The 444,678-nt window shown below is 48.1% G+C and overlaps 19 protein-coding genes and 2 long non-coding RNA genes across 53 annotated transcripts; 11 read left to right on the forward strand and 10 right to left on the reverse strand.

Annotated features, from left to right (window-relative positions):
• Window positions 1-43,039: 43,039 nt before the first annotated feature.
• On the reverse strand, window positions 43,040-56,800 carry MVK (mevalonate kinase). The gene is made up of 10 exons (XM_052797269.1): window positions 56,659-56,800; window positions 56,433-56,580; window positions 55,215-55,362; window positions 53,844-53,999; window positions 50,936-51,039; window positions 49,840-49,885; window positions 48,956-49,046; window positions 48,358-48,474; window positions 45,083-45,236; window positions 43,040-44,737 (listed from the first exon to the last, which is right to left on the reverse strand). The coding sequence occupies exons 1-10, from the start codon at window positions 56,734-56,736 to the stop codon at window positions 44,586-44,588; spliced, it is 1,194 nt and encodes a 397-aa protein (XP_052653229.1). The 5' UTR covers window positions 56,737-56,800; the 3' UTR covers window positions 43,040-44,585.
• Window positions 56,801-57,013: 213 nt separating this feature from the next.
• Window positions 57,014-63,485, forward strand: MMAB (metabolism of cobalamin associated B). Of its 6 annotated transcripts, none has more exons than XM_052797706.1 (9): window positions 57,014-57,136; window positions 57,212-57,273; window positions 57,385-57,478; window positions 57,878-57,935; window positions 58,833-58,905; window positions 59,299-59,396; window positions 59,718-59,782; window positions 60,846-60,905; window positions 61,227-63,485. In XM_052797706.1, exons 1-9 carry the CDS (start codon window positions 57,039-57,041, stop codon window positions 61,381-61,383), a joined length of 765 nt encoding a protein of 254 aa, XP_052653666.1. In that variant the 5' UTR covers window positions 57,014-57,038; the 3' UTR covers window positions 61,384-63,485. The 6 variants fall into 6 exon arrangements, 5 of the variants coding, with proteins under 5 accessions (XP_052653666.1, XP_052653668.1, XP_052653667.1 ...); XM_052797708.1 differs by having other exon boundaries at window positions 61,296-63,485; XM_052797707.1 differs by having other exon boundaries at window positions 59,718-59,779.
• Window positions 63,486-67,191: 3,706 nt separating this feature from the next.
• On the reverse strand, window positions 67,192-91,202 carry UBE3B (ubiquitin protein ligase E3B). 4 transcript variants are annotated; one of them, XM_052797700.1, is made up of 29 exons: window positions 90,921-91,202; window positions 90,431-90,533; window positions 90,263-90,345; window positions 89,547-89,716; window positions 89,333-89,453; window positions 87,917-87,976; window positions 87,410-87,514; window positions 87,211-87,307; window positions 86,621-86,706; window positions 85,876-85,958; window positions 84,815-84,920; window positions 84,005-84,125; window positions 83,167-83,344; window positions 82,595-82,764; window positions 81,734-81,901; window positions 80,747-80,918; window positions 79,868-79,986; window positions 79,094-79,208; window positions 78,596-78,695; window positions 77,885-78,004; window positions 77,356-77,532; window positions 77,153-77,263; window positions 76,413-76,550; window positions 75,937-76,002; window positions 73,442-73,500; window positions 71,632-71,814; window positions 71,088-71,199; window positions 70,614-70,706; window positions 67,192-70,121 (listed from the first exon to the last, which is right to left on the reverse strand). In XM_052797700.1, the coding sequence occupies exons 4-29, from the start codon at window positions 89,705-89,707 to the stop codon at window positions 69,930-69,932; spliced, it is 3,213 nt and encodes a 1,070-aa protein (XP_052653660.1). In that variant the 5' UTR covers window positions 89,708-89,716; window positions 90,263-90,345; window positions 90,431-90,533; window positions 90,921-91,202; the 3' UTR covers window positions 67,192-69,929. The 4 variants fall into 4 exon arrangements, with proteins under 4 accessions (XP_052653660.1, XP_052653657.1, XP_052653659.1 ...); XM_052797697.1 differs by having other exon boundaries at window positions 90,431-90,602; XM_052797699.1 differs by lacking the exon at window positions 90,263-90,345 and having other exon boundaries at window positions 90,431-90,602.
• Window positions 91,203-91,246: 44 nt separating this feature from the next.
• On the forward strand, window positions 91,247-105,189 carry KCTD10 (potassium channel tetramerization domain containing 10). 3 transcript variants are annotated; one of them, XM_052797704.1, is made up of 7 exons: window positions 91,247-91,376; window positions 93,015-93,228; window positions 97,833-98,002; window positions 98,858-98,944; window positions 99,657-99,709; window positions 100,444-100,639; window positions 101,231-105,189. In XM_052797704.1, the coding sequence occupies exons 1-7, from the start codon at window positions 91,374-91,376 to the stop codon at window positions 101,447-101,449; spliced, it is 942 nt and encodes a 313-aa protein (XP_052653664.1). In that variant the 5' UTR covers window positions 91,247-91,373; the 3' UTR covers window positions 101,450-105,189. The 3 variants fall into 3 exon arrangements, with proteins under 3 accessions (XP_052653664.1, XP_052653663.1, XP_052653665.1); XM_052797703.1 differs by having other exon boundaries at window positions 91,260-91,376; window positions 98,855-98,944; XM_052797705.1 differs by lacking the exon at window positions 91,247-91,376 and adding an exon at window positions 92,296-92,457 and having other exon boundaries at window positions 98,855-98,944.
• A 1-nt stretch (window position 105,190) lies between these two features.
• Window positions 105,191-144,492, reverse strand: MYO1H (myosin IH). Its single transcript, XM_052797702.1, has 32 exons — window positions 144,379-144,492; window positions 129,569-129,724; window positions 128,325-128,440; window positions 127,170-127,368; window positions 126,566-126,646; window positions 125,943-126,122; window positions 124,896-124,994; window positions 124,442-124,555; window positions 123,973-124,044; window positions 123,193-123,312; window positions 122,787-122,854; window positions 122,342-122,447; window positions 121,731-121,811; window positions 120,975-121,066; window positions 119,480-119,574; window positions 119,204-119,250; window positions 118,900-118,980; window positions 118,316-118,421; window positions 117,920-118,037; window positions 117,518-117,631; window positions 116,466-116,542; window positions 115,854-115,922; window positions 115,146-115,230; window positions 114,391-114,550; window positions 113,421-113,504; window positions 112,852-112,945; window positions 111,907-111,962; window positions 111,237-111,372; window positions 109,019-109,086; window positions 108,509-108,606; window positions 107,414-107,513; window positions 105,191-106,471 (listed from the first exon to the last, which is right to left on the reverse strand). Exons 2-32 carry the CDS (start codon window positions 129,692-129,694, stop codon window positions 106,448-106,450), a joined length of 3,066 nt encoding a protein of 1,021 aa, XP_052653662.1. The 5' UTR covers window positions 129,695-129,724; window positions 144,379-144,492; the 3' UTR covers window positions 105,191-106,447.
• Window positions 144,493-158,633: 14,141 nt separating this feature from the next.
• LOC128146609 (uncharacterized) lies at window positions 158,634-162,623 on the reverse strand. Its single transcript, XR_008236792.1, has 3 exons — window positions 162,413-162,623; window positions 161,663-161,705; window positions 158,634-159,037 (listed from the first exon to the last, which is right to left on the reverse strand). It is a non-coding gene; the product is annotated as an uncharacterized LOC128146609 (long non-coding RNA).
• Window positions 162,624-175,203: 12,580 nt separating this feature from the next.
• On the forward strand, window positions 175,204-181,479 carry FOXN4 (forkhead box N4). Its single transcript, XM_052796677.1, has 8 exons — window positions 175,204-175,358; window positions 176,223-176,338; window positions 176,436-176,549; window positions 176,702-176,829; window positions 177,216-177,312; window positions 177,392-177,599; window positions 178,632-179,015; window positions 179,639-181,479. Exons 1-8 carry the CDS (start codon window positions 175,298-175,300, stop codon window positions 179,887-179,889), a joined length of 1,359 nt encoding a protein of 452 aa, XP_052652637.1. The 5' UTR covers window positions 175,204-175,297; the 3' UTR covers window positions 179,890-181,479.
• A 1,503-nt stretch (window positions 181,480-182,982) lies between these two features.
• Window positions 182,983-209,336, reverse strand: ACACB (acetyl-CoA carboxylase beta). Of its 3 annotated transcripts, XM_052797486.1 has the most exons (53): window positions 209,069-209,328; window positions 208,139-208,563; window positions 204,983-205,115; window positions 204,359-204,497; window positions 203,958-204,067; window positions 203,698-203,779; window positions 203,121-203,219; window positions 202,692-202,801; window positions 202,321-202,431; window positions 201,940-202,149; window positions 201,511-201,681; window positions 201,048-201,209; window positions 200,661-200,824; window positions 200,036-200,186; window positions 199,849-199,952; window positions 199,106-199,187; window positions 198,439-198,584; window positions 198,211-198,361; window positions 197,935-198,069; window positions 197,271-197,417; window positions 196,964-197,152; window positions 196,541-196,641; window positions 196,371-196,459; window positions 196,166-196,290; window positions 195,640-195,753; window positions 195,438-195,551; window positions 194,942-195,031; window positions 194,716-194,834; window positions 194,322-194,459; window positions 193,760-193,859; window positions 193,558-193,665; window positions 193,309-193,365; window positions 192,856-192,897; window positions 192,563-192,778; window positions 192,307-192,462; window positions 191,487-191,690; window positions 190,794-190,949; window positions 190,282-190,404; window positions 189,793-190,062; window positions 189,354-189,451; window positions 189,065-189,185; window positions 188,751-188,861; window positions 188,064-188,207; window positions 187,860-187,980; window positions 187,598-187,694; window positions 187,308-187,404; window positions 186,938-187,073; window positions 186,437-186,614; window positions 185,866-185,978; window positions 185,048-185,202; window positions 184,622-184,792; window positions 183,813-183,949; window positions 182,983-183,683 (listed from the first exon to the last, which is right to left on the reverse strand). In XM_052797486.1, exons 2-53 carry the CDS (start codon window positions 208,552-208,554, stop codon window positions 183,557-183,559), a joined length of 7,140 nt encoding a protein of 2,379 aa, XP_052653446.1. In that variant the 5' UTR covers window positions 208,555-208,563; window positions 209,069-209,328; the 3' UTR covers window positions 182,983-183,556. The 3 variants fall into 3 exon arrangements, with proteins under 3 accessions (XP_052653446.1, XP_052653444.1, XP_052653445.1); XM_052797484.1 differs by lacking the exons at window positions 182,983-183,683; window positions 183,813-183,949; window positions 184,622-184,792; ... (13 more) ...; window positions 190,794-190,949; window positions 191,487-191,690 and having other exon boundaries at window positions 192,404-192,778; window positions 194,322-194,441; window positions 209,069-209,336; XM_052797485.1 differs by lacking the exons at window positions 182,983-183,683; window positions 183,813-183,949; window positions 184,622-184,792; ... (13 more) ...; window positions 190,794-190,949; window positions 191,487-191,690 and having other exon boundaries at window positions 192,404-192,727; window positions 209,069-209,336.
• Window positions 209,337-209,670: 334 nt separating this feature from the next.
• On the reverse strand, window positions 209,671-213,891 carry UNG (uracil DNA glycosylase). The gene is made up of 6 exons (XM_052797643.1): window positions 213,548-213,891; window positions 213,343-213,438; window positions 212,440-212,537; window positions 211,923-212,011; window positions 211,506-211,684; window positions 209,671-210,988 (listed from the first exon to the last, which is right to left on the reverse strand). The coding sequence occupies exons 1-6, from the start codon at window positions 213,839-213,841 to the stop codon at window positions 210,848-210,850; spliced, it is 897 nt and encodes a 298-aa protein (XP_052653603.1). The 5' UTR covers window positions 213,842-213,891; the 3' UTR covers window positions 209,671-210,847.
• Window positions 213,892-214,639: 748 nt separating this feature from the next.
• ALKBH2 (alkB homolog 2, alpha-ketoglutarate dependent dioxygenase) lies at window positions 214,640-217,444 on the forward strand. 2 transcript variants are annotated; one of them, XM_052796585.1, is made up of 3 exons: window positions 214,640-214,996; window positions 215,617-215,815; window positions 215,958-217,444. In XM_052796585.1, the coding sequence occupies exons 1-3, from the start codon at window positions 214,786-214,788 to the stop codon at window positions 216,265-216,267; spliced, it is 720 nt and encodes a 239-aa protein (XP_052652545.1). In that variant the 5' UTR covers window positions 214,640-214,785; the 3' UTR covers window positions 216,268-217,444. The 2 variants fall into 2 exon arrangements, with proteins under 2 accessions (XP_052652545.1, XP_052652546.1); XM_052796586.1 differs by having other exon boundaries at window positions 215,617-215,672; window positions 215,958-216,070.
• A 96-nt stretch (window positions 217,445-217,540) lies between these two features.
• On the reverse strand, window positions 217,541-231,595 carry USP30 (ubiquitin specific peptidase 30). Of its 3 annotated transcripts, none has more exons than XM_052796582.1 (13): window positions 231,475-231,595; window positions 231,094-231,203; window positions 230,012-230,194; window positions 228,650-228,753; window positions 227,681-227,779; window positions 226,891-226,930; window positions 226,533-226,627; window positions 225,714-225,773; window positions 224,493-224,579; window positions 223,803-223,883; window positions 222,523-222,742; window positions 221,738-221,846; window positions 217,541-220,646 (listed from the first exon to the last, which is right to left on the reverse strand). In XM_052796582.1, the coding sequence occupies exons 1-13, from the start codon at window positions 231,543-231,545 to the stop codon at window positions 220,382-220,384; spliced, it is 1,524 nt and encodes a 507-aa protein (XP_052652542.1). In that variant the 5' UTR covers window positions 231,546-231,595; the 3' UTR covers window positions 217,541-220,381. The 3 variants fall into 3 exon arrangements, with proteins under 3 accessions (XP_052652542.1, XP_052652541.1, XP_052652543.1); XM_052796581.1 differs by having other exon boundaries at window positions 226,891-226,933; XM_052796583.1 differs by lacking the exon at window positions 223,803-223,883 and having other exon boundaries at window positions 226,891-226,933.
• Window positions 225,476-228,119, forward strand: LOC128145847 (uncharacterized). The gene is made up of 2 exons (XR_008236608.1): window positions 225,476-226,207; window positions 227,623-228,119. It is a non-coding gene; the product is annotated as an uncharacterized LOC128145847 (long non-coding RNA).
• A 265-nt stretch (window positions 231,596-231,860) lies between the features above and the next one.
• On the forward strand, window positions 231,861-261,651 carry SVOP (SV2 related protein). Of its 3 annotated transcripts, none has more exons than XM_052797362.1 (17): window positions 231,862-232,467; window positions 234,808-235,645; window positions 239,693-239,853; window positions 241,458-241,543; window positions 242,633-242,731; window positions 244,791-244,862; window positions 245,081-245,205; window positions 247,918-247,981; window positions 249,231-249,356; window positions 250,421-250,549; window positions 251,923-251,996; window positions 252,312-252,388; window positions 253,496-253,603; window positions 255,111-255,222; window positions 256,502-256,583; window positions 256,815-256,904; window positions 257,614-261,651. In XM_052797362.1, the coding sequence occupies exons 2-17, from the start codon at window positions 235,611-235,613 to the stop codon at window positions 257,818-257,820; spliced, it is 1,647 nt and encodes a 548-aa protein (XP_052653322.1). In that variant the 5' UTR covers window positions 231,862-232,467; window positions 234,808-235,610; the 3' UTR covers window positions 257,821-261,651. The 3 variants fall into 3 exon arrangements, with proteins under 3 accessions (XP_052653324.1, XP_052653322.1, XP_052653323.1); XM_052797363.1 differs by lacking the exon at window positions 231,862-232,467 and adding an exon at window positions 233,090-233,302; XM_052797364.1 differs by lacking the exon at window positions 249,231-249,356 and having other exon boundaries at window positions 231,861-232,467.
• Window positions 261,652-263,126: 1,475 nt separating this feature from the next.
• On the reverse strand, window positions 263,127-276,959 carry DAO (D-amino acid oxidase). The gene is made up of 12 exons (XM_052797573.1): window positions 276,794-276,959; window positions 275,388-275,634; window positions 273,756-273,961; window positions 273,502-273,616; window positions 273,059-273,135; window positions 272,551-272,616; window positions 271,747-271,801; window positions 271,134-271,238; window positions 270,465-270,547; window positions 268,482-268,599; window positions 267,536-267,634; window positions 263,127-266,017 (listed from the first exon to the last, which is right to left on the reverse strand). The coding sequence occupies exons 3-12, from the start codon at window positions 273,947-273,949 to the stop codon at window positions 265,886-265,888; spliced, it is 1,044 nt and encodes a 347-aa protein (XP_052653533.1). The 5' UTR covers window positions 273,950-273,961; window positions 275,388-275,634; window positions 276,794-276,959; the 3' UTR covers window positions 263,127-265,885.
• Window positions 276,960-277,202: 243 nt separating this feature from the next.
• Window positions 277,203-318,584, forward strand: SSH1 (slingshot protein phosphatase 1). Of its 11 annotated transcripts, XR_008236539.1 has the most exons (16): window positions 277,203-277,371; window positions 282,129-282,169; window positions 298,760-298,863; window positions 300,664-300,728; window positions 301,519-301,640; window positions 303,795-303,863; window positions 304,298-304,363; window positions 305,677-305,871; window positions 306,114-306,207; window positions 307,591-307,719; window positions 308,887-308,933; window positions 310,276-310,422; window positions 311,114-311,314; window positions 312,241-312,871; window positions 312,953-313,132; window positions 313,342-313,521. XR_008236539.1 is itself a non-coding variant. In XM_052796159.1 (15 exons), the coding sequence occupies exons 1-15, from the start codon at window positions 277,306-277,308 to the stop codon at window positions 314,617-314,619; spliced, it is 3,255 nt and encodes a 1,084-aa protein (XP_052652119.1). In that variant the 5' UTR covers window positions 277,203-277,305; the 3' UTR covers window positions 314,620-318,584. The 11 variants fall into 11 exon arrangements, 10 of the variants coding, with proteins under 10 accessions (XP_052652119.1, XP_052652129.1, XP_052652125.1 ...); XM_052796159.1 differs by lacking the exon at window positions 312,953-313,132 and having other exon boundaries at window positions 313,342-318,584; XM_052796169.1 differs by lacking the exon at window positions 313,342-313,521 and having other exon boundaries at window positions 312,948-313,130.
• Window positions 318,585-325,778: 7,194 nt separating this feature from the next.
• On the forward strand, window positions 325,779-380,352 carry CORO1C (coronin 1C). 5 transcript variants are annotated; one of them, XM_052795584.1, is made up of 11 exons: window positions 325,779-325,797; window positions 350,850-351,049; window positions 362,787-362,909; window positions 370,205-370,334; window positions 372,263-372,444; window positions 373,034-373,153; window positions 373,805-373,909; window positions 375,081-375,226; window positions 376,339-376,396; window positions 376,488-376,733; window positions 377,447-380,352. In XM_052795584.1, exons 2-11 carry the CDS (start codon window positions 350,855-350,857, stop codon window positions 377,564-377,566), a joined length of 1,425 nt encoding a protein of 474 aa, XP_052651544.1. In that variant the 5' UTR covers window positions 325,779-325,797; window positions 350,850-350,854; the 3' UTR covers window positions 377,567-380,352. The 5 variants fall into 5 exon arrangements, with proteins under 5 accessions (XP_052651544.1, XP_052651546.1, XP_052651545.1 ...); XM_052795586.1 differs by lacking the exon at window positions 325,779-325,797 and adding an exon at window positions 331,738-331,756; XM_052795585.1 differs by lacking the exon at window positions 325,779-325,797 and adding an exon at window positions 332,912-333,019.
• A 1,639-nt stretch (window positions 380,353-381,991) lies between these two features.
• On the forward strand, window positions 381,992-384,460 carry SELPLG (selectin P ligand). The gene is made up of 2 exons (XM_052798049.1): window positions 381,992-382,152; window positions 383,021-384,460. Exons 1-2 carry the CDS (start codon window positions 382,104-382,106, stop codon window positions 384,238-384,240), a joined length of 1,269 nt encoding a protein of 422 aa, XP_052654009.1. The 5' UTR covers window positions 381,992-382,103; the 3' UTR covers window positions 384,241-384,460.
• A 4,070-nt stretch (window positions 384,461-388,530) lies between these two features.
• TMEM119 (transmembrane protein 119) lies at window positions 388,531-392,181 on the forward strand. Its single transcript, XM_052797938.1, has 2 exons — window positions 388,531-388,673; window positions 390,606-392,181. Exon 2 carries the CDS (start codon window positions 390,632-390,634, stop codon window positions 391,385-391,387), a length of 756 nt encoding a protein of 251 aa, XP_052653898.1. The 5' UTR covers window positions 388,531-388,673; window positions 390,606-390,631; the 3' UTR covers window positions 391,388-392,181.
• A 1,696-nt stretch (window positions 392,182-393,877) lies between these two features.
• ISCU (iron-sulfur cluster assembly enzyme) lies at window positions 393,878-396,246 on the reverse strand. The gene is made up of 5 exons (XM_052796044.1): window positions 396,109-396,246; window positions 395,889-396,002; window positions 395,504-395,614; window positions 394,816-394,894; window positions 393,878-394,437 (listed from the first exon to the last, which is right to left on the reverse strand). The coding sequence occupies exons 1-5, from the start codon at window positions 396,190-396,192 to the stop codon at window positions 394,340-394,342; spliced, it is 486 nt and encodes a 161-aa protein (XP_052652004.1). The 5' UTR covers window positions 396,193-396,246; the 3' UTR covers window positions 393,878-394,339.
• A 472-nt stretch (window positions 396,247-396,718) lies between these two features.
• On the forward strand, window positions 396,719-414,348 carry SART3 (spliceosome associated factor 3, U4/U6 recycling protein). Its single transcript, XM_052796041.1, has 19 exons — window positions 396,719-396,936; window positions 397,847-397,973; window positions 399,057-399,161; window positions 400,623-400,807; window positions 401,852-401,957; window positions 402,721-402,845; window positions 403,313-403,468; window positions 404,635-404,773; window positions 405,192-405,299; window positions 405,706-405,783; window positions 405,988-406,046; window positions 407,204-407,313; window positions 407,599-407,711; window positions 408,124-408,200; window positions 408,586-408,754; window positions 409,481-409,929; window positions 410,638-410,790; window positions 412,470-412,657; window positions 413,287-414,348. Exons 1-19 carry the CDS (start codon window positions 396,754-396,756, stop codon window positions 413,465-413,467), a joined length of 2,811 nt encoding a protein of 936 aa, XP_052652001.1. The 5' UTR covers window positions 396,719-396,753; the 3' UTR covers window positions 413,468-414,348.
• An 804-nt stretch (window positions 414,349-415,152) lies between these two features.
• FICD (FIC domain protein adenylyltransferase) lies at window positions 415,153-419,964 on the reverse strand. Of its 2 annotated transcripts, none has more exons than XM_052796043.1 (3): window positions 419,918-419,964; window positions 418,844-419,185; window positions 415,153-417,884 (listed from the first exon to the last, which is right to left on the reverse strand). In XM_052796043.1, exons 2-3 carry the CDS (start codon window positions 419,133-419,135, stop codon window positions 416,809-416,811), a joined length of 1,368 nt encoding a protein of 455 aa, XP_052652003.1. In that variant the 5' UTR covers window positions 419,136-419,185; window positions 419,918-419,964; the 3' UTR covers window positions 415,153-416,808. The 2 variants fall into 2 exon arrangements, with proteins under 2 accessions (XP_052652003.1, XP_052652002.1); XM_052796042.1 differs by lacking the exon at window positions 419,918-419,964 and adding an exon at window positions 419,322-419,645.
• Window positions 419,965-444,678: the final 24,714 nt, after the last annotated feature.

Here is a 444,678-nt window from a genome sequence, read left to right on the forward strand (position 1 = left end):
GTTTTATCTCACCTGGGAACATTTAATATCCGGCATGGGGCCGTTTTGCAGCCTCTTTGTGCAGGAGTGCTCAGCAGCATTGCCGGGCTGGCTGGGGGGGCACAGCCGACAGGGGGTCTGGGGGGTCCCCAAGGCTTCAGCTGCAGAGGGGACCCACGGTGGGCAGCAGCCCAGCCATCGCAGAACAGCAAAGGCATCGCTCCCAGAGAGGGGTTGGCAGCCACAGCCACCTCCAGCTGGATACTGTCCCCCTCTCCAGTGGGCTTCACCTCCTCCCTGATGGTCCCCAGGGCACCTTTCAGCCTGCACAGACCCACGGAGCCCGGGGTGCCTCCTCCTTTGGCAGAGGGTCAGAGCTCCATCGCAGGGGGATTCACCGACTCCTTGGCCAAAACCTTTTGGCTTTGTGAATGACAGGTTCCTGGAAACAGGAGACGATCAGGGCCAGGTGTGATGCTGCTTCTGGGTTTGCTCCTGCCCCATCCCTTGCGTGCGGTGTTACATACCTCCCTCCTGCACAGATTTATTATTTCCTTTCCGTTGCTCTGTAACTAGTTTCCTTCTCCCCCAAACGACTTGATTACGATGCTTAATTGCATTTGTGGAGCGGTGCTGGCGTGTGCTGTCAGCCTGGATTACAGGGGGGTCTCTGCCGAGGGGGGCAGCCCGGGGGGAGTGTGTGTCTGTGGGCAGCTGGACTGGAAGCCGGGCTCTGGGAGCAAAATTGGAGCGAGCTGGAGATTCCTGGGAGATCTTCACCTTTAACTTATTTGCTTCTTTCCCCTCCAAATCTGCTGACATTTGGAAAAGGGGAATCATTGCAATTTGCTTGTTTCAGCAAGTTCCCCCTCTCCCCTGTGCCGCTCCTGGCTCGGTATGGCTCTGCCGGGCTGTTGGTTGCCCCGGCATGGCGGAGGGCACCGACCGGGGGGAAGAGGAAGGTGAACGATTCCCGAGCCCACCGCGGCAGGATGGCCTGGTGCCGGCAGCACTGAGCAATGCCCGGTGGCCCCAAGTGATGCCATGCGGTGGAACCGGAGGCCCTGTGCACCCCATCGGCAGCAGTGCTGGGCTGCTGGGAGAGCCGGTACAGCCCCTCAGCCTTTCAGCCAGGGAAGCACCTGATTCAATCCTCCTGACAGTCAAGAATTTAAAATGATTTATTAAAAATGTATAAAGCCCGGTTGTCGGTGTCGCTGCTCTGATAAGAGCATCATCTCCTGCACCGCTCCCGTGGCAGGCGCGCTCAGCTCGGGTTTATGTTCCCCTCACTCAAACGGCTCCCGCTGTGGCACCGGCACTGGGGGGAAGGATCCCCCCACTCTGCATATTAATTTTCGGCAGACTGCCGCAGGCAAACACATTCAGGCTTTGGGAGGTATTACAGCTGAGCCGTGACCTCTGGCAAGGCAGCATCGTGCCACAGCTGGGCGAGAACCGTGCTGGCAAAGTGATGGGCAGGAGCCCCCTGCCCACCCCTCAGCCTGTCACCCCGGGCCAGCCTGGCCCTGGCACCGTAGCCACCACAGCACCGGGTTCTGCTTGTCCTGCTCCACCTCCTCCCCAGCAGGGTTGCGACCCCTTCTCCCCCCGGCGTCAGGGGGTCCCTTCCCAAGGAGTGGGACCTGATGACCCGCAGTGCCCGGGGAAGATTAATGGAGATGTATAGAGTGTACGAGTGGCTCTGTCCCCGCATGATATATTCCAGCCCATGGCCGTAAATACGGTTATAGCGGTTCAGCCACAGAGCCGAGGACAGAGGGAGGCAGAGACACCGGTGGCCCCACTGCGGCAGAGGTCAGCGGGGGCAGGCGCAGGAGCAGTGCAGGACCAGGACTGATCCGTGGCCTCGCCGTCTCCCTGGATTTTCCCAGTGATGTTTGTGAGGGGTCTTTGGCTCCCAGGAGGATTTATTAGGGTGGAGTCAGAAACAAAGTGAAAGGAGTGGGAAACCATCTCTGTTGGCTGGGAGCGCTTAGGGGGAGGGATGGGGGAGCTATGGCCATGCTGGGGGGTGTCCCCAACCCCACAGCCCCCTCCCCAGCACCCCATCTCCCACCCACAGGAGAGATGCTTGCCCAAAGATGTTCCAGTTTGGACCATTGGTGTTTTGTCCCTGCTTTGGCACAGGCTCGCTGGGTGCCAGGGATAATGTGACATGGATGCTGAGGGCACCGATGAGCCACAGTACCAAAACGCTTGTCCTGTCCCTGTGGGACGCTGCCTGGCCCCGCTCGGGGTCTTGGCAGGACAACACAGGCATGAGGCTGCAAGAGCCCCAGGGAGGCACAGTGATAATGATTGAAATCGATATTTTTGCAGGAGAGAAATAAAAAGATTCATCACGGCCATCGGCCAGAACATTGCAAGAAGAAAGAGAAATCAGATGTCTCGGCCAGCGGTGCTGTGGCTCTGCCATCCATCTGTGCCGTCCCAGCCTCGGGCTCTGCTTCCTTTTCTGTCCCTGCTACCTGGCACCGAAACCTGCCCACGTCCTCAGCAGGGTGTTCCCAAGCCTATTGCCTCTAAGGCAGATAACTGATTTAAACCAGGATTTTTCTCCTGTTTTTTTTCAAAAGTCATCTTCTCTGCAGCACCTTGTTTTTCTCTGAGAGCCCAACCAGCAGCATCAGACATCCCCAGCCCCGCTTGGGCTGTGATTGCTGCCATGGGACCATCCTCACCGCATGAGCCGCAGCGGGCTGAGGAGGAGGAAACCGAGCCTTGGTGACCGAGCCAGCGCATCCGTCACCACCGGTTCTGCTCCGCCTTTGTGTGCTGCCAAGACTGTGCAAATCAGGCGCTGCATGACCCCGAGCAGGGCTCCATGTGGAACTGGCCCTGAAATCCCTCATGGAAAAGCCACAGCCCTCATGGGCAAGAGCCTTCTTTTTCCAGGATAACTTGATACGAGCTTGCTGGAGCCGAGAGCCTGGCGGGGCTCCCAGCCGGGGGCTCCTGAGCCCAGTGGATTGGCTTGACCACACCACCTCTGGCGGCACCCCGCTCCCAGCATCCTGCTCGCTGCAGCCTGACCATGCCACCCCCTCCACTTTACGAGGCCAATTATTGCTCGGAAACTAGCACGATGCCCAGGTGTATGGTCCCAATTAGGCTTTGCTTAAAAACAATTTAAACACCATTATAAGTTTTCCATTTTGGAGCAGGTTACCATCAGCTGCCGCCACCCGAGGGGAGCAGGCAGGGCGGCTCGGGGCTGGGTGCCGGTGGCACTGCCAGAGCCCATGGCTGCCCTTGCTTGGGGGAAACTGCTCCTGACCCCATACTGTCACCCCGGGGTGACTTCCCACTCCTGAGCCCCCATGGTGGCACCGGCCATCATGGATACGATGGTGCTCAGTGCCCTGCTTTGGGCTGCCTCTGTCCCCATCCCTGGGGCAGCAGGTCTCATGGGATGAAGAGAGCCGGAGCCGGTTCCGGGCACTGGGACGCAGGGAGGATGCTGGGGGTACATGGGGACACCTGCAGCAGGCTGATGGCCGGGATGGGGTGCAGGAGGGCTCAGCTCCTGTTGCATCCCATGGCGGTGGGAATAGGGAGGAAGCGGCAATGCCGGCTGCTGCTGGGCATCACTGGGAGCTTGAGGGGCTGGGGGCCGTGCGGCATCCCATATCGCTGAGCTTTCTGAGCACTGGCGGGTGTCCTCCCCGCCATGGGGCTTTGATCTGCATGGCCAAAGAGCAAAGGCAGCCGCCTTTGTGCGCCGGGAGGCTTTGAAGTCTCCCAAAACAGAGTGGGGGACACAGCGGGGGCCGCTGGCCCTTCCCTGCTGGCCCAGCCCCCCCCAGCCCCACTTTCTCTCCCTTTTTATTTCCTTGTTCCCAATTAGCAGCCACCTCAGGCTCATGCAATAAAACGTGTAAATTTTCCTGGAGAGCCCCAGCCAGGATGCTGGGGGCCATACCTCATAGGACGCCCCGGGGGTCCTGGCACGTTCCCACCCACCCTCCATGGCCACATTGACACACTCCCCCCAGCACAGGACGCCCAATTTGGGGTTGGTGCCTTCCCTAGGGACCTCACACCCTCAAGTGACAGCAGGCATGTCCTTGCCTGGGCAGGTCCTTACCCAGGCAGGTGACAGTAATTAGCTCTGTCCCTAATTCTCAGCCTATTTTATCTTTTCCCTTCCAAAGGCAGGAGAAAAGAGAAGCTCTTTTCCAACCCCACCGCCTTTCCTTTTTGGTGGCCTCGCTCAGCCCCAGGAGGGTGAGCAGAGCCCAGTGGGTACGTGTGAGCCTGTGTTTTTTGTGAGAAAAATGCGCATTGATCATTTCTGGGAATCAGACTGTGTTTTTTACTCTGAAGCATCCATTATACACAGCTGCTTAATTGATGAGCACTGCCTAGTCACCTCGGATGCCGGAGTAAAACAGCCTAAAAGCTCCAGAGCAGAGGAAGTCCGCGCTTTATAAATTGATTCAGTGGGAGAGAGAGGGAGCGAGCGAAAAAAAGCATTAATTACAGATGCTTCTGTGGGCACTGTTTTATGGCAGCGAGACCAGGATGTGGGCAATTCTCCTAAATGTGCTGATTAGACAGCACTTCATGTCTCGGAGCACATTAAATGGGCTCTGTAAAGCTATTAAAGATGCAGCGCCATAAAGAATTGACAAGAGCGAGCGGCAGCGGCACAGCCCTGGGCTCCTACCCAGCTCCTGCCTGCCGAGCTCGGCAGCAACAAGTCACTGGTGAGGTTGGCCGAGCCGCATGGGTGCCGGAGCCGGGGTGAGCTGGGGTGGTGGGGACTGATGCTCCTTCCCAGGTTTCCATCCTTGCTGATCCCACTTGAGCCCCCTCCCTGGATCCTGCTGAGGTCAGGGGGCTGGGGGCTGCCTGTGCCCCCCATGCAGTCCTGTGGCTCCCATTGGGTCCCATCCCTGCTCTAACCCCCTGGCTTCCTGCTCCAGGCAGCCCCTCTCCCCCAAAAACCACCTGGGGCTGGGGTGGTCCCTCTCCTGACATTGCCAGGAGGGCAGGGACCCCGGCCCTGTCTTGGAGGGGCTCAGGCAGAGCTGTGGGGAGGCAGGAGCTGCTTCTGCCCCACCATTGCCTGGGCATTGGAGCTTCTCCCCAGGCTCCTTCTGCCTGCCGTGTGGAGCTGGGAGGGCAAGGGCAGATTTGGAGAGGTTTGCTGCCATCCCAGGGGTTGTCACCCGGGGCTTAGGAGAGGTGCTGGATCCTAGCCACTGCCTGTCACAATGCCCTCTCTGACCGTCCCCATCCCTGCAGGGACTGTCCTCACTCATCCCCCCCTCAGGCGCTGAGACTGAGCCTGGCTGCGCCATGCTGGCTCCCTCCGGGTCTCTTCTGGTGTGAGCCAGTGGCACAGGAGCGTCGTGGTGGTGCTGGCTACCGGCAGCCCTTGGAGCATCCCTGGAGCCAGGCTCCTTCCTCCCGTGCCTGGCGCTCCCATGGTTGGAGACTCGTGCTCTCCGGAGACCAGCAGCCCCTGAGCCCAAGCGGGGCAAAGTCACGGGGCTTTGGGTGCTGCTCTGGCTTCACCCACAGTCTCTGGCCACCCCAGCGCAGGCAGGAGTGGGCAAGGAAGGAGCCGTCGGACCCTGCGGCTCCCGGATCTGTGCCCAGCAGGCCAGCGTGACCCCCCTGCACGGCGGGCCCGGGGCCGGCCGGGTGTGCGATGTTAACGCAGCCCTGCCACGCAATCGTGCCAGCAAATCAATTTGTCAGGACGCAGCTCACCAATTAGCGTTTGCTGGTATTATTACTCAAACCTGCAGGTTTCAGGGAATTAATCGGGGGCTCACCGGGTAGCCGGGACAGCCAGGGCGGGATGGGCGACGCTGGAACCCAGCACAGCCTGGCATTGCCGACTGTGCCTGGAGCTGTGCTGGAGGCGGCCAGTACTCTTCCTGTGCCCAGGGGGAATTTGGCCCATCGGAGGGGCCCTCGGAGGACACCCCAATATAACAGCAAGTCCCCCGGAGCCACATGTCCCCACCTGCACCACATCAGGGCTGGATCCTGGCTGCATCGAGGTGCCAGGAGAGTGGTGGGACGTGGAGCAGAAAGAAGTGAGTCTAAGGCAAAGTGACACTTCCCATGTCATGCCAAGGAGGTGATGCTGAATGGTGTCACCCACCCCGCACCCAGTTTGGGGAGCGAGCATGGTCCTGGCCCCGGCTTGCACCCGGCAGCACCGAGGGAGGTGGGTGCCGGTGTCAGTGCTGGGGGTTTTTTGGCAGCAGATGGGCTTTCCCGGGCGGGAGCGGGAGCCGAGCCACGCACGTGTGAGCAAACAGGACGGGAATTCACAATCAAGGCTATTAAATAAAAAAGCGCTGAGCCGTGCTGCTCGCCTCCGCAGGGGGATGGGAGCAGTCCCGTGGGACACCCCCGGCCCCCCGCTCTCCAGCACGGGGACACGGGCATCCGCCTGCCCTGGGACGGGCACCCCTCCCCTGCCCTGCCCCGGGGGATGCTGGAGCCGGGTGCCCCGGGGGACCCCCCAGCCCTGGCCCCAGCTCCTGCCCCAGCCGGGGGTCCCTGTCTGCCCGGCCCCGGTTGCTGGTGGAAGGCACGCGTCGTGTGCAGTGTGCACGGTGCGAGCAGCATGCCCCAGTCCGCTCGGCCCTCTGACGGATAATCGATTTCCCCCAGCCGGGGAGAGACACACTGTCCAAACGCATCAAGCTTTAAATGCCAACTTTCCTAATGTGATTTTACAATCTGCTATAATTGAGTCGCAGCGAAACTTCCCCTTTCCCTGGCAATGGCTGGGGGACGGATTCAGCCCTGCCCAGCCTGCCGCAGCCTCCCCTCCCATCGCAGGGCTCTGCGGATCTTGGGTGCATCCGTCTCCAAAGACTGTGCCGCACTCTCCACGGTGGTCAACACCCCTCTGGGATGAGCCATGGCCTTGGGGTGCCCTGGGGTGCCAGCAGCCACCCTCTGCCAGCACACAGCCCCCAGGACTGATCTGGATTTGCCCTGAAATTTGGCCATGCCCGTGCACAGCTGCGCTAATGCACAGCCGCACAGATGCCCAGCCACCCCAATGCACGGCACCCAACTCCATCTCTCCAGAGTCCATGCAGCCGAGCAAGCACCCTGCTGCTTTTCCTATAGCAGGCTGGTCTGGATCAACCCCCAGGAATTATAAGTGAAGCCCCAAGCGGAGCGGTGCCACATCACGGCAGGATATTTCTGGGGGCTCGTGCCACACCACAGGGCTCCATGACCTCTCCCAGGGGCCAGCAGGACAGTGCCGAGCCCGTCACCAGCACTGAGACCCCCAACACCTTTTTTGTGGGACCAAGAGCCCCGGCAGCCCCCTGACCCCATGCAAGCCCCAGGCCTGGGCTGGGGGCTGCAGGGGGGTCTGGCACAGCTATGGGGTTGGGGCTGGGGCTGGGGCTGTGCCACCGGGAGCCCCAGTGCTGTTCAAGGTTAGCGCCAGCAATTAAGGGCTGGGATTTGCATGCAGCAAATGACTCCAGCTAATTACAGGTTTAAAAGGAAAATGATCGGAGAGAGGATCATTTGCAAAATTGGGGCACGGTGGAGGAGCTGGTGCTCTGCTCTGCTCTGGAGGTCACCAGCCTTAACCCGGCTGGCTGAGCCACCACTGCTGCACATCTGGGGACACCACATCTGGGGATGGCACATCTGGGTGGCCGTGGCAGGAGCTGGTGATGGCCTGGGGCTGCCGATGGCCCTATGGCCCCAGGGGCTGACCTGTCAGGTCAGGGAGTCCTGAGGGGTGCAGGGTGATCCCCAGACTTGGGGGGGCTCCTTGGAGGGCAGCAGGTGCCCCCTGGCACTGGGACAGGCGCCCCAGGCCTCCGGCATGTGGGCAGAGCAGGACAGCCCGGCTGCTGGGTGATCTCTAACTTACCCACCAGCACCTCCCCCCAAAAAATAGGCACAAATGCCAGAGTGCTGAATTGATTCATTTAATTTTCCCTTCTCATTTGATCAAGAGCAGGGTGACATTTGGCAAAAGTTGCTGATGAGGGATTGAATGATTAATTGTCATGACAACCATTCCTGGTTAATGACAGGGATGAGATTGTGCCGGCATAAAAGACGGAGAGTGGCCTTGAGTGCTGCGGTGCTAAATTACCAGGCATGTCACTGTTTGTGCTTTTGGTAAAACGTGGCCATGCGTTTCTAATGAGAGGTTAACTGTGTCCCCAAAGTAATTACAACTGATTGAAGAGGTAGTTAGTAATTAGAGGATTAACTGTAATGAGTCTCACCTGCAGCGGTTGCCATAGTTACAGTATTTTAGATGATCGGAGTTAAAATAGGACGGAGGATACAGTGTTGGGAGAGGTGGCTCTGCCCTCTGGGGTGCACTGGGGTGTCATGGGGGTGCTTGGGTAGGCTGGGTGCCCCCCTTCACCCACTGCCCCATGGCACAGGGTGCCCCATGTCCAGACCCCCCTGCAGCCCCATGTGCCTGGGAGTGGCCTGCGGCTGGGCTGTGCATGGACCTTGGGGGGGGACCTGCAAGGAAACCCCCCAAAAGCCCCGGGATGCCCAGAGCAGAGCAGCACCCGCTGGCCGGCAGCACCCTGTGCTATGCCTTGCCATGCCATACCTGGGCACGGCACAGCCCCGCACCGGGGCCAAGCAGCAGGTGGGAGCTCTGGGGCTGGTGCCAGTGGGTGATTTCCAAGGGCAGGAAAGTCATCGAAAAAGCTTAAATCTCCAAATTCCCGACAGCCTGGGCTCACTCTCTCCAGGAGCCAAGAAGGGGGACTATAGGTGGGAACGGGATGTCCCCGCAGCCACCGCTGGTGGTGGCATCCTCCGGGGTCCCATGGCCCTGGGCGCACTGAGGGGCTGCCTCAACTGCCCAGATTGAAGCTGTTTCAATTCCACTTATTCCCCTATTTCCATGGATGACGATTTACAGGACCATGTAAAACCTCCAAGTACAGTATCTTTAATTATTCCATCCATAAATGATAAGCACCATTCATTTCAGGGCTCTCATTACAAATTTATACCCCTGTTTAATGTGCTCACTAACATCAGACATCCCACAGCTCGCAGAGAAATATTGAACAATCCTTTCTGGAAGAGCCGAGCGGATATCACTGGAGCTATTTTGGACTTGGGAAGAGAGATTGGCAAAGGGGGGATATTGGTTTTTAAAATGAACAGTGAACACCTGCCCAGGGGAGACTGGGGGAGGCAAAGGGGCTCCGGGCTGGGCTCTGCGGGAGGATGGCTCCTGGGGCTCAAAGCTTTTCGTCCGGATGCTTCCCAGGTAAAATTCTGTCGCTTTTTTTTCTGGACATGCTGATGGTTGAAAATAAACTTCATTTTTATATAAGTATAAAAATAGAGTTTCATATTTATATATATATACACACACACACATCTATGGGAAGGCTTTTGCAAAGGCTTGGAAAAAAAAAAAGGAAATCCCAAATATTCACATTTCAGAGCAAACACGATGAGTTCGTTTGACCTGAAACAATTTTTTTTCTGGATTATTTTCCAGTACAAATGTCCACGTGCCCCTGGTGTCGAAGTGGCCCCCTCCCACACGGTTTTCTTCTGGGCACTTAAATGCCACCCTGCTTGCTTGCTTTCTCTGCAGGGCAGCATGCCCTGGGCCAGCTCAGCATGCATGGCTATGGCCGTGGCCATGGTGGTGGCCACGGCATGGCCACGAGCACCCGGCAGGGGCAGGCACCGGCCTGCCGGTGCTGCCAGATGGCTTTTGCATCTCCGGCTTAACGGGGCATGCCTGGCTCCCTCCTGGATGTGAAGCCAGGACTGCAAATCCAGTTTGGGAAATTTGATATTTTTCTGCCCCCAGCCGCTCACCAGGGCTCCCGTGGCTGTGCCGTACGGTGCTGAGGCTGTGCCAGGGCTGTGCCATCCGGTGCCAGGGCTGTGCAGTAAAAGTCATGGAGATTAGGGAGATTAAAGAGAAAGTTAATCATGGACGGGCAGGAGGGGTGAGAGCAGGGATCAGCCTCCAAATTTCCAGGGAGCAGCGGGGACGGGGATGGGGACAGGCACAGGGACTGGGACAGGGTGGCCCAAGTGCATTTGCCCAATTTAGCCTTATTTCACGTGGCATTTCTTTCCCACCCCAAACCCAGGGTTTGTCCGAGCCTTATTTCACGTGGCATTTCTTTCCCACCCCAAACCCAGGGTTTGTCCGACCCCCAAGGCACAATCTGGGGGATGGAGCCCTGCCCCTTGTGCACCCCAATGCCCTGCCATGCCACGAGCCGTCGGGTGGCTGTTCTGCCGTCCTCGTCCCCATCTCCATCCCCGTGGCACTGCCGTGCGGAACTGAGGATGGCGTCGAAGCCTTCGGCGTGCCTTCCTGGGGACATGGCTTGGTAGCTGGCTGTCCCCATGCCACGGTGGTGTGGCACCATGTCACCGGCACATGTATCTTGGGTGTGCCAGGGCTCAGCCGCCGCAATCCCACCAGCCAAGTGGCCATGCCACATCGGAGGCGTCACGACAGATTTTCCTCTTGTCGTGTTCGGTCTATTTTTGTGGGTGAAATAGCAACACGGCGGGAAAAATCCGGCAGGCAGGCAGGCCCTCGCCTTGGCAGGCGGGATGGCTGCCCGCCAGTAGCGTTTTATTGCCATTACACCACAGATACAAGCTCTTAAGCATTAAAGATGGCTTTTATGGATCATAAAATCTATTATTACTGCTCGCCGCAGTCAGTGGAGCAGCAATTGGCGATGCGGTGGGCCACGGGTGCCACAGGGACTGTCCCCTCCTGCCCTGTCCCACTGGCAGAGGAGGTGCCCGGAGTCCTGCAAGTTGAACCGCGGTGATGGGGACAAGGAGGGGGCATCATCCAGGCCCCCCAAACTCACATCCATCAGCCAAGCTGGTGTTTTTCAGCCGTCAGTGATGGGTCCCCATCACCCCTCCCAGGCACAGCCCCTGCCCAGGACCCCACTGGGTGCCAGGAGGGGGCAGCTCTCACCCCTCCATGGGGCGGGATGGGGTTTGTCCCTGAGTTTTTGCCTAGGACACATCTTTACGGAGACTTTCAAAGCCGTCTCTGAAAGCTGGTGGTGAGCCTGAAGGAGAAATGCACCGTGTCTACAGCAAATTGAAAAAAAACCCCAAAACCCAAATGTAAAATAATTAATGGGAATATTTGCACTAAGGTCTTAGGGTTTTTTGCAAATCTTAAATTTAGGGGCAGATATTACCTGCCAGGGCTCCTTTAAAGAGGAATTAATAGCAGCTGTTGTAATTGCCGACGAGGAGTAGCCTTCTGTGAGAGATAAGCTTATAATAAGCTGTCATTGCTGGGTGGCTTTAGAGTATTAACACGTAAGTTAATAAACACATATAATTGGGTGTTCCCTCCCCAGGGAGGCTTCAGTGCTGCTGGTCCCTGCGGTGAGCGGTGGAGCAGCCATGTTGGGGTGGCTGGCAGCAGCCGGCAGCTGGGGGAGCAGCGTGGTACCCGGCACCCAACACCCAACACCCAGCACCCTGCACCCAGCCGAGCCCATTAATTAACATGCAGCTCAGGCTGTGCAAGGTGCCCCTTTGGCTAAGAGGATGCTAAAAGGCAGATGCGCCAAATTTCCCTGCTCTGCCACCTAATTGAGCACAAAGCCGGCTGCCGCGCCGGGCTGTGCTGCCATGAAGGTTAGAAACGAGAGTGAATTATTGATAGTGTTTGAAAGCGGTGCGCGCTGGCCTGCTCGGTGGTGGGCAGCGGCCAGCTTGCTTCGGCTGGGCTTTGGGTAGACGCCACCTCACTGCGGGCTGTTAACCCCCAGAACGGGAGGCTGAAGAGAGCGTCAGCTGTGCTGTGGGACCAAGCCAAGGCTGAAATCTCCCACGAGCGGTACATGGCCGCGGTAACAGGTTGGCCATCGCTGCCAGCTCTGGCCTGGCTCCTGCCCTGTCCTGCACCCCCAGCACAGGATGCTCACTGGATCTGGTGCTCACTGGATGTGGTGCTCACCAGACATGCTGCTCCAGGCGGGATGCTCCCCGGATGCAATTGTCCCTGGATATGATACTTGATGGATGGGGTGCTGCCCAGATGCAAGGCCTGACGGATGGGATGCTCACCAGATGGGATGCTCGCTGGACGCAATGCTCACCGGACAGGATGCTTGCTTGATGGGATGCTCTCCGGACAGGATGGTCACTGGATGCGACGTTCCCCGGATGCAATGCATGGCAGATGGGATGCTCACCTGGCAGGATGCTTGCTGGATGCGATGCTCACTGGACAGGCTGTTTGCTGGACTTGATGCTCGCTGGCCAGGACGTTCTCCGGGCTCGATGCTCGCCAGGTGCGATGCTTGGTGGACACGATGCTGGCTGGACATGATGCTGCGTGCTCGGCTCACCTCTCCTCCACGGCTCAGCTCCCACCTCTACCTGAGCATCCAGCACAGCTGAGAGGGTCTCAATTATATTAGCAACAGTTTTCATTGAAATTAAAAGTATAATTCATGAAAGCCTTTCCGCTCGTGTTGGGCTTGGTAAATGCTCTGTGCTTCCTCCCCCTCCTTTTTAATAAAATCTAAACTGTGAAGCTAAACTACTTGACAGAGTCCTTTAAATATGTGCAAATATATATTTGCACTTTTTTTTTTCCTGGAGGCTCTTCCATTAGGTAAAATTTGTTGCCAACATTAATTTCATTAGATTTTCATGGCATTTTAATAGGAGCCCCAGTGTTTTTTTGCATATATTAGCATGCACAAGGAAGCTAAGAGCGACAAATTATAGTAAAGTAAAAATCCGTTTTACAGGCAGTAAAGGGAACTTCTCAGGAGCCATGTGTGAAACTGGTGAGAAGAGAGGGAGTCGCGCTCCCCGGCCATGCCCCATCCCACTGCAGCATTTCGGGACTCGCAGCCCGGCTGGGCACCGTGCGTTTTGCCATCGGCAATTGAACGTTGGCTCCGAAACCTGACAGCCACTTAATGAAGATATTTTCAACCTGATTGTCAGACGCGCACACGGAGCCTGATTACAGCCAGAGACCCGAGTGGAAGAGCTCACAAATTAAATATGTGTTGATTATGCAAACTTGATCTCGTGTTTATTTCTCATAAATAAAGCATGAGCCGAGGTTCAGCTCTCCCCTGCACGCTTCCGAGGGCGATATTTATTGTATGCAAATTGGGCACGGGGCTGGGAGGAGAAGTAATCAACTGTTTATCAGATGGCGTATACAATCAGCCTGGAAATAATAACTGGGGTAAGAGTTTTACATAGATTGTGACAGAGTTTATACGGTGTCGTGGTTTAACCCCAGCCAGCAACTAAACACCACGCAGCCGCTCACTCACTCCCCCCCACCCAGTGGGATGGGGGAGAAAATCGGGAGAAGAAGCAAAACCCGTGGGTTGAGATAAGAACGGTTTAATAGAACAGAAAAGAAGAAACTAATAATGATAATGATAACACTAATAAAATGACAACAGCAATAATGAAAGGATTGGAATGTACAAATGATACGCAGTGCAATTGCTCACCACCCGCCGACCGACACCCAGCCAGTCCCCCGAGCGGCGAATCCCTGCCCCCCACTTCCCCGTTTCTGTACTGGATGGGACGTCACATGGTATGGAATACACCGTTGGCCAGTTTGGGTCAGGTGCCCTGGCTGTGTCCTGTGCCAACTTCTTGTGCCCCTCCAGCTTTCTCACTGGCTGGGCATGAGAAGCTGAAAAATCCTTGACATTAGTCTAAACACTACTGAGCAACAACTGAAAACATCAGTGTTATCAACATTCTTCGCTCTGAACTCAAAACATAGCACTGTACCAGCTACTAGGAAGACAGTTAACTCTATCCCAGCTGAAACCAGGACAGTATCCACCCCTTATTCTATACCATTGACGTCATGCACAGTTCCCATACCTTTAGTTACATCCTGATCAATCATCACTTTTCCATCCCTTTAAGACATATGAGCAATGATATATATATATATGTATACACACACAGAGATATCATTCCTTTAGTTCATGGGTCATGTTCATAAAATGTTCATTGAGTTCATTTAGTTTCCGACTCTGGGCTCCATCTGTCATACCAGTCTTTCTGGGCAGGAGGGATGGTGCAAAGTCCTCTCAGTCGGTAGAGCAGAATTGGGCTTCAGTGCAGTGTGACAAGCAGGTGACATTTGGCGCAGCAGGAGGATGGTGTGCACCGTTGGATTGTTGCATGCTGGAGTCAGTTCTGGTTCCATCACTACTGCGCTTTGCTCAGTTTTATCACAGTTCTTTTCTTGCTTGATCTAAGTGATTCTTACTATAGTACTATGGATATAGCACATAATTATAGTAAGGATAATATACAGTAGCAGGGTTATATAGCAACTAATATACAGTTTAATTCTGGCTGTTCTCACCTAAAATTAAATCCCCTTGAGGCACACATCGGACTTCCCCATCTTTTCGCATCACCCACCAAGTGCACCCAGGCCCTTGAGCAAAAGCAATCCCACAAATGGGTTTACCTTTGCCTGAGGCAGGAGTAACCCAGACTGTCTTCCCTAACATATTTTTTATGTGCACTACAGGGACTTTATCCCCTTCTACAGTATGTAAAAATTCCGACTGGGCAGGGCCACCCCGATTGGCAGATCCTCTGGTGTTGACTAACCAGGTGGCTTTTGCTAAATGTGTATCCCAATGTTTGAAAGTTCCACCCCCCATTGCTCTCAATGTAGTCTTTAACAGTCCATTGTATCGCTCAATTTTCCCAGAGGCTGGTGCATGATAGGGGATATGATACACCCACTCAATGCCATGCTCTTTGGCCCAGGTGTCTATGAGGTTGTTTCGGAAATGAGTCCCGTTGTCTGACTCAATTCGTTCTGGGGTGCCATGTCGCCACAAGACTTGCTTTTCTAGGCCCAGGATAGTGTTCCGGGCGGTGGCATGGGGCACAGAATATGTTTCCAGCCATCCAGTGGTTGCTTCCACCATCGTGAGCACATAGCGCTTGCCTTGGCGAGTTTGTGGGAGTGTGATATAGTCAATCTGCCAGGCTTCTCCATATTTATATTTCAGCCATCGCCCTCCATACCACAGGGGCTTTAACCGCTTGGCTTGCTTAATTGCAGCACATGTTTCACATTCATGGATAACCTGTGCAATAGTGTCCATGGTCAAGTCCACCCCTCGGTCACGAGCCCATCTATATGTTGCATCTCTTCCCTGATGGCCTGAAGCATCATGGGCCCACCGAGCCATAAATAGCTCACCCTTATGTTGCCAGTCCAGGTCCACCTGAGCCACTTCAATCTTGGCAGCCTGATCCACCTGTTGGTTGTTTTGATGTTCTTCAGTGGCCCGACTCTTGGGTATGTGAGCATCTACGTGACGTACTTTTACAACCAGATTCTCTAGCCGGGATGCAATATCTTGCCACAGTGCGGCAGCCCAGATGGGTTTACCTCTGCGCTGCCAGTTGCTCTGCTTCCATTGCTGTAGCCAGCCCCACAGGGCATTTGCCACCATCCATGAGTCAGTATAGAGATAGAGCACTGGCCACTTTTCTCTTTCAGCAATATCTAATGCTAGCTGGATGGCTTTCACCTCTGCAAACTGACTCGATTCACCTTCTCCTTCAGCAGTTTCTGCAACTTGTCGTGTAGGACTCCATACGGCAGCTTTCCACCTCCGATGCTTTCCCACGATGCGACAGGATCCGTCAGTGAACAGGGCATATTGCCTCTCATTTTCTGGCAGTTTATTATACAGCGGGGCCTCTTCAGCACGTGCCACCTCCTCCTCTGGCGACATTCCAAAATCTTTGCCTTCTGGCCAGTCCGTGATCACTTCCAAAATTCCTGGGCGACTGGGGTTTCCTATGCGAGCCCGTTGTGTGATCAGTGCAATCCACTTACTCCACGTGGCATCAGTCGCGTGATGTGTAGAGGAGACCCTCCCTTTGAACATCCAGCCCAGCACTGGCAGTCGGGGTGCTAAGAGGAGCTGTGTTTCAGTACCAACAACTTCTGAGGCAGCTTGAACTCCTTCATATGCTGCCAATATCTCCTTTTCAGTTGGAGTATAGCGAGCCTCGGATCCTCTGTATCCCCGACTCCAAAACCCCAGGGGTCGGCCTCGGGTCTCCCCAGGTGCTTTCTGCCAGAGGCTCCAGGTAGGGCCATTCTCCCCAGCTGCAGTATAGAGCACATTTTTAACATCTTGTCCTGTCCGGACTGGTCCAAGGGCTACTGCGTGAACAATCTCCCGTTTAATTTGTTCAAAGGCTTGTTGTTGCTCAGGGCCCCATTGAAAATCATTCTTCTTTCGGGTCACTTGATAGAGAGGGCTTACAATCAGACTGTAATTTGGAATATGCATTCTCCAAAACCCCACGACACCTAAGAAGGCCTGTGTTTCCTTTTTATTAGTTGGTGGAGACATAGCTGCTATTTTGTTAATCACATCCATTGGGATCTGACGACGCCCATCTTGCCATTTTATTCCTAAAAACTGGATCTCCCGTGCAGGTCCCTTGACCTTACCTTCTTTTATGGCAAAACCGGCTTTCAGAAGGATTTGGATTATTTTCTTCCCTTTCTCAAAGACTTCTTCTGCCGTGTTGCCCCATACGATGATGTCATCAATGTATTGCAGGTGTTCCGGAGCTTCACCTTTTTCCAGTGCAGTCTGGATTAGTCCATGGCAAATGGTGGGGCTGTGTTTCCACCCCTGGGGCAGTCGATTCCAAGTGTACTGGACACCCCTCCAAGTAAAGGCAAATTGTGGACGACACTCTGCTGCCAGAGGGATTGAGAAAAACGCATTAGCAATGTCAATTGTAGCATACCACTTGGCTGCCTTTGACTCTAGTTCGTATTGAAGTTCTAGCATATCTGGAACGGCAGCACTCAGCGGTGGCGTAACTTCATTCAGGCCGCGATAGTCAACTGTTAGTCTCCACTCCCCATTAGACTTTCGCACGGGCCATATGGGACTATTAAAAGGTGAGCGAGTTTTGCTGATCACTCCTTGGCTCTCCAGTTGGCGAATCAACTTGTGGATGGGAATCAGAGAGTCTCGGTTGGTGCGATATTGCCGCCGGTGCACCGTCGTGGTAGCAATTGGTACTTGTTGTTCTTCAACCCTCAGCAACCCCACAATCGAAGGGTCTTGAGAGAGACCAGGCAGGGTAGACAGCTGTTCCGTGCCCTCCGTCTCCAAGGCAGCTATACCAAAAGCCCATCGATACCCCTTTGGGTCCTTAAAATACCCTCTCCTGAGATAGTCTATGCCAAGGATGCACGGAGCCTCTGGACCAGTCACAATGGGGTGTTTCTGCCATTCATTCCCAGTTAGGCTTACTTCAGCTTCCAATACAGTTAACTCTTGGGATCCCCCTGTCACACCAGAAATAGAAATGGGTTCTGCCCCTTCATAACTTGATGGCATTAAAGTACACTGTGCGCCGGTGTCTACTAGAGCCTTATACTCCTGTGGGTCTAACGTGCCAGGCCATCGAATCCACACAGTCCAATAGACCCGGTTATCCCTTTCCTCCACCTGGCTGGAGGCAGGGCCCCTCTAATTCTGGTCAGAGTATCCAGTATTCACTTCTCGTAAAATTGGCTCAGAAGTCCCTTCAAGAGGATCAGAAATAAGATCAGCCCTTCTACTCTGTTTGGAAACCGGAGCGGCATTTTTCCTGGTAGAATCCCCTTTTGTGGTGTTTTTTCCTCGCAGCTCACGTACCCGTGCATTTAGGACCGAGGTAGGTTTTCCATCCCATTTCCTCATGTCCTCTCCATGATCACATAAGTAAAACCACAGGGCACCTCGCGGTGTGTACCTTCTATATTCTTTCTCTTGGGCAGAGGAGCGCTCACTCCTAATAGCTGAGACATTGGTCCTTACAGGTGGGCAACAGGACATCTCCTCTTTGAATTGCTGGAAATCCTCGGACAGCTTCTCCACAGCCGAAATGCAGGCTTGTAGGGAGGAGGAGAGATTCTCTTCGTATTGACGGAGTTGGCGAGCCACTTCATCCACTGTCGGTGCCTCTTCGTCTTTCCAGGTCATTATTGCCAGTGAGTTGGCATAGGACGATGGTGCGCTCCGTACAAACTTCCGCCACATGGGTCGTGTGCATTGGACTTCGTCTGGATCTTTGGGTAATTGTGGGTTGTCCGGATCATGATGAATTGTCTCTAGCACAGCTAATTCCCTCAGATATTGGATACCTTTTTCCATGGTTGTCCACTTGCTTGATTGACATATAACATCTTCCTTAAAGGGGTACCTTTCCTTCACACTTGACAGGAGTCGCCTCCAGAGGCTGATGGCTTGTGTCCCTTTTCCAATTGCCTTGTCAATGCCACCTTCCCTGGCAAGCGATCCCAGCTGCTTGGCTTCCCTACCTTCTAATTCCAAGCTATTAGCCCCATTGTCCCAGCATCGGAGGAGCCAGGTGATAATATGCTCACCTATACGGCGGCCAAAATCTTTTCGCATATCCCGCAGCTCACTCAAGGATAGGGACCGGGTTATTACCTCTGGTTCTGCCTCTTCCTCCTGTTCCCGTGATGACCCTGGTTCGCCTTCATCCTTCGCTAAGCGAACTGATTTTTTTGTATATTTCTTTTTCTGTACGGGGGCAACTGATACTGGTGCAGGTTGGTCCACTGGTTCAGTTGCAGTACCGCTCGCCGGGTCTTGGATAACCGCAGTGTCTGTTGCCAAGGTTTGGGTAGCTGCTGTGCTCGTTGCTGGGGCTGGAGGGACCTCAGTGCCCGTTGCCGAGGTTTGGGTAGCTGCCGTGCTCATTGCCGAGGCTGGAGGGGCTGCAGTGCCTGTCGCTGAGGTTTGGATAGCCACAGTGCTCATCGTTTTGTTGTTAGGTCCAGAGACCTTCTCTTCCCCTTGAGGGTACTGAGTGGTGTCGAACAGGGCTCGATAGGCATGGGCCAGGCCCCAGCACGTTGCAGTAATTTGTATCTCTCTGGAGCTGCCGGGGTGACAGCATACCTTTTCCAAATATTTTACTAGTTCTTCTGGATTCTGCACTTGTTCAGGGGTGAATTTCCAAAACACTGGAGGTGCCCACTTTTCTAGGTACTTGCCCATACTACCCCACACACCCTGCCACTCATAATTATCCAGCCTTGGGGCAGATCTCTGGGTGATTTTCTTAAATAGTTGTTTAACCTTAAATGAGAGCTGAACCACATTCAGAAGCATGCTAATTCCTAGCAGTAGGGCTAGGACCGTGCTGGTCCCAACATCCCAAGAGTATTCAAATTTTTCAAAATTCTCAAACACCATTGTAACTGGACTGAAGGAGAAAGGAGAGGGGAAGAAAGGTATCCCACCCATAGACTGGTTTTCCAAGGAGGAAAGGTAAATGGTATAATTATTAATAGTTTCCCACAGATGGCTTCCACAGTATAAAGGTGACAATGCTGGGTGCAAGTACCGGATTAATCCCACAGCCGACGACTTTATCATACCATAAACCAGTGTTATACAATACATCAAAGCGAAAACCTTAATCCACCTCCCACGGATGATAAGCAGCAGAAGAGGGACTACATACAGCAAGCGAGGTGATACATAACAGAACTTTAAAAACCAGAGCAACAACTCTAAGAACACATAAATCAACATAATGACCAGCAACTATTAGACCGATATAATGAATGCTTATAACAAATTTGTTTTAACAAGCTCTGGTCAGGTTTGTCGTTATCTCAACCCTTCGTGCCCCACGTTGGGCGCCAAAAAGGACTGTCGTGGTTTAACCCCAGCCAGCAACTAAACACCACGCAGCCGCTCACTCACTCCCCCCCACCCAGTGGGATGGGGGAGAAAATCGGGAGAAGAAGCAAAACCCGTGGGTTGAGATAAGAACGGTTTAATAGAACAGAAAAGAAGAAACTAATAATGATAATGATAACACTAATAAAATGACAACAGCAATAATGAAAGGATTGGAATGTACAAATGATACGCAGTGCAATTGCTCACCACCCGCCGACCGACACCCAGCCAGTCCCCCGAGCGGCGAATCCCTGCCCCCCACTTCCCCGTTTCTGTACTGGATGGGACGTCACATGGTATGGAATACACCGTTGGCCAGTTTGGGTCAGGTGCCCTGGCTGTGTCCTGTGCCAACTTCTTGTGCCCCTCCAGCTTTCTCACTGGCTGGGCATGAGAAGCTGAAAAATCCTTGACATTAGTCTAAACACTACTGAGCAACAACTGAAAACATCAGTGTTATCAACATTCTTCGCTCTGAACTCAAAACATAGCACTGTACCAGCTACTAGGAAGACAGTTAACTCTATCCCAGCTGAAACCAGGACATACGGTCATCACCTTAAATTTACAGTCCTGAGGGCGGGTGGACACGTGTGGCGGCCGGCGGGTGCCAGCCTCCCTGTGATGCCGGGCAGGCGCAGGGTCTGAAATGCCCTCAGGCACCGTGCCCCGGCAGCAAGCCCGGGGTCTGCAGTGGGTTTAGGTGTATTTTACCGTGCGTAGGGGTATTTTAGTCTGCCTAGGGGCGTTTTACTATGCATGGGGATATTTTACTCTACATAGGGGTATTTTATCATGCATAAGGGTATTTTACTGTGCACAGGGGTACTTCACTTGGTGCCATGTGATTCCCAGGGGCCGGGGAGGAGGGCCAGGAGCCCAGCTCCGGTGGGTCCCGCACCACTCGGGTCCCCACGGGCTGCCGGCAGAATGAAAAATGGCATTTAAAGTTTTTAGAAAAACCCGATCTGGCAGCTTGTGTGGTCCTGCCCGGCGGTGCCACTTCGGGGAAGGTTTGGGAAGGAACCTGTGATGATGATAAATGCATCCAGGGCGATTTCCCCCCCCCCATCATTTTATAGGAAATACATGTTGGAAATGAAATCGAAATGAAAATGAATAAATATTTCATAGAATACAATTACCATGGCTCAGGACCAAGACAACTGCAGCAGATCAGGCTGCACACAGCGCGTTAGCAATTCAGCAGCAACGAATTGCTCTCTCGGCTTTTAATCTGCTTTTTTGCTAACACAAATAATCTCCCCAGCCCCCATCGGGGAGGTGCCCGCGGCAAGAGCCGTGGCGGGGGCTGGATGCAGGCATTGCCCATCACCCTGCGGCCACCCTGGGTGCTGCTGGGCTGGGATGGCAGCGCTGCAGGCAGGCTAGCTTCACCGCCAGATAAAAAAAATCAAGTTAAATCCAATTCTTTGCCATAAAAGTGAGAAAGGGAGAAAAAACAGCAGGGGAAGAGCTCAAATGCAATAAAAGGTGACTTGCCGTCCGCCCTTTCCCTGCCGCTGCTGCCCCAGCTCCACGGGACAGTGACAAACATCCCTGCTGGGGCGAGCAGCTCCATGCCTGGGCTCTGGGACGCAGTGGTTTCCAGCCACCGCCGGTCAATGGAGAAGAAAAAGGGCTTTTTTCCGGAGCACAGCGGGGAGCGGAGGATTTATGGGAAGCAATCTGGTGGCGAGAGTTTATTTTGTTTGTTTGCTTTTGTGGCCAGGACGGTGTGAGACCCTGGGCTGTGACGGCAGCTGGGTCTGGGGAGGGCACGACCACCGGCATCCCGAGGGGCCCTTTCGGGATCTCCAAATTGCTCTGGCTCAGCCAGGGTGACACCAGCCAGTGTCACCTATGGGTGTCCAAACCAGGGCTGGCCGACACCCTGTGGCTCCCAAGACAGCATCCTCCTCCCTCTCCCCTGGGACCCAGGAGGGACCCTTGGCTCTGTCTCCCAGAGCGGACGCCTCGCTCACACACTCCCCCCCCGTCCTCCCCATCTTTGGCCTTCAAACCAAAGGGGAACCATGTAAACCCCCAACTCCATTCCCCAGCAGGGTCCCTGAGCCAGGCCCTCCCTGTGTTCCCTGTCAGGGGTGTGCTGGGGGGGGACAGGGGGATCAGACATTGCCTTTGATGCTCGCGGCAGGCAGCGGTGCAGCAGCACTTAGCCTGATGGCAGGAGGCAGGCAGGAGCGTGGGGCCGGCGGCGACGCTTTGAACAGGCATTACAGGGAAAACTCAACAAAATGGCACAGCCGCGGCGGCTCGGCAGCGTCGTGTTTTCCCAAAGCAGGAATAAAACAGACGCGCAGACAGTACTTTGCAAACAATTTAATTTGCCTGATGCTTTGATATAGATGAGGATGTGGCGAGGCAGGCGCGGAGAGATGAAAAGCTCTGCCGGATGCGGGGGGTGTCGGCACGGTGTGCAATGTGCCGGTGCACAATGTGTGATGTGCCGGTGTGCTGCTGTGTGATGTGCCAGGGTGCGGTGTGAGATGTGCCAGTGCATGGTGTGCAATGTGCCGGTGCACCGTGTGCGATGTGCTGGTGTGCGGTGTGTGACATGCTGGTGTGCAACACAAGGTGGGTGACACTGCCCATTTCCAACCCGACACCGGGGCCGATGCCGGGGTGACCCCAAGCTCTTGCAGGACCAGGGCTGAGCCCGGCTGCACCGTGGGAGGCGATGAGCATCACGTGCCGGTGCTGGGGACCCTGCTCCGGTGCCGCTTGGGGACACCCCCTGTGTCACCCAGCCTCGCCGACACCCACGCTGGGCTGGGACTGTGGGAAACCTCCTCCCCCAGCAGCCAGGGAGCTAAAGAGACAGGGCTTGGGAGAGCGTGAGGAGCGCGGCTGTCAGATATGGGGCACGCTGAAATATTAATGGAACTAACATTTCAATTACCTTTTATCTGTACAGGCTCAGGCTGCGGCGAGGGGGCTGGGGCCGCCCCCCCCCGTGCGCTGTCACCCAGACATTCATGCTGTGCTGGTTCTTTTTATTGGTTTTCATCACTTTTGACATTGCCAACAATGAACCTTGAAGTAAATTTTCAGTAGTGACTGTGTCAGTGGAAAACTGTCTCCCCGTCATTTTTCTAAATTAGGCAATGATTCCAGTCCTTGGGGCTGGAGTGGGAGGAGAAGTGATGGGGCTGAGGAGGAGGAGGAAGGGGGAGCCATGGGGAGCCTCTTCCTGACCCCTCTGAGCCCAAGCCCCAGGACCCTGTCCCCGGCAGGACGAGGGGGCTGTCACCTCCTTGCCATCACCCCTCACAGCTGGCAGGTTTGCCAACAGTCGTGGTGCTGTAAAACCTGCCCTGAGCAGCACCCAAACGTGCCCCAGTGCCAGATGTGTGGGGGGATGCCCAGCCTGGCACCAGCTCAGGCCACCAGACTCACTGGGGGTGGTTGATCCCAGACTGGGACCTGTCCCTCTTCCCGGCATCCATCGGCCCCCCTACCTGGCCTGTGATGCTGCCGGTCCCCTCTCCTGGGCACTCTCTGGTCCCAGGAGCCCCCCCAGCATGCGGGACCGAGGTACCCCCTCTCCAGCCACACCAATCTCCATCCCACACACCACGGTGATGCTGGGATCAGCCTTCCAGCATGGCAGAGCTGCTCCAGTTTCCACGCGTGGTGCTGGCACATGGGCACACCTCTGCTGAACCACGGCCCCTCCTTGCCCCAGGGGGAGACTAAGCAGAACTTTAATTTTAATGTTCATTGGGCATGTAAAGGGGAAAAAAAAAAAAAAAATCAATTTAATAACCTCTCTTCACAAACAGTGCCTGGAGGCTGCTCGGCAAACGCGGCTTTGAGAACTTCAGAAATTCTTTTGTGCTGTTATTTATCGCGGGGGGATTAAATGCAGCCGTAAGCAGGAGCAGCACTGTCATTGCCACCGCCGAGCCGGGTGTGTTCCAGCCCTGCACCGCTGTCACGAGGCACCGGAGCTGCAGCCTGGCCGGGGCAGAAGGGCACAGAGGGATGTGAGGGCAAATACTTATAGCTGGGAAAAAATCCTGCCTTGGCTTTTTCCAAGGGGATGCTGCTCCTTTGCCATGTGCTCCATGAGAGCATCTTCGGGGGGGCCTGGAGATGCAGCGGGAGCAGGGGGCATCAGCTTTGCAGATACCCTGGGAAGAATTTATTGTGAAACTCAGTGCAATTCACAGGGGAAATTATTCAGCAAACTTTGTTCGATGCAGGGCAGGAGCTCGGCTGCCACTGCCATGGTGCTACAGATGGAGAATCGGTTTGCTTCTCAAAAAACAGCCCCTGGCAGCAGCGGCTGGGTGTTGGGAGGTGGCAGTGTGATGGGTGGTGTGATGGGTGCCATGGCAGTGTGATGGGTGCCATGGTGATGTGATGGATGCTGTGGTGGTGTGATGGGACCGTGGCAGTGTGATCGGTGTCGTGGCAGTGTGGTGGGTGCTGTGGCGGTGTGATGGGTGCCATGGTAGGTTCCTCTCCTCCTTGGTGTTAGCAAGGTGTGCTGCTGGGTTTTATCAAAAAAAAAAAGAAAAAACATAAAAAACCCTGCCCCAAACCCCCCAAATGTGCAGAACAAGACAACCCCCGCAGAGGAGCAGTGCACCTGCAAGAGGGGCTGCGGGCTCTGGCAGGGCGGCCATGGGGCACGGTGGAGCCCCTCACCAGGGCTGGAGCAGGCGGCTGCCGGCTGGGGGACCCCTCCACTGGTGCAACTCTGCCGAGGAGCCCCACGGCAGGGTAAGTGCGGCTGTGGCAGGGCCGGGGCAGTTGGTAAGGAGCAGGGTGGGCGACCGACGCAGCTTCGAGCCCCTCTCCCTCGCTCCGCCAAGTGCCCGAGCAAAGCAATCAATTCCTCTGGATACGATTTGGGATGACAATGATTTTGCATTTAAATAATTCCCCCCTTTCAGTGCCGGCTCTGCTGAGTCGGGTGGAAATGTTGCATCTTATTCCTGACTCCAGTGCTGCCTCCCCTCTCCTGCTCATTAACGCTGCTCTCGGTGTGCCCGTCACTGGCACGCTCCTTGCGGCGCGCCTGCCCCAAGTGCATAGTAACAACTGTTTGCCATCAGCTTTTGATTACATTCCTTTTTATCTTTACATTTCAATATCGTTACTAATCCTAGCGTTATTCAAATTACATCAATTATTCAATTTCTGCCGCTGGGAGGGTGAAGGGAAGGCGTCGTGATGGCTGAGCAGCACCCACCAGGCCCCCTCGGAGGGATTCACAATTCCCATGGGATCCGTTTGAGCCCCGTTAACCTGTGCTTTTGGCTTCTGCTAAACCAGTGAATTGCTCCAGAACCTCTTTCAAGTTCATTTCCGGAGACAATTTGTGGTGAGAATGATTTGAATAAACTTTCTGTTGACTCTGATGGCAATTTTTCCAGCCCGGCGCCTGGCAGCCTTTTTGTTTTGCTGCTCCGACAGCAGGAGCGAGCAATGCCCGGGGCCTCCCGGGCCACGATCTGGCTCCAGCGCTCCTGGGCTCCTGGGCATGCTGCTGCCTGCGGAGCTTCCCCATCGCTTCCAGGGGGAAAAACCCCCACTCCCACCTCCGTCATCCCAAGGGTCTAGACCCCACGGTGCTGCCAGCCAAGAGGCTGCTGTGGATGCCACCGCCGCCCCCTCCCGCCCCCATTTCTGCCCCGGCAGTTCAGCACGGGTGACACGCAGATGGATGGTCCTTGTCATCGCCCCCGTCCTGCCCCGAGGAGGTGTCACCGTGATTTATGGCACTATCTGCGGCGGGCCGCAGTGTACGCTGGGGGCCAACCGCCACACTGCGCCGCGGGGCGGCCGGGGGATGCCACCATCCCCAGGACCCCACCAGGCACCACTTGTCCCCGGGGTTGGGTCCGGGGGGCACCGGCGCTGTCCCCACGGGTGCTGTGGGGACCGGGGGTGCTGCCAGCTCTTCCCATGGGGTGGTGGGTGCTGGGGCCAAGATCCCGCTGACGGGGGGTGTAAATAAATCACATTTCTGGGGGAGCTAAATAAGGGGGATCAGCCCTCCTCGTCACTGCACCCACAGAGATCAGGCAGTGGCTTCTCTGGTGGCTGCTACAGGGCTGAGCCCGCAGCAGCTTTCCCTGGGGAGAGGGACAGTCCCTGCCATCCGTGCAGCCCCTCGGTCTCACCAGCCTTCTCTTCCACTCTCCGGACGGAGATTCCCGATGGCACTGGGAAGGAATAGATGGGAATGCCCCAGGGAGATGCCAGCTCCAGCGCTCGCCCAAAGGACCCATAGAGGCTGAAATGGCCCCTTGATGCTCCAGCCCACAGCCGATCTCGGGGACCTCACCTGCCACTGCTCTGCATGCCTCCCGTTTTATTTTATTTTTGTGGTTGAAGCCAGGGGCAGGTTTTGCCCAAGATCTCCGATATTGGTTGTTTCCCACTGGGAGAACATTTTGTATAAAATTCAAGAGAAATGGCTGCAGCCGGTGCTGCCAGCCACAGTCCCAGGGCTACTTAGAAATTGCCTCGGTTAAATGAAATTGAAATAAAACCAGGAACGTGTTTGACATGCAAAGGTGAGCGGCAGCACACAGGTCCCCGCTGGCCCCCTCCCACCCCACTCCTTCCCCATCCTGCCACCTGGCTGCAGGGCAATGCCGGTGTCCCGGGGACCCCAACCCTGCTCCCCGTGCCTGCCTGCTGCTGCCCCTGTGTCACCACCTCCCCCGCAAAGTGGGGGCCCAGATTTCTTTGCTTTCAGTGATTTTTGCCAGGCACAAGTATGATTAACATATCAAAAGACTGTTTTGCTTTGCTTAACAATATTATATGCTTAACTGCTTCATTAATTGAATCATGGCAGTGTTTGTTTGTTCAGGTTGGGTTCATTGTAACAAGTCTATTTTATTTTGACTACTTTTGTGTTTTATTAGTATTTTTTAATTCTGGCTCTGCTTTGCAGCAGGGCTGGGCAGGAAAAGCAGCCACTGATGGACATGAAGCAGGGCCAGCTTTTTAGCTATGAAATCCCGGCTCCTGGGTTTGCTTGGGCACCTGAGCATGGGACTGGCCTAGCATGGCAGGGATGGGACCGCCAGTGTAGGCAGAGCCTGCCAGCACGCTGCCCATACCCACACCAGCCTCTGCATGCGGTGCCATCCCTCCAGTCCTGCAATTGCCAGGTGGGTGCTCTGGCCTCAGGTGCCCTCGATGTCCCCAAGCATCCTGCTGCTCTGGGCATCCCAGAGCGTCCCGCTGCCCAGGGAGCTGGTGGCAGCCCCGGGTCAGGGAGATCAAGGGACTCATTTCAGCCCCCGTGCCGGGTGCCAGCATCCTTCTTGCCTTCACAGGTGGCAGAACCCCCTCCAGGGCTGGGAGCAGGGCCAGACTCATAGTCACCCACCAGGGACATGCTGGTCGGGGTCCCTCAGTGGGACATGGGTGGGCTGTGGGGACCACAGGGATGGCTCAGGGAGCGCGGCTGCCCTGTAATCCCACTTCGCTTCCCAGTTTCTCAGTCCTTCTATCACGGGGTGGAAACCAAGAAAGTCAACCAGATTGGGAAAATGGCCCCGGGGGTCCTTCTCAAAGCACCCACTGACGTTTCCCCCTGGCAGGCGCTGCAGCAGGGCCTCTAAGACCCCCCTCGAACCCCCCCTGGCTCACTCTCCCCCTCCTCTCCCAAGGCTCCCCTTTACAGGGCAGTGTTCCTGCGCTGAACTGCACAAAATCAGATTAAGGGCAGCAGACAAAGCCCTGTGCCGGAATAAACACGGTGGGAGCAGGTCAGGGCTGCTGGGAAGTGGGAAGAGCCCCTGGAGCGCGGTGGCTGCAGCAGGAAAGGAGGTGGCTCAGCCCCACATCCCCCCTCAGGGTCCCCGTCCTGTGCTGGTCAGCATGGGGACACAAGGATAAATGCATGGAAGATGAAGACAGCGTCTTTCTGAGTGGCTAAGCCATTTCTGGAGGGTTTCTGGGCCCTCTTGCCAGTGGAAGAAGATGAAGCGATCTTGCAAGAGTGATGGAGACAGGGGCACATCCCTCTGTGCAGGCATGTCGTGGCTGAGCCTCGGGGAGGGCAGCTGGGGACAGCGACCCCAGGGCAGGACAGAGCAAGTGGGATCACGTCCTCACATGCCATGGCAAAAGGCTGCGGGCTTGGCCCAGGCACTACTGACTGGATGTTTTTATCATTCTCGTTGCAACCAGTGCTGTTGTGTCCCTGCTCTGGTTTTCCTCCCACCGCTGGTGTTTCAGCCAGGCTGTGGCTGGGGACATGCTGGGACAAGGCACCCGGCTGGGCTGGGTGATGCTGGGAAGCGGAGGGAGCCCCAGCCCCAGCCCTGGGAGGAGGCGGGATCGCTGGAGAATCCAGACAGCAAATAATCTGGCTATGAAAAGAGCTGCTGATGCCTCATTAGCAACTTTGAAAAGCATCCGGTGTAAAAAAACTCTCTGCCCTTGCATTTGGTATTTTCTGCTCATTCCTCCTCTTGTCCTTGATTAATAAGGACATTTGCATGTAAATTGGCTCCTGGCTCCTTCGGAGCTGCGGCTCTGGTCTGTCCCCACCTGAAGCTCCCCCAGTTTGCACCCACTGCCCTGGAAGGCATGGGTGCCCACATCACGGCACAGCATGGCACATCATGGCATGGCAAGGCATGGTCAAGCGTGGCACATCGAGTTGGGACCCATATTCCCCCTTTGCTCTGCAGTGACCGGCTTGAGCCACTAACGTCTGCTGGGCTGGGACATGGGGCAGGGACATGGGGCAAGGACACAGAGCTAGGATACAGGGCAGGACAGGGAGCTGGGACATGGGGCAGGGACACAGAGCAGGGATAGGGAGATGGGACACGGGGCACGCCGAGGAAGCCGCCAGCCTTGCAGTGCCCGGGATCCGGCGTGCCGCTGCTGTGTGTCGTCGCCCGTCGGCTTTGCAATGCTACCCTGTCAGAGTGCGAGCAGCTCTGCGACGCTGACTCCGCTGTTTATCGTACAAAGGCATTTACAATTGTTTGAACAAGTTCCCCGCTCCGCGCCTGCGCTCCCCTGGGACTTCATTTTCAAAAACAAATGCATTTGCTGAATGCATATGGAAAAGTGCCTCTCAGTCGGGCAATCCGTCTGGCTGTTTGATGTCTCGTTCCCACATCATGTCATTTTAAAAGGTAACATTTTGTTAATGGAAAACATTTCGTGGCTGTTCCCTCTCCTCTTTCCCAGCCTCGGCGCATGTGGGATGGGACAGGGGACCAGCCACATGCCACCGGGGCTGCCCATGTGCCACTGCTGCTGCCATCGTCATCCCTGCCAGGTGCTCTCACCACGATGGCGGGCTGTCCCGGCCCCGTGCGCCCGCGCCCGCTGGCTTTGCCGGGTGGCGAAGTGGGTATTTGGGGTGGCCGGAGTTGGGGGGGGTGCTGGTGGCACCGCTGTCCCTGCAGAGCGCAGGACCCCTGCACTGTGCCGCTTGGGGAACACTGTCCGTCCGCGCGCCCTACCTGGCAGGAAAGCAATGGGGGTCGGTGAATGGAGGTTTTTTAAATGTGTAACCCAGTGAACGGGAGCATGGATTTCTGACGAGCAGCAGCGCAAGGAGGAGGAAGAGGAGGAGGAGGGGGAAGCGTGGCCCAAACCATGGGAGCTGTGGCAAGCCATGCCTGTCCCCCCAGTCGTGATGGGGAAGGGGGGCAGCGAGAGCTCGAAGGGGACAGGGGTTTCACCTGCACCCTCCCACTGGGTAAGTACAAGCCCCCAGGGTATGGCCAGGGCACCCCGGGGCAGGAGGCTGCTCCTCTGGGTGTCCCGCAGAGCTGGAGGGTCCCGCACATGTTGGCACCCGCCAAGGCATGGCCTGACCCTGTCTGCACCCCAACCCAGCCTCGAGGACCCCAAGACCCCCGAGGCGATGGACCCGGCTGCTGAGAAAGCAAAGGCAAGCCCAGGATGAGCCGGAGAGCCACCGAGCCCATGACAGTGGTGACGATAGGCACTGGAGATATTTAAACATCTCCAAACTTCCAGGAGGAGGGGGGGAGCGTGGGGGTTATTTTTAGCCAGGCACAGTGTGCCACCGCCACCACCTGCCAGTCCCTTGGTGACTGTGGAAGCCGGCACCAGGCACGGAGCCGCTGGCCGTGGTGATGGCCGGGTGCCCGCACTGCTGTGGCTCGGACGATGCTGATTGTAAAAACACGGCATGTAGCAAAGGGCGATGCTCTCCCGGCACAATGAATTCCCCCAGCCCCTGCTAATCAGGAGCAATTGCTTAATTGGCACATTTCTGCCTGGCTGGGGTCTCTGCCAAAGAGGGAGCCTCGCCGCTCCTGGCAGCCGTGGCCTGAAACCTCCCGTGCCCTCAGCCGGAAGAGCAGCTCGGGGCAGGGGACGGAGTGGGGATGGCCAGGGTGGCCAGGAGGGCTGGGGCCACCGATGCCACCTGGCCTTGGTCACATCACTTAGCCTTGGAAGGGTCCCCATGCCGGTGTCATCACCCCTCACCCTCCCCATCTCCCAAATCCGCCTGTCCTCAGGCACGCGTGATGCCAGATCACTGGCGGTGGGGCTGGGCGTGCCGGTGGCCGGTGGGACGGTTGGGCTGCAGATGTCACACGTGGGGGTGATGCTGGCGCGAGCCCCCGTTTGTGTCGTTCCCAACCTGCCACTGCAAATCAAAGGAGCTGCCACGCACGCTGCAGCCCTTTCTTCTCATATCACTCACACCACTTCCATGCTACATTGTGACAATGGGGTATAATTAAGGTGTCAGCATATCATTTAGCCTTTTCAATATAAAACCAGGAGACAGGCTGGAAATCTGTAGTCTTCTTTAATGAGGAATGCAGGGAAAAAAATAGAGAGGAGGAGAAGAGGAGATAGCGGCTTGGCACGGGTGAGACAAAAGGCCCCTCCGCAGCGCAGGGCTTTGGAGGACAAGGTGCTGCCGCTGGGCACTGCCGTGGCCCTGATCCGCTGGGCTCGGGGTTTGCACTGCCATGGGTGCCTTCGCTCTACCGGGGCCACCCAGTCCTGCGGCCGGAGGGCAGGAGGGGAGAGGGGACCCTGCCGAGGCCAGGCACCCCCAGGGCTCTGGGAGCATCCCCAGAGAAGGGGGCAGGGGGCCAGTGGCACACAGGGCACCAGTGGTTCCTGGCAGCTCCCACCTGGAAGTTGTGCTTGAACGCTGCTCCTGGCCCGCGGGGGTCTTGCAGAGACGTGTGGGATGTGTGACGAGCCGGTGGCACGAACGACTGCAACCAGCTGCATGACAAGGGACGGAGGCATGCGTGCCGTGAGCTCATATCAGTGCTGGTGTGGCACTGGATTTGATGGGTGCCAGGTCCACCACGTCGCTGATGGTTTGCACAACAGCCATGCCGGCCCTGTTAATAGTTTTCCCAAAGCCCAGCAGCCAATCCCCAGCAGTCGTTACATCGGGTGAGCCCAGCTGCATCACTATGCCGAAAGCGGGGTGCCCCGGTTCCCCCCCAAGGGTACCATACCGCACTGGGGGGCTGATTGCAATTCAGAGGGCAGCGAGCAAGTTCAACACCATCAATAATCCTTTGATGGCTATAGAAAGCACTTTCCCGAGGAATAAATTCTTGCTGCATCAAAAGGAAGCTACAAATCAATGCACGAGTCGCCCATTCCTAACGATGGGAACTCGTCTCGCTACAGTGGGAAGCATTAGCTGGGGGCGGGGGGGACACAGGGGCAGGGCTGTGCCCCCGTGCTCGCCCCACGGCCGCAAGCATCAGCCCCCTCCATAAGCCGGGGACCAAAATTAGTGACGGGGTGAAACGAGAGGGAGACGAGCTGCCCCGGCCAGCATGGTGGCCACGTTCACCCTTGCTGCCGTGCCAGCCTTTGGAGCCATGTGCCCGAGGACGTGGCTGCAAACTCCTCGTCCTGCTGCTAGCCGAAGCTGGGGGTGGTTAGGGGATTTTTATTTTTATGTTTTTATTTTTATTTTTATTTATTTTTCTTCTGTAATGATCCCTGTCAACTTTTCTCTATGGTGCATCCTGCCCAGCCGGCCATGGCAGCTGGGCCCCTGCCGGGGCCCGGCCGTGGTTCAAAGCAGGGCCACGGTGCTGCCGCCGTGGCGGTGGCCCCCGTGCAGCCTCCCGCCTCCATCCCGGCCTTTGTCTGTGCCGGCTCCGGCTTTCAGGGCAGTTTCGGTGAGATGGATGTGTGGCCCCGCCGAGGCAGACATGTTCCAGGCGAGATCCCGGGTAGAGGTTTCCTTAGCAACAATAACGAAGTGCGAGCAAAAGAAAAGCTCTCCCGGCTCCTCTCCCTCCTCCGGGGACTCCTGAGCAGGTTTGGGTACCTCCGATAGCCGAAGTGCATTACAAGTGCCTGGGCTGAGTGCCGGTGCGGGAACGGAGATGCCAGTGCGGGAGCGGAGACGCCGCTGCGGGCCCCAGCAGTGGGATCGGACCCGGTGAGGTCTGGGCTTTGCTCCTCGGCATGTGCCGGTGCCGCGTGTGCCGGGCAGCCAAACCATATGCAAAAGCGGTGGCCTCGGCACTGCCCGAGCATCCTTCTGGCCATGCAGCAGCTCTCGCCTCCCAAATCTCCGAGCTGCCTCTGCTCAGGAGGACGGAGATGTGCCGTGCATGGCACCGGGGGGGGAGCCGCGTGCCACAGAAGTGGCTCTTGCAGCCCGGCTCCAGCGGGAAACCCTGAAATGCGACGGGTGACCCCCTACCCCAGCAACACACGGTGGCACAACCTGCCCGGCAGCTCCCGGCGGGATGCTTGGGGAAGGGGCGCGTGGAGGAGCATCCCTCTGGCCTTGGGGGGCTCTGAGCAGTCCCTGCCGCTGGCCACCAGCATGGGACAAGCGGCTGCGATGGCGAGTGCCGGGGCGGTTCCCGGTGAGGATGGCGGCGGGCGCGGGACAGGCGGGGGCAGTGGGACAGGCGCTCCCCTCCGCAGCCCCTGGCAGCGCCCGCCGGCAGCCCACCGTGCCGCCTGTAATTGCTAATCTGAGTTTTTAATTATCTCATTTGAATTGTATTTCTCCCCTTTCACCTCTCCCTTAATGAAATCACAGGTGAGCCGCCCTCCAACAGGATGAATCCGTGGCAGTGGGGGTGGGGGGGACAACCGGGGGGGTGGAGGGCTGCAGCTTCATGTAAATCCCCTCCATGGGGCTGGGGAGGTTTAACGGGGCTCAGACAGCAGCTGCCGCGCCCCAATATTTAGTCTTGCAGGGAAGTCAATCAGCACCTCATTAGCACCGCTCTTCCTCCATTCCACATCCCTCCTTGCAGCACCCTCCCGGCTTCTGGGGGGAAAAAACAACCAATCTGGGCTCTTGTTCAGTTTGGCATCACTGCACCGGTGTTCATCCTCTGGGAAATCTCAGCTGGAATGAGGGACAGGGGGTGGTGGCTCTGCAGGTACAGCCCCTGCCCCATGCCCCAGGGCCGGTGGGACCCCCGGTCCCCCCCCGGCCCCCCCCAGATCTCCCTGGGAGCCTTCCCCCCGCCTCAGCTACGGCAGTTTGCCAGCCTCACTGCGGAGCGGTGGCAATGCCCCTTCCTCCCTGGCCCCGCCGGCTCGCCGGGCGATGGCACTGTGCCTCGAATCACAATTACAGTAAATAAATCCTATTAGAAGGACTTTTACTACCGCATGCGCCTCATTACAATATGCCCAAACCCCTGGCTCCTGGGATCGCTATTGTAATGAGGCCGGGATGGATGGATGCTGGAAAATTAATGCTTATACAAGTTAATTTGTTTTTATTAGCACGTGTCGGCTGGCAGAGGGGATGGCGGGGGGGGCGGGTGCTACCCCACCGCAGCGGTGCAGGGATGAGGACCCCACCCATGGCCGTCCCTGTGAAAGCGGCATCCAGGCAGCGAGCTGGACTGCTGCGTGCCATCGTCCCCTCCCCAGCCACCGCCCGGCTGCCCTTGGCCTTAGGGACATCCCTGTCCCACACTGGGGCGGGATGGGCGTCCTCCTGGCAGATGGTGGCAAGGAACCAGCACGCCGGACGAGGTCACATCTCATTAATAAACGCTAATTAAGAGGAAATCATCAAAAAGAGGGGATGGAGTCACGCTAAATAATCCATGCCGGTGCTAGCTGGTAATTAAGTTGTTAGGGTTGCGATGGCTCCAGCGCATGGTGCGGCAGCAGGGGGTCACCGGGAGCATCCCTGTCCCTGTCCCCTGCCCCACGGCCACCGAGCATCCCCTCGCCCAGCCCCTTGGCACAAATATTGACAGCCGTACCTGCGGGGACAGCTGGGCCTTCCTCTGGCTTGGAAAATATAGATAGCACCGTTAATAATACATACATTTACTAAAATTAAACCACCAGCAGATATTACATCCAGCAGCACTAAATTATGGATAGACCTCATCCCCAACCTTTGTTTTTAATTAAAAAGCCCCTTTCAGTAATTCCATTAAAGCAGCAGCTTATGTTTTCTTTCTCTTCCCCTCTTTCAAGCGCGCAATCCGGCAGCATTTGGGTTGTGCTGATGAAACGTCTTTGAAGTTTCATGAATTGCTGATGTAATTGAATAAAAATAATATTAACAGAGAGAGAGAGAGAGACTTTTCTCTAAACCTAAATCCTAATGAAATCACCTTACTGCGCCGAGCAGAGTGACAGCGAGACGCTGGATTTGTGCATATTCCCGTAATCCTAAACCCATTAGCCAGGAGGCTCCGTGCAAACCACATGTTGCGGATTACGGCCGGAAAAAAGGCTCCAACAAAAACCTGAACCTCCCTTTAATTGCTGCAGGGAGGTGCAAAGACGCGGGACCCCCCGATGGTGGGAGGTGCACCAAGCGCGCCGGGGCTCAGAGCCCTCGACTTCCCCCCCTCGCCACACTAATGAGCCCCTCGCAAGCACTTTGTTAGCACTTTCCTCGGGAACCGTGTGGCCCGCAATTAAGGTGAAGGGCTTTCCAATTATTTTGCTGCACACCGTTATTAATGGAAATATTAATTTTGCATAAGTGCATCTTTCCACTCCTTAAAAAAACCATTCTTTTAAAAGCAGCTGGAAGGCAGCAGCGGGGCTGCAGCGGGTGGCTGCACAGGGACCGCGACAGTGCTCCCGGTTACAACGGCACCCGCTACCCTCCGGCCCCGGCACCCCTCAGCAGCACTGGGCTGCCTTCCCTCACCTGCTTATTAAAGGCCGATGGACCCCAGGGCTGGCTGTGCTCCGAGGATGCTCCTGCTAACGGGGAACGTGTTAGGGTTCTTCCATCAGGTGTAATTGCAGCTTCCACCTTGCGAGGCGATGGCCCAGCGCCTCCCCAGCCTCCTGCTCTTTAATTGTAATCGCCCTTAATGTATTGTACTAGCCGCCGTTAACCAAATGATAATTGCAACATCGATCTTGCAAAAAAATCACCGCAGGAAACCCAGGCAGCTGCACCTCAGCACGGAGGTGAAGGGCAGTTCAGCAGTTCCTGCTCTGCCTGCCCCTGCTGCCCCTGGGCAGGGATGCCCGGCCGGAGGCGATGCTTGGGCAGGAGCCGGTGCTCCGGCAGTCGCTGGCAGCTCCAGCTGGCAGAGAGCAGAGCCCGGGTGCTGTGGCACATCCTGTGTGTCCCCATGCCGGGAAAGGGACCACGCTCGCCGGGACTGGGAGGACAAACTCATCTTTCCTTTCTTCTCTCTCTCCTAATTTCTTTCTTCCCAATTTAAACTCCTCTCCAGGATAATGCAATAAAGACATGAAGCACCTAATTTTCATTGGGGGACAACAGACGCAATGGTATATTTACCCAGTCATACCATTATGAAATCCTACAATTAAGGCTTCAATCAGATAAATGCAATTACATAATACGATCTTATACGATATAATTAAAAACATCTGCAATCAAACTGAAGCCGATGGTACAGTAATCCTTAATCAGAAATTACCCACCAGCAGCTCCAGTGGAGAGGCTCCATCCTGGAATGTGGCAGGATGCGGCAGCAGCATCGTGGTCCCCCTCAGGCACAGGATGACGGGTGCCCATGGGTGACCACAGGTGACTGCAGGGAGCTGATGGGAGCCTCTGGGCCAGCTCATCCCATCCCAGCCTTGCCGTGCCCCAAAATCCATGCCCAGCTCCCATTTAATCCCACGAGCCCAGAACCACAAGAGCTCGATGTTCCCCACTCCCCATCTCAGACCCAGACCGAAATCCCACTGGTGCTAGCATGGGGACACCGGGACAGCGGCTCGGCAGGCACTGTAGCACAGAGAGGTGCAGGCTGTGCGGCAGATGATGGGGTTCACCCGCAGGTCCCCCCAGCCCTGCCAGGGTCTCAGGCTGGCAGCCCCACGCCCGCAAAGTGACTGGGGAATGCTCCCTGGGATGCACACATGGGAATGGGCCAGGCATCATCGGCCAGTTTTGGTTGCACCAGTCACACCAGCACCAACATCCTGGTGTTGGTGCCGGGACGGGCTGAGCCGTGCCAGGAGTGGTGCGGGGCGGGCGGCAGGGCTGCGTGCCCAGCCCTGGCTGCATCCCCGCGTGCCGCTGGCTGGCACCAAATGAAGACAAATGGGCTGGGTGACACATTAGCATCCATTAACGGAAACGTGGTGCCGGGGAGCGCTGGAGAGACGCGCCAGCGCTGGCAGGATTAGCGGCAGCTCCCAGGCCAGTGTGCAGAGCACTGCAGCCCTGGTCCGGGCATCCCCCTCTGCAGGGCCCGGGGGTGCTGGGGGGGCTCAGAAAGGCCGGCACAGCCTTGGGGGTCCCAGCACCAACACCTCAGCTCTGCCCACAGCTGGAGCCTGCCCGGGGCCGTTGGCAAGGGCAGCAGGAGCTGGATGGGGTCCGGCCCCGTGCGGGCTCCCCATCCCCTCTGCTCACACCTTGGCATCGGCACCACAACCTATGTTTTGCTTTTGGAGGCTGAAGCGAGCATCATCTCCTCCTCGTTATTTTGGGGCACAGCACACCTCACCTGGGGAGCTGCCAGATGTTTTGCTGGCAGATGTGCACACGAGGGGAGGAGGCAATGAACAGGGTCAACATCAGGAGGAGAGAGAGAAGCAGGGTTTAAAAAGCCCATGGAGCGAGCGTTACTCTTTTAGTCTTCATTGGAGCATCCCCCACATGGGAGGATGCCCATGGCCGCGTCCGAGCAGCCGTGCTGGCTCCCTCTGCTCCCTAGCAGCACTGGTCCCAGCCCCGTGCCGGCAGCATCGTGCCCAAACCAGGCTGCCACTGAGCAAAGCTGAGCCATGGCGGTGGGCTGGGGGCAGCCGGGATCTGCACAGTCCCACGGCCCCAGCAGCGTGGCCCCGCCACAGGTCCCCCCCAATTGCTCTGAGCCCCTCATCCTCTGCACCCGGCTGGATGTTAGTCCTGCTAATTAAAAAAAAACAGACGGAGAGGGAGCATTATAGCTGTTCCTGCCTAATTGCAGCATCAGGGACAGAGCACTTTACATCTCCACCAAGCACTTGCCAAGCTGCCAGCCGGCTCTGCTCCCGTGGCACCAGGCACAGGAGCTCCCTGCTCCCATCTCCAGCCGCAGCCCCAGCTCCTGCCCTCCGCACCCCACCTCTCGCAGGGATGTTTTCAGAGGTGCAGACGTGAACCCCCCTCTGTACGTGCCGACCCATTTCTCAGGTGGCTTAGGCATCCCCGGGACAGCATACGTCACTTCCCAGCGTGCCGGTCATTGGCAGCCGATATTCAGCTGATGCGACATCTGTGCCGCAGCTGCCCGGGGGGATCAGGAGGAGCCGCGGGGCGAGGTGAGAGCACCGACCCTGTCAAGCTTTTCCACCTCCTGACCTTTCCTGAGCCCCTCTTGGAAATGCCACAGAGCTCCTCGCCCAGCCGGATTAAATGTCAGGGAAGGTGCATTGAATATATCCAGCCGCCACGCCGGGTGCTTGCAGGTGGGTTTCCCCAGTGCCACAGGCATCTCCAATGGGTGCACGGACTACGGTCCAGCCTGTCCCCATCTCTGTCCCCGTCCTCATCCCTGTGCCACCCCATTGCAGGGCTGAGCTGGCCATGCCGCTGGGGACGATCCGCGCTCGGCTGGCTGCGAGCGTTTAAGCAGAATTGAGTGTGTGTTCAGGCACTTTCAAACACAAGTAATCTTCATCTGGGAGACGGAAAGTGAAATATGTTATTGCCGTCCGCAGTAAATTACCCGTGCCAGCCCTCGCGTATAAAACATCGCAGTCGCCGGCCAGTGCACTCACTCACCCGCGCTGTGGTGCCTGCCGCCCCCCATAAATTACAAAATAAATGGCTGGTGGTCAGCCCTCATGCGGTGCTGGGGCTCGCATGGCCACCCCGGCACCGGCAGCCACCCCAGCACCAGTGCTGGCATCGTGCAGCTGGGTCCTGCTGGGCCAGGCAGGGCCAGGCAGGACCCTGGCATTGGGGGACGGATCCCCCCCTGGAAAGCAGTGGGTCCTGCCGGCAAGGCCAGCCGGAGCTGGGGATGGACCAGCAGCAGCACTGCCACCGACTCCCCGTGCCTGCAAAGCCACGGTGCCGGCGCCGAGCGGCAGCACAGTGTGCCGGATGGTTCATCTCCTGCTCCCCGGGAACAGCTGCCCAGCAGGGTCCCGTGTAGGGGCGTCCTCGGCGTCATGGCGATGGTGCATGGGCGCCTGCTTCGTCAAGGCTAACAAGTTGCAGCGGTGGAGGCGGTGGAAGCGCCCAAGGAAGGCGGGAGGCAAGCACGCAGCTCCTGCTCATGGGTTTTTTTCCGGGAAAGGCCTTTGGAAAGCCAAACCCAAACTGATAAAATAAATAAAATAAAATAAATTCCTGCAACTTTAACAATCATTGTGTTGGATTTGGGAGATGTTATTCCTCGTGACAGACAAGGGCAATTATCTGCTATCCGCCAGCAGTTTTAGCCTAATTTCATTACTGCTGTGCAATTCTTCCCGAGCCGCTAGTCTATCACTGTCTCACAGAAAGGATTAGCCGGCACTTTCTTCATCTTCAAATGAATTTTAGCTGTCATGCCCTTGATGAATAGAAGAGGGAGGACTGCTAACCCACGCGAGCGAGTGTGGCAGCCCGGCTGCGCCGCAAGCGCCCGTGCCGGCACCGGGACTGGTGCTCACCACCGAGCATCGCCCGTGCCGAGCACGCCAGAACCGCCAGGACCCGGCAGTCAGGGATGCTGCCTGCTGCTGTCGGCGTGCTGCGGTGAGCAGGGCTTTCCTCCGTGCTTGACTGCTGTGTGCAGGAGGAATTGGCCGTGGGGTTTTCTTTGGAGACCACATGTGGGAAGCGGGCAGGACTCTAAGCCGGTGCCCAGCCGCAGCCTTTCTCCCGGCATCCAGGAGGGATTAAAATGACAGCATCTGTAATACAAGGAAATAATGAACACGCCATCTTTCTCCCTCTCCAGAAGATGCTTATCTGTCAGTCCGGGCCACCAAGGAATAGACAAAAGCAATTTAAACTTCAGAGCTGAAACTGCAGAGGATGCTGCGGGGAGAGATGTCCAGGCGACGGCATCCCACGGGGATCTGCCGCAGCGGACCTGGAGCCAACGGGTGAATTGATGCTTCGCTCTCCTGGTCAAGCTGGAAAAAGGTGTACGGAGCCCAACTCGATGGCCCCGCACCAGCGTGGCAGGGACACGCCAGGGGCTCTCGTCCCCACCAGAGCCTCCTCCCCCAAATAAAGGGGAAAACGGCTGAGCTCATCAGGGCAGCAAGCCTGAATGTGCCCTAGGATACCTGGGACAGGACAGCAGGAGTGGGTCCCAGGGACCATCCTGGGACGCAGGACGTCACCTTGCGTAAATGAGAAGCTCTGGAGCCAATTGTCAGCAGCGGGGGCTGGCGGCAGCCCAGGGGCTCTGTTATTTTTGTAAATGTTAATTCCCAACCGGCGCATCGTCCTGGCGGAATATTTTAGCACCTTTAATGCAATTTCCTACTCTCTCTGAAATATCATTTTAACACACAACCCAGCCGCACCGTATACCTGCTCCCTAATAAACCTCTGCGACTTTAATGAACTAAATAGCAAATTACTTTTTTATTCAAGAATGAAATTTCATCATATTCATAATTCATATTTTATTTCAGACATCTGCTGCTGATTACATTACATTTAACTAAAATTAGATGATGCTCAGAATGTAATTAAGCCCCTGCCAAATTCTCTGGCCCACCAATACCAGCCTCGCTCAGCGGGGGCCGCTTGGAACCTAATATGTAATTAGGAGCTATTTTCTAGCTGTTTTTAAAGTCTGAAAATTAGCTGCCTTTATTAATCACACAGACAAATATAAAGCAGAGCCAACGCTTGCTGAAATTTCTAAAAAGGATTTTTTTTTAATTATACACCACATAGCGCTGAGACTCATTTTGAATGTTGATTTGTTGTGCACTGACATTTTGACAACTAGTTCTCAATTTGTCTGTCGTAGTTAGGCAACAACAAAGCAGACGGTAATACTTAACTTTCAAAACCTTCAGCGTGCCGGGAGGGGAGAGAGAAGGGAGAGACAGGGGGGACGGGCTCCCCGCGGGCGCTTGCCTCGCCCGGGCCCAGCTGGACACCCCGCATGCTCAGTGCCGAGCCCCGGACAGACCCGGGGAAGGAGGGAGCCCCCAAATCCCCGGTGCTGGGGTGGCAGAGGGCAAGGGGAGCCCTTCTGCAGCGGCAGATGCAAGATCTGCAAATCACCCTTGAAATGGTGCCAGGGAGGTCCCAGCTCGTCTGGGAGCCGCTGGGGGCATGGGGCAGCACCCAGCTGGGGCACCCCCAGCCCCAGGGGGGACCCCCAGATGCCCCGAGCCCTCCAGGCTCCCTGTGCAGAGCCAAGCACACAACGCACAGCGTTGAGCCCTGCCAGCCGTGCGGGGGGGGGGTCCGTGGCCCCAATCCCCACCCTGGCCCCAGGAGGGACCCCGGGAGCATCGGGGAGTCCCGAGGGTCTCAAGCAGCCCCCTTCCCCGTGGCTGCGCACTGACATTTCCTCTCTCTCACTGACCCTTTTTCTGTTCTCTCCATTACTTCAAATAATGTCACTGCCTCTTCAGCATCTATTCACCGGAGCAGAAAGAAGCCACTGCTGACATGGATTTGACAAAAAAAAAAAAAAAAAAAGAAAAATACCATCTGTGCCTGGCAGGGGATGGGCAGCACCCACCAGGCCCCGACAGGCACGGAACGGCGTGGTCTGAGACAGCCCAGTGCTGCCCACTCGCTGCGGACACCACAGTGGCGATGCTGCCCCATGCACTGACAGCATCCACAGGCAGTGAAGGAAAAGGAAGGGTTTTGAAAGGTTTTTTTAATACAAAGTGTTTTTCTTCTTGCTGGCAAGAAACACCAGTGTCCCCCAGCTATTGCCGAGTCCAACAGCAGAGGAAAGCCCCCCGTCATCCCTGGCGCTGCCAGCCTGCAGCCCCATGCTCACCCATGCCAGCCTGGCTGGGCAGCTGGCACGCTCCCCAATGCATCTTTTTTTTTTTTTTTTTTTGCAAAAGGATGGAGTGCAGCTTCCCCTCCCCATTCCTGCGCTGGCTGTTAGAGGCAAACCCAAGATCGTTAGTCTTTCTGCAAAGCTCATAATGTGAAAAATGAAGCTCAAGAAAAATTAGCCAAATTACCAGGCTAATCCTTCAGCAGCAATCGCTGCTCCGCTGCACATCCGTAAAACGAGACCGGAGAGAGGAGACAGGGCAGCGCAGACGGGAAAGCACTCGTGTGTTTGTGATGTGGCCAGGGGAGAGGAAGGGATGACTCCATGGGGAGAACACACTCGCTGGGCTTAATTTGTGCTTTGGTTTTGCTCCCAAAGCAGCAAACTGCAGGGAGAGACAAGGCTGTGCCTCCTTCTGCACCCACTGTGCCCCCACGGAGCGTGAGAGTCCTGGAGAGCAGCCGCTCCTGCTGCCCATGGCTGCTCAAGGCGCAGGGATGGGGTCCCCTGTATCCCCCACATCCCCACTGCAGAGCGGACGTGCAAAGCTCAAGGAATCGCAGGAGGTGGTTGCAAGTTGGTACAACCGAAGAAGCAATTCCCGTACAAAAGTTGGGGTCGGGTACATGCCAAATGTCCCTCCAGTTATCACGGTGGCTGTAGTGAGGCCCCTGCAAAGGCTCTGATGGAGCCAGGGAGGGAGGAATACAGAAAGGAGGGAGCGGGCGCTCCCATGCTCGCAGATGGGTGTGAAATCCGTGCTTACTTCTAACAAATTGGGACTGGCTCCAGCTGCTGACTTTGGCAGTTCTGGCCCCTGTGGCACAGGGAAGGCAGAGTCCAGCTCTGGCAAAGCCTTGGCGTCAGGGCAGGCAGCATCCTGCCCAGCAGTGTTCCTGCTGCCCACGCCACCCTGGGCCATGGGCAGCGCGGAGCAGGGCAGTCTCACAGACCCCATCCCAGGGTCACTCTCCTGTGCAGCTGTGCCAAGGATGGCGCACTTGCTGCCAGAAACCCTCACTCAGCCTGGGAACATGGCCCATCTCCACTCCAGCAGGGAGCAGAGCAGGACGAGCAGAGGCTGGAAGAAACCTCCACAGGCAGCCGGAGCCTTCCTGGGAAGAGGAGCTTGCTCCCGCCAAGTGTGCCGCAACACCGCACCCTACCACAATTCAGATCGCTCACACGTCTCGGCTGCAAGGCTCAGCCACCGTCTTTCTGTGTGGCACTTCTGTGCCTCCATCACACCCACAAACAAAGCAGAGGCCGGCAAGAGAAGGCTGAAAGTTTGCAGGCAAAAGCGTCCCCGGTCACAGGATCCTGCAGCACATGTTCTGGGTAGAGCCGAGCCTCCAGCTACTGCCCTGTGATGGCTAGGAGATGAAGACAAACCAGGGACAGCATACTCAACATGCTCGGCTGTTCAGTGAAGGACACGAGCGGTAAGAAGAGGCCCCCCACACTAAGATGGTCAGTTGGTCTATCTGAATCACCAATTTTAATTATGATTTAAACCAGCAAATCAAAATTTTTATTCCCTTCTTTTCGTCTGTACTCCTCCAGCACTCGTAGCATGATTGTGAGGCCGTCTTCCAAGGAAAGCATCTAATGAGGATCAACCCCAGACATGTTGTTTTGAAGCGAAGTTTCTTTGCACTGAATTTGGCATTTCTTTGTGCTAACCAACAGAAACTACAGACACATTTAAACGCTGATAGAGTCAACACGCTTCCAGATACTCACATTGATTACACTGTATTAGAAAACGGTAAATAATTTATCAGGCTTTCTGACTTGTGATTAGTGTAAAGCTGTTCTTGGATGCAAATTGGAATTGTAATTAGACATGTAGAAACCCAGCATCTGAAACCTGTTTTTATTGAAGCAGCGTAAGGCACTTTTTTCCTTTTGTTTCCAGCATAATTATCAAAGAACGCTTTGCACATAAAAAAACCATCAATTTATTAAAACCAGAGACAGTTTTACATCTGATCAGTGAACTAAAGCTGGTCATCATGACGCCAGGATTTTAGAGCTAGTACATCTCAACTTCTCGCACTTGATTTTTTATTCCTGCAGTGAAAGGCAAGCTCCCCCACCTCTGCCAATTTATTACTCAGCTTTGAATGAAGCAATTCTTGAACAGACGTACACTTAAAAAAAACCAAAAACCAGACAAACAGAACAATGATAAAACTCTCTTTGGCAGGTACCGAAGAGACCACAACCGCTAAGAGTCAGCTTATTACTTCAAGATACTCCAGCTTCAGACACTTACCTGCCAATTGCCTTTAGTTCCATGGTACAACTCATTAAAATTTCAGAAGTAAAAACTGCATTTACATTTGCATAATAAGTTTAAATGCATTTAGCTTTTATAGTTTGCCAATTGCAAGTTATGGTCAGCTTTTGAGGAGGTGATTTGGTGTTTGGTTTTTTTTTTTTTTTTCCTTCTCTACTTAAAGCCAATTACTTCAAATTAAAACAAATTTGTTTGCTCTGTTACTGACGCCCCTCCACCCCCAGTCTCCCCCTGCCCTGGCAGTGGCATGTTTTACATATCCAGCAACAGGCAAGATCAAGGGCATGCTCGTTTAAGACTGAAGTGTGAGAGATCCTAGAACAGCTATTGCAAGTAGAAATTTTAAGACTGCCCTTGCCTTTAGCCACCCTCCTTGCAGGTGACAGTTGCTGTTTGAACCAGACCTCGAGCACATGAACAAAAACCAGAGTCTGGCTACGGGACCCTGCTTATCAGCCCAGGCAGAGATTATGGGAAAGAGTGATAACAGTGATAATTTCACTGGAATTGTGCTGTATCTTTCATTTTAATTATCCACCTCTTAATTAGTAGCAGGTAAGAGCTGTATTTAAAGGTTTTCTCTCCACCGTGAATCACAGTCCAGGAGAAATGGAGACCTGAGTGTCAAGCCCTGAGCTGCCAAGACGCTTTTCACCCAAAAATGTCAAAGCTCTCTGCACATCCACCTTGCCAGCCCCCGCTGCCCACCCTTGCAGGACGCCAGGGGAGAAGGGAAGAGACACCACATGCATCTGAAGCAGCAGAACCAAGCAAAGTGTCATTATCCACACTGGAATCCAGCCAAGACCCTCTCCTCCTGCCCCTTGGGATTAGCACAGCAGTTGAGTAAGTAAATTCAAAACAGGATTTTGAGAGCCTGGGTCAAACTCGCACCTAGCCCAAGTGTGAGCAGTTGCTCCCAGGTCCTCATTGCAGCCCCTGCTCCCAGTGACACCAGGCCTGAAACTGGCTCCACACCCATGTCTAGAGGCCCTCAGCCACACAGGAGAGCAGGAGAGAAGTTTCCAGGCATCAGGGCACGCACAGCTGTCGTTCCGAGGACATGGTGCCAAGAGCTCAAGTCTTGCCAGAGGCAGAAGCTTAACTCTCAGAGAGCGCGTGCAGCACTTCAGCATTTAAAGATGAGGAGGAGTGCAGGGTCACTCCGGGGGCCCCGATATTGGTCTCCCAACATTCAAATCCACAGGCACATAAGTCTCGCTTGGCTGCTTCCATGGCCAGCGGGGATGTGTCTGCCAAGAGGAAGGCAAGAGCAGCCAGTTAGTCAGCCAGGCCACTGCAGGGAGACTGAAACAGGCCATTGCGCGTTTAAACACATGCCCCCCTAGAACAGGGCCAATGCCCTGAAGATCTGACACGCATAAATTAACACACTGAATCTCCCCTGTATGAAACACTGCAAACCACACTGCCAGGCAGCTCTGCTATACACCATCCCACACTCGTGACATGGCTTCACATCCCACCACAGCCACGTGAGCGCTAGCATCATATCCCTCTGCTTCCAGACCTGACCCCACTGGCAGGGCCATGTGGAACGGGGGAAGGATGCCCAGAGCGAGCAGAGGGTTACTGACCTGGTCTCAGCAGGGTGATGCCACAGCCGCCCCCACCAGCCCCAGTCATCTTGCTATGCAGGCCGTGGGATGCTGTGACCTGGCACAGCCTGTCCAGGGAGGGATGGCCAACTCCGATCACGTTTAAGTGGTGTTGGTTTATATCAAAGAGTTCCTAAAAGCAACCACACAAACATGAGATTGGCGTGCATGGTGACAGAGGCTCTTCACAGCTGTGGCTTCCCAGCCACCCCACCCCCCCAGCCATCTCTGCAGGGAGTTCGGCCACTCGCATGTCTCAGGGCCCAGCAGCACTGGGCGGCAAGGTCAAGGCCAGAGTCTGAGCCCTGGACTGCTCATCTGTCCCTGTACCCTCATGACTTGCGCTGCTGCTGCCCACCACAGTGACAGCGGTACAACAGCTTCTGGACCTCCTGAGAAAATCCTGATCACGGCAAGCTGCCAGCAGGCATTTATTTCAGACACTAAATCAGAGCTCCCCGATGCCTCCCAACTGCTTCACCTCTCCCCTGTCACATGAGTGTTGAGCAGGAGACTGTGCAAGCCGCCTCTCTGGCCGTGGGAAGGGCACTAAGCCAGCATCTCCCATTCCTGGCTGTCACCCTGCCCAGCTCTGCAATCTATCCAGCATAACTAAATCCAGGGGACTTCTGACACAGGCAAGTCTGAAATGGCATTGCTGGAGAGGCGACGTGGAGTTACCTCCCCTTGTTTGCATTGTGCAGCACTTCTCTCTCCTCATGGGCAGGGCCTGGGCTGTGAGCCAAGAGGCCTCTCAACAGCACCACGCTGGGAATCTGGCACCCGGCTCAAGTGGGTTCGAGAGGGTCCTCCCTTCAGGGAAGAGCAGCGCAAGCCGCTCTCCAAGCAAGGCCGCCCTCCAAGCAGAGCTGCCCAGCTCTGGTGAGCTGCAAGTGCATCTCTGCCACGCTATCCCAGCCAGCCACAAACCCTGCTGCTCCTGGAGAAAGCTGCCACGGCAGCACAGTCCAAATGGCCCAAGTGGTGGACAACGCCACACAGAGATGGGAGTTACAGCTTCTCGCCTCCCAGTACTAGAGGTGAGGAATTAAGGAACAGAGGGAAGGGCTTGGCCCGCTCTCAGAGCAAGCCTGGAGCAGGGCCAGGAACTGACACCAGGCCTCCAAGCACTGCAGTCCCCTCCCAGCTCATCAGCACCATCAGAGGAGGAAGCTTGTTCTCAGCAACGCTGGTCTGACACCACGACTTGATCATCTCCCCAGCGTGTGTCAGCTGTTCCCATCGCTGTCCCAGCGGGTATCACAAGCAGGGAGCCAGCTGAGACGGGACCAGTCCCAGAGAGGCTCCCTAACAGGAGCCCTGTGTTCCCTCCTCCAGCTGGTGCCACCAAGCACTTCCCCACCTGCAGCTCGCGGTGACCCGGGAGGAAAGCTGCGTACAGGGAGCAGTGGGAGCCACACTACAGTGTGGCAGGTGTCAGTCACTTCACCCTCCCTCAGCTCTGCACGGGTCTTCTGCCAACACCACACAGGAAAGGACGATGCAGAAATAATCCCTCTCCCCCCACCTCCAGAGCATTTCTGTACTGCGTTTAAACAAATGCGAGGAGATGAATTAGCCAGTTGCACGCAGAGTGCATATATCACGAGTTCTGTGCTACGTTGGACAGACGTCCATCTAGAGGCCTCTTTATATGCCTGAGTGAGGGCACAGCACTGTCTATGATGATCCAAGACACCTGTCATCCCCGATCCAAAATCTGCCAGGAATCAGATGACAGCTTATGACACAGTAGACTAGTTCGATGGTTCAGATACAATGCTGTCCAGAAGTGCACATTTCAGAAACAGCCAAATATATATATATATATGCTGCATATAATCAGCTGTGCCTCTGTGGGCAATTCAAGCACAAGACGAAACAACAGATTCAAGACAGAAACCCACTCACTGCAGTGCTGCTTCCCAGGCATTGTATACAAGGCTGCTTTGGCATCTTTCACATGAGGATCTCAAAGTACACTTCCAATTAGCCCTCCTCTTCTCCATCTCCCAATACTTCTGACAGTCTGAGCAATAATGCATTAAGGTGGAGAGGAGTTGTCTGAAGTTGCGCTGCAAACAGACTCCAGATCTCCCCCAGCCGATGCCAGCTCAGCCCACCCAGATGGGTACAGAAACCCACCAGCCTCTTGGTGCGAAGGGAGAAGGACTCCGCTATGAATCCCATGGGAAACCCTCCTGTGCTTGCTGCAGTCCCAGCAGCAGCTCACCCACATGCAGTGAGGTGCAACACAGCCTGAAGCAAAGAGGAGAAGGCTGTACCAACCATCTGCTCACAGAGTGGCCCTACACTGCTGCCACAAGTCGAGCTGGGAGAGCAGCTCTCTGTCCCACCCCAGAGCCCTCTCCTGTACCTCTGGAGCACACTCATGCTTGTGGAGGGGACAACCTACCAGCAAAAGCAAGGACAGGCAGAGAACCTCACGGGAGAGCCGAGGAGCGGGATCCAGATGCCAACAAGAAACTGCACCACTGGCACCAAGTGGTTCTTGACCATCCAAGTCACTTGGCACCCAGGGCCAGGCCAGGTTTGCCTCAGCTGGGAGACTGCCACACATCCTTACCCCACGGTTGTATGAATCAGTATTACAGCTCTCTCAGCACTGCAAAAAACTTCTTCCACTTGAAAGCATGCTTCCCCCCACCACAGCAGCCTCTCCTACTTTGTACAAAGCCAAGACAAACACAGATCTTTGTATGCACCTCATGCATCAATGTCAGGTCAGCTCTGGGCACAACTCTGTTTGTTATTTTCTGGAGCCAGGATGAGCGCAGAGCAATGGACTGGTTACGAGCCAGCTCCCATCACAAACCAGTGGCTCCTGGGCACTCTGCTCTTCACTCCAGCCTTGGCAATGACAAAGCAGTTGCTTCACAGGCAGTGACTGCCAGAATGAGCGTGGCTGGCCCACGGCGCAGGGAGGCGGCGTCTCGGCCTGAACTCACTCCACGTTTCTTAGCAAAGGGAAACAAAACCTCCAGAGCTACAGGTCCACAAAGCACCAGGCTCACTCCCTCCCTCCCTGTGCACTGCTGTGGAGAGACACCAGCAGCATTTTCTGTCCCTTGGCTCCAGGAAAGGCACTAAAAGCAGCACACACAGAGCATGGTTTCACTCAGAACTGAACATTTCCTGCTATCAAATTTTTTCTTAGACCTAATGTTCTTTAAATGACATCTTGATGTTCAACAGTAACAGTGTCTAAAAATACTGGCGAACAAGCCCCTTACCTCCAGCACAGGGTAATACTCTGGTGATGGATTTGCAGGCATCGCTTCCAGAACACTTTGGCACTCCTGAGAAATTGCATCGATGGAGTCCAACACCGGGTTCATTATAGCAGGGAACTGAGAAGGGGGGGGAAGGCAAGATGTGAGAAGACTGCTTGCTAGTCTAACACCACTGTGATAAAACGGGCCCCAATCTCTCTGAGCTGGACAATTCCTCATCCCATTTGGGGCCACTCATTCACAGAAAAATCCACTGCAGAGCAGGGCAATGGTAAGTGGCTCCCACCTGCAGAAAATGGAGGAACAGAGGGAAACAGGTCAGAGGAAGGAACTATTCTTTTCATGGTTGCAAACCAGTGATTTTTGTGGTAAGCCCTGTTAATGCTGGAGAAAGGGAGGAGGTGAGCTGAACCCCCATTCCCAGGGCAGCTAGGCCTTAGCTAGCAGCAGACAGGAATGCAGCGACCACAGGACGGACCTCCCAGGAGATCCCCGTGAAATCTGCAGTCCCAGACGAGCAGATCTGAGCTCCTGAGGGTTATCTCCCCACCCTGCACCAGCACACATCCCCAACCCCACAACCAGGCAGGCGCCGCACCTTCAGAATCTTCTCCTTGACACCAGCCACCAGGACCTTGGTGCTTCGAGGCACTTTTGTGTTGGTCAGCAAGATCCTCAGCATCGGCACCCTGGAAGCAACAAGAGACACCTCCTTGCCTCTTTCCTTCACAGTCCCCCAGCAGCAGCTGCCATGGCCCAGAAAGCTACAGTTTGTTCTGCCTTGAAAGGCCTACTTGTGCAAGACACCCAAGATAAGAGTCCCATTAGTTTTAAATAAAGTTAAGCAGGTGCTTAAGTGCTGGCTGGGTTGAGGCTTGCTCTTAGATACAAGGAACAACTGTACTAATGCTATAAATAGGACTGTAACGTATTTACTGAAATCCATGTTTTTCAAGCAAAATTTTTCCTTTGAAATACTATCTATGAGACTAGCCAGCAGTAGCCATTAACTGCTAATAGAGCAATTTCATGCACTGTGAAAGATTTTAATGGAGTCAGATTATACTTCACTGGCAGGAGGCAGAGGGAACATGCAGGATCTGGACATGGATTTGTCTCTGCAGCTTGGTTTTCACACAGTCCTACCACCAGGTGAGCAAAAAGTTCCCCCTCCCCGCAATGTCATTTGCTGCCAGGAGCAGATCCGTTCCTGCTGCCCATGATGCCATGAAATTAATATTGATCCTTTGTGCTGTGTTCATCTAATGTCAGATAATGACCAAACATTTCACTGTTCCCATCCACCCCAAACCAAGACAACACTCAAGCTACCCACACCCATGGCAAAATCTGGCTACAAAGTCCTTCCACCATGGTGTTAGCAATCTCCCATTAATCTCATACCCTACAAGATCCACCCAATGCCTCTTTGACATATTCCACCCACCGTATGCAAGTGTTATTTTTAAACTCAAAATTTACCTCTTTAATGGTGTGATTTTTCCTGATTGGTATCTCAGGGCTCCACCTAAAGTAAAATACATGCATTGTCTCAGTACACAGTGAGCTGAGAGATAACACAGTGTTGTAAGAGGCAGAAGGTCTTTCATCTTTAGAACCTCACCCCGAGCATATGACAGTAATTGCAAGAAACACCAGCTAAATGAACCATGTTCTCAGACAGCATGAATCTGCCTAACCCTGCTGACTTAATGAGAGGGTCTGACTGGACGTAGTTAACCCAATGCCTTTCTCTTTGCTCTCCTCTAGTCTGGGATCACATTAATATTTTTTAAAAGGCAAAGAGTTTGGCCAGCATTAAATCTTTACTGAAAAAAAGAATCAAGCAGTGATTCCCTGGGGCAGAGCCAAGCATGCAGGTTTCAAACTGGACTGAATGTGTGCACTCATGTCAGCAGCCGTCCTTCAGCATGGAATTTCATTGTCCAGAAGGAATGTCTCACTTGGCTCCTACTTTTACAGAGGCATTGCGATTAGGTCTCATTAGAAAGATTATTAAAAGTCTTGAAGGACACTTCCAAAACACTTGGAAGTCTCTGCTAATTGAAACTAAATGACAGCTGTCCAACTGCATTTTCTACTGCATTATCCTTGCAACAGGATTAGGTTTCTTTGTTCACACCAGAATGTTTAAATATCGGTTATTTGCAACAGGGTCTCTGCCCCACAGCACTTGCCTGGGGGACAATCTCTGGTGTTACTGCAGCAAGTCTCCCAACAGCCCAGCTGGCTCCAGTCCCAGCTTACAGATGGGGCAAAGTGAGACAGAAAAGGATTCCCTCTACTTGGGTCAAAATGGGGACCCAAATTTGAGAGTTTCTGTTCCCTTCGCTGCACCTCAGTGCAGTGAGGCAACCTGCTCCATCCAGTGTCCCTGCAGCAACCCCAGCCAAGCCTTATTGTTTGCAGAAATGCAGTCTGTGTCATCTGCTCACCACCTTCCCACAGCTGATGCACACTGCAGCGGAGAACAGAAACATGTCTGCTGCTCTGCCACCCCGTCAGCCTCTCCTCAGCACCCATATTCAGTGCCGCGGAGCAGCAAATACACACATACCCCAGGTGCCAACAGCATTATCCACACCCGATGGATTGCCATGGATCACCCGCTCCCCTTGGAAGGCCCAACTGTTAATCAAAGTCAGCTCTTCTTCTGTCCACCTGAAAGGCAAGAAAATGACTCCAATACACAACTGAAACCAGCACATGTGGACAGAGAGAGGCACCAGAGGCCACAGGAGATACAAAAGCAGTGGGAAGCATACAAGGCACCCAGTTGCTGTGGGAAGCCCCGGCATCACAAAACCCCTCTGCGCACTGTGTTCTTTCAGCAGAGAGCAGGCATCACCGTTTCCAGCACCTAACTGGCACTCAGCACTTCTCTGCCTGGCAGTGTGCAGAAACACATCCAGCCTGCGAGGGGAACTGGCACTGCTCCACGGACAGAGACAGCACAAAGGGCACAACCACTACCCAGTGCTCCTGCTGCAGGCCAGCAGCGAGGGAGGGAGCAGATTCAGGGAGAAGATCCTAGCCCTAGCAAAGATCACATTTAACTGAATGCTAGTCCAGACTTATCCCCACCTCCCTGACACTGCGTGTTACCACACATCTTGGCCTGAGATCCTGCTCACCAACAGGCAGGACGGTGTATTTATAGACGCAGAAGGCACAATGTGAGAACGGAATAGTAAAAGTTGCATTTCAAACGTGCAGCTTCAGCCTCTAATTGCCAGCTGCTCAGCTGCAGAAGCCTCAAAAATTGGGTCAAAAAGTAAATCAGTTCTAACACCACCACCTCCAGCAAAGACTTTGGTTTTTAGGGATTAACTCCTAACACTTCAAGCTACACTGGGTGCTGGCACTTAGAGCACAGACGGGAACCAAACACAGATCCAGAAGGTGTTATGCTAAAACCACAAAACCAGCTCTTTCCGTTGTCTTGAAAGCAGTCACATAAATTTGTAAGTGCTTTGAGAGTTTAAATGCTGGCACAAAGAGTTTGGTGCTGGGTCAGACTCAGCAAGGATCAAGGCCCCTGACTGAACATACTAATTAATGGGCTGTAGCAATACAAAAAGCAAACGCAGAGCTGCCAGTTACAAAGCAATTGCTGGCTGCAGCTTCACCACTCCCCAGTCTATTTCAAACCCACTCACTCACTCCATGGTGAAGGACTGTCTCAAACCCTGGCACCCCAAGGGAAGCTGAATGCCCACAGGGAGCCAGCTAGCCCTCCTGCACCCTGCTGTAACACACTTCAACTCACACAGGCACACAAATAGACATCTCTGAGTCTCCCCCTGCAACACAGCACTGCCTGCTCTGCAGTCCAGACACAAAGTGCATGTTCCAAGCCACTGTTCAGATGGCCTAATGCACAGCAGTATCAGATATCCCAGCACCAGTGATGTTCTGCAGAGATCAGAGCTGGTGTTTGGTGCAGCAGGAACGTGCATTCGACAGGTTTTTAGAATATGGGGCCCAGAATAGGTATTGCACGATGAAGCAGAGGCACAAACATGGATTTTGGAAAAGCATCAAACAGTCTTACATGAAATAATGAGAACAGTCACTGACCACTGCTAAGGCAAGGCAGAAATTCTGAGAGCCACCTGCTATCTGGAAGCTGCTTCCTTTTAACTCCCTGCTTCCTTGCGCCTCAGCTGAATGTCTTTATCCATCTCCACACACCTTTCATTTCACTTGCCAATATTTAATCTGTGAAGCATTCAGGAAAACAGCTCACACCACCGCTACTCAAAATAGAAGCGCAGTTTGCTGTAAACCACTTGTTTTTAATCCTCTTTCAGAAGCTGCGATTCTTCTCTACACAGGAGTCATTATATCACGCTGTTCTTTTCTTGCGATGTTAAGCAAAAACCTTCCGAAGTCTGACACCCCCATCTCTCACCTACCCCTCTGCATGCCAGCTGGAAGAAAAAAAAAAAATTACGCTGCATTCAAGCTGAAGCTAAGAAGCACAAGCAGGGAATGAAGACATCCTTGCTGCCTGGTTTGGAACTGGCCTTTCATTTCTCATGCCGTGTGACTATTTGGGAGATTTGCCTGAGCATGGCGTACAAATTGCTCTGCTCTAGGAACGTGTTTCTGGATCAGGCTGCAAACTCTGTTTTTGAAGCAGAGCACAGTCACCCCCTCTTGCTGTCTCACTTTCAGTCCCACAAAATCCACAGAAGCCAACCATAAAAGGTTGCACCTGGCACCCAGCACACAATAGAGGGTTCTGCCACTCCAGCTGTGATATGCATCTTTAAACAGAGCCTCCTCAGACACACAGCAGAGCAGACCAGTTTTTCAAGACTGAACTCCAAGGGAAAGCAACCCAAGGGCAGAAGGAAAGAAACCCCTTTTCACCAGCCACTGATAAAGGGGAAACTCAGGCAGGAGATCAGGAGGAAATGTACCACATGCAGAAAAAAAATTCATGTGAAAATGTATAAAAACCAGAAAGGATGCTTGACTCCTTGAGGACTCAACGCAAAACCTGGAAGATGCTCAGGGACAGAGAAGAAATAGAGGTTAAAAAAAATTCACCACATTAATGTGTGTGTTTTATTTGCTTGGCCAAATAAAGCTTTTTTTTTTTTTTAAGTGTGTATATCTTACACTAGACAAGGGAAATGGTGCAAGTTTTACAAAGTCTTTGCATTCAGTTGCTTTTATCAGGAGAAGCGAATTGTAAACGTGTGATTCACAGGTCGGAGCCCTGGGACAGGGCATGCCTCTGCTGCTGGCAACACTGGGCAGTGATAGGAGAGGAAGGGAAAGGAGCCGGGTGCTCAGGGTGCCACTGCTGTGGCCACAGCCCAGGAATCGGCCAGAGAGACCAAGAGAGGTGCCAGTGCCAGGATTTGTGCAGGTAAAAGGAAAGACAGGGGCACAGAAAGCAGAGCTGCCCCGGGCTGTGCATCCAAAGCAGGGAGGCTTCCCTGCTGCGTTACCTGGCTGTGGACTCTCCCTCCTTCAGAGGGCAGGAGATGGCTCTGCACGCCGTCAGCAGGGCCGCCGCCAAGCAAACAGCATAGGCAGCACTTGAACCCAGCCCGGCTCCCGTGGGCAGCTCAGACCACACCAGTATGTCCACATTCGGAACATCTCTGGAACACAAACACACAGGATGTAACACAACAACCTTGAATTCCATCTTGAGACAACATTTCAAAGGCAAAAGATGCCTATTAGGACCGATCACAAGAAAAGCTGTTTGAAAACTGGCAACATCAGCACATGCATACACACACGGGCTTCACAAGTGCTCAGTTAGCACAGCTGAGTAGCCTTGCTAAGCCATTGTACTAGAACAAAGCCTTGCTGAATTGGATCTATGATTAGCACAGCTTGTCAAGCTGCTAGCAGGGGCACTTAGTAACTAAATACTTGAGTAGCACCATAAAGACACCCTTCAAAGATTGTTGTAAACATGATTTTAAATGTATTTCTAATAAAGCATAAATATCCCAAATTCCTAGCTGCATAGTTACATCCCACTGGAGTGACAAGCTGATGGGGAAGACGAAAGACGCATATACCCGTGCCCATGTGCCCCTTTTCTCCACTGAATGCACCCGGGGTTGTGTTACAGACCCTAACATCAAACCCAGGAGCTTTTCACTGGCTGGTGAGTGATGTGAACTATGAACTGATGGTTTCAGAGCAGGCTGATGACAGCCCTAGTGCTATCATATCATAATTCTTTAACCTTTATTCCTTTGCTATGAATACTGAAGTCAGGTTCTGACTTGGTTTAAAATAGTAAGCAGTGCTGTATCAGACATTGCCCTGAGCACCTGTGCAGTAACTTACACCAGTATCATCAACTGTGTTGGTCAGGTTTAGAAACTGGAACAGCCCTGAGCTGTGGTTACCCCAAGTTCTCATCTTTTCAGGGAGATTTAGCCCACAGGAGGGATCAGACTTAACTCAGACAATGAATTCACAGCTCACCTCTGTAGCAGTTTTTCTAACCTAAGCCAGGATGAACTGAGCTGTGTGCTGAAGGGAGGGATGTCTGTCTGCTTCTGTTGACTGTGCAGGAATGGTGGGATGAACAGCTCTTGACTTAAGCACCTCAAAGCTAGATGCCTAAATGACAGCAGATGATTCCCAGCCCACCTGCCTGGGGTACCTCACCCAAACAGCTCAGGTCTGAAGGGTGTCTCCTGAGGTGCTCAGAACCTAAATGAAGTGAGATTCCTTGTAATTCCTTGTTTTGCCTCAAAGATTTGTTTTCCCCCTGTGACCTTGTAGAAGCAATTAATGGTGAACAACACTCAAGACAGCATGTTTATTTTGGGGCAGGAAGATAGCCTTACCCATACTTAGCCGAAATAGCCAGGCACATATAAAGAAAGGCAAGAGTAGCAAGGCTCTCGGGAGCTGAGGCTCCGGCAGCAATTCCAGCAAACTCTTTCAGTGTATGCAGCTGTTCTACGCTGGGGGACTTAGATTCATCAAAGTCAGCTATGGAAGCAAGCAGGGGAGAATTTAAACACTTAGTAACCAGGGAACTGTTAAACTTGAAAGCAGTATTTACAAGAACAACATCTCCTGTTATAGTAGGCAGAAACAGATTGAGCCGATTTCAGATTTCACCTACAAACTTTCTACCTAAGGATTCATGATAAAATAAAAGCAAAATCTCCACCAGCCACTCCGAAAACCCAGTGTTTCCACACCCCACAACTGTGCTGCATTACAGCAACTGTCTCCTTGCCTACACTTTGCAGTGTACCCATCCATCACTGTGTAGAACTTGGCAAGTCATGAACTGTTTATTAAAGAATGTGGATATTCTGATGCATTTCACATGAGTCTGGACTCTGAATGGCCAAGAGCAGGCATCAGTGCAAGAGAACTTTTGGTCAGCACTGAGAGAGGTCACCAGTGCTCTGACCCAGCAGACTTTGTTCTGCCTTCTGCTAAGCAAACAGTGCTCATGAGGATCACAGGAGTTCACATGAGGTCCTCTGGAAGGAAACGGCACAACCACCAGTCAGGGGCTCCATCCAGTACAAGATGCTGCAGAAATTCCAGGGAGGGCTGGCATGGGGCAGAGAGGCAGGAAAACAGGGTCCGTATCCCTGCCCTCCCCGAGAGCCCTCAATTCAGACCAGCTTCAGAGAGACTCCTTTGTGGCCCCCCTTTAGTAATACACCTGGACATGGTCCCTGGCTAGTTCCTCTATGTATTAGAAGACTGCCTGACCTACAGCAGCACTAGAACAAGCCCCTGGGAACCTGAAACAGGAGGACACAGCCACAGCAAGGGCCACTCACAGATACCAGAGCACCAGACAGGTCACAAGAGGCACACAGAGGGACTGTGGGTGCCTGAGCTGGGAGTGTGCAGGGACACTTTAGTCAAACACACACTCAGCATGGTCAGAGACAACAAGGCCCAGCAACACTCTGCAGGGGGAACAAATAACCCCCCCGCGGGCGTCCCAGCACAGACACCGGGCAGAAGTCGCCGAGCAGGACTGAGAGCCCCACACGATGCACGGAGAGCGGTTCCTTCCTCCCAGTGCTTGCCTGCAACCCCCCTCCGCAGGGCCTGGAGGCTGGAGGTGTCCCAGCTCCTCACGACGCCGACGCCGGGCAGGCGGACGCACACCTTGCCCTCAGCGCAGGGCCTCAGGCGGAGGAAGGTCCTCAGGTCCAGCGCCACGGCCAGGGCAACCTGCGGGCGAGGAGATGCGGCGTCAGGGGGAGGTGAGCCGGACCGGAGCCCCTCCACGGGCGGCGGCAGGCTCCTTACCTTGCCGTGCACCACGGCGTGCTCCCCATGGAGGATCACCTTCCCCGGGGCGGACAGCACCAGGCTCCGCTCCCACATCTCCCACAGCAGGACGCGGCCTCTCAGGGCTGCCTCAGACACCCAACTCTAACCGCGCGGACCGACACTTCCGCTCACCAATAGGAGCGGCGCCCTGCCCCGCCCTCCTCGCTCTCGAGCCAATAGCCGGGATCCTCGCGGAGGCAGGACTTCGGGAAGGCCAATCGGAAGGCGGCCGCGCGGAGTGGTGCGGAGCTGGGGTGACGGCGCGCGTGGGAGAAGGGAGGGACGGCAGCCGCGGAGGGTCAGGGGGCGGTGGCGGTGGCGGCGGCGGCGGCCGGCGACTACGGCGGCCGGGAGGGATGCTGCGGCGAGCGGCGGCGGCAGCAGCAGCGGGCCGGGGCCTGCGGGGGCCGCTGGGGGCGGCGGGGCAGCGGCAGCAGCGAAGCGGGGAGGGCAGGTGAGCGCGGGGATGGGCCGGGGGCCGAGTGGGGTAGGAGCCCGCGCCTTGTCTCACAGCCTGTGCCTTCCGCAGCCCCGACGGCGGCTCCCGCAGCGACCGGGCCCCGAAGATCTACACGAGGACGGGAGATGCAGGTAATGTCCTGGAGGGCGGCGGGAACCGAGGTGAGCGCGGGGTAGAGCCCGGCCCGATCCTCGCTGGGCCGGGCCCGGCCTCTGAGTGCCTTCCCCGGGCCTTTTCCAAAGGCTTCTCCAGCACCTTCACCGGGGAGCGGAGGCCGAAGGCCGACCGGATCTTCGAAGCCCTGGGAGCCACCGACGAACTGAGCTCGGCCATCGGGTAAGCCCCTGCCCCAGGAGCCCCTCCCGCTGCCGGGCGGAGGGGCTGTGGAGGCCCAGCCGTGTCCTGCCAAGGTGGCCGTGCTGACCAGGGACGTGGCCGCCAGCCCAGGGAGCTCTGGCCCTGGGCAGGCCAAACCCAGGCCCTCTACACACCAAAGGCCTAGTGACACCATCCCAACCCCCTTCTGTGCGGGTTTTCTGGGCATCCTCTCCCGTTAAGAACGGCTCTCCCAACCCCACCGCCCAGCAGGAGGGAAAGGGATACGCTGTGGACCAAATTCCTCTGGAGGGTACAGCCAGGAGTGTCCAAATTCTGTGTTTTTCATATGGAAAAACATATATGCACAATCGTGGTAATTTTTTCATCTCCATCTAACTCTTTTCTTTTTTAAACTAGGCTTGCTGGTGAATTTATGAGTGAAAAGGGCCACACATTTGTTGAACAACTTCACAAAGTGAGTATTAATGATAATCCTCACCTTATCATTAATGATAATGAAGTGCAGTCACTTCATCTGCGCTATTGAAACATATTCTTAAACCCTTTAATTTTAGACACAGTACTCCCACTGACACACAGGAATTTAATAAATTTGGTATTAAAATAAATAAAGACTTAAGATGCTGGCCCTTGATTATTCTCTAAGAAGTAAATTTCTTTAACCAAGAAGGAAACCGGTAGATCATGTGATTAGTTATGGGCAGACAAACATATCTCTAGATTTATTCAGACCTGTTACTGTACATGGTTATGGACGCAAGTCTTGTTGTCACATAGCCTCAGATTTGAAATCGGGGCAAAGTAACCACGTGGGCACAATGGTGGGAGACAGGTCCTGCCGTGGCAGTCTGTGAGCCTTGCTAATTAGCTTCACTCTGCACAAGAATGCAGAAGGAGCTAAGCAGAGATTTTAAAAAGCTTTACCAGACTGCCTCTCAAGTATCCCGGCCTGTGGAGAGATGCCCCTCTTGGAAGTGGACGTGACATCAAGCCAGTGCTGTCTGCAGCTGTTTGTCACTGCCTGTCTTCCAGATGTTATTGGTTCGGTGTCCTACCAGCAAAGGGATTATGTGAGCATGCCCCAGTCTGCTTTCTGCAAAGTCAGCCAGGGTGGTTTAATGTGCCAGTGAAAACAAGTACATGCGCTAATCTGGCTTCTCATAAAGCAATTAGGGAGCACTTATCTGATCCCCCCTGCCAGTAGGCTGGGGGATGATGAACAACAAGGGTAGGATCTTCTTTAATCAGCGCAACCAGCTGTCGCCTCCCAGAGCTTGCTGCAGTTGTACCGGAGCATCAAAGGCTGGTTAATGAAAGCGCTTCTTATTTTTGTCCTGATTGCCACATCTAGGTCCAGTGTATGCTGCAGGATGTGGGCTCCAACATCGCGACGCCTCTCTCCTCAGCCAGGGAGGCTCACTTAAGTAAGCCCCACAGTACCTTTTCTGGGATAACAGTTCTTGAGTCACAGCTGTCCTTCTAGAGTGGCGCTGGGGAGGCTGTTCTGGTATGTGGCAGTTAGAGCTGCCTAAGGGCTGCTCTGCCGTGCCTGTCTGGGTGCTGAATGAAGTCACACACGGTCCCACAAGCTGCTGTGTTTGTGTGACTCAAGTGCTGTAAGCTGGCCTGAGGCGCTGCTCGGACACTGACACCCAGCCACAGCTGCTGAATGGGGAGCCAGCCCTGCTCTAGCAGGAGGATTTTTTTGGGATGCTTTCTTAGGACCCATGGATCCAAGAAATGTGAAAGTAGAGCTCTATCTGTAGACTGAATCACTTCTGCATTTCTTTTAGTTGAGTCTTCTTTTCCCTCTGTAGAACGAACATCTTTTAGTGAGAAGCCAGTTCTGGAGCTGGAGCAATGGATTGACAGTTACTCAGAGGAGCTTCCTCCACTCAGAGCTTTCATCTTGCCAGTAGGTACTGCTTATGCCTCTCACTGACTGGAGAAAGCTTTGTTAGGGTAAATCTGCTCTACCACTTGCCGTGGGAAGACAGGTTGTGAGGCCATTATTTGCATGGACAAGTACCAAAAGAAAAGCAGAGAGAAGGACCCAGTTGAGTTAAATTTCCACATTGTACTCCATTCAGATATCTTCCCAGTTGCCTATCCATAACATCGGCTTCAGTTGCATGTGTGCGTGAGATGTGATAAGCTTTGCTGCAGTTATACAATAAGGCGGATGGCTATATCTGTTGTTAGCAGACATTGATGCGCTGTTTCATTGTTGTTTCAGTCAGGAGGTAAAAGCAGTGCTGCTCTCCATTTTTCCCGAGCTGTCTGCCGCAGAGCTGAAAGGTGGTGAGTGTTGGCTACAGTGTAACAGAATAAAATTGATAAAAGGTGATCAGAATGCTACAATGATAGTAAATCTTTGCAGTCGGAGCAACCAGCCATAGCTGTATTGCACTCCGCTAGAGCCTCAGTCAAACTTTGTGTGTTTGTATTAGTCAAATTCCAGGAGTGTGGTCAGCAAAAAGCAGTCTCTCTTCCCTCCCCTGAACTGGGTCATCTGAGCTAAGAACTTCAGAAAGAACAAACAGGTTTATGCTGAGCTGCATCTACGTGTTCAGCTCATATCTGGTTTGCTAATTGTATTTTGTAGGCTAGCACACATGGAAGCTGGGGCACTGGCAGGTGTGAGATCCAGGGAAGCTTTCAGTGGCTTAAGATGTTCCTGCCCACACCTACCTTGTCCCACTTCTCTATTGGAGATGAAAACTCCCCCTGGTAAGGTCTGTAGAAGAAAACTCTTGTCTGCTCATTATGTAAATCACTTCCATGCAGAGTCTCTTGTGTTAGCCTGAACCCACTCATCAGCAGTTCTAAGTTGCTGGGGGTTCTTCACTGAAGCCACTGATGTGCAGGAAGACGTTTTTGTGGATGTGCTCTGCTGCTAAGATTGCTGCTCTGGCAAGATACACTGGAGCAGCATGATCTTCAAAAAGCTAACATCACAGTCAGTGGTTTCTTGTCAAAAGAAAGCTAGGAAGAGGGCTGTACACCAGTCAGGAGGCAAGGAACAGCTCTGTTCCCTCAACGAAAGAAGGGTCCCTGTTTACCTGCAGAAAATGATAACGATCCTGCAAATTGCTGCCATTGTTCAGTGATAGCACTGATGAGCATCCTTTAGAGGACTGGAGCTGCAGTCCTCCAGAACACTTACAAAAATTAGTTGCATCATTTAGCCACCACACATTCCTCTTGGGGAAGGAAACTGTGTTCACACGTGCTGTGGGGAGTTAGAATAGGGGACTCCAGGTGAGGTTGGGGTGTGAAGGTTGGTGCTGCAGCAAATCGCAGTCCTTTGGGCATTCAGAGCTAGAAAGTTAAATACACTAAAATTTTCCTTTTCTTTTTCTAGCGTGGTTCCTTTAGTACAAGCAGGGGAAGCAGATCCAAACGTGGCCAAATATTTAAACAGGTAGAAAAAATAAAATCCCAAACCCTTACTCTATACTACTGAAGTGTGCCTGGTGGTGTTCCCTTAGTCTTGGGATAAAACTGTGGGGTTTTACCTCTCAAGAAGCTTCCCTTCTAGAATAAGATCTCTGAAGTTTCAACAAGCAGCTTGTTAAAAAGTATTCTTGCGAGGCCTGTATGTTTACAGACACTGCTGCGGTGCTGAGGGAGCAGTCAACTTTCTTACTGAAGGCGATTTTGGAAATCACTTCTCATGTGGTCTCTCTTTGCCTTCCTTTACCTGCAGTTCTTGTGCTCTAATCAAAGGTGCCTTGCTTTGTAGTTGTGCATTGCTGGATACAAACGCACCTGATGTGAGAAGTGGTTTCACTGCTTTTCCCTTGGTTTCCAGATTGAGTGACTACCTCTTCGTTTTGGCACGTTACGCTGCAATGAAGGAAGGAAAGGAAGAGAAAATATATTTAAAGCCTGGACCATAACTGGGAGGTTTGTTTTCCTTGATCATTGGAAGCTAAATCCAGCAGACTGCTTTCCTCCATCGAGGAAGGGAAAGAGAACAAGTCTGGATTGGAAATGTGAGCTGCCAAGAACTTCCAGCTTAAATAACTAGGACCTTGTTCAAAATACTGTGAGGAACACAGCTGTTCTGTTCACTGGGCCTTATCCAAATACCCCTTGTATAAAACCGTGGTGATGGCATCAGAGTTACTGTTTGCCTGGGGTTGGAGTTGAGGCAGGAGACTTCAAAGAACTACAGCTGATTTCTAGAGATGTCTTAATTTCCCTGGGCAGTGGCAGGTGCTGTGAAAAGGCTTTGACAGGACTCTGAGGAATGAAGAAGAGAAAACAATCAGCTTCTCTTTGTAAGTCATAATGCTCGTACAGAACAGCAACTGTGTAGAGATTCAGGAACTCCGTCCACAAGCTTTGAAATAATAAATGTGATTTACTTGTAACCAAAGAGCCCTTAACTGTCATACTTTTAATACTGAGCCCAGCATGCCTTTTTTTAAGTTGCTTTCAATCCATCAGCCCTGGCTGAAGCTGAGCTGTGTAGATTTACAGGAATGCACTAAGAATTCTTTGGCTCTGGCTGCCTCTCTTTATGCATGCGAAGAATGTCTCTGTGCTGACAATCTAGTGCATCCTCTGCCAGGAACGGAGCTCACACAAGATAGAGGGATTAAAGGAGGAAGGGCCAAAGCCTACAGGTCACGTGCAGGCAAGATGATTCGATGATTCTAAGCTCTGTTTCGGTAGCTGGGGTTAACTGCACATGGAGCTGCCCCTTTGAGCGCACAGACCCCCCTGAGTTTGGTTACAGCATCCCCCTCTGGCTGCAGGTACCAGCTGACGGAGAAGAGCCCTTGTTTAGTTTGAATATCTCTCTACTGGGGACCACTTAAGTCACTAAGTTTGCAGATAAAGGGGCTGTGATGAGTAGCAGGGGCCCGGTGCCTCCTCAGCTGACAGCTAGAGTTGGAAGAGAGAGGCTAACACCCAAAGGGCTTCATATCTCACACACGTTAATGTCCGCGTTGACCTCGGGAGTGTCACTGTCACGGAGCCCTCAGCAGAGTAGACTAGAGCATGTCCTAGGGCTTGGAGAATCTGGCCGCAAACATCACAACAGCAGAATGCAGTACTTCAACAGAGAAGACATCCTCTGTTCCAGCTTCATGATGGACTGAAGACTGCCAAAAAACCATACTAAGTATGTAAACAAGTGCATTACAGCCAGCTGAATGAGTTAACGCCTTGCTACCCACATTGTATAGAGAATACAGACAATTACAGTTTTACAGTTAAGTCCAAGACACTTACAGCTTGGAAATGTAATTGGGAAGAATACACGTCAGACATGGTGGTTTAAGTCTTCCCCTCCTTGTATGGAGGAGCATCATGGAAACCTGTGGGCAGTAGAGGTGATGATTACACATCAAGGGTGCTTGTCCTGCACCAAGGGTGCCTCTTTTAGTGGCAGGAGCTTTTCAGTCAGTCATGCAGCTTCCTCTGTTCAATTATTTAAGTAGAAACAACCTTAAACTTGCTTCCCGAAAGAGTCTCTGGCTTTTGTGTTAACTTTTTAATCAGAGTGGGGTCAGAGTGAAGAATGCCCGGTGCTAATAGATACCGCTGTCTCATTACTCACCCTTTTTTTTTTTTTTAAACAGATATTTCATGGCTATTGTTAATGCACATTTTTCACAGAGTAATTTTCCAAGCCTTAGCCTGTAACACATCCCAATGACAAATGCTCTTGATTTGGACTGTACCGTCAGCTGCAATGTCACATCAGACATTTTCTCAATGCCTGCTCCAGACAGGCCATCCAGTTTTATGATAGCTCTGTCTCAGTGATCACTATTGAACCTTAGGAATCTAGAGGCTTTTCAAGTTTAATTGAATAAAATTCTTTGCAATATAAATTCTTCATGAATGCTATATAAATCAGCTCCGGGATGGATTTATAGTATTTTCTTTTTTCCAGCTGGGGGGAAGAAATCTCACTACTGTTTTGGGACCAAAGCTAGCATTGTTTTGATTGCAAGGAGAAATAAATTTAGCTACTACACTTTAACATGATGTAGAGATTAAATTTATTAGGGTGCACTCAGCTTCCAACTCCCCCCCTCTCCCTTTCTACCCAAAGATGTCTGTGCAATTGTTTCTGCAGGGCTGAAGCAGAGGGAGGCTGATGTCTGGGGTGACACTGTTGTTTCAGTTAAGCAGGCACAGTGGGCCAGGGCTTGAATTTAGGAGTGAGCATAGATCAGGCTGAGCATGGTCCCAGCCCCGTGGGCTACTGCAGCTCAGCAGAGCAGAACTCCGCAGGGGCCACGCTTTGGCCCTTGGAGAGTTCACAGCGCGCAGTGTTTTTCCTCTGCTTCACCACCTTGTCATACAGCACTTGGCTGTATAAAAAGGACCTTTTTGTCCTGAATGCTGTCCCCGAGGTACACAGGAGAGCCACTGGCCATGAAGCTGCAGCAAGGCTTGGGTCCTCAGGCCCCAGTGCGTCCTCCGCACTGGGCTGGGAGCAGAGGCCAGTGCGGGAGGGGACACACGGGCTGAAGCAGGGATCTTGTGCACTGATTTCAGCAAAGAAGTTCTAGCGTGGCCGAGCTGGCGTCTGCTAATGATCACGGAGCAGTGTGCAGTAATGCACAAGAGCCTGGCAAGACAGCGGGCAGGAGAGAAGTGTCACTAAAATGAAATACAGGCTTTAAAACAAATAAAGCTCTGTTGCTCTGGGTTAGCATTTGTTTTTCCAAGTCCTTTGTCCCAGCCAGCAAATCCAACTGTACAGCATAGGGATTCCAGTGCCTGCACCTCATTAATATAATGGGAGGAAGGCAGATGCTTTGTCCGTACTGACCGTATGCAGAGCCCAGATACATTCCTGCCTAGCAGGGTTCCTTATTTATGATTACGTTGGAGCTGCCAGCACAGACATATGTTGCTAAGGGTCGTTTATTCTTGTTTGTAAAATGTATGGCTGCTCCTAGCTTACACACTGTCAAAACTGGAAGAACTGGCCCCAAAATCTCTTCCTGCATGATTGGATCAGACGCCTGTACATCTGTTAACGCTGTAGGAGCTGTAAAACGAAATAAGTTTCACTATAACTCAAGCACCTCTATTACCGCCACAATGTGTAAGCAGCAGAGCCGGCTGCTGCTCTTGCAGAAATGACACAAACGTACATTTTGCCAAGTCATATGTAAATTTATACAAGGCAGCGTTTCCTCTGCTAATGCACAGAAGGAAGGACTAGTACGCGTGTGCCTCCACCTTGACAGGATGCGCTGGCCCCAACCCAGCCCGGGGCTTGGCGTAGTGCTGCATCTGAAGGGCGAGTTTCAGGGTGCATGGCCCCAGCAATGAGGAGCCAGCAGCAGTCCTGCACTCCTCCTCTCAAGCTGGAGGACCAGAAGGGACCACATCTGCCATCAGGTCAAGTCCTCTGCAGTCGCAGGCCTCTGAAATACCCATTTTGCCTGGAAGTGGTCAAAGAAAAACCCTTCCCACCCAAACACCTCGTGCTACAGCAAGGCGAGACCTGGCTAGAAAAGGGGAGGTGTATGGTTATGGCACCCCAGGGTAAGAGCCACCGTCCCTGCATCAGACAAGCAGATTCAGCCTGTTTGCATTGATGAAAGGGCTGTCTTGGTCCCTCAGCTCTCTCTCTGCTGCAACCTGGCAGAAAATGCCCACCTCTGTGCCCCGTCCACGCTACAGCTGCTCCGCAGGGCGTGCATGGATAGGCAGAGTGCCATAGCCAGTGCTCAAACCACTCCAGGGTGAAGCTGCAGTCAGTATCAAAGAACTTGACCTTAGAAACAGCCACAAAAGCGCATTTCTGAACAGCCAGCTAAGTACCACTCACCCAGGAGGCGGCAGTGCCAAGCCAGTGCCACGTAGGTCTGAGCACTCCATCACCCGGTCACTAATGCGCTGCAGGAGCTGCTGCATGTCTCAGTCAATGTGAGCAAACACAAAAATAAGCTGCAGGAATACCTTATCTCATTCTACTCAGGGATGCGGAGACCAGAGCTCAGCATATCCTCCTCCCTCTCTGCCTGAACCTGCAACCAGCCCCAGCACGGAGCACGGGCCAAGAGGTTGTGCAAAACACTGGTATCAAATGGAGGGATTACTAGTCTGTGTTGTGAGTCAGGGGCTTGGGACAGTCTGTGGGAGCAAAAGAGGAGCAGCAAGAAGAGCTGTCAGCTCCCAAAACACACCTGCAGTGGCCAGGGCCTGACGGCATGGCACGGTTGGGACACCCCAGCACCATCCCCGCCGGCACCGCCGCTGAGGGAGCACCAGCCTCCAGCGATCGCTCCCAGCAGCGCACAGTGTGTGCACAGTCCAAGTGCCTCAGCCACGGTCAGGCTTCCCCTTCAGTCAGCCCCGTGGTGCAGCGGAATGCACAGAGCCAGCCCCGGCAAGACCGTGCTGTGCTGGCCCACCACATGGCGATGGCAAAGCAGGCATTTTGCAGGCCTGGCTGTTTGCTGCCAGCTTTCTGCCTTGGCAGCATCTGCTGTGGGGTTTCTTTTTGCTGTTTCTGACGGCGCCATATGCCTCTGTGTCAAAACAATGGCGCTTGCACACTGACTGGGAGTCCTCTCCCTCGCTCCCACCGAGCTCCCTCTCCCCAGCAAAGCCCGAGCACCCACAGGGCTGGCCCTGAGCACCACGGACCCAGGGCGAGCACGGCATGGCGAGATCAGGCAGGGAAGGCTGCAGTGCAGCTCCGAGCCGGTCAGCAAAGGGCTATGCTGCCACGAACCAAACCTGAACTCAGGGGGAAGGTGGAGGAGCAGCAGCAACAGGCACAGCTCCTTGCTCCTACAAGGATGCTACCAGAGCCAGGCGAGGGAAGAAATGCAATGCCTAGATTATTATAATATTATTAACAACAAACCCCATGCCGGCTCACAGCAGCTGGTCCTTAGGGCAGCTTTGAAAATACAAAGCGCAGCCTTGCCCCCCAAACCCACATCTCCCTATGACTCTTCTCCTTCCCCAAACCAAGAAGTGTAAGATTCCTTGGTGCAAAGATCCAGAGAGCTGGCCCCGCTGGCCATCCAAACCCCGTTCCAGCACTCACAGCAGAGCCTGCGAGGGCAGACAGCTTTGCCACCAACCTCCAGCTTCTGCCTGCAGCAGAGCTCCTGGAAAAGAGCACTCACCCAACAGGGCATCTGCACTGAGCACAGAGACACATGTGCTGTCTTGCTCTTCTGCATTGGGGGATCTTGCTTGGCTTTCCAGTCCGGTTGCCTCTCCACCAGTAGCCCCAGCCACCATTCCCAGCTGACCAGAGATGTGCATAGAGCACTGCTAACCCCAGCACCTGCCCTGGGCCAGGCTCACCACCCCCTAAATCCAAGGAGCACCTATACTCTCATGAAGGTACCAAAGAAGTCACAGCACCCTGCAGGACCAAGTAGCACTTCTCCAAGCATATTCCAAGACACAAGAACAAATCCTGCTTCAAACAACACTGCCAGGTCCCTTCGGGCTCAGAAGTACTCGTATCACCCAATTGGTAGCGCCCCAAGGAGCCCATCTCTCAGGGGCATCCGAGCACAGGCACCTGCCTGGCAAAAGGGATTTCCAAGTGACCAGCAGCCTCCATCCCTTGCCTTGCCACCTTCTGGCAGAGGTACCAGTACCCCAAAGCACTGCTCTCCCCTCTGCTGTGTGCTCCGAGCAGAAGCATTGCACCCAGTGGTTTCCCTGCCCCTAAGGAAAGGAAGAGGAGACATCCAGTTATCTTACTGATACCAGGTTTATTTTTCTCTTCCCTGCATTTCTGATACAAAGGATGTAACCAAGGTCTCCACAGAGGCAAGTCTTCTATAGAAAAAATAGTCATTAATCTCCCGTGGCAAAATCATCCCTGCCCTACAAAGAACACCCGTGCAGAATACAGCAGTGCAGGCAGGGACCGATACACATTCGCAGCCTTCTGCTCAGGTAAAAACGTATTAAAGCCTCCCAGTCATACAGAAATCAGCTACTCAAGAGAAATATTGTTGTTGCACACACAGCCACCAGGGCATTCACTAGACTTTTTATATGCTAGCTACAAAATTGGATGTAGTGTGTCATAGTGCAATACTTCCAGGTTTGGAGGGACCTAGCTAAGTCTGCATTAAGATCTTTTCTAGGAACTGTACTCCTGAGGAATGAAGGAAAAAAGGGGAGCAAAGATTTTATTTCATTGTGTTCAACAACTCACTTCATTGAACAATCATTGTGCTCTATTTAGACACACTGCATTTCCCTAGAAGAAAAAAAGAGATCTTGTGCGATATTTTAAACTATAATTGGTACAAGTCAGTGCCTAAACCTCTCAACTACACAGTCAGCAACTGGTTAATGCTGAAATACTCTATGTAAAAAAAAAAAAATAAAAAAGAAATTTACTATCATCTTTAATTTCTCTGGACTCATAGTCCAGTATCTTGAATCCTCTGAATGCAGACATTCCTGTCCTAACACTTCTGATCACTCCTGTTTCATATTACTGAGTTGACATAGAAAAAGGATCCTGACGTTGCTTTCCAGATGCATTTCCAGGCATTGGTTCTAAAAAAAGGGTTACTTCTCTGAAAACCAGCTGAAGTAAGACAGAAGAGAAAGATGAAGCAAAGGCCATCTCTATACTCTTGGTTGAACAGTGCCACGTTATTTTCTGGTCTGAAATGTGCAACATATCGTGGTTAAGAGGGTCTTTCAAAATGCCCAGGGAGCCTTCTCTGTGCAGAGACCTCTGCTATGCTGAGCACGCCTGGGGATGCGAATCTCCACGAGATGGACCAAGGCAAGCCAGAGGATGAGGTAGGGTACGGCAATCTCACACCGGAGCGGCTGCTGTGAGCTGACCTGTGCAGCAAGGCTCCGAGCCGATCTGTCCATACAGTGCAGAGGGGCCAGAGTGCAGGGTGAGGGTCACCAGTGCCACAGGAAGGTAAGGAGGGGAAAGGAAGTCCAGGGGAGATACTAGCAGCCTCTGTGGGAGCTTCTTTTATTAGTGAGCAGCAACAGGGGAAGGGAAGAAAGTGACTGGTTTTTAATCCTGTCCCAAACAGGAGAACATACATGGCTTTCCTTTGTGCCAGAAACCCAGTGCAGCCCAGGAGACGGCAGTCTCTCCTCTCACCTGGCCCAGGCCGAGGCAGGACATGCAGCAGCACGAGGGACCAAGGCTGGGAAGCTGCAGAGACACTTTACAAATCAGGCTCTGGACTTCAGTAGAAATGGCAGGAAGGGTCCACACCTTCCCAACACACACACACGTGCACACCCCCTACTCACACCCTGCCTTTCAGAACAACCTGAAAAAGCTGCCTGCTACAGGCAAACATCAACTGTTAAAAATAAGGCCAGAAAGAGACAAAGCGACAAAAATAAACAGTTTGGCAACAAAGCAAATGTGGCTGTTATGCAGAGGCCAAGTCCTGGTTCAAAACAGCACGTCTCCCTAACAAAAGGGCCTGCAAAAAAAGTGAAACTTCTATCCAAGTAAGAGGAATTTTTTCAGCGGAGGTTTCCAGAGGGCTCTTGGCAGCTCAACACGTTCCCCTTCCAGAGTGCAGGGGGCACCTGCCCCACTTGAGTACTGTGCTGGGGAGTGAGGGCTGCCCGAGCTGTGTGCCAGCTCCTGTCCTCTGGACACTAAATAAAATTAAACCTTTTCTGCTCCTGAGCAAATTGACAACAACCCCTTTCGTCCAAAGCACAGGCTCTGGGAAGAGCTTGGCAGAGGCACAGCTAGCTCAGCACGCTGACCCCCACGCCTGCTGCTTGAGCTCAACCTACAGCACTCTGAAACCTTCCTGAGAATGGCGGGGTCCATCTGCTTGCATTTAACCCGCTGCTTCTTGAGTCTGGGCAAGTGGTTCATTCTCCGAAACAAATGCAAGGGCCTTGCACAGAGCAAGGGCATCAGGAAGCCCTCATGCAGTACCTGTCCTGAGTAAACAGTGCCCATTTGTGGCACATCCATCGCTGCAGCCTCATGCTTGTCTCCTTGTGGGCTCTGTCATGTTTCTGCCTTTGTGTAGCTTCCCACAGACTGACTTCCACCCAGCAAGAAACTGGACCATCTCCTGGGAAAGGAAAAAGAAACACTCCCACAGCAGCAGCTGCCCAGACTGCACAGCCTGCTGGGGTGTATTACAGTCACTAATCTGACTGGCACTTTTAATGCTCCTTTTATGCTCCCCCGGGGTTTGCTTTTAAAGATGATTTACGTGGGTGTCAAGTGAAGTGTATTGGGTCAGGCCCATCACCTCCTTCATCCTGGAGAAATGCCCAAGAGGAGCCAGCCCTGTCTAGCCCAGCTCTTCCCTGTAAACCTCTATTATCAGCTGCATCTCTCCAGCCCTCGAGTGAGCAGTCAGCTCCTGCGGAGCTGATCCACTGTCTCTGCATGAAGGCCTCCACCTCCAGCAGCAGTCAGCAGCTCTGAGAGCCCCCATTGCGGAGTCCAGGGTCATGGCAACTAGGACAGCTCGAAGCCAGTGTTCATGCTGATTGCATAGCGCAGCTTCTCCCGGAGGATGCTCTTCTTGCTGTAGTTGGGAAGCTTGAGGAGGTTGAAACATGTAGAGGAGGTTGGGAGACGCCCGCCTGGCTCTTTCTTGCGGATTGTGAAGAAGCCCCGTAGCACACTGCCCAGTGTGTCACCGGTGTCCTGGAACAGGGCAGAAATGCATCACCCTTGCACTTCTCTGCTGTGCTCCTTCCAAGCAGGGTGCCTATACACAGGGCAGAGGTGCTAACACAAAACCCGTCTGCTGGGAACAGGGACAGTCAAACCTCAAAGCCCTGTCCCCCACAACAGCTAGAAAGATGCTCCTCTTGTAACTGCAACTGCCATTACACATGCAGGGTCCTTTCACAGGGTGCACAGGGGAACAGGATCAGAGGTACAGGAAGGTCCCAAGGAGAAAACACAACCCTGGAGACAGGCAGTAAGAGCCCAAGTGCTGCTGTGTGTGGGAGGAGGTAGGTGTAGCCACCCATATGCATCCCATTAGTGTAAGGTTGTTTTCGCCGTGCCCTATAGAGCATATATCTTTGCCTTAAGAGTTTTCTGGTCAGAGACGAGGAAGCTGGGCAGGGAAGGAGGCCTGCCACAGGCCTGGCACACAATGCATAAGACACGAGCAAGCAGGGTGCCTACCTGATCATCAGAGACTTCCACGCAACGGATGGAAAAAGGAGGCTTGAGGTAGGCAAAGCCCAAAAGTGGAGGCCTGGAGCAGCTGGTAACAAACTGAAAAAGTGACGGACAGTGAAAGACAGCAGCAGTGCGAGCAGCCTGGCTATAACAGACATGCGGCTAATGCAGTCACAGCAGACAGCTGCTTGGACTGGCATTTGAGCACCCCCCAGTACAATACTGCTGAGCTTTAGAGCACAGCTCTGCTAGCCTTTGAAAACTGCCATCTATGCAAGACTATTCACGGTGACACAAGAGCATTTATAGAAACTCTGCTTCCATGGCTGCCTCTCTGCTGGGGAGCATGGTGCAGATTTTAAGGTGTCAAGCATTCTGGTACTCCTATTAGCGCTGAAAGCACCCAGCTAACTGGAGGAGAACAGCACCAGCCCAACCACCCCAAATCGCAGGCTGGGCTGAAATGACTGCATTTACCTTGAGAAACATGGCTCTCTCCTCAGGGCTGAAGTCATTGGCTAGGATGTCCCACAGCCAGATAATGACCCGGTGACTCCCATGGAAGCCCCCATAGTACACCGTGTGTTTTCTGGGGAGAGAAATGTTGCAACACGCTTGTGTCCCACTGCAGCAGGAGGGTCACAGCTGCCAGCTGACGAGCGCGGGAAGGATCAATACCTGCCACGAGTCAGGGTTCACTGCTGCAGCAGACACTGCCAGTACTGAGTCCCCACCAATGCTTATGGGGCACTTGACCAGATAAAAGGGAAGGGCAGAGAGAAATTCTGCTCTCAGGAACCACTGGAAGAAAGGACCCTTCCCACTCATTAGTACTTTGTCCAAATTAGCTTTAAGGAACACGTTCTTCAGCTCCATTTGTTTCAGTCTGCTCCTCAAATTTCAATCAGGAGGGGCAGAAAGTTGTGAAAGAGTCAGTCTCCTGCAAACCTCCAAATAGCTATATAATAAAATGGCTTGGTCTGCTGAGTGAGAAGACCAGCAGACCAATTTGCTCACTTACTTTAAATCCTCGAGGTCAATCTCAGCATTGTCACCGGAGATCAGCCGCTGCAACTCTGGTGCAGAAAACATACGAATCCATTCAGGCTTAATGATCGACCTGAATCCACTGATGAGTGCTGCTGTCTGACTCTTGATTTGTGTGTGCATCCGGAAGTGAGCCATGAGATGGATGTAGCTGATCCTGTGTGTGACAGGGAAGGTGGCCGGGAGGGAGCCAGAGCAACAAGGTACACCCATCTAGCCAGTGCAGGAACAAGGCTGCTGACCTGTCTCTCCAGCCCCAAAGGGACTAGCACTGCCGAGAGATGCATTATACTTTCCCCTCCAGGGCCCTGCTCTTTATTTAAGCAGAAAGAGCTGTTGTTCTGCCCAGACTTTGCTCCCCGCACCCCCTGTTTCTAGGACTGTCTGCACATTTCTTAGAGCTCCTTCCCAACCCAGGGACTAGCTGGCTCTAATAACCACTTGTTTAACCTTGGTCGGACAGCAGATCACAGAGGGGAGCACATGTCCAACTCCTCTTTAAAGGATCAGATCCCCAGCCACAGGCATCTGTCTAGGTTTAAAAAACAACTGTCTGGGCTCTGATGCCACCTGCACCGAAACCCATGGCTGGAGAATCAACACACCAAAAAACACTTGGAAGATTTCCACCTTCATCCCAGGAGTATGGAAGAGGTGCACTGTTTATTAGAGGGAGACACCATCAGGCTTCCTCTTCTCACCAGCAGTCAAAACAACTGAGCTTGCTGATTCTTCTTCATCAGGTCCCAGGCAGACACCACCACAATCACATTGACTGGGTCTTCAGCTAGGTAACCTCACTCCACCATTAATAGACAGAACTGTTTCTAGATTGCTTCCACTTACAACACTTCTCCTGCTCCCTCCCAACTACCAATTTGTGTGCACATCTGCACAAAAGCTTCAAAGTTTCTGCTGTGAGTAGAGCAACATACACGACTTTCAACTTTCTCCCTGAGCTGACTTCTGACAAGCCAGAGAAAGATCCTTTCAAATGCAAACTCCCTGGTCGGAGCTCAAGAAGGGAAAAGACTGGGAACATCAGATTGCAGAGCACGACTAACAAAGACAAATCCTCAGGTAGGATCCAGCTTTCACTTGCCATTAAAGAGAACAACCCCCAGATTACCAGTTCAAACACACATCTACTTAATAGATATTTTATCCTTTTATGATCACTGAAAGGTATAGAGAAGAAAAAAAAAAAATTAAGGGAACAAAAAGGTGGGTTTGGTTTTCAGGCTCCAGAGTTGACATTTACGATAACTATCTAAAAGCCGGTTATCTGTGAAAATAGCTACAGGGCTCGGTGTCTCCTCTGATTTCCTGTGTCTAAAGTACGACTGTCGACTACATTTGAATTCACCACTGTCTCTTCTGAAGAACAGTGCTTTATACAACTGCCACATGTTATCATTCTGAGAAGATCTGTCTGCTCCAAGGTGTCTTTGAGCATCTGTGCCCTCTATGTTCACGACTGTGTGCCTGAATTGCTTTGAATCCATCTGTCTGTATCTATCACCATCATTAAATCCTGCAGAATCTCACAGACTGTGTGCCTTTGACCTCAGAAGCGCTGTTTCAAGAAGTAAATTGTCAATTTTTATTTTGCAAATCAAATTTAATACAATTTCTGCCGATGAACTGTAACCAGTAAATTCTATTAAGATATTTGTGTGCTCCTTCTACTCCAATCTATCTCAATTCATTCCAGATGCAAGCCCAAGGAACTAGAATGAAGTATTTTGCAGTGGCGACCTTAAAAATCTAATTGCTGTACTTACTTATTTTCATTGGTAACGGGAATGGTCTTCCCTCCAGGAACAAGTTCATGGCAAACAAGCTGAGGGAAGAAATGATTGTATTGCTAATTACTGCCTGGAACCACAATGGAAAGAAATGCCATGCTAAGCTGTTACCTCCCCATAAAACATTTATTTTTACAATAAAACAGTAGGTTTTAAAATTTAAGTAATAATCCTGCTTCTGCCTTGAACCAGTTTCACTTAACTATTAACATAGTAATTGAACAGTAGGGAACTCCGATTCTCCCACCAGTGGAGCCAGCCCTTCTTTGAGGAAGCCTCCTCTCTAGTCTGATCCATCACTGCTGAACCGCACACAAATCAATTCAAAGAGCCCTGGGGGACTGTCACAATCCCAGAATCCAGAGGCTGAACAAGCTCAGAGCCTTTGCATAGCTCAGTCTAACAGCACGATCCAAAGCTATCTGCTCCACAGGTCTCATCTGGGGCCACCTGAGTGACAGAGCTCCCTGGAGTTCACTGTCCCTCAAGCTGGGCACTCAAGGCATGAAGCGGAGAGCACTCAGAAAGTGAGACAGCTGGGAAGCATCTCCTCCCTGCCCTGCCAGGTGAGGGTCTGGGGCTCAGCTGACAGCACTGCTCAGAGATAGCGGCAGGGACCCTCTGGGTGCTTGCTAGAGCAACAGAGTCATGATTCATCTTTGCACCAATGCTAAGAGGCAGAAAGTCATTATTCACATATTACAGTGGCCTCTGTGCTTCAGTTCCAGGTGACTTCCAAGGTCAGAAGGGAGCCCAGCACAGGGAACGAGCTCAGCTCCTCTGTGCCCAACACAGGGCCGCACCTGGCAGGGACACACAAGTTCATTCAAGAACCACAGGGCTACCCCACCTGGCTGCTTCAGCGTGGCCAAAGCACAAGAAAAACAGGAGTGCCCGGGTTTATTTTAAAGTTTTGAGTGCTGCAGCCTTCAGTCTCTTACTGCTGGGCTGTCATATGCCGTTTCCTATCTTTATTTTTCAGGTGGAAAAAACGCCAAAACTGAAACCTCAGCAATACTGAGGCAGCAGCAAGGTGTTCAGCCCACTGCGCAGTGGATACAACCTCTCACTCCTGCAGAGCAGGGCTGTATCAATACTTAGCTGTCTTCCCATTCACCCTTGCAGCTTTGCAGGTGCATTTACACTGCTATTTCTGCTATCAGATGTATGCAAGCTAGGTCCAAACTAGCCAGCTTAGGAATAAGAAACTGCAGCATGCAAAGGTCTCAAGGACAAGCTGCCCCAGATAAACACTCCATGACTTAGTGGTCTCTGAGCTCTGTGCCACTGGATCAACACTGCTAACAGTGCCCAGGCTTAGCACTAGCTGGGGTCTCCCCACAGAATTTGCAGCAACAACAGCATACACAGACAGCGAAGGCATTTTTATCTTATCTATCCATATTTTCCAGCTATGCACACAGCATCACAGAATCCAGGGCTCAAGTGCAACCGAGTACCTTCAAGCCTTCATAAGGGACTGACAAACAGCCTTTTCTTCTCAAGGCCAAGAGATCTCCTGACACACTTTAAGTTTCTCTGACAGAAACTGCTACATTTAAAGAAAAGGAATTCCTCCCTACTCACACAGATTCTTCTTTTTAAAAAGAGGGGAAAATCAGTGATGCAGGGAAAGCACAAAACAATGTTTTTCAACTAGAAAAGAAAAAATCCTGGCACTGGAAAAATTTAGGGCAACCTTTTTTGTGGAAAAAGCTGTTCTCTGCCCACAGCTAAATATTGAATGAAGCCACAGAATCCTATGCCTGAGTTCAGAGAACCTCTGAAGCTGGGCCGGCTTTTCACAGCACAGGCATTTTTTTTTTTTTTGTAAAAGGAGAGCAGAGCTAAGTCCTAACCACAATCAAACACAAGGTCATTTACTAGTCAGTCCCCTCAGGATTCTTGTTCAGATGGGCCACACAGAGCATCCACCTGACATATCCAGAAACACAAGTACCAGAGTAAAAAGCGCTCTGCGCAGTGTGAGCTTCAACAGACTGCCTGACTTTTAGATGCTGAAGACCAGCTCTCAGAAAGCTCAGCAGAGAATAATAGCTGTCTTCTGCTGGCAAGTCAGACTGCAGGTGTATTTCTCTGTGCTAAGGACACTAATAAAAGCTAGGACACCTTTGCTCAGGAATCAAAACCTAGTTCTGCTGCCAACTGCTTATATTCACAATCTGCCACTTCTGGCACCACAGGCTTTCCCACAGCAGTGGGCAACAATCCTCAGGACCCCTCTCAGTGCTTCAAAGGTTCTTCCTGGTAGCATCAGCCAGACAAGCAAGGGAGACACTCCTGTGCAGAGCAGCCAGGATCTAACCAGGAGAAATAGGGACTGCCTGAGCCAGGGCTGTGGACTCTGACTATCAGTGCATAGAACCTCTGCTCATCACCACTTAGCATGAGGAGGATGTTTGCAACAAAGCAGAGATAACGTACAACACAGTCATTGAATAAAAACCTACCTGACCCATCACATCTTCATCATAGGACAGCGTTAAGCCCAAGTCACTGATATCACCATCATAACGCTAAAGGAACAACAGAGAAAGGGAAAGAAGATCAGTGTTTACCAGCAGGTACAGCAGTTCTGTGTTTTTGTACTACTCTCCCACTAAGTGATCCCCAGCAGGCATGAGGCACCAAAGCATAACAAATACATGAGTTGCTCTAGGTTATGGGGAGACTGCACAAGAGCTGAGACTAAAACTTGGGATTTCCCGATTGCCAGTTCCAGGTTTACAACTTCAGACCCCTTTCTCATCCCTGCTTGCCCCAGTAAAAACACAGGAGAGCCACCTGCCAACCTGCTTCAGAATCACCAGTTACTTCCAGGGTGTTTTTAAAGATGATCAGTACCCCAAAGGCATTTGCAAATCTAGTATTTCTAGCAGCAGCCAGCGATAAGGGAGTTGAACAACAGGAAAAGTAATGCTCAAACCTTAATTGAAGTGAGATTTTTATAGAACTCAGAGTCCAAGGAGGGAAGTTCATCTACGGAGCTGTAGAAGACACTGTGGTGGTGCCCAAGTAGCTGACTCAAAAAGAAGGAAGCAAATGGTACATCCACAACTATTCCCTACAGACAACAAGAATGCATAGGTAAGGTCCTGTTGCATACTTGTTTTGTTCAACATCTTTGGTTACCAATGATCGTATGTTGTGGAACAAGTGCAAAGATGCAAGACATTGAAATCAGCTAAGAAAACCACATCCTCTTAAAATCCATCAATTAGCGGAGCAATCAGGTGCAAAAAGGCAACAGCGGAATTCCATGTTTCCTTTAAAAGAACTACCTTACATGGAGAGGGTCATTCTGTCATTACATCCTCCTTTTAGCCACATGTCCCTTTAAGTAAGGTATCAACAAATGGATGCTTGTAAGGTGTAACACCAAAATAACAGACTATTCCAGCTAGTGTCTCCAGCACCAAGAAGAATAATCAAGGTATGTCCCAGGTTTTACCTCCAAGATTATTTTTAATACATGCTTGAAGAAGTGCCAGACTGCTCCACCATCAGTATCTTTATCCAAGTCATTTCTTCAAACTCACCTCTTCAGTAACACCTCCCCAAGCATATGACAGATGCTCTCAAAGGCAAGGGGCACCATCATAGAACTGCATCTGAACAGTGCTATACCAATAGTGACAATATCCTAATGTGGTACTTTTGGCTCACCTCATATACAGCCTTCCCAAGCATCTTCCCCACAAACTCGAAGAGCTGTAGGTAGTTCTCATGAATGTAGGACGTTGGGGATGGATACAGCCTCTCATCACCACTGGTTGTCTGCACACAAACAGAGATAACAGCACAGTGAGCCAGTCTGTTTCTGTTTGCAATGGGTCATCACGGTCAGCATCTGCAGCCCTGTGTCATACCTTGAACAAGTTGAGTGCAGGGTCAAACACTTTTTTTATTATCTCTTCCAGAAACTCTTTGAAGACGCCATCTTGATCAATACCAGCCTCATCGACTCCCAGATCATTCACAAACTTCACTCTGATCACTCCCTTCATGGCATTCTGGGAAAGCTGCCGTAGCTGTTCATATCCATCCTACACAGACCAGAAGAGCCAGAGGACAATCATACAGGGAGACACATGAAACACCCACACAGACATGCAGCAGAGACACGGAGACAGATACACCACAGAAATATGCATTTGTCATTGAATTTTGTGTTCAAAAAGACCAGCATTTTTCCCAGTCTAAACTCCAGGTTTGTAGCAGTCTGAACTGAACTAAGGTCCAGCATTTTTCTGTATCATCACTTCATACAAAAGCAGCCAGAACTGGCACTGGGTCCCTCAGCAACCACAGAGAAGGTAAAAACATATTCACACCCCATATTCTTGTCAGGCCAAGTTACTGGCTTGTTGGTTGGCTTCTGCAAGCCAGGTCACTCACCTCCAGCATACGTGAGCGGCGGATAGTGATGTGTGTGACATGAGGTGATGCGGAGCTGGTTTCAACCAGCCCAAGCTTCTCCTTCTCCTTTGTAACCATGTTTCGGAAAAGCAGCACCCTCTTAAAAAGAAAACAGATATAAGTTTTCATCCACAAGGATCCTTATCCTCCAGTGCAGCAGGGCTTTCAGATGCTCCTGATGCACACCCAGAACTAGCTCTTGGTTGTCCTGTTCCCAGCTAGGCCCAACGATGCCACTGTCACCTACTCACTAGAAATAGTGGGATTTACCTCCTTGTTCCCCAGTAGGGCAGAGAAATCCTTGAAGCTCTGCTTTGGGAGAGACAGGGCACTGACAATACTGAAAACAAAAGCACCTTTCCTATCACCACATAAAAAAATGTCATCTCTGCAGATTTGCTACCTGCAAAAAGACACTCTGCTTTTTTTCTCCAAAGCCACATTATGCACTGCTGGATGACTCTATGCAGCTGCCCACACAAATAAGCTCTCTCTCAATGAGAGAAATTAAGACAGTTTAGAGCAAATATATTGGGGTGAGTTGGGGGAGGGGGGAGAAGACTTCTGTTCAACTGGCATTTCTATCACAAGCTCCATGTCACAAAATGCTTAAGATGCATGTCCCTTCCATCCCAGGCCATCCGGGTCACTGGCTTTTCAGCCTCCATCCTCTGCCCCTGTCCCACTCACATTCTTGTGGGGAATGACATGCGGGATGTATTGCAGGAGCAGCTGGGCTCGTTTCTTGTCCTTGTCCAGCTCCTGGAAGAGCACGCTGGGTTTGAGGTCCCTTTACAAAGAAAGGCACAGATTCAGAGATCCCTGAGAAATGCCCAGGTGTGGTAAATAGCTGGGGGTAGGAGAGAGAGGAAACCTGTAATGATTTCAAAGACAACTTAAGTGCTCAGGTGTACACATCTACGAAGCCCAGAGACACTCAAGCCATTAGGTGCTGAGTCAGTTTTCAAAGCATCACCCTCCATGAGCAGCAGCTAATCCTTACACCACAGAAGAGAAGCACAGTAGGAGGGGTATCCTTAAATGCAAACATAGGGAGCAGTTCTGACCTTGATCTCACAGGTAGAGAGACAGGCACTCTATTTAAAGTAAGCTCCACCCACAGGGGAGCTGGTGCACTGGGACAAGCACACAGCTGCACACAATCCTTGCCTCAAGCTGGACACTTACTTGCGTAACCAGTGATCCTCAGGAGCAAAACGCCTGCGGCAGTCCCTTTCATATAAGACCATGAGCCAGCCATGGACAGAATGAAACAGCTCCAGGGTCTCCCCTCTGGCATTCTCTGAACAAAAGGAACAAAGCAGCAATGTCCAGGCACCCTAGGTAACAGGAGTGTCCAAGAGCAACATGTTGATCATCTGCCCCACACTAATAGGACAGGTGTATTTCTCCTAACCTCCACTGCCTTCAGAGGGAAGGAAGAGATTTTGTGCCTCCCAGATGACAGTCTCTTCTTTGATCAAAGTGAAAAAACTCTTAGCCACCTCAAAGCCATCTCAGCCAGCTCCAACTGAGCCATCACAACCGAAATGGACTATCTCATCTAATTACCAGAATTGAGCTGTACCATATTATACCAGCATATAGATCAACACTAGATAGCTACGGAGACCCTAGCAAGCCTGCTCTGCTTTGTAAATGCACTATATTATTCTTGTCCAGTACACAGCCCAGTCATGCTAAACTCTATCTCTGGCAAAAACCAACATGCCCATCATGTCTGTTACACAAATTCTTATTGGAAATAGAAGAGTGCACTGTATTTGGTGCCAAGCACAACAGTGGCATCTGGACACCAAAAGACTGGGACATATTCTCATGCCACACAATGTAGTATGGGTTTTCTGTGCAAATAATAATTAGCAGAAGCTTCAAATTCCAAAATTAACGCCATTTGTTGTTCTAATAGTAACATCAACTCAAGCTACTAAAAGTACTTACCTACAATTCCATCCCAGATCATCTTAAATACAAAGGAATTCAGAAAAGACGAGATGGTAACAAGCTCTTCCAGTTTGAATGAAATCTGCTCTTCATAGACTTCTATATCATCAAGAATCCTATCAGAGAAAACAAATGCAAATGCACAAGTGTAAATTTAATTCCCTTTTGAAATTTTCATAAAGGCACATTATCCTTTAGCAGCAGCTCTTATTTCTATGACAACTGACACCCATGAGGATCTGAAGTCATAAACAACTAAACCTTATTTATTGATTTTGATCGATATCTGATCCTAACAGAAAACAGTACGAAATATCTGAGAAACAAGCAAAGCCAGTATTTCATAGTTAAAAGGACCTATGCCCTCATCCCCAAGAAAACTTTTTCATCATTCAAGCTAAGAAAACTGTCTCTACTGACCAGCAAGGGCAATTTTCCACCCCCTCTCCCATCCTTTGTGTTGTGTAAGTCTATGAGCAAGACAGCAAAGGAGTTGCAAACAGAAGCACATAAGCTGGGGAGCTTTCCTGCAGCAGTATTGTAACATTTTTCCTCAAAGCTTATCTCAACTCATCGAAGTGTTTGCTTTGGACTGACACAATTGTTGTCCATAAGCAGCAGAAGAAATGTTTCCTTCCGCTCCCTAGCCAGTGCTGTAGTATATTGTTACCAGTTCAGCCAGCTGCATGTGGCTGAGCAGGAAAGTCCTTTTGATGTCTTTTATTTCTCAGGGCTCTATCTGAAAAGCTTGCTGCTTTACTCCGCCTAGTTATCTTTATGCAAAAGCAGCAATACCATAACTATTCCTCTTGAAACTTAAGGAACACAACAGCTTCGTGTTACAAATCTAGAGAGCACCCTCTGCTTGCTACCTACGTGATAAGGTGGCGGGAACAGTCACAGAAGAGCATCAACATGGCCAGCAGCCTCTTGGATTCCTCCGTATCATTATTCAAGCACTCCAAGAAGAGTTTTAACCCACCCTGTGGTCCCAGCTCACAGATAAAAGCCCATAATTTGGGCAACAGATCATCCAGGTAAGTGAGGCCTAGCAATGGAAAAATATAAAACACACTCAGTAAAGCCTGTTCTGCCTGCTCGTTCATGCAGGCTCAGAGAGACAAACATGACTTGGAGCTGAAAGATCCTTTTGCAAAGCAACACTTTACTTGAAAGAAACATAAACATCACATTTGGCTCCCAAGCCCGTCTGCATTAACAGGAGATGTACAATCATCAGGAAAGCAGAAAAAAGCTTTTAACGAGACATTAATCGTTTGCACATCTGAAGCTCTTTCCCGCTAATTATTTTGCAACTTCTGAAAAGAATTTATTCCTGTGATCCAGTCACCATTACAACCATCTTAGAGATGAGAACACAGAGAACAGGGCTGTACCTGTGGTCACCACTATAGCCACAAACAAAGCATCCAAGGCTCTGGACTCATTCCTCTGCTCTAGCCACTAGACCAAAACAGTGCTTATCTCCTCCTCCATCCATTCCTAAGACAGGTAATTTGTTCTTAAGATGTATGAAAGCATTCAGCTTTTCCACCACATAAAGATTAATATTGCTAGGCTTCTCGAAAACACTGACTCAGTCTCAAGTTTGATATGGAGTAAGCAAGGTTTCATTATAGGAAAACTTGCCTCAATTTGTATTCTGGAGAGTTAATGCTTGATAAAGAAGTGATGAATGTTATTGATCAGATGTATGATTCAGGATGGAACAAGCCTTCCACCCAGCCAGTCAATAACTGTTGTCAGTAATAAAACTACCAACAAGTCAACAGAATTTAATAAGAAAAATCTATTTTTTCCTCCACATTTTAAGTTATTTGAAAAGCACAGATGTGCCCTGACCTGTGAGTATCTGTAGGCGGATCTGTGTTAGTGTTGTAAGCGTGGTCTGGTACAGGACGCAAATACTGCACACCTTCTGCACTTCTGCTGAGTCCACTCGCTTGCCTCCAACAGGCTTGAGAATGTTGCGGACAGATGCAGACTTCTGGAAAGCTCTTTTGAAAAGATCTGGTGACAGAGAAGCACATGAGAAGTGCTATTTGAAACCATTTCTCATTCTCAGCCACCTGGCAGCCCTGCAATAAAGCAGATTTTAGCAGATGGGGTCACTCCACAGACAGCAGGTTTTGGTGGACTTTTCTGGCAGAACACTGCATAGCTGCTAGCAATGCAGAAGTGTATTTCAGTGGGGACATTAGTCTAGAGCTTAAAACCCTGCCAGAACTGCAGTAACTAATGACTACAGGATCTAGTACTATCGGTAGCAGCTAGAAAATAGCTAGATTACAGCTATCTTATTCCAAATACTCTTCTGCAGAATTGCCACGCATCACAGGTCCATGAGCTTCACCTTGCTTTTCACCTGGGAAGCTGGCCTCCCATCTTGCCTTGGGAACTACTAATTTATGCAGTAAGCACTTCAGCTACTTGAGAAACAATGAAAAAAACCTGCTAAAATAAGCAAATATTTTCACAGCACCAAAGAAAGAGACTTGCCCCAGGTCACAGAGGCATTCTGAGCAGGAATTGCAAATAGGAGAGACCATATCTCCACCTAAGCAGCAGCAGCTGCTGCCAAGTAATTACTCAAAGCTTTTAGCATAAGTGGAAAAGTCAAAGCCCAGTGAGTCTGTGAGAGAGAAAGACACGTGTACACACATACACACAGAGACACAAAAAAAGCAACCCTCCAGAACTGACTCTTCATAGGAAGGCTGTTCTGAGGGGAAACTGGCTGTGTTGGCAGCTGAGCTATCTCCTGATTCTCCAGCAATTTCTTGCTGAGCACATCACTGAAGAGGATGCGGATCATATGGACTCCCCAGAGATGCTGCAGTTGCTTTGTCAGCAGAGGCATGGACTCATTCAATCTAAAAGACAAGTCAGAGAGACATTTAAGAAGGCAGGCTGGAATAAAACACCAGTGACACTTTGATACATTTAGCTCATAGTCAAAATGGAGTATGCACCCACCCTACAGATGGTCCTCATAGGAAGAGCCGATATACAGGTCCTGTATTGAGTGTACCAGTATGGCCACTGTTTACCAGTCTAACTACACTAAATGCATTTCCTCATGTAACAGTCTGTATATAAATGCAGCAATTTATATTGTACAGATACAACCTGAAATATCTGAGAAGTTATTCTGAACAGGGTCACACTGTTCATCTCAATATATAAAACACACTGCAGCATTAAAAAAAAACAAAAAAGGAAAAAATAAAGAGAAAGGCTTAATCATCTGTCACCATAAGGTCCTCCTCACTTACCCATAATCCACAGTCTGTGAAAACCAGCCCAGAACAGGATGCCAGTGGGTGAGGTTGGATTTCTTTTGTGAAACATACTTCTGGCAGTAGGAGAGCATGTGAATGAGCACACCCACAAAATGAGCTGTCTCCTCCTCAAGAACTTTATCATTCAGGGAGCCCAGGTACACAAGATTACCTGGTGGAATGACCAGCACAGCAAGACTTAAAAGAGGAACAGATGCTGTGGGACAGTGATTACAGACATAATAGACTAAATGAACTCAGAGCCGTTTTCAAGTCCAGGAGAGGATTTCCGTGAAGAATGACTATTAGAGGCTACCTTGCAGCAAGCCTTTTCCAGCACACATCAACCACTAAGGTGGCATATCACTTTGGCCACCTTCTCATCTCTATCCCACCAACCCCTTCTACAAAGTACTATAAGCTACAGACAATCCATGGTTATTCCAGAGTTCCATCTGTTCCTCTTGTTACTTTTACAGAAATGCGAACTTAAATATCTCAGTAGCATGTCTCTTTAAGGAAGTTAGATTCAAATCTGTTACGCTACAAGACTTTCCCAGAGTCCAAGTGAAAAGCTAGCAGAGATAATACTTCACAGTTGAGGCATGATGACATGTATACAAGAGCAAGACTCTGACCCCTCCTCCATTTGCAAGGGCCTTAAACCATGTTTGCAGTATCCCAAAATATATTTCAGTTATTATTTAGAAACTAACTAAATAAGGATAAAAAATATTATGAGTTGGAGAAAGCTGTGACCCAAGGAGAAAGAAGATCTGACTCAAGACTCTCTTCCATCCACAGTAAAAAAAGAAGCGTAACAGGTGCTTACCTAACAAACAAAGAGTGTGACTTCCTTCTAAGCACACACAGACATCTCGGCATTGTGTTTCACGACTTAAAAATAGGATGAACTTGCGGAAAAGATCATGAGACTCTATCACTGCCAGACGCTGAAAGACAGAATTTAACTGCCAGTGAGGCTGAGAAGCATCACACAGAACAATAACACCTGATCTGGCATCAGCAATTTGAATTGTATTTTCTTTCCAAATAAAGCAGCAAGTTGAGACCGTTGCACTGAAGAAAGTGTTTGACATGAAGGTGGTCTACGAAACAAAAAACCTTGCAGATGAATAGGCCATGTTCTAGTTGTAGACAGACCTTTGCAACTACCTGTCTGCAAGAACACAGAATGCCCATTTGGCACAAAACTTGCCTGTCTGCACTAAGCTACACAGAGGAGCAGTCAAATTAAATTAGATTAGTGGACAGCCTACTAGTTACCATCACAGATTCTCTGCCATGCAAGACCGATTTCTGCTTTGGCTCTGTCTATGGTTACAGAAATGGAAGAATAAGGACATGCAAAAATTCAAGCTGTGTGTCACATATGCCTTTATTTTTATTTTATTTATTTTAGGGCAGTTCAGCCCATCATCCCACTGGTGTTAATAACTTCTGTGGTATTAGAAACCCAGAGTATCTGGAGGGTTTAAGGATCAACACTTCCACAACAGAGAGTTGAAACTGGCAAAGACAGAAATGCCAATGCTCTGTTCCAAGAGCTGATAAAATGGAATAACAAGTGGTCTTATGTGACATTCAGCGGATTTTTGGTACTATTACATCACCCACTTACCTCAGGTGTTAGAGTAGCAAGATGAGTCATTATAGCAGGCACAGACATAATATGGATCAGAAACGACCTCAACAGATTGTCTGAAAACTGCGCAGCAACTACAGGGCTACAGAGGGAAAAATACTTCAGTGTAAGAAACCTGACCTAGCGAAGTAAGACGCAGTCTTTAACCAAGCCATCCAGAACTGGTGGCTGATTCTACCCTCGTCAAGAAGCATCACGGGAAAAAGAACATTCACTTAACACTTCTATTATCACAGCAAGCTCACAAAATTGCTCACGACACAAAGGAATATAAGCTAAACAGTTCACAGCATAATGTATTTTCACACAGCACATCCATACCACCCAGAGCACTATAAGGGTTATATGGTTCATCTGCTAAGTTCCCCTTCCCCCCGCTGCCATAGTTGTTTTTCTTAGTGAGAAGTTAGGTGACATATTCAAGGGCATCCACTGCTACTCTACTAAACATCACAACCTCATCATCCCAGCAGTGACAGCTACAGAAGGGCAGTGGCACACAATTAACCACTGAAGTCTTAAAAGAATGCTCATTACTAGCAGTAGATTTCCAAAGTGAAGAGACATCGGCTCTGTAGAGATGAGGTCAGGGTAACAGCATATTTCCCTTATTTTTAAGAGAAAGACTGAACCATTAGAAAGACCTGCACCCAACTTGTTTCAGGGACAAACTTTGCCCCTGCAAATTGACTAACAGGTATATCTGCATCAGCAGTTCATCGTGAAGAGGCACAACCATATTTGTTCAGAAAACTCCAACCCCTTCTGATGGTTTAACAGAAAGACATACGGATACTGTACTCTGAACTGGAATTGCTCTCCAAAGCCTAGGCTCATACTAACACTCATTACTGACTCAAGAGCATTCTGATCTGAAAAAGGATGACAGGAAAGTGAGCTACTTGCCTAAAGCAGCTTCTTTTATGAGGGTGATACTCTCAATGGCACAAAAAGACTGGCAGAATGAGAGTCTTCAAAAAAACACAATAAAGATAAATTTGGCTGCATATCATCCCAAGCAGCTCTGGCTGGCTTACCGCAGTGCAAGAGAGAAGATGGCAGTTAAAGAGCCTTTGGACAAGGAAGGTCTGGATCTTGCCAAGCCATTAGTTAGCAAAATCTGGAATAAAAAAAAAATAAAAACCCAAAACCTCCTGAAGTACTCAGAAAAAGATTGTGATTACTCCTGAGAGACATTATGTTTATTTTCAGAGCAGAGAAAAAGAACAACACCAAAGCAACCTAAAAACCAGTTACTACAAGTCAGAACTAGAAGGGCTTCAAGATAATAATGGCATAACAGAGAAACTGCAATCAAATCAGAGACTCTACAGTACTTCTTTCTCACAGGGTTCCCAGGCCTTTTAAAATTAACAGGCAAGGCTCGTAGGTGCCTGGTAATATCGTTCTCATTTAAAAGATTAAGAAAAACTACATCAATTCCTTTCCCCTTCAGAACAGTAAACAAACCAAATCCATACAAAAGGGCATCAGCAAAGTTTGGAAAAAAATATTCAAGAGCCCTTCCTGTCTATCTCATTACGAGACGATTAAGTAGGATTTACATTCAGCAATAGTGACAAAAAGGAGATGGTGTATTCGATCTCAAGCGCTTTGAAGAAAAATATGCCCACGTGCAAATCACCAGTGTTCCACAACCAGCTTCTCCCTGACACACCATCACAGAGATCATAAAAGCTTCCTCAGAACAAGGCCCACAGTGCAGGACTGGGGCTTGTTTTGAATAAGGTGAAGACATAACTGTATCAGCCTGAGACTGACCTGCAGCACAGAATAAAATCCCTTCTGATTTAGATGTCCCATGATGTTTGCACAGATGTGGTTCATGGCAGGCCTCAGGGTTTCACCTTCCGGGTTAAAACACTGATGTTACTAAATCAGCATCACAGCTCCACTCTTTACTTCCTTACACACTATAAAACAGTTTGTCAGTTCATAAGCCCTTCCTGCACAAAGTCCTTACCCTTATATGCAAACCCACCATTTTAGCAGCGTTTCACATCAAGTCTTGTTTAAGGTATAAGAGTCATATTTCCTCACGATACTTGTCCACCTTTTCTATGGGTATTTCCTACAAAAACCCAGAGCTAAAACCACATTCCATTACCCTCTGAACACTTCTTGTGTGTGAGATTTTGGAGCATTATAAAAACGTTGCTGTTCTAAGGGAAATAGCCTGTCTAATCTCAAGGGAATCCTTGCTGCCCATTCTATGCTTTGTTCAAGCACAGAAGCACAATGAATCTTTGTGGTAAGCATGGGGAGAAGAAGATGAGCAGAAACAGTATTCAGTGGATTTTAATAGCAAATCCCAGATCAGTGGCTTAAAGTATTGAATTGGATGCACCAACCTTTTCCCCGAAGGATTTTCCATGTAGAAGTATCTGTGAAGGTGACAAGCATTGTGAGGTGCAAATTGACCAGTCTGGAGTCTTGTAAGATGTCAGGCTGCGATAATAAACACCAGTGTTAATAAATCAAATTAGCTTTGTGCCAAGCTACAGAACTGTTAAATGCAGGGAGACAAAACACAGAGACAATGTTCCTTACCTTAAGCTGCTTGAGAAATTCACAGCAAAACCACAAAATATCTTTGATCTGTTTGATCCATAAGAGCGTAAGATCCTTGGAGAGTGCCAGTGACACATACCACACCTGAGGAAGGCAGGATACAAACGGAAGCAGTGATCAGTATTTGTGCTATAGATTGGCAGAATACATTACCAGGAAGCTTTGTAACAAAACAACCTCCTCAGTGTCCTTCTGAACCCAGCAGCAGAACCAAGTTATTTCTCCCCCCAGAATTCACTGGGCTGGTCAAAGCATATCACCCACCACAGAAAGAAATTGCCCTTTAACTCCTATAGCTGGATACAGACTAAAAATACCAGAGGAATACTAAAGGACTTGTTCAAACTTTCACCATGGAATCTCAGCAGTGTTCAGGGGCTTTTGAAAGCTAAAGTTCAAATATCACCAACCTAAATACCCACACATAGAATTAAAAAAAACAAACAACCCTCCCACCCCCAAACAAAAAAACCCCATCCTGCTGACCTTGGGCTCATTCTCAACATCCATACTATTAAGAATACAACGGCACAACTTTTCAAATCTCTGTGGAAAAAAAAAAAAGGTGGCATTAGTTCTAACTACAGGAAGGGCTATTCTGGAAAAGCACTAGGAACAGCTCAGCAGAGGGAGCAAGATACCTCCGTATCAAAACAACAAATGTTCCAAACGCATTCCCTACAGACAGTGCCAATGGCTCCCTTCCTGAGAGTGCATCTACAGGTCACGCTACAGCTATGCAGAAGAGTTCCCTCCCTGAACACAGTGCTCATAAAAAGGAAGAATTTCTCAGCCTTCCCTACTAAACTGCCTCCCTCAACAGCACTTGGCTGAAGCCAGGAAAAGCATCTTCCTGTTGGGGTTCAGCTAGAACAGCTTAATACTAAGGAGTGCAGCAGTGTGTTCCAAACTCCCAACCATCATGGCTCTCAGCAGAACTCGGCGATCACATCCACAACTCCTTCATTATTATTTCAGTCCAGTTGTATTTGCCACACACTTGCAAGTTATAAAGCCATTCCGAGCTACAGAATTGGCTGCTGTGGTTATCCTGATTGAGAGTGGTGTCCAGAAATAAAAGTGGAAATGAGCACAGTCTAGTCCTTGGCCCAGCAAGGGACTTACTTGCTGCTGGAAGGGGAAGGAGAAGAGGAATTAGAACAGACATATTTCAGCAAGGCACCCAATTACTGTAATGCAGAACTTCGAATTGATGCCACCGCTTGAAAAATCTGTATGTAACATACACTTTTTTTTTTTTGATGCTGTACATACAGAAAACTACATTTGCAGTACTTGCACCATCATCATCATCAGAGGAGTTTGATGAAACAGAGATTAAAAAAAAGTCACCCACTGCTGCTGCAATTTAAATGCAGCCTTTCATTTTCCAATTGTTTTCCTTATAATTAGCCCTTGCAGTTTCCTGGGGCAAACATCATCATTTCATAGACGCTACAGCAAAGGGCTTCACTCTGAAACCGCAAATTCAGAGCATGGTCAGAAAAGTCGTGATACAAACAGCCTGCGCACTACACTCTGCCACGATAGCTCTTTGTGAGCTTGCCACAACATACCTGCCTGGGGAACTGATGCAGCTGACAAAATCATAAGGCACTGCTCAGTTACTAAAGTTGGCATGGTCACCAGGAAAAACATTTGTTAAACTATGCCCTGAATACAGAACCACTACTAAAAAATTCAAGGGTTCTTCTATTTCATTCCTACAAGCAGATCTCTCCAAGAAGGACTAGGAGACAGAGATCACATATCTGAAGCCAAAATATATCGCAGGAATCTACATGATCACTGGTCATGTAACTTAGATAACTAATTAAACATTTTTTACATGTTAAAGTATGTCCTCAAAAGAAGAAAAGCATGTCAGAGTAGCAACCTCACCTCTTTGTCCTCTTTATGATTAAATACAAACAGCAGTTTCCTAGCAATTCTGAAGACAGAAAGAGCACTTCTTTTACTTGAGCCAGATTCATTTGTCCCAAAGAAATCCTCCACTTCTCTCCTACCAAAGTGGGAAAAATGAGCATCGGTAGTTGAAAAATCAAACACATGTCTCCAGAGAAGAGCAAAGCACAGAAGGTAGAATTTCACACACCTTATCTCCCTCTGCAGGCGGCATCGACAGAGAAATCTCCTGATCAAAGCTTGGACCTGGACTGCAGCACGCTCCCTCTCCTTCAGCTCCCTTCGCTCCTCTCGAGCCTGGCGTGCTTTGTCGAGGAACTGGGCTTTGGACGACTGGCTCGCACTGAACATTTTTACAACCTACCAAAACGTAAATTTAAGGAAACAAAGAATCATTGCAGCAAACACCTAGAAAACTAGAAGCAGAGTGGACAAAACGCAAGGGTAATTCTTTACATTATTTCTGAACAGACTACCTGCACCCAACATTTCAGTAGGGGAACGGGAGTGCCCAACAGCATAGAAAGAAGTGCGTGCAAAGTACAGCCTAGGCAAACCCAAAGGTACTTGTCAATGGGGCTGTAAGAACACAAAAACACTGATACCAGAATCATTCCAGCAACGTCTGCAACCTAATGCAGGCAAGTAGACATTAAGAGGAAAAAAAAAAAAAAAAAAAAAAAAAATCAGTGTGCTGTCATTGCATTCCACTCCCTGCAGTCCAGCTCCCCTTTCCAGTCTTGGCTGTTTTCATTTTCTTGTTTTCAGATAACACAGAACAATTCTATAGGCAAGGAAATGAAGGAAAGGGCACAAGGGATGCCTGGAAGCTAATTTATTGCCACTCAACAAGACAAAATGCACAGAGTCAACAACAGCTTTATAAATACTTGACAATGAACTCACCTGAGGGCTTACTTCTTCAAAAGAAGTGTATGATAATCATTTATACACAAACATGATCCTCATCCACTGGCTTCAGGCAGCTCCTGTACAGATAAGCACATTACCTGCAGATGATTTGGGGATTTAGTCTTTACCTTTGCAGTTCTAAGTGCTTTTGACCAGACTTACCTCTCACTGTGTCCTCAAGAAAACGTTAAGTCAAAAAAGCTTCAGGAGAGGAGAAGCAGCACCACTGCTTAGCTGTGATCACTGACACAGGTAGCTCCTCATACTTCGGAGTGGGGAAGAAACAATTCGATGTGTGACAAAAGCAAAGGCCATCCTCAAGCGTGCCAGGGCCCTGGGAACCAGTGAGACCTGAGCAGCGACCACCCCAGAGTGAGTGTTTCCCACTCCACCAGTGGGGGCAGGACCCACAGTCCCAGAAATGGCCTCCAACACTTTGGGACTTGCCCAAGCCACTAGCAAAGCAGCCAGCAGAGACAGCCCCCCACCCCGCCCCAGCCCCAGATGCCCATCTCACAGCAGCCTGCCCACCGGGCCCCACAGCCGCCACAGCCACAGCCACAGCCACAGCCACAGCCACAGCCACAGCCACAGCCACAGCCACAGCCACAGCCACAGCCACAGCCACAGCCCCCCAGGCCCAGGCCCTCACCCTCGCCCCGGCGTCGCCTACACCGCCGACGGAAGCCGGGCCGGGCCGGGCCGGGCCGAGCAGCCCCGGGGCAGGTCCGTCGCCCGCGAGGCCGAGGCCCTCAGCCCGGTTGCCCGGCAGCCCCCGCCTCGTACTCCCGTGTCCGCGCTCTGGCTCCGGCCGGCAACTCGCGCTGCCGCTGTCGTTCCGCCCGCTCGTTCTCTCGCTCGCCCGCCGGCTCCGCTCGGCTGAGGGGAGAAAGGGAAGCCGGCTCCGGATCTCGTTGCCGCCGGATAGGTCGGGTCGGGCCGGAGGCGGGAGTGCAGCGCGGCACCTCGCGGGGAGACCGGGCGGAACATCGGAAGGGTTTGGTGGCGCACCCGGGCAGCGGCAGAAGTGACACCAGAGGGGCGGAAGTTCCCCCCGCCCCGGCGCTCCTGCTCGCTCGGTCCGTGGGGCTGCGCTGCGCCGTTCATGGTGAGGCGGCGGGGTGGGGCGGAGGGGCTCTGGGCCGCGGGAGTGGGGGGCCTGGGCGTGTCTGGGGGCGGGCGCGGGCGGCTGGCTGGTCAGCTGCGGTTGGGGGACGCGGGTGGGGGTCCTTCCACGGGGGGGGAGGGGGGCACTGGCCTGGGGTGAGGCAGGATTTGAGGATCCGGCCCTCAGGGTGGGGTGCACGAGGAGTGGGGGTGGTTTCAGTCCCCAGCGAGGAGGAGCTGGGAACGGGGGGGAGGTTGAGGGGTGTGGGGGTGGTCCAGCCCCCGAATGGGGGGGGGCGGGGTGGTGTGGTCTTAGACAGCAGGGAGCAGGTACAGGGCTTCTGGGTGGGATCCGGCTCCCAAAAGTCGGGGTGCCCGCGGTCTGTTTTTCGTGTGTGCGGGCAGGGTCGGGTCCTCCTAGGCTGGCCCTTGGCCAGAGGCTGGTGTGGTTTGGGTAGGGCAGGCCTGGGGGGCTCGGGGTGCAGCCCCGCGGCTCTGTGTCTTGTCGGGTGGCAGGGTGCTGGGCTGCGGCCCTGGTGCGCTGGGTCATGCTGCAGCGCAGGATCCCGCTCTGGGAGTCTGGGTACGGTTCCTGGCCGAGCTGTGGGCATGTTCAGCTGCTGGAGGGAGCCAGAGCTGGGGCCGAGGCTGAGGCTGAGACTGGTGCCTTTAGCCTGGGCAGGCTCCATGTCAGAGAGAACGGTCCGCTGCGGCCATCTCTGCCCATCCCGCTTCTTCACCTTGTGAAACCCAGCATGGACATCTAACTACAGCTCCGTTCAGATTTGCCAACCGATAGTTCTGCTTTTCATGGCAGCGGAGCAAAAATCATTCAGTGCAGTAGTCAGCCAGCATGCTCTGAAAATTGTAGGACCTGGGTCTGCCTGAGATGGCAGGGCGTTAATCATTCCATCCTGTCACGTTGTGAGGCAAAACAGTTAACCGCAGGGACGCAGCTTGATTAAGGATTTATCGTTAGCGGCTCTCAGAGCATTTGCAGTGCTAAGCTAATGTGTTCCTGTTACAGCGTGTGACCTCGTTAGCTGACTGGAGTCCACTTTGTCTGGGGACTACGGGCAGAGGTAGTGGGGGATGTTGGACACTGGGTTTTGGTGTGCTGAGAAATGTGGGAGGGCAGGGAAGAGAATGGGAAGCTTGTGTGTGCTCTCTGTAGAGCCACGTGTGCTTTAAGGAAAAAAAGGCTCAAGAAAATCTGTGGATAGTCTGCATTTTAACACACAGGAATCATCTGCTTAAGCTCTGTCTATTGGGTATTGTCCAATTACATACCAGATTATGGATGAAGTAAGAGCTTAAGCTTTAGAAGTTGTGAAAGAAATGAACACAGTTTTTGTGGGAAAGTATTGGCTTTTGTAGTGTAAAACACTGCTCAGCATTCACAGGGTTCTTTGCTGGCTGAGTTGATTTATGTTCTTTGGCTGGTTTATGTCACTGTCAGAAGGAAGACGAAGTTAAACATCTAAAATGCTTGAGAACTTTGGAAAGAGACGGAGAGGAGCTGAGGCTGATAGTGCCCAGCACATCTATGACTGCTTCTGTGTAAAATAACTGATGGTAACATAAAGTTGGGTGACATGCAGTGGAACTGTAAGTCTAACTGGTAACTCCTTGCTTGCAGGAAGAGATGTCGGGAGAAAGTGTGGTGAGCTCAGCAGTGCCGGCGGCTGCGACTCGCACGACCTCCTTCAAAGGGACGAGTCCGAGCTCCAAGTATGTCAAGCTGAACATTGGCGGTGCCCTCTACTACACCACCATGCAGACCCTGACCAAGCAGGACACCATGCTCAAGGCCATGTTCAGTGGCCGAATGGAAGTCCTCACGGACAGTGAAGGTAAGGGGCTGCTCCCCATGTCCCTCACGCCAGCTTCCTTCCTTTTCAGCGAAAATAGGTCAGAAGGGGTTAGAGAAAAATATTAGAGAACAGAGAGGAACATCTAGTCACAGGCCCAGATATTTCTACATTTTATTAGTGTTAAAACTCGTAACTTGTACAACTGAGAAAAGATGTGGAACAAAAGACACGTATGACTGGAATAGTTGCCTGAACAACAAAAGGATGGTAAGAAGTCCCAAGGCTCCTCTCAGGCCCAGATAGCACAGGCTATCGTTTTCTTTTGAAATACTAATGCTAAAGCTCTTAAGCATATGGAAAATGGTGGGGATAGTGCCTAAGAAACTATGAGTCAGGACTGGCATATTTACTTGGAAGCTCAGAAGGCAGTTCCCTCATCTTGTTTCCTTACCTCAAATATAAGTATAAAATTTGCTCTGAAGATCTGGGGGGGAAGGTTTATGAGCTAAAAGCCAATTTTTTAAATGAAACTATTTTCTTGTGAGAGTATTGATTGTTGGCTTCACTAAAACAAAACCAGTTGCAAAATTTTTAGAAAATTTGCTATAGTATTACTGACAATAAAAGGAGAGAGCTAGCAAATGGGTCTCCACATTAAATGTGTCTGGAAAGAAGGAATGTGCTGTATGTCAAACTACAGTCTTCTAAAGGAGCAGCGCTCAAATACTTCACTTCTTTACCAGATATGTTGATTTTATCTTCTGCTGAGATTCTTTAAAACATTTATGTTTAAATTAAGAATATAGCTAAAACGTGTTTGTTATAACTGCACTGGTAGCATAGTTTTATGTCAGTGTTCTTGCTTTGTGGGAGTGCCACAATGTGTTTAATTGGAAGCACAGCTTTCTATTTGTGCGCTGACATTTTGCCCATAACTATGTTTATGGACTTGGATACCTTGTCTTTAACAATAGCTACCACATCGCTGAGCCTAAAGGTTCAAAACACCTTTCTTGTGACTAGTTAATTATTTGAAAATTCTGTTTGAACTTGCTGTAATGTAATACGTGTAATGTAGTACGTGGTTAGATGATTGGACTTAGTTTTGAGTGCTTTAGAATAGTCTATATTTAGAGGTCGTGTGGAACAAGTGATGGATTTAGTAGGGCTCTTGTGATAAGCTTCCTTGAGATAGGACTTGGACTGGATTTGGAGGAAAAAATTGTAAAAAATACAACCTAATTATCTGAATATTCCTGTTTTAGTTGGAAGTCCTCATATTTAAGCTGGGGAAAAAAAGCTGCATTGTTCCGGGTGTTATACCATGCCTTGTGCAAGTTTCAGCTGCTGTAAAGCCATAACATTGACACTGTAGTTGGTGGGCTCCAGATCAAAGGCTCTCTGGGTACCTCCCATGGGCTGTGCAGGTTGCATAAAAAAGCCAGCCTTTGGGTCAAACTGAAAAAAAGCCCCGTCAAATGGTAATCAGCACCCTTACTGGGAAGACTAGAGGGGGTGTTCTGGTGGAAAAGTTGTGAACCAGTTCACTGAAGACCTTTCCCCTTGCTGCTAAGCTTCAGGCAACTCCAAAAGCATCCTCCTGTCCCTCCCTAAAGCTGCTCTGTGTTTCACAAAATTTGATCATTTGAGACTTCCCAAGTCCTTCAGTTTGGAAATGGATTGGAAATTCCAAATTAATTTTGGAAGCCCACCCTGGCATGGTCTCAGTGCTTCCTCCTGGCTTCCTGGGTAGGTACCACAGGAGGGCTGGTACATCATGTTCCCAAGGCTCAGAGTCCACATAGGTGCAGATACTTTTTGCTGGAGAGCAGCTGACAATATTACTGCTAATATGAGGGTAACTGGAGTTTAATCTGCTAAAATATCATGCTTGAGACATAAAATCACAAGTTTATTTTGCTGTGAATCCCACAGTGTCTGTGTGGGATTGTTCCATTTAGCCAGTTTGTGTTTTAATAGGAATTTGATACTTCCTGTATGTTGTAACTGAGACACTCCCATTGCAGTAGTTCTTGCTTTATCTCCCCTTGCCTGGCATGATGCTGGAAACTGGGACAATAACATTATAGCTGCTAAAGGAAACTCTTTTTATCTGAAATTCTTCAAAATACTGCTAATTGGTCACACCCAAAATCTGGCACAAAACAAAGTGTTTCTTAGAAAAAGAAGCCAGACTTGCGGAGAAACTGGAAGGAGTAAAGTTTTTAAATGTCTCTGGAATGTGTCACGCGGGGTCCTCCTCTTTGTTTAGATGCATTCTTCTGACCCCAGCACCATCTCCCCAGCTCTTTCTCAAAGCTTAACAATTACAACATGCTGCTAGTTGGGCAGTAGGAGAAAAGACTGGAGTTCTCTGGCAGTGGGTGGCAGATGATTATTTTTGGCTTAGAAATTGTTCATGAACTGTAGCAAATCAGCGTATTTTGAAAATTTTATTTTTATGATAATGAGCAGATAGAAGGATGTGAGTTTTCCAGGTGCATCCATCTGTTTCCAATTTTCCTTTCTGCAGTGTGTTGTTTTTTCCTCACTCCCCACTGCTGTTAACCAGTTGATCAAGATGCGTGTTTTTCATTCAGCTGCTAGTAAGACTGTTGAGCAGCAGGCAGTCTCCAGTGTCAGGCTACTATTTCATCTGTCAAGGCTTGGTCAGAAAATGTAGTCTGGTTTAGTTTGAGTGTTTGGATGCTGTCCTTGAGACCTCTGGTAAAACAAAAGATAATTTCCTAAAAGTCTAGTGTGTGTACATACAGTTCATGGATTATGTATTCCTACGTCAGTAAATGGATCACAGGACATTTTTGTAACACTGCAATTAAAAAATAGCTTTAAAAGACTACAGCTGAAACCCACTTAGGCTCTGCACAGGCGTGACTGAGTGGCAGCAGGGTCGCTTTCCTGTGAGTCATCTGGCTTTGGCTGTATGCTTGGCTGTTTGGTTAAAACAGAAGGTTTTTTGAAAGCTATTTTAGCAGTCACTTGTATTTTGCAATGCTGCTTGAAATATTTTCTCATTCCACCCCCCACCCCTCCCCCCCCACCCCCCATGAAAATGAGCAATTCTGCTTTGGTTTCACCATCTGTAAACATAAAGTTGCAGCAGATTTTTACAGCCTACAGAGGGAATCACAGGGGAGATGATAACAAAGAAGTTTGGGGATCTAATTCTGCTCTCAGCCTGCCCTTTACCTCCCTACATGTTGGTGTACTCTAGTAAACTCTGTCAACGGCTGCATTCGTGGAATATGTATGTCCTTGTTTATTACCATGTCTTGCGCTCCCTCTTTGCTTTAAAATGGGAGATCTTGCTTTATATACCTCTGCATTGACAAATGGGCTTTTTTCTGCTCTGGTTGGTTAGGTATACTGTATTCATTAGCCTGGATCAGTCTTTTGTTCTTTGATTTCTCTGTCACTAGTTCTCCTGCCTCCAGCTTTCTCGTTTGTTATTACAGTCTGTAAAATTACAATTGCGAGCACACATTGTGTTTTATGTAGACAGCAGGGTAACGAGGGAGATGGAAAGCCTGTAGTAAACTGCTGGAGAGTGTCTCAGTTTTCCACAGAACAGCATGAAAGGGCTGTGTTCACTTTCTAAATTGAACCAAATGTTCAGACTTTACTAGTGATTCCATTCATGCAGAACATACAGGGTCTGCTTTAACCTACTTTCCTTATTTGTCCAAAATATGACTCCTTCCCCACAAACGTTTCCTCGCTGCATTCCTGAGCTGCAGCCCGTAAGAGTGGCCATCTGTTCATTTATGGAAACTCGAGCCTCAATATTGCCTAACATTTCTCAGGGTCCAGCCTGATTCAGGCAACAGACCAGCAACAAGAGGTGAAGTGCAGATCCTTTGATCGCCTGCTAACTGGAAAGCATTTTGGTTGTAGCTCTGTTTTCTTCTCTTCACACCGTTGTCAGTACATAGCAGTGCTGGTGAGCTCCAGGGCAGGGGCTGTACATTACATTCTGCTTACGCGTGCTGTCGTGTCATGTCTTTCAGCAGTTTAAGACATTGTGTTAGTAACACTTTGTTCTACCAAATTAATGCACTTTGGGAATATAGAGACTGAAACAGTGTTTGCCATGACACTGCCAAGTCTGTGCTGCCCTTTTCTTGTCGACCTTTTTGCACATCTAGTGGATCACAGCGGGTCCCCGTGTTGTGTTCAGGTGCAACAACCTTTAGACGGTCAAGTCTGGTTGGCTCTAGTAAGCTGCCTATAAGAAACAGCCACACGTATATGTAACAGGGCCCTAAGATAGAAGGGAGGAAAATAATGTGTCAGGGCTTCAGGAGTAGAGGTAGAACAGAGCTGGTTGGTTTGAGAATGAGAAGTCTTCATTTCTCCGTTTCAGTTCATCATTTGTCAGTAACTGGGGAACTATGAGAAACAAGGGAGCTTCCTGCCTTACTCCCACATACTCTGCACTTGAAACGCAGGAGACAATAAATTGCCTGTGCTTTCTGCAGGTCTGCTCACCAGCTCAAGCAAGGAACTGGAGTTAGTGTCTTTTGGCAGGAACCTGCTTGGTACAGCAGTCCCAGGCCAGTGTCAAGGCCTTTTGCCATGTTTGCCTCTGCTTCTCCTGTACTGTGGTCTTCTTCTGTCCCTAGGCTGGATCCTGATCGACCGTTGTGGAAAACATTTTGGGACAATACTGAACTACCTGCGTGACGGGGCTGTGCCGCTCCCTGAGAGCCGCAGGGAGATAGAAGAGTTGTTGGCTGAAGCAAAGTACTACCTGGTCCAGGGGCTGGTGGACGAGTGCCAAGCAGCCTTGCAGGTAGGTCGTAGAGCTAAGGAGGAGTCAGGTTACTCTGGCTGCAATGAGGGGTCAAAAAGATGAGGCTGCTCTGGGTGGGAAGCAGCATCTGGGCAGAGCAAGATTTTCTGCGGGCCTCCACTTGGTGCCTTTTTGAGGCTGGGATGAAATTGAAATACTTCGTGTCATTGGTCTGCTGGAGTCTGGTCACATCCAGAAAAAGGTATGGAGTTATTCTCAACATTTAGTGCTACCCAGTTACAGTGTGGGATAAACAGTAGCTCAGTTTCCCTCCACTGACCCTTGGGAGTGTGCAAGGAGCAGCAGCCTGGCTCCTCTGCAGCGTTCTCTGCTGCCATCAGGGTCTTACACGGTGAAATGATCTGTCATCAGTGTGAGCTTTGAGACAAAAGTTAATACTTCCACCATTGACCAGAATGGGGTATGTCCTTTGGCCAGACCAGAGCAGCTTCTTCTATCCACAGTAGCCACAGGCTGCTGGGAGTCCTGTTTTGTTGTTTGTTTTCCTCTGAGGTGCTCGGCTTTGGTTTGAAGCCATTGTTACTGGTGTCCTGTTTGAGTGAAGCCATATTCCACATCCTGCCATTTAAATTGGTACATACCATCGAGTCCCTGTGTTTGCAAAGTGGTAGAGAGCAGAAATGAGCATCTCAGGTGGTCCCAGAGGAATGCTGCCTGGTAGCTGGAGTGCCAGCCTGGTTCAGAGTGTGGACCAGAAACGGCTACTCAGTGCGGTGTGGGGACGGATTGCACACTGAACTCTTCAGTGCAGAATATGCAGGACCTTCCCAGTTAATATGAGGGTGCCCTAAGGCCTATTTACATTCAGCTGCTGTTTGATTCTTGTTTCAGCAGAACAAAGATGCATATGAACCATTCTGCAAGGTACCAGTCATCACATCTTCCAAAGAAGAGCAAAAACTTATAGCCACTTCTAACAAGGTAAGAGAGGCCGGGCTGTGCCGTGGCTTGGGAAGGTGCTGGCCTGCTGCCCCAGGCTTGCATGGGACCTTGACCAAGTATTGTTAGAAAATGGTCTTTAGTTTTCAACAACGGGCTTGCTTACCCTAAAAGACATGCATTTCCAACTGTTGAGCTGCAAAGCACTGAAAATCTACAGCAGACTAAACATTTCTTTTGAATTAAAAGTCGGATGTTGCTCAGGCTGGGCCTGGCCAGGTATTTCTTCACTTAAGATATTAAAATAGAGGGCGTGGGCAGTACCAGGCTGATTGAGCAGATCCTCAGGGCTATTAGATCTCCCATTTATTCGTCCACTCTGGTTATTAATGACAGACGCTTTCTTTAGCTAAAGTGAACCAATGACTCCTGTTTCTGGAAGCCTGCTCAATGTGGCAGGTAGAGGGGAGGAGGCTGGTGATAATGATTAACCTTGGCAAAAAGGCAGAGAGTGGGTGAGAACAGATGATGATCTAGTCACAGAAAAGGTCAGAAGGGATTGCAGCCCATTGCTGACCTGTGCATGACAGTTTTGCAGCAACAACAGTAACAACAACAGCAAAATCCCACTGGGCTTGGGCCTGATGGTGTCATGTACCTATTGCAGCTTCTCTGCTGTGGGGTCTTGGACTAAGCTGAGATTCCAGCTCTTACTGCACTTCATGTTAACTGATCTGTGGTTTGTTTTTTACAGCCAGCTGTGAAGTTGCTGTATAACAGAAGCAACAACAAATATTCCTACACCAGGTAAATGACTTCAGCTGGACTTTGAAGTTTCTCATAGACTAAAATCCGTGATAAGCATTTGCTTTTTTTTCCACTCAGAAGCAATGACAGATTGGTGCTGGCATGCACTCAGTTTTTTCCCAATTAATTCCAAACTTGAGTCAGAAGGGATCCTACTGTCATCAATGGAAGGCTAAGCGTGTGCTATTTCTGTGGCAGAGGGGTTCTTCTAATACTTAGGTGCAGCTGGCAGAGACTCCTGGCCAACTGCTGGCCTGCAGTCCCTGTGGGCTACAGCACGTTAATTGAATACAGGAAGCGTTCCATGGTGCAGTGTTCTCAGTAAGTGGTAAAATCATTGTCTGGGACCTTGTCCCCTTTTCCTTATGTCTCTGTATGTTTCATGACATAATGCTGTTTCCATCCAGCTGGTGCTGAGCTTGAGCTTAGGAATTTGGGTGATAGAAAGTTGTACACAAATTAAGTGGCCTGGGACAGTATTATTCACAGTACTGTTGATGTCGTATTACTGCTTCTTCAGCAGCAGGTTTTCCTGCTTGTACTAGTCAAATGAGTTATCCACTGCAGTCCTGGATACCAACTGTAAACTCTACCTTGGTAGAGACACAGTAAGTCAAAGGAAACTAGGCGTACGGGCCTGTAAATGCTCACTGTAAATGCCCGAACCCCCCTTCTATTCTGTGTGCTGTCTTAATTACCCTAACATGACTGCTGCCTTCCTTCATCTCTCACAGCAACTCTGATGACAACATGCTGAAGAACATCGAGCTATTCGATAAGCTGTCCTTGAGGTTTAATGGGAGAGTGCTCTTTATAAAAGATGTGATTGGAGATGAGATCTGCTGCTGGTCTTTTTATGGGCAGGGGCGGAAGATTGCCGAAGTCTGTTGCACTTCCATTGTTTATGCTACTGAGAAAAAACAGACAAAGGTACGAGTAAACCCCTGAATGCTTCCAGCAACGGGCCCAGCTGCTGTCAGACTGGCATCCTGACATCTGTTCCATTTTGAACACTCCTTTCATTGTTTAGCATCTCTATAGAATAATCAATGCCATTCAAAGTGGGAGCAGCACAGTGGAGCTCATCCTGTGGGTTCGTTAGGGCGGGGACTGCTTGGCTGTGGCACTTCACACAGGGCAATTGTGATATTCCATAATGCAAGTTCAGTCCAGTTCTTTATCTTCAGACAAACTTGCGCATTTAACCAAGTTTGGTTTACACCCCTGGGTAAAGACAGATCCTGCTAAGCAATGGCAGGCCTTCCCCGTGCCTTCTTACCTTTCCCAGGAGAAATCAGTCTGAGGGCAGGCCAGTGCTGAAAAGAAAAATTTGGTTGCTGGGTTCAAAAGCTGAAAGCAAATAATAAAACAGAAAAGATTGTGCTAGGAAGGATTTTTGTGGCTAGAGTGCAATTAAGAAATTTTAAAAACAAAAGCATAGCAGGAATTAAAAATGAGGTAACCTGGTGCCTGCAGTGACTGGCAATAGGTGAGAGTGACCTTCTTTCTCTTGGGGGGCAGGTGGAGTTCCCAGAAGCCCGCATTTACGAGGAGACACTGAACATTTTGCTGTACGAGTCCCAGGACGGGAGGGGACCCGACAACGCGCTCTTGGAAGCTACAGGAGGGGCAGCTGGCCGCTCCCATCACTTAGATGAAGATGAGGAGCGAGAGCGCATTGAACGCGTGCGAAGAATTCATATTAAACGTCCGGATGACAGGGCCCATCTGCATCAGTGAGCCGAGCGACAGCAGCAGACTGCGCAGCTCTGTCTGGAAGGTGCTGCCCTTCGTCTGATCGATTATCTGCAGCAGAGGACCAGGCGGTTTAACTTCTGTTCAGCAAAATCTGTAAATTACGTTTTGTAACAAACTAGATTATTTGGGGTATTTAAATGCGGTAGTTCTAGGACAAGAATAAATAAGGTTACTGGGCATACGATAGATACTGTAAGGACCTATTGAGCATCTGGAGAAATGCCCTGAATTTTTAGCACTCTTGTCTGCTGTTTTGTGGCTAGAGAGGAAGAGGGCTGGCTTTCTTTGGCTTTAGTAATTATCCTGCACTTTAAAAACAAAACAAAAGAAAAAACAAACAAACAAAAAGGTCAGTCAGCCATACACCTTCCCGCCGGGCACTCATTGACCCTGTCTCCTCCTAGGCGTTCAGACGTGGGAGAAATGCAGTGATGTAAACACACTAGAGCTGCTGCAGAGCTCCCTTTCTCCCAGGCCTGCAGGCGATAGGGTTGGTAGCTCAGGAGTGCCTCGGTGTGACTCCCAGAAGGACAAATGACACGTGCTGACTAGATTTCCTGTAGTGCTGGGGGGCAGAGGGAGCCCTCGGAACGTTGGGAGGGAGCAGGAGGAGCTGCTTGGGCTTGGCTGGCCAGGCGGCTGGCTGTGGCTTCCTGCAGCTTTCAGGACCTCCTCAAAAGGTTCAGTGGAGCTTCTACAGCACTGAACTGTGGATACCCACCCCTGCTTTATCCATGCAGTTCAAGGGTGGAAGATGTTAAAATTCCTCCAAAAGGAGGATCAGGAGCAAATTGTATGTGTTCGCTTTTCCTTAGGGTGGTGTTGCTACCAGTTAGAGCTTAGAACTTCTGCCTGACCCTGGGTCTCAGCTGGGGAGTTTATTTCCATCAGACGGCAGGTCGGTAAGCTGTGCTTTCTTTACTACAGGTAAAGCAATAGTCATTGCAGGTTCAAACACTCTATGCCAGCCTAGTGTAGGTAGGAGGCCAGCAGCCATAGTTCAGTTCTGTAACCAATACAGGAGCATTGTCTTGCTTTGAGCGAGGGCAACGGGAGTACCACAGGGAAGAAGAGTAGACAGTGGCCCAGAGGCAGTTATTCCTTGTTTGACTTCATCCTGAGCATATTCCAAGTCTTCAGAAATGGCAGCTGTGTGTGAAAGGGCAGAGCTAAAATGTGTAGAGAAGACCTCTGTAGTCTAGTTTTCTAAGAGTACTTTTCTATTATAAATGAATATTTTATCTACCTCCTCATCTCTTGTTGCCTGTTGTGGAGTCAAGTAACAATTATAGTGAAAGATCGTGTATTATTCAGTAGGGCTGGATGCTAAAGGATAATGAGCAGAACCACAGCTGTAATGGTTAATGTAACAAATCCTGAGAAGGAGAGAAACCTGATGTAGGAAGTCTTAAACTTGCAGTCAGGCTGGCACCTTGGCAGACACCAGAGTGCTGTGGCCCATTCTAGAGATTTTTTGACCCTTCATCTGGAATATCTAGTGCTGGCCTTAATGGCCAGACATCTTATACAGAGCAGCAGCTCTGTGTTCCTGTTCCTCAGTGAGGTGGTTATTTGCTTTTGCCCAACTTCCTGCTGCAAGGATTCCTGCTCCTAGCTCAGGGCTGTTAATGGCATGTTAACATTTTAAAAACCAAAGGTGTTGCCAGCATCACCAGCTACATTACTCCAATGCTTCTATTTGACATAGCAGTTACAGCCCAAACTATGTATAGCTTGTCCATAGAGGCTAAAGTAAAGCATTAAGTGTTTGCTCAGTGGTACAATTTTGGGTCATCAAGTAAAGCTAAAAAGATTTCAAAGGTAGGCTGAGGTCATCTTTCTAGTAACCAAAGACTTTTTTTTCCTGTTACAGACAGCTGGTGTCTGTGGCAGATGTGGTTGTTGTACCTATCTATCTCCTCTACTCTTTCTTCTTTAGTTACTGATTTATAAGTAAGAGCTCAACAGTAAACGGTTATCCTGTAGTTCAGCAGCTTCAGCGATGTCCTGACGGTTACAGGGTTCTATTTTAAGCTGTACTTACTTGTGTTTGCAACCCACTTTGTAGAAGTCCATAGTGCAGATTGTCATTGTGAAGGCCCCAGTGCCTCTCCCTTCTTACCTTCCTTATGTGATAAGTCAGGGAGTGTGGAAGGAAAGTCCTCTGAATTGCTGTGTTTCTCCAGCACTGTGTACTTTGACACTTCCTGGCATGGGCTGGGCTGTTTATGGGTTTCTGAGCATCTGTAACAAACAGATCTACTGCCCTTGAAGGGGTCTAGACTCTGCACTGTGTAAAGCCATTCAGTCTAACTAACTAACTAACTCCCACATCTCAGCAGTCCCACTGTGCCCCTGCCAGCCATCAGTAGATAAAAAGGAAACACCAGCCAATGACTGTAGAATACAGTGGTAGTCCTGCAGCAAACCCTGCTCCCTTCATTAATGCTAGAGAGCTGGCTCTCTCCTGTGAGAGAGGAGGGAGAGGCCATCTTCATCCTCAGCTGTGCTGAAGTACCTGCTTTCCCCATACAGTGCAGGGGAGACTCCAGCAACCCAGCCCTGGCTGCTCAGACAAAATCCAGTCATGTCCTGTGGTGTAAGAGCAGGTTCAGCTCCAGGAGGTGACATGTGTTGACACCAGTGCTAAGCACCTGACAGATCACTTCTATGTGATTAACTTCTCTGTAAATAGATTCTTAACTGGCTTCAGGATTTCCTCTTTCAGGTTTTGCAAACTAAGTTCTTGAAAAACAGGGGATGATTATTTTTTATCTTTGTACAGTGGTTTACGTAGCTATTGGTTTAGTAAGTCACTCCAGGAGAGTTTGAGTAAGTTTAAGTTTTGTTACTGCATTTATGGGCAGACTCTGCCTTAACACACTTCTGACTTAACCCTCTGTGTGCTGTAGCTGTATAGTAAAGACGTACTGCTGTTGTATTAGAACATCCTTTACCTACTGGCCACTTGCCCTTGGTCTACAGAGAGGGTCTTCATTAAAGCCATTGCACAAATGCTCTCAGCCCTTGAGCCTTTTTACAGTAAATGGTTTTGCCTCCCCAGCTTTCAGGTGAAGGTGGGGTACAGGGCAGCTGTCCTGGTCACAAGCAGCTCTTTAGGTTATCTAGTACTGCCTCATATTAACAGTGTTAATGCTTTGATTAAAGCTTTGATTCTCCAGCCCCCCACACCAGACACTAATAGTGACAGTACAGCTGAGTAGAGCTGACTAAAATCCTGTGGAAGTGATTTTGTCCATCAGCATAATGCAGAAAAGCTGGACTAAAATCTCCATCTTGTAACCCAGTTAGGGCTGCACAGTAGAGGCAAGAGTGACCACCAGCCTGTGAGTTAAAGCTCCCCATCAGGGTGTTTACTTCCCAGCTGTAGCACCAAAACAGCTGCTCCTGTATTTATATAAGGCAGGTTTGGGATCCCACCCTGAGCTCCACCTGCTGCAGGACAGCCCCTGGTTAGAGCCCTTCTGGAAGCTCCAGCCTTACCTTAGAGCACAGGGTAGGTAGAACCTTTCAGTCTTAATGGAGTTGTTCCATTTTGTGGACAATAGCAACAAATTCATCTGTTCTGTACAATCATTCCCTCCCCCTTTATACTTATGCACAAAAAAAGCTTAAGCTGGATTTCAGTGTATGATTGATGTTTGCAATATGTACTTTTTTTTAAAATATAACACAATAAATTAGAAGTTATTTCATATTTACATGCAAGTCACTTTATTACTTGTTTGAAGCATGCTGTCCTTATGATCCATGGAGCTGGAAGGAACTTTCAGGAAGAAATACTAGGCATCATCCTCCCCCCAACTGTTAGTTTTACTTCCTGGTGCTGTTCATGGCAGACACCAGCGATCTGGCTGTAAGGACTCTGCAGACCCCCAGACTTAAAGGCAGCAAGTTGAGGATCTTCAGGCTGTAGTTGCAACCTAGCCAAAGCAAGCTGGAGCTAGAGCTATGCAAGTTTGCCTCAACATGAGGCAGCAGAGTAAGCACTATGAACACAGAGAGTGGCTGTACAGCTGCAGCTTCCAGGCAGGAGGCAGCAGAGAATTCCCATCTTCCACTCCCTTCCCTTGTAGCTGCCCCAGTACTCCTCAAGGGAACAGCAGCACCTACCACACTCTGGAGTGAGCAGAATCTCAGCTCTGTGGGTAGAGATGAAGGTTCTTCAGCAGCAGGAGACTGGTTTCTTCTGAACTGGATTGCACCAAGCTAGCACATCCCTTTTTAAGAGGGGGCATTTTGGTCATCTTTTATGGTTTTGCTTCCACTGCACCATGCATAGCTGCTGCCCAGGGAGAACCAGGACAGCATTACTCTAAAAGTAAAGATCTTCCCCCATGTCAGAGTAGACAAGAAAGCAGTTTACTGATATTTCCAGATGAGCAGCTTCATATGCTGATAGGCCAACAAAAGTATCAGCACCACCCCTACTGCTACATTTAACCATCTCTCCACATGCCAAAGGACTAGCTGCTGGTTTTAAAGGCTTTGCCAGTCTGCCCAATAGAAAAGGTGTTTTCAGACCATAGTTAACTTCATTGATCTGCACTTGATGCAGTTCTCTTGGTGAGTTGTGACTCAAAGTACAGCTAGAGAAGCCTTTTTTCTTCTATTTTAATCCTTCCCAACTGGTCAGAGCTCTCAGCTCTTACTGAGTCAGCACAGACACAGACATTTTACATGTGGAGCTACAACTTCCGGTTTAAACATTTCCCTGTGACTATGTAATGAGCATCTGTGCTCACTGGAATGTTACAGCAACATAACAGAATTTATTTAGCCATAGTTGAATAGTTTTAATCTATAAAAAAGAGCCTAAAAGATGCAAGCAAACTTTGAAATCGCATAGCAGCCCTATGGGATCAAAGATTCCAGGGGACACACGAGTGCTGGTCTCATCCTGCAGGCTCCTTTCTGTTCCTAGCCAAGACAGTGACCAGGAACAGGAACTGTTTCTCATCAAGACTTTGCCTGGGTTGATACCTGGGATGAGAAAAGGAAGGAGTCATTAAATCAAGTACAAATGTTATGTCCTTGAGGTGTCCTGCCTGTGGGAAAAGAGGTTGTGTTGTTTCTGTTTCAACAATTGGCATATAAAAGACATCTGCCTTCATCTCCGGACTGCAAGGACAGCTAACCAGTGCCCTGAGGGTATTACACCTCAGCCTGTAATTCTTCCTTGGAGCTGTCAGCTAACAGTAACCAAACATGCTAAACTCACCCATGAAGCAGCAAAGACCCACATCTTTCCTTGTTCCTCCAGCCACACTTGCCATTTACTGCCTCACAGCTGTGAGCTGAGGTTTAGCACACCGCCCTGCCTGACCGTGAGCAAGGACAGAAGCAAAGCTCCCTTGTTTTCCATAGCTACTGACAGAGCCAGAATTTGTTCTCATTCTCTCTTCAGTGGCAGTTCTGCCAAGACTGCCACTGGATCAGACATATCCTTCCTTCTCAGATAACCTGCTTGGATGACAAGAAATGCTTTCCCTCCGTCCCCAACCAATTTCAGAAATAGCTTGGTCAAGGGAAGCAACAAGAGGTGGCAAACTTCACCCGAGTCCTCGTTTTGCAGGTGCACCTTGGATTTGGGCTCAGGCTAAGTTCTCTGAATGACCAAGCCAGGAGAGAGCCTTGCTCCCTCTCCCCATGCTAGCTTGAGAGAGCAAGTAGCAGTGAGAATTTGTGTGCAAGGTGCATAGCTGCAACTCCCAACACAGTGGTGACCATCTGTTATGCATTATCTTGGGTAGGTAGATACTGACTGGGTAGTTACATTGTGCACCTCTGCTCTGTAACAGGAATGAAGTTCTCCTGAACCCACATAAAGGGCCCTTGCTAGAACTTAGCTGTGCTCTCTGCAGGGGTTGAGCATCAAAAGGAGAAAGCACAAGTCATATTCCCAGTGTTTAGATGAGGCCTTACCACTGTTAGTTGTCCATTTTTGGCTTTGAAGACCTGAGGTTCCTGCCCAACCGTAAACATCATTGTCCCTTCCTTCCCAGAGCCAATGCAAAACTGAAGACTGCAAATACAGACAGAATTACTCATTAAATGCTTTCCTCGCAATAAGCTTTGCTCTAAGCCCCGTTTATTTCTGTTCACTTGGCAAATCTCGTTAGATTAGAAGATCAGAGCCCTCCAGCTTAGGTAAATTTCCTAAACAATTGCATTATACCACACAACCCAGAAGGGTTTGATGAATGGAGCATGCCTGCCTGGTCCAGGCATTTGAATTTTCTTGGTGCAATTAAGTACTAGAAGATAAGCAGATCTGACCTGGAGAAAAACCACTGAACGCACAGAATCTAATTACAATTGAAATGCAAAGGCCAGAGAGAAAAGCTGGAGCAGAAGTACAGGTTTCATATGCCAGTTTCAATTCATATAGAGATTTGAGAGACAGACTGCATCCACCTGCCATTAGCTTGGTGGCGTGACTGAGAAGGTTTCTGTGCTCAGCAATCACATTCCAGGGACTTTTCAATCTTTGAGGGAAGGGAGCATTTATCCTGAAGTGACCCACAGGCTCAGCCCAGCAGGCTTTCCTCAGAGCTGGTGCTAATGACATCCGCTGTGAAACCACTAAACCCGCAACCTCACACCCAGGTCACATCAGCAGAAGCCTGAAAAAAGTGTTTTTAAAGCACAGTCACCTATAAAAAAGCTTGGGTTTTAGGTGGGTGGGTCATGGGCAACTCTTAGAGCAGAGTAGCACACCTAGCAAGGTACAACCACAACCATCATGGAAGCAAGCTTCATTAGCATGGGGAAAAGGTTGTAGTGATTTTTAATATATTTTCTTGTTCCAGTGCATCCCATCTTGTTTCCCCTGTGCCTATGAAAGGAAGCCATGAAAACAACTGTACTACTGCAACAGACCTCATCAGCTGAGGGCACTGTCTGCTGGGGTGGTGTTAATAGTTTTGACCTAAGTAGGTCCAGGCCTAAAAGTTTTTGAAAGAGGTTCTTCATAAAATACAGCCTGCACAATACTACCTGTTCAACTTCCTTCCTTACCTTCCCTGCACGACTTTAACAAGGTTTTGCTTATTGGCCAACATGCAGAGTTTAGTGACTGTCTCAAAGATATGCTCACACTGAAGTATCACATCTCCCTGGAAACAAAAAAAAAAAAAAAAAAAAGCATAAAGTCAGCTGGCATCGCCCCAGCACGCAAGCCACGCAGCAGCTGGGCATTCAGAGAAACTCCTTTCTAATGCTAGAGCAGTGACTGCTGTGCAGAAGTGACCAATAACTACACACCAATTACAAGTCATGTACAAGTATGGTTCGTTAAACATCCCTTCCAGGGACCATTTAGGATATATGGCAACTTTGGCTCTAAAGAAAGGAAAGTGAAAGCTTTCATGGTAGGACAGCAAGAATGTAAAGGTCTAGCTGATTACAGAATTAGTAAGCATCAGTAATTGTGTAATCCCAGTATTTCATAGGGAAGCATTAGAATTGCCAGCTACAAGACCTTGCTTGAAACCACAAGCTCACAGTATCTACATTACAACTTTCTACCTTCTGTTTGTTGTCCTCGGGCACATGAATGACTACAATCCCATCGCTCAGGTTACTGGTGGAAATACCTTAAAAAAAAAAAAAAAATCCAAGAGTTAGAGGAAAAACTACCAAAGACAGTTCCACACCACCATCATCACCTTCCCAGCAGTAGGGTGCTAGTCCCACAGGGGCAGCAACTCTGGCCCCGACTTGTTTACCGAAGGAAGTCATGTTCCCGAAGGAGGGCTTTGTACCTTACTAAGTATATCCCCCTGCTTTGAGCAAAATGCAAAGCTACTACTTTGAAGAATTAATCTAAGTTTTCAAAATACCTTCTGAAGGTCACTTTATCTGTCATCCACTTGTCCGTAACACATTTCCAACAGGTTATTTTAAACACAGTGCATTAGTTGTTTGCTCCATACCTCTCCATGCTACCTTTGTTTTGGTAAGGGAGGAGGGAGAAAGTATACATTCTACCCCTGGACTATAGTTCAGACAATGGCAGGATTAAACAAATACCTACAAAATGGGGTAGGAAAGAGGCAGGTTTTTTTTTTCCTCCCCTCTATTTCAGCAGAAAGTGATGTCCACCTGCATTTAAGTATTTCAAAGAACTGTGTCCTCTTACTCATAATCTATACTTCAAGGAACTGCATGCTTGTGAGGGTAGGAAGGCTTTACAGAGAGATCTGGTGTCCTGGTTTCAGCTGGGATAGAGTTAACTGTCTTCCTAGTAGCTGGTACAGTGCTATGTTTTGAGTTCAGTATGCGAAGAATGTTGATAACACTGATGTTTTCAGTTGTTGCTCAGTAGTGTTTAGGCTAAAGTCAAGGATTTTTCAGCTTCTCATGCCCAGCCAGCGAGAAAGCTGGAGGGGCACAAGAAGTTGGCACAGGACACAGCCAGGGCACCTGACCCAAACTGGCCAACGGTGTATTCCATACCATGTGACGTCCCATCTACTATATAAACTGGGGGGAGTGGGGGCAGGGGGATCGCCGCTCGGGGACTGGCTGGGTGTCAGTCGGCAGGTGGTGAGCAATTGCACTGCGCATCATTTGTACATTCCAATCCTTTCATTATTACTGTTGTCATTTTATTAGTGTTATCATTATTATTATTAGTTTCTTCTTTTCTGTTCTATTAAACTGTTCTTATCTCAACCCACGGGTTTTGGCTCTTTTCCCGATTTTCTCCCCCATCCCACTGGGTGGGGGGGAGTGAGTGAGCGGCTGCATGGTGTTTAGTTGCTGGCTGGGGTTAAACCACAACATCTGGACAGGCTGGATTGATGTGCTGAGGCCAATCGTATGAAGTTCAACAAGGCCAAGTGCTGGGTCCTGCACTTTGGTCATGGCAACCCCATGCAGCGCTACAGGCTTGGGGAAGAGTGGCTGGAAAGCTGCCCGGCAGAGAAAGACCTGGGGGTGCTGGCTGACAGCCGGCTGAATATGAGCCAGCAGTGTGTCCAGGTGGCCAAGGCGGCCAACGGCATCCTGGCCTGTATCAGAAATAGTGTGGCCGGCAGGAGCAGGGAGGTGGTTGTTCCCCTGTACTCGGCACTGGTGAGGCCGCACCTGGAGTCCTGTGTTCAGTTTTGGGCCCCTCACTACAGGAAAGACATTGAGCTGCTGGAGCTTGTTCAGAGGAGGGCAACCAAGTTGGTGAGGGGCCTGGAGCACAAGTCTTATGAGGAGCGGCTGAGGGAACTGGGGCTGTTTAATCTGAAGAAAAGGAGGCTGAGGGGAGACCTTATTGCTCTCTACAACTACCTGAAGGGGGGTTGTAGTGAGGTGGGTGCTGGTCTCTTCTGTCAGGTGGCTGGAGATAGGACGAGAGGAAATGGCCTCAAGTTGCGGCAAGGGAGATTTAGGTTAGATATTAGGAAAAATTTCTTTACTGAGAGGGTTGCCACACATTGGAATAGGCTGCCCAGGGAAGTGGTTGAGTCACCATCCCTGGAGATATTCAAAAAGCACGTAGACGGGGTACTCCATAACATGGTTTAGTGGGCATGGATGATGGTTGGACTCGATCTTGAAGGTCTTTTCTAACCGATGATTCTATGATTCTATGCTGACACACAGACCCTTTATCCATCCCCCAGGAAAAACTGTTCTCAGGTAGATCATTTCTTCAAACAGCTTTGAAAGGTCAAGGTTCAGCAGTTCATCTTTCCACCCCCAGGGTCACTGGCAGAAAGGGAAGTCCCACACTGACTTCCACCATTACCTTTCAGAGTGGCGTAGTCTATTTTCTGCTTGATCTTGGCCATTTCCACCACATACGCAGAGGACTGGGTCAGAACAAGTAGTCGGTCTCGTGCTTTGAACCCGTTCCTATCATATTTTATCACGGGGGTCACGTACTGAAAACAACGAGTTGGTATCAGCATTTCTCACTACCCCAGGGTCCTGCGCTGGAAGCAGTTCAGCAAGGAGCAGCACTGCACCGTGGAGCTGCAGATCCCAGCTCACAACAGCTGTGGCCAACCTCTGCTTATAACAATCTGGTTTCTTTATACTTGGAAATTCAGATGGCAAAAGCATGCTTTGAGAAAGATGGTTTACCTGTGCCCTCTATGCCATAACCATGGGAAGTGCAGTGCACACACCTGCACTTCTCTGCCCGTTACAGCCCAAATAGGGTTAGCGATGCTTTTTAAGCTTTTATTAAAAGGAATCTTAAGTAATTTTTGTCTAGGTGCATTTTGAGACCTGTCTCCAATTTAAAAGCAAGGAAATACTCACTACACAGCTATTCATCAGTCTGCCCTGCCACATAGGCATGGCTGCAAGACAGCCTCAGGCATCACAGATCGCCCTGTCTGTGTGACAGACCATTCCAGGAGTCCAACACAGCTGGTCTGAGGGTGGCTGAGCTCCAGCTGTTCTTCTCTTACCTTGATCTTCTCCCCATGGATGAGCTGCAGTACTTTGGGGTTTACATCATTCTCTTCTGAGGAGCAAACCAGAAAGATAAACTGAGTGTAGGTGACAGACAGCCACCACTCCCACCAGCAAAACACCAGAGAGCTGCATTAATTGTCTTCATCCCATTAGTCCTTGTCCCCTTGGTACACTCCCTTCTCAGCTGAGGGTGTTCACTTCCAGCTGCTCCTAAACCCGTCTCAGTGACTCTTCCTGCCTGACAAGTAATTCGCACTGGGAGTTACTGGCTGTTCTTGGGCCAGTTCTGGGTTCAGGCCCTGGCACAGAAGGACTTGTGCCGAGAACCACCCAGAGCATTTTCTCCCTTCTGCACAGTGCTCCAGCTGAAACTCTCTGGGAGCTTCCAGTAAAGACCCCAGCATTTCACCCACACACCACTGCACCCTACCCAGTCTCCCAGATCCCTTGCCCTGCCAATGCACAACTAGGGCTTTCTTCTCACGCCTTTTACGTGCTTAACACTGACTATGTGGATTCCCAAGGTTCACATCTCTCCTTCCCAGCAGCTCCAATCCTTGGGACTGGATCCCTGCAGCTGGCGATGCTGCACTGCAACATCCCCACTCAGCCTCCCTGCTCCATCCAGCACAGCAAGAGTGTGTCCTGATCCATCCCAGCCCACAGGGGATTTTGCATGGGTTTAGGGCTCTCTATCCCAAGAGGGATTCCAGGTACCCCCAGTTTGAGAACAAAGCCTGGCAAGATGGATTGCCACGTTTAGTGTCACTAGACATGACAGAACAAGGGAATTCAAATGGTAGGGCCCAAACACAGCAGGTCATGCTGCCTCTATCAGATGGGAGTATCTCTTAGAAACTGAATCTGTTTTGTCAAACAGAATTTTCCTGAGCAAGGAGCACATGGCCAAGTCCTTCAGGGGTTTGTTGTGTACTCACTTAGTCGGGTGTCCATGAAAGGCTGGTTTATGCTCTGCAGGTAGCCCTCCTTCTTCCCTCTGAAAATGGCACTCGCTACCACTTTTTGCTGTAACTGTTATGAGAAGGAACAGCTTTTACCCTCTTAGAGTTTCTCCATCAGTAACATCAGCAATTATAACATAGGCACCATTACTGCACAACATCATCCTCTCACTCAAGCAGAATCTACCTGACTCACGCTGCATTTCTTCTAACATCTTTAGGTTATTCCTGTATTACACCAAATAAAGGGGTAGTAGGGACTAATCAGTCCTACAAATCGTTCTTATTTATGGATCTTTTCTAGTTATATGAAGTGCAGTTCTAATGCCATAAGATTAAGACCCATGTGTCTGTAGAAGCGCACTGTGGATTGCAAGGCCCACTGAAACAAACACCAGACTCCAGGCTCAGGAATGGTCACTCAGCCAGAGGAGCAGTGATATGTCAGAAGGTGCAGTCTGTATTTCAGACAGTTCACAGAGAGCAGACATCACATGTACACAGCATGTTTTAACTTGCACATTTGCATTCCACATATTAGTTACCTGCACTTTCCTCTCAGCAGTAACACCTTGGCAGTATTTCCTTACTAGGCTCCTAATACAGATTTTCTGTAGCATCTCAGATGTCTACATTCCAAAAAAAGGAAAGAAAAAAAAAAAGTAGTGAAGTTAGGACTGCAGTGGGAGCTGTTTGCACAACAAATACTCGCCTGGTGCAAGCTGTTTTTAACATCTAGTAACAACTCCATTTGAGCTCCCCCAGCCTAGAAACCCACCTACTGAAGAGCTTTGCCACCAGAGAAGGGTTAATGTCCAGCAGCAGCTGAAGGACACAGAACACCTAGAGTTAGTACAAGCAGCAAACCCCACCTGCCACCCCCAGACGAGACTGCAGCACCAGCACTGCGCAGGTTGTGTGCCATTAGCATTGCTCTTCACCTTACCTTCCACTTGAGCTTTCTAATTTCCTGGGCCCCCCTCGCCCACCGAGGGCAGCTGGCATGGGGGTGATCTGCTCTGGTCCCCAGCTAGGCTACAGGCAGGATCAAAGGGGCCATAACAAATGTCAGCAGCTGTTTTTAAATGAGAGTTCTGCTGGAAGCAATTAAAGTTTGTCCAGTTCACACACTGAGGCTACCTGTCCTGCCAAAGCTCAAATAAGATGAAAGGCTACAGGTCTATCTGTGCTGCAAGCTTAACACATGGTGGAATTTTATCTAAAATAGGGCTCACGAGTTCACTTTCCTGTCAGTGCATCTTCCTTTCTATTGCTTAAAACAACAGCACGGAGCTCCCTTCTCTCCCTTGGAAACATAAACAGTGCCGTTCCTCCCACTCCCATCCTCCCCCAAAACCAGAGGATCTCAGGGTCTTCCAAAGGCTCTGCCATCACGCCTGAACAGAGGACAAGCCAGCAGGAGATCACTGCTCTTTTCCTACACGAAGTACGAACACAAGCAACCACAGAACAGAAGCCATCTTCACTGCTCCCAAAGCCTGCAGCAACCCTCACCTCTTCCAGGATGGAAGGAGGTTGGAGCCAGTTCTTGTCCAAGACGTTTTTTGGAACGTGGTCTCTGAGCTTCATCAAGTAGTTGTACTGCACAAGCTGCACAAATTCCATGTTCTCTGGGCAAAGGGGTTTCTTCCGATTGATGAAGCCATTTATGAATCTACAGAACATATCCAAACCAGAACTTACATGTTACCTTCAGAAATCAATGGAAATGAAAGGCAAGTCGCAAAAGGCACACAACAGGCTAACAGATCATTGACGTTAACTCAGGTATGCTATCACCTGTGTTACAGCAATGGAAATCTTAAGCTTTATAGTATTCCAAACATCGTCATTTTTTTCCAAGTTTTGTTGACCAAAATACAGTACTTTGGAGTTAAAAAGGAAGATCAGCACTACTTCTGATGCAGTATTTAGGAGCTGGATTTAAGGGAGTGGAGATGGAGAACAGTATGTGAAGAGAACAGACAGGCACACAAAGGATTGGCTTGGAGATCCCTTGTACCAATATAAACTAGCAGAGTAACAGAAACTGGGGCAAGTCAGAAAGTTCCTGAAGAGGTGACAGGCGTTTCTGATCAACCCCATCTGGCAACTGTCCTCCTAACTACAACAATAGCTTAGAAATAGGTGTGAAGGAGATGGTTTTGACTCACTCTGTCAGTACTCTAGACTCATTGTCCAGAGACCATCACCGGGCTGTGGCCCACCACCCAAAATGCTCCCCACAACCACCACGCAGTGACAGTTACTTCCTGATTATCTGAACTGCCCACGTCCTCTTCTTGGCCTCCTTCCGTGCCAGTGCTCCTCGCCAACAAGCCTCCAGCTTGATAGCTGCAAGAATTAATCAGGTCCTTGTATTGGTATCAGAGGTCCTGTGCCATACTATCCTTTAAACTCACGTAGCAGAAGTTATAACTGGCTCTTTTGCAGCTCTTCCCATCAGCTGATCTTTATAGTAAGAAGCGAAGAACATTTTCTTCTCGGTCGTAACTGGTTGATTCAGCACTACCTGCACTGTAGAGCTCAACATCAAGGCAGTGATGCACTGCACACAGCAAGCAGCTCATCTTAGAAAGCTAGCCTTTGAGCCTGCAGCATAATTTATCAACCTGTCCACTGGGATAAGAGGGTTTGTTTTTACCCTGGCAGTTCATGAGCAATTCCCTCAGTACCCCAGAAGACCTCCCCATGCACTGCAGAGGGTGCTGCTGCTGCACAGGGCTGCTCCCACAGCCTGGTGACACCAAGAGCCGCACATGGTGGGAGGAGATGAACAGACCTCTGTGAATGCTCTTCACATAGCTGCCACCTGCATCTGACCCCAACACCCACAGCCCTGCAGGTAAAGCCACGAGCGCTATCTGCAGCAACATGGATTCGTGACCTCCCAAAGCTACAACTCCTACTAGAAAGTATAGCCCCAAGAAGAGAGTCCTCAATTCCGGAGCTCATACCTGCTTCTCTCTTCTTCTTGTACTCTCTCTTTCCAAGGCATCCTTTATATTTGGCCTGTAGTCTTGAAACTGGTAAAAAAAAGCAGAGACATTGCTCATATCTACAGGATCACAGCGTTCAGGAGCTGTGCTCCCAGCCATCAGACACCACGTGCCAGGGCACAGGAGGGTTTGCACTATCACCGAGGAACAAAGGTGCCAAAACACCAACAGGACCAAAAGTCGCCTGCGCAGGTAAATATGCCCTTAGGCAGCCCCATGCATTTATGCATTTCAAGCAGGTACAAACAGGTAACACTAGGATGAGACAGGCGGTATCCCAATCTCAGGGGAAAGGTACTTAGTGCATCTAGACATGGACCAACAGGTACTAGTAGGACTGAGGAGCTCTAATGCAGATACGTACCTAGAACTCAAGCAATATAGCCAGTGATTTCTCCCCACCCTGGAAAAAGATTACTAAGTTTTCCTTGGACTCTCCAGAGCTACACAGACCAGGGGTCTGAGCTCACACCATGGTGCATCTGCTGCATGAACCTGGACCCCAGAAACACAGATCACCCAGGCTCTGCTTTTTAGTCTATACATAGATAAAGGGAACTGGAACCATACCTAACAGGTGCTTTCTGAATTCAAATGCATCTTCAGTAGCAAACAGAGTCTTTGGGAACCGAATGAATATTTTGGTTCTGAAAAAGAGACCGTGAACAGCTTATTCACAGTGAGCCATCATTTCAGCTGCCCTAAACAGGCTCAGAGTCCTCCAACTAGCTGTAATGCTGACAAATTACATCTCCTTCCATAACCACTCTTCATTTGTGCAGCTGGCACATCCTGAAAGGGTGCAAAGGACTTGGCAAAGGGTGGCAGGAAGAGGGAAGGAAGCAAAACACCAGTTACTGCACAAGGTCCCAGGTGCCCTGGAAGGTGCAGTGTAGAGACCTCTGCCTTTACATGGCTTGTAATTCTCAGTGCTGGGATCCCTGCAAATTTCCCAGGAGCTGTGGAGTTCAGGATAAGCAGCTGAACCCAGTGAAAACAGGTTTCCTTGTCTTAGCTACTACCCTAGACATTAATTCACAGATTCTGACAGCCACAGGTTGAAGGTGACATTAGAGAGCCCTGCCTTGCCCTATGCCTTGTCTTTAGCAAGGACGACAAGGTTGTGGTTCAGGAGTGGTTGCAAAAGGCAGTTAAGAAAAGAGCCCAAGCCCAAGACAGGCAAGTTGCCTCTGGCTGCCCAAGCATGTAGGGAGACCTGGAGCTGAAGCAAGTCAGCCCATCTAACCCAGAGATGGAAGAAACTCAGCTGGATTCAAGCTTCCGTGGAAACAGGAAGCTAAAAATAAAGAGGAAATTTATGCATCTGGGATTTTTACCTGTCTCCTTGCTCCTGTACATTGTATACCTTTGGGGTGAGGTTACTTTGGCCTGTTTTAAAGAAGTCACTAATCGGAAGCCATCAGATTTGCAAACCCAGGTCTGCCCAGTTCACATGGTCAAGCAAGAGCCAAACTAAAGGGCTCTGTTCCCACCACTACATCTTGCAGCTCTCTGGGAAGGGCCACATTGTGGCTTGCAGTCACAGACAAGACAGAGGATCAAACATGGCAAGCACCATGCAGCTGAGCAGCAGAGCTCACAGCCAGAGAAAGAAAATTTACCTTCCTAATTTGTATTCCTCAGGCTTGTAACCAATATGCTTGATGAGCCTCTCCACACCCTCAGCTGCTGGCCCATGCCAATGGGGCCAGGTAGCTGGACAGAGGGATTTATACCTGAAACATCAGCAAGACATCAACACAAGTGACTTGATATTTGAGGAACCCCTTCCTGAAACTCTCCCCCCCAAATTCCTACTGCTTTATTCAAGGCAGAAAGTGCCAAAGCAGATCAAAATGGATACAGACAAGAGACACATACAAAGGTTATCTTTGACGCTAAGAGTGTCTGCTGACACGTCCACATCTCCTGTCACCGGGACTTGACATTTAAACAAACCTTGCTCTGCAGCGCTCATGGGAGGGCAAGTTTACCTGGCTAGAGGGCAAAACAGTTCCACTTACCTTTGCAAGAAGAGTTCATACTTCCGCCGATAGGCGAAGCCAGCTCGTCTCACCCGCAAGTGCTCCATCAGGCCCAGGTATTTCACCTGATGTCGGATCAGATAATCATCAAACTTCCCTGTGGTAAGAACACACATTCACTGGTAAATACTGTCTGCAGGAGCTCCTCTCTTGTCCTTGTATTGGGACAAATAAGGAAGGAATCAAATCCAATTACCCAAGGTGATGACTTTGCTGCCAGCTTAACTAAGGTTTTTATATATATATATATATACACACACACACACACACACAAATCATATATACAGCATATATATATGCTGTACCTAGCTACAAGCTAAAGTCTCCCTCACTTCATTCCTTTCTCTCAACTGTGTCTTCAGCCCAATGCCTTACCAGGCTCCTTGTTCTCATTTGGTTTAATGCATCGGACATAAGAAGGCTCCTTGGACATCAGGATTTCTATAAGGCTCGTCAGACTGTTTTTGAACTGGGTTGCAACCTAAGATGACATTGAAAGAACTTTTAGTTTTGGAACTCATCACTGCAATAATCAAAATCAACCCATTCTCTGCACCCATCTTAAAACTGTAAGTAAAAGGCTGACATATGCATTAGTACCACAAAGTTTTTGAAGCATACTCAATCACAAGTTACCCAGAGTGTTTAGCTGGAATATTTGAACTCCTGCCATACAGCTGGACACGCAAGGTAGCCCTTCAGAAACTAACTACTGTTGGATGCTAGGCACAGGGCTCATTTTAAAAGGATGCATTAATAACAACATTAAGGTATGTCACTTTGCTAGCTGCTGTCTCAGCAACATCACTGTTCAACTACCAGGAAGCTAGCAGGAACATAACACCAGCAAAAAAAAAAAAAAATCCACTGAATTCAGGACTAAGGACTGGCTCAGTGGTTAAATCAAGACTTGGGAAGTTGAGTTTATGTTCAAAGTTAAGACTAAAGATGAAACTCACAGTCTCTGGTCTCCTCCTGTTGTCTAGCTCTGACAATAAAAAGCAGTCTCTAATGATGCCATTTTTAGAGTTGCACAGCACCTGAAACAGGGTAAGTGAAAAGCTGCCTTATTTAGCAGGCCTGCTATTCCTACTGTGATGCTTCTAAGCCTGAGCAGCACAGCTGTAAGGATGAGCATAGAGGTGCCTAAAGAACATTGCTAAGGAGAAATATATGTTCTTGTTTGCTACAGAGATTAAATATATCTTCTGCAAACCATCTCTGCTTCAAGCAAGGTAACTTAAGAGCCTTTTTTGTTCTTACCTCTTTCAGGTTTCTGTACAGGAGATCATTATTCTTCTCCAGAAATCCTGAAGACAAAAAACCCCCACTTAATTCTTTTTGAAGGCTACACACTTTAACACAAAATCTGGAAATTTATATCCTCAAGATTCACACTACATTCATGGTTAAGACTTTCAAGTAACAGTACCTTCAGAGGGCAAATATTTTATAAATCATCTTTGCGTCAAGTTATTATCTACTGCATTGGCTTAAAAGCTCAGGTAACTTCTAGACTGGCACTTTGTTCACACTCACCAACAGCACAGTAAGTGACTTCTCCTGCGTAGTGAAGGAGGCGGAAATCTACCCAGTCAATGGATTTCCGTGTTTTCTGGTCTGCAAGCTTGCGACTGCAGGAAAAAAACAAAACAAAACAAAACAAACAAAAAAAACCAACCACAAAAAAGAGAAAAAGCAGCAAAGAGACTTCCTCAGCTTGTAGAAAGTCACCTGCACAAAAAGCAGCTGTAGGAGAGCTGGGAGTCTATTTAGTGTCTGTTCTATCAACATGGCTCTGCCTATACAGTTATGGCCCATAATCAAATCATCATCGATCTGTCCATTCTGAACAGCTAACAGCAAAATTCAGTGCTAAAGAATGGAAGTCAGCTACTATAAACTCAAAATATCTGTAACCTACCCATTGCCATTTGTCAATGATCACCCTTTCCAGAAGTATTAAGATTTCATTTAAATACATTCTCATTGCCTACATGAGAAAAAGATCACCAGCTTCCTCAATTTCAAAGTAAAAACAAGGGGGAAGGGTTGAGACATTTTGCCTTAGAGCAAGAACGCAAATACAAAGGAGGAATCAGAATTTTCAAGAATAGCAGGAAAATTTTAGAAAGCAAGGACTCCTCGAGGGAGGGGGAAGAAAAAAAAAAAAAAGAGCAACTTAACAGTTTAAGTTTCAGCTTTGTAAGCAGTCACTAACAGCAGAGTTTTGTGTCACAACAGCACATTGGTACATCAGAATTTCCTTCCAAGAGTATCACCAAGTACAGATCCCATTTAAGTAGCTCTAGCACTCCTATTTAAAGCTTTTAATCAGGCAGAACAGTATTAAGGTGCATTGTGGTGACAAGGAAGTTGGCTACAAATTTTCCACTTGGCTGCAACTAACTTCAGAGATGTAGAAACAGTGACAATTCAGCAGCATGACTCTGAATTGATGATTTGTCAAACCCCTTCAGTAGGCTTCTGCTGGGAAGTGCCAGAACAGCCCAGCGCCAACATGTTCATCTGCCACCAAAACTGAATCCGAAAATACAACAAATTGAGTATTAACCAAAATGCCACGCATCTGGGAGATCTGAGCAGGAGCATGTTTCTTTCCTCTTCATACTCAAAGCTCACACATATCAAGATGGACTTAAATAATTATGTACCCCTCACAGCCTAGGGCATTGGGCTCCTCTTCTTCAGCTCTCCCTGGAGTCAATGTGGTCCAAAGCCATCTAACCATCACGTACTAAAATCATGGGTCAAAGCCATCTAATCTTTAGTCGCCAATTTTAGCGTGGAACGAAACCAGACTCAAAGATCAGCAACACGCTAGTAAAGAGACAGGAATCCCCACCTCCCCCTCCCGAATACCCCAGGTCATACTCTACCAGCGTTAGACAGTGGATGGGTTGCTTGATTTTCTTTGGTACAAAGCAAATATTGTCCCCTCCCCAATACTCTGTTATGGGTAAGAGACAGGAAGAGTTTCCTCTGTGATAGGATACAGAGCGTAAATGCATACGTCACGAAGTGGGCATGATCTCCTACTTTCTCTTCCAGCTTTTCCAAGAAGCTCAAATCAGTTGCTTCACCAGGTCGTAAGCATTCTTCGTCCTGGAACAGCAGACACCAGATCAAACACTGCTCTGAACAGACTACTCCCTCTTCGCTAACGTTTAGTACAACTTTGTTATGCAAGACCAAAGGGCTTGGTTACAATCTCGGATGAGTTCTATTTTATACAAGCAATTCCCTAGTTAAATTGAGCTTCACTGACTGTCGAGATAAATCAAGTTAAGTCAAATCTGGCTTTTTCTTCCAAATTTGGCAATGCCTTGCCTCATCCTTTACTATTTGTAGTTCATTTAAACAAAAGCAGTGAGAGAAGCACTCCTGGTGTTCTGTAGGCTCCCTAACAGTACTCAGAAGAAGCCTGTGTCCCATCCCTGTTGCTGACTATAGCCAGCCAGGTTGCTGCAGGTACTTTTCTTCCATGTCTCAGTGTCTCCAGGCAAAAAAATGGAGAGAACGGCCTAGGTCTGCCTTCTCAAGCACTCAGAGTTGCTGTGGAAGCAGCATACCTCCTTTAAAACACACAGCTCTCTAGCAAGGAGATCCTCTACCTTAATCTTCTGGGTCTTTATTTACAAGGTCTGTCTGTTTACATTCTGAATAATGCAGACCCATCACATACTTAGAGGAAAAAATACAATTATGGACCATTACAGTACAGCAGAGGCAGGCATTTTAATTTAAGAAGCATAAACTCTGTTCTTACCAAAATGGAGATTATTCCTTTATGCTTCTGTTCAACCAGGTCGCAGATGATCTTGTTGTTAAAATACGGAATTGGTTCCCACTGGAAATAAGAGGAAAAAGAAAAAAGAAGAAAAGTTTTAGAGGAAGATCTTTTCCTTGCAATTTTTAAGTTCTTTGGAGCCAGGCTCCAATCCCAGTAAAGATCAATATAGTAAATTAGGACCAGCCAAGCTGCTGGGGAAAGAGTGACAGCACAGTAATCTATCACCCCACACTACAGTCTTCCTGCTTTCAGCAGCCCAGAACATCCTCTTCTGTATATTAATGCACTCCATTGTCCAGTGTCTGCACTGTTGGAGCTCCTCTGTTCTACAAGGTCATTGTCACTGCTGACCTCCTGAGTTCTGGGGAATGTCCTACTCCTTTCTTAGATAATGTAAATTAAGTCTAGGCTAAATTACACAGCAAAAAGTGTTACAGAATGAGACCCATGGCTATCTTATACTTCTCATGTGAACAACTCAAACTAAAAAAAAAGAAAAAGACAGGATGCCTTCTTCATTGATAATCAAAAGCATTCAGTGTAATGGCAGTTCAAAGAAAAAAGGGAGGGGGAAAATAATAAATTACCTCTATTCCTTCCAGTTCATATTCCTCCTGCTCTGCTTTCAAGGTCATCTCAATCAACAGCTGCTGGAGCTTCTCATTGCAGTAATTAATGCAGAACTGCTCAAAGCTTCAGAGTGGTTAAATGAGCATAGTGTTTATTTATTTCATGGACAGTTTTACTTCTCCCACCACTACCTACTGTTTTCAAGCCAAACCACCCACTTCTATACAGATCCAACCCATACATTCCTCCCATACTCTTGCACCAATGGCTCAAACCCAGGCAGGCAGTCCAAGCTAAAGCTTTCACCGGGGCATTCAGCTAACCCACTGCACTCAGATTTTGCAGTCACCTGTAGCTTGCCTTGCTGGGATAAGACTACACTCAAGAAGGCATGTAGGACTTCAGCACTTGTCCCCACCAGCATGAGGACAGATTACCCCAGGCCTCAGGAACTGCTTTTACCTGTTTGTGTCCAGCACTTCAAAGCCATAGATATCCAGCAGGCCAATAACTGTCTTCCGAGTTGAATCCTGTTAAAGACACCACTGCTCTCTAATTGTTGCTTCAGCTGATGCTTCTTCCCTGCATGTTTCATGTTCTTTCTTTCACCTAAATTTTAAACTTTCTCTTTGAGAGCTTTGTGTTGCATGCTAAGGGACTAGTCACTTTAAAGCAGGTAATGAACTGCTAAAACTATTTAACACGCCACCTTCCACACCTAACTCAACAGTTTTCCAGGTCAGTGCCATGGGATGCCTCTATGTCAATTATCATTTGGTGATGAGTGCTGTAGGGCCTTACTGGAGAAACTCTGCTCAGCATGTTAGGAGCACTCAGTGTCTAGGAGGACACTAGAAAAGAAACCAACCTTGTTGGCTAAAGAGCCGTTAATTTTGTTGACTAGCCAAGTGAAAGTTCGTCCATAAATTGCCTTTGCTACTGCATCTCGAGCGTAGAATGCCAGATCCACATTCAATGGGCTTAGGACCTAAAAATAAAGATATGCCAGGGATGATAAATACCACAGATGATCAGAGCAAAGTTCTACAAAGCCAGTTCACACTTGCGGCTTGGAGAACCAGCCATGTTGTTGTATACCACAGCACAGTGCTCAGCCTACCTGAACTGTAGCTGCCTACAGCTCTATTTACCATCAGCATTACTTCAGTCTGGTGCGTGGCCACAAGCCAGCAGGACTGTGATACCTTGTTTTGGAGACTACTAATTTAGACAAGTGGGGAGGAGTATTCCGACTTCCTTTTAGTTTTATTTTATTAAACTTGGTACAAAATGCTCAAAGAACAATTTTTCCCAGTGCTTTTCTCTGTTTATGCAGCCCAGTTTCCCAGGCAGCACTCCAGGGACTAAACAAAAGGAAATTGTTTGAGCCAAACTCAGGGCTGCCTGCAAGTCCCCGTTCCTAGCTTTTTCATACTTACTACCTTGTTCAGCAGTAAAACTCTAATACTGGGAATATGTTTTTATTTAACAGCTCGGGCTAGAAGAGGAAGGTGATACAGAGAAGGAGAGGCACAGCCGGAGTGATCTGTTTTTACTGTAACACTGCTAAGAACAGAGCTCCTCATCCATTACGACCACAGCTGGGGTGGCTCCCAGCTGCCTGGGGTAACAAAGGACTACTTGATACCTCTTCAGATCTGGCTTCAATCTTCCGATGGGTGAGAGCTTCCTGCAGAATGGACAAGTGCACACCCAGTAGCTGCAGAGAAAGAAATACTTGCACTCAGAGTATGGCCAGGAGGAGACTGCTTAAATAAGCAGTATCATGTGATCTGTAGGGCATAACCCCCAGTCCATTCCCATTCATTTCAGGGGGATGTCAGCCTTGGTAGATCTCAGGTATACTCATCTTTGGGCAACAATAAGCAAGGAAGTTTCAGAGAGATGCTGACACTCATCCAAGCATGCTGTTACTCTGCTGTAGAAAAAAGGGGCCCTACAATTCACAATAATTTATAGCAAGAGCTAGGTATTTATATAGCAGTCCTCCTGCTTTTGGGAAGAGATTTTTTTGTCTTTAAGAGGAAAACACAGCAAGGTTAAGGCTTTCTTCATAGCACTTGCAATACTGACACTATCTGGGAAGAGTGAGATACCTTCGAAATCCATTTGATCTGTGTGCCATCACAAATGATGGCATGTCCATTGCTATCTTCTTCAAACTGAATATTCCCAAGGTGCAGGACACTAGCGACAATTCCAAAGAGATGCTGATAACAAGACATATAGCATTAGAAAAAAGGTTCCCACAGCTCCATGGGATGGTACTAATCTTTCCTACACATGCTAATAAACAGAATATTAGCTAGGCTGAAGGAGGAGAGTCAGACAACCTGCTTCAGAGATATGCTACCACCAGTCACCATCATGCTGTACCAAGGGATAGAGCTCTTCACCCACCCACTCCCTCAAACCTCCCCAAATGATGTCCTATTCCATCCTTGACACCTCTCCCAAGCAAGACTTCTTCCATCACTTTTAAGTAAGGAATGTGCTGCTGTCTTTCCTTAAACTCCCTTTGGTAGGCTCAGTCCCTTTTAACATGCATACCTCTACATCTTTTTCAGTAAAGTCGATGATAGAAAAAGCTTTGCGGACTATTTTCCAGTCATTCTTGTCATTAATAGAAAACACTTTGGCACATCGACCCTATACAGTAAAAGAAAGATGAATTAGTAGAATTAATTGGCAAAGCAATTTTATTATCAGCAACAAACATAGCATACTACTGGGCATACTGCTTTCACTTCCAGTTCCTTCAGCCTGTATAGATGCAGCCTGCAACTAGCTAGCAAGTTTATTTCACTCCTGCTAATCCTGGAAGTGGATCATTTGATCAGATCTTTCAGTTTATACTTAAAGCTTCAGATAACTTAAAGCATTGAGCTTGGATAGTGATTACCATAAAATGACCAAGTCTTGTGAAGAGCCTGAGCTTACAGCCATCTTCCATTTTTATGCTAATAATATCTTCTGCCCAAGTACTCTTCACTACCCAGGAAGAAAGGAAACAGAGCACTAACACAAAGTGAGCTGTATCCTGCATAACCATACCTATGGACCTCTATAATATGAGGTCCATAAATCCCAAGAAACTCATTTTATACCAGGTTCTGACACAGGAGCCTCAGAAGAAATGCCTTCATACAAAGTGTAACTTGCAGACAGATAGTACTCCGCAGAATACAGAGCGTGGGGAATTCACCAGGATTCTTACTAATTGTGTAAGTGACTTTAAAACTCTGATGGCTTTGCTGTCACTGGGTCACATTGCCCAAAAGCTTGTTTCTGCCCCCACAACTATTATCAGCTGATTCAATAAGAGATATTATCCCTTATAAGCCACTTTTCACATGCATCTTTAGTCCAGCACAGCTAGAACAGTTCCTGCTACAAAAGCACCCAGGGTAGAACAGTATACGACAGCCTCAGGGCAAATACGTTTGCAGCCACCCTGCCTGCGAGTTTTGCTGTAACGTGATTCACAGCAGGTTCTCTTAGCAGCTCAGCAGCACACTTGTAAGTGAGGAAAGTTGCATTTGTAATCCCTACAGTTTGAGATGTAAGACACAGAGAGAGGGACAAGCTCTCACCGACCTGGATGAGATATGCATACTTTTGGGGGTTGCGCTCCAGCCCAAGCCAGCAAAGAAGATCCTTGTCTCCACCCTCTAATAACTGGTAGAAAATATGGAAATTCCTTTCTCCATGGTTTTGGTGGACAACTCTGGATTTCTCAATGAGGTAACTGAGGATGTGCCCTCCCACTGGCTCTCCCTGGCAGAACAAAGCAGTCAGATCAACACCAACAGTTATAAATAACATCATTGCGACGGCTATTCCTCCACACCTAGGAACAAGGAGCAGTGTCAGGAGAAGCATGTAACTGCTGTTACTTATCTGCCATCTTGTGTTTAAGAGTTAGTATCCAACTACAGTACAAGCCGTATCTAAAGAGTCTGCTGTCCTTCTAGCATAACTTGTGCTTTACAACAATTTTTATTAGCTTTCTACTGAGCACTGGCAGCATTGCCAGTAATATCCTATATAAGCTTTCAGGATGTATAACTAGTCACTTTACTCGCAAAATGCAACGCCTGTAAAAACAGGGTCAGAAATTTGCAGTGTAAGTCTTAATAAATCCTATGCTGCCTGGTCAGGGTCCAAGAGGTTCACTGATACAGCTTGTTTTAATAGCGGTCCATTAAGTTTGTTCTCACCTTAAAATCAAATTGGATATCCATGTATTTCCCAAATCTACTAGAGTTGTCATTACGCAGAGTTTTTGCATTTCCAAAAGCCTATGAGTAAACAGATAAATTAAGTCATTTTTTCATCTTACTGAGAACGTGACCACCAGCTAGGACAAAGTTCCAGTAACAAAGATTTGCGACATCAGCTGAGTCCTACTACTGAATTTAGTGGGATTAAAGAAATACAAACTAATGTATTTTCCTAGCTGTAATGTAGAATTCAGCTGAACAAATTATCACTCTTTCTTGTACGACCTGTAACTGAAGCCACAAGGAACTGTTGTACAGTGTACAGTTTCCTTGTACTCCCAGATTTCAGCTATCCTCCACTATAAAACCCAAGTTTAAATTTCTAAACATTGAGGGATATTAAATCCCAAGCATTCTTTCAGAGGTTGTGCTGCCAAGAAGTTGAATGTGTGTTATTATTTATGTTATGTATGCAGGTGCAAAGTCACGTAAAACAGGAGGCCATTCCTGGTTGCAGATGTGTAGACTTGCATGAAAGTCTTGTGGAGTGAGGCCATCTATGCCAACTCTTTGGCATTTTGCACCTTTATTTAGTTTTTACCTCCAGAACAGGATTGGAAAGTAGCAGACGATCACGGACAATCTGCAGCTGCTCTGTAGTTGGACAGGTTACTGCATAATACTGCAAGATCTTCTTGGATGCTTCTGTCTTCCCAGCTCCGCTCTCCCCAGAGATGAGGATGAAATGGTTGTTGTACTCACTGCACATCACCCGGTAGGCATTGTCAGCTATGGCATATCTGAACAAGGATCACAAGAAGTATTCCAAGGAGAAGCTTCCGTTAGAAATGGCAACGGGAGGCAGAGTATCAAAGGTTTTTCAGAAGTACTTTCTCCTCATCTAACATTACAAGTATTAGACATGATGGGAAAGCACAGCTCAAAACATGAGACTGAGTCAAGGCCTCATAGTAAAAACCCAGTCTGTATTTGAGGGACAGATAGGGCTTGTTCTTTTTCCCCACTGTTGCTGTAGGATTTATATAAGCTGCATGTATTCCTGGTGAATACAGTTTATACGCAGCAGGGACTCCCTCTTCCAAAGCAGAGGAGCCAGTTTTGATTCCAGTAAAGGGAAGATCTTAACTTGTGCTGATAGAGACAAAGATAACCAATAGTGGAGCTTTCACCAATTTGCCACTTAGGAAGGAAAAGAAAAAAGAAAAAAGAAAAACCTACTCAGCAAACCACCCAACAACTTCCAACCATCAAAAAAATTTCAGCTCAGAGTTCAGAAGTTCACGTTTCTTCCCCTCCTGGGAAGTCCAAGTGGAGGCTGTGCATGAGCACTGTGCTAGTCCTGTGGTTGCCTGCACTGACACGGGGCCTCAGAGGACAAGGCAAGATGGCCAGAGTGTTTTGGGCAATGGAAGGAAAAGATGTTGACTTGCACATGGACACAGTCAGGCAATGGCTAGACCATGTGTAATGAGGAAGACACACTGAGCACTAGTCTGGACAGTTATCTTCAAGATAACCCTTCTCCTGCAGTTTCTCCAACATCACTTCTGCAATCCTTTTGTTCCCCTTTTATTCTCACAGTCAGCTAGAAGACATCCTTACCTACAGGAAGATATTCTTACCAGCATTCACTGGACCTAGTGACTGCGGATACACGTCCTTGTTGCTACTACAGAGCATTACAGAGAAAACCCAGTTTATTGATATAAACTGAAGTCCTAAGAGTTCTACTTACAGATGTGGTGGCAGTTCAAAAAAGTTTACCCCTCGATAAAGCTGCATCTGTGTCACTGTGTAGATATCCAGCTCTTTGTAAGGGTTGACAGATACAAGAAGAGTACCAATATACGTCTGCAGTGAGAAAAGAATGCAAACAGGTAGGAAACCTGTTCCATCACTGCAGTGACAACTCCCAAAAGAGGAGTCAAGTACATCAGGACATTATGCAAGAACAACTGGAAAAGATGGTACAGAAATTGTTATGAGAGAAGGGAAAAAAAAAAAACACCCCACAGAAAAACCCTCCACAGGCATTGCTATTTCAAAGTCAATACCAACTTCTTCCAAAACTACCCAGTTAAGAGTTGAACAAAGACAGCAAGCTTAAAACCTTACATTTCATGTACAAAGTCTTAATATCTCAAGACGCTTATAGGATTTTTTTTTTCCTACTTCAAGTTAACATAATAATGCATATACTATCCCAGCTCTGTTTCACAAAAATCTCTGGAAATGACCAATAACTAATGCTGTGAAGGAAAGCCACGTAGGGTGTCTATTCCACAGATAGCTGATCAATAGAAAAAATTCCTTCTTGACTGTGAAAGGTGATCAAATAACACATTTCAGGACACATTACATTCTCCCTTATTTGTATACATTTTCAGAACATCAAAATGCCTTGTTCTACCTTCTTTTCAATTCTTTCCATTAGTGTTATACAAATATCAGTCCTCATTTGACAAAGGACATTTAGATACTACTTGCCACTGCTGTAAGCCAATGTATAACCTCAAGGCAGCTGAGAAAATGGACATGGCTGTGAAGTCATCTTAGCTTGCACCACGAAGTACTCAGCACTTCTCAGACAAGTGAGATACCATGTTCAGCACTGCCTGGCCTTCAAAGGTAGCAAGGGAATAGGAAAGTGAAACACTACTGCATATTGTTTGGATCTTTGTAAGGCAACTCTGAGCAGGCTGAGACTATTATTTTCATTAGCTAAAGCAGACAGACTACTACTGGGTGATCACTCTGCTGGGTACTACTAACATCTAATGAGGTTTGTCTCAGAGCACAATGAAACCAAAACTGGGAGAGTATTCTCTGTATTGATAGTGCCTCCTGCCCCTGCAGTTTTAGCTTGCATCCCATCTAGATGGGCAACAATTTTTTTATTTTTATATATATATATACATGCCACCCTTAAAGACATTTCATCTGCCATAGGCTGCATGAATCCACGTGACCAGCACTTACATAGATGAGGTTCTCTTGGTATCTCTTGCGAAGATTGTTCAGGAAAGCAGTCTCACTGGTATGGGAGTCCAGGAGAACAAAGTCCTGCACTCCAACTCTGTCCCGGGCTATCAGAGCCCCTTCCATGTTTGCGTCAGTGTTATCTTCCACTTCTTTCTACAACACAAAGGTTGTGTGAAACTGATTTAGGAGACACCAATTAGGGACCCTAAGGGTCAGCTAAGTCCTTCCCCATACCCCCGGGCCAAATCAACCTTGCATGGGTAATGCCAGGAGATTATTATCCAAGCTGTTACTGACACCTTCCCCAAAGATGGCAATTTCATACCAGGCGAGTTTGCAGTCCAACTGCTTTACAGTCAAGATGTCTGAGACTCACTACTGTGATCCGAGAGGAAGACCAAAGTTTCCAGGCAGCCCTCACTAACGTAACAGTTGTTTGAGACTAATCTAACTCCAAAGATGCAGTTATGATCTGGGACACTTCATTAACTCAGTCTAGACCAAGCAGCTGCAAGCACAAAGTTGGAAGTTAATGGTCGAAGATACCAGACAAACTGTTAGTTTCTACACCACCTGCAACTACTTTATACAGATATAACTACGAAAATGGAGAATCTCTGGAAAAGGCTGCATTGAACTTGACCTTTAGGGAAAAAAGATTAATCTTACAATACTACTCTGCACAAGACTGCTTCATTATTTGTTGTGCCTTCTGCAAGCAGATGGAAGTCAACTTTCCGAGTTGGGCAGCAGATGTCCCTACACACCAGCAAGAGACCTGGGCAGGCACTGGTGAGGCCACCAAGCTGATAAAACTAATCAAACGGCAATTTGGAGAAACAGTTAAACCTTTACTAGCACATACACTACCTCTTCCTCAAAAGGCTGAAGGAGGCAAAAAGGATGTCACTGACAAAACAGAATTCTTTTGCATGCTCCACTTCCCATTCTTCACCGTGGAAGTTGACTTTATGCTGAAAATACTCATTGCTGAGGATCAAGCTCTTGTTTCCCAGAAAAGAATAAATTGCATGTTTGTTTAATTAAATCAAGCTGGTAATTTCATGCTAGCAAATAGGCAAACAGGATATTCTTTATTCTACAATAATAAGTGTGCCATTTAGTAGGTTGGTAGGTTTTTTGGGGGTTTGGTTTCTTTAGTTTTTTTAAAGACACCAGGATGACACAGTTTAGAGAAGAATTCCTACCCTAATGCATAAAATATTTCCCTTATGACAGAAATTAAGTTAATACATTTTGAGCAGCTTACCTTTTTGGGTTCCCAGGTTTTGCAAATTAGGGGAGAGAAGCTGGCTGAGCAGCCATCAGCTGAATGCACGCAGCAGCTCCTCAGACTCAGGGACATGCACGTAAGCCCAGCACCTTCACTATTCTCATATTGCCCTTCGTGACATTGGGGTTTTTTACATTTTGCTGCTCCACTGCTCAAGAAGATTGTGCGATTGTGTGTAAGATTTTGAACAAGCACTAAAAGGACAATGATGGCCTGTTTATGCAGTGCCACATCACTTCCCTCGCCCCCATTTTTTTTTTTTCTTTTTTAAGCAGAAGCTTTACAAATTGTAAATAGGCACAATGTAAAATGTTTCTGCTAAGCTTTGGCAAACCCTGACTCTGGCAGTAGGCTTTTGGGATGAGCCTGCATAGCACTGGTGGAAGACAACAACACTTTGGACACTAAGGCTTGGTGGATTTAGAAGCGGGGTTTCACTAAAATGAAGAGCAAAGGACCCAACTGCACAATATTCTTTATGACTGAGGGAGGCTCAGAAGAGTCAGCTCTTAAACAGGAATTTTAATGTTAGTCTCATTTTTAGTACAGCCTATTCTTTACATTCATCTGCTTTTCGCGTTGAAAGAGTTATCCGAGCTTTGAGATTTACATTGAGCAGTAACATTACCACAATACTCCAGAGAGAAAGATATTCTGAAAGCATACTATTTAAATCCTATCATAGTTTAAAAATAAGTAAATCACACCTGCACTAACTTTACACATGAGTAATTACTTTTTTGCCTTTTACATCCACTGCCTCCAGATGACTGCATTACCAGCTCTAGGTTGGCAGGAAATAGTATTTCTCATTTCTCCTGAGCCATGGCATAATGTGACTGCAACTACTTCTTTCTTCTGCCAGAAAGATACCTACATTTTTTCCTTCTAATATTAATAACCTTTTCTTTTTTCTCCTCTACACATGATGTATCTTATCCGTTTGTTGTACTTGTCCTTAGCTCAGGTTCCATCAGTTTGGAAGACAACATAAAGGATGACTTAGCTTCTCAGATCGATACCTGTACAGACCCCACTACTTATGTAGGGAGGAATCATAGAATCATAGAATCATTTCGGTTGGAAAAGACCTTCAAGATCATCGAGTCCAACCATTAACCATGCCCCCTAAACCATGCCCTGGAGTACCCTGTCCACTCGCTTTTTGAATATCTCCAGGGATATGAATATCTCCAGGAATGAGTTAGGAAAAAAAAAAAAAAATCTCTCTTATTCATTGTCCTGTTAAACATTTAATTTGATTCTACAAACTTCAAGAACCTAAGAGATACTCAAACCACTAGTCACAGTCACTACTACTTTCATGCTGACTACTTGCCTCTAAACCAAGTAACCTGTTCAATACTTGCTAGTGCTGATGTTCCCCCACCACGAGTCACCCTGGTAGTCGTGACATCTCCCAAAAAGATTATTATAGCTTTGCAAAATCATTGGAAGACTTGACAGAATGGCTTTTCAGAGTGCAGTATTAAGTGGGATAGTAGTAATCATTTCAGTCTCTCTGTTCTGGACTAATACAGATGACAAAACATTCAGTCATACCTGGTTTTGTATTGAGCATAGTTACCATGGTAATATCCAAATAAAAAAATCTATTCTGGAAACGTTTTTAGCAATCTTGTAACTTCACTGTATTGCAAATGAGACAAATGGGCAGCTGTAGTGCAAATTACCAAGAGTAATCATTTTTGTTAAGTGTCTATCCCATCCGAGTAGTATTCAGTATTATTTGGCAGTGCAATCTACAGATTTTTTGTTACCAAAAGATAGGTGGTTTTTTTCCCTCTAAAACCACTTTATCTGCTCCACGTAAGTTGCTGCAAGGTTACTATTTTTATCTAACATACACAAGTATACATTTCATAAACAAAGTGCCAGAGTTCAGAAATAGATATTTATTATTTCTTTTGCCCTAATACCTTCTTCACCATTTAGCAGGGAAACTTTTGTCTTAGTCACCTTGACTATCTTGATCTTTGCTACAAGGGCAGCTGAGCTTGGAGCCCAGCCCTTGCCCAGGTTGGGAGGGCACGCAACCTTCTTCAACACTCACACAGCTTGGTCAGGTCTTACCAGGCTTAACAGAGCAGCTGTTTGTTAGCTCCAGGTCAAGAACAGAAGGAATCTACCATCACCCCAGACCAGTAAAGATATGCATCTCTCAAATCAAGCATGTTCAGGCTGTAATAAATCAGTATCCAGTGACAGAGAATTAAAAGCAATCAAACCTATGAAGCCAAGGCTGTTGAATGAGTTCTCAAACTCAAGCACGTCTTACCAGGTAAGAGATGTCTTTGAATTTAATTGCAAATCCATTTTTAAAGCAGAGGCTTTGGCCTGGCTGCAGGAACAATACCTCCCCAATACACCCTCTGCTCTGTGCACAGTCAGTGCTTCTCTCTAGCAAGCCATCGAGATACCTACCCCGGCACACGCAGCAACTGCTGAGTCAGCAGCCTCTAGTACCAGACCAGCATCAACACACCAGAGCTATTACATCCTGAATTAGCCCTGTCTAGACATTTCTAGATACATGCATATGCCTGTGGTGTCTAACTGCCACACATCAATGTGCTATACAGGAGGAGCACTCTCATCTGGACTATCCCATACCACCTCTTTCAGGGCTTATGGCATATAAAGCTTCCTGTCTTTCTCGACTGTTTTCTTTCAGCTCTCAGTTATTTCAAGTTATTTTTGACAGTCTGAGTAAGAAATAACCTGATTTTTCTCCCAGGGTAAAGCAGTTTTTTTGGCAGAATTGCTACAAGCAAAAAGAATATGTGAACAGCTTCACTCTCAAAATATACACACAGTATTAATCAAATTAATAATGCCCTGAAACCCACCTTGCTCTACAGATACCCTGGACCAGGCCAAAAAATTTAAACTGAAAATTTTAAATTGAGATTGCCCTAAGGCATATAGATCTCAAACCACATCACAGTCTGAACTCTTTCTCCTCATTTCCCCCCCCCCCCAAAACAGTTGATACTCATTTTTTCCACTCTGGTTTGGTCATAGCACAGCAGCTGCCTGACAAGGTTAGAGTTTGTCATTTCACTAGAAAGATGGACTATAAACAACTTAAGGTGGATTTGTCCTTCTGAGAAAGCACTTGGGACAAGCTGGACAAGAGACTTTTACCTTCTCTCCAAGCTGGGAAGCATGAAAGAATAAGCCTGAAACCACTATGGCCATCTACCTGATCAAGTTTCCTTAACCTAATTCTCTCACTCATATGTTAATTGGTAAGTGACACTGTTCCCTGTTAGACAAAATTCCTGAACTCTTTTCTGGGCTACTTTGTGCTCAGATTTTCTCAGTATTTTGCTGTTGCTGAGGTCAGGCAATTTTATTATCACAGTACCATTTGCCACCCTGTCCCCCACCCTATTTCTGGAAGTTTACTAAAAGTTTTGTGCTTACCTGGTATCATCATCAGTAAGAGATATACCCCCCCCCCCCCAACTTGTCAGTGCTCATTACCCCAGCAAGAGAGTGCTCTTTTTAAAGGATTATTTTCCTTTCCTCATCACTTAAGAGTCAGGAGATTTCCTTCTTGCCTACTGAGACACAAGCTCCTATCAGAAAATCTCTCCCTCGCTACAATGAGGGCTTTTTTGTTTCCCACAGGGATTTGTCTATCAACATTGAAACTACGAGGAGCTGCAATGGATCACAACACAAATTCATGAGATGTGCAGCTCTTGAAAAAGGCCTAAATTAAGGTCAGAAGCAACAGACTAGTTTCTTTGACAAAGTTTGTACCAGTTTGTAACAAACAAACAAGACTTGGCAAGGAACAGTTAGAAAAACAACTTACTTTTTTTTTTTTTTTTTTTTTAATGAAAGCAACTTTGCAAAATTACTTAGCTTTGCCAGAGGCTCAGAACTCTGTTTTTCAACAGGCTCCAAAGTTAATTGTTGCTGTTTCTTTGGTTTAATGCCATAGAAGAGATTAATGTATAGGGGAAGAAGAAGATCGGTTATGATGCCACTGCTATTTTGGAAGCACTGGAAAAACCCAAACAAACCATGCTACATGCTACCCATGCAAATACAATATGAGGCGAGAGCCTCAGGTGGGCACCATCTCACCCAGCCTGTCTTTCAAGTAGCCTCTTACCCACCTGGTCAGGCAAGCACCCTTATCTATAGCAAAATGCCACGCAAGCCACCAGACTCCAGATGTACCCATAAGGCCACCAATTCCCATGAGAACAGCAGAAAAATCTTCTCAGGGATCTTCCACACCCCCCCAAACCATCCCAACCCACCAGAGATGCTGGATTTCCTTACCACCACCCTACCCATTCAGAAGTGGTTTTATGTCACGCATGCCTCCTGCTTTACCTGCACCCCCCTGGCCGCAGCATCTCCCATCAACTCCTCCAACCCACGCTTCTTCCATAAAGAGTTAACAGGGCTGAAGTGAGGGCCCACTGACACCAAGTATCATGTGTCCCTCCTTGGGCAGGGATGCTAACATCCTCCTCGTTTAATGAATTATCTAACGTGCTGTCAGCACTCAAGCTGTGATGAGGTTTATGCCGACAGCACCACTTGATGACATTTTTAAGATCGCGCCGAAAGACTGAAGTCCAAGCCTGAAGATGAAGCAATGGACTCTAACCTTTCTGATGGGTAATTTGAGCAAATCCAGGCACAAAATACATCACCCCTGAACAGGCTCCTCAGCCCCTTCCTGCAGCTCCCAGCCTGGCTTCCCACTAGAGGTCACTGCAAAACCCATTTTAATTTCCAGTTTGAAGTTTCCACGGATTATCCAACAGACCGTTTCTCCCCTCCAGAAATGACTCTCTCGGGTTGGACTCCAGTTGCCACCGACTCCCACACGGTGCCAGCTCTTTCTTCCCCTCTGCCCAGCTGTCGAAGACAACAACAACTATTTTCTCGTGATTGCTTCTCTGCATAAAAACTGTCGACAGAATAAAACCCCTCCATTTGGGTAGCCAGTGATCCAGGAGCAGCAGCAAGTGACCTCTCAGTTCTGTTCAACCACCCTCCAGATGATGCTTTCAATCCTGTAAAAAGCTCTGTATTTAAGCAGCTTCACACTCAAGTCCAACCTCACTGACTAACAAAGGTGTCCTCCTAAACAGAGTCATAGCAAGGTCATGGTCTACAGAAGAGGAAGAACCCTTCCTGCACCACAAAATACCTTCACCTGGTCTTACAACAACACGAAGAACTTAAGGTAGCTTACCTCATGGCTCGGAGTCATTGAGGAAAACAGGCAAACAGTACGATCTGGGAAGCTGATTCGGGCAAAGGCATTTCTGACTTATCCTCAGCTAATAAATACTGATTATGAACAAGAATATTCAAAAATCAACCCCCCTCAACTTATATTTCCATAGAGAACTGGAAAGAAACACCTGTTTAACAGAACCATCCATTTCCCAACGGAATCAGTTTTTGGTAATGGAAAGATAATTCTTACCAACAAGAGCATACTCGTGTTATGATCTCTGCAAAAAAGCTTCCCATTCCCATCCTCTCCAAAACCTAGACCTTTATCTAACGCTGGACATAGCGATCTTAAAGCACAGTTCAGTCTATTTGTTCAGCTCTGTTTCCAGCTGGCATCCTAGGAAATCTGCTATGATACCAAACATTTATGACCTTTTTGCCTGTTTTTCTATTGTTACACCCCTGAGATGTAAGCAAATAAAACTTGTGCCACAGAAACGTAGTGCACTAAGCAGACATCTCTGGAGCCATCTGATTTAAAGTAGGCACAGGATTTAAAATAGACATGAGAGCCTCAGACTTGCTCAGGACAGATGAGCTTGGAGCAACACTGCTAATACAGATTCCTTTAGAACCATCAGAGCTCTGTTTTGGAAATACTCATTTACTGCAAGAGGCAGCGCTCCTTGACCCAGTCCCCGCACCCTTTGTGTGCAACAGGAATTTGCTCATTAAGAGTCCTGAAAACTGGACGGTGGCACTGCAAGGATTACAACAAGGAAACCCCTTGGGCTCTGCTCCACCTTCCTCCACCTAAGGCTCTCAAGAGAAGTTGGCCAAAAGGGCAGTGACAGTGCTTGACCGTAAAAAGTGGTAAAGAAAGATGTTCTGCAAGAGCCTGCTTGGCAAGGTCAGCGGGACAGCACGGACAGGTCCCAGCAATCATGTGTCTTCCTTCAACTCTGGCAGTGACCTCAAGGTCAAGATTACAGCATGCTGTAGGGCTGCTGGAACAGGGCTACAGGCAGCTGCCTGCACAGTGTCTGCTCCAGGAGGAGCCAGGACCCTGTCCCTTCATCCCCAAAGAGAATTCAGACCATCAAAGAGCTATATGCTTGGCAATAGGACTTGGAGCAATACGTCACCACCCAAGAACAGTGAGCCCAGGGTGATGGGGAAACACTTTCCTCCTACTCTGGAAACTTTGGCGTGGCTTGTAAGAATTAATCTATTCAGAGTAATTTGCAGATAAACCAGAGCCACACACAAAACAGATTAAAGCAGACCAGATCTCCATCAAGTGACCAAGTTACGGTTGTCCAATTGTAGCAAAGCCAACAAAAAGATGAGATGATTTTTAGACATTTCCATGAGACCGGCCCCTATATCTCTGGAAATCTCTTCCACGTTTATAATGAAACCGAAATGCTATATGTTGCCTGTGCTTGGAAATGCAGCAGCAGCACCATGGAAAAGGGACATCTTGGGTCTGTAACAAGAAACTTGGGCCATCTTGCACTACCGTACACATTTTTCAAGGCAAGAGAATTCATAAATACAATTATACTGCGGAAAAATTTAAACATTGTAACCCAATTTCTTTTCAAAAGAATACAGAGTAAGAGGGGTTTAAGGTTAATCAACAGCCTAGGGAAATGCCAACAGTTCTTAAGGCCTCTTGTCTGTCTCCAGGGCATAGTCTGCTATAGACTTGTTAAAGGGTGACTGTCTGTCTGTCTCAATAGAGGAGAGGTCGAGGTGAACCACTTCACTTTCATAAATCAAAAGAAAGAAAAAAAAGTGAGAAAATCTCCAGAGTTCAAACATTTCTTTAAAACCCAAACTTTAAATACTAAATGGGCTTCATGGCTGCCATTTTGAAAAACATTAGTTTGCCAAAGGACCCTTTTGATTTCTATTTGAAATGCAAGCGCTCACAGATAATCCATTGAGAATCAAACCCCCACAAAAGGCTTCCTGAAACAATCGCAGCGCTGGTGAAGGACAACATTTTTGTGCCCAAAATAAAACATTTTAATGCGCTACAATCCATTACACATATATTCCTACATTTCCTTTCAGTAATTATTCATTAGAAAACATTTAACGTCACTGCAGATTTCACACTGGGCAGTCTGCACACAAAGGAGAAGAGTTGGCCCATTTATAAGGGGTTGAGGCCGCCTTTTCTCATCTGAGAAACTCCAAGGCGGTGGGGGCTGCCGGACACAACGGGCAGGCTAAATTGTGCGGTTAACGGTCAAAGCCCCCCTGCCTACTTTGACACTCATTTAAAGATGATGGGGAACAATAGAGATTTGTTCTTAGCAACTCTTTCTTGTTACGCGGGGTCTACATCGGCTGTGCCGGGCAGTTCAAGGCATGAAACTGGTGCTGATGTTCGGTTCCACCTGCCATCGCTCACCCTGCTCGCTCCTCTCCCCCCCCCCCCCCCCCCTTCCCCTTTCCCCACTTTAACACAATGAGACAGGTAAAGAATATCATTAAAAAGAGTCCCATTCAGCCCGTCAGCTTTAATAAAACAATTGCCTGTCAGGTTAATATGAGCAGCTCAGATTTTGGGTTGGTGCCACTGAGCCTGCTTTTCTGGACCAGGTTAGTAAAAAAAGCCCTCCTTGCCCCAAAATTCCCCATTCACCTCCGGGATTCCAGTTTGCACCACTGCTCCCAGGTTACAGCGCTGTCAGCAGGCACCAATGCATTCAGGCACCTGACCTAAAGTGTAAAACATTTCTTTATAACCTTTTAATTGACAAAGCCATAACAACTGCTAGGAAAGACCCTTTTGCTTTATCAGCTTGTTTTGCGTGCAGCAGAGATGCTGCCTGAAACTCTGCTTTTGCCCCTGCACTCCAGACATGCTAGCTCTATGAGTGAGGAAAGCAACAGCAATCACACCTCACTTGGGAAATTTAAGACCATATAAAATCCAGCTACAAATCCCGTCAGGCCAGAACACAGATATTTAAATACTCTCTCAGTCATTGCTTTTTAGATACAAATGCCAGAGTTTTCTTCAGCACTGACATGCTTAGATTTACCGCTGCTGCTGGACCAGAGGCAGGTCCTTAATGAATCCTGAATCTTTATTAATTGCAGAACAGGACATCTTATTAGAAAGCACAAATTCCTGATAAGCTCCACAAAATGTATTCCCTAGCTAACAGAGCTCAGGATTTCTAGCTGGAAAGCCAACATTCAGAGTTAAAGCTTCTGGAAATAAGGGAGAGCAGATTTATTCAACTTCTAGGAAAGAGAAGGACAGTCCTTGACCATCTGACGGTCCACATGTTACTGGGAGAGTAGCATTAAACAGCAATAAGTTCATGTAATCAAAAGGCTTGCAGATGAACAGCAAGAGACACCTTGCTAAGGTGCCTTCTGTGTTGACCAGAGCACCGCTCAGACCTTCATTTTGCTCTGGTAACTGCAGAGAACACACAGCAGGACAGGGCCACCCCTGGAAAATTTAAAAAAAAACAACCCCAACAACAAAACCCCAACCAAGCTACAGGGAAGATGCAACAGGTATTCCTCTGCCTGGATTAGGTTGCAGTCCCTCTGTATTTACAATTATTGCTTGTTTGGTCTCAACCAGGACTTGGCCTGCTCAGAGCAAACACACCATTACTCTTGCTTGGCAGAAGAAAGGGAGATAGAGAAACCTCTCCTAGCCACGGGGCATTGCAGGCAGGAGGTCCAGCCCTCCAGTCAGGTTGCAGATCTGCACCAGCTGCAGAGAAATCTAGAAAACCAACTTTTCACAGTTTGAACACTCTGGTTTTCACAATCACAAATCTTCAATCTTACACTAGAATTCCAGATAGAAAAAAAAAAAAAAAAAAAAGGCAAAAACTCATGACCCCTCAGTGCAGTGCTAAGTTTTACTGAAACACAAGTGAACACACCATCATGGTATTTACAAGTCTTCAGGACAGTCCGAAGAGAGAATGCACAGTTCTGGACACAGCAGGAAGGCCACAGATAAAGTAAGTATTGGTATCGCATTTCCCATAGAAGTGTTCCAACACAAACCCTGATGATAAAATCCTTTGGACATCTGAAAGTAAAGAGAAACTGGCCTGTGAAAACACTCCTCTCGAGGGAGGTGACAAGTCAGTGTCAAAACTGAAAGCAGACAAGATGAATGACATCTGGGACAACAAATTGCTGTCCAAAACAAGATCGCAACTCAAGTTACCATAGCAAAAGCCAGTCTTTATTTCTGCACAAGAGCCCCCTCCAAAAAATCACGGGCTACTTTGATAACGACTACAAAACAGTAACTTGCAGAGGCTGCAACACAAGGTCTAATTCACCTGAATTATAGCAAAGGTCACCCAAACATTCACATTAATTTAGAACATGCACTTGCTCCGTGCCTGGTTTGTCAGGCTTGAAGTAGCATCAGATGCCAAGACTGCAGTTTTGCACGCATAGGAGGAACTCAGAGGGTGCATCTGAAGAGGCTGCAAGCACAGACTCATTACCTGGTTGCAAATTTACTGGGAAGTGTAATACTTCAACAGAGCCTGGAGATGCAGCCACAACGGAGCGGGGAACATTCTTGGGAGTAAATAGCAAACCTCCTTTAAATTGATCCAGAAAACATCTTTATCAGACCTTCCTTGTTGTTTTAGTTTTCCTGGATTCCCTTGCACACAAAGCACTTCACTAGCAAGCATTAACATTCAGAAGTCAAGCACAAAGACATTATCAATAGGCCACATAATTGCTTCATTCCAGAAACTACCACCTGAAGTCCCAAGAGAGCCTCCTGCACCCCACCAACCAACCAGTCTGACAGAGGGGTTAACAGACCGGATTTGCTTTGCAGCCACCTGCAGCATTAAGCAGCAAACAGTGCGGTAAGACTTAATACAGAAGAAGTATACGTAAAGGAAAGATCGGGTCTTAACTTCAGAAGACATCCCTTTACTACTCCTCACGATACTTTACAGCACACAAAAGCTGTTTTTGAGGGTAGGGAGGGTCTGGTCATGGTACCTGTGAGGAACTTCCATCACTACCTACAGCTCTAAAACCAAGTGAGAGAAAAGGCAAGCTACTCTGTTGTTGACTTGTTACAGTAACAGAGAAGAAGGAAAAGGAAGAAGCACAGTGATCCCTCTTAGGGCATCCAAGTTATTTTTACTCCACAGCAAGTACAAAAGGTGGTGGTCTCTTCTCCAGGCAGCTGAAAGTCAGCTCCTTCCCTCCTTCTTTGGTCACACCATTCTCTCCAAACCACCTCAGAAACAGTTCTACCTCTCTTCCTTCAAGGAGAAAGAAAATCATTGCCACCCACACCGTGCAAGTCAGGTACCAGTTTACCAAGACAGTTATCCCTCCTCATTAAACCAGAAATTCTCATTTTAAAGCACACATTAGCGCAAAACCTTACGAAGAGCTCTGAACTTACCCCCACTTCTTCCATATTGCTACAAAAAGGTAGCCTACAGCAAGTCAAGCAGAAAAGAGAAAAAATAAATTCCCCCCACCTTCTGAAACACAAAACCACCCATTCTCTATATGATATTGCCACAGCAGAGCGGGCTGGAGGCAGGGGTGACTCAGCTGTTTGCTCTTATGGTTAAAAGGCTACTGAATGGCTGACACAGGGAAAATCAATCATCTGAAACAGGGAAAACCTGTTAAAATAGGTAAAACAGGTAAGTGAAGAGACATGTTTTGAAGGAGCAGTAAAACGTTAATCACTTCTTAGACTTAATCCTTAACAAAATAACCACTGTGGTGCAATTGCTGTAAAACCTCTTTATTTTTCCTCTCACAGGAAAGAAGAAAGGAAGTTTTGGTTTAATATACTAGCAGTATTGATGAATAAAACATGATGTTTTTTATATGAAATTATTTTATTTGTGCTTAACAAGGATAAAAGAAGAAAGAATATATAGAAATGTATATTCTGCTACAAGCAAATTTTTGTATATAATGCTTGAATTATTTAAAAATAAACCCTCACCAAATAGTATAGGTAATTGCTGTCAGAAATTAGATGGTAACATAATTGCAGGCTAACAAATGTAAGACCAATATATCAGCAGATACTTTTGTATTTTACTATAGTGCATATCAGGAGATGATATGAAATTCTTGGATTTAGGTGCACATCTGAATCCAGAAGTGTTACTATTAAAGTATATATTCCTCACCTTGAAAATTAGATCTATCTAAAATGAACAACTTTCTTTTAAAGAGTTTCATACAAGGACATAAGTAGCTTTATACATTATTTATGTTGTTTTTTATACTTCAAGCTGAAAGTTATTTGAGGAAGTAGAAATAACTACAGTGATTTAGAAGTAAATGTTTTACATATAAAATAAAACAGAGGGCGGGGTTGGAGGAAAAGAATGTGTCGCCTTTATGAACCCGTAAGTCTTTCCTGTAAGAATTCCTCTTCTCCCAGAGGACTATTTACAGTGAATGAAAATTATCCCAGCAATCAAACTCAGTATCTCCTTTCTGCTAGGTGGTGAGCAAAGAGAGGACATGGAAGAAAAGCAGCGTAACTGGGGAGAAAGGAAAAGCCAGGAACTGCTCTTGCATTCCACCTGCAGCCGTTGGTCTGCTCACGTTCAGGGCTCTGTGCAGCGCTCGGCTCTCCAGCCTTGGAGGAGACGACAACAATTATCGCAGTAATGAATGTGCTGGGCCCATTTGCTGTAATTCTGTCTCATGTCATTAATACACTAAATAACTAGATAAGGAGTCCTGTCTAAGGGTAAAAATAAAGGCCGTGCCAAACTCGAAACATATGTGAGTTGCTGTTTGCTTCTCAGCAGCTCACGTTGCAGGTAATGTTTTCTTTGTTTTGCCTTTCATTATGTTTGTAAAATCTCCATTTCCATGGCAGGTGGCCACATCCCCCCTGCTCCCCAAGAGCCCTGCATTGCCCGAGCCCAGCCAGAGCAGCGAGCCCAGTGCCCATTGCTACCAGACAGAGAGGAAAGCAAGCTTGATTTTAACTAGGAGAAATTCCTCTATGCTTTGCAGCATTTTTGCAAATCCAGTGTTCAATGCTTAGCAAGCAGGAGGATGTTGCTCCTGTGCCCGGTGGATTACGGCCAGTTAATAAACTGTTCCGGGAACAAGGAGCCAGTGGCATGCCAAGAGGTCCTGGGGACACCCAAGCACTGTCACAACACAAGAGTTGGTGAAACATGGGGTGAGGATACACAAAGGCTATTGCCTGAGGAATTACTCATGGATCCTATTAGGATTACTGTGCTGATTTTATGGTCTTTAAAGCTGACCTTCAAAAGGACAAATTGAGAAGTAGCAGGGTAATGCTGCTTTGGGTTTTTTGAAATGAGAAACGCAGGTCCTGGCTCGTTTTTCCTGGGAGGATGAATGAAGAAGGAGCAGGTTTAACGTCAGTAGGGCCAAAGAAGCTGCACGGGGTTATCTGACAAGGGTAAATGAGTTTTCCTTTTCGCATTTGGCTTTTTTCTGTCTGATAACTGTAATTTATGTATGTCAAACATCTGTCATGTACTATAACAGTGGGAAGGAAACCTTTCACAGCAAAGTTGCAAAAGCCCCCAGCTACTAAAAACTGTCAATAAGTCTGGATCTGTCAAACAAATATACATTAAAAGGGAAAGATAAGAATGATTTTTTTTTAAATTGGATAAAATAAAATACTTTTTTTTCCTCAGGAGGAATTATTTTTAAGCCTTCTACAACTGTTAATTAAAAAGAAATTCTCTCATTCCTATATCAGTTTAAAGCCTCAATGGCAAGGTACCTATCACATCCCATGGACTATCGTTATCTTTATGCTTGAGTTTGGATCACTGAATGAGGTTGTCTGCTGTCTCTGATTCAGCTAGACCATGCACTATAGAGTAGCAACACTGAAAATCGCATGCAAAGTTGAAAACCCTTTGGTGTTGCAATAAGCAAAACTCCAATAGATTTAATAGGATCATTGCACAGCCAGGCACCCACATCACCTCCGAGTTCAGCAGTCAGTACTTCAACTTGCTGAAATAGATCCCTTTATCTCCCTCTCTGGTACTATGACACATCGAAGCAAAACCACTATTACTTCCTTTCACTCTGTGTTATCACCAGACATAAGATGTGGAAGGAATTAATTATGGCTAATTAAAAATTAAATCCTCTTTTGCCTTTGGTCACTGTATTTCTCTCTCTGACTCAGTATATGCAGCTCATGCTCTACTACATTCTGCCTCTGTCACTTTCTATTTTGGAATAATTTGCTTACTTCTCTTTGGCTTCGGCATCAAGCTCTGTCATTTGGTCGTCGCGGTGCCAGCTGCAGAGCTCCAGTCTGGCTCCCACCTCTGCTCCCTCTGCTCTGTGCCGCCGCTGCTGCTCACAGCTGACCACCTTTGCTTCAGCACCTCTCCCCAGTGACTCAGTGTCACTCCTTACTTCAACCCCCCCCCCTTCTGCAAGGGCCTCCCTCTCCTTATGTGCCGAGCTGGCTCTCTCCAGCCCAATCACTTGATGGAGCAGCTCTCTGCGAAGCTTTTCAACTGCGGTTCCTCTGAGGACACCAGCTCTGCTGCACAACTGACCTTCGTGAAATGCATCGTGAGAGTGAACTCTGTTGTCCCTCCCAAACACAGACAACAATTTTCTGTGGGGAAGAGGAGAAAAGGAGGTGCAAAGGAACCACTTTTCCTTTGAGCAGGTCTCAGCACACTGATGCTCAATAAGTAAATGGAGGATTAACCAAGTTACTTTGCAGCAAGTGGAATGTTTGCCAAGTAGATCACAGAATTTCGCCATGTCATTCATTCACCTACGAGTCAGCTCTGGACCAAGAATGTCAAGGTTACCTGGATGTCTGTCCCACAAAAATAGCCACCAGGTTTTGTGATGAGACTTGATGGAGATTGCCAGAGGCAGAGTGCCACACCAAGACTGTGACCACTGTCCAAACAGGCCAGCTTCAGAACTTCCTAAGCATTTAGAAAGACTAAACTGGACTATATAAGAAAACAGTCTGTGTTAGTCACGCAGTACTGCTACGAAGGTCTTATAGAATTTCCCCTGGAAGTTTTGCTACAGTCTATGGCAAGAGAAAGTCATCAGCAGACATGGAGAAACCTGCACCTTAATTGCAAGAGGTGTTATAAACAATTGAATTTTAATATCTTCTTGGAAAAAAGTAGCTGGTTTGATCCTGGAGTTCCATCTGTCATCTTCTCTGTCAAGACTTCATTATCATGCAAGTGAGATGTCACCCCAGTCACAGCTTCCAAGAAATTTCTTTGTCAAAGTCCACTAAATTAAATTAGCCAGCAGAGATGGAAAGTGAACATTTACAAATACACAGGTATCAAGGACAAAAGTTGTTCTTACTGCTGAAGGCATATTGTCCAGGCTAAATGCAACACACACTTTTGCACCATGAAGTTTTTTAAATGGGTCTAGATATTTGTGACTGAATTATACCAGTTGTGTGCTTTATAAAAATATTATTTCAAAATCATTATACCATCATCTAGCCTATGGAAATGCACTACTCAATATTTACTAATGCGGTTAATAGAAATGTCATACGGAACTACATCTCTAGCTAGTTGCTAATACATCTATCACTATAGCCACTAAGAATTAAAGTTACCTGGGTATCCATCTTGAATGCTGTTAAAGTCAGCTGTTAACAATTATTCCAGCTAAACCATTCAAAAGGTGCTTTGAACTTGTTTAAGGTTCTTCGTAACACTGTGCACCTAGCTAGGAGACTACGTTCTCACCCGAATACAGTACCATTAATAATTTACTGTGTGAGTCAGGGACTTTGTCCTATGGTGCTTGCATACACTTAGTGGCTGCTTTTCCAAGATAAGAACTAGAAACTGTATCTTCCTTGAGATTACATTGCAGGCACCAGTGATCTTTGATGAGTCGGTATAAGCATTATATGTTAATTACGAACTACCAAAATAAGTGAGTGCATCCATCTGCTGTTTTAAAACTGCCCCTGGAGTCAGCCCAATCCAGGACCGTGCCAGTGCTGCAGACTGGATGGTGGGTGTTCATCTGCTTGTTCAGAAACTGGAATGTTAGAGGCTGTACGAGCTGATTCGAGCTGGAAGCTTGAAGGTTAATAATGTATATTCTCTTGGTTATAGTATCTCTCTTCCCAAGCTGAGGCTAAGACATGCTTAAAAATTAAAAGTGCAGATATCCTACAAAGGAGGAACAGATGCTAAGACTACACATTAAACTTTAACGTGATTCCAACTCACATACTAAATTTTACCAGCTTCCCTGCATTGCTGCCACCTCCGCGATCTCTCCACCTGACTGTGCACTGTGATAGGGCACAGGTGTGGGTGCAGACTTACCCTAAAGAAAACAAAATCCAAACAGTGTTATAATGAATGAGTACTCAACTCTCACACTCACATATTGTGTTCTCCCTTTTTCTTCTACAGGGTCCTGACGTGTTGTAACCAGATCTGAGGAGAGGCAGTCCTACCTCTGCTGGCATCCTCGCTGCCCGTCCTCACACTCAGTCCCATGCACATTAGCTGATGAAAAATTAGACCTTGAGCTTCAAGCGATTTCTACAGCTGCTTAAATAAAGAGAAAGACAGAGAAAATGTTTATTAAATTCTTCCAAGATTTATCTAGCAATTTATTCCCCATTACATACCGTGTGGTGCATCTAAAGTGCATGTGCATATTTATGTAGGTGTCTGTGAACCACAACAAAGCAGCAGAGTGCATAGCCATGCAGAACGAACTTTCATCAGAAAACTGAGCAGCAGCAAAGGTTCAGGCTAACAGTCCCATAGACTAACTTGTGTAGCTTCTGTGTACACTTGCGTCATAGGAAATGCTGATAAACACTGCAAAGCCACTCAGTTTAGATCTTAGGCACCTTCTAGGAAAGGGAGAGGAAAATGAAAATATTAATATAATATGACAGTATAATACATAGATGAGAACCATATGAACGTGTATTATTGACCTCAGGGCAGACACACTGAGGAAGATTCGGTAGTTTATGTAGGGCTAGCCATCAGAGTGGAGTTGAGTGTATCACCGAATGTTATAAGAGATGGAAAACCAAAGCATGCTCATGCCCCGTCAAACTCTCAGAAGTGAGCACTATATTGATCCCTCGCAATCACTTATTTTGCTGACAGAAGCTTTTGTGCCCATCCTTATCCCAAAGTCACTGTCTTTTTACACAGACAAGGCAGTATATTTTCAGTAAACTGGCCTGGACTGTTTGATGCATTATGGTGCTGTTACTTTGCCCACCAACAAAAGCACTGCTACTCTTTCAGACAGTTACAACTTTCAAGTTGCCACCAGATAAAATACCGAGCGTATCTTTTCATGCCATCCATTCTCAGCAGGGAATGCTGAGGAATTGTTTCACACAGAGTAGGAAAAAACAAGCATGGAATTAAAAGATAGAAGGAAATAATATTCTTTACTGACAAATGCAAAATGACAATTGTATTTGGAGTCAAAGTGCTATGATGGGCAGATATGAATGAGGCTCTTCAAACACTCTTTGCAACTCAGGCGTGAGAATTTAACCCAGAATCCTGCTTTATTCCAGCACCCACGTTGGTAAAAATAGAGATGAAACTACTGCATTGCATTCCCATCTGCACAACAGAGCAGTAAGTTCATTCCTACAGATAGTTCACAGAGACGTCTCACCCAGGAAATCATTTTAATGTGTCCTGTTCTTCCCCAGACACACTGCAAGCACAGCACTTGGGTACCTGGCCTAATTACAGAAGGAATATTTTAGTGGTTGGAAGTGGCTTCATGCCGCAGTACCTTTGTGTAGAGAGATCACCTTTAGCGGTTGTTTATTTCAGGAGTTCAGATTCCTGCCTTCCTGTGACATGATGAATGACTTTTAAGTAACATAATATCTGGTTTCCTCCTCTTTCACACACCCATTTCATTGCCAGTTGTCTTCAGTGACCAGATCCGAAAGGATTGTTTGCAGTCAAAAGGGAAAGAGAAATTCTTTACCGCGTGCCCAGCCTCCTCTTGTCCATATTTAATTGAATTCTTGCTTGTGTTAAAATGCTTATCAATTATTCATCCCTGAACTCATTAATTCCAAACATCCCAAGTAATAAATAGGACTGCTCTACTGCTCTGTTAAAAATTCCAGAATACTTTCATTTTCCCTTTTAATCTGTTCTCCATGTAACTGCAAGCTAACCAGTGAATTATATGGGCCTTTCCTGTATATATTATTTAAAGAAGAAAGCAGGCTAGCAAACAAGGTACAATACTGGTGCTGTGTCAGCAGGTAGCATGGGACAGAGTCATCAGCTTAGACCTGAGTCTCTCCCGTCACTGCTGGGGCCGGTGATGGCTAAACAGCACTGAGAAAAAGTCCTCTCCTTTCAAACCAGCAGCTCAGACCTCTCTTTCAGCCTCAGTTTTACCATTTGAAAAGAGTATTTTTTGACAAGCTAAATTAAATCCTTGACATCTTTTGTTTATAACCCACATTCTTTCTCAAGCCAGTTGAGAGGAAACAAACAAAGCAGACAAAAAAACCCCAGAGGGAACAGGAGATAATTTGATCCTGGTAAAATACAGCAAAACCGCAACCTGCTCTCTGTGAGGCTCTCCAAACCACGCTGCACTTCAGTAATAGTACAGTTACACAAGACCAAACATTTCAAGATGCAAATACTCTTCTTCTGTCACTTTAAGATCAGAATACATTATTTTTGTGTTGCATCTAAGGCCCAGACAGCAATTTCGGCACTGCTGAGCAGGAGATGTGCCATCTGTACACATGACTACTTGACAGAGCCAGGGCAGTCCCTCTGATAGTCAGCACGCCTTAAGCTTTAAAACCCTGCTGAAAAGAGACTGTTACAAACGGAAGCCTTTTTTTCTTACAATTCTTTAATATCAATCCAGCATGGCCATGACAATCCATGAACCTTACGTAGTAACAAGGTGGTGTTGCACAAGCCATGGAATCATGAACGTATCCCATTAAGAAGTTCATCTTCGCAAGGCAAATGAGAAATCATGCAAATGTGATGCATACTGAACATTCACTGAATGCCTTGGTTTTCCTACCTGTAAAATGGGACTTGTTTTACATTTGAATTTTTACTGGCATCACTCAGAATGGTATTTGGAAGAGGAAAATCCACCTTCCCATGGCCTGGATCTCACGGTCTTCTTGTGGATTTGGCATTCTGGAAAAAAAACAGAAAAAATAATGTCTGACAAAATGTTGTCTACACTTTTTTCATTAGGCCATGCAATCCAATAAACCTTTGTTCTTCTCACTTACTTCTTTTAAAATGAGCATATCTTTCTGCTTGCTCTTGAAATAGGGAGGAATTTCTCAGAATAAGGATTTCAAGTTTCACCCTAAACTGGAAAACATCCAGACAGAAATTTACTGAGCAAGCAATGTTGTGACCTGACAGGAATACTGGAACACACAGAAGTTAATTAGTGCAACAAATATGGAAGTAATATTTTTGTTAACTTTGTTCTGCTGCTAACAGAAGAGAGGGTGACACGTGAAGCATTTTAGCTCTGTAGCTGAAAGGGGTCATTATGCTCCCGGAGAAGGTGTCTTTCATCCTTGGAAGCTCTCTGCTGGCTCTACGCATGTCAGCTCGGGAGCCAGTGGCTCTGGTGTGAACTGCTGTGCACAAGCTCTCCCGCCTGGCGTCTGCAGAAGGGCTCAACATGCAAGACATAGTTTCGTGATGACAGAAACAAAACCCAGTGGCTTAAACAGACTGGCAAGTTTTGATTTTCAAATATGTTCTGATAATAACTGGGAATGATAAATACATTTATAATGATTTAATAAATGATCTAGGGAGCTTACGTCTGCTCAGAAAGAGGACTGATAGGGTGGGTCAGGATTTGTGACACCTGGATGCAGCTCTGCTTGGCCGCAAGCCTCTAGTGTGAATTTACCCAGAAAATGCTTACTGCACACATGATAATGCTGTACAAATAAAGCATGTGTATAAAAAACCTAGAAACTAGCCTGCTTTCCAGGATCCAAACCACTTAGGTCCACCTTATCTCAATCTTTCCATAGCAGTGTACTCTATCATCACATAAATACACCCTCAAAGCTTCACTTCCCCATCTGTAAAATATGACTAACAATACTTCCTCTGCCTTGCATGGTTGCTGTGAATATTCAGACATAAATTGTTGTGCAGTGCCCAAATGCTAATGTACGAGGAAGCCATTAAAAATCCCAAACACAGATACAAGGTTTTTCTAGGGGCTTGTAAAGCTGTAATAAATCTATTTCAATCTCACTTCTCATGCAGGTCACTAAATCTGTGCCTATAATATTAGGAGTGTGCTGGCTAACTGGCCACAAGCTATACAAAAGCCTTTTCTCTCCAAGTTCAATCAAAAGGACAACAGCGTATGACAGACCCCTTGTATCTTTCGGTATTTTAGCCTGTCACAGCAGGGACCTCCTGCAGTGCTAGGAAAAGAGGGTTTTTCTGCTGGCCAAGCTAAAGCTAACAAAAATACCTAATGAGTAGAAGAGCCGAGAAGCTCAAGCATTTAGCTATGTCTGAAGTAGCATGTGCGTACTGAACGCGGGCATGAAAAGTTAATTCCAGAGATGCTATCAGACATACCTTCAAGTTGGAGTAAAAAAAAAATACTTTTTTTGGTAATTATTTTTACTTCAATTAAAAATATTTTGGGGAGAAATTATACCATTCCCCCCCAGCCTCATTTTCTCTCTACAACAGGGGAAAGGAAATCCTGTCCTACAGCCTGAACACTGTCACTGACTTGTGTCCTGCAAGCTTCTGGTCTGACTCTTCCCTTCCTCTTTCTAGCACTGGTTTCTCTCCTTGCTAACCTCCATCCCTCTCACCCATAGCACAGTTTCCCACCTGCCTGAGCTACTCCTCCTCCACCTTCCCATCACTGCCCTCACTGAATTTCGCGGGGAGGAAGACGGCGTGGTTTGAGGAGCTCTGTGCCATGTGGCTACCCTACCCACGCAGAGAGTTAGAGAAGCCCTGCCCTGTCCTGGGAGAGGAGGAACTGAACATGCTGGAAATGCATACGAGGGTGATGGACATTAGAACGCAGCGCATGCTGGGGTTTGGGAATGCAGTGTGTGGCACTGGAGTGGAGGAGGATTCCCTGGAGAGCTGCAGATAGGAGAAGTGTGTCATACCAATAGTACCTGAGATTCCTATTAGTCTTTCATCATGGACAATATTCCCTACTGTTGCTCTAAAATATAAAGTGCATCCTTGCAAACTAATAAATTGGGGTGGGGAGTCAAATGGTATCTACCAGCTGCAAGCGATACTCCCCATAGGAAGAACGAAGGTAGAGCAGACCTTTGATCTATGATAGCACCGTTGCTCAAAAAAATCAATACAGGGAGAAAAAGCTAGAGATTCAGTCCAGTATAAGAGACAACAGAATATTCATCCAGGTGTTACTCTATGCTGAACATCGTTCAGAAGAAACTTTCGAGGCAGCTAGGAGAAGTAAGGCATAACTGACTTTTGGTCTGGAAAGGATGCCTACACACAGGCCAAGGAAAGCAGTTAGAAAGGTATGGTGACTATATAAACATTGGGTAGTCCTTGTTCTTTTTCTCCAGGACAATCCTAGCCTATAGGCTTGATGACATACAATTTCCATGATTAAGCATCTGTTAATTAAACACACAATGTATAGTTACTAAATACAAGCTGTTTGAGCTCTTAAGAAGGCTAGAGTTCCTGCCGTTCCAAACAGAAGGATACTTGTCTTGGATTGCTAAACACACATTTTGTGAAAAAATGTCCAGTTTGATTATGTGTGTCACATCTCATTAGGGAAGTGGTGTAGTTTATTTATTTGACCTTCAAGCAAAGCTGAAGAGGGAGCTACAGCAAATGCAAATATATTAAAGGAAATGTCCTTTGAAAGAACTATCTGTTAACCTTACCTGTGTAAAGGGAATCTTGCATCTGAAAAATCTAATATTTAATCAAAGCCGTCTGTAATTAGGAAACTTGGTTCCATGATCTTTAATCCAAAGAGAAGTATCGTTGATGGATTGCCTGCTTCAATAACTCTGGCAAAGCTGAAGATTCAATAAAAATTGACTTTGTCTTGCAGCCCACTGCTGACTCACTACATGCCGCAAAGAAAGAGCACAGAGAATGATTTTACAAACTCTTGTATGACTGAAGACTACTAGAGTAAGGATGGTGAGACTGGCTCCTCCATCAGCATGGCTTGGTATGTTCCTTCCCAATGAAAATTCAGTACATGACCATTCATAATATTTAAAGCAACATGCACCTGTGTAACAGCATGGTTCAATTCCTTCTTTATTCAGGGGTGTCTTTACAGAAAAGCACCACCTGATAGTGACAAAAATGTTCACTTCATGACAGAAAAAGGCCAAATGCTCTCTAACGAAGCAGTAAAAATGCTCTTGTTGAGGTATACAGAGGTATCTTCATTTTTAAATTCTCAGTAAAACTTCCACTCAGGAGTTTTGGGAAAACTTTCAGGCGTTTCTTATATTTGCATGACTATATAGTGACTGCAAATCTGTTTAAAACTATCTTAACCATTGCGTATGAATCTATCACAGACAGCCTGAGGTTATTAGAGAATAAAGAGTTGTTCTTCACCACCTTATGCCTACATTATGATTTTCAGTATAAAAGTCTATATAGCGAAAAGGTTCAACAGGTGCACGATCAGGTCAGATTCTAATCAATGTATGTGTCATCACGCAACAGGCAAGTTTTAAATAACGCAGAGCTCAAAGCAGTAAAACTATGTAAAAGCAAAGCCTGGAACCAAAACCTGTTGTTTCATTAAACTTAAAATACAATTTGACTCTGTCATACCAATGTATATGAGCTATCTGCATTAAATTGTGTTTAATTTAACTCTAGAACTATAGGGCCCAATTAAAAATAATGAGGCCTGTCTCCAACTGTCAGGCTCAATTAGAGATAATGGGAACTGATAGCTCCTGGAATAGATTCATTTTTGTCTGATAGACGAACTGGGGCAGGGGTCTTGGCAGGGGTCATTGGAATAGACCCGGCAACAAAACATGGGTCATTCAAGCTTAAGAAGTCTTAAGGAACCTAGTTATTAAATAAGGAAGTAGGAAGTAAATCAAATCCAAAAGCACATGAATAACCCCAACAGATTCTTTTTTCTGTTACATGCACGTATACTGCAATTCATCAAACCATTAAACTTCCCATTCTAAACCAACAAAATATATAATGCATAAAGGTTAAACCTATTTGACAAGACAAAAGAAAAACTAGAAAAGTAAGTGCCCAACTTCATATTCCAGTGCCAGTTTTCAGGAGTTTAGCAGGATCGATATTTTTCTTAGGTAATGCTCCAAAGACTGTAGCAAAATCACTGAGCTTTTATTTTACATAAGTGTTATAAAAAATAAATCCAGGAAAGATAATTTGAATGTATTAAGAAACCTAGCTGTCTCGATAGACATTACATACAATGAACAGATTACCTCCTATTCAGCCTCAGCAATAAAAATAGGAAAAATTTGTCAGCTTTTGCTAAGCACTAAGATGTAATTGAACAGTCAGACAGATTCAGAAATGCACCCGAAAGGAAACCATTTGTCCTTGAAGAAACATGAATGGGCGATACGGCGCCTGGCAACTTTTAGGCACTAGACAGTAGCTGTCATTTTAGATGAGTAATTAATCTTGAACTGAGAGGGAGATATGGAGCCCTGTTGACTGTTTATTCGGCTAGAATGACAGTCAGTGTCTGTTAGCACCACTTGGACCCTGCCTGGAATTGGTAACCTCTCCCAGGCAAAGCTTGCCTGCGCATCTATTGTCAACAGCAATGACTCTGAAGTTCGCGTTGGGCAATCCTGACACGCCGTGCCTTGGCTCGCCTTTTGTTTCTCTGTGAAGACACTTTTTTAATCTAATGATATCTTTCTCAATGTCTAACGATGCTCGTGCAACGTGCCGCCAATGGCATTTTATCCTCTGCTCCCCTCCCCCCTTACACGTACAGGCCTGCAAAGTCATGCTTTGCATTTTAAATCTGTTCTCTGTGATTTCTGAGGAAAGAAAGAACAGCCGAGCATTTGAGTTTCTCCCCAGTGTGACTTATTCTGAAGGAATGCGCAAATTTATAATTTGACCCATTGTTTTTCTTCATACTTCCCTTCTTGTACGCGAAGAACCTCACAAGGGGACTCTCTATGGCCACATTAGAACAACACAAACACGTCATTGCTAAAATACAGCATAGGCAATACAAAGTACCAATGTTATTCCCTTCCTCCAGTGTCTTCCCTTGGTTGAAAGCACTGAGAGGCAGTCACCCCAGGCTCTGGGTGACAACCTACTTGACTTGACCCATACATCTGTTTGCTACTCAATGGCTATACTCCCATGGGAATCAACATAGGCAAGAGGGTCTTTGGAGCATGAGCCATGACTATCTCTGCATCTGTGTAACACTCAGAAGAACAGGGTGTAGATTTCAATTACAATCCTTAGAAATGATAGTTTTAAAAAAACTAATATTAAATTGTACATATTTCCTCTAGTCTGAAGTATACCCAGCTCATGTCACGCAGCACTTGGGAAAACAGAAGCACTGAGGTTTTGGAGAATTCTGTTATTTGTAGCAGGTGTCACCTGCACTCAGTACAAAACCTGCTCTTAGGATGCACAGCTGTGTGTCTCTGGTGGGAATTCAGGTGTATAAGTGAATATGTGTACATATCCATATTTACATGAAGTGTTGACTGTTGAAGATAACAACTTAGAGGGATGTGGCCCTTAGACAACTTAGACTCTGTGGCCTCGTACTCATACACATGCACTTAGCTTCACAGAAGGATACATGGTGTTCAAAGTCATGCGTAGCAAAGCACTGAAATAATCCACACAACTGGCAACCAGTAAAGACGAGAATGAATACATCAAACTTCAGTTTGCCAAGCTGGCCAGGGATAACATTCTGATGCTGAGTAAAAGAAAAAAAAAAAAAATCACTTCTCCATGCAGCTTGCAAAATCGTGCTACAATCCTGTGTTTATATAGCACTGAAGTAAAAGCAAAGCCAAATGCCAACTGTTAGATTTCAGTTTCCATGTATCAAATCCTACATAGAAGATAATTTTATTTATGGCTAGTTCCGCCTCCCTTATGAAACCAGAGATTCTTTTTATTTCAACGGCCAGGACTAGACCCTTGGTTTCTTTTCAATTTCACAATAAAATCAGCTCACTGTAGCTTGACGGTGTAATCTTTCTTAAAGGGCTCAGAATGGGTATGCCTTTCTTCAGCAGGTGCATCTCCAGAATCAATTTCTATTGCTCCACAGAATGCCCTTAGTTTGGAATAAAAAGTGAGATGTTGCTATCACTTAAATCTGAAGACTGTCACCACTAGAATAATCAGATGTTTATCTTACACTGCCATTTGAAGACAATTTGAAATACAAAGAAACTCAGCAGGCAGTCAATGAATTCCCCCCAGCCCCAACTTAAAAAAAAAGAACCTTAGGGAAGGAAGAGAGAGACATATAATTCATCTTGAAGATACTGAAGATTTTTTTCCCTGTCGAGTGGTTCTAGTTTTGAACAGGGTATACTGGAGGGCATCGTAGCACTGGGGCACTTCCCACCATTCAGTTGGTCACCTATGTACTGTAGCAGAAACTGCCAAACAATTGGTTTATTCTCTTGTGATAGTAACCCAGGAAACAAATCTATGATGACACTGTTACATGCATTCGTGAACTTAGTGGCCTTGTAGGTCACTGGACAAATCTCTCTAAACTGAACTGTTGACAGTTCTTTGCAGGGTTCCCCTCAGGAAACTGAAGGTTAATTGACCATTCTTTTAAACCATGAAATGCTTTTGAAAATGTTAGTTTTAAGTCTCGCAGCCTAAAGTCTGATGAAACAGCATGTCTGTACTGTGGTGTCTTCTAATTACTAAAATTAAGAATTTTGGTCAGGGAAGGTGCAGAAATGGTTTAATTAGATTTCTGTCTCATGAAAACATGAAACAACACTCATCTATAATTGTGATATTGTTTAGAAAAGAAATGCTGAGGTAGCAGGATACCTACTAGAGAAGCTGTTCATAATAGAACTGACTACTTCTTGATTATGTTAATTTGATGATGGCCTTATTAAGAGAAGGGGTCTTAAATTTTCAGTCTTAGATCCTTAGAAAAATATGTCCATGCTTATCTTCGCTCATGTGGATAGTCTCACTGACTTCAAAGGAATTATCACAGTGTTGGTTTCTGCAGGATACTTCCACCTGTAAAGTTATAGTCATGCAAATACTCACATACACAGAACCAGGAATCCCAGAAAACACCCAACATCCTTGAACGACTGGCAGGAAAGTAGATTTGCTTTTATGAGCTATGATACACGCATAAAACTAGTTACATATTCACCTAAGATTTACAGAAGCTAGGAAGAAAATGGAAATCAATCGTTCTGTCACAAATTATGAAAGCCCTTTATCATACTGTATTTGGGCTTTCCACATTTAGACTATTACCCCGACATCCTATGGGTGTTACTTTTTATTTGAGATAAAATGTGTCAGTGTATATACTAAAAATATTGCAGAAATAGAAACCAAGAAAAAATTATGTATTTGTTATTAACATTTTTCTCCAGAAACCTTAAAGAGTACTCTAATTGAGTATTACTACTCATGGTTAATAAACTTAACGCGATCAAGAAAATATGAGTTCTGCAAAATTTTAAATCCCAAACTAGACTTTGGCCTTTTTCTAGCTGTTGTCTTGTCACTACACTTCTATGTAAGAAGTATCAGTTTGTATGTCGCCACATTGGGGTCTTCAGATGATGCCTGTCTCTCTGTGTGGCTCAGCGTGTAGCATACCAGGCAAACTTAATTCCACTCTGTCAAGGTTAGACATTACAGCAGCCTTGCTGGGAAGCAAGGTGGATCAGACTGGGCTCTTTCTGATGCTATCAGTTATGCTCCAGGTGTCCATCACTGTGTGAAGCAACTGATTTAGTTTTTCAAGGGCTGAAGATTCAGCTGTGCCTCCAACTGAGGTAATGAATAGCCTCTCAGAGCCAAAATTCCCAAAGTACTTACGTAGACAACATTCATTGCTTCTGTGACAAAAAGTTGTATATTTAGCCAAAGCTGAAAGCAGGTAGCTGCAAAGTTTTCCTTTTTTCTTCTTTCCTAACTTTTCATCTACAAAAAGGAAAAACTTTATGTGAGCATAGGTATAGATAAAAGCATTCATGGTCATTATCTGCACAATACAACCCATGGAGATTTGCTGAAAACAATCAATCATCAGGACTATTTTAGGAAAAGCTCATTACTACGGTGAAGAAATAGGTGAGACCTACACATGATTCTCTGCAGTATTCTTCTTCAGCTCTAAATAAACCACAGTCCACAAAAGAGCAATAAAGAGATCAAAACTGATGATTTTGTCTGCAGCATGGTCTGTTGCTGAAATAGTCTCTTTCAATGACAAAGTACATTGTAAATTATATCCATCAGCCAGCAGCATATTGATTTCCTTCTGGGTTTGGAAAAAAAAGATAATTTTAAAAGTATACATTTTAACCCCAAAATGCAAAATAAAAGCATTAATGCTATGCTGACATAGTACAAGGATTTGTTCTAACTTTACTGTCTAAATTTAGGACATTAAAAATTCAGGGTGACAATAAGTTTTTATTCCAACCTTTTACACCTACATGTTTTAAGAAGGGGATATTACCTTCTGCACATGCTGATACTAATTTTCCTACATGGCACAATATCTATAGACAACAGAATGGTTCAAGGAAGCAATTTTAGCTTCAGTCCCAATCTTTCTTGTTTCTACAATCCCGTATTAGGCACTGTACTTCTGAAAGTAACTATTTTGCTGGAGGCTAAGTAAAAATACACTAGAAGTACATTTCTCAGAGATCACTTTCTCGTTAATGAAATTTTGAGGGTTAAAATCTGCTAACAGCCTGTGATAAGGGCAATTATGTTGGACATTTGAAGTGGTGGAAAACATGCCAGCCAACCAGAATCCTCTTGTCGCAACACTTGCTTCATAATATTGTATATAATAACCATTGCACTGCACAATTACACTATCTATAAACTATGTTTTGCCCCAAAATAGACATGTATCAAGGCAAAATATTCTTGTAGACCACTCACAAAGATAAAATTGTGCTATGCTTAGGTTTAAGTGGCTAAATTATAAACAGATTGTCAGGCTTTGTGTGTCCTAGTGGGTCTGTTTTTGTGGTTCTGCCAGCTCTTAAAGTGCATATTGTAACGGCTCTGTATTATTTGTGTTACAGGGGCATTTAGAAGCCCCAGGCCCATTTTTCCAGGCACTCTGCAAAGGTACAGTAGGGAGATGGTTTCAGCCTCAAAAGAAATTATATATCAAATACATAGTTTTGTTTAGTATTTTAGAGAAATTCTAAGATACATGTAAGTATAATGAGACAGTTGAGGTAGACAGAGCAGCTACCCCCAACTAATTTTTTTTTTCTAAACTTCAGAATTATTCAGTAACACTGCATTCTAAAAACTGCATCTTAACCCATAGAAAAATTAAGCTGGGATACCAGCAAAGCAGCTTCTCCTTCCAATGACACACCTTACCCTAATGAATCTGGACACACTATGATGGATTACACAGTATGATGGATTTTGTTCCCAAGTATTAATAATTTTACATTAAAATTAGTGAGTGGGTCCGATGGCGGTTGTAACTTCATGGCTATACAGGGCAGCAATATCATCTTCATGAGGATTCAATGAAGATTCATTTCTTACAGGCCAGACTACCAGCACTTCAGGCAGAGCAAGACAACTTTCTCCCTGCTGAATAGAGAACAGCAGGCATTAGTTTTAGTAACAAGGACAGTGATAGTCAGAAGCTGCCAAACTCCTTCTAAAGGAATCATCATTTGTTTGTTGCCTAAAGTTGCAATAAAACAAAACAACAAGAAAAGTAGCAATTGCCTTAGAAAGTAAAAATGGGACCCTAAAGGGAGTAAAAAGCAGGCTTCCCTTTCTTTGTGATACATATTATGAAACTTTTCAACAGTAAAGGCATTTTTAAAATGTAAAAATTCTGAACAAGCCAGGCACTAGGACCTCCAGTGTATTTTCCTTACCTTAGCCATGAGGAAGGCCTTTTTGTCCGTTACATCCATGCATGTAATCAGTGATTGTGCCTTTTGTAAAACTCAGATTCACCATCTGTATGCTCCCAAATGGCTAGACGAGTGCTAAAACCCCATCCCTATGGGATTAATCTGCAATTTCACACTAAATGATTTTTAAGTATAATTTGTTACGATACAGTATTCTAAAATAAAAAAACGGTCAGTGCTTTTGCATTGTAATAAAAGGAGGAAGCTTGTAAAGTTTCCTGTATTTAAAATGTGTTGTACAGAATCCACTTGCACATTAGTTTCATTCAGATATGAATGCACATGTCTCAGGAAAAGAACCTTTGGGTAATTGAAATAGCTGCTTTTTATTTCTGAGGGAAAGAACACAAACACAAACTTAGAATCTGTGCACTGGTAGGGGGATGAAGTATAACGTACTTCCCATCTTGTTCAGGGACTGAGAATTTGCATGATGAAGTTGCAGTTTAAAATGTAAACAGAATATTTCACTTCTGTACTGAGGGGAATGGAGGGATGAATTGTAAAGACACAGGGTAAATAAAGGAGGAGCTAAAGAATCCACTCTTTCACATAAAACAAAGCTGGCTTGAAGTGTGCAAGGAAATTATTCCTTTTTAAGAAGCACTAACCGCTTTTAGAAGTACCCCATTTCACTAAATAGAGGGCACTGATGTTAATTCACATCATTATTTTCCCCACACATTTTAGATACTCAGCCGAAGAAAGATGAAAACCATCATCAGAACACATGGCAAGTGAGGAATAAGAAGATCGAGGGTCAGGATACACTAATGTCCTTTTACAAAAAAGATGATGAGTTAACATGAAGCTGCTTTTCAGCCATGCTGGGTTCAGCATAGAAACCATGAGTCCCAGGCAAAACTGGACTGAGGTGGGGAAAATATTTTGATTTTACAGCCCGACTAGATGGTAACACAGAGGTCATCAAAGTCTTCACAGAGTTCTCATAGGTCTCTGCTTTTGAGGGTTCCTCAACTCTCCCTTGCTTTTTTTTTTTACTTGTCTCCTAAAGCACACTTGAGAGCATGGAAAATAAAACAAACTTGTTTTATGATGACCTCAGCTGGCAGCAAATTGAATTCAGTTCGTCATTCAAAGGAAGCTACTACATTTTAAACGATAGTCTACAGAAATACAAGATAATTTTAGGAGAAATTCACACAGAAGAAAGTCAGTGCCTTTACAAAGCAAATCCCTCTTTCATCTCTGTTGTTTTACTGCATTATTTGCTACAAACTATTTACTCCAAAGAAAGGAATAATTTATTTGCTGAACATTACATTATTTTAAAGGCTACATGTGATTTTATATGCTGTCAAAGTAAATGAGATAGGTATTTCTATTCATCCAATTTCTAATACACATATTTCTGCCAACATTCACTGTAAAAATAATTTCAGTTGCGGCAGGTGAACTTGCCCTATTCTTTAACTTAGACAAGACTGTAAATGAAAACAGCAATTGTCCATATCTTGTATTCTCTCATTTTAAATAACGAAAAGGAACCCAGGTAATGTATATAAGAAAATAATACTCACTGATATCCCTTTTCATGCTATTCTCTTAGGCAGCATAATGTCTCCCGTGTAACATTAACTGCTGAGAAAACACCTAGAACAAGGAAAAACTGGCTACAGGCAATCTCTCTAAATCCAATCATCAATTTGCGGTTTACCTGCATTCAAACTTTGAGCTGACATAACACAAAACAGTCAAAGAATTTCTGAAAAATATACGTAAGTAACAGCAAAAACATTCATGATAACTTCTAAGGCCAGCTGCTTATTAAGGAAACTCTGCTTTTAAAACTGTTTGATAATTTTAACAGTGTTTCACCTGGTAACTGGCAGACTCCACCACCTGCTCTGCTTAACAGTCACAAAAATCCCAGCCTGCAAATATTCATGTGCATGTTTCCCAAGGAGTAGTACATGCCACCGTTATGGAATCACAGGGTAATTTAGGTTGGAAGGGACCTCCAGAGGTCTGTGCTCTAAACCTCTGCTCAAAGCAGGGCCAAAGCAGATCGATTTGCTCAGAGCTCTGTCCAGTCAAATTCTGAGTATCTCCAAGGGCAGGGACTCACCACCCCTCTGTGCCCCATTGCAATGTTGGGCTACCCTCATTGTGAAAACTTGCTTCGTAATATTTAACCAGAACTTTCCTTGTTGCAACTTGCTATGTACTCTTCTAAGTGTTTGGAGAACTAAGCTCTTTATCCCTTCACATTTCAGTTTAAGCTCCCCTAGTGAGCAAGACGGGTATAAGTCACCCTTCTACTCCTTACCTGTTATAATCTGGCCGTTCCAAGCAGGAGGTATGCAAATCACCTGAATAAGAGAAGCGAATTTGTGCACTGAATGTATAGCTACAAGGAAACCAGTCAAGTGAAAAGTTCAACACAATGGCTTGAGCAGATTCCAAGAAAGTCTAATAAAAGAAATGGCGTGTTTTATCTTTACCCCTCCTCCAAATATTAAGCTACAGGAATGCAATTTTTTTAAAAAGCATTTTTTTAAGTTACGAGGTAAGTATATAATAACTATAAGATGACCTTGTAATAAGTTATAAAAGCAGCACGACATACGACTGTAATTAAGGGAACACTTGCAACTGTGCAAACTCTACGCCTTAGGCTCTAGCAGTACTATGACTTTTTCTTTTATTCTGCTTTTCGGTTCTCCATATGTGCCTGGTATAGGCCTTGATGCTGAGAAGTATTGATTACTCTCCATTTCTATTGACAGTAATTAACAGAGAGAGATTTGATGCTCATTGAAGTGAACAGATTCTCATTAAGAGCAGAAGAAAAGATCTCCCCTGTCTTCACATTTCATTCCCTCTATACCGTGTGGTAAACTGTCAAGCACAAGGAAATAAATTTCTCATGAGTCTTCTGGGATTTCATGTTGCAAGTATATTTAAAGTATTTCCACGTTTATGCTTTGCTATGCAGAGTCCAAATGACCTGGTTTCATCACTGATTTTGGACTGCTTCTACATAAACGCCACCTTTCATGACAAGTAAAGCTGGCACCTGTTTTGATGATGGGCTTATGGGAAGAAAAGTCTGGTCTCCAGAAAAGACCCAGCAAGTCCAGGCCAATAGTTTCTGGGGCTGACCCTCTGCCAGCATGGGGCTGGACCTTGGTTCAGCTGTTTCACGCCCATCTATCCAGTATGGGGAGGTAACGCTGTCCTGACCTCAGGCCTTTACTGTCAGACTTCACTATCTGAGGGGTGCACCGCACTTAAAAAGCCTCTGGTGAAAGAGGATGTAAAAGTACGGCCGTCAGAATGAATTCTTTAATTTCCTATTTATGTTTTATGTATTCAATTAGCTAAAGAAAGGTGCCCACGCCTATGAGGCACCCTGTGGCCCGGTCTCCAGACCACCCAGGGCCCTCCTGGCCGTCTGGCACTCCCAGCCCCACCACTCTCCGTCCCCACGGGTGCCCTCCCGCCCTGCCAGGGAGAGGAACGCTTCCCCTCGGCCTCTGCCCACCCCACAACGGGGAAAGCCCTCTCGCCTCCCCGGCCGCAGGCCCACGGGGAGAGCCGCCCCCTCTCCACGGGGGCAGGGACACGCTTCCTCCTCACCCCCCGGCAGGTCCAGGTCCCTGCTCCCCGCTCCCCACACGGGAAGCCATCTTCTCCCCCCCACCCCCGTCCCGGCAGCCAGCGCTGGGCCGGTTTCCTCACACCCCAGCGTCGCAGCCCCTCGCCGCTGAGGAGGCGGCGGGACCGGCGGCACGGAACCTCCCCGCCTCCACCGGCGGCTGCCCCGGCTCCCTCCCCCCGGGCGCTGCCCGCCGCCAGGCCCGCCTGAGAGAAGGTCTACCGGCCGCTCCCGGGCATCTTCCCGCGGAGGGGCAGGGAGTGGAGGCCGGACCCAGGCACGGCGGGATCAGCGGCGGGGAAGGCGAGCGCCGGCGGCGGGCGGGGAGAGGCGGACCCAGGCGCTGCCTGCCCACCCTTTCCCGCCGCGAACCGAGCGGGGCAGCGGGGTCTGCGGACACCGCGGGACCGGCGCAAGCTCCCTCCGAGGTGCCGCCCCAGCGCCGGCGGGCGGGCGGCTCTCCGCCGGGGCCACGGCGGTCCCCAGAGCGGCCCCCGCCCCGCTCTCCCTCACACATTTATTCCCGCCGCCCCGCTCAAACGGCCGGTGCCCGTTTGAACGCGCTGGGTGGGTCCCCCTCCCCCTTCCTCTCTCTGGAAAGTTGCAAGAAGTTGGGCTGTTTGGTTTTGGGGGTGGGATTTTTTTTTTTTTTTTGGTTCTTTTTCTTTCAAATTCCCCTGCCCAACCCCTTCGCCCTCCCCATGGCCAGGTCCCCCGGGCGCTAGCAGGGCGGGTCTGGGGGGGGGGGGGGCGCAGCGCAGCGGCGGCTGCCGGGAAAACGCCGCGTTCCCCCGGCCCTGCCCCGGCCCTGACCCTGCGGGCGGCCCCCGGCCGCGCATGCTCCAGGCTGGACAGCTCCTGAGAGGGAAATTTAAAAACGGGCTGGAGCCCGGCCCCGCCGCCGACTCGCCGCGGCTCCGAGCCGCCACCGCCGGCTCCATCCCCCTCAGGGCCAGCTCCAGCCCGCCCCCGCCCCCCCCACCCCTTTCCCCGCAACCCCCCCCGCCCCCCCTCCTCAGAGGGAGACCCCGCCGCGCCGGGCCGCAGCCGCGGAGCTCCGGCCGGGCCCCCGGGCCCCGGCCCGCCAGGTTTGTGGAAGGAGCAAGCAGCGCTCGGCCGGGAGGTGCGGGCAGGCCGGGGTACGGGGTGTCGGGGCGGCGGGACGCGGGGATCCTCCTTGGCTGCCGCCGCCAAGGGCTCGGGAGAGCCCTCGGGGCAGCTCCGTGGGCACCGGGGCTCGGTTCCCGCCGGGCTCCCTCCTGTCTTCCTCGGGGGGCAGCCTGGACGTACTTAGACCATTGCACGTTACCGCAGCTTGCTTTTCATAAATGCTATGCGGATGCTTTTATGGGAGTTTAAGAGCAGCCCCGAGGCGGGAGTGTTCCCCCGGCTGACTCCGGTGCTCCCGGTACCGACAGCCCTCTGACATCTGAACTGCCCCGCTGTGCCCGCGGTCCATTGATGCTCCCTCCATCAGGGGCAAGGTTCCCATTCTGAGCTGCTTTTTTGGGGTGGTTGTTTGTTTGGTGTGCGTCCCCCCCCCGCCCCCCGTAAAACCTTTACTCCATAAAATAAAACCAGTGCACCGGGAGGTAAAGGTAATATAAGTTGGGCTTTACTTTCTTATAGTCCTGGGTTTCGGCTGGGGTTTTGTTGTCTTCTGCCCGCTGCTGAAGTGCTGGATAGCTACTGCTGCCTGAACGGCTTCTTTCTGTTTTCTTGTCTTTTGCCAAGGAGATGATAGAAAGTGATATCCCGTCCATAATGTCAGGAATCATTAGGAATTCAGGGCAAAATCACCACCCTTCACAGGAGTACAGGTGAGGCGTTTATTGATTTCAAAAATACGCACTGCACTGTCACAGCCTGCTAACGGATGTTGTTTTCCCATTATTTCCTAAAAAAAAGCCTTAGCATATAGAAATCAACTTTTTTTTTTTTAAAAAAAGAGTTAACTGCATTTTTTCTCCACTGTAAAGTAGATTTCTAAGGTGGTGAGGGGTTACAATGCATTACATTTAGAAGCGTTCCTGTTTAAAGTATTTTGATACTAAACTATGTTTGATAAATACACCTTCAAAGCCTTGGGTTGACCTTCCAGTATACTCTCCCTACTGTATGAGTGTTGCCAGAGAAGGATATTCTTGTTAAATAATAATTACTTAAAAGTTCCCTTTCAGATCACATTTTGCATTGTTATGAAGCAGTCATGGAGAGACTAAATCAAGTGCAATAGACACTAGAAGAGCTTTTCATTAAAACAAGTACTTATGTAGTACTCCAAAGCACTGACATGTCAAAGGTCTTCTAATATCAGTGGGAACAAACCTGGATTTGTCAACAGCCTTTGATAATTTACCTATACCTCTACGCACCCATTTATTGTTCAAAAGTATTGTTAGAAGTCATGGGATAGTTCTGCATGAATTACAGTGCACTGGGTTAAGTTAGGTTACATCTTGTCACATGATGCAAAGTTCCAAGAAATACGGAATAGCAGAACACGATCCAGTTCTCACAGTAAAAAAAAAAAAAAAAAATCTTGTTTTAAAATGAGGAGTGAGAGACTATCTCCTTCCTCCCAGCCTGAGGGTGTTTTCACCCATTTCTATGGGTAAAAGAGGTCTGCCGCAGGTATTCTTCTATCAGCCTCTCTCTATTCAAAATGCAAACACTGCACTGCAGCCTCTTGCAGCTCAACAAGTGATTTGTTATACTCTCTGAAGCCACTGTGGAAAAAGGTTTGTGGAACTCTGTTTTGCTGTTTATTAAAGCACTATTTGCTCTAGGCATTTTTGTTGGCTATGTAAATATTTGTAAAGAAATTATTCAGTATTTAATGAAGGGTATGTATGAGAGAGACTTCTGGGTACTTATATTTAAGTCTGTATCTTCAGTGCCCTGAAGAACATACCACCTTAACAAAGACCGTCTTTACGGAGAGAACTATTCTTTAACTCATAGCTGCAGAAAAAACACTCTTTTGGGGGGGAGAAAGATAGGATTTATCTTACTGCCAGTAAAGGAATTGTAAGAGTTTCTTCTTTTATTCAGAAGTCATCTGCTTTCAAAAACTACTTTAAATTGTCTGTTAAATATTTTGAACTCAAAGATCCCAGTTCTCTAAAGTTTTTCACCCACTTGTGATTTCTTTAATGCAGCTTTAAAATTAATTATTTGACCTCATTTAATAGTGGCAAATTCTGATAAAAATGCATAAAATCTGAACTGCACCATAAATGCAGAGCACTATTTGTCCTACTTCATGAGAAAACACTTTGGATTATGTAAAAGAAAATCTTTTAGACTGAATGATTTTAAGAAAAGAATAGACCTGTCAAATTCTATCAGCTCTGTTTACTCTCCTGCTGTCACCACAGTCCAAGACTGGAACCCACAGTCCTGAGTTCTCCATGGGGGAGCATCAAGGCTCCACAAAATGGGGAATGGCCTCCAATTAGTGAGTGGGAGGCTGGGGCTGTGCTGAGAATACTCTTCTGTCTCACTTGGAATCTTTCAATGGGACAGTTGGACTTGGAGGAGACCAGCCTTTCCTGCGAGTGTACAGGAGGAAACACTGAAAAGGGAGGGGAGTGTGTGGGCATGTAAGCAGGGGATCAAATCAGCAAATATTGATAAGTTTTCATGCAGCTTATGCTTGCAGTTTGAAACAATGGGAATTTTTTTTCTTTTTTTTTTTCTTTTTTTTAAATGGATGAAAAAAAAAATCCCTGATTTTAGCAGGTCTTTGAATTCTGTGGATCCAAAGCATCTATAGTAAATTTGTTGTAGCACATAGAGTAGTGATGAGGATTAGACTGCTGTGCAAAGTCCAGGGACTATTTGCACCACAGTAAAATGATTTTAGACAAGTATCTTTTCCAGTGATGCAGCTGTGGGATATAAAATGTCCTACTGTCCAGGAATGATTAAGGGCCATCTTATCTTCTCTGATGCCTATGTTTTTATGGCACTGTCACTGCCTGGCTACCAATGCAAAGTAATACTTCATATTAGCAGATGCCTCTCACTCTCCCAGAGAAAATACCGCTAAATTCAATATTTTCATAATTGTAGTAGTGACATATATTTCTAATGATTTCATTTTACATTTCAGGGACTAAAACTAGAGACTTGTAAAACACTGGGATTTTTTAACCCTTAACACTTTATTCTTGTTAATTATAATTAATAATCTAACATTATGTTTCAGTGTAAACATTTTTATATTTAAATCAAAGCAATAGGCAGACTACAAGTTTACTATGCAGTGGCGTGCTTGTGGTCATTTCAGCACAAAGGTATGTAAATTATAGGAGGCAACTCAAAGACTACTAATTTAGTGGAGAGCTCCCATGGTCTTCAGTGGGCTTGGAGCTGGTCTCTGAGAAACAAGGTTCTTCAGCTCCTGAATGCTGTGGTCTTCAAGCAATATTTTTAATTGAAATCTGCAGTCTATCTTTTCGCAGTCTAATTTGATTTAACATGCATAACCAGTGCAAGAGAAGTAAAAGACCTACTGTGATGTACACAAGTGCAGAATGAGATTTAATAGGCAGAGCTTGAGCAACAGAAGCCCCAGGGAGGCAGATGAGAGGCCAAGGTGGGCCTGGACTAAGACTGCAAAAACACTTACAGACCTGTAAGTTCTCTCCCAAATAAGACTTGGTATTATCCTAATTCAACATTCTTGGTTTTCAAAGCAGCAGCATGCTTATTTTTCTCAGGGACTATCCCATTCCCAAACTAGGTACAGTTATGTGTGGTTTATTACATATCATAATAAATCATGATATGAAAACCAGGCCATTAGAAGGGAGACAAAGACTAACTTGCTATGGATTACTTAGCATATGTGAAAATCCAATTTAAGGAATCAAATCATCACTCTAGGTAACAATGTGGCATTTATATTTTGAAAGAAATAACTAAAATGTGCAATTCTATTTAAAGAAATAACATTCCTTAAGATGTAAAGCTAACCCAAGATCAACAAGATAAATTAACTTGCAGCTCAATATTTTGTGTAGGGACCATGTTTCTATTTTTTTATATTACTATGTGTTTCCAGTTGATAGAAGCCTTATGTAGCATTTTGAAGGCCTTGCAATGCATTTTCTATACATGTTAAGCAGAAATTCAGTTTTAAATAGATATCTTTTTGATAAAAAGTCATTACTCAATCATTAATCATTCAACATAGTAGTAGACTATATCCTCCTTCACCTCAATTTAATTGTCCCCTTGGTTCTTAAAAAAAGGGTCTATATTCATTGGCTCATTAGATAGTCTGATTAAATTTTTGTTTTAATAATTACTTTATGCTAGCATAGTTTAGCATAAAATTAATTAAGAGGCATAGACACATAAACACGCAACTGCTGTATTCCATACCTTCCGGATGTGACTGCCTTACAGTGGTGAAAAAGGTGGAAAGTCTTTATCTTTATGACACACAGAACATTTGAGGTCTCCTAAGTGGTAGTCTCATATCTGGTTTTGCACTTTGGTTTCTGGAGAGCAAGCTACAGCTCAGGCCTCCTGACAGTCGCCACTGGGGATGGATGGAGTCTGGGAGTTTGCATGAAGGAAATTTCTGCAGACAAGAGGTTACAAATGCATAACTAACGAAACCGTAATTGTTCCTGAAGAAAATGTCAGTGTCCATTCCCTTGACACCATGTGTGTCTGACAGGGAGTGAGATAATGACTCGATGTGTCGGAGGAATTTCATCACAGTAGTTGCTTCATTCTTTCCAAAAAATGTGAGAAACCTCCTAGGAATCAGTTAAACTCAGGCCACTGTGGATTGATTTAAGTGGATTAGCTCAACCGTTTCCTATGCAGTTCCTGAAATGTGCTAATCTGTATTAATAAAAAAATTGTGGCCCTTGCTCCTCAAATTGTCTTGCAGTTGCAGGCAGAGATGGGGAGGACTGGTTTGTACCCAGGTGATGCCTTGCAGGCTTCTCAAGCTCATCTGCCTCAAGTGAAACCAAAACGGAGTTCATACCTCGCCTCAAAAAAGGCGCTTGACCCCTTGTTCAAAACAAGGAAGCAGAAAAGGAATTTGGACTTTTTGAGCATTCCTGTGAGATCTCAGATGCTCATGGCACACCGCTCTTATTTTACCCATTTAAAAAATCTTGTACATGCGGAAAGCAGAATTGCTGCATGACCGCAGCAGCAAGTAATGCACTTGAGACAAGTTCTTACAACAGTGCAAAACAAAAGGTCATGTATTTTATATTCCCTTTACACTGAAGTAAATAACTACACAAGATCCCAGGCAGATAGATCAGTTCAGTGCTAATAAACAGCAGCTGAAGCAATGTCAAAGGGAAAAATAGGTTCACAGAAGGACAATGCTCCTGGTTTTAACAGAAAACATTCCTGTAGTGCGTGGTACTTCAACACATTTTTGCATCAAGGAGAAGCTTATTTTGACATTAGTCACAGGTTGGGTTTTGTTTGTTTGTTTGTTCTTTTTTTAGCAAAACAGATTGCAGAGTCAGATACTGGCTGCATTTAGCAAATCTGAACCTTGGGATGGTTATGCGGGTAAAGCACAGCAGGGAGCAAGTGGCTGGGAGTTCAGTGCTGACATTGCTGCTGACTTCCTCTTAGGCTTAAGCAAATCACGTAGGTCACTTGTAATTCAGTTTCCCTTCATCTCATACCAAAATGATGTAATGAGGCATTGTGAAACTCAGAGCTGAAATGTATAAAAGTCTCCAGGAGCACATCTATAGCCTGTTCTGTTAGCACTAAGCGCCTTTGCAGAAGGTTTTTGGAGAATCATCTTCTCTTCTGAACCATGGTGTAAGAAAAGGAGAACAGCAACACCTGACAGGGTAATCATGTTATTTGCTTTTTCCTCACTAGTTTTGGCTCCTATAATCCAAAGTTTCTTGAGCTGAAGCTGAGGAGGGACTTTCTGGTTGTCCCTGGAAAGCTGCCTAATTTCTGTTCTTACTTCCAGCAAGGCCAGAAATTACTCAAAGAACTTGAAGACAAGGAGGAGAAAGGCGGGCTGGTGGTTTGGGACTGGATGGGTGGTGTGCCTTCAAGAGGCAAAGAGGAATTGCATACAGAAAGCGGCAGTGAGAGCTGCTGGCTGAAGCAGGAGAGGAGCTGGTGCAGGAACAGTGATGAGAGAGGCAGGTTGTTTTGAGTGCGGAAAACAGAACCTGTTGCAGGGAAAAGCACCTGCAAGGGAGAAAGGTGGGAAGAGAAGTGCATAGAGGAAAGTAGCAGAGCAGATGGAGTGAGGAGCAAAAGGAGACGGTGAAGCTGACTTTTTCAATAAAATGGAGAATACTCCTCACCATGGAGACAGTTGAAGAGTCACAAAACATAAATATTTTCCTTGTGTCAGCTTACATATGAGAAATCACTGTACTTGCACTGAGGACATTACGTAATCCCAGACAAAAGAAAACAGTTTCTCATCACCACTTCAAGAAGAGGTTTTCTTAGGACTTGTCGTGTTCAATTTTCACTCCCACTGGATAAATCATTGCAAACAGCTAATTAAGAAACTATCACCCCTGATTGCTTCTATTTGTATTACTTAAGCATAGGCAAAAAGCTCAGATGTCAGTGCTGGCAATGGTAATAAAAATTGTCCATCGAGTGAGAGACATCTTAAAACTATGGTTGAAGGTGAATATGCCAAATGCAACCAAAATGGTTTGGTCTGACTTTGTTTAGAATGGAGGCAATGATGAGTTGCCACCGCACACTAATCCCTTTGAGAGAACCTGTAGCATTGGATTTGCCCTACATCATCAACCAGTTTGAGTGCTTTATATCTTTTAGGGACAGACTCCAGAGCAAACAAGCAGACAGTCCAATGCAGTGTGAATGGTGCAGTATGCATAGAAATATGTAACTCTGCGCACCAAATCATAAACTGGAATCCCCAGTTATTGGCTAAACTATCTGGAGATAAAACATCTTAAAGTATGCTTGTCGTTGCCAAGCTTTCCTTCAGTCTTAACAAACTTGTTTGACAGACTATTCTAGAATGCTGTTGAAGAGATGGTCCCTATAGTCTCCAGTGACAAGTTCACCATACTATGGCATTTGCAAATGTACAAGTGGATAGTTCACCTTGACAGCGGTTTTTGCGGTGATGAACTACCTTAGATCCAGCTCATTAGAACAGCTCAACGTGAGGAAAGGTGGTAAAGTTAGATCTATGAATATAGATTCAAATTCAACTCTGATGTTAGTTGCAGATTCCCGCGAGGTTATGCCAGGAATGAATTTCATTCCATCCTGCTAGCTGTTGTGCCTGCAGGATGTACTTGATGGGGGGGGGGGGTGGAGCAGAGATATCTTTAGGTACATCTAACAGATGATTTTGCATTGCTGACAGGCTCTAGTGAGCTTTGTCAGATGTGCAACCAATGCAGGAGTCCAATTTGTCCGTGACTGCAGGCAGGAAGGTCTGGAGCTCAGTATCGAGAGATCTGGAAAGCGGTTTTATTCCAAGGGGTATTTTTCCTGATTCTGGAAAAGTAAATTTTGTGCGGGCTGGCTGGTGGCCAAGATCTATTGCCCTGATTGGATAAATATTTGGGCAGCACATGATAGAGCAGATAGCAAAGGCTAATGCTACCACTGAGCATTTCTGTATCATACCTACCATAGCTCTCGGGGCACTTTTCACAGGAGGCCAGCATCCTCTGATACGTAGAGGAGAACTGGGGCTTAAATTCTCATCATCATGTGGATTCTTACTAATGCAGGTGCCTTTCTAGGGTAGAAACACATAGAAACAGAAGGGTGTTTTCCTGCAGAGGTTTGAAAGGAGAGGGGTAAAAGTAGAGTTGCATAATTTCACCACACCTTTAAAAATAATATCATGTTTGCAACACATTTGGTGTGACTGTAACCTTTTCTTCATAGGGGTTTAGTAGTTCACCGTCTATACCAGCCAGCCCTGGGGAATGTGCAGCTGGAGACATTTTCAGTAGTGTGCATTAATTACAGCGTATCACTATTTATCTCATTTACATGCATTGAAAGGAAATGGCTGCTTTTACTACAGTGCCCCATTGTGCCAGGGGCTGTGAACACCCATCTAAAGACAGGATCTCTGACTCCTGAAGTTTACCCTCAAATGTGAGACGAAAAGGGTGGTGGAGGGGAACAGAATCAAAGTACACACGATATTGCAGTACGTACTTATGTATTTGTAGTTGGCTTGGCACAGGCAATTTTTCAGGTCAGAAAGATTGAACCCTATGAGATTAAAGTGTTAGGTATTACTATGCATAGCTCTCTTTCCAGAGGCAGTTAGATTAGCATTTTTTCACTAAAAGCAGGACACACATTGAGCCTGTGTACTGTGAGATAAGCTGGTTTTATGCTGCAGGATATATCTGGGCGTTTAAAACACCTCAGTCAGACAGCGATGGGCATACTTAAAGCAGTTTCACCTTCTTTAAGACATATGAAATTTCAACATTGGTTTTGAAGGCAACCTGAAGAATAATCCTTAAATGTGAAATATTTTATTCTGATTAAATACACTTTTTCCCCCACTATTAATGAAAACAGTTATTCTGACAACCAGCAAATCCATAAAAAAAAAAAAAAAGTAAGTGAACAGCCAGAGGTGATTTTAAAAGAACTGTAAACTCAAATTCAAACAGCCCTGCCATACTTGGATGGGGAAGGGAAGGAAACGTCTTTGCCTTGGAAAAAGAGCTGGCTTGCACACTTGTCTAGTTATTATATATTATTGCATCTTTGTATCTGTTTAAAATAGAGTCTAATGGATGTTATGCCAACTTAAAAGTTCGGTCATCTTCCTTGCCCTCATTTGGATCCACAGCATTAGTGCAAGAGGCAGGGAGCTGCGTGGGTCTGCATCACAAGGATGCTGAGAGGGGTACGCTGCACGATGCTAACTGGCAAGTAGGAGATTTGTGGTTCAAGCTTCTGATGGCATCCAACCGCACCCAGGGCATCGCCAGTCATTCCCACAACTAGAAAGAGCACCAGGATGAGTGCACCTAGGGTGAGTGTGAAGCAGGGGCCTTTGTTTCCCGAAAAGCTACAGCCGGGAAGGCTGCTGAGCACCACTGTGACTCCCGCGGTCCTCCGGTGCAGAGATGCTCGTCCCATGCGGAGGAGTGGCGAGGGCATGTGGCGGATTCATTGCCTGACAGGAGGCGTGTGCAGTGGGTGCTGACCCTCGCCGCCCATCTGACCCCGTTATTTGTTGAAGGAGCTGACTTGTCTGAGAGGACTGGCAGGGACCGGGGTGCCAGATGGCATGTGGATGTGTGTTGTGTGTCGGCTGTCATTCAGCCAGATTAATGTGAAGTTTGTAAAAAAGAGGAGGGGGGGGAAACAATTAAGCAAGAATCTCAAAAACAATCGAGGCCACGTGCCACCGGGCAGCAGTCGTTGGCGGCACAATGGGTTATCAGCTTCCCATGAATGGGCCCAACTGTTGCAAACGACATGAGCCTGCCCAGTTTTCAAATCATTTAATGCTCTTGTTTACTTCCAATCCAGCCAATCTCCAGGCCGGGAGAGCTGTCACCTGATAGTCTTTTTATGTATTTAAGTCCCAGGCCTCACAAAATAACTGAACAGTGGTAACCATGGCAATGCTAATTATTGCACTATAACTACAGTAGGAGAAAGAAAACAGGGTAGGCTGGGAGAGAGATTTGAAGATGTTTTTTGGCCAGGATTTGAGCTTTTGGCTTCTGGTCAGGTGTTGGGTTTTTTTCCTTTTCTTCTTTTCAAAATCTTTTTACAAACAAATAAATTACATTCTGCTTTAAAGATCTCCCAGATAATAGTTTAGGGAACTTTGATACGTGTTTCTGGAAATCATGAAAAGAGGAGCTGAAAGTTCCTGGGCAGCCAGGCACTAGAGTTCTGCCTTGTTCTTTTAAGCGGATTTAGAATCATGTAAAACATAAAAGATGCTTCACCAAGAGACCAGATTTATTTAAGGCTTCTGCGTTGTCATTTGGCAATGAACACGCATTAGTACCATGCAGCTGGCTTTAACGTATTTATGAGAGAGCTCTTTAAAGCCTTTGTTTTGAAAGCAAAATCAACTACATCCAACTAAACTATGTTCTTCTGAAAGAGAAAGATGTTTTCCTGGATCTGAATCCCTTTGGATTTACCCTGGGTATCTAATGATAACTTCCTGACATGTTCTAATTACTGCTTTACTCCTCAAGATACCCATGAATTCTTCAATATTGTTTAACATAAGTTAAAGTAGTTTAGCCCTTCATTTGACTTTACCTGGAGTTTTGACCACACAGGAATTTTTGAGTACTGTAAATATATTCCAATATTTCAGGTTTGTACCATGCACTCTATCAGAAGCAAAACAAACCAGGTGGGATGGAGCATGCAGAATGTATCAAAAACAGAGCTTTAAACCAAAAGCAGCCTGTCATCATTACGCCTCGGTTTTGTCAGCTACAGGCAGGCTGGGTGGTGTTGGGCATCCAGTCACTAGCTTTTCCTTCTGATCATTTAGTATGTCAAAAATTGCCTAAGAAATTGTTTTGTATGCTTCATGGTTCCTTGTTAAGTATCAATAACTTCATGTATCTGAATGGAAGAGATCAATCTGTAAAGTTTTGTTTATGCAGCAACTCTCCGCTGATCTGTCCCCACCAATGGGATGCAGTGGCTGGGAAAAGACCTCTCCAGGTGTTCCAGCCAGCAGCATACACAGGTCCTTGAGGAGCTAAGCACAGAAACTCCTTCCAAGGCTGGCTGGTCGCTGGATTTCAAGGTTAATGCAAAATTGTCAGGTTAAAAGTCCCGACAGGTTTCTTCTACATCAAGGCCAATGAGTGCAAATTTCTGACAAATATGAAAATAATGAATCAGCTTTGGTTTTGTTTCTAGGCAGTTTCTCTTCCGGGTTCTTATGCCTTCTTCCCCTACAAATACTGCACAAGAAGTTTTCTTAACCAAAATGTTTCAAATCGTATGAAGGACCACGTGATTAAGTAAAGGGCAGCAGTAACCAGCCAGCTGTGAAACCAAAGGTCGCATCTGAGTTCTGCAAATGGAATTCCAGCCTGACAGGTTTTCCCCACTGACCTACATGAGCTTCAACATCCCAGTCGTCTCCCCTCTTACCAGGGACAGTGTAGCAGCATCTCCACTCTCTGCTAACCTTTCATGCTATTTTGCAGACTCTTAGCTTCTGACCCTTCCCAGCTGAGTGAAGATGACCTCCCCAGTGACTTACAGTCCTTGTCGTGGCTGACGTCTGTTGATGTTCCTCGGTTACAACAGATGGCCAGTGGAAGAATGGATTTTAGCCTTGGTGCCCAGAATGCAATGCTACAACAGACAGGTAAACTGTTAGGATGTTAAATAACTGCGATTTAAATGACACAGCCTACTGCCTCCTTTCTTTGCCCCACACAGGGTAGCTTTCCTATTAGTAGATTCCTTTTAAATGCATTACATTTCACTTCCTGTCAGAAGACCTGGAGCCTGTTGTCTTCCAATAAGGCTGCTGCTGATACATTTCCTTAATTTCAAGAGGCACAGTGCCCTAGCAGTGGCAACAGAGATCTCAGGATCCAATTGGCTTTTCTGCTCAGTGTAGTTGCTGGTGCCTTGTTGTGTGAACATGGGCCAAGGTATTTAAGACTTGCATTTCAGAGGTTTTCAACAGCTTTGAAATTAGGTAATTAGTCTCTCTTGTTTGTTTCAACATCGATAAAATTAAGAGTACCTCATTTACCCCATACCTGTTTGCTTCATACAGACTTACAGCATATGTGCACTGAATGCCTTTCTTTCCTTTGTGAACATCCTTTAGGTAAACACACTTGTTCCCTAAGGCATTCTATTGAGAGAGCTCAGCGTATCATCTTGCTTGCTTTAGAGCAGAAATCCTTCTGGAGCACAGATAGTGCTGAATATGTTTTTTTTCCTTTTGTAAGATACTATGTCTGTTACACTGCTGTGGACAGTTAAACAGCTGTCATCTTTCATTCCCTGCATAACAAGTTTTAGAAGCGGCTGATGTCATCTTTGCAATTTGTGAAATGCTCTAGGTTCTTTTGGGATGGAAAACCACAGAGAGGTGTGATTATCCACTCCAGAGCTTAGCTGTGTTCAACTGCATCTATTAAAAATAAATGTCAGCTCTCTTTTCTGAAGTGTACTTTCATGCGAACATTCATTGCCTTTGCTTTCTCCAAAATAGGTCCTGTGGCAAGCAATATGCACTCGACAGGAGCACCTGGAGCAATGATTCATGTCCAGGCCAGCCTGCCACAGGGAATCCTGGGACTGAATTCTATTTCAACACATGGAGCAAATGTAAGAGCAAGCCTCGATGGCTTATTATTGCAACAGTTCTTAGGAAAAGATGTCGGTAATTTCAAGACTGACATGTCTGTTATCTTTATCTCAGCAGATGAGCCAGTATGCTGTAGGTGGGCAGCCATCTCCTGGTTTACAAACACAGCAACAACTCTTTCCTCCTCCTCATTCACAGCAAGTGTTTGCCCTAACACAGAACACACAACAGGTATTGTTATTTGCTTGTCGTTTGTGTCTTGAAGTACCTGCCAAGATCATATCTAGAACTCTTTTAAAAGAAAAACAATAAAATATCCCTAATCCTACATACCCACTGACATTTTGCATCCAACATTTTCCTTCTTTTCCTTCTGCATACAGTGTAACCCAGCAGCAATCTACAACACATCCTATGGGACTCAGCCACACTATTCTCAGCCACGCCTGGCTCCTCACTCTGCCCAAGAACTGCATCCAAAGCATTACCCCAAGCCGATCTATTCATATAGGTGAGTAGAGAGCAGAATAGCGTATTGCCTACAGCCTGCATTGGGATGACTGTAACACTGTAGGTGTGGTAGCACGAGAGTGTTTGATTCCTTTTGAAGGGAACAAAAATCCCGTCATCCGCGCAGGAGTTCTGTGGAAGCTGCCTCTGAGGGGTAGCAGGAATGAACAAGCAAACTAGTTCCTGGAGCTCAGCATAAAGGTAGAGTAATAGCGCAGAGGAGTAAAATCTGCAGGATCACAGGGTGACTTCTGAGCGCTTGAGAACAGTAATCCCATGATCAGCCAGCTGTTTGTGTCTTAAGAGATGGGTCCGAGGTTGCTAGACCAGAAGAAGGCACGATGGCTAAGTACAGGCAATCTGTTATTTCCTGTCTTTGTCCTGTAGTTGTTTGATTGCAATGGCACTGAAGAACAGCAAGACAGGCAGTCTCCCAGTGAGCGAGATCTACAGCTTCATGAAGGAGCACTTTCCCTACTTCAAGGTATGCGTACACTTGAAGTAGAACATCACAAATACTTTGTTCATGGCTTATTTCACTAACATCCTTCTGCATCTTTCAGACAGCCCCTGATGGCTGGAAGAACTCTGTGCGCCACAACCTGTCTCTGAATAAGTGTTTTGAGAAGGTGGAGAACAAGATGAGTGGCACCTCTCGCAAAGGGTGCCTGTGGGCTCTCAATCCTGCCAAGATCGACAAGATGGAAGAGGAGATGCAGAAGTGGAAGCGGAAGGACTTAGCTGCTATTCACAGGAGCATGGCTAACCCAGGTAGGGCTTATATTACGCTTTTGCTATGTGTATGAGAGGCAAGGGGAAAAAATGGCTATTTGGCCAGGAATGCATGAATCTTAAGAAATAAGTTATATGGAACAAAGCTGGCTAGTGCAGAGCTCTCACACCTTGCAACGGCCTCTTCCTCTGAGCTGCTCAGCTGGAATACCCCATGCTCTGCACTGAATGAAGTCATTGCTGGTGCCCTGAGGTTGTATGACAGGGCGATACACTACAGTGGGAAGAGGTAACTGAACTGACAGCTATTTTTGGAGGCCCTCAGTGCAAATTGGTCCCCACCTTAAATTGGATTGTCTTTTTCCCCCATGGTAACCTATCTAGCACATCCAAGACCTTCTGAGGAGTTATGCTGCCTCCGGTATTAGTATTTATAGTGTCACATTTTAATGCAGTTTTTTGCCTGCTCCTCTGCCAAAGTCTCCCTTTACTAAAACTTTCACATTCTTATTTATAAAGACACAGGTTTTTGAAGCTTTCAGGAGCTCAGTATGGGCAAAATCAACTGGAGTTTTTCACTGCAAAATCTGTAACATACAATCAATGATATTGCGTTCTCCTTTGCTTAAAAACAAAAGTGCCATTGAAACCATCAGGAGTTTCTCATACAAATCTTATTTGAGATACAAGCAGAATTCAGAGTATCCCTATGAGCAGGAGACCTACTGAGGATGATTCGTTCTGCAACTGTGGGCCAGCTGCCATCAGTGGTGGCTTGGTTGCTGTGTGTAAGTCTCACGTGATCATTTCTTTAGCTCAGTTAGGGGTAACCATGGGGGTTGACTAGGGTAGGGGCTAAGGGTAGGTAAGTAGATGGCATTTCTTTGCTCTCTGCACAGTCAAAGCCTGCCTTCTGTGCTGCATCTCGTACGGTGACAGACACTGCCTGTTCAGTTTTATGGCAAAAGCGTGTGGCTGTGCTCACTTGTGAAATGCTTTGGCTGGGCCCTGCTTGAACAAACGGGTTAAACTGTCTCTTCTCTTCCCTGGGAATGGGTATTGCTCATGCAGAGGAGCTAGACAAGCTGATCACTGACAGACCTGAGAACTGCAGGCGGGCCAGCAAACAGGCAGAGTCTGAGGTCTCCACCCTGAACCACATGGCAGCAGCCCAAGGCCGAATCTCCATGTCCCAGCTGCAGCCTCAGCCGATCATGACGCTTTCGCTGCAGTCCATCCCCCTGCATCACCAGATCCAGACCCAGGCTCGCATCGCCCCAGACTCACCAGCACCAGCACAAACGCCTCCTCTCCATACTCTGCCTGACATGAGCCACAGCCCTCTTCCCCACCATCCCATGGGACGTGCACCTCCGGACTTCCTAAACATGACAGCAGACATGAACACTGAGGTGGATGCTCTTGACCCAAGCATTATGGATTTTGCATTGCAAGGTATGGGAGAAGGAAGCTGGGGTAGGGGACGGCATGGTTTATATGACTACATAGTCACTGAATATATAAACAGGGTCCTCAGCAGGATGCTCTGGGGTGGGATGTAACTGAGCTGAAGACTTGTGCTGGGTGCTGACCTCTGCAGCGTGACTTCCCTGGCCTTCCTTGGTGCATTTCTGCCCTGTGCTAGATGGGACAGCAAACCACCTTCCATGGTTCAAGTGTAGGTACTGCAGTAGATGTAAGCAGGGATGTCCAGCTAGCTGGATCTGGGACACCACACCTCTCTGCCCATGGGAAACCGTAGCTCTGCTTGTGCCTTGGTTTTCCACTTCTGTAAATGGAGAACTTCCCTGGCTGGTGGCGATGCCTAGTGTGACCCCTGGGTTTCTGGTCAGTACATGGCAGATAGATGCTGCCCGGAAAGGTCTGGACTCCTGCTGGAACCAGAGGATTTAGGGAGGAACAGACACTCTTACTGCCTTTGACCTACAAGTGGTACCATCTGCAAGCAGCAGTGGTCCTAAGCAGTGGGTAAAGCCCTTTAGTTATGGACTGACCCCTACACACAGTGCCTGGGTGGGTTGGATGTGTTGCTGTGACCAGAATTTAATCTTTTAAAGGTAACATATGGGAGGAAATGAAAGACGACAGCTTCAGCCTTGATACCTTGGGTGCCTTCAGCAACTCCCCGCTCCACCTCTCAGACTGTGACCTGGGCACCCCTGGCCTCACCCCTGTCTCCAGTGGCAGCGATCACTCCTTCTCAGACTTGCAGGTCACCGGCCTTTATACCACTTACACGACACTGGACAACGTAGCAGCAGCTCAGTACATGAACACCCAAGGCAACAAACCCATCGCTCTGCTCTGAGTTTTGCACCGTTCCATGGACCTCTGACTCAGGGGCCAGTTTCTCCCAACTGTTAAAATCCGACCTGAAAGCAATAAAAGAGCTCCTCCTGCAGACACGTGGAACGTGATGGCTATTTACTGGGACACAGCATGTGATGCCAAAACAAATCAACCTGTTGCTAGTAGAACCACTTTCACCCAAGGCAAGACTGAGGAATGGGCACGGAGACTTGTGTTGCAGGACTGGTGAGCTCTTAAGAAGGACCTGGAAGGCTTCAGTCAGCAGGAACTTTCACTAGAATGTAACTGAGCTAAGAATAGTCCGGTTAGGGTAAACACATTTAATTGACACTGTGACCTGGAATTACATGCAGACGCTGTTGGGTCCCCACCTACGCAGAAGCCGATACAAGTCAACGGGCTGGTCAGCACCAAGTTGGAGTCCAAAATGGTTGATGATGTACCATCCTTTTTTTTCTTAAATTGCCAAATAACTATTGCCATTAAACAAAGACCCCAGGCAGTTTATGGAGACACTTGTACCACTAACACTGTTCTGACATAACTATTGTTAATTTATTGTTATGAGGTAGGAAAAATGGAGCAAAAATACTAAAAATGAAAAATCAAACCCATAGCAGGCAACTGTTACATCTAGGTTTAAAAACAAAGTCCTTACCCCGTGAAGGAAGTGGTACTGCTGAATTATTAAACTGATCGCTGGCTAGAAGATTTTAGGAATTGTGCCTATTTTTAGGATTTTTTAAAAGAAGATTAGATTTGTTTATAGTCTTGTGTATTGTGCTTCTGTCTATTCTTGTGCTAGGCAGTATTACTATTTGTAAATTTATTTATATTTATTGTTATGAAGAGAAAAAATTATGTAAACTGAGCACTGTTCAATTTTTTTAAATGCTGCAGTAACCTGTTTTACATCCACTAAATTATTCATAATCAAAAATGCAACAATTTTAGTCACTGTTGTTACACTACATTTCTTTTAAATAAGCACTTTTGATACTGTGAAACTCATGTTTTTTTAAAGAAAATTCAGAGACCAAATATTGTAACTGTACCATACCAATTCACAATAGTCTTTCTTTCCTAATTAACCAAGTAAAATTGATTCTAACCTAGCTTTTTTTAAATTTTCAAGCCCTGATTTATACTTGGTAACATACATTGCAAAAAACGTGATGAAACATCTGAAAATATAAAAAGCAAACTGTATGTTGGAATTTAGCATTTAGTTTACTTATACCTCTGTGACCATGAAGTAATATTTATATCTCGTGATTTGCCTGTTCCTGTGCATTAATAGAATTTCCCAGTCTGTCCTTTCCTGGTATTGTATCCACGTGCTCACAGGCTCCTCTCTCCCACACCAGTCCATGTACTGAGAACCCGGAGGGTGCAGGACACTGGAGCCACCCCAGCGGGGCACCTTCTTGCCTGAAAATCACTGTTGTGAAGATCAGGGGCTAGAAAATATCTGTGCCTGTATCTTCCCCAGTGCGTATGTCGACAGCAACCTCTTCCAAAAGGGCATGATGCTCCGCGTCATAATTTATTGTTCAAGAACAAATGTGATTAATGATCATTTGCTGTGACTGGCGTCATCTATGATATCTTAATTTTTTTAAATAAATATTTCTTAGCACTAAGCCTGGGTCATTCTAGATGTGCTGCACTATAACTACTCTGGTATCAGGCAAGCCCCTGCCAGATGGCATGCTGTAGCTCAGCATTAAGCAGTAATTCCGAGGCATTTGCTACTGGAAATCCAACCCAATGAGGAAATAGTTTCACACAACTTACGGATGGTGACAAACGGACAAAGCTCAGACATGTTTGACTCCAGCCGCAGTGTCTGAGCATGCTGAGGAGTGGGCCCTTCTCTTAAATCGAAGACTTGTGTGCTTACATGCCACCACTAACAGAAAAGCATCTCATTCCATGGACAGAGCACGTGTAGCACCCATCTGCAAGTGGAAGCAAGGGCTTATCTCCAAAAGAGCAGCTTTCCCCAGGCTTCATTGCCTTTACAGACATAATACTATGTCCAAATGGAGGGTTTGTCCCTGGCTCAAATCCTCCAGGAGAATAAGAGTTTACAGGTATTTACTGTATGAACTCTTTCTCCATGCTGTCAACCTATTCCTGAAAATCCTGTAGCTAAATGCGTGAAAGAGCTCTGTTTAGGGACAGGCATTCACAGGAGGATGCTACGAGCTGCTCTCTACTAAAGCAGTTTCTGTGCTGCAGGAAGGGGGCTGCACAGCAGCAGAGGCACTGGCCCCTTCTCAGCTCCGCCGCATTTATACAATGACAAAAGAAAGAGAGGTCAGGAAAACTTGCTTGAGAACTGTGGTCACTTTATTGGTGGTGGTTTGGCTCCCCTACGGCAAGCACCAGCACCCCCCCTTCCCCGACAAAGTGCAGTGACACCTTTCAACCCAGAAAACATCTCGTAACACCCTTTCCACCCCTGCCCCCAGGACAGGGAGACCTCCCTGCAGACCCTGGTGGGACTCCCCAGCCCAGGCATGACCAAGGAGGTGTCCGACACCTCCACACCACAGCAATACTAGCACTGCACTCGAACCAGGCATCCCACCTTCCATCACCGTCATGCCTCCCCATTTGCGGGCCAAAGCTAAACCTGTGCTGGTGAAATGATGCACCCACACTGCCAAAGGCACTGGAAAAGACATATTCAAATTTCCCCTCTGTGAACCAAACTGATTAAAGGCCACCTGGGAAGCAAGGTACGGGTCCGAGCAGATGGAGAGCTCACCATGGCTCACCCTGTGCTTCAGCAGAGGAAGCGGGTCGCTGAGGCAGGACCACCCAGAGCCGTGTCCTCCCTCCTCTCCGTCCTCCACAGGAGCCGCAGGCTGAAAACCCCTGAAGGAGCTGTGGCCATAGCCAGAAAGGACACGAGACGGGTGAGAGGAACAGTTGGGTCAGTCAAACCATGGTGGATCCGTTGATGTTCCTGCTGCAACAGCTCCCAGCACAGCTCACTGATGTCTTTTCTAGGCCATCAGCTACTCATAGTCACAGCTACTGATCACTCCCCAACAAGGGGAAGGATGAGACAAACTGCTCCTCAGAGTTCTTGAGTTTATTTTACAACATCAGTTTGAGACTGCTTCTTAAGCAGGGTTACATTTCCTTGTGCTGGTGCCTGGTCAGCCTCAACAGGGCTGTATGGAGACCTTCTCCTCTGTCCCGCTCCCCTGTGGTGCCTGGACCAGTTGGTTTGTACTTCCAGCTCCATCCAGACTCACGAGACGTGTCTGACACTGGGGCTTGCTTTAAAGACTAAGGCCAGGGCTTGCAGCTAAAACACAGTAAAATATTTTAGATTCTTTTTAAAACCAACTTCTGCACCAGGTTCAGACTCCAGACTTGGCTTAGGACATGTTTATCTTCTGCCAAGCTGCCCCTCTAATGAACACCCCCAACGCCAGAGAGAACTCTGCACGGATGGCAAGACCATCTTCATGGCTTAAAATACAAACACTGGCATCCTTTATTTAGGCACACAGGTAAGAGTCCAAGGCTTCAGTTCAAGGGCTGAAGAACCGGGTGAGGACGTGAGGTCTGGCCTCTGAGCAGCAGCATGTCCTGGTGCCCCTCCTGCCCCGCGGCAACTGCCCTGCACGCCACCGGCCACTGGCTCAAGATAGGCCATCATTATCCACCGTTGACAGGAGATGGGCGACCCGGGCCTTCTGCGCACGGGTGATGTGCTGAGCCATCTGGATGATGCAGTCCATGGCCACCTCGGGGTTGGCTTGGACCAAGCTGCAAGGCAGACGGGAGAGGGCAGCTGCCTTGGAGGCTGAAGGAAGAACCACCTCGTCTCCACCACCTGCTGTCCCCAACCCAGGGGACAGCATTACCCTTTGCATCCCAGCTCGCGCTACCACTTACCTCCGGATGTGCTTGAGCACGTAGTCCCTCTTCAAGTACTTGATGTTCTCCCGGATGGCCGACTGGGTGCCATCGTCCTCTTGCATGTGCTTCTCCAGCCATTCCACCACCACCTGGTTGTTGTCCCAGAGGTAGCCCTGGGGAGAGCAGCACCGTGAGGTGGAGATCCTGCTGCCTGCACAGTCTGAGCCTCTCCTTTCTGCTGTGGCCTCGGGCTTTTTCCTCCCATGACAAAACTAGGCAATGGGATTTTTCTTCTCAGTCCTACACAGACAGCACAGCATGGCACAGCACACTCCCCCACTCCCATGTAATGGCTACTGGGTAAAAGGTTCAGCCTGGAAATTGAAACTCAGGAAACCTTCATGGGCTGTTTAAAATGCAAAAAGTTAAGGTAAAACATGTTTCCTTTGCATGCCCTCATTTCCCAGCTCAGCAAGCACAGGACTGACATGGCGATGTGTGTGTCATGGCACTTGCATTTGAGAGCAGCTCAAGTGCAAAGACCCCACATCTCATTTCTGCCCTGGGAAGCCCTATCTGACTGTAGAAAATGTTTATTTGGGGGCCACCTTGCTACCATTGAGCACCAGCATCCATCTGAGGTCACCTGATTTGAAGAGACAGCCCCAGCCTCAGGGCTGCTCGCCCACCCACCCTGGCACAGGCTGCAGAACAGTAATTCCCGTCACACATTTAAACCCTCAGAGAGGCACCAACGAAATGGCTGAGTGATGGGAGAGCAGTGTGACAGCCCTTGGGACACCTGTGGCCGCAGGGATGCCTCAGGAAGCCAGGGCTGGAAGTACCTTCGCAGCTCCTTCCGTCTCCATGAACCAGCGCCGCAGCATGGACTGGATGTGGATGTGGCTCAGCTCGCTGTTCGCCTTCAGGACCTCCACCTTCACCATGTCCTCCAGCAGCAGCCGGCGCAGCCGCCAGTAGAGGAAGGAGCGGGCATTCTTCCACTCCAGGATGTCCTGCAGAAATGGGGACACAGCCCAGGTTTGCCTTTGCAGAAAGAAGAAGAGCTGATGTGCAGCAACTGCTCACTCACAGCTCGCAGCAGTGAATTTGAAGGCAGCTCTGCTGGGCTGGAGCAGAGCGGCACCCAGGGCAGGAATGGCACATTGAGCTGCAGCCCAGACCCCCGGGAGGGGACTTTGCCTCCTGCCTTCGTGCTGCCACTGCAATACCCCCTGGCCAAGCCCCTTCCCACCGATGCCCTGGCTCACCATGATGACGCCTTTCTCCTGCATGCGGCCCGGTGTGTCATGCAGGTCGGCGAAGTGCACGGCCACCTGGTAGTACATGGGCAGGAGGAGCTCCTCCCGGGCCTTGAGCTGCTTCTCCAGTTCCCTGCGCTGCGCCTCGGACAGCTCAGGGGTCCCTGCAGGACACACCGTGCTGAGTAGCCCACCCACCGCCCCTGATGGGGTCCACAGGGCACTGTGGGGTCTGGGCTCCACTCTGTGCTCCTACAGCAGCCACCTCTGGCACGAAACGGGGCACCCAGTGTCATGCCCCTTTATTTTGCCCAGAGCCCAGCCACAGAAGGCCATGGTCCCGAAGGGGCTGCACCGTGTTCAGTACCGGCTGCAAGAGAGGTGGGAGGTGGCATTTGCAAGGACTTTGTGGGACCATGTTTTAGCGGGGTGGAGGGGTGTGGGGGCAAAGACCTCCCAACGCAGCCCCACCATCCACTGCAGGCAGGAGCCGATCACAGGGTGAAGGGAGACCCAGTGCATTAAAGGCAGCCTCTGTGCAGATCTGTAATGACTATGTGTCATCTCATTAGGTACTGATTCAGCATGGCTATTGCCATTCTTCATCTCAAAGCATGGGAGAAAAGTCCAGCACTGTTTATGGACCCCCCAGGACAGGTTTTAAAGTACCACCACATCCACTTGGCAGGCTCCGCCATCAGAAAAGCCATAAAGAATTTTCACAGAGGAACACTAAAGGATTTCCTGATGATTGCCACCATGGTGTTTGAGCCTCATGCTTTGATTTACTGCTACCAATGCCCACAAGCCGAAATGCCCCCCCTTACCCAGCTGCTCAGCAAGCTTGGCATAAACCGTATCAATCCTTCTCATGGTCTTCACCAAATCTTTCTTTCTGAACTTGATCTCCACTGTTCCTCCAGGCTCCAAAATGCCTCCCCTGGAAGGAAATTTTGGTAAAGCAGGGACTGGTCTGCACGAGAGAATAAATCCTGGGACAAGAAGTCCAGGAAACTCTCTCTTCTAAGAATTATGGAGAGACAAAACCTAAAAGGGTTTTGTTTCCAGTCTGGGATTCTTGTCTACCCTCCCACTCCTTACAGCTTGCATTAATTCAGGTTAGAGAAAAGGCCTCCTAACCCCCAGAACCATGTTTTACTCTCCCAGAGCCTTCGCTAGATGCAGGAGGCCATCCCCAAGGAGACACCTGCCACACTGCTCTGTAAGAATCCTGGAACTTTTAGCTGATGGGTTTGATTAACTAAAGAGTAAAAAATACAAATCTCAAGCGACCGGAGGTCTCTGCCAGTGGGACTATGACTCTGCAGACTCCATGTGCCAGCTCTCATTTCTCCACCCACAGGCTACAGAGGATGCACACATGTTTTGGATGCTGACCTGCTCTCCCTGTCTGCATAGAGCTCCACGTACAGGGGGTTGATGGTGGAGTCGATGACCACCCAGGAGCCTCCCCGCAGCTCCGCGTGTGGTGGAATGTAGACCAGGACAGGCTGCTTAAAATCCCGGAGGCTATCGACAATGAAGGCGCCGAACTTCAGCATTTGGTCGTACATGTCTGAAAGCCAAAGGGACTCAGTGGCTGGGCACCCCGACTGCCGTGGGCCAGGCTATTGCCCCTTGCCTTCTCCTAGCTGCCCAAAGCCACCTTTCTCCATTGGAGAGACCAAACAAGCACCCCAAAACCAGCCCAGCAGGAAGCCACCAAGCCCTGGAACCTGGGTCCTGGCGATGCCCCATCACCTCCCCACCCCAATCCCACATCCTGGAGCGGTGTGGGCAGGACCCTGGTAGGCTGGGTCATCCCAGGACCCCGTGGAGTGGCAGGAGTGCTGGCTGTATGTCATTTCACGGGGATCTGGGCACCCCAAGCATGGGTACCTTTCATGCCGCTGGAGAAGCCTCGCCAGTTGGCAAAGATCATCAGCGGGAGATGCTCCCGGTTGAAGTCCCGAATAGCCTGGGCCGTTTTAAAAGCAGAATCTGGAAACCAGACCTGCCCGGCCTGCTGGATTATCTGCAAAAGATGGCAAGCAGCAGTGCTGAGACTGGTGCTGGTACTTCCTGGCACACCACGCTGGCAGGTTGGTGGCATGTGGTGTGCAAGAGCTGAAAGAAAACAAACTGACCAAGAACCCTTGATTTCACCAGTCTTTAAGGAAAATCAAGACATGCCAAAGGATTACACTAAGCTTTTTCCCTGCTCTCCCTTCCAGCCTCCTCCTGGCTGGACTAAGGTCTCCCCACACACCTTCGCCTCTGAGTCCGGGTTGGCAGGGTCCGCAGGTACCGTCACCTCCACGGTGCGGGTCTCAACAGCGATGACACCAACCGGGAGACCTCCCAGCCTGCAGTGAGGCAGGGTGGCCTCAGCAGAGGCCAGTTCCCCTCCACGCTGCACCCCAGCCCCAGCAGAATGGTTCTACCCATCACCATCCCAAAAGCAGTTCCATGGCCTGGGCTTGAGTGTGCTTGATCGTACATGCAGCCTCCCCACATCACTCTCTGCCCCAGGGCTCCATCCCCTGCTCCCAGCCGTACCTCGCTCTGCCAACCACAACTGTCTGAGCCCACGGCCTCATGATCTCCAGGAAGCTGCCTTGGTCGAAGAAGCCACTCTGCCAGGTCCCCTTGAGAGCTGTAGAACACAGGAAAAAGTGGAGCGGCACAACAGTGAGCACTGAAGGGCTCCCTGTGCACCAACCCACAGCAAAAAGCAGCTTCTGCACCAGGACGAGGGGTCTGGACCTACAAGATACATTTGGGAGCATTGCTGCTGAGGTCTCGGGTTGCCCTCACTTACTTGGATGGGGTCTCCCTGCCAGCATCCACCTGGGGTCGTAGGGGACTTTGGAAGGGACAAAATCAATTTCTCTTTCGATGGGGTCGCTTATGGCGGTGATGGGCACCGGGCTCCGGTTATCCTGCAAGGGAGAGCCCCGAAGGGCAGGTCACCAGCCAGGTATGGGGTAACACCCCACACCGCCATCCTGCAGCACCCTCCTACCTTGGGTATGTACGAGAGCCACTGCAGGATAGTGTAGACCCCCTCAAAGTCATCCGGGACGGTGACATGGGAAACGCCGTTATTATGCATGATCTGCACGCCTCCCAGCTGGTTATTGGATGTGTAAACTTCACGTCCCAACACCTAGCCAGAATTATTAACAGAAACACAGATCAGTCTCTGCTAACACAGGAGTTGCTCCTCCTTGCTCTGTTTGTTCAGTCAAACCTCTGTACAGGCACATCCCCTCTGGTTTGAGGTTGAATTTCCACCTCTGTCTACCAGGCCGATGTTAAAGCAAAGGGATCCTGCTTTAGACCAGTGCATCGGTTTAGCTAAGCAGGTCTCAAATCAGCTCAAACCAGTACGATTCTGCCCAGAGATGGGTCCTGCCCCTGGGACCAGAGCTGAACAGTCCCCATGGCAGCTCTGCCATCCCACTCTGCCCCAGAAGTGATGCACCATGAACTGGCCTCTAAAGCAATACCAAATAGCTGCAGGGTGGCATTCTCTCAATTCTCAGTGAGACGAGCACAGTTGCAGTTCCCCTGCAACTCCTCCCAACAGATCCCATGAGGTGACGTGCAGGGAACTGCCACCTTTTCCCATGGGACAGAGAAGGAGCCCATGCATGCAGTGGTGTGAGGGACAGCGCCAGGGGGAGGACACACAGCTGGAGCGTGGTACCTTATTGAGAGCCGTGACGCCGGTGAGGATGATGTGGGAGTTCTCCACCTGGATGACGCGCTGGCCCAGCCTTACCAGGTACGCACCGATCCCGATGGCACGACAGGTCACCTGGGCAAACACACAAGGACGTGTGAGGTTACTGGAGAGAAAGGGCTGCAGCACAGTCCGCGAGCACCAGGAGAATGATGCTCCGCAGTGGTCTGCACAGTTGGGTTGCACCAGGTCGCTTGTTGTTATTCCCCCCAGGGTGACCTTAAAAGCAAGTAGGAGAGAGGGGAGGAGCGGAGCAGGGGAAGGTCCCACAGCTGTACCATGCTGATGGTCACTATTTCGTCGTAAGCACGAGAGGACTCCCCAGCGATGGTACCGGCGGCTCTCAGGTTTTCCACCCCAAATCCATTGTCCTTCCCAATGATGTCCTTGAGGACATACCTGCAGGGAAAGCAGAGCCACGGTGGTGTGGGCAGAACAGAGGGAAGCACTCACTTTCATGATATGTTTGGCAGGATGCTGAGCCAGGACATGGGAGATGCATCCTGGCGGGGATGTAGGACAGGGCTTGGGGTGGCTCTGTGCACCCCGTGGAATAGCAGGGCTCACCTGGACTCGCCCCCTTCCTCCACGTGCTCACAGTGCACTGAGTTCATGGCGCTGATCCTCGTGTAGTCCTGGGGAGTCAGGTACAGGTACTTGAACCCCTGTAAATAAAGAGGAGGAGGGTGATTTGTGGACCCCCCCTCCATGCACACGCTCATGTGGGACACAGCCCCTCTCCAAACCCAACCAAAACCCACTCCGTACATCAACAGTGGCTCAGGGACCAGGGCTGGACAAAGCAGCCATGCCAGCACTGGCATCTTTATCTCCACCCCACTGGGGAAAGTGAAGGGAACTGCCCCTGTGGCACTGGGTGCAGGTGTGTGCTTACTCCCCAGCATTGATCCCGTAGTTTTATGTCCCAGTTTAGCTCTGGTCCTTCCTTTTCCAAATAAGTCCTCTGTTGTTTGTTGTGATGGCAGGAGGGGAGGTGCCCACACACCTTGTAGGGGTCCACAGGGTCCACCCAGGCCACCTGGAACATGTGCTTTATCTCGCTGGCAAAGCCGATGCGGGCACCGCTGTTGGCAGCAATGTAGACGCGAGGGATGCCTTCGGCCCGCGCCAGCTCAGAGGACCGCAAGAAGACAAGGTCCTCCTCTGGCCCAAAGGAGCCAATCTTGTGTGTGATGTCGTTGCAGATGAGCACGATGTCCCGGCCTTCCGGATACTCGGGGGTCTTGAGCTTCATTTTGAAAGCAACCATCCCCACCTGCCCAAAACAGCACAAGGTCACAGGGCAGGCTCCTCCAGAGAAATGGGGTCAGAGCTGGATACTGCATTAGCCGACAAATAAAAAGCTTGCTTGAGGAGCATCCCCTGGGCTTTAAACACAGCCAGAACGGGGAAGCCACCAGCCATTCCCACGTGCCACAGCACAGCTTCCCTTTGCCCCTCTCTCTTGCCCCGTTCCCAAATCATCCCCTGCTACCTCGTTCCCTCCAGGGACCCTGTTCATCTGCACCAGGTGTCCCTGCGAGTCCAGCACCAGCTCGGTGTACGTCAGGACATCCTTGGGGTGCAGCTCCGAGGAGCCCCACAGCTTGAAGAGAGCCTGCAGAGACACCGCACACAGGATGAGCTGAAAGCACTGGACTGCAGCAGCTCTGAGGCTATTGCCGAGCACAGACACACACTCCTGCAGCAGGCTGGGACTTGGGGTGAGCAAAACTTCGTGTTAGAGCCCCCATGCTGCTGCAGACCTCCTTGCACGTGGCTTTCTGGTAAACATCCTCCATGAGTGCAACTATGGCAATTTGCAAGAGCTAGGAATCAGTTTAGAAACGCTTCATATAACCAAAAGTGTTGGGGCTTGGGCTCTTTTCTTCTTCTCATTTGCCAGCTCAGGGGAAAGGAGTCTTTTCCCCAGATGGGAGTATCTGGGGAGGGTGGGGAAGAAAAGCAAATACCGTAATTTGGAGCCTCCTGCTCAGCTAGACTGACCTGCCTGATCATCTCTGGGAAGTCATACACATAGGTGGTGCCCAAGGACTGCGCCTGGAACCGCTTGGCCTGAAGCAGGTCCTTGGTGACGTAGGGGGTGTTGATGAGCATCCCGTGTTGCAGCCCTTGCTTGTCCCCATATGACTGAAACATGATCTGGAGAGAAGGGCAGAGCATTGGCTGCCTTCCCTGGATGTGCAGGCGAGTCCTCTCTGCAATGCTAAGCTGCAAGAGCCCCGCACGGCTGGAGCACTGCTGAGCTTTGCCTGGCCAAGATGCTTGTGCCTGTGGCTCCACTCGACCAAACAACATGATTTTCCACCCCAGTCTTTGCTATTGAGGGGACAGAGTGCAACGCTGCTGTGCTGCAAGTACCAGCAACACCCTAACACTGACCTTCACCTCCCAGACCAAAACCTGCCTGACTATGCACCAGCAACACCCCTGGGGCTCAGCACCATTTTGGAGCAAAGCATCACCCCAAGGTGCCCAACTAGATGCAGCACGGAGGGGAGTAAAACCAGGCCAGCCCTGGGAATGTTCCTGTACAGTCCCAGGGGCTCTGGAACAGACCAGCATTGCAGGTGCATAAAGATTTTTGCAGAAACCACCCCAAAGCTTCGCTATAGCTGATAGCTGCTCAAGCAGTCATGGTTGGGTTCCCGCTTGCAGCCGCCACCTGCGGTTACTCACGCTGCCGGTGCTGGGGTCCCTCACTTCCTTGTAGAGGCTGATATCCAGGTAGTAGCCAGACTCGTTGGCCAGGACAAGGCGGATGGGGATGGCAGTGGCAGTGGGCGTCAGGCGAATGTTGATCTTCACCTCAGCCTGCAGGACACGCAGCTTCCAGAGGCGGCTGCCGTAGCGCATCACCATGGACCGTACCGACTCCTCAATCTGAGCATGGGACAGCACACAGATGGGTCCGTGGCCCCAGGAACAGCACTGTCCTTGAGCATGCAATGCCAAGGCTAGAGCAGCCCTGTTGCATCTCCACCCCAAACAGTCATTTCAGATTTGCTTTGAGCAAGCCCCTTCCCTCTCTCCATGCCTCCATCCCTGGGGGCTGGTGCTGCCGTCCAACCTCTCCACTGGGGAGAGGGAAAGACGGTGCCCCACAGCCTCTTGAACAGACACAGCCCCACTCCTTCAGACCACACGCTGCCTGGGGGAAGGGCCTGCCACTCACCCTCGTGCCCTCCCATGAACTGCCTGCTTGTCCAAGTCTGTACAAAAATCCCTGATCATTGCAAAGCATGAAATCTCAGCACCTCCCCACAGTGAAGGCCACAGTGAAGGTCTGACACAGAAATTAAGTTGCAGGAGCCTCTGGGGCTGCCAAATCCATCCGCCATCCAGGGTTGGGTGGGCACTGGATGGGACCGAGTCTGATAGCCAGCATGGGGGGTGGCTGCCCGTCCATGCAGTGGTACCGAGCATGGGGGATGATGCAGCCTCCATCCCCAGATCAGCAACATGCTGACAGCAGGAAGCAGGACACCAAGAAACACACCTTGGAGGGGTCCATGATGACTTTCGGGACAAAGTTGAGGAAGATGTGGTTGCAGTCAGTGCGGACGGCAGTGTTGCTGAAGGCCACCTCCAGCTCATCCATCGCCTCCAGGAGCAGACGCTCACCCTCGTTCTGCAGGTACTCGAAGGAAGCCTCCTGCAGCGCACTGGGAATCTCAGGGGCAGCCGGAGCAACCCCTGCACCTGAAATGTGCCCACCTCTGCCCATACACCCGGGGGACCCGGCAGTGCCTTGCCTTGGTGATGAGATCTGAGTGGCGCACGATGGCGCGGATGAAGAAGCGGTAGTCAGTGGCCTCAGTGCCCGCCTGCACTTTGGCAGCCCCCAAGTAGAGATGCATCTTGTGGTTGGCACAGGGAATGGCCGTCAGGTCAAAGTTGCGCATGCGGCTCAACTCCAGCTGGAAGGCAAGTGCTGGCTCCAGGTGCCGGTAGATGCGGTCCTCTGCAAACTGGTGCAGCATAGAGGAGTAAGTGAGCAGCCGGTCAGGCAGCGCTGGACGGGTTCTGCTCTAACCGCAGCTCTTACCTCGTCCCTGGCTCTGAATGTGAAAAACTTCGGGAATTCTCTCTAGAGCAAAGGGGAGAGAGACCTCAATGTGAATAATCCTGGCATGCAGAGGATTTTTCCAATTTTCAGTGAATTCATTAAAAAGAAAAAATCTTGCAAGCTTCCTCTTCCCCCAAAGGGAAAAAAGCTTGGAATAATCAACACCTTTTAAAGGCAACTTAAAGCTATGGAGTGGCCACGCAGGAACCATGCGTTACTGGAGACATTAGTGGCATAAAGGATAATACAGGAGATAAATCACTCATTGAATCCCTCATTAATTAATTCCCAGCTCCTGATGCACAGTAGGTACATCCATCATGTGACGCTATGTCTATAAGGTACTTAGAGATGTTTCTAGGTATTTTAGAGAGGTGGAAGCACAATGTGTCTAAAGTCACTCTGCCTGTCGGCAGCTCGGTTTGCACTCACCTGCTGGGCAATGAGAAACGTGATTCTTCGGAGACCACAGTTGACGAGGACGTTTTTCTACATAGAAACAGAAGACTCCACCAGTCACGAGAGCTTAAACATCTCCACTGAGGGAGCAAACAAAATCCAAGCGGCTGCCACGGGGTGCAACAATTTGGGGAGCGCTGCATGGGGATGAGGCAGTGCCTTGGGATATGGTGTCCTGGCTTGCAGGGTCCACAGAAAGGGGATGTAGCCACAGAAACAGACCTTGGACTGGGCAAAGGCTCTGAAGATGGGCACTAGCTTCTCGTCTTCCATGTGGTCAGCCCAGTGGAGCGCGATGTTGAGGATATGGATCGGCTCCTCACGGACATTCTGGCAACAAAACCCCCCAGTCAACCCTGACCAGCAGCACCACTGCCATGCCAGCACCACCTGGGGGGGGGGACAGCAATGGCATCGTGCTCACCTTGGCATCCTCCTCCTCGTAGACACTGGCTCGTGCCTCACTGAAGAGCGCACTCTCCGAAGGCGAGTTGGCAAAGCACGAGATCACTTCATCAAAGTTCCTGCCCAAATGGTGGGGATGGGGTGACACGTCAGCACATTGTGCCCACCACCTGCCTGAAGGGCACAGCGCCAGGGACCTGCTGCGGCACGGATGCGGGTACCAGCACAGCAGCCAGGGGCATGCACTGGCTCAGCCTGGCTCCACCAGCCCACAGCTAAGCCACAGCTCATGAAATACAGCTCTGAGCGCTGCTATGTTAATGTGCAGATGCTTAACCTGCCCCAGACAAGCTTCCCCCAGGCTCCACGTGCTCCCAAAAGACATGTCATGACCCCACCAGTTAACTGTCTTACTGAAAATACCCAGCCCCAACCTCCAGCTGCAGGAGGAACAGGAGCTGCCCCAAGTACTGCCCAGCCACTGCCAGCTTTGGCTCTTCCACCCCCTTTTGCTCTCTAACGATTGCAGCGGCACCCAAAAGGCACATGCATGACCAGCCAGGCGTGTCCTGCACCCCCACCTTGTGAAGTCTTCAAATCTCTCGAAGGCCACCATAGCTCCCATCCGCTGGCTCAGAGGAGAAAAGCCACTGTCCATGAAGAGCTCAGTGCTGTGCCGGGCCAGGTCAGGGTTGGAGATGCTGATGGGGACGGACATCCTGCATGGGGGAGCAAGGAAGCCATCAGCCATGAGTGGAGGCACCGCTCCTGGGTCCAACAGGGACCACGCAGGTCCCACATGGGACCCTGACCCAGAGAGGGCTCATCTTGCTCCACTGGCAAAGGGAGAGTGCGGTGGGCAGTTCCCTCTAAGGGTTCCCGCATTTTGCATGGAGAAGATGATACAAGCCCAACAGCTTTGCAAAAAGGACCATGTGCCGGGGGAGCAGGATGGGGGTGCAGAGGCCTCCATACCTGTTTGGGTGAGAGGAGGGCAGCACGAACTGGAACTCCACCAGGCAGGTACCATCCGAGAGCTGCCGGTGCTGCAGGCTGTTCAGTTCGTAGGCAAGGTACCCGCGCCGCACGTACACCTGGGGAGGGGGGTGGCAGGAGGTACCGCCGTGACCCTGCCACCACCACACACATCCATGCCACCCCCCAGAGCTCACATGCCCCCCATGACGCCCCCAGCCCTCACCTCCAGTGCCGCCATGCGCACCACCTGGTTGGTATGGTAGAAGAAGATGGGAAGCACGTCAAAGATGGTGGTTTCCGAGAGGATCAGTTTCTGAAAGAGAAAGGGAGAAAGCAAAATTTAGGGCAAGTATGAAGTGGGACCCCCTTGCCCCATCGCGGGATGGGGGATGCACGTTCCAGAAGAGTCCCTCAATGTGGGGCTGGGCAGGACTGGCCACTGGGGTGCCATGGGACAGCCAGCCCACCATGGGGATGCTGCCAGACCCAGATGTGGATCCACATGTCAGCCCCCCACCAAATGGGGTGAGGAGCAGGGGATGGGGACTGGCAGAAACGGGGTGCGCCCTCTCCTCTGGTCTGCACAGGCACTGACAGTGCAGCAAGGCTTCGATTGCTTTTTTGGCTATTTTTAAGGCTAAGACACTTGCAGCCAGACCTCCTCACCAAAGTCACCCGAAAGCCAAATTCCCTCTGTGGAAAATCGCGTGATTCCCAACCTTCAGGTTTTCAGGGCAGTACTCGTGTCCGTACATGTTGATAGCGGAGAGGAAGATGGACTCCACCTGGTTGTACCGCAGCTCATAGGAGGGCAGGTGAGATGCAATGAGCACCTGCAAGAGGAGAGGTGGCTGGGAGCACAGGGGACGGGGACAGGGATGTGGACAGGGATGCAGACGGCACAGCGTGGCACTCGCTGACCTGCCGGGCTCTCAGCGCCACTTTGGAGTGCTCGGTCTTGCTGAGCTGCGTCAGCTCATGGAGGATGGCCGTCAGCTCCTCCGTCAGTGTAGGGTCGCGGCCACACAGCTGGTCCTGCAATGCACGCACCACTATGGTTCGGCTCGGGGCCCTCACTGTGGGGTGGCTTTACCCCACAACCCCAGCCCCACACAGGCAATGGGGACAAGACCCGAGGCACTAAAACAGGCAAAATGCTGCTCTTTGAACCAAGTGCAGCAATGCAATGCTACAGAGGGGAGATAAAGTCCCCCTAACAAGGCAGGAATGGACACTTGAATGCAAAACCCAAACCCTGGGAATGCATTAAACAGAAAAAAAGAGGTTTCTCAGCTGTCTGCCTGCTTTCAAGGGGAAAGCACAGGGCTGCGACAGCCACCCACAGCTGCGTCCCATCCTGCAGCAATGCAGAGCTTGCCTCAGCTTACAGGCTTTTCCCTGCCACCAGCCTTTACTTCTGGTATCTTGGGGCATGGGCTGTACTCACAATTAACATGGTCACCAGTAGGTTCTTCTTTGCCACCTGGGCGTGAGAGAAGATGCTCTCCAGCACAGAGTTCATGTCAGGTTTGCACTGCTCCCGCAGGCTGATGACGCACTTGTCGTAGTGAGCTGCGGGGCAGAGCATGGTGAGCCCTGCAGATCCCCCAGAGAGCCCCACAGACCCCTCTGGAGAGCCCCCAAGCCCTCACCGTGTTGGAACTGTGTCTCCACTTGCAGGTAGCGTCTTAGCAGGTCCAGCACCACTGCCTTCATGTAGCCCCCGATGCCGCTGCGGTACCTGGGGAGCAGAGAGCCCAGCATGCTGCAAAGGGGGGACACACCGGGGATTGGGGGGGATCACAGACAGTGTGGGGCTCACCTCTGCACCAGCTGCACCAAGCTCTGCGTGTTCATGAAGAAGACCTCCCGCTCAGCCTTCTTCTGCAGCGTGGCCGCATGGGTGTCCAGCACGTTGGCGATCTGCATGGAGAGGGCACAGGGTCCAGTGCAGCTTGGGGCCAGCATGGCTGCAGGGCTGCCAGCTCCCTGGCTTGCCTGGGGACAGTGCTGTTGTATGCAGAGCCTTTCGTTTGGTTTTTTTTTTTCCCCCAGGTGAAAAATGCAAAGTGACAATAAATGCAAAAACGCAAGCATAAAAACACAAGCATAAAACCACAAATGTTTCCCTCGCTTATTTAATAACATCTCTTGGCAGGACAAATTCAGGCAGAAACTCCTAACTAGCTCTAGCTAGAAAGGAAGCGAAGGTCAAGCTGGGGAGTGCAGCCCCTGCACCACTCACCTGCTGGCTGGGGAAGCGGCAGAGCACAGAGGTGATGTTGCTGGCATACTGTGCCATCACTTTCCGGATCGACTTCTCCACGGACAGGGGGATTCTTCCTGAAATGCTTGTCATGATGTCCTGCAGCTCCAGGAGGGGCAGGGAGGGGTCCCGCAGGGTCTTCATCAGCTGTGCCACCCACTCCTTCACCTGCAGGGAGCAGAAGCTGGTGCTGCCCGCACCCACTGGCGCTGCCCATCTTGCCATCACGGCAAACATGAGGCAATGGGGCAGGACACCTGGACTGCCTTCACCTCCCAGCACCCACCTTGGTGCTGAAGTAGGGCTCAGGCAGGCAGTACCCGTTCATGACATTGGTAAGATTGTCCAACACTTTGCGGAGAACCTGGTGCTGCTTCTCGCCAGTGATGGGGAGGGTCTGCTGGGCTGGGAGGCCCCCCGTGAATGGCTGTGCCTGGAGGGAGCAGAGAGAGGTGGGCTGGCCCTGGTCCTTGCTGACATGGGAAGGACCCCCACAAGAGCTGCAGCTGCCCCAGAGAAACCACACAACCCCTCCAGCGTTTGCTTTTGGTTAGATACAGAGGAAGCACCTAACATTCAGCTTCATGTCTCTGCCAGTGCCCCAACATGTAAACAATGCAGAAAAATTGGAGATGTAGACAGAGTGCTATAGATACACAAAAAATTGCACATAAGCTTCTGCACACTAAGTAAGCGTGCATGGGATGCTTACGCAGAGCAACACCATGGCACGCGGAGCAGCCACTCGAGCCCCAGCGCAGCCGGCTAGGGGATGCAGCATGGCCATGTGAGTGCCACCCTGTGCCAGCATGAGGACACATCCCTGCTGATGCCCCAGTCAGGGCAGCTCCTCCGTTTGTCCCGCAGTGAGTGTCCCCGATGCCCTGCAGGATGCTGTTTGGGAGCAGACAGGAGGGAACAGCAGCGTGGCCAGCCCCCAGCAGACTCACGGGCTTCACTTTGGTGGGATCATCCAGCTCGAGTCGGGCTATGACGCAGCCCGCCTCCAGCAGCGCGCCTGGCCGCTTGATGTAGTGCACTTGCCCAGCCTCCTCCACCGCCAGCGTCATGATGATCTTCATCACCTGGGTGAGGACAGGTGAAACAGTCACCGAGCAAGCAGTGCCCGCACGCTGCAGAGCACCTCAAGCATTGGTGGGTTTCATTTTCGCCATCCACCAGCATTGCAGGAACAGAGCCCCTCCAAACTCTTCTGCAAAACTCACCTCAATCTCCGCAACAACATTCCCCTCAGCCACGTGGCCACCATCCTCCACCCTGTACTGCAGCAGCTTCCCTGCAGAGGGTGAACGCAGCACCGTCGGGTCCTTCTCCTTCTCAAAGTCGCATGTTTTGTTGCCGATGGTGATGCGGTATCTTAAGGAGAGTGAAAGGTTTCACCAACCGGCTGCCGTTCAGCAGGGAGGGCCAGTGGGGGCCCAGTGAAGAAGTACCTGTCAATCTCCTCCTTCATGTAGGTGGTGTAGCTGTTGCCGTCATAGGAGAGCAGCAGCCCGCCGTCGTTCAGCCGGTGCACGTCTATCTCTATGTGAGTGCAGTTCATGATGATGACGTACGTCGTCAGGGACTGGCGGGCAACCTGTGGGCAGCAGCCGGGGAGAGGCCTCAGTGCAACCCCCTGAAATGTGTGCAACAGCCTTTCTGGGGGCTGGTGGGAATGGTGGGGGCTGAGGAACATCTCCCCATGCTTGTTGCAAGGGTCGGTGCAGGAGCAGCATGCTGCCATGGGATGGGGCTGTGCTGGGGAGGGCAGGAGGCAGCAACCTCAGGCTGCACCAAAGAGCTGGTTCAACTTGCAGCCTGGAGCTCAGTTAACTCACAGCTCACCTGCTGCTTTCATTGTAAGTAGGGAGTTTTTGCATGAAGTTCAATTGGGTTTAAAAGCAAGAAAAGGAGATCCTTTATTAAACTTGGGGCAAAAGGATGTATGAAAATGTCTGTCTAGTTAAAATGAGGTTATTAACCTCATTTTTATGTTGCTCATTTTTAAAGGACAACCTTGTATTTATTGCATCTTTTCCCTTCAGGACAGGAGCACATGTCCCTGTCCCCGTGAGAAGTGCCGCGGCCAGTTTGGGAGGAGCACAGCCCAGCCCTCACCTGGAGAACATACTTCATGCCCTCATAGATGAGCTCCACGTCAACGATGTTCAGCAAGGAGGCTGCTGGCAGCACCTGCCCCCTGAAACACAACGGACAGGTCTGGCACCACAAGTATTGCTTGCCTTGCATGCCAGCGAGGAGCCAAGTGTGCAAGTTGTCAGCAGTGCTGCTGGCGTCGGGCCATGCGGCCTCTGAGCTGACTGCTGGAGAGTGCGAAGGTGACTGGAGGGAACAACCATCTGCTTTAAATGACCTACGTGAGCACCTTGTAAAAAAATGCATCCGGAGGCAGGCCAGACACCAGCAAAACATGCTCAGATAAGGACGCGGGGGAGAGCCCCGGGTGTCCTCCAATGCCAGAGGAATAACCTTGACATTCAAGTGCAAAAAGAAAAGCAAGCTGCGTTCAGCCAAGCCACTTTCCCTTGAAAGATATTTTCCCAAACATGTGAAACTTTTTCTGCTCTCCAGACAAAGCGATAGCTGAGAAGCCAGAGCTGTGAGTCACAGCAGGTACCCTTTTTCGCCGGCTGTTGCAGTGCCACAGGCACTGCCTCCAGATTTGCAAAGCTTTTGCAGCAAAAGGGGAAGGAAGATGGCCCAGGGAGAGAAAAACTCAGGCCTCCATGCTTGCAGGAGCCACATGGGCTGCCAGGAGCAGCCCTTTAGGACATGCAATGCCTGTAACCCCTGTGCCCATGGCATGGCCAAGCCCCTGTCAGGCAGCCCCCACTCCACACCTCTCCAGTGAGTGCAGGAACTCGGTCATGCACGTTCTGAAGGCGGCATCCGCGACGTTCAGGGCACCGCAGACGACACCCAGCATTGTGTCTGGCTTCTCTGCCTGGGGGGGTGGGAGAAAATAACAGGGTTTGGGTCTTACACCAGAAGGGGAGCAGTGACCCCAGGGTGGCCAGTCTCCCCCACCTGCACTTTCTCGGCAATCAGATGGTCCAGCCAGCCGGTGTCTATCTCGTTGTTCTGGAAGCTCTCTGTCTCCAGCAGCTTAATCAGATACTCTACTGTGGTCCGGAAATCCCCGCGGATAGACAGCTCTTTCAGGGCAACCACCATGTTCCTTTTAGGGAGCAAACCCCTCCATTAATGACCAATGAGGTGGTACTTGGCTTTCAGCAGAGAAAACTGGGGAACCACAGAGACTGGGGTGATGAGTTCCCGAGCCCTGGGCGCCCTCATGCCTGGATGAAACAGCCCCACAGTCAGCATTGACTTAATGAAACACTTAAATACCCAAGACAGACTCATTAAATTTTGCTCAATTACTGAATGACCATTGCTGTTCACTGGCACTAAGCACGTGCTTAGCAGATCACTACAATGTGACTTTAAGGATCACATTGATAAACTGGGGCCATAGCACCACCACAGTCCAAAAACTTTGGCTTTGGCCAGTCTCCGCAGCACAAACAACCTGCTCAGCACAGTGGCACCATTCTGGTCCTCTAGGATAAATGCCACTTTTTCCAGCTCATGCATCAATTGCGAATCTTCCCGGGGACACCTGCTCTCCACGCCATCCCACTGCACTCACGAGATGGCCTCCTCCCGGTTCTCTCCCCACGAGAAGCAGTGCCCGAACTGGGAATCGGCGAATTCATGCAGCCCCCCAGCCGCCGCCACACTGAAGTACCCCCAAACGTTCTTGCTGCTGCGGAAGTTCAGCTCCTGCACTGTCCCCGAGCTGGGCTTGAAACCCTGGGTGAAGACAGAGCAGAAGACATGGAGAAACCAGGCTTGAGACTCATGCAGAGTAAACAGGGAAGGGGAATCCCTGTGCCATTTATTAGTCTGCACGCGGATCTCACCGATCCCATGGCTTTAATGCCCATGAACATTGTCCGGCTGAGGAGGACCGTGCCCCGTACAACCCTGTCCCCACATGCAGGGAGAGTGCACTAGAGTCCGTCTCCCGGCTCACCTCCTCGGGGTTCTCACTGGTGATCCGGGCAGCGATGACGTGGCCCCTGGGCACTGGGGTGTTGGTGGGGCTGTGGAAGCAGATGGGTGTATCGCCCCAGGGGGTCTCCCCATACAGCACCCGGATGTCTTTTATCCTGTGCAAGGGGATGCCCATTGCAATCTGCATGAGAAACGAGGACTTCAGCTGCCAGAACAAGACTTTAGCATCAAAATTACAAGCGGGAGACATCGATAGGTGGTCTGAATGAAGAGCAAGGGGAAGAGGCATCATGCTGCAGGCAGCTGCTCCCGGCAGGGAGCCAGAAGCGAAGGAGGAATGCTACATTGCTTCTGCCTGCACCCTACATGCTGTTATGTGGGACAGCTTCCCTCTGCCAGGCTCCAGCCTAGCACTTCTCCCTAAATTACAAAATTGCTTCACCTAACACGCCTCACAAAGTCACCTGTGTGCATTCAGGTACCTGCAGCTGGGCAGCAGGGAGGTTGACATCCGCAATCATCTCTGTGCAAGGGTGCTCCACCTGCAGGCGCGGGTTCAGCTCGAGGAAGTGGAAGCTCCCATCCTTGCTGTAGAGGTACTCAACAGTGCCCGTGCTCACGTAGCCAGCCATCTGGGCCAGGCGGACTGCACACTGCAGGAGAGGGCGAAACCACCGTGGAGAGTAATGACCCTCTGTTCACTGCAGCAGAGTCGGGGTCTCCCAAGCAAAATGGCAGCAGTGTCCTTGCATGGACCCAAGAAGACAAGCAGGGCTGGGGATCCCCTCTCAGATTGGGGGGTCCCTCCCTTCCTTCGAAGCTTCAGGTGCCAAAAAACACAATAAACCCAGCAAGGATCAAACCAGTTTCTCACTAAAACTTTGTACTGTCCTAAGACCAGGGCCACCCACCTGCTCCATCACCTCAGTGACGGAGGGTGCCGCAATGGTGGTGGGCGCCTCCTCGATGATCTTCTGGTGCCGGCGCTGGATGGAGCAGTCACGGCCAAAGAGGGAGATGGCATTGCCATACTCATCGGCCAGCACCTGCACCTCCAGGTGCCGCGCATGCTGCGCCAACTTCATCAGGAAGACAGGGGACCCAGGCGCCTCCGCCTGCACCTGCGGTGAGGGAGAGGGTCATGCTCTGGCATCACCCCCCAAATTCATCCCAGGACAGCAGCAGATCCTGTGGCGAGCCCAGGTGGGAAGCACAAGATGCCTAGAGTGTGAGCAGGACCCTGCTGCATGCCCCAAGATGGGACGGGGATGGGGGCTCCGGGCACCTCTCACCTGCCGGAAGCAGGTGCCAAATTCCTCCGCTGCCTCCACTTTTCGGATGCCTTTGCCCCCACCGCCTTCTGCTGCCTTGATCATCAGTGGGTAGCCAATCCTCTTGGCCACCTGAGGGGGCACAAGGACTGGGGTGACTGAAGTGCTCTGGACCCCAACCCATCACCCCCACAGTCCACCCTGCCCCAGCCCCATGCATCCCCAAGCAGGATTGCCCCAAGCCGCATCCATGCAGAGGGACGAACTGCTGCTGAAACATCCTTGCATTGCTGTCACACATGCTGGGAGGCCAAAAGGCACAGGGCATGCAAGCTCTGAAGAGAAATAATGGTGGATGGGAGACAAGCAGCTGCCTGTGGGCTCAGCTTTACCTCCAGGCCTTCCTCCACATCCTTCACACAGCCCTGCACGTACGTCTCGAGGGGGATGCTGATCATCTGCCGATGCTTCTGGTCCTCCTCGGACCACTGGGCCACCAGACCTGTGGGCACAGCCAAGGCTACAGTCACCACCAGGGTGGAATGGCTGGGGTGGCATGCTGGCAGTGCCCAGGGAGCTGAGGACCCCCATGTTGGCACATGCCATTTCCCCTGTTTCCAGGCACCCCCATCTCCAAACACCCCTGTGCCTGAACCAGCAGCTGCTCAGCTGCAGTGCGGTCCCCAATATCTGGAGCCACTCTGTGGCTAGATGGGCCAGGGACCCCAACCCTGGTGCTTGCTTTGGGGGAGAAGGAGGGGCAGGGAGGAGAGAAATGGGGGAGCGGGGAGGGTGTGCAGGGCTGGGGAGGAGGCGCTTACCACTCCCGCTCCACGGCAGCGTGGGGATCTGGACCGTCTGAGCCACAATGGTGGAGGCGACTTTGTCCCCCAGTGCCCACATGGCATCACAGGGGGGACCTTCGAACAGGGAGGGAAGGGGTGAGCTGGGCCAGCCTCACCAGCCAGCCTGTCCCCATCACACGGATGCTGCAGAAAGCTGCTCCCCACTGAGCTTGCACCATCAGCCCTTCTGCAAAGAGTGGAGACGTGGGAAACCCCGCCAAACCCACTGCCCGGTTCAGGATGGAGCTTGATCCTTCTCCAAGTGGGCACCTGGGCTGTCCTCTGGCTGGGCAGACTACGAGGTCTGGTCCCACTCAACGTTCCTCTGTAAATGCTGCATCATCATGAGCATTACAGGGAAAACCCAGAAAACAGCAGGATTCCTGGGACAGCTCCAGGAAACCGGCCTGAGGACTGCCACACCACAGGATGGACATGCCAGACACACGAAACGGGCTTTGACCAGCAGTGTCCCTAAGGAGCGAGCGTGCACGCACACACTAGCCCAATGCCCACTTCTCCCGCTGGCACAGGGAAGGTGGCGAAACCTTACCTAGGAAAGCTATCCCATTTTTCTGCAGCAGCTCTGGCAGCTTGGGGTTTTCCGAGGCATGTCCCCAGCCAGCCCACACCGCCTGGCACAAGAGAAGGAGCAGTGCGAGCTGTTACCTCCCTGCGCTGGCATCCTCCCATTGCCCACAGCATCGCGCCTGCCTCCTCTGCACGGAGGGATGTCACCCCATTTCTGAGTGCCCCTTTGTCCCCATCTGCTTCCCTCGACAAAGAGATGGGAGGCCCGCAAGTGGCTGCTACCTGGACTGGGATCCGTTTGGAAATGTCCACGATCAGCTCCACGTTGGCATAGTTGTTGTTGTTGGCCCCCCCGGGGACAGGCACGTAGTGATCTGCCATTTTGATGTACTCTGAAAGACAGTGCATGGCAGCAGTGGGAGCCAGTCCCCTGAGCCACATCTCACTTGCATGGTGCCCCTTGCACCCTCTCCCCAAATTCTCCATCCCGGGGAGGTTGGGGGGGGTGGGGTGGGTGGGAATTATTTACTCCTGGATCTGGCTGCACAGGAGGAAAGTGCGTGACCCTGGGCTGTGCAGAGCCCCCACAGTACCCGGGCAGCAGTGCAGGGAGAAGGAAAGGGCTGCTCTGGCTCAGCCCCAGGGCGGGGAACATCTCTCACTGGGATGCTTTTAGGAATTACCCGCATTAGCCTTGAGGTCTTCAGGGGTCACCATGACCACGAAACGAATGGCACGCTCGTTTCGGAACATCTCGTACGCCCACCGGCGGATGGAGCGCATGCACTTCACAGCAGCAATGCCATTGTTGGCGATGAGGACCTGGGGGGACGGAGAAGCAGGGTGTCTGGCTGAAACCTCTCCTTGCTGCTGGGCATGGGGCTGGGCATGCGGCCCCGAGGGATGGCAGCATGGAGGTGAGGGCTGGGCGCAGGTGGTGAGCCAAGCAGGGCAGCTGTGCTAACATGGGCACTTTGCAACAGCCGGTTGTACATGCTGGTGGAGCAGGAGGCTCCTTAACAGCAGCTTTGGTGCCTGGCACTGGGGCTAACAAAGGATGGGACTTTGGCCTTCATTTGTGCCAGCCATTCAAAGCTGCTGCAAGCAGTTGCTGTGCAAGGGCAGCGTTGGGAGGGTTTCCAGCCCATGAGGGTGGGTGAAGCCGGGGGATGAACAGCTCTGGGCTGCCCCAGGCTGCCATTGGTCCGAGCCTGGAGGGCACGGGAGTCTCAGGCAACACTCGAGGATGCTGCCATGAAAAGCAACGACCCACCACCCAGGCAAAGGCAGGGGTGCACAGGAAAGACCTTCTCAATGACACGGTTGCCCCCGAAGCAGGTGACGAACTCTGCCGGCGAAGCGACGGTGAAGTCCCGTTGCAGATCCATTTTCCTGTGCTCGCGGCCCCTCTTCGCCAGGTGCAGCCCGGACATGCTAGGCCTGCGGCAGGATGTGATGGCTGTCAGCAAGCCTGCAGTTGCACGAGCAAACCTTCGCCAGGCACGACACGTGCTGCTGCTGGCTCTGGCTTCCCTGGGGGTCGGATCTGCAGAGAGCCCGGCACTGGAGACCAGACTATGCCCCCTCCACAGTTTCTTCCAAGGAAAGCAATAAAACCCTTCACCCTGCTGACACACACAGGCAACATCGGGATTCACCTTCCTCACTACCAGATCTCTGTCATGCATCGGGATCTCTCCAGGGACATTTAACACTCGCTGTAACACCGCAGAGGAAAAGTACTTTTGACTGAGTTATATGGGGCAAGAAATTCGGGGTGAACAGAGGTTCCACAAACAGCCCCCCTGCCCCTCTAGGATCGTTACATGCACAAATGCCCCTTTGCAGCGGCCAAAGTCTGCTGCAAAGCCCCTGCAGCTCCTGGTTCACACCAAGCCCCATTGCAGAGGTGTATCTATCACCCACATCCCCAGACGATGCCTGGAGCAGCCCAGCTGGGTGGTAGGAACACATACAGGGGATGGCACAGAGCATCCCTTCCCCAGCATCCATGCAAGGCAAGCAGGATTGCTGCCTCTAAATCCCATGGCATGAGCACCAGGTCTCCGAGAGGTGCGGCTGGAGGTCCCCCTACAAGACCACCTCAAGCTGCACGAGGGTCACCTAAGGGGGAGCAAAGAGCAGGCAGCGCTGTGCAAGAAACCTTGCAAAGAGCGGGATGCACCACTCCCAGCAGCTGCCTTGGGAATTTGCTCTCGCACAACCTGCAACAACAGCAGCCGCAGCTCCTTGCCAGATCAGACTCCATCCTGCCCGTGCTGCCTGCTCCACAACCCCAAAACACCTTCCCAAGCTCACCATGCTGCTGGCCAGACTCACCCTTACCATGGTTTTCCACTGAAGGCACTTCCATGCCCTCCACAGTCTATTCCCTGTTTCACAGGCCATCACGCATCCCCAAAGCTGGCAGGTCAGAGTGGGCTGTGCTGGCAGCAGGATGGCCGGACCAGCCCCTCCGCAGGCCTCCAGCCCCAGCAGCACTATCAGGCAGCCCTCACGCCTCCCACCTCCTGGCACAGTGGCAGCAGGCACAGGAGGCTCTGGCAGAGCCGGCAACCCATCACAGGCAGGCAGGGACCTCCCTGGCTGCCAGGCACATGCCTTCCTGCAGCTCTGCCCAGAGTTTTAAGCAACTTTCTATTTTAATTAGCAGGTTCACATTCCCCCCTCATAACTCAGCCAGATTTTGAACTGTTGATTGTTATTCCATGGATGAGCTATAAATAAGCAAAGGAAGAAGGACCCCCCCAAATGAGCAGATATCACACGAGTACCACTTGGCACATTTATTTTAAGGGGAAATGTGTCGAAACCCCCTAGGAGGTTGGGAAATGTCCCAATCTCTCCATGCACTCAGGGTATTTTCCAAGTAGCTGGAGCACTGCAGCACCCAATGGTGCTGGGTTTATCGCACTCTGGCACATCCCCCGTGCCGCTCAGCAGCTCTGCTGCTCTGCCAGGGCCAGCCGCACTGCCCACCTCCCTCCCACAACCCTGAACCCCACCACAAAGCCTGTGCCAGCACACCCGTCCCATCCTGCGAACTGCACCAACCACGTCTACAACATGACTCAGGCAGCAACATAAGGAAATTCCTCCCGTGTTAAAGCGCAGATGAGCAGCAGTGTTTCCCACCGGCAGCACGGTGCGTGAAACTGCCCCAAACCCCAGCTAGGCAAGAAGACATTGCTGGGCTGTCAAGTTTCATAACATGTCCCCATAGCCAAAGGTCTTTTATTTTTAACCTGGAGCAGAGCAGCCAGGAGGAGCTAGGCAGCTGCGCTTTGTTTCCAGTTATTTATAATGGCAGTCAGCTGCGCTCGCATGGGAAGCTGCTCTGCACAAGCCAGCAGGCAGCACCGAGCTGCCCCACAGCCCTGCCAGCGCTGGGCAAAAGACACTGCGAAGCTACCCACAGAACAAAGCTCATCCACTTTTTATCAACTCATCGCAAAACGAACTACCAAAGAGCTACTTTTCTGCCTTGAATAATTTATCTGCAATAGTTGCAAGGGCAGAGAAAGGGCAGGAGCAGCTCAGGAACACTCCACGTACCCCACTCCTCCCAGGATGCTCTGTTTGCCCATGTGCAATAGCAGGAGCGTGTAAACATCCCCCGCCATAGAAGGAAAGTACAGGTGGCAGCAGGAGCAGGTCCCAGCCCTGGGGGCACAGGGCAACATTTGCACATGCAGGTGCCCTGTCAAAAGGCTCAGCTCCACTTACGGGTTTACACACATGCCATGAAATGCCTCCAGCAACGGTCATGCACAAAATGCGCACCCAGAAGAACAGCGAGCGCAGGGAAAACACCAGCAGCACCCACTGCTGCCCGTCCGTATGCTCACCACCACAAGCGACCCCAATCTCGTCTTGTCACACAAGAAAATCCCTGCTCCCCGATGTACCCCTGTACTGTGCCAACCACAGCCGCAGCCTGTGCATCAGCACAGCCTTTCCCAGCACCAGGAAGTAGTGCAGGGACAGAGAGGAGTAGCAAAATGAGAGGAAGCTGTGAGAAAACAGGAGCAATTGGGCAATTTGGCTGCAGTGCTGGGGACTGCATTTGAAGGAATGCCATGCACACTAAAAGCACTTTCCACCCTGTTCTTTGACATCCAAAATCGCTGTAACGGAGCAACCCCTGCCCCAGTCCTTGCTGCAGTTGTGCATGTGGCACTGCTGTCACACAGAGCACTTGGGCATGTCTGCTCCTCCCGGGGTGCTGCCATTAACCTTATTATCAGGGTTTTTCATGCAGCACCTAGCCCAAAGGGGCAGGACAGGGGCATCAATTTGGGGCTTCAAGAAACACACGCACATGCACATGCACCCCAATTTTAGCAACAGGGTCCCTGAAAAATGCGCCCACAACAAGTTATCTGCCCACCCCAAACGGGGCATCTTTGGACCACCACTGCTCCCGACCCCACGTGTCATACCTCATGCCGGCAGCAGGCTCCAGCAAGGCGGTCGCAGCAGGGGTCTCGGTGCCAGTGCCCCCCGCCCCAGCCAGGCTGCACCGTCTGCCCACCCTAAAGGCCGCAGCCACCAGCTCATCATCGGAGGAGTTGTCCTCGAAGGAGCCCAGCACAAATTTGGCCAGGGCCGGCCGGCGGAGAGCAGCAGGGTTGTACACCATGATCTGCTCCTGCTCCCCCACCACAGCCTTGCTGGCCCGCGGTGGCGGGTTGGGGGCCGGGGGGCTTGCCCGTGCTGGTGGCTTGGCTATAGTGGGAGCAGCCAGCTGCTCTGCCGGGGTCTGCTCCTGCTTCTCCTCCTCCCCGGCCTGAGGGTTGGACATTTTGGCCCAGACCAGCCACACCAGCACCTGCAGGAATAGGGCAGCCAGCAGCATTCACCTGCCCTGGGGAGAGGCACAGAGACACTCTGTCAGGGAGGACCCCCATCGGCCAGTCTGGGGTCACAGGAGCCACCCCCTAAAACACCAAGGCCTCTTCCCCACTACACCCCACACAGAAGCCCCCCACAACACCCAGCCAGACCCCCCTCCAGCTCAGTCAGGCCACCTGAAGGCTCAGCTGGAGCTATTTTTACTCCCAAAAACAGGAGCAGCTTGGGGTGGCGGGGGGAACACGGACACACACACAGAGCTCTGCTCTGCCTTCACGTGGCACCAAGGGGGCTGAAATGGCCCCCCACCTCCCCAGCTCCTCCCAGCATCCCAAGGATAGCAGTGAGGCCGCCCCACCGACCACTGCCCCAGCTACTCACAGATCAGGGGGCCCTTAAACCAAAACCCCAAATCTCTACAGGCAGTAAAAGCTACGGGCGGTCGTGATGGAAAACCACCACAGCCTCACCACGCTCCCCTCAGCCCAGGCCCCTTCCTGAGGGAAAGAGCCACTCACCATGGGTGCCGAGCTCCGTGGGTCCCCCCCTCTCTCCGCCCCGGCAGGGACAAACGCCCGCTGCGCCCGCCCGTACCGCGACTCCTGGTCACACTTATCTCAGCCGGTCACTCCGTCCACGTCGAGCCAAAAAAGCCGGCGCGGTGCCAGGCCTCAGGGCGAGAGCCACGCCGTGGGGGGAGCATGTGCCCCGGCCCCCCACGTCCCCTGAGTCTCGCGGTCGCGTTACTGTTGCGTTCTTGCATGTGACAGTAACGTCAAGCAGAAATATTTCCCTGTTAATGTGCCTGGAAAACTTCGAGTGGAAAGCCAGGGTGGTGGTGGGGCAGGGAGGGGAGCCTGGTCACGGCCAGGCAGGACACCTGATCCTTGGGGGACAAAAGTGCCCTGGCTCCGTGCCTGGTCATGGGGACAAGGAGAAGGACAAGCTCCCGCACCTGCGGCTTTGCCTCCCCAGCAGGGAGCAGGGACACCCATGCACCCCCCCACTCCCCCCCCCCCGCCCCAGACCAGCAAGCACCCATTGCAGAACCAGGGCCTCACCTCAGGCACCCCTCCCTCCCTGCGTTGTTCCTACCCATGCAACATCACGCCACAACATAAACAAAGTAATTTTTATTTAAAAAACAAACTGGGGGGACAGAAACAAACCCAACCAACCAAAATATAACACAGCCACAGAAAGTGTAAACTTCCCTTGTACTAGTGTTACCTATTGGAGCAAATACCAAAGAAAGGTTTACAAGGGTATTCTATAAAACCTGATGTAATTTCCAAACGAACAAGGCACTTCACTCCCATTGAATTACAAAGTCAAAGATGGACTGGAAACCCAGATGTGCAAAGTCCAACCTCATCTTCATCCTGAAGTCCCAACAGTTATTTTCAACAGTGGCTAGAAACCTCGATTTCCTCCTATGAAGGCAAAGCACAAAACTCCCTGTTTTCAGATCTTAAAAGATCTTAAATAATTTGCAACCATCAGCCCATCAATTGGCAGATCTTGACAAACAAACCTTCACTGCTGCCATCGGCAGGTACCACAAAGTTCATGGTCATCACAGCTCACCTGTCATCCAAGTGATTAACACATCCAGTAAGAATCTAAAAGCTTATGGTTTTCTTCTCTAAATGCCAACAAAAAGCTCAGAGCTCCTCAGTCGCAGTCTCCCCTCGGCTGCTGGGGAGATTTATCCTGAAATCTTGAGAGTACGGATACACCAAGTAACACTTCTGACAGCATACGGTCTTTACAGTCCCAAGAGGCCATTTTTCTAATAAATCTTGTAATCTGTAGCAAAAAGCTAAAAACAAAAGCATCTTCCTTTTCTCCCATGGAGTCAGCTCCACACCCCCCAAATATGAAATCTGGATTTGCACAGTAGGAGGCAAAGAAGTGGGAGGAGGCACAGCAGAGTATTTACAAAAGCTGAACAGCTTCACCTGTAAGAACTGACATCCCCTCACAAGAGCCTGAAAATATATTCCTATTACAACAATGAACACAAATTAATACAGAACTCTGGTGGGGTTTTTTCTTTGCATCAAACTAGGCTGAAACCTGTTCAAACAGCAGAGAAGTTATCTATCTAACACTCCAATATGCTCTTTAAAAAACATTTAAAAAAAAATAGAACATCTCTGAAATTTTGGTCATTTGTTCCTCGATCAACATCTGAAGAGTAATTCTCAGGTCAGCAAAAGTTTTTCAGAAATGAGACAACCCCTGAAACAGAGGCTGCTTCCAACCATTAGACCCCACCAGGTTCTGTGCGCAGCTCAGAGCGCTCGCCAGTCAATGGGCTTCTTGCCAGATTTCTTGAGCAGTTCATTCGTCTTCGAGAAATGCCGACAGCCAAAAAACCCTCTGTTGACGGAGAAAGGCGAGGGATGGACTGTCTGCAGGACGTGGTGGCGTTTCTGTAAAGCATTGGAGGAAACCGCTCGTTAAGATTTGCATGCTTTCAGTTCCCTGGACAAGGCTGGCTGCTTCTGCCCTGACCAAGCAGGTGTGATTTCCTCTCTACACCACCTCAGCCACCAGCCTGAGGACCTAAAGAACTCGCAATGAGGACCAAGACTTTTATCCCACTGAGCAGAGGAGGATGGAATATGTAAAGCAGCAGTAATACCCTGGCCATTTTTCAATTGCTGTAATCCTAACATCAAATTTTATACTTATTTGTGAGCCTTTTCCTAGAAAAAACAGTGCTGTCCTCAACTGGACGCTTTTCTGACAACAGAAGGTTACACTTGCTCCACTTTTGTTGCTTAACTCTGGCAAAGGCTAAGCTGGAACAGAAGGGCAACTGAATTTGACCGCAGAGTTCAAGCAGGGAGAAACCCCGATTCTGTAAGGGAAGTGCCCTCTAGTGTCCACCCAAGTGAAGAAAAAAAAATTAGCGAGAGGGAAGAGATGACAAGGAGTAACCTGTACCCTGTCAATGGAGCTGCCTTTCTTCTGGGCATAGGCTCCCCACAGCATGAATACGACCCCATGCAAGTTCTTGTTGAGCCAGGACACCACCACATCCGTGAACTGCTCCCAGCCTCTCTCCTTGTGGGAAGTGGCCTGGTGAGCTCGCACCGTGAGGACAGCGTTGAGCAGGAGCACCCCTAGCAAACAAAGCAGATACACAGAGGATGAAACAAAAGTCAAGCGTTAACTGCTTTTTCCTGCTTCCCCTGAGAAGTGATAAATTAAATTTGCATTCTAAGGCACCTGCAAAGCAACAGGTACTCAGAATTGATTTGCTCTTTTACGGATGGACTGTTTCCAAGCACGGATCTGTCTTCTAGATCAGCTTTTTTATGACCTACAGTGGACACATTACTAGATTGCCTATTAACTCACCTTGCTTGGCCCAGCCAGTTAGATCACCATGACCAGGATGAGTGAAATCCTCAATATCTGTAGATAGTTCTTTGTAAATATTTTCTAAACTGCAAACAAAAACCATCAGAAGTTTTTTAATGTGCATGTTTAAAGATAAGAGCAAACAGCACCACTTACTGCTCTTACACTAGGCAAGAAGGGTATTGATTTTAATCTTATCATTTAAGCTAATAAAACCATTTGTAGAAGCAGGGCAACAAGGACTCCCCTTTGTGTGTCTGGCTGGAAGCATAGGAAGAAGGTCTCAGCACAACTGAAAATGCAAATTTACATCCAGCATGCTCTTCAGGATACCACCAAACTACATAGCATTATCCATATTTTTGCAGTAATGTTTTTTCTAGGCAACACACAACTCAGATTTAAGTAGTCACAACACACTTCGTATCAGTTATCTGGCTCACAGCTGTAAGTAACACAGGACTGCAAATAATTTGTAAACAAAAGGAATTTTGCAAATTGAGTGCTGTCATACCTGGGGGGAGGTGGAACAGGCTTCTGGACACTGAAACAGAGCCCATGAGCTTGATTAGGTCCATGATATGGATCTTGTCCCAAAATAACAACCTTTACCTGAAAGCAGGCCTTTGTTAGCACTGAATTATAATCGGTATTATTCCCCAAAAGAGGGGAGAAGAAAAAAAAAAAAAAAAAGCACCTTATAAATGAGCTTTATCCTAAAACAAACACACAGGCAGAAAAAAACCCCAGCCAAACAAACCCAAAACACCAAACCCCAGGAACTGAAGTTAAATCACTGACTTCTCATTATAAAGAAGAACATGGTTCCCACCTAACACTAAGGATTAACATCACCACAGCTTTGCTGCTAACATTATGAAGATATTTTGAGTGCAGAAGACCAACATTTTCAGAGCGCCACGATAAAACACCTTGTGAAGGTATTTTCCAAGTAAATTTCCTCACATTTTAGTTTTACGCCACACTTGCTGTGATATTTTTGACACAGCTTATTGGCAATGGGATTACCTTAGACGCTGTCATTTTTTAAAAATTATAGTTCATTACAGATCAATTAAAAAAAAAACAGGAGATGTACGAGATCAAAAAATCAAGCGCTATATTAAGTTGGCAGTGCTGGAAATACGGTCAAAAGTCCAACTAAAGTTTTAAAGGAAATTCTGTGGCCAGCGAGGGTAATAAAACAATAAAACCGCATTTCAGTACGAGAGATGAGAGGTGCCAGGACTGCCGAATTACACAAGAGAAACAACAGCAGCATCCACCCTCCATGTGATTGATGCTTCGGAGATGAAGGCCTGTGTGCATCCCACCCTGCGTTTTCATCATTTTAAAGGCACCAGCAGCTGCAGAGACCTCCCACAACCCTCCCCAAGCACCTGCAAGCTCTACTCACATCCCTGATGTCGCACATCTGCGTCCAGGTGAAGACTTTGTCGGGGGGTGGATAGACCGTGTAGCGTTTCCTCTCTTCTGCTACAAACGCCATCAGCTGCGGGGGGGGGGCGGGAAGGGGAGGAAGTTCAGCCCGGGGAGCAAGTTCAGCCCGGGGAGCAGCGGCCGAGCAGCCCCGCCGTTCAGGACAGACCCGCCTCACTCACCTCCATGAAGTAGGGCTTCGAGAACTCCCCGGCCAGCTGCCGCCGCCAGCTCTCCCCGAAGCCCGCGGGCACGTTCCTCTCGGCCAGCCGCTGCAACGCCGCCTCCTTGTTCTTACGGATCCGCTCCACCTGTTCCGGGCTCAGCGGCGAGGCCTGGCCCGCCTCATCTCCCGCCGCCTTCGCTTTCTTCGCGGCGCTGACCTGGAAATGGCGAGCCGAGAGGCGGCTGCAGAGCGGGCGGGGGACGCCGCGGCCCAGCCGCAGGCCGAGCAACCGCAGCCGAGCGGCCGCCATGGCCCCGGCCACGCACCGCCCTCCGCGGGGCGGCCGCGCCCCACGCGGGTATTTCGCGGCAAAACAACAGCGGGCCCCTCCCCATTGGCCGCCGAGCCAAGCGGGACCCGCCCACAAGCTGTTAGCCCAAACTCCCACTCTCTATTGGTCAACGGGAAAGGGCCCGCTCCTCCCTATTGGCCTGCCACAGCCAGCGGAGAGGCTCTCAGCCTAGCAACCTTGACGAAACGGCGGCCCTCAGCGCCCATTGGACGGCGGCGGAGCATGGCCTCGATTGGCAGGTCAGCCAGGCGTGCCAAGAGCGCGGGGTTTTTGGAAGTGGCCGCGCGCCGCATGGTCTCCCAACTCCCCCCCCCCCCCCCCCCCCCCCGCCAAGGGCCGCCAGCGCCGCGCGCCCCAACGGCCACCAACGCTGCGAGACCCCCTTCCACAGCCGCCGCCGCCCCGACCGCCAAGTCCCCCTCTTCCTCCCTCCAGGACCGCTGGCCCCCCTGTTCCCCGCTCGCTACCTCAGCATCGCCGCCCGGCTCCGGCGAGCGGCCGCGCTTCTTTACCGGCGCGGCGCTGAAGAAGGAGTGCAACGTCTTCTGCCCGATCATGGCGGCGGAGCGGGCGAGGGACAGCGGTGAGGGGCGGCAGCGGTACCCGCGCGAACCGGTAGGTGGGCGGGCGGGCGAGCGGGACTGGGGTTTGGCGCCAAGAGCGCGCGCGGGGCGGGGCCGGAGGAAGGGGGAGGGGCACAGCCCTCCCTGGCGCATGCGCGTCCGACCCGTACTCCTCCCTCCGCGGCCGCTAGGGGAGCCGGGGTTTGCCATCGTGGCCGTGCTCCCTCACGGAGGGTGGTTCTCGTTACCGACCGGTCTCGCTGCCGGGAGGAGGCGCCCGCATTGAGACGGGCATCCCCCACAGCTCCCCGCGCTGTCGGTGCCTCCGAGCGGGGCCCGATGGACAAATACGTGGTTAAACGGCCTCCCGGGGAGACGGGGGGCGGCGGCGGCGGGAAGAGGCCGCGGGCGGAGGAGCCCGCCTCGGGGCAGTCCGCCTGGCAGGAGATCCGCGCGGAGGGCCTGAGCTGCGACTACCGGCTCCTCTTCGGCAAGGCTGAGGCTGACGAGATCTTCCAGCAGCTGGAAGAGGAGGTGGAGTACTTCGAAGGTAACGGCCGTCCGGGGAGCCGGTTTCAGCTCCGGGTGCCACGGACGCCCCCCGTGCCCCTGCCTGGTGAAGTGTTTCCCTGCCCGGCCGGCCCAAGGCGAGTCCCAGAATGATTCCCGTGGCCTGGGCAGAGGTGGCAGCCAGGTGGTGGAGAGGTTTCTGCAGGCGCCTGGCGTTTGCAAAATCTGGCCCAGAGAAGCAAAGAACAAGCACAGGTCTGATCCTGCAGGGTTAGTTTTGCTTAGCTTGAAGTATGTGTCAAGTGGTTTCATTCACGTTTTAAGAGAAGAACGGGGGTAATCCTGGAATGGTGACAGGGGTTTGTTGGTAGATGTAGTATACGAGATATCCCCGGTCACATTAATTCAACAACAGAGTACGATGGGGGTGCTAGTCCTGTTCATCACATTCAAGGGGGATAGTAAAGCCGTGTCAGACTTGAGAATTAAGTACTTTGTTGAGACAGAAACACTTGAACAACTTTTGGGTTGTCATCAGCATCATCGTTTCTGTTGTCCCACTGGAGCTTCTGTGAAGCTCCAAATCGAGATTGTTGAAACTGTGAACTGCAGAGGTAATACAGAGTTGGTTTTGATCCTTCTCATCTCTTGTTTGAACAGGTGACATGACGAAATTGCACGTGTTTGGCAAATGGCATGACATTCCAAGGAAGCAGGTAACCTACGGAGACCCTGAGTTAACATACACTTACTCGGGCGTTACCTTTTCTCCAAAGCCGTGGATCCCAGTTCTCAATCGTATCAGAGACCGCATCACTTTGGACACAGGACATACTTTTAATTTTGTTCTCATTAACAGGTATGTCTGATTTCCAATTGCATCAAGCAGCTTGTTCAAATGAAAAATTGCTTGCACAACTCTGTTGACAGATTGTTGACAAGTTGTTTACATTCATTTAATTGGATTGGTAGAAGAACTAATTAATCTATTTTGTGTACAGATATAAAGATGGTGGGGACCACATAGGTGAACATCGAGATGATGAGAGAGAACTGGTTCCACGCAGTCCTATTGCATCTGTGTCCTTTGGAGCTTGCAGGGACTTTGTTTTCAGGCACTGTGATTCCAGAGGGAAAAATGCAACGCGCCACATTAAGCCCATCAAACTGCAGCTAGCCCATGGTAGCCTGCTGATGATGAAGTACCCCACCAATGTGTATTGGTACCACAGCCTGCCCACCCGCAAGAGAGTACTTGCCCCAAGAATCAACCTCACATTTCGGAAAGTGATGACTATAGCCAAGAAGTGAAATACTCAGCAATCAAGCACCAGGTCTTTTGACTCTGAAAATAGAAGCTTTCTTCCCCAACATAACAGTCAATTTCTCATTCAAACACTGTCTTTGATGATCCAAGGTACAAGATGAACAAATTAAACCAGGAGAGGAGATAGCATACTTGGTAACTTGCTAATAAAGACTGCGACTACTGATCTTAAATACCAAGAATACTTTTTCTCCGTGACATGTTGCTGTAGTCCTGCTGATACATATTTTTAATGAGCAATACCCTTGTTTTGCTCAGGAGGAAGTTTGTTCTCAACTGATCATAATCTAGCTAGTTTTCCAAAAAGATCAAAATACTCTATATCCTTGAGATAGCGGTGAAATAGTTTATAAATACCATAAAGTACAAGATGTAATCATTTGGAGGGAGCCTGGAAGCTGATACTGTTCAACAGGTGACACTTTCTTGTATGCTCTGTCAATAAGCTATGGTTTGCTTGTTTTTTTAAAAAAATAAAATACAAATAAGACTGACATGAAAAAGAGGAGTGCTAAGAGATTAATATAGTGAGTGCAACATGGCTGGCTGCGTGTTTTACAGTCTCTATGACTTTTGTCTGCATATGTTTCTCCGGTGCTCTACCTCCTCTGCTGATGTGGGAGACTGGGTTCTTTCAGTCAGTAGTGTGGTGGGGCAGGAGGAAGCACGACGTGCTACTGCACAGGGAGAGGGCCTCTTCTTCCTTGGGTCCTTTGCAGAGAAACCAGGAAGCATAAGATGACCTTTTGGGGAAAGACTAGGTTGGACCATTTATATGGACAACACAGCATGAAAGGCTATAACTTCTGAGAGTGTCTGTTTTCTAAATAATTATTCCTAGGGATTCCATGCTGGCTACCTGAAAGCCATCACCTTCCATGCTGACAGTTAATCCTGCCGAAATGAGGAAAGACCGTCCAAAGCCACCAACGGGTCTCGCGGAATCAAGTGATGGTAAGTACTGAGCGAGAATGTGAACTGATCCTTGTGTAACCAGGCTACAAGCATCTGAATTAGTGATGGGCTCTATCCTTCAGCGGTAGGTCCGTTAGGGCTACGGAATTAACATCTGTTTAGACAATTTGGAGTTGGTACTTCCCACCCCCTGCCACTACCAGAAAATGAAGTGTGAAGAGCTCCTGCATGAATGCTTCTCATCCAGAGAATGTGAGGTGCTGCTTCTATCAAATATATCAAATGCGGTTTGGCTTATAGCTTGGTCTTTGTTTCAAGACATTTCCACATGTGAACAGCTACTTTTTCTAATAAGTTTGTTCTTTTATTGCTACTGTACAGTTACAAAAATACCCTGAAGTGAAAATGCAACTTCAAACAGCAGTGCAGTGGTTTGACTATAATATCATACATTTTTAAATAATGCACAAAATAAGACAAGAATAATCCAAACACAGAGATGTCATCTTGGAGGTCTTATCTGATGTTTTTTAACCTTTTACATTTTATTAACACCTTCTCCACCATGGAAGCTTGCGAGTAACAAGTAACAGCATTTGATGAGCCTCATGTGCCTGCACAGAGCCCAGTGACTTCAAAAGGTGAGGGTTGGGTGGCAAACTTCTACAGAGCTCTTTGCTCACAGTAGGCTGGGAGTATCTAGCACAGCTCAGGACCCGGGACCAAGGTGCTGATACTTGCTCCCTTCCTCACAGTGAGGGCTAAGCCAAGACCATCTACTCCTTCCCAACAGTGAAAGCTAGAACAAATGCTGACTACTCAACCCTCATCTTTATAGCCCTTGAGGAAGCTTTCAGAGTAAATCTGCAGCTGAGTGAAACTGAGCACTTTATCAGTGTCATACAGCGACTGTGCTTTCATTCTCATCAAACTGGCCCCTGCTGGAAAGCAGCTCTATGCAAAAGAAAAATATATTGAACACGCAAGCTTGCAGTAACGTGGCTTCATGTCCCTGTTACAAGATGATGAGTTTAAGACTTAGTCCATTGTGTATGTATGTTCTGATCCACCTCCAGCATTACTGCTTTCTAAACAAAGTGACCTGTTCAGATGAACTTCTCAAAAATTCAGTTAAAAACTCTAAACAGACCCTGTTGAGAATAGGTATTGCAGAATATACACTGCTGGCAGTGGAAATGTTTTGAAGTTCTGAGGTACAAATGGTAGACCTGCTGGAGCTAGATGCTTTGCATGTTGTTTTTCCTTAGGTGACACCCACCACTGCTTTACAGAGCTCCTACTGCACACCTGTGCTGCCCAGAATGGAGGGCTTTCACCTTCTGCAAGTCGGTTAGGTCTTAGTTCAATGGCCAGGGCATTTTTGGCATTTTGCACCCTTCTAGTTTTTTTGGGGGGGCTTCTTGTTTTCCCATAACTTAAAATAGAAAGGTTAAAACCATGCTACTGCTAGCCTAGCACAGACAGGGAGACTTCTCAGGAACTAGTATGTTGGTAGATTTATAAAGACTATTTTATGCACTATGAGCATTACTTGGAGCAGGAATTGTGATCCATACTCTGGAATGATCAGTTGTGTAAATAGTTTTGCATATACATCCATTACCACTCTTATTTTGGCTGGTTTTGAGCCTCCCATTTTGAGCCTCTGAATGCCTATGAGCTTTGGGCAGCAATATGAATGTATGAGGTACAAAGCTGCCCTAAAAAAAAACTATTAAGACAGTTGTTACCATTTGAAAACTTAGTTGCTGTTTTACACTGAAAAAGCTTGTCTGATGAATTAGTCTTTTTCTCCTCCAAGCTTACAAGGATAGAAAAGAGCTAAAAATAGCCTACATACTTTATTCCTGGTAATTTAAAAGTAGTCAGAAGGATAATTTTTGCTGCTTCTACCTCCGCGCTTTGGGATTTTTTATTTTTGACACATCAAACCACCTAGAGCAGCAAAGTACACCTTACTTCTGTTTATGTGGCAATCTGTGTATCTAATGCAGTGACACCAGTCTTTTCAGACTGCTGTACTACTTCACAAGACAAGTAAGTGCCCACCAGTCCTAATTCAATTGTTTATGCTCTAACTTGACAAGGATGTTTGGGTTGCTATACATCTCAGCTAACAATCACAACTGGTACAAGCTCTAAAGCTCAATTGCAAGCCAGACAGCATGTATCTGAATGGTTGATGAGAAATGGCAGTTTTCAGCATTAAAATAGGAAGGGCAAGTCTAGAACACCAATTACAGTAGCCTTGAAATCACAGCATTAAAAGTTGTAGTCGATGCTACAAGCAACTGTATTCAACAGTTCCATAGTGACAAAGGAAATTACAATACTGATTGCTAGCAAACACTTCTGTCTCTTGATTTCAGCTATATTCCAGAGATAGAGAGCAATATACCAGGGTCTTGGCTCTTAATAGATAAAAAAATTATCTTTTCTCCTGGAAAAGGGAAACTGTATTTTGAATCAGCAGAAGTACTTCTATGATGTATAAAAAAATAAAATATTGGGAAAATTACATGAACAGGGAAGTCGTTTTTTGGATCATGCATGCTATGTAGAGATGCCTTACTTTATTGATTAGCTGGGCTATCAAGAGAAACCTGATTCCATTAGTAGTTCATCCCATCATCTTGAGACATTTATCAGAACGCAACTGACATGCAGTGGACTCAGACAATGGTAATGTCGCTATTCGAATAAGCTCAAGGCACTTTTGTTTCTTAAATCATTGCCTTTGATAACAGTAGCTTCCCATCAACTGCTTTTGGGGCTCCCGTGTTCAGAAATGTCTGCAGTGAAATGTATGGTATTAAGCATCTCCCTTTGAAAATTTACAGCCATGTCAGAATATGGAATACAGCCTTGGGAAGTCTGTTTGAATTGTCTGTTTCAGAGCTGTGATGTTGACAAAATTACTACCTAACAGAATAAATGCTTCTCTAATACAAATTTACTTTGGACTGCACAACATTAGCAGACCAACTTTGGGTAGCGTAATTTTGGTACAAAACACAACTCCCAGCAGGAGCCAGCCATTGCCATAGAGGGAGGGGAAAGTTAAAGGGCCTGTGGTGGGTTATTTGCATAACAGACAGGAGGTGCAATGTAGATCTCATTAGAGGAATTTTGTCAGTTTTCGTCCTTCCTCTGCTCTCTTAATCACTCTTCAACCCTTAACTCCAAGCTTTGGTGCTGTACCCTCGAGTGAATGCGCTCATAAAAAAGCAAGTAAGCACTAGAAGAAAGGACTTCCTGCAAACTAGCTTTGCGAACGGTGTCATCAGAAATCCACAGCCACTGACTGCTGACAGAGAGTGGGTTCTTAGGAGAAGGTGGAGAGCGGCGGTAAGTCACAAAGTGTCCAGAATGCATGTCTCCATGATGAACTACAACTGCCATCAGACGGTAAAGGTATACAGGGGAACTGAAGGACAAATGAGAAAAAGGAAAGGGTCAGCAGCCCTTGTGGATCACACATATCCCAGAAGCAGCCCCACTTGCTTTGTCTTCAGTTGCAATTTCTTATTAGAGCAAATAGATGTCTCCATAAGAGACACACTGCCTTGCAATTACTTTTCAGTATACCAAGTCTTTGCTGCAGTGCTGCCTTGCTCTGTTATTGAGAAAACGGAACCATTTACTTCACAAGTTTATGCTACAGAGGGCTACTGCCATTTTGTACAGCATAACTGATTGAATTTTGCAACAGCATTTTCCATCAAACTTAGCAATGTGCCAGTATTTTAAAGCACTGCTAATGGACGGAAAAGCTATTCTGGAAGACTGTGCTTTCAACAGAAAAGAGGTAAAATTGCAGCAGGTAACCCACAAATAACGATGAACCTGCTTTCAAGGATTTGCTCTGCAACTGTCTTCATAACAAACATTTGGCACAAAATGGTTCCAGGCTTCTTATTTCACACAGTGATTGTGGGAATTGTCTTCCCCATGGGGCAAATATGCAATGGCAGATAGAAGAAGTGGTACAGAACTAACTATACATTTGTCACCAGCATGAAAATAAGTGAACTTTCTCAAAGGCCAAGAAAACAGATTATCAGGAGAAGCATCAAGGCTGATTTACTAAGTAGAATCATGGCAGCTGCAACTTAAATCAAGCTTCTTCAATGTTTGAAAAAAAATCTATGAGAGGTCTACGGATTTCTTGCAATAGTTTTAAAATCAGAGTAAGAGGTAAAAATGAAACGATGGGCTAGAGGAAAACAGCAAGAATAAGATTATGGCTATTCAGAAGGATGATTTACTGCACCACGAACCAGAGAAAGGAGATTTTGAGTTTTGCTTGTAATACGTTCTACTCCCTTTTCTAGGAGAGAAATGGAGCCAAAGACAACCACTAAAAATCAGCCAAGAGAAAAGCAAAAAAATTCTGCACAGGAGCTAGGGTAGATGTTAGATTCTGTGACTATGCAGCCTCACAATAAAGACAGAATAAAGGAAGACATAATTTGAAGGGACAGAAGTTATAAGATAGGGTACAAATCTTTAACTTACCTGCATTCAGGGAATGCAGCAAGTGGGAAAGTTCCCGAGGACATTAAAAATGAAGAGGGGCAGGCACCGTTCATAAAGACCGGTTTAGTACCAGATGGCTGTTCTGCACCTGCAAGAGAAAGTAGACATTCAGTAATTTAACTCAATGCTACTGTTAGTATTGCTAACAACAGTGCTTCTGTTCCTGCAGTACCTTTCATCACAGAATATGAAGGTATTTTACTTATTTTAATTCATTACATATTATAATCCCTTAAGAGATGCAGAGGAGTGTAATATCCAAAGACAGTGGTAATTGTTTTTACGTGATACAAACATGAAAATGACCATGTTTGCAAAATCCCAACTAAATAGAATACTGAGCTGCTGAAATGACATACCTACTACAGCTAGATTTTCTAATTGTTTTTTAAGAAGTCACCATTCCCAGCATTCTTTCTATGCTTGTCCTGAAGCCTTAGAAGAGATCACTAACAAGATAATCCCTAGGACTTCCCGAGTTTAACATTCCTTCATCCTCTGGACATAAGACATGCAAGTTCTATGCTATCTGGGATTTTTTTGTTTGTTTGCAAGGGTTTTTTAGTAGGATCAAATTAAATTATCAAAACCGAACTGTGAACTTGGAACAGGGTATCCTAATGCTTGCTGGGAAAGGGATTTCTACCTGTCCTCTTTGCACAGATCCAAATAAAGATAGTGCTCTTGTGTTCATTCTGCAGATTAGAATGTTTTATCACTGAAACATAGAAATACCGAATAAATTTTATTTTCAAAATAAGTACCTGAAGGTTTTACTGCTATCCCATCCTTTGTTCCAGGTGTTGTCTCTTCAGAGTGTCTCTGATTCAGCTCATTCTGGCTTGATTTATGAACAGGAATGCGGTATTTGTAGATGTCCATGATCAGGAACTCATTGAACTGTACGTGTTCATGACGTTTCAGAGGAGTGCCTTGGTTTGACCAGCTCAGTCTTTGCAGATGGATACACAAACACTGAGGGAGCTTCAGCAATATTCCATAGAAAAGGAGAGTCAAAATACATTTTTAAATGAAGAGAAACAGCTGTTCAAGTTAAAAGCATACTAACAGAACTGGTAAGTCTAGTGGATAAGGAAATGCATCACTGAACTGTTCCCTTATGTGCTACTTTATCTACGTGTAAGCTTATTGGCAATAGTATCCCTAGGACATGACACTAACTCACAACTCTCTTGAGATTTCTGATAACGCCACTACTGCTCACTCACTAGGCAGTAGGATAGATAGCTAATGTTAATTGTTTTCTCCAAATGGAAGAAAAATCAATAAAAATACATGCGTGTTCCTAAAAAGCTCACCTGTCAGTCTCATCTAGCTTGTTGATCTGTGAGGTAGAAATGAGGATTGGAATTTGTTGGAGTGAGTTGTTGTAAGACATTTGCTAATACTCAATAAGTAATGGCTTTGCACAGTGAGAGTACCAGGGGAAAAAAGGTCAAGTAGTTATAAATATCTGACATTCAAAGTCATGCCAGAGTTAAGCTCTATCAGTAAGTGCATATTATTATTAATGGCACCTGAGGCTCTTAATTACAGACCAGTGCCCTGTTGTCCTCTGCATTACATGATCACAGAGCAAAAAATAAGAGCTTCTCATAGAAATTACACCTGATGTTTAGTACCATATTCACTTGCTTAAACCAGCTGTATTTAGAACATCTTAATTTCTTTGAAATATGCAATTGCTAAAGGTGCTACAAACACTGTATGTATGAATCCCTTCACTTAGCAAGGAAATCAAGAACTCATGCAAGACATATGAACTGCCACTGAGCCAAACTCACATTTAAGTGTCTTGCTGAATAACAGTAGAATACTCGCATTCTTCCAGCTATAGAGTGTGACGTTTTGCTGAATTGAGGCCTCAATGCCTACAAATAGTTGGCAAATGAGCTTACTTTTACTAAAGTAAAACATTAAAGCAGTCTAATACCAAGAAGTGGACATCAAGCAAAGAGATCAAAGAAAGAAATGACTGTGTAATAGGATTTAAAAATAGATTTGGTGGGTTAGCTTGCCTCACCTTTCCTAACTTCAGTTGCTTAACAAATGTTGTTCTCTGATTTTCTATGCTCTGTCCATTCAGAGTCCCTTCTGCCTGAATCTGAAATCAAAGGGGGAAAAAAAAAGACACTTGATTATCTGCTGTATCAGATTACACATGATAGCGCAGGTCTGCACATTGCAGACAAAAGGAATTGTCTATCTAGAACTATGCTCAGTATATTAGTTACACCTACAGTTTTCTAGGAACTTTCTTAAAAATTTTTGGCCTATCCTAATGGATCAGAATTCTAAACCAAAATCAAGCAGAAACGAGCATTTACAGAACAAGCTTAATCTCCAGGTTCATGTGTAGTCATATGCCATTTCTGTTGGTTTTCCAACGAGCCACTTTGGCTCTGTGCTATCATCAAATTACAGGCAACTGTAAAATACTGTTTAAAATACCAGAACAAAAAAATTGTCCCAAATACTATCTAAATAATACCTGGTAATTATAGAATAAAATATTTGTAAATTTTGTAATACTAGTAATAAATAAAGCTTCAAAATACTCTGTGAGATAAGAACTCCATTTTAAATATAAGAAATGCCAGGCAAGCTAGAGGCTTTCCTGAAGTCACAAAGGAAGGAGTAGAAAACTGAAGCTATAATTCTGTCAGCAGGCCTAAAACTAATCTAGGAGGTTATGTAAATTAAAATGACATACTTTAGTGCAGTTGTCACATACAACATCCTTTACAGATTCAGAGGAGATGAAATGATGGAGGCAGTGGTCCAGTGTCATAGGACGACCCTTAATAGGAAAAAAAAAAAATTATTTGCAGTAATTTCAGGGTGCATACCACTTAATTTTGTGAAAGGATTTTTCATCATTTCTTTCATAAAAAATACAGAACTGCAGACTTGTTTCTTGAGAAAACTGACTAAATGGCTTTGAGTATAGAACACTGATAATGTAACTAACTATGAGGATTCTTCCTTTGCCTGGATTAAACAGGGAAAACATTGCAGCCTGTAGAAAAGAACAATAGCTGTGACTCCCTGTGTGACTCCTTTAGTGGGGTTTTAAACTACAGATTCCTGGCCCTGTTACTATTTTTCTCTAAAGTTCCAGCAATTCATGGGTCACTTTATGCACTCAGACCCTCTACATAGGAGAAGTACAGCATTTAGTTGAATTTAGGCACTCCTTCCTATACTTCCTTGTAGACTCTACTACATACTGCCAAGTATGAAGGGCATAATCTTCAATGATGGTATAAAATAAAACACAAATAGCAGAAGATGTGTCCAAATCCCAATCCTAGCTGTCCAGGATTGTATTCTATAGGTGCAAGTTAGAGTTTCCATGAGTGCAAGCAGTTGCTACTTGTCTGGAAAGACAAATCGCTAGCAGACATTAAGTAACAAACCGGTATAGTTCAAAAATGTCCTGCACATTTTGCCCCCAAAATCTACAATGTTCTGTCATTCAAAGTTTTTCAGAGAGCCAAAAAGAAACAGAAACAATTTCCAGTTGAAATCACTTGATGCAAAATCCTGTATTGGGTAACTTGTGTACTATCACCACAGAGACAGCGCACCCAAAGGTCACCTTCCAAGACTGCCAGAAACGGCCCTCAGGATACAATCTGGTCTGTTCAAATTACACAGAAAGGAGCAAACACGCCACCAGGAGAAACAGAAAACTCTACTGGTGTCAACAAAGTCATGCTTGTTGTACTAATTGGTAATTTGCACCAACACATTAGTGGTAAGGTACTGTATTGGCACAACAGGATCATTTATAAAAAGGCAGGAAAATAAACTGTAGCTACTCATTTACACTTAGGCTGTAGCATCTTAGAAAGACACTAGTGAAGGTATAGCTATGACAACGAGGCAATAGGTAGACTGGCTGGATCATGTGTCAGTGAGGGATACGTACCCACACAGCTGCTGGAATACTCAGTGAGAGACTGTCAAAGGTATCATACCTCACAGGACTCTGCAAGAAAATATTTCACATATCCAGTGAGCTAAAATTTATGATGGTCAAAAAAAAACCCCCAAACCAGCCTCACACAAGATGAACACATGCCCTCTGCTGTCCACAATTACCTGGTGGAATAGGGTCAAAACCACCCGCCTTCCCAACCACAGTGCTAAGGAAGACTAGGTATACAAGGTGCTACTTAGCCCCTTTCTGCTGAAGCTGCCCTACTCACTTAAATTTGTTTGCAAGGTTTTGAAAAGTAAAAGTACCAAACGTACTCCTGCAGTTTGATCTACAAATGAGATTTACTTACTTTACTGTTTTCTTTATCCAGGTTATCTTCATCTCCTTACTCTGGATAACGGGACTGCAACTTAATTTGGCTTTGCATGTGCAATCCCAATACTGTGTGCTGAATGAATAGCTTGTCCTAAAACGCTACCCATGTGAGTGGATTTTCAGTATATAATAGCTGTGGTACTGAATACTAAATATAATAAGACAGCTATTAGTCTGTCTGATAAGACAGCTATTATCCCTACAAAGTGGAACACACTTAGTTTTTTTCAGTATATTTAGTGACACATTCTTGTTCATCACCAATGCCATAATAAGTACCCGAAAAAGTAACAGTCTGAGCTGTCAGCCCTGCAAACCTTTGGAGCTTAAACCAGCTATGTCAGAAACAATAGATGATGGTTTCAGAATGCGCTCTGAGTGTTGGACATCTGTTTTCATGTATATATATATTACCAGACACACATTTTATACCTGGTGTTCACAGTGTTTGCAAACCATGTTGCTGGTCAGCCTTCCGTGAAAAGGATGCTGAGATTTCCAGTGATTTGACACAGGGGGAAGAGACCCTGAAACGCAAAGCTGAAATTGTCCTTTTTTTTTTTTCAATACATCTGTGTTCATCACTACAATTCCACATTTTTGGACCACAGTAACAAAAGTAACTGCTCTAAAACATGTTCTGTCCCACTGACAAATAATTAACAGGTTTTTTACAGCTGAAGAGATATATTTCAGTCCAATACAGACAAAGATCAATTAATATTATTCCCTTAATAAACAAAGTGACTACACTATGAATATTCATATTTCAGAATGGAAAAAAGTATACCTCTTGTTCTGCAGCTTATTTGCTTTTGGGTTATTTCTGGCTGCTACAGAGGAAGATAAAAAGATATCATTAACCCTACCTTAGAAACCATTAAGTATTAAATATGTTCTTATTTCATCCCTAATACGCTTTTCTGACATTAGAACAACTGTGGGAGTTTTAGTGTCTCTTTATATTTGAGGAAGGCCAAAAAAACTGGTACGCAACAAATTTATAATTGACAAAGAGAACACTTTTAATAAAATGAATAATTAATCTGCAGAATTCTCTGCCTCAGAGTACTAAAGTAAAAGCGTAACAGATTTTATAAACCTTTTGTATATATTTTAGAGAAAAAGAGATAGAAACTTTCCATCTGCATGAAGTTTACCACTAAACTGGAGGATAAGATATATTTCACCTCCAAATGGACTATTCCATAAATGACCATTTTGCAGTTTTCAAACGTCTTTCATGTGTCAACTCTTACAGATGAGAGTAACTGCTTAGATGGACTACTGTTCTGTGCTACTATTTCGGTCCCTGTATTCCACGGATTTAGGAATGCAAGAGCCCTCACAAAAGTGGGATCACTATAAATTCAAACACATTTCCTTACAAAAAACATTTTTCATTCTTTAGATTGCCTGGCCTATTGATTCGTTTCTATCAAGAGTACTGAAGAACGGTTTTGTAAACATAATGAAAATATCTTCAGTTTCTAAACAGACACTTTATACCTGACACACTTAGGAATCTAGGCAGACTACAGAAACTTTTGATAATGAAGTAACATTGGTAAAGAAGTCACCTCCAGCGAATGCACGTCGAACAAATGTGTCACACGTGGCTGACGATCCCGTTCATCTTCTAATGAAGAGGTAAGGACGTGAAATAGTTCATGAGCATCCTATTAAATAGAGGAATAAGACTTAGAGGAAGCGAAAACAACAGACATCAAAACATACACCAGGAGTACTGATAGACATATGACTACATCATTGTAGTGGGAAATGAAAGGAAAAATTACTGCTTAGAGCCCACCTTGTGTATTAAGAGTAATCATTTGTGCATCTGTTGCAGTTTTGCCAAAAAGCTTTTTCTATAAAGCTGAACTTGATAACAGTGCATATTATGAAAAAAATTCTGCGCCATACAAACTCAAAAGATACTAAAATACTTGGAGAAAAAAAGAAAAATGAGTGCACAAAGGCCTGCTTTCCATGATTTCAATAAAAGCATAATTGAAATCTCTGCTGTTTGCTTTGGCTCTGAAATATAAAAGATAGAACCGTATTTTCCGAGTGAGACAATTGGTGGAGTTCAGCGGCCAGCTGCACTTACTTAGGGGCTGAAAATACTGAAAACAAGAATTAGAAATCTTGTGTGTTACACGTAACTAAATTTGGAAATGTTAGTCAAGTAGAGTCCATCCCTTGAAGCAGCGTGGCACATTAGCACAGACCCATTATCTATAGCAAAGTTAGGGCTGTGTCTCTTCTATTTTAATATTACTGGCCCCATTGTACCAAATCTGAAGGTAATTACGTATAAGGTTTTGAAGCAGCCAGGGTTTCCATGATGAGTATCTAAGCAAACTGAAAACACCATTCATCAATCGCATGGTTGTTTTCCTTCACGTTTTAAAGCAAACTTTCTGCTACAGCAAAGATTCAGATTTGACACTCAGGGTTATTAGTACCATAGCTTCAATTTTCTGTTATTCCCTATCTAAGCACTGAGGTGTATATCAGGCAGTCTAATTGAATTCTGTAATCACCTGCTCTTCAAATGATGAGATCTGCCACCTATATGTTCTTAAAACTTCTAACAGGCAGCTTGCATCCAGGACATCATCTTCTGTTACCTCTTGACAGGATAAAGCTAGAGACATTGCATTTAAAAATGTTAGAAGGAGCCACAAAGAACAGTTAGGACACAAATCTGTTTATTTTAGACTGTATGTTACTTAAGCATCATATAATTGATTACAGCAGAGTTACTCTTGATTAAGACAGGTAGACAATGACAATCAAACTAGTATGTATTAATTACCATTCTCATCTGACTCAGGCTAACTGCATACATTCTCCTCATCGCAACCTGAAAGGTTTCTCAACTGATACAGAGAGAATAAATAATATAAACACCGTCTGGAAAGACACATTTTTACTGTTGGATCGGGTAAAAACTGGTACTTTACATGTCACAGAAACCCCAGTATTAATGTCCCATCATCCTTACATCAGTTAAATGTACATGCTTAACTGGCACAATTTTAGTATGAACAACATCCTGAGATGGGAGAACTTCCAATGGATTTCCTTTAAAACAAAGCCCTGTGAGGAAAGCCAAGGAGAGCCAACAGATTGCTTAAACACTTTGCGTGTTTAAATAGGATGTAACTGGTACATGAAATTAGCACAGGGGCAAGTCTGAAACGGGTTACCAAATTGGGCTTAGAGGCTTTAACATTTCCATCCAACATCATACAAAGTATCTCATTTAATAGTCCATATTTTTGGGAAAATAGTAAGCTTAGCAAAAAATGCTTAAATTATTTTATAATGCATTAATTTTTCTTTTATAGAGAATTCTGAGTGCCCATCTACTTGTGATAGTATTTTCCTATTTCTTCAATTTTACCAAGTCCATTTTCATACTGTTTTAACCGTTAATACTCTGTGAACAGCAAATGCACTAAAGCCTGTGACAATGGGTGCCGTAACTACATTTTCAGCACCCCTGTTGCCCTCTACCTCAGATTTGTTCAACCTGCTGGCAAACGGCTTCTTCAGAGCAATGTGCACGATGCTGTGTTGGCTGCTTCTCGATTGCCAGGCGAGTCAAACAAAACCTGAAACCTTTCAGCTCTTGGCCAAGAAACAAACAGCTTTGGGGACATATGCAGCTGGGCCTTGCGCTGTTCAGGCTCGATACAGTAACTTAATACCTTTTGGATCTCTACCCCTCTGTGAAAATTGGTTGAACTTGGCCAATAAATTCAAAGTTAGTAGAGGGAAATTGAGAAGAGTACAAGACCACATGAGCTTCCTTTCTTTAGGAAAGGAGGCTAGAAACGATAACATTTACGCTAAATATTTTCTTGTTAGTTTATCACAACGTGAAGATGTTAAAGTACCTCTTAGGAGATGCAGCAAAGTGACTGACAAGTATTGATGCTCAGTGGACTGGTTCTGGTCTGTCTTGTATTGTGCTGTAAATTCCTCCAGCCACTTTATGAAAGACGGACAGGAAGATAAGCCTTGCAGCAAAGAGTTCATGAAACAGGTGTTTCCTAAGTTAAGAAGGCCAGGTACAAGCCCTACAAATAGAAGTATAAGAGTTTACACCATAAAGTCTAGGAAAACCTGAGTATTTTCAGTCGCAAGTGTTGTGTTAGATTTTAAAATTATATTAAAATTAAATTATTTCCCTTTATTTGGTACTTGCACGCCATGAAAAATAGAAGACCCTGCTAAAGCATCCTGTAAAGTGTTTATATACGTGGTGGTCTTTGAGACTTACACCACTGTAAAATCTTTTAAAATGTTCCTTGAAAAATACTCTTTTCTCCCCGACAGGAACAGATTTCTATCCACAACACTAAGGTTCAGGATTATCTCCAAGTTACCATACAAACTGTAAAATTCTTGGTTACAATATGTAGTGTAGGAGCCCCTTATTGTGCAAGTTTCCAGAAGCCCACGAGGTCACGGCTGCACCACTGCATGCTTCAGCTTGGTTTGGTGAAGCTTTCTCTTTTGCTCAGGAAAAGAGCTGGCTTGCCAAGGATTAATAAGAGATGTTCTGTGCAACTCTGCTTAGCAAGAGACTTTCACTTCTCTTGTACTAATTGTCGATAAGAACACATTTGTTTTGCATTCCAAAATGCACAATAAAGTGCGTTATCCACAGCAGTTCAGTAATGAACTTGTCACAGCACACAAAACCACATCTAACGAGTTACAATTTTAGAAAAATGTCAATTGATACAGTTAATATGAAAGTCCTTTGTTCAATGCCTATTTTTTTGAATGTTATGTTTCTAAACAGGACAGTGACCAAACGTTTGTCTGTAGCAGGAGAAGATAATTTACTGAAGCTCATAATAAAACAACAGAAGCAGGTGTGTTTCGAACATCTCGGAAAGCCCTCCGGCACGCCGGAATTGACTTTTGGGGCGCTTTTCCCGTGTTTTCCCTACCCTCCCACCCTCCCTACCTTTCCTGCGCCTCTTCCTCTCGGTGATGGGACCCCACAGCACGTACATCCCCGCCGCCAGAGCGGCGGCGACCCCCCCGATAACGCCCCAGTTCTTCATCACTTTATACCTGAAACGGGGAAAAAAAAAACCTACAACAAAAATATAAACCACAACCGGGGAGTCTCTACCTCTGCCTGCAGGTCAGACCCACGGACGCGGGGGGCGGGGGGGGAGGCGGTGGACGCCCAGGAGGTTCGCACGGCTCTCGCATGCTTTAACGCCCTCCTCCCGCTGTCGCTCGCGGTGCTCGGTGCCCGGCTCGGGGGAGAAGGGCCGGCCTCGGCCCGCTGGCCCCGCCACGCCGCCCGGGCCCGCCCACCCGTCCCCCCCTCGCTGACCTGGCCGCCGCTCCGGCCCGCAGCAACCGCCGAACTGCCCCGTCCGCCTCCGCGGTACCGCCGGGCAGCATCCCGCGCCCCCGCCCGCGCCGGAACCAGGGCCCGGCGGGCAGGACGGGGCGGCGGAGCGCCGGAAGTGGCGCGGGGTGCCCGGTTAGAGCGCGGACCGCCCCTAGCAACGGGCGGCGGCGGGCGGCCGGTCGCTACGGCCGCGGTGGAGGCGGGGGGGCGGGCCCCGGCCTGCTGCGGGCCGGCCCGTCAACCGGGCAAGGCCGGGGGAAGGCGGGTGTAACGGAGAGCGCTTCGCGCGCTGCACATCGCCTGGCAGCCCTCCTGAGGGAACGCCGACTTTGGGGGGTGGGGCGTGTCTCAAAGCTGTGGGGAGGAGGTGGGACACTTAAATCCCACAAGCTCAAGCGGCGCCAGGGGAGGTTTAGATTGGACATTAGGACAAATCTCTTCACCGAATGGGTTGTCAAGCACTGGAACGGGCTGCCCAGGGAAGGGGTTGAGTCACCGTCCCTGGGGGGATTTAAAAGACGTGTAGATGTGGTGCTTGAGGACACAGTTTAGTGGTGGACTTGGCAGTGTTAGGTTGATGGTTGGACTCGATGATCTTAAAGGTCTTTTCCAACCTAAAGGGTTCTATGAATCTGTGAAAGAGTCCAAACCCCGCGGAGAGAGAACAGCTCGCATCGCCGCGTAGCACACGCCAGCCCCGAGGCTGCTCCGTACTGCCTTGACACCCCTCTCCCTCTGTACCTGAACCGGGCACTGGTATTTGAGGGCCCCGCTCTGTTTGCTCTCCACCTAGTGCTGTTAGGTTTTGTTTTTAACTAATGCATTTTGGGGATTGTTTAGAGAAAGGAGTATTTCATGCCAGTGCCAGGAAAGGAAGCATCCAGCAGCGCTTGCAGGCAGAATGACTGACACTTGCAGGGTTTGAGAGCACCTCGAGATGGCAGCTGCTGATCGCGTCTGTGGGCCTGGCAGGTAACAGGCTTCCGCTTCACACCTCCCCACACCGATTCTAACAACCTTTGTTAGCGAAGTGACTGTCCTGGTTTCGGCTGGGATAGAGTTAATTGTCTTCCTAGTAGCTGGTACAGTGCTATGTTTTCGAGTTCAGTATGAGAAGAATGTTGATAATACACTGACGTTTTCAGTGGTTGCTCAGTAGTGTTTAGACCAAGTCAAGGATTTTTCAGCTTCTTACGCCCAGCCAGCAAGAAGGCTGGAGGGGCACAAGAAGTTGGGAGGGGACACAGCCAGGACCCAAAGTGGCCTACGGGGTATTCCGTACCATGTGACATCATGCCCAGTATATAAACTGGGGGGAGTGGGGCTGAGGGGGGGGATCGCTTGGGAACTAACTGGGCGTTGGTCGGCAAGTGGTGACCAATTGCATTGTGCATCACTTGTTTTGTCTGTTCCAATTCTTTTATTAGTATTGTCATTTTATTATTGTTGTTATTATCATTATTACTTTCTTCCTTTCTGTTCTATTAAACTGTTCTTATCTCAACCTATGAGTTTTACCTTTGTCCTTCTGATTCTCTCCCCCTGGGTGGGGGGGAAGCGAGTGAGCGGCTACATGGTGCTTCGTTGCTGGCTGGGGTTAAACCACGACACCGGTACACCCTGTGTGTCTTTCTGGACAAGTCCTCGTTCACCTGACATTGCTCCACGTGTGCCAGAAGGCTGTTCATAAGAGGAGAGCAGTCTGGAGAGTAGGAGAGTAGATAGCAAGAGGCTGAGAGAAACAGGGGAGCGACAGGCAGAAGAGCAGAAGGATGTGAAGAAATAAAGTTGTCCTGACAGCTGCAGTGTAAGTGTGCAATGTACCATTCTCGTGGCTGTCTCATACAAATTAAATACGTGACACAAAGGAACCAGTGTGCTCAGAGGACCCAATCTCACACCCTTAACTTACTGGAAAATTGGACCTTATTTAGTAAAAAAGTAATATAGCTGCTGTATTCTAAAAAGAAAGTTGTTGCTTATGCAATGAACGTATGTAATCAACTCTGCTTGAAAAATGCCATTTTCTAGCTAGTTTGGGGGAGAAGCAACCCAGAGTGTCTGTGAACTTGTGTTTTGTGGATAAGCTCTGCCAAGACCGCCTTGATAAAAGCCTGCAATGACTGCTTTCCTCTGGAAGTTTCAGTTCAATAACTCCTCCTGTTGTACTGACTTTATCTACAGTATTTTACCCGGTGAAAAAGAACAGACTTCTCGGATCATATAAAGCATTGAACTATGGTTTCTTTAACCCACATTTTCTGAAGAGGAAACATAAATCTTGCAAACCAGGAAGGTGTTGGTAGACCAGTTTTGTCTACTGAGGCCTTTCATTTTTTAATTGCGATGGGCCAGGCTGCCTTTCATTCCAAATAAACTGCTCAGCTCCTTTATGGTAACAAACAGCTGGAACAATGCCATTCTTCAGCCGGAACGTGTCACCACCCAATTCAAAGACAAGTAAAAGGGTGCACGACTGAAGAGTTGTGTTGTGTATGGAAATCTGTGTGTCTGTGAAGGATAAGCAGAAAATGGCAAAAGAGGTGACAGAGAACGGAGAGCAGAGCGGGATAGCAAACACATCCTGAACACGTTCTCAAAACTTGTTCTTTGAAAAAGCCTTTTTTTAAAATGTTTTTGAGAATATATTAGAGAACACACATGCATTTCACGCAATTAAAATTGGGTTTTATCACACTTCTAGGGTAGTATTTAGTTGCCTAAGCACAGACATCTTGACCCATGTGGGAGACCCCTAAGGTGCCTGAGATATCCACTTGGTCCTGTGTGATCAACCATCCAGTCCTGTGCAAAATCCGCAGCTGGAGGCTGCAGGAGATACACAGTTACCTAAAATGGAGCCAATGTCTATGTGTAGGCGTCTGGTTTCCACTCCTCGGCACAAATACTTCATTAAACAATTATTCTCACTATTTTTAGGGAAGCTGAAACCCTAGCTAGGTCAGCTGCAAGTCCTTTCTTATAAATACTAAAACCTGTTAAGATTTCCAATACTTAGTGTCCCAGACTAAATCTGTGTGATAGTTGAACAACTCCCATCCACAAACTGAAGCATGTTTGATTTGTCATAGCTAAGGCCAAGCCTCTTGCGTCACCTGTTGTTCCCTGACCTGAATTTGTACAACTGAATTCTTCTTCCTCACTGTAGCACTTTTCACCTGTCTTCATTTGACATTGTCTTGTTGATGTCAGGCCATTTCTCCAATTTGTCAAATGTGTTTTAAATTCTAATCATGTCGAATGTCTCCTACTCATTCCTAGCATGTATTTCCTCTTCGTTTTCTCCTGCAGGCCTTTCTCTGCAAAGGATTCTTCTGTATGTGCAGGCATATGCACAAATAAACCGTCTCTTCCAATAGAAGGAGAAGACCTACAGGGATGGATGTGTCAGGGTGACAGTATATTTTTTCAGGGAAGTAACTGGGATTTTTGACAAACTAATCTCATTCTGCGCCTGAGGAGCGCACACTCGGAAGCCCTACCAGGTCACTACAAGAGATCACATACAGGAACTGTCCTTGGGTTCCTGTTCACTGTAATAATGTAATTTTCTGCCAAAATTGCGTGGTTCTGCCGCTCAGCAGGCTGGTGTCGTGATCCCCAGAAGACCCTTTGCTCTTCTCCGGGGAGCGGAGGCGTCTAACCCAACTGGCCTTGGCTTTCCTTGTGGATGTCTCCATCCTCTCCGCTTCCTTTTCGCCCAGTCCGTGATATTCCCCGAGGCTGCACCCTGCCGACGGACCGGTCATCCATCGACCACTGATCCCCGAGGGGAGGAGGACCGCCGGTGACAGGGGAGCCGAGCCCCGGTCCTGGCCAGGCTGGCAGGTAGCACCCCCAGAGCAGGGACGGGAAGGGGAGGGAGCCGCGGGCCGCGGCCGCCCCGCCGCCTCTGCCCGCCCCGCTGAGCCGAGCCGAGAGAGCCGAGCCGAGCCGAGCCATTCCCGTGCCGCTCGGTACGGGCTGCCGGCCGCCACCGGAGCTGTCCAGCCGCCCGCGCCCGCCCGCCCGCCCGCCCGCCCGCCCGCCCGCAGCTCCAGCCATCCCCGCCATGCGAGAGCGATGAGAGCAGCTCCTGCAGAGGCAGCCCGGCAATGGAGGATGATTTATTCCAGCTGAGACAGCTGCCGTGAGTAGCACCGATAGGGGAGCGGGGATGCGCAGGATTTCTCCTCAACGGGCTGGAGGGATATTGTGAATCCTGGTGATTTTTAAGGGAATTATTTCTAGGAAGTGTCTTAGGCCCTGGGAAGCAGGCCATTTTCCTTGTATAGCTGCCTGGGTTCAGCATCCTGGGGGCATGCAGGGATCCATTTGTTATATAAATTCACTCAATTTTTATTTTTTGCATGAACTTGATGGTGGTAGAAATAAAGGAGGGGTGGAATAAAACTGTGGAAGTGCCAAAAGATTTTTTGAGAGGAAGCATTACTATTGCATTTGCAAGGCGGATTGCATCTGTAAATAACGTTGTGCTAGGGAAGGCATCTTCCTCAGCTTCCTCCTTCGTGCCGCGAACTGATTGCAGATCAGAACCTTTTTTGCAAAGGTGTGTTTGCAGTGAGTACCATCAATATTTGCTAACTGTATGTTTTGGAAAAGCAAACACTGCTGCACGAGGAAAATGCTGTTATTTGTGAGGAACTCTTTGCTGTTGGGATGTGGTTGCTGGATCTGTGCAAAAAGGTGATAAAAGCATTGCTGCCTTTTAACATCAGTATTTCCTTTCCTTTTCATGAATGCAAAATGTTTCCTTTAAAAACAAGTGCATTTCTCCTAATGCTCCATTATCAGGTGCTTTGAAACATATTCCTGTTTATAAGTCATTGACTCTGCAAGGCAGGGAATAAATGCTTAAAGTTGATTTTGAATATTAATGAGCTTATGTCAATGACAGAGCAAACTGTCCCGTGACATTTCTAATAAGTTGGAAAAATGGACATGAACTCCAGTTATTTTCAAATACTTAGTTCGGATGCATTCAGCTGGTCAGGAAAAAGAATAAGACATGATTTCATTAGGCCATTTTTCCCAATCTTTTTTTTTTTTAAAAAGAAAAACCAACCAAACAACAAAACACAGAAAAATGTTCTAAAGTACCTTTCAGTGTAGGTCTAATTAGACATATTTGGTGCTGTGAGATCTTGCAAACAAATGCAGCTCTCTGAGATGTCTCAGCTGTGAAGAATTTTGCAAGTATGGAACAGTAAATATCACTGTGTGGTTTTTTCTTCATTTGTGTCAATTTGTTTCATAGGTTCCTAAATCATAAACATATTTTTTTTATTTCCTATCATGAGGAATGTGGCCAGATAGCTCTCTACTCAGATTGCCATTGAAGCATTTACAATTTTCAGATCAGTCACTGCCTTTGCATAGCATCTGGAACCATCATCTCCAAAATGGTCAGTTCTGAAAGTCTACTTCAACAAATACTACAAAATAAGAAACAGTAATACAGGGGGGTTGTGATCACATACTTTAAAGTCAGGAAGGATTTTATTGGCAAGTTTATTTTTGCCTGTGGCTTACTAGGACGCTGAACAGTTACCAGCATAGTTTGTATGAATGGTTTTCAGTCATAATCCTGTGGAGGAATGGCACTTTAGACCTCCTGAAATCTAGGGGAAAAGTGTCTATATACTTCAATGAACTTTGCATCAGGCTTTGAGGCTGCTGAAGTTATAGTAATAGTCTTCCTTTAAAAAAATAAAAACATAAAAGTTTACTTCCTGTATAGTTAAACCAGGTGTTTGTAAAGACTTTGCAAATAAGATACGAATGGTACTTTGATATTAATTGCCCTTTGTAATAAAAAAGTAATCTCATGGGCATACAAATTTCAGTGTTTGTTTGCTGACGGTGTGTATTTTGTAGGTCATATAAGGATTATATCTTCAGTGATAATTTTAACACGAGAGCGTTTAGTACAATGGAACTAAATATGAACCTGAATTCAGATGAGTTTGATTGGTTTGTTTGTCTTTTCTTATAACTGAGTGAAGGATCCTCTGCATACCCTGAATCAGAATGTGAGATAAACCCTAGTTTCACTACAGTCAGTGTAGTTTTCTTGTTCATTTCAAAGAGGCTTGGGGTTTTGTTCTGTGTTCTTATGTTTAAGGTCTTCAAATGTTAGCTTAGAAAACAAAATGTGTGACTGTTGTTTGTCCGCCAAGACATAAAGGCCAGAGAAAAGCTTTCGGTTTCCTGCTGTAGATGAAAGCATTACTAAAGTAGTACAAGGAATATTTGCCCCACACAGATCTTGGAATGCCCTGTTTACCTGAAAAAATCATCCCAAAACGCCTCAACAGCCTGCAAAGCAGGCTGTCCCAAAGATGAGTGATAACCTCACAAAATGGTCACTGTACTTCTCTCTCTCTTTCTCCAGGTTACTGCCAGAATATCATTAGTGAATATGTGCAATTCCCCAGATGGGATGTGGTTAGGGAACTAATACACGTGCCAGGACTGTGAGAAAACAAAATAATAATGTTTTGTATCCCTCTGCTTTATGTTTCTGCCACAGTGAAATCCTGAGCTGGACTGAATGGCTGGTCATGCCCAGGACTTCTCTCTTTGTAAAAAAACCCATGGGTGACTGAGATGTTCATTCCTCCATCCTCTTGTCCACCATTGGACCAAAATCCATTTACAGGAGTTTTGTAGATTGCTCATCATTTTGCCCTTATATTAAGTATTGATTGTGTCATCAGCACCTGTAAGAGAAAATAAGAGTTGAGGTCTTGCCAAATACGAAAAGTCTTCCAGATCACCTTTAGAAATGTCACACATGCATGTCAGTTTGCTGCAGCTGCAGTTGGCAAGGATGCTGATAGTTTAGTTTTGATGACCCTTAAAACAAAGGATTAAACTGAAGTTCAAGAGGCTCTCTGGTTATCTTTATTGTAAAATTAAGGTATTGGAAGTCAGAATAGATAGTAGCAAGACTAATTTAATCTGTTCCAAAAAACTATTTCACTGAAGTCCAAGACATTGTCAGTTGCCAAGGTGAAAAATTTACGCTGATGTTGCAGGTAAAGTGAAGGAAGCTTGAGAAATTTGTTACATTAAATATGGTAGATCTGTTCCAAAACCTTTGTTTGGTCACAGGAAACTTAATTAATGGAAAATGGACCTCATCTATATGAAGCATTGCACAAAATCACTCTAACCAAAACATGAAAGTTGTGTCAATTTAGCAAAGTTCTGTTTTCAGGTCTTACTCTCTCTGTGGCCTTGCTGCAGAGATTAGATGATTATCTCTCAGCTAGTGCCAGAAATTATATAAAATGCAGACAGCTATGAGCATGACACTCATGTGACAATCATCATCTCATATGCCACGGTTATAACTGGCAGGCAGGTACACTCTTCAGTTTTGACTTGGGCTTAATGAAAAAAGAAGTATCATTTGATTCACTTTCTTATTCTGTCCCTCCTCATTACCTAAGAGATTCAAAAAATGCACAGATGAACCAAGTATTGGAAATCAAATAGTTTCTTAAAATACAGGTATTTAATTAATTACATAATATTAAAGACTTTAAGACAAGAGATGAAAGCAGTCATATTTATAGTCACAGAATCATCACCATAATGGGAAAAAATCAGTCAATTCACTGAATTATCATATGAATCTTACTCACTAAGTAATGTTTAAAAATCTGACATATTTCAGGAGTTCTGCTTCTCCTAAGACACAAATCACTCTTATGAAAACAATGTGAAAAATTGAATTTGGGCTCTTCCTACAAGGTCAAAACACCTGAAATTCAATGACACAGCTATGTCTAATTTGCAATAAAAGTCTAGGTACACAAAACATGGTTATCATTAAATATGTATAATTTTGTCACATTTTTATAACCTGTATGTTTTTATAACTTTATAGTTAGCATGGTAACTATATTCTTTCTACAAAAATGATAACTCTGTCACATAGCAATGTACTCTGCTGTTTTTCCAAAGCCAGTAGCAACCAACAGGATAACATATCTAAAAGCAGATACAAATAAAAGTCACAGCATTCTCCATGAAGGTGAAACGGAGACAGGAGTGTGGGGAGAAACCTTGCTGCTGTTTGACCAAATATGGCTTCAAGACTAACCAAGCACAGCTTTGACCTCAAAAAGCCTCACCAAAGTATTAATCCTTGTTTCTGTATTCTTAGGGTGGTCAAGTTTCGCCGCACTGGGGAAAGCTCAAGGTCGGATGAGGATGTCATTTCAGGAGAACATGAAATTCAGATTGAGGGTGTTCGGACAGAGCTAGAGCCTATTGAGCTAGAGGATGGAGCTGCAGTGCCAAAAGAATTTGCCAACCCAACTGATGGTGAGTAGGTTTCTTATTTTCCTGTAAGGAGAAAGGTGTGGCCTCTTCATGTCAGTCATGTTGCAAGCGGGCTGAATACACTGGGTTTAGAGAAGCTAAAGATCCCCAGACGAAAGAAGGAAACAATAACACAGGCAAATTACGTTACACCTGAAAATCATGATGTAGTTACCTTGTTCTCTGAGGGATACTTTATGTGTTTGGTTTTGTATTACCAGTAATAGACCCTTTTAAGGAGTTGGGTATCCAGTTGTCACCACCTATTTCATACAGGAGGTTTAACTTAGTTTCCTTTAGAACTGACCAGTGCTACTAAAACATCGCCAAGTTTACTGGAGCAGTTACACGTGGCTTGCCTTCAAGGGTGAGCATGAAGCCTCTGCAGTGTTCCTGTCTCCTCCTCGCCTAGAGGACAAGAGAGACAGAAGGAATGTACATCCCAGCCTCTGCTTTCTGCCTAGCAGAGAAGTGCTGACTGCCCTGAAGGCAACACCAATTTAGAAGATATGAGAAGTGTTGTTTTTGTCTCAGCACAAGGCATACTAAAATTTTGTAGGATGACTATTTTCCCAGGGACTTATTTATTAACATATTGATACAATAGGAAGCCAGAATACCATTGAGTGAGCTCAGTGAGTTTCTCAAAAGATTCAGTGCACCAGTGCGAGTCTGCAGATATATGTAGAATTTCAGTTGGCACATCGCCCAAAAAAGTGCAAGTGATGCAACAGCACAATATGCTGAGCTTCAGTGCCATCACATCAAATGCCTGAGTTAAAGTCACAACCTGGGGTCTTATGACACCTCTGCTTTGTTTTATCAGTTAGATTTTGTTTTATTTCCTTTTGGTTTGTGTTTCTGTCTTTTGCTTTGTGAGGATGTCCAACTCTTAGCTAGATAAAGCTTTTCTTTGGCAAAAGTACTTTTTAAACTGCTGGAAGTGTTAAAACTTTGAGACTTTAATTGATTTAAACAACTTGAGTATCAAAATTTATTTTTGTTGTATATTTCATTTTGCACTTGAGCAAAGGAATTTGATGTATCTCAGCTTCTTCAGATAGAACAAAGTAATAAGGTCATGATAATATGTGGGAAACAAGAACTGTCAGCATTTTTAATGAAAATATGTTTTAAGATACATGTCTTGGACAAATTCTTGATTCAAATAATTACAGTTTGACTCTCCATGCAATAAAATATTCTCCTGCACTTTCCATCACTTGCATAGTATTGCTATGTGCTGTTGAACAGCTCATATACTTCTCACGAGAGGAAGCTGCAATTCAGTGGCTGGTGGAGTCACTCCCAGGAGTAATAGGCTGAACATGTGCTGGAGTCATTGGTAATACACTGATATACTTCTATGTGAATAAAATGTTCTAGGAATATTTAGAATTATTTTGGCTTTAGCACAATTCCTGAAGAACATAGAGATTTTCCTGAGTAGGAACTGTATAAAAGCTAAGTAGCTTTCTGTTATATATTTTAGATCTCAGTAGATTACCCAGTTAATAAGTAATTGCATTCACAGAAAATGCTGCCTCAAGGGATGGCTCTTACTAGGAAAGGAATACACTTCTGCACTAGTATTGTTTTCTTTCTAGATACTTTCATGGTGGAAGATGCGGTGGAAGCCATTGGATTTGGAAAGTTCCAGTGGAAGCTCTCTGTTATTACTGGATTAGCATGGGCAAGTAATTGTTATCAAGGTCAATTGCACGATCATCAGAGAATCTCAGTGATTTCAAATAATATAGCCATTCTCTGTCAACAAAAAGTCTCCAAACAGATAATTGTACCATAAAGAAGGAATTTTACTTGAAATTCTGAAATGACAGGTGGACTCAAACTTGTTATGTGGGGGTGGTGAATAACTGGTTGATTTCTCTGTCTCTGAAGTTCTTATAAATCAGGGTTTGAAAAATCATTTTGATTCTCTACTTCAAATGCTTGTTTCAAATGGAAAGGATACTAGGCTATTCCTACAGATGCAGATCTCAGTTTTCATGCAGTGATTTTACCATATTCATCCCATTAGCTACAGTCTCTGTTTTCTGTATTAGTATTATTGTAATCTCAGTTTCAGGTGAACAGCAACCCAGTACTTCTAATTTTAACCTTGATATGAAGAACAGAAAGACAGGCTTTGTTTTCACTTTTTCTGCTATTTCTGAAGCACTATATGTTACACCTACTGTGGTGTATTTTAGGGTAATGATATCCGGAGCCTGTATTTACCAGCTATCATTTATGTATAAGGTTACAATCTGCTGTGGTTTAGATCCTAAGTCAGTAGTGGAATTTGGTCTACAGATGATCTATCAATATATTTGACACAAATCCAGAAGTAGCGTGTAAGGGAGAAAGGGAGTAAGTTATAAGGTAATAAACAGTTCTGACTGAATCTGTGTGTAAAGGAGTTGAAAGCTCATCCCTGTAATATGCAATATGGAAGTGAACGAACCTGGGTGACTGACCAGACAAGCCTCCTCGAAATCACCCACCAATAACTTTTGATTTGGTTCTTTGAATCCTCTCTCTGCCAGTGTTACTAAATATTATGACAATCAGAAATTAGGTTAAAAGTGCACCTGTTGCATTTTTCTCTACACTGTATACATCCACTATACCTTGCAAACATAACTGTTTTGTTTCACCTACAGAGTGGGAATGGCACAGAGCAGAAACAAGGTTAATTTCAAGAAGGTATATTTCTGACTGCTATGTCAACCTAATTTTCAGGCAGTTGTTTATTTTTGTTTCTTTTTTACCCTTCTAGATGGCAGATGCTATGGAAATGATGATTTTAAGTATCCTAGCTCCTCAGCTTCATTGTGAGTGGCGATTACCAAGCTGGCAGGTTGCATTGCTCACATCGGTAGGAAAAAATAACTGGCAGCTCCTATATTCTGTAAGGTTTTTCCAGTCATTGTTGTTCAGACGTTATGCTTTATATCCCAAAGTTAAATCTGTTCATGGCCTTTGCAGATTGCCTTTGGCTCGGAAGAATATAGGACTCGTTTTTGAAAGCCAGAGCTTGAAGAAATGAAACTCAGTGAGAACTGAGGAAATTTTGCAATTTTCAGGTTCAAAGTTTCATGTAATTTCCAGGAAAATATATGAATTGACTCAGACTCATCCTAAAATTCAAACCATTTGATTAACTGAAAAAAAGGATTGGTCAATTTTTACTATCTTCCTTGAAAATCTTTCTCTTTCACCACACTTAAGCTTGCTTGTACATAGACAGACTGGGAACCATGAGAGAGAGCAAGCAATCGCTTTTCGAGGTGGATCATCCAGTGATCTTTGCAAGCAGAGCTCTTATAATACCACCTCTAAGTATGGTGCTATGATGTTGGAAACATGCAGTGCCTTTAGGGATAAGATAACTAGTTTTGGGACCCTTCTCTCAGCATATGCCACTGTAGTACGGCATGCACTTTAACTCCTACATTTCTTTTTCCTTTAGCTTTTGATGCCATTTGTGTTGTTGTCTAAACTGGTCAAAATGCTCAGTAGATTTAAGTCAGTTAAGATTATGTCCTTTCCCATACCTGAATGCAGCCAGCCCATCTGAAGGAGGGTCTTGTTCCTTCTTTCAGCTCAGCACAATTTTATTATTGGTGAGCAAAATCAGAAGGAGAAGGGGTCAGTGGACATCAGACAAAAGCTTTGATAAACAGAACTGCTTCTTACCCCACTTATTGCTTCAGTATGCACTTCTTTCACAGACAAAATTCCTATGGTTTTAATGCGCTGATGGGGGAAACATGCTTGCGTTTTGCCATTACATTTACTGGGCAGGATTTCATTTCTCTCTCCACCTACAGAATAAACTATACATTTTGGTGTCACCTCTGAAGAGGGTACAATATATTTGACACCTCAGTCTTTTTTCAGACTTTTCTAAAGTTGTAAGATCTCCATTCAAATCTGAGACAACCTGCTGAGAATGGCAATAGGAGACTGGAGGTGAGCTGGCTGAGAAGTACTGCATCAGCATGGGGCTCCTAGAACAGCTCTGTCTTGCAGACCTCAAGCAACACTGCTCAGCTTTTAGTCATGAATATGTTCATTGGAACTGGAGAACTCAGCATCTTCCAGGGCTGGACTCACAATGTGTATAGTAAGAGAGTGCACGTTCCAGTGTCAGACTCGTTTGTCACTGGATGGATCTTTTAATTGCAAAGCTGACTTGAGGGGTGCCTAGTTTCTTCCCCTCTCCAACCCAGGCACTTGCTCCTGTCTTCACTTGCTTGTCCCCTCAGTAATGCTATGAAACTCTCAGTCGGGCCTTGCTGTGAAGCAGATGAAAAATTTTTTTGTGGGTTATGAAAACGCTTCAGAAAAAAAAACCCAACCCAGAAACAAGACAATGATTTCCATTTAGTGGCAAATTGTGCTCTCCAGTCATTTCTTTTAATTAATTTTCTTACATTTATCAAAAGCTCAAAAATATTCAGCACTGATCTAATCCAGTAGTTAACAAATTAACAGGTAAGATAAAGGCAAGGTGATGACAAGTATCCTGGCAGAAATTCAGTTTATTTATGTTGTGTTTAGATTCCCGACCTCAACAAAAGCAAGGCAACTACCGAAAATGGGCCCACCACTGGAAGAAGCTGAGAGACCTTGGCTTGAACAGTCTGCTGACACTCATCCCCATTCCCAGGCAATAGCAAATTCCCTTTCAGGTCAATGGAAGGGAAGTTAGGCTAACGCTGAGTGACTTTTGAAAAATCCCACTATATGAATAATTATCTTGAATAGTCTCTACTGCAAAAGAATTATACCCAGAACACCTGGACATTTTGCTCTGTTGTTACAGCTGAAATTTTCTAGTTTCACTGTGAAGTTGTGTTCTTTTTGCTGTCACACAGAAATTTTCACTTGTCTTGTTGTTAAGGGGAAGATTTTTTTCTGGTGTTTCATAGGTGGTGTTTGTGGGAATGATGTCCAGCTCCACCCTCTGGGGAAACATTTCAGACCAGTACGGGAGAAAAACAGTAAGTGTTCAGCTCCTACTAGAATAATATTTCTACAGTGTGGATGTTTCAGTGCATGATGTTCACAAATGTCATAGTCCAGATGTGTGAAGCAGAATTAAGCAGAGCCAGAATTGACCTCCCATGAAATAAAAGAAGTTTGAAGCTCTACTTTACATTTTGTTAATTTGTGTTACAGCAGAGACTTTCTTTTCCTCATGCTTGTTTGTTAAATACAGGGCCTAAAGATCAGCGTGTTGTGGACGCTCTATTATGGGATCCTCAGTGGTTTTGCACCAGTGTATAGCTGGATCTTGGTGCTGAGGGGCCTGGTGGGCTTTGGGATTGGAGGAGTGCCTCAGTCGTAAGTAAATATTCGCAAGTCCAAGCTTTCTCTGTTCTATTTATTTTTTTAAAAATGCTTATGTCAAATTGAAGGCATGCTTCTGTTCCGTTGTCCCAAAACCTTTTTTTTTTCTAAGTATTTTGGAACTTATATATTGAACTCTGAGAAGGCTTTGAAGATGCCTAATACATCACTGAGGTGAATCAGATTTACAATGATTTCTGTGTGAACAAGCTGGGCTCCTAAATGTAATATGTTATATGCCTTAAGGCCTTTTAAGCTTCTCTCATTCCCTCAGGTAAACCCTGGTGAAAATGAGAGGCCCAAAGAGCCCACCTAGAAGTGGGTAAAACACAACAGACAGCATTTTGTAGCTGTGCCTAAACACTGCATTGCTAGATTGTATTGGCAGAGTCCATAAGGGACGACATGGTCTTGTTGCAAGATAGGTCATGACCTAAATACTAGCATTTAGAGGCAGAGCTGAGCCCTGACTCCTGATGGTAAAACTGCAGATTATTGTTCAGTTAGAGCCTGAACTTTCACGTCTGAACCTGAGTTGAAATTCCAAAACCACACAGCCTAAACCTGGAGCACTGAAGATATATTGATGGCTCAGACACATTCCTAATAAGAAGGCAGCATCAGGGTATTAACGTGTCATTCCATTCACTGGAGAGGGGGGTCTCTAAATTTTCCACCTGGAATAAATAACTCTGCTCTAGGCTTTTAATTAAAAATGTAAAGGGAAGAATATAGCCATTCTTTCTCTGTGTAGTCTTTTATCCTTATTAATAATTGATATTTTGCCCCATGGAGGTGCTATTTCGGAGTAGTCAGAGTCTAACTTTGATTGATGGCTCATAGACTTCTTCACAAGGCCAGTCAATATTCTGTCTTTTCTATTGCCATTCCCAGCTAAAAGATTCAGTGCTGAGATGGAACATCACAGTATTATTAATTTTCTTTTACTGCTCTCCTGCCCACCTTTAGAAGCTGCACAAAAGTGTAAAGTGTATGTAAAACTGAAAAGTCCTTAGCGTGCTGTGTATTGACCAACAGTGAGGCGGTTTCTGCCATGCAGTTCCAACTGAGCACAACTGGAATGAGGCAGGAGAACAAGAAAGACAAAGCGTCAGAGTTAATAATGCCTTGTACTGCAAATACATATTAATGATGTTCCACAGAGCCCCAGCAGAACAGCTACAGCACAGCTAGCGCCATTTTACAGAGGGGTGGATAATGCACAAAGGCTATGTGACTTAATGAGAGACAAAGAAGAGCCGGTTACAGAACTCAGAGTGAATTCCATTGCTGCTGAGTCTGTTTGTTGTTCCAACCCTAATAGCGATTCCTTTGACAGAGGAGTAAATATGTATGAAGCAGGAAAAGTAGCTCCTTTCTAATATCCTTAAGTAAGCTATGTAACTTTGGATATGAGTGGCTGAATTTCAGTGGAATGACATGGGTATCTTTTTAATTGTATATTCTGTAATGGGTATGAGAGAGAGATTTCTAAGAAAGGTGCTATTAAAAAGAAAGCATCCAGCAATAATAAATTAACTGACTATAGCAGATATCCCTCTGTCTATACTTAAGTAGGAGCTGCACCTGAGAAGCTGTGGCCTCCTCTGGGAATTTTCTGTGAGATATTATCTAACGCTGAGTATGACTATTCATTCACAGTGCCAACATCCAGACTTGCAAAGATATGGAGTATTCTCTTAAGAAAACAGTTCTGTACAGCATTAATCAGCTCCTGTTTTCTGCTGCGATATATATAGGGGACTGCTCTACATTTCATTGTGTGATTTTACTTCCTTCTTCTCTTAATCACTGATCTAATATAATATTGTGTGCAACTTTCTACTTCGATGAACTGAGTTCTGGGAAGCTACTCAGAGATCAATCCGCCATTTGTCAAGTTAGTAGGAGTTTTGTCACAAACATCAAAGAAAGCCTAAGGAGTTTAGAGGCAGAAACAGGATGAGTCAATGGAATGCAAACAGAGTAGGAGCAAACAACAACAAGTCTTACCAGACGGTTTGAAGAAGACAAGAGAGCCTTGACTGGCTGCTGGCCCTTGTGTTCATCCTCAGGAAATACTCACAGAGAAGCTATACCATTACTCTTTGGCACAGTCATGAAACAAAGCCTCTGCAGAGTTAGATGATTTATTTTTTAATTCCCACAATAAAAGAATGCAAATTATTTTATACCAGTACCAGGATCAGACCTTGAAAGTATTCACCTCTTGGAGAATTGAAACTTGGCAGAGTAGACTGATGTGAAATTCTCTGAGCCAGTTGTGAAGCCCTGAAGAAATACTTTGCCCAGCAAGAGTTTGTGTTGAATGCTGATGGACCACACTGAAAATAATGGGCATAATGCCTGTCCCAGTCCAGAGCAGGGTTGAGAAAACATACACATCAAGAACTGCTACATTTAGCTAACAACTACAGGGTTACAAAATCACACGAACAGAGCAAATTCTGTCCTCCATTGCAATGATGAACTAAAGGGGTTTTGTTCTGATGTAGAAAGGGGAGTCTGAACCAGTGTCCACTGTCTTGCTGACTCTGAGGGCTAGGAAGGGTTTTGCATTACTACTATGGGTTTGACAATTTTAATAAAAGGCAAACAAAATGTTTGAACCTCTGTCATTGTGCTAACGTAGCATTTTTCTTAATGTGCTAACATGACATTTTTCTCAATGTTCACTCTTTACAGGGTAACCTTATATGCTGAATTCCTTCCAATGAAAGCCAGAGCAAAATGCATTTTATTAATAGAGGTGAGCAGTGTAGCTATGCATACTGGTGCCTAGAGGGACAAACTCTGCTGTTGGTTACATCCATTCAATCCTACTGACAAGAAATCTCACACATAGCTGCAGTCAAATCTTGATTGTCCAAGTTAGTGTGGAGCCAAGGTTAACCTTATACAGTAGTACTAGCTCAGGTCCAAAAGCAGCATGAAGCATTCATGTAATGCTCCACTCTTTTTGTTGAATATGCCTTTTTGCAAATTAACTTGCATCCAGTGCTGTGTAAGTTACTGCTGTTAGCACATGGGCGGGCATTTGGGTATCACCTAATTTCATGGTGAAATTAATCTACAACTCAGTAATGGATAGTGGAGAACTGGCTGTTCAGTAAATGCAGGGCTAAATTCAGCTCCCCATATTCAATCCAAATGTATCAAAGTCACAGAGAGCAGAATTTTGCCTTATAAATACTTTAAGGCAAAATTTGCAGCCCTTTAGTGGATGGTTGAAGGGTCAGAGAACAGTACTATTACTTGTCTGCACCAGTCAGTTTGGAAGGAGCATCCTTGTGCAATACCTCACCAAATTGAAACAGCTTCTCAATGCAAAACGAGTCTTCTAAGATATCTGCTGGCTAGTCCTACATTCAGTGGATTAAATAGAGTTCAGTAGATGAATTACTCCTTTCTGTGTCACTTTTGTTCTGCCACAGTTTGGCTGCCTCTGAGCAACCCTAGGTTAGAAATATATTCTGAGTGTTAAATAAAGAGCTAAGCAGATTCATAATCTAAAGGAGAATAATCCTGCATGGGTAGGATAAAGAGGATGCCAGCTCCATTATTTGCTAAGAAGGTATCAATTCCTTCTTTCATCTACAGGCCAAACTCTGTGGCTTTGGTAAGGAAAACAAATACCATAAATCTCATGGTGGTAGCTGGGAATAATACTCATAGACAGATACATTAACAGCCATTTTGCTTAAGAAACACCATGTGATGAGTCTATTTCTTATGAGAAGCTACCTACAGTTAAACATGAGTGTCTAGAGAAAGGCAATGCTAGGGTTTCAGAAGTGAACATTTTAGCTTCTGCAACATTTAAACAAATCCCCTTAAAATGTCTGGACTCTATTTCGATACAGTGGTGCATATTTGAAATGTCTTTGGCATTTCTCTCTCCAGCTGTCCCTAGAGAGCGCATCTTGGAATGTCACAAAGAAGGAGGCCTTAACAGCACTCTTATTCTCATTTGTGACTGTTTGTTTTCCCTTTGGCAGGTCTTTTGGGCCATAGGGACTGTGTTTGAAGTCCTCCTAGCAGTGTTGGTGATGCCCACTCTTGGCTGGCGGTGGCTTCTCATTCTTTCTGCCCTCCCACTTTTGCTCTTCGCTGTCCTATGTTTTGTAGGTATTCTTTCAAAGATGAATGTATGATGTTCCATCAATCTAGCATTTCTCTACCTGATTCTGTGACCTGATTGAAGGAAATCGTGACAGTTTTAAGCTCTCTGTTGATGTCTTCTTTGAAACGTCTGAAATAATGACAAAAATGCTGTTGTTTCAACAGGGTGCTAGTAAAAACATTCCAGTGAGAGCTGTGTTTATGTGACTGTAATTGCTGGAGGACAATGGTGGGCTGGAATTTTGTGAAACCAAATCAGGCCTGGAAACCTCTCCATTTAATGACTTTGTTTCAACTAAGCTCAGTGGAATCAACATTTTATTAAAAGCTGTTGCTATATTTCCCTGATTGCTCTTTAGATTTTCAAATTATTTTGTCAAAATCATAACTTTCATAATTACTGTCCACTTACTTACTTAAAAAATCCACTCAAATCAGGGGTAAAATCTGCATAGTGCAGGTCAAATTCTAAAATAAGATGTATATGAATTAAACCTGAGCTTCAGTGCACTATTAGGTAATATATTTGCCAATCATTCAGTCTTCTCAAAGATACATGTCCTTGTCAGGTTGTTTAGCAGCTCTTATTATTCCTTAGCCACTGACATTGTTTTTCAGAAATACCTCCAGTTATACAAGTGCTAACATGCTTGTTTTTAATAGGAGCTTAAAAATGCAGATTTTGGAATGCCTAGAGCATCTTGTTATCTGCCCTGGATACTTTGCCTTTCCTACTGATAAGGTATAATGTAAAGAACCTGCAAAAATGCCTAACATTTCTCAAGAATAAAACCAAGGTAACAGAAGGGAAAGATTTTAGACTGGAGTTCTGACTTTATGCTGAAAGTAGGATTTTGCAGTTTCTTAAAGCCTAATGAGGAGTTTGACATTTGGCAGAAAGATGGTTCTCTGAATTGTTAAAGATCAGTTCTGTAATCCTTTTTTGTGCGAGTAGTCTGCTGGAGTCACTGAGATTTCCCACTGTAAGCCCACAAAGAAAATCCCCAGTTTGTTTATTGCTGTCTTTCTGACACCATTGTGTGTGTGATCTGCTTTGCTCTCTTAGTGGCTGCCAGAAAGTGCCAGGTATGATGTATTATCTGGAAATCAAGGAAAAGCAATTGCCACTTTAAAGCGGATAGCAACAGAAAATGGAGCTCCAATGCCTTTGGGAAAATTAATTATTTCCAGACAGGTATGTACAGGTAACAGGCACACTAATAACGTGGGATACAATGAAACTGTGCTACATTCATATTTAATTTTATAAGCAAATAATCAATGTTAAGTTTAATTTTAATATCTCAACCAGTAATAAAAAAATGTGAGAGATGGTCATATATGCCTCTTTCACAGTGAGGAGGAGTTAGTTTCTCATATTTATTTACATGGAAATCCTGAAAGTGAAAAGGACCTTTAAAGTGGGCATTAATGTTATTTAACCTCACTCTGAGACCCTATTATTAAAGAAAATCAAACCTTGAGGCTACCGAAGAACTCAGATCAGAATTCCCAGATCTAAACTCATGAGACAAGATGGAATTTGACTCTTTAGCTGTACGTCATTTTTGATCTAATCCTGATTTTCTGGAGTGGGAAAGCTGCAAGCTCCTATTCAGTCCTAATGCATGGAGTAATTCAGTCTGAGCTGCATATTACTGTATGAATTGCATTGGATTGTTTTTCATTTCAGCTTTATATGACCAACTTTTCAGCACTCCTGTCAACATATAAAGCAGCTCTGCATTTACAGAACAAAGAGCAGATTTTTATAAGAAAAGAAAGTTACAAAGTTAGCCAGCAAGGAAGGACAGCAGAGGGAGACCTGCGGATTTGAACAAGAGCAAAATTGTAAAGCTAGGCAGGAGCCTGTTGGTAATGACAGCGTCTTACTAATCAGAGATGGAGGTTTGATTTTCTAAGGTCTGGATCAGTGAGGATTTGAGCTCCTGTGCATTTCACAAGTGCTTGGTTCAGTCAGGGTAATTTTGATGGGCTGTGCAGGAACACTCTCCAAGTTTTGGATGGTTTTGTTTTCAGGGTGGGGCGGGAAAGTACTTTTCCCTAACCACAAGAGTATGGGCTGAGCCCTCCACTCACTCTCTAAGAACCAGGCAGCTTAAAAGGAGTCTGCTTGCAGGAGGGCTGCTTGTAGCCCTCGTCAGTACCTTACCCTAGATCAGTAGCCCTGAGGGACTGCTCTAATTTACGGGAGCTGGCTGTGGGCCAGCTGTGGATCGGCAAAGTTATGCTCTACCTCTTTCCAGCTCCACCTTGTTCTGACAGATCCTCACCTTCCTTGTGGAGGAGTAGTGTGCCCTGTGCATGAACTGGTTTTGGTAACATTATGCTCCTGGAGAATTCCCCTTGGCAGAGGAATACTTTAGTTGGAACCCAGCTCCAGTGTGGCTCCCACAACCTGAAGAGCCCTCAACTGAAAGCAAACGCCCATCATGAGATAACCTGAGTACATAGTACTGTGTCTTCTATTACCCCTTGTCGCTCTGCATCTTCCAGTCCAGGACCTGTGAGTGCCCTGATCATCTGACTTCTGCTTGTTTTCAACAGGAAGACCGAGGAAAAATGAGGGACCTTTTTACGCCTCATTTTAGATGGACCACATTGTTACTCTGGTTTATATGGTAAGAGGAAATATAAATGGCTCGGTGCCAGCACAATTCTAAATGGTTTTTAATGGAGGTGTTTTACAGTATCACTAAAATACAGCAACTTCCTGCTCAAAAAATATCCCAGCCTGTATTGATCTGTAATTTATTAAACCACCCAATCACTAGCATTCTCAATCTAATTGCCCTTTCATTTTCTAAATGCTGATAGGAAATAGCTTTGAGGTAGCACTTAGTGGAAGTCCTCACACAGTGGGTTCAATTTTGATTCATGTTGTTTACTATAGGTTTGACCAGCTGAGACTTCCTCTCTCATTTTCTTCCTTGCAGGTTTTCCAATGCTTTTTCATATTATGGGTTAGTTTTATTAACTACAGAGTTCTTCCAAGCAGGAGACGTCTGCAGCAGTGAGTACTAATCCATTTTTTCTTTTTTAAATATACCCTGTTAAGTTGTGGAATATCTTTTATTAGATCACCTTCTGCTGTTAGTTTGGAAAGGACTGTGGCTGCCAGCCTGAATTTTAAGGCACCCACTTAAAGGGTTACTTATTTTAAACATTTCTAATAGACTGTTCCTCATCTCCTGCACAATGCAGAGAGGTCCTGCAATGTCTCTGAGCCCAAAACGTAAAACAGCAAGACAACCTTCAAGGGAGACCTGTTAGAAAAAATATCTGTTCTTCTTGAGAAAAAAGTGATTGAATAAATGTAGTTTCCAGATTTGACAGACCTAATTAGTTAGATAGAGATTGCTGCTGCTGCTGTGGAGCTACCAGGTTCTCAAGATGTGAAGACCTGCTGAGAAAAAAGATAATGTTGGGAAACCATCACCCTTTTTGTTGCAGATATTTGTGTTTAAAAAAAAAAAAAAAAGTGCTTTGACCACACTTGAAAAGTTTGATTCCCCAGGGGAGGCATGAATGTATTCAGAACACTTGTAATTAGTGGAAACTGATAGTTGGAAAATTATAGAAAGAGGATGGGTAGTATTGGGAGAAGACATAGATCCCGAGCTTGTACAACAGTGTATTAGCTATTTGAGAGGTCTAACTCTGGTTAGCCTCCACAAAGGAGCATGCATCCTTTAAAAATACTTGTTTTTACAAAGACATGGTATTATTCAGTCTTCTCAAAGTATAGATGAAGTGTTAGTATCCCAATTTATGTAGGGAGAAACTGAATTATTGATGTTAATCCTGTTCACTGTCATGAGCCCTGGACTGAAAAATAACTAAGCCTGTACAGCTGATAGGGAAGTGTAAGTTTTCATTCTGATAGTGATGGTTGCCGAGGTAAGACATCCTGCCACAAATAAGATTATAAACTGTTCAGTTTCAGCTGTATCTTCCAGGTAGAACATACCTGCTGTGTGGCAGGGTCTTTTCAGTACATCCCTTCTATCAGTTTCAGCAGTAAGAGTGATAAAGACATTGCAGGAGTAAAGGAAGGTAAGCAGAGAAGAGATTACTTAAAATAATTAAATACTTGGTTTTTTTATTTTTCCTCCCACAGTATCCAGTAGAAGAAAAGAAGTTAAAGCAAAGTGCAGCCTGACCTGTGAGTATCTGACAGAGGAAGACTACACTGACCTGCTCTGGACAACCTTGTCAGAATTCCCTGGTAAGTGGCAATAAGAAGCAACAGTTCTTCAGGGCCAGTGGCTCAGTGTGATTGGAATGGGCTCTGGTACAAGCAATGAAATGGGCTCTTCTGTCTGGCCTAATGCCAATGTATTTCCTGCAGCTCTGGAGCTCCTTGCTTGGACTACTTGATAGATGCAGTACACACAGTAGCTGTAGCTCTCTTCACTGCCCGTGTGATCACTACAGATAAAATCACTAGTAATTGCTTTGTGAAGATATAATGGCCCAAGCAACATATTAGGCATTCAGAGGAAGAGTAACAATTAAATCAAAGGGGCAGAATCACTTGAACTTTTATCCATAAATGACTTTCCAAAACTATTTTAAAAGGATGGTGGGTATAGTGAATCAATGGAGAACTTGCTCCCTAAAGCTCTGTGTCCAGCCTCAGTCAGGATTTTCAGACAATTTCAGTGAATTTCAATGAACAGTCTGACTTAGGACAAGCAAGATATTTAGTGTGTAATAGCCATTGTTTCTTCAGGTGTAGAAGATGATCTCTCAGTATTAATAGTTTGAAATAATACTGTGAGGCAGTGGTCAGGTTATTTTCACTGTTCTAGATTATAGTTGCAGGGACAAATGCTCAAAGAGAAGCCATTTAATTGGTGAAAAGTTATAAGTCTGTGACTGATAAATATGCATAGTCGCTACCTAATAGGAAGACTGTCCTGCGTAACAGTCATTCTGGGAAGGATGTCAGTGGACAGTGGACAGAAGAGAGAGTATGTACTCTTGGACTGATGCTATATCTGGGTAGGACTGATTTGATCCTGACACATACTAAGGTAGGAGTAAGAAATATTGACAGGGATAACTCTGAATATGACACTGGCAACTCTGATGCTTGAATAATCTCCACACTTGGTATACCTCAGCTTTTGAAAGGATCTGGAAAAGTTGCATAAGAGAGAATGCTTAACATTGTGAGACTTACAGAGCTTGATCTACTTCCTTCGTCAAAGAGCAGGTGAAAAATAATTTGATGGCAGCATATAAATAATGCAATGGAAAGAAAATACTAAGTTCTAAAGAGCCCTTAAATCTAGCAGTAGGAAGATTAGCAGGGAACAATAGTCAGAAGTTGAACAAAAGATATTCCAATGAGACATAAGGCAGGCATTTTTAGCATTCACATTGGTAACCACTGCAATAATCAGAGGTTAACAGATGTCAGAGTTGATTGCTCACTCCTACGTCAGCGTGTAGCCCCTGAGTGTGTGGGCATGTGGATGTGTGGACCAGTGGGGTAGTGAACACGGAGCAAGACTCACCAGCTGGGACACAGACCTTCTGTTTTCACGTGGCACCAATGGCTGGGGCAATCCATTCTACACCCCTAGCTGATGACTCTGCCAGCAAAGTATTTTAAAGAAAGAGAGAACAAAATTTCAAATCTAAATAACCCAGCCTATTTTAAAAGCTAGCTGCTGCAGCCTGCACCTTTGCTCAATTCCCAACGGTCAACTTGTCTCCTTCTACAGGTGTGTTAGTAACACTATGGATTATTGATCGGATAGGCCGCAAGAAAACCATGGCCCTGTCCTTTCTGGTCTTCTCGTTTTGCAGTCTTTTGCTGTTTCTCTGCGTTGGAAGGTAAGTAAGACACGGTGAACAACTGGTATATCTGATTCATCCATGTTCTCTCTTGATTATGGCAGGAGAACTGTAAGTGGTGGTTTGAAAAGCCATGAGATGGTCGTGCTCAACTGGAGAAAGAATTAAGGACGGTGTTAGGTTTTCTCACCAGATTTTGGAAGGAAACTAAAAGAAGCAGGAGAGGAGAAATCCTTCACTGTAATTTTGCAGACAGAGCAATCCAAAGGGGAAAATAAGAGCTTATGTCTGAGTAGGAGGTAACCACTGGACAATTTTTTAAAACAGATCTGATGTCATGAGCCTCGGTAGCTGGTTCATGTACTGCTCTCTGCCATTCAATACCTATGTTTCCCCGGGCTGACTGTACCAGGGGAGTGCTTCACAACCAAGCCCAGTCTCTGCCTCCCATTCAGATGCTCTGACTGCTTCACTTGTCATGGGCTCTTGGTGGTCTCAGTGCTATGGCACAGTTACGTGAGAAGCAATAGACACAGACTGGCACAACCTTGAAGTTGTATACAGAGTAGCTGGTGCAGCTTGATGCTGGCATTGCAGATACATGGGGCCCAATTTTCAAAAGAACTTGGCTTCACATTTTTTTATTGTTCAGTATCTGTCCTTCATGCAGAGTTTCCAAATAACAACTCAGTTGGCAGCTCTACCCTTGAATCTTAATGGTACCAAATTTCCAGCTGAGCTCTGAGAGTCTGCCTCTGACTGCATCTGGCCTTCATGCCATATGCATGCGACAATGTCTGTACCTTGGGGCTGACGAACAAGGAAATGACCTAACAGCCAGAGAAGAACTCTGAATTTAAACCTTTTCAAGCACTGTACAAAACCTTACAGTACAGAAACCTTGTAAGAAGAAACCTTACAAAGCTGCAAATATCCAGGTTTTACATAGGTTCATGTCTTTTAAACAGGAAAGCTGCACTCTCATTTCCTTCTCATGTGTGCCATTTTTTTGTTAGCACCATTCATAATGTGGAATATATTTTTCTTATTTAGATAAGCTTAGGCATTCACTGCTTATTTCAACAGGCCACAGCTGTCAGTTAGAACGAATACACTTAGAAGACTGATGTGATTGTGGGAATGCAGATTGTTTGGCATCATTGTTATATTAAAGGTCCAGAAAAAATACAAAGGGTTCATTAAAAAACAAAAGAAATCGTTCTAACAAATTTAGCATTTTTATTGCACTTGCCTCCAAGTTAAACAAACAGATTGTACAGAACAATCCCAAACACTGCTCTCCTTTTTATTCTCACAGAAATGTTCTTACTGTGCTGCTCTTCATTGCAAGAGCTTTTATTTCAGGAGGATTTCAGGCTGCTTATGTTTACACTCCTGAGGTAAGGAGGTTGTTTTTGTAACGAGAATATTTAAGGGGAGTGAGAACATGGCGGGAAAGTAATTTTTATGACCTCTTCACAATGGACCTTACCCCAGATATGAGTTGATGATCTCATTGTCATTGTCTAACAGAACTTGCTGTAGTACCACTTACTAATTTCCATTGATTTAGGAGACTGGAGGGAAGAGAGCTTCCCACTACTGTTAATGGGCTGATGCTTTGTTCACAGGTTTATCCAACAGCCACGCGTGCTTTGGGCCTGGGAACATGCAGTGGAATGGCCAGAGTGGGAGCCCTCATAACCCCGTTCATTGCACAGGTAAAATCCCTTCTCCTGAGACTGAAGGCACAGGAAGGTGGGGGAGAACCTGCTTTTCTGCTGTAAGGGCCAAACCAAGGGCAATCTGTGCATGATGTGTTGAAGGAGGGTTGTTGTTGCCTGTTCCTTGAGCAGAGTTCAGGCTCATCTCTGAATTTACCTCTTACTCCAGAGCTCCATATGTTGGGGGATAGATAACCAAGCAGCAGGCTGCTGGATGGATGGAAGGACACCTTGGAAGCCACTGCCTGGAGATGGGATTTGTGAGAGACAGGGACTTTCTGTGCATGGTGCGATGCCACCTTTCTCTTGAGATCCCAGGCTGAGGTGCTGGGGGCTACAAACCTCCAGGGTATGTGGAAAGAGCTAGACAGGGAGTTTGGGGGAGCCAGGCTCCGCAGGGACAGGACTCAGAAGACAGTGTCAGAAGCAGTGGCTCTGCAGAGGGCTAGGTAGAAAACTTGTGATTTGCTTAAGTCCTGTCTAACACATAAGGGCAGCATCACCTCGTGGCGCTTGTAATCCAGACTGTTTTGTCAGTGTCTAATAGCTATGTGTCATCACTGAGGAAAGAAAGCATGCAGCAGTGCATGTTAAACATTTTTTCCAATACTGTAATTAAAATTTCTACTACTACATTAGTATTTGTATTTCTTTCTGTGATAAGGCTCAGGGGTACTATTTCGTATTTTCTGCCTTTTTTCTGCAGGTTATGTTGGAATCTTCCGTCTATTTAACACTGGTGGTTTACAGTGGATGTTGCATGCTGGCTGCTGTGGCTTCCTGCTTCTTGCCCATTGAAACGAAAGGTCGTGGCTTACAGGAGTCCAGCCACAGAGAATGGGGACAGGAGATGGTTGGCAGAGGATCTCATTCCCCAGGGGTCACCAGGTCAAACTCTGGATCACAGGAATGATAGGACATGAAAACCTGCTGAAAGAATGAATGATATGAGCAAGATCTCTTTCACAAAAAATCCAACCCTGAAGCATAGAAAGCTGACCATACTGTCACTGCCAATGTCACGTGTCAAACTGCAGGAACTTTTGGGTTGAACCTAAGCAAATTGTGTCTCTGCTGCTCTTTGCTCACACACATAAAAATTTTGCTTCTGTATTGAGAGGCATTTGATCCAGATATCATCTGAAGTTTAGCAGGAGGGGTTTTTCTTAAGTCTGTTGTGCTTGCATGGTCAGCTATTCAGCTTAAAATGTCCCGTGTCAAGCAAATAGCTAACTGAATGCAACTCAGTATAAGCTGTAATTAAAATAATGTACTCTTGATGCCTAAAACCAAAAGATTAATATTTATTGTGTACCTGGCATAGCACATGGTGGATTCCATACACTACAGAATAGGTTTTATGAATTAGATGCCTGCCTTGCACTTTTTAGCCATCAACAACAACAACAACAAAATGTGATAACGGCAAACCGACCAATGCTTTCTAGTTCCCTTGCTTATGGGTTCTGTTCCTTGAGAATTAATAGGCACTGACTGATTGCTTGGAAACAGTTTTCTGAACGTTTCTCCCATCCAAGGCAGGTAGTCTGAGTCAGTGAGGAGTGGTATTTGTTGCAGAGATGGAGTCTTATATAAGAAACATAAATCCTCATGGTTTGGAGCAGAATTTGACTTCTCTAACATTGCCAGAAACTTTGAGCGCTCTGTCTGTTGCTTGGTGAAGACTGCTTCAGCTGTACTGGTGTCTCTTTGTGTGTGGAGATGCACACTGTGGTTTTCTGCATGGGTCCAGGCATGTTTCTTCTCAATTTGCCTAAGTATGTTCTTGTGGTGGTGTAGCCAAAACCTTTGATAAAAATGCCTCAGTCTGAACAGCTGTGTGTAGCAATTTGGATGGAGCTGCTTTCAAGTGTCTCCCAACAGAAGCTGGCCTCCTGACAGCTGGGCAGAACTTCTCGATAGCTGCTGATTGTACATTGACTCTAACATCAAGCTGGTGACAAAGGAATGTAGCTGGCATCATGTTGTAAACGAACAAAAATCATGGGAAGAGCTGAACTGCAATCATCCCTAGATGAGGAACTTCACTCCTTCAGATGTCGCTCCTCGAGGCTGATGATCCTGCTCTTGTCAGAGAATGTAACAGAGTTCAGGTGAGGATAAGTTTGTCTTGTTTGTCAGAAATCTGTCACTATGCAGGAAGTCAGATTTCAGAGTCTGTGGATGTGCAGCGAGGAAATGCATAAGGAAGCTGAGATGTGTCTCATCCATGTCTCAGTTTATTTTCAGGATTCCAGACTATGGAACACACACAACTAAATGTAAGTGAGATAGACTAAATGCTAATCACTAGGCTGTGGGAAGCAATACATTTTTATAGTATGTGTGGTCAGTTGTCTCACGTAAACATAGGTAAGCGTGCAACAAATTTTTGCACAATAGAATATTTTAAGTATTCTGGGAACCAGGCCCCTTTTCTGTGGGGCAAGACTAGGTCACTGAGTCCATGTTTGGGTGCAATACAAGTGAACACAGTTGGGGTTCAGCTTTCACTTAGGGTTTTACAGCACTGTAGTGCAGTATAATGCTCCAAGACATGTTAGGCTGTTTGTTTATAGCACTGAAGGAAAATTAGAAGTGGATAATTCCTTAAAGAAACTGAGGAAACTCAGACTAGTAGAAAAAGGCCAAAGGGTTACTGGTATTCTGTGTGTGGGTATTTTCTGCTGAGAAGAGTTAAAGTTTGACATGGCGCCAAAATGTCTCTGTCCATTCATTTACCACTCGATGATGGTGACTGCAATGAAAGACTCCAGAAGTGGTTGGTCTAAACAGGAAACTTTTCTTTTCACAGTAATATGAAAATGCAATTCAGCTCACAGGGGATCCCACTTTAGATGTGGCTGATGACATAGAAACACACTGTCTCTTCCAGTGGCTGTTGCTGTGTGCTGGTTCGGTTATCTCTGTCTCTGCTGTCTCTGTATCCTGGGTGCTTAATCTCCAGCAAGCTCAAGTTCCAGTTGATCGATCCCCAATAAACAGACAGGGCTCTCACGGCACTGACAACCGGTGCAAATAATTTGTTTTTACCTCCTTCTGTCAGGCTGTAGTTGGATAATTCTTCCTAATGCACTATGCAACTGGGGTAGCTCAGACCTGCCTCAAAGTAGAGAGAGAGACATACTTGTTTCCCTTGGACTGTCCCTCTGATGTGCGAGAGATGGACAAGACACTGGCAGTGAGGACGCAGTTCCTGGGATGGTTTTAGATCAGATATTAGACCATGCGTGTGACCAGTGAGCTAGAAAACCTGCCTTGTCTTTGCATAGTATGGACCATTCACCCTTTAATGGAAGTTCTGACTATCATCTTCTTCCTCCTGCTGGTGAAGGCACTTGAGAGCATGCCAGTCCACACCTGACAGGGGCACATCCAGATGCTTACGTGTCTCTTGCCGTGTGGGCTTCCCATTAGCTGTGTTTACAGTTAGGTGTATACCCCAAAACTGGATGGCCTGTAGGAGAATTCAGCAGGTTGTCAGTCTGCATTAGAGATGAGAAAGAACATAAAATGCATGACATCCGTGGCCTGACGGAATGCCACCTTACAGGCGCCTTTAGTTAAAATTCTACTTTTCCAGTGTTAATGTTCACATATCACTTCATTTTTTTGAGTCAATATTCAACAGTTTTAGAGGACTGCATTGCAACGGCCTTCAAAGTGTGCATTCAGAGTGTTTTAGGTGAAGTATATATATATCTCATAGATTTGCACATATGTATACTTCAGATAAAATATTTCCCAGGTAAAGATTTATAGGTAGTGTGAAACCTTTTGATGCTGTTGAGTAGTTCAGTTTTAACCTGTGACTTTTACAGTATTAAAAAAAAATCAAAGGCATTTTTGCTTTTCACTTTTTATGAATTCTGCATTGACAATGTACATAATGATACAAACGCCAAGATTGGTCCTGCTGAGACATCTTCATAGTCTGGGTCTTTGATTTAGAGACAGTGATGCCTAAAGCATGATCCAAAGCTCACTGAAGTCTGGGAGAGTCTCCCATGGATATTTGTGGGCTTTAGATTAGCTGAATAGAGGAAGACAGGTAGGAGCACGCCACAGCTGATCCCACCTCACTGAAATCAGTAGGAGCCTATTGGGCACTGAAGAAACAGAAGAGAAGTTCAGGTTTTGCAAGTCCTTGCATATTATTAATAATGGAAAGATATTTTAGGTTGTTCACTGAAAAACTGAAGAACATTTGGGTTGATACACAATAGCCTATAAATAATCACAAGTCATATTTTGTTAATATGGCAACATCATTGATGTATATAATAAGCTTCCAAAGATTGTTTTACACACTGGCAAGTATTTTTCACTGATGAAAGAATTAATATAGCTAGTTCATTTAAAACAATAAAGTGAGATAATTTTGAATGAAAATCGAGAGCAAACGGAATTGTGGGATTCAGAGATTTGCTAACTGTCCAATATATTAATGTGCAAAGCTGTTGTGGGAAAAATAATTCTCCAAGTGTGCTTTGATGGAATGATTTATTATTCCTAAATGCTTGCCAAAAGAACATTGAATGTTTTCCTGTGTTTGAATGTACAGTTTCTAAGCTGGATACATTTTAATGTTTAAAAACTTTGTGTATACCAAGCTTGTTGTAAAATACTCCTTTTGTTCCTATGTTACTGATGCAACACTGGATAGTTTAATTCCACACTAGATATTTTATGTTAAACAAATAAATAGTTTTTTCAGTAAAAATGCTTTCGGCTGTTTTATGGGACTTTTACGAAGGGTCAGTAACTTTACCGGTTTTTGTCTTGATGTTCAGAGATTTGAGATACATGCTGCTCTATGGACTCAGCTGGATATGCAAGGGCTCAGCACTTTGCAGATCTGACTCATGGTGTGTGTGTGTGTTTTGTGTATTTGGACATAAAAGTCACAAGATTCAGGTTTGCATTATAAGTAACCTCATAGATAATGACAGCTAAATATTTTTTAAATTATCTTAAGATCTGTAGTTGCTTTTTGCATTTAATTCAGTTTAGACAATAAAAACCAGTCAGTTTTGCTTCTTGCCTATGGGTAATTTCTAGCAGTGCCTTTAATGCTGCAATATGTGATTGCAGATCACAAAGGCCGGTTGGGAGGAGGTAGTTTAGCATGTGTCTGGACTTTGGGGCAGGGAGGGTTCCTTCTTTTTATTTACTTTTTAATGTAAACTTTTCTTTTACGTATCTTGTTTTTATAAAATATAATTAAGTGCATAACCCTGACTGTATTCCTCTACCCTTTAAATGATATTATTATTTTGATGTCCAGTAATTTACAAACATAAGGTTGTTCATGTCTGAGTCAAAATGACTAATGATCTGTAAATACTTTGCATGCTCATACAGTCTGTTTTCATCTCCGCGTGCATTCATTTTCCTTCTCGCAGCTTGTGCAGCTGTTGACAGTCCACTGGGATGAAGAGTCTTATTTCTGGGAATGGAAACGGTTGGTAATTATGGAAGGGTTTGTATCGCGGAAGCAATACTTAGGGAGAATATTCATTCTTCTGTGTTTTCTGTGAACTTTTTGGCATCCTCAGGCATTTCTAAAGCTCATTCTGTTTTCCAGAATGCCAGAGCTGCTGTTTGCTTACAGAGGATAACTTTACTGATACTTGATGTATTTCCAGCTTTGTTCTGTGTCACAGGCAATCGTTGTTGAGAACGGCAAGTTTGTAAAATGTGCTGATGCCGGCCGCTGGAGATGGCGGTTTGTGCTTGTCAAGAAAGTATGTGCAGCAGCTGTCCAGCCATCCCACTGACTCCCTCTCACCTTGCCCTTGCCACAAAAGTGAACTTCAATCTCATGACTCTTCTGTCCCACAGTGTGTCATCTGTGGCTGCCAACAGTGTAAAATACCTTTCCTAGTCTCAAAATGGAGTGATCAGGGGAGCTACATGAGAGTGTCCCAAACATTTCTGTGCGGGAGTGTGAGTTCTTAATGGGCCAGGGGCTGTTAGCAACAACACGTAGGTAACCACGTAATTTCACACGATGGTATTTCAGTTCATTTGTCTGCTGAGAATGTAGAATGACGGCTCTTCCTCCTGCAGGATGAAGCGTTCAGGAAAAATGTGTGGGGAGACATGGAATGATGATCTACTGGGATGTTTCTATGGAATTAGCATTTAAGGCCCTCTCCATGCCATCATTAAGAAGAGAAAGCATCACACATGAGATATTTGAATATTACCTTTATTGTGCACACATATTAGATTGTGGCCTTTTAGAAAATAAGCAAAATTAGACCGCAAATAAAATTACACATCTAATCATTTCTGTTTGTCTTCTAAGAGGTCGTGTAAGATCACAGGACAGCTGCTCCTGTAGGCTCTAAGATCAGAAGAGTCAACTGCTTATTGCAAGCTATAGAATGATTTGCTACACCTCTGCTAATCCAGGGTAGCTCTTCGGAAATCAGGTAAGTGGTTTTGGATTTACAGCAGTACAAATGGGAGGAGAATATGATCCTCAATATCTCATATTTGGAATAAGTGAAATCAAGCGGATGCTATTTCACTGAATGGCTTCTTCTGAAGTGGTATCACAGACCATTAGGTTTAGCATTAATCAATGGTAAATTTTCTCCAGCTATTGTTTTCTTTTTTCCTGTCCCTTTCTTGATTATACGCTTTGAGTGTGGCTGCGATATATCAGGTGAGCTGCCAGATAAAGTGGGAAACCCTTTTGACAGACTGACTGGACATGACAGGGGCTCCTAATTTTCCTACGTCTGCCTTTGTTTTTTAAGCATACTGCAGAGGTGCCTCAGCTACCAGACAACAGCAGGCTCTTTAACACACACCCACTCTCTGCTGCCTTCTGAGGATGGACACTGGTCTGCCCTAACCTCTGCCACAGCTCCATAGCAGCTAACAGAGTTCCCTGTCACCTCTGCTGCGGCAGCAGCTCTACGGGGCTGGCCTAAGGGATTACGTTCTGCAGTTGAGCAACAAGCAGAAAGCACAAATGACCACAGCTATCATCAGGTGGTTTATACTTTGCAAGGATGGGAGGAGCACCAGGCCAAAATCATGGCCAGAGGAACTTCAGGACCTGCTCTCACTGGTGCCTTCGACAGCAAGTTGTTGCCTTGGTCTCCAGTGCCACAGGCATGGAAATCCCACGCAACATCACTTTGCCAGCACTGCAGGTGTCATAGCAGAGGCAAACACAACCCTCCCGCACCTTTACAAAGGGAAGAGAGGAAGGGAAAGGGACAAGGCAGCAGCCGCTGAGAAATTCTGGCCCTTACAGTGAGAGTAACCATTGCTGCTTTTGTAAAAGGGCAGACAATTAGCAGATGCACTCAGCAAAGCTCGTCAGAGCTTTCTGACTGCACAGGGTGTGTAAGCCAGAGAAGTACGCAGCGGTCACATAGTGTTCAGTAGAAAATGAGGTCACTGGAAGGTCTCCCGGGGCCACGGCTGTGCTGGCACAGTAACCTCCATAGCACTCCTGAAAATGAGACCAGTCTCATAGGTACCCTCGTAGTACCCACTACTCGTAGGCAGCAGATCTCCTGTGCATGGACCATCTCTAGCAGCACTGAGTGCTCATCACTTCCTACAAAGCCTTCACAAGTTTCTCTTTTCCTTGGTGAAACTGAAGCAGCATGTCAGGAGATGAGTCTTTCAACAGGGAAAAACTCTGGTGCCAGGCTGTGGCCAGGAAACATGCACTTTTCATGGGACTGTTTTAAATCCATGTGCCCAGGAGGTAAAACGAGCCCAGCTGCACTGCAGCATCTCTCATTCACTAGATGCAGCTGCCTGGTACATCACAAACCAGGTTGATGAGCTATTTCTGGCACACGGAATCAGAGGGAGAGAGAAGCTGCATCACAGATGAGTAAGAAACAGTTGGCTGATCCACAGAGGAGAGTGAGCCAGGCACGGTGTGCTGGGCTCGGGACAAGCACTAGCCTTTGGATTTGAGGCTTATGCTTCTTGACCATTCAGTACCTTGTCTGTGATGATGTTTTTTAGAGCAGGAAGGACGCATGGCATGGAAAAATCGGCCAAACTGTATCTTCAGTGCATTGGGTCCCCAGCAGCATCACTGAACACCCCCAAAAAGTCATACCCTCCTGGGAGCTGTCCCCAACTCCTTCAGGAGGCACAACCTACCCCATGTCAGCTCCTCTCTCAGAGCTGCTGTGCCAGCCATGTCTCACGGCTGGAGGAAATGAGAAACTGAAGGGCCTGTGGGAGTTTTAGGGACAAGAACAGCTCTTTTGCGTATGCTCTCTGCTATATATAGAGTCTGGCTGGCAAGTACACAGGGCTGGAACATGTTGCTTTTGTTGCTAAAAACATCATTTGGAAAGCCCATTTTAGGCAACTGCTGCTGTCTATTGCCAGATACACTAACCAGGTGCTGTAGACCCGTGCTTCATCCTGGCAAGAACGTAAGAAAAGCTATTGTAACTGAACCACATGCTTTTAGAACTGTTGTTACTTCCCTGGGAGCTTCAGAGCTTCTTCCTACTAAGGAGCTTTTGCCTCCTGGGGGAAGCTTGCAAATCTAATTACATGCTGGGTGTTGGAGCAGTCAGTGAAGACCTCAGGTGGCACCGGCTCAGTTTCAGATCCTGTCCCATCGTGCAGATGAACTGCAGCACCATCAAGATTTCAGCTGAACCCTGCCTGCCCTTTGCAGACTGATCCCCAGGGCCAGAAGTGCACTTTGCCACAGATAATTAGTCCGTATTTTAAAGCACTTCCTCTAGGTAGGTTGTGCAAGGCTGGGGTGGAGGGAACTCAGCCGTCTGGCAAACAGCAGCGACAGAACTGGCAGCAACCTAAAAACGAGACACTACAAACCAGTGTTGGAGCTGGTGGGAGGGTCAGATGTCCCACGTGTATGTGTTATTTGCATCTTTCTGCTGTGATTTCTAAGCTACTGCTGTTGCGATAATCCCGGGTGAGCAGACAACTCACAAGCGGGGCTGCGGCGGGCTGGCCAGCTGCTTCTCCTGGAGGATGCTTCCAAAGAGCCTGGCTGCTGCCATGGCACAGCCCCAGTGGATGGTGATCCCGAACCCTCCGTGGCCATAGTTGTGTATCACCTGCGGGAGAAGAGAAGGGATCAGGGCTGGGAAAGCTGCACTGGAGCCCTCTGGGGCTAAAGGCAGCAAGGAGCCACGATAGAGGCTGGGATCTGGGAGCTCCTGGCACAGGGCTCAGTGACCCACTGCTCTTTCCCTCCCTCCAAAAGCCACTGGAGAGGCAGGAGAAACTCCGCGTAGTTCAGTGGGATCCCAGAGCACCCTCTGCACCCCAAAATGCAGTGGCAGGGCTCACAGCCGTGGTCCTCAGAGCACAACATGTTACATCCTACCTAGTGTTTGTTCCTGCCAAGGTAAATTACTTTGCTTCAGCAGGAGCCTGACTCATCGCTGGGATCAATAGCTACACCTCTCCTGCGCCAAGGCAGTGCGGATATGATGTGCTGATAAAGGAACAGAGTGATCCATAAACTAATTCAAATACAGCATTGCTTTGAACTGTGCTCTGGGCTTTGCCTAAATACACCGATTTCTTTCCAAGGCTCTCCAGCTAAAAATTGAATATATTTTCATTCCATTTAATTACATTTTGCAGTCGCCATCCCCTTTGGAGCTTTAATCCCTTCTTCCAAGCTGTACAGAGACATATGAATGCAATCGAATCAAGGATTCCCTCTGCAGGTCTGCTGATGAGCGTTCAGGTGACAGCGCTAAGGAGTGATGTGGTCCTACATGACAAGGTGCTGTGCTGAAGGTCCGAGAACAGATGGCACACTGAAACTTGTGCCATCCCTCGTCTCCTTTCTCTTAAAAGATATATTAGCAGCGCAAGGCAATTTAAAGAGCCATTGCCTTGGGGAAGTTTTACACTAGACACACAGCTTTACCTACACAGAGGCAGCTGAATTTTCCAGAGCCCCACAGCAGGTACAGCCCCCCCAGTGTCCCTCTGGGCCTTCACCATGTTTCATTTTGTGCTGCTGCTGAGCTTTGAACTGGAAGAAGTCTCAAGGTGTCCAATCTTTTGCACCAACAACCTGGTGTCAGCGCTGGAGGCCCTGAGCATTTTATTAGAAACTGCGTATTGGGTTTTATTAAATGGAGACATGAAGTTTGCATGCACAAGGGCTGTACAGTGGACTCCCAGCAGAAAACCACACTACTTTAAATGCTGACACCAAAAGATGGTTTGCATGTGTCTCGTGTGGCTCTGGGAGCAGCAGAGGTCATTCCAGCGTTTTTCTCCCATATGGGTTTTTTGTTGTCTATTAAGGATTAAGCTCCAGCTGCAGGTTTTCCTTTGGCAGGAGCGCTCCCTGCCCACTCTCCCCATAAAATCCATCAAAACTTAATATCTCTGACACTTATCTCTGACATTGGGCTGTACTGGCTCAGAGATTCACCCATTATTAGAGGGGAGACAGAGTGAGGACTGATGAACGCGAGGCAGTGCGGCTGCGGGCTGAAGACTGCCAGCGTTAGCTGGATTTTGGTGTTGCACTGCCAAGGTGGCAGTGACTGATGCACAGTTAGCGCGGTGGTTAATGGCACTCGGCATCCAGGGGCTATGCACAGTACCTCTGCCTGGAAATGGCCGTGGCGGACAGTCTCCTGCTCCAAGCGAACACAGGGACGCGCTGGTCTCAAGCCGCTCCACTCCTCTACGATCTTTGCTTTCTGAAAGTAAAAGCACATCAAGCACCTGCACAGCATTTCTCCAATTTACAGCAGCCAAACATCACAGCACTAAGCACGTGAGATGAGGGCTCTTGCAATGAGCAGGGACAGAGGCTGCCCCATCCCTGCTGCTGCACTGGCTCCTGTGATGCTGCAAGGGGCGACTGGGCAGAACAATTTCGGATCACAGCCCACACATCGCCAGCCTGCAGCAGAGGCAAACTGCTCAGTGCAAACGGTGAGGCAAACTGCTGTGCCAAAGCCCCGTGCTGCCTTCCCTGCTAATCCAGGGTGCAATGGCAGCATCAGGAGTGGATACAAACCAGCCTCACCACACGCCAGCCTTTCTCTAATGCAGCAGCGCCAAAAGACGGGGAGCGGGGGAACACACCACGACCAAAGGGCTGGGACCTCCCAAAGCTTTTGTTCTAATTTTTTACCAGCTATATGAGTAATTACTTTTTCCTACAAACCTTGTCTCAAAAGTAATGCCAGCCCCAGACCCTGTCTGTCAATCAGCCAGGCATACAGAGCCCGAGACGTGCACAATGAATGCGGCCAGGCACGCACAAACACTGAGCCGTGCCACCGCCCCCCCACGTTTTACCCTCTCGCCGAGTGCTATGTGCTGCTGTGGGGTGCACGCAAAAAGCCCAGGGTTACTCTATGTGCACACTTCACCCGTCCCTGGCGCATTTCTTGGCGTGGCGGCTGACACCGCATAAGCAATAGTCACTTTGCAGAAACCCCTCAGCTTTCCTGGCCTGCTGAAGGCAGGCGCCACGTGTTACTCATATAAAGATTCAGATTTTGCGGTTTGTCCTCAGTGCCCGTCCCCGTGGCCCACCTGGAGAGCAGGGAGCAGCCTGCAGCAGTTCTCCCAGATGGTTTTGTGATCCTGGGCGCTGTTTTCTTCGTTCCAGTTGCCGTGCTGATAGATCCCTCCCAAGACCGTGAACTCACTCCTGCACCAAAAGCCAAAGGAGATGCATAGTGGTGAGTGTCCCCAGCCGTCCCTTGCTGGGCCATCATGCGGAGGGACTCTGCGTGTAATGTATGGATCCTGCTACGCCCTGAGCCTGCAACTTATTCCTGCCAGAGAAACTGTCACGCCAAGCAGGCAAGAGAGCAGTGCCTGCATGTCTGCTCATGAGCAAGTCATTCATTAAATATTATCAGCACCCCAAAGGCCCTTGCCTGGGCAAACCAAACAGCTAATTTCATCTTCTATCAAACAGGTCTGCTCCTGCCTGGCTGGGGAAGAGAGTTGGAAGGAACAGGATGCCACCAGTGGGGAACACAAAGAAACAGATTGCTGCTGCTGCCGCCCCAAAACACCTGCGGACTAAGAGAGGACAGGAGACAGGTTAAGGCTGGGGGGAGCTGGGGGTGTCTGTACCTGCTGGACCCTTCTAAAACTTTGCTCAAGCCCTGGCAAGCACAAAGACAAAAGGGCTGCATGCCGGGGCATGCAGGAGGAGAGCCCCCAGGGCCAATCTCTCCAGCATGGAAGATGTGACCTCCATGCGTGAGTGCTGGACCCGACTGCTTCCTTTGGGAGGCAGCCTGGTGCCCAGCTATGACAGCTCAAGCTAAAATAAACACAGGGAGAGGAATGCATATGTAGCTGGGACTGTGATCAGAAATCACTTGGAATACTTTGCTTGGGGGCTGTGAGCTTTCAAAGTCCCTATTTACATAATGGCTTATTGCCTAATCCTGAAATATTAGCACAATAGGAAGTGCCAGAAATGCAGCATTCAAGTTACAGCTTAAAGAACCCTCTCCATTGCCAAAGCAGGGTAGATAGATAGCTGCTCTCAGGAGGAAACAGAGGTGGGATGAACAGCAGATGTATTTATTTATCCTGCAATTTAGCTCCCTGGGTACATGCATACGCTGCCATCCTAAATAGATCCCAACTCTCCTAAGAAAGCTGCTGGTGGGAAGCAGGTGGAAAGTGCAAGATAAGTGCTGGAAGCTGGGCTCTGCCCAGGCACAGCCACTGCCACTCGCTGAGCTTCAGAGATGGTGCGTTTGGGGCCAGGATCTCATTTCAGCCCTCCTCATCCCTATGGGGACACAGAAATAAGGTTTTCCCCTGGGATTCCTCCTCGGTCCTTGCAGGGAGGTGGCAAGGAGCACTGTGTGGGTTCTAAACTGAATGGGACACCCCCAAGAGACGTCTCACCAACAGCCGCAGGCACAGCTCAGCGTAACAGTGGGGGGAAGGCTGATCTTTTTAGGGTAGACTTTTATTAAAGTAAAAAAGGATTCCTGCCACCAGTTTTAATGGGAGCATGAATCAGAAGTGCCGTTTCCCCACAATGACCTGCTGTACAACAGTTTTGTCAACACCATTGATAAAAAAGATGGGTACAAATGTGAAAACAAAAGATCTTCCCCAAAATATTTGCCCCACTGTCAGTGTTTGGCTCTTTTGAGGACCTGGCCAGGACTGGCTTTTTACTTTGGCGGGATTTGCTCCTTGGAAAAGCACAGGACCAGGGACATTGAAGCCCCCTTGTGCTACCTGATCCGAGAGCTCAGGAGCCCAGGATCAGCCCCAGACCCCGCCTCGTGTCCAAGTGCCGAGCCAGGGTCTGTGCAGGGAGCTCGCGCTCTCTGTGCCCATGGCGGGAGCTCCCTTGCTTTTCCTGTCCACGTCCTCCTGCTCTCCTCCCGCGCGGCAAATAAAAGCATCATCAGGCCAGGTATGAAGCCCAGCCTGGGCTGCTGCAGGGCATACATCAGCAGCTGGTGTTCTGGAGCACTGATAGCAGAGCATCGCTAACACCAGACAGACCCTGCCTCGCCTGCTGTCACCTACCCCGGTATGACGTACGGCGAGTTGTAGATACCAGATTTGATGTCGTGAGTGATGATGAAGTGCTTCACCCATGGGGCCAGGACCTGGGAGATGAAGGGGAGAGGGTCAGGGAGAGCTGGAGAGCGGGGTCCCCAGCTCGGGGAGGCAGCAGGAGGGATGTGGGCAGCTCGGTGAACGTGGACCCTGGGGGTCCGCACGTGGTGCCATCCCTTCTGCTCAGGCTCTATGTACACCACAGCGCTGGCTTCCCTGCACGGCTGCCATGGGAAGACAGGGAGATGGGAGGGCAGGCAGGCAAGCAGAGGAGCTTCCTACTGGCCTGAGTCTGTTACCCCAAATAATCATCCTCTTCTCCCAAGGATTTCACGTCTTTTTATTATTAGCATTATGCCTCTGGCCTCCCCCTCCCTTCACCCAATGAAGAAACGGGCTGGAGACTCGGGGCATCCCCACAGCTGAACCAGGAACGGGATCCAGGTTTTCTGCTCTGGCCTCCACGCACGTGAGGGTTTTACATGACCAACATTTGCTGGGAATCAGGACCTGATCCCAGTGTGGGTCCTGCCCACAAGCCCGTGATTTGCCCCAGAGGCCGTATCTCATAAGGTGTCTAATGAACGACTCCTCTGGAAAAATAGAGGGGGAACACAAGCCCTGCACCCACCTCACCTTTATGATCTGTCCACGGCCAGGCTGTAGCTCTGGGTCAGGCTGCAGCTCCCCTGCACGAACCCCACTACAGTTTATTACAACATCCACGCCCTGGGCAAACATCTAATGAGAGACAGATGCGGCATGGTGAGCAGTGCACACACAGTGATGCTTCCGAGGGCACTACCCATGGGGGGCATGAGATTCCTGCATCAAAGCCAAGCCAAGTATTCGGTCCAACAGTCTGCTAATGAATAAACCATAAGGGCCAGATCCAGGGCATAGCTTCCCCAGCACGGCTCCCGCAGAGACCCCATGTGTGCAGGCAAGGAGAATGTTTGCAGTTTAAGGGAAAGCTGTACTGCCGATGCTTGGCTGCATCTTCGGTCAGTGCCGGCCAAATGCGCTATCCTAGCCCCTCTCAGCCACCTCTTGATGCCCAAGAGCCTTTATCTTTCCTGGTAGAATTTGTTTCCTAGATCTTGGTGTAGTCTTGCCACTGTCCCTTGGCCCATCATTCATGCCAAGGGACATCCCAGAGCAGCCCATACGTGCTGGGTGCTGCTTCTCCATGCCAGGACAGGGCTGTGCCTGCTGCCCCGCTCTGCCCCGGCTCGACATCGCCACTCACCTCCTGGAAAGATTCAACCTTCTTATGGAAAAACTTCACTCCTCTCTGCGTTAACCTGGGAAGAATGAGTTCATTTGTTACCAGCAAATTAAAAGCAAATGTACCGTTCAAATTAGCGCCTGTAATTGATACCCAGAGTAGGTACGGCTTGTTGATCCTTGTAATAAACAGCCGTGGTCGTCTTGGTGGTTCCTAACAGTCTCCAGTCATTAGCTCATTTCCCTAATGGCCCAGAGCTACCGAGGGTGATCAGTCCTGTTAAGTCCTGAGTCAGAGCCCCGGTCTTCTGCTGTGGATAGGGCACCCGCTCCACGTTAGAAATGGCAAGAACAAAACCAAGCCACAAATACTCCCATAGCTGAAAGCACTCAGATGCAGCTCTAAGTATCCCATTACTTTCATTTTTGTCATGGACAAATACACTCCTGGGCTAACTATTAAAGTGGGGAGTCTGTTACCCCACTGGGGCAATAAGTAAGAATTCCAGACCCTTTTCCCCGCTTCCCAGGGATGCATCCCTGCCTCCCCTCTCCTTCGGCTCATCCTGCCGTGCCCTCGCTGCTGCATTTTCAAGCTGAGCAGGTCAGAAGTGCAGCAGGACACGGGGTGGTCGCCTAAAATCAGTGCTGCCTAAAGTCAGGCACCAACTTGGCATGAGAGAAGGATCCGGGGCAACACCTGATTTGCAGGCTGAAAATCCACACCTGCCTCCTGTGTTCTGCCGGCCAGAGAAATTGGGGGGAGCAGCAGCTCTCCCACGCCGGCACAGCCCCAGCCCCAGTGCCGTGGCAGCTCTGCACTCACCTGTTGGTGAGCCATGGCAGATAGTTCCTGCACTCCAGCATCAGCGCCGTGTTGAACCAGCCGTAGCTGAAACCAGACAGGGAGAGGAAGCCATAAGGACCTGCAACAGCTTTACACGAGCAGCTGCCTCCTGCCCTGGCACTCCTGATGGCTGCTGAAGCTCCGGGACTCCAATTCCCCCTTGCACAACAAGTGCATGACTTTTTCCCTCTGTTTACAGTATAAAATACCTTCTGCTGATTTTCTTCCCCCAGTTTGACAATATCTGGTGAAGTTAGAGAGGGGCCGGAATGGCTTATATGCTGGGCTGCTGCTTTATTGGTTTGTTTGAGGTGTTTCCTACTTATTTTAAGGGAAGTGGCTGTAACGAAGCAAGGCCACTTCTGCACCCATGGTTTCTCATCCTCGCTGCCCCTCGACAGGGAGGTGCCTGGGAGCGTCCAGCCATACCTTTCTTGCCTGGGGGAAAGCACATCAGTGACTGTCTGGAAAACAGACTGAAAAATACCTATAACCAGGGAAGAGTTCAAGCTCTTTTGGTGTCAAGTTCCTAAATCCCAGGACAATGTTCTTCCAAGACGGGTCCTGCAGTAGGGAAAAAGGTCCAAGCTCATTAATGAACCCCAATCACTGTGCCATCATGGGACAGAAGCCAGGGGGGGATGGACGACAGCCCACCCCAAAGGAGCGTGGGTGGGCGTGCAGCTGCGGGACACCACAGCCGGCAAGGCTCTGCCGGCTCCCACCCTCGGAGGGCTCAGCCCTCACTTCATACTGATATTGCATTGGGGGCACAGAAAACACCGTGTCCTGGGCAAACTGTCACAAGACAAACTTGGAAGGATTTGGAAGCATTCAGAGCATCGTCTGGGAAGAAGTACAACCCTGCCCGCCCCCGGGCAGCCTCCGAGCTGGAGCCCTTCCCAGCCCTGGCTGTGACTTGCTCCTTACCGGCACCGGCTGCGTAAACAGGTTGTAGCCAGAAATTAGGAAAAGTCCCATTTCCTTTGCTGCCGGTGAGCCCAGGTGCCCAAGGAGGTAATCGAATGTCTCTTTATTCCAGAGCCTGCGACGAAAACAGGAGAGCGGTGGCTCTGCCAGCCCCATGGAGCTGTGCCCATGCAGCTCAGCCCCTCATACACCGATGGGCACACCAGTGGGGACATGGCACCAGCCTCCTCCTCCTCCTCCTCATCCTCACTTACGTCTCCTGCAGGTTGCTGTGGTTGCTCAGGTAGGGCTGCCACAAGCCGGCTGCCCCGTCGCTGGTGGTGTGGGGCGTGTAGCGGTCTGCGTAGACCTCCATCTCCAGGGAGGGCACCAGACTGTGGTACTGCTCGTGGATGCACAGGGCGGTCGAGAGGCCAATCACCCCGGCCCCGATGATGGCCACGCGCATGGCTCCGGCTCTCTGTGGGGGGAGAAATGCTTGAAGGGCAGTGCCAGGGCTGGGGAGCTGCTTGGACAAGCTGGGGCTTCCCGGGAGGGAGAGCACCAGCTCCCACAGGACCCAACCTGGCCTCAGCTCTGCTGCTGGAGCACAGCTGGGCTGCAGGGAAGGGGCTAAGCTGCTCTTGGGGCATTTGTTTGCACTTCTTGTAAAGCCTCCCAAGTCCTCTTCAACACCTGCCTGTGCTGACCAGGCACTGAAATCACAGATGAGGGGGTGCGTAGTTTGCCATGGTGGCAGGGGAACATTTCTCCATTGCTCGCAGCCCTTGTGCTTGGGGTGGCATCCCTGGCTCTACCCTTGGGCACGCTGTAGCTGCTGGCAAGCAGAAAAGCAGCAGCTCAGCTGCCCACAGCTGTGCTCCTCCGCCTGGCAGAAAGAGCCGTGGTTGCTTCGTGCCCTGCGGCAGCACAGGACAGAGTGGCACAGCCATTGGCATCCTCCTCTCCCTCCCATCAGCCAGCACGCCGAGGGCAAGCAGCTGGGGAGAGGTGGGAGCACCCACCCACTCACACCGTCTCCCATGGGACAGCGTGAGCCCTCCATGCCCAGGGACCCAGCCCTCCTCCCGGGTGCTCCTAATTCTCCCCACCTCCTGGCACAGGCTGGAGATGAAAGAGGTGGGCACAGATAAAAGAAATAGGAAACAACAGGTGTTTTCCAGGGAGAATGCCAGGTGCGATAAATGCAAGGCCGGCTCCTCACGCCACTGTTGCTCTCAGGGCTGCCTTCACCTGAAGGCGGCTGTGCCACCACCCCAAACCCTTCCTGGCATCAGCTGGGAGAACCACTGTTTGTAAACGCTGGCTGCAAAGAGGGTCTGCAGCTCCCCCTTGGTCCCCTGACACTTCCCTCTTGACGCAGCTTTCCTGCCTTGCAGCCTGGAAAAAGTGCTGCGGTCACCATCTGGGCAGAGAGTGGCCAAGGACCAACTCAGGGAAGGGCTTGGGGGTACAACGGTGTGCATCACCTCGGCCTGGGTCACATCCCTGGCTGCTCAGCTGCCAGTGTGTGGGTAGGAGGAGGGATGCCAGCAGCATGCCAGACCCCGTTCTGGGCAGCATGAGTAAATTCTAACCCATAGTTTTATTTGGATAAGGTGAAGTGCAGCATCTCTGCTGTGAAAGGCAGCCCGCAGCGGGACTGACATTTGGTGTGATGGAGGGATGAGTCATCGGGACAGTGAAGCACCGACGGCAGCGGGAGAGCCACACTTGCTTCCCATCTGCTGTGGTTTTATAACCCACGGCTGGCAAGAACTGGGACTGCCTCCTCTACCTACAGCCATGGGGATGTGCCCCAGGCTGCCCCTGCCAGCACCAGCCAAGGAGGCATCTGCCTCGCTGGTCAATAAATAACAAGAAACACACGTTTTTCACCGGCTTACCTGCAGAGTGTGTGGTCCTCGGGGCAGCTGCCGCAGTTTTCAGAGACTTCAACAGAGCCACTTTCTCAGGGCAGCTTGTTTACCACCCAGCAAACTGCCCGTGGTGCAAGGTCTAAGTGCCAAGGGCAGCGGGATTGCAGCCCGCCCCCAGGCAACGGGGCCAAAGTCTTTGCTCCGGACCTGGGGAGGTGGAGTCCTCCACGCTGGATCCCATGTCCCACTGGCAGCCAGCCCCGGAGTTGCTCCTCTGAAAAGAAAATGGGGTCACCACCATCCATGGCAAAACGCCATCATTGACACTTGTCACCATGGTGACTGCTGGCTGCCCCGAAGAGTCCTGGTGGATGGGGACATGGGGATGGCACTCCCCAGCCACTGGGTTCCTGCAGGATCTGGGAAAATCGGATGCCTTGATGTTGATTTTTGTGTGGTAAGAGAGAAATGGCATTGCCTCCCTCCCGATAGACCCCAGGAGCTGTGCTGTTCAGCTTCCCCCTCCCAGGGGTCAGATGGCTTTGTTTCTTGTTTCTAAGCTGCCCCTCCCTTCACAAAAACCACAATTTTGGGTTCTGGGCTGAAAAGCCAGGTTTCTGTTGGTGCGGATATTATTAGCAGCAGCAGAATCAGCCCTGGAAGCACAAGTGGTGTTTGGGCAGAGTTGCTATGATTAGGGATTTTACCATGCCTAAAGCTTTTATAAAAGAGGTAATAATGCTAAAATAAATAGGAACTCATCTCCCACAGAGTCAAGTTGCAGACACGTCTCTGGAGTCCTGAACCCAGGGTTTAAGCCACGCAGCACGACCCACCACAGGTGACGGGAATTCAGTCCCACCAAAGGCAGAGGAACGGCACACCAGGCGAATGCCAGCCTGAGCAGAAGGATGCTTTACCCCGAGAGGTCAACAGGGATGGCATGGGAGGGTTAAGTCTGAAGGTCATAGGGTTTAAGCACCTTGTACCTTTAATGCTTTATGGTAGCGGAACACCTGCTCACCTCTCCGACCATGAGCATCGTTGCGTGAGGGCTGCCGTCCTGCCTCCCACGCCCCTGGGCAGGAGCAGCAGGACCAGCCAGGGACTGACCCCATCCAGGCAGCCCGGCCAGCTCCCCAGGGTGGGCAGCTGGCGAAGCCACAGCTTGGGATCCCACTCCGGATGCCACGAAGGAGGATGCTCGTCCATCTGTCCCATGGTCGCATCCTCCCAGGGATGTGGTCAGGAGAAGAAAGCCGCTGGGGCGGATGGCAGCCAAGCCCCGAGCGTCCAGGCCCTCGGACCCCGGGGTGCTTTCGCACAGCTCCCTTTTGCAGCCTGGCAGGGCCAGAGGGGGAAAGGCAGTCACCCAACGGCCTGAATTATTAAGGGCTTTACATACAATCAGCAAAGCCTCTTATACTAATTACCCCATTACTCGTCTGCCTCTTGCTTTTGGCACCGCTGACCCCTCGCACTTTCTTCGGTCCGGTTTGCAGCATGCTCCCGCCTGCCGCACCCCGAAGCGGTTCAGGTGCTTTAGGGCTGAAGCTCAGACCCTACCGACACTTTTTGGGGCTCTGGGGACCGCGACACCCCCCCTTCCCCCCTACCCGTGCCGAGATACTGCACCCCCCTCGGTGCGGTGGGGTGACCCACGGCCGCGACCGCCTCACCCAGCCCAGCCCAGCCGAGCCCCGCCCCGCCCCGCCCTGCCCGGGGGTCCCCGGGCCCGGCCGGGCCCAGCCCTGCCCCCGGGCCCCGGTGAAAGCACCGCCCCGTCCCGCCCCGGGGCCGCCCCCGCCGCCGCAGCGCCCTCGCCCCTCCCCGCGGCGGGGCGGGGCGGCCGGGCGGGCTGCGCAGCCGCCGGGGCGGTGGAGGCGGCCGGAGCCCCGCAACCACCGTTGATAACCGCGTCCCCGCCGCTGCCGTTGCCGCCGCCATGGCGCTGGTCACGCTGCAGCGTTCGCCGACCCCCAGCGCCGCCTCTTCGGCCAGCACCAGCGAGGTGAGGCGGGCCGGGCGGCGGAGGGCAGAGCAGGCCCCGGCGGCGGGGGGAGGACGGGAACGGGGAGCGGGGCGGGACGCGGCCCCTCAGCGCCTCGGCTGGGCCCCGCGCATCGGCCGCGGCCCGCAGCGCCTCACGGCCCTGGCCCCTCACAGCTCCCCGCTCCGGCCCCCCCCCCGCATCCCCCAGCCCCTGGCTCCATCACCTCACAGGCCCTGGCCCCTCACGGTCCCCAACCTCACGGCTCCCTGTAGCCTTCATCCCCTCACAGATCCCCTGGCCCCTCACAGACCCCCCGGCCCCTCGCAGCCCCCTGCCCACCCCACCCTCCCCCCCCCCCCCCCCCGCAGCCTTTCCTGGCCTCAGCTCAGCCCCTCGAAGCCCCCTGGCCATCCCAGCCCCTTCCCCTGCCCAGCCCTGCTCTGCCTCAGCCCCCAGCCCTTTGACGCTGCCAGGCTGGATCAGGCCTCGGACCGTCCAGCTGTCTCCCTGCTCTGCCCCACCGCGTGCTGGCCGTCCCCTCCTCACCCCCACATGCAGCTCTGTTTCCCCCATGGCCGTCCCCTGCTCCAGCCCTCACCCGGCACTAGCCTGGGCTACTGGTTCGCTCTTCTCTGCCAGGAAAATCCCTGGGCAGTGTGCTGGGCCTGTCTTTGTGGAGCAGCTGTGCTTGCTGGCCCCTTAGCCCCATACCTTCTCCCGCCCTGACACCCCACAGCCACCACCACCTCCTGCCCCAGGGATGCTCCGCTTTACCCCCTGCGTTACCTCTCCATCCCTGTGCAGCCAGTGCTGCAATGGCACCGCCTTTCCCCATGCCCACTGCAGCTTCTGCCCCGCGGGGAGCTCACGCCAGCCCTTTCCCAAGGCAGCTGTGGTCAATTCCCTGCCGACAGAGCAGCTCCCGTCCCGCTCTACCCCATACCTGCGTGACATCCCCGTGCTGCGCTGTCTGCTGCCACTCCTCGCTGCGGTGCAGCCTGCACCATGCTGCTGCCCTCTCCTTCCCTCCCAGCTCTACTGCTCCGGGGTCCTGTTTGTGCTGCTTAACCTGCTGCCCTTGTAATGCTCTGCTCCATGCATCCCTGCCCTGCCGGGACAGGCACCCTGTGTGTCCCAGCTCTGCTGCATGCCCCCTTTGCTCTTGTACCCCAGAAACACCTTCTCCTGCCTCTGCTCCCCTTGGGCTTCTGTCTTCCCTCACCGCAGCTCCCACGCACTACCCAAACACAGCTGCACTCTCCAATTTCTTTTTCTTCCCTGCGCATCCCTCTTTTCCTCCTAACCCATCTCTTTCGTGACTCCCAAAGGCAGGCCTGGTGTTTCCCTGCATATCCTCCCTGTGCATCCCTCTCGTCCCCCTCCCTTTCCTTTGATGCTCCCTGCCCTTGGCTTCGCTCTGGCCCTGCTCCCGCCAGGTAAACAATCCTATTTGTCACCTGTCAGGTCCCTGTGACTCCCCTGATTAGCTGGTCCGAGGGGGGGTAGGCGGCAGGGGGATGGTGCTGCAAAGCTCACAGGTTCTCCCTCACCCAGAGGGGCCGCAGGGGTTCCCTTTGCACGGCCCTCGCTGGAGACGTGACTCATCCCTTCCTTTTGCTGACTGTTTTGCCGTAGATCCCTCTGATGTGGTTTGGGCTCCTGAGGCTGCAGGGACCCAGTGTTTGGACCGCGCTGTTTTCATTGAGAAACTTGGAGACAAGACTTATGCTTTTCTGAGGATTTTTCAGAAGGAATTTTGTTGGGTTCTGGTTTAGAGTCTTAAACAAGACCTAGTGGCCACCTGATCTACACTGATGTAAATGAGCTATAACCTTGTTGCAGGCAGTGGAATTAGACTGGATTTAACTGGTGCAGGTGGGAGAGGAGTCCAAGCAATATGCCTCTCACCTTGCCATGTACATCTGCATTAGGCATTGCATTGTGTAGGAGCTCTGTGTTGGTTATTATTTTTTCAGTGGGGTGACCATATGATTCTCCCTTTCCCTCTCAAAAATGCTGCCCCAAACTTGCTGCCTAGCGTTGTCCATGGCAGGGCACTTCTGCCACTAGCGTCGATGGCTCAGGTGTACTTCAATGTCTCCTAGAGGAAGACATCAGCTCCCGTTCTGTTTGAATGGTCCCTTCTGGAATGAAATACCATAAAACTATAAACCATCCCTTTCCAAATTCAGCGTGTTGTTTTTACAAAGTTAATTTCAAAGAAAAATCCCATCAAAAAGGGCCAGTGTGCTCCCTGATCTTTTATGATCTTTCTCACAAGGAAAATCAGGGCTCTTTGGGGCTTTTAGTCTATATGAATAATTATTAGAAGATTTTTTTTTTTAATGGAAAATGATGACCATGTGTCCTTGCTAAGTGTGAACAAGTTGCTGCAGCCTCTCAACTCATAAGCCTGAAGGAATTTGTAAAATGGATGCTGCTGCCTGTGAGAGCCTTGCTGCTGCGTTAACGTAGCGTGCCGTAAATTCTTAGGAGAGAGTAGTCCATACACACTTGCAAACTTGCGTGCACTTCACTTGTTAGCTCCGCTGCCATCTCCCTTCCACACCACCTCCCGTTCCATGCCAGGTCCTTCAAGCCCGGCCGCGCTCTGCACGGTCCCCAGGGAGGGACGCAGATGCGGCTGGTGGAGGTCTGGCCCCGGCACTGGTGTCTGTGCTGTGGTGGGATCTGTGGCACTGGTGAGCAGCAGCGGGTCCACAGCATCTCGTGCATGGTGCACTGTAAAACCTGCCAGCTCAGAGGGATGCTCTGACCAAAACAAGGCAGACAGCAACAACGCTGAGTGCTTCTGCCTTGTTTCGGGTTTACTGCAGCTTTTTAATAGAAAATACTAGGAGAGTCGACTTTGAAAGCAAGTCAGCTTCTGCAAAAGATGAGCCCACAGCAGATTTGGGGGCCAGCTCTGCTGCCAAGCCTCAGCTGATGACACTCGTGACTTCACAGTCATATTTGTTTAAAAAATAAAAAAGTTTTTCTCCCCCTTGTTGCTATGTGACAGACCCAAACAAGCAGGAGGGTGACCTTACAAAGGCCAAAAACCTGCCAGACATTCCCAGGGCTGGGGGGATCTGCTGGTGGGGGGCACTGGGGCTCGGGGTGTTCCTGGGGCTCTGCCTGCTGCCCTGGCCAGACTGGCTCTGCGCTGCCACTGCACAGTGTAAACAGACTAAAAATAGCGATGGTATGTTTCTTGCCATCAGCTGCAGTCATTTCGGATGGGCTTTGTGTATCTTTTTTCCCTCCAAATGGCTATATTTCTAATATCTGGCCTGTGCAGTTGCATTTGGGGTTTTTTTCCTGGCATTACTTGGTTCTTGCAGATTGTAAACAGAGCAGCTCCTGTGTGCTCTTGCCTCCTGAGTCTCATCTTGGGGTGGTGGGGAACACCCCAGGTCCTACGCGCACACAAAACTTCAAGCTTGAACATTTTACGTGAAACTATTTGCTTATTTTTAACTTCTACAAAATGACCCGGAAACAAGTAACCCTTACAGTGGCCTTAGTTGATGTGGGTTTTAAGCAATGTTGTAGTAAATAACAGAATGTTCCCTGAGTGTTAGCACTGATGGAGCATGATTTCTTAAAAGTGTCACTCCAGCTTCATTAGGCTCTGGTGTGTTGCAGGATTGAAGGTTTTCCTATTGCAGGGCAATGGGTAAGGTCCCTACTTTGCTTCTTGGGTCCGAACCATCTCCCCAGTGCAACCTTGCCCTCTGAGGGAATGCTCCTGGCCCTTTCTCTTCTGTCTACTTACGCAGGACCAAAGGATGAGAATTATCTTTGAGCCTTTTTTTGGGGGGTAGCTCTGGATGCCTTTAGTCCCAACTCTGTTTTTCTTTAATATGAAATTTTATCCAGAAGCTAATAGAGAAGTTGAAGGGGGTGGCTGGAAAGCACGGCTATGTGAAATTGTTTCTCTCTGAAAGTAAGCTGAAGTCAGCTAGCACGCTTCTGTTTTAAGGAGAGCAAATAAAGTATAAGGGCCAGTAATGTCACCTGGGCAGCCAGATTTGCTTCCAGGAGGACTTTCCACCAGTGCCTGGTGAAAAAGTGGCTGTTTTAATACATGCCTGCCATCAAAGCAGCGTCTTTATCAGGAAGGCAGCAGACGTAGGACTTGTGGATGACTGGGCAACCAGGCGGGCATCGTCCTAGCCTCGGACACATCATCTACCAGCATCCAGGTGGAGGTGGCCTCATTGGCAAGGTGGCAGCTCCGAGATGGCAGAGGGGCTGCACGTCAGTTCCAGGTTGGGGTTCGGCTGCTGGAGGCTGGGGCAGTTCAGCTGGGCAGTTTTGGCTGCATCCACTGGAGGGCACTTGTGCTATCACTGCACACTGAATTACAGCATTAATTTGTGCCCAGCTCTTCGTTAGCAGCCTTTTGCTTGGGACAGGTTCTGCTCTCACGTGTGTGCTCAGTGGGAGTGATGTGTGTGCACTCTTGGTGACGTCGAGGTTGGCGATCTTCAAACCGATCTGCGCTCTAGGACCAGCTTGCAGGATTAGGACCTAATAGCTTTAAAATCCCCGTGAGCCCCTTTGTCGCCCGGCACTGGATGCTGATGGCATATATGGCCAGGGAGTCTCATTTATCCCTGGCACCAGAAAGAGAAAACCCCGCGGAAAACCACCACTCAAAACCTGTTGTTGCAGGGATGGTTTTAAAAAGCGCGGGGATTTTTTTAAAAGTTGCATTATGGAAACAACCAGCATGTAACTTTCTCTGTATCTTTCTTTTCTCCCCTCAGCTGGAGGTTGGCAGTGATGAAGAGCGTAAATTAAATGTGAGGTAAGCAGAACTATTTGGCTCTAAGCATTGTTTCCACTGTTGTTAATTGTCTGCTGTGTAGCTGAGTCCTTATCCCACTCAGGACTCGAGCATGTACACTTGCCTGGAGGGGACTGCATGGTCTGCAGAGCGCTAAACACTGGGGATGCTCTCTCTCTCTTATCAGTTTAGTTTTGAGACGAGCGTTTAATGAACTGCAGGCATAAAAGAGGGTTTGTGGTTTTTTTCCTGGTGGGAAGAAACTGGAAAATTGCACGTCAGCTCTGGCCACAGCACTTAACTGTTATCGCAGCGTCTCTCGCTGCTGCTGCTGCTCTGAGGCTGGGGCTTTGGGTTGGGAAGGGGGGTACGCTTCTAGGGTGGGTAGGGGAGAGCTCTGCTCATTCCTGGGTATTAACCATCAGGAATTTGACTCCTTTGATATTGGGGTTGTGTAGAGCCACTTTCTTCATACGGGGGGGAGGAAAGAGCTGGAATATCCTGCTGGAGAAGAGACAGGCTTCTCTGGCTGACATTGTGCAGAGATCAGAAGTAGTAATGATAAAGCTAGTTTGGTGGGACCCTGGCCTGATGGGGCTCTGAATAGTTATGTGGATTGTTCAATCTAAACCCAGCTGTTGCAGACAGCTCTTACCGTCTAACCTGTAAACTGCAATCTGAGAGATACAGTGTAAAAACACAACAGTGGTTCAGCAGGCTTGTCTCTTCTCCTTGTTACTACTTCCTGCTTTAATTATCCAGGGTTTAGGTAAAAGCAAAGCCACTCGTGCTGCTGCTTGGAGTTCGATCTCGTTGTTTCCGTCCTGTTTTATGCTTTGAGACTTACTGTTGCAAAGATATAAAACTGAGATGCTGTTGGCAGTGGGTTTTCTGTCTCAGTCTGATAGACTGAGACTAGGACAAAGTGGAGTTGATTGGAAGTCTGGTTAACCTTTCGGTTTTAGGAGCAGCAAGTGGATGTTAGGGCATAGACTGTCTTTACCCTGCAAGTGAAGTCAGAGAGCAGAAAAGCAAAGGTGATCCTTTACGGAGTAGGAAAGTGTCAGGCCTTGCCATTTCTGCATCCCCCAGGGGATTTGTCATGACTGCAGCCCACTCTGGGAAGCCTGGCATTCAGTGGCTGTCCTGCTTGCAAGCACATGGGTCAGAAGTGTTGTATGTTTGGTTGCTGTGTGGTCTCTGGTGTGCGGGCATTTAGTGGCAGTTTGTAATGGAATTTGTTAGTTTATTTTGTGGAGAATGCATTTTATATTGGTTAAAGCAAAATTCAGGATTCCTGGTTCTGCTCCCAGCTTGGTCATGGGCTTATTGTGCAATTCAGGGCTCAAGCAGGAGCCCGCTGAAGTCATGAATAGCAATGCATCCTTAATTCTTGTGCTTTTTTAGTTGCATTAAAAATATAAAATACTTAACCAAGCAGTATGATAGCCTCTTCTTTTGTGTATTTGGTTCTTGTGCTGAAAGAGGAAATAAAACTTTATCCCTCTTCATTACAAACGAACTCGATGAGAATGTACAGATAAATTGCTGGGAGATCATTGGTTTTGTGGCTACCTTTGGTCTGTCTGGCCCTTTTGCAAGCCAGGCATGTGCATCCATCACTGGCCAGAGCAGTCCTGGGGGTGGATGTAGTGAGACTGGGCTTAAAGGCTGATACTTTTCTACTGGCCACTGAAAAATGCTGCAGCACTGACTTGAGATACTGAGATCCCAAGAGCTTCCTCTGTCCTTCGGTCTCTTGGGGCTGCTCTTCCGTACACAGTTTTCAGGATAAGAATCTGGTAATTAAATTACTAGATAGACCTCAAGAATAGAATGGCTCTTGTGCAGAGCCTTTGCTGTACTCAGAGGGAAACATCGCCAAGGACTGACGAAAATGTGTGGCCCAAGTGTGGACACAGCGTAGATGGTAAATGAAGCTTCTCTCGCAGGAAGGTGGGTAGATCCTGTCTCCTTCCTGCCAGCAGCTGCTCCGGATCAATTTGCTGAGATTTTACCCGGTGCCCATGGGGTGGCAGAATTGTTCAACTTCATTGTGCTGCTTCTCCAACAGCTGAATTCAGGTCTCCTCTGAAAAAACTGCAGGAACAGGCTATGATGATATTTGTGAATCTTTAAATCCTGGTCTAGCCTTGGTGGAGACTTAGGTGACAGCTGTGTTTTGTCACATGTGCCCTGAGTGCAGGGGTCAGCAGTCCAGTGCCTGACTTTGCAGACCTCAAAGATCCTAATGGTTAGAAAAAGGGAGGGTTGTTAGAAACAAGACCCCATCTTGCTGCCAGCTCAAACTGCATTTCATCGGTACAGGATGAATGTGCTATTACACATTTATGACATAACTTGCTCATCCGCTTGCTGAACAGATTATTTTCATTCATTCCAAAAAATTCCAGGATTTCCATTCGAGACTGCATAGTTGGATCTGGTTATATGAGCTATCTGATTTTTTTTCTTGGAGGAACGGGTCTGTATCATGGTTTTATAACCAGCTGCATGTCTTGCTGCTCTCTGGTCTAAGAGCAGCAGACCTTCCTTACGGTTTCTGTCATTCCAAAATGCTTTTGTTTCTGTTTTCTCCCTGAAACAGGTTCCACTCTAAAATAGACTGAGGGAACGTGTTCTAGGTTCAGCTTTTCTTTCAAAGATATTGTTGCTATCTGCGTTTTCTTGGACATTAATGTGCTTTAAAGACTTCCTTTTCTCTCACTTCCCAAAAATTTTGCAGAAGCCTCAATAAGGTAACATCCACACTGTTTCCAGCAGACAGCCAGGAGTCCATTTTGCTCTCCGGTGGGTAAAGATTCATAGCAGAAGAAAAAGTAAGAGCACAGACTCAGATGTAACAGCCCAGTCAGGCTTGGTGCAGCTGGTGCAGACAACAGCTTGCATGTCTGTTTCTCTGCATTATCTGTGTCTGCTGAAATCTTCCTTCCTGAATGCCAATCAGCCATGGGATGTTGTGGCTTGATCCCTTTTTTCTCTAATGATGCAGTGCACCCACAGGACCTTGAGACATCTCACCCAAATCTTAATAAAACTACTGGCATGGTTACGTCAAGTCCATGGGAGTATGCATTAGCTTAGAGTTAAGCACAACCTTAAGTTTTACAAGATCAGGGTCCACTGAGTTCAACACGAGCCTTGTGTGCACAGTGCCTGCCACCTTATCGCAGAGCCATGTTGTGTTCTTTTAGCTCAGAGCAACCTCAAAGAAGATGATATCAAGTGCGGGGGAGACTGAGAGCAGTGCTGAGCTCTTTTCAAGCAGACTGCTCTGGGAGAATGGGGTATGTGCAATTTTTCCTATGCTGCTTCTTGGTGCAACCCAATTGATTTTCATCACTCACCACTGTTGGTTGGCTCTCCAGCACCAAGTCAAAGGAGATGTTTTACAAAGCTGGTCGTGTTGTGAGTGTTGGCTGTTTCTCAGATGTGGTTGGCAAATGCAGCAAGATAATCACTGGTTTTAATTACAAACACAAGTAAGTTTGTTTAGCTAGTCATTCTGTAGTCTTTGCCATTATTGGCTTTCCAATCACAGTCTCAATGTGGTCAGAAACAGGGCTGGGTGAGTGTTTTCAGGCACCTTCTGCAGAGAGATGGAGGTCAAACTGCTGCAGAATGGCCTGGGAGTTAGTTGTCTCCAGCCTCTGATCACGCCTGAAGATCATTATGGAAAGAACTGTTCTTGTTTGGCACCACTAAACCCAGTTTTAAGAGCTGGCAAGAGCAGCTGTGGAAGGTAAAGATTTTCAGGATCGGGCTTGTATACGTTTGCAGAGTCTTTTAATGGTATATGCTGCTCTGCTGCTTCCCTACATGCTGCATGGCCACAGCCGAGAGTGAAGTGGAGACCCTGTGTAGAGAGTGCTGCCTGGAGCATCCAATGCCCTGCTGAACAGAGAAGTGGTAGAGGAAGAAGAGGAGACTGGAGGTCTTCCTCTCTTTGCTGATGCCATCCTGTGTACCTTGCCAAGTTATTTAATGTTCCTGAGCCCCTTTCTCCCATCTGCAGCCTGGCAGATGACTATTAGCTCATCTTCTGAAACACTCAGAACAAAGCGTTAGGTCTGTTTGGTTTTATTCAGCATTAAAACCTTTCAGTTGTAAGAGTCATACAGCTTTTGAGCTCTGAGGAACCTATGGCTGTTTGTGATGGGTAGAAGGCACCAAGTCCCCCTGGCTTTCCACCTCACTTACTCGCCTTTGTGTTTTGCATGATCACCTGGTCGGGAGCAAACATGCTCTGCCATGCTGGTTTGATAACCAGCTCTACAGTTCCTTTAGTTACTGCTTTTTTGTTGTAGCTTAATGAAGTAAGGTAATTTTCTCTTTTGAAGGTAGTGGAGTTACACTGGGCATTGGTTTGACTTGGTTTTGCGTTCACTGCAGGAATTAGGTGGAGCCCTCAGGCTGATGAAAACTGCCTTTGCAGCTCTGTGATCAACGGGATGAGTAATTGCTGCAGAAAAACTCTTTACAGAGCATCATCGGGTTTAGATTGGGTATTAGGAAAAATCTCTTCACCGAAAGAGTTGTCAAGCACTGGAACAGGCTGCCCAGGGAAGAGGTTGAGTCACTGTCCCTGGGGGGATTTAAAAAACGAGTAGATGTGGTGCTTAAGGACACGGTTTAGTGGTGGACTTGGCAGTGTTAGGTTAATGGTTGGACTCGATGATCTTAAAGGTCTTTTCCAACCTAAAGGGTTCTATGATTCTATGATCGTCCTGGCTGGCACATGCCATAGGACTCATTAGAAGGAGGCTGTTTGGTTAAAATCACTGTAATGAACCAGATTCCTCGCTGGTGCTAAGGCTGGCTTCTGCAGTATGGAAACTCGAAGAGCGAATGCAATTCCAGCCTGCTGTTCAGGCTCTTCTCTGTGCAGCTGCGTGTTTGCTCAGCACAGCTCTCCTTCTGCGCTGCACTGAGTGCCCGCCACAACTGGGGATGTTTATACGTTATACTTTTTTGGTGCATTAAAATACAATAAACAATAACTATTATTAACACCTTGATCTTTAACTTTTTTTAGGGATTTATGAGCCTGTTTTTCTGGAGGCAGCATTGAGTGAATGGCTTGTATCCGCAGCTTTGAGTGGCCGTGTTTATGGTACTGGGAAGGTACACGGGGCTGGGGGTACGCCAGGGCTGCTGTCTTGAGGATTTATTTGTGGGGACAGCAGCTCATTACATACTTGACAAGTCCAGCTCGCTGCAGTATTTATTGTCTCCCAGTTATTTGGTGGGAGATGTTGGGGCAGAAGTTGCTGACTTTATTAACTGTTCAAAACAGGACGCTGAATCACATCCTGGCAAGGCTGCAGCATCCTGCCTTAGCGTGCTCCTTACAATGGGGAGGCAAATTCACAGGCTCGTGACCCTCAGTAGCTTTCTGGCCCGTAGGTGTGGCCGTGGAAGCTGATGGAGATATAATTAGGCCTTTACATTTTGTGGTGGGTTGTGTGGGGACGTTCAAAGACCATGGAGCCGAGGAAGCATGCTCTTACTTGACACTTATTTAAGATCTGGCCTTTCCAGGAAACTGTTGCTGACTTGAAGTTGAGCAATGAGAGGAGTTTACTTGGAGGTAGGTAAAGTAACAGCAGGAGGCCTGCCAATTTGAAGATGTGGTGAGCAGACCCTTTCTGGAATTATATATAAATCCCCCTTTTTTTTTTCTTTTTTTTTTTTTTTCACGAAACCTCAGCAGTTTGGCAAAAACCAAAACAACTGGCCCTGTTATCAAAAGTACTGGCTTTGCACTGAACATTTTTTTTTCTGTAAAAGGCCAGTGTGGTTACTGTTTATTTAGGTGTTAGAGCCGGGTCAGAAAAATATTTTGGTTCCAAATGCCTCTTGATTTTTAAATGCCTTAATCTTTGATAATTGGTTGCCAAGATCTGCGAGTCAGGGATTTCTCATACAAATCAGAGCTGTGGTCTGCCTGACAAATGCTCTTAAGATGTTTTTGGAGAGCATGAAATGGACAGAATGCCTTCACAGGCATGGCTTTACTTTTAATGAAGAGAGTGTTGAGTTTTTTATTTCCCAAACATTTATGTATCCCTCTACAGCATTTGAATCCCTGATGCAGAATCACTTTACTGCTACACAAAAAAATCAGAAAGCAAAATAAGCCCAAAATAAGCCCAGCCTCAAATGGATTAGGATGCAGACTGTATCCGTTAGTTGTTTAGGTTTATCTAGGATCAGAAGGACTCTTCTCTTCAGAGCTTGCATTCCCTCTCTGAAAGTTTTTAGAGTTGCAGTTCAGACAGAAGTCAGCGGTGTTGAGCTTGTGCAGCCTGGACAGATGTGCATCAGCTCTGTGTAATGTAAGGTATAAATGTCCATAACCAGGGCGGGAACTGACAGTGGTTAACGGCTTTGCTGGAGCTGCTTGTGTGCACAGACGTCTTCCCCTTGCAGCCAGTGCAAAGGGTTATCTTTTGCCACAAGAGGGGTAGGTTTCCCTGTGTCCTTCCTGGGACAGGAGCAGGAACACAAACCATGCTGGCGGAGCAGCTGGTGTGCTGTGTGTTTGTACCCACCTCAGCAGCTCCTCGCCGTTGGTATGTCAAGGTATTGCTCGTTGCACCAAACCCTTCCCCAAAGTCCCAGTACTGACATAACATTTCTTGTAGGACCCGGAGTGTGTGCCTGACGCTTATCTCACTAGCACACAGACCCAGTGCAGAGGGACTCACCAAACTGACAAACGTGCCAAAACCACACCAGCTCACCTATGTTTCTTGAAGAAATCCTTGCTGCAAGAATCACTAGTGAAGGCAGCTGCTGGGGGATCTGTGGTGGTGTGCTGCTGACTACTGGGCAGAAAACCTCTGGGGCTTAGCACTGGGGGCCAAGGCATCCAAATGCAGGGAACAGGACAAAATGTCCCTTTCAGATTTTCGGGAAAGCTGCCAGGTTGCTTGTTTGCCCTGTCTGACTTCCAAACGGTCACATCCAACACTGGCATCCCTGTGGAGACCTGCTGCTTGTGGGGCTGCTTGCAGCGTGCCTGTGTGTGGGCATCTCCCTCCCAGCCCTGTAAAACTTCTTGGACTACGGATGTCTGCTTCTCTCTGCAATACTGATTCTGCTTGTAAAAGATGAGTTTGGAGTGGAGGGGAAAAGGAAGGATAATCCTGAGGTTTTTACCAACAGTTTTCTGTCTTGAGGTAGCTGTGCCTCTGGCTGGCAGTCTCCTAATTTCTGGGGTGCTGGCTGTGTACCCTTGGGGCAGCTGGGAAGGCAGGCTGCGGTCTAGCTAAACACTAGAGGGGGTGTCAGGGTTGAGCTAGAACTTTTCTCACTCTGCTTTTACCCCGCATGATCCATCTAGATTTATTTTATTTTATTTTTACACATTACCAATGTGTCAAGTACTCCCTGGTCTCTGCTGCCTTTTTTGGAGTCATTCTGAAACCCAGCAGCTAAGCTATTTTTTGGGTTGCTATGCCCCCACTGCCTGTAGGGTTCTCAGTCGTGCTGCCTGTGCTGTTGTCTGTGTCCTGGCTGACCTTCGCGCACACCGCTTGGAAGCTGCTTTCTTGATCCTTGAAACTGTTATTCACCTTCCTTTTCTTTTTCAGTGGCGCCGTTGGAGAGTTTCCACTTGTTTCTCTGGCCTGTCTCCGGGAGACACCGCTGAGTGGGTGAAGTGGGGTGACTTAGTAAAATAGTTTAAAGGATTAAAACAATGAGTTGACTGGAGGAATGCGGGAGGATCGGCCGATGTGCCGACAGCTTGGCTGGGGAGGAGGATGGGAGCAGGATCGGCTCCTGCCCAGGAGTGTGGGCAGGAGGCTTTGCCTTTGATGTGCCCTCCACGGCAGGAGCCTGGGGGCCAGCATCATCCCACCTCTCCTTTAGCTTGGTCCATGGCTCTGAGACACCTTCCTGGCACTCCCAGGCTTGTGGTCTGTCCTTCTCCCTAACTGTGGTCACAGAACAGCTATGGCAATAACATGGTAACAACAACATCTAAAAAAGCGACTTGTAGGGAAACAGAGGGTGTCTTTTGTGTCTTTTAATGTGGGCAGAGAAAGGAGCCAGTGTTTTGGGAATAGCTGGCTTCCCTCAGACCACCAGGATGCTGCATGGCAGAGGGTGCACTAGGCTGGAAAACCATGTTGTTGCTAATGCTGGGACCTCTGTGTATGCCTCTTGTGCTTCCCTGTGTCAGTTGCCACCTTCCCTAGCCTTGCCTTTTGAGTCCCTGAGTCTAGGCAAGCGTGAGCCACTCCGTGTAGCTTTATGGAGAAGCGTTGCTCAGCCCTCACTGCAGGGTGGGCGGTCGTGGGGATGCCACAGAGGGCTGGGGTCAGTCCGCAGGCGCATGCTGGGGACATGGATGCTGGGAGTCTTTGTAGGGTTAATACTCCTCTCCTAAGAGTGAGAGAAAGGTTTCTTTATAGCAATTGAATGGGCAGTCATGCAGGCTGAGGTTCGGAGAGGATCTGGCCCTGGCCTCCTGAGACAGCGGCTATCACAAAAATGACATCATGTTTCAGTGGGAATCTCAGAAATGCTCGTTGTGATTCAAACCGTTCCAAGCACATCACATAGCTGGATGGTGCTGTGATCAGCCTCGTGCCTTTTTGAACTCTGCGATTAATGGGATGAGCAAAAAGGATTTCTTTTTGCTTGTGAAACAATCTCTTATTTTATTTGGCTTTTCACCATCCAAGTACTAGGGATTCCTAGAATTTTCTTTCCTGGCCATTTGGGAGCTGTTCTGCTAACTTATTTTGCGCAAGTCTGCTGGAACAGGGAACAATCCTGCTAATTTGTTTGCTTCCCTCTTCCTGCCCTTTCTCTTGGATGGTTATCCGAGCTGCTCCTGTGTTGCCTGCAGGCACAGCCTGGGTCGTGCTTTGCCCTCGGAGCTGTGTGCCACCCCAGCGTGGGGTACACACGGCTGACCCAGTTCAGCTCTGTGCGGAGCTGGGGCGATCGCTGCTCAAGCCCAATGCATAACTCACCCGGTGCGCAGGAGCAGCTGGAGGCACATCATCAGCAGTCTATTTATGTTAGGAAATTAGCTTTTGTGGGCTTCATGATTGATTTCATTTTTTTCTTTTTCCTCTTTGTGCTTGAGGAGCGTTTGTATCTGGCACTGTGAATGGCCTGCAGTGTCTCCAACCCTTCTTAGCATTCTTGCGCTGTGGATGTGGCCCACGCCTTTCAGCTGAACAATACATGCTCAGACTCCCCTTTTGTTACTGCGCTGCTAAAAACACAAGAGCGAAGCCTGCCGGGTCTTCCTGCCTGCCTGACCATCTCGCTCTGCTGCGGGGAGGCATTACAAGACACCCCCCTCAGTGGGGGCTGCTGCCTGACCCCCTTGCAAGCAACTTTTGGCATTGTGTGATGGTACCTCTATTGTGTCTGAGGAAGGGGAGATGTTCTCCGTGTGTCTGAAGGGACGTCAGACCTTGCTGTGGTTCACAGCTTACCTTTTGGGTTTCTTCTTGGAGTAACTTGTCTTCAGCTCAGGAAGTCTGAGAGTGATGGCTTTTTATAGCCCATCAAAGCCGCACCCTAACATAGCCATGAGTATGGAAAGAGCTCTCCTGCCTTGCAGTTTTGGTAATAAAATAGTATTTCAGAAGGCAAACATTTCCAAAAGTTACCCTGAAGATAGCTGCAGAGGTACAGCACCGCAATTGAAGTGATGCTGGCAGCTCTCGTTGACTTTAGCAGGTGTGTTGGGCACCTGCAGTTCTGATCCCAGGTCAGTTTATCAGCATATCACAAAGTCTATGTGCATATGCGATAGCACTTTGTTTTAAAATGGCATTGCATGTGTTGAAACGGGGACTTTCCTGGTCCCGCTGCATGGGGAGCGCTCTGCTTGTCCCTCTGCATGGCAACCCGCTCCATGTTGAGTTAAGCAGGGATGGTTGTGGCGATACTCTCAGGTATGTTTGTAAAGGTGATTCCTTTACGTTTCATTTAATCTTTCTGTGGCACTGGACTCTGCATGATTGGTGTGTGACACAGAGCAAAGGCCACTTGGAAACACACTAAGTACTTTTTTTAAAAGCATGAGAAATGACCTGCTGCTGCTGCTTTTAAAGGCTCCCATTTCTCTTTCTCAGGTTGTACAGTAGCATGTGAGGGAGTAGCTTTGAAGTTCATTTTTCCCTGGTGTTGTTTTGTGTTGCTCAGACCCCTTCTGAAGGCCCCTTTCTTGGTCAGGAAGTGTTATCCGATGTGCCTTCTATCAAGCCAAAGCAAGCATTCAGCGTGCTTTAATTGTCAGCTTGGCTTGGGAAGCAGGGGCCGCGCAGCTGCCGCCTTGTCTTCCTGCTATTTCTCTCCCCACATCTTCCTTTCTATTTGATGTGCTCGTTTCCAGTTTAGTTTATGTTGCTGTTTCAGTATGACTGCGTGATGGCCTTCTGGCTCGCCACAGCAGTGCCCTGTCTTAAAATCCACCCTCTGGCACGTCAAGGGCCTGGCCAGGCTGTGGGAGCATCCGACAGGACTGGCTCGGTCCCCGAGCTGCGGCAGAGAGGTGCACCGGGGAGCCCACTCTCTGGGGTTGTGTTTTGTGTTCTTGCTTAATTGCCTTGAGATGGCTGGGCTTTTTCCAGACTGAGCAGAAAACAGTGGGGAAGAAAAGGGAGGGGGAAAAAAAAAAAAATCAGTTCTCTTCCTCCTTATCAAAGGAGCTGTGGAAAAGGGAAGTGTGTTTAATCTTGTGGAGCTTGAGGCGCCTGTTTTTTCTTCACCTTATCAGTTTGGAAACGTTTTGAGCAGAAGATGCCATAAAACTCAAGGAACTGGGAGGTACTGCCACGTTCATGCCTTTGTAAAATTGTGACCAATTTTGAGAGAAGCAAATACTGTTTTGGTTTGGGGTATTTTTGCCTAAAACACAGACCTGGTTGCAGGAGGGCGCCTCCTTTGGGCACGGGGAGAGGTCTGCATGCAGTGGGTAGGAAAGGCAGGACAAGCGTGCCTGCTCCTAACCATGGCATTGCTGGATGCTCGGGTGAGGGCATGATCCTGCTCCAATGCTGCTGCCTGGGCAGTCTGCTGCCAGATGAACCCAGAGGCCATGGCCGTCCCCTGAGTGTTTTGGCTCAGCCCTGATGGATAGATGACCTTCTCTGCCTCCGCACCATGTGTACGTTTTGTTCCCTTAATGAGGGGGAAATTAAGAAACTTAATTTGACAGAGATTTACTGCCCAGAGAGCATGATGTGCCTGGGCAGGCTTCATTGCAGAGCTTTTCTGGAACATGGAGCTCTGCACCCAAGCTGCACAAGCACACGACAGGTCAACAACGTGAGATTTGCTTAAGATGAAGGGTTAAATAGAAACAGAGAAGGCTTCAGGTGGAGCAGGTATCTTGAAAGGACATCTGGAATATTATCTCTTTGGGAGAGGAGGATATAACTTCAATGTAATGGCCAGGCAGAGGTGAGCTCCGAATGTTAGCTGAAGCAGACCCATCAGGTACACATGCTTTGGTCCTCAGGTGGTGCTGGGCTGCTCCCAAGGACAGTCCGTGCCTGGATGTGCAAGGAGCAGCTCCCCTCTTTCCTCCCCGAGCTCCCTGCCCTCGGACCTGCCTCTGGCTGTGCGTGGCTGTCCATATCCCTGGGGAAAATGCAAAGTGAAGCCAGGTAGAGCGGAAGCCTGCTCTTGTTCACTACGTGAACTCAGCACTAAAATATGCTCTAAGAGTAGAGCTGTAAGCAAGCAGATCTGAACAGCACTTGCACTGAATGGGCTGCTCAGTTGTGATCAGCGGCAAACACAAAGAGAACAAGTTCATTATGGCTCCAGAAATACCGAGGGTCATTGCAGGTGTGGTGATAAGCCAGGCTCCTTTGGCATCCTGTGCACCAAGCGATCCCACGGCAGTTCTGGGAGCAGCAGGGATACCTGGCCAGATGCAAACTCTGATGTTTCTGTGTTCTGCCTCTTTTAGTTATATACTATTTTTTAATTCTTAGACTAGCAAGAGGCTGTTGAATCAGACCTCAGGCTTGGCTGTGTCTTCCCAGGGAAAGTGGTTTTCTCTCTACTAACTTCTGTGTATGGATATTTATTTTGAGATGAGTTATGTAGCTGTAAGATACATTAGTAGATTGTTTTCTTGTACCCTGCAAGATGATTACGTCTTATATGAGATTTCCCATTAAACCAGGGAACTCGAATACCCGAGGCATACAAGGTTTCTTCCTGGGATGCGCCACAGCCTGAGCCACAATGGCAAAGCAAGCGGCTTAGGGAAAATTGTTCTGCGACTGGCAGCTGGCTTCCAGCTCGCTCTGTCCAGTAACTTGAGCAGCTCTGTCTCTTGTTCCAAAACGCAGTATTTTTAACAGATTGCTTATTGGCATTTGTGGTCCCAAGGGACGGCATTTTGTAATGATTAAAAGGCATTGCCTATTGTGTTCTTAAGCAACTTGAAATGTAATTGATGTGTGTTGCAGCCACGCTCTTCTGGAGCTTTCCCAAAGGGGAAGAAATATTTCCTTTTCAAGTTGAGCAGCATGGAGCCAACGGATGGAGCAGGGGACAGTGAAGCAAGAGGCGCTGGAGCCTGCTCCCAGCGGTGCTGTGGCCATTAAGCTCCCTCTCCTTGCCAGCCACTGGGTGCCATCCCTACGGGTGCAGAAGGGCCCCAGCTTTATGGACAGCAAAGCACTGTAGCTGTCTGTACCCTCCTGCTGATACTCTTGGCATTTCCCAGATGCTTGTAAGCATAGGTTTTTACCTCCCTTAGGGGGTTAATGCCGTTAGTTTGGTAAGCTGAGGTTATGGAGTGGAAGGAGGACTGGTCTGCAGCTGTACTGGAACACCAGGGAGCACCCGGGTCCTGGGGCTGTGACAAAACTCGTGGGCTCTGCGTTTGTTTGAGAGCCTGGAGTAACTCCTGTAAAGTAGCTGTGCTGGTCAGGATTCCTGGAAGGGCATCCAGGGAATGGGTGGTTTCTGTTGTGCATGCCAGTTGGGCTGGGTGAAAATTGAACAGAAAGCTGCTTCTCCCCTTGGTTAGGCTAGTGGTACTGGTGAAATATGAGTGTGTCATTATGGTTAAAGCCTAGAGAAAGAACTAGTCAGGGGTCTGTAAGAAACAAGTCTTCAGTGAATTTGGTTGTAGCTAGCTCCTAAGAAATAAATTCCAAGCCACCTGAAAGACTTCCTCATTCAGTAGTAGCTCAGTAACTTGTGAGTCACTCCGAAAATCAAACTGTGGTAGCTGTACAGTAAGTGAAGAAGTATTTTAATTTGACAGCTAATGCCTTTGTCATATGTATATTACAGTGGTGGCATGCAGTGTTTTAATTGTAAAGAAACAAACAGGCATTAGTTGATACGATGCTTTTTATCTAGTCCTGTCGCAGGGAATACGGACTTTCTACAGCGACGGGCTGCTTCACTTTGTGGTTGCTGATAGGCGCTGCGTTGCGTTCAGAGCATGCGGGAGGAAGCAAACAAACAAACAAGTCTGGAGGAGGGAAATGATTAGACGAGCCTCAGCTGGTTTTTTCCCCTCTTGAATGGCCCTCTTTCATCAGGATATGTTAGGACAAGTGCTTTTTCAAGCCAGGATATCAGTGGAAGACACAGTGTTCTGTAAAAGTCATCCAGTTCCTGGGTAGCATCAACAGACACGATTTCTCTGCTCTGCACAGAATATACGGTCAACCTTTTCTTTTCCTTATTTTCTTTCTGTTTTATGGGTTTAGAAGCAAAAGGATGTGAGTTTTACAGCTAGTTATGAATCTTTTTGAATTTACTGACTTCTGTCTGACTCTTGGGCCAGCACAATGCTTCTGCTGTTCAAAGAAAACCAGTCCAAATTAGTATGTATAAGCCACTCGTTTTTATGCTGCTAACAAATGCTGCTTACTAGAGCATTTATCACTGCTGCTGAGGGACAAAAGTTGGGGATGTTCTTTAATGATAGGATTTCTCTGTTCTTTAGGAGATTTTTTTTAAAAAGGCTGGAGTTTTAGTTGTTTACTGGAACCGCAGGATTTAAAAGGGGTTTTTAAAACTGGGTTGGAATATCGTGCCTTGCCTTTTTCTCCCTTTTATTTTGTTAACTGTCTTTTTAGAGCAGTTGTATGAAGTGACTGAGACCAAAAAGCGTTCCTAGAGCGGAGATAAGGGACAGTGTTGGGTAATGTTGCTGGTTTGATATGGTGTAAAATAGAAGCTTTTTCAGAGAGGCGGTTGGATGTGTTACCTCTGTACAGCACCATGCTGGTTGTATGGAAATGGGAGCTAATGTGGAGATCGGGGAGCGCGGGTAGTGCTGGGGAGGTACAGGCAGTTCGAGTCACGGCAAGCCGCGCTTTGTAAGGTTAGTGTGCAGTTTAGGAAACAAACATTTAAATTAAAAAAGAAATCTTGCTCTTAACAGGTTCTTTGGCTTAGCTTTCCAATTCATTTCCATGCAGATGAATACATGGTGACAAAAATTTTGCTATGTGTGTTGTCCTTTTCCTGCAATCGCTTTCTGCTCCTGCAACGCAGCTTTCTCCTTTGCTTGCAACTGGTGATATTCTGCTTTATTGTAAAAGATTTCCTGGATGCAAGAGAGGAGAACATCAGGTGAGATGAACCATCAGAGCAGGAGTTACCAATGCCTTTGGGAAGGAGCTCTGTCTCTTCCAAGGTTTTTCCTGCTGTAGAAATCCCAGGCAGTACTTTATTAGGGATAAAAGAATATCATTTGGGATATTTTTTCACTTTCCCAAAGAAATGTTTCCCCAAATTCTTGGGACAGGAATACTGTGAACTGTATCCTTGTGTGTTACCTAGCCATTCCCTTCCTCTTGCTGAAAAAAGATGAGTGTGCGTGAAGCTGGTATCTAGCTGAATATCTTATACATGGTGTTGGTGTCGCTGCTTTTGAGTAATGTCTGGCCTTTTTTAACGCTTTCCTGTGAGATCTGGTGTGCAAAGGAAACAAGACTCTTCCTGGCTCACTTATGGAATGAACCAAATTCCCGTCTGCAGAAATTCTTGCCATTAGCATGTGTGCCAGGCAGAGCAGAGCTGGCTTTTCGGATCACAAGCAAACCCTGCGTGGCTCCTGTTCAGACACAACTTGCTAGCGAAGTGAGTGGTGAGTGCTAGAATACTGTGGGAGTGTAAATGGAGAAAAGCTTGTTTTAATTGGAGTGCAGTTGTCCTGCTGGCATTTTATTGATCTGATATATGACTTGTGGAGCCTGGAACTTAGGCGAAAATTTTAGTTCACATTTTAAAAGCAGCTGAAATCTCAAATTTAAACTGATCCAGATTTTTCTGGGAATTTTGCACCTTGAAGATTCAGTTGAAAAATGAGGAAGCTTTGCCTGGGAACCTTGGCTGTGTTCTCAGGGAAGGGAAAAGCTGAACTTGCAGCAAAAGCTGAAAAGACATGAAATTCATGTCTGTCTTCACAAAAACACTAAGGTAGAATGGAGCATTAGTGCTCACTTCTGCCCAAAGGCAAAGACCCCAGATAAAGTACAGAATAGACGAGTACTGGGAGTAGTAACTCCTGTGGGATCATTTTCTGTAGCATAAGTAACTCCCGTGTAGTGCAACCTCATAATGGAGCATTTATATTTAGTAGATAGCAGACAGTAATTAATGATGATCTATGTTTGGAAGTGTAGGGTGGCAGAAAATTGGGCTTTGTAACAAGGAATGTCTCTTGTGATGTTTTGAGCGGTGTAGGAAATGCAGTGTAAGCAGTTACTGTGGCAACTAAAAGGTAGCTTAGTAGATGTTGATTTTCAGCCTTGTGGGAAATGCTAACTTTACCACTTATGTCCAAGTCTATTTCTAAAATGCTCGCGAGTGCATTATGGTACTATGTAATTAGGCTTGTGCTGGTGCTTACTGTAACTACTGATTTTGTTCAGCCTTCTCTTCAGTTGTGTTCTGGGGCCTGTATGTCATTTGACTCTGTGGAAGTATCGTTATGTATTTGCACACACTGCGACCTGCCTTCTTATCAGTAGTATTTTGCAGGATGACTGTATCTAGCCAGAGCAAAACAAAATCTTTGCTATTGTGTTGGTTGTTTTTTCCCCTGAGGTTTCAGTGCAGTTTCCTTTCTCTTGTGATGCGCGGGTTTCGTCTGCCCTCCCTTCCTCTTTAAATCTGCAGGCAATTTATGGTTGCATGTTCTTGTTTTTGCATTCCAAAGAGATCTCAGGAACTGAAATTGGTAGAAACTGATTGACTCGGAACCTGATCTTCAGTCATTTTACAGGTCTATAAGCCTGTAAAAAGTCTTACCCTCTACTGTTTTAAGTTGCAGAATATGATAATCAAATGCTAAAGTCATTTCCAGCCCATGACAGCTCAGGCAAGTATCTCCTGCAATGGCCAAGTAATAAAATGTTGGTGGAAAATGACACATGAATAATCCATGAATAATCCTGGAGCCATGCCGTGCAAGTGGCAGGATCAAACTTTGGGAACAGCTTCTCATGGCAAAATCCTACTACATTTTAGCGAGGGGAAGCCCTTCCTTCCCTAGGCGTACAGTCCTGAGCACGCATTTTGCTGATATTTCCTTTCAGTTGACTTCCTCTGTCATTTGTTTTCCAGCCTAAGCGAGAGCTTTTTCATGGTGAAAGGCGCAGCCCTTTTCTTACAACAAGGAAACAGCTCCCAGGGCCAGCGAAGTCTCCAGCATCCTCACAAACATGCAGGTAGTGGATTAAATCACCTACTGAAATTCTTTTTCCTTCTTGCTTTGCTGCTCATCCAGTCCACGCGGACAGGCTAATAGCATGTGTGGGTGGGTGGATGACTCCTCTAACTGTCATAGTGGGCCTTGTACAACCTGCTGAGTAAAACGAGGTTTTCAGCCCACTTGATTCGAATGGGAACATATGATTATTGAGTCTTTGTTTAAACTTTTGTCATTATCTCAGAACTGGAGTAGAAATTTATTCTCTGCAGACATTATGGCATTCAGCATGGCATTCTTTAGGCAGGGAAGCCTGCTGAGCCAGAAGGTCTGTGCTGAATATGTATCCCTGTTTTCCGCAGCTGCAGATGAAGAAGTGTCACTTGTGCTTCAGTGATTTGATCTTGGCCTTCCCCTTTGGCCTGTGGGGAGGAAGATTGGATGGGCTGAGTCACAGGGCTCTAGCACCTCTTCTGTAGTTATCGAGGTCCTGATTCAGCATGGCAGGGACATTTCTCTGAGTGCTCTCCCAGCCCCCAATAATCTGAAGCTTGGGACTTTCGGTGCCAGCTGACAGCATTTGTTCTTTTGAAACTACCTGTTGCTGGGTTTGTTTGATGTTGCCGGTAAGAGAGGAACGTTTTAACAGGATTTGGGTCTCTGGACAGACGTGTGTTTCTTAGCTCCTTATATCCCCTTTCCTGGTTTCAGGAAAATCCCCTTTTCGGTTAACTCATCACAGTCTGGCCTGTAAGAGTTTGTCACAGTTTAAGAACAGACTGTCCTTCCCCCAGTCCCCTCCAGTGTGCCAGACTGGTGGGAAGAAATGGTAGGGAGTTGTATGGTGAACGTAAGTAAGGATTGATAAGCAGATAGCGTGTTCAGGAAAGTGGATTCTACTTACCCAGTGTTTTTATGCCTTCTGTCTTTGACAGTTTTGGAATAAGTGATTACTGGGAAAGAAGAAATAAGATCATCGGAGCATTTTGAGAGCAGGAGCATGTGGGAAAGGCACAGTGTGGTACTGTGTGTCTGCTGCTTAGTAAACACTCCAAGCACAAAGAGGGTGTTTGAATGCCAGGCTTGGCTTTGGGTTTCTTTAATTGTCAGCAATTTCATATACCCAGCAAACATCCTACGGAAGGCATTTTATCTTGTATGGAAAGTTATGAGTGCATTACAGAGTTATTAGATGTGAACTTGTTTTGTTTTCTTGTAGATACCTTGTTCCTTTCACTTGCTTTCACCAAACAGAAATGTACCCACTGCTCTAGAGCCTAAGGGACTTGTTGCATGAGCAGCACTTTGTTTGAGGTAGAAGGGATCCATCACCCAAACTGGGCCACTCTTGCAGCTCTTCCTCCTCAGAAATTTCTTGTGTTCAGATATACCCTCCATAAGGCCAGTGGGGCTGATCCCATGATGCTATGTGTGTTTCACAAGTTAAAGTTTTTCTTTTCTCCTTTGTTCCATTTTTTTTTTTTTTATCAGAGTCATTCCTACCTCTGCCTCCCCTGTCCTTAGTGCCCATATCTTTCTGTCTTCTCTAAGATGCTGTAACAGGAAGAGTATCATCATTTGTGCCAGTCACACGTGGTCTCAATATATTTGGTCAAGTTCTCACACAGCCAGATAACGCTCATCCAAGAAGCTCACTTCTGTTAGTGTTCTCTGGGACAGCAAAGTTAATTGGCCTCCCTTAAATGGTATTTTTTGACTTAGAAACATCCAGTTTCATTAAAGGTCAAGACTCTGCCCATTCTTAGTGCAGCGAGTGTTGAGACCCTTTCTGATTTTTTTTTCTCTGCTTTCTCTCCAGGTGATTTGCCCCAGCACCTCCAGGTGATGATCAACCTCCTTCGCTGTGAGGATAGGATCAAACTGGTAAGAAAAGATGCATTTTCCTGCTCTTCTTTCTGTTGGAGGCATTTGAAACAGACCTGTAGGGTTTTACGAAAAGCATTGGCAAATCCTAGGTTTCAGAGTCAGCTTAACTCTGTGCTGGTTGCCAGCCCTACACTGTTTTCCTGTCTGCTCCTTTTGCCCTGGTCCATACATCCAGGTAATGAGTTGGGTCAGGAAACTGGTCTGTCTGAAGTGTGTTTGTTTTGTTAGATTTAATTTTCCAGTCAGCTGACAAACACTAATACCGGAAAAGAGACAGGAGCTTGCTGATGCTAGTGGACACTCTTAAGTCAGTCTTGAAATTGCATCCAAATGGGGCTGGGTTTTCTTTTAAAGAAATCTGCAGAGGCTATAAAAGTCACTGCAGAAAAGTCTATGTCAATTATCCCCTCCAGCATGACTTAACATATTTCAGTGAAGGCTTGTGAGTGGAAGAATCCACTGAGCCTGCCTCTGTTTTCAGTTCTGTGCATGACCAATGTTTTTACCAACTTTCTAGTTGAACCTCTTTGTAACAAATCTTCAGGTTAGATTTTGTAGTATTTCTCCAAACTGGGGCAGGTAATCTAGGCTAATCTTCTCCCTGCCCGATGCCAAGTCAAACTGGCAATTAGCCTTGCTGGAAGATGGGCCGTCTCTCTCTGTGTCTTTCATACTGCAGCTAAATAAAGCTTTTGGGCACAATTTCACCTTAAAAAAAATATTAGGCAGCAATCGAAGTCATAGTTATCCAAAAGCTAGTTTGCAGAGCTTGATGACCTTTCTCTAGGCTGTCCGTTTGGAAAGTGTGTGGACAGACCGAGTCCGGTACATGGTGGTTGTATACAGCAGCGGACGACAGGACACAGAAGAGAATATTCTGCTGGGTGTGGATTTCTCCAGCAAGGAAAGGTATGTCTAAGGCAAGGCTGGGCTTTGAAATCAGGCAGGCTGGGTACTCTGGAAAGCCTGTCAACACCAAACTGTCCCCAAGCAGTTGGTTTACATGTATCTGCAAATTCTAGCAAGAGAAAGGACATGTGTTAAGTCTTCTGACCAGTTATGAGGGAGAGAGGGTTATTTTTGTTCCAGAAAGCTTTCCCTTTTCTTGGAATCTCTGGGCTCTCTGAGCAGTTGGGGGCAAAGCGTTTAATCCATCTGTAGGGCTGTGGCATCTACTTCACCTGTGGTAGTTTGCTGTCTGCTCACTACAAAATGCTCTTGCAGACACATCTGCAAAACTGGAACTTATTCTATCCACCAGACTTAAATCTGTTGATGGTATGATGCAATGGAGCTGTTTTTTGGGGGGGTAGCTTAGTTGCCAAATAACATCAAAAAACAATACTGCAAAAGTACCTCCAAAACCAATAAACAAATGTGTCAGTAATGAGCTGTTTCTTTTGTCTAACTGATAAGACCACATAATATTTTGAAAGGCAAATAAAATATTTTATCACAGACCCTCTCACATTACTCCAGTTCTAGGTGAGTAAATGAGGCAGAAAAGCTCTTGGCTCGGAGAGACAGGGCTGGTTTGGCAGAGCTGGAACTAAAAGTCAGAGCTTCCAGACTGTTTTTTCTGTTCTCCGATGATATAGCAGGCTGCCATGTTGTGCTGGTGCAGCCAGTGTGACTTTTGTTTTCTTTTTGGAAAACCTTAGTGGTTGTTTCCATGGCTAGAAGTGGGAGAGCTTCTGCACTGCAGTGAGACCTGTAGGGAAACTCCTAGCCATGCCTTCCTAATAAGGTTATTGTCATTGGCTTTGATGCTGCCTCTTGTATCTGCTGATAAATTGCTGCTGTTAGTGTTACGGATGAAATTCTAATGTAACATTTCCTTATGGCACACTTAGTGTGCAACAGCAGTGAATGTTTGCTATGTCATCTTCAAATCTGAAACAACTTTGCGATAATTTGCTCCTGGTGATTATTGATGAGACAAGAGGAAAGATGGAAAAGTTATGACAAATCCATTCTAACTGTAAGGTTGGCTGCCATTTTAATTGCTATCTCCCCTGAAAGCCAAAGTTTTTGTTAATTAAGGGTAAGTCTCACGCATGAAGGAAGTCAGTTGGCATTAACGACTTTATTGAGTGACTCCATGGCTCTGTGTTGGGGCTGTAAGTGTTCCGACTGCTGACAGTTTGACTAGTCAGGCGCTTTTGTGGGTTTTATTCCTTTTACATGTGTTTAATAAAAAACATTTTTTCTCGCAAAGCTCTAAAAGCGCACATTGTCCACGTGTGTTCAAACTGGCCTGTCAAATCCTTTGATCCTCTGTAGAAAGAAGCTGAAGGCTTAAAAAAGAAAGGAAAAGAACAAAACAAAACCTGAGTTCTTTGCTAACTGGCTGTTGCTGAATGCATCCCAATTTCCTTTAAAACTTTAATATCTCAGTAGCTTAATTATTTACTAGTTGAAAGTAACTGGCTTCCATTATAGTATGGTTTTCTTGCCAGATTGCATCTCTGAAATGAAAGTGTTCTTTTGGGTTAGGTAAACTCATAAAATCCGTTTTTGTCTTTTCTACCAGCCAGAGTGATGAAACGAAAATCGAACATGCAGTCCTTTGAAAGGCCCCTTGGGTCCTCTTTGGAAAGGGCAGGCGGCTGCTCTGCCACCTACCAAGGCTTGCTATCTGCCTCGATTTAGTGAGCTGAATCTCTGCAGCCAGATCGTCATGATCTGCTTTTATGTCCTGTTAGAAACTGCCTTGCACTGAGCTTATGAGGGTGAGAGAGCAGGAAAGATGATGGGGCAAATACTGCAGTGCTTTCTGGCAGGCTCTGGAGGGGGAGAGAAGAGCTGGTAATTTTGATTCTTGTTTCTGTGATGCTTCTCCAGTCCTGTGGAGCAATCAGCATGCTAATATCAGAGTAGACCTTTAGACTTCAGCTGTCGGTCTCCTTGTGTGTTACGCATTTGGTGGCCTAAGATATTACTAGGAATTACTAGAACAAGACTTGAGGATTTTAAAAATTAAAGAGTATTAATAATTTAGGATATTGGCATGACCGCATTGTGGCCTATATTTAACATCCTGTATAACAATCTCTCTTCCAGTAAAAGCTGCACTATAGGAATGGTTCTTCGTCTGTGGAGCGATACTAAAATCCATCTTGATGGTGATGGGTAAGAAACCACATTAAAAGGATAAATGTGAATGTCTTTCCCTACTTGGGGGCTGCTCTAGGGCAGATTCTCCGTCACCTTGCAAATGAAGTTCCAATTTTGGATTCATGGCTGCAGTCCTCTGACTCAGACAGTGAGATTTGGTCTTGCTGCCCTCAAACTGCTCGGTGGAACCTGTGATACCCAGTGAATGTTCTCTGAAATCCCACTTGAGGGGTGGAGCTCCCATCCCTGGCAGTCTACACTGGGAAGGGTGTCTGCTTGCTGTTCTTATTTGGGAGGGTGTCGGAAAATTGGTGATACAAATTCTCATCCCTCATTCTTTTTGACTGTGAGTGCTCCTATAGCTGCCTTGCAGTAGCTGTTTGTAGAGTGCAGCCCATGATGCAGAGAAGAGCAGGTTCTGACTGGGTTTTTTTCCCTCTCTCTGTTAGTGGCTTCAGCGTGAGCACTGCAGGGAGAATGCACATCTTCAAGCCAGTGTCGGTGCAAGCCATGTGGTATGTGTATTAATTAGCTTTACTGAGAAAGAGACTGTCATTTCTTTGAGTAAATTAAAAATAAATAAACAAACTGCATTTTAGCATTCTCCGTAATTGGTATTTAGTGAGCTGCAACAGAGATGCTGCTTCCCTGTGTCAGCAGGTAGCAGTACTATAAAGGGACTGTGAGAATACTGATCCGAAAACAGGAACTTCTGCTTCTGTTCAGAGCAGCTATGTGCTCTTCAACATAATGGAAATGGCACTAGTGAGATGATGAAATATGAAAGACCAACTTCAATTCATCAGGCTGCAAACCCAGTCTTTCTTCTCTCTGCATATTTTTCTAACTGGCTGAAGGAGGAGTCTTGGGACCCGTTGCCAATCTGATGGCATTCCCTGTGTTCTTCCTCGTTACTGGGACCAGTCTGGGGTTCCTGCCACTCGGAAACTTTCCATGCCGCCCCGGGTGCCTGTTCACCTTTCAGCTCCTGTCACCCCTCCCGTGTGCAGGGATTCCAAAACACTGAAGCAGGGGTGGCTGAATCAGCAGCAGCTATGCCAGCAAATTCCTTCTTGAAGAGGCTGCTACCCAGCCCCACGCAGAACAAATGGATCTCTTTCGGTCTGGGCAGTTTGCTGGCTCCTGTTGGAGCCTCGAGAGATCCCTGTCCATGCAGCATCTGATAGGGAAAAAAATACAGATGTAGAGAAGGGTGTCATGCTAGGGATGATTTTGTACAGAAACAAATGAAACTCTTGTTTCTATCAGTTTTGAACTTGGCCCCTCATATTGGCAACCTTAGATGTGGTTAATGTATTCAGTACAATGACATCTTCGGAGTAGAGCCTTAAAAAAAGAAAAAAAAAAAAAAAGAGGAGGGAAGGAAGGAAAAAGTAATGCTAGAATTTGCAAAAACAAATGATCCAATCTGGGCCTTGTCCCTGGAGCATGTCAGGGGCCAAGAATGCTGGTAAATATGTGTTTGACTCCTTGCTGAAGGTGGTTTGAAAATTGTCCATGTTCTTTGTTTTTCTTTGGTCTGGCTTTACAAGTTAGCTAATGATTAGATCCCAGAGAGACTTGTGCCTTGTGCTTGCCTGTTAATCAGGAGAAGATTTCAGCCTCTGCCTTGGACCGGCTCTTGAGAAGGCCTCCAAGGTGCAGTTTGTGCCCTCTTTGAACTCTGATACAATACATCTGCTGCTCTCAAAAAGCAAACTGTAATAAACAATGCTGAAAAATCTTTTCCTCTGTGAAAATCATTTGGATCCTGCTCTGTCTGTTCCTGCTTCTCACATCTGCACAAATTTGTTCTCCAAACTTGCAGGTCTGCTTTACAGATCCTCCATAAAGCCTGTGAAGTTGCAAGAAGGTACAACTACTTCCCAGGTGGGATGGCCTTGGTCTGGGCCACATACTACGAAAGCTGCATCAGCTCTGACCAGAGCTGCATCAATGAGTGGAATGCAATGCAGGACCTGGAGTCCACCCGCCCCGACTCTCCAGCCCTGTTTGTTGACAAGTCAGTTCTGAATTTTATTAGAAAAAGTTGGCTTGGCTCACAAGAGAAATCTCCCCCTCTCCCTTTTCTTCCTCCAGTGGTTCATTTCCTTCCTCTTCATAAATGTCTTAAAATGTTTTTCTTCGGTTATTCTCATAAAAATTGCTTTTAATACAAGTCTTTACCACCACTCCTCTGTACAGTATGAGTTGCACTGTACGTTTACTGCCAGCTTGGAGACATCCTCTCCTTTTCCTTTTCAGGCCAACTGAAAGAGAACGAACAGAACGGCTCATTAAAGCCAAACTCCGGAGCATCATGATGAGCAAAGACCTGGAAAATGTGACTTCTAAGGAGGTAAATACAAAAATTCCTGCTATCTTATTCTTTCTGCTAGACTCCTTTTCCAGAGAGTGCTGCTCTGATGGAGACACCATATGACTAGGTGTCATTGGCTTTTGAGTTTGTGTTTCCAACTGTTCTGTAAAGACTCTGCTCTTTGGCTTTGCTATACCTCTGTTTCCCCAGCAGGGAAATCAGGGTAATACCAAAATCAGAGTGCATTTTTCAAGACCTTAGTAACAAGTATGTGACTTTCAAGCACATAGTGCCTGGTTCTTTGCCAAAAAAGTGGCATCAGAGGTGATGCCTGCATTACAGCTGGTTGTAGCACATGGAGGCCTGTCCAAGCAATGAATTTGCAGACACTTACTCCTCCTGTGCGTCCCTGTGAATTACGCAAAGGCAGCACTCAGAAGATGCAGTTGGTGGCTGAAGGCCTCGCAGTTGTTAGTGTCCTGATCTTCACTTGCTCATGGACAGTGCAGAGCAAGTATGTGCCTTCCTTTCTCCTGTCAGCTTCATTTTAAGGTTTTATTTTCTTTGTTCCTGAACAAATGTCAGAGGGGCTTGCAGACAACATTTTGCTAGTGAGTTTATGGATGGAAAATCACAAGTCAAGGCTAAAGCTAGTTTGGATCCATCCCAGGCTGGTGTAAATACATCCAGCTGCAGTGCAGACATACTCAGAGCAAATGGAAATAGTTCTTTTTGGGTTGGGTTTTCGTTTGTTTTTCAAGGGAGGCTATTAACATGCAGGGCTTTCCTTCCTAAAGCTTAGCACTGAAGTGTTCGGATACATTCCTGTGTAACAGCAGCGTTACAAGTTGTAGGCTTAAGCTGAGAACTCGTCTGTCTGTGTACGTGTTCTTAACCCTTGGTGCAGTCAAGATGCTTTGATTTTGTTGTAAGCATTTTCCATGTTGGGTTAAACAAAGTTGTGCTGCTTTGCATTGCACCTTCCTGAAGCTGACGTGCAGTGAGAGGACTGTAGGTCTGTGCCCTGGTGTTTTAAAATGGGAAAGTACTGGAAATTTCTCTCTTCACCAATGCTGCTGCCATTATTCACTCCTTGCTTCTAATGGTTTTCACATTTTTTTTGTTAGCTGCTCTCCAAGGTCTTGGGTTTTATCTCTCCAATTATTTTTAAGAAGCAGGTACCCAAAATACATTTTTTTTTAACTCGGGTGTTATCTGAAGCTTTATTCACAGATCTTAAATTTGAGGGCCTGGGATACTTGGAGAGATGCCATGTAGTGAGATACCTTGTCTCCAAAAAGTTGAATCCCTCTTGCTGTTTTTAATGAAGTACAGAAAAAGTGTTTTACAAAGGAGTGCCAACAAATGTTTCGATTGAACAGACATGATTCTAGGTGGTATCCTTTGTTTTCTGCTCTGCAGATACGAAATGAGCTGGAGAAACACATGAATTGCAACTTGAAGGAATTCAAGGAATTTATAGACAATGAAATGCTGCTTATCCTGGGTCAGATGGACAAACCGTCTCTGATTTTTGATCATTTATATCTGGTAAGCTGCTGTGTTAGGAGCTCCTGAATAGCAGGAGGCTCAGTGGGAGTGATCTGACAAGTCACTGGGCTTAAAGGAAGCTGGATTTGGTGTCAAGGCTGACTTGTTCAGCATGAGCCAAGAGGTACAGCCTGCTATCCCACCCTTTGTGCAGACTTTACTCCAGGACCCATATTGCTTGTAAAAGCCTGCAGTAGAGAAGCCTTTTTTTCTAGCTGTGTTCTTGTTTCGGGGACTTGACAGGGTTCTTTCCTGGCAGGTTGATCCTGTTTCAGGACATACCATGGCATAGCTCAACTTCTGTCTATGCACGTTCATTTTCTATTTCTAGCAATGGAGATTTTGCTTTATGACAAACAAAGGTCTAGCTGTGGATGCTGCCCCGATGTGACAGCCATTTGCTCTTTGACTCTGATTAGGGTCACTGTATCGTTTTTTCTCGACTGAGCCTATGAAGTTCTTTCTGTAGGCATGGCCAGAGCTATGTAAAGAATAAGGCTGAAGGTGATATGCACTTGGTGCAGAAGCAAAGAATGGTGTGTGTTTTGTCTAAGCTTTTGCCACTAGATGGTACTCCAGGCAAAACCAGGCGGAACAAAGACTTGCTTGAGATGAACACATTTGTGCCCATTATGCTTGGGTCTTTTTGTTTTGTTTTGTTTGGTTTGGGTTTTTTGTTCTGGACAGAGTCAGAGGAAGTGCTCATGTTTGAGGGCAAAACCTGCTTTTTAAACCATTTTTAGCTTTCTGTTTTGCAGATATGGGGGGCATACAAGGTGTAACCACCCCCATAGCTTTCAGGATTTGCCTCACTTTTCATATACCTGTGATCCCAGTCATGCTATGCGTAATCATTTTCTTTCCTTGCACAACTTATCTCTGTTTAAAAAGTCAGAGTGTCCGGGGCCAGTGATTTGGGATGTGCTCAGTCACACGCTGGCCTAGAACTATCTCCTTAGATGAGGATGCCTCTGCCTGTTCGGGACAGGACATCTTTGTGTTGAGCTGCAGCGCTGGTTGCCCTGGTGCCATATTCCTGTTTCAAAGGCTATTACCAATATTTTAGTCAGCAGCTAAGGAAGATTGCCGAGGCTGGGGTATTGCAGAACTTAGGAAAAAGGGAGGCTCTTGGGCTCCTTTGAAATGTGTGTTTTGTGGCTGTTGCAGGGGTCCGAGTGGAATGCCTCCAATCTCGAGGAGCTGCAGGGCTCGGGGTGAGTACAGCAACTTTCAAGCACCAGCCTTAGACTCTGAAACCTCCAGTCGTTTGCCTTTAACTTACATTCAGATCTCTTGCGATGACATATGACGTTTGTAGACTGTAAAGATGAGTTTGGGCCCATTCCTAGTGATGTAGGTAACTTACCATCAAGACCTTGGTCGAGAAATCTTTCCTACCTCATTTCTGTCAATAACATGTAGAGTGAAGATAACAAAGCTGCTTGTTTGTGAAGTACATCAAGATCTCAGAAACCCTCACAATGTGTAGCAGCTGAGCGTGAAACGGCCATACGTACTGTCGTGTCATGTGTGAATTCCTGCAGGCTGCAGAAGAGCAAATATTACGGTGCTAAGCTTAGGAAAAAACTCCATCTAAATGGAGCAGAACTTCCTGTGGATGAGTAATCTCCATCTCACCTGCCCAGACAGGCAGCTGCAGGGCTGTCTTTCACCACGCTCTCATCACCGCACCGCTTCTTGGCTTGATTTACTTTCACGCTTTTTGGACGACTGAGAATTTTGCATATAAATATTTGCTGCTTACCCAAGGCATACACCAACCTTGATGTGAGAAACTGAAAAATATTGCTCAACAGCATGACTAAAAATGTTTAATTTGGAGTCCTTGAGAACAGATGTCTGAACATCTTTGAACAAGTAAATCAACCAGTGCATTAATACTTCAGATCTATGGGGAAGGCATCTTGACGTGCAATGTCTAAAGGTCAAAGCTGGACAAATTCTGAAACAAATATCCTGTGTTCTCGATTTGTCTGAATGATAGGAGGTAATAAATCAATATGGACATTCGTTCTCTCCAGGTACATTGTAATCCCTGCTGTAATCTTTGGCAGGAATCGAGAGATACCATATGACTCTTGTTCCATATTTTTGGTCAGAAAGAAGAGAAAAGGACAGCTTTGCAGCTAAAGCCTGCAGTTGAAAATTGTGATTCCTGGGGTCTGTTCCCACCTCTTGCCCAAACGAATCACTTGCAGCTGATGCACTTTTCTTCTTTCGCACCCTAGAAGCTGTGCGTGGCACCCAGCGAGGAGTTTCTGATTGGGTTACAAAGGCTCGGCAGACAGGAGAAAATAAACTTCTTCCTCGTGTGCTCACGAGACCTCAAGGTCTTTTGATGCTTTGAATGGGATATGCCGATGGCGAGAGATGGGTGAACGGACAGGCCCTGCATGTCCCAGGGGTTTGGGATTAGGGCTCTAGATAAAATCTTACAGCTCGTGTTGTGTCAGATTTCATGGACTTCACAATGTGTGTCAGTTCCCTTTCATGACCGTGGCAGTTCAGCTTCATTTTTCTTTTTGTTCTCCACAGCATCGACTACATTTTGAATGTGACCAGGGAAATTGATAATTTTTTCCCCGGTTTGTTCGCATATCACAATATCAGAGTGTATGACGAGGAGACAACAGACCTCCTGGCTCACTGGAATGAAGCGTACCACTTTATAAACAAGGCCAAGTAAGTGGGCTGGGAGACGTGACTTAGTGTGAGAGCGCATCCATGCCATGGGGTCTGACACTGTGCCCTGCGGGTTTCATCCAGCATGGAGCTGGGCCCTCCCTGAAACTGCACCACCACTGAAGGAGGCAACAGGGCTTTTGCTTTACTGCTTTTGCCAGGAGTTTTCTGTGTCCCTGGAAATTCCCCATACCTTGTCTCTTCCTGTACTGGCATTAACCTGTTCCTAGCCTGTGATATTTTTTATTATTTTGTTTTGCTTCCAAAAGGAAATGAGGACATTTCCTCTTCTCAAGAAGTTCTGGAAATAGTCCAACATGTCTGTGTTGGACTAGCCCCAGCTGTCTCTGCAGACAAGAGATGGTGACAGAGCCCGTCAAACTCTGCTGGGCTTTTACACTCGGGTTGTTCCTGCTTATCCCTGTATCCAAAGACTTGGGCAGGCAGGCAGGAGGCTTCATGGTGGTCTCTGAAATGGCAGCATGATTGAGGCTGCCCTTCTCTAACTCCCAGCTTTTCTGGAGAGAGATTCTTCTCATGGCCCCCTTAATCCGAAACGTTTCTCACCTGCTGAGCCATGGTGTTAGGGTGCTCAGGGGGACAAAGTGCTGTCCCTCCACCATGTAAAACGGTAACAACAGATACCATAACGAGAAAGATGAGATGTATTTTCCTCTTTGTCCTTCTGCAGGAAGAATCACTCCAAGTGCCTGGTGCACTGCAAAATGGGTGTGAGCCGGTCAGCATCTACTGTTATAGCTTATGCAATGAAGGAATTTGGCTGGTCACTGGAAAAGGCTTATAATTATGTGAAGCAAAAACGCAGCATTGCAAGACCAAATGCAGGCTTCATGAGACAGCTTTTGGAATATGAAGGCATTTTAGATGCGAGGTAAGGTGACAGGATGAAGGGAAAGGTGACTTGCAGGAAGTAAAGGAGCTAATTGTAGGCAACTGCTCGTGGTTTTGTATCACAAAATATTAATCTCCATGGAGTTCTGTTCAGGCAATAGGTGGTTCTGCCAATGTCTTGCACACATGCATGTCATGCTCAAAGATGCTGGCAGCGTGGTGCTGTAGTCTGAAGGGTCCTCTTTAGAAGGGCAGATGCAGAAGCCTGAGCTAATTGTGTTTTTTCTAAACCTTTTCTGTGCCAGGCCTCCCTGGATGGAAATTAGCTGTCTTCTAGGGAGATCTGCTCTGGTTTAATTCAGTGAGGGTTCTCTGCATTTGGGAAGCATGTTCGTATTTCTCAGCAGCCAGTACTGTTCAGTAAAACATTGTTCTTGTTTTATGAGGCAGAACTGAGCTCAGGCAGGGTTGGAGGCAAATCATTTGCAGTTCTGGGTGACCATGCCAATCACAAGTCTTTGTCGTTGCAAGTGCTGTAGTATCTAATAAGGGTTTCTGCATGCTCTGCTTGGCCTGGGCTCTACTGGGGGAAGAGGAGGAAAATTTTTCACTCTGGTTCAGCAGGAACCGTGCCATGACATGTGCAGAGATGTTGGTTCAGAGTGTCTTGCTCTGATGGGGGGGCTCTGTGCCCCTCTGCCCTGAGGGACTCCTCCCAAGGGCTGTTCCCATCATGGCCGCAGTGCAGGGCACTGCTGTGAGTCTGCTGGGCCAAATTGATTCTGGCGTGGGCAGGCGGGAGGGACAAAATCCTGATGCTAAAGATGGTTTTGTCCAAGTGGGACCGCAGGGCTGTACCCAGCGGTCAGCGTTTCGGTTCTGAGTTGTGGAGAGGGAGGGACGTTCCTGGAACTGAGCATCCTACAGTTCAACGGTAGTCACTTGTGTCTTTGTCCATTCCCCCAGCAAGCAGCGCCACAACAAGCTGTGGAAGCAGCAGGCAGAGAGCAACCTACCCCAGAACACAGATGGTACCACTGGGTCAGGTGATTTTTTACTCGAGAGCTTAGACATCGACCTAGAAAACCGCCTGGCTGACCTGGACACGCCTTCACAGTCAGCATACCTGGACAACCGCGGCAGCACAGAAGTGTCTGTGGACTTTAATTACTGCTTCCATCACCTCTCAGACACGCTGCTGGAGAACAAGATTCCCAGTGGCAGGGAGGGCTTTTTCCACGTGGAGGAGCTGGAGCGCGATGTGCTTGCAGACCGCACTGCCTCGCTGGTGGGACAGCCTCCATCTGCACCTTCAGAGGGAAGGCTGCTGGAGACAGCAAAAGCCCTGGAGACAGCAGAGCCGCTGGCAGAGCTGAGCAGTTTCTGCGAGAAGGAGGTGAAGAAGAAACTGGACTTCAGCCCCCGGAAGGGAAGGATAGTGCTGGGCCCTGGGGACCGAGGGGAGGACGGTGTCAGGGATGAAAATCCGATGGAGAAGTGGAAGCGGCGTTTGTCCATGCACAAGGAGGAGAGCAGGCTTAATAGAGAGAACTTGAATAACAACAACAGCAAAAGGAGTTGCCCAGAGGATTTTGAGGTGCGTATGGAGTTGAAATGTAGGTGATTAGCATGGCTGACTACTGCAAGTGAAACTGCTCTTCTCATCTTCATAGCACAGTTTCATTTGACTTGGATAAAGCCTTTCATTCCATGATGAGCTTCTTCCTTTTCGAAGTGCTTCTGAACATGTCTTTGCTTGCCCAAGCTATGGATTTAGATGCCAGAGAGAGAGCACACACATGTGAGTGCCCTGTAAACTGCTTTGGGCAACTTGCTTGCATGACCATCGCTTGAAACGGTAGGTATTCATTCTTCCATTGACGATACTGTCTGCTGAGAAAGTACATGGCTTTTGTACCTGCTGCAGGGCCTTAAGAGAAGTGGAAATGGGTTTTGTTTCAAATCTGCTTGGCTGTAAATATATCCTGCAGTCTGTGCCTCTCGCTCTGCTGATTGCTGATGTCCTGTTCTGTGCACATTTATCTGTACCTGTTTTCTTTTTTGCAGCATGATGCTGTATTTGGGATCCTCAGTAAGGTCAAGCCTTCCTATCAGTCTTGCGCTGACTGCATGTATTCCTCGGCCAGTTTGTCCCCTGACCCCTTTGGGGAGCAGTGCGAAAAGTTGAACCCCAGCACTGTGCGTCGCAGCACCACCATCTGCACGCAACCAGCCCTCCTCTCCCACATCAATTCCAACTTGGCAGACCACCTGCCCAGCAAGGCACACTCAGAGGAAGCAATCAGAACTAAAAATAACGAGGCTCTGCTTCCTCTGTCGGCAGGAACTGGTACTTTGGACGCTAGCACTTGCAAATCACTTGATCAACACTGCAGCATTTTGGAGAAAGGAAAAGATGTACCAAAAACCCCCGTCAAAACTCTGCTGCCCAGGAGAAATTCGCGCTGTGACAAGAGCCTCCTTAACACAGAAGTGGTAAAAGAAGAGTCTCTAGCCAGAAAAGACAGCAAACCTACCAAGGATCTGAAGTACTTGTTGTTCAGCAAAGACTTGGAAAAGCCAAGTGCAAACAGTTACTTGATGCAGCATCAGGAGTCTCTTATTCAGTTGCAGAAAGCAGGCTTGGTTAGGAAGCATACCAAAGAGCTGGAGCGGTTGAAAAGGCTGCCCTCGGATGCCTCGTCGCTGCTCAGAGAGAGCTCCCTGAGCAGAGTCGGCTCTGGCATTGTGGAGGAAAGTGAGGATTTGATTTCACATCACAGCCTCGTACCTCTTCTGGGACCAGCACCGTTGATACCCGAAGATGCAGAAAACGATGTGGAGAAGTTAGAGGTGAAACGCATCTTGGAGGGGATCTCTCAGAAAACTTCCACGCCTGTGATATGTCGGTTGGAGCACACGAGCAGTTTCACCAAGGACTTCCTGAAGACCATCTGCTACACTCCCTCCTCCTCCCGGAGCTCCAACCTGACGCGTAGCTCCAGCAGCGACAGTATCCACAGCGTGCGGGGCAAGCCCGGCCTGGTGAAGCAGCGAACTCAGGAAATCGAGACCAGGTTGCGGCTGGCTGGCTTGACTGTGTCTTCTCCTCTGAAAAGGTCCAATTCTCTCGCCAAGCTAGGATGTCTTAACTTGTCCTCTGAGGACTTATCAACTGACATGGATGTATCAACCATAACAGACTCAAAAGAGGCCGTTTCAAGCGAGTCTTCCGTGCTCTGTGAGCCACAATCCACACTGAGGAGTGCAGATGTCACCTCCAAACTGGCAGCAAAGCCAGCAGTTGGAAACTTGAAGAACACGCTTTGGATGGGCAAAAGTTGATGCCTTCTGTGGGGGGAGTAGGGAGGTGGATTTGGGGGTTTTTACAGCATTTATTCGTTGCACCGATGCAGTTTTATCATCTGACTTGCAGTAGTTCATCTGATGCCACCTCTTCTTCCCCTTCTTGTACTCTAAGTGGGGAGAAAAAAAAGCATAATGGGTCATGATGAATGGCACAAGGGAAAATAAAATGTATTGCATGGCTTAGAAGAGGACTTTGTGTGTGAATTGCCTGTTGTCCTGCAGGATGCTATTTCTAGTACTGTTTGCCAAGTATAATAATGTGTTTTTGTGTGTGTGTGTGTATATATAGATAGATATTTGTATCTATTTATCTATCTATCTATCTATATATAAAATGCTGAAATACTCTGTTTCAATGACTCAACAAAATAATTAGTCATGACTTTTTTTTTACAGAACAAACACAAGTCTCTAGTTAAAACAGGGCACTTGTGGAAAAATCCTTAAAATGGTGACATGAACACTACCTCTGTTCTTGCTGACTTTTCATCTTGGTTTGTTGTTTGCTTGGGTTTTTTTTTAAAAAAGGCTTTCCCCACAATACTTAACCGTTGTTTGAAGGTATTCCCTTAATGTTAACTGCAAAGGCCTGGAGGAGAATGGAGACAGAGGCTTTACTGCACCGAGTGACCTAGCTGTGAAGTGAAGGAGTATCGAGCTGTGTTCGTGTTGACTGTGTGACCTGCTGGCATTAGTCCGTCTTCGCTGCGTAACCGGGTGAATTGTCATAGTCTCATGTTGGTGCCGGAGTGACGCCCAGACTGTATCGCTGTCGCAGACTTACGCTCATGTGGAGAGGCGTCGTGTTCTTTGGGTGTTTTTGCTGTCGTTGTGGTTTGTAATGTCCCAGTACTAATGACGAGCCTGGCCAGTAAGTGACCGTGGACCCTAGTGAAGCTTTGTGTGATGCTGTGTCAGTGTCGTGGATCCTGCGTTGGGGACTCTTCTTCATCAGGCTGTTGGTGACATGCCATGCCAGCGAGATGGCCGAGGAGGTGCAGCTCTCCTGGTGTCCCCATGCATTTGAAATCCCAGTAGGCAATAGGTGAACGTGTGTCTTTTCTGATTATTGCTGTTAGTTTTGGTAGAACGGTTCCTGCGTCCTTGGTTTGCCAGCAGCCTGGGAAGCTGTTGGCAAAGTCCAGGGGTTTATTTATGCTGGGTGTCAGCAGGCTGGGTGGCCCCAGAGCAGGGAGCCTGGGTGTACGTGTCCCAGCTCTTGCAGGGCTGCACCAGCCTCCTGCCAGGAGCAACGGAAGCATAAATCCTGCTCTTGGGGGTGTGTGCATCCTTCGGGGTGAGCTGTCAAACAGAAATACGGGCTCACCCCAAAGAGAGAGGGATATTGAAAGTGTGGGTGAGATCTCCTTTCGGAGGAAAGCTGGTGTGACCTGCAGGGAGGAAGCCGGGGGCTGCCCGTGCTCTCCCTTGGTGATGTCCCCATGGTGCTGCACGCTCTGCAGCAATCGTAGCCAAGGAAGCGTGTCCCTTCCCACGCCAGAGGCTGGCTCTTGGGCACCGGTCTCAAACCAGTGTTACTGTGCACTCCTCTTGCTGTCCTGCTGTGGGAAATGCTTGAAATGCAGCAGTTCATTGATGCTATATGAAATGCATGTTTTCTTAGGATATTTTGGGCAGCCAGCCAGGTCAAGAACTGCTCTGTGCAAGACCTGGCCAAGTCAGGAGGGAAGAGCTTGAGAAGCATGGAGGGGACGTGCTCCAAACCTTGGTGCTCTCCGAGTCCCGTCTGAAACCGTGCTGGCTGCTTGTGCCTTTGGGGTACTATATTGAAGCAGGTTTGGGGGTCAGAACAGACCTCGGGGGACAGTGATGGCAAAGGGATGGATTTGCTCATTTAGGAACCAGGCTGTGAGTGCGAGCTCGCCCACATTTTAAGATCTCCATTGAAATCCATTCTTAAAAATCCCCTCCTTGAGGTGGGAGAGAGAGCAGGGCTGCAAGCAATCGTTCTCAGAGTCTGTATTAATCAAAAATCCACTGTCTTGAGAAAGGGAGCCACATGTTTTGCTGTCCTAAATGCCCTTTTCCTTAAGTGTAAGACCCCACATTTTTATATTAGGTGTGAGGAATTGTAGGGACTGGCAATCAGTAAATAAATGTCCCTCCTTAAAGAGTCTTAAATTTGATGTACATTTTTAGCTTAAGGCACACTTCCTGTTTCACCCGTGAAAGCTGGTTTGAAGCAAAAGCTGCTGCGTGAGGAGACCCTGGAAAACGTGCACAAGTCTTTGTTTTTTAGGGCTGAGAAAATGCTGGGTCGTGTTCTGAGTAGGACTGAAATACTCTACCAGATGTCAGCATACCATGGGTGCATGTGCACGTCCACATCTACTGCAATAAATTTCCTATATTTGTATCATCTTTACTATCCTTGTTTACACCCAGATTCTGATTTATGAAAGGGGGCAGGCAACAGGGGCACACAGGAGGCCCTGGGGCTGTTTGATGCCTGCAGGGCTCGGGGCAGCTGCCTGGGAGGTCCTTTGTGCCTCCTGCCCGGCAAGCCTCTGCCCTCACAGCACTGCGCTCAGGTTTGATCCCAGCACGGTTTGATCGTCAGCCTCGCCTTGCAAGGGCCTTTTGCACGATTATCTTTCTCCGCTGTATGTTACACCGGCACCTTTCTCAGCGCTGCAGACACTTCCCATTGCTGCCCGGCCAAGGGAAGAAGTGGGGGCATCGGATTTGAATAAATTCAGAAAAATTCCGTTAACTGATGCAAGCGAACATATATATTTCCTTCCTGTTTTCTTGAGTGCCTGCCAAGTTCTGCTGCGTACAAACCACTGCTTTCCCGGGGCGTAGCTCAGCACTGACCGCCTTCCCCTTGCATGTTGCTTGGACTCGGCTCTCGCTGGACCAACCCCACCGCTTCACTCATCGGGCTCCATCGCTGCGTCATCGCGACGCTGTCAGGATACAGGCACGGTTTAGTGGGAGTCGGTCTCAGAGCCAACGTGCGCTAGAAGCACGAGTGTGCCATTTCGAAGGGTTTTGTAGCCAAACCTATGATGCTTGCAGACTTCATTAGATTTGTTGCATGAGAAGGTAGATGTTTGTCCTCTCCCACATATTGTAATTGTTCTTTTACAATTGAGTGCCTTAATAATAGTTTACAAATACTGTGTATTTATGCTGAGCTGTTAAACTCTGCTGTTTGCTGTTCATTATTTTTTTTTTGGTGCTTTTGGTGTTTCCAATGGCAGTGAGACCGTTACTCCTTCTACATATCGACCTCCCGGCCCCACTGAGCTCAGCGCTGCTAACCACTTCCCTTCTGCTCTGTATATGGCAAAACCAAAAGGGCTGCGCTGAGACGCCGCTGTGCCGGCTGCAGCTCCCAATGCCCCCATTTATCTATGCATTGCTGCAGAAACGCAGACGGGGTGTCCAGGGAGATGTCTCATCAACAGCTGGCTGCGCTTTGCTCAGTGGATTGCCGGGTGTGAATCCAAACCCAGTCCCGTTCTGCCAGAAAACCCAAAATGCACAAAACTGGCACCTTATTTCCAGTCCAGGCTTTGTCGGTCTGCGCAATAGCAATAGCCGTCATCCTGGTTGTCCTTTCCGTGAAGGTGGTGTTTGGTTCGGTCGTGTCCCGCCATCCCCCTTGCTGGCATCGCCAGCTCTTTGCTGGGGAGCTGGCTCCCAGACTGTGACCACAGACCCGGAGAGGGGTGAGTGAGTAACGTGTAGCTGTTCCAGTGCATTGCTGTACTCTTACGATAACAATGTTCCTTTTATTTCATGGTATTTCTTAATTCTGGTTTTATATTTAAATATGCGGTATCTTTTGTACTGTACGTTCGCGGTAGGGGATGCATAATGCACTTTTTTTTACTTTTGTTTGTAAAAATGTACTGTATATTTTATGTGCTTCTTGTGAGAAAAATAAACTTTTTTTGTTTTCCTTTTACAAATGTGCTTTGCAGCATTTTTGGAAGTGGGGAAGGATCAGCCTGGCCATGGGGAACAGGCCCCACTGGGGTGGGAGGGGGCAGAAAGAAAAGGAGGCGATGGGCGCATATCATCGGAGCAGCAGCTGCTGCCTGGCTCCCACAGCCCCCTGCCCCATGTTATCTCTTCCCATCTGTCCTGGCTGCGCTTCCCTGGTTTTTGGGTCCTGGCTGTTTTCTGCCACCCCTAAAAGCCAGACCAGGAGATGCCTTTGTCCCTCTCACTTGTGTCCTTGCAGCACTGGATGCATTTCAGCTGCCCTGCCAGGAGGGTGAGCACTGCAGAAACACACCTGAGCTGTGGCACGGGCTCACTTGCAGGTTTTTTAAGGGGAAAAGGGAAAGAAAGAGAAACATGCTTAATTCCTGGAGGTAGGAGTAGAACTGAAATCTGTAATTCTCTGCCTAGCCTCTTTTCAGAGACCCCAGGCTGGGTTTAAGGAGAAGCTGCTCACCTTTTGCTGAGCGTTCCCCGGCACCGAGCGGATGTTGGCAGTGGAGCGGTCGTTCGTGTGAAAGCAATGCCTGCGCCGTGCTGAGCCCTCCCTGCACGGGGCACGGAAAAGTACTTATTTGGAGAGGGGCTTGGTGCTACTGCAGCGATGTGGGCTTTTTAATTCCCACAGACCTGTGCTACAGTCTCCTCCAAAGAGCAAATCCCCTGAGTGAAAGCCGAGGAGCTACATCCTGGGATGTGGCTCTTCTGCCCTGAGCCCATCTTGCTGCTGCCCCATGATCCACCCGAGGTGGGGCCAGCCCTTCCTGGGCATTCACAAAATTTTGCCTTTAAAGGCAAACGGCGAGCATCTGTCTCGTGTGCCTGTGAGGAGTCTTGTTATGCCTGGGATTGTTCTCACTGTCAAAGCTGCTTCAGGGAGGAACATGTCAGTGTTTACCTTGGCAGGGTAGCAAAGCACAGGCTGGGGATGCTCTCCAGCTTTGGCACACTTGCTAATTGCCTTAAAGAGTCATTAACCCCCACCAGAAATACTTGCTTTTTAGGGTTTTTGGGGGTTGATTTGGCTTGGAGTTGGCAGCTGTCTGTCACCCATCAGTTGAGCGCAGCAAAGCATGATTTACTGCCTGCCCTCCCTGCCCCGGCGCTCAGCCCGGCTGCCCCAAGGGGCTGCGACGCTCTCACCAGATCCAGCCAGCCGGAGCTGGGCAGGAACCGGCACTTGCTGCTAACTTCACGATGCTCATTTGCCAACTCCTCATACGCATGGAGCTCGGGCCACAAACTCATCAGGGTGAATTAAGTGGCTTAAGTCCTACTGTGGCCTTAGCAGAGGCTGGGTTTGATTCTGGTGTGGTAAGGGTGCAGCAATATGCTGTGTGAGAGCAAGGAGCTGGGGAACATCTTCCTTTCACCCTGCAGCTGAGTCTCACACTGGGGTCACACGTGGCACGTGCTGGCTGATGCTGCTTCGTGTCACCGACACATTTCTGGGCAGCGCTCACAGTGTCTTGCACATGGACAGCAGTTCACTAGCTGGGAAAATAATCTGCAAATGATGGAGGGCAGAGCCCTGGGCTCCCTGGGATGGGTTTGTGAGGGTTTTGGTCTTCTCCTTACACCTCAGAGTATCTCTGGTGGAAATGCAGCTCTTCTCCCAGACGTGGGAGCAGGGTGCTGAGCTGGTCTGCCTCTGCGTGAGCAGGTACCTGCTGCGGGAGCTGCAGCGTCAGGAGCTGGAACTGGCATCTGACACTCCCCTGATCAAGGACAGAGACCCCCGGGCTGAGTCGCCCTGGCACGGAGCGCTTGGCTGGGTGTCAAGGCCTTCCGAGGGTTGCCCAGACATGCTTATATGATGACACACGAAGGAAAACAACTGGAGCGAGTGTGCATGTGTGTGTGCGTACGACTTTTACAGCCTGGGGGTTAACTCTCTCCAGCGCTGAGCCACAGCAGAGCTGGAAGCTCTGTGCTGAGCTGGGAGCCCCAGAGGCTCCCACACACCAGACCTCCGGTTTGGGGAGACAACAGCTTTCTGCTGCATCATGCTTTTCAGGTCCTTGGGACAGAGTCTGTCCCTTAGCCAATGCCATTTTGGGGTCAGATGTTTGCTGTTAGCTCATTTAATTCACACTTCCCTTGGTTGGTTCACAGGACAACGTGCCCCACTCCCTGCGGCTTCCCAAAGATGGAGATCTCCCCACCGTAGCTGTGTGCAGGTTTGCATCTCAAGACCTGCATGTAAGAGCTTATATGTTAGAGAGGCACCACGAGACAGGACTGTGGAATGGCCAGAGGGTGCCCTGTGACTGCCGGTGAGTTTGTGTGTCTTTTTGTTCTTGTTATGATTGTTATGTTGGTTCTTTACGGAGCGGTTCTTGTTATGGCCGAATGTTACATCCTGTTGTGATGTTGCTATGGCAAAGACAGGCAACATCTGGAGCAAGACACGTTCTCTCCGACGACCGTCAGAGGGTTTATTTATAGCCTCACTGGTGAAAGGAGATGCCTGAGCATGAAGCCTCTGCAGGCAGATCATGGCAGGGGCAGCCTGGCACTGGGTGCCCTCCTGGTTGGGACCCAGGGCAGTGGGAAGATGCGAGATCTGACCAGATCCGTTGCCTCACCTGCCCAGTGGAGGAGCCTGCAAGTGGTACCGAGCAGTAATTGGAAAGGAGCAGATCTCCTTGAGGACCCTCTGACTCCATTCTTTGCCCTCAATGGGAGGAGGATGGTTCCCTACCAGCGTTTCTCTGTTTCATGTTGGGGTTGGGTGACCGCAGGGGTGGTGAGCAGATACTATAATGATGTTATTGGGGGAAAAGATCAGGTTTGACAGGTGAGTGAGGCTGGTTTTAGTGAACAAAGCAATGCGCACAGAGAAGCAACAGGAGGGATGCAAAAGGCCACTGCTGCACTTCAACACCAGCAGCCTGCTGCAGCAAAGAGGAGAAGCTGCTGCTCTGGCAGTGGGTGTCAGCCACCTGCAGCCCCAGGGTGATGCCTCTGTGTCACTTTACACTGGGTTGTGGCTGGACAGCCACGCTGGCTCTAAAGGGGTAGAAATGTAAATATTTTTCTAAGCAGAAGCTGAGAGTGGGCACTGCCTACATGAGACGAGCTGGTTCCTGCGATAGATGGAGGGGCAGGGGATGCAGGGCCGCAGCAGGCGCAGGCCAAGCTGCGCTGCCGGCGAGGCTCCCTGTCCATCCAGCCATTGCAAATGCGCTGCTGTTTGGAATACGTGCGGTGGCAGGTCCTCTCTGTGTGTGCACATACACACACATGCATTTTGTATTGATAGCAGCAGCTCTGCTGCTTCAGCCAGGGGAGCTGCTCAGCTGGGGAGCAGCTGATGAGCCGGTCAGGTTTGCTCCAGCCTTGGCCCTCGCCCTGGGCATTGCATATTCCCTAAAAGTCTCTTCCTCTCTGGTTTGAAGGACGGGGGCAGCAGCGGCAACGCTGCAGTGGCGACGCTGCAGCAGCTGCCATTTCCTTTTATGCAGACGGTTCAGCAGCAGAAACTACGTTGCTCCCATGTCAGACTTTCCTGAGTGTTTAATAAGCAGCTCGCAGGAAAAGTGGTGCAAAACACTGTAGAGCAGGGTAGGGCAAACCCAGGTCCAATGACCCAGCTGTGCAGCTTCCACACCAGCCCTGGGCTCTATGACGCCCACACAGGGCAGGCCAAAAAAATCAAGATGATATCTCCAAATCATGACAGTTTGTGAGAAACCTAGAATGTATTTGGCTTTGGGATAGGGAACCAAGGGCATTGGCTCAAGGGGAAGAACCCCAAGTTATTGATCAGGTCATCGTGCCAATGTCAAGCATGCCTCAGGCTGGTGAGTTTATCCCATGGAGAGGTGACTTGGCTTTGAAATTCATCACTCACGCAACTGTCAGCAAATCTTGCTGCAGCATTTCAGTACCTGGCGGGATCGGTGCTGCAAGGTTCCCCCCTACTGCCGGTGTCTGCAGGGAACATTGTCTGCTCCTTGCTCGGCTTGGGAGCCCGGCTGCCGGCCCCAGTCCTGCTGGGAAGCGGTTGTGTTTGTTTTGGGCAGCCTCAGCAGGGATTTAAAACTTCCAGCGGTAACAAATGGTGTTTTGTCTCGCTGCAGAGCAGCTCTGCAATGTGCATTGATAAAAAACTATCCCTTGCGAGGGGGCCTGGCTGGCTCCTGGGCTGATAAGGGCTGGGATAACCGTCATCCCTTGCTCCTTCCCCTTCACGGTAGCCAGCACTCACTCCTGAGCTGGCTCGTGGAGCAGGGGACGAGGTGGTGGCATCACGAAAGACCGTGGTCCAGGTGTCAGCCGCGCAACCCATGTGAGAGCATCGGCTGTGCTCAGAGGGCTGCTGGGGTCCCTGAGCGCTCTGGATGAGGCCCCAGCAGGATTTTCTGGCCTGGTCGCGTGTCAGCAGGATGCCTTTAGCCTGGGGTCGATGGGCAGGTCGCTGGGAGCTCTTTGCAAACTCTTTGGGCTGACATTGGGGTAACTCAGCCCCTGCTGGGAAGCAGCACCTGACTCAGCCCCGGCACTGTGGAGGTGCCTGCGGAGGCTGTGCCGCTGCCTGTGTCTCTTTAGGGACCATTTAGGTGTTTTCCCGCATCCCGCTTTGGGATGATTCCCGGGATCGGGATCGGGCAGCCAGCACCTCGTGCACCATAAAAGGCAAAGCGCTCGGGAAGAGCTGCTGGGGTGGGAGCCATGGCAGCCGCTGCGGTTCGCTGCAATGCCAGGCATCCCGGCTGTGTATAAATGGATTCGAGCCCTCCAGCTCTCCTGCTCCCCCTCCTTCCAGAGAGTTTACAGGAGCCCGTTTGGCAGAAGGATTATCCAAAGGGAGGAACTTTCTGCTCGGAGGATTGTTTAGAGAAATGCCCAGAGCGTTAATAGGGATTTTTGTTAAGTTATGTTTTGGAGTCTCCTAAGGGAAACTTGTTTCTGAGGCTGCTGTTGGGCTTCTCTGTTTATCTCGAGTGGTCTTTTTTATGTCACAGCCATTCCCTTAGCAATAATATATTCCCACAGATCATTCCAGCTGATCTGTCTCTGCCCTGTGTGCTCTGTGCAAGCGGTATCTCTCCCCAAAACACTGGGACGCAGACCAAGGCTGCGCTCTGCTTCCAAGGAAGGAGCGCTGGGGGAGACGCTTTGTGTCCGTCGGGCGCAGGGCAGGGAGGCAGGGAAGAGTGCCAGGGGCACGGATGCGGGTTTCCAAGCTCTCCGTGAAACCCACGGAGGAGCTGACGGAGGTGATCCTGCCCAGACGAGCCGCAGCAGATGACCTGGCAGTAAATCGCTCTGGAAGCAGTGAGATCGGAGGGAAGCCAGGGAGAATTGCTGCATGGGACCGTAGGGAGTTATTGCTGCAGCAGGTTGGGGAAAAGAGGAGAGTCCCTGAAGAAAGATGCAGATGGGTAGCAAGTCCTGCCCATAAAGTGCTACGGACCAGCAAATTAGAAGCTGGGGGGTGCTTTTACAGTTATTCAGGTGGGATATATTTGGGTAGGGACCAGTGTAGCATCAGCTCTGACAGCTGTTGTGTTAGGAGAGAGCGTCCTGCCCTGCCGCAGAGGATGGGCTCCACCACACCAACAAGCATTTTCATCTCTGCTGGCCATGAGGCTAAAAAACGCCGATTCACATGACCCAGGCACGGAGGCTTCCAAGCTGCCTCCGTCTCTCCCAGTAGCGGAGGAAGGAGAAGGCGGTGCTGAAAGTCTGCCGAGACCCAAGGTGGGAAGAAATCTTGGCTGGCCATTTTCAAAGCATTTGGACCAGGAATTACGGTGACCAAGCTCCTGGCCATGGAAACCTCCACCTGGCAATACTATGGATATTTACAGGATGACACAAGTAAGGCGAAGGGGAGAGACTGCGCTACTTCCCGGGGAGCCTCTGCAGGGACATGCGAGGATTATACCCTGCTGCAACTTGGCCAGGAGGGCCTGGGGCATGGGCTGGAGAGGGGGGACCTTCCCGACCCTGGGAGCGACACGCAAACTCCTGCTAAGAAGTCAGAGATGAGCAGCAGCGGGCAGAGAGGGCAGTGGGGGCTGGCAGGGGACCCGTGCGTGGAAGACCACCCCGTGACAACAGGGTGCAGGAGAGGGGAGGAGGGAGAAGCCCCTCTGAAGGTGTACGAAGCAGAGGTTGGACACAGGCGAGCAGGCACGGGCAGGACGGTGAAGCCGGTGGTGTACAGGCTGGAGGAGAGTGAGTACAGGCGCCTGATCGAAGAGGCAGAAGCAGAACCTGAGGAGGAGTGGGAAGGGACAGAGCATAAGGTACCTGTGAGTCAGGAGGGCTACCCGGGGGATGGGAAGGCGGCAAGTCCGAGCCTAAACAGGCTCAATGCTTTCCAAGGAGTCCTGAGGAGACAGATAAGCTGTTCAGACTCTGAAAGCAGTGCAGAGAGCAGGCAAGTGAATAAACTGACCCTGAACTCTCCCTCAGAGGGAAAAAAGCCGAGTGTCCCCATCAGGTCAGATAGCTTCGAGCGAAATGCCATGCTCATGGATTACATTTTGCAAAGCAAACAGGAGGCAACAACATCTGTTTCCTACGTCCCCAGAGAAAGCAGCAAGGCAGCTGAAAGCTTCAGGCAGGCAGCAAGCTTCACCCTCCAGCCTGACGGCACTCCAGACCTTTGCCAGAACGGCCAGAACGGTGAGGAGGATCTGGCCAGGAAGCCCGAGCCAGACAAGCAGGTAGCGAAGAGCCTCGAGAGAATGGTCTCTGCGGTTGCAAATTATGTTTCGGTGGCTAGAGACACTGGAAAGCTTTTGAGACAGAGCAGCAGCCAGCTCCCTGAGAGCAGGGAACAGCTCGGAGGTGAAGCAGATGCAGGGATACTCGATTCATACAGCCAGAAAAAAACCCCACCAGCCCCTCCTGTCAGGTCCCACAGCAAAGAGAGCCTGGCTTTGAGTATGAGCAAGACTGTGGCAATGACGGAGGCTCTGCTGGAGCCCTGCAGCGATGCAGCGAAGCCTGCCAAGGAGCAGTGGGCAGCTGCAGGCGCGGAGCAGCGAACTGGAGGCAGGACTGCAGGAGGAGGGGGCTCGGAGGAGCCAGAGCGGAAGGGGAGGAAGAGTCAGGAGGATGAGAAAGTGCTTAAAGTTGCCGATGCAAAGAAAACCTTCGAAAAACCCAAGCTGTCAGAGGGGAAGGCAGCGACGCCACCAGCCAGCACTGCCAGAAAAGGTGAGGTGTGATGGCTCTGCCGCGGGCAGGCTGGCAGATCCTGGCTCTGCCTTGTGGTTCTGTGGGGCCAGGGTGGATCTGGAGCACACTGCAGGGTGAGGGGAGGTGGGAACACGGGGGTCGTGAGGCTTTTCAGAAAATAGCTACCTTGTCCTGGCCGAGCAACAGGTGGGATGCGCTCAGGGCATGTCTAGCGATCTATGGTCGTAATGAGGCAGGACAAAAATCAGGCATTGATTCATGTCTACTGTCCGCTTGGTAAAAGTACTTCTTGCAGTGAAACTGCTTTGTGAGAAAGAGATTTGCTTTTTAAGACTCTCCTGTATATAAATAAGTATAATATCCGGTACTCCTATACTGCTTTTCCCTGAATAGATACAGTGCAGAAGCGCCCATATGACACTTTCTCCCACTGCCATGTGGGATTATTTGCCTCTGTCTCTCTAGGCACTGGGTGAGCCGATATCATTTTATTTTAGTTATGGCATAGAAAGGAGGCATTATTTTCCTTAGGTTCTTTTCCTCCTGCACTGTGACTTAGCCGAATAAGGCTTTCAGGAGAACGACATCAACTTGGAAACCCTTTCACTGAAAAACTATGGATAAATGAACTTTGTTGAAATTTTTCTGGTAAAACAGCAGTTATGCAGAAATAGGGAGAGATTAGAAATGAATGTTCAAAAGTTTGGATCCTGCAAGGGCATATCAGACCCATGCTGGTTAACTTACATCTTCTGTTTATTGACAATCTGTGATTGTGGATTTCCTTATAAGGGAAAATAAATGTGTAAAGCCACAGGAAATTTATGCTAGCTTTGAATCAAACAGCATGTTTACTTAAAAAAATAAGTGTGATTATCCCACCGTGCTTGGTACATTGTGCTGTCAACTACTCTCATTCACAGAAGTCACAAAACCAGGTCAGAATACGAATATTGCCACAGAGCTTGTGTGTGTGTGTCAGCGTAACAAAAAGCCTAGAGTGATGAAAAACAGATCCTATCCTCTCAGGAAGCATCTGAAGACACACCATCATTCTCACGATGTAAAAAAATAGGGTTGTGAAATATTTGTCACTGCAAACTCTCTGCCATCTGACAGACTTGGGCTCTGTACCTGAAGCAGTGCTAGTACTGGCATTATCAGGGTGCCTGGATATATGCAGCCTCTCCACTCCTCCTCGAGCAGGAGATTTGTCTGATTAAATGGTATAGTTGATACGGCGTGTTTTCATCAGCCAGGTCAGACAGAGGGAAGTTTTCATCAGCAATGAGGCATGCATCCTTTGCGGGGAACAGTAGGAGCAGGTGGATGCAATAGGTGATCTTACAGAGGAAGGGGGTGAGAAGGGACCGCAAGAAATCCTGCTGCATCCCTAAGGCAATACTGGCTACAGCTAAATCACTCCTGACAGATGTTTACCTACTAGTTCTTCAGGAGAAACAAGGAGGGAGGGTCAAGACAATCTATTTCAGTGCTGAACTGTGAAAATGTTGCAGTAAAGAAGAGTAGGAATAGCTTCTCATTTTGCTATATCCGTGACATAGTCCATTGGGGTTTTTTTAAATCTGTTTCTAAACACCTATCTTCCCAAACCTCATACTGCCTAACCAAACACGAACATCTCGTGTATATTTACCATTACATGATTCCTTTCTCATACCTCTGATTTTTCCAGCACCTTTGGTCCAACTTGATCCTAGACAGCAGGGAGAGAAACAGAACAAGATGGCAAAAGGATTCAAAATTGGTTGAATAATGAGGACAAGACTAGGATACGTGATAAGTGTAACATGGAGTACTGCAGGAGTCACAGCGCCTAGCCTCATGTTACTGCTCACTGCTCAAAGCCCCTGCTCCTTACGTGGTTCCTGGATGGTTTTTTTCTGCTATTCAGAATGATAGGAAGTGTCAATTCCAGGATATTCATGTTGTAAATAAAATACAGCTTGCTTTTTTCTTTTTTTTTTTTTTGTGTTCTGCTTTCTTGTCTCGCTCTTCCTAGTTCATCGTCTGGTGTAGTGGAGATGGCAACAAAGAAAACCCCATCTGTTGCAACTAATTGCTTCATTTTTATTTGGTGTCCCAACATTTTAGTGAGGTATTGGGACCACCTCCCCTTCATCACAAAAATGGGAAAAAAAGAAAGAAAAGTGTATTTCATGATCCTGTACAATGATGGAGAAGGAAAACACAGGAGGAAATAGGCTAGCTTGAAATTAATGTAGAGACTTCCTTTTGCTGTAAAAGCTGCAGGCAGCACGTATTTCTATGCCTTTCCTATAGATGAGTTGGTAGGGATGTGTATGACATCTGTATTACTGCAGATAACATGCATGAGAGTGTGTATATGTAGTAATAAATGTGCTTTATGCAATGTATTGTAAATCATTAATAACAATAGCATAAATTATTAATGCCCACCCTGACCTAATGTTCACTTATTATTACTTATCAATCTCCGGCATCTTCCATCCATTCCAAGCAGCAGATTTTCATTACCCTTTGGGGAAAGGGCTTGCGATCTCAGCCCAATTTACCGGGTCTGGAAGTAGCACAGGGACTCGTTCAGTGTCATGCAGAAAGGTGGGGCAGACCTGGGAATAAATCTAAGGGGTGCTGATGCCTAACCCTCTGCTTTAATTCACATCCTCCTCTTTCCTCCTTGTCCACATGCTGTGATACACTCTCGTACACTTCTCCCTTCCTGGCTGTTATTTTAAAAATCTGATTGAACATATTGCTCTCCTTATCTTCATTCCATAATTCTACAGCTCCCCTTTCTGGCCAAGGATTGAATAAGGCCGAACAGAATGGATTTTGCGCTCCCTCTCTCTCTCCAGCCAAACCCTTTGCTGGATCTGGGGAACAGAGCAGCACAGGGCAACACTTCCCTGGGTAGATCACGTAATCCCATCCAAGAGACAGAATTGATTAGCCATAATCAAGAGCTGTTACGTGGTGGCTTTTAGTGCAATTCTGTCTTGGCAGCTGCTCAACGTTTGATGATCATTGAAATGTCCCTTAAAAATCAGGCTTGTAAGCAGTTTAATAAAGCTACCCTTGCCACTCGATACGTGCCCAATGGACACTGAGAAAACAAGGCAGAAAGAGTAAATCTAATGCTATCCCACGCACGGAAAATGGCCTGGTGTTTTTTCTTTTCATTACAATCAGTTCAGATTACCCTGCATAAAAAAAGCACTATGTTTCAGTAATGTTAAGTGAAACGTAAGATCACATCACTGATTCCAATGGGAGCACCTCTTCTCAACGCTGCTGAATCTGGCCTTCCGTATATAAATTGCCAGAGCCACAGAAGAAGAAATATAAAAATATGCAACTTTCAGGTGGGAGAACCTAGTGCTTCCTGTAAAGTTATTTAAATATAATAATAAATCAAAAGGCTTCCAGAAATAAATAGATAAATAGTGGACACAAATGTCCTTCAAAAGTTGTATAACTTGGATATCTGCAAACCCAAGCTCCGAAACACAAACTGTCATGTCTGGCATATTTTGCATGACTTAAAAAGTTAAGCTGCAAAATAACAGGACTTTAAAGTGCTGATCTCTCTAAACCCTCCATAAGCCGTTTTCCTTCATTCAGAATATACTTAGCAGTGAGGATTTAAGCAAATTGAAATGTTCGAGACAAATTCATCCCTCAAGTGACTTTACTGGTTCTGAATGACTAGGTTGCCGTCCATCTAAGATTGCTCAGAGACTCCAAGCCAAATTGCATAATACCAGTGAAGGCCAAAGAAGCCATCAAAATTTCTCATAGAAAGAGGTGCCTCAGGTGTTTGTATCTTTCTTTACCTTTTCTAACTAATAACAAGGAAGGCTGTGGGGCATACCGAATGCATTACTTGTAAGGCATGTCAAGATCATCATAGGAACAAACCAGCATGATTTATTGCAGTGATGGAATTGATGCATATTTGCAAGCAAGCTAAATTTAGCTGCTGACATAAGTTTCAGAGGTGGAGTCTGTAGACACGGTGCTGTTTCCGTATAAAGGCTGTGAGATAGACTGCAGCAATCGTGCATCGATATAGTAGAGGGTAAAATATGTGGGATGGATAAAACTAGTGAAATATATTTTTGAATAAATTCTGAATCTTTTCTGCAAGATTTAATAATCAGGTGTGTTGGTACTGATAAAATAGAAGGACAAATTTTGTTGTGTGGTTCCTTGTAGCTGCAAGAATTTGGTAATAGAATATTTTCCTTTACAAAAATTGGAATTTATGATATAGTTTGACAAGTTGTTAGGCTTACATCACTCTGGCTATAATTTAAGTACTGTTTGTTAGAATGATTTTATTCACCTGAAGTGATGAAGATTAACTGTTTACAGTGGAACCAAAGAGCGTGTGTAAAACCTTAGCCATTCCTTCCATTGTTGAAGACTTCAGCCCAAAATTTCTTCATGTCATTTCTTCATCACCTTGTACAGTGAGCTGTTGCGATCTAAATGGCTCATTAATCCAAGTCAGGATCTGAGTGATCTTTGGAGCATTTCCACCCAAATGTTTAAGGAAGTGCTAGCGTAAATTCAACAGGTATCATCTCCTTTCGAGTCCATCCTTAGTGACTGTTCCAAGGCCATGTCGCGCAAGCCGTGCTGCAGGTGTATCCATCCCTGCAGCGACAATGTGAACCAGGAACCAACCGTTCAGGTGGCAGTTACTGAGAGGATTAAGTTTCAATCAGGTTTCTCAGGACAAATTTCACTTTGTGTCCTCTGTGCATCGCTCTCTTTTTAGATGGATGCCAAAAATCTTCCTTGGTTTCTCTTCCAAGCTGTTGGGTAGTGCTGGTTACTGCTGCCTTTGCTGTTGTTTTTCAATCCAGGGTAAAGCATCGCCTGGTACATGATTAAAATATCATTTCAAGATTGCCCACTGTTTTGAGCTAGAAGGAGCTATACATATGTATATTTTAAAGTATGATTTTATATGCTTGTATTAATAGTTTTTTTATAAAGTTCTAAGCCACATGCACAGGTTCAAGACTCCTAATAAATTAATGGCTGTGGGACTGGCAGTCAAGACACTCAGCTCTATCACTGACTCATTGTGTGACCTTCAGGAAGTCACGTACCTATGTGGAAAATATGAATCACAATCTAAACCCACTAAACTACAGATTACCTGCGGGTCTGCTCCGAGGCTGCCAAACTGCTTTAGTTTTCTTCTTCTTTTTTAGCTTTAAAGAGATTGTTTGAGGGAGGAGGGTGGAGAGTAAGTGTGCTGGGCTGGCTTTCAGAAGGAAAGTATTAATTTCACGGTAATTAGTGCCGTGGGCAGTGCGTGGCAGGGATGCAGGCTTGCAACTCTAATCTTTGGGTGTATAATTTTTTAATCAAGGTGTTGCTCAGTATGTAAGAGAGACTTTCCTGCTTATTGAATCAGTGGTTAAACTAGTGTCAAAGTTTAACAGATGTTGGATAACATTGGTTTGTTTAATTTGTAGCTACTGTGGTATCTGATGTTTCCATCAGCTGTAATCACCAGCAAAACCAGGACAAATATATCTCTGCAAGGCTTTCCACATGTTTTAACACCCAGCTATCACTTAACAGGGCGTAGTTCACAGTCCTGTCGCAGTTTCACCGGGGAAGAGGAGGCTTCTTGGCTCAGCTCAGCTCATCACAACACACATATTTCTCCAAATTCTGAACGATTATGAAGGGAGTTATGGGTGTGTTGGTCCCCTGAAGAATTAGGCCCCTTAAGCACCTAACCACATGCAAATGAATTTGCAAATATTGGCCAAAGCGTATAAGGAAGCTAGCCTAGCTTTTGGTTTTGGCCATGTATGGTAAACACTGTGCAACGTGGGCACTGATCTAGCATCATTCATCCGCTCTTCAAGTTCCCTGGAGGAACAGACACACGCAGCCATTGAGTGGTATTGAGGCACCTGCGTGCCTTGAGGTATTTGCTGCACAGGTACTCACCTTCTTACTGTTTACTGTGTACCATATTAATAACTGTTAGCCTCTTTCATTGAACAGCGGAGATTAAAAAAACCTCTTTACAACCACATAAGCCAGCATCCCCAAAAGCGGCTTTACTTTTAGCGCAATGGGGAGAATCTCTGGTTTCAAGCTACTGTCCTGCGCTTCTCATTAAAGTGTGATTTTTAGCAGGGGCTTAAGCTCTCCTTTTGTCACCATCTTGCTGGCAGTGCCGTTTTCCACGGCAGCAATGGGCCCCAGCAAATCGGCATGACAAAACGAGGTGACACGGTTGTTTTTCTTGCAGAACCGTTGGTTCTCTTCAGCGTCATTTTTCTTGCAGAACAGTTGGTTCTCCTCAGTGTTGCTCTTCTTGCAGAACGGTTGGTTCTCTTCAGTGTTGCTTTTTTGTGCTGAACAGTTGGTTCTCTTCAGTGTCGTTTTTCTTGCAGAACCCTTGGTTCTCTTCAGGGTTGCGTTTGTTGACAGCAGGCTCTGGCTGTGCCCTGCTTGGCTGCAGGCTCACCAGGAACCACATCCGCGGGGTTGTGCCTCACTCATCTCATCAGTGCTTGCAATTTGGGGTTTTCTTGCCGTAGAGCCACCAACCCTCCCTGTCCTTTTGCCAGTACATCCCCACCTTTGCTCGCACCCTGGCTACCTGAAGCACAGGACGAGAGTCCCATCCCGGCAGGGAGTCGCAGCTGGGCCTGCGAGGGAAGAGGCCTGAGGCAGGCTGGGGAGCAGCGGGGGTCACTGCGGGGCGCCGAGCCGGCAAGGGGCTGAGGGGAACCGGGCTGCCGCGTCCCCGCCGGGGCCGGGGAGGGGAGAGGGGAGCGGACCGGCGGGGGGGGGCCGGAGGGCGGGCGCGGCCCCCCTCAGGCAGGGTCTCTCCCCCACCGCCGCTGAGGGGTGGCTGCCGGGCCCCGCGCCTCGCACCGGCCGGCTGAGGGGAAGGAGGGCGGAAGAGAGAGAGAGGGCGCGCCACCACGCGTGGCAGCGAGCGCCGCGCCGCCATTGGCTAGACGGGCCGCCACTCACCTCGCCGCCCCCGCTCTCCGCCGAGCGAGGCGGGAGGGGAAGGCGAGGCACCTAATGAGGGGGCGTGGTCACAAGGAGGCGGGGCCTCGCGCCGGCGCTGCCCGCCCCCGCCCAGCGCGGCGGTCAGTCGGGCGGCGGCGGCGGCGGCAGGCGGAGGAGGCGGCTCCGCCGGGCTGAGGAGCGGACGCGGGGAGGCGGCGGCTGGTGGATCGCGGTGCGCGGCACGGGGGCGGGGGGGGGAAGGGAGGGAGGAACCGGGGAGCGGAACGGCGCCCTGCGGCGCGGCAGCTGGCAGCTGGCGGGGCGGGAAAGCAAGGCAAGGCGGCGGGCGGCCCGCCGTGGGGAGGCGGCGGTGCCCGCGGTAGGGCGCCGGGCAGGGCAGGGCAGGGCGGGGGTCCGGCCGGGCGGGCTCTTACTGCGCGGGGCCGGCCGCTACCGCCGAGCCTTTCCTGAGGCGGTGGCCGCTGTCAGCGCCCGGGCCTGTGAGGGGAAGCGCCCTCCCCGCCCCGGCGCTCGGCCCGGGGTTTCTCCCCCGTTCTCCTCCTTATTAGGTAGCGGAGCGGCTCAGGGTCGCCGCGGGCCCCGGCATCCGGCGGCAGCTCGCAGGTCTGCCGGCGGGGCATGCCCGGGGCGGGCCGGGGCCGGGCTCTCCCGCCGCGCCTGGGGCAGCCCCTGCGCCCCGCACACCTGATGCCCCCTGCCAGCCCCGGCCGCCTTCTGCGAGGAGGGGACGGGTGGAGGGGTGTTTTTTCTTTTGTTCGGCAGTTTTTTTCCTTTTTTTTTTTCTTACGGCGATGCAGCAGCAGCTCGATGGCACCGGGTGCCTCCGTGTCCCCCCGCCCCCGCGTCCCCGCTGCCACCCTGTAATGTTGCAGAGGACAAAAGATGACTGGAGGGTTTAGTTGTGTGGTTTGTTTTTTTTTTTTTTTTTTTATGGTGCATGTCACACCGTTATTAATGGCTCTTCTGAGTCTGCTCGGGAGATGTGTAAAGTCCTGGGTTGCATGACATGTTCCTGGGCTTTGGTTTTCTATGCAGAAAGCCACATTGTTTTAACAGCAATGTCTCAAAGGCCAGAATTGAAAGGTTAGTACTTACCCATGTTTTGTGAAATTAGCTGCTTCTCCACTCAGGATACGGGGAAAGACGCCCGACATGCAACCGCACAAATGTTCAGCTGTAGTACCCTGGCTAGACAATGTGATGCTGTGACTGCACAGGAGACAGGTCTGAAAAAAAAAAAAAAGGACTGAAAGCTGACTGGAAACAAAAGTAAAACTGATTGATGCAGTTTTATTGTTAAAGATAACTGATACACATTAGCATCGTGGGTTTTTTAATAGCTGTAGTTTCAGTCCTGTACACGTTTGTTTGAGCATGTCTATTCAGCCTATTCACGCAGATGTGTGTGTGGATTAGTGTAAGCAAGACCAAGGATGTTAGCAAAATGAAAGAGTGACATTTTGAATATACTAGGCTGTGGCTGATTTTTCAGTTTGCCAATACTGATTCTGGTTTAATTTTAGGCTAGGCTGTATCCAAACTACCTGCCACTATCCTTTCTCCTCATGTGCCTCTCTAAGCACATGGAGGAGAGAAGCTCTGTGCCTGCTGGAAGTGTGGGAAAATGGTGTGAACTGGCACAGTCCATCCTGTCAGAAGCGTGTTCATATGTGCTGAATGTGCGATGGCTAGAGAAAACAGCGGGTATCTTGTGCGTGAAGCAGGAGAGGATATATGCGATTTTCATTTGAATAACAAGCATTGAATCATCTTTTCTGCTCAAGGGGAAAAAACAGATGGCTGTTCACTCACTGAGACATTTTATTGCAGCTAATATTCATGTTTGTTAAAGGCTGTGTACACAAAGGTAGAAGATCAGATAGTGTTGTGATCAAGTTAATGCATATTTATTTTGTGTATATATGTTTTTAGTATTTTCGGTAGCCATAGTAAGACCTGGCACACTCGGGTACATGTCAGGGAGCATTTGCTTTGTGTTTAATATAGCACTTCATAATAGTAATTTTTCAGTGGGCACTTGTAGCCTTTTATACAGATTGCTTTAATCAGCATTTGTGTTTCTCTATGTTGGCATTACTCTGTCTTCTAGTGAGCTGCCTTTTCAGACATCATTGGACTTTTTCAAGTTAAATCTTCATGCTTATTGCATCTGTCACTTCTGGGATTCACTCCAAGCAAAAGGCAGAGATTCAGTTTAATGGCAATGAGAAGGAATGCACAGAAGGGTAAAATATCAGCTTTCCTGAGTGATGCAGCAAAGGATGCAGAGAGATCTGCCCTCAGTAACTGTTCCATGCATCATGTTCAAGTTTAATATTAGACTTTAATGATGGCTTCATAAAATGGCTCATTAAAGCACAGCGTTGTGTTTTGATCGTTAAGAGAATTTATGTTATTGGTTTTAATTTGATTATCGATTCCGAGGACCATAACTTGGATGCCAGCTTCCTATTTTGAAGACATGAGCAAAACACTTCCTGGCCTGAGTTTGCAGCTTGGTGAGGTCATCAGCGCACCACTCCCAGGGCTAGGAATGTCCTTTTAGGCAAACTCACAGGCAGATTTTCACTTGACTTTTAAAGTATGGGTTTGTTTGTTTTGATTGTGTTTTACTGAGGCTTTTGTGATAATCTCAGGCCTTCTTTCAGGATGTGTTGGAACAGAAACTCACTGAGGATTTGAAGTGCCCCAGTTTAAGCCTTTACAGGGCATATGAACAAGAATTAAATGTCAGTGTTCTCTTCTAGCTCTTTCCCTGTAGTCTCCCCCACCTAATATTTTTGGTCTGCTTATATTCTGGTTGTTTACTCTGAAATTAGTGTGATTAGAAACTGCTTACAGCTTCAGTTTACAGTCACCCTGGTTATATAGCCACATGTGAAAAGTCAGATTGTCGGTGGCTTTAAGCTGACAGGACATGAACTGGTATTTTTTTTGTCACGATATGCACAAATGCAGGTGGTGGCGGTGGTGTTGCTGGGGTGAACGCCAAGTCAAAACTAAAGCAGAAAGATTTAGGTTAGCTGAAGTGACTCAGGAAAGCTAGCATTGAAAGTTGATTATTCTGGATGTGTTGAATATACCAGTATAGTTGGGAATCGGTTACTGGGCCCTTTCTATTTGCTAGTAGGATTGCTTTGTTCTACTTTTTCCTTATGTGAGTATACTAAAAACGGATTATTTGTTTCTTTTTGAGGTTATAATTGTTCAGTACATGACTTTGCAGGTGTTTTTAGATGATAGCTTTAGGCACGTAAAATGCCAGGGTGACCCTAGAATTACTTGGCTTCTCGACGTTGCAGCGATGAGCCCGAGAGGTCCCACTGGCAGCAGGTCTGGCTTTGCGCTGGAGGATTCTCTGATGCCAAGTGTGGCACTGATGGTCCTCGGAGGAGCAAACTGTCTGGAGAGGTTCCTCACAGAATATACCAACCATTAGTTGTGTGTGTGCCGGTATGGGTTTGTGTAGTGAATACATATCTGATCAGAATTTTTAGTGGCTGGATGTGGAGGTGATGATGTAGCTATAAAGTAGAAAGTGACTGTTGGGCAAATAGATAATTTTCCTTTACACCTCAGCCATGTAGTTCTTCATGCCAGTAAGACAGATGTCATCTCTTTACAGCAGACACCTTCGTAACAAGTCACAAAGTGCTCCCGAAATGGAGAAATTCCATTTTGTGATGGAATACCATGAAAGCTTTAAAGTCCTGCTCTGTAGGTCAGGAACTAGCAAGGAAGTTGACAGAAATAATGAAAATGGTATCTGCTGCTGCCTCCTAAGGGGAAAAAAACCCCATGTTGTTCTTTTGAAGGCTGCCAGCCTGCTGATGCTCTCCTGATGCTCGTCAATAGAAGAGCTCTCCTTGGTTTAGAGGTGACAAAGTAAAACATGGGCTCTTTCACCATTTTTCGTCTTTGCTTTTCTTTGTTAATGAGTTAGATACCAAGGTAGAATCACCTGCATTGGAGAAAGGATAATAGCGTTTATTCAGCATTATCACTTTGCTGCTTCAACGTTATTTGCTTTGTCTTATCCAAATTTTGTTGATGATAACAGAAAATGATACATAATATGCTTTTTGCTATGAGCATGTAATGACTCCTTTGAGGTCTGGCTCTCAGTGGGAGAAGCTGGATGTGGTTGGATCAGTTATAGTGGCTCTGTTTGACATTGAGCTGGGCCTCTCAATCCATCATAATTAGGTTATTCTTGTTTTCCCTTTTAATAATTTAATTTGAAAAGCAATGGAAATAAAATTAAAACAGTGGTGGGATCTGACTTAAAGTGGTTAAGGTTCAGCCTGATGCAGTCAGGCGTGTCGAGATGAGCTCGCAGCTTTCATCTGGAGTATTGCTGAGCTGCACTTAAGGCCAAGTGTTCCCCTTAGGAAGGATCGTGGTTTCCCTGTGGCTCTCCAAATCTTGGCTGGCCGTAGCATCTTTGTAGTTATGTATGTACAAGCATATATGTAATCTATGTACAGTTCTTCTTAGCTGAATATTAAGGCAACCGTTTCTGCAGTCTTATCAAATACGCCTAAGCAGATTTCTTAAAACTAGAGGAGAGTGGTGTGCCTAGAAGTAGACCATGTTTGCATCCATGTATGAACCTAGGCAATACATTTCACCTGCAATTCCTGATGTAAGTAGTCCCTGGAAAACAAACTTCAAATCACTCTGGTCAGAGTATTTAGAAATGTGGGAACTTCCCCTCCCTCACCCTCCATCCCCCTAGTTCTGCATATAGTTGCTATAGAGACTGTGTTCTGGAGTCCTTGAAAATCCATTGTTTATCTCACATAAATGTATAAACCTGCTGTATTGAAACATCACCCTATGAAGCGTCCCCTTCCCATGCAAATCTGATAGGGACTTGACGTCCTAGGGTACTGCACATTTTGATATTGGAGATGCGTCAGGCACAATCAGACAAACTGATAATGAGTGTAATTAGCACCACCAGGGATTAGCAGGCAATAACAAATTCAAGCCATAGTAAGCACTCTGTCCCTTGGGAGCTGGGCAAACTGGCAGTGTAGGGCAGATGATCACTTGATATGGAAGATAGTCATCAGCAAAGGCTCCATGGTGAGGGACTCGGCTCAGTGCTAGTATTACCTCTTGAAATTGCCTTTTTTTACACCCCTCCACCCCCTTTTTGCTTTAAATACTTAAAAAACTCACAATTTATTAGTGCATGCTGGAATCTTGAACGCCCAACTGACTTGGGGTATATGCTTGGCATTTACTTGGCATTTTTCATCATACAGTGGCCAGCCAGCATTACAGTTGTTTCTTGCAGTTACCTGAGGAAAACAGATTGATATCCTTGTTTTCAAGTTGGAAATGTGAGATTAAACGTTTTGCTCAGGGTCTTGCAGGTACAAGGCTGGGAATACTTCTAGCATATAATACTAAGTGTACTTGTTGTTTTACAGATGGTTCATTTTTTTGCACCAGCACACATGGTGTGATCTGTGTGTGAGTGTATAAATGGCCATTCTTACACTTAACTTTTCAACTGTTAATTTCTTACTGCAGTACTTACATTAATTATAGTGTATCTTGGAGGTTGGAGTAAATTGGCACAAAGCTGTCTTATTCAGAACAGGAGGTGGATTAAAGTTTTTGAGTTTTCAGTGATTTTTTTTTTTTTAAGGTTTATTTTCATTTTTGGATCTGCTGAGATCAGTTTGCAAGGCAGGAAAAAATCCTGAGCCAGCTTAGGCAAACATGAGTTGCCAGACGTACTTCAGCAATATATACTTCTGCTTTAGCACAGCGTGAAGTGTAGGCAAGAAACACTTCTAGCTGAGTGTCGTTGTGCCTTCCAGCATCTTTTTTTCCTGGCCACTGCTGCTTTCTGGAGCAATTTGTTCAAGTTCTGCATGGTGTTTTAAGGTGCTGTTGTTTAAAGGTGGGCTACCCTGGTTTGGCCTCCTGTTTCGCCATGCTTTGGATGCATGTGTGTTATCTCTATACTCTCCACTTTGCTCCCTGATGTTTCTTTTTGGGTAAAGGTTATCTTTTTGTTCTTTATATGCAGTGCTTGCCACATTGATTGCCTGGTCTACTAGGGGAATTCTTAAGCACTATGAAAGATCACATGAAAACCAGCTGGGGCTTATCTCAGCATAATACTGCCTGTTGTTTTGGCTGGTCTCCTCCAGAATTGCTGTAAATGCCACAGGGACTCTCAAAGGGCTGGAAGTGTGGGTTGCACGTGCAGTAACATGACTGTCAAGCCAACAGGTAAGTAAAGCTTAAAGGTCATCAAACATGGGCTGTAATTCTTCATGCCTCTAACCGAAAACAAGTTCCCCAGCTGAGAGCAGCCAGCTGCAGGTCCCTTCCCCAAGAAATCAGCCTTCGCCCAGCATGTGTCAGGGTGCAATTCTCCCCATCAGGTAGGCAGAGAGCTGCTGGGGGGGTGCTGGGGGTGTCACGGACAGCAGGTACACGCCTCGTCCTTGGCACAGGGAGCCTGTGGGTGTAGGAAAGTGTTTCTCCTTCTTGCATCTGAAATCTTTCTTCATAGTGTAGCAGGAATGTTTATTAGAGCTGCTTACTAAACTAAATAAGCTTTCCTAAGTAAAACTTTTTTTTCTCACCTGCCTAGAGAGGTGAGAAACGTGCTCTGTGTTGCACTCGTGGCTTGACACCAGCTTCCCCAGGCTGCTGCCCTCTTAGCTACAGTGTGCGGCAGCTGGGGCTCTGCCGCAGCACAGGACAGCAGCCTTGGCCTGAAATGGATCAGTGACAAAGAACATCTGTAGGACAGAGGAAATGTGTTTGAACTTGGAACCCTTTGCTAAAACAGATGTTTGAGGGGCTGTAATTGGTACCACAAGATAGGGATTTAAAATCAAGTTAGCGGATTGAACTATCTGGATTTGAGTTTTAGCCTACCCCAGTCCCTTCCTCCCTCCCCCAGCCCTGATTTCAAATTGCATGTTACGGAAATGGGACAGAATGACAATGGTACTCTTTGAATTATAGGCTGCTTGGCCAGAAGAGCTGGCAGGACAGCAAATGGAAATCTGGAGAAATACACGCCAGTTCCAACTGTGAGAATTGAGATTCATTTTGCAGCTTATTTGTACAGCGTTAAAATCTGAAATGCGTTTGCGTTGTCCAGTTTGAACCTTCTGTGTTCTTCTGTGCTGAAGATACTGTCTTGTCTTTGACAATTAACCATTGTTGGTTTTATTTCGAGAACATCAAAAGCAGTTCAACGTGAGTGCCTCACCTGTTGGGTGGGTGTTACTGCGTAGCTTGAGAAGTGAAAGTTGCTAAATTGGGCTTCAATTTAGCTAGCATTTGGATGAAAGTGTTCCTTAGGGTATGCTAACCAAACCCATCACTACTTTTTGGAGTAGAGTGTCTCCATTCAAAATTGCAGTGTGATGGACCACACTGATCTGTGCTGTAACTCCAGTCTAACCGTGATATTGTCCAGGTCTCTGGCCCATCACATTTGCCATTACAGGGCTGGAAACAAACTTAAGACACCACGACAGCGGTGTATGGCAGCAGTGCTGGTCCAAGAGGCACTGCCATTATGCTTGGCCATCCTGCTCCTCTCTGATCACATCCCCTGAGGCAGCGGTGTCTTCTCAGCGGGCTCCCAGCAGGTCTGGGTGTTGTGCTCCATCCAGCAGACCGGCGGAGCCTTTGTGGTCAGGCAGGGCCATCTGGAGAATGCTGCATCCTCGCTTGGTCAGTCTGACTCACACTTGGCTGGTCTATTTGTGAGCCTCGGTTGTGCTGATCTGTTGTTTCTGCTTTATTTCTAAGTTGCGAGGAATTTGTGTCCCAGCTAACTCTGTGTTTATAGCGGAGGGCTTTCTGCAGGTCCTGGTTTCCTGATGGTGGCTCTCAGGCTGTAGTGCTACAGCACCCTTAAAGAACTGGGACCTGCAACCTTTTATCTATGAGACTGTTTATCTCCTTAAAACATCTGTAACATTTATAATTTCTTCCTGTGGATACCATAGCATGTTGTAATTGAGGAGGAATAGAAAACAGTTTATCAAGTCCTTTGGAGATTTCTCCATTTGATAAATCTTCTTGTCATTTTTTTAAGGAATGATCCAATTAACTGTAAGCAAGGAGAATCAGTGTAATGTTTCCAATAATGTCTTAAAGCCACTGGAGTTTAACAGGAAATGCGCTTACCTTAGAAAATACTGTGTTAATCAAATCGCCTTCATGTCTGCACTTCTTGACTTTTGCAGAATGGGAAATCTGCACATGTTATTCTTTCTGTGCTTTAGGCTCCCAGCACCTGGGTACTGCTTTCTGCTTGACTTCTAGCTTAAGCTCATCATGGAAGAGGGCAGAATACATCCTGTATTGGGAGTTCAGTTTCAGGTCTAGTGGCTACCAGTGAGCTCCTCTATCACACACATAGAAAGGCTTATGTTTGCCCTTTATTTCATTTGGGCACATTTGATTGCTTCAAGTTGTAGGAGAAAATACAGTTGTTTTCTGCTGTTAGCACTCTGTCATGTTAGGAAAAAGCGCTTATGCCTTAGCTGGTTAGTTGGGAGAGGTGGGACCTGGTGGTGATTTGGTGAGAAATTAACGAAGTCATGCTGGGGAAGTGCTCTTTCTCCATTCGTAACTACCATCCTCAGCTGGTAGTAAGATTTCTCCCCAAATTAGGTTAAAAAAAAAAAAAAAAAAAAAAGGGCAAGCTTGTGATGTGTCTCAGGAATATGGTCTGGAAGAAGCCTGCATGTAAGCTTCAAGAGAGCTGAAGAATTCAGCAAATTGGGGTAGCAGCGCTGAGCAGATTGATACTTCCTTGTTAGCTCGGTTGCACTGATAAGAGAACTAGGTCAGCTCTATGGAGAAAGTATTTTATCTGCATACTTCTCTTAACTGGAATCCTGGCGCTTGGCTGTTGTAACAGGCTTGCTGACTTGCAGCTCTACACAGGGGGTTGTGCTCTCTGTCTCATGTTTTCCTTAGGGTCAAAGTGTGGTCTGAAGCCCTGTTGCTTTCCTCTCTGTGGCATGTGCTGCTTTTACTGTGGGGGTGATGCAGTCAGTCCCCAGGGGTGTAAGTAGCATCTTCCATCATGCTGGTGTAATGTCTCTGGCTGAAGTTCATAGGGCTGTTGTTCAGCTCTGGAAGTATATTGCTCCGTCTCTTGGCAGTGGATGAGGATACAGTGTGCGAAGAAGCATCTCTGGTGTTTATTCCAGTGGAGAAAGTAGAGGAGAACGAAAGCTCTTGGTGGGGAGCTTATGAAAGGCTATGGCCTTCTGTGGTCGGTGGTGTCCTAAGGTGGGAGTCTGTCTACTCCAGTGCAAAGATTCCCTTTCCTTACCCTGTAAAGCTTGTTTGGTGCCCACCAACTGTGTAACTCTGTCTCCAGTGGCAGCAAAAGTGGAAGCTGAAATGTGGAGATGCACTCTGGTATCTGGGATGCTTAATCCACAGGTACCCTAGTCCTCTTTTCCCCATGTATTCTGTATATTACTTGCCTCTCTGGGGTTTTGTCCTGGGTTTCAGTGCTTTTTTTTTTTCCCCCCTCTACTTTGCTCTCCTCTGCCTTCTGTTTTCATTTTTGCTGACATTTTTTGCCCAGTGTGTGTTAAATTGCTATCATCCAAATACATCACACATTGCTGCCTACGAGGTAGGCAGCTTTAGTGCCAACCGGCAGAAGGTGCTATAAAAGATGTAAACCCAAAAGAGGAAGTTGGTTTGGAGGTTGTTGCTCTGGCACCCATTCATGCTCCTCAGCTGCCTCGCCATTTCAGATTCACGGTTTGTATAACTGCTGCAGTGTTTCTCTTTGCTGGTTACCCATCCCATTATGGCCCCCTGATAAATTATTTTGTGTAATGATTTTTGTGTGCATTCACTGTTCTAGCTTTATGGCAGATGACACAGATTAAATGAAGCCAGACAATGCTCTCTGTTCGGGGTAATGACTTTCAACTGTAGTGTCCTTTTGTCACTGTAAATTATGGTAAATGATGTAATGTTAGACCATAAACATACAAGCTACAAAATGGTACGAGCAGTAAGATCCCCCAAGAAGATAAATTGCATTCCTGGAAATCTTTTAAGTGAAAATATCCATTGCATCCCTATGTGCACGTGAAAGGAGTGTCAGCCACAGCATGGGAGATGCGCACTTGAGACAAGCATGCACAGGGTAAACACTTAGGAAATAACATGTGCTTCTTCATGATGCCTAGAAGGTTTACGCATTATAGGCACTTAGAGTTCTTCATATTATAATGGTCTTAGTATGATTGTTTCAGGGTACAGCTCTGAAAAACAGAATCATATCAAGTATTTCACAGGTTAGAACCAACACCTTGCACTTTGTCCAGAATAGCAATTTCAGCTTATTTTAAGTTTGGGTTGTGTTACATTTTTGAATGTGCTGGGCTCCCCAGTTGAGATATAATCGAATTCCCTGGTAGTTTGTGGTTTAGGTTCCCATCCCAAAATAGAATCTCGCCAGTGGTATAACAGCTGGAAATTTCAGTATTAAGTTCATATTCCAGCTTTTTGTCTTTAAAATGAAGTGAAATCAGATGGCAGGGTCTTGCTCAACCTAGACTAAAGTAACCAAAGACTGAAAACAATCTGTGCACAAATATGATGTATTTTGGAATTGTGACCATCTGTAGTAGTGTTCACCCTTGGTTTAAATAACTCTGAACATCTGAAAACAAAAGTTCTGTCAGCAATGGACTTCATATGAATTGATTTGAAATGGTATACCATAGAGGGAATAGCATTATGTTTAAAAGTAGAGGACTGCATCAAGGTATTCGTGGCTGTTCCTTTTTTCTGTCAGAGGTTTCATGTGAAGTCGTAGGGAGAGCTGAAATTTTTGTGGCCGTGTGATTTTTTTTTTTTTTTTCCACTTCCTCCGTTGCCCAAATATTGCAAGACTTAATATCACGAGACTGAATTCATTGATTCCCTTGGTACTTGGAGAAGGAGATGAAGTCCTCCTTCAGCCTTGCTGGTGCCATACTGGTTCTCCACCGTGACAATGGTGGCAATTTGCTTCTGTGGTCTAATGCCACTTGTGACTCTCTGTAGAACACATGCTCGCCGTGGTCTCCCGTGGGGTTAGCTTGCTCCTTTGGGGCTTGTCAGTCTGTGCTCATTTGGTTTCAAAGAATGGATGGTCTTCACTCTCCTTGCTATCTGCATGGCTCAACTGGTGGAGCCAGCAGCAAATGCTTGCCTGCTTCCTTCCCCCATAGATATGTCTCGCTTTCCTTCCTCTGCCAAAGGTGTTCTCAAAAATGCTGTCCTTAAAATGATCTGGCAGACTTTTCTTCTAGATGAGTGAGTCTTCTGAGACATTTGTAAGACGCTGTCCTGTGCAGTATGCTAAGGCTGTAAAGTATTTTTGTGGAATATGTGTGCAACTAGACAAAGCACAAGGCAGTGTATGTCCACAGGCACATATATGTGTGTTTGTGCTTGTGTACAATGTGGTGTGCACACGTATGGGTTACAGAGAACCCACGGAGGTTGCACAGCCAAGTGCTCTGAAGTTAAGAAATGCCAGAAGTGAGCACTTAGGAAATAACCTGGGTAATATTTGTTCCCTTTTTCACATGGCTGTTAGCTCAGTCCCGGCTCCACTAGGCCCTTGCTCTGTTGGGCATGCAGTGATGGCCGCGATGGTGGGATGGAGTCCTCCTTGCCTGTGTGGAGCAGGAGGTGCGATGGCATGGTGGTCTTTTTATGGCTTGAAAACCTCTGAATGCTTACATCCTCCATTCCATATGCGGCTCTGTACCTTATCTACCATGTGATGTTCAAAGTGCTCTGAAGAGTGAATTACTAGATTCCTTGTGGGCTTTTCTCTGGTGTTTATCTCTGTGATGGCCAACTGCTTTGCAGATGTGGCTCGGCCCTGCTGTGAGGGAGGGTATTTTCTCTGCTTAGGCCTCAGGTTGAAACATCCATGGCCTGATGATTAGCTTATGATTATAACATACTTTTTTTTTTTTTTTTTAAAGATTTCAGCTCTGAGCACTCATTGCTTTTGCAGATGAGGCCCAAGCATCTCAGCCGAGGTGTTCAGAAAGCCCTTGGGCTGCACAGTCAATGCCTGGGTACTCAAGAAACCTCTGGGCTTCCCCACATCAGGCACCCGTGGCATGGGCTCTCCTGCCTTGCAGTTTCACCAGTGGGATTGTCCCCTCTTCCCGCTGGCCCCAGCACCCTGTCCAACCCATAACAAATGACGCAGGTGCCCCCTGGTATTAATCATCATTTGTAAGCAGTGCTGGTGGCATTGCCTATAGTGTATCTGGATTTTTTTTTTTCTCCTTACCAGTTTCTCATTTGTTAATAGTTACCTGAGACTGTACATTTATTCCAAAGCTGCCATTGAAGTGTATCCAACCTCTTCAATAAGGCTCTAATTCAGAGTTTGGGGGCTCACCATCAGCAGATGCAACTTATCTTGACATTTTCCACTTAAGGAAGAGCCTTTCCAGTCCCAAGTACCACCCTTTTGTAAGTGCCATTGTCCCTGTCCAGTGGATTTGTATCTCCTCGCTCCCTGGCTGCCTGTGACTTAAACTAGCCTTTTATTTCAAATGTCTCCCTTTCCAGAAGGGATCACAATCACATGGGCTGAGCAGGATTTTGCCATTAGTGGGGGGTTTTCCTGTAAGTGTTCCCTAGCAGGATGCATTTCCTCTTGCATAAGCAGGCTGAAAACCCTCCGAAGCCACAGAAATACATCTGTTGGATTCTTGAGACAGATAAATCCTTTATAAACAGGAAAATGGGCAAACTCATGGTAACTCTTGTGACACATCATGATGGGAGATCAGAAAGAAATGGAATGAAAAGTATCACTGTGCAAGCACAGCTGACAGCATCCTGCATTTCTAAGGTCCTTTTAAATACTGATACAAAGGCCAGTGGCTGAGCTGTACGGCAGGCATAGACAGTGGGAGACAAAGTTAAATGTTTGGTAAAATTCAGCTGGAAGTCACTTGACATTTGGGGGGGGGGGGGGAAGAAGAGTTTTGAAGGCTCTTTCCTATGTCCCCACCAGGATGCGTAAGATGCGGTGTGTCGTGGAGCAGGATCCAGGAGATCAGCGCAGTTGTAGATCTGTCAGCACTTCTATTGTAGTGGTCTTTGCAGGGTGTCTAACGCTTCTGTTTTAATTTTGCTGAGGGCTGTAACTCTGGCAAAATTTAAACTCCTTTCAACTCCTAGTTGTGAGGTTTTTAAATCCTCCAAATTTGTAGTTTACAAAAAAAAAAAAGAAAATATTTCCTGTCTAGCAAGTGTATGGAGATCGTTCCAGCTCTGTAGCTAAGATTTAACAGCACAGACAATGATCTAATTAACTTCCTTTTTGAAAACTCTTGCTCCAAGTCTACTTCCTAAGAGTAAAACCCTAGCACAGCCCCATTAACCGTGGATGCTCTTGCTTGCCCGCTGGGGTATTTCCAAAGTCACTTCCCAAGGGGCCAGGTCACACTTTTGCATGTGTGATAGAGGCTGAATCAGTCTTTCCTTATGGTGAATCATTTCAGATGTAGGATTGTCAGGTGAGACACCAAGAAGTGGCGAACCTGGGAGCTCCTGCCTGCAGCCTGCCTCCACTGATGGCCACTCATGGCCCTGCTGAGAGAATCTGTGGCAACCAAATTCAGCTGTGGTTTTCTTGCAGATGGTGGAGGAGGGGATCCTTTGCACTGCAGTATTGAGAAACAAATGAGGATGCTAAATGCCCTTCACGTTTCAACAAGAGGCTGGGGTAGGGAGAAGATGACTTTTTTTTGGTGCTCAGGATCAAGCTAACCCTGGTTTGTTTTTCACCTGCTCCCTTTCTGTGGTGTGCTGCAAGATCCACAGTCGCTGCTCTTCAGAACTGCAGCCTGCACATTTCCCCCCCCGCCCCCCTCCTCCTTCTCTCTGGAGAGCAGCCAGATCAAAATGGCTGTGATCCAACGCCAAGAATCACTCCCTTTGCTATGGAAATGAGGACTTGGAGGCTGCTCACCATGTGTTCATCAGAGAGTTCCTGCTAAGGATGATGAGCTGTAGGTGGGGAAGAGGGCAGCGAAGGTGTGCTCGATCAAATCTGTTTGGAACAAATAAGGATATTTTTGGATACATCTGACTCTTTGCATTTTTTAAAAGTCATTTATAGAAAACCAAAAAATTACCCTTTCCATCAAATGGTAAAAATGAGGGAAATAAAGTAGTAGAATTTCACCATAGGATAAAGGGTGTTTCTCTTCCATTAGAGTGGAAGGGGTGGCAGACCTCCCAGTATCTGATATTTGAGATAAGCATTTTTTTGTGTGTGTGTGTGGTGTTCTGGTATTGATCAAGAGAAAGAAAGATATGATTATCCAAGCTATACAAATAATCCTTCTTCTTAACTATCATATCCACATTCCCAGCATTGAAGTGGACAAATTGCAAAACCCCTGGGTATAGGATACGTTGACACCGGGCAATATGCTGTGCGTTAACTCAGCAAGGCAGGTTTAAGCCTTTGCTTTACCTTCTTCTAAACCATCAGATTTTAATCTTGATGCACAGTGGGATGGGAACATTGCCAGTGGGTGAACAGTCACGAAAATTGACTGTGCATAAAGCAGGGGACTTTTCCCTTCTCCTAGATGAGTTACGCACCCCAGGCAGATGAGTGAGTAGGGTTTTGCTGCAAGGTGTGCTTTCAGGAGGGAAAGGGCCAAGCTGTTTGCAAGCTTCCTGCGGTGTTGCAGCACGTTGGGCTTTGCAAGAACATCCCTGCTTCTTCAGGGTGGCCTGGTGTCACCTCTTCTGCCAGTGAGGTATGGAGGTGGCTGGGAGGAAGGGGGTGATGCTGCTCCCGCATGCTGCCGGCTGCAGGAATTGAAGCTGTGGATGCAAAAGTCTGGGCAGCGGAGCCCTGCCTGCCATGCGGTGCCCAAACAGCTTTTGGCTGGGCGGAGCCCTCTCAGGGTGAAAATGTCTGACAGGTCTCTGAATGAGTCTACACAATAAATTAGTAACTGGGTGTGGAACTGCATTTTCTTATGATGTATCTTAATTGGGCCTCAGGCAGCTTGATAGTACGGCATGTTTCTTGTCTTTCGGGGATCTTTGAGTTGAAATTCACATTTTCTTTGTGCGTGATTCAGTGGGGCTGGGGCTCGGCTGGGAACATGCTCTGAATCCACCCAGGGACTGGGGCTGGTGCCCCTGGATGGAGCTGTGCCCTGCCTCATCCAACCACCCACCCTCCCCGCTGGGGACGGCCACGCGTGGATCCCTGGTGAGCCCACCAAGCTGCCTGCGCTGGCAGCACTCCACCTCGAGGCACGCCGTACCATCTGCTTCGGCAGAGTTTCTCCCATCCATTTTGGATAACTTAATCTCTTCCTTTGCCTGAAAACAAAACAAAAACCTGCATTGCATTGTGAATGGAGCAGTTGCATTTCCCCCCCCCCCCCCCCCCCCAAAAAATGGGTGCACTTCACTGCCAGGTGACTAATTGTCTGTCTCCTGTGCATAATGGTTTGCTCCTAATATTTCACAGTCCAATTGCATGAAAGGTACTGTCTGCCCTACTCCATCCAGTTGTAGAGCTGAACATGAACTCTCAGGGTGTTGCTGTGCATTATGAGTGTAAAAAGAAACCCGTGTCTGGATTTTGCACTCTTACCTGGAGTACGTACATACTTGGCTGGAGCTGGAGAGCAGCTCCTGGTTTATGACTTCCCATTACGCTGCAGTGTCACTGGGCGTGTCCAGCGTGGAACAGGCCTTTTATTTGTGCTGTGAGTGAAATAGTTGGCAGAAGCTGTATTATGCAATTCTATTAAGTGATGTTAAGTACAGAGGAAGCCTAAGTTCATCTATAATATGATAGTAATCATTACTGATTTATATATAGCTTTTTTCATGTGGACATCTTAAGCACCCCAGGCATTCACAAAATCTTGCATTTAAAAACTACACCTGTTTTTTCTTCAGCTGTGTGAGTTCTTAATAAAATGGTGTTTGTGGCACTTCTGTAGCTTTGAAATGACAAGAGTTAATTGGGGAGATTTAACAGGACATCAGTATGGAAATGGTACCATGAGAAATGCTGCGGGGAAAACCCACCTACTCGCAATGGCTGGAAATAAATGCAGAGCCCTTCACGCCTGTGTCACCAGCTCGCAGACTTCAGGTCATCGGTGGCTGAAAGCCATTGCCATCTGCTTGTCCTGTATGAAAGCTGTTGGTGGCCTCCCCCCCACACCTGGGGACAGATGTCCCCATTGCCAAAACAACCCCATAATTGGTGCGTTTATTAGCTGTGTCTGCAGAGAAGCTGGCTCTTCCCTGAACAGGTAACTTGCTGACTGTGCCCCTCGGTCTGGGCTTTGCTCTTACCATCACACCGGTGACACTGATGGCACTTGCACCTCTGCAGCGGGTCTGTGTCAGCAGCAGCTGCCCAGGCTGGAGGCGGAGCTGCTGTGGAGATGGCCAGTGCCAATTCCCAAATGCTTCAGCTGGACATGGCTGGGGGGAGCTGGTGGAAGACAAATACTCTGATTATTTTTTTTCTTATCTATGCGGAAACTGGAGTGTTTCACTTGATAGCTGTCTGTTAGGTTAATTGTAACATTTTTCTACTCTTCAAACATATTATGTGACTGCTCATTTGCCACCTCTGATGAGTGCTTTCCTCTAGTTACTCAGCTTTTTGTTGCTGTTCATTTTTTTTAAACCTCCAAGACTACAAAACAGCCATCATTCTGAAGTCTCTTTTTCGCTACGGTTTCATGCAAAGCCTTTGCAGTTAGAGACAGACGTACAACCTTTTATCACTTTTGCTGCAGACAGGCTGCGTAGAGGGAGTTGTGCTCAAGCCGTGTTTGGAGTCTCTCACTTGAGAACTTCAGGCTGGTGGGTCTGGAGAAAGAAGCTCTGTGAAGCTGAGCAGTTTTTCCCAGCCTCTGCACGTGCTTGGGGACCTACTGGGAGGCGAGATAGGAGGTGGACTCTGCTTATTTTTATTTTTTTAAATTTTTTTTTTGCTTTCCCTAGAGACTGGGGCAGAAATACTTTTCTCATGTAAAAGCAAGATGCTCTATGGAGGCTTCTCATTCTCCTGCGAGCACTGATTGAGGGAGAAAATCTTGTATGGTGGGAAAAGTCCTTCCCAGATGCAAGGGCTCCATAAGGTTGCATGTGTGGAGGGCAGGACAGTCGCTGTCTTCCAGGGTTGGTGTTCATATGCGGTGTTGTGCCTGTGTCTTCTTCCAGGGCTCGAGTGCTGGAATTTTCCACGCCAGTCTCTTTCCCTCTATTCTAACTCAAGCCTTCTTGAAAATTATTTTTCTCAAGAGAAGAAGTGCTACAGACACACTAAGTTAATTTGAGTCATTAGCTTGTTTCCATTACTCCTTTCTGCCTAGGAAACTAATTTTATTATTTTTTAGTGAGATTTTGGAGTTAGAAGAAAGAAATGGAAGCTAGTGAACATGTGGAACCATTTCACAGGAACACCAGATTTTGAGAGCTTGCGTTTTTATTTACATCTTCTGGACTCTGTCTGACTTGAAAGTAAACAAGTTCAACCCAAGACCAGATTTATCCCTGAAAATATGTGGAGACTTGTCTAAAAACTGCTTTTAGGATTAGGAACTTCCTTTACCGCAATAAGAGAATACATTTACAACGGGAAAACTGATGTTTAACCGGCAAATTCTTTCTGTAAAACACCCTTGGAAGTGCAGTTCAGTTGTGTTTGGTGCAAGACAGCCTGAAACTTTATTAAAAAACAAAACAAAACAAAAGGCAAAACTGGCTGAGAACTTAGCAGGTCTAAAGCAAGGTGCAGGAACAGTGAGTGAAACTGTATTTCTGTGTTGCTGGAAGCTGGGTGATGGTGCAGGCGAGAGGGTCCCGTCCCGTGGAGGTCCTTGGCAGGCATCTTCTGGGCAAGCAGGAGGTCCCTGCACCTGTAACTGATCTCCTTCTTTTGACGTTCCTCTTCTCTGCAGACACAATGAGGCGAGTGGTACGACAGAGCAAATTTCGGCACGTGTTTGGCCAAGCGGTGAAAAACGATCAGTGTTACGACGACATCCGCGTTTCCCGTGTTACTTGGGATAGCTCCTTTTGTGCAGTAAACCCCCGATTTGTTGCAATAATTGTAGATGCTAGCGGTGGCGGAGCATTCTTGGTGCTGCCTTTGCACAAGGTAAGTGCTTTTTGAAAGTTTCTCGCTATGACGTGCTCAGCTTTGTTGTCATTTCGGCATTTGTTTATGAATAACATTAAGGCTGTGAAGTCTCTGCTGTGTTGTGACAAATGCTGCTCAGTAGCGCCATGTAAGAATCCATTTAATGTCTCTGTAATCAGTGTAATGCTTCCTGTACATGAAACACAGTAAATAAGTGGTTTGCTTGACTAATCTGAGCCAATTTTTTATGGCAGAAGTTTCTACGTAGACTCATACTCTTCATGAATCATACTCCTAATACTCTTTATTTATGATAGCAGTGGTCAGGTTTTTCCGCTGTCGGGGATTTGGCTTTCCGAGCTCTTTGAGTGTCACTTAATTCAGGAATGCACCTGAACCTAACTACTTCTTGCAGCCCTGTATCAGATGGATTCGAAGGAGCGAGCTGGTTCCAAGAAAGGCATTTCCATGGGCCTCCTGGCCCTGGCATCTCAGCTGGTCTAGACTGCTGCCAGCCCCTTCAGTTACTCTTTCTCTGTATGGTATAAAACAAGAATAATCTCAGTAAGAAAACAGCTCCTCCAAGTACCACCACAGGTGTCCCACAGTTCTCCCAGATCATAAGGCTGTGTCTAGGCTTTATTATACTTCAGCCAGATCTTGTTATCCCCTAGTACCTGACATACCAAGGAGAGGGGCTTCATCTGATCATGGGCAGGGAAACACCCCTTACATTATCTACTGTGCAAAATGCTGCTAAGTCTCCAATAAATAATCTTTCAGTGAGCCCATATATACATTCTACTTCTTTCCCTTACACTTTGAATTTATTTGTAGAACCCCAGGGGTGTGCTTTGCAAAATACACAGAAAAGTTAGGTTCCTGTCCGTCAACCGTGAGAATGGCCAGATCAAAGGTTTGGAAGGAGGCTGAAAAGATGGGTACAGAAGCCTTCCTGGCAGTACCTCTTACAATGCTGTGGTATAAAAGTACACAAATGAGCAGGAGCAGTGTCTCAGACTGAAATAAATTCCTATTGCCCCCTGATACAGCATGGAAAAAATTGCGGAGCATCTTTCTTTTACCCTTGTTGGAGGGCAGTGCTCATCTCCCTTTCTGATGCTTAACCAGCAAATTCTTGTGATGAAAGTCTTTTTCTGTAACATTATTTTCTTTGTGACCCTCAAGCTTCTCTTAACTATACACTTAAGATGTCCTCAGTCTGTCATCAGCCCTGTCCTTTTTTTCCTAGCTCCATTTGCAGATCTGCCCTGTTTATATATAGAAATAGTGACCAGAATTGAATATAGCATCCCACATGGTGAGTGCATTGCAGGAACAGAGGCAGCGAGTTCTCACTTATGCCTCAGTTGTGCTAAGTGAAGCAAGCCAAACCCTTAGCCTCCTTTAAATAGCTCTCCATTTTGCTGTCTTATTAACAGCCCTTCTTTGCAAATATTCTCGTTTGCGGTCATCTTAGGGCCACGTGTCCTGCTCTTGCCTAAGCCACGCACGATGGCACAGATCTCGATTAGAAATTCCTTGCTCAACACAGCACGCAGTTGCACTCGTGTTGCATCATGGCACAATCAAACGCCGATGGCAGAGGACGCACACCCCTCTTTTTCTCTTCTGCCAGGCACTGAGAAAACACTGGGAAGTAAATTCTTGCTAATTCTGAGTGATCTGGCCTTTTGCATTTTTAAGTGCCATCTTATGTTTGGGTTTTTTTTACGTTTATTCAGTTATTCCTCCTGCCCTCCTCTGTATTTGTCATTGCATTTGTGCCCTCAATGATGTTCCTGTCCTGTTTTATACAGCTATTTAATATTCACATATGAGAAGGTTTCATGCAAAGCTTGAAGAACTCTGTTCCTGAACCCCCTGGCCTGACACGTTCTTTTGCAATGCAACACATTGCTGGCTTTGCTTTAACCAGTTCCTATGTTCCTCATTTATTTTTATAGCCTCGGCTGATGAAATTGTTCCTTCAGTTCCTTCAACACCCTAAAATTTTTATTTCTGTTTGAGCCCGTTTAGCAGAGGTATTCATTGAGTTCCCACAGCAAAATCCTCACTGTTATATTCGGGGGGGGGGGGGGGGGGGGGGGATAAAAAGGGGGTCAATTTTAAGCCATGATTTTGGTATGATTTTAAAATTAAGCCATAAAAATACACTTGCTGCATTTCAGAGCGTTCAGGAGGCTGCCAAGAGTCTGCAGGGAAAATGGCCCTCCTAGAACTTAATTGCATCGTGTCTGCTCGAATCCAGCACTGTGCGGGTCACTGTGAATTACTTCAAATGTGGCTTGACCTTCCGTGAGCGGTGGGCCGAGCCTGCGCTTCAAAGGGCCCGTGTAATCCCAGAAAAGCAGTTTTTACTCATTTTAAATGTCTTTTTCCTTGCCAAGTTTCAGTAATATTGTGTTTTTGTTGTTGTGGCGGCGGGTTTTTGCTGCCAGGCGGGCGGCTCCCGGCTCCCTCCCCGGCCGTGGGCAGCGGCTGGGGGTCGGGAAGTCGGGGCGGGGTCTGTGTGTGGTTTTTGGGGGGCGGGATGAGCTCCCTGCGGCCCCGCACCGAGCACCCATGTGCTGGGGAGGAGAACGCCGGGGTTCCCCGCCCCGCCCGCAGCCGTTCCCGCCGCAGCGGCACTGCGGCGGCCGCGGCTTTTTACCTTATATGGTCATGGCAGCGCTCGGGGCCGCCGGCCGCCGCCGCTCTGATTGGCGGGGGCGGGGACGCGGCGCGGCAAGTGCGCGGCCATTAACCCCTGCGCGGCCGCGGCCCCGCTGCTCCCCTCGGCCTGCGCCTCTCCGCGGCTGCGCTCCCAAGCGCGCCGCTCCTCCGCTCCCTGCCCCCGCGGGGCGGACGGAGGCGGTGGTGAGGCTCCCTCCGGCAGGCCCCGGTGGAGGTGTGCGGAGACCCAGGGGGCTGCGTCCTCCCTTCCTCCATCCCCCGGTGGTCCCCGCAGGGCCTGGTGCGGAGCAGCAGCCGGGGCTGGTGCAGCTGAGCCGGGCTTGCTGGCGGTGGAAATGCTTTGTCTGAACTTCCTGTTTTCTTGCATGCACATGTGCAGGGTCTTTGCCAGGAACTCGCCATTCCCATGCTCCAGCAATAGCCACGGCCACCGTCTGAGTTGCTGAAAATTGCAATTCCCACAGGTTGGTTGGTCTGCAGAGAGATGGCCTCTGTTTGGAATGAACCACATGTTTTTAAAAAGCTGTAACGTATATCAGTTGATGGTGTGTAGACGATAAAGAGTCAAGCTAATCAGCATTAACTGTACACACCAGGGAAAAACACCGAAAACTTGCGTGCTTATTCTGAACTATGGGCTGACTGGTACTGAGCAAAGCGTTAGTGTAGAATATTGCCATTAAACTGGAAGCTTGCAGGCTTCTAGAGTTGATTTTCTTTGAGCCTTATCCCAGGCAAAAAAGTGGGTGCATGGGGAAGGAACCCCGGGATAAAACTCTTCAGTCAAGTGGTGCATGCCTCAGCCTTTGCTGCTAGATTAGATGAAGATCACCTCCAGCATGGTAAATGGTCACTGTTGTTAGGGAATTAAGGAAGAGACAGGCAGGTAAGGGAAGAAGCGATTCTCCTGCTCGCATTCCCCAGAGATCTCTGGTAGGAGCAGGATGGGTGTGTGCTCGGTGGCTCTCAGCGCCCAGCTCAGCTGGCAGGTTGGTGCTTTCACAACAGTGGTGTGCAAGGGCTGAGAGTTGGTCGTTCTGCCTTGTCCTTGCAGCTCTCCTGTGCTCAGCCTGGAAGGGGCAGGTTGCTTGGTGTTCAGGTGGTGGTGGGCTTGTCATCTTTGCTTCCATGCATCATTCCCAGCAGAATGAACTCAGGACTGCAGGTTACCCTCTGGGATGCTGTTAGGAAGGGCTGTGCTCCTTGCTGTGCAGTGGTCGGTGTGCTCATGTTCCTTCAGATGACAATTGAAACAGCAGGACAGAGATCTCCCTGCCTCTGCTATCAAAGGAGAGGGGTTGTGGGGGATCTACCTGCCCAACTCGATGGGTGATCCCTGTTTTACAGCCCAGATGAAAATTTTCTGGGTTTCTTGTGTTGGGGAAAGTGACATGCAAATACCTGGATTTAGTGCATGGTTCTGATGCTGGGTCTACATTACAGCAGAACTGGATACAATTTTTTTTTTTTTCCCCTCCTTGAAAAATCTTTGCTGTTTGTATCTGCAAAGAAGAAAGTTGCTGCAAAGGGCTCCTTTTTGTTTCAGTTCATCTAGAAAGATGCCTTCAGCTGAAAGTCATGTTATGTAAGGCCTTTAGAAGAGGCTTATTCAGTCCCCTTTGGATATACCTTTTATTAGATTTTCCATTTGTGTGCCTGACTTCATATTGCACTCCCTTTGCATAGGCAGCATTCCTACAGAAGCTGTGATCAGATGGGTGCCCTGAGAGGCAATTAGCGTGTGGGTGGGTGAGTGCACACCTCAGGAATGATCTTCTTGAAGGAATATGTTGTTCCACAAGTGACATGCCTTACTGTTCAACCATGGCATATGTAAGTTGTTAATCAGCTGTTCCAGATTCTCATTCCTCCAGGAAGGACTGGAAAAAAAAAATCCTCCTTTTCTGAATTGTGTGTAAAATAAAATCAGGAGGTACTGCTGTGATGGGTTCATTGAGCCCTTCCAGCAATTTTAGGTGGAGTGTGGATGGAAGAATATGAATTAAAATGAGTTGCTGTTGTCTTGACTTTGGCTGCCATGGAGCCCCTGTCGGTACTAGTGCTGTGGGTCTTATTCATAGTAGTGTCCCTGTGAGAGAAGTTGGCAAGGTTTAAGACTAGGAAGGGATGTTTCCCCTTAAATTTTGGTCAGACTTCCACACAGCTCCAAGTAGTTTTGAATGTTGGGTGGAGGCGATTAAAATTCAAGACAACTCTGCAACAACTGAATAAAAAAGCAAGACATTGGTGGTTTTTAAAGATCTGAGTTATCTTGTGACTAGTGGAACTGCTAAAACCTGGTTTCTTGCAGATTTTTGCTATATCCACTCTGCATAGAGGAAATGTTCCCCAGCTCCCTTACACATCCTTTCTCTCTTGGCCCATCAGCACGTGCCCACCTCCCATGGGTGCCTCACTAGCCCAACTGGGGTGCCTATGCCACTCAGGAGGCATGTGGGCTTGAGTTATAACTGCACCTTCCCTAGTGGGGCACTAATTTGGATTTCTTTCTTTTATTTCACCTTAGATTTTTCTCTAAAGCTGATTTTAAAAAAAACCCTAAGGTTTATATTTATCACTGTCAGTTTGATTCCAATGGATCATCAGATTCTAGTGTACTAAGAAAGAGAGGGCAGGCAGTGTGGCTAATAAATCTCACTTCTCTAGCAAAGCAAGCAGCAAATACTGTCCCCTGCCTTATGGTCAACCAATGGTTTGTACAGATACTGTTGCAGTTTTAAGGCTTTGTCCAATAATGAAAATGGAAGTTGTGCTTGATAGTTTTGTCTGCAAGCAGGTACGAAAAAGAGATTGTTGTACTTGGAGAGCACTACGCGTGATCAAGGTCTGCCTTCCTGTCTGTATGCAGTGTTTAAAACGGAGTGTAAGGAGTGGAGTAAGTCCTCAGAAGTTGTGTATTTGTCCAATATTCAGATGAAAAATAACGTTACTCTGCTAGCAGCATGAATTTCTGAGTTGTCTCCATGGTGTAATGTCACTGGTTTGTGTAGGATACAAACATACATACGCAAACCATGCATACACGCACACTTACAGCAGGGCTGCAGGTGGGCCTGAAATGGAGAGTAAAATCCTGGTTTAGCTGTTTAAAACTTCCAACTAAACTGAGATCTTGGAAGTCCAGGGACAAAATGAGTTCAACAGAAATGGTTGGAACAGAACAGCTTCTTTCCTGGGATCTGTCCAGACTTTCTTCTGTCTCTTCTTTCCCCGTCTGCATTTTTACTGGTCCCAGTTTGTTTTGCTGTGGCCGATGCTGGTGTCCTGGATTGTCCCCAGCTCTTGGGGATGAGTGTGTTTGGGTGACGCGAGGCTGTTATTCCCCATGGATCCTTTCTGGGCACTGCCTCCTTGCGCAGCAGCTCTGCCCATTCCGGATGGGTGCTCGTCTTCCACTGCCCCCTGAACTGCAGCTGGCTTTTACCACTTTATCCCAGAACCCTAAACTTTTAGGACACGGATTAGTTTTCCTTCAGTTGGAAAGGTAGTACGGGGAGTTGACTGCTTTTGAAATCATACTTTAGGGATGGAACAAAAGAGCAACTCTGTATCTTGTTAATTTTAATGTAATTTCTGGGCAACAGGTCTCTTTGTTTTGAATCTCTGCATCTTCTGCCCGAAGGGCTTCCTCAGCTGAAAGTTAGCTGAGGCTGAAATTTGATTTTGAAATGTGTTTAGAGCTTTCCTTTAGAAATGGGGATGGACATTAGCTGAAATGCTGGAGCTGTGCTGCACACCCAGCTCCAAGTGATAGGAGTTAGCAGTTCGGGTTGGGGTTTGGGGGGGGTGGTTTGTGTTGGTTTTTTTTCCTTTTTTAAAGCCAGCATGTGAGTAGCTGATTGTTGCAACTAATGCTGTGAAGGATTCTGCAGAAAAACGTACCCTTTTCCAGCGTAAAGCATCCTGCAGTTGCAACCAGCTCTTATGTCTCTGTTTTCTGGTCAGCTGCAAGCACCTGCTGCAAAGGATGGAGTCCCCCAGCTGCTGCAGCTCCTCTCCCAGCAGTGAGAGACGAACCTCACCATTGCTGCCTTCTCCACCCGGCTGCCCACATGCCTGAAACCCTCCAAACTGTGCTTTGAGCTGCGATGCCAAATCTGCTGGGGCCGCACAGTGCCGTGGTTTTCAAAGCCCTGCTCTCACTGCTCAGGCAGGGTTGGCTTTGTGCAGGATTCCTGTCTGTCACCGCATTTTTCTTCCCTTCTCTTTGTGCATCCATTTAGGTCTGGGCACTCCGGAACAAGGACCTTTGTCTCCATTCTGTAGCAGCCTGTAATGTCTACTGTAATGTCACAGCCCTGCAGCTGTCAAGGTGATAAAATGAGAACAGGAGCACTGCTGAGGGTTTTTTTGGAGGGCACAAGCAATGTTTGTAGTGGTCTAGTTTGAAAGCAGTATGTAGTTATGAATGCCTTAATGTCTCTTATTGCATGGCATTACAGGAGACGTTTTGGGAGTAACACTTTTCATAATCTTCCAAATTAGTTATGGATGCCTTGATTGGTTTGCTGGGTGACTAATGTCTATTTGTCATGGTCACGAGAGCGCAATGCACTTTCATTACATCCTTCTGCAGTTTTTTTTCCCAACTGCCTCCTGCATGACCAGCTGCTGCAACCAGAGGTGGAGGTTCAGCAGCCAGAGCACATTAAACTTCACTCAACTGGACTTCGTGAAACTTGAGTTTGTTGTAAGGAAAATGCACAATTTAGCTAACAAAAAAGGAGTATTTTTCTCTTAACAGAGAAAAGGTACTAGTCGGTTTGTATTTCAAACTTTGCAGTTGTGACCTGGTTTCCTTCCTCAAACTTCTGCAAAGTAAGGGTGGGGGAATTGCTTTCGCTTGTGCAACTTGATGCCACTTCCCTATTTTAAATGGTGATCTTAATGAGCACAACTATGGGTTGGGGGAAGCAGCTGTTCCCAGTGATATTTTTACCATAATCCATGAGCTGTTTCCTGCAACCAATTGGCCTTTTCTGGCAGAGAAGCAATTGTAAGACAGTCAAATTAATTCATAAAGCTACTGCATTTAGGAACAGTTTTCCTGTGCCACTTACCTGTCCCTTCTGGATTTACTGACAATTTTTTTTCTTCTCATCTGTCCTTTTTTTCTGATCTGGGATACATGAAATCACTAAATGAATTCCATTTGGTAAGGTCAGCTTACCACCTGCTGAAGGACCCGAATATTGAGTGTGCTTCTAGTCAACGCCATCCAGCATATTAATAGTAATCCTCAAGTTCACCTTTTTGGCTAACTTTTTATAAAATACAACTCCGAGTTTCAAAAGTTGTTACTGTGATGTGTTGCTCAACCAGAGTCGTAATGGATTATGAGAAGGATTTAATTTCTTGAAGTTGTACTGAGTTAATTTTAAGCTGTATATCAGCACTTGAGATTTATTTTAAATCCTTAAGTAATTAAAAGATTACATTTTAAAAGTAAATAAATCCCCAAACCTGGGAGTATTACGGTAACATGAAAGCACACCCATTTGGCAGCAAAGTTGCAAACCTCATGGTGTTCTTGTGGCAGAGGCATCTATTTTAGAAAGAATTGTATTTAGAAACATTGGATTTGGTAATTTTACAAGCTGGTGTTTTTTTAATACCCTACTGCAGGCTTCCTGGTCTTTCCCTTTTGGCAAAGCCCTCCAAATATTGTTTTTAAAGCTCTTCTGTGCACAGCTAATCCCACACAATGCCAGGAATAGGAGTCCCCTACTCCGGAGAGGGGAGCGCTGCTGGGAGGAGGAAGCCTGCGGTGTAGCCTGCGTGGATGGTATTTGCAAAACTGGCTTAGAGAGGTGGTGAAGTAACACATTTGAGTTAAAAAACTGCTCATTTCTCACCCTGCTGGGTGGTTGAGGGGAGCGTGTGCTGGGTCAGGCCCTGGGGTGGTGACATGGGTTGTTGTCCTTCGGCAGCCCGTTCAATCCCCTTCAAAGGGTTATGCTTTCTAATAGAAGTGTTTTTTTTTTAAAGTGGAGCAGATGAAGTGCATTTAGAAGCATTGCTGAGGAGAGCTCTTGCTCTTTATTATGCGTTCAGGAAAGCACCGTGGTTTCCTCTGCCCTGCGAAGACGGTTTTGTGTCTCTGACCACAAGTCAGTAGCTTCTCTGAAAGTGGCGGGACTTCTCCTAGCCGAACTGCAGCTTTGAGCAGTGCTGCAGCCTTTTAGCCAGTAAGCTCTTCTGTCCATTTACTTCCTTATTTATTCTTATTTTGCTGTTTTGACACTATTCTTTGTGGACCCTAGTGAGCAGCTGACTTGGTCCTCTCGTGCAGTAGTGCTGTGCCCAAGTGTAGAAGTTGATGCTGCTGGGCTGTGCATCTCCCCTGGCATTGTCTTCCTCTGCCAGACCCTGGGGAGCTGCTGTGTTTGCAGGCAGTGTGACATCTCCTTCTCTTGTTTGTACTGTGCTTGCTTGGTTCTGTAAATTTTTTGTGAATAAATATGCTTGAAGTTATTCCATCCCCCACACTGCTTCTAAATAACATCTCATTTTCCCCATCCTTACTCTGTCTGTTCCCTTGTTAGAAATGGTTTTCATATGTCACTAGCCACATCCAGGCAGGAAAAGGGTGCACTTTACAGATGATGCAGATAAGCATTTATTTACCTGTACCATGGCGCAAAGATATTTCTGCTCAGTTTGGTTTAACTTCCCCTTTGTGTATCTGCAATTTCTTCTTGATCCAGATGGCTCTGGCCTAAGAAATGCATGCTGTCCTTGTCCAAAACAGCCGCGCCTGTGCATCCATCTCAAGTTCCTCAGCTTGATGACAAGACCGAGTTTTATTCTAGCTTGGTGACAAGACTGAGCTTTACTCTAGCTTGCTGATTTGCCTGCCAAGGGAAGGGGACTTGCTCCCCTGTGGGAGCTGGAAGCCGGTGGCTGCGCTGGTCCCTTCTGCTTTCAGGCATTGGGAGCTCCCTCTTGCCGCGGGCTCACACGGAGCCTCCGTTGTCTTGTTTTCCTCACTGCCCTCGGAGCACTGCCGTTTAGTGAGCTAATGGAAGTACAAGATAGCTGGTTTAAAAAATGAGCTCCGTTTTAGGTGATCAAAAGCAGGCGGTGGGGTTGCCTGGTCCCTGTGGTCAGCTGGCTGTCACAGGCAGTTGGCTGCTGCTGCTCATGCTGTTCAGGTTCATCGTGATCAAAACTGAAAGGTGAAGTTTGTGGTTTAATTTGTTCAAATTGAATTCCCCCCCCCAGTAATAAATTACTGTAAAAACTCTAAACTAAACTGACAAGCACTCGTGCAGCCTGCAAATAATTACCATAGGCTCCTCTTCAGGGATTACTCTGAGCCCTGCCTAGGAGCAAGAACAGGTAGTCACTGACATCTCGCGGTATTAGTTGTATTTTTTATTTTGATTTAGGTCTATATTTGTATTTAGCCTGTAATGTGACTTCTGAAATACATTCGTGTGCATATGCTCTGCATGGTTCTTTTTTAATTAGATAAATTAAAATGGATGGACTATACATGTCAGTTGGATGTATTAATTTTTTAAATCCTATTTCACATTATGGCATCCAAGAGGGATTACACAGACTTTAATTTTTGAATGTCTGGTTTATGGCTTTTCATCTACAGCACTTTCACTTTTAGTAATTTCAGAAGCATTTGAGTCACTGAGTGTTTTTTTTGAAACCTAAATTTGGCCATTTAGGAAATAATGGTTGTTTTGCTTCTGTAAATTAAGTCTGTTTGGATCTGTATCTTGTTTTGTTGCTAGTAGAGGTCTTCAGGTCAGTAGTCTTCAAAAGCCAGTATCCAGCATTATTCTCTTTCTTTGTATGTAAGACAATGTTGAATAGGAACAGCCTTCCGCATGGAGATGGGTAGGAGGCATATATTAAGAGGTGTCACCTCCAAGGTTGGGGAGTGTTACCACCGAATGGCAGAAGTGAAATGCCAACCATTTCTTCTGCATGTCTAAACATGAAAGAAGACGACCCCATCCCAGACCTCTCCTTCCTGTCTCTCTTCTCCCAACGCTCATGAAAAGGCCATTGCGGCATTCCCTGGAAACAAAACCCCTCAGAGTGGGACCCAGGTTCTGGCCCTGGAGGAGCAGGAGTCTGCTGCTCATCCTGCCACTTGCTTCCCATGTGTGCAAGACTTGACCAAGAGCGATAACGATGATTAGCTAGAGTGATTTTTATTTCCTTTCACACATACGGTATTTGGTGCATCAGCAGCTTGAAGGGGTCAGGTGCTTCAGGATAGGAAGGGGCTCCATCAGCAAAATGTAGACCCAGTTGCCAAAGTTGGTGTCTTTGCAACAACTGTGTTGGCATTGCTAGATTTGTCTCAGTTAAGTAGGAACATCTCATTAGCTGGTTTTCTTGGAAAGTTTATCTGTGTAGTGAGCTTGACTTTGGCAGCGTGCTGGTGGCCATGGTCCTCTGGCCATAGAGAGGCAGGTATGGATCAGGGGTGGGTGGCTGTGGTGGTCTGCATCAGCAGTATTTATATCTGAAAACAGTATTTTACTCTGCACAACTGTGTCCTAAAAACTTTCCATCTAAACAAAATACTTCTATGATGAAAACAAGCAGACTTGGTAAATTCAATGAACAGCAACACCCTTCAATTAAAATTTTAGCTTGGTTATCTTTAGCTGTTGCTGGCCACCGTTGTGAAGCACAGACAAAACCAGAGCTTTACTGGTCGAGCAGAGCCCTCTTCCCAAAATGCTGGGGACAGACAAAGGGACGGTGTCGCAGCAAATGCTGAGATATGGGCAGCAAAGCGTCCCTGCATCCGAGGGGCAGCAAAGCCCTCCTGTGCTGAACATCTGAAGCCTTTTCTTGCACTGTTGGGAGTTTCCAGCTAGTTGGTGCTGAAGAAGAGAGTTGCTGGTTTGTTTCTTCTACTGATACATGAGATGATTCAAATTTCACGAAATTGTGAATCCTTGAAGAGTTAACGGAGAATTGGGAAGCATCTTCCTCCGCTCTGAGATGTGCTCTGTGCTGTCTGTGTATTACAGTTCTCTTTCTTGTTTCCCCCCTTCAGACAGGCAGAATTGACAAGTCCTACCCAACAGTGTGTGGCCACACAGGACCGGTGCTGGACATAGACTGGTGTCCTCATAATGACCAGGTCATCGCCAGTGGCTCTGAAGACTGCACCGTCATGGTAAGAGTATTAAATTTGTCTTGCGCGGTGGGGTTTGCTTCATGCTTAAAATGCTGCTGCAAATGACACTTGTATTTCTGAAGATATCTCCTGTTCTGACACTGAGGATAGAGTCCTTGCTGATGTGAGAGTGGTTGCGGGCATTCTGCACATTTTGTCTTGGCTTACAAAATGATGCTATGTTGGCTGCAGGACCTAGCTAAAAATTGGAGCAAAAATAGCAGTGAGCTTTATTGCCTGCAAAACAACAGGATTTGGACTCTCACAATTGGTACTTTCTTCTCACATTACTGTTTGAGAAGGTGCAACCTCAGACTTCTGAGAAGAATCTCTTCAGCACTGAGATGGCACTTCGTGTAACAGACTTGGCCTGTGTCTTCCTGGCTTTGTCTTCAATTGCTCTTCCATTTTTCCTTCCCCTGGGGATTTGTCTGATGTTTGGGAAGAGGAAAGAGAAGAAAGAGTTCCTGTCATTGGTGAGGTGTTTTGATTTGTAGTGCTTTGCAGAAGACAGAGGTGGTTCCTTACCTCAAACATCCTAATGGATGCAGTGGTGTGTGTTGCGAAGAGGTGGGGACTGGAGGGGAACAAGCCCATCATCAGGTTTCAGAATTGCTTCAGCCCTTGATTTAAGGGTGACACTTTAATTTTTTTCCTGTATCTACAGGTTGTAAGTAGATGTCAAAAGGGGTTTTTTTAATAAATAAATAAAAAATAATCCAAATTCTGCACCTGCCAACCTTGATCCTGAGACCTATTTTACCTCAGTCAAAGCCCGCTGAACAATAGACGACCTTGCTCCATGATGGATGTGGAATCCTGTGTATGCAAACACAGCAGAATAAGTGAAAGAAAATCCTTGTAAGATGAAATAATGCCAAATAACTTCAGTGATCTTTGGCCATATTTAGAAATGCTGTAGGCTGAATGTTATATTGAAATCTTATTATAGATCATGTCAGATAAATTCCTTTGCTTCTGTTCATCGTTAAAATGTTTGGGAGGGGATTCATCCCAAGAGGCTTATCCTGGGACAGCTCTTGCCTGTGATCTCTCAGTCTTGGAAGCTGAAGCATGTTAACAAAATGTACTATATTTAATATTAAACAAAACAACAAGCTTCTGTGTTTGCAATGTTCACTACTGGGCTAGAACTAAGCTTTGAAGGATGGAGGAATGTTCCTCCAGAAACCAGGATCCAGAAGGGCTGCGAGTCACAAGGAAAGGTTTCCGAAACATGAGCATCAACAGAAGCGGGCAAAGCTAAGGTCCATAGCTGCCTTCTTGGAGGCAAAATAAGTCTCTAATCCAAGTGCAATGAGAAGTATGTTGTGAGGCTCCAGGGGGTTTGAATTATGTAGAAAAACCAACCGTGTTCAATTACAAGTTGTCCAAACGCTCCTAATGTAGACACAAACTGTCTGCGAGAATCTGAGCCTACAACTGCACAAACAAGCTCCGTGGGGCGTGGGTTCACAGTAGGTTGTCTACTCTGCAGTTGCTGCTTATCCACACACACTGAAGCAGGGGGTGAGCTTCCCCTCTGTCCCTGGAGGCAACACACATGTGGACAGGCACTGTGGTGTAGCTGGCTGTGAGTTTGCACACTCGTGTTTGTGTATGGTACCTGTTTGTGTGACCGTGTCTTGAGCGGAAGGCAGCAAGCAGCTGGGAGGGTGAAATAAGTGAGTCCTTGCTGCGCTTGACGGAACAAGCACACGCAACTCATGATTTAGAAGATGTTAGGTGCATGTTAGCTGGAAGTTTAAAATGCAGTGAAGCTGAGTGCCAACAGTAGCAATGAAGAAAGCAAAGTGGACTAGCTAAAGACTTAAGTCGAATCTCCTGTTAAGTATCACATAACTCGTGATGGGAAATGATGTATCCCAAATCATTTGGGACAGTTGTTAACTGGGCTGGACAGAGCTATAGTATGTCAGGAACAACCCTGGCCTGGACTGTTTGGAAACAAACTGCATGAGCTAATGAGCCTTCCCATTTTTAATTGCTTTTCTGTCCTGGCACGGGTAATTTAGCATCCTGTTTTCTTTGCTTTTCTTCAATAAAGGTTTTGGAGTCCTGCTTCCTGAACAGCCTGTCACTGAATAAACTCATCTTACTTTAAAGGATATGTGGCTGTTCATCAGCTCTGAACTCTTCATTAGCCAATGTGAAATGAGAAAAAGTGATGTGGTAGAGGAAATCACGTGGCTTTCCACAGAAGTGCCAGCTGCTTTTAAAAAAATACCTTACGTTTTTAAAGACCATCTGTGCCTTGGCACTCAAGGATTTAGGACCTTACCCTCCGCCACAAAAGATTTCATCAACGTCAACTAGATACGTGTTGAGGGACAGAGCATGGCTTTGAGGTGCTATCTAACCAATGTCTCTGGGATGAAGAGGGCTGATTTCCTACAGCCATAACTTTGAACTGCCCGCAGCCTTCGCATTGCACTAGGAAGGTTAACTTGGCCCCTTCAAAAGCTAGAAGCATTTTCATGTAAATAAAACCTCAGATTTGTAGAAGGTGGAAATACCCTGTGAGCTGCATATAAACCTTGAACCTTTGAGATGCTTAGACTAGGGGTTGAAATAAGGGACTGGGAAAGACGACATCTTTCTCTGATACTGCTGGGCTTTGTAGCTTGGACAGCCTTAGAGGCTTAGCTGTTTGTAGCTGCATCGAGATTTTTCTGATGAAAGGCACGTGATCTGACAGTTTCAGGTGATATGCTCATTAATTTTGCTGTCACATCTGATGCATTCAGAAATTATCTGGAGGTAGAGAAGAAAAAGATGGTGGGGGGCAATGCTTGGGACAGCTCACCCTTGCAAGACCACCTTTGTGCAGGTAACGGTGCCAGTGGGTATAAGCACATGACTGTCTGATCCCAGCGGAGGGAAGAGTAGAATGGACCCCTCCAGAACACAGCCTGCTTTCTTCTCTGTGGGAGCGTAGGCTCGTGGAGGAGCGAACGCTCTTCCTTTGTCCCACGCTGGGTATTCCTTGGGGCACGCGTTGGCCTCTGTCTCCTCCTGCCTTTGCCAGTTGGAGTGTGAAGCCAAGAGATTCCTTTCGAGTTGGCAAATACAAATCGCTTGAAGTGGTTTGAGATATAATGACATACTTGTCGTCTGCAAGTGTTGAAGTATTTCCTCTTTGTGCCTTGTTCTCAGTTCTCCAGAACGTGGCCCATTTCATATGTCCAGTGTAACACAGGAGCCGTAATCAGACAAGCGGTGCGATGTAGGTAATGGCAGCAGCCTCTCTGCCCCATTTGCTTGTTTCTTGCTGAATTTCTCTCGTCTTTTGTAGAAGAGCAGGACAGGGAGTCCCCATCTCCTCTGCTCTGACTTGTTCTCAGAAAGATTTCCTTTAAAACACCGTGGCATGCAGATACTTTCTGTGGCCTCTTCTGGTGTTCTCTTTGAAGAATTGTTATCTTGTGCCAACAAATAAGGAATTACTGAAATATACATGCTTGATATTGAGCTGAATGACTGTAATGTACTGCAGGTTTTTTAATTCAGCTGGAAAATGTGATTGTATAAAGGCTTGTAGATGGTATCAGAGGGCCTTTCTCAGATACAGAAAATTTGCTTCATCAGAAGATGAATACTAATGAGTTTGCATGTAATAGCCAGAGTAGAGTTCATTTCATTGAGCAAATTGTTTTAAAAATTAAACCAGAGCCTTGGAATGACCTGGGACACCAACCTGTTAGCAGACACTTAAGACGTGGTACCAGGACAGGATGAACCAGGACCAGCTAGCTGTGGAGAAGGTCTTACAGCTACAAAAAAGGGATGCACAAAGTGACTTTTCCTGCAGCGATACAAGAGCAGGGAGGTAGATAAAACCCAGGGCTCAAACTCATTTGTTTCCTTATGTAATTTGAATATAGGAATTTATGTTGTTTCTAGAAATTGACTTAATCTTCTCTGCAGGTTGGTGCAGAGCCAAAAGAGACAGTTTTTGATTCTCTTTAAAGGGTATAAAAAAAAGTGCTGAAAAAGTTCGCTTTGTTTTCTTTCTCACATGCTGTTTGTGCAAAACCTTTCCCTCCCGCTCTTCCTCTGAGACCCAAACCTCTACACCACTGTGGCGTGACTTCACTTCCTCGATCGCAAACAAACCAGCCATGTTAACTTAAAAAAAACCGCCATGAAAAAACCGCCATGAAACCAAAAAAAAAACCCCACCCCAAAACCCCCACAAGTGGGAGAGTTGACAAACGGTTATTGATGTCCAGTTAATCTTGCAGTATTTTAAGGTTTCCTTTGTGTACTCATCCTGAGTCCTCACCTTCAGCAGGCTGAGTCCTGCATCTAAAGCCAAAGTTCCTTAATTTTGCCCTGTGACTCTAATTTCATCCCACGCTGAAGACAGGCACCCCACCCTATGCAGGAATGAGTGGGCCAGGTCGCTTGGGAGCATACCCTGACCTTTCACACTCCTAGCTTTTTTTTTTTCTTTTGCAATACCAAGCAGGATTATTAGGTCAATAGTTTCTGTAATCTGCAGAGGATTACACTGGTCTGCAGCTGCTGTAAACTATAGGGGCTTTCCCTTAAAGAAAAAAGTCTGTCTGTCTTCCAGAGGCTTTTAAAAAATCCTTTTCATTGGTATTTTGCCTCTAATGCCTCCCTTTCCTCTCCCACCCCATGCACTCGCTGGCTCACTTTTAAATGTGTCCTGGAGTTTTTTGGCATGCAAGTTACTTTGCTACAAAGCTGCGCTTGCACAGAAGGATCCCTGCGCTGTTCCCAGCTGAGACAGTGCAAAAGAGAAACAGGGATCTCAGGGACCTGGTCCCTTTGCTCCAGCTAACCGTCAACAGGGAGGAAGGTTGCCTGCAGCTGCAGGTGTAGAAGCCGCTCTGACCCTGCTGCTGCTGCTGCTGCCCCTGCATGGCTTGTCAGCAGCTCGTGCTTGGCCCAAAAGGTTGTGCTGCTCCTGGGTCTTTTTGTGAATAAATTCCATTTTCAAAGCTTCTTCCACAAAGAGAGTGAGGCTGAGTGAGTTGGGACAGGTCACTTTATCACACCATTTCTCTCAGGGGAAGAAAAGGCTGTGTTCATCACGGCTTGCCTTTTTTAAGGGCTCCTGAAGACTCTCTCTGGCTCCCTGCTTAATCCTCGGTGTAACATCCACTTGCATAGGTCAGTCTTGGCTGTCGTGGCCTTTTCATTTAGTGGAGAAGTGTTTTTGCTGTTTTTTTCTTTCTCATCCCCACGTCAGCTGTGCCCCAGCATCTGCCTGCCAGGCAGAGCTGTCAGACCTGAGCTGCTCGTGTCGAGCATCCTCTACTCCTGCACCAGTGTCACCTAATGCTCTGCTGGGCACCTCTTGTACCTCTGCTTCAGAGCCCCTGGCTCTCCTGCATTGCCTTTTCTGCTGGGGTCTTCCAACTCTCATGTTCTCTTTCCAGCTTTCTTACTGGTTTAGGTAATACCTGTTTTCTGCAGCATTGCATCAGCGCTTACAATTGCGGGGGGTTTGAAGGTGGTTCACCTGAGAGACCTGCATACAGTTATGACACCAAGTGCAGGTACCAGTTTTAGCAGACTGACATTAAAGTTCCACTGTCAGCAGACATGTTTTAAGCTGTTGCTGTCATCAGGTTGTTATTCCCTGACTGGCAAGAAGAAAGCTGCTTCTATAAAAATTAAAAGCTTCGTAACCCAGTTTTATCGTGTAATGAGCAGGTGAAATGATTTGTTGCAGTTCGCAAGACGTGTTGTGTTTCAGCACAGTCGTCTGAGAGCATGCTGTGGCTGCAGTCACTAGCAAAACTGGTGTGGAATTGGATGTGAACAGGACGACATCCTGCTTCTCCAAGCTGAATGCCTCCAGTTTGCAACCCAATTTTTAAAATGTGATTGCTGGTAAAAGCCTCGGTTTATGTCAACTTGTTGCTAGCCCTGTTCTATCAGGCAGAAAGAGAAAGAGGGATTTGCAACCCTCACAGAGAAATTCTCTGCTGAGGTCGTGTGCCCGTCGCAGGTCATTCCTCCTGAGGGATGCTGGGAGGGACAGCACCGAGAGCTGCATCGGTGAAAAGCGAAATCATTTTAGGGTTATTTAGAGGTGAGCTGGTACACGCTGAGAATTTTTGCATCTCAGAGGTTTTTATTTGAGCAGCTGCCATCCCTGTGAGAAGGCAGAAACTGGGATTAGTGCAAAAATCCATGTTGCGCTTACACATGTCTGTCTGCTTCGCTTCCGAAATCTGCTCAGCTCGCATCTGCTGGCTCTGACAGCTTGCTTGGGCATCGCGGGCAGGGTCTGGCCAGACCTATTCTCTAACTCCAGAAAAAGCAAACAATAGAATGCGAAGCAAATGTGCTCTAATGCTGCCACCTATCTACAGGTAGCTATAATTGCTTACTGATGGGCTTTCTATTTTAATTTTTTAATACACTATATGTAGGTCAAATTCAGTTCAAGGATGATTGTCCAGTGCTGAATTGCAGGAATAGTTTTGTAGGGCTGATCCTGCCTTGGGGCATGGGGTGATGGGTTTTGTCTCTCCAGTCCCTGGTCCCTGCCAGTTGCAGAAGCTGCCACCTTCAGTGCGTAAACCTGCTCTGACTCTGACTCCGCGGCTGGAATTCCGGTGCTCTGCAATCCTTGGGGGTCTGTTCCTCCTCTTGATGGCACTTTCCTGAAGATGCTTACAACAGAAGGGTTGTGTAACTAAGCAGGCAAGAAGCAAACAGGCAGTTCGCTGCATTCGAAGGTAGTTTCTGCAATGCTAACTTGCGTTGTTTTAACCTTTGCCAGGACCAAACTGCTCTTCCTCAGTTAAATGGCATCTGGAAGGAGGCTCTAGACATAATGTGAAAACTAATTGCCAGTATTTCTAAAGAAATAAAAAGCAGGCACCAGTATAGCAGCAGTATCGTCCCTCCAAGGGACAAGCATAATTTGAAAAGACAGCAGCTTGTTCAGATGGAATTTGAGCTGCAAGGCAAATTTTTTTTAATCCATCTTAGGCAGCATCTGAGATGAATGGATCTCTGGACACAGCGATAACAGGGTGTTTGCAGCATAAGGAGCTGGTGGTTATGTGCTGGCAGCGTGAGCTAGGAAGGATGTTACGCACAGATCAGCTGAAGGTTTATTGGTGGCTGGGAACGATTTCCTCCCCGATTCTCTCTTCCTGTTTATATCGAGAAGTGGCAACTTGGACTTCTGCTGTGGCATGGCGCAGGATGCTGGAACCAAACAAGTAACGTGCTCTTCAGGGGGGATGGCCCTTGGCTAACCATCTTTCCTTTCCCCTTTCCAGGTGTGGCAGATTCCTGAGAACGGACTCACCCTGTCCCTGACAGAGCCGGTGGTAGTGTTAGAAGGCCATTCCAAGAGAGTCGGCATTGTGGCTTGGCATCCGACAGCACGCAACGTGCTGCTCAGTGCAGGTACAGTGGTGCATCAGGGCCATGGGGTCAACAAGCATCTCTCCCTCGCGTTTTGCTTGCACACCAGATATTTTCTAGAAGAGCTTGTTGACTCCTTTTCCTTCTTTCCTCTCCCAGCTGCTTAGGGCTGGTGGATCACAAGACTAATGGGAGTGCCTGGGAACACCGGGACACGTGGCTCACAGCCCCCTCCTTATCTTGACCTTTTATTATCTTCAGTTTACAGGGACAAGAACCAGGAAATTGTCTGGAGGCATGAATTACAGTATTAAAATTGTTCCAGACTTTATTTGATCTGCAAGTTTCACCCGCTGATAACTATTTACATCTGCACCCTCCACATCCCTGTTTTCATATACTTTTATAAAAGGCCCAACTGTTTCTCCTTTTCGCTGATTCCTGCAAGGTATCCCAGAGTCTGGCTGTTCTTTCCACAAGCTTTCATTTTCAGCATTTTCAAAATTGTCTTCTTGGTTGGCACGGTCTATGCAATGAGAGTCTCTTGACCACTGAAAAACAGTCACATCATTCTGGAAATAAAATGGATAAGTCATTATCCATTAGCATGGTCTAAGGCTTTCATAGCATGACCTTTAGGTTGGAGCCCAATAAAAGAAGCCAGTCCTTTCAGTTGGACTGTCAGATGCGCTGTGTGTTTTCTGTTGATATAAATGCCTTCTGAGGTACCAGTTTGGTTTTGATCTGGTTTCCCCAAAAATGCTTGGAGTTGCAGGCCTTGTGGCAGTTAATGTAATGAAACTCAGTGTGAGAACATACAAAAGGAGAAAGTGATTTTTCTTAGGTAGCTTCCTCAGACTCCTGTACAAGCAACAAGATGTGTCTGACCAGGCTGTCCGGCCAGGATTACTCAGGAAACACAGAGGAGAAGGGATGCTGTCAGGTCATTGCAGTCTCCAGGGTTCCTCCTAGTGACAACAAACTGATTTTGGGTGTCTTTCATGCCCTTTGGGAGGTCAGAATGATTGTTATCTTCTGCCTCATTACATGTTTTCACCCCTCTGGAGGCTTAGGAGAAACTGCTCAGTCATACATTGTGCTTTCCTTCCCTTACCTGGTCCTCCAGTCCTGTTCTTTATTTTGCTGTCATCTTATCTTAGGCTTTTTTCTTTGTCTTTTTGCTGTCCGATCCTTGAATAAAACCTCTGCTGCTGGTTGTAGTTCTTGTGAAACTGCTGACCTCAGCTTTTGCTGCCTGCCATTCTTTTTCCTCTTTGTTCTGCTGCAGTTTCTCCTGCTGTCACTTGCCTATTTTCCATCCGTGCCACTTTTACTCATTCTGCCGCAAATCTCTCTGACCTGAGAAGGCAATGACTGGCTGCCAGCCAGTATTCTCACATATAGAGTTGTAAGAACATCGCCTCTCTGCCCTTGGCGTCTCTTGCTCTGTGGTCCTGCAGTTGATGCAAGATCCAGGAGCTCCTGCACAAAGCTTCTGCAGTAGCAGCGGCCAGGGCACACTCTCACAGACCTCCTTCAGCTGCACCAGTACCTCCTGCTTTTCCCTTCAGCTTCTTCTCTGCCGGGGACCTCTCCTGTCCCTCCTGCTTGCCCCATGCCTGCAGGCAGCATGTTGGCTGGGGTCATGACATCTGTGCTAGCAGTGTCCAAATACTCCCACATAAACTGCCTTTGTTTGGGACAGCTACAGCACCTCTGAGAAGGTGCTTGATGCTTTCAAGGGAGGACTTCTGTGCCTTCTCTGGCTGCTTGGTCCCCACTCTGAGCCTGTATTTGAGTGAGGATGTGCTGCCTGGGGCTCCACATACATGGTGGGGCACTGAGCGTGTTTAAGAGTCAGCATCTGAGGCTTTGGAGCTGCAGCAGATTTTATTCCTTGTTCCCTGCTGCTGGGGTTTTTTTTCTGTATACACCAGTGTTGTAACTTTAGCCGCTGTTTTCTTTTTTAGGTTGTGATAATGCAATCATCATCTGGAATGTGGGAACAGGTGAAGCCCTCATAAACTTGGATGACATGCATGTGGATATGATTTACAATGTGAGCTGGAATCGCAATGGCAGCCTAATCTGTACAGCTTCCAAAGACAAAAAAGTTCGAGTTATTGACCCCAGGAAACAAGAAATTGTTGCTGTAAGTTTGCATGCTAATTAAAGAAGCAACTGGGTTTCACTTCAGCAGAGAGTTAGCAAGAGCATATAGAGAAAGAACCTTCTTGCTTAGTATATATACCATGTTTAGTCCTGTTTTTCAAAGTAAGGAAAAAATTACAGGAGGGATGGCAGTGGTTGAAGGATTTGTCTGGGTTTATTGGGATTAGTGTTTGAACTAGGATTTTAGGGCTCAGTTTTAAAACCTGCAGGAGTGTAATGCCACATCTAATCTTTCTGTATAATTACAGTTCCAAAGTTGTGTATGCAATGTGGAGATTTAGCAGCCTGCATATGTGTTGTAGCTTGCAAAGAAGTCTTCCTTCAACCTTGCAAGAGTCTGATAAGCAAAGCTGAAACGAGCCAGGAATGACCACTTCTTCTGTAGTTTAGTAATTGGTTTCTTCCCTCAAGCATCAGGCAAAGGTAGTTGGATGTTGCTCCATGTAGTTGGCATCGTGTGTGGAGGAGTAGTGTGTCCTGCCAGGGATTCTGTGCAGCTAGAAGAGAAGCCACCACCAGGTGGGCTTCCTGTTCCTTGCTAGAGGCTAATCTGTCAATCTCTCTTTCAGGAGAAAGAGAAAACCCACGAGGGAGCCCGGCCCATGCGAGCCATTTTCCTCGCTGATGGAAATATCTTCACAACTGGCTTCAGCCGCATGAGTGAACGGCAGCTTGCCCTTTGGAATCCAGTAGGTTCCTGTCCCATTACTACTTTGCTGTTGTAATGTCCATTGAGTTACTAGCCCAGACCTGCAGTCACCCACTAAATTCATAGTTCATATACTCGAGCATATTCCCTCTTCCATCTACTGCCTGCTCCGACACAGACTTCCTGTGCCAGAAGGTATTGCCGTTACTTAGGCTGGATGTTCACTCAGTAAAGGAAATGAGTTCTCTTGTACCAATCCCCACTTTACCAAGAGCAGCGATGAAGCTGACAGTTGCACGTTTGAAGTGCCCGAGAAGATGTACACAGAGAGCAGAGTGGCTGTGTGAAAGTCACTTCATTCTATACGTTATATGTGCAGAGCAAGACAGCAACAATCCCATCACACTGGCACAAGGCACTCGTTAACAGGACTACGTCACATCTTTCCCTTGACTTTGTAAATTTTTTTGGGTCCTGCTTTTATTGCATTTTGTGATTAAAATGTCCTTGGGGAATGAATAAGCTTGTGAACATTTACATCATTTGTTATTGTAACACACAGATCCTTCAGCGGTGGTGAAGAAACCACTGCGTGTTCACTAGCTACAAAGAACTGTTAATAATTTAGATCCTACATTAACATGAGCTTTTTCATTCTTCATTAACATCACTGGCATTTTTTTCTTTCCAGAAAAACATGGAGGAGCCAATAGCCCTTCATGAGATGGACACCAGCAATGGGGTCCTGCTGCCGTTCTACGATCCAGATACCAACATTATTTACTTGTGTGGCAAGGTAAAGAGAAACTTTTGGAATGACTGGGTGTGTTGAGCGGGAGACTCCTTTCAAATGAGTGATGCCTGTGAAATGTTCCCCAAGTGTCTCAATTGAGAAAGGTAGAACCAAAACATTAGCAATCAGGCTGCTCTGAAATCAGTTTGATCCTCACTCTGCAGGACCATACAGAGAACCTGTGAAGTCTGCCCTGTGAAGGTCTGCTATGTAATTGGATGTTTCTTTGAGATCGATTTACTTAGGTAAAGCTGCTCTTAATGCAACAAGTCAGATACCATCATCAAAACATCTCTTGTCGGTGTTGACCCAAATGGTTGTACATTAGTGTGGGAAGAAGGTACATTTTAGATGTTATCCACCTTGTGCTTGAAGATGATGGAGCATGTAACAGCACTCACTGTAATGTTGCAGGGTTAACTAATGGAAAACTGGAATCACATCCTCCTTTTTAAAAGCAATTTGTAGGCATTAAGTGCTCTAAAGTGCCTGCTTCTAATGCCGCAGCTTTGGACTTCCTACAAATAGGAGCCAGAGACAAGATGAACAAGTAATTATGAAGGAGGATCCATACAAGTGCATTCAAGAATCCCATCTTTGTAAACAGCTAATGAGAAATACTTGGTTTATATCTGCTACCTCTTCTGCTATTTCAGAGATGCTAGTGTAGTAGAATTGCCTGGAATCAAAGAGAAACTGGTTTATAGCCTTTCTGCCTGACTGTGGCAGAAAATTTAGCTTTTTCAGAAGAGGAGGTGTGGAAGTTGACACCCCCAGTCTTGAAGCATGAGCTCAGGTCACTGTACCACAGTATTTTGAAGAACAGCACTTATTGCTGAGAAACCATTCAGCTGATGTACTTGGGTTACAGTAGGGATCTGCTTTATAGTAGTTCTGCTGATGCCGTATGGATAGCAAGAGCGCAGCAGTGTTCTGTCTGATAGCAACTGCTGTGAGCAGCCTGAGATGAGACATACTCGACTGGCAAGCAGTGGAAGTTTTAGCCTGAAAAAAAATAGCTATAAACTGTGCGTTGCTCTGTGGCGCCGTTCGTGGAAGGAAAGGCTATCGGGTGAGCCTGATGACTGCCTACCCCAGCAGGGAGCAGGCACGCGGGCACAGGGAGTGCTGGTCCCTCCAGCCTCTGGAGTGGTCCTCCTTTCATTTCTTGCAGGGAGACAGCAGCATTCGCTACTTTGAGATCACAGACGAATCCCCCTATGTTCACTACCTCAACACCTTCAGCAGCAAAGAGCCGCAGAGGGGCATGGGGTTCATGCCAAAGAGGGGCCTTGATGTGAACAAGTGTGAGATTGCCAGGTAAGGAGAGAGGCTGTCAGGGAGGGTGGTGTCATCTTAGCAAGTCACCCCATCACGAGCTCGGCCGTTCAGAAATGGAAAGTCCTGCTGCTGGGTGTAGGACCCCGCTGTTGGAAAGATCTCTCTGCCACACCATTGCTTCTGCAGCGTTCGCTAGGACCTGTGACATGAAGCGATACTTCTGCTGGGCATAACATGATGTAACCTGAGAATGTGCTGGGACTTATGCTGAGTCTGTTTTAAATGAATGAGTGATACCTAACAGAATAAATTGTCTGCAGAAAACATAGCATCAGGTTGGTTCCAGCCTACGTTGTTAACACATCGATGATAAACTTTCGGTGCCTAAGTCTGATATCGGTCTCCAGCTTGTACACAGCAAGCGGGTTGGAGGCTGGTTTCAGGAATTTAGAGAGTAATTAAAGCAGCAGTGCAGTGAATAGAGTGCAGCTGTGATTCAGAAAACACGGCAAAGGAAGAAGGCACCTCAGGAAAGCAGGTTTGTGTCAGTGCAATGGCTCCTGGCACACCGCTGGTAGGGAACATGCTGGATGTTGCCCCTGAAGCCTTTTGACGCTCCTCTGATTATTACTGAAAGCAGGAGCCCCTGAAAGGGAGCAGAGCCTGCACTTGCCTCAAGCACATGGAATATTTCAGCAGCAGTGCCTGCTGGCCAGGCTGAGGACATTGGAGTTTGTGGCACTGGCCCAAAGTGGGACTGCAAGGGGTGACCAGAGTGTGGAGACACGTGTGAGCGGTGAGCAGAAGGCTGGCTAGTGTGTACATGTAAATCACTGGTGGGGTGCTTGTCTCAGGGGTCTGAGCAGTGGGCTGTGCCTCACTGACAGCCTTTCCTGGCCAAAGTGTGACCCTCTGAAGATACCCGGTACCCAAGAGGGGAGCTTTGCACGCACCCAGGTGGTTTCCTTCAGCCCTTGCAGGGCCCTGCAAGTCCTAGTGCAGCCCGGCTGTGACTCCTTAGGGTTGCTCGTTTTCCATTGCCTCTGACTCCCGGTACGGTGCTGTGCACGAGCAGCAGAACCGAGGCCTCCTTTGCATGGCGTGTTGGCTGTCCTCGCATCTAAGTCACTCCTTTTCTTTTTCTTTGAAAGGTTCTTCAAACTTCATGAGAGGAAGTGTGAGCCCATCATCATGACGGTTCCTCGAAAGGTGAGCACTACCTCCTGGTTATATGGTTTGAAGCCAGCTCGCGCCTTCCAGCCCCAAAGCACTTGACCAATTCATCTCTTCTGGCTTGCAGTCGGACCTTTTCCAAGACGACCTGTACCCTGATACAGCTGGCCCAGAAGCAGCTCTGGAAGCAGAGGAGTGGTTTGAGGGGAAGAATGCCGATCCCCTTCTCATCTCCTTGAAGCATGGGTACATTCCCGGCAAGAACAGGGATCTCAAGGTGGTCAAGAAGAACATACTGGACAACAAGCCTGCCGCAAACAAGAAAAGTGATCTCATAAATGCTCCAAAGAAAGCAGCTGATGCCTCAAACACTGTGAGTAAAATCCACGAGCTTTTGGGGATGGTGGCCTGAGACGTGATTACCAGGGTGCTGCATCTTCAGAAACAGTTATAACAAAGCTCAAGCACGTATGACTCAAGTACACCGGGACTTGGGTGCCGGTGGATGACCTGGAGTTGAGGTGGCACTTGAGTTGTGGTGTTCCAGGCAAGGTTTCTGCAGCTGTGGGAGATTACTGGGAACTGTGACACAGAGGAAAGCTTGGCTTGTTGGTCCAGCCACCCACCTGCCTGGGAGAGCTTCTGTGCACCTCTTTTGTGTAAAACCCAGCACAGACAGTGGGACAAACAAACCTCAGACAGTGCAAGTCCAGAAGGAGGTTGTACAAGTCCCTAATCGGGGGCTGTAGCTAATGCGTGGTATAGTAATACGCAGAGATGTGGAAGTGACAGCTTGTCGGTCCAGTAGGTCCTTAAATGCTGTTAAAGAGCAGATACTGGTCCAGTACGTCCTTGAAGCTTGCACTGCTGCCACTGGAAATGCTGGTGCATGCCCTGCGCATCACAACTGCCACAGTGCCTGTGCCAGGCGTGCGGCACACACTCACCCTGCTTGCCCGTGCACCCTGGCGCGCTTACGGCTCGCAAGAATCCCATTCAGAGGAGCCCCTTCCTTTGAAAACTCCCGTCTGCAGAACTCATCCCGCCAGCTCTCCTAACAAATACATGTCTTGTCTTGTCTTCCAGCAAAATGAAGCCAAATTGGATGAGATTTTGAAAGAGCTGAAATCTATAAAAGACACGATCACCAACCAAGACGAGCGCATTTCCAAGCTGGAGCAGCAGATGGCAAAGATCGCGGACTGAGCGGGGCGAGCGGCGCTGGCCCCGCTGCCGGCCCAGGCACATTCCAGTTCCCCAGTTCAGCAAGCAGCAGCGTGCAGCATTCCAGTACGAGCTTTCCTGTTCTCCTAAATTCACGTCAACAAGAGCTGATGATTAAAAGCCAAGCTTTTTAGTGAAAGATTTTTTTTTTCTGATGTTTTAATGAATTTATGTGACTGTGTCAAACAAGTCAAAAAGAATAAGTGCTACTTTTACAGTCTTTTTTTTTTTTCCAGATGTTATGAATTCTTGAAAAAATCCATTCTGACTTTCAATGTTGTGCCCAAATATCTTTTTCTAGATTTAGGGACCAATGCCACATTGTTCTTAACCATTTTTTAAAGTTGCCAAAAAAAAGAAGTTGCTTTTTATTTTTCTTATTTGCCACTTTGCAGTATTTGTGTTTTAAATTTAAAGGGACAGCACTGCGTGTGTGTGCGCGTGTGTGTGTGCGCGTGGTGGGTGTTTATACTGTTCAGAGAACAAAACTGAAGCTATTTTGTATAAATCTTCAATTTCGAACAATCAGATCGGTTTCCTTTGCAGTGTGGCTGAGGCTGCTGCTGAGACCCCTCAGAGATAGTACAAGCTGCCTTTCCTGCCTCCCTAACATGTCCCCCCCATCACCACTGTCTGATAGTTTAAAGGAAAAAACCATAGTTCTGAATGAGGTGATCCATGCCACAAAATGCCTCTTCCCTTTTTACACCCTGAAGAACTTTTAAACTAGCATCATGTTGCCCTTTTAAAATAGTCCCATGTTTTGGATTCCTCTAGCCATGTCCAAATGGGCATGTTCTACTTACTGTTTTGGGGTTTTTTTTTATTTTGAGGCAGAAGTTACTTTCATGCAGGAGATGTTTTTACATTTATCCATGGAGTACAGCGTTGAAGGTGTGCCATGGGAGATGCGAGCCGTGGGACATTTGCAGTCACCAGGTTCTCCGTGGTGTCCATTTCAGCTGTATGCGTTGCTGTAAATACTTGTTTCTGCACTAGAGCTGCACCACCGCACTCTTTAGCTCATTGACTTTAAGAAGCTTTTGAAATCTGCGAGCTCGCAATTCTCTGGCCCCTCACATTAGTGCTAATGTTAGAAATCTAGACTCTGCTTCCAAAGCAGCATTAGCAGCAGCTAGGTGACTTTATCATGACGGGTCTCCTGAAACAAAATGTCTCCGTTATTTTTTATAATTTTTTTTTTTTTTCCTCTCCATCATTCCTGCCTCGTCACCCCACCTGGCTGTAAAACTTTGCAGGAAATCATTTGTTCCTGGATCAGATGAGTGACCTCTATACCCAGACCCCCTTCACTCCCAGGCCTTTGGAGTGGAAGGGACTGGGGAAGGTGGTTTTGATCCCAGTTTGGAGAACTGGTTTCTCACATGGTCCTTTGAGATCCTCAGGGGAGAGACCCTGTGAGCATGCCGGGCTTGCGAGCTCCTCATGGAACTTCTTGGATGCCTCAGCTCGGCAAACCTCTGCTCAGGTGGGGTCTTCCCTGCGAGGGGGGGCTGCCTGTGTTGGGGATGGGGCAGACACAGGTACCTGCTCGCAGGCTGTGTCCATGCAGTGTGAATGGGATCTGTGCCACCCCAGCAAGCTGTGCCAGGCTGGATTGGTGCTGCCCATCCCAACACAGCCCGTCCCCGCAGTACCGGGGAAACGTCAGCAACCCTTGTCGAATCCAAAGGTGGGCAAAGGCTATCGGGTGCCGAGAGCGATGGGCTGAGGAGCCTCACTACCTGTCCCAGCTGGGGATCGATCCCTGAAGCAGCTCACTGCATCCCCAGTGTGCGCGCATGTCTGTGTGCTTGGGACCTGATGCACCAGAGCAGCGTCCCCCCGCCCAGGGCATTGGCGGCTGCCGCTCGGCAGGGGGACATGTCCCTTTGTCCAGGCTGAAGTGATCTTTTTTTGGGGTTTTTTTTGGTTTTTTTTCATTAGGTTAGCTAGAAATCCTCAAATTCTCCATTTTTTCCAGTGTTTGCATGTTCAGAACTTACAGATTAAGGATTCTCTGTTCTGGAGGGATGTCTGTGTGTGTGAAGGTGAAACCACACCGTCGGGATGGCCAGGCGACGTAGCTGGAGAGGCACGAGAATGGGATGCAAAGAGACAGAGGATGTGTTATAATTGCATAGCATGAAAGCTTAATAAAAGTGGGTTTTCTTTGTTTTAAGTGGCGAGCACAGCAGGAGGGACGAGTGTCCCCTGCCCTGTGTCTGTGACCACTGATGCTGGATTCACAGTCCAGACACTCCAGGTTATTTGAATGTTTGGTGATGTTTTTGTATTGCAGTAAATGCTTGAGATGATGTGTATTTTTAATTACCCTTTTTTTTTTTTTTTTTTTTTTTTTTGGCAAACAAAACCAAACGTAATGCTCCCCCAAACGGTGATCTCTGTGCTGATTTGTACGTGTGATTTCAGGGTTGTGTGCTTGGGGACCTTTTGTTTTTTCTAATTGGAGGGAAATAAGTATTCTGAGATGCTGGATTGAAATGCCCAGAGATCGGTGTGTGGTAGACGGTCTGAGGAGGGCGGAGGAAAGGCCGCCCTGCTTTTTAGTTTATAGCCTGTATTTTATTTAAATGAACTGATGCCTAGCCAGGCTCAACCGGAGTCAGTGCCTGAAGCTTTTTGTAGCCGTGATATCCCAGAAGAGAACCAGCGAAGTCCTGAAAGATGCGCTCTTATAGAGCGGCCATAGTATCTGTCCAAATATTTGCTTCCATTTTCAAAAGATAAAAGTCATTGATTATAAACTTCCTCTGGTTTGCTTTTTCTTTGACTCTGCATCCTGCACCCACCGCTGCCCGTTAGCACCTGCGCTTCGGGTTTTATCAATAACCAGGTTATTAAATGATGGCACTACCCTTAACCACAGGGATAGAAACCTGAGCGTGTGGGGTTGGCGCTGAGCGGGGTCTGTCCTCTGGGACTCCTCTGCTCTCCTCTGCTCTGTCGCGGGAGAGCCGGGGCTCATCCCCAGGGTTGCATGTGGACTCGCTGGCCATTTCCCTGCGAGTGAGCCCAAGAGCTTGTCTAGATGTGGGACTCAATGGCATGGACTCGCTGGGGGGGTCTCGGGGTAGCTGAGATGGGTGTGATGTGGTTTCGGGAAGGAACAGCGCCGGCTGGGGGTTGCTGTGGAGCTGGGGGCGGGGGGGCTTGTTCTGCTCTTCCCCAGCTGAAACCTGCTTCAAGGGTGCAGGAAAGCCTGCAACGGTAAAGAAGGCCCAGGCTGGAAATGGCATCGCTCGGTCCCCATCCAGGTTTAAGAGCCTCCCCCGGGGCCGGGGTGTTTTACCTGGCATCTTACAACTGCCTTCAGCTGCCTCCAGTACACCCCGACCCCGGCACAAGCCCAAAAGCCCAACCGTGCCAGGGGACGGGACAGGGATACTCTCAGATACTCTCAGAGAGGTGATGCTCCCTGGCCACCCATGCACGCCCTGGACCCATCCCAGGGGATGCTTATCCCTCCACCGCAGCTGCTCCCACGGACCTGAACCCCCATTTTCTGTGCCTGTTTTCCCACAAGTGATCTGGGGGTGGCAGGAACTGGGACCCTCTTCCATCCCCCACGGCCAGGAGATTTTGAGAAGGGATGTGGCGAATCCAGCCTGCGGCACAGGGGGGGTTCAGGGTCCTGTTGGAGGGGGTGGGGGGAGGCAGTGGGGCTGTTTACAGCCCCTGGCAGCAGCCGCAGGGTGTTTGCTGCGGATGTGCTCTTGCAGCACCCTTCCTGCGGCTGCACCTCCTGCCTGCTGCCGTGCTGGTGCTTGTGCTTAGGGTGGGGTATTGCCCAGCCGGTGCAGCGCCATGCAGCCGGGATGATGCCCGGTGGCCCCTGCAGGCTCCTGAGAGCTCCTCGGCCACAGGCTGCTGTCCTGGGGATGTTAGTGCCGAGAGAAGGGCCCCAGCACGAGGGCTCTGCAAATGCATCGAGCCAGGCCCTCACCTTCCTCCTCCTCTTCCTCATCCTTGCATGCAAAGGCCGCTTCCTGGTGTTGGGGTACCTCTGTGCCCCCTCTCGGGGCACCATGACCTGCCCCCCCATCCCGTCTGTAGCCACACTTTGCCTGGGAGGGCTGGTAGCCCTGGCACCATGTTTGCCATCACTTCTGCTTTCGGGGTGGTGTGAGCCCCCATCACACAGCTTGGCGGAGCCGCCAGTGGGGCTGAGCCGGCAGGCTGGGCTCCCACGGGGTGCCAAGCACACCAGAGAGGGGCAGGAGATCCCTTTTTTGGGGTACACCTCACATCCCAGCCCCCCTTGCTGGTGAGTGCATGCAGCCCCCGACCCGCAGTGGCCCCACTCCCGGCATGACGTCCTTCCCCCATCGGGTTCTCCGAAACCACAGCCGCTCTTCCGTGCCCGCCTTTCCTTCGTCACCCGGGCAGGAGGCGCAGGCAGAGGGTGGCCCGCAACGCCCCTTGGGTTTCAGCAGTTGCCCAGCCCCGGGGCTGCCCCTCGTGCCCCCGTACCGGCACAGCCGGGCCCTCGCTGGTGATGCCCGCCAGTGCTGCAGCTCGGGGTCCCGCAGCATCCCCCGGCAGAGGTGAGCCGTGGAGGGGGGGTCGGCGAGTGTGCCGGATCAGGGCTCAGCCCCAAGGATGCTGTGGGTACAAAGGGGATGCTTGGGGTCCCCCTTGGGGCACGCGCGGGTCCCTGGGGGGGTGCCACCCGCGCAGTGATGGTCCCTGGTGGGGTTTAGGAGGCGGGTAGGCGCTTTGGGGATGTCGGAGCCTCCTGGGGATGCCGGGTGCTGAGGGAGCATTGATCGGCATTTGGATGCTGTTGGGTGCGGGGCCACAGGGACCTCGCTGGCCTCTGCCCACCAGGGCTGCTGGGGGGTGGGTATTGGTGCTCGACAGATGTAACGGGGGGGGGGATTTAGTGTGGGTTTGGGTCAGGTTTGCCTCTCCTCCCGCTCCGGCGCAGATGCACAGGCGCATGGTGGCCTCAGCCAGGGAGCTCCGCGCCAGCCCAGGGGGCGTAGTGGGAGGACGGGCACCCTGGGTTCGGGGGGGTCGACTGAAGGTGTGCGATATCCCTGTGGTTTCATTTCTGCACGGGGAGTCATCCTGCAACTGCCTATCCCGCAGCAGCCGCCTCCATTGCGGCTCGTTTCCCATTTCCAGACACTCAACTTCCTTTTCAAAACTTTCTTCACAAGTGGAGCTGGCGGGGGCCGAGCTCCTGCAGGTGGAGGCAGCTCGGTTCTGTTGGCCACGGCTGGAGGAGGTCAGTGTTCACATCCTCCAGGCCCCCAAACCACAGGGCCCCTCTCCGGGAGGGGAGGAGGATGTTTCGCTCATGTGTGATCCCTCCTTGGGGCCACTGCCAGCCTGAACGATGAAGCTCAGCCTCCTTCCGCAGGGAGCAGGGCCCCAATTTCATCTGCTCCCCTCTGTTCCCCCCCACAGGTCCCATGGCGCCGGGCTGGGCCATGCTGGTGATGCTGGTGCTGGTGCTGAGCACGCTGCAGGTGTGTGGGGCCGTGCCAGCGCCAGAGCTGGGGCAGCAGCGTGGCGTGCAGTGGGTCTGGGGGGCAGCCAGGCAAGCGCAGGCTGACCCCCCACTGCTCTCCCGCAGGAAAAGGGCTGAGGGTGGGCAGCAGCCCAGCACCCCCACTGCCACGCCGGGGCACGGCCACGCTGCCACCACGATGCCCAGCAGCAACGAGACCGATTCCCCCGAGCCCGACCCGCTGCTGGGCTCTGTGCCAGCACCAGCACCCAGCACCAATGCCAGCCTGCACCGAGCACTCGTGGTGCCGACCACGGCCGACCCCCTGGACGAGACCGATTCCCCTGAGCCTGACCTCCTGCTGAGCTCTGCACCTCCACCAGCACCTGGCACCAACACCAACCTGCACCGGGCACTTGCGGTGCCAACCAAGGCCGATCCCCTGGACGAGACCGATTCCCCTGAGCCTGACCTGCTGCTGAGCTCTGCACCACCACCAGCACCCAGAACCAATGCCAGCCTGCACTGGGCACTTGCAGTGCCAACCACGGCCGATCCCCTGGACGAGACCGATTCCCCTGAACCCGACCTGCTTCTGAGCTCTGCATCACCAGCAGAGCCCGGCACACAGGCAGCACCCCAAATGAGCGTCACCACCATCCCCAGCCAGCTCACGTCACCCGGCGAGGAAGGGACAGTGGCCGGCGGCATGAACAGCAGCTCCTCCATGGGACAGCGCTCGGTGACCCCCCCAGCCCTCAGCCCCACCACCACAGGTTACAAGAAAGTCAAGAAAGCCGGGCCCCCCCCTACGCCGACTCGTTCAGCCCCTTGGGACACAAAGCCTGAGGGGACCATGGTGCCGGTCCCCTGGGACCCCAGCAGGGTGATGGGCAAGTGCCTGCTGGCCATCCTGCTGCTGGCGCTGGTGGCCGCAACCTTCATGGTGTGCACAGGGGTGCTGGGTGCCCTGCTCTGGCGGCGGGCACGGACGGCCCACCGCCGGCTCAGCCACACCGAGATGGTCTGCATCTCCTCCCTGCTGCCCGATGGCGAGGTGACCACCAATGGCTCCAAGCCCGGCCCAGCCCGGCGGTCGAAGCTGCTGCTCGATGGCGGCTCCGAGGCTGATGGTGACAATCTGACTCTCAGCAGCTTCCTGCCGGAGCACTCCTGAGCTGTGGGGATGGGGTTCTGCATCTCAGAGCACCGGGGGGGCCGGTGGCTGCATCGTGGGCATGGTGCCCAGTCCCCGGTGCTGCCGCGTGTGGAACCGTGGGCAGGGGACCCCCATCCCCTTGGGTTTGTGTTTTAACTTGGACTGGCGTGATGGGGAGCTGCTTTCTCCCGGGGCGAGCTCAGCCCTCAAGGCTGATCCCATTAAAGTGTTACCTGGACATGGTGGTCTCTTCCTGGTGGGTACGGTGCCTGCCAGCCCCCCCGGCCCCCTTCCCACTCCACCGCCTGCCCACATCCCCCTGCCAAAATTTCACTTCTCCATCCTCCTCCCCCAGCAGCAGCCCCAGCCCCCCTGAAGGGGAGCAGAAATGAAACCTGCCGCCGAGGCAGGGGGCCAGACCCTGGGGGGGGGTTTGAGGACCACAGCCCCCAGGACCCCCTCCCCACGTGGGCTTAGCCTCGTGCCGCGGCGTGGGAGCGGAAAGGGTGGTGGTGCTGGGGCGGAAATGCCGGGGGGTGGAGGGACGGGGACGGGTGCGCTCGTGGCGTAACGTGTTCCTGCCCTGCGGTCACCTACAGCGAGGTGATGGGACGACTCCGGGACCGTCACTGCCCATCGGGGTGGTCCTGTGCGCTGCTGGTGTGCCCAGGGCTCATCCCAGGTGGGCAACTGGTGGTCGCAGGCTCTCGGCCTTGTAGGGCAGCATCGGCCCAGGCTGTCCCTGCCTGCTTGTGGCTGGGGCCGGGAGGGATGGGGAAAGCAAGCCATGAGTGGCCACCGAGGGTCCCACCAGCTTGCCTGGACCCCGGGGACTGAAGGGGGCTCAGGTTCGCTCCCAGGTCCCACCTCCCCCTGGTGTGCAGGTGTCGGTCACCCCTTGAGCCACCAGCCTGACCCCTTCCCTGTGCCCAGCCCTGGGGGAGCCACCCAAGGAAGTCGAAATGGCCCAGGACCGTCTCTGCCCTGCCAGGCTCAGTGTCCCCACATTGCCATCCCTGCCCAGACCAGGCTCAGCATCCCCATCTCTCCATCCCCATCCCTGGCCTGGCCAGGCTCAGCCTCCCTATCCCCATATCCCCATCCCTGCCCCAGTTGGGCTTGGTGTCTCCATAGCTCCATCCCAATCCCTGCTCCACCAGGCTCAGTGTCCCTGTCCCCGCATCCCCATCCCTGCCCCACCAGGCTCAGTGTCCCTGTCCCCACATCCCCCCCCTCACCCTGCCAGATTCAGCAGCCCCATCCCCACCCCACCACGCAGCTTACGCTGCCCTCCACATTTGCAGCACACACTTGGGCAGCGAAGCATTTCGGCACACGCTTGAGGCATCGCTGTGCCGTCTCGTCCCCGAGCTGAGCCCTGGGTGCGCAGCCGCCTCGAAAGCCGCTTTTGGGGGTGGCCGTCCCACGGGTGGGTTGGCAGCGTGGCCGCTCACCTGCACCCTGGCCGCCCCGGCCCCACTGCCTGTTTACATAAATGCTCTGCTTCGGATATTTTCCATCTGGGGCCGAGCAGCCTTGCCAGCCTCGCTCCCTCCTGCAAATGTAAATGTTTATGGGTGAGTCAGCATGGGTGAAGGGATATGCAGCCGGTGCGGGTGGCCGGTCCCCGGATGGGATGCCCCGGCAGTGGGCTCTCCAGTGATGCCACCCTGATCTGACCCCACTGTGTCCTCATGCATGCAGATAACAGCGCCCTGCCGTACCAAAAAGCAGCCGCAGGAGTTCATGGCTCAGCCATGAGGAAGGTTTATCTGCCTCCGGGCTGTCGGGGCCAGGCTGGGGAATGGGAACCCGCAGCAAGGCTGGGGAATGGGAGCCCGCAGCAACCACTGTCACCCCCAGCCCCACTTTCTCTCGGAGGCAAAGAGATGCTCCCATCATCCGGCTTCACCCCACAGTGGCTCGTCCCCCTGGTCCAGGTGAGGATGAGGCTCAGCAGGTCCCAAAAAGGCAGATGGGTGCAGGTTGGAGGGATTGCTCCTGTCCTCGTCCAGCCCTGTGCCTGCCGCTCCGGAGCAGGAGCCCAGCGAGGATAAACTTTCCTCCACTACCGAAGCACGAGCCAGCTGCTAGGAGCCGGGAATCGCCCTATTTGGCATAGTCAGCAGGTCCTGTCAGGCTGCCATCTCCCAGCTCACGGCAGAGGAATCTGCAGGAAGCCAGCGCAGTGTCACAGCAGGATCCTCGGGCCATGCCACCCCGGCAAGCCTTCGTGCCGTGCAGTGGGATTGGCAGCGTGAGGTGCACGGGGCTGTGTGTGGCATGGGGCCGTGCACGATGCCGTGCAGGGTGCTGCGCATGATGCTGAGCACGGTGCTTTGCACAGTGCTGTGTGTGGCACGGTGCTGTATGCATGGTGCTCTGCACACTGTGGTGCAGCTCCGCAGGATCAGTCCCCACCGGGTATTTTGCTGGCGCAGCAAAGTGCAGCCCAGTGAAGCAAATTACAAGCAGAGCAGGGCCGAAATGTCTCAAATTGCAGGTTACCTCGGGCCGGCTGTGCCGCTGAGCCGAGCCCTGTGGGTCCCAACGTTCCAGCTGCCCCAAATTACAAAGCGGGGCCCAGGCAACACAGCCCTGCCCAGTGCCGAGGGGCCGAGCCCTCCCCAGCCGCAGGCAAAAACAGCATCGTAATGGCCGGTGTGTGCTGGCACCGGGGGCTGCCCGTCCCCACGCCTCCGCTGCCCTGGGAGGAGCCCAGGGCAGGGACGGGGACCCTGGCTGGGGGCAGTGGGGACCACAACTGGGGAAGGGTGAGGACCCTGGCCAGGGCGGGATGGGGACCCTGGCCAGGATGGGACGGGGACCTTGGGCAGGGAGGGAAGGTGACCCTGGCCAGGATGGGACGGGGACCTTGGGCAGGGAGGGAAGGTGACCCTGGCCAGGGAGGGATGGAGACCTTGGGCAGGGTGGGATGGGGACCCTAGACAAGGAGTCTCAGCCCAATGCCAGCATCACTGGGCCCACGGTGGGGAATCACAGCCCCATCCCCATCTGGGCTGCAGGAGCGAGTCCGGATGCTGCTGGCACTCCTCCAGGCCGGCTCGCCTCGGCAGCGCGGCCGCCCTCACAACCCCCTGGCCTCCCCTCGCCTTTCCCCCTTCCCCTCTAAGATTTCAGCACTGATTGTTTAAGGCCAGGAAAAGCCGCCCCAGCAGCTGCACGGAGCCGCCGACTGCAGGCAGACGGACGGACCAGTTATTTCTGGGAGCCACGATTACATTCGGCGACGCCGGGAGAAACCTAAATGGTGCTGGTTCCCCTCTGGCTTCCCGGTGCCAGCAGCGATGGGGACAGGCACCCTCACCCCAGCCCCGTGGTGGTCGCAGTCCCTGGGCATTGGCGATGGCTTTTTTGGGGGAGATCTGGCCGGGTCCCCGGGGAGGCGCAGAGGCGAATAGCAAGAGGATGAGGTCACCCGCCGGCGGCTGCAGCCTCTTGAGCAACTTCAGCCCAGGAGGAGGGGACTGCGGGGGGGCTGGGACCCCCGTCCTGGAGACTGTACCTTGGGGAGCTGCATGGCTGCTGCCGCCACACTGGCCTGGGGAACCACAGGGGTGGTTTTCTGTACCCCTGTCTGCACCCGGAGGCAGAGGTACCTGTGCCGGAGCATCTCTAGGCTGGGTGGTTTAGGAAATGGTCTCCTGAAATCAAGGTGGGGGGTCCCAAGCCCTGTTTGCCCCCATGCTATGCTGCCAGCCCCCAATAATGCTGGGGCATCAAGCCCGAAACCCTCACTGTCCCCCTCGGACCCTGGGTGCTGCTTGGCCTCAGTGGCCGTGCCCCACTATCTCGTGCCTGTGCCGAAGGGTTGGGCTGGATCTGGCCCTTGGCTGGCATGATGGGGGGCCCAGGAGCAGAGTGAAAGGCAGCTGGGTGGGGGCCATGCTTGCTCCTGGCACGGCATCACTGGGAAGCATTTTTGGGGTGCCAGCACCACTGTCCCACCATGGTAGCTCAGCTACTTGGCCAGGGGACAGGGTTTATACCTTTGCCCTCACGGATAAAAACACCTTTGCAAAAACCCTCCCTTGTGACACCCCCCCTTCCCCACTTGCACCCCAAAAAGTGGCCCCTTCCAGCGGCGCTGCTGGGATGATGGGGGGCACCAGGTTTCCCCCACTTCGCTGTCAGGGCAAGAGGCCGGGAAGCCCCCCAAGCCCCCAGCTGGATCTCAGCTGGGAGGGGGCCAGGGGCCGCCTGCCCCTCACCGGCCTCCCACACTCCCTCCCCAAACCAGCCCTAATGAGAACAAGCTGGTCCCTGGCTGCGGCGCAGGAGGAGGAGAAGGAGGAGGAGGAGGAGGAGGAGGAGGAGAAGGAGGAGGCTCCATCCCAGCAAGCAGCAGAAAGAGGCGCAAGGAGGTGAAGTGTACGGGACAGATCCCGTCCTCCCAGCTCCCTCCTGCTGACGCGGCGGCTGCAGGCGAGGTGAGGATCCCGCTGGCAATGCCAGCCTGCTCCCCCAATTTTGGGGTGGCTCCCGAGCAGGGCGCAGGCTGCCCCGTGGCTGGGGGTGCTGCGGCGAGGACTGGGCATGGTCCCCGCAGCGGGACGTGGGATGGAGCCAGCCATGCAGCCGTGTGCCTGGGCATGGTTGGGAGGATGCTGCACCTGGACAACATCAATATTGTGAATTTCCCAAGCATTTGGGGAGCGGAGGGAAGCGGAGCGGGGTTCGCTTGCATCCAGCCAAGCCGGAGCTGGGGACGTGCTGTGGGTCTGGGGGTGGGTGAGGATGGGGACGGGATAGGGTGGGGATGGAGGACTGACAATGGCTGTGGCAACAGGCTCTGCTCTTGGCACTGATTTGGGCTTCGGTCAGCCCCTCCACGGCCGTGGCTGCTTGTCAGCTCCGCTTGCTGATGGCGAATTAATGCCTTCACCTTCCCCGGGACTTGTCTCCCCGCCATGGCCGAGAGGCCCCTCTCTGTGGTGAAGGCAGCAGAGGGGGAGGATGAAGGGGCTTGTCCCAGCCCCCCAAAAACCCTCGTCTTGGCAGTGCCGCTCTTACTGCAACGAGCCCACAGCAGCGGCGACGCCTGCGGTGAGCCAGGAGGGTTGGGGGGTCTGGGGGTCCGGGGGTACCTCCTGCCTCTGCCGCCGTTTGTTTGCTCTGGTTTAATGCAAACCAGATTTTGCAGCCGGGAAGGAGCCTGAAAGCCAAGTCCCGCTGCTGGAATTCCTCCCGGCTTGCAGTGCTGCTGAGTTGGGTTTGTTGGGGGCGGAAAATGGGAAGTGGATGGGATTTGGGGGGGCCCGAGGTCGGGGGAATTGTTCTGGGGGGGTCGCCGCTGATGGACCAGGGGAGCTGGTTCCTGAGACCTTCCCGTGGGGCCATGCGGAGGGGGACAGCTTTGGGAACGGCTCGATGGCATTATGTGGCGTGGCGCGACCGAAAACTCACTGCCATCCCCCAGGAATGTGCTGCGACGTGCTGGGGACTGTCGCACCCCGCTCCTGAACCCCACGGGGCTGAGGAGCCCGGCGGGGGGCTCGCCCCGGCTCATCGCTTTGGGCTGTGCGCGGGGATGGGAAACGCTCATGCCATGTCCTACAATGTGCTGTGGGCTGTGGCTGCCGGTGAGGGGCAGATCCAGCCCCATCTGGCACAGAGCGGCGCAGCACGGCAAGGGAATGGACCTGGCCTTCACCCTTCACTGGGGATGCTCGGGCAGCCAGGACGCCCCCTGTTCACTGCACCCAGCTCCAGGGCTGCCCCTTTACAAAAACTTTTGGGGAGGGGTTGTCCCATGCGCCGTTCCGGCACCGCTTGGCCGCTGCAGCAACACCAGGGTGAAATCCTGCTGCCAACCTATTTTTAGCCATGTTCAAGCTGGGAATCGTTTGTAACGGTCCGTGCCGGGACGAGCGGTTGGGAAATGCCACTCACGCCGGGGGCCGGCCCCTCAGCAGCATCGCCTGTGTCAAAGTTTCCACTGGAAACCTCAATTTTTCAGGAATTTTCTGATCAGCCAAATGACCGTTGTCTGAAGCTGGTTGTTGGCAGCAGCCCCGGTCTCCTCGCGTGCACACAGCATCCCCCAGGCTTGAGCAATTTGATTCAGCTGGTTTCCATCTATTTTTTGCAGTGCGCCGTTGCAAAATAAACGCAGACCCTTGCTCAGTGTCGGGGCAAGGAAACCAGAGCTGCGTTTTGCTTTTCTTAAGCAAATTCAGCCGGGTGAATAAGCGAGCGCCCGAACTAACTATCGGTGGTTCGACGCTTGTGCTTGTCCCTCTGTGGTGGAATGGCATGCAGGGCTTGGGGTGGGTACACCGTGGGGCTTTGCTTGCGACAGGGCTCGGGGGTCTTGCTCCATCGGGGTGTTAACGTTTTGCCCTCCCCTCTGCATCCTGCAGGCTGCCGTGCACGAGCCCCAGGGGACATGGCAGTACGGCCAGCGATGGGCATGTGGCTGCTGCTGCTGCTGGTGGCCCCAGCGCGCTCAGCAGCACCCCGGCACGCCGCAGTGCTGGCTGATGGCGGGGGCAGTGGGGACGGTGAGGAGGTCTCGGCCGCGCCGCCCATCCACCGCGTGACGCCGGGGACCGGCCCGACGTTGGGGGATGCGGCGGGGACCACAGTCACCAACAGCTCGGCGCCGGGTGGCATGCTGGACGGGCTGGTGGACTTCTTCAAGGAATACATGCTGCTGGTGGTGGTGGTGGGCTCGCTGGCCTTCGTCCTCCTCTTCATCATCTGCGCCGCCGTCATTGTCCGGCAGAAGCACAAGGCATCCGCCTACTACCCCTCCTCCTTCCCCAAGAAGAAGTACGTGGACCAGCGAGACAAGGTCGGGGGGGCCCGGGCTTTTAGCGAGGTGCCCGAGAAAGCCCCCGACCCCAGTGCCGAGGAGCCCCTCGACTGCAGCCGGCAGCTGCAGGCAGACATCCTCGCGGCTGCCCAGAACCTCAAATCCCCCCCCAAGGCACCGCTGGCCAATGGGACCCGGGGGGAGCAGAAACCCCCTGCCGAGGAGGAGGAGGAGGAGGAAGGAAGCAAAAAGTTAGGCGATGAGCAATCTGCTGAGCCCCCTCCCCAAAATGCAGGTGCTGAGGAAGCAGCGGCTGCAACGGGAGCACGGGGAGAGGGGGCCCCCAACGCAGCCCAGGATGGCTCCCCGGCCCCCCCCGGCATCTAGGGCAGGGACCCGGTCCCTGGCGAGTTCCGGTAGCTGCCGGCTCAGGGGACGCCCCGCGGACACGCGATGGACGTGGTGGTTTGTTGCTCCATACGTACGTGGCGGCTCAAGAAAGCCCCGATGAAGGCCCCCCCCGCTCCACACCCAAGACTCCCCCCGCCCCCAGGGCCCACTGACCCTTGCACCGGCGGGATGCCATGGCAAAGCCATGACTTTTTTTTGGCAGGCGATGTTTTTCCACAGTGCTGGAGTTACTGTCAGCCCCACTGCTCCAGCTGCCCAAGGAGCTTTTCCCACCCCCGGGCACTGGGTGGGTGCATATCCCCCCCGCCGAGCTCTGGCTCTGGCCCCCTCCAGTGCTGCGCCAGGCAGCCCTTGCTTGCTCTCTGCCACCCGTCACCAGCTTTCTCCCAAATGTTATTTTACTAATTAGCAGCATCCTGGTCTGTCTGGCCAGGAGCTGCATCCCTCTGGGCAGAGGCATGGGACCATGGCTGGGGGGGGGGGGGGTCTGTGCAGTTGCCCCCCCACCCCCCCTGGGGAGTGGGGCAGGAGCTCGCCATGACCTTGGGCACCATGGGCTGGCTTTGCTGATCGCTGTGGCCACCGAGGACGGGATGACCTTGTCCATCCTTGCCCAGCTAATGGGAGAAGGGAAGAGGATTTAGGGGCGAGGACCCACCCTTTCATTTTTCCACCCCAAAGCCGTGATCTGAGGGCAGCCCAGAGCCCAGCTGGACTTTTGCCTTATTTTCTTAACTCCTTCAGCTAGTAATAAAGATGTTTCCTATGCAGATCTCCTCTCCTGTGTATTTCTGCAGCTTGTGGGATGGCCGAGGCACAGTCCCCACAACTTTTTCCTCCTTCAGGGCCCTCCCTGCATCACGCTGCTGTTGGGGCGCAGCTGATTTCAGCTCCAGCCCTGTGGGGTCCACGCATGACCCCAGAATCTGGCAGGCGCAGCCGGCCTGGCTGTGCTTCGGGGTGAAGGTTATCTGTGTGGGTGAAACCCTGGGAGCTGGGGGACGCGCTTATCATTCACAAAATCTGTACACCAACACGCCATTTCGGGGAAACTTTTATCTTGCAGCCTGCAGCCAAGGGCAGGGGGGGCTGCAGTGCTGCCACATGCCTCAGCACCGGGACGCAGCTGTGCCTGGCAGGGATGGCAGGCAAACCTGCAAGGCAAAAGAGGCTTTTCTGCCTGGAAAGCAACACATCCCCATATCCTTGCATCCCCATACCCCTGCAATCCCACATTTTGTCCCAGTTGTGGGGCAGGTAGGGATGCATCCCCATGTCCCTGCATCAGGACAACCTTTCCCATTGGAAGAGCGTGCTGGCTTTTATCTCCCTCTTGCATTTTGTCGAGGGGCTCTCACAAGCACAAGGAGCTGATTCTGCCCTAAAGTGGACATGGGCGTCTGAAGTTTCCCTGATTTTTTTTTTTTTTAACCAGGAAACCGCAGGACCATTCCCAGGGAGCGAGGCACATTCCTCGCTGCAGGAAGGTGGCAGGAGACAGGGGCCATGCCGAGGGCCAGCAGCCGGCACGCAGGGAGGTGCTGAGCTGAGGTACTGCCAGAGCCGTCTTGCAAGCGACAAACCACAGCAGCAACCACACTTGGCCTGCTCTGCATTTAAAAAAAAAAAAAAAAAAAAATTATGGACAGATACATCAGAACAAGCTACTTATTTTTAAATGCAGTTTTTAATGTTTTTAAAACACCCTAGGTATGAAAGAAGGCAAGTAAGGTTTCTTGGGGTGGTTTAAAAATCTTAAGAGCAGGCAAAGTTTTCAAACATGTTTTCTGTTTGTTTTGGAAATCTATGGAAATACTCCCCTGGAAAAGAGCAACCACCAGAGGGCACAGAAGAGCACAGTGGCCTGGAGCACGGAGGGCAAGCCAAACCGCAAAACATTTCATTTTCAAACGTTGTGTGCCCCCAGCTCCCAGGGAGCCAGCTCACACTCAGCATGCAAATCCTCGAGTAGGTGAGCATCAGCAACGCTCTCCCCATGACCCCTTCCCCCTGCAAAGCTCAGCTGAACTGTGCCCGGCAGGATGCAGAGGGCACAGACCGACCCCTGCTCCCTTGGGAGCTTGCCCTCAGCTCTGCACCCCGGCTACACTATTGCCCTCCTGGGTTCAAACCCGAGGGTGCATTTACTCTCTTTTAACAGAGTACTTGGCCAATCCCAAGGGTTGCATTCTTATAGAAGACACTCCAAAATTAAGATTGTTCCTCTAATGGGAGCTTCAAAAAAAAAAAAGAAAGCAAGCAAGCATTAGTCATAACTGGATGCCAGCAGAATCAAGCCCTGCTAGCTTGGGTCTGTGCTTCCTGGAGCAGTGGCACCCAGCTGCTACTTGCTGGTCTCCCAGCAGCATATTTATTGTCAGTGCCCTCTAGTGCCTGCCAGAGCATCCCAGCAACCCGCAGAAGAGGAACTCGCGCACAGGTTGCGAAATGAAACTCCGACACAGCTGAAGTTTGCGGGCAGATGTGCTGCCCCACATTTGTATACTGCATCGTTACACAGACTGATCTGCAGTTCCTACATAAACATTAAGACCAAGGCAATGTTTCCCACTAAATTCTGTAAAATATTAGGCAAAACTATACATCTTCCAAAAAAAGTGCAGCCCTTCCAGGACCGGAACAGCAGGATTTTCTCCCCAGAGAGAAGTCACCAAGTTCTCTGCAGTTGAGCAGTCTTCTTCACTCAAACATTTCAAACACAGTCGTGACAGGACACAGGCTGCCGAAATACCCACATCCCAGTCATGTAAGCACTACAAGAGTGGCTGTACACACACGAACAGTGACACGTTGTGCGCAAGTTGTGCGTATCTTACAGCTTCATTTAGTAGTGTGCAGGATCCTACTAATAGCTAGAATAATTGCACTGCAAATTTAAGTGGAATGAGAACAAGCTTTACAGTCACTTTAGGCATTGTTTGCTTTCTTCTCTGACTCTTCTTTGTTTGGATCCTGCTTCAACTTGTAATCAGCCAAGGCAGCCTTGATTGCGTCTTCAGCCAGCACTACAAACAAAACAAGTATTTCAAGGACAGCCAGAAGTCATTTAGAACAAAAGATGCTGTAAAAACAAGAGCAGCCAGCAGTGACCACCACTGCAGGTAGCACCAGTCAGCGTCTTAGAAGTAGAATGTCAGAATCTGAACACTTATTATCAGTCTGCTGAGCTATGGAATCCAAAAGATGAAAGAGATCTGAAATCTCTTAAAATAACCCCAAAATCTGGACATAAGCAAGTTTCTCTTGTGGGCTAACCTTAGCTGTTCCTTGCGCAGAAACTTTATTTGGAAAACAACATTCAGAAGCATCTGCGCTATTCCCAGAAGCCTCCCTCTCAAATACAAGCTTGTGTTTGAACTTTCACCTTTTAGTCCTTTACTTACTAGAGCAGTGCAGTTTGACTGGAGGAAGGCAGAGTTCTTTAGCGATATCAGTGTTCTTGATTTTCAACGCTTCGTCAACCTGAAATGCAGTTAGTATGTAGTCACCAGTCACATGAAGTACAACACGGACTACTAAGGCATTTGCTAAGAGTGCTTTCAGAGCCAAGCAAATCCACACGGAAGAACATCTCAGCTGCCAGGGGCAGTGAAGGATGGCAGAATTAAGGAATGTCTCGGACTGAGCAGTGGTGGGAACAAACCAAAGCATACCAGTGTTACAGACTGAGTGTTATTGGATGGGCTGCTCTAAGGCTGCTTATCTTCTATCATAATACAGAACTGCATTGCTTGTTTGGCAGAAAGAGAGATATAAACGACCTAAAGATGCTCCATAATTAAGCTTTCTTCCAGAATCTGGGATCAGCATGTTTTCATTTGTCGCATAAAACACAAAGTACTTCCCTACAGATTAACAGATTCTTGGAAAAGGCAACTATTGCCCTAGAAGTCAGGCCACTAACAGGGTTGACAGTCGCTGCTTTCTGCGTCACTGTACCGCGCTGCACAAAATCAGTACTGGGATTCTTAGACTACTGTTTCCTACACAGTCCCAACAGAGAACACAGGCAGGTTCAAAGCTTTGAATGCTTTTCGTGGTGTCACCTCTGACCCCGGCGGGGACCCTTACCGTTTTCCCTTTGACCCATTCCGTCGCCAGAGAACTCGATGCGATCGCTGATCCGCAGCCGAAGGTTTTGAAACGGGCGTCAACAATCCTCCCGTTCTCATCCACTTCCACCTGTGAGAGCGTTAGCAGCACCTCAGTGGCTGGCTCAGCTCTACCAGGCACCCCAGAATCACCTTCTCAGGCCCAGGCAGGGCCCTGGGTCCCACCACGCCCTCGGAGCAGGGCAGGGCCTGCCCGGGCCCCAGGGGACATTTCAGGGGGGTTGTGAGGAGGAAAGGCCGCGCTGCACCCCTGAGGGGAAGGGGACGAGTTTGGGCCTTGCAACAGCCCCAGGCGACCCCCCCCACCCACCCCGTCCCCGGTGTCAGCGGGTCCCTAAGGTCACCTGCAGCTTCATGACGTCGCCGCAGGCCGGGGCACCCACCAGGCCGGTACCCACGTTCTTGGCGTTGCGGTCGAGGGAACCGACGTTGCGCGGGTTTTCGTAGTGATCCACCACCTACGAGGGCATCGCGTCACTAACGGGCACCGCGCCTATATTATATTATATTATATTATATCCTATCCCATCCCTCCCCTCCCCTCCCCTCCACGCAGCCCCTCACCTTCTTGTGGTAGCCCAGCCTGACGGCCGCCTCCCCCCGCCCGGGCCGCAGCAGAGCCACCCCCACCACCCTCAGTGCCGCCATCTTGAGCCTGGCGGGAGTGGGCGGGGCCGCACCGCCCTTTTTTTAGCCTCCGCGGGAAGGCCACGCCCTCCGCGCTGCCTCAGGCCTGGCGCCGCCGGGCGCCCACGTTTTACCTCGGGCGCGGCGGGAAGGAGGCGAGGGCTGAAGGCCGCCTGGCGGAAAAAGCTTCGCGCTGTCGCTAAAGCGATCAATAAACGCTGTTTCCACTCACGACGCCGTTGTTATCGCGATAGCCGGCGCATGTGCGGCGGCCACACTCAATATGGCGGGCGGGCGGTGCCGCGCACGCCCCGGCCCTCCTCGGAGGCCCCCTGAGGACCTGGTCCCGAGGTGCCCGGGACGCCGCCTGCGCCTTAACCGAGAAGACAAGAGGTCCGGCCCCAGCGGCCCTCACCGCAGCGCGGCCTCGGTGCGTAGCCGAGCGCGGGGTGCTGCGGGAGGCGGCTCGCCCCTCTTCTCGCAGCGCTTGTCCGGCGGTAGTGCGCGGCGGAGGGACAGGCGCCGCGGCGACAGCCCCGTCGGCCGGCGGAGTGCGGCTGGCTGTGAAGGGAGCTGCATAAGATGGCGGCGGCGGGAGCAGAGGCGGCTGCAGTGGCGGCAGCGGAGGAGGAGGAGAAGCGGCTGCCGGAGGGTGATCCCGAGTCGGGGGGCGACTCAGAGGATGAGGGAGACTCGGAATCGTCTGGTGACGGAGAAGATGAGGAGAAGGAGAATGAGGCCGAGATCCAGCGGCTGGAGGAGCAGGTCGGGCCCGGCTGGGCCGGTGGCGGCGTGGGGAGGGGGTGGTGGGGCAGCACCGCGGCCTCCGCCCGGTCCAAGCCCTTAGCCCGGGGGAGGTGGTGTTGGAGGCCGGGCCGGGCCGGGCCCTGCGCTGGTGGCCCGCCCGCGTTGCTATGAGAGACGCTTCGGCTCCGGGGAAGGCTCGTCCCGGAGAACTGAGGCCTCTCCTCCTGGAGACCCGGCCTTAGTAGGGTCTTCCTTTTTGTGACTGACTGCTGGAATAGCTGCGGCGGTAATTGGAAAAAAAAAAAAAATGTGTGGCTGCTTGTGTAGTTTGACGCTGGGAACTGTCAAGACGTGAATGTTTGGAGTCTTAAGTGGAAACTAAGTGTTTTGGCTGGGCTTGGGTTTTTTTTTTTGAGGGGGAAACTGGAGAGGAGAGCCCTAGGGGACAGTTTGCAGTCATTGGAAGAAACTCAGCTAGCTCTCTGGGGTTTTTTTATTGCTTTTGAAGAAATCAAAGCACATTTGATTGTGTTGAAAAAGGCTTTCTTCATTTTGCACTCTTGGGTCTGTTTTTGCAGCTGGTAGCTGCTGTACTGCTGGTGTTGGCATTTGCAGTGCTGAGCAGTAACCTTTAGAGCTTAGAGGTATAAGCTAAGCTCTAAGCTTAACTTTAAAGCTCAGTTAAACTTGGAATTGTTTTTTATAAATGTCTGCTTGTGACCTGAAGGCATCTTGCAAACAATAGTGAAGTTTGGTGCAACTCTGTGTAGGGAGGTAGGTGGTGTTTGGGCTATGTGAACACATGATGAGATTTGTATGCCCCAAAAGAGAGTATGGGGTTCTGTTTTGCTAAACGTTTTCTGATTTCTTCATGTCCATCACTCAACAGTGCTTTTAAAAAAAAAAAAATTATTTTTTTTTTTTTAAGCTTTCTATCAATGCTTTTGACTATAACTGTCACTTGGATCTGATAAAGCTGCTCCGCCAGGAGGGAGAGCTGGTCAAGCTCAGGAGAGCTCGTCAGAAGATGAGTGAGCTCTTTCCACTTACTGAAGGTATGGAGCATCTTTTCCTCATGTTGCAGCTGATACAGCTTAATCATCATCCATGTAAAATACCGTTGTTTCAGTAGTGAAATAATATGTTTGTGCCAGGCTTCAACAACATTGTTCCAGTCCAGAGAAACCTGAAAGAACAGATTTGGGACTTCTTCAACTCTGAATGCTGCTGGTGTTAATGGCCAGCATTGAGCTTGGCATCTGCCAGACGTAGGGTAGCGAGCCTGTTGCGGGAATTTGAGTTCTTGCCACTTGTGACTGCACTGTCCTGCCCTGTCCTCTGCCAGAGGCTGCTGTGGTAGCTTGGAACTGGTGGGAGGGGGTGTTTATGTACGCCCACCTACTCCAGTCTGTCTGTGTGTTAGCTGGGTGAGTTGCTGCCAGGATGCAACCTGCTGTAGCCCAGGGACAGGCGTATGTTTGCTTGTGCTGCCTTTGCTGTAGGGCTGGTAACATACAGCTGTGGGATGGCAGCACTGAAATGGCTGCAGTCACTTAGTCAGTGAATGTGACTCAGAGCCCAAACTCCTGCCAGAAGTTTAATTTCACAGTCAAGCAGCAAAAAAAATACCATGTTGGTGGAAGTTATAGGTAGCCCTTGAAGTGGGTGTTTCTTTTTTATTCATAACATAGAGGCAGTGTAAATATTGCAGAGGCTGCTCTGCCAGTGTGCTTTTAACCTTGGCAAGGGAAGGTTTCCTAATATGTGTGTGGAAACTTGCAGTATCCAAAGCCATTTACTGTTTTTTGTAAAAGTGCGAGGAAGGGTGTACCTCTGGATGCCTCTTTGGTTACTGGTACATACTGATCCTCTGCCCAAGGTACTGATAAATTGCTGCTTGCAACTTCTGCTCTCTTTAAATATAAGTGGTCTTGTTTAGTACCAATTTGAAAAGGTCTATAATAAACTTTTAAATTAATTGTGAGTAGTTGTGGAGGCTAAAATTGCTGTCTTCTCTCCATTGGCCCTCTCCCCATTTTTAAGATTGTTATTAAAAACTCTCACAAAAAAATTCAACAACTGGATTTAACTTATTCTTTCTGAACATTGGTGATGTGTTCTAAACTTCTTCCTTTCAGAAATTTGGCTGGATTGGTTGAAGGATGAGATAAAAATGGCTTCTGAAAGCTCTGAGCGAGAGAAAGTTTACGAACTGTTTGAGCGAGCTGTGAAAGACTACATCTGTAAGTTGTTAATGTATGCTATAAAATGTATTGTGTTGCATTCAGATTATGGCTTTCTTTTTCTAGGAAGGTTTCTTCCTTCTGATATAATGCAGAAATCGGACCAAAAATGTTACTGTGAAGTAATTTTCAGTTTTTCTGAAGCATTGGAGTTAAGGCCATTCAAAGGCAATGCTTTAAACGCTACTGCAGTCTTTAAGATCTTCTAAGCAAATGTTGTAAGAACTTTTGAATGCGTATTTTGCACTTCTCTAGTCTCTAAGAGCAGCAGGTATTGCGCTCACTCAGTGAATGCTTTCTCCATTACCCGTTACGGGTTCTTTAGCTCTTTCTTTGAGGAAAGTGAATGCTTTTAAAAGGCTCGTTTCTACTCCTGTCTTCTGTGTTAGTTAGCACGGTCTTTGCTGCCACTTCTGCTATGTGACAGCTCTTTCGGAACAGTTTGTAATTACTGTCTGGGAGACAGCATTCCTGAAACCCTGTGAAGTAGGTAGCCCTAGCCATGCTGTGATACCAGGCTCTGATCATCCTCGTTAAAAGTGAGGGAAGTACGTGGTGTCTTGTGTCTCCGTTTGTCAGGACCTGCCTGCAGCTGTAGCTTAAAACTTTTAGCTTAAAACAGTGAGTAACTGCATGCCCTTTGGGTATTGTGGTGAGGTGCTGAAAACGTGAAGCCTGAAGAAGCAGAGGGCTTGGTAACATCGAGGCAAATCCCTTGCAGAAGCTATATACAAAATGTCATATTACAGCACTGGCATAGCTGGCCTCGCAGGGTGTTGGTGATTGTTCAGGAAGGAGGAATGGAGAGGTGAAGAACTAAGAGGAGGCATCCTCTGGATCTGCTGGGTGGATTGCACTTGGGGTTTGGCGGGACAATTTCTGGAGCCTGAGATGTGCAATCTAACATCCTTTGGTTGGATAGTCTCTACTGGGGGTCCCTGAACCTAATTTGGTCAGAGACTGCTATTGGTGGGAGAGGTGCCAGGCAACTAACACTATTCTGGCACCTCCTCCTCACCTTCATAGTTATGCTGCTTAAGCAGTTGCTGAACAGGTGAGTATAGGAGTCTGGAAAGAGGAAAAGGACCTACTTCAGTCTGCGTTATGTAGGAGCGCGACAGCTTTGTGGTCCGAGCTCTGCATGTGTGCTTGAGAAAAGTGAAATTGCTGTTAGGAGGTCTTGATGCATCTCTGATGTAGCTTGTGTACCAGAGGTGGCATGTGGTTGGTGTCAGTAACAACCACAAGAATGACTTCTTTCAGAAGAAAACTGTAGCTGCTGGTGCTGAACCAAGAGCGTGGAATAAAATATTTTAACTTTTCTTTACTACATTGAATGGTAAAGAAAATTGTCCTGTGCTGGTCTGATTATATGCAGCAAATGAGGTGTTTGGGAAGCAGAGAGTTGCCTTTTTTATTTTTGAGAGGATTAGGTCATCTGTTTCTCATAACTTTGTTTAGGTCCTGAAATTTGGTTGGAATATGCCCAGTATTCCATTGGTGGCATTGGTCAGGAAGGAGGAATTGAGAAAGTTCGCTCAATATTTGAGAGAGCATTAACTGCAGTTGGACTGCATGTGACAAAAGGAACAGCTTTATGGGAAGCATACCGCGAGTTTGAGAATGCCATACTGGAAACGGCACAGGTAAGGCCGGTCTCCTGGGCTCTTGTAAGAAATAAGTTGTGGTGTAGTTTCTGAAGTCATCTTGTGCTACCCCTTCATCAGTCTCTTCTGAGAAAAGAGGCTGTAATGTCACACAGTTGTTTCTTTTCAGCTGTAGAAACTGACCCTTTTGGTCTGGGAAAAACATTCTCTGTATTTAGTTGATAGAGTAATGGATTTGTGTTTAAATAAGATCAAAAAATCTCATCTCCCAAAGCAAAGTTTCACTCTGCTGCTTTAGCTTGAACTGGCAAGAATAGCTTTAAATTGAGTAGCTTCATTATTAAATTATGTTCTTGCCAGTGAATATTTTTGCAACATAGTCAGTCATGTTTACATTTCTAGACTGTTTTCTACTTCAGCTTTTAAATCATTCATTATTTCACACTTTTTGTGACTTTTGGATGATAGTGTATTATCCCTGGAACATACAGTTTGACATCCGTGAAAGATACCTTTTACAAGATAGCCAGAATGTGAATATTTCTTTTTATTTTTTGTAGCTTATTACATAAGATATGGAAGTTAAAAGATGCCCCCCCCCACGGTAGGGAGGGGGTGGAACTAGATGATCTTTAGAGGTCCCTTCCAACCCCATTCTATGAAATGCTTGTAACAAAGGAGTAATGGGAGAACAGCCTTTCATTCACGAACAGAAAGAAAGCTGGAAGTTTTAAATCATCTGTGCACACACCAGGGATTTATTGAAAAACCATTTGGCAGCCCAGTGGGTTTGTGAAATGGCACGATCACACGCTGCTTACTTTTTTTCAGGTTATCATTTCCCTGTGCATGTGTCAGCTTTCAGTGAGGAATGCTTTTCACATTCATCCAGCTTCTGAGTCTAGCAATTTCCAAGTTTTAGCTTTCACAGCAGTGACCTGAAATGCAAGTTGGCTGTGTCTGTTCTTCAAGGATCATGTAGTCATTTGGAGCCCAGATCCCCCAACTCATAAACAATACCCCATCATGTTCATCAGCTCGGGCTTGAGGGAACTGATTAAATTTCAATCCTTTTGTTTGTAGCCAGCCCCTGGCAGTGTTCCATCTCCTGAGCAGCAGCAGATGCTCTGCAGCCAGCTTGAGAAGATCCACACACTGTTCAGGCGCCAGCTGGGGATCCCGCTGTTAGGTAAGAGCTGGTGCACTTGGAGAGATGGCATGGATAAGCCATGTTACAGTGATCCAGGCATTAGTTGTGATTATTCTTTTGGTAGAGCCACACAAACTGTAGCTGTAGTACTTGTGTATTCTTTAATCAATGACATTTGCTTGTCTTTAGGGCCTCTTGAATAATGCACAGATCCCTTTTGTTCAGAAATATTCTTACTCATTGAAACTTGGTTTATCTGTTTCTCATTACATAATTTGAGGCTATTTAAGTACAAGTGATGAGCACAAAACATGACCATTAGGAACAGCTGTGATGATCACTACATAAGAACCTTGGTTGGTATGGAGTAGTACGTGCTGACAGCTGCGTTGTTAGAATCCTGCCATATCTAGCTCATACTTTAAACTCCTTGAGTCCCTTTTCTTGAGTCCCTTTTCTTGCTGCTTTGCTTGTAGGAGAAAGTTAAGTACAGTTCTTTGACTTCATTTGCATATTGAAAGAATTTGGCTTCTTCTCTTTTCTTTAAAGCCTTGGGAGAATCTTGCCACTTTAGTTTTCTAAATCCAAATAGGTAGCTTTAATATAACTTGCCCTGAATTTGTGTTGTAGTGCACTGTATAAGATGAAGCGTCTGAACCCTTTAAGCATGCAGTAGTGTGACAGTTAAGATGGAAAGCGTAAATAAAAATACAAATATGTGTTAGAATCAAACGTAGCTTGAAATCTGGTTATTTAGTCCCATAAGTGCATTATTGATGGTGTTTCATGTTTGTTTTAATAGATATGGAGGCTTCATATGCTGAATATGAGGAATGGTCAGAAGATCCAATACCAGAAACAATAATAAAGAATTACAAAAAAGCTCTACAGCAATTGGAGAAGTGTAAACCATATGAAGAGGCACTGGTAATGCTGTTACTTATACCTTGCTTCAAAACTAAGAGTTAATTGCTTTGGGGTGATTTCCCCCCCACACACTTTTTTTTGTTTTCTAGTCACAGAGATAAAGCAGCTGAGTATTACTAGGTGACTCTTTCAGCTGTGAGCAATGTGCAAGAAGCCTCACAACTGGGTATACTGGAAACTATTGAATCTGTTGACTGTGTCGGGCCACCCTAAGGTGCGCATGAGTACTCTGGCTGTTTCCTCCAGCATTGATGAGTATGCTGGGCTAAGAGGAATAAAAAGTAGGGATCTGAATGGCTTAAGAACCAGGGCGATATTCAGAGATATGTGAAAATCAAAAGCTGTTGATACTTAGAGGCCAAGCTCTTGTCTGAAATTTTGAGACCTACTCTGAGTAACAATTGAACTGTTTGAATTGTGCTTTATTTAGATGACTTTAATTTTTTGATTCCCTGTCTGTTTTATAGCTGGGTGCTGAAACACCAAAGCTAGCAGAATATCAAGCTTACATTGATTTTGAAATGAAAGCAGGTGATCCAGCTCGCATTCAGTTGATCTATGAGAGGGCTTTGGCTGAGAACTGCCTCGTGCCAGATCTTTGGGCACGCTACAACCAATATTTGGTAAGGATAAAACCACATGTTTGAGGTTTTATTTTCCTGTTGTGTGTTGGTTTTGTTTTTTTTTAATCTTAGTGGCTAAGAAACAAGTGACCAGTAAGTTCTAACTCAGTCCTGTCCCTTAGTCTTTAAATTCTTCAGAAGCTGATTTTCACTTCACCTTTTGGTTTCTTTCTGTTTTCAGTGGTGTGTTTATTGATCAATTGAGTATTTCCTCACTTTTTCCTCTAGCTGTGTGTTTTCTCTGCGGAATTAAACTGGGGGTGGGCATCGAGGTTTGTGCTATCTGGCAAAGGGTTGGCTAGGTGTAACCAGCTGTGCTGTAAGCCGTGGCATTATCTCTGGTAGTGAGGCATTGCTTCTGAGGATGTCCCTCCTTTTCTTGTAGCTTTTGTAGGCAAAGCAGTTCAGTGCTGTCTGAATCACTGGGGAGCCTGCCTGTCCTTCAGGAGGCACAGATAAATTAATGAAAGTGCCTGTTTAAGGGTTGCCAGTGCTCTCTAGAATGTTTTATGGTGGAGAACAAAAAACTTAATTTACCAACAAGCTGAAACAAACCCAGATGTTTAGTCTATATTTACATGTGGGCTAGTTCGTGCAGTTTGAAAATCATATTGAACTTGAGAGGCAGGGCTTTACCTATGGACGGAAGGGCAATCTATTAAGAGACTAGTGTAACTCGCTACAGGAGGCTTATCTAGGCTGAGTTGTTCCATTGTCTCTTTATCTTACCAGCCTGAGACAGCAGGTTGCGGGTGGAACAGCGACTGCCTGAGTAGGCTATGTGTGCACCCTCTTTCTTGTATCCTTTCCTCCCCTCTTCTTAATGTACTAAGAACAGTTGGGAATTTACTCGCTGCCTTTATTATATTTATCTCATTGGCAGAAAATACCTAACTGGCTTGGTTAGAAGCAGACAGTTAGGTATTGCAGACTGAATATGGTGTGGAGTTCTTGTTTTTGTTGCTCCTGAGCATATCCTTTCTGATTTGAAGGTGTTCACTGGGTTTTTAGGAATATAGAATTTAAAATACCCATCTTGTCTTAGTTTTTCAAATATAAAATGAAAGTACTCTTTTTAAGGTGTTGGCTCCTTGTAAGCTTGTATTTGTCTCGGATGGTCTCTCTGGCTACCAGGAACTTAAAACTTTGTTGTATGGTTATTTCAGGACCGGCAGCTGAAAGTGAAAGAATTGGTCTTGTCTGCTCATGACCGTGCTGTTAGGAACTGTCCCTGGACGGTTGGACTGTGGATTAGATATCTTTTGGCGATGGAGAGGCATAGAGTTGATCACGGCATTATTTCTGGTAAAGAAAGACCATCTCAGCAAAGCTTCTTTACAGTACAGAACTGCTTTCTGCACTCTGAGTAATGTGTGACAAATGGTGACTTGTAGGATGTTGTAGGATTTGTTTTCATCCTGCTGCAACAGTCTTAAAGCTGATAAAATGTACAGTAGTGTGCTTCTATGGCAAAGCTGCTTTTGCTGAGCAGCTTCAATTCTGAACAAGCAGTGAACAACCTTGCATGAACATTACTGAATTAAACTGTCTTTTAAATTCACTTTCTAAACCAATTTACTATATGTAGGATTTCTTGTGTTTTCCTGTCTTCCTAGAAATGTAAGGTGTCTATACTTCGGTGCTATACACTGTAGCTTGCTAGTTTTGTCAATATCTGAAAAGTAAATATGTTTGTGTGGGTGTTTTCGCTGTTTTCTTTCAGAAATGTTTGAAAAAGCTCTGAATGCAGGTTTTATTCAGGCAACGGACTACGTAGAAATCTGGCAGGCATATCTTGATTACCTAAGAAGGAGGGTGGATTTTACACAAGGTATATATGGTATATGTGTGAATAAATATTTGAACTCTTTTCTATGTACCTCTCTGAAGCAGTGGCATTACTTTTTTAAAAATTTAACAGTAGTTTCCTATCTTTCACAAAAACTACTTTCTGGCCAGTTAGTGTCTATAAAATATATGAACTTTGTTTAAAGCAGCTCCTTGCTGACAGAATAGATTGTGCTTTTGCAAAAATGCCCTGGCTTATATTTTAGGTACTTGATGTTTTTTTATTATGCATGTAGTGAGTTTTACTGAAGAAATAAATTTTGGCTTTTTTTTTTTTTCCATTCCCCCACCTCCCAGTAAAATAACTGTGGGTGTTAGGGAGAGGTTGTTGTGGACAGGAGATGAAAATTAAATTATTATTTTAAGGCAATTCTTTCTTTCTTCTAAAGACTCAAGTAAAGAACTAGAAGAGCTGCGGTCTGCATTTGCACGTGCTGTGGAGTACTTGAAACAAGAAGTAGAAGAGAGTAAGTTAAATCATCTGATATATTGTTTTCTCTTCAAAATATTTTTTTATAAGACCAGTTTTTTACACAATGTTTAACTTGTCTTCAAGGGTCTCACATTTTAAGAAAGCTACAGATAAACATTTCATCTACAATGTAGAACTTGTTTAGTAAACACTTTATTTCCAAGAGCCATTCACAAACAGTACTTATTTTTATTCCCAGGATTCAGTGAGAGTGGAGATCCATCCTGCACCATCATGCAGAACTGGGCAAGAGTTGAGGTGATGTTTCTACCTGCTGTATTTAAATTGCTAGACTAGAGGAAATTGATCATTTTAACATTCCAAGTACAGAATGCAATTCTCTTGTACTTTGGCATTTTGTCTGGGTAACTTCAATGAGTATATCTTTCTTTTTCCACTCCTGTGTCTGGACTGGTCAAGCATGTAGTATAGATTCAGACTGAAAGCACAACATCCCAGGAAAGAAACATCATTCTCTGTGAGAAGGTGGTCAGGATTGTTAGCATGTTTGTACTGCTGTGAGTGCAGTATGGCACAGAAATGTGTGGTTATCAGGCTAGCCACAGTGGCTTGGAACTGCACACTAAGTCTGTGAACTGCGTTGAATCCTGCCTAGTTTAGTGCTGCCTACGCTAACTAGTTTCAAACTAGTACAGGTATCAGTGTGCTGGTGCAGTCACTGCCTGTGAGTGGATGTTTTATTTTCCTTCCTTTGCCACAGGCTCATACGAATCAGGATAAGTCATGTTACTTTTGTGCTATAATTTTTCTGGGCATAATGCATGGGATGGATTGCCAAAGTCTTGGGCATTGTAATCCTCCTGAACAATGTAGGCCTGAATCTGAATTAATTACTTTCACTTTCTGTCCACTTAGTGGAGGGAGAAAGTGGATACATCCAGGTGTGATTCAGCTTATGCTAAAGCAGTACTAATAAGTCAGCTGTCTAGTGTACTCATGTACCTCTACATTTAGATCAGGTGAATCCCACTTGGGTGTCTTAATCCATTTCCCCTCTTCCTCTGTGCCCTTTCCTAAGCACTTCTCCCTGCTCCATTTCCTAAAAACTTCTAGACTGAGAACTGGCTTTGTGTTTAAGTGCTTTGATGACGAAAGGAAAAGTTTAGAAGCAACTATCTGATTTTTTTTTTTTTTTTTTATAATGACCAAAATGAAATGTATGTGGGAGCCAGCAACCAAGATTGATGTAACAGGTGGGCAGGGAAGTATTATTCAGTAGTAGGATTGCATTAGGTGTTCACTTTGATTGCTCTAAGGAGAAGATCTGTCTTCCTGGGGCCGTGTGCATCATCTGTGGTGTTTTCTTGTTTTGGGGGCTGGGGGGAGGCAGGGGAGTAATGGCGTTGAACAAATAATCCTAAATTATACTGAGTGCTTTGGATGCTGTGTTTCAGGCCCGCTTATGTAACAACATGCAGAAAGCCAGAGAACTCTGGGACAACATTATGACTAAAGGAAATGCCAAATACGCTAACATGTGGCTTGAGTATTACAACCTAGAAAGGTAAGAGCTTGGCTGGCTGGAAGAGTTAATTACCTTTTTAGTTTCCTCTCTGTGAGACAAGACTTAGATGCTTAGTATGGGTATACTTCATATGGGTTTATAATATGCTTTTGAGCTTCTTACAGAAGCTCTGCAGTATATTTCAGAAGTATTACAGCAACAATGTGTAGTGCAAGTTTGCTGGGGAGGGAGGAAAAACATTTGCATAGAATGTAGTTAAGTGTCCTGTCTTGTAATCTTGATGTGGAGGATTTGCTCCTTACTGCCATGGTTTCCCTACTGCAGAGCTCACGGTGATACTCAGCACTGCAGGAAGGCCTTGCATCGAGCTGTGCAGTGCACAAGTGACTATCCAGAGCACGTCTGTGAGGTGCTGCTCACACTGGAGAGAATAGAAGGTAACTAACTACATGTCATCTTGTTTTACCCAGTCCAGTTAGTGTACAATGATAGAGTGAATTTTAATCTAGTGTTTTGTGTTCTGGTGAAGGCTTATTTTCTTTTCACTACTGTAATATACACAAGCAGCTCTTTCCTTTTTTTCTTCTTTTCTGGCCTGACTTGGAGCCTGCTGAAATTACTGGGTTTTTCCATGCCTTTTTGGAGTGTCATATTATAAATGAGTGGTTTCTGCTCTGCTTGGTTTTTTTGTTTTCTTTTTCTTTGAAGGCTACTCATTATATTTAGAATTTTCATGTGTAATGGTTAATGTTAAGAGCAAGTTCCATGAACTCATTGAGTCTTATTTTTCCAGAATTGTATTTTCAAATTATGGGAAAGCTAAATACAAGGCTTTTTTTTATCCTTTAGGAACATTGGAAGACTGGGATGCAGCTGTTCAAAAAACAGAAAACAGATTGGCTCGAGTTAATGAACAAAGAGCAAAGGTCAGAACTCTGTGAAATTATCTAAGCAGTTTATAGGAAATACCTATATTAAGATCATGCTTGTCTGAATGTCAGTTTTCTAATGTTGATTCCCATAGATAAGCCTGAATTGTCTTAAAGCCGTAGAAATATTGATTTTAGTCTATGGTTAACCTCTTTTGATACTCTTCTATCTTTTACCTTTTGACCCTTGGACAGATACAAGAGTAATAATGTGCACTCTGGGAAAGCTGTAAGACCAAACAGTTGAGAAGTGCTTTAAATGATGATCCCATTAGTGCTGTGTTTAATGTAGCATAGGAGAAACCCGTCCAGCTTCAGTACTCTAGAAAATGCTCTGCAATCTGCAGTCACTAGAAAAAAAAAATATCTTGCATATTTGTAGGCTGCTGAGAAAGAAGCTGCTCTGGCAAAGCAGGAGGAGGAGAAAGCTGAACAACGAAAGCAGGCTCGAGCAGAAAAGAAAGCTTCCAAAAAGGCTAAAAAAAACAGGATTGGAGACAAGCGCAAAGCAGATGATGATGATGAGGGTGAATGGGGACAAGAAGAAGAAGGTAAAAAAAAAAAAGCCAAACTTCAGACATCTGGCAACAGGGTTATTGGTTGTCTCCCTTCTGTTAGAGGCAGTGAGGAAGTGGTATCTTTAGAGCTGCCATCTATTCAGGCTCTCTTTCTCCTAGATCTTTGTGGTAGTGAAATGAAAGCAAGACTAAATGGTTTTTGATCAACAGAAGTATATGTTTATAAGAACTTCTATAGGGCTTTTTGTATTTCAAAGTGATTTTGTTTTTCTTCTTCTTCTTTGTTTAAAAAAAAAAAGTCATTTTCCTGACTTGTTGAATGATGCTGAGGCATGTGTCTAAATTGGGTTATTCAGTATTGTAGCAGTCTCTTGGAAGGGATGGTAACAGAAGATTTTAATAGATTGCTGCCCCTGGGAGTTTTGAGAGCTCTTACTTTTTTGTGTTTCCTACTTTTCCCATTAGACAAAGAGAAAGAACATGAATCAGTAGTTGTAACTGACAGAAAAAAGGAAAAAATATCCCTGTTGCTTTCATCTAAATACTTGCTGTCTTGGTCAAATAATCTGTTGCTATTTGTTCTTAAAAACCTGAGGCAGATTTTTATTTTGTGTCTTTAATACCTGTCACTGTATTTGTGGTTTCACATGCCATTTCCAAACTCTGTAGTGGTAATAATAGAGGACAGCATAATTTCAGTGCTGAAGGACATAGTGTAATTTTTTTTCTAGTAAGGCTTTCCATTTCATTAATCGGCAGAGCAGCCCAGCAAGAGACACAAGGGAGATGGTGATGGCGTACTTCCTGAAGAAGACATGGAGGTAGAAACCGGGCTGTTTGGAAGAAGTGGACCTGAAAAGCCAGATCGCCCAGCAAACCAGAAGGAAAAGGCATCTACCAGTCGAAAAGACATCCCCAAAGTTTTACATGACAGCAGTAAAGATAATGTTACCGTCTTTGTCAGCAACCTTTCCTACAACATGGCAGATCCTGAAGTGAAACTGAAAGAGCTCTTTGAGAGCTGTGGGGAGGTAGCAGAAATCCGTCCAGTGTTTAGCAACAAGGGGATTTTCCGGGGCTACTGCTATGTAGAATTCAAGGAAGAAAAATCTGCTCTCCAAGCTCTTGGCTTGGATCGTAAAGTTGTGGAGGGAAGACCAATGTTTGTTTCTCCATGTGTTGACAAGAACAAGAATCCAGACTTTAAGGTAAACTTTTATTCTTTCAAGTAATAGATTGAACAGTGGGACTGCATAGGAAAGCTTCCAGAGTATGTTGCTTCCAGAGTGCTTGCATCTAATGAATTCATGTTGTGCTATTTTGGAATGGTAATTTTATGTCTTAGCAGTAAAACTGTTTTCTGGGAGTTCTTGCGTCTTATGTTACTTTGCCATAAACCAGGATTGACATTAGCTTACTCCAAGATTTGCAGAAATCTGCTAATCTGAGCACCTTGTTAATGGTGTGATGTACCCAGATTCTTACCTGAGCATCTCAGTCTGTGAAGTACTTTTTTTGGTTGAGTCATACAGCTGTGGGCATTTGTTACACAACCCACTCATTCTTGTTAATGGTCTGTACTAGAGATCAGTTGTGTAATCAGGGGTTTCCTGCATTATGGAGTTTTTGTACAGAAAAACTTAATGTTCAGATGGTGACAACTGAGCAAGAAGACGTTATCAATGGCTGCCCTCATTGTAAAGGAGACATAGATGTTTAGAAGCATTTACTTGCAAGTCCTTAGGGTGTGCCTGTGTTTATATGCAAATATCTTTCAAGACACTACTCATGGCTTTAAGGTAGTTTTGGATCATGCAAATATGAAGTACTCTGATAACCTTTTAGGGGTGTAATAGATTTAAAATCCTTGGAGTCTCTGACCGGTTTGTGAACTAACAGCTGCCTTGTTTCTTCAGGTGTTCAGGTATAGCACTACACTGGAGAAACATAAACTGTTCATATCTGGTTTGCCGTTTTCCTGCACTAAGGAAGAGCTGGAAGATGTGTGTAAAGCACATGGGAATGTGAAAGACATTCGGCTGGTCACCAACCGAGCTGGAAAACCCAAGGTAGGCATCCTTAATCCCCTCTTTAATTTCAAGAAATTATTTGAAAAGAAGCTCTTCATGAAGTTTGGATACAAAAAGTAGGTTTTGTATTTAAAAGTTGCCAACCTGGCTTTGCATTAAAACTTGTAGAAATGCTTGGATTTATATAGCACAGTGTGCCTTTGTGCCAACAAGTAAGAAGTAGGAGGGGAAGAAGAATTTTTCCAAAATACTTCTTAAATTGCACAAGTATGTGTGATATAAATGGGATGGAGGGGAAGATGTTTACAGCACTATCAGTATAGTAAAAATAGACATTAGTAAGTCTGCAAAGAATATTTGTTTTTAAAGTAACTGACTAGACAGGGTTCACCTGGTATAACCAAGTCCCCTCCTCCCTTTCTTCAGTTTCTTGAGGCTATTGTTCATAACACCTGCTGCAATAACAGATATGCCAGTGAGAAGAGAGGCACCTGTGTCTGACAGGGCTCATTATTTCCATCCTGGAATAAATGACTCCTTGTTAAATAAGAGACTTTAAACCAGCTGCTGCTCTGCCAAAATTCTACCTGACACCTCAGCCATATCTGAATGTTGGGCACTTCTAACAGGTGCTATCCTGGGGTTGATGTATTTTCTAGCTTTTGGCAGTATCTCAAGTACAGTTCCTGTTGCATGCATACCTTGTAACGAGTGCTGTCATGTGTACCCCAAGTCTTGCAATCCACGTTCTGAGCTTAGTTTCAGCTGGGATTCTGTCTAAACCACAAATAAATGTACTTTGAATCTGATGTAAAAGAAAAAAAAAAAATCTGTATTTCCTGTGGGATAATCCAAAAATACAGCTTAAGGGTTTGAATGTCATTTAGAAGAATAACAATAACAGAACTGAGAAGTGATGCCTCCCAGCTAGTGTACTTGCTGTAGGAGCCTGCCGTAGCAGATGCCGGGGGCTGCCCTTTTGTCCGTTTGCTGGAAATAAGACCCAATTACTGAAGGCGCACCAGCAGCAGTGCGGTTAGCAGCTGTTACTGCATGAAGTCAACACAGATCCATGTCCTGCAAAGAACGCTTTTGTCACCAGTCCCTGTTCTCAGGGCAGCAAAGCCAGTCTCTTTGGAGACAGCCTCTGTCAGTTTTGGTGGAGCTGCTTAAGATGGGTCTTACTGCTCTTGAAACCAAGGTGGCCACGATGGCCCTATGTTGGCAACTTGATTCCTTAGGTATGAGTTGTAGCTTAGTGAAGAATCACAGCAGAGTGTGTATATATCTTTCTGTTCTAGCTTTCTGTTCTAGCTCTACAGATTGATTTATCTTTTATTCCACTATGAATCCAAATCTGTTCAATACCAGATTCAGCATGGATATATGTGTAATATACATCTCAAAGGGAAGACTTGCCACTGACATGGTAGTTTATTATATTTACTTTACTGGTATCTTGGTTTTCTTTTTTTTTTTTTCTTTTTAATACATCTTCCACAAATTAGGGAGTCATTAATGAGAGTCAAGAAGTGCAGGTTGTAGATTTGTCAAAAAGAATTTTTATTTTTTCAGCTAAAGAATACTGGGACTCTGAGACATGTTTAGGTCTGCTTTCTGTACGATTTTCTTAGCAGGTGGCCAAATTATTTGCAAAAGCAGTCGTGCAGAGACAGAAGCACTAAAACTGATGTAGGTTACCTCTTTTCCTTATTTAGGGCCTGGCCTATGTGGAATATGAAAATGAAGCTCAGGCCTCGCAGGCTGTGCTGAAAATGGATGGCTTGACAGTGAAGGAACATGTCATCAAGGTGGCGATCAGTAACCCACCTCTCCGAAAGCTGCCAGACAAGCCTGAGGCAGGCAGAGCCTCGCAATTTGCGGTACCACGACAGGTTTACGGAGCGTAAGTATTGGTGAGGGAGACTGCTTGCCAATGCTTAAAAAGGAAACACTGGGTTTCTTTATACGCTAGAATGTAGGAATCTTCTCTAGAACATGAGAGAACATTTAAAAGGTGCTGAACCATAAAAAAAATTGGGTTGCTGGATTGATGAGGAAAAGCAGATTTTTCTTCTTTCACAATAGAAACAGGTCTGTAGTGACTGAAAGTATTGGCCATTGGACATCCCGTTGGATCTGATGTTAGCACCTAAGCACCAATAACTTCCATGTCCTCTCATTCTGGAGAACCAGCCATTGTTTGCAGTGAGCATTAAGGCTGCTCTTCCATCTTTTAGAGTGCTCCTGCTGCTTTGCATTGCACTGGTGTTGTATTGCATGTGCCCCGTAGATAAACACAGAGCTTCAGTTTCTGGGGACTGCTGGGCAGTTGTTTTCTGCCAGGACTTAGGTATACTGTTTCAAAGGGCACCCATTGAAAGCTTTGCACTACTTATTACTGAAACAAATTACAGAAATAACATTTAAATGAGTGTTCTTCATAGTGAACAAAGTCCTTTGTGTTTCCCCAAGCTATAACAGTGTGTTCAAAGAGCACTGGGATATTTTTAAATGTCACTTTTTGTTCTCCAGGCGAGGAAAGGGAAGGACACAGCTTTCAATGATGCCTCGTGCGTTACAGCGCCAGAGTAATCCTGTGGCTAAGGCTGAGAATGGGATGGTCCAGAACTCACCAGCAACTTCATCCGAACCCCCTGAGGAGCCTAAAAAGATGTCCAATGCTGATTTTGCCAAGATGCTACTGAAAAAGTGAGCAAAAAGTCTGCAATCAGTGGGTCTGGTAAAATGTGAAATGCCTTTATGGAAGCCATGTTGTGTCCTTATGCTAGCAAGGAGAGAACGCCAGTCACAATCATGTGTAAATACTGTTCTGGACTACTGCATTCATCGAGATCAGTGTAGGATGGTACAAATCCAGGTTTTTCTCCTCTGTTTCTAAGAGCAAAGAGTTAAACTATGTTCTGGTAAAATGGCGTTATATGATCCCTCATATTGAGGGTAACGAGGGGGGAAAATATTTCCTGTACAGGTTGGGTGCCACATCAAGTTTTAAGAATACTTTATAATTATTTCTCTTTCATTAATGAATGAGATGCAATGTGAAAGCCTAGTGATAACCTTGTCAAGCTCCACTGGTCAGTTCAGATTGTGATGCAGTCATTCTCTCTGATAATGAACCCATTTTACACCCAAATACACACATGCAGGGACATTCATCTCCTTCCATTAAGAGTTAAATGGCAGATGCTAGTAACTTCACCACAATGGCCTATTTTAGTATTGGGAGAGTTTCTATACATATGTGTGTATATGTATATACACAAATACACATATATATGTATTCAGCAGTTAATGTTCTGTTTGAGTTGACCTGTTTTTTATATTGTGTATTTGTAAAAGACATTCAAATTATTATTTTTAAGTGTCATGAGATAATACTTAGATCTGGTAATTTTTGTTTCCCATAAAAGCTGTACATGTTGTTGCTGAGGACCATTTTTTTGTTGTTGTTGTTTTCGCTAGCTAGCTCATACGTCTTTTGCAGGTGGTTTCTGTATGGTTTTGTACAAATGTGAAGTGCAAGCTGATGTTTCTTGGTTTATTAAACTCAAGTTCTCAAAGGTTTTCTATAAATACCGTTGCTTTTGTTTAAATGTGGGTGTTGGAACTGCACTTAACCTATGGCAGCTGGGTAATACGGATGTACCTCGCCTCTCAGGTGCACTGAGATACATGGTGTCACTTGCGTACCTTTAAGTAGCTCATTCCATCTAGTACGAATATCCTGGAACCACTTCAGTAATCACCTCAGACTTTAAAATAATCTGGTATGTGATCTTGGACGGAAATATTACTGCTTGTCTGACTAAAACTGACACTAACTCTAGAAGTCAACACATGCAGGGGCCGAATGTGAGGGGGGACCCCAGTACCAAGTTCACTTGTACAACACAAGTAGTGCTGCAAATAAACACTATTTTCAGTGCTTACATTCTGTGCTAACTTGGCTTTACTTTGAAATGATTGAACCATGTAACATTGGCAGCTGTGGTGATACAGCAACGGAACAAGTTCTGTTGGTGCTTTGTCACTGTATGGTGTGCAGCCTCTTTGGCTAGCCATCCAGTATTATCCTGATGATACAGTGGGATTGTATCTCAGAATCAGCTTAGAAACATTCTAATAACACTTCAATAAGAAGCTTTGATTCGTGAGGTGGGAAGGCTAAGGCTGGCACTTAATTTTCCTTTGGCTGCTGGGGTTGGACTTGCTGCTTTGGAACCTTCTGTAATACCTCATGCTGCAGTACAGTTGCAGGCAGCTGAGGGAGCCAGGATCCGCACTGTGTAACTTGCTACTCCACAAACTGAGCTGTGACACCTTTTTAGTTCACTGCAGCAGAAGAGTGTTTTGAGAACAGCCTATTCCAAACAAAGATTTTTAATATTAAAATAGTTTATTAATCTGTTACTAAAATAACATACTTTTTTTCCCCCCGAGCTCTAAAGTGCAGATTTTATTTATATTCACCTTGCACTACAAAAATAAGCACACTTTGTAAGGACAGAACAACCTTCCTCATTTATTATTTGCTTTCCCTGTCAGCAGTAATTGGTACATAAGCATGGAGTGGTGCCATAGCATATAGAGAACTCCCAGTCTTGTCCTATTGTCTGCTTGTATAAAATGTGTCCTAACTACCTTGCAAGTAAGAGAGAGTTAGAAGGGAAGAAACTTAACACTGGCCTGGGACAGTCTAACAGCTTATGCTGTTTTGCAAAGGGTTTAAGCTTCACAGCACTCTAAACTGGATTGAATGGAAGTTTTCTGACCTCAGAGATGTTTGTTGGGATCAATTATGCTGTTGCACAACTGCCAAGCAGGGGTGTAGGGAGCTATTCTTCTATGTTAGGCTGCAGGTGCTTTTACCTTAAAAACAAAGATAAAGTATGCTGCTTTGAATTGCACAGCAGCTTTCAGGTACTACACTAACTGCCACTGCAACACAAAGAGGCTTCATGGGATTCTTGACGCATTTATCACAGTAATAAGATGACCTAGTAATTAATTGTGAAAAGTTCTCTTGTGTAGATTGAAGAAACTGAAGGTTTTGGTAACACATTCTTACCAAAATGGCACAATTGATAAATAATAAATTGATAATTGTCTCATAGTTATGTATAATAACCTTTTCTGCCCACAGCTTTGCAGAAGCAAGCTCTTTTCAAACCCTGAACTGAAACGTATAAGGACAGTTGCAGTTTCCCAGGGCTTCCTGGGCTCTGAGGCAAAGCCTCAGTGCTAGGTAGTCCTTCTGTCTGAAGTACAGCAAAAGCACCCCGTAGTTCAGTGAAGTAAGTCAGAGAGCATTTCTTCTCTTGTTCAGTCACATCATCTGTAATCTTAAACCAAATAATACTTCCCACTTGTTCTACAAAACTCACCCTAAGAAAGGCAACTGAAAGTAAACATGCAAAGTGCTAGTGAAAACAGAAGTGGGAGGGAAGAGATGCCTTTGCTGAACTGGAGTTTAGCCTCCTTCCTGATCAGTACTGTCAAACTTGTATGACTGACAGGAAAGAGTCTGATTAATATAGCTGGGAAAGTGCTGTTACTGCAAGGGTTGTGTTTTGGGGGTTGGTTTTTGTTTTTTTTTTTTTATGAACAACAGGGAAGAGGTAACACAAAAGCAACAACTCAGTTAAGACTTTGTCTTGCCTAGCAGCTCCTTGACAAGATAAGACGATGCAGTTGACTGACTAGGTGAAGGGTAGTGATTGAAGTGGCTTGTCAAAGCTTAATTTTAAGGAGAAGCTAAATTCTGCTTCAGCTTGTTGAGCCCCTCTGCCACCTCTCCCCACCTCCTTCCAGTAGCACAAGCAAGTTATAGTGCACAGTCAACATCAACAGTTCACATTTCAACTTGGCATTATGTATATAAATAAATTATATTAATTTAATCCAATGTAAGACACTTTAAATAAATGAAATGCTAAAAAGTGACACCTGTTGAGTTATTTCCCAGCAGGAATACTGAGTGGCTTGGCGTTCTGTTCTTCCACGTGTTCACTGGCTCCTGAATGTCCACAACCCTCAGGTCTTGACAGGGATAGTTTGTTTGCATCCAGCAGTGCTGCCATCTGCTTCAGGTAAGCCCACGGAGTATTCTGTGGTAGCAATGAGCAACATGTCCAGAGTCGTCTCAGTACACTTAGCAATAAAGCGTATGAAAGGCCTTACATCGCCCTCGTTGGCTACTTCTAAGACATGGTAATACTCGGCCCGTTGCTCCTTGCGGATTGTGATGGGCGGGTAGCCTGCCTGCATTAGTATGAGGTTCATTAACAGGCGCGAGGTCCTTCCGTTGCCATCTACAAATGGATGGATGTAAACCAACTTGTAGTGGGCTAACGCAGCAAATTCCACAGGGTGCAAGCTCATGGCATCTTCTGAGTTAATCCACTGCACAAACTCCTGCATCTGTTTCTCAACATCTTGGGGATGTGGTGGTATGTGATGTCCTACAAACACCTGAGTAGTCCTGAACCGTCCTGCCTCCACTGGGTCGGCATAGCCCAGCACTCTCCGGTGTATCTCCAAGATGTCGCTGATGGTTACAGAGCCTATCCGCGATACTAGCGTGGTATTGACATATTTCAAAGCTGCGTGCATGCCAATCACTTCATTCTGCTCCACTAAGCTTTTTCCAGGAACAGCGTATCTGGTCTCAATGATGTGTCGTATTTCTGACAGCGTCAGAGTGTTCCCTTCAATAGCAACCGTGTGGTAGATGTGGTGATAATAGGACTCTTCCATCACTCGGCGCAGGGCAGAATTACCTTTGGGGATTGCCATCACTTTTTTAACTTTGCTGTCAATAATGCTAAAATACCTCTGATCTATCTCTTCAACTAAAGGTAGCGTCCGGTCCCGATTGATCAAAGCCTTCTCGTTGCAGGGTGAAATGGTTAGTGCTTTAGAGTACAAATAGTCAGCTTGAAGAATGTCTTTTTCCTCTTCAGAAAAGATACCAAATTCATTCAGGGCATCCACATAATCAGGGTCCATTTTGAGGGCATACACAAAGAGTTTGTGGGCCTTCTCCCGCTTTCCTTGGCGCTTCATCTCGAGGGCTTGATTCAGAGCTGCTTTGGCTTCTAACTTAACTTCTGAAATGCAACAAGAACAGTTAGATAACAGGGTAGTGAGTTTTACTGAAGACCTCTGGAGACCATCACTGTTCACTGATACAAAAATTAAATAAAGCCAGTCAGTCTGTCAGAACTGTAACAGAGAACTTGTATTCCAGCCTTTGCTGGGCTACAAGCGCAGAGGCTTATGCCACGTTTACAGGCCGAATATGTGGCAACAGAGCTGTTCCTGGCAGGAAGCATGGTGAGGGATAATCTGTGAGCAGCATGGCTCAAGCTGGCCACAGGCGTGTAGCCATCCTGGCAAAACTCGCTTCAGCCACCAGGCTGCTTTGTGTGGGGGGACACAGAGTCTTAAATACATTCTCTTGGCAATAATGCCAGTTCTCTTGCTAGCAGCACAGCCCACAGCTGCTTACAGCACTTCTATCCGTTTTTTCACTGAACTATCAAACACCTTCCCAGCAATAACAGCTTTAAAGCGAACAAAGATACAGTGCTGGAATGGTAATGATTCCTTTGACTGTCTTCCAAATTAACGTCCTGGCCAATAAAGGCAATGATTGCAGCCTGTCATTGCCAGAAAGGCTGTTCTATGACAGCCAGGATTTCAGGATTAATGCCGTGTACCCCAGGTTACTGTGTATTAAGTATACTCTCTATTCCAGTTACCTTAACAGAACTTACTAGTACTGAAATCATGAGGAAAAACTTCTGAGAGGCAAAGCAGCACTGAGAGAACACCAGCACATCGCCCTTCTGTGGTGCAGGGCAATGGAATGCAGTCAGGCTGGCTATGGCATGTCTGACCTCTGGGTTATTTACAGCTGATGTTAATTTGCAGTTGGGCAGTGAGAGTTCGTTACCATTATGGGGTACAGGAGATCATCAGGTGGGGGGGACAGATCTCTAGATGTGGGTTGTTATTATACAGAGAATCAGCTGTTCCCCTGCACCTGCCCTGGGGACACTCTTACCTGGGGAGGCTTTGCCTTTCAGCACCAGCAGCTCCAGCCCATTGGAGGTCACGCTCAGCCCAGTTGTTTGTCCCGTGTATCTGGTGACCCCCGAGGAGCCCGCACCCAGTTTACTTTTCAGGAAGGAAAGTCCTTTGAGCACTGCGTGGCACTGGTCTTCCACAGCAGCCAACGGGAGCAGCAGCATCACGAGCGAGCCCAGAAGGAGCACGAGCACAGCCGCCCACCTGATTCGGACCCACAGGGTTATCCATTTCAACTCGGGATCTGTCGCCATAGACACGAGATTCATCCTGCTTCCAGCACAGACACGAGGAACATCTCCTTTCCCACTGCTCCCACCTGGGAAGAGAAACAGCTTTAGCCAGAGCTCTGTGTCATGGGGCAAGCGTGGTGCTGGAGACGTGGCACCTGCGTGGACTTGTGCATACGTCCTCTGGGTTTGTCACAGCTGTTAGGAGTTATCCCAAGCACCCACCTTTGCCTGCCACCTCTAAGCACATCAGGGCAGGGTGTGCGCAGTATTCAGCGTAACGCAAATCCTTATGGGATCCGCTACACGTTAATGTGACAGCAGCAGCAGCAGGAGACCTTGATGCCCATGAGCAGCATGGGCACCGGGCTCTGCAGGGATTGAAGGAGCTCTGTCCCGTACATGTATGGTGCAGCTACCCACCTCCTCCCTCCCCCAGCTCCCAGCCCTCCTCCAGCCCTGCGACCCCTGAAGGCAAAGGCTCCAGGCTCCTGCGCGTCCTCCCGGTGTGGAAATCCGCCCCCAGACCCCCCTGTTCCCCTTCAGCCGCCGCTCCTCCTCCAGCACCGTTCCCTCCCCACGTCTCCCTCCCCAGCCTGGCCCCCCTCACTCCCAGCTCCTCCCTGTCCGGGACCCCCGGTTCCTCCCCCCCTCCCCCGGCCCCAGTCTCCCCTCAGGCCGGCATCCTCCTCACCACTGGGCCCACCTCGGCCCGGGTCCCCGCAGCCACCCCTCAGGCCGGGGTCCCCCTAACCCCGCCAGCACCCCCGGGGTCCCCCTCGCCCTCAGGTTCCTCCCCCGCCCCAGGTCCCCCCCGTCACCTTTGCCGCCTCCTGGAGCCGCCGGCTGCCGGCTACAACAGCCCCGCCCCCAGGGACCCCGCCCTCCGCGCCCTGCCATTGGCTGAACCGCTCCTCTTCTCCTTTCCTATTGGCGCTCGCAGCGGATCCTTCTCTCTTGTGTTCCTCCCCCCCCTTCCTGCCCTCGGCTTCCTGTGGCGTCTTCCGGGTAGCACCACACCCCCGACCCCGGAGAGGCTCGTGGAGGGTGAGAACTGGTGAGCGTTCACGCCAATCATAGGAGGAGCAGCCAATGAGAAGGGAAGATAGAGGAGAGGGCGGGCCCACTCGACTAGTTAAGGAAGGGGGGTGCCCGCCCCTAGTTGCTATGCGACGGCCGCGGCCTAGCAGGCAGCGGGCTGCCCGTCGGTTTCCTGAGTCTCGGGGCGGGACATCGGGGGTCGGGGCCGCGGCCGCCGTCGCTCTCCTTAGGCTCGGGGCAGGGCCGGGAGGTGGCACCTGGCTGGGCTGGTGTGGCCTTCTCTTGGGGGTGGCCAGGAGCTTTCCCCAGCAGGGCTCTGTTGGGGTGCGGTGGTGTGCGGAGGACAGCAAACTATCCTCAGTGTTCACAGCTTGTTTATTGGCATGGTAAAAAAAACCTTTTCTGTCACTGATTCCTGGCCTTTCTGGAAAAATACTCTTTTTTTTTTTTTTGCCTTAAGGCAGCAATGTACCTTGGTGCTCTGCACTTTTTCTTCACCTTTTGTCAAATCTCTCCCCATTCCTGCTCTTTAGCAAAAGGAAGGGAAAAGAGACTGGTTTAGGGAATTGCAGGTAACTCACTCAGATTTCAGTATCTGGTAAGACAGTTTTCTACCAGATGCTTACACAGCAAATCATCACTGGCAGGGAAAAATAACCTGGTTTGTCAGAAATAAATTGTGGCAATTCAAGCTCTTTTTCTTCTTTGTAGCTGACAATAGTGAAAAAGCAGGTGCGGTAAACACAGCTCTTGGCTTGTGAGCTCTCCTGCACAATGTGCCCAGAGGAATGCTAAAGACGATGGCCTGGATTGCTTCTCTGCAGACGGCGCACACCACGCTTCTGTGCAGCACGGTCTTTTAACAGTGTTCTTTAGCTGCGATGGCTCCTTTCGCTGTGAGGTGTTGCAGGGGGAGGTTTTACCAGCATCTGTCCTTTCTGCTTTTGCTTACTGTTACAGCGCTGGCTGGGGTGAAGGTGTAAAGAACGTGTCTAAAACTTGCTTGTGGTACCGGATTGGGCTTGTTGGCAAGACCTTAGGAAGAAAAAGGAGCAAATTTAAATTATTTTAGTAAAATGAACAGCTGTTCTTAAACGTGAAGTTCAAGAAAGGCAAGTACTGCATTTGGGAAAAGGAATTCAGGCCCGAAATATGCCTGCCCCAAAATAGGCCCTAATGCCTGCCCATGTGTCTGCCTCTGCACAGGCTGTCCATTGCAAAGCCTTGGAGGGGAGCCAGCTCTGAAATCCCTCCTAACGTTTTGAGCACGCAGTATTCTCTCCTCCTTGGATACTGTTCCTCACAGCCTTGCAATGTTTCCTTCATGCCTGTTGGGAATACACCAAGGGTCCCTTTCATGAACAGTGACTTGAAACCAAACCTTTCAGAGGAGCTGCTGGTTCAGTGGTCTCTTTGCATGGTGGACTTCCAACAATGAGGACAAGCCACCTTTGTGCCTGAATGATCAAGGAGCACACTGCCAGCACTTAAGTAAGAGCACAGTGTGGGGCTTGCTGTCCCATAGTATGGATGCTGTCTGTGCACAGCATCCTGATCCAGGTTAGCTTTGTGCTGCTCCTACGCTGTTCTGCTTCCTCTGCAAATGATGTTGCATTACATGGGGTTTTCCAGAGACAGTCTTCCTTTTCTTGCTCGTTTTCATTGGGAAAGGCAGTAACCGCTCTCTCAGTGTTGGGGCTCTCTCAGATGTTTATTGATTTTACTGGGATTGACATAAGCAGCTTGACGAACTCAGTTCAACCAGTGTCCCTAAAAAGAGACTGACGGCACCTCAGCTCTGAGAGCACTCAGCAGCAAACGGAGCCCAAGGCGATTCCCGCAGCACAAAATTACATGTCCTCCAGCCATTTGGAGCCTGCCAGAGCCCATTAATGCTGAAAGAGAAGTTTGGGGGATAATTAGCATTTGAAGGATGAGCAAATCTATCTGCCCTTCAAGAGGAAGCTTCGACAGAAATGTGTATTTTCCTCAGTGCCAGTGATGTGGCACCCAAGGCTAATTACGGAATAATTATAGAGTGATGATATATTTTCCTTTTAAAAATGGTGAGAAGCTCATTTAGAATCTGTTCACCTATTAAATCTGATCCAACAGAGGAAAGCAACACTGATAGCCAGGAATGCCTGGCATCTCATCCTGGCTTTGATGCCTCTCAGTAGCCTTGGAGTGGTGGTACTTTGTGACTGCTGTGCTAGAAGCTGACGATGCCACGCTGTCCCTCGGGGATGCCAGCAGTACTGCTGATACTTGGCATTTCCAAAGCTCTTCCTCAGCGTGGATCCAGGCCAGCTCAAGGGTTGCCATTGCCAGTACATCGTATGTCACAATTATTTATGATTTTGTCAGGGATGGTGAAGGGAGATCCCAATGTAGATGATAGGAAAGAGTAGGGCCGTGAAACGCTGGAGCTATAGCCCTGCACTGGCCCGCTGGGCCTCCCTGGCAGCTCTCGGTATGGTTGGACATGGACGTGTCTGGAGCCATGGTTGTGCCAAAGGGCTCCGATCTGGACCCTTAACCTCTTGGGGGAATTTGCGTTTGAAATGGTGTCGTTGGTTACAGCGTTGGAGGGGGACGCTGGAAGCATTACGGTTGTGTCACGGGAGAAGACGTGTAAGAAGCTGATTCTTCTTAATATTTGAGGCTGAATCCGGTGAATGTGCAAGTGGACGGGTCCCTGCAGCCGGTAGATGGCACTGACTCATTTCGCTGCACTTTAAAAACCTCCCAGCGTGCTGCAGTCTCTCTCCTGGACCTTTATACCTTCTGCCTTTAGAGGCAGTGATTATGAAAAATATATTTTAAGGTTAAGTAAGGCTCAGGCTTCCTTTTGGAACTGTTTGTACTGGGATAAAAATCACCTTTCTGTGCACTAAGGAGGTTTTGGGGATCTATTGCTGATGAGGTGTAATGGTGGCTGACGGCACAGACCTTGTGTTTCTCTGAAGCTTGCACAGTGCTGTGTCTGATGGTGCCTGTTAGGCTGATCCCTGTAATAATCTTACCTGACATAAATTTGGAAGATGTGATAAGGCAGAAATGTTAGTGTTGTTTCTTTCTGGCTTTCCTGGGTGGCAGGTTAAAAGGAAAAAAAAAAATCTTTGCAAAAGAGAGGACTTCTCTGTCCTCCCCTGCCAGCCTCGAGTCTGCAGAGCGGCTGGAGGTGGAGCGCTGCGGGCTCAGCATCCCCGTAAGCCTTGCCATGCTGGGGGTGCTGGTGGTCTGTTTTTGTCCCCCTCCAGCCCAGGTTTCATCTCTTTTATTTCCTGTGCTCTTGGGCAGTGTCGTTGGGTTTGCTGGCAACTGGTTGCCCTTGAGTTGTTGGATTAAACCGAGGCAATGAGGAGGCAGTGATCTGCTTGAGGAGCGTCACTTGGGAAAGGCTCCTTGTCTGTATGAGGGTCTTGTTGTCAAGAGAAGCTACTGGATTCAGAGACAGAATTGCATATTGAAGTGTGGGATTTTAATCAATGAACAGATGGGCAAGTAAGAGATCAAATGCCTGGTGGTAAAGCTGTCACCCAGGTCAAAGCAAGGTTGTTGTGAAAAACGGTTTTGACATTCTCTGCTGCGCTGTTTGCAAGGCAAATGGAAACCACGTCCTGGATCCAAGTGCTAGTGAGCAGTGCAAAGACCAAAGGGATTTTTAATTAAAGAGAAAATAGAAGGGTAAGCAAAAAGCAAGAGCTAGATTGCACTGTGGTGATTACTTCTTCTAGCTGCAAACCTCACTGAGTGAGGGGGTTCAAGGCTAAGTGAACGATTTAAAGCTCTTAATGCAAACATTGAGAAGCACAAAGAGAAGACTGAATAGATAGCTGAAAACAAAGCTCTGAGATGGTGCAGGAACAGAGGGCTTTGTTGGCTCTCTTAACGAATAATGAGAAACGAGCTTCTCCGACAGATTGGTTTGCGGCACTGGGAATAAATGGACAAAAGGAGAACTTTCAAAGCAATACTGCAGCTGAGCACAAGTTATTTCAGCTAAGCTGGGACAGAGCTGTTCTAACATCAGACCAGTAAGCCTGTTTCAACCAGCAGGTCCCAAGAAAAGCCCTTCTGCAATGTCTGGGTATAATGAGGAATGCAATTTAGAGGGAAGAAGGGAATAAGGAGTCCCATCTGTGTGGAAGAAAAGCTCTTTCATTATTGCACTTGTGGTCAGCACAGTTTTCCAATCAGCCGTGCATTGCTGCTGGTTTGAAGGTCTGGAAGGCAGTGGGGCACAGGAAAAAAACATCCAAAGGGAGCGGCGAATACTGCTGGGCTGATACTGTCCCCAGGCAGGATCAGAGGTGGAAATAGCAGCGCTTGGAACACGTCCCTGTTCCAGTATTTGTGAAGAGTTTTTAGTCATGGTGCTGGGAGTGATGGAGAATGGGGAGCAAACCTGAAAAATCTTGGAAAAACCCAACATATTTTGTGGTAGAGAACACTGTTTCTCATGGCAGTTCCTGTTCTTGCTGGCTGTCCTGCCTTGGGGTAAGAAACGTCAGCTTTACGGAAGTTGAGGGCTGTAGAAAGCTGCAGTCATACATGATCCCAAGGTTGAAGAGGACGATTCTCAGAGACCTCAGTCTGTTTCTAGCACCAAGCCTCACGAGGGACTTCTTGGCCATTTACTCGCAGACCCCAAACTCTGTGGGAGTCCTACCCCAGAGGGAACCTGGGGGAGGGGATAAGGCAAGTGGCTGCACGCTCATCTCCAGCCTGTCCTTGAAGCTGAGGTGGAAATACTGACTCTATAATAAAAGTCATTTTGGTCTAACTGCCACATATACTTGACTAATGTGACTCCACGCCAGGCAATCTGGAAATATATTAAACCCGTGAGCTACTGCAGCAATGATTTGCATGTCAATAACAGAAGGGAAATTGCCTCCCACAGTCTCCTCTCTGGGTTTTGATCCTGTGAAGTGCCAGGTATCCCCAACTCCAGTCCATGTAATTGATTCCAGGAGGCAGTGGAGACCTCCTGGGATAATGAGGGCTTCTGGGGTAAGATGCTCAGTTAATCTTGTGGTTTTACCTCCCTCCTCCTCTGGCTGAGTGAAGCAGGGCAGGGGGCTATTCAGCTAAAAATGCAACAAAAGCGATGCTTGTTAAGAGGGATTTAGTGTCAAAGTCTGCGTAGGCACCGTCCATCCTCCTGGCACGCTGGTTTCTGACAGGGTATCAAGTAGCATGGAAACCTGCTTAGGATACGGCACAAGGATGAGCAGCTTCCCAATAGCCACGCAGGCATTAAAACAACTTCCTGATCCTTTCCAGGTGCCAGAGGAGCAGTCGGATCAGGGCAGCGCTTGCAGTGCAGCCTGGCAGAGAAGGGTGGAGAGCTGTCTGTGCCACAGCAGAGACTTCTTTTCCAGCAGGCACGCTTACTGGGAACACATTTGCAAGATGCATCATTTAATAGTTAAAACTCTGCACACTTGCTGTCTCCAGGGCTTGTAATCTAGGACAAGGAGGGCTAAAACAGGCAAGAGGGTAGGTGTTTTGTAGGAGCAGATTACAAAAGGAGCTATTTTACCCTGTAAGATTCTCAGCTCGCCCCCTACTAAGGTACTGACAGCTGTCAGAGCTTAGCAGGTGTCCCCGCACAGATTTGGGAGGGCAAGGCAACAGCTTGTCAGACTTGGAGGTGGCACTTCTTGCTAATGCAACGGTGGGACAGACTTGGCTGAAGATGGTCCTTTCCACAGGTGGGGAGCATGAGGCTGGCACTATTGGGGTCTCTGGGGGCCTGTGTGTGTGCCCAGGGAGATGCCAATGCCATCGGCTGTAGTGGGGATGGAGGCAGTGGTGGCCCTAGAGGCCACAGGCACTAAGCTCAGAGATCCTCTTCTAGTCTTAGATGCCCTTAAGCTCTTCCCTTCTTGGACTTTATTTAAAAAACCCACCCTGATTAGATCTGGGGATGACTAGATCCTCATTGCTCTTGCCTTTATTTTTTTTTTTTCTTGGTGATGTTCAGCTGCAGGAGGCTTCCGGCAGCTGGAGAATGGAGCCAGCAGTGTCGTCCGGCTGGAGGTCCTTCCTCACAGGCAGCTGTCCCCATCCTGTCTGCTTTGTCCTGGGGGACCAGGCTGCCCTTCTGCTACCTGCCAGAGCCCTGGGTGCAGGATGCGGCCAGGGGAGAGGCAGAATCTGAGAGCAGGTGGTCTAGGGACAGCCGCGTGCTATGGAGGGCCATGGGTGGCTGCTGAACAGGGGGACATTCTTCCTTAAAGTTACCAGGAGAGGGGATGATGCTCAGTCACCATGGCAACTTCAGCCAGTGCAGGGATGCTGGGGAGGCACCGGTGTGTCCTGGCAGAAGTGCTGGGGGATGCTCAGGGGGCTGTGCATGAGCCTGAGCTGGGTGCTGGAGGCCAGCATGTCCTGGTCCCAGGCTGATTTCCAACATTTCAGTCTTTTGATTGGTGTGGACTGCCTGCGAGGGTCTCTGCTCAGCTGGGACTGCCCTGAGCAGTGCTTGATAATGGAGGTGCTCCCTGAATGCAGTCTTCAAGAGCTATTTAAGTTCCTAAATCCGAGGAAGCGAAGCAGGGGCTCTGGAGCAGAGCCCTTGGTAACTGCTGACCACTCTGGCTTTGCTTCCCCGTGGATCTAAGCTTCCAAAGGCTCCTGGAGCCTGGGATAGTCAAATGGCTCTTTATATATGCTGATTGTTAAACATTCAAACCAAAGCAAGTGGATGATCCCTCGTAAAGCACCTCTGTGGTTAGTAACGTTGATGTAGAGATCTGATCTCAGGAACTCTGCACAACTGTGTTCTCAGCACTTACAGTCAGAAACAAGGCAAGAGTTGGAGGAAATAGATTTGCAAAGCAATCTGTGCTGTTCTCAGCACAGCTCAGTCGCTGACTCGAGAGCCCTCTTGGAAATACAGAGAAAGAGCATGTGTAGTTCACAGCTTTCCATGGTGCTCTCTTAATTTTCCTGCATGCTGCTAAATAAAATGCATCCTCTGAAATTCCTCCAAATTAAAACTCAGGCTCCTCTCTCCCCCCTGCCAGTAATGGTGCAGAGAACAGCCCCTGTTTATTACCAGCAGTGTAACTCCATCTTTATCAGGTTCCTCCAGCACTGTGCAAAACTCAAAGTTGTTAAACATTTCACTTTATATGGCTGGATTTAATTACTTTGGAGATGGAATGTTAAATCTCCTCTGTTGGGCTTTATGGCTTTCAACAGGAAGAGGCTGAGCTGGAACAGGAGCTGCGTGTAAATCTCTTTCTGCGCTGGTATGTAGGGCAAGCACCATGAGCTGCTTTTGCAAGCTCTCGGCATCGCGTGGAAGCTCCTTGCTGCGCTGTACGCATGCAGCTCTTCTCTGCCGATGCCAGTGGAGCCCTGGCACCATGCTGGGCTCGCCCCATCTGTTCCTGAGCCCTCGCTACCGGCTGCCTGTTCCCAAAAGGGGTGATACTGGGGTGGGCTGCTGCAGGCTCCTATTTGGGCTGGGTGAAGGGATGGGAAAAGCTAAGTGTGGTGTGCTGATGCTCCTGTGCCGGCTCCATCCCAACCTCATCCTGCGGGACGTGGGTGCAGCATGCTGGCAGAGCAGGACAGAACTGTGCCTTTCCCCAGGAATGAAATGCAGGTGATGTGGAAATAAATACAGTGCAGCTAGGGCACACACACCTGGGCTCATGCCTTGTCTGTCAGCTCAGGTGATTTGTCTAAACCCACGTGCTGTCTTAGCCATGAGGAAGCCTTTCTGATGAAGCACTCTTGTTATCGTTTCTTGCCTCGTAGCCAACCTGTTACCTGCTTTCTGGTACCTGAATCTCACACCTGCATCCCTCTGCATGCCACCCCCTCCCCACAGCTCCCCAGTGGTGAGCGATTGTCAGGCTGAGCTCTGGCTCTCTGCCCTCCCTCGCTGTGGCTTCCTCGCCTGCCTTTCGCTCATGTCCAGAGGCTGCGGCTTACATCTGTGCTGTTTGTAGCTGATGATCAGCTACTGCCAGGTGAGCCTAAACCCCAGCCCATGGTGTTGGCAGCTGGATGCAGTTCAGGTCCTGAAAGCAGTGGCACATCTGTTGCTTTTGCTGGCTAGGCCAGCACCGTGCCTTCCCACAAAGCAGTGAGGTGCCTCCCTTTTCTCAGAGCTCTTTCCATTTTGGAAGCAATTATAAGATTGCCATTTCTCCCAGACATGGCAAATGGCTTCAGGCAAGAGCTAAGAGCTCTGTGGAATTACTTCAGTGGAGCTGATGCTTGCTGAATGTTTCGGTAAATGGGCAATGCTGGGTCATAATTCAGTGCAGCTCCTTTGGGGACGGAGCTGTAGTTCGGCCAGCAGTGCTGCACGGCATAGCTGTGTGCTCAGTACAAGTGTGAGCCAGGACGATGCTCTCTACTTTGGTGGGGATCAGCATTCAAGGGCTTCTTACTCTAGAGGGAAACAGGAATGTTTCTCCTTGTTCTGCATTCGTGGACTTCTGGCTGATGGCATATGTGTGTCATAGATCCAGGGCTACCAAGGAAGAAAAAAGCCTGAGGATGGAGGTGTCCCTTTGCTGTCCCATTGAGCTGTGGTCTGGGAAGAGGCCTGGTGAGACCTGGCCTCTGCTCTGGGAGTGCTGGGTCACGCGTTAGTCCAGCTACCAAATTAGTGACAGTCAGATCGTGCAGAAAACAGCAGCTTGCCTGGGAACCCTTGAATGTCAGGAGTAAGTAGCAGCCTGATCTTTTACAGTGACTTTATTTGCAGATGTTTAATTGAGGCTCCTGCTAGCATTTGGGTTATGTGCCTCACCAGCCGTGGGCAGCAGGCTGGGCAGGCTCCCTGACTTCCCAGAGCATGAACCTGCTAATAACCAGGCTTCTGCAGAACCCAATCTTCACTGCGTTTTTGTTCTCATTTAGTTATTACATTTAGTCTCTAGTGACTACAGAGCGGACAGCTGGTAAAGATTTGCATATGGCATGAAATTAAGTGAGTTCATTTTAATGTCTAATCTGTGCAAAGCTGAAATTTGGTTTCTAAAAGCCCTGCTTTGCCTTATCATTGCTGGCACATCTGCTTCATGCATTAGCCTTTGATTTCTAAAAGTTTATTTTCCCTGTATTTCACCAGGATGAACAACTGGAGCAGATCTTTGCGATCTTTTGTAAATGGTTTAACACCAGAGCTCAGGATCCTCTGGGGCGTGCAGCAAGAGTTCTGCCTAGCCATTGAGGAACATCCCTTGCATTTCAAGCGTGCCCTTCTGCTGGGCTCTTCCCAGCAGTGATCTGCCATGAGAAGCTCCCCTAACCCTTGCTGCCGTGGCATGCTTGGCAGCGTACTCGGGTATTACACAACGCCAGCCGTAAATGGGCTCCTTCCAGCCAGTGCCTCTTTGATCAGCTTCCCCCGAGTGTGCAAAAGTTACTTCTAAGCCTTCGCTTGTCCTCAAAGCGTGAAGCCAGCTTCAGAACTGGGCTGCGCTATTTATTTCATTTTCTCTTCGGTCTTTTCTCGTTTACCTCTTGTGTGAAGTGTTTGAGAGGGAAACGAGCTGTGCCCAGCATGGGGTATGGTGGGGAAATTGCTCTTAGACCTTGTCTACGCTCAGGGAATGCAGACATAATTTCTCAGGCGCGGGGAGCCCTGGAGTAGCAGGTCCTGCAGCTCATAGCATTCCCACCTCTCTGTCCCTGAGATCAGTGTGCCCTGCCAGAGCTGTCTTGGGGCTCAGGGATGAGGCAGCAGGTAAGGCTGATGTACAAGAGGTCAAAATAACACAGCAGCTGCTAAAGCCGAACCAGTGACTTGTTTCATATCTAACAGGGCTGTTTACTGGTATTCTAAGAGCAGAGAAAATGCTGGATGGATGTTGTAAACGCTTTGTAGGAGCTGTTTCCTTCAATGTAAATGAGCTGGTGGACTGGCCTTCCAGTACACTGTGCTCATGGTGCCTGGCTTCGGGAGAAGATGACAAAAGCATCTGGCAGAATGTTTGATGTTTGTGAGATGTCGTTTCTGATTCAGGTCTCCACCCAAGTAGTGTTTGGAGGATCCAGGAATGCAGGTGAAGCACCTGAAAGGAGGTTCTTGAGTATTTCCAGTTGGCAGAGAAGTGAAAAATACTCTGAATCTCAAGAAGCAAGTGCTGAGAAGGCATCCATCCAGCTGTGGCCCTGGAGCAGAGCTCCTGCAAGCAGTTACTCTTACGCAGACCAAAATGGCTTGGGTTTGTTCATGTGCTGAAGAGGAGTTCAGATCCAGACAGCAGAGAAGGGGGATGCTGGCACGGAGTTGCTGGAAACAGACGCGTGAGACTGGACTGGCCAAGATGTGTCCCAGTGGGCTCCCTCCAGCATGACCGTGATTCAGTAACGCTGAAGTTCAAGAGAGCACTTGACTTGCTCTTTTCTCATGTTCTGCACCAAAGGTCTTGGCATCATTCAGACCTCAGCTAACCAACTCCTCAGGATGTGTCTCTTTCTCCTTCACTTGCCTTTTCAGGTGGGGCAGGTGAAGCCTGGGGTGGTGAAAGGACAGACTCTGATCATACAGCCGAGAAGCTGGGGCAGAATTCAGCTAGCGTGGAGTGCCCTGCTGCAGCCCCAGCCTCCCTGCATGCCCAGGGTATGTGGGCTCTGCTTTAAAAGAGGCAGAAAGCAGAAGCAGGGAGTGGGTTTGACAAGAGCACAGTAGTCTCGGGTTTGTGTAATGAGTTGGAATTGCAAACCTTGCGAATCTAGCGATGAGAAAAGAGTAGAGCGCACTGCAGTTGTCTCTATGGGAGGTCTGACCTTTCTGAGCTTGAAATTCAGGACTGAGAAAGCAAAATCCTAGCTTTTTGGCAAATGATATGAGTTCTCCTCCAGACCATCTGGAATGGAGTTTGGGGTTGGTTTGTTTTGGGGTTTTTTTTGCTTTAAGGTGTCTTTTTTTAGCAGGCAAGACATCTAGAGAGTGGATAAGGAATCAGGCAGGAGCAGGAAAGGCAGCAGGCCTGCAGCTCATGCACAGAAGCCATCTGCAAAGGCTGTGATGCTGCTGAACAGCCTCTTGCTTTAGCCTCCCCAGCATGGCCAAGAGGGGAGCTGAAGGGCTCCTGCCAGCTCTTCAGTGTCAGCAGGGTTCAGAGGGAGCTCTATCCTGTCCCTGCCGCGCTCGGCCCTTGCAGGATGCCACCAAGCTCCCGGGTTTGCCTTTTGCTGGCCGAGGAGCCAGAGCTGGCTTTGAAGAGTCTCCGTGGCTCAGTGCTTCCAAGCGACTTGGGGTCTGAGCCCTGGCATCTGCGTAGCACCTGGGTAGGGCCAAAGGGATGTGGTAGGGGAGCTGCACGTTGGCATCAGCAGAGGCCCGGGGGAGTCACAGAGTGGTAAATCTTGTTTGTGGAGGGAGAGCAAGTTCTAGCAGAGATGGGTTGTGCCTTCGTCGCACCCAGGTTGCAGCAGGATCATGCACACCTCCTGTTTGCTGGTGTTTATTAGTGCTGTCGCTCAAAAGATCCTGGCGTAAATAAGGCCCTTGGCTCAGGTGGCTGCTCATTCGAAGAAATCGATTCAATTAAATTGGACTGGGTGGAGGTGCAATATGGGTGCGAAAGGCTGTGGCAGAGGGCTGTAAATCCTGCTTTCTGCAGCGCTGGAGCTGCCCCTGCGCTTTCCATCTTCCCCCTTTCTCTGAAATCAAAACCCTTTTCCAGCTCCTTCCCTTGTCCTTGCTTTTTCTCTTCTTCAGGAGGAGGGGAGGCTGGCAGGGCAAGAATTGCAGAGCAGGAGAGCTGATAAATAGTTGCTGTATTTTGCACGAAGCCACATGTGGCTGTGTGCTCCCACCGTGGGCAGCACTGTGACCCAGACTCCGCAGAAGCGGCCGCCTGGCCGTGCTGAGCATTGCCTGCCTGAGGAGTCAGCCCTTCTGAGAGCTTGCCTCATTCCAGAGAAACACTAATTTGCTAGGGGTAATTTATTTCGCAGTGGTTTTGCTGCTCGGGGGGGCAGTAAAAGCAGACAGGTTGATCTCAGCTGTGTTTGAATGCAGCTTCCCTGCTGGCTTCTGCACGTAACTGCTGCTGTGGCTGGTTCCCTGCTCTGCCATGATTGAACAAAAACTCACAAACAGCCTCTGGGTTAATGAGATTAAATGTATCCAGTGGAACATCTCTATTTGTCTGGAATATGCTTCTTGTCCAGGCGCTATTTAAATCCGTGTTTGAAGTCGTGAAGCTTTGCAAATCCTCCTCTCTGTGGGCACCATCTCTAAGTTTTGGTCCGAAGTGGGATTGAAATTTCCCCCTTGGGCTCATCAAAGCTTTCCCCGGTGCTGAGCCGTGCCAGCAGCCATCTGACAGGCTGATCCCCCAGACCCAGGGGCATCTGTTGTCATGCTGCTGGTAGCTCCCTGCACTTGTTTGGCAGCCGAATGGGAGGAGTGGGGGTTTTGAAATAAGCACAGCAGGGAAGAAAACCCCATGATCTAAAGCAAGCAAGCGAAATCTCATTTTCTCCTTGAATTTCAGAGGGCTGAGCAGCAAAAAAACAATTATTTCCCTGCGACTTTGCTGGGTAGATCTATAATTCCTAAGTCACGGGGGACAAGCACTCTGAAAGCAAGCTGCTGGCTGATGGATAACCGGGGTGACAGTGGGGACGATGATCTGCTGGCACAGAGCACTCCCACCGCCTGCCACACGGTAAATCAACGCAGCGGGAAGAGACCTCCTCGGGGCTGCAGAGACGCCTCCATCCCTTGCTCCTGGGACCCATCGTGGCTTGCTGAGCCTCAGACATGCGGGGCCAAGGTCTGGCAGGGCAGAAAATAGCAATGCTATGAAGAGATGTGTGGAAGGAGCAAGCGATTCCGTGTTGCATTTTTCCCCCCTTGGTGCACAGAGTTTTATGTACTGTAAAATTTGTGTTATTGGCAATGGCATTTTGGCTGAGGTTTGCACAAGGCAGTGCTGCTAAATATAAATAAAAGGCAATTGTTATTTCTTTCAAGCATAGCTTTAATTTTTCTCTAATCCCATGGCACAGAAATTCAAAATCTGCTCAGGTTGGGAGCAGGGCTGTGCTCTGAGGTCCCAGGGGACAGCTCCAGCTCCCTGCTGGAGCCAGCAGTAGCCTGTTGCAGTTTTAATTTCCAAGGAAAATCAGCTAAAGCCCTCCCAGCCCAACTGGCTCTTTTCAGGTATTCCAGTGATGTTCGAGTCAGTCCTCTGCCTAATTAGCTTGTAAATATTACCGCAAGTTTTTTTCTCTTTTTAGGCCAAGTGCACCGCATTAGTAAGTGGAAGGAGAAATCCATTATGCAAACCACGAGGGAAAAGCATCTGTTTCCCTCTCTCCCGCTCCCAGCACAACCTGCCACTTAAATGGAACAAAGACACAGCTCTGAAAAGTACCTCTTCTTGTTGGAGAAGAGAGAGACACACTTTGAAGTGTTGGTATTGAAGTTTCTCTGAAGGACCACGCAGCTGGGGCATAGAATGTGTCGGGAACCATGGCAGAGGGTGGGAAATGCACTCTCTGTGTCAGCAGAAGGGACACTTGCTGGGTGCACAGAGCAGGACCAGGGTGAAATCCCCCAGAAGATGCATCAGCCTTAGTAAAAGTGTTTGACGGTTGTGCTCCAGCAGGAATTAGGGAGATGTCCCTGTGTCAGCTGAGTTGCCTGCGCCTGACAGTCCTGGAGAACAGAGCTGGGGTTCCCTGGGTGCTGCCCGTCCGTGCGGAGCATCCCTCACTGCTGCCCCTGAGTGTGGTTTTCTCTGGGAAGCTGCTTAAAATGTGCTCGGCAGGGGAAAGCTCAGCAGGGCCAGGGCTGTGCCTGGAGACTGAGGCTGGAGAAATGTAATTTAGCATCTTAGCTTCTGATTAAAATGACTTCACGGGGTTGAGAGGGGCATTGGCAGAGTCAGAGCTGGCAGTATGCCGTCGGTGGGGATGGCTGTGCTGGGGGCAGGTGGGGACGAAGCGTGGCCTCAAACTGCGGTGACCTCCCACCCTCCTGCCGTCCTGCCCCTTTCCCGTTTCAGTTTTGATTTTCCCGACAAAGCCCTGAGTTTGGGCAGCTCTTGGCTACTGGACTCGTTGGAGAAGCTGTGGTATTTCTTGTTTTTAAGCTTAAAATAGCCTGGAATCGGCTCTTCATGTTTCCTGGAGTCTGCTTCGCTTTCCAAACCTAAGTGAGAGTCACCACGATGCAAGCAGGAATTAAAAGCCATTGCAAGCCCTGGATTGAAATCTGTGTGTATTTTATGGGCCTGTGACAGCTAATGCAGGAGCTGTTCCCCGATAAGCATTATTTTGGATCACAATAAAAGCCACGTTAGATCAAGGCTTTTGGCAAGACTCATTTTATAGTGGTTATTAAAGACTGAAGTGAACTGCTTGGGGATGGGCCCCAGGGTGCATCAGTAAATAGAGAAAGCAGAGGATCAAATGAAATGAAACATGTTTTGGGTCTCTGAAAACCATCTTTAGAAAGAGCTTGGCATTATTATTATTTTTGGTCTAATGTTGTTTTCTGCCTAAGTAATGTCGGGGAAGTGTCTTGAATAGCTTCCTAATTTGTGAGGGTCCCAAAGGCATAACGTTCGGAAGGAATTGGATTAACACATGAAAAATAAATTACAGGCTGAGTGCTCGTTAGATGATTTTGAATTAATTTATTGATCTGAGGCTGGAGTCTTAGAAAATAGAGGGGAAAAATAACTGATGGCACTTCATCCCCAAACACAGGTGATTCTTTTACTGAATAAATGAGGATCAGGCAGCAGTTTTCTGGTGACGCCTTTGACCTCAGGAGCTCGTTGAGCTGCTTGGAGGGGCAGAGCTGTTGGGCTCGGGGCTCCCACGGACCCATCGGGGCAGGTGAAAAAACCCGAGGGACTGCCCTGGCTTTGGCAGCCTGCAATGGCCCAGGGGAAGAGTGGGAAGCTGCGCAATGCTGTGCCCTGCTCCATCACGCACAGTGATAAATCTCCCTCCTGAAGATGCTGTGGTCCCCCGGGAGTGGGGTGGTAGAGAAAATGGAGCCAGGCTCTTCTTGGAGGTGCGGAGTGAAAGGCAAAAGGCAGGTGGCAGGAGGGGATGCTCCACTGGGCAAAAAAAAAAAGGAAAAAGCCTTTTGCGGTGCGTGTGGGGGGATCTCTGTCCTTGGGGATCCTCAGAGCTCACCTGGAGAATGTCCTAAGGTGCCTGATGTACTGGGAGGCTGGCTCTGCTTTGAGCAAAGGCTCAGGCCAGATGATCTCCAAGGTCCCTTCCAAACTCAGTTAATCTGTGATTAATGAAAATAGCTCCAGATACAAGCATGCTTTTACCCAGCTTGAGCTCCAGCTTGCCTGTCCTTGTTGACCATGGCAGCCAGCCAGCACGCAGGCATAAGTGGTGGAGTACCAGAGCGCAAACCATCAGTGCCCTTGTGCAAAAGGCACTCAAACAGGGTTGGCTTGAACAGCAAAAAAATTTTTTTTTGCCAAATATTTGTGGAAACTGTAACAGGCATTTGCCATTCCATGTGATTTTCTTTTTCTTGCTGCTTTCTCAGTCTGAGGGAGCTGTGCCCTCTCTCGAGGTGCTCTCTGCCCAGTGCGGGCCTGCTACAGCAAAGTTTCAGTGAAAGCTGGAAACTTGGCAAACTTCTGCAGTATAAAGTGAAGCTGGTGTTTCTTTTTAAAGGCTGAAAGTAAATTCATCCCAGGAACTGACAGTCCATTAAAAACAAAGATAACAGAGTCTCTGGGTGCGTCTCTGCTGGCAGTCGTCTGGCTTCCCATATTTACTTGATAACGTGATGGCTAGCGCAGCAGGCACTGATATCTAAAAATAAACGAGGGAGCTATTCCTTTGGGCTCCAGGTTAATCTGGTTTGGGGGAAAATGGTCCATAGTGCAAGCTCAGGAGATCACAGTACTTAGTTTTTTTACCATAAAGTAGGATTTGTAGTACCGTGCTGTATAGAAGAAGAGCAGCCGTAATGAGATATTTATCACAAGGCACATGGTGTGTTTTTCCACACAGGTCAGCGCGGGTGTGCCTCCCGCCATGCTGCTTTTACTGGTGTTACTGATCCTGCTCTCAGTGAGGTTTTGGTTCCAACATGCTTGTTTCGGTCTGCCTGCCCCGGGGTCAGTGCAATCCCTCTTGCCATGGCATCACTTGGAGCAGGTCAGTGGTGCCCACCCAGCCTCACCACTGTCCTCCTGGTTTGTACTGGAAGCAGTGGGATGGGGTTGCTGGGGTTGGCTGTGCCTATTGCCACCCTGGATGGGGGAAAGGGCTGACCTGAGGAGCGCGGCTATACCTGGAGGGTTTATTTGCCCCAAAGGCTCCTGTGGCAGTGATCCGGGTGTAGATGGCTGGACTCTGCTCTGAGCTGCCAGCTGTGGGTTTTGGCCATCGGCAAGGTGGGCACTGCTGGGCATGGGCTGACCTCACGCTGGCACGAGCCGAGTCCCCTAGGACGTGCAGGGACCCTCGGTGGATGGGTCTGCCGGGCTCCTCCACCCACCAGCAGCATCATTGCTAATTTACACCCCACTATCCACAGCACAGCCCCCCCGGACCATAACCCGCTTATTAAATTAACTCATTAACTCTGCACACAGGGAGCTTTGTCTTAAAAAATAAAGAAAGTGAAATTTTCACTCTGAACTGGGTCAGAAGCTTTTCTTTCCTTTTTTAAAATTTTTTTCCCTCTTTCCTTCCTGGAGACAGGTTTGGACTTTGTTCAGCAGTGGCAGCCGGCGGCTTGGCTGTGGCGATCTCACGCTCTTCCTCAACAGTGGACATAAATCCTCCCGAAGGAGAATATGCTGATGCTGAGCCGCTGCCGTAAATCCCGTTGCAGGGAGGCCAGGGCTGTGCCGGGAGCTCTCCCATGGTGAGCGGCGCTGCCAGGGCTGTTTTGGGGTCCGAGCCCGTGTGCGGGAGAGATGGGGGGTCCTGAAGGAGGAGCAACACTTCAGATTAAAGGATTTGCCAACATCTAATGAAACAAGAGCCTCCAGGCTTCCATTAATTAACAAATTAGCTCATCAAGAGTCTCCCTAATTTGTCGAATATAAAGCTGCCCTATTAATTAAACAAGAGGACAGATTTTAATTTGCCTGGCAAAATTGCACATTTAATTGATAAATGACTCATTTAAACCGTTCTTGGTGAAAGTTTCCAGAAGAAGCGATGGAGGATGAGCGAGGCGTCAGCGCCGGGCTCCTCTGAGCAAGCAGCACCTGCGCCCGGCGCTCAAGCTGCCGGCTTTGTGCCTGCGCCATGCTGTGCTCCCCTGCATCGCCGGGGCTTGGGGACCACGGCCCGTCCCCTGCCCGTGCCGATGATTCCATCACCTCTCCTCCTCCTGCCAACCTGCCCTTCTCTCTAGCACTAGGCTTGGCCAGTGCTTAATTGACCCATCTGCTAATTGGGTCTGATTACATCCAACTGCTTGTTCTTCTTCCCCTAAATCCCCTTAGCTCACTGTTTTCCGTGGCTGGCAAATTATTCAGCAGAAGTTCCGCACCGACTGCTCACCGGCGGTCCCAGGGGTTCGCTGGGGTTGGGGAGATGCTGGGCAGAGGACAGCGGATGCCCCGGCACACGGGTAAAGCACTCGAGGATGAAAATGGGAAATGCTTTATTTCTCCCTCGGGAATTACGGCCCCATCGTTCCTCCTTGAAGGCAGCTTCAAAAGACCCGCGCCGGTTTGTGCTCCCTGCTAGTGATAAAAGCAGCTCACCGCACTCACTCAGCCCCGCGGCTGGAATTTCTTCCTCTGCTTGAAGGACAGGGGAATAAATCAGAGGTCGCCTGACATTCAGATGATCTCCGTGTGGGATTAATTGCTCGCACAGCATCTCCCCGGCCAGATGTGCTGGGGAAGCAGCATTGAGCCAGTGTACCCCAGGTTCCCCTTTACCAACCTTTTTTTTTCCCAAAAAAGTAAAGAGAAGTCTTAACAGGAGAGCGGGTGAATTATGTGGAGTCCTGCCTGAGTTTTCAATTTAGTTCTATTGATTTATAAGGTCTTTTCAATTACTGAATCCTTCTCGGCGGCAGCGTGCGGAGCAGCTGTACGTGAGCTTCATACTCCATCGGGGCGGGCGCTGTGGCGGGGACCTTCTGTGTCTGCTCCAGGCTGACCGAGGCACAAATAATGAGGATTTCCTCTGCAACATTTAGTAAATAAAAATCAGGAATTCATTAGCACAGGAACTTGTCTTATATGAAGAAAAGACCAGAGGAAAATGGGAAGTGCGGGAGTTATCATGGACATAATATATGAAGCAATTTGAATTCAGGAGAAGGCAATTTGAAATCTTATTAGATTTTCTTCTTTTTTTTTTTTTTCTTATTGTGTGGGCATGGTTGGCTGATTTCTGAGGGAGCTGGACATTAAAAAAATACGTGGACAAGAAGTAGCCTTCCCTCGCTGCTGGGTTCAGGCCGTCCCCGTCACCTCCTGCCTCTCGGCCAGGAGCTGCCAGCTGGGGAAGACATGAGGGGTCAGGAACCTGAAAAGCTCTGAAATCCACCCAAAACGAGAGCAGCCCGCTCCTGATCGTTTCACTTTCTCTTCCTAGTGAGTGCTGGAGTATTAATAACCTTTTGGTGTAAAATTACTGCATTTTAAAAATTTCATTATGTCTCTGTGTCACGGGACATAAAGCAGAGGCAAACCTAATTAAATTACCGAGAATTAAATTGCCGGCCCCTCCAGCAAAGCCTGGGGGAAGGTGGTTGATCCCTCCAGCTTTGCAAAGGATCCAAATTACTTGACTCAGCTCTTCTCCCACCAAAGCTGGAGCCAAGCTGCCCGGAGCCGTAGGGAAGGAGCCCGGCTCAGCCCCTGCGCCGGCCATGGGGAAGCCGGCACAGGAGGGAAGCGATGCTCATGGCAGATTTATTTATTGAGGTCCATAATTAATAGTGAAGACATCTGCAGGAGAGGGAAACCATCGCCTCCACGAGGACAGGGGGAGGGCAGGATGGTTTTGGTGCTATTTAAAGGAAAATTTAAAAAGGCAACAGTCTGCAAATACTGAAGTTCCTGCAAGCTCAGCAGAGCTGGTTCCCTCTGCCAGCGTGGATGCGGGCAGGGGGCTCGCGCCTGGGGGACAGTCCCCAGCCCGACTCCCGCTCTGCAGCATCGCTGCTGCTGACTCTGCTTCCCCCATCCTGGGGCTGGTTATTTCAAAATACCTTTGCAGCCCCTTGATGTGGCCTATTTCTAAAACCCCGGCAGCAATTTGCTGAGGATTTCCTGCCATTTTGGGAAAGGCCAAGAGCGGGGGGGGGCGAGTGCGGCCGTGCTGCCCTGGGTCTGGCTGGGGTGATATAGCCAGCGCCTTTCCAGACCCCTTTGCCGAGCCACCATTGCCCACCGGTGCAGTGCCGGAGCAGCCGCTTCAGCAGCATTGGGAGCGTTGTTAGTCACAGGAGATGAGAATGGCACCGCAGCCATGGCACGTCACACCGCATCCTTTGGGAGAGTGCCATATCCATCCCTGTTAGCGATGCCAGTGCTGTTTGGCGAGGTGAGGGGTGATTAAAGTAAATCTACTTATAAATAGAAAGGTGTGCTCCCTGTGACAGGGGATGTTCCCCGTTGCAGGGGGACGCAGGGTCAGACCTTCCTGCCCAGCTTCCTCCTTCCCCATGCATTTGAGAGTCAGAACAGACATCACCGGGCTGCCACCCTTTGCTGTCCTTGGGCTCATTGGCACGGCCAGTTGCTCATCCCCATGGTCCCGGGGTGATGGGGTGCAGCGGCGATACACGAGACCCACAGCCTGGGTCCAGCTGGCTCCACTGACCCCATCCCACATGCTCTGGGGTGGAGTTTTAACCCCCAAAACCCCACTAAGGGTACCAGGACTAGGCGGCACAGGCCCTTTGGGCTGCGTGGTTCAGCCTGGAGGAGCCTCACTGGGGTTGTTTGGTCTCCTGGGGTGGCAGGGAGGTTTGGTTTTCCCTTTCCAAGGCAGATAACCAGTATTGATGCTGTTCCTCATCTCCAGAGAAGGGCCAGGCCAGCCTCGCTGTTACGGCTGGTAGAAAGCAGCTTTTCAGCCGCCCCGGAGCAGGTCCATGACCTCCACTGTTGGATCTGCAGCAATCTCGGCACCGTCGCTGCCGCGTGGATGTGATGCCAGTGCTTTCAGCTGCTCCTGAAATTCCCCCTCCTGAAGGCTCCGCAGGGGCTGGGTGTGCTGCAGCCCCTCAACAGAAGCGAGGAGCAGGGTCTTTAATCTGCTGATGGGCTGCACCCTGCGAGATGGAAATCAGGATGGGGCTGCTCTGAGAGATGGTCCCTGAAGGTGCTGCAAGCAGGGCTGTAGAGGTTCAGATAAGATCATGTCTCACCCCCTGCATCCCTTGTTTCTCTATAATTGCTCCATGCATTTATACCATAGGGCTGGTAGCAATGCTGTGGGGCTGGTACACTTACCCCTGACCATAGTCCACCCTGCTACCCTGATGCTGGGAGATGAGGATGCAGCCACCTCAAAGTCTGCTCCAGCTGAAATTTCAGGTGCTCCTTCACTTGGTACCGCAGGGAGGGCACTTTTGGGCTGAGGAATAATATTTCTCCCCACCGGAGACTACCAGCTGTAGCAAATAAACAGCAGCTCTGCAAGGAAAAGCGCTTGGGAGATAATTACAACTTGTGATGAGGGCTCTCGAGTGTGGTATTGCCTGGGGTGAGTGGCTCATAAGCCCCATGCTCCCCGGGGAGCGGTGTCTCAGTGAGGTGCCCAAGGCCACTGTGTCCGCCAGGGCCAGCACCAGTGTGGTGATGCTGCGTGGCTGGAGTCAGTCCCCGAAGGCGCCTGGCACATCTCTGCTGGATCTCAGGTGAGTGGTTTATGAAATGACTTTTCTCTAAGCAGCAGTGTAGGAGGGAGCTGTGATGTCCTCTGCCTTTCCTGTAATGACATGTTCAAACTAAATTTCCAGCCATTTATATATATATAAAAATATATATAAATAAAATCAGCTCAATATATCTGCAGCAGGCTTGCCCTGCTCAGCACCCAATGTGCACAGGCTGGGATGATGGGTGCAGGGACACCCCACCGCCACCCATCCATCCAGGCTCCGGATGCTCTTAGGACACCCTGAGGGGGCTGATCCTGCCTGGAGAGGTGCCCCAGTCCCAGGAAGGGCTGTGCTGGTGCTGATTGTGGCAGGCTGGCAGGAGGTACCTTTTCTTTAACCATACATCCCCCATAAACCATGTTTTTAGGCAACTGTGAACCTGAGCAATAAAGTTATATATGGGGTTCCCATTTTCTGCCCCAGTCGATAATGGAGACAGTAAATGTAGCTCCTGTTATTCACTGCTGTGGTTTAATACCTCATACTCAGAGGGCTCAGGTTAGAGCCCTTTCTTCCAAGGTAAAAAAAAAAAAAAAAGGCAAAATGGAAGTAATTTAAATAGACCATTTATGCTGTTGGTGTTCCAGCAGCTATCACCAGCTCTGTTTGGTGCAGTATGTATTATTTATGAGATTTCATTAATATGCAAAACCACACCACTTGATTGGCTCTCCTGGTGTGCTGCCAAGGCCCTTATAAATTATATAAGTGCTTGGCTGCCTGACCCCACTGCCATGCTGGGGCTGGAGCAAGCGGGGGGCTCTGGGGGGGCCGGCAGCCAGCCTGATGTGGTGCAGTGGGGCCAGCTGTCACCCCGGCATGGTGCAGCCATGGTGGGAGCCCTGTGCCAGGCTGGAGCTGCCACCGATACCTGCCCGGCCCCGCTCTGCTCCTGCCAGCCTGGCATCTCCCCTGATACCCCATTTTTCTCTCCTGCTGTTTTGCCCAGCTCTGGTCTCTTTGCAGACAAAGCCAGGCGTTGGCATTGCATTTTCCAAGCTATGATATTTAGGGGGGCTTAGGCTTGTTGTATCACCTCTGCCTCCACCGTAGGATGTGAGCGAGGTGGTGGGAAGCTGGAGGTCCCTCCCTGCAGAGGAAGAGAAGAAAAATCCAATAAAAAGCCAGGGCTGGCACCGGTGCTCAGTGGTTTCTCTCCTGGTCCCCGACGTGGCCAGAGTGGTTTGTTTTACACGAGCTCCTACCTGCACGCAGCAGGTAATTACGCCTCATCCCTCACCTCCTGGATAAAAGACGTGATGCAGATGCATCTGCAGGTTAATTAAAAGCAAGCAGGTTGCACAGTGCAAACCTCATGCTTCCAACCCTGCAGCCATGGGCAAAAACCTCCACTGGCTCTAACAAGGGATGGGGCAAACATCTCAAGAGCCCAGCTCTTGACATCATCTCTGCTAATTTTCTGTCCAGCTGTGAAGGTGTGAGCAGGACATGGTGAGCGGCCCTTCGCCCAGCACTAGGCTGCTGGCTGGGAGATTCCCAGGCTCTGGAGAACACATGGCTGCAGAAAATTATAGCTGGGTAATTGCAGAAGACCTCTGGCAGGGCATGTAATTAAAATGAGGATTTGACAGCGGGTGGATGAGAGGATCTCTCCTGGCTGGGCCAGGGGGTTGACAGGATGGGAATAGCTTCTGCTGGGGAACAAAAAAACAAAGACAGAAAATATCCCTTTTGCAGGGGATAAAACATGAGCAATGATGGTCCTGCTGCTCCCCAGGCGGCCCTGCTTCTTCCCTTGCTCCTCCTTTAATGCACACAGATTTGAGAGTAAAAGTCTGTGGCAGGAGCGGTCCTGGTGTGCCGAGAGCCCGGCAGAGCCGCTGTGGATTTACACTGGGGGAGCAAGGCAGGATCAGGGCAGCCCTGGTGCCAGCGGGGTTAGCAGCATCCTGGGGCGGTGGCAGAACAGGAGCGATCTGTTCAGGATCTGTCTGTTGAGGAGCGATGACCTTGGAGGAAGGATGGGTTTTTCTTGGCATTGGGAGCCTCGAGCTGTTGGTTTGCCGGCTGGGACTGAGAGGAGCCACTCCGAACCTCTGGCTCCAGCGCTGGGGTCTGGGGCTTTGGGGACCAAAGCAGGTGTGCAGAAGCTGGGGACTTCGAAACCTCATCGGGGGCATTTCAGGCCCCAGCTGGGACATAGGTTTGATCTGAACATGAGAAAAACCAGAGCAACCAAAACCCAACCTGCGCATCCTCCAGAGGAGCCACTCCCCGTGCCGCTCAGAGCCAGCCTGGGCATGGGGCTCATCCCTGTCTGGTACCTTTCCTTCATCCTCCTCATGGAGCCCGTACGGGTGGTGGCAAGGGTCCCCACGGTTCCCCACACTGTCCCCAGGATGTGGCTCCGCTTGGCCGAGGGCAGGCAGGAGAGGAGCCAAGATGCCGTTTGCAATCGGGGGCTGCGGCATGCAACCCTGTTGATTCCCTGGCAGGAGATGCTCATAGCCTGATTAAAACCATGCTTTAACCACGCTGTCCCTCTTGCTCCCAATTAACTCGGCGGCACTGTCAACAGCCTCCCTGCCACCGCCCCGGCCTGGCGTCGCAAAAAGAGATGGGGGGGAGGATGAAGGGAGCCCAAGCCCCCAGCAATTATCCCGGTGGCCAATTTAATTTGCAGGCGCCAGCGAGAAGGCGGCAGCAATCCTGACATCGCCCACCCCACGCCTGCACTTCGGTGCTGCTGCTCAGCTGCTGGGGCCCTACACAGGAAGAAATTGGGGAGAAAAGCCCTGAAAATGTCACTTCCCCATTGGGGGGGTCTGTGGGAGCCGCTGCCGGAGCTGCCCGTCCCTGCCTGCATCGCAGCCGGGGGCTCCCGGACTTGGTCCTCACCCATGCTGGGGGGCTTTCCCGCTCTGCTGGGGGATGCATTTATGATGAATGCATCTCTGTCAAATGAAAACGGTGATTTTCCCACCTGGCAGATGCCACTTTTACTGCAGGTCTCACAGCGGGTAAACATTAATTGCGGCATGCCTTTAAACAGGAACAAAAAGTGACAGGACTGAATTACTTCACTCCAGTCCCTTGATGCCAAGCCGTAAATCACATGCTGGAGTTTATGGAGACTTTATGTGTCTTGGGCTGGGCAGGATCAAAATTTTCTGAAGAATAATGACATGTTAATAATAGCCTGCCTCAGAGATAAAATTAGCAGAGGGGTTTTTGCTTCTATTAAAGTCAAAGCTGGGTTCTTTTGCCTTCATATCGGTCTCTTACATGGAGAGAAATCCCTCATAGGATTGGATGAAATGATGCTGAGCAACTTCCAGTGAGGGATGGCGAGCCCAGAGTGTCACCAGTGTGTCACCAGTGCAGTTATGAACTGGCACATCCATTAGCTCATCGATAAACTCTCAAGTATCTGAGCAAGTTGTTAATTTATGAATGTTTTGTGTGACATCCCCTTGTCATCATGGCACAGGCTTGATGCATATTTAGCCTGGCTGTTACTGACAAGAGCACACACTGTCCATGGCAGTGGGAGAACAGAGTAGGTGTGCCGGCTGCCTGCTTTATGCCTGCTTTACACCCTCTTTAACCCTTGAAAATTCACATTTGCCCACTCCCAGGTCACACAGCCCCATCATGGCCTGGGGGAGCCAGCACCGGGCGAGCAAACCCACCTTGAAGGAGCATCACCATCAGGATGGGGGG

Source organism: Harpia harpyja, chromosome 9, assembly GCF_026419915.1.
Source record: "Harpia harpyja isolate bHarHar1 chromosome 9, bHarHar1 primary haplotype, whole genome shotgun sequence".
Classification (NCBI taxonomy): domain Eukaryota; kingdom Metazoa; phylum Chordata; class Aves; order Accipitriformes; family Accipitridae; genus Harpia; species Harpia harpyja.

What these genes read in the sequence shown, in the direction of transcription:
- TMEM119 (XM_052797938.1), top strand. Translation starts at nt 390,632, where the DNA reads ATGGCAGTACGGCCAGCGATGGGCATGTGGCTGCTGCTGCTGCTGGTG.
- SELPLG (XM_052798049.1), top strand. Translation starts at nt 382,104, where the DNA reads ATGCCCGCCAGTGCTGCAGCTCGGGGTCCCGCAGCATCCCCCGGCAGA. An exon ending in CGCAGCATCCCCCGGCAGAG is followed by an intron (nt 382,153 to 383,020) that starts GTGAGCCGTGGA and finishes TCCCCCCCACAG; the next exon opens with GTCCCATGGCGCCGGGCTGG.
- MMAB (XM_052797706.1), top strand. Translation starts at nt 57,039, where the DNA reads ATGCTGCGGCGAGCGGCGGCGGCAGCAGCAGCGGGCCGGGGCCTGCGG. An exon ending in CAGCGAAGCGGGGAGGGCAG is followed by an intron (nt 57,137 to 57,211) that starts GTGAGCGCGGGG and finishes TGCCTTCCGCAG; the next exon opens with CCCCGACGGCGGCTCCCGCA. An exon ending in GTGGCCAAATATTTAAACAG is followed by an intron (nt 60,906 to 61,226) that starts GTAGAAAAAATA and finishes CTTGCTTTGTAG; the next exon opens with TTGTGCATTGCTGGATACAA.
- MYO1H (XM_052797702.1), bottom strand. Translation starts at nt 129,694, where the DNA reads ATGGAAGGGGCTCTGATAGCCCGGGACAGAGTTGGAGTGCAGGACTTT. An exon ending in TTACTGAAAAAGATGTAGAG is followed by an intron (nt 124,556 to 124,895) that starts GTATGCATGTTA and finishes TCTTGTTATCAG; the next exon opens with CATCTCTTTGGAATTGTCGC. An exon ending in AGATCAAATGGATTTCGAAG is followed by an intron (nt 124,045 to 124,441) that starts GTATCTCACTCT and finishes CTTTCTCTGCAG; the next exon opens with CTACTGGGTGTGCACTTGTC.
- SVOP (XM_052797362.1), top strand. Translation starts at nt 235,611, where the DNA reads ATGGAGGATGATTTATTCCAGCTGAGACAGCTGCC. An exon ending in ACCAGTACGGGAGAAAAACA is followed by an intron (nt 244,863 to 245,080) that starts GTAAGTGTTCAG and finishes TGTTAAATACAG; the next exon opens with GGCCTAAAGATCAGCGTGTT. An exon ending in AGCAGGAGACGTCTGCAGCA is followed by an intron (nt 252,389 to 253,495) that starts GTGAGTACTAAT and finishes TTCCTCCCACAG; the next exon opens with TATCCAGTAGAAGAAAAGAA.
- CORO1C (XM_052795584.1), top strand. Translation starts at nt 350,855, where the DNA reads ATGAGGCGAGTGGTACGACAGAGCAAATTTCGGCACGTGTTTGGCCAA. An exon ending in CTGAAGACTGCACCGTCATG is followed by an intron (nt 362,910 to 370,204) that starts GTAAGAGTATTA and finishes TCCCCTTTCCAG; the next exon opens with GTGTGGCAGATTCCTGAGAA. An exon ending in CAGCTGATGCCTCAAACACT is followed by an intron (nt 376,734 to 377,446) that starts GTGAGTAAAATC and finishes CTTGTCTTCCAG; the next exon opens with CAAAATGAAGCCAAATTGGA.
- UNG (XM_052797643.1), bottom strand. Translation starts at nt 213,841, where the DNA reads ATGGCGGCCGCTCGGCTGCGGTTGCTCGGCCTGCGGCTGGGCCGCGGC. An exon ending in CGAAGCCCTACTTCATGGAG is followed by an intron (nt 213,439 to 213,547) that starts GTGAGTGAGGCG and finishes CCCCCCCCGCAG; the next exon opens with CTGATGGCGTTTGTAGCAGA. An exon ending in AAGGCAGCTCCATTGACAGG is followed by an intron (nt 210,989 to 211,505) that starts GTACAGGTTACT and finishes AATGCTTTACAG; the next exon opens with AAACGCCACCACGTCCTGCA.
- USP30 (XM_052796581.1), bottom strand. Translation starts at nt 231,545, where the DNA reads ATGCTGCCCGGCGGTACCGCGGAGGCGGACGGGGCAGTTCGGCGGTTG. An exon ending in GAGGAAGAGGCGCAGGAAAG is followed by an intron (nt 230,195 to 231,093) that starts GTAGGGAGGGTG and finishes TTCTATTTGTAG; the next exon opens with GGCTTGTACCTGGCCTTCTT. An exon ending in GCTGCATTCCCTGAATGCAG is followed by an intron (nt 220,647 to 221,737) that starts GTAAGTTAAAGA and finishes TTTGTCCTTCAG; the next exon opens with TTCCCCTGTATACCTTTACC.
- SART3 (XM_052796041.1), top strand. Translation starts at nt 396,754, where the DNA reads ATGGCGGCGGCGGGAGCAGAGGCGGCTGCAGTGGCGGCAGCGGAGGAG. An exon ending in GAGTATTACAACCTAGAAAG is followed by an intron (nt 407,314 to 407,598) that starts GTAAGAGCTTGG and finishes TCCCTACTGCAG; the next exon opens with AGCTCACGGTGATACTCAGC. An exon ending in ATGGGGACAAGAAGAAGAAG is followed by an intron (nt 408,755 to 409,480) that starts GTAAAAAAAAAA and finishes ATTAATCGGCAG; the next exon opens with AGCAGCCCAGCAAGAGACAC.
- ALKBH2 (XM_052796585.1), top strand. Translation starts at nt 214,786, where the DNA reads ATGGACAAATACGTGGTTAAACGGCCTCCCGGGGAGACGGGGGGCGGC. An exon ending in GGAGGTGGAGTACTTCGAAG is followed by an intron (nt 214,997 to 215,616) that starts GTAACGGCCGTC and finishes TTGTTTGAACAG; the next exon opens with GTGACATGACGAAATTGCAC. An exon ending in AATTTTGTTCTCATTAACAG is followed by an intron (nt 215,816 to 215,957) that starts GTATGTCTGATT and finishes TTTTGTGTACAG; the next exon opens with ATATAAAGATGGTGGGGACC.
- FICD (XM_052796042.1), bottom strand. Translation starts at nt 419,346, where the DNA reads ATGTGCTTAGAGGTGGCAGGCAAAG. An exon ending in CTTAGAGGTGGCAGGCAAAG is followed by an intron (nt 419,186 to 419,321) that starts GTGGGTGCTTGG and finishes TTCTCTTCCCAG; the next exon opens with GTGGGAGCAGTGGGAAAGGA. An exon ending in GAAAGGCAAAGCCTCCCCAG is followed by an intron (nt 417,885 to 418,843) that starts GTAAGAGTGTCC and finishes GTTGCATTTCAG; the next exon opens with AAGTTAAGTTAGAAGCCAAA.
- UBE3B (XM_052797700.1), bottom strand. Translation starts at nt 89,707, where the DNA reads ATGTTCAGTGCGAGCCAGTCGTCCAAAGCCCAGTTCCTCGACAAAGCA. An exon ending in TCACAGACTGTGGATTATGG is followed by an intron (nt 82,765 to 83,166) that starts GTAAGTGAGGAG and finishes CTTGTCTTTTAG; the next exon opens with ATTGAATGAGTCCATGCCTC. An exon ending in AAAATCTCACTTCAATTAAG is followed by an intron (nt 76,003 to 76,412) that starts GTTTGAGCATTA and finishes TTGTTCCTTTAG; the next exon opens with CGTTATGATGGTGATATCAG.
- KCTD10 (XM_052797703.1), top strand. An exon ending in AGTCCTCACGGACAGTGAAG is followed by an intron (nt 93,229 to 97,832) that starts GTAAGGGGCTGC and finishes TTCTGTCCCTAG; the next exon opens with GCTGGATCCTGATCGACCGT. An exon ending in TTATAGCCACTTCTAACAAG is followed by an intron (nt 98,945 to 99,656) that starts GTAAGAGAGGCC and finishes TGTTTTTTACAG; the next exon opens with CCAGCTGTGAAGTTGCTGTA.
- MVK (XM_052797269.1), bottom strand. Translation starts at nt 56,736, where the DNA reads ATGTGGGAGCGGAGCCTGGTGCTGTCCGCCCCGGGGAAGGTGATCCTC. An exon ending in ACGCCGTGGTGCACGGCAAG is followed by an intron (nt 56,581 to 56,658) that starts GTAAGGAGCCTG and finishes CCTCGCCCGCAG; the next exon opens with GTTGCCCTGGCCGTGGCGCT. An exon ending in AGTATTACCCTGTGCTGGAG is followed by an intron (nt 45,237 to 48,357) that starts GTAAGGGGCTTG and finishes GGTTGCTTTTAG; the next exon opens with GAACTCTTTGATATAAACCA.
- ISCU (XM_052796044.1), bottom strand. Translation starts at nt 396,192, where the DNA reads ATGGCGGCACTGAGGGTGGTGGGGGTGGCTCTGCTGCGGCCCGGGCGG. An exon ending in GCGACGTCATGAAGCTGCAG is followed by an intron (nt 395,615 to 395,888) that starts GTGACCTTAGGG and finishes ACGCTCTCACAG; the next exon opens with GTGGAAGTGGATGAGAACGG. An exon ending in AGTCAAACTGCACTGCTCTA is followed by an intron (nt 394,438 to 394,815) that starts GTAAGTAAAGGA and finishes TTTTGTTTGTAG; the next exon opens with TGCTGGCTGAAGACGCAATC.
- DAO (XM_052797573.1), bottom strand. Translation starts at nt 273,949, where the DNA reads ATGCGCGTGGCCATCATCGGGGCCGGGGTGATTGGCCTCTCGACCGCC. An exon ending in GAACTCTTCCCTGGTTATAG is followed by an intron (nt 272,617 to 273,058) that starts GTATTTTTCAGT and finishes GTCTGGTTTCAG; the next exon opens with CTACGGCTGGTTCAACACGG. An exon ending in ACGGCCATTTCCAGGCAGAG is followed by an intron (nt 266,018 to 267,535) that starts GTACTGTGCATA and finishes CTTCTCCCGCAG; the next exon opens with GTGATACACAACTATGGCCA.
- SSH1 (XM_052796159.1), top strand. Translation starts at nt 277,306, where the DNA reads ATGGCGCTGGTCACGCTGCAGCGTTCGCCGACCCCCAGCGCCGCCTCT. An exon ending in ATCCATCTTGATGGTGATGG is followed by an intron (nt 303,864 to 304,297) that starts GTAAGAAACCAC and finishes TCTCTCTGTTAG; the next exon opens with TGGCTTCAGCGTGAGCACTG. An exon ending in CACTTTATAAACAAGGCCAA is followed by an intron (nt 310,423 to 311,113) that starts GTAAGTGGGCTG and finishes GTCCTTCTGCAG; the next exon opens with GAAGAATCACTCCAAGTGCC.
- FOXN4 (XM_052796677.1), top strand. Translation starts at nt 175,298, where the DNA reads ATGGCCAGTGGAAGAATGGATTTTAGCCTTGGTGCCCAGAATGCAATG. An exon ending in TGCAATGCTACAACAGACAG is followed by an intron (nt 175,359 to 176,222) that starts GTAAACTGTTAG and finishes TCTCCAAAATAG; the next exon opens with GTCCTGTGGCAAGCAATATG. An exon ending in AGCACTTTCCCTACTTCAAG is followed by an intron (nt 177,313 to 177,391) that starts GTATGCGTACAC and finishes TGCATCTTTCAG; the next exon opens with ACAGCCCCTGATGGCTGGAA.
- ACACB (XM_052797486.1), bottom strand. Translation starts at nt 208,554, where the DNA reads ATGCTGCTGGCTGCCCTATTCCTGCAGGTGCTGGTGTGGCTGGTCTGG. An exon ending in TTGGCACCTGCTTCCGGCAG is followed by an intron (nt 202,150 to 202,320) that starts GTGAGAGGTGCC and finishes CCCTCACCGCAG; the next exon opens with GTGCAGGCGGAGGCGCCTGG. An exon ending in TGATTGCCGAGAAAGTGCAG is followed by an intron (nt 199,953 to 200,035) that starts GTGGGGGAGACT and finishes CCACCCCCCCAG; the next exon opens with GCAGAGAAGCCAGACACAAT.